Source organism: Staurois parvus, unplaced genomic scaffold (genome assembly GCF_062004578.1).
Source record: "Staurois parvus isolate SC_StPar_1 unplaced genomic scaffold, SC_StPar_1.0 ptg000123l, whole genome shotgun sequence".
In the NCBI taxonomy this organism is placed as follows: Eukaryota; Metazoa; Chordata; class Amphibia; order Anura; family Ranidae; genus Staurois; species Staurois parvus.
Window position 1 is genome coordinate 605,057 of NW_028317919.1, and position 497,628 is coordinate 1,102,684.

The 497,628-nt window shown below is 42.1% G+C and overlaps 4 protein-coding genes and 1 long non-coding RNA gene across 20 annotated transcripts; 2 read left to right on the plus strand and 3 right to left on the minus strand.

Annotated features, from left to right (window-relative positions):
* Window positions 1-13,099: 13,099 nt before the first annotated feature.
* MMGT1 (membrane magnesium transporter 1) lies at window positions 13,100-26,816 on the minus strand. Its single transcript, XM_089672224.1, has 4 exons — window positions 26,663-26,816; window positions 17,824-17,876; window positions 16,298-16,401; window positions 13,100-13,521 (listed from the first exon to the last, which is right to left on the minus strand). Exons 1-4 carry the CDS (start codon window positions 26,739-26,741, stop codon window positions 13,359-13,361), a joined length of 399 nt encoding a protein of 132 aa, XP_089528350.1. The 5' UTR covers window positions 26,742-26,816; the 3' UTR covers window positions 13,100-13,358.
* Window positions 26,817-42,062: 15,246 nt separating this feature from the next.
* On the plus strand, window positions 42,063-114,169 carry SLC9A6 (solute carrier family 9 member A6). The gene is made up of 16 exons (XM_089672225.1): window positions 42,063-42,512; window positions 60,706-60,905; window positions 63,251-63,328; window positions 68,935-69,011; window positions 71,361-71,473; window positions 76,091-76,196; window positions 77,646-77,787; window positions 77,989-78,094; window positions 79,534-79,622; window positions 83,098-83,211; window positions 85,716-85,827; window positions 86,907-87,060; window positions 90,539-90,569; window positions 94,705-94,784; window positions 95,635-95,740; window positions 99,881-114,169. The coding sequence occupies exons 1-16, from the start codon at window positions 42,245-42,247 to the stop codon at window positions 100,136-100,138; spliced, it is 2,034 nt and encodes a 677-aa protein (XP_089528351.1). The 5' UTR covers window positions 42,063-42,244; the 3' UTR covers window positions 100,139-114,169.
* Window positions 114,170-155,370: 41,201 nt separating this feature from the next.
* On the plus strand, window positions 155,371-282,277 carry FHL1 (four and a half LIM domains 1). 2 transcript variants are annotated; one of them, XM_089672228.1, is made up of 6 exons: window positions 155,371-155,457; window positions 256,790-256,971; window positions 271,840-272,014; window positions 273,862-274,031; window positions 275,324-275,510; window positions 280,723-282,277. In XM_089672228.1, the coding sequence occupies exons 2-6, from the start codon at window positions 256,816-256,818 to the stop codon at window positions 280,875-280,877; spliced, it is 843 nt and encodes a 280-aa protein (XP_089528354.1). In that variant the 5' UTR covers window positions 155,371-155,457; window positions 256,790-256,815; the 3' UTR covers window positions 280,878-282,277. The 2 variants fall into 2 exon arrangements, with proteins under 2 accessions (XP_089528354.1, XP_089528352.1); XM_089672226.1 differs by lacking the exon at window positions 155,371-155,457 and adding an exon at window positions 248,291-248,444.
* On the minus strand, window positions 188,462-201,753 carry LOC149467106 (uncharacterized). Its single transcript, XR_016312016.1, has 2 exons — window positions 201,652-201,753; window positions 188,462-194,035 (listed from the first exon to the last, which is right to left on the minus strand). It is a non-coding gene; the product is annotated as an uncharacterized LOC149467106 (long non-coding RNA).
* Window positions 282,278-285,271: 2,994 nt separating the features above from the next.
* On the minus strand, window positions 285,272-431,027 carry MAP7D3 (MAP7 domain containing 3). 15 transcript variants are annotated; one of them, XM_089672229.1, is made up of 21 exons: window positions 430,931-431,027; window positions 393,206-393,304; window positions 393,028-393,108; window positions 386,775-386,938; window positions 381,600-381,705; window positions 371,626-371,721; window positions 366,734-366,838; window positions 363,770-363,868; window positions 351,165-351,260; window positions 348,320-348,445; window positions 344,009-344,157; window positions 341,716-341,846; window positions 326,938-327,197; window positions 322,045-322,180; window positions 314,456-314,636; window positions 306,138-306,242; window positions 296,093-296,146; window positions 293,796-293,844; window positions 293,518-293,719; window positions 291,351-291,631; window positions 285,272-288,113 (listed from the first exon to the last, which is right to left on the minus strand). In XM_089672229.1, exons 1-21 carry the CDS (start codon window positions 431,025-431,027, stop codon window positions 288,106-288,108), a joined length of 2,625 nt encoding a protein of 874 aa, XP_089528355.1. In that variant the 3' UTR covers window positions 285,272-288,105. The 15 variants fall into 15 exon arrangements, with proteins under 15 accessions (XP_089528355.1, XP_089528356.1, XP_089528357.1 ...); XM_089672230.1 differs by having other exon boundaries at window positions 344,009-344,133; window positions 430,931-431,022; XM_089672231.1 differs by lacking the exon at window positions 371,626-371,721 and having other exon boundaries at window positions 430,931-431,022.
* Window positions 431,028-497,628: the final 66,601 nt, after the last annotated feature.

The following is a 497,628-nucleotide window of genomic DNA, read 5'->3' on the forward strand; positions in this document are numbered from 1 at the left end:
GTAGAACTCTGCTTTAAAATTCATTACATTTTAAAAAAAAGTGGAGTGGAGGTCATGTTTCCTATTGAGTGGAGCTCCACTCTGCAGCTTCTGCTTGTTTGTTAGTTATTATAGTTCACTAGAAATAAAAAAAAAAAAAAAAAGTGGAGGTCACATGTTTCCTGTAGAAAATGGAACTCCAGTCTATTGCGGTGTCCGGTCCCCTCTCCGGTGTGCAGCCTGTCCCCAGACGCTCCCCTGAGCTCCTCCCCCTCCCGGTCTGTCACCACCGGGCCTGCGGCCTGCTGTACGTTGTCCTGTCACCATGGAAATGGAGTGCAGGCCACACTGCCCGCCCCCGAGGATGCTGAGAGTTGTAGTCCGCCCTTCGCTCTGTACCCAGATGTACGGGGCCTCTATAAAGCAAACGGGTTGTTACTTGGTGGCCCTAAGGCCTGGAGAGGGGCCCTTGGTGAGCTCCAGGGTCAATGGAGGGGAGAGACCACTGAGATCCGTCCTCATCATCCACAGAGTCCTGCCTACACTGGACACCCCATACACTCCCTTGGACGCCCCCCCCCATACATCCCCTTGGACACCCCAGTATTCATATCCATTATCGGACTGGAGAGCCCAGGCCATGTGTTTATCACCACCTGTGACCCCTGAGATTCCACTTCACTTCCTGTCCTGGTGACATTTTTTGAGGGGGAGTCAGCTTCGTCCATACCAAGCAATACAACCCAGGAGGGAATTCCACTCCCCCCTCCATACATTCCCTGTGACCCCTCAGACACCCAGTATTTATATCCACTATTGGATGGGACCGTACATGCCCTGTGACCCCCACCCCATACATTCCCTGTGACACCCTGGTATTTATATACAGTATTGGATGGACTGGAGAGCCCCTGCTGGGTGTTTATCACCATCTGTGACTCCTGAGGAGATTTCAGCTCACTTCCTGTCCTAGTGACACCTTCTGGGGGGAAGTCAGCTCTGTCCATACCAAGCAATACAACCCAAGCTGGAATTCCAATATGAGAGGGTACAGAACAAACCGAGGGTCCCCATCAGGGTCTATTATAATGGGAGTCTGCGTTCTATTGTTATGAGGGCCTCCATCAGGTTCTGTTATTATGAGGGTCTCTGTCAGGTTCTATTAGTATGAGGGCCTCCATCAGGTTCTGTTGTTATGAGGGTCTCCGTCAAGTTCTATTATGTGGGCCTACATCAGGTTCCGTTATTATAAGGGTGTCTATCAGGTTCCAGTATTACGAGGGTCTCTGTCAGGTTTTGTTATTAGGAAGGTCTCCACAACACACCTCCCAACTTTACTTGACAAAGGACAACCTTTAAAGAGGCAGAATGTGGTGTGAGAAGTGGGGGTGGCCATGCAGGCGAGGTTTACAGATTCCTGCAGAGCAGTGATATTAATCTTCCCAGGATTGGAAGATGTATAATGAGGATGGAGACCGGGAAGGTCATTTTTCATCTATAGAATTTTTTGTGTATTTATCCACATTATTGAGGCTCCATTTACATATGGTCACTCTGAATACGTGAATAATGCACATGGTGCTTGTGGTGCCACTCATTATTAATATTACCCAAAATGCGGCCAGCAGACCTGCAATAAAAACGCATAAAGTTCAGCACCTGAAAAGGGGTGCATTTGTCACATGTAGGACAGCATTTTAAATGAATGAGCTGCCCTATGCGGGTTGTGCAAAATACACAAAAAGATGAGCGACAGAACGTGCATTCACAGAACGTGCAGATATGAGTGGGCCTAAGACTCTGTTCACACTGCGCCGACTTGGGATCTGACTTCTGAAGACCGCAAGTTGCATGACCTGTGAAATCCCATGTTAGTCAATGAGAGCTGTCTTAATTAGCAGTCGCTCCTACTTTAGAAAAGGTTCCTATACTACTCTGAAGCGACTTCTATCCGAGTTGTGCCCATAGACTTTAATGGAAGGCGCCTCCAAGTCGGATCCTCATCTATATGATGTGATTTGGATCTGACATTACATGAAGATTACCCAGGCATTCCCTGAAAAGTTGCTTCAAAGTAGTACTCAAGTTGCCTGGCAAAGTCACACTGTAAGTTGTGCGACTTTCAGGTTGCAGTAGTGTAAACCAAGACTAAGTCTATTTCTTGTGCAGCAACCCAACAGCTCCTGCAGAGGATACAGCTATAAATGCCAACAAACGTACAGTATGGTGTCTATCACACAGGGCTCAGTGTGTGCGTATATACAGAATGCATTATAATGAGGGTCTTCTCTAGGGTCCAATATTATGTGGATCTCTATCAAGGTAAAATATTATAAGGGTCTCCATCAGGTTGTGTTAATAGGAAGATGTACATCAGGTTTCAATATGAGGAGGGTCTTCGTTGTCAGAACTTTAGCTCTGCGAAAATAATCAGTATACAATTTATGAAAACAGCCGGGGATCTGGAATTAAGAAGATTCTCTACTAATTTTCCAAAATCTGCTGCTAATCCGAGTTCTTTATTTGCGCTAATTTGAAGATGAAATAAAAAAAATCTGTGTGAAATGGTAATGAAATATAATAGGTGATAATAATCAACAAATCAAAATAAGAAAATGATATTCAAAGCTCAACGAGTACCTTGGCATGAATTAAGAATACCATACACTGTGAGGGCTTCCTGAGGGCGACACTCTTTTATATCTGAAGGACTGTGATCTAGCTCTTCAAGAAGCGCTTGACATTAGAGTAACGACCGAAGCGATCAATAGAGTTCCCATAAATTAGAAGCCACTACTCTTGCATCGGGACCTTTTGCCTGTCATTTCATTTTCCCCTCTTAAAGCAGTCTCCAAATTTAAATACTTGGGTGTGGTGGTTCACCGTGACCTGACTAAATATTTTTCGGACAATCTTCATCCTCTTTTACAACAGCTGTCGACTAAATGTAATGCCTGTTCTTCCCTATTAGCACCATTGGTCAAGTAAATCTTTTTAAAATGATTTTTCTAAGTGTCTCTACTTTTTTTTGACACACGCCTATACAGATCCAGTCGTTTTTCCGTCAAGTGGATGGCATTGTCTCTGTTTCTCTGGGCTGGGAGGGACCCTAGACTTCCCAGATCTACCTTACATTTACCGGTTAATCAGGGCGGCCTGGCACTGCCTAGGCTACTTCTATACTACTGAGTGGCTGTCTTGGTCATGGTGCGCTGGTTGTTCTCCCAGCCTAGGTGATCCTGGAAGCAGGTATACCGGGTTCTTATGTGGAACTTAGCAACTTTTATAGGGGCCCGAAGTCCAACCCAGCCATCACTATGCCAACCCATGCAGATGACCTGAAGGTATGGAGACAGGCTAGAGTTCAATATAGCGTAAACACCTACTCCCTTTACACGCCGCTCTGGGGCAACCCTACACTCCCTCATCTGCACACGATACTGGATCCTGTGGTATTGGCTCGATACGTCATTAAAACATTGCAACATTTTATGCTTTATGGTGTCTCTTTTTTTCCACGAAGTCAAACACAACCATGGTTTGCCTAACCGGATGTTTTTCTGGTTTTTAGAATTGCGACATGCTATTGATGCCCAATTCCCTTCTTCCCCTGTCATACAGACTGACCCTTTGGAAAGCTTTTTGATAGAGGACTGGCCTAAACCCTTATCCTCTCTTCACTCCCTGCTATCACCCCTAGAATGCAGTTGCTTTACAGTAAATGGCATGCAGACCATCCATCTCTGATGGAAGATGATTGGGAGGATTGTCTTCTGCAATGCCTCCCTACTATGATCTCAGCCAGGGATCGCTTTATACAACTATAATTTATCTATAGAGTATATTACACCCTTCGGCGACTGGCTGTGATATATCCTGGTAGATTGGCAACATGTCCTCGCTGTGATATGGCAGTGGGCACGTTTAACCATATGTTTTGGGAATGTACGGAGCTATGTCCTTTTTTGACCAGGGTATTAGACAATATTAACGCTGTTGGCAACCTATCCGTTCCCATGGATCCGCTGATAATGTTGTTAGTTTGCTATGGTTAGATGCATCTACAAGATCAATAAGGACTGTTTCATGAGTCGCAACTGTCCAGCTATATTTGATAAAATCTGGGCTAGGTGGGTGGAGGCACAGGGCCTTATGATATAAGTTATGGTGTTTCCAGATCATTGTTGTCAAATGTTTGCATTACCTAACCAGTACGCTACTACTTGTGCTGTCTACTCTTCCCTTTTTTACCCTTTTTCTTTCCCCCTTTCTCTTCCTCATCTTACCCTTCCCACTACTCTTCCCTCCTTCTCACGCTCTTTGATTTTCTTCTCAATTCCTTTACCTGGTGGGATGTTAACACCTGGACCATACTATGTATGTGCTTATTGAGTCTGCTCAGGTTAAAGGATGCTACTACAAGATTTCTCAGTTTTGGAATACTAGGGTATACTGCTTATTTACTGTATACTAAATGCTTGATTGGTCTCATGTACCTTGGATTGTTCATACCTTTGTACAATTTCAATAAATGCAACTGTCAAAAAAAAAAATACCATACACAGGCCAATCCAATCAGTGTAAATTTTCACCTAGACCTCAGATTCTAAGCTAAGTTGTCTACCTTGATATAGATAGATTAAATACTTTTTTGCCTCACTGTATATATTTTGTCAGCCACCAATTGTGCAAGTTCTCCCACTTAAAAAGATGAGAGAGGCCTGTAATTGGCATCATAGGTAGACCTCAACTATGACAGACAAAATGAGAAAAAAATCCAGACAATCACATTGGCTGATTTGAAAAGAATGTATTTGCAAATTATGGTGGAAAATAAGTATTTGGTCACCTACAAACAAGCAAGATTTCTGGCTCTCACAGACCTGTACCTTCTTCTTTTAAGAGGCTCCTCTGTCCTGCACTCATTACCTGTATCAATGGCACCTGTTTGAACTTTTTATCAGTATAAAAGACACCTGTCCACAACCTCAAACAGTCACACTCCAAACTTCACTATGGTGAAGACCAAAGAGCTGTCGAAGGACACCAGAAACAAAATTGTAGACCTGCACCAGGCTGGGAAGACTGAATCTGCAATAGGCAAGCAGCTTGGTGTGAACAAATCAACTGTGGGAGCAATAATTAGAAAATGGAAGACATACAAGACCACTGATAATCTCCCTTGATCTGGGGCTCCACGCAAGATCTCACCCCGTGGGGTCAAAATGATCACAAGAACGGTGAGCAAAAATCCCAGGACCACACGGGGGGACCTAGTGAATGACCTGCAGAGAGCTGGGACCAATGTAACAAAGGCTACCATCAGGAACACACTACACCGCCAGGGACTCAGATCCTGCAGTGCCAGACGTGTCCCCCTGCTTAAGCCAGTACATGTCCGGGCCCATCTGAAGTTTGCTAGAGAGCATTTGGATGATCCAGAAGAGGATTGGGAGAATGTCATATGGTCAGATGAAACCAAAATAGAACTGTTTGGTAGAAACACAACTTGTCATGTTTGGAGGAGAGAAAATGCTGAGTTGCATCCAAAGAACACCATACCTACTGTGAAGCATGGGTGTGGAAACATCATGCTTTGGGGCTGTTTCTCCGCAAAGGGACCAGGACGACTGATCCATGTACAGGACAGAATGAATGGGGCCATGTATCGTGAGATTTTGAGTGCAAACCTTCTTCCATCAGCAAGGGCATTGAAGATGAAAGTGGCTGGGTCATCCAACATGACAATGATCCCAAACATACCGCCCGGGCAACGAAGGAGTGGCTTCGTAAGAAGCATTTCAAGGTCCTGGAGTGGCCTAGCCAGTCTCCAGATCTCAACTCCATAGAAAACCTTTGGCGGGAGTTGAAAGTCCGTGTTGCCCAGAGACAGCCCCAAAACATCACTGCTCTAGAGGAGATCTGCATGGAGGAATGGGCCAACATACCAGCAACAGTGTGTGCCAACCTTGTGAAGACTTGCAGGAAATGTTTGACCTCTGTCATTGCCAACAAAGGATATATAACAAAGTATTGAGATGAACTTTTGATATTGACCAAATACTTATTTTCCACCATAATTTGCAAATAAATTCTTTCCAAATCAGCCAATGTGCTTGTCTGGATTTTTTTTCTCATTTTGTCTCTCATAGTTGAGGTCTACCTATGATGCCAATTACAGGCCTCTCTCATCTTTTTAAGTGGGAGAACTTGCACAATTGGTGGCTGACTAAATACTTTTTTGCCCCACTGTATATCTATATCTCCAGGTAAACCATTGACTAAAAGCTCAAATTAGCTTTGGGGATATTTAAAATAAAATCCTTCCCCTGGAGAATTGAAATCTGTACTGCAGTTAAAATTATTTCACATCAACTCCTGTGCTAACCATAACTGTTATCAGATGGAACGGTTTTGCTGGAGATGTAAGTGAATACAAGTTACCTGAAGAAAATGAAAGGTATAGTTACTAGGATGTCAGCTCACTTCAGGTTGTGTCTGTCTGTTGTCTCCTGACTTGTCTTGTGATGTGTTTCCCTCCTCCCCTATCCCTCTCCTAACTTTTTATTCCCCAATAAACCTAGGCACCCAAAGCTTATTTTACCTAAAAGTGACACCAGACTGTGTCAATTTGCTTTACTAACGGATTTCAGTTACCTGAAGGGGGCAGTACAGGATTAGGAGTGATTTAGATTTTTTTCTGTGTTATGTTAAATTTAGCTTGTAAAAAAAACAAAAAAAAAACCTAAATTTTAGGAGATGAGAGTTCATTTGACAGACTGGTACCCGTGTCACTTCAAATAATGTATTACCTAAGTGATTGTGGAGAAAAAAAAAAAAAAAAATCTACCTATACATCTTAGACATTTGTTGAGATATAGTACTGAAGTTTCTTATCTCACGTGTTCTGTAGAATGCAGACGTTATAATACAATGAACTCAACACTTATAACATTGAAAACATAATACATGTGTATATTGTGGGATAATTGTTTAAACCTATATATATATATATATATATATAAAACCTGAATTACTTAAGCAAGTATTCACTTCATGCAATACTAATAATAATACAATTGACATTTTTGGTTAAAATATTCCTGTCCAATAATTACGACACCACATGCAATGTAAACTTTAATATCAATTTAACATGAACTTTTGTTCATGGAGGGAAAAAAAAAAATCATTAACAGTTCTTTTGCCCTTTGTTCAATCCAGACATGGAGTCATCCAATAATCTAACAACTTGGTATCCTGTCCAGTCTTTATTTTATAGCTGTCTGGTACCACTATACCCCCCCCAAAAAAAAAAAAAGTATAACCTGGGACCATAAGCTGTAATGACTTTGGAATGTTTGCTCTTAAGGTTCGTATTCAGACATCATGAAAATAGAATATACGGAACAAAATCAAGTTTAATATTTTGAGGGTTCCACTATTTATGTGGATCTCTGTCACATTGTGTTACTATGAAGGTCTCCATCAAGTTCTAATATTTAAAGGATCTCCCTCAGGTTCTATTATTATGTGGCTCTCTATCAAGTTGTTTTATTATGAGGATCTCCATCCAGTTCCAGTATTATGTGGTTCGCCATCAGGATCTAATATTTGGAGGTTCTCCCTCAGGTTCTATTATGTGGATCTACATCAGGTCTTGTTATTATGAGGGACTCCATCAATTTTGAGGCTGACTGGGTGGAGCCATCAGGTGGTGGTGTTCTACAGAATTATTCCCATGGTGTCTCTTCTATTGGAGTTGCTTACACATCACAGTAACACATGCACACATATATATGTATCGCAGTGCCAGTCACTGTCTATGGCAGTCCAGCGCAATAAGGGAACACACTTGCCATACATCACCGACCATTGCACATCTGATTTTTTTTTTTTTTTTTGTCTATAGTGCTGCGTTAACAGTCCTTAGCATGCAACATAACTCATGGCGATCCATCGTCTAGGTGTTCGTGCCACCTTAGTCGTATGCTGAGGCACCAGATGCCACCAATCAGTGGTTGATGATTCATCTAAGACACCATGGCTTTGGTGAGGATCGCTCAACAAAAAAAACTAAGCACCCCATAAATTGATGAGCCAGAGTGTAAAACTCAAGTTTAAAAAGTCTAATGGGAGCACGAGACCGAAAGTCCCAAATCTTTTCACATTAGTGTTCGCCCGTAGCAAGAGGACTCAGAAACAAGTGACCAGGAGGTGGGTGGTCAGTAAAAGGAAGGAGGTTCATGTCTGTTGGTGGTCAGTAAGGAGTGTTTGTTTATGGGGGAGGTAAATAGAAGGAAGAGTGCCATATGCATATATATATATATATATACATATATATATATATATATATATATATATATATACACACACACACACACACACACACGTGTGTGTATGTCAGCCTGTCAGTGATCGGACCATACGCCGCACACTGCATCAAATTGGTCGCCCAGAAGGAAGCCTCTTCTAAAGATGCACAAGAAAGCCCGCAAACAATTTCCTGAAGACAAGCAGACTGAGGACATGGATTACTGGAACCATGCCCTGTGGTCTGATGAGACCAAGATAAACCTGTTTGGTTCAGATAGTGTCAAGTGTGTGTGGTGGCAACCAGGTGAGGAGTACAAAGACAAGTGTGTCTTGCCTACAGTCAAGCATGGTGGTGAGAGTGTCATGGTCTGGGGCTGCATGTGTGCTGCTGGCACTGGGGAGCTACAGTTCATTGAGGGAACTATGAATGCCAACATGTACTGTGACATACTGAAGGAGAGCATGATCCTCTCCCTTCAGAGACTGGGCCAGAGGGCAGTATTCCAACATAACGACCCCGAACACACCTCCAAGATGACCACTGCCTTGCTAAAGAAGCTGAGGGTAAAGGTGATGGACTGGCTAAGCATGTCTCCAGACCTAAACACCTATTGAGCATCCTCAAAAGGAAGGTGGAGGAGTGCAAGGTCTCTAACAGCCACCAACTCAGTGATGTTATCATGGAGGAGTAGAAGAGGACCCAAGTGGCAACCTGTGAAGCTCTGGTGAACTCCATGCCCAAGATGGTTAAGGCAGTGCTAGAAAATAATGGTGGCCACACAAAATATTGACAATTTGGACATTTTCACTTAGGGGTGTACTCACTTTTGTTGCCAGCGGTTTAGAAATTAATAGCTGTGTGTTATTTTGAGTGGACAGCAAATTTACACTGTTATACAAGTTGTACACTCACTACTTTACATTGTAGCAAAGTGTCATTTCTTCAGTCTTGTCACATGAAAATATATAATAAAATATTTACAAAAATGTGTATGTATATATACATACATACATATATACACACACCTCAAAAAAATTAAAGTAACACTTTGTAACCCAGTCCTGCTGATGGGTTACAAAGTAGAGGTAAGCACTGCCAGAGCCCGACAAAATGACTTCCATCAGGCAACTGGTGTGATTATCTCTGACCAAACAATCAGAAACAGACTTCATGAGGGTGGCCTGAAGACTTGACGTCCTCTACTGGGCCCTGTGCTCACTGCCCGGTACCATAGAGCTTGATTGGTATTTGCCATTGAACAGCAGAATTGGCAGGTCTGCCTCTGGCCCCCTGTGCTTTTCACAGATGAGAGCAGGTTCACCCTGAGCACGTGATAGCCGTGAAAGGGTCTGGAGAAGCCGTGGAAAATGTTATGCTGCCTGTAACATCGTTCAGCATGACCATCTTGGTGGTGGGTCAGTGATGGTCTGGGGAGGCATATCCATGGAGGGATGCACAGACCTCTCCAGGCTAGACAATGGCACCCTGGACTGCCATTAGGTATCTGGATGAAATCCTTGGACAGATTGTCAGATCCTACACTGGTGCAGTGGGTCCTGGGTTCCTCCTGGTGCACGAGAATGCCCAGCCTCATGTAGCAAGAACATGCAGGCAGTTCCTAGAGTACGAAGGAATTGATACCATTGAATGGCCCCCACACTAACCTGACCTAAATCCAATAAAGCTTCTCTGGGGTATCATGTTTCGGTACGTCTGATGACCCCAGGTTGCACCTCAGACTGTTCAGGAGCTCAGTGATTCCCTAATCCAGATCTCAGAGAAAATACCCCAGGACACCATGGGGTTTATTTACTAAAGCTGGAGAGTCCAAAATCAGACTCCCTTCTGCATAGAAACCAATCAGCTTCCAGGTTTCATTGCCAAAGCTTCATTGAACAAGCTGAGGTTAGAAGCTGATTGGTTTCTATGCAGAAGGGAGTCTGATTTTGGACTCTCCAGCTTTAGTAAATAAACCCCCATCTGTCGTCTCATTAGAAACATGCCTTGACATTGCCAGGCATGCATACAAGCACATGGGGGCCATATGAACTACTATCACTTTGCGTTGTTGCAATGAAATTTCAGCAAAATGGACTAGCCTGCTGCATCATTTTTTCACTTTGACTTTTAGGGCATCTTTGAATTCAGTCCTCTGTAGGTTGATAATTTTCATTTCTATCCAACGATGGGACATCCTTATGTTCCTAACACATTACCCAGTCCATATCAGTATAGATATCCAGCATTATATTTTTCCCCATTGAAATCTGATGTGTTTTCAAATTGTTCCTATAATTTTTTTTTAGCAGTATAGATCTATCTCTACATATCTATATATCTCAATATCAATCACTCAGAATCTTGTGCACCTGTGCATGATAGCCAATCAGCATTCTAACCTCAGCTTGGTAAAGCGGAGTTCCACCCAAAAAGGGAAGTTCTGCTTTAAAGACTGGTCTCCCGTTCCCCATTAAGGATTGGCACCTTTGGGGAGCGGGTAACTGAAATTGACAGGTACCCGCTCCCACTTTTGCTGCAATCGCCTAGGTGATCGGAAGCGGAAGTTGTCCTCCTACCTTCGATCCCCGTAGTCTTCTGGGACATGTGACAGGTCCCAAAAGACTACAGGGCCATTCAGGAAGCACATGCACAGTGGGCATCCGACTATGAAGCCTGCAAGCTGTCACAGCCGGGTGCCCACACTGAAGATGCCGGCGCCTGGAACACAGGACAGCCAGTGAAACGAGCTGCGGGGAGGACACCGCGGGATCGTGGGACAGCTGAATGGCTGTCTTTTAAAAGTCAGCAGCTACAGTTTTTGTAGCTACTGACTTAATTTTTTTTTTTACAGTGCGACTGCAACTCCGCTTTAAGATAAGCTTTAGCAACAAAACCTGTAAGCTGATTGGTTTCTTTGCAGAAGTGCACGAGATTCTAAGTGAAATAGCTTTAGTACATAAATCGCACTGTACATTCAAAGTATTTGGACCCCCTTCACTTTTTTCCCACATTTTGTTATGCTGCAGCCTAATACCACAGTTGTTTAAATTCATTAGTTTCTCATTAATCTACACCCCATAATGACAAAGAGAAAACAGAATTTTAGAAATGCAAATATATGAAAAATAAACTGAAATATCACATGGCATAAGTACTCAGACCCTCTGCAACAACACTTGAAAATTAGCAAAGGCTGAGATGTTTCTACACCTTGACTGGTCCACCTGTGGTACATTAAATCGATTGGACAAGATTTAAAAAGGCATACACCTCTCATAGCTGACAATGCATACTGCGTCAAGTAAAAGCCAGGAGGTCAAAAGGAACTGCCTGCAGAGCTCAAAGATAGGATTATTGCAAGGCCTGGAAGACAAGATCTGCAAGATCTGGAGACAGCTACAAAAAAAAAATATTCTTCTGCACTGAAGGTTCCCAAGAGCACAGTGGCCTCCATAAATCTCAAATGGAAGACGTTTGGCACAACCAGGAACCAGGACTCTTCCAAGAGCTGGTCGCCCGGTCATACTGAGCAATTGGGGGAGAAGGGCCTTAGTAAGAGATGACCAAGAACCTGATGGTCACTCTGAGCTCCAGATATCCTGTGTGGAGATGGGACACCATCACTGCAGCTTTACACCGATCTGGGCTTCATGGCAGAGTGGCTAGACGGAAGCCTTGCCTCAGTAAAAAAAAAAAAAAAAAAAACACACCACACAAAAAAAAGCATTAAAGCCTACTTGTTATTTGCAAAAACGTTTGAAAAAAAATGAAGGGGGTCTGAATACTTTATGAATGCAGTGTGTGTGTATAGACAGATGGCAATTTGTATTGAGTACTATAATTATATACTGTTTATTTCCTGTAAATAAACATTTACAGATTTTTAACTAAAACTTATGGAAACTTGTTTATTTGATTTGAAAGAGAATGCAGTGATGTATAAGAGAATGGTGATGTGCAATAATAACATGGTGCTTTTTGCAATATTGTCTTTAAAAGTGACAATAAAGCTACCTTTTTTTTTTTAAATCAAAACATGTTATACTTACCTGTTCTGTGCAATGGTTTTGCACAGAGCAGCCCCGATCCTCCACTTCTGGGGTTCCCAGTCGGCACTCAACTCCTCCTCTTCTCCTTGTGCCACCATAAGAAGCTGCTTTGCTCCCAAGCTCTGTCCCCTGGTCACTGGATTTGACAGGAGTAGCAGCCAATGGCGTCCACGGCTATCAATCTGTCCAATGAAGGACAGATCTGGGAGAGCTGGATCAGGCTCAAGTGGGTGGGGGGTGGGGGGGGGGGCATCTTCTGGCACAAGCAGCTTTTTACCTTAATGAATAGAATGCAATAAGGTAAAAAAAATCATAGGGATTTAGAACCACTTCAAACAAACCCAGTCTCACTCACAGCTGTTGATTTTGGTCCTCTTTCGAGCGGGTAAAAAGAATAATATAGTTTGAAAATAGTGTATTAAAATATGTCTGCTGTTTTGACACAGCAGCATCTAAGAAAGATCCTGCTTGTCTGCCACTAGTCACTCATACTCGCTAATTCAATGAAAGTCAACTCTATTCTTGACAGGCAGTTTCCATAACAGTGGCATGCCTTTCTATTGGGTGATGGTCACCAGCTTCTCCATCTCCTAGTCAACAAACACCCAGCAACACATAGTCTTTGTACACCAGTGACCTAAGGCCTGACATCATCTACCTAATGAAAATTACCATGAATTTCATTCTATAAAATCAGCAGTCCCCATTTTCAAATGCTCATTAAAGAAATAGATTTTGGTACAGGGAAAAAAACTGAGCTGCAGCATCATTTAATGTTTCAAGGTAAAAGACATCTTTGACAGCATCATTGTAGCAATAAGTTACAGTGCATTGCTAGTACACAATACAGTCCTCTTCAATAATTGTACAAAGAAAGTCCCCATTTTTATCTTATAAAGTCTGGAAGATCAATATAAATACTGCTCCAGAAAAAAAAAAAAAAAAAAGTTTCCATCCTGGACTCCAATGTTATTACAATGTTCTCTTCTATAGTCATCTGTAAAAACCTTTCGTTAACGTTGCAGCGACTCTAGCTTTCGTAGCTTCAGTGGTGCATTAGATGTAAAAGCAGCTTGATTTTGTTGGAAATCCTCGGTGTCTGAGGACTGGAACATTACCCGTCCTCTGTGGTTGAAGACATAAAATGAGGGATGGTTCCTTAAAGTATCAAATGTCCTTTGAAGGATAATAAAAAAAAAAAAAATAATAATATTACTGTATGCAGATAGTTTATTGCTGAGCTTGCATGTTTTTTTTTCTGGATACACCATACAATGCATACATATATTAAACAAGCGCTACAGCAGCCAGACCATAGCAACTACAACATTTAAATTAAGTGTAGAGAAAACTGACCAATTGCTAAACACAACCAAACAAGTTGGACCACAAATGTCCAAATGAACAATCCATTCAATTTATATCCCAACAGGGAGGTCTTTGAACTTCAAAGCTGTTGGTAAATGTAGAGACTGTAACATGACTTTTAGAATGGTCTGCACTACTACATTGTAAACAGATTTTCTGTTTTCAACTTTTATTCTCAAGTAGAGACCTGAACCTGATATTGTGCTCAATAGGCAATGCAGAAATCTCTTATTTTAAATATGCTGATCAACATGGTTCACAGTTTTTAACTTTAGAAAAAAATAAAAAGGTATATTTTTGGGCTATACATGTAAACCAACAAGGATAAATGACAGAACACTACCTATTGTAGATACACAGACACCTTGCCCATTCAGAGAAACGTGACAGTTTGTATAAAGCCAACACTCAAGCTCAACCCCAGCACTGTCACATGATGGAGACTACAGTAGTGTTACCACTCCCCCCTCCTCAAAAACAGCCGACATCAGGTATTTTGGTGGAGGATGCGGTCAAGGAAGCAGCAGTGGGAAGCCCTTTAAAAAGTGATACTAAAGCTTTGGTTTTTTTTTATAAGATAATAACAAATATGTCATACTTACCTGCTTTGTGCATTAGTTTTGCACACAGCTGCCTCAATCCTCTGCTTTTTGGGCCCCCCGCCAACGCTCCTGGCTCCTCCCCCTCGAGCAGTGCCCCCATAGAAAGCCGCTTGCCCTGTGGGCACCACTGCATGCTTGCTTCCAAGCCACTGCTCTATATATCCATAAGACACATAAAGCTGCAGTTCGTCCCACTCATTCCTTGCTAGCTCACTGGCTGTGATTGACAGCAGTAGAAGCCAATGGGCTCCCGCTGCTGTCTCAGCCAATCAGGAGGGAGAGTCCCCATACAGCCTAGGCCATCATGAACATTGGTGAATCGGAGGGGGCTCAGGATTTGCGGGCCACATAGAATGCATGAAGGTTAAAAAAAAAAAAAAAAACCATGAGCCTTTAGAACCACTTTAATTATAAAGTAGTTGGGGTGGGCTTTACACCGACATTCTGAATGGAATAGAGAAACAAATCTTTTCTAAACCTACTTGCTCTGGAAAGACTGCTCATGCTCTTCCATTGGTAACCCAGAAAGTTCAAAGCATAAAATATTCAACAAAAAGTACCAAACCAAAAACGGAGTCCAAATCACTTTAAATTATTCATCATATGATCACAGGGCCATTTGCGGTCTCAACATTTACTGACACATACTGTACAATTGTTGTATTTATAAGCAAACCAAAGATCTATTTGGTTATTTTACGGAGCCCTGAAATACACTGGCTACTTTATGTGATCATGGACAATTAAAGCAATTTAAATTGCTTTACCATTAGTATGGCACTCGTGTTCTATGCTTTTAATTCACAAAACACACCAGGATAGGTGTATTTATTTTCAAATGATTAAGTTATCTTCAGCAGAGTCCAATGAGATTTGATAATTACAGTCCACAGCTTTATTATCCAATATCCTTGTGCTACAGTATCTAAACCCAAAACCAAATATGTAACAGTGAAGCTCACTAGTCCTTGGTATGGTGGCTGAATCGTGTTTTTTTTTGTTATCAAGCGTTTGCTTTATTCTCAACCTGGCAATCTTTGCAAGCAACACTTTTAAAGGAGGAAGCCATGATAGTCATCCCAGGTTGCTTTCCTGTGGCCTACAAACATATCTGCTCATCTCCATTACACGGGGGACAAGGATATTGTAGATTTATTAAGATAGTTCGAAAAGAAGATGTTCTGCACAGATCACAGGAAATGGCAAGTACACTGCATTTCCGGCAGAATCAACTGGTATTTTCTCTATTTGCTGAAAATGTTCCTAAAACAAGAAAATATTGGAGCCGCCACATCTAATGACTATAAATCAGAAATATAATGCATTATTGTTCTTCGCTTCATTATCCTTTAAATTTACCTTTACGGGAAAAAAAAGAATGCACTTTTTTGCAGGTTAAAAAAATTTGCATTTACTTATTTAAGGGGCCTGTAAAGCACTGCACTGACAATCAGCATATCGCAGGTACAATCTCAGGCACCTGTAGACGGTCAGTGTAACTATCTGCCCGTACCTCCGATACAGGCAGACAGTTACTGAATGGCAGGCAGAACAATGAACTACAAGTCGTTCGCCACAATGGGTGATGGTACTTGTAGTTCATTCATTCACAGAACTCTGAATGAATGATGTGGCTGTGTAGGTGAAGCCCCACACGACCACACTCATTTTGAATTGTGACAGTGGGTGCAAGGAGAAGATCCCCAGGCCACTGTGTTAGGGAGGGGGGTGGGAGAAATCGGTGGAGAGGAGGCAGATGCTGAACATGTTACACCCTAAATATGGATGTAACAGGTTCACAAAGATGAACTTGACCTTCAAAGCTTTGTGAATTGAGCCTAATGTCATATTTAGTTATCTTTGTGTTACTGCAGCTGCAGGCCCAGCAGATACTTGCACAAAACTAATCTCTTCCAACAGAGATGTTTTTTTTTTTTTTTTTTTCATCATTGGATCTAATGAACAAAATAAAAACGTCATACTTATTCTTTAATTCTGAAGTTGCATCCATGTCTTTAAACTCTCCTGCAATGTGAACTATGCCGTAGCAGGCCACTACAAATGCCAACAAGGTTTGTAGAACTATCTGCAAGCAACAGAAAAAATGTGTTAAGAGCGGCAACATGGAATAGATCACGCTTTTAATCTGTGAAATATACAAGAGAATTAAACAGAAAGTTGAGAGATTCATCTTGGTGTTCTCACTGAATTAAAGCTTAAGAACACACTGACAGAAACACATACATTTTGGTGCTCAGTTGACAACCAAACCATTACCCAGCTTTAAAACCAGACATATATGCATTACACCGAATTTCTGGGCTATACAACATTCTATGTCTATGTGTCCCCTTCCCCACCCCTTTGCACCAAAGGGCATTATCTCTCCCAAGCTATACTAAAGTGGCAGGTGCTGCTGTCTTTGTTTGCACTTGTATTGTAATTTACTAAGGAAATGTGGTACTGTGAATATTTTTACCTGGAGCAAAACTGGCTCTGATTTATATAAACATGAGTCATTTTAAACAACTAAATTCCTTATTTCAACTGAAATAATAAATCTGACAGGTTGCCTCATTCTGTTTTGATTCTTATAAAATCAGCCCACTATGCAATGAGCAGTGTGTTAAAGACTTGCATATATTTTCCCATAAAATGATGTACACTATATAGTCCATAGACCTTTCATAGATTATACATACTATAGGTTTCCAGTGAGCACTACTGCCTTGCTGCACTCAGGTCCTGTTTCATGAAGGCAATACCCTGGTGAAAAACTTATGCTGCTGGGTTCTCCTGCTTCTTACTGTACTCTTCAAACATACTTCATAAATCAAAATTCCTCAAATTTACCTGAGCCAGACCTAAAAGACACACTTGGCATTGAAGCCTGTTCTGGCAAATATTTTTTTTATTTTGCAGTATATACTTGCCAAGCACCCTGTAACCACAATCTAAAATGTGAACTGAGCCACGAGCCTCACCTGACGTTCCACAATGTGGGGGGGCTGCGCTGCTGCAGTGACCCAAACATTATTTGCAGCATATGGATGTTACCCATAAAACAAAGAGTGTTGGGTACTTTTCTACATGTGGGGCACCACAAATAACCATTTAATATTTTATATGTGGCTCATTCATTGAAAAAAACTTGTCAGCATGGTAATCTGTGGGAAGCCATAACAAACCTCTTCTTGCTTATTAACATTTGAGTACTTTGAGAAAGAAGGAAGCTGAATGAAATTAAAAGTATAAGCAGCTCTGGACAAATCCCAAAAGCCAAGTAATCAATGCTCCTTAAAATTTAAAGCTGGTGCCTACATTTTGGGCTTTTTTTCTGGTAGTTGTCAATGGACTAACTCCAAAAAAATCCTTCTGGCTCCTAGATTGGACAGATAGGCTCTTGAACAACACATTCATTTGTCCACTCCAGGGTAAAAGAAACCATATTTTCAGATCTGCACTTAATGAACCCAAAATCACAGTACACTAATTAAAGCCAGCTTACATCTATTGGTAACGTCTCATCTTCCTTTTCAGTCAACCGCATATAAGAACGATCTGGAAGCCAAAAAACAAAGAATGCAATCAAATTAAGAAAAATGTAAAAGTGAATGCAGGAGATGTATAAAAACAGGAAATTGCAAAAAGGTAAAGAAAAACTAAAGGAATTTATAGACAAACACAGACAAGCAGACTGAAGTTAGAGTAAAACCATGTATTAGAGAACTCATGTGTGTCAACAGGATAGCAGATGCATCCTGCAGACGGACACAGCTGATCACATGACCGAGCCAACATCCTCGGCTCTTTCCGTGATCAGTGATCCGCTGTGTCTGAGGGACAGCGCACCACTGATCGTCGCATGCTACGTGAGCCGCGCATGCGCGGTGAGAATGGGAGGACGTCATATGACGTCCTCCCAGAATGAGAGAACCACCTTGCGTCCGTTATATTACTATATGGCGGGTGGGAGGTGGTTAAAGAATGCATTATTTGTTTACATATCATAAAATAGAGTGCAGCATACACTCAGCTCAGTACACCATTCATACATGTCAGTAAATGTCTGAGAACTTGTGAATGTGAGGTGCAATGCCTTGTGGGACATGTAGTCAGGTGAAACCAGAAGCGCCCACGAGGGACCCCAGAAGCAGAGAACCAAGGCTGCTTTGTGCAAAACCATTGCACAGAGCAGGTAAGTATGACAAGTTTGTTGTTAAAAAAAAAATATATGTTTACAATCACTTTATGGGGTCTCTGCAGGGAAAACTATAACAGGGCTAATTTTGCTTTTTTAATCCCAATGACAGGTGATAAAAAAAAAAAAAAAAACCACCATGCTGCTGCTACTAAACTTTTGTCTTATGCTGGCCATACTCATTTGGATTTTTGGACGAGAATATCTGTATGAAAATTCTTTGTACATGAATGGACAAATATAATGTGAAGATTTTACTTGCTTTTAACATGTAAATTTTAAAATGAACAATTTTTGAACAAAAACCCCATGTATTGTGCAAAAATTAATTTGACCAAGAAAATTTTTCTATTCTGCTCCTTTGATTTTTTTTTTCCATCACTGTGGTTAAAAATGAACGTCAATTGAACCCCACTACCGATTAGAACATAGAACAAACATTATTAAAATGAAAAATTTTTTAAAGAAAAATTTGTTTGTGTATGGCCAGCATTAGTGACAAGCGCTGGGAGCTTGTATCAAGATGCCTGCCTATGACAAGGAAGTCTGTGTCTGAAAATCTGCAAAACAGCGATTTAGGTCTTTAAAAAAAAATTTTTCTTCAAATAAAATTTTGATCACGATATCTGATAGCACTGTACTGCCAAAAGTATTGGGACACCCCTCCAAATCATTGGATTCAGGTGTTATAATCACCTCCATGACCACAGGTGTATAAAATCATCACCTAGGCATGCAGACTGCTTCTACAAACATTTGTGAAAGAATGGGTCGCTCTCAGGAGCTCAGTGAATTCAATCGGGGTACTGCGATAGGTTGTCACCTGTGCAATAAGTCCATCCGTGAAATTTCCTTGCTACTAAATATTCCACGGTCAACTGTTAGTGGTATTATAACAAAGTGGAAGCAACTGGGAACAACAGCAACTCAGCCACGAAAAATGACAGAGCGGGGTCAGCGCATGCTGAAGTACACAGTGCGCAGAAGTCGCCAACTGTCTGCAGTCAATAGCTAAAGACCTCCTAACTGCATGTGGCCTTCAGATTAGCACAACAGTGTAGAGAGCTTCATGGAATGGGTTTCCATGGCCGAGCATCACTAAGTGCAATGCAAAGCATTAGATGCAGTGGTGTAAAGCACGCCACCACTGGTCTCTAGAGCAGTGGAGACATGTTCTCTGGAGTGACAAATCATGCTTCTCTCTGGCAATACAACGGACGTGTCTGGGTTTGACTGTTGCCAGAAGTATGGTACTTGCCTGACTGCATTGTGCCAAGTGTAAAATTTGGTGGAGGGGGATTATAATTTGGCGTTGTTTTTCAAGGGTTGGGCTTGGCCCCTTAGTTCCAGTGAAGGGAACTCTTAAGGTGTCAGCATACCAAGACATTTTGGACAATTTCGTGCTCCCAACTTTGTGGGGACAGTTTGGATGGCCCCTTCCTCTTCAAACATGATTGCACACCAGTGCACAAAACAAGGTCCAGAAAGACATGGATGAGCACGTTTGGGGTGGAGGAACTTGACTGGTCTGCACAGAGTCCCGACCTCAACCCCATGGAACACCTTTGGGATGAATTAAAGCAGAGACTGAGAGACAGACTTTCTAGTCTGACATCAGTGCCTGACCTCACAAATGCACTTCTGGAAGAATGGCCAAACATTCCCATAGACACACTCCTAAACCTTGTGGACAGCCTTCCCAGAAGCGTTAAAGCTGCAAAGGGTGGGCCAACTCAATTATGAACCCTACGGATTAAGATGCCATTAAAGTTCATGTGCGTGTAAAGGCAGGGGGCCCAATACTCTTGCCAATAATAGTACCTGTACCAGAATCAAGCTCTAATAGTATCTCTCTCTCTCTCTCTATATATATATCTTCTGTCTGTTCTTCTCAGAGTGGATTAGATATTTTGTTCCCCAACTATATAACTGATTATTTATATTTCCCACTGTATATAGATATTTAAGAATAAATTGTATATTTATCCGACTAATCAAAACAATAAATCGGCCAACTAATCGATTATGAAAATAATCGTTAGCTGCAGCCGCAGAAGATATAAATCCATTTTGTGTGCACCAAACATCTTTGTAAACCAAGTTACTACCATTTAAAACAGAGCTTGACAAATTTGCATTGAATCTAGGGGCCAGCTAAACATGTTAGGAGCCATTTTTTTTTTTAAGCTGGGGCAAGGCAACTTTTGGGCGACAAGCTTCACATGATGCAATTTGTTGTGCAACAATCGGGGCAAAACCGCACCACGTTTTAGGTGCCACTGAAAATAATGGCACCTGAACCTGCGTTTAGCGATCTTAGTGATTTTTATGCATCCCAAAACTCCAAGGTGTGAAAGGCGCCGTCCTGGTTCACACATATGGGATTCTGGGTGCATTTTCAAACTCACAGATTTGCATGACAGGCTAGATATTAGGTGTCTCTAATTAAGGTAGTTCACACAGATGCAATCCACACGCATTGCGTTTTGAGTGCCATTATGTAAAAGGTCCTGTGCAAATTTGTAGTGGTGCATTCCAGACTTGCAAGTGATAAAGTGGCATGTGGAGATAATAGCAACCCTATGTGAATACTTGACAGGTATTTTTGCACTGAAGTCAATAAGAGGCAGTTGTGGAGAGAGAGAGAGAGACAAAAATCGCACCTGTACTGAAATCGCACAGAAGCTGGAATGACATTGCGATTTCAGGGCACTTGTGTAGTCGCTATGGCGACCTGTGATTTATCGAGCCCCGATTTAAAAGTAGTAGTGGCATCATCACTGTGCTGTATATAGTTCTGTAGAGAACAGAGCTGTGGGGAGGGACCCAGCAGATCCACACACTACAGGCTGACTGTAGAAAACTGCAGAAGAGGGTGCATACAAGACCAGTCACCCTGCACAAGCAGAGAGAGCAACAGCAGTCAACGGTCTTATTACAGCAAGCTCCTGCACAGAGAGAAAGTTTCACAGTGGATTACTGCACAGATCTGGAAGAAATACATGAAGCACACTAAGATTCAAGCAAGGATACACATGCCTCTTGTACTTAGACAGTGTTTGCTTATCCAGAGTTTAGCTTTAATTTGTGCAGGATGGAGGTGGATGACCGACTATATAGGAAAGGAGAGTACATGAAATGAAAGGAGAGTCACCAGGGTAAGAGTGGACATCAATGGCAAGGAAGGAGATTGACCAGAGAAGAGAGCATACGCAAATGATGTGAAGGAGAATGATCATACAGGGGAGGGACATGGATAAAACCGAAGGGGAATGATCATTCAGAGGAGAGGAGGCGTCTATATAAATTGAGAATGATCATACAGAAGAGGAATGATTATACAGAGGAGGAGAGGGGGCGTCTAAATAAATTAAGGAGAATGATCATACAAAGGAGGAGAGGGGGCATCTATATAAATTAAGGAGAATGATCATACAGAAGAGGAATGATCATACAGAGGGGGAATGAATGAATGCAGGATGGAAAAGTGAAAGAATGATCACACAGGGGAATGAATATAAAGGAAGAAGAACGGTCATATGGGGAGGAGAGGGGCATGGATGGAAATGATCATACAAGGCAGGAGAGGGGCATGGCTGGAAAGGAAGAAGAACGGTCATATGGGGAGGAGAGGGGCATGGATGGAAATGATCATACAAGGCAGGAGAGGGGCATGGCTGGAAAGGAAGGAGAACGATCATACAAGGCAGGAGAGGGGCATGGCTGGAAAGGAAGGAGAACGATCATACAAGGCAGGAGAGGGGCATGGCTGGAAAGGAAGGAGAACGATCATACAAGGCAGGAGAGGGGCATGGATGGAAAGGAAGGAGAACGATCATACAAGGCAGGAGAGGGGCATGGATGGAAAGGAAGGAGAACGATCATACAAGGCAGGAGAGGGGCATGGATGGAAAGGAAGGAGAACGATCATACAAGGCAGGAGAGGGGCATGGATGGAAAGGAAGGAGAACGATCATACAAGGCAGGAGAGGGGCATGGATGGAAAGGAAGGAGAACGATCATACAAGGCAGGAGAGGGGCATGGATGGAAAGGAAGGAGAACGATCATACAAGGCAGGAGAGGGGCATGGATGGAAAAAAAGGAGAACGATCATACAAGGCAGGAGAGGGGCATGGATGGAAAGGAAGGAGAACGATCATACAAGGCAGGAGAGGGGCATGGATGGAAAGGAAGGAGAACGATCATACAAGGCAGGAGAGGGGCATGGATGGAAAGGAAGGAGAACGATCATACAAGGCAGGAGAGGGGCATGGATGGAAAGGAAGGAGAACGATCATACAAGGCAGGAGAGGGGCATGGATGGAAAGGAAGGAGAATGATCATACAATGAAGGAGAGGGGCATGGATGGAAAGGAAGGAGAATGATCATACAATGAAGGAGAGGGGCATGGATGGAAAGGAAGGAGAATGATTACACAAAGCAGGAGAATGATCATATAAGCAGGGATGTGCAAATCATATCGCTGACGCACAGGACATGCAGTTCTGGGTGCTGAGCAGGTGTTTTTTTTTCCCATTTACCCCTGCTGTGGCAAAGCAGCAGAGTTTACTTTATGTGGTGCAATTTTCATGTATGTTTTCAGTGCAATTGTCTAAAACAGGTCAGCAATTCAAAACTGTCTTCTAGCCACACCTATGCAAAACTGGCTATGAATCGCATCCTATGTGAACAGTTATCTCAGAATGCCACTATACACGATTCTGTGCCAGTATGGAACGCTTCGCTCCAAACTCGCACAGGACCCCCCTTTTTTTTTTTTGCATCTGAACCGCATCAGTGTGAACCAGGCACACACCCGAGCGTTTTGGGATTGCAACTTGATTTGCACTAGTCGCAAAATGCAGGTTCAGGTGCCATTATTTTCAATGGAACTTGGGGGGGAAAAAAAAAAAAAAAAAAAAAAGCGGTTTTGCTACGCTTGTCATGCTATTTACCATGCAGTTAACCACATCACGTGAAGCTTGTCACCCAAAAAGGAGCAGGAGCTTCATGCGATGCAATTTGCTCTGAGTAAAGAGTACCTGTCACTGCCTATAACTATCACAAGAATGTTTACATTCCTTGTCATAATAAAACTGATCAAAAGAAATCTAAAGGGAAAGTGTAAAAAAAAAAAAGTAATAAAATAAGACGCATATGTATACTACGATCGCACCACATGTGAGGTATTACAGTGAACGTTACATCAAGAGCAATAATTCTAGCACCAGACCTTCTGTGTCACTCTAAACTGGTAACCTGTAAAGGTGTTTAAAGCATTTTAGTTACCAAAGTTTGGTGCCACTCTAAGGTGGTAAGCAGTTTTAAAGCATGACATGTTAGGTATCTCTTTACTTGGCGTAACATATTTTACAAAAAAAAAAAAATACAGGTATTACATAGTGCTTGTGTGCAATACAATTAAAATTTTTTCCAAAAAATTACATTTGAAAAACCACTGCCCAAATACTGTGATACATAAAAAATGGCAATACCCACCATTTTATTCTCTAGGTTCTCTGCTGAAAATTTTATATATATATATATATATATATATATATATATATATATATATATTTATTGTTTGGGGGTTCCAAGTAATTTTCTAGCACAAAAAAAAGTAAATTTTTACATACAGTGGGGAACAGAAGTATTTGAACACCCTGTGATTTTGCAAGTTCTCCCACTTAGAAATCATGGAGGGGTCTGAAACTCACATTGTAGGTGCATTCCCACTCTGAGACAGAATTAAAAAAAAAAAAAATTCAGGAAATCACATTGTATGATTCTTAAAGAATTTATTTGTCTTGCACTGCTGAACATAAGTATTTGAACACCTGAGAAAATCAGTGTTAATATTTGGTACAGAAGCCTTTGTTTGCAATTACAGAGGTCAGACATTTCCTGTAGTTCTTGACCAGGTCTGCACATACTGCAACAGGGATTTTGGTCCACTCCTCCACACAGATCTCCTCTAGATCTGTCAGGTTTCGGGGCTTTCGCTGAGCAACACAGAGTTTCAGCTCCCTCCAAAGATGTTCTATTGTATTTTGGTCTGGAGACTGGCTAGGCCACTCCAGAACCTTGATATGCTTCTTACGGAGCCACTCCTTGGTTATCCTGGCTGTGTGCTTCGGGTCGTTGTCATGTTGAAAGGCCCAGCCACGACCCATCTTCAATGCTCTGACTGAGGGAAGGAGGTTGTTGTTCAAAATCTCACAATAAATGGCCCCATTCATCCTCTCCTTAATACAGTGCAGTCGTCCTGCCCCCTTTGAAGAAAAGCACCCCCAAAGCATGAGGTTACCACCCCCATGCTTCACAGTATGGATGGTGTTCTTGGGATGCAACTCATTCTTTTTCCTCCAAACACGACGAGTGAAGTTTAGACCAAAAAGTTCTACTTTGGTCTCATCTGACCACATGACTTTCTCCCATGCCTCCTCTGGATCATCCAGATGGTCATTAGCAAACTTCAGACGGGCCTGGACATGTGATGACTTGAGCAGGGGAACCTTCCGTGCAATGCATGATTTGAAACCATGACGGCGTAGTGTTCTACTGACAGTGACCTTTGAAACTGTGGTCCCAGCTCTCTTCATGTCATTGGCCAGCTCCTCCCTTGTAGTTCTGGGCTGATTCCTCACCTTTTTTATCATCAGTGATACCCCACGAGGTGAGATCTTGTATGGAGCCCCAGTCCGAGGGAGACTGAGTGTCGTCTTTAGCCTCTTCCATTTTCTAACACTTGCTCCAACAGTTGATCTATTTTCACCAAGCTGCTTGGCAATTGCCCCGTAGCCCTTTCCAGCCTTGTGGAGGTCCACAATTTTGTCTCTGGTGTCTTGACAGCTCTTTAGTCTTGCCCATGGTAGTAGTTGGCATCTGACTGACTGTGGGGTGGACAGGTGTCTTTAAAGAGCTCAGACAGGTGCCACTAAGTTAGATTAATGAGTGGAGTAGAGGTGGACTTTTTAAAGGCACAGTAACAGGTCTTTGAGAGCCAGAATTCTTGCTGTTTCTCAGGTGTTCAAATACTTATGTTCAGCAGTGCAAGACAAATAAATTCTTTAAAAAATCATACAATGTGATTTCCTGAAATTTTTTTTAATTCTGTCTCTCAGAGTGGGAATGCACCTACAATGTGAATTTCAGACCCCTCCATGATTTCTGAGTGGGAGAACTTGCAAAATCGCAGGGTGTTCAAATACTTCTGTTCCTCACTGTATATGCGAGTAGTGATGAAGTGGTTAATTGAACTAATTGGGCACCACAGTGGTAAATGGTTAGCACTTCTGCCTGGCAGTACTAGGGTCATTGGTTCGAATCCCAAGCATAGCACCACCTGCCTGGAGTTTGCATGTTCTCCCTGTGCCTGCGTGGGTTTCCTCCGGGTACTCTGGTTTCCTCACACACTTCAAAGACATGCTGGTAGGTTAACTGGCTCCTGTCTAAATTGTCCCTAGTATGTCTATGTATGGATGTGAGTTAGGGACCTTAGATTGTACACCCCTTGAGGGTTAGGGACTGATGTGAATGTACAATATATATGTAAAGTGCTGAGTAAATTGATGGCGCTATATAAGTACCTGAAATAAATAATAACTAATGTGCCAAGTGTTTGACTCGCTGGTGCGGTGTGGCTCCCCTGACTTGAATGAGTTTGATAGGCAGTGCCACCTGTCAACTTGATAAGCAATACTGAATTTGTGCAAAGCATCCTGGCATGTGTACAGCCCCCGGGGGGTACCATAAAACCATGGCTCAACCACCTGTGTTTACCATCCCCTGAAAGATGTGGTAAAGACATAGTTTGTGGCCTCTACAATACATACCTGGCCAAGTCCTACATTTTGTGTGGGGGAGGGGATGGTAAAGCCCCCCCATCATCATTAGTACCCCTGACATGTATAATCTAGAATGGTTCAGACTACACAGGCCCGTTGGTGATCGCTTCACTGAAATAAAACCACATTTCCCCAGTCTGCTATTTCATACACCCAATTCAGTACGAATGCTTTCTTTCCTCGTCATTGCTGTGTTGGGGTTCCTCGGTCGCCATCACCCCCCTTGGTCGGGCAGGCCTGACGGGCCGAACACACTGTAGCGCCTTTCCTGCACCGTGTGCCCACATCCCGACTTACGCTGAGCCGCTGAGAAGGCCGCATGTGCCAAGGCAAAAAGTCCGACCCCCACCAGCCCTTTCCAGAACGAGGACGCCATTTCTTCGGAGCGCCTCCACTCCCCGATAATGCAAACAGCCGGCGGTCGCTGCCCGTTACGTCACACACCCCGGGCGACGTTTGATTACGACAGACGTATTGCCGTGCGTTCTCCCGCGTGCGTGCGCGCGCCATGCTGTGGTTGTCAGGTTTCGTTTTGAGTGTTCTTTGTTATCAGTGGCTGTGTCCTGACTGCTTTACTGTATTTTAGTAACTCTGGACAGGCACGTGAAAAAGGGCAACTGTCCAGCAGGGTAACAATAAAGCTGCAAATTTTTGTTCTCTTTTTGGCTTTGCTGTTGTAGGGTGACAACACTAAACACAGGCTCCTAATGCTGTAGTAATGCTGTCACCACATTTTGCACACGTCTGCACTGGAACTACAGGAAGCCATGCCCCTGAGGTCCTGTTGTCAGCTTGAGACACAGGCAGTCTCATCTCCCGACAAGAAAAATATGTACTCAAGAAGAGTGTACTGGCAAGGTCAATCAACAATGTTCGGCTGATCCAATAATTACACCGACTGTGCTGCCCCTTTATATGTAATAAAAAGACATGTATACTCATAAACAACATACGCAATAAGGCACATCAAAGTCCACAATGTAGTTGAAGCAACCTGGCCACCTTGGTAAGACCCAAGCGCGAGAAGACCTTCCAAAATCTGATGCATGTTGATGAGGTATCTGAAGAAGAGGGGATTCCCCCTCGAAATGTGTCAGCCTTTTGTGAGTATACATCTGTCTTTTTATTACAAATAAAGCTACCACAAAGGTAAGGTTGGTGTGCCCTTTGTTCCTTGTTCTTGCAGCCTCAACTCCTGTCCTGTCCTGTAGCAGCACCCAAATATTGCAGAGTTCCCCTTAAAGCTTTACGATTTCTAAGCATTTGTTTGCAGAAGCAGCTCATCAGTTCACTTCCTCCCCCTCATTTCTGTGGGACAATATGTTCCAGCCTAGCAGCTGCAATTTCTGTAAAAACCACCAAGGCTAACTGTTCAGAATATATTTTAATGGTACAGAAAAGTAAAGAGGATATATATGCATTGTGACGTAATTGTTGGTATATACACCATGTATGTTGTTTTTTTCAGACACTTAGCTTTCAGACACAAGTCTGACTAAGTCCCAGCTGGTAAATAAAAAAGTTTGTTTTCCTCAAGTTTGTGTCCGGAGTTTTTCCTGGTATTCCCAAAGTTGCCATTACAGTCCCAAGATGCAAGATTGGCTAAGGAATGCAGTGGTGTCATCACATGCAAGGCTGAGCCCACCCCAAAGGCCTGGTCCCCAGAGATAGGAAGGAATTGAGCTGCGGCCACTTGAAGACAAAAGATGCAGATAAGGATGGGATAGAAATGCTTGCCTAAGCCCTATAGATTTCTCCTTTCCTAGGACCTCCTGTGTGTGGCTCGCTCTCCCCTTCACCATTCTCTATAACGTATACGAAAGACAAGAGTACCACAACAATAGACTATGTCCAATAGAAGTTTTATTAAACATGATACAAAAGTGGGATGCCAATGCATTTCGGGGGCTCAGAACTCCCCTTTCCTCAGGGATTATATAGATGGGAAAGCAGTCATTTCCCCTTTCCATCACTGAGTACTGGTCACCTTGGAGTCCAGCACTTCTACATCATGCACCTGCTTCTCCATTCTATAACCTGGACCAGGGGCGGACTGACCATTTGAACACTCGGGCACTGCCCGAGTGCCCGGGATCAGTAGGGGCCCCATGAAATGCTCCTGGTACCTTTTATAGGTTTTATTTGGGTGTGCTTTGAGTGTGGGCAAGGACACAGGGGCCCCATGATCCCCTATTGCCTGGGAGCCCCATGAGTTGTCAGTCCGCCTCTGACCTGGACTGTTCTTGCAACTAAATCTAACCTGATGATGTGCCCCATATGACGTTACCTGTGACGAAACACGTAGGGTGGAGCCACGCACACACGGTACTGCGCATGAACGAACAGCCGGTGGCCAATTTGGAAACTGGAAAATTTTGATTTTTTTGCCAATCAATGCCTCATGATATTTGCTTATATACTTTAAATAAATGTGATTATGGTTTTACACTATGTGGAGTGTTCTTTCTTTCCATGTTTTCCATTACGAGTCCAAGCCTTATCCTGAATGGTTTAGCTACCCTAATTAAGGTCCATTGTTTGGCAGATCCTTATCTGCTGATTTGGTGATCTGGAGGAGGATTCGAGTGGCCGGCTTTCTGGATTGTGTAACAAAGAGCGATTGACCACTCTTAACAGGGGTCATGCCTTTCTGGTAAGCCTTCTGTATTAGTGGTTGGTGACAGGACAACTGTCCTTGGACTTCTTTTGTTTAATCGCAGCATCTGGGACTTTTATTTTATTTTTGGATGGACTATTTTTTTACATATTTTTCACTGTTTTCTTATTATTTGTAACTTTTTAAGCGCTGCACTTTTATGTATTTATAACTAAATCTAACCTGTTCAGGAAAGAAACTGGCTCATGGTTACATCACTACTCACTAAGACCTGCTTCACACCTTTTGCATTTTTATGTGCATTTTGGACCACTCAAAAACGCATGTGCCTTAAAAATACATTGAATCCAATGAGGTTGTTCACATTTGTGTTCTGTATTGTGCTGCATTTGTAAAAATTTCTGTGTATTTGCATGCATTCTGATTCCCAATAGAAAAAGGAAATTGCTTGAAAGCTTGTGTACAACACACATTAAAAATGGACAAAAAAAGGACAAAAGCGCAGACAGATAGATGTGAACCTGGCCTAATGTCTACAACCACCCTCTCATTTCTCTAGAAGCAAAAATTCAGCAATCTGCAACCTGTAACAGAAGAGGATGAATACTTCCTGGTGGGTGGAGGATCTATTATTTCTTGTTTTGCAGAGCTACTAGTACTGCTGCCATCTGACACTTCCAGGTGTATTGGATAGCAGGTTTGCTACTGGGCACAATGATTCCTCCCACGAGCCACTGAGTCAGTACTTTCTGAGACACTGACCCAAAACAAGTATTCAGACCAGGAGTTCTGACTTTGCTGTCAGTTTCCAATCTGAATTCCCGTTCCAGGTCTGTGATTCAGAAAGTACTGAAGTCAGAAACATCCAGGCAAACTAGTATTTCTTGAAGTCAGACAGCTTGCTTTTGGTTAGGTTTAATAGCCACTGGGATTGTTTGTTAATATGTAAAAGAAAAAAAAGACTAAACATTTTGAAAAACTTTCACTTACTGATAAAATAAAAACACCAGGACAGTACAAACACCCCATAAGGACCCCTTTTTTATCCCAAGATAATAGGTTTTTTTTTTAGCTCTGATGAAGAAGGGATATCCTTCGAAACGTGTCAGCCGTACTCTGAGTGTCTACCCCTACGATGTGACTCACATAGGCTTCACATTTCTAAAGTTCCTTTGAGGACTTACATGCTTGATTTACTTCATTGTTTGTGAGTATCAGTCTGAATTTAATAAAATTATGGTTTACTGAGGTAATGTGCAAGGTTGGTGCGCTTTCTTTCTTGTTTCACTTTGCAGTACTGGTCGGGCTTCCCCAGCCTTGTTTAGAGCTGCACAACCCTATATGCATTTGTGGTCGAATTTTTCAAGTTGTGGTTCCATCCATCCACCCTTATTCTGGGTCATAGAGCGCAGGAGAGGTCGTTTTTGGTTCTATTGGTTCTTGGTAATGTACTGACTAGATCAGCAATGGGCAAACTACGGCCCGCGGGCCGTATACGGCCCGGCGGACCTTTTAATCCGGCCCGCGGAGCTAGGCTCCCCTCACAGTCCGCCCTGAAGACCGGTGTAGCATGAAAATCTGTCTCCTATGAGGATCTGTCCCCCTCGACGTATCTGCGCATGTGCCGGAGATCGCCGATCGGCTGCTAATGCCTGAAACTGGCACATGCGCAGATACGTCGAGGGGGACAGATCCTCATAGGAGACAGATTTTCATGCTACACTGGAATGGCGCGGGAACACGGCCAGAGGAACGAGCGGAGCAAAGGTAAGTGAATTGACACAGAGGGGACTTGGGGACCCAATATGGGGGATGAATTAATATGGGGAATGAATTACTATAGGGGGGATGAATTACTATGGGGGATGAATTACTATAGGAGGGATGAATTACTATGGGGGATGAATTACTATGGGGGATAAATTAATATGGGGAATGAATTACTATAGGGGGGATGAATTACTATGGGGGATGAATTACTATATGGGGGATGAATTACTATGGGGGATGAATTACTATAGGGGGGATGAATTACTATATGGGGGATGAATTACTATGGGGGATGAATTACTATATGGGGGATGAATTACTATATGGGGGATGAATTACTATGGGGGATGAATTACTATAGGGGGGATGAATTACTATGGGGGATGAATTACTATATGGGGGATGAATTACTATGGGGGATGAATTACTATATGGGGGATGAATTACTATGGGGGATGAATTACTATATGGGGGATGAATTACTATGGGGGATGAATTACTATATGGGGAATGAATTACTATGGGGAATGAATTACTATATGGGGGATGAATTACTATGGGGGATGAATTACTATAGGGGGGATGAATTACTATATGGGGGATTAATTACTATGCTTACTATGGGGGAATATTACTATACTTACTATGGATGACACATACACATCATTCATCTACTCTTGGTCCGGCCCCCGGGTCCAATATATGAACCCATTGCGGCCCTCAAGTCAAAAAGTTTGCACACCCCTGAACTAGATACTGTGTATACTGGTCATAAACAGAGGGAGGAGGAGATTAAGGGGTTAATGTACAGGCCACATACAGTGGGAGGATGGAGATGAAGAGGTTAAAGGAGATTTCCATAATTTATCTTGGAAAAGGACTGTGAGAGCTACCTGGTATTTGGTGCTGTCCTTTCTGAAATACAGCTTATTGGGTATTATTACATCACTGCTTCTGGTCCCTGCCCTTTCTGCCTTTGGTCCCTAATTGGAATATGTAGACGCGTTCCATCAGGATTGCTGGTGAGTCACAGTGACCAGAAGGATTTTGGTTAACTTAATACTGTAGCATGGTAATTTTTTCTGCAACTCTCAATTTCACTCATTCAGTTGCTTAGGTGAAATTTGTGTAAAAAAAGTTTGTTCTGCACGCCTGTGACCTGACTTTAGCCCGCTGTCGGCTGACATAATTGAGCCAGTCCAGGCTCTGAAAAGACCCCAACCATATGGTCAGGATCTACCCAGAAGCCTGAACTGGTAGCTGGCTCAGCCTTTTAGTGATCTGCCGAGAACATGAGCCAGCCCCCCAGGCTCCCTCCACAGCCCAGCGCTCCAGGGAGGACCAGCAGAGCAGAGAGTCGGAGAGTGATAGTCATGGCTGTCTGCTCAGAGCGAAGGGGGAGAACTGAGTGATCACAGAGAGAGACAGATGCAGCATTAGATCAATCGGTGAATATAAATTTTTTTTTAATAAAGTCCACTGTGAAGGTATCGTGTAGTGGACATATGAAAAGCTGTATGCAGTGGCCATGTCGTTCAGGTCTCAGTTCGCTTTTGTCAGAAAAAGACACTTAGCTGTGGTTTCCCCCATCCCTTCATTGTATACATGCAACAACTCCAACACCCTTAACAGTTTTTTGATGAGAGTAATAGAGTCCAACTCCAATATCCATTTCAGTCCAGGTGCCTCATAAAATCATCAAACTTGCAAGCTTGAGTAATCAGAAAATCAATCAGACATCCTGCTAGATCTCCCCCGTCATAAATACCTTAGCTGGAGTCTTTAGCAATACACATTGATTGCTGCCTCTCTTTACTGGTAGAATCAGTGTATTTCATAAATAATGAGATAATAACAGTACAGACAGGATAAGGGCGTATTTACTTGTACCCGTTAAGTCTAAACACCCCTATATTAGACGATATGTGGAGCCAACACGTCACATTACCACTCCTAGGTAGAGTAGACAACTGTCAGGGATCGCCACAGCACTGGTCCCGGCGCATGCGCACTAGGCCTTCTCATGCGGGGATGCGGGCGCTAGGTCCCGGGCAGCCGCCGTGATGGAGTTCGCGCATGCGCACTGGCGTTCACGGGTGCGCACCTGGCAGCACAGGGCGCGATATTTAAATCCCCCCTGTGCTGTCACTGGTTGCCGAATGGTCTTCCTGTGATTCCTGTTGCCTGTAACCTGTGTTGTGAGTACTACTGACCCGGATTGCCTGACCTTTGCTGCTTTCTCCTGTCCTGACCCTTGGCTTGCCTGACCTCGCTTCTGAATGTCCCTGTATAGAGCTGATCTCCTGTTACTGACCTGGCGTGTGACCCGACCATTCTTTGCCTGCTGCTTTGTACCGCACCGACCCCCGGCTACTGACTCGGCTTGTCTGACCTAGCTTTAGCTCATTCATCCATCCCACCGGGACCCCCTGGCCTCCTCACATCAGACTCTTACCCTGCGGGAGCCTCTGGCAGACTCCTCTACCACTGGTGGGTATACCCGGTAGTCGCGACCTGGTCTCGTGGCGCTCCAAGTCCATCCCCACCATCAGGGACCCTGGTGAACAAATGCTCCGGAACTTAGACTCCGCGCTCCGGGGAAGCCTGACCAGTGGGTTTCTAGAGGTGCTGCCAGGTGGTCCCTTACAACAACTACCCCCCCCCCATATTTATATCCATTCAAATGGTAATTCAATGCTGGACAATAATATGAAAGTTTAGCAGACTATACCATTCAGAGATATAATACCTATAAAAAGCTGGATCTGTGGCATGATCGTAAACACTGGGACCTCCCATGACCACTCCTCTGCTGCTTAATTGGTCAGAACATTTCTGTCAACATCCCCCTCACACACAAGAAAAGAGGGGCTGTCCTGCATTTGACAGCTCTTATTGACCATCAAAAGAAGGAAGATCACTCAAGTTTTATGAGAGTCACTATCATCTTGCTCATTGATTTGGACTCTGCTGAACCAGGACTTGATAAGTATTTTCATTTTTCAACCATTTTGTTTTGCTGTTGCATTGTTTTCTCTTTGTTATACCTTTTCTCTGTAAATATTTTTGTAGCGGCTGCTACCCGCTGCTCTATTTCCTGCTCTCCCCACCTGCCCCTCCCTTCTCCTGTCACAACGTGGGGAGCGGTTAGAGTGGGGACAGAGGTGGCTACAGGCTCTCTTTCTCTCCCTACACTCATGCTGCCGCCACGGTGGGAGACTGTACCGGCCAGCACCTGCAGGAGGAGTGAGAGTGCAGCGGCGGGCTTGTGTGTCCTCTCCCGCCCACAGGGAACAGAAGAGTACCAATCGGGGAGGATAAGTGGATTATGGGACATGTAGTCCCAGAGACTGGTGGTCCTATTAGTTCCACAGGTAGAAAAAAACTACAAGCCCAGCATGCTCGGGGGAGGGAGCAGAGTGTTACCTGGGAGAAAGAAGGGAGAGAGGAACACACCGCCCCAGCCAAGATGACTGCAAAGAGGGAGGACTGTGTGGAGGGGACATGGGATCCACAGCTACAGGAACAGGAAGCTAGCTTCCCCCTTGCCTGTTGGTGTGTGATCATCACTGCCTGGACAGTGCAGAGACCTTCCTGCCAGCAAACTCCAACCCTGAGCGCAGATCTACAGCCACAGGCAACTCATCAGCAGTGTGGCCCCTTGGGGCTACCTCCAGATATGCATACACAGACATCGCTGAGTCCCTGGGTCATCAGGTTGCCAATTGGGCATTCATCTGGCTGCAGACCTTCAGGAGCCTGTTCCGGTACACGCTTCCTCCAAGAGCCTTGATATCTCCAGGATTTGTGAGCCGGCTGTGGCCCACCTTACTCTTTAATATTCCACTCAGAGACACTGCACGCAGACACTTCGCCCTTATCCACTTAAAGGGCCTTTGCGGGAAATAACTTGTCTATTCTATTCACTTTGCTGGTCACCATTACACAGTAATACGTCTGGGATCCTTCATAGCTAGATAAAAGCCGCAGACACCCTTACCTCAAGGACTTCTCCAGTCAAAGGATTCAGCCTACAGAGTTTGTCACTGGTTAACCCTTTTTCCTTCTAGTATAGCAATTTCTTATCTTAAAGGGGAACTCCTACCCAGGTTTCATATATTGTGTTTGTCATTTCTTTTTGCATGTGGCCCCATGACTTGCAGCTGACTGAAGAAATGTCCTTTCTTTCCCCTCTTGCTTCTGGGATCATAGGTCCACCCAAGATCTGCTGGCCCTACAGTTAGGTCCATTGTTACAGTTATTTATTGCATTTCTTTGTGACTCTGTTTAATGCTTACCCCTACAATTTGGGGAGTACTCACAGTTTACAATTTTTGTCACCTGTTGACTTCATTGTCTCTAGTAAAATATTATTCTGCAAAGCTAAACCTTTGGTGTCCTTAGCACTTGTGTTCACCGTTATCTCATTTAACCAGGGGGGCTAAGGCTACTCTTGGAATCAGGGCGCAGAACAGTGAACCCAAAATTATGAAGCGGCTCCTTCAGGGGTAGCGTTTTCTTATTTCAGGTCACAATCCTGCACAATGTCCTTTTGTCTCTTTGGTCAGCTAAGCATGTCGACCGAATTCTGCTTATTGGACGATGTTTTCCCACAATCTACTGTATATGCCGTCAAAACCTTGCGACATAGCAAACAAATTGACAACTTCAGTCACAGTGGCACCAGCTAAGTGGGTACCAAGAATTTGCCCTCTTTGAAGCTCAGTAAGCTCTGACATGACTCCGTATTACTTGCAGCGCATGCAGTGAATGACGAAAGTGAGGCTTCCCATCTGTTAGCTAGGTGTCTCATCACACAGTAGAAGCAAAAGAGTGTTACATCACTTCTGCTTTCAATGCGAAACATGAGGTCACTTTCACACCTGCAAATCATGCAGTGTTTCCAGTTTCTTGTCTAACCCCTGTATATCAGTGTCCTCACTCCCTTTTTACATCAATGTCCCCCCTTAATATAGTGTATTTACTTTGCGGATGCTGATTTAAGGAGGGAGCTCTGGTTACCAGAGACCCCCTTACCTCAGAATTCCCCTTTACACCAGAGTCCGCAGTGTTAAGCTTTAAATCAGGGTCCTCAGAGTTCCCTCTTGCCCGGGACTCTGATATAAGAGGGATGATAACATTAGAAGAAAAAATGTAGACTATCATGTAAGAGGAACTCTGAAGACTCTGATGTAAAGGGGAACGCTGCGGACTGTGACGTAAGGGGGAACTCTGCAGGCTCTGATACAAGGAGGAACTCTGCAAACTCTGTTGTTAGGAGGTGACCAGACACCCCCTTGCCTCAGAGTTCCCCTTTATACCAGAGTCTGCAGTGTTCCCCCTTATATCATGGTCTGCAGGGTTCCCCTTTACATCAGGGTCCACAGAGTTCCCCCTTGATGCACTGTAAGGGGGAATCCTACGGACTCTGATCTAAAGGGGAACTTTGGGGACTCAGATGTAAGGGGGGCTCTGAGAAATCTGACGTAAGGGAGAACTCTGTGGACTCTGAATTTAGGGAGAACTATGTGGATTCTGATGTAGGGGGAACTCTGTGCACTCTGATGTAAGTGGGAACTCTGAGGACTCTAATGTAAGGGGGAACTCTGTGGACTTTCCATAAAAATGCCCATCAAAATCCTCAGCATAAGGCCCATGATGCTCTTTTTTTTTAATTTAAATATTTATAAATTTTTTCATGTTATTACAAAAATTCCATAAGAAGAAACACAATACATATAAATAATCCATACATTTCTACTTTGTCCTTCCTATTTACCTCTTTTCTTTCCCTTCCCTCCCAACCCACCTTTTCCCCCCTCCCCCCCTCCCTCCCCTCTGCAAGATCTTCAATCTCTCAAGGCCCAATAGCTTTAAATAACTTTCCTAGTTTAGAGTATTCTATATTTCTTTTTTAGTCCTGATTTTTCCCATTTTTCCCATCACGAGTAGTATAATTTCAACCTGTCTTCCTGAGTATAATAAGATTTTTCCATTCTACTAATCTGGTTTACCCTATTGATCCAATCCTCCTCCGTCGGCACCTCTTTCTTCCACCAAAACTTGGGGATCAACCCTTTTGCAGCACTTAAGTAGTACCATACTCCTGATTCTTTGTATTTATTTACTGTTGTCTCAACATTATGTAGGAGACACATGGTTGGGTCTAATCCTATGTTATTTCCAGTTATTATTTCTATTAAATTGACTATTGTCTTCCAGAAATCCTGAATTTTTGGACATTGCCACCAAATATGGAACACCGTGCCCTCATCCCCACATCCTCTCCAACACATTTTTGACTTCTCCCCCCTCATCCTGTGCTCAGTGCTTGGTGTAATATGCCATCGTGTCAAACATTTATAGTTAATCTCAACGTCTCTCATACTAACACTCTCGTGAACTAATCTAAATATCTTATTCTGTTGATCTTCATCTATCTCCACCTCCATGTCTCTTTCCCAATTTGTTATAAAAATTAACTTTGTGTCTGTGTCTAATTCTGTGAGTATTTTATACATATTTGTAACACCGTGTTTCCCATCTCGCCGTGATTCTAATAGCCTTTCAAACATATTCCACTCCTTTTTTAATCTCAAGGGTTTTGGGAGAGTTACAATAAAACATTTTAATTGTTGATATTTCCACTCATCTATTTTAGTAAACATATCTCCTCCCCTCTCTTTTAGTTCTTTAAATGTTTTCAGTTCCCCCTCTATCAATACGTCTCTCAATTGGATATCTTCCTTTTTAAACCATCTCCCTGATATCTCATCTTTTCCTGGAGGGAAAAATTCTGTGTTTACAAGAGGCATTAATATAGAGTTGAATTCCCATTTCATATGTTTGTGTAAATTATCCCATATCTTTAACACATTTAAAGTGTACGTGCTTGTGCTTTCTTTAATTGTTCTATACTGTGCTGGAACCCATATCATCTTACTCAAATTAATTCCACTCAGTTCATTTTCTATTTTTACCCAACTTTACCCCTTATAGTTAAAAGTCCTAACATAAATTCTTGCTAAAATTACAGCTTTGTAATATCTCTTGACATCAGGTAGTCCCATCCCCCCTTTCTCTTTAGTCCTACTTAGTGTTTCATATGATATTTTTGTTTTTTTATTCCTCCATATATATCTTGTTAGCATTCTTCTCGTTATCTTAAAAAACGCCTCTGGGAGTTTGATTGGGATCATTTGAAATCTATAGAGTATTTTAGGTATAATTACCATTTTAATTAGGTTTATACGTCCTAACCATGATGGGTTTCCTCCTTCTAATCTTTTTAGTTCGTCCTTAGTCTCATTTATCAGAGAAATATAGTTTAATCTATACAGTTGTTTATGTGAGGTAGCAAGTTTTATTCCTAGGTATTTTATATCTTTTTCTTTCCAAATAAAGGGGAATTCTTTTTGTAGTTTTTCTTTTTCGCTCTTTGGTATATTAATGTTCAGAATCTCTGTTTTTGTTGGGTTAATTTTTAGATTTGATAGTTCACCATATTCCTTCAAGATCTTCATTATACTTGGTAGTGTTATTCGGGGGTTGCCTACATAAAACAGTAGGTCGTCCGCAAAGGCCGCTACTTTATGTTCTATGTTTTCTATCTGTATTCCCTTTATCGCTCCACTATTCCTTATTATTGATAGCAGGGGTTCCAATGTCAAAACATACAACAAGGGGGACAATGGACATCCTTGTCTTGTTCCATTGGACATCCCGATGGATTCCGACCTCTCCCCATTTACCGTGATGATTGCGGTGGGCTCTCTATATAATTTACCTATCCACTCACGCATTCTCTCTCCAATCCCCAACACCTCCAAGTTGTCCATCATAAAGCCCCAGTCCACTCTATCAAACGCCTTTTCGGCATCAATTGACAAGAGCACCACCGGGGCTTTCCCTTTTCTATTTTTCTGAATAAGCATCAAAGTTCTCAACCCATTGTCTCTACCCTCTCTTCCCCGGACAAATCCCACCTGGTCTCCATGGATCCATTCGGGCATTAGATCTTTCAGCCTGTTTGCTAGGACCTTTGCGTACAACTTGGTATCAGTGTTCAATAATGAAATTGGTCTGTAGCTAGAGCACTGAGAAGGATCTTTTCCCTCCTTGTGTATGAGAACAACATGGGCCTGAAGGGATTCCCTCCTCCCCTCCATCCCACCTCCCAAGTCATTCATATATTTCTTTAACTTTGGTAACAGTACTTCACAGAATTTTTTATAGTACTTAATTGTATAACCATCCGGGCCTGGGCTTTTCCCTCCCCCTGTACTTCTTAATGCTACTTCTATTTCTTCCTGAGAAATTACTGATTCCAAGGAGTTCAATAGTGTTTCACTGAGCTTTGGCAATCCCGCATTTTTTAAATATATCATCCTTTTTTCATTAATATCTTCTCTATTTTCTTTTGGTGAACCTTGGTGGCTGATGTTGTACAACTTTCTATAGTACTCCGTGAATACTTTAATGATTTCTTTAGTTGAGTGGACCAACTCTCCCTTAGGGCTTTTTATCTTTTCTATATAATTCCTGTTTTTCTTTTTATTCAGGGCTCTCATTAAGTATTTTCCTGGTCGATCACCCCATCTATATCTTTCACCCAATACCTTGTTATATACTCTTCTCCTCTTCCATCAATCTCTCTAATTCATCTCTTTTATCCATTAGCTTCTGTCTTGTTTCTATTGTTATTTTCTTCTTATGTATCTGCTCCAACTCCAGGATTTCCTTTAAAAGTCCACTAACCCTCTCTCTTCTTTCTTTTTTCTTCCTTGCTCCCATCGCAATCAAGATTCCTCTTATATATACCTTATGACTTTCCCATACTGTAGCTGTCGATACTTCCTCTGTCTCATTCTCCTTGAAATATACCTTAATCTCTTCCTTGATCTTCTGCACAATATCCTCATCAAAGAGAAGAGCTTCATTTAACCTCCATCCTAGACCTCCTGTCCACCTTTTCCCCCATCCTATTTTCATTATGACTGGGGCATGGTCCGAAAAAGTTCTTGTCTCTATTTCTATTTTAACCAGCATTTCAATAAATTGATGATCTATTAGAATATAATCCAGTCTTGAGTATATCTCATGTGCATTAGAGAAGAAGGTATAGTCTCTGTCTTTCATATGCATCATTCTCCAGGTGTCCACCAGTGGCCCATGATGCTCTTAATCCGGCACTGGATATAGGACCACATCTGGGCTCATCGTGAGGGAGGTATTATATAGAAATAGGACCACATCCAGACTCATAGTGAGGGATGTATTGTATAGATTTAGGACCACAGCCGGGCTCATAGTGAAGGAGGTATTGTATAGATATAGGACCACAACTGGGCTCATAGTGAGGGAGGTATTGTATAGATATAGGACCACAACTGGGCTCATAGTGAGGGAAGTATTGTATAGATATAGGACCACAGCTGGGCTCATAGCAAGGGATGTACTGTATAGATATAAAACCACAGCTGGGCTCACAGTGAGAAGTGTACTGTATAGATATAGGACCACAGCCGGGCTCATAGTGAGGGAGATACTGTATAGATATAGGACCACAGCCGGGCTCATAGTGAGGGAGATACTGTATAGATATAGGACCACAGCCGGGCTCATAGTAAGGGAGGTACTGTATAGATATAGGAGCACATCCGGGCTCATAGTGAGGTAGGTACTGTATAGATATAGGACCACACCCGGGCTAATAGTGAGAAGTGTACTGTATAGATATAGGACCACACCCGGGCTCATAGTGAGAAGTGTAATGTATATAGGACCACAGCCGGGCTCACAGTGAGAAGTTTACTGTATATAGGACCACAGCCAGGCTCATAGTGAGAAGTGTACTGTATATAGGACCACAGCCGGGCTCATAGTGAGAAGTGTAGTGTATATAGGACCACAGCCGGGCTCATAGTGAGAAGTGTACTGTATATAGGAGCACAGCCAGGCTCACAGTGAGAAGTGCACTATATATAGGACCACAGCCGGGCTCACAGTGAGAACTGTACTGTATATAGGACCACAGGGCTCATAGTGAGAACTGTACTGTATATAGGACCACAGGGCTCATAGTGAGAAGTGTATTGTATAGATATAGGACCACACCTGGGCTCATAGTGAGAAGTGTAATGTATATAGGACCACAGCCGGGCTCACAGTGAGAAGTTTACTGTATATAGGACCACAGCCAGGCTCATAGAGAGAAGTGTATTGTATATAGGACCACAGCCGGGCTCATAGTGAGAAGTGTAGTGTATATAGGACCACAGCCGGGCTCATAGTGAGAAGTGTACTGTATATAGGAGCACAGCCAGGCTCACAGTGAGAAGTGCACTATATATAGGACCACAGCCGGGCTGACAGTGAGAACTGTACTGTATATAGGACCACAGGGCTCATAGTGAGAACTGTACTGTATATAGGACCACAGGGCTCATAGTGAGAAGTGTATTGTATAGATATAGGACCACAGCCGGGCTCATAGTAAGGGAGGTATTGTATAGATATAGGACCACAGCCGGGCTCACAGTGAGGGAGTTACTGTATAGATATAGGACCACAGCCGGGCTCACAGTGAGGGAGTTACTGTATAGATATAGGACCACAGCCGGGCTCATAGTGAGCAGTGTACTGTATGTAGGACCACAGCCGGGCTCACAGTGAGAACTGTACTGTATATAGGACCACAGGGCTCATAGTGAGAAGTGTACTGTATATAGGACCACAGCCGGGATCATAGTAAGGGAGTTACTGTATAGATATAGGACCACATCTGGGCTCATAGTGAGAAGTGTACTGTATATAGGACCACATCTGGGCTCACAGTGAGAAGTGTACTGTATATAGGACCATATCTGGGCTCAAAGTGAACAGTGCACTGTATATAGGACCACAGCTGGGCTCAAAGTAAGGGAGTTACTGTATAGATATAGGACCACATCTGGGCTCATAGTGAGAAGTGTACTGTATATAGGACCACATCTGGGCTCACAGTGAGAAGTGTACTGTATATAGGACCACATCTGGGCTCACAGTGAGAAGTGTACTGTATATAGGACCACATCTGGGCTCACAGTGAGAAGTGTACTGTACATAGGACCACATCCAGGCTCATAGTGAGCAGTGTAGAAGTGTACTGCATATGGGACCACATCTGGGCTCACAGTGAGAAGTGTACTGTATATAGGACCACATCTGGGCTCATAGTGAGCAGTGTACTGTATATAGGACCACATCCGGGCTCATAGTGAGCAGTGTACTGTATATAGGACCACATCCGGGCTCACAATGAGCAGTGTACTGTATATAGGACCACATCCGGGCTCACAATGAGCAGTGTATAGATATGTGAGGAGTCCCAGTGTAGCTGACCTATACTGTGGCGGTGTGGTGAAAGCCGGGTTCCTCCTCCCGGGGGCGGACAGTCCCGGCTCTTTGCCTCATTCCCGGGGAGGGCTTTAGCGGTCAGATCGGCCCCTGTCATGGCGCCGTGCGGTACGGTAATGCCGGGCTCCCGGGGCAGGGGAGTCAGGGCGGCGGTGCTAGTGATGGCGGTAGGCCTGATCCGGGCGGAGGACAGCGTCATGGAGGAGATCGTCACCGAGAAGCAGGTGGAGGCCAGTCACCGGCAGGACAGTGCCAACCTGCTGATCTTCATCCTCCTCCTCACCCTCACCATCCTCACCATCTGGCTCTTCAAGCATCGCAGGTTCCGCTTCCTCCATGAGACCGGCCTGGCTATGATCTACGGTCAGTGTATGGAGCCCCTCATGACACTCAGGGTGGGCTGTGCTGTCCCTGCGGAATCCTGGGACTGGTGTCAGGAAACTTTATTAGGGTTCTAATACCATTATTGGGGTTCTAATGACATCAGGTCTCAGGTGGTCTTGTCTGTGAGATGTAGATTGTGACATGGAGGGTCTCACTGTCCCCCTTGTATGATGAGAATGGGGGTGAGCCGGCATATGAGGGGATCCCCTGCCACCCGTTATCATCTGGTTATGGAGAGGAGACAACGATGAGAGCGGAGCTTTAAGTAACATTTAGAAATGTGTGAAGTGGGGGGCTTGTTGTAAAGATGTAATGTCACTTCTCTGGCGGGAGTCCCCTTTAGACACCGTTCCGGCAAGCGTTTGCTCCAGTTTGGTAACATTACTGACATGGGGGATAAATTCAGGTACTTCCACCACTTTGAGAAGCTGTTGCTATGGCGGTAATTAAAGCAGAACTCTACTCACATTGGCTCCAGTGATGTGGCATCCTGGAGCTCCTCATTGGCCACTGACCTCTTCTAGTTGCTTCCAGGTACCGATCACCAGCCGCTTTCATTGGCCAGGCTTATAGGACATCACTCTTGCACATGTGTGAGAGTTCAGTCAGCTTCGGCATTGGCACATTTCTACATTGAGCTGCACGTGCACAGCTCAGTGTACAAGGGTGGACAGGTAGGTACCTTTAGCCTGGACTCACATCTATGCGGTGCGATATATCACATGCGATTTGTGTGCGGTGCGATTGGAGCCATACATTATGTATGGCTCTAATCACACCGCACCAAAAACATGCAGGACCCTTTTTTTCATCTGCACTAGAATTGGATGGCATGGGTAGTCACACCTATGCGATCCGATTCTGCACATCGCACCGCATTTTGTGGACCACTTTCAGGGTGTTGTTAACATACACACCCGCAGCGGTTCGCATGAACGGGGTGCGATTCTGATGCGGTGCGGAATTCGCACAGAAAACGCTGCAATTTCCGCACCGCATCAGTGTGAACCCAGGCTAAATGTAGAAGAGACGAAGTATGTTCCTTCTGCATTAAAAATCCTGCCTGTACACCCAAATATTGTTTTTTTGGGGATCCCCCCACTGCCGTGCACCGCCAGTCAGCAGTCAGGGGACCTGATGGGGAACTAGTCTCCCAGTTCCCCATCAGGCTTCCCTCACCCATACTACGAAACTCCTTGGCATGGGCATGTCAGTGTGGTGGGCACAGTCTAGGTTGGCTCTGGTTCACTTGTCTTCAGTTTTTGTGAAGAATATCACATTGTTTCCACTTGTTGGGTTAATTGTAATAAAGTAACGTACAGCAGCCTGTCAAAATATTGGAAACTTTTCATCACACTGTACTGATGAAAGCTTTTTTTCTATGGGTTGTAGCCATTGCTCTTTTTAGAGGCTAACTCCATCTTTTGGACCATGTTACACCCATATTTAGAGTGTAATATTGCCCGTAATCCTCTGGGACATGTCACAGGTCCCAGAAGACAATGGGACCATTCACAAGGCACAACGTGGATCACACATGTGCAATGGGTAGCCATCTGTGAAGCTGCAAGCGTTCACAGCCAGACGCCCACATTTAAGGTGCCGGGAATGGGGACTGAAGACCGTTGCCGAAACCTGTCCAGACGAGGAGACAGCTGGATCCTGGGATAGTTGTGTGGCTGTTTATTAAAAGTCAGCAGCTACAGATTTTGTAGCTGCTGGCTTTTAATTTTAACTAAGTCCCACTTTAAGGGTTCTTTTTTTTGTTAGTGGCTTAGACTGTCTTTTCGTGGTATTTCCACTGCTGATTTATGGTGCCCGTACATGATATAAAGTCATAGTAAAGGCATTTTTTAAAAAACGAATAAACCTCTCATACTTATCTGCTCTGTGCAGTGGTTTTGCACAGAGCATTCCCGATTTTCCTCTTTTTGGGTCCCTTGCTGTTGCTCCTGGCCTCCTGCCAAATGCTCCCAGAGCAAGCAGCCCCTGGAAATCATTGCACCAGCAGTCAGTAGGTCGTCGGTGCCATGCAGGTCTCCTGCAGACTGTCGGTGTAATCTGTCTGGCCATACGGGCAGGCAGTTTTACACTGACAGGAAGAATCCATAAATTACCACAGCGCTCCACAGCGCCTTGGTAGTTCATTGAGAACTACAAGTCACCAGCCGCAAAGGCTATCAGTATTTGTAGTTTCCCATTCACAGAACTCTGAATGAATGATGCGTCCAGATGGGCAGAGCCCCACACGGCCGCTTCTTTAAAACATTGTGACAGCTATCGGGGAAGAAGATTCCCTGCTAGCTATTACAACATAGAATTGGAGGAAGGGGGGGGGGAATAAAACAGGTTATGAAAGGTGAACTTATCCTTTAATGTGGAAAATAGAATTCCCTGTAAAAGAAGTCAGTTCTCACTCCTCCGGCGGCCAGTGTCTCCTTCCTCCCCTGAGTTCCCTTGGTGTAGCCTTATTCAGTCTCTTTAGCCTGGGTTCACATATATGCGGTGCAGTATATCGCGTGTGATTCGCAGAGGAACCGCACTGCATTCCTGTGCACATCACATGCGATTTGTGTGCGGTGCGATTGGAGCCATACATTTTGTATGGGTCTAATCGCACCACACCCGCACCAAAATGGTGCAGGACCCTTTTTTTGGTCTGCACTAGAATCGCATCGCACGGGTATTCACACCGAAGCCATCATTTGGTTCCAGAATTTTAGTGCTTTAGGGCCGGTTCACATCAGGCCTGCATTCGCATTCACATGCTGCTCTGAATGTGCTCAAATCGCACCGCACTATGCCAAAAGTAGTGCATGCATTGCTTTTTAAAACACACTGTAACCGGATTGCTTGGTACAAAAGTACCATGCTATCCGGTGTGGGCAAACGCACTGCGTTTGGAGTGTCATTAACATCTTATTGACACCTGCTGTAGATCGCAAAAGCAGTGCATTTTGCATGCGGGTTTAATCGTACAGGAATGCACAGCACATCCTGTGTGATTCTAGTGCGGGACACTTACAATTTTTTTTGTTTGTTTTTGTTTGTTTTGGTTTTTTTTAACAACATTTATATTGTAACTGTACATAATTCAGACTCACCAAAGCCACCAGTAGTATGAAACCCAGTAGTATGAATACGCATTTCTAGTTTCTCATCTCATCGCTAAATCTGGGCCCTCCTGTAGTGCAGCCAGGAGCAGGATTTACAGCGCTGGAAGGATTGAGAACAAACTTGTACAGCCCTGACATCAAATCCAGTATGGTGGAATTTAGAGACGGGAAAAGTGAGGCTCTGGAGCCATAATCAGAACATATTTCTGGATATTTACTGACTTGGTGAACAAAGGACACTAATAAATATGGATTATGGCTGATGTTTTTAATATTTGTACAGCGCATACAGCACAGGCAAAACCTTTGCACGAGATCACTCAAGGATCCCTGCAGTACATATACTACATAAAGCTCAGATATTTTATATGTTGTCCAATTATCCAGACCTGTTCTTTACCACACTGTGTGCCCAGAATGGCTGCCAGGCACCTGGTGTAATTGAAACTGTTATCTGCAATCGCTGCAGGACAAACAAGTCTGTTTGATTTTCTGGTATTGTTACAATTCCTGTTTGACAAACTCTAATCACTGATTTACATTTGCTGGAAAAACTGACTGATCTGTATGTGCTTGGGGTACTGTGCTTTAGTTACACAATGCCATGATGAAGTCAGAAGAATCAGCTGCTTGCCTGAAGATCTGCATGTAGATCTGTTTGATCTGCAGTGAGTCATACAATTTCGGAACCCAGGCAGTTATGACTTCTGAATTGTGTGCTTCTGTATCTGTATGCATATGGTATAAATTTAAATCAGAACTTCACTTAAAATAGGAAGTTCCCCTCATTTCACCATCAACACAGTCCGTGTTTGATGACGGAATCCTTCCTGTGGAGCTATTGTGTTCTTCCAGCAGCAATAATCGAATGTAAAAATCAGACATGCTGCTTGTACCCAAGTCAATCGACTGATCAACTTGGGTACAATCAGCCTGCCCATAGATGGTCCCTGCTGAACCAGCTGTGATTCGAACCATCTATGGCCGGCTTTAAAGTGACACTAAGTGATATCTTTATTCTGCAAGAAATAATCCATTCACACCCACTACTTAATGGACCCATAATTTTTTATTTTATTTTTTTATTCTTCTGCTTCCTTGTAACATCTTCCATGAGCTCACAAATCTCTTCTTTTCCCCCTTGCATCTCATTTGTTTGGAATGAGCAGACTTAATGGGGTTGATTTAGTAAAGGCAAATAGACTCTGCAAGTTCAGTTGCTCCAGAGCTTAGTAAATGAGGTGAAGCTCCACTCTGCAAAGAATACCCAATCACATGCAAGGAAAATTTAAAAAAGAAAAAAATTTTTTTCTGCTTGCACTTGATTGGATGATGGCAATCAGGAAAGCTTCTCTCTCCCCCTCATTTACTAAGTTTTGCAAAGTGCACAGTCTTTTTGCCTTCAGTTAATCAACCCTAATGTATTTTTAATGTTAACCAAATAAATAAAATATATAAACAAATGTATGTAGATATGTCTTTTTACCAATTATTATTCTTGCAAAATTTTAAAACCCCATGGTATCTATCCCCACTAAAAACACAAACCCTTTTTTGTACCTGGCACAATGTATAAAGTACCTCTGCTTCAAGTCTTGCATCCCTATATGATACCATATTTATCTGTATATGATGTGAAACCGGTCTGTAATTTCTGCTGGGATTATTCTAATCAACCAAAATGCAATAGGTATTGATCTAAAAATAAGTAAACCCTACTGTATTGGTAAAGCTGGCCATAGACAGCATAGGTTTATTTTGGGTTCCCCCATCTACACATTCAAAGAGTATGATGGAATCCTCCCTGTTGTGCCATTGTATTGTGACAGTGGGACTCAGTGGAGTGTGCTGCACTGCTGTCAGAGTATACTGATCAGTGTCTGCAAGCCACTGATTGACAAGTGTTTTCCAGTAGTCTCTATTGACCGAATTCAAACATTAGATCAATGTCTGTCACCTGGGAACAGCCATAGATGCATCAAACTTTGAACGTTCCCTGCTGAACTGGCTGAATTTAGATCCATCTTAACTCCACTTCTAATTAAACCACTTAGTTTGGATAAGTTGTCTAAAAGACCACAAAGTATTTGATGTTAACAAAGATCTATATACACACACTGTAACCATGCAAGATGGCCGGTCACAGAATGTGAACAATACAATAAATGCCCATGGGACAAGGCTCATTGACTCTGTATAAGTATATTACATACAGCTCCACCCAATATAATTTTCTATGGTATCAGAATACTCAGTACTCCCAATGGGGAATTTTAATACATTTCATAGATTCATATTATTGTAACTCCATGCAAGCCACAAGATATCCTCCTCAATAATCCCAGGTAGGTGCACATACAGTATGACTGACTAGTACAGATGTCTTGGTTCATGGTATTTCTCTACTATGCAATGTGATGAATATCTTCTTTGTAAGATTACTGACAGTCTTTTGTTCGCTGATGACCTATCAATATAGCTGAGTCCTCTGGTTTCTTCTATCTGGTAGTGGAGTATTGATGTATAGTACGTACATTTGGATGTATTCCTGTCTTTGTGCACTGTCAGTGTTTTCTGTGGATCTATGGTCTTATGTTGGGTGCTATTCACACTCATATAATAGTTTACTTATGGAACATGTGGGGGTGTTTGGTCTTGGGTAGTATTTTTGTAGACCATTTGGTCATTTTTCATTTATTTCTTTGTCGCCCTAGCACAGTGGTCTCCAAACTGTGGCCCAAGGGCTGGATGAGGCCCTTTGCTTGCCTTTATGCGGCCTTTGGGCACTATTCCTCTCATTGGCACAAGGCATTATTTTCTCCTACTGACACCAATGATGATGCATCATTCTTTCCACTAACACCAACAGTGGGGCATAATTCCACTCACTGACAAATAGTGGGTCCATATTTCTTCCACTAGCACCAACAGTGGGGCACTTCCTTCCATGTCTGAACATTATTCCTCCCACTGACATCAAAGATGGAGCAATATTACACTCATTAATACCAACAATGGGGCACTATTCTTCCCACTGATACCAACAATGGGGCACTATTCCTCCTACTGACACCAAGGATAGGGCACTATTCCTTCCAATGACACCAACAATGGGGCACTATTCCTCCTACTGACACCAAGGATAGAGCACTATTCCTTCCAATAACACCAACAGTGGGGCACTATGCCTTCGACTGATACCAACGATGGGGCACTATTCCTGCCACTGACACAAATGATGGGGGTCTATTTTTTCTACTGATACCAATGATGGCGCACTATTCTTGCCACTGACACAAAAGATGGGGTTCTATTCTTTCCACTGGTATCAACCATGGGGCATCGTTCCTCCTCCTGCTGAGCACAAGCGCTTTGTAATTTATTTGCTCCCACTGACCAACAAGCCTGAGCCATTTTCTACACCCACAAGCCCTTTTTTTAAAAAGTTTGGAGACCCCTGTCCTAGCATATCACTTGTTTTATTATTTTTTCACGATACTTATGGATGGTCCATGTCTGCTTGGTGTTTGCCATGTACTATGGTGACCATCTTGTGAGTATTCATTACCTGCTTTGTTTGTTCCACATTTTCTGCAATTTGTCATTTTTATGTAGGAGCTATTTTTGATAGCTTGATCTCAGCTAGGATGTTGCATATTTTGCTTTTTTGATGAACTAGTGTGTTTTTACTCCTTGTGATCTTTTTTTTTTTTACCTTTTTCCTGTATATTATTATTATTATTATTATACAGTATTTATAAAGCGCCAATAGTTCGCTCAGCGCTGTACATTACAAAGGGAGACAGAACATGTGACAGAACAATACCAATACAATGCAAAACATGAGGGGATCAAGGGCCCTGCTCTTTCGAGCTTACAATCTAGGAGGGAGGGGGTGGTGGCACAGGAGGAGATAGCTGTGGGGGATGGAGTGGTAGGAAGAGTGGAGGAGGGAGGCAAGTTAGCAGGGGGTGGGGTAGGCTTCCCTGAAGAGATGGGTTTTCAGGGTGCGCCTAAAGGAGAGGAGAGTAGGTGATAATCTGATGGGTTGGGGCAGGGAGTTCCAGAGGATGGGTGACACCCTGGAGAAGTCCTGGAGGCGGGCATGGGAGGAGGAGACCAGGGAACTAGAGAGAAGGAGGTCCTGTGAGGAGCGGAGTGTGCGTGCTGGGCGGTACTTGGATATTAGGTCGGTGATGTAGTTCGGGGCAGTATGGTGGACAGCTTTGTACGTCAGCGTTAGGATTTTGAATTTGATCCGTTGCGCAATCGGAAGCCAGTGGAGGGATTGGCAGAGGGGGGTGGCGGAGACAGAGCGGTTGGAAAGGTGAATGAGTCTGGCAGCCGTGTTCAGGATGGACTGAAGAGGGGATAGCCAGCGGCGAGGCAGGCCAGTGAGGAGGGAGTTGCAGTAGTCGAGTCGCGATATGATGAGGGAGTGGATGAGCTGTTTAGTGGTTTCTGGGGTTAGGAACGTGCGGATTTTGGCGATGTTGCGGAGGTGGAGTCTGCACGAGTTTGTTAAAGATTGGACTTGGGGCTGGAAGGATAGGTTGGAGTCCAGAATGACACCCAGTACTCTTGCCTGCAGGGCGGGTTTGATGGTAGCGTTGTTGGATGTGACGGAGAAATCAATGGGGGGTGGTGTCCGGGCTGGGGGGAAGACAAGAAACTCGGTTTTGGAGAGGTTCAATTTAAGGAAGTGGAGCGACATCCAGTCTGATATGTCGCTCAGTAGGTGTGTGATTCGGGCTGAGACCAAGGGGGTGAGGTGGGGGGTTGAGAGATAGATTTGTGTGTCGTCGGCATAGAGGTGGTAGTTGAAGCCGTGAGAGTGTATGAGTTGGCCAAGGGAGGAGGTATAGATGGAGAAGAGAAGGGGCCCGAGGACAGAGCCTTGAGGGACCCCAACAGAGAGGGGGAGTGAGGGGGAGGTGGTAGCATTATAGGTAACGCTGAAAGAGCGTTGTGACAGGTAGGATGAGATCCAGGAGAGAGCAGAATCTCTGAGGCCGAGGGAGTGTAGTTTTTTGAGGAGGAGGGGGTGGTCGACTGTGTCGAAGGCCGCAGAGAGGTCAAGGAGTAGGAGCACTGAATAGTGTCCATTAGCTTTGGCGGTTAGCAGGTCGTTGGAGAGTTTGAGTAAGGCAGTTTCGGTGGAGTGTAGGGGACGGAAGCCGGACTGTAGGGGATCGAGGAGGTTGTTGTCGTTGAGGTGAGAGCATAGGCGGGTGTAGACTAGGCGCTCGAGGAGTTTAGATGTAAATGGGAGCAGGGAGATGGGTCTGAGGTTGTTCGGGTCATTGGGGTCCAGGGAGGGCTTTTTAAGTATGGGGGTGATGTGTGCATGTTTCAGAGGGGAGGGGAAAGTGCCTGAGGAGAGGGAGAGATTGAAGATGTGGGTGAGGGAGCGTAGGATGGAGGAGGAGGAAGGTCGTAGGAGTTGTGAGGGGATAGGGTCGAGGGGGCAGGTGGTGAGGCGGGCATCAGAGAGGTCTTGGAGACTTCCTCGATGGTAGTAAGGTCAAAGGTGTGGAGTGTTGGGGGAGCTTCAGTATGAGGAGTGTAGGGTGGGGTGGAAGAGGAGGTCAGAGCAGTGGTGGGGCCGTGGGAGAGGGGTGATGAGGGGGTAGCTGAGTGAGGGTGAAGGGGGTTGGAGGGAGTTTGAGCAGCGACGAAGTCCCTGCGGGTTATGTCGAGGGGGAGGGGGGATAAGGGGGTAGCTGTGTGAGAGGGGACAGGTTGAGAGGGCGTGTGAGTTGCGGCAATGTCCTTGCGAATTGTGTCAATTTTGTTTTTGAAGTGATTGGCAATCTCAAGGGCAGTGAGTGAGGTGCTGGGTGGAGGTGGGGGTGGAGAGAGTAGAGAGTTGAAGGCAGAGAAGAGTCGGCGAGGATTGGAGGAGAGGGCCTTGATGAGGGTCAAGAAGTAGGCCTGTTTGGCAGCATGGAGGGAGGAGGTGTAGGTGCGGAAGGCAGATTTGTAGCGGGTGAAGGCTTGCTTGGATTTGGTTTTGCGCCATAGTCGCTCTAGGGCACGACTTTGTCGTTTGAGGGTTTTGGTGTGATCAGTCTGCCAGGGCTGGAGCGGTCGGGGTCTGGTGTTGCGTGTGGTTAAAGGCGCTAGTGAGTCAAGGGCTGTTGAGAGCGCATTGTTGTAGGCGGTCAAAGCCAAGTCGGGGCAGGACAGGGGGAGGATGCGGTCGTGGAGTTGATCAGCTGCAGAGTGGAGGGAGGCAGGGTTAAGGTTGCGGAGGTTACGGCTGGTAGTAGTGTGACATTTGGAGGGGTAGGCGTTGGAGGACGAGGAGATAGAGAAGGTGATCAGGTTGTGGTCAGAGAGAGGGAAGGGGGTATTAGTGAGGTTGTGGGGAGCGCATCGGTTGGAGAAGACAAGATCAAGGATATTTCCGTCGGAGTGGGTGGTGGATTGTATGCACTGTGCAAGTGCAAAGGAGGAGGTTAGGTGGAGGAGACGGGCTGTGTCCGGGTTGTCGAGGTTGACAGGGATGTTAAAATCCCCAAGAATGATGGTGGGTAGCTCAGAGGAGAGGAAGAAGGGTAGCCAGGAGGAGAAGTCATCCAGGAAGCGGGGTATGGATCCAGGAGGCCGGTATATCACAGCAATCTTCAGGGGGGTTGGGGAGAATAGTCGGACGCAGTGGGCCTCGAAGGAGGAGAAGGATAGGGAGGGGGGGGTTTGGGAGGACTCGGAAGGTGCTCTGCGGTGACAGGAGCAGACCAACCCCACCACCTTTACGACCGTTAGGCCTGGGTGAGTGGGTCCAGGTGAGACCTCCATAGGAGAGTGCAGCAGGGGAGGTAGAGTCAGTGGGCTGGATCCAGGTTTCCGTGATTCCGTGATGTCTTTTAACCCTTGCACTGTGTGAGGTCATCACAAGGGGGTGTTGTTGATGGGTGAGACTTTGGGTTTATCACTTTTTGTGATAGCTTGGGGTGTGCCCAGGGGCGGACTGACAACTCATGGGGCCCCCGGGCGATAGGGGATCATGGGGCAACTGTGTCCTTGCCAAAACTCAAAAAAGCCTATGACAAAGGTAAAAGGGGCATCTCATGGGGCCCCCTACTAACCCCGGGCCCTCGGGCAGTGCCCGAGTTTCTAAATGGTCAGTCCGCCCCTGGGTGTGCCTTCTTATCAAAGGACAGAGCAGTTAGCTCAGATCTGTAAACATGGGGGAGAGCAGAGATTGCTTATCAGCAGTTAAAACGTATGGCAGAAATCTTTATATAGTATACATTCCTGTGTGCTTGGTTAGATTAAAGTGTATATAAACTCTAAGGCTCCATGTACACGGGACATTTCTGAACGATGGAAACTGACTGCTGGAAAACGTAGGTTACAAAAACGACTGTTTAGCCGCGTTTGCATACTGCGTTTAGAAGCGTTTTTTAAAGATAACCTCAGGAGACCTTCCCAAATGCCCAGAATGCACTGAAAAACAGTAAAAAATTAACTATTTCAGACATTTTGAGAGAAATAGAGAGAGCAGAAGCAGAGAGAGCAGTATTTGTTGAGATTACCTGTCTTTTTTTTTTGTTTTTGTTTTTGTGGTGTTTGGATGTGTTCCAGCTCATTTAAGTGCAGAAATTATTGCAGCAGTGTCTAACATATTTTCTTTCATGTGAAACCTCAAAGTATGGTGTACCAGGTCCATTTGAGTACTGGGAAAATGTTTTGCATGCATTGTTCATGATGAAAAAAGGCTCTGGACAGCATCTAGAAATGGAAGAGTTAAAAAAAAGTTCCAAACACTTAGCCACGTTTGCTTGCGTTTATAAGCGTTTGGTATTTGAAACACTGATAAAATCTACTCCTGAATGCAAGTTTGGTGTGTTAAAAAAAAAATGACTAAACTCAGCTGCCTGTAAACGACTGTAAACGACACAGTGTACATGGACACATAGGAAAACATTAGGGAGAGTTCAGGGGCTGCTGAAAAAAATGCAGAAAAGCTCCTAAACGTGAGTTTATCAGCTGCAGTGTATATGGAGTCTAAAAGTGTTCTTCTCTTATTAGCTCCCTTGTGGCCTGGTAATCATTCAAAAGTCAGTTTAAACCGAGCACTTGTTTTGACATGCAGTTTATGCCTTGTTTTTATCATCATGTGATCAGTTTGAATTTACAAGGCTTGTAGGGTTCCATGTACAGCGGACGATTGGAAAACACTTCTGAACGATGAAAACTGACTGCTGGAAAACATAGGTTAAAAAACATCTGTTTAGCTGCTTTTGCATACCGCGTTTATACGTGTTTATGAGCGTTTGCGTTTAGAAGCATTTTTTAAGATAACCTCAGGAGACCTTCCAAAATGTCCAGAATGCACTGAAAAATAATAATAAACAGACATTTTGAGAGGAATAGAGAGCAGAAGCAGAGAGAGCAGTATGTGTTGAGATTACCTGGTTGTATTCACTATGGATCCCATCATGAGCATAATGCAGCACGTTCTACCATTTTTTCCTTCACGCAAAACCTGGAACTGACTGCGCTGGTGTACCGGGTCCATTTAAATACAGGCAGTCCCCGGGTTACGTACAAGATAGGGACTGTAGGTTTGTTCATAAGTCGAATTTGTTCATAAGTTGAATCAGGCACTTTTATAAGCACTAACTACTAACCAAACGACAGGATATTAGATTACGTTTTTGTAATAAGGTTACAGAAAGCAGTAAAACCTCAAGAGGCTCTAAACTGGTGTTTTGCATAAGAACTGCAGCTTGGACACATGTTTGCCTTAACATATTTAACTTTTATGTGCATGTAAATGTTTAAACATCAAATTCAACATTCAAATATTATACTGTAAACTCTTGTACAGTGTAGAGTACAACTTTAAACTATCTTGGCTAAACTACACTGTACTGTAATGTACTGTATGAGAGAACTCTGCTCTCCTTTACACAGCACACGCTGCCCCCTCCCCCCTGCACAGACGGAGGATCACTTCAGTGAGCAGCCTGACAGCCTCTCCTTTCCTCTCCCCGGAGGTGCAGACAGACAGTCTTAAATCACTTTGGAGATAGTGGGCAGACACTGCTAGCCCCACAAGTAACGAGCAATGGATGTCTCTGTCTCTTATGTCTCTCTGATGTCTCTTATCAGCTAGTCTCTTATCAGCTTGCTGCACAAGAATGCTGACAGCTTGACTTCCGGTCCCGAGGGAAGTGTACGTAAGTATGAGTATTACGTAAGCCGAATGTACTTAACTCGGGGACTGCCTGTACATGGAAAATGCTTTCTGATGTTGAAAAAAGGCTCTGGACAGCATTTGGATATGGAACAGTTAAAAAACGCTTCTAAACACAAACGCTTATAAAAGCGGTTAGCCACGTTTTCAAGCGTTTGGCATTTGAAACGCTGCTAAAATCTACTCCTGAACACAGGTTTGGTGCATTAAAAAAACTGACTGTAAACTCATCTGCCTGTAAACGACTATTTGTACATGGACACATAGGAAAACATTAGGGAGAGTTCAGGGGCTGCTGAAAAAAATGCAGAATAGCTCCTAAATGTGAGTTTATCAGCTGCAGTGTACATGGAGCCTAACAGGTTTGCTTTCGTTGAATCTGTTAGGACTTGTTCACATATTCTGCATGCTAAACACTCCATTTTAGCTCCTGGATAGCTGTCAGTTTTCGGTTGCAGTGAGGGACATCGCACTGTTTACTTTTTGTTTTTACTTTATTTGAAGTGCACAAATTAACACTTTGTTCATGTCTCCAAACATCAGAGCGGTACGTTGAGCTGCAGTGCAGTGACCTACATGTGCTGTAGGTAAAGCGCTATGTGTTCTCTTTATACCGCAGCTCAACGCACTGCAACCGCCAGGCTGAATAGCAGGGTAAATGGAGGACGTAGAATAAAATATTCGATGTGTCCTAGTGGTGATTACCATTTTAACGAGTGTGGAAGAGCAGCAGTTATCGCATGTGTGAATGAGCTGTAAATGTTTTACCAGTATGTATTTGTGGGCTATGATTTCTGTACAGAAAGTCTTTAGAAATCAGGAAATTCCTAAAAGGAACAGTGGTTAGTCTGCATGATTACCATAAATCACATGAAATGAAATCCAACTCGTGTGATGCAGCTAAACAAAATTAGAATCCCGTCTGCAGCAAATCTCCCAACTAATAAAGTGCCATAATCTTTAGCCATACAAAACTAGTTTTAAAGGTTCTCAAATCAGAACTGTCAGTATCACTTCACAGCAACCAATAAAATTAAATGTTCATGTCCGGAGCAGGTTGGAATCCGGTGAATACAGTCCTCATTTTAGATAATGTAATAAGTGGGGAACCATTTTGTAATTCTAAAATCCTGTGTGTATAAACAACTTTATCCTGTTGTGTGCAGTCCCATGGCACTTAGAGGGGAACTACACTGCAGCTGGACACCACAAAACAAAATTACTATTTAATTCATTTTTAAAATTCAGAGCAAACTCGCTCATCCATGCACGTCTTCATTCTTTATTTTGTTGAGAAATCACTTTGAAAAACACCCCCTAGCATTTCTGGCCATGGCCATGTTGCGGAAGGGCAGGTGATTCATGTAGCATTTACCTTCTGGAATTCATCTGCCCTTGGCTCAGGCATGCAGGTGTGCTTAGCTGAGAGAATCCCTCCTACCCTCCTAAAGTCTCATGGGATGTATTATGTAATTCACTTAGGCAGGGGACCAAGAAGTAACTGAATAAACATAAAAAAAATAGTTTTAAAACACAAAAATATTATGCTGTGCTGTGCCTTCCACTTTGGGAATGCACCTACAATGTGAATTTCAGACCCCTCCATGATTTATAAGTGGGAGAACTTGCAAAATCTCAGGGTGTTCAAATACTTCTTCTGTTCCTCACTGTAAATTAATAAATGTCTAAACGCGGTACCGCGTTTACATTAATTTTTGCAGCGTGTAGTTTTTTTTTGCTGCCAGCTGAAAAACATTTCAGTCTGCATGAGGCCTTACACAAAATTCTACTAGTGAATGGCCAACTTTAGGCTTTAATAGGTTTGGGTTTGGGGTTGGGGTTATTGGTCTTTCTTCAGTACCAGATCTTTAAAAACTTCCCATCTGGCGCATGTACATAAAACGCCCGGTCAGGAGCAGTGCCGAAGCGGATTGCCATTTATAAACGGCGCCTGCATTCACTGCCTGTGTGTGCTCCCTGGGAACCAATCGCTGTACGGGACCTCTGTGTGCCATCCCGATTCATGTGATCCCTGATTTGCCAATCAGTGATCACATGAATAGTAGTAAACAAGATGTCACTTCTGACATCATTGCTTACTACTAGTGAAATCTGTGAATGATCACAGAGGTCACATGGTACAAGGCTATTCACAACAGCCTTGTACCATGTGACAAGCTGTAACCAATCACAGCTCACAGTATTTCTCAATGGCTGCAAGAATGCAGCCAGAGAGAAGGAGAAATTATTGATTTTACAGCCTTTATGGGTGTAAAAGCAATCCGTGTAAAAGAAGAAAAAGAAATCTTCATCACCCCCCACAAGTAGTACAGTATCACTATGGTTACACTGTACTGCTAGGGTGACGGTATGTTAAAAAATAAATAATATAAAAAAAAAAAAATAAAAGTGTAAAAAAAACTTATAATTTTTGGTTATAAACTAATTTGGGTTATTTTTTTTTCTACTAAAAAGATAGGTGAATACATTTTGGCCAAGATTTATGAAGAAAGGATTATTTCTTTGCAAAATTATATAAGAAAAACACTTTTTTTTCTCTCAAAATGTTTAGTCTTTTTCATTTATATAGCAAAAAAATAAAAATCCCAGTGTTGAATAAATACCACCAAACTAAAGTTCTCTGTCTGAAAACAAAATGCTAAAAAATTCATATGTGTACAGTGTTGCATGACTGCGCAATTGTCATTCAAAGTGTGATAGCACTGAAAGCTGAAAATTGGCCTGGACAGGAAGGGGGTGAAAGTGTCCGGACTTGAAGTGGTTAAAGCTCAGCTCTAAAAGTATCACAATGTTCAGGAGTTCCTCGGTTCATGTTTTGCTACAACTATGAAATCTGTTTTACTATTGTACTTACGTTATTGAAGTCTACATTGGTGACCATGAGAGGGTTTGGCGTGATCATAGTGGATCTAGCAAACTAAATATAAATGATCTTGTTAGGTTTTTAAAACTGTAATTTTATTTTCTCTTTCTGGTTTGAATCTTTAGTATTTTTGTCTGTAGATAGTGTTGTCTTGATCTATCATCAGGCAGCCAGCAAAGCAAAGTCCTATTTTCCATGGCTGTACCTGGTGACAGCTAGTTTCACTGTCAGTTCTCTAATGCTGGAACTGTGTTGTCTTTGTGGAAGTTGTTTTTCCACTTTCTCCCATCTGTGGTGTTACTTTGTACATAAATGCAGTTATTTTTTCCATCTGACTTTATGTGGTGTGAAAATTGCTCATAGCTTCAATATCACCACTCTCTGTAGTTCGCCATTATAATAAAGTAGAACTATAGGCAATTTTTTTTTTTTTATTTTGGATAGAGTAAATGGAGGATTATAACTTGGGGAGATTTTCAATTACTTTCTGTCCCATAACCAAATATCCCTTGGGGACCCCTAGGTCACCAGAACTAGCTTTACCATTGGAAGATTTCCCCTCCATTACTTTTCAGGAGGAAACCCAAAATTTTTTTTTCGCTTTTCATTTTCAACAGGACTTTGTAAACAGGATAAATAGAATGGATGAATCTCTAGTGGGTGCACAGATGATGATGATAGAAACTGACAGGTGTTCAAATCTTCTCTACTCCATCCAAAATTAAAAAAAAAAAGTTTTGCCTTTTAGTTATACTTTCATACAGAGGGAAACCCAAAACTACACTGCAGCGGATTAATATTGTACAGACGTAACCCATCATTCATGCACTTTGTCTGCACTGGACAGAACCTTGGCTCAGGAGTTTGAGTATTATAAACCCTGTGCTAGCCTCATATGAGACGTATAATAGAAGTCTGTGTCTTAGTGCAGCTGACACACAGTAAATCCGTAGCTGCACTGCCCTGCACCCGCAGATCAGTGTGAAAGCATCTGAATAGCTGTTAAGCCTTTTATAGGTGCCAGTATGCCCAATGCAAAAGCTCAGTATATATTATGTTTTTTTACACTGACCTATTTTTCCTCTTCCAGCTTCTGCTGGCATCACTCTCCAGGCTGCTAGAAAGGTCCCAGGCAAAGGCACTTGGTATCATTCCACCTGGGACAGGAGCCAGAGCCAGAGAAGACGCATCGGCTTATGTGGCGCCTCCTCTACCAAAAGCCACCTGCTTCCTCCGCTGTTGGCTCTGGCTCGATGAACTCTGATGCTCAGGGATGGCAAGTTGGCAAGCCCAGATCGCGTTCAATGGGTTGCCGACCACAGGCATGTGCTTCCCTGGTTTATCGAGGGCCACTTCAGAGGACTCTGAGGGCCACAGGTTGAGCACCCCTGTAATATGGAGACAGAAACTTTGTAATGCATATTAATATTACAGCATCTCCATTGAGATAAAACACTGTACTACACACTGTAATGGAGAACTATGGAAAGTGGTGACTATAAGCTATGAGCAATTTTCACACACCACATAAAGAAACTTCCTAGATGATTTACATTGGTGTCGCCATGAGCTTTTATCAACTGTTTTGTTCTCTGCATTTTGCTACATTTTGCAGTATTGGCAAAGTACATTAATGCAAAAAAGTGCACGCCTTTCAATATTCTCTGTTCCTATCAAATTGTGTGTTGAGTTGCTGTTTTTTCGGTACATTGCACATCTGGTAAGCAAAGACCTGAGCCCACAGCCAAACGGTAAACCACAGCAGAGCCTTTACATTGTAATCTGCCCATGCACTCGTAATGGTGCTTGTGTAGGACAGTGGAGATGCTTCAATATCCAAAAACATTGCAAGATTGTTGTTTCTTTTAGCCTTGGTTCACATATATGCAAATGCTGATGTGATTTGAACCGCTCAGATTCGCATGACAGGTGAAATGAAATATTTTTCTGCAAAGCCCATTCACATACATGGGGGCCAGCCACAGTGTGATTAATGGTTTTTGGTTTTTTTTAAAGGGTCTTGTGCGTTTTTTTTCAGTGTGGTGTGGGTGCGATTTCCAGCCTGATACACTTTAAGAATTTGCATTGAAATCGCACCTGCACTGCATGAACAAAGTCACACCACTCCACCAGCCATCAAACCATCAAAATCATACTGCATCCCAGCCCACATATATATATATATATATATATATATATATATATATATATATATAGCCAGGCTTTTACAAATTAGTCATACTTTATCCTATAGTGAGCACAACACCGTTTACAAGGGTTTCGTAGCAGTCCGTCTACTGTGTAAATGCAGAAGTTGCTCAACTGCGAATGACCTTTTAGGAGCCCATGCCGTTTAGATATACATGTCTGGCTTTTTATCTGATGCTGCATGGTTGATGAATGGGATTGTCCCTCTGACATTCAAGTGGGTATGGTTCTACCACCAGCTTGGGATGCCAGTTGATGCCATTTGCCATACTTGGATATGGCCTCAGTGAAATTGATGCTTGCACCGATCCACCATTGCAGTTTTATATGAAGGTAAATAAATGCACCAGTGGTCCCTACAATGTCTGTATGTTGTTGTCATTGTTGAGTGCTACAAAATGTAACCCCTGTCACCAAGACCACAATAACTTTAGTGCTGAAGAGGAGGATCAGCCAATCTGAAATCAATTGTTTCTTCATATCTGAAAAGTCACATCTGAGAATGCCCAAGTTTTGGTCATTGTGGCCAGCACTAGTTGCAATGTTTGTGGGGAAAAAGCAACGGTCTCGGCTCATCTCACTCTCTATTTTTATCCGTCCATCCCAGCAAGTCTATTACTATAGTATTGTGATAACATTTGTGTTTAGATTTTTAAGTGAAACCAGTAGCCACTATGCTCAAGTCTTTTTTTTCTTTCTATGGTGATGCAATTAGAAAGTATGCTGGATGAATTTATCAAACCTCTTGATTTCCAGGCCTCATTGTTGGAGTGGTGCTGCGATATGGTGTCCATGTTCCTAGTGATGTCAATAATGTAACTATGAGCTGTGAGCAGCAAATGAGCCCAGCCACACTAGTAGTGAACGTGAGTGGCAAGTTCTACGAGTACACCCTGAAAGGGGAGATCAGCGCTCAGGAGCTGAACAATGTCCAGGACAATGAAATGCTGCGGAAGGTGAGACTAAATGGATGGTGGGTACATTATCATTTTCCTTGTCCTGTGTGGACATATTAGTGAGCCTCCTGTAGCACACACTTCTCATGTAAAAACTGGTTAATCACTATTCTGAAGCATTAATATCAAACTACATTTTATGTAGTAGGTCAGTTGTTCTAATCCTCATTTTACAAGCTTGTATTCCTGTTTGATTAGATTCATAGGCTCCACAGACAGGATCTGTCTAGCTGTAACCTGTTTAGAGATGTCTGATTTTGTCCAGAAAAGTAACCTAGTTACATATTTTACATGTTAATGTTCAGCTATAGATATATACACTGCTCAAAAAAAATTAAAGGAACACTTCAGAGAATAGCAACAAGTCAATTAAACTCCTGGGATATTGTTCTGGTCAGGTAAGTAGCAGAGGGGGTTGATAATCCGCTTCAGCTGCTTCGGTATTAATGAATTAACAACAGGTGCACTAGATGGGCAACAATGAGATAACCCCCAAAACAGGAATGGTTTTACAGGTGGAGGCCACTGACATTAGTTTCCCTACTCATCTTTTTTGACTGTTTTTCACTAGTTTTGCATTTGGCAAGGGTTAGTGTCACTACTGGTAGCATAAGGTGATACCTCAATCCTACAGAGGTTGCACAGGCAGTTCAACTCCTCCAGGATGGCACATCAATACCCGCCATTGCCAGAAGGTTTACTGTGGCTCCCAGCACAATCTCAAGAACATGGAGGAGATTCCAGGAGACAGACAATTACTCTAGGAGAGCTGGACAGGGCTGTATAAGGTCATTAACCCATCAGCAGGACCGTTATCTGCTCCTTTGTGCAAGGAGAAACAGGATGAGCACTGCCAGAGCCATACAAAATAACCTATAGCAGGCCACTGGTGTGAATGCCTCTGATAAATATAATAATAAAGCTTACCTGTAGGCAAAATAAATACTCCCTAAACGTGCACTTTTTAGGAGATTTTCCAGCGAGCAGCAGTCGGTGATGTCACCGACGAATGCGCTCTGAAGGAACGGCATACCTATGCCATTCCTTCAGGGCTCTGTGCTGTGCCAGGGGCTCCCGCACACATGCACAGGAGTGACATAATTGCATCTCGGCCAATCAAATGGCCGAAGCCTGTGAACCCTGAAGAAGACCGGGTGAGGAATCCCGATCAGCGGTGACAGGGCACCGCTAGAGAGATCCATTCTAAAGGTAAATCTGACATAATGTGATGGTGTGTAGTGCATACTAGCACATTATGGCTTAAACCTGCAGGGGGGACCCTTTTTTCCTCTCAGGATAGCTGCCTGGTCGTACCTCCATGTAGGCAGGCAGTTGCCTGAGAGAAGGAAGATCAATGAACTACCAGAGTGTTCACTAGCACCCTCGTAGTTCATTGAGAAGCCTTCAGCTGCAATGACCAAAGGTACTTGTAGTCTATACATTCACAGGGAACTGTAAATGTATAATTCGGCCTTGTGGGGGAGGAGCACTGCATGGCCACACTGTTTTTAAATTGTGGCAGCAGGTGTGGGGAGAAGATATTCTCCGCACACGCTGTCACAGGAAGGATGGGGGAGACAGGGCGAGTGCTGAACATGTTACATCTTAAATCTAGGTGTAACATGTTCAGAAAGGTGAACCTAAGGCCTGTACACAATAAGAAAAGTTTTGTATGAGGAACAATCGCCCAATTATCTGATCATTCGTATAGTGCTGAAGCCTTTTTTGACAAAAAAAACTGAGGGTGCAAGCTACAAAATGTTTTTGTGCGTGAAAACAGTCAAGTTTTCATTTAATGTGTATAGTAATCGTACAGAAATATCGAATAGAAAAAATGCATAGGCAAACCCTATACTTCCTCTTCTAATATGCCCGCACGTAGCTACGTTTGAGGTGGAGATAGTGACCTCACTCACCCGACTCGCCACCTCAGTCAATCAGGGGAAGCCATAAATGAATTGATAAAATACAGAGCTTCTCCTGAATGGCTGGGAAGCATTCCGGCCTACTCAGTTTTTTTTGCAACAGCAGATTGGAAGTTACCCGAACTACTGTGGAACAGCAGCCACATACTGTATGTAGCTAATGTTAGTACGGTGTGATACATCACACACAGCAGACGCATCCCTTAATAATGGATATACGTAGTTCACTTGGGCCAGCTAAAGTGTCAGGAAACATAGAATTCAACTATAAATGGAAATGAAAGAAGTTTCAGAAATCACTACAATTACTATAGTGACATGTGTAAACAGCATGGTGTCAGTGTCAAGATATTAGTTTAAAATATGTAATTTATTTTGGTAAGGTGAAGGATTGAGCATTTTTTTTTTTTTTCTTTACAGGTTACATTTGATCCTGAAGTTTTTTTCAACATTCTTCTTCCGCCAATCATATTTTATGCAGGATATAGCCTAAAGCGGGTAAAGTATAATTTTTCCCAGTCATTAAAGTGTATCTAAACCCAAAAAACTAAATTTCAATATCTTGCCATTTTTACCAGTCTTTAGATGTGGTGGTTGCATTAATTTTCTTTCAAGCCTTTTATCTTTATTTTCAGCTGGTAATTCTGACAGTAACACACTTCTGTCTTAAGGTGACAATGTCCACTCACTGTACTGTATTTATGAAGGAGAAGCATTGTTACTCTAAGTTGCACTTTTCATTTGAACTACAGACACTTCCCTCTCTCCTCATATTCATTTCATAGAACAGTGTTGCTTTGTAGTTCACAGAAGATGGTTGAGAAATGTATTATTTATTTCAGGTACTTATATAGCGCCATCAATTTATGCAGCTCTTTACATACATATATTGTACATTCACATTAGTCCCTAACCCTCAAGGGGTGTACAATCTAAAGTCCCTAACTCACATTCATACATATACATACTAGGGCCAATTTAGACAGGAGCCAATTAACCTACCAGCATGTCTTTGGAGTATGGGAGGAAACCCGAGTACCCGGAGGAATCCCACGCAGGCACAGGGAGAACATGCAAACTCCAGGCAGGTGGTGCCGGGGTTGGGATTCAAACCAGCGACCCTAGTACTGCCAGGCGGAAGTGCTAACCATTTAGCCACTGTGCTGCCTGTATGGCATTTCAGGTCTGTCCATAGACAGTTATCAATACTGTAGATTTATAGCAGGATCAACATCCTAATGACCGGTAAGCTACAATTAATCTTTTACATTTTAAATTACACTGCCAGTACCCCAATTTTAAAGAACAGACTTTAGACTGGTACTTGTGCATACTTTTACAAGCCACCTTTAGCATTCTGGGTGCCCCACTTCCCAAGGTGCTATAAGGAGGGAATATCTACTCTTCCTGGTAGCGTGGAGGTCTGTCCATTTTCTTAAACTGGACAACACTGCAATGCGTGGCCTGTAGGAAGATATGGGAGGCATTCAACATTACCTGGAAATGAACATGTATTTGGGGTGCTAACCTCTGGGTAGGCAAAACTCAAGCCTTGATTGTAGTTGTGGAACATGTTAAAGCGGTAGCAAACTGCATCCAAGAAAACAAAACAAAAAAAACCCTGCAAGGTAAAGGCATAATGTGCTAGTATGCATTGCATACTAGCACATTATAAAGGGCTTACCTTGAAACAAAGCCCTCCAGCCATGGCTCCCCGGGGATTCCATTTACACTCTTCCTTCCAGGATTGCGAACTCTGGCCAGCTGACTGGCCCAAGCTGCGATGACATCACTCCTGTGCATGCACGTGGGAGTCCCGGGCCACGGCACAATGCTCTGAAGGAACGGCACGGGTATGCGGTTCCCATTTAAAATGGGCTAATATCTCCTAAACTGTGCACATTTAGGAGATATTAATTTTACCTACAGCTAAGCTTTATTATAAGCTTACCTTTAGATAAAATTATTAAAAGTATAGTTTACTACCACTTTAAGTAGTATTGGGGTATTGACAGGTTTTACTTAGGAATTTGCTATGTAGGGGATTCTTGGTCAGTTGGTTTCTGTGTAGGAGAGCCAGAGCCACAGCTCTGCTGTTGCATTTCAAGTCAGGTTGCACCTGGGGTCCTCTTCATCCTATTTTTTCTTCTGGCAGAGGGTGCCAAGGTAACATCTTGCATGTCATGGTAGTCAAGGGGTTAAAACAAGCTCATGGCTGCCTTAGCAGCCATGGGCTTGTTTTCTTTTTTATACAGTATTTTCTGGACTTTAGGTAAAAATGATCTGGGCAGAGAGATCTGTCTGAGTCAGGGACTCCGCACTTGGTGTTGCAGGTAAAAATCTGATACTACTACCCTGGGTCTTGTTAAAACGTGCGAGCTATGGAAGTGTCTCCTGTGAATAACTATGGATAGGGGTCCTAGCAGGTGATTTTGAATTTTTTTGAGAATGTAGGGCATGTTATCTTTCCTTTTTTCCTATACTAGATCTGTTGATAATTACACTTAATTTGTATACCTCTGAACTTGCTATAGTTGGATAGAGCTGCTTAGCCCTTTACCCACAATTTATTTGTACTTCCACTTAAGAGACGCTGCAGTCGGTTTTTTGAAAATAAAATCATCAGCTACAAAAACCTGTAGCTGCTGACTTTTAATAATCAGACACTGACCTATACCAGGATCCAGCGATGTGCTCACCCGAGGGGACCAAAACTTCCCCTTTTGGGTGTTGCTCTGCTTTAAGTGTTACTTCAGAACTGCGAAGAAACAATAACATCCATTTCACTCTTCTGTGCCTTATTTCAATTGGAAATGCTTAGTATGTCAGAAAGCATATAGTTGGGAAAAGCTGGCCATACACTGTGACTGATTGTACACTCCTTGCACAATCTCCTTTAGATTTCCCAAAACTATGTAATAGACCAGCCCTTGAAACTTCCACTCACCCGCTCGCATTGGGCAAGTGGAAATAAGGTGGGGCGAGCAGCGCCAGGACTCGGGGTGTGTGGGAGGGGTGGCGGTGGAGGCAGTGACAAGCAGCAATCTCCTGTGCTGCTTTCAGTGAAGCAGCTGGAAGCCGCAGGAGAGAGAGGAGGAGAATCAGCTTCCATATGCTTCATTGAAAGCCATACAGGAGATTGGTCCTTGTAACTGCCCCCCGATCATCCCCGAATGTTCCATTTCTTTCTGCCCCCCTGCTGTGTGCTTCTCAGTGCCCAGTCCCTCCCCCCATCCTCCGCACCAATAGAAGGAGAGGGGAGAGAAGCTGGATCTGCTCTGCCTCCCCAAGTGGAAATTGAACACCGAGCAGCCGACGGCTCTGATGCATCTGACTGAGCATGTGAGTCCGACCTCTCTTCCTTCCACCCACTACTCTCTCCCTTCCTCCCTCCCACCCACCCCTTCTTTCCTTCCTCCCTCCCACCCACCCCTTCTTTCCTTCCTCCCTTTCACCCCTTCCTTCCTCCCTCCCACCACTTTTTTCCTTCCTTCCTTTCTCCCTTTCACCCTTTCCTTCCTCCCTCCCACCCCTTCCTTCCCTTTCTCCCTTTCACCCCTCCCTTTCTCCCTTTCTCCCTTTCACCCTTCCCTCCCTTTCACCCCTCCTTCCCTTTCTCCCCTCCCTCCCTTTCTCCCTTTCACCCCTCCCTCACTTTCTCCCTTTCACCCCTCCCTCACTTTCTCCCTTTCACCCCTCCCTCCCTTACTTCCCTTCCTTCATTCTGCATAAAGCATTTAACAGTGCCATTTCATGAGATAATTTACAAGTGCTTGTTTAGGGGCAGAATTAAGGTAGGGGTTGGGTGGGGTAACTAGTGTTGAGTAACTCTTAAGTCCTGGCTAGTAGCTCAGGACTTGGAAGTTTTGAGCCCTGTAATTGACCATGACGCCTAAACAACCTATTAAATGTGTATCAAATCAGGCATGCCCTTTCACTATATAGATGATGGTATATCTAAAAAAAAAAAACAAAAATCAGATTGTATAGTGTATATAGGCACCTCAACAGTGGAAAAAGGACAGCACACTCAAAACTCTGTGCAGAACTCGAGTCCCAAGGAGTGCATTGTAAACTTTAATAACAGTAGAGGCTGTGCAGTGAGGACTTTCTACTCTGCAGTTAGGATTGAATAAAGGAATCTAATAGGACTACCTTTGTGTTACAGCACACAGGGGACTGAAAATAATATATACAATTATTTAATTTTATATGATGAGAAAACGAATGTGGATAAAAACTTGCTAATACTAATTTCTAATTTTAAAATCAAATGGTGATGCTGTCCCTTGTACATTTTAAGCTACAGTCAGGTCCATAAATATTGGGACATCAACACAATTCTAACATTTTTGGCTCTATACACCACCACAATGGATTTGAAATGAAACGAACAAGATGTGCTTTAACTGCAGACTGTCAGTTTTAATTAGAGGGTATTTACATCCAAATCAGGTGAACGGTGTAGGAAGTACAACAGTTTGCATATGTGCCTCCCACTTATTAAGGAACCAAAAGTAATGGGACAGAATAATAATCATAAATCAAACTTTCACTTTTTAATACTTGGTTGCAAATCCTTTGCAGTCAATTACAGCCTGAAGTCTGGAACGCATAGACATCACGAGACGCTGGGTTTCATCCCTGGTGATGCTCTGCCAGGCCTCTACTGCAACTGTCTTCAGTTCCTGCTTGTTCTTGGGGCATTTTCCCTTCAGTTTTGTCTTCAGCAAGTGAAATGAATGCTCAATCAGATTCAGGTCAGGTGATTGACTTGGCCATTGCATAATATTCCACTTCTTTCCCTTAAAAAACTCTTTGGTGGCTTTTGCAGTATGCTTTGGGTCATTGTCCATCTGCACTGTGAAGCGGCGTCCAATGAGTTCTGAAGCATTTGGCTGAATATGAGCAGATAATATTGCCCGAAACACTTCAGAATTCATCCTGCTGCTTTTGTCAGCAGTCACATCATCAATAAATACAAGAGAACCAGTTCCATTGGCAGCCATACATGCCCACGCCATGACACTACCACCACCATGCTTCACTGATCAGGTGGTATGCTTAGGATCATGAGCAGTTCCTTTCCTTCTCCATACTCTTCTCTTCCCATCACTCTGGTACAAGTTGATCTTAGTCTCATCTGTCCATAGGATGTTGTTCCAGAACTTTGAAGGCTTTTTTAGATGTCGTTTGGCAAACTCTAATCTGGCCTTCCTGTTTTTGAGGCTCACCAATGGTTTACATCTTGTGGTGAACCTTCTGTATTCACTCTGGTGAAGTCTTCTCTTGATTATTGACTTTGACACACATACACCTACCTCCTGGAGAGTGTTCTTGATCTGGCCAACTGTTGTGAAGGGTGTTTCCTTCACCAGGGAAAGAATTCTTCGGTCATCCACCACAGTTGTTTTCCGTGGTCTTCCGGGTCTTTTGGTGTTGCTGAGCTCACCGATGCGTTCCTTCTTTTTAAGAATGTTCCAAACAGTTGTTTTGGCCACGCCTAATGTTTTTGCTATCTCTCTGATGGGTTTGTTTTGTTTTTTCAGCCTAATGATGGCTTGCTTCACTGATAGTGACAGCTCTTTGGATCTCATCTTGAGAGTTGACAGCAACAGATTCCAAATGCAAATAGCACACTTGAAATGAACTCTGGACCTTGTATCTGCTCATTATAATTGGGATAATGAGGAAATAACACACACCTGGCCATGGAACGGCTGAGAAGCCAATAGTCCCATTACTTTTGGTCCCTTAATAAGTGGGAGGCACATATGCAAACTGTTGTAATTCCTACACCATTCACCTGATTTGGATGTAAATACCCTCAAATTAAAGCTGACAGTCTGCAGTTAAAGCACATCTTGTTTGTTTCATTTCAAATCCATTGTGGTGGTGTATAGAGCCAAAAATGTTAGAATTGTGTCGATGTCCCAATATTTATGGACCTGACTGTATTTGAGTATGTATTATATTAATAAAACGTTTATACTTGTCACTTGCTGGTGGATCACCCAGAAGCACATATGTAGAAGTAAAGTATTCTTATTCACTGTGGGAAATCATGTAATAGACCATTTTGACACGTTATATATTTTTTACAGAGGCATTTCTTCCGAAATCTGGGTTCTATCTTGGCCTATGCCTTCCTAGGAACTGCAATTTCTTGTTTTGTCATAGGGTAAGTATTTCTTGTCTGTCTTTAACACTAGTATGACATTGTGAAATATCGGCTCATGGTTTTGCATGATTTTTTGTGTCTATGATGCGTGAAACACCATTGCTAACACTGTCTCTGTGACTGATAGGATGTAAACTAGGGGTAGACAACTCTGGAGAGGTGGAAATCTATCTAAACAATGTGGAGATTAAATATTGCAAAGCTGTGTTGACTTTTTCTTAAGGGGAGATAACCTAGCAAGGCTTGATTTTATAATGTAAGGAAGATAGTGAGAGTCTAGAGGTCAAGTAGTAGGTAGCACAGTGCCCAGAGGTCAAAGTGCACACACTCATCTGCATTATAGGCTGCAGAATAATGCTGATCCCTCTTAAGCCACCAGCCCAGCACTGAGGACCTGATATTACAGTTGGCACCCTTGTGCAGCCTGGTGTCCCTCTGGCACTAACTTCTTGCACAAAGTGTTGATCCTGTCAGAAATGCAGAGCTTCCATGGGTTATCTCACTGATTAGCCCTGCAGAGTTGTTGGCTATAGAATGATTAGCCTTTGTGTTGTAGAGATCTGAGAGTATGAGTGGTTGAGTAGTTTAGTCACACACAAAATTGCTGTGCCATCAGCCCACTGTAGGATCTAAGAGCTGAGTGCTTTTCTGGCATATCAACAGGTATTTATGGCAAGGTCTCTTTCCCTGCTATAACCATTACAGTGATGGCAACATGGGCATGTAAACGATCTGCTGGCAGTTTGAGCTGAGTTTTTACTCCTGGCTGCTGGCTGTCTTGTTGGAGGTATTTAGGCTGCCCAAACATTTCTACATTGCTGGGTAGGTTTTTTTGACTGGTTAGAACATATGAGTATGTAAGCCTTTATGCACCCAAGCATGGACCTTAAAGTGGCTGTAAACGTCTGACATGAGATGTGAACAAGGCATATCCCTTTACAGTGTGTACTTGCCTCAGTCCAGAGCACTAATTGTCATTTCTTTCTTTATGCTTCCTTGTTCCTCTGTTATCTGCTTGATTCACTTCTAAAAGGTTTTTCTGACACAGAGAAGTAAAAAAGGTGACAGAGGAGGGAACTCCAGCACACAGCCTGTGATTGCTTTCTTCAGCTCTGTTCCTGTATAAATTCTGTACTGTGAATGGTTGTAGAGAACAGCGGGCTGCAAATAAACACATACAACTTATGTAGGAGGATGTGTTTCATCTCTGTGTGTCACCTGAAGCTAGTCTCTTCACTGGGTATATTTAAAGATTTATTTAATAAACGCTGGTGTTTATATTGCTTTGGGCCTTATTTCTGAAAATACGAGGGGAATAATATCTGACACTCCCTTTTCTACAAGTAAAGATAATCAGAGTTTCCAGTTCACTGACTTCCTATACTCTGAAGGGAAGAAACAAAGACATTTTGTCCCCCAGACACTTCCTTAACTGTTTCTGCTTTCATATCTGTATACAACCTATGGACAAGAGCAATTTTTATATTTTTGCTATGGACTTGTTTTTTCGGCAGTAAATTTGTCATTACTTTAAGTGCTTGTAAACTTCTGAAATGAAAAATGCATTAGTCATTTCTGACAGGTTATCTGGACACTACAGAATCTTAAGACAGCCCTGCCCACCTCCAGCACACAGAAGGTGATTGACAGCCTCAATTGTGCTTGGTTTTTGGGGGGGGTTTGAGACTCTGTAGAGGGGAGTGTTTCCTTTCCCTCCACTCAGGTCTCACATTACGCTCAGCTGTCCTCTATGTGCTGTGCAGTGTGAGACACAAAATCCTTGCCCCCTGCCTGCTGGAGCTGAGAAATAGCCCTTGATCTGTGTATTTTAGAAGGATGTAAAGAAGAGAATATTGCAGATAAACAGGTACAACTTATGTAGGAGGATCTGTTTCATTTCTGTGTATCACCTGAGGCTTGTCACTGTATGAATAGAGATACTGATCAGTTACCATATTCTTCCTTTTAATAAATTCGCTATATTGCGTGGTATAGTCTGCTTTATTGCCTGCTGTGCTCGGTGTATGCTTTGAGTAATGTGATGTTTTGATGCTCACTGCACCAAGTGCAGAGGACCACTGAGGTCTGAGGTCCTCTGCACTCAGTGATAATCAGGTAGGGATCAGTCTGAAGAAAGGTTTGTGTTGCCTCGCATTAGAGAACAGCTTCCCTTTGCATGCAGAATTACACTATGTTGTTTTTCATTCTAGTGTTATATCAGAGTGAATGTTTCTTTACAAAATCAATACAGTAACAGAATGTATAGTCCTACTGGAAAATAAATCTACAGGAATGTGAACAGTAAAAAAAATTATAATGAACACTGTAGCCTGTTTCTCTTTTGTCTAGATCTCTTATATATGGGTGTGTGATGCTAATGAAGATCACTGGAACACTCGGTGGTGATTTTTACTTCACTGACTGCCTATTTTTTGGAGCCATTATTTCTGCTACTGATCCTGGTAAATGTACATGTGATTCATATTCTGTTGTATGTTAATGGTAGGTCCTTTCCTAACAAACTTGTTTCAGCAACATGTCATTGGCCACGGGAGGCAATGGCAAACTGTGGATTACATATGTAAACATACTTCCATTTCTGTGTGGGCCTTGCATCGGTAAATGGAAAGTACGCTCGTTGAATGAGGTGGGGAAGAAGAGGGTGAAGTCCTGATCTCCTCCTCGTCCATTCAGAAAGCGCTTTTCACTCAGTTAGAAAAATGCTATGGTGGCTGAGCCGAGTGAGTGATCCCCTGTGGTTACTATGCAGAGGGGCAACCACTGAACATGTCACCCAAAAGATTGCAGCTATCACTATAGCAGCTTGGGCTACTACAGCAATTTACAGCAAACACAGAGGCCGATCGGGTATCACACATGAATACTTAGATTGGGCCCAATGTAAATATGCAAATTAAGAGAGTTCTTCAAAATGTTTCCACACTTTTTTAAACTCTAATATATATATATATATATATATATATATATATATATATATATATATATAAAAACCTTTTTGAAGACCCCTTGTATATCATCCCTGGAGGTCAGCCTTAAAGTTGTTCCCCTGCTCCTCCTCCAAGGGTGTTGATTAACAGCAGCTCCCTGACACAGCACTTAAACCAACATGGCAGATAGCATGTGTTTTGATGAGACTTTTAGTTCTGATATATGAGGATGTGATCATTATGCTACGCAAACAGTGTGCATTCCCTGAGCAAAGGTTTGGGGAAGCACTGCTGAGATATCTATAGGATGGAGCTTTTCTAACTTGAAAAATTAAGTGATTAGAGGCATATTAAGGAAAAATGATTTCCTTGGTGAGCCTAAATTGAAAATTTTAAATCGTGCTGAGGGCTTAATGATACTTTTAGACTTTTTTACATTGGCATTGTATAGTAGTTTGTTATCCACAAACTTTGTTTCTAAAAGTCATTTTATCACAGGTAATAAAATATTACCATACCAAAGGTTTGAATTCAGCTTTGTGGACCTGGCTTATATTTTACATTTGTTTTAATACCTTCTCTCAGTTAAAGGAAAAACAATACCCACTGGGTGATCGATGTATATTGCAGAAATTTTAACATACTTTGTTGCAGATTTCTACATGTTTCTGCTCTAAAGAAAAAGCTGTTTATCCACTATATCTTTTAGGCTCAGTTTACACTATAAATTGGAAAGGAGCGTGCTGCGCATTACTGTTCGATTCACAATGGGTCAATTTCAGCTCAATCATTTTGAATGACCTCAAATTGCACTGCATCACAACGACAGTATTGCATGCACTATTTTGGAAATGCACTGCAGCCAGATCGCATGGTACTGTACATATATTCACACTGCGTTTGGTGTGTAATTAACATTGACCCATGCTGCAGATTGCAACTACAATGCATTTTGAACACTTGTGCCACAGCAGGTTCTAGTGTGAACCTAGACTTAGATGCTGGTTCTGAATTGGGATGACTAATTGTAATCAGCTTGTGCACTTGGAGTGCTCTGAGGAGAAAAGCTGCAGTGTCTTCATCCCTTTAGTTGTGATTAAAGTGATTCTAAATGTTCATTTTTTTTTTCTTTTTTTACATAACAAGCATGTCATAATTACCTGACGCTGGGGTGGGATGGGGCCAGGAACGCCAGCGGGGGGACCTGAGAATAGGAGGATCAGGGCTGCTCTGTGCAAAACCATTGTACAGAGCAGCCCTGATCCTCCTATTCTCAGGTCTCCCACTGGCGCTCCTGGACCCACCCCACCCCAGCACCGAGTGCGCACCATAGCAAGCCGCTTGCCATGGGGGCATTATTATTATTACATCTAGTTTATATAGCGCCAAAGGGTTTGCTCAGCGCTGTACAATAGAGGGGTGGACAATACATGAAACATTACAGCACCTACAAACAGCACACGAGGGGTTATAGGGCCCTACTCTTTAGAGCTTACAATCTAGGAGGGAGGGGGTAGTGGTACAGGAGGAAGTGGCTGTGGGGGATGGAGTGGTAGGAGGAATGAAGGAGAGCAGCAGTTAGGTGAGGGTGGGGTAGGCTTCCCTGAAGAGGTGGGTTTTCAGGGAGCGCCTGAAGGTGAAGAGGTAAGGTGACAGTCTGATGGATTGGGGTAGTGAGTTCCAGAGGATGGGGGAGGACCTGGAGAAGTCTTGCAGACGTGCGTGTGAGGAGGAGACCAGGGAGCAAGATAGAAGGAGGTCCTGTGAAGAGCGAAGGGTACGGGTAGGGTGGTACTTGGGAATCAGGTTGGTGAGGTAGTTAGGGGCAGTGTTGTGAAGGGCTTTGTAGGTCAGAGTGAGTAGTTTGAATTTGATGCGTTGGGCGATAGGGAGCCAGTGGAGGGATAGGCAGAGGGGGGTGGCAGAGGTGGAGCGGGTGGTGAGGTGGATGAGTCTGGCCGCTGAGTTCAGGATGGTCTGAAGCGGGGAGAGCCTGCACTGGGGTAGGCCGGTGAGGAGGGAGTTGCAGTAGTCAAGGCGTGAGATAATCAGGGAGTGTACGAGTAGTTTAGTGGTGTCTGGGGTAAGGAAGGTGCGTATTTTGGCGAAGGTTCCGGAGGTGGAGCCTGCATGTGTTTGTAAGTGATTTGACATGAGGTTGGAAGGAGAGGTTAGAGTCCAGAATGACTCCAAGGACTTTGGCTTGCGGGGCGGGATTGATGGTGGTGATGTTAGTAGTGACGGATAGGATGGGGGGGGGGGGGCGCGGGCAGGAGGGAAGACGAGAAGCTCGGTTTTGGAGAGGTTAAGCTTGAGGAAATGGAGCGACATCCAGTCAGAGATGTCGTTTAGGAGGTGAGTGATGTGGGCGGAGAATGTGGGGGTGAGGTGGGGGGTGGAGAGGTAAATTTGAGTGTCATCAGCGTAGAGGTGGTAGTTGAAGCCGTGGGAGTGTATGAGTTTGCCAAGGGAGGAGGTGTAGATGGAGAAGAGAAGGGGTCCAAGGACAGAGCCCTGGGGGACCCCAACAGAGAGGGGGAGGGAAGGGGAGGTGGCACCATTGTAGGAAACGCTGAAGGAGCGTCGGGATAGGTAAGAGGAGAACCAGGAGAGAGCGGTGTCTCTGATGCCAAGGGAGAGTAGTTTATTAAGGAGGAGGGGGTGGTCAACTGTGTCGAAGGCCACGGAGAGGTCCAGGAGGAGGAGGACAGAGTAGTCGCCTTTGGCTTTGGCGGTTAGTAGGTCGTTGGTGATTTTGAGGAGAGCGGTTTCGGTGGAGTGTAGGGGACGGAAGCCGGACTGTAGTGGATCAAGGAGGTTGTTGTCAGTTAGGTGGGCGCTTAGGCGGTCGTAGACTAAGCGCTCCAGGAGTTTGGAAGTGAGTGGCAGCAGGGAGATGGGTCTGAGGTTGTTTGGGTCAGAGGGGTCCAGGGAGGGCTTTTTGAGTATGGGGGTGATGTGCGCATGCTTTAGGGGGGAGGGGAATACGCCAGTAGAGAGGGAGAGATTGAAGATGTGGGTGAGGGAGCAGATGAGGGAAGAGGGGGGTGACTGGAGGAGTCGAGAGGGGATAGGGGGCAGGTAGTGAGGCGGGCTTCTGAGAAGACCCTGGTGACTTCCTCAGTGGTAGCGGGGCTGAAGGAGTGCAGAGCTGGGGGGGTTACGGTAAGCGGGGTCTTGGGTGTGGAGGGGGGCAGTGCGGTTGCGTGGTCAGAGGAGGGAAGAGATGAGGGGGAGATAGGGGGGGGGCTAGGTGGGGAGGTAGATTGCGAGTTGACTATGTCCTGACGGATTGCATCAATCTTGTTGTGGAAATGAGTGGCAATTTCGTGGGCGGTGAGTGAGGTACTGAGTGGAGGAGGGGGGGGGGGAGAGTAGGGAGTTGAAGGTGGAGAAGAGTCGGTGAGGGCAGGAGGAGAGGGTGTTGATCAGGGTTACGAAGTAAGCCTGCTTGGCGGCGTGGAGGGAGGAGGTGTAAGTGAGGAAGGCCGATTTGTGCATGCTCGCTGTAAAGCCACCTCTGTGTGTCCATAAGATCCAAAAGTGTGGCTCGGCCTCACTCCCTCCTCAATGGCTGTAAATGGCACCAGTGGCTTCAGATACTGTCTCTAAGCCAATGAGAAGTGTGAGCCTTAATGCTCATGTACATTGCTGTATCGAAATCGGGCTCAGGTGAGTATGGGGGGTATGGTGCACTCAGTCATAGACTGCGTAAAGGTAAAAACATTTCTGCCTTTAGAACCCCTTTAACCCTGAGAGAGTATCCCACCAAAAATGACATTTTTGTTGCACAGGATGCCTAAAACCTGACTTGTACAGAGTTCTTTGCTCAAGCAGGAAATTAGGTTTCTGGGGGTGTTCTGGACACCAACCATGTACAGATCGCCTCTAGGAGGCATACTGCATGGACTTTATAATAGAAATTACAGTGGCTGCAGTTTGAAAAGGAAAGGTAAAACCTGAAATTAGTTTGGTTTGAGTAGCAATTGTGTATGCTATTTTAAAATATTTTTTTATTCGCTGTATTTTTTACCATGAAAGTGGAGTTAACCTTTAAGGTCTGTGTTTTGTATGTGCTCTGCCAAAATAAAAACTGTTCATTTATGTATTGTGCTTTCTGTTTTGTTTTAGTGACCGTCCTTGCCATATTTCATGAGCTGCAAGTTGATGTTGAGCTCTACGCCCTTCTGTTTGGTGAAAGTGTCCTGAATGATGCAGTTGCCATAGTATTGTCCTCGTAAGTCCTCTGGTACATGTTCTAAAGGTTTGTTGTTGGTGTTCTGTAATTAGCTCAATGTGTAGTGCATATCCTAGACTGTCATGCAATGACGGACAGCTATGAGAACAGCTTTGTGTCAGCAGGTATCTGTTCAAAAGAAGCTAGTTTAACGACCAGCTTGTGTCAAATTGTCCTCCAGCATTCGATCAGCGCTTGCAGCAAATCGCTGCAAGCGCTGATCTATATATATTTTGTTGGAGGAGTCCCTGCTGTGAGAATACAATAGTGCGGCAGTGGAGATCCCTGCATCATACCCTGTTTGCGTTGACGCTGGGATCTGTCAGGTTTTTTTTTTTTTTTTCTTCAAACTGCTGATTGAAGGGAAAAAAACGCACTTGTATACCCAGCTTAACCACTTCAAGTCCGGACACTTTCACCCCCTTCCTGCCCAGGCCAATTTTCAGCTTTCAATGCTATCACACTTTGAATGACAATTGCGCGGTCATGCAACACTGTACCCATATGAATTGTTTAGCATTTTTTTGAGACAGATAAAACTTTATTTTGGTGGTATTTATTCACCACTGGGATTTTTATTGTATTGCTATATAAATAAAAAGTCCAAACATTTTGAAAAAAGTGTTTTTCTTATAAAATTTTGCAAATAATCTTTCTTCATAAATCTTGACCAAAATGTATTCAGCTGTCACCATAGTGATACTGTACTACTTGTGGGGGGTGATTAAGATTTTTTTTTTATACATTGATTGCTTTTACACCCATAAAGGCTGTAAAAGCAAGCATTTCTCCTTCTCTCTGGCTGCATTCTTGCAGCCATTGAGAAATACTGTGTGAGCTGTGATTGGTCACAGCTTGTCACATGGTACAAGGCTGTTGTGAATAGCCTTGTACCATGTGTCCTCTGTGATCATTCACAGATTTCACTAGTAGTAAGCAATGATGTCGGAACTGACATCTTGCTTACTACTATTCATGTGATCACTGATTGGCCAATTAGTGATCACATGATCGGGACCTCACACAGAAGTCCTGTATAGCGATCGGTATCCCCCGGACACAGCGGGCACCGGATTGCGGTGTCACGCACTCCCAAGGAGCACGCACAGGCAGGGAAGCAGGAGGACGTTTATAAACGGCCACCCGCTCCTACACTGCTCCTGTTTTGGCCATTTATGTACATGGGCTAGACGGGAAGTGGTTAAGAATAACTACTGACTGGCAGACTGATTAAACATCTAATCTATGGGAAGTTGCTACAGTAATGCTTTAGAGTAGCAGTTCAGTAATGACTAGACCCTGACTGTCTGAAAAATCTGTATTTGTATATACCCAGGGGTAGTCATATCTGCACCTGATAATAAAATGTGAAAGTTCTTTTTGTACTTTTAGGCCTTGTAACAAGTTTGGGGGGGGATAAACCTTTTTTTTTTTTTGTTTTTTTTCCAGGTCAATTGTTGCTTACCAACCAGCTGGAGACAACAGTCACACATTCGACATCACAGCTATGTTTAAGTCAGTAGGGATATTCCTGGGTATATTTAGTGGATCCTTTGCTATGGGAGCAGCCACTGGAGTGGTCACAGCATTGATATCCTCTACTGCATCACTGTTTCTTTAACGTAATATAAAAAATATGTTTTATGTTTGTGCAAATATGTATAGGTGTGATATATTTTATTGATATCTAAAAATTACAACAGATACTGCAGATGTATTTTTTCTTTGTAACTTGAAACATATAGTAAGTTTTCTAATACATTACATTGACTGCTCCTTAACACTCTTTCACGTCACAAAGTTCACCAAACTGCGCGAGTTCCAGTTGCTGGAGACCGGTCTGTTTTTCTTGATGTCGTGGAGCACGTTCCTTCTGGCTGAAGCATGTGGTTACACAGGTATGCTGAGTGATGTCTACATGCTCCACTGTTATATGTTATACTGTAGACTACATAGTATTTGTTATGGGTTACCACCAGTTTGCTGATTGTATGCCGTTGGGGAAATATTCTTTAATTTCCTGTCCCAGAGACGCAACAGGAAGTTAGAAGAAATTTCCCAAAGTGAGGGGATTTTACTAATAGACACCTGTCCCCAGAGCAGTTTTCCCAAAATGCAAGATTTCCCGTTGCCTCATATTATGGGGACAGTTATAAAATTTTGGATTTCTCATTACTTTCTCTCTGGGTAACAATAGTTACTAATAATAGTGAATTCCCTCACTGGGGACACAGCAATAACAAACAAAAAAACTTGAGAGTATAACCCTTCCCCAGTCAAAACTAAAAAAAGTTTTGCCTAGAGATACATTTTAACATTTCATTATGAGTATGACCATGTTCGAAATTTGGTGTGTTTGTGTGTGGTGTTTTTTTTTTTTTTTTCTTTGATTCACCTGTACAAGTACATTGAATCCAGGTTTATTGGTAAACTATTATCATTTCAGGCATAAGAGTGCCATATCTGTTGCTTTAATGTTCCCCTTTACAATTAATGACCCAGTTATCCACTTACACTGTATACTATACACTAAAGGGAAAGTAGTGAATGTATTGAAAATGGTATTTATTAACTATTTGTTTGACTAAAACCTTGATTCAGATTAAGACTCGATACACACTAGCCTTTTTTTTAAGCTCCTAGAAGCTGTTGTTAGCATTTTTTTCTGCTCATAGAAGCCAAATAGTGTTATCCTATGTGTCCATGCAGTCAACTTTAGGCTGTTAGCGTTTGTTGAGCTTTAGCGTCTAAAAGCAGAGAAAAATTGTTTTTTTAGAGTGTTTTGGAGTGTTTTTCCAACAAAAAAAATGCTAAATGCTACTAAACTGCTTCTAATGGCTTATTTGTAGCATTTTTTTGTTTTTTCCTATATGTACTATAAAAACACTAACGCTCCTAAACCCTACTAAAAAAAGGCTATTACCCGTGTTTTCATCAAGCATTTTTTTTAGATCAAAAAAAAAAACCACACTAGTGTGAATGGAGTCTAAGAATGACTGACTTAATTAGAAGCCAAAATAATTTGATAACACTGCACATTTCAAAACAATCTGAAAGATTCTCACCTGCAGGTTGGGTTGCGTTTTTTCTTTTTCTTTTGACCAGAAAAATCAAGCAGAAATTGATATGGAAAGGAGAGAAAAAAATGACACAAATGCCTTTTATATTTTTCTAAGATTTAATTGGAATATTGGTTAGATTGATTGCATGATTGGTTTGTATGTAAGGACTTTAATGCATACCAATTAAAATTACTTCTGTTTGCAGTTGGTTAGAGTAATAAAAGATGATTTCTGACTGGCAGGCTACAACTTTAATGTTCTATATCTATATGCAGGTGTGGTTGCAGTCTTGTTTTGCGGCATTACTCAGGCACATTATACCTACAACAATCTATCTACAGAGTCCCAAATTCGAACAAAACAGGTATGTTTTATTTTGTAGGTTTCTCCAGAGCAAAGAATTCGCACAAAAGTCAAGGACAAAAATTGAATAGTCATGGGCTGTATATTTCTATGCGTCCATGCATTTAATGAGCTGAAGGAATAATCAGATTTCATAGTTTAAAAAAACATGATCCTTTCTACATGAACAAGAACAGATTTTTTATAATATTTTCCATTGGAAAATCCCAGTTTATAAAGGTAACATAGTTAATTTTTACACATTTTCTTATTTATGGCCTTTACAAAAAAAATTAAAATGTTTTTATTAGTGTGAATATGTACATATTTTATATGAATGGATCTCTTTCTCCCTTTTCTTTCTGTTCTTTGTCTTCTCTTTTATCCTTTTCTCTTTTCCTTTCTTACTTTTTCCTATCTTTTATTCTTTTTCTTTCCTTTCTCCCCTTATAAAACCTCCTCCTTTTTTTTGTTTTCTTTTTTTATTATTAAAACTTTTTTAAATAAAATAATGCAAACCCATTTTTAATTAAAGAGATACACCTGGGCTTATCTTATGTTTGAACAAACTAATATACTCTGCTTTGCCCACAGCAGTTGGCTGGATCTCTCATCTACTGTAAGTTAGGGAAATAATCTTCTTAAATGCTATTAACTTCATTGGCAGTTGTTGCTGTATGAGGATCAGTGGTCTCCAAGTGTAGATGGTTCTGATTTAAATATTTTAAACGTGTGTCTACAGTACTTTTTGTTTTTGACTTCAAGAACCCAGCGTTAGTGGTACTCATTATAGGGATTTGGACACTGATTAAAAAAAAAGGATTTTTCCAAGTTCCCTGAATGCTTACCCGGAAGCCTAACTCAGCCATGTTTTTAGTTTTAGATTGAGTAAGAGTTATATTGTTTATTGCAAGACATGGTAAAAATACATAAAACATATGTCACAGTGATTTATACAGAAGTAAAGAGTTATGGAGTTTATCATAAATATAAATGTATCCTTCCCATACCACTATCCTTTTGATAGCTGAGAATTACAGTGGAGTAAGCATGGAATGCATCCTTGGGAGGCACATCTGTAATGATTCAATAAAAAAGAGTTGGAACATACTGTCATATCTAAATTAGATACTTTATCACAATAATAATATACAGTGCTTTGAAAAAAGTATTCATACCCCTTGAAATTTTCCATTTTTTGGCACGTTACAACCAAAAACGTAAATGTATTTTATTGGGATTTTATGTGATAGACCAACACAAAGTGGCAAATAGTTGTGAAGTGGAAGGAAAATGATAAATGTTTTTCAACATTATTACAAATAAATGTCTGAAAAGTGTAGCCTGCATCTGTATTCAGCCTCCTATACTCTGATACCCCTGACTAAAATCTAGTGAAACCAATTGACTTCAGAAGTCACCTAATTAGTAAATAGAGTCCACCTGTGTGTAAATTAATCTCATTTTAAATACAGCTGTTCTGTGAAACCCTCAGAGGTTTGTTAGAGAACATTAGTGAACAAACAGCATCATGAAGGCCAAGGAACACACCAGACAGGTCAGGGATAAAGTTTTGGAGAAGTTTAAAGCATGGTTTTGTTATAAAAAAAAAAAATATCCCAAGCTTTGAACATCTCACGAAGCACTGTTCAATCCATCATCCGAAAATGGAAAGGGTATGGCACAACTGCAAACCTACCAAGACATGGCCATCCACCTAAAGTGACAGGCCGGGCAAGGAGAGCATTAATCAGAGAAGCAGCCAAGAAGCCCATGGTAACTCTGGAGCAGTTGCAGAGATCCACAGCTCAGGTGGGAGAATCTTTTCACAGGACAACTATTAGTCATGCACTCCACAAATCTGGCCTTTCTGGAAGAGTGGCAAGAAGAAATCCATTGTTGAAAGAAAGCCATAAGAAGTCCCGTTTGCAATTTGTGGGGGACACAAAAAACATGTGGAAGAAGGTGCTCTGGTCAGATGAGACCAAAATTTTACTTTTTTGCCTAAAAGCAAAACTATGTATGGTGGAAAACTAACACTGCACATCACCCTGAACACACCATCCCCACCGTGAAATGTGGTGGCAGCTTAGTGTTGTGGGGGTGCTTTTCTTCAGCAAGGACAAGGAAGCTGGTCAGAGTTGATGGGAAGATGGATGGAGCCAAACACAGGGCAATCTTAGAAGAAAACATGTTAGTCTGCAAAAGACTTGAGACTGGGGCACAGGTTCACCTTCCAGCAGGACAACCACCCTAAACATACAGCCAGATCTACAATGGAATGGTTTAGATCAAAGCATATTCATGTGTTAGAATGGCCCAGTCAAAGTCCAGACCTAAATCCAATTGAGAATCTGTGGCAAGACTTGAGAATTGCTGTTCACAAATGCTCTTCATCCAATCTGACAGAGTTTGAGCTAATTTGCAATGAAAAATGGGCAAAAATGTCACTCTCTAGATGTGCAAAGCTGGTAGAGACATCCCCAAAAAGACTTGCAGCTGGAATTGCAGCAAAAGGTGGTTCTACAAAGTATTGACTCAGGGGTGGGCACGAATACAAATGCATGCCACACTTTTCAGATACTTGTTTGTAAAACATTTTGAAAACCATTGCTAATTTTTCCTGCCACTTCACAATTATGTGCCACTTTGTGTTGGTCTATCACATAAAATCCCAATAAAATACATTTACTTTTTTGGTTGTAACATGATAAAATGTGGAAAATTTCAAGAGGTATGAATACTTTTTCAATGCACTGTAAATAGCTCAAAAGAAGTCATGTGGAAAGGTTGCAAAAAATGAGAACCAAAAAAGACGGTCAAACTCCAATTTGTTAGAACCTTGGATCTATAAAACAATGGATGTGTACTTGTGTCATAGGTAGAGAGTAACTCAGCATTAGCTCAGTGTCAGTAAAAAATAGAAGGGAAAAGCTGACACATTACCTTTTATAGACGCAAGTTGGACATGCACAGTAATGGTAAATTGTATAAACAAGGGATACTAGATGGTAATGAAAAATTATTGGAGAGAATTCACCGTACTTTTTGTCCTAATAGGCAGTGAGGGGAAATCTCCCTAGTGGGGACACAGCCAAAAAGAAAATTCACAGAAAGTCTAACTTTCCTTTGTTCTTTCCAGAATAGAATGTTTTGTCTGGAGTTGGTCTTTAACCAAACATGCAAAGCTAAAGCTAGAAATCCTCCTCTAGCCGTAAATCTTAACATTGCCAAAACTAACCTCACCTATGGTGGCGTGCAGAGTTGCTTGCGCATACCTGCATCTCCCCACCTTGCCCAGTCCCTGCATTTGGTACCAAGCAGCCAGATATGAGTTCTTGTGACCTGCTATAAATGTCGCTGATCATGCACATGTACAGAGAAATGTTTTAGATGTCTCCAGACTAATTATTCTGAGTATTTGCTAGCTGAAAATAACATGAGGAAAATGTTGCTCAATTTTCACACTAATTATTTTCCCTTGTTTCTCCTCTCAGCTGTTTGAGCTTTTGAATTTTTTGGCAGAAAACTTCATCTTCTCCTACATGGGTCTGGCTCTGTTTACTTTCCAGAATCATATCTTCAATCCCACATTCATTGTTTTTGCTTTTGTATCTTTTTTTCAATACTTGTCTGTAATGTATTTGGTAATATGAGTCAAAGCTCTACTTTCTTAAGCTTACTTTGGATATCAAGTTGCATATGAAGACATTAAAAAAAGTCAGCAATTAGTTTGTATGTTACACGTCTGTGACAAACCGTGCCTTTGGATGTTTGTTTCTTACAGTTCTGCAGACAAAGATCCAAAAGTACAAATGTAACACCTATATGTGAATGTTATGTATTTATTATTTTAATATATATTATTTGTAGCTCTGTGACGCCACTTTGATTGTTTATCCACAACTCACGCTAACAGAACCACTGCTACAGGGCGGCTGGGCTGCACAAAATCACATATGTATATATACGTGATTTTGTATTTCCGGGTAGGGGGCACGCGAGAGCCCTACCTGCACTGCTGTTGGCGGCTACAGCTGTTGATCCCACGCTGGCACCTGGCAATTGCCGAGTATTACTGACGGGGGAGAGGTCTTTATGTAAACAATACAGATCTTTCCCTTGTCAGCTCCAGCACACTGTTTTGTATTACTCTGCATAGCAGAGCAATAGAAAGCTGAATGCTTACTCAGTAAAGCACAGCACACAGTAAAACACAAACCGCACACAGTTAACAGTTATTAGCACTGATCACTGTATTAGTGTCACTGGGGATGTCAGTGACAGTCAGTTCCCCCCCAGTGTTATAATGTCCGCCGCAGTCCCGCTATAAGTCGCTGATCGCCGCCATTACTAGGATAAAAAAAAAAATAAATAAAAATTCCAGTATATTCCAGCCATTTTTAGATGCTATAACTTTCACATAGACCAATTAAATTATACGTATTGGGACTTTTTTTTTTCAGTAAAGACATGTAGCAGAATACATTTTGGCATAAGTTTATGACGAAATTCTGATTTTTTTTTTTTTTTTTAACATTTTTTTTCCTGCCCAGACCAATTTTCACCTTTCAGCACTCTCATACGTGTGAATGACAATTGTGCAGTCTTGCGACACTGAACTCAAAGTAAATGTTTGTCATTTTTTAAAATACAAATAGATCTTTCTTTTGAAGGTGTTTTATCACCACTGGGGTGTTTATTTTTTGCTAAACAAACAAAAAAAGACCAAACATTTTGGAAAAAAAACCCACTTTTATTATAAAGTTTTGTAAATAAGTAATTTTTCTCCTTCACTGATGGGCACTGATAGGCTTCACTGATGGGCAGCACTGATAGGTGGCACTGATGGGCACTGCTTCAACTGATGCGCACTGATTGCCAGCACTGATGTGCACTGTTGGCCGCACTGATGGGGCTACACTGATCACCAGAACACTGATCAGTGCCCTGATGATCAGTGTAGATGTCCCCTGCGAAATGCCGCTTACTGGCTCTCCTCACGCGCTGCCAGCGTGAGGAGAGGACTGCAGATAACCGGCATTTCCCATTTACCCTGTGATCAGCTGTGATTGGATACAGCTGGTCACATGGTAAAAGCAGCTGTGATTGGCCCGTTCCTCAGTCATGTGACCCACGCATGGGGTGTGGTTCTGGGAGGGTGTCCATGGATGTCCTCCCAGAACTAGCCGACCGCGCTGTAGCCGTCTTTTGGCTATAGCACGATTGGGAATTGGTTAATAAAATATTTCAAATGTACACCCACAGAACTTTACAAATTTGCAAGGAGTAACTGGATTTTGTTTAGTTTAAACTCAAATATTTTTCTAAGTTAATAGTTAAAGGTTACTTTTTAAAAAATAACATGTTTTTTCCCTTTCCATCTAGTTGCACTCAATATTTAAAAACATTTCCTAGACATAATATTACAAATATCTAATAAAATATTCTAATTATATGCTATGTAAGCAATCAGATCATTCACAGATTTACAGAGAGCTCACTGATGGAGCTAGAAGATGTTTTTATTAGATTAGCATTCCCAGGTTTGTGATGTGACACAGGATGGATGGCAAAGCCTGTACTGAATGCTGTGTGACCTGGAACAGGAAGTTATCTTGTCTCTTTGACAAACAGGGACAAGCTCAGGGTGAATGAACATAGGGGAATCAATTAGTGATGTCACTACAAACTGCAGCCAGAACATGGGCACCAATAGTTACAAGGTAAAGCAAGCAATAGTTTTAAATGTTGTCAGGGTAAATAGTTTGGCTTCTTTCTGTATGTTATAATGCATATAAATTATGAATCAGCACTACAACACATCTCTGTGGTCTGTGCATAGCATTGTTCCTGTGCTCAAGAAATGAGCTGCTGCAGTGACACACACTGAATGCCTGTTGTAGCTGAAGTTATGGATGCTCTAACTCCATCTGTGCATTGGGCATTAAGATGGATCTGTTAAAGATGTATGTATTCATATGTGTCCATGAGCCCTTGCAGCTAAATTCTATTTGGATTTGCAGTTGTAAGTTGTGAAGTTTTTAGGATATTTCTACGATAATATATAACAAATTTTGTGTATGCAATTGGTTTCCTTAACACTTCCTCATAGCTTGCAGTCTTCCTTGGCAGAGCTGCTAATATTTATCCTCTCTCATTCTTGCTTAATCTGGGGAGAAGGAATAAGATTGGCTCAAACTTCCAGCACATGATGATGTTTGCAGGTATTTTGGATCTTCTTTAATTTGGTGTGCCTGCTGATAGCAAGGCTGTGTATTTTAAATGTGCTTGTTGATATCTAAAAGCTGTAACTAGTTTCATATATACATACATTACAGAAGCTACTCTGAAAGCTAGGAGGCTTTCCTTCACGTTGCATGGAGAATGTCTGTACATGAGTCATCTTCTAGAAGATATCTGAGGATTCCAGGTTTCACCTATAATTGTAGGGTTGTGTGCAGGGGCGGACTGACAACTCATGGGGCCCCCGGGCAATAGGGGATCATGGGGCCCCTGTGTCCTTGCCCAAACGCAAAAAAGCCTATGAAAAAGGTACCAGGGGCATCTCATGGGGCCCCTACTGACCCCGGGCCCTCGGGCAGTGCCCGAGTTTCCAAATGGTCAGTCTGCCCCTGATTGTGTAGGAGTTAACATGAATGCTAAAGGATCACACTTGGAGAGTGTCCTCTGCCTGAAATCTATGCTGAAAGCAAAAGACCATTCCCTTTTTTTCCCTATAGAAAAGGAAGGCAGTCCTTTCAATGCACATGTTAATAGTTACAGGAAAACTGTATTGAGAGTTTCTAACCCTTACCTACTATGATCAGTCAAAAAAAAAAAATGGACGTTTTATTCCAAGGAGTATCTTTTCTTTCCCCAAGCAGGACAAAGGAAAAGGTTCACCAACTCCCACCCCCTATCCCAAGCAGCATCTACCTGCCTTATCTTGCTTCCATGCCACTCCATTAAGCCTCTGCATTCAGAGAAATAAAGCCTTCTGTAAGCTCCAAACCAACTTGCAGAGTTTAGACCGAGTCATAGACTTCTTTCCTGGCCCCATGTAACAGAGCTAAGCCAATGAGGAGTCACTGGTCAATGGTCTTTTGCTTTCAGCATAGATTTTTATCAGGTAGAGGAGAGGATGCTTGTGTCACGTGTTCACCCATACCCGAAAGTGCTGGGAATTCTCTTTTTAAATTAATTTTTTTTCTACAATTCAAAAAAAAATTACTATTTTTGTGATATGTATGTGCCTAATTGTTTTTGATTTTTAAAAAAATCAGTGCCACTTGTGTGATTTCAGGTTTACGTGGAGCAATGGCATTTGCTTTGTCTATTCGAGACACTGCAACATTTGCCCGACAGATGATGTTTTCTACCACACTTCTCATAGTGTTTTTTACAGTCTGGGTATTTGGAGGTGGTACCACTGCTATGCTCTCCTGCTTACATATTCGGTAAGGACATTCTGATGCTGAAACCATTGAAGGTACCTTGTTGCAGTTAATTTGCTATATGGTTAAAATAATTTTGGAAATATAATTTGAATAGTAAATTAAACACAGCTGTGAAAGTAGCACTGTCTGTTTCTTCTAGCACAGTAGTAGGTTGTACTGTTCAGATGTCTTATTCCTGTTTTTTAAATGTCCATGATCTGATTATTTTGAAAACATTTTAGCATTTAATGCTATCAACAAATGTATTCTCATTTTTGTCCACCAGATGTCACTTTGTTTCTATTAGCACGTTGTGTTTTCATGTAACACTAGTGTTGCCCACACTTCTGAGTAATTGGAAACTGCTAGTTCCTGTAACTTTATTTGAAAAATGTGTTTGACAAAGTGGTGTAGAGCTGCACAGACAGATTCTTGTGCAGCAGAGTTTTTATGGAAATCTGAATGTCATGATTATAAAACACAATGGGGCATGAGTATATGAAAGTTGCACAATCTGTATTTTTGTCCCATATGGCGTAATACACAAAATCTAAGTCTCTAAGCAAATTGTTTGCTTGCTGTGGAACATTGCAGATGTTTTGTATGTATAAATACACAATATGATGCAATATATTAAAAAACCTCTTTAAAGCTGAACTGAAAACAAACCTCTAAATACACAGATGGAGCTGTTTTACCTGCTAAATTATTTATTTTTCAGTTTTTCGTTCTTGAGATTTACACAGTTCTGCAACACAGCTCAGCCCTGTCTGGCAGGGAAGAAGACCTGATCTTTCCCTGCTGCAGTTTTACTTACAGGTCTCCTCCCAACTCCCACCCAATGACTGGGCAGTAAAAAGAGAAGTGGCATATTGATGAGCTCCTCTCCTAATCTCCTACTGCCAGCATGCTCCTTGTGCTACAGCACACCTAAGGCCCCTTTCACACAAGCGGACTGATCGGATCTGCTTGTTCGTTTTTAAGGCGGACCTGATTAGACCACCCATTGTTCTCTATGGGGAGGTGGATGTAAACGGACATGCGTCCATTTACACCCCCCTGCATCCGATGTGGTCCGCCAAAAAATGGATGGGGATACGTTCACCATCCGTCGACCGGATCGGAGAACAGTTGAATGTAATCGAATAGGCGGTCAGTTTACATCCGACCACCCCGTAGAGAACAGTGGGCTGTGTCCGTGTCTGCTTTGCACAAGAGGAGCAGTATTGTCCCATATGGCATAATACACAAAATATAAATCTTCTGTGGCTAAGCAAATTGTTTGCTTGCTGTGGAACATTGCAGATGTTTTGCATGTATAAATACACAAAATGATGCAATATATTAAAAAACTTCTTTAAAGCTGAACTGAAGACAAACCTCTAAATACACAGAAGGAGCTGTTTTACCTGCTAAATTATTTATTTTTCAGTTCTTCAGTCTTGAAATTTACACAGTTCTGCCACACAGCACAGCCCTGTCTGGCGGGAAAGAAGACCTGATCTTTCCCTGCTGCAGTTTTACTTCCAGGTCTCCTCCCAACTCCCACCCAATGACTGGGCAGTAAAAAGCGAAGCGGCATACTGATGAGCTCATCTCTTGATCTTCTACTGCCAGCATGCTCCTTATGCTGCAGCACACCTAAGGCCCCTTTTCACGTGAGTGGCCTGATCGGATCTGCTTGTTCGTTTTTAAGGCAGACCCGATTGTACCACCCATTGTTCTCTATGGGGAGGTGGATGTAAACGGACATGGGTCCGTTTACACCTCCCTGCATCTAATGCGGTCCACCAAAAATGGATGGGGATACGTTCATCATCTGTCAGAGAACAGTTGGATGTAAAGGGACAGGCGGTCTGTTTACATCCAACTGCACCATAGAGAACAGTAGGCTGTGCCCGCTGTGCACAAGAGGAGCAGACACGGACCTGTCATCTGCCTGCTCAGCGGGGATCAGTGAACAGATTCTCTGCTAAGCAGGCGGACCCGCTTGATGGAGTCCGCCCCAGGTGAAAGGGGCCTAATTTGGCTCTTTTTGCTGTTTCTCTCTCTCTCCTAGCAGTCCCTGCTGTACAGGGACTGCAAGAAGCTGATACCAAGTTAAATTCAGATGCTTACCCTGCTTGTATTTACAAAAAAAAAAAAATTTAATTAGCTAATACTACTTTCAGAGCTGTATCCATTCGTGTCTTTTATATTTGCTGGGAGTTCAGCCTTAATTATATCTTTTATTACATTAGTCAGGCATTAACATCAAAAGTCCTTTAAACCAGTGTACTGTATGTGAATTAAGTTCAACGTTTGTTTGCAAGGTTGCAAGGGTTTTCTGAGACTTCTTAAATTGACACTAAGCAATATCCTTAGTCTCCAAAAGGAATCCATACACATCCAGTACTAAATGGCCCTGTAATCCATTTTTCATGAAATCGTTTCTTAGTGAGCACAGGGAGAGCCATACACACACAGCCCAGCTTGGGATTGCTCATGCATGGGTGCCTTCTTAGCACCTGGCTTGCTGAGGAGGCACCCTAAGGAGGAAGGAGCAGATCGTGCCACTGGTGACCTGCCAAAGAGGAGGTAAGGGACCACTTTGTGCAATATTGTTGCACTGAGCTGGCAAGTATTTCTTCTTATTTTATTAAAAAAAAACAAAAAACAAACTATGGCTTTTTAATATCATGATAAAGCCTCCTGCACACAGAGCTTAAAAAAAGCCACTTTTACAGGTGTTGAGTGTTTTTTGAGCATATTTTTTAAGCAGCATTTTCCTGCCAGAAGTGCTAGCATTCCAGGAGGATTTTACAGGTGCCCCGTGTACATGAGGCCTAAAGACATCATACTCACAAAGTGTTGAAAGCGGAGCTCCACACAAAAGGGGAAGTTACGCTTTAAGCCTTTGTCCCCCGCTCCCCATTAAGGATTGCCACCTTTGGGGACAGGTCCCAGAAGACTATGGGGCCATTTACAAAGCTCAGCTCTTCTCACGCATGCACAGTGGGCACCCAGCTGTGAAGCCTTAAGCTGCCACAGCCGGGTGCCCACACTGAAGATGCCAGCGCCAGGGAGAGAAGATGGCCAGTGAAATCAGTGGTGGTGAAGACACTGCTGGACCAAGGGACAGGTAATTGGCTGTATTTTAAATGTCAGCAGCTACAGTTTTTGTAGCTGCTGACTTTTTTATTTTTTTTTTAGGTAGAACTCCGCTTTACCTCAGTATTCAGGAGAAACCATCTGCTGTAAATGTTGCACTACTCCAAAAACTCCCTTATCACAAATCCAGTGTATGCAGACCACATTCATGTGTGTATCAGTGTTTGCCTAGCCCCATCCAACGCATGACATCAGATGTCCACGGGCGCGGACAAATCTGGAAACTGGTTGCTTTGATAGACATATTCCAGGGCTGTATTTTTCTTATATTGTTCAGCTTTATAACATTTAGCATATACAGTCTTCAAAGCATTTACATGACCTTTTTTGTTTTCATTTTCTTTTGTAGAGTTGGGGTTGATTCAGACATTGACCAACTGGTAAGTATTAATGTCTCGTACTCAGGATTTTTTAAAAATGTTTTTAAAATGTTATTTCCTTTTACTTGTACCAGTGCCATTCATATCCCCTTTTAATTGACAGTAGTAATATATTCACGTTTTTTTTTTTCTGTTTTTTTTTTTTTTTAAATATACTTTGTGCAAGACCATCATATTCTGTAGCACTTTACAATCAGAACATGTTCAGTATCTATTTAGGTAAATGGGCCCTATTGTCTGTATGTGAAGGGTTTAATTAATGCATGATTTGGCAACGTTTCTAGATCAAAAGACCCTAGGACCCCATTTATCAGTGTACCTGGAAAAAAGTTTTCCAAAACAACTAATTGGAATCCTCCCTTACAGGTTAAAGCTAAAAGGCATAAGTAGAAATGCTTTTTTTGTGTGACAATGCACATTTGTGGTCACATAGACTTCATTAGGGGCCCCTGGAAAATGTATAAAAATGCATGAAAAAACTTAACAATGCATGAAAATGTAGACGCACAAGTGTGAACCTAGCCTAAAGAGCATTCCAGTTTGTAATTAGTAGGAAGCTATCAAGAGGTGTGGTCATAAGTGTTGCAATTCCTTATAAATATGCTGTTTATGAAGCAGTAGGCAGCTAGAATTTTCAGTGGTGTGAAATGGAAGCCTAAATGACTATCTTATGAGAAGTGCAACTAAGCCCTGATTTAAGTCATTTGAGCAACAGATAGTTATCTAATGTGAAACAAGAGATCTTGGTTCAGGGGTCTCCAAACTGTAGTCCAGATGCAGCCCTTTGCTTGCCTGTATATGCCCCTTGGGGCACTGTTCTTCCCACTGATATGAGGTACTATTCCTTCCATTGATACAAACCTCTGCTGCTCCCTCTGATACCAACAATGAGGCTTGTTTCCTCCTGCTGACACCTACAGTGGGGATCTATTCCTCCCACTGATACCAATGATGGGGCCTTTTTCCTTCCACTGACACTAGTGATGGGGCGCTATTCCTTCCACTGACACCAGCAATGGGGCATAATTCCCCCCACTGATATAAACGATTGAGTGCTATACCTCTTAGTGACACCAACGATGGGGCACTATTCTTCCAACTAATGCCAATGATAGGGCAGTATTCCTTCCACTGACACTAGTGATGGGGTATTATTCCTTCCACTGACTCCAACAATGAGGTATATTTCCTCCCACTGATATAAATGAGCACTATACCTCTTGGTGATACCAGCGATGGGGCACTATTCTTCCAACTTATGCCAATGATGGGGCAGTATTCCTCCTCCCACTGACAACAGGCACTATAATGTTTTTATGCCCACTGACCACCAAGGCTAATATATTGTTTACTCCAACTGATGCTGGGGCACTTTTTTCTCAATTGTTACAGTCCGGCCCTGCTAAATTCTGGGGGGGCAGTAAACTGGCCCTTTATTTAGAAAGTTTGAAGACCCCCTGATCTAGAACATACATTTTTAAAAGTAGATGGTGGATGGAGCAGATGGCGGACTTTTCAACCAATAATCAGTGTTTTTTCTCTAGCATTTTCCTTGAGATCCATGCAGAGAGGATTAGCTTCGGTTATTATTAATGCGTCTTGTTTAACGTATCATATTCTCGCTAGGCTTAAAAAAAAAAGAAGCACCTATTTAAGCAGCAGAGGCATATACAGTAAAACTTTTGTGGCTTTGGAAAATGAACTACAATCGAAAATATTCACTGTTAAAAAAGGATTAACTTAACTTATGATGTAATTCTGCAACAATTTGACCATTTGATGTAAACTGCGTGTCTGGATATATTTGTGTGGGTGGTAGTCTGTCTGAGCATAGCATGTGCCTCCATGTTGCTGTGGAATCAAATGGCAGTGAACACCAGCCGGGTCTTGTCATCTGATATGGATTAGAATAGTTTACATCTATTTTATCTCTGAATTCCAGGGAATGTTTTTCATAGTTGTCTATTAACTTCACAAGGAACAAGAGTGTGATATGTCTGCCAGGGAAAGGAAGTTTTTATCTGCTATCAAATCCATAAATATCTGTATTCTGTATTCCTCAATCTCCTCTGTTCTATTTTCTATTAGACAGCAAAATACTTAACCTACTTTTATTTCCAATAGTCTAATAAAAACAGAGGTCATAGTTTGCTTACATTTTCAGAGATAGTGTAGATGTAAGCAGATGAAGTATTTATCCTACATTTTATAGTGACAGCATACAATTAAAATTGGATTTCTTTTTTAATTTTACTATGCAGTTTTTGCTATATAGATGAGTTGGTTGCATGTGTTTCCTGAGTCATTACTTGACAGGACTACTTTTTGGATGCTATTTGGCAGCACTTCTGGTTTTTGTTGTAGTTCTTTTGTTGTACCAGTTTTGCAACTCCAGATTCTACAAGGTTTTCTCATTTCTATTCAAATTACTTAGTTTGGATGGGATCATTGACGAACAATTGCTTTCAAGTCTTGGTACAGCTTCTCAGTTAGACTGGGGTCTGAGCTTTCATTGGACTATTAGGTATTAGGCTTTAGGTGTGTATTTAGAGTCATTGTGAACAAAGTCAAAACTGGTTTAGCACAATCACGATACAAAATTAAACAGGTAATTGATACCACAACCTGGTGCTGTAAATCATAGTTGTGTCACCAGGGTAAAATGTGGTCCACCATAGTGTGAATTGGCCGCTCACCTCAAATGTAGACCTATATTCACATACAAATGCACTTGAAATATGTCTTCTCAATCTGGTTAACTGATTTTTCCCCTTTTACTGTGCTTTTCATTCAGATGGTAAGGATACTCTTTGCCATCTGAATGAGACTCCAATCCCCAATTCCCAACTCCTATCCCTGAAAGTCTCGTGCTCTTGTGGTGCAATGCATTGGAGGACAGAGCTGGGTGATGTCACTGCCAGTCACGACCGAGACTGGTTGAAGGTACTGAATCTCAGTGTTGAAACGCAGATAAGCTACTAATGATTTTATATATGTGTGTGATACTTTTATTCAATAAATCTTACCTATACTGTTACACTATGGGCGCCTTCTCTTTACTATCTTCCCTGTGCAGTAAGAGGGGAAAGTCAGGTATCCAGATTGAGGAGCCATATTTCAAGCACATTTTACCTGTATGTGAATATGAATTTATATTTGAGGTGAGCAGCCAATTCACACTATGGTGGACCACATTTTCCCTGGTGAAACAATTGGTGATACCTTTCTGGGATCAAGCTAACCATTCGCACGGACTGATGTGGACTGATTGCAGTTTTCAGTTTTTATATTGGGTGATAGCACAACTTTTCATGCACCTATGGATGTTTATTAAGTGGGAATCACCTGTGACCATAAACTCTTTACACTTATTGATGTTGTTTTTTTCCCACTTATATAATAATGCAGATCATCAATTGCAATTTACTGGCATTGTTATGATTAAATTGTATTTACATGGCACAGTATATATGTATTATATTTATGTATTTATGAATTACAGCAATAGTTTGTGCTATCAATTACCTATTTAATTTTGTATCAGGAATGCCCTACACCAATTTTGACTTTGTTCACGTTGGTTATTATGATGTGTTACACAGGTAGGTGTCAGCAGTAGTCCCTAGCACATATACATATTTTTCCACACCTTTATTTCTTAGTGGCAGCGCATACATTTTTTGTTCACATTTACATTTAGAGTCCTTGTCCTGCTGAAAGGTGAGCCTCTGGCCAAGTCTTGGGTCTTTAGAATTCACTCTAGAATCACCCTGTAATTTACACTATCTAGCTTTCCCTTGGTTCGCACCAGTTTTTAATGTCCTGTTTATGTACAGAATGTATCACTGTGCATCACCATGAAGACATGGTTCTTGGGGTACATTTGTTCTGTGTGAACGGGGCAAAAAATACATGTTATTGAGTTATTTCCTGTGCTGGATGTATGTTTTTCACTGATTTTAAAATCGAAGATACTGCACATGGCCACTAGATGCAGAAGATGATGCAGCAGATTACAAAGTTTGTTTTTTCTTTTATGCCATGGCATTCTTTAGTACTGTATATTGCTTTTAAGGGCTAAAGATGATGACGATGTAACATTTTGTTGTAATGGATGCCTTTATTCTTGTTATAGGGAGTTCCAGAGGGTGAACGAAGGAGTACAAAAGCAGAGAGTGCCTGGCTATTCAGACTGTGGTACAACTTTGATCACAAGTATCCTTAAACTTTTGCTTTGCTTCAGTGACCTTTGTGCTAAGCACTTGAGTGTTTCATTATCTGAATCATCCATATCTTTTCTCAGGAACAAACGAGAACATTGTAAAGTGACATTCACCAAAGAATCACAAATATTTCTCATATCAGTTTCCTTAATGTTAACACCTTTAAAATTCATAATAGTGTGCATTAACGCATGCAATAATTTAGCACCAAAAATACATAATACTGCTTGTGCATAGATATAAAATTTCTTTAAAATTTGCACATAACTTTGCTATGCAGTGAAAGACATGCCAGTTTTTGTACATCTTTCAATTAGCTGCTGTGCTTCTATTTATTTTTTCATTGAAACAACATGAATCTCTCTCGCCCATGCCAAGGTATACAGATAATTCTCTTGCTACATGCACTGCCGAACACCGCTGTAATGTAGGGAAATCACTGACCAAAGAGTCTGACAACAAGCTTCTGCACTACTGCTTCCTAGCCGCCCGCCCCCACCACCCCACTGCGATTGTGGTTTCTCCAAATGACCTCTGTCATTACTGTGCACATAGGGGCTCAATATTTCTGCTGCTGTATACATTAATCTTAGGCTAATTTTTGCAGGAAATGAGAGCTTGATTGACAAGATGGGGTTTGGACATTGAAAAGGATAATACAAAATGTAAAGAGTGAATCAGTAACTGCACACATTTTATATAAAATAGCAGTAAGTAATAAACATTTAAGCTTGTTTGTAGTGTCTACGTTGCCACAACAACTCTAGGAATTGTCAAATATTAGTTTGAGTACTTTTTCACCTCAGTGATGCAGTGTAAGTGTTTTTCCTTATCATGTATAGCTATCTAAAACCTCTGTTAACACACAGTGGACCACCCCTCACTACAACACTTCCAAGTTGCTGTGGTCCAATTGCAAGATGTCTAACAAGTCCACAGGCCTATGAGGTAAGGCATTTATTTGTTGTTTTCACTGTACCTCCCTTATACAAGAAACTAGTGTTCATCATTCGTCTATCATTAACAAATAGTGCTTCAATTACAAGTGATTTTATTGCCTTGATCCTCCTCTTCTTAGGTTCTCCGCCAGCGCTCCTTGCCCCTCCTTCCTGCCAAGTGCACCCATAGAAAACAACTTGCTATGGGGGTACCCAAGCAAGCTTCATCCCAGCCACTCGCTACCCTCATTGGCTCACTTGCTGTGATTGACAGCAGTGGGAGCCAATGGCTCCCTCCGCTGTCTCAGCCAATCAGGAGGGAGGTTCCCAGAGAATCGAGACTCATCGCTGGATTGCAGTGGGGCTCAGGTAAGTATTGGAGGGGCTGTTGCACACAGAATGTTTTTTACTTCCATGCATAGAATGCATGAAGGTTAAAAAACCTTGAGCCTTTACAATCACTTTAAATAATAGTCAAACAGTCAACGCACAGTAAGCTTGAACAGTTTTACCTGTCGATGGATTATTAATTCTGTTTTCAGCTTTATTTTCCCAATTTTGACTGTACACAGCCAGAAAGCTATTTGTCTGGCATTCTGTTTCTACGGTGTATCCAACCTCCCCCCCCAAAAAAAGTAAAATAATACACACATTTGGGCCCCTGTTGTCTTCCATTCTGTCACTTGGAAACCTGATTGTTAAATCTGTGGTAAAGATTTGTGCAAGGGTTGTGCATTTTATAGACATGAGCCTTGTCCCTACTGAAGTACAGCAAACTTAGATTGAATAGGGGGATTGAAGCTCTGTGGGTTCTGCTAGCATTATGTTCTAAATGTAATGTTTTTAGATGCCTGTTTAGCAGTATTATTATTGGTCACCACATGCCTCTACTGTGCCAACCTGCTGACACCACTGCAGACTCCCAGCTGTAAAACCTACCCTGGGGAAATGTCAGATTATTCTTACTAACCTACATAAACAAGTGGCTCAGGTGGCCTTTCTCCAGGAAACGCACTTTCCTGCCCACCAAATCCCTTTGATGAAAGTTTGATACTTCACTACTACTTTGCATTCTGGCTCCCTAATCAATAAGAGTGAGCATTTTCTTCATCCATACAATCTCTTGGGTACTCACTGACAATTGTAAAGATAATGAGGCTTGCTGCCTCTTCCATTAAAGGCCATATCTGTACTCAAAAAGTGACCTTAGCAAGTGTCTACCTGCCCAACCAGAATCACATACAATTATTAGAATCGGTGCTTGAGACCAAGGCCAACTTTTTGGAAAAGTTACTTATTAACTTATTCAACCAGGATTTGGGGTGGTTTCAGATTCATACTAGATCAGGGGTTGGCAACCCCCAGTATGCGTGCCAGACCTGGCAGGCAGCTGCATTTATGATGGCATGCAAGGGAAGCCTGGGACACCCACATCAGCAAAGTTCATTCTTCTTGCCTGTATTTAGCCGACACTGAGTGCTGAGGTGAGCACGGACGGATCCCATGGAAGCTGTGTCTGCACGGGTTGGTAGGCACCTCCTCCCATCCTTGGAGTGCACGCAGCCTCTTCAGTGGACATGTAGTGTAGCTGTTCCTCCCCACACTGCTAAGATCACATTATTTTACAAACACATCCTTAATCTGCACAGTATGACTGTAGCGGACTGTTGCAGTTCTTAGATTGGAAAAGCAGCATAGCTACAACAGCCAGTTACACACTGTGCAGCTCGGGGATATTTTTGTAAAAGAATCTGATCTCAGCTGTGTGCAATGTGGGAAGGAGCAGCTCTGTTGAGTGCCCTTCCAGCAGTGTCCCCATCCTCTGCCTTGTTTACCCCATCCTATGCTCTGATGCCCCATCCTATGTCTTACTGACCCCCTGTCCTGTGCCCTGCGGACCCTGTCCCATATTCTGCTGACCTTTGTCCTCTACCCTGCAGACTCTGTCCTGTGCACTTTAGACACTGTCCTATTCCCTACAGATGCCTTTCCTCTGCCCTGCAGACCCCTGTTCTATGCCCTTCTGACCTTCCATCCTCTGCCCTGCTGGCCTGTGTACACTGCCTTACAAACTGCTGACACTATCCGTTGCCCTGCTGACAAACTAATCCTCTGCCCCCCAACAATTATACTGCACCTCCATATTAGACAGACTAGGTCCGGTTGTGGAGTTGAGACGCCCCAAGCTGCCTGCTGTCATTTTGGACTGGTAATAAACTAGCTATTGGAAACTACTAATTTTGAATGCAGGAATTGGGACAGATCAGAGGTGTGAAGGTGCAGGAATTGGGGTGATCTGATAAGTAGTGATACAGGAATTGGGGCTGATCTGAGGTGTGAAGGTGCAGGAAGTGGGGTGATCTGTGGTGTGAAGGTGAAGGAATTGGGTCTGATCTGAGGTGGGAAGGTGCGGGAATTGGGGCTAATCTGAGTTGGGAAGGTGCAGAAGTTGGGGCTAATTTGAGGTGGGAAGATGCAGGAATTGGGCTGATCTGAGGTGTGAAGGTGCAGGGATTGGGGTGATCTGAGGTGTGAAGGTGCAAGAATTCGGAGGAACTGAGCTGATCTGAGGTGTAAAGGTGCAAAGCTCAGTATTCATTTCTTACTATTATTCTAGTTTACAGCATTTCCTTAATAAAAATTCCTTTTTTCGTGATTGAGAGTGTAAAGTTGACTTTTTTTATGTAGCTGGCACTCTTAATTTCTTTGAACCTTCATCTGGACTCAACCAGTACAACCTTTGCTACAAATTATGACACTGGTAATATTGGTCTGTCCAATCTTGCCAGTTGCCATTGACGCACAGTTTCACTCTTTCTGTGCCAACACCAACTCAAATACTGTACCTTTATACTGTGCGGAAAGCACACAAGTCATTTATGCATTTATGAGAAGGATACTCCTCAAACATGACTCACACCTTAAAAGAACAAACGTATCAATGCGTATCTGACCTTCTACTCCAAATGAATAAACTGGAAACCCTCCACATTAAAAAAAAAAAAAAAAAAATCTGTTGAATTAACCTCCCACCAACTAAAAATGATTTGCCTCGACAGTGCCAAGGCTATCTTGACCAAATGCAGCGTAGCTTTTATGAATATGGGAACCATACATCCCTGGACAACACCATCCTGATGGCAAAAAGCAAAAGCTTTTATTCCTGCTATCGCCTCTAGAGTGGTTATGCAAACCTCAGTTTGTTCAGACTATTGTACAATACAGCTTGACCACTTCCTATACAGGAGAACTGGTATTGGAAGGTTTTTACCTTCATGTTGAGAATGCATTAAGGTAAAAGTAATCTTTTGTCTTTAGAACCACTTGCACTACTTCAAACATTATCAATCACAGCTGGCATCCCATTTTTGTGGCCTTTTTCAATCTGACAAAACTTTCTTCACCTTACTGCTTTAGCAGCCCATATCTCTGTTATAGCTAAAGAAGGGAAAGATCCTCAACGCTGCTTCAATTCTAAATCTATATCCTTGCTAGGAATTGATCTGAAGTTATACGCCATGGACCTCTTCTTTGACATACATTGTATAATTTCCTGATGTTGTTTTTAAATTTAAAGAATGCATAAAAAAAAAAACAATTGCATCTCATCAGACCTTAGATGTTTTGGTTGCATTGGATTTCAGGTTTGTTCCTCTATATTTTCACCTGGCAATCCTGGCAGTTGCACACTTTCTGTCCTAGGGTGACAACACTCATTTACCGTACTGTGTGGAGGAGCAACTTTGTCACCTTAGGACAGAATTATAGAATATCTACACCTATGCTCATATCCAAAAACTAGAGCAAGGTATACTGTAGTTCACCTAGAGAGCTTCGAAAAATGTAATGACAGAATTAAATGCTGCAGAGAGTAGCTTGAACTCACTCTCTGCAACATTCCCTTGCAAGTCCAGGGCAATGTGTATTGCCTGACACCCTCGACTCACAAGAAGTTGGTTGAATGATTTAACCTGGAAGAGGAGCGGCAGTGGATCAGTGATTGTGCACTGGAAATCGGGTCAGTGTAGCAGCAAGAGGCGCTTTTCAATGTTAAGTGCGCTGCCAAGGACTGAACATTCTTATTTACAGCTCAAGCTAGAGTTGGATTTTAATTAACATAATTAATTAATTTAATTCATATCTCTTGTAGAACCAAGAACAGTTAAAAGATGACGACTCTGACCTCATATTAAATGACGGTGACATAAGCTTAACGTACGGTGACACAACAGTGAGTACAGAATCTGTAGCATCAAGACGAGGTGTTGGGAACAGCACAGAGGATGGAATAGATCGAGAGTTAACCTGCGGGGATCATGAACTTGTCTTAAGAGGAACGCGTCTAGTCATGGATGAGTGTGAAGTGCCAGGAAACCTGCAAGTTACCAGGAGGCCAAGTCCAATGTAGATTTTTGTCTTTGCATTTTTCATGGGGAAAGGGTTGTACTGTAACATTTTTGTGTTTTTTTAATTATGCCGGTATGTTGTACTACCTACTGCATGGCTCTGATTGTCTGAGCTGTATAAACGCTATTCAAATAGCATCAGAAATGAATCCTATTTTGATGCTGCTTGTGAAGATCACATTTTGTTTTTGGAAACTCGTCTGATTGCACTTTAAGTGAAGCCGTTCAACAAAGTGTAGTGATCACACACGATGCTGTATGGCGGATATAACAACCCTCCCAGCTTGTTATGTGAAAATAATTGCCAATATTTTATTTTGTTACTTGAAACATTACTTGGGTTTAATTTATATGTCAACTTTTGACTGTTATTTGAAGGAATTTGTTATATACTTTTTATTATAATCTTCACTTCTATTTCAGCATTATGTTGAAGAGCAAGGTGTTGCCTCTCCTATTTTCTGCAGCTGTCTCAGATATAATATAGCAGATAAAATGAATGTTTCATTTAGGGTGTGGTAAGAGGGCAAACAATTCCATACAGCCTGTGCTGCTTCGGTGCATACTAAAATAAAATGCCAGAAGAAGCCATATAATTGTGATCATGGTGGATCACTGTTGATCATTTGGGCTTAGGCGTGGAGATACTAAACAGTCATGTTTAAATGTAGTGACATGATATTCGTTTCAGTTGTGCTGGTTATGTCATGAGAAGTGATGCCAGTTAGGACCGATTTGGAATAAATGGAGTGGTGCTCTGTGAGCCTTTGATGTTAACAGACTGGCAGGGTGGCAAGAGGGTATGCTAATGACATGCACCCTCTGCAGTCTGTGTGCACTATTTTTGGTGGGTAGAATGTTAAAATTACTTTTTTGCAGTTGTGGAACCTAAATGTCTAGCATTCATACTCCTCAAGTTCTCCTGCAGAATGCAGACTACACTCTGGCCCTCCTTAGCAGATGATTTCCTGTAAACCTTTGTAAGAAGTCTACTGGAAACACGGGGGAAACTTCTCAGTAAAAGATGTTTAGATGGCTCAATCTGGGGGTAGGATGCCAGCTTAAGCTAGGCATATATGGCACAATTTTTCTCTCATTCAGCACATGGCCTGAAGGAGAAAAAAAATGTTTGATTTCCCCATCCACAATAAACTGTGGATGGAGGAATCTCCACTGCCAGCTATTGTATCCAGAAGCAGTGGCTCCCACGGCTAATTAAATACAGGGGTGATGCCAAACAGTGGCTGCATCTGATAGGATACGGTCATTGTTTCAACTTATAAATTTCCACCCACCTCAGTTGATTTTTAAATTGACTTTTGACAAGGGGGGTAGTGCTTGCAGGGCCACCCAAGGCTCAAATTTCAGATGATTCAGCAGTCACCAGCCGAAATTTGTACTACCTATGGCCAGCCTTCAAATAATTCCCTGCAATTCTCTTTTAAAACATTGTTTATTGCCATGTTCTTTGTGCTATGGCCTCAGTAAACTTCATAACCAAACATTGGATGCTTTCTCTTTCAAAATAATCAAGTCAGAATTTATATAAGATTTGTTTTAAAAAAAAACAAAAAAACCCTGTGTCAGTAGAAAAGACATATTCTAATATTTGGAGCCAAACGTTATGAGACTTTCAATGCCAGAGTTAATTTTTAAGTGTGCATTCCACAGAGAATGTTGCAACACCACATAACCACTTCCAAACTCCATTTTTATTCCCAAAGACATAATTTTCTTTAAAAGTACAAATCTGAAAAGCAATGTATTATTCTTACAATGAAATTTAGAATATGTATTGTCATCAGGCCCTATTCTTTTAAGCTATTAAAGAGAAGAAGTAGCCACAAGTTACTTAAAGTAGAATTCCATCCTAACACTAAAGCCAGCCAGGTTCAGGGAGGTCTAGCCACATTTTGATCCATGTACTTTATGGGCAGGCTGGTTGTACAGATGTCAATCTACCGATCGACTTCTGTGCAAGCAGCCAGTCGGGGTTTTTTGTTTAGACTAGTTTATGCTAGGCTAGAATTCTAATTTAAACTGATTCTCTGAGATCCCATGGTATGGTTGATCATATGACCAAGAACTAAGGTCCTGTGGTCCTTGCTGAAGTGGAGATCAGAGTTTAGCTTGGCTGATTCTCCTCTATAGCAGTGTTCACATGTAATGCCAATAGTTAGGGCTGAATTTCCTGAGCAGTATTATATTGTATTGTTTCCCAAAGATATGACAGATTATGCATTAGTTTTGTCTTTTGGAAATGGGTGCTGTTTTAAGTATGTGTTTCAGCACCAAAAATTTACTCCCATATATTTTTAGGCATCCGTAACTGTTACTGCTGGTGATGTTTCCGTAATGCTGTTTAAATCTAAGAAACTATTTACTATCCCCTAAATCTGAATCCTTTCAGCTCATCTCTTACAGGGAACCTGTGAGAAAAGAAAAAGCTGTCTGTTGGCTTTCTTTTGAACTGTCATCCTTTTAAAATTGCTTGGCTACTTAAAGTATAAGTTCACCTTTTGTAACATATACACACACAGCCATTCACTGGGAAGACCAGTGTTCTGCTGCATCTTCTCCCTCACCTCTTTATGCAGTTGAGAACAGAGATTTTGAACATTTCTACAAAAGGGAAAAAAAAGTATTTTTATTGTGTTTTTTTTTTATATCCATACACAAATGTTTTGCCTATTTCTATTTTAACCTGAAAGGGTTGTTTTTCAAGGTGAGCATTTACATATTCATTAAGCTGGCCATACACTAGTAGATTTTCAAACAAACATTTGTATGAAAATTCTCAGGTCATATGATGGCTTGATGAAGGTTGAAAGTACTTCAAAATGTTAAATTATTAAATGTACTTGGCCTGGATACAGGTTCACTTTTTGAACCTACACTGCATCAAAAATAAGGGGCACATTAAAAAAGTGATGGTGTGGCTGCACCATTACTATACGCACTGCGCACATTTATAAAGCACATCAGTGTTCTGTACAGGGATGCTCAGAGCCCCTGCTTTGGGACTCCAAAGCCAGCAGCGAGTACTGTGAACAAAAAAAGAAAGTCATTAACTGTCACTCCATCAATCAGAGCTTTTTCTGCTCCATTCAGCAGAAAGAATTCCATGGGACTTCACCAGCTACACACCTCGCCCGTACACACAATAAGAAAACCTGACAAATATTTCTACAAGAGGAATAATCAGTTGATAATCTGTTTGTTAGTATAGTGCTTTCGACAGCCGATTCCAGCTGTCTTGGATGAAAAAAAAACAACAAAGGTGTAAGCTAGAGAATTTTTCTGGTTCGGTGGCATAACATCCGATTTTTGTTCAATGTGTGTACAGTAATCGTACAGAAATAATTGAATAGAAAATACCATGCATGATCGGAAACAAAGAATGACCTGGAAGTAGATAGCAAAGAAAATTAAAAATTGTACACTTTCAAATTCTGGATCATTAAACTACAAACAGTGAACAGTAGCATATTTTTTTCTGTGATAATCATGCTAAATTAGTACGTAGATACATTTGCCTTTGTCATTTGTGAATTATCGTACAAGCTAATATTCCCGGTTTCATCGTGATATACCTTCGTGGAAAATCAGATGACCGTTCATTTTCTCATAGTGTATACTAGGCTTTAGTTTTTATGATGGAGAGTGGATAGTGATATCCATTCTTCATTAAAAATGAGCACCATTATGTTCTAATCTATCTGATCTAAAATGTAAGTGAGCACCAATATGTTCTAATCTATCTGATCTAAAATGGAAGTGATCACCAATATGTTCTAATCTATCTGATCTAAAATGTAAGTGAGCACTAATATGTTCAAATCTATCTGATCTAAAATGCAAGTTTCTAATACTGCACTCTATTAAATACAGTATTTTGTTTTTCTGTCTGTCCTTGTTAGAGAGATCTTCACTTTCCTAAGCTACACTAGTGGAATTTCATTCAACATTTTTCATTGTAAGAATGTTCGTTCATTTCCAATCATTAGTGGGGTCAAATCGACTTGCGTTTGACCGCAGTGGCATAAAATTCAAAGATGCAGGATGGAAAATTTTTCTCGGCTGTATGAATTTTTAACAGTGCATGTGTTTTGTTTTCCATTAAGTTAATTAATTCCAAAATCGAATGATAAAAGCAAACTACATTTGAACAACACTTACATGTACTGAAAATTTTCATACAAATTTTCATTTGAAATCCAACAAGTGTATACCCTGCTTTACTCCCAAAAGGATAGTGATCACAGGAACAGGAGGTTAAAGGGGATTCTCCCACAACAAAGACTCAGACATTAGTTAAACCCTGACAGAGGTCTTTGCTGTTTTAAACAGATAGCAGTATACTTTATTTGCATGTTCTCTGATCAGTCAGGTTATAAACAAAACATTGACTGCAGCTCCAGGTTACAGTTTGATAACCCCCACCGCAATTGTAATAAGTAAGAACAAAGAAAATATATTCATCCAACAAATAGCTGCTGTGTGCCCTTATACAGCCCTGTTGTATCTTCTAAAAAATTAACCATGGTTGTCCTATACCCAGAGATTTTGTTTATTCACAGGGCAGAATTGACATTTCAAGGCGTTTTTGGTAATGTACAGGTTGGAGCAGACGCCTTTTAAGATGTTTGATACAGAGCTTCATGGTTACTTTTAACATAGTAGTCCATATAGGTTTGCTTTCAAAATACCCATAATCATTCTTTATGTTCAGTAGGTACCTAGTACAAGTTATCTATTATATTTACTGTTATCATTTTGTACAGCCACTTACTATCTGTATTTTCTGTAGTTGTGCTGTGCCTACAGTTTTTAAAGTGCCATTTCTTTCTGCACATACTTGTTCTGTTGTCTAAAGCCTTTGGTAGACAAAAGTTGCAGTTTAAAATAAAGTATGATCAAATCCGTTTTGTAAATACAAAGGTCTTTCATATTCAGTTTTCTGAAACTACAGTGTCTGTGTTGCACTTACAGATTAGACTATTCCTTCTACTTTTCATACTGTTCTGGAAGAAACAGGTGTAGGATTTGGTAAGTTAGGGCAACACGGCCATATCTTCTTTAGAGAATGTTCAGTGTGGCTGTGGCCTTTTTGGGTAAATGGCACAGTTCCTAGCTGTGTAATGCTCAATTTAAGGCCAGTAGCTAAATATAGTGTTGGAATACATACTGCATATTTAGTAACTGTCTATCCAACAAGGATTTGTAGTTCTGTGCAGTCAGTTTTGTGACCAAGGTACACCTGCCAGACAGCAAATCCAACTTCTGCACCATGCAGGTCAGGTTGGTAAAGAGCACCATAACATTCTCCTAGACTACTGTTTGAACAAGGAAAGAGAAGCAGCATGCTGATGAGGTCTTTTCTTTGCTCATTCTGCTTTTGTTCCCTGTCAGCACATGTGCATGCAGCAGAAACTGATTGGCACCTACTTCTAGTCCTGCCTTTTTCAGTCAGGGTGCTGCTATGGAGTAGCGTACAGGAGGCAATTATGCCAAATTTGGGTACTTAAACTATAAAGTAGTTGTATTTAATGTGTTTAATAATCTATAATGACTACCAGCCTTGATTTTTATTTTTTTTAATTTTTTTTTTCTTTCTATTCACTTTTGAGTTTGGCTATGAACTGCAGTATTCTTTCCTACATTAGCCATGCTGTGCACTACCTGAATTCTGCAAATGTGTATGTCAGATATATGATGATCATAAATTTTGTTTTGCCTGTTTTCTTCATCATTACGATACACTGCCAATTGTTCACATTGATATTTATGCTTGTCTGTGTGTGGTGTTTTTTTATTTTTTTTTCTCAGTTGTAAATTTACTGACATTGTTCGTACATGTATAATCCTGCATTTATCCAGTGCATGTTTTTCAAATCAGGATTGCCTTTTATGTATGCATTCTAACTAGAAAATGTTTTCTATTGCGTTTTTGTTTACACTAAAATCAAATTTTAATTATTCAATTTAAAAAAAGTTTCTTTACTAGCTGCAATTACCAGCTACTGAACAATTCTAGACATGCAGAAAGCATGTTATCTGTGAGCATTTTCTGAGTTTTCTGTCATTCATGTTAGAATTTCGAGGGCTGCATTTTAGATGCTTAGCCCCTTGACGCCGACATAATACAAATATGCAGCCTCAAAGAACTGGGCTTTTTTCCATGGGGCCGCATATTTGTGTACCTGTCTTTCTGCTGGGAGCACGCTGCACAGCACGCTCCCAGCACAAAGACCGCAGTGTCACTGTGAGCCCCGGGTCCTGTTCTAACGGTCAGGACCTGGGACTTCCGATTCCGGGTCACATAATTGCTGTGATGGCCTCTGATTGGCTATCACAGTGATCAGTCAATGTTCAGCCTGGCCCCCTTGTATTTTTTTTCTTTTTTTTTTTCCCCCTCTATGAATGGAGGAGAGAGATGCATTGTATCTCTCTAACTTCTGGCATAGAGGGGGGGAAAATGTTTGTAAAAAAAAAAAGATAAATATTAAAAAAATACCTATATCAAGGTTTGATCTAGTTCAGTGCCAGGGTAAGTGTTTGGGTCAAGGTCAGGGTCAAAGGTCAAGAGTTAAAAAAAAAAAATTGGTGTCAGTGTGTTTTAGGTAAAAAAAAAACCAACAAAACAAAATGTGCACTATCGTTTCTGGGCTGTACTACGGGTACAAACAACAAATAACATACACATATATGGTATCACTGCGATCGTCAAGAGCTGGAAATTTTTATTTTAGGTTGCTCTTTGATGGTAGGTTATGGTAGTAACAAGAAACACACAGCAAAATTTAAAAAACTAATTTTTCTTCCTTTGATAATAAAAAAAAATCAGGAGATATCCATTACCATTTACCACCTAATGAAATCCCAATTTGTCCTGAAAAAAACAAGGTATAATTCACCTGGATGTACAAAGTAGTTGTGATGATCTGTACGGTTTTACCAACACATGTCAAAGTTGCAAAATTGTGCTTAGCCATTAAGATTTGTTTTCCCCTTAGGCATGAAGGGGTTAAACACATTTAGGGCTGGTTCACGCCACTGGTAATCCAGTCCAGGGAAAAGAAAAATGGAACTTGCTGCATTTTTTTCTGCACTGGACTGTGGCAGAACACACTGGGATGCATCAGGCACACATTACAGCAAAAAAACCCCGGCAAAACCGGAAAACTTGGGAGAAAAAAGTAAGAGGGGAAAATATGCACTGGATCACATTTAAAATGCATCAAAAACGCACATGCAGAAACACATCCAGAGATAGTTTTTGTGATGTGAACTTTAAGTAAAAACTCATCCTGAGTGCATGTTTGTGGTGTGAATCGGCCCTAAGAGTTCATTCGTACCCAGGGGTGGACTGACAACTTATGGGGCCCCTGGGCAATAGGGGATCATGGGGCCCCTGTGTCCTTGCCCACACTCAAAAAAGCCTATGAAAAAGGTACCAGGGGCATTTCATGGGGCCCCCTACTGACCCCGGGCCCTCGGGCAGTGCCCGTGTTTCCAAATGGTCAGTCCGCCCCTGTTCGTACCAAAGAGCTTGCATGCACTTAATGGACATGTATTGGCATGCATTTTTCAGTTGTGCTATAGTGCATTTTTAAAATGCGTTGCAATGCAATTGTTTACCTTTTTTTAAATCCTGTTTGTGTTTTCCATGTGCTGCAGCATTTTGCAATGTGTGTTTGCCTCCATAAGCTGCACACAAATTAAATCTATGCTACTTTATTTTTTTTCCCCCCTCTTTTCAATGCACACCAATGCAGCACATTTTTAAAAACCGGAAACAATAGGAAGTAGTGCAATTTGTCCAGTCCACTTTTTCTTTTTTAAATTTAAGGTAAATACTAGTTCATTTAAACACCATCATCCGACATCTCAGGAGGAATGAGTGCTTTCACCTCCGGAGTTCTTCAATCACATTTATCTTGTGTAAGATACATTTAGGATCCATCTACAGGAACCCAAGCCTCGCTTTCTTCAGAAAGTGGAGATTGCTAGGAGTTAAGTTGCTGGGATCACAAGCTGAGTCCCCATGAAGTATAAGAAACCCAGTCAGCCAGCCTCACCAAAAAAACAAAATTTTCATATTTTAAACCGTTTTTTTTAAAGCCTTTTTTAATGCAGGGTATTAACGGGCAGCCGCCACATAATGATTTCTTTTCTCTCTGACTGCACTAAACTGATGAGATGCAAAGCTTGATTGGTTAAATGTTTGCTGTAATCTATGCATTTACTAATTAGGCACCTCTTTTTGTTAAATGTTTTTACTTTGCCATTCTATGAACTAAATAATATGACACTAAATTTTATTCTGTCCTATTTTCGAGTGCTCAATAGCAGTGCCAAGCAAAGTGATTTTGTTATTGCAAAGTTAGACATCTGTAGATGAACACGTGTATGTTGTATTATATAATTACTGATCCTTTGTAGTGAGTTTATTGTTGCATCATATCATCATTTAGTATGCAAGTTCAAGTAGGAAGGCTCACCACAAGAAATAAGGGTTCGCAAACCAAATCAGATTAAGCTGGTGACTGTCAGTTTGCCATAAGTATTGTACTATTGTACTGATCTGTCTTCTCAAGCAGACTCGGCTGGATCCGTGGCCTGGGAATCCATTTCATTGGCTATTGGTTGTTATGGTGTCGGTGGCTGGGCCTCTCACACCATAAAAAAAAAATTGTAATCCTTTACAACCTGGCTTTCTGTTTCTTGGAAACCAAAGAAGCCGGATTGTGAGATGGCAGATACAGCTAAGCCCATCACTGCTTGAAAGGATTGATGAGTCAGACAGAGAACCTGGGTGTGAGCTGTTTTTAGCTGATACGGTCCCTTCCCCAACATTTCTGGTACTGACACTCATCTTGAGGAAGCACCTGATGCACGAGACATGCGTTGACACTTACTGCTCATTTAAATATTCAACTCCTTGCTAGATGCTTGATTGGACAGCAGTGGCGCAGGGGGAAGAAGGTATGTGCTGTCAATCACACCATCTCGGGAATGCTGCTTGGAGGGGCTGACAAAGTTTTACATGCACTTTGTTTTGAGGATAGGAACACATCAGAAAATGTTTGAGACTTTTTCTTTAGGTACCCAACACACTTAATGTAGGAGCTATTTGATCAAGAGCCAATTACAAGTATGCTTTTTGACTGTGATAAGAAATGGGAGCATATGGATAAATCCCACAGTCATGAAAGAACATACACTATATGGCCAAACATGACACCTATATAAGCTTGTTGGACAATCCCATTGCAAAACCATAGATGTGAATATTGATTTGGGAAAACAAATTCTGTGCTCTGGCTAGTACCAAATGTGTTCATTAGGGTTGAGGTGCAGGCCTCTTGAGATCTTTGACATAAAACCTGTTAATGCTGTCTTGAATGGGCCTGGCTTAGTGCAACTAAACAATCAATTGATGGGGTGTCCCTATATTTTGGGTCAAATAATGTACAAAGTGCTTACTGACTGTCACTAATGGAGATGGAACTGATTAGGCTTTGCACTAGCTTGTGTGCCACTCTACATGGTAACCTAAGTTATTGCTGTAAGGAAAACCTTACACTTCAGACAAAAATAACTGCATTATTGTATTGCTTAATATTACATGCTGTTTTTTTCTTTGCCAAATCTCTAAACTGGTTAGCATGCCATTGTGGCTTGGTTCCACTACAGTGTACCATCCACATGTTGCCTAGATTTGCTGTTTACTGTATTTATCTCCCTGATGTAATATTGGCTTGTTTTCTATGCATTTTTATTTAAATTATAGTGTGCCAATGTATAGTTACAGCTAAAACAAGGTACCTTTTCCTCCATGTCCACTTTTCTCAGTCCAGGAAACTATACTAGCTGTGGTGTCTATAATTTTAAATATCTTAATCATACAGTACAGGACACAGGATTTGATTGCTAGATCATGGGTTATAAGCTACCTTTATGTAATTTGACCCTGGAAAAAGCTTTGCTGAGGCTGGCCTCTATTGTACCTATGTAACCCCTCCCACTCTGTGAGGCTCCAGTTTTTTTGCTAGTGTCTTTAGGTGATGGATCCCTTTTGCAGTTTTTTTTTTTTTCTCACCGGTTTTCCTTTCCTTATTTGACTGACACTTCAATCAACATTTGACTGCTTATTGCATTATGGTTTACGAGCAGTTTCCGGATTGCTTACTATTTGTGCATATCAGGGAAACCCGACCCTGAAGCACCAGGGATCCTGCACTCAGCTCTTACCTTTTGCACATGGTGTAATGAATGAGTTAGCTGCAGGGTTGCTGTACAGGTCCAGGGCCATAGTTTATTCCCACAGTACCCAGGCCCTGAAGACCCCTTTTGGGGTATGCCCACTGTGATAGGCGAAGCATTGACTGTGGATGGGACCAGTGATGTGAAGGTAAGATATGGTTTCCCAGTACTTTTAACATACTGATACCTGGCTATACATGTCTTTTTAGATCTTTACTGGGATGGATAGTTCACACTACAGTATATCCTTTTATCCTACAAGACACATAACCGTGCTAAACACACAAGCAGTTTTGAGGGCACATGTTATGGGTTAATCTACATTTCAGTGGTTTTTTTCGTTAGCTTTTATTGTCTTTTTATTCGTTATAGGTAACATTAGTACAGTTCCTACCTATTTTTAAATGTGGTGGTCTATTATTCCATCTTGCTACAGAAGTTCCTCTGTGACTAGTAACATAGTGCTTATAAGACTCCTAGCTGTGCATTTCCTGTTTTTTTTTAAATTTATTTATTGTTAACTTTTTCATATATTTGTCCCAAGCCACTTACTGTTGTTTGACTCACTACCTCTGCTGGAAGTATATTCCAAGCATCGTGCGGCCTTTTATATGTGGGACGTACCATTAGAACACTGCGAAAAAGATTTGGAGAGCACCGGAGGTCAGTTGATGATGGCATTACTAAATACAGTGTTCCCCGCCATTTTTCAGAGTTTCATTCTAAATCCTCTCTCCATCTACAAGTATGGGTCATTGAGGCTATACCAGACCATCTCCCCCCAGTTGAACGTTTCAAATTATTATGCCAACAGGAGACCTATTGGATTTTTACTTTAGATACCCTTGCACCTAGGGGCCTCAATGAAGAGATTGAGATACACACGATTATTTAATAAAAAATTTTTTAAAAAAAATTATTTTAATTTATTCTTCATATCTTTTTACTATTTATTTTTTATAGTATATACTTCAATTCCCACCAGTTCCCTTTTTTTCTTTTTCTTTTTTTTTTTTCCCTGATTGTCTCCCCCCCCTTCATATTCCACCTTCTTACCCGCCCATCTTTCCCCTTACAATCCACATCATAGTAACAACGTTTATAATTAAATATTTCCTGTGTAATCTTTTATCTTCCACATGCGTTTTTTTTTTTTTTTTTTCCCCCCCCCAATTCTTTCCTTTCCTTCTATTCTTCCTATCTTTCACATGTTCTACAGAAAGCAGCTGCTCACCGTTTATTTTTTATGTTTTCCACCACTGCTTGTTAAGCCTGTATGCATTATACATTTTTTTAATTTCACTACCCCGCCCCTCAGTTGCCCCACCCCTTCCTCCTCTCCTTATTTATTGGCTCATCCCACTAGCCAATCAGGTCTGATGAAAAGGCAGGTTGCCTAGAAACGCGTCACCGCCCCCCTGGAGGATTCCCAGCAACGTTCTGATGTCATTTCCTGCCCGGTGGCCATCTTGGATGTGCCTCAAGCTGGCTACTGTACCCACGCTGATGTGAGAGATCAGCAGTGCCTGCCCTGGATCCCGGTTCTTATCTGCGCCGCGACTCCCGGTTACTGCGCCTGCCATCCTCGCCTCCTCCTGTGGGACCCGCCTAGAGCACCAGCCACGCAACACCTTGGCATTACAGATATCCATTTGTGAGGTGCAGCACAGATGACATCCTCCTCCTTATATATTGATGCCTGATATCTACCCACTTCTTGTGAGTTTTTATAATCTTGTGTGCAATAAACTTTTATATTCATACTGCACTTAGTCTGGCGCACTTCTCTTTCTTCTCCATTTACCACAGAGTCCGGTTTACTCTAGAAAGTGCAAGCCTCACGACGGTGTCTACATTGCAGCGTTGTATATATATGTATATACATATATATACCATCTATCTCAATCCAGTACTGTTTGCATCACAAGGCCTTTTTTCCCCTCCTTTCCCTACCCCCCTCCCCTCCCCCCTTCCCTTTCCTCACCACTAAAGCTGCATCATCTACTTGTTGCCCCTTTATTACTGGCATGTATGATTATATATCTTAATTTTTGTTTACTGGATTATTTTGTTTAAGGTTTGCTGAGTGAACGTTATGTCCACTACAAATTCTCTTGCGCCAATTGCATTTTTATATTCCAAGCATCTACTACCCTTTCAGTAAAATAACACTTTCTAAGATTAGTTTTGAACTTTCCTCCTATTTGTTTAAGGTCAAGTCCCCATGTTCTTGATCTTGGTTTCATATTGAAAATACTGTCTCCTTGAACCTTATTCACCCTCTTGATGTATTTAAAGTTTTCAGTCATGTCTCCCTTCCATTCTTTCCTCCAGACTGAACATAAGTTCTTGAAGTCTGTCCTGATATGTTTTATCCCTCAGACCATTCACCATTTTTGTTACCCGTCTCTGGACTCATTCTATCTTACCAGTATCTTTTTGTAAGTGAACTCACATCTATTCAATTAGCTCCTAGACACACCTTAATACTGGATCCCCTCAGTCTGCAACCATTCAATGAATACGCCATAGAGGAAGATCTCACATGAGATCAAGGGGATTACTCTCCTCAAAGGTCCTTTGTAAGTACAGAAGCTTCTTCTCTTTGTTGCCACTGGGAGACATAATTCTGCCTTGGCTCCCACTATTTTCTTCTTGGGAACCCCTTTTTTTTTTTTTACACTACATGGGGACAAAGTATCCTGGAATCCAGTCCTTCTTGCTTACTTGATGCTCTTCCTATCGCCTTCTGTAGGAATGTTATTCTCCTTCCTCATGTCTTGCCTTAAGGGAATGTCACACAAGTTACGATTCACCTTATAGGTCATCTATGGCTGCCTGCCATGCCTTCTCTTTGGAACTGACCCCTCTTTCCTCACAGAATGGTTCCTCTATGGAATTCTTCCTATCTTTTTCACCCGGCTGGCTGTTTATTTTTTTTTTAGGGCTTCTGCATTCAGGGAATGAAATTCTTCCTTCCCTACGTAGGCTCATTCTTCCAATGATGTTATGGTTCTTTAGTATCTGTTTTTTCTCCCAAGTTGCAAGCCCACCCATTCATGTTTTCAAAAAACATTTTTTGACAGGTGGCTGTTTGTGCCTTTGCTGATCTGGCTTTGGCCAGAAGATGTTTTTTCTGTCAACTGTTTGGGTTTGTTGACCCTTCTTTTTCCTGTGGGCCTGTTGCTGCTGTCTTGGCTGTTTTGTTGCCCATTTCTTGAGGACATTATGTGGTCTAAGAATCAATTCCTGTCTCCTGTACCATACAATTAAGATCAAAGGAATTTTAACTTACCCATAAATTCCATATCTTTCTCTGTGATCTTACTGTGTGCCAAAAAACTGAACCTTCACAAAGTAGGCGGGTTTTACGGGTTCATTGGTGTGTCATCCCAGCAAAGCTTTTACCAGCGTTCAATCATCTGCAGGTAGTGTCAGATAACCCCTGGTCTAAGGATCTACTCCAGTGCCCTGTACTGTACTGCATGATATGGAATTTACAGGTACATCAAAATTCCTGGTTTTTTTTACTTTTTGTATAGGCCATCAGGTGGCCAATCCTTGCATCAATGCTGCCACGAAGTGCTTGTGTGCATTTTGTCTGCAATACTTATAAAGTTCTGTTTTTCTGTCAGCTAAATCATTTTAATTTTTATAACAGTTTTCTTAAGATGTAAAAAGTCCACAATTGTGTTTTTGATGTATTGTGTACAGTGGCTGAGTTCAGCAAATTTGTTTATTAAATGATTCATTACTCTTGGCAATTGGATTTGTGGGTTTGTGTTTTACAGAAGCAACAGTAATTACTGCTGTTTTTTTATTCTGTGGTAAAAGAAAGAGTCACTTCCGTTACCTTAACTTTAAGAAAGCAATGGATTTCCGAAGATGGAGTTGATGAGCCTGAAAAGGTTGGTGCAGTTCGGAGCACTCTAGCCATATTGGAACCAATATCGCTGATAACACAAACAGTTAGGCATTACATAGGCTTCATGGATGTTAGACGTTTTTCCTAACTTTTCTAGAAGCCTTTCCTTCTAGTAGCAGTGTTTTGGCAAAAACAAACTCCTGGCGCTTGCAAAGGTGTGTAATGCGTTTAGGCATGTTTAGCTGCATTAAGCGTTTGGGTGCTAATTCATTTCATTGGCCAGAATAAATAATTTATTCTGGACATTGAAATTAACACTCAAACACTAAATGCATGTAAAGAAGCGCATTTTCTGCTAAAACTCTGCTGCTCCTGGATGCACTGGCAGTGGGTTTTTTCCTGCCTCTAAACACCTATGCCTCTAAAATCTTCTAAAAGTCTAAGTGTACATGGACACTTGGCTAACATGTAGAGGAGTTTAGAGGCAGGAAAAAAAATGTGAGAAGCTGCTTGGAAGCAGATATAAAAACATCCAGTGTGCAAGAGGCCTTACTGTTCACAGGGTATATGTGTAGACTCCTTCCACTTTTTAAATGTTAAGGTGGAAAACATTACTTCTTAAGCATTCTTTGGATGCTGTCTTGGACGTAAAGTGAACCTGTGTTTTACCCGTGCAAAGAAAAGCAACAGGTTTTCTTGTTAACCTTCAGTTTCACATCTACTTCTTCCTCTGCTCCTCTTGCACATCTTGTGGTTGCTGGCATCAAAAAGTGGAAGTGTTGTATAAGCTGCAAGGATTTTAGTTTGGCCTGCCTGTTATAGTCACATGATCAGACCCAATGTTGTAGAATAAAGCTGGCCATAGACTAGAAGATTATCGAACTAATGTGCATACAAATGTTTGCATGTAAATTCTCAGTACATTCGATGACGAAATGTCATTTGAAAGTACTTCAATTTAATTTGCTTTTAACAGATTTTGCAAAAAAAATAATTTTCAGAATGAAAACCACAGTCACGGTTAGAATTTTTTTTTGTTCCAGTAACGTTTTCCATCCTGGGGTAAATTGTGATTGTGATTGACAGTAGTGGGAGTCAATGGCTTCCGCTGCTGTCCCAGCCAATGAGGTGGGAGAGACCTGGGACAGCCGAGACTCTCATGCACATTAGTGAATTGAGATGGGGCTTAGGTGGGGGGGCTGCACAAAGAAGGTTTTGCATGAAGGTAAAAAAGCTTGAGCCTTTGCAACTACTTTAAGTGTTTCTAGATGTGGACAATTTTCTGATAATTGCAGACTCACCACAAGAAGCCTCCAGCTACTCGCAAAAGGTACATCAAGTGCTTACTATCCTTGGCTGGATAATTAATCATTTGAGCAAAACACCAATTTTAGAGGACCTCTACAGGACTTCTACGTGTGTGTGTATGTATTTATACCTACAGTCAGGTCCATAAATATTGGGACATCGACACAATTCTAACATTTTTGGCTCTATACACCACCACAATGGATTTGAAATGGAACAAACAAGATGTACTTTAACTGCAGACTGTCAGCTTTAATTTGAGGGTATTTACAACCAAATCAGGTGAACGGTGTAGGAATTACAACAGTTTGCATATGTGCCTCCCACTTGTTAAGGGACCAAAAGTAATGGGACAGAATAATAATCATAAATCAAACTTTCACTTTTTAATACTTGGTTGCAAATCCTTTGCAGTCAATTACAGCCTGAAGTCTGGAACGCATAGACATCACCAGACGCTGGGTTTCATCCCTGGTGATGCTCTGCCAGGCCTCTACTGCAACTGTCTTCAGTTCCTGCTTGTTCTTGAGGCATTTTCCCTTCAGTTTTGTCTTCAGCAAGTGAAATGCATGCTCAATCGGATTCAGGTCAGGTGATTGACTTGGCCATTGCATAACATTCCACTTCTTTCCCTTAAACTCTTTGGTTGCTTTTGCAGTATGCTTTGGGTCATTGTCCATCTGCACTGTGAAGCGGCGTCCAATGAGTTCTGAAGCATTTGGCTGAATATGAGCAGATAATATTGCCCGAAACACTTCAGAATTCATCCTGCTGCTTTTGTCAGCAGTCACATCATCAATAAATACAAGAGAACCAGTTCCATTGGCAGCCATACATGCCCACGCCATGACACTACCACCACCATGCTTCACTGATGAGGTGGTATGCTTAGGATCATGAGCAGTTCCTTTCCTTCTCCATACTCTTCTCTTCCGATCACTCTGGTACAAGTTGATCTTGGTCTCATCTGTCCATAGGATGTTGTTCCAGAACTGTGAAGGCTTTTTTAGATGTCGTTTGGCAAACTCTAATCTGGCCTTCCAGTTTTTGAGGATCACCAATGGTTTACATCTTGTGGTGAACCCTCTGTATTCACTCTGTTGACACTTCTCTTGATTGTTGACTTTGACACACATACACCTACCTCCTGGAGAGTGTTCTTGATCTGGCCAACTGTTGTGAAGGGTGTTTTCTTCACCAGGGAAAGAATTCTTCAGTCATCCACCACAGTTGTTTTCTGTGGTCTTCCGGGTCTTTTGGTGTTGCTGAGCTCATCTCTGATGGGTTTGTTTTGTTTTTTCAGCCTAATGATGGCTTGCTTCACTGATAGTGACAGCTCTTTGGATCTCATCTTGAGAGTTGACAGCAACAGATTCCAAATGCAAATAGCACACTTGAAATGAACTCTGGACCTTTTATGTGCTCATTGTAATTGGGACAATGAGGGAATAACACACACCTGGCCATGGAACTGCTGAGAAGCCATTTGTCCCATTACTTTTGGTCCCTAAACAAGTGGGAGGCACATATGCAAACTGTTGTAATTCCTACACCGTTTACCTGATTTGGATGTAAATACCCTCAAATTAAAGCTGACCGTCTGCAGTTAAAGCACATCTTGTTCCTTTCATTTCAAATCCATTGTGGTGGTGTATAGAGCCAAAAATGTTAGAATTGTGTTGATGTCCCAATATTTATGGACCTGACTGTATATACAGTGCATTCGTAAAGTATTTCAGATCCCCATTCACTTTTTTCAATTTTCTTATGTTGGAGCCTGATATTACAGTTGTTTAAATTAATTTTTTCTCTCATTAATCTACACTCAGTACCCCATAATGACAGGGAAAACAGAATTTTGGAAATTCTTTTATTAGAAAGAAAAAACCTTCAATCCTGGTTTCATCGGACCAGAGAAGCTTGTTCCTTACAGTCTGAGAGTCCTTCAGATGCTTTTCTGCAAACTCCAAGCGGGCTTTCATGTGTTTTGCACTCAGGAGATGCTTCTATCTAGCCACTCTGCCATAAATCTCAGCTCTGTGGAGAGCTGCGGTGATGGTTGTCCTTCTGGGTCTGGATCTCCACACAAGACCTCTGAAGCTCAGTCAGAGTGACCATCGGGTTTTTGGTCACCTCTCTTCCTATAGCCTTTCTTCCCCAATTGCTTCGGTCCTGCTGGGCTACCAGCTCTTGGAAGACTCCTGGTTGTGCCAAACATCTTCCATGTGAGAATTATGGAGGCAACTGTGCGTTTGGGAACATTCAGGGCAGCAGAATGTGTTGTTTTTTTTTAAGCTCCAGATCTGTGCCTTGTAATAATCCTGTCTCTGAGCTCTACAGGCAGTTCCTTTGATCTCCATGGCTTTGGCTCTGATACAGTATACATCATTGTCAGCTGTAGAACCTTTTATAGAGAGGTGTGTGCTGTGCCCCTGTCAAAATACAATAGCACAGTGGGGGACACCGCCGCAACAATATTGCTTGTGTTAATATGGTGATCGCTTTTTTTTTTTTCTCTATTTAGCCCACTAAGTTGAACAAAGAAAAAAAATCTTCTAGTGTGTACCTGGCTTAAAGCTGAGCTCCACCTAAAAGGGGAAATTCCGATTTAATGAATGCTCCCCCGCTCCCAGTTAAGGATTGGCACCTTTTTGGGAGCTGGTACCCAAAATTGACAAGTACCAGCTCCCACTTCCACTGCGATCGCCTAGGTGATAAAAAGAGGAAGTTCTCTCCCCCTCCCTCCCCATAGACTTCTGGGACATGACAGGTCCCAGAAGAATACATAATCATTTAGGAAGCACAGCACTACTTGCGCATGCACAGTGGGCACCTGGCTGTGAGGCCGCAAGCTGTCACAGTCAAGTACCCACACTGAAGTTGCTGGGAAAACAGGACGGCCAGTGAAACGGGCTTGGGAGGACACCGTGGGATAAAGTTTTTAAAAGTCAGCAGCTACAGTTTTTGTAGCTGCTGGCTTCTATTTTTTTACAATTTCACTGGAACTCCGCTTTAAACTGATGTAACCGTGTAAAAGGACCTTTTAAACAGAGACACAGTTGCAATTCATATTCCTGGGGAACAGTTTATTTCTAACTAGTCTGTGTACAGCTGCTTTCTTTCTTTTGCAGCAAACACTCTTTTCCATTCCATTATGCTGAGCTGCTAAATCCCAAGTTTGGACTGATTTGTCTCTCCTGGCAAGCCAATGGATATATTTGTGGCCAGAGCCGACTGAAAAATATTTTATCCATTTTTATTCAAATGAAGTAACCAGAGACCACTGGGAATGCAAACAAAAATGATCAGCTTGGTGTTGTGGTTTTATGTGTGTGTTTTGCATTTGGAACCTCACTGTTTATAGTAGGAATACTTGAAAATTAATAGTTCTACTTAAGAAATCTGCATGTTTTAATATCTGTGGGTGATTAGACCAATATTAAGGTGCCCACATATACTATAATACCAAAAGTATTGGGACACCCTTCCAAATCATTGGATTCAAGTGTTCCAATCACCTCCATGGCCACAGGTGTATAAAATCATCACCTAGGCATGCAGACTGCTTCTACAAACATTTGTGAAAGAATGGGTCGCTTTCAGGAGCTCAGTGAATTTAAGCGTGTTACCGTGATAGGTGCCACCTGTGCAATAAGTCCATCCGTGAAATTTCCTTGCTACTAAATATTCCACGGTCAACTGTTAGTGGTATTGTAACAAAGTGGAATCAACTGGGAACAACAGCAACTCAGCCACCAAGTGGTAGGCCACATAAAATGATAGAGCGGGGTCAGCGTATGCTGAAGCACACATAACGCCATTTATCTGCAGAGTCAATAACTAAAGACCTCCAGACTTCATGTGGCCTTCCGATTAGCACAACAACAGTGCATAGAGAGCTTCATGGAATGGGTTTCCATGGCCACGCAGCAGCATCCAAGCCTTGCATCTCCAAATGCAATGCAAAGCGTTGGATGCAGTGGTGTAAAGCATGCCGCCACTGGACTCTAGAGCAGTAGAGACACATTCTCTGGAGTGACCGATCACACTTCTCTGGCAATACGGTGGACGTGTCTGGGTTTGGCGGTGTCCAGGAGAACGGTACTTGCCTTACTGTATTGTATCAAGCCTAAAGTTTGGTGGAGGGGGGATTATGGTGTGGGGTTGTTTTTCAGGGGTTGGGCTTGGCCCCTTAGTTCCAGTGAAGGGAACTCTAAAAACATCAACATACCAAGACATTTTGGAAAATTTCATGCTCCCAACTTTGTGGGAACAGTTTGGGTATGGCCCCTTCCTGTTCCAACATGACTGCGCACCAGTGCACAAAGCAAGGTCCATAAAGACATGGATGAGCGAGTTTGGGGTGGAGGAATCGACTGGCCTGCCTCAACCAGATAGAACACATTTGGGATGAGTTAGAGTGGAGACTGCGAGCCAGGCCTTCTCGGCTGACAAGGTGCCTGACCTCACAAATGCGCTTCTGAAAGATTGGTCAAACATTGGTCATAGACACACTCCTAAACCTTGTGGACGGCCTTCCCAGAAGAGTTGAAGCTGTTATAGCTGCAAAGGGTGGGCCAACTCAGTACTGAACCCTGCGGACTAAGACTGGGATGCCATGAAAGTTCATGTGTGTGTAAAGACAGGCGTCCCAATATAGTGTATGTGAGTTAGAGGTTAAAACAATGGGTTGTTAGAATGATTAGAAATGAAATATGTATGAGCACATTTGTATCAAGTGATTAGACATCCCTGACACTAGGCTATTATCTGCCCAGATTTTTCTTTTCAAATTGGTAAGCCAGGGCTTGTCTGTAGAATTTGCAGAATGTTCATACAATAATGCTAACTACACAGTCTGACATGCAGATAGTTTCTAGGGAAGTGTTTCCTGAATGCTATAAAGTGGAAGGAAACTGGACTCTGGGTCCTCAGGTCCCCTATTCCTTTTCACATTAGAGTCATCAGTGCTTACCCTTCAAATCAGAGTCGGTCCCATCCTTTTTCACATCAGAGTCCTTAGCCCTGGTTCACACTGAATGTGACTTTGAAATCTCACTACTTCACTTGAAGTAGCACGATTTCAAAGCCGCAGGTCTGTGCAATTTCATGTGTGGCTTGCCCAAAATCTGCAAATTCATGCACAGATGTCTATGCAAGTCAAACATGAAATCGCAAAAAAATAGTGCAGGAACCTTTTTTCCAAATTAGTGCTGCACCGCAAAGTTGGAGTTGCACTGATTTGAACAGTGCAAATGCTACACTTTGGAGCTGTCAAATCACATAAGTCGAACCAGTGTGAATCAGGGCATAGTTCTCCTCTTTCATATCAGAGTTAGTACCTTCCCCCTTTACATGAGAGTTAATTTCATCCCCACCTCACATCAGGTTACTTTGTTACCTAAAGATCTAATTTTCCCCCTTTCACATCAGGGTTCAGTTACCCCAATTTACATCAGAGTTTTCAGCTCCCTTCCTTTCATATCAGAGTCTCTCCCTTTTACATCAATCCTCAGTCCCACCTTCCTTCCTATCAGCTCTCATTTCCCTCCCCCTTTACATTCGCATTCTCAGTTCCCCCTGCCTTTCACATCAGAGGTTTCACTCCAACCTCCCACCTTTCACATCAGAATCTTCAGTACTCCCCTTTCACATCAGAGTCCCCAATACATCAAGCTTCAGTCCTATTCCTCTTTTTTTTTTTCTTTTTGATTTTCAACATTTTTGGAGAGGTAACTATTAGAACTTCATACACACTGCCTACAGATAAAGGTAATATAGTAGAACAAATGAAACTTAACATTTACATGGTTTATTATCATAATCTAAACCAGGGGTCTCCAAACTTTTTAAACAGAGGGCCAGTTTACTGTCCTTCAGACTTTAGGAGGGCCAGTGGCCCACTATTGCCAATGGGGAGTAGAAAATGCCTAGGGCTTGGTAGTCAGTGGGAATAAAAAAAATGACATAGCGCCTGCAAATTACATGGTGCTTGCGGTTAGCAATAGTGCCCCATTGTATCAGTAGAAGGAATAGTGACCCATCATTGGCATTAGTGGGAGGAATTGTGCCCCATTGTTGGCAGTGGCAGGAATAGCGCCCCATCATTGGTGTCAGTGGGAGGAATAGTGCCCTGTCATTGGTGTCAGTGGGAGGAATAATACCCCATCATTGGTGTCAGTGGGAGGAATAGTGCCCCATTGTTGGTATTATTGGAAAGAATAGTGCTCCATATTGTCAGTATGAGGATTGGTGTTCCAATGTTTAAATCAGTTGAAGGAAGTGTGGCCCATCATTTGTGCCAATGGAAGGAATGCTGTTGTCAGCAATCAGAGGAATTATGAATTATGGAGTTGGTGGAAACCATAGTGCCCCATCAGTGGTGTCAGTAGGAGGAAATAATGCCTTGAATTAGTGAGAATACTAGTGCCCCAAGGGCCACATAAAGGGAAGCAAGGTGCCATATCCAGCACTCGGACCACAGTTTGGAGACCACTCATCTGAACAAAAGTGTAGATTTGTCACCTTGGAAAAGTAAGCATGTCCCTATGATTACTAAGACTAGAAATCCATAATTAGAATTAGTTGTTCCAGAATCAGTGGTTATCATTAGAACCCCCTTAATGAGTATGCAGGCAGAACTTGTGTTGTGTTATTTAGACCTCCGATATCTAGGGTCTGGTCTCTTTTGCCATTGATGTGTGGTGATTAAAAAGACTTCAGAAAGAAGGTTGTGAATCTCTAGAATTCTGACAAAAACCCCCCAAAAGATTTGAAATCAATCATTCTACTGTAAGGAAAATAATTTACAAGTGGCATAGATTTCAAATGACTGCTAATTTGTCCAGGAGTTGCCAAGTTGAGAGCAGTTCTTTTTATGCCTAAAATAAGTATTCGAGAATCCCAAAATTTCATCATGGGATCTGCAGGTACCTTGCAACAATGTCTTGCAAAGTGCATGAATCTACAATCAGAGATTTTGCCAGTTTGACCTGCATTGAAGGTGTGTGTCAGGATCCAGGTGTTCTGCGGCATCGCGTCGGGCGGCGCATGCGCAGAACACCAACTCTCTTTACCCGGCGGGCGGTAGGACCTGGCCGCGCATGGCAGTGGCGGGGTTTGCGCATGCGCACTCGGGATCACGGATGCGCGCCTGGCACCAATGACAGCGGGAGGCGGGCTATTTAAACGTAGGAACAGGTATGTTAGTTGCCGTTTGGTCTTGTATCCTGTGTCCTGTATCCTGTTCCTGTGTTGCTGTATACTCCGTTGCCGACCTCTGCTTGTTCCTGATCCTGCTCTCTCCTGTTTGACCCCTGGCTTGCCTGACTACTCTTCTGTCTGATCCCTGGTACTGTATTTGCCCGCATCCTGCTGAACCTGTCTTGTGACCTGACCATTCTTAGCTCACTCCTCTGTACCTCGCTGCCCGCATAATACCGACCCGGCCTGTCTGACCACGCATACCGTATCCATCCATCCATCCGGGTTGGATCAGACCTGTGTATCTGTCTGCCTCTTCCAAAGTAGATTCCGTTCCTGCACTCCCCTGTCAGTATTCTCTACCACCGCAGGACGCACTCGGGGGTCGCGACCTGGTTTCAGTCTGCACCAAGTCCATCCCCACCATCAGGGGCCCTGGTGAACAGCAGGCTGGGACTTAGACCCCGCGCCCTGGGAGCGTCCGTGCGGTGGGCTGCTAGAGACTCTGCCAGGCGGCTTAACAGTGTGCCAGGAAAAAGTATTTGCAGTTCATAAAAACCTTAGAGCAAGTCTACAGTCTGCCATGAAGCATATGTGCAAAGACATTATTATTATTATTATTATACAGTATTTATAAAGCGCCAATAGTTCGCTCAGCGCTGTACATTACAAAGGGGGACAGAACATGTGACAGAACAATACCAATACAATGCAAAACATGAGGGGATAAAGGGCCCTGCTCTTTCGAGCTTACAATCTAAGACATGGCCTTCTAGAACAATGTACTGTGGACAGATGAATTAGAAGACAAAACTGTTTTGCAAAATTAATGGTACATACACTATATGATCCAAAGTTTTAGACTCCTGGCCATCACACCTACAATAAATGAGTTTGTTAAATATGCCATTCCAAAACCATGAGCATTGATACACAACTGAACAACACTTTGGGGCTATAACAGGTTCCACTGGAAAGCGTGTTTGTGGGAATTTGGCCCATTTAGTAAAAAGAGCATTTGTGAGGTCTAGTACTGATGCTGAACGAGGTCTGGCACGCAATAGGCATTTGAGTGTATACCAAAGATTTTCAATAGGGTTGAGGTCAAGTCTCTGTGAAAACAACTCAGGTTCCTCCACACCAAGCTCATCAAACCATATAATTTTGGACCTGACTTTTGGGCATAGTCACATCCTAAAACTGTTATCACAAGGTTGGAAGCACACAGTTGTTTAATATTTCTTTGTATGCTGTAACATTAACAAGAACCTTCATTGGAAATACCTGTACTCAATAATTACAGTAGGAGGGGGTGTCACATACTATGTGAGCTTATCAGGTGTCCACAAACTTTTGATCATATAGCGTATGTGTGGCACAAACCAAAGATGACCTTTCCAGACAACCTCATATCAACTGGTAATGTTATAGCTTGGGATTGCCTTGCTGGTTCAGTGCCTGGGCAGCTTGCAGTCCTCATTCACCTATAAGGTTACATAACATCAAAGTGTGCCTGAAGTGAATGTGAGGCTGCCTGTCTGAAAGTTGAAGATGAACTCAAGAAGACACGTGGCCACTCAATGAAATTGGACGAGAAGCGATTCAACCTTAAACTGTGTAAGGGTTTTTTTTTCATGGTTAGAGCAGTAAGGATGTGGAACTCCCTTCCACAATCAGTGCCCCAATTCCTCCCACTAATGTTGCTAATTTCATGAAAATCTTAGAAGGGCTTCTTATTGAACACAATATACAGGGAAGTTGTAGAGACATAATACAGCCACACACACACACACACATTGAACTGGGTGGACTGGTGTCTTTTTGTTTTTTTTTCCAGCCTTTCCAACTATAACGCTCTAAAGCACACAAGCAAATCTACCAAGGAATGGCTCAAATGGAGGGTTATACATTAGCCTAGAAAAAGCCTTGATTTGAATCCTATGAAAATGTTACGTGGGGATTTGAACCCACAGTTCATGAAAGAGAACCCACAAACATCTTGCAATTGAAAAAATTTTGCAAGGAGGAGTGGTAAACACTTTTAATGTCAGAGATTCGTGGACAATTGTGCCAAACACCTAAAGAAGTTATTTAAAGATAAAGAGGGTAAAACCAGTTTCCTAGGACAAGGATGTATCTACTTTTTCAACAGTACAACATATTGATATTTCTGTTGAATAATTAGTTGAAAAGGCAAAATGTTCAAGTGTAGCATATTTATCTGTAGGCACTGTTTGCCTTTTTTTTTTAAACATTCATTCAAACATTTCAATGGGGTGTACTAATTATTTCACTTGACGGTATCAGCTGTGTGTGTCTGTTAGGCTGGAGTTCACCTTTAAGGGCACATGTCTACTCTGTCTTTACTTAATATACACTCAATATATTCATATATTTTATTGAACGAAGTTAAGTCTGTGGTGAGGTTGTCTAAATTGCACTATTTAGTGTCCGTATTGAAAAAACTAATTATTCTTTGAGCGTAAGACAGAATGGGGATTATTTACTAAAACTGAAGAGTGCAAAATCTGGTGTAACTCCACATGAAAACCACTCCGCTTCCAGGTCTTATTGTCAAAGCTTAATTGTCTTAATTGTTAGACGCTGATTGGTTACCATGCACAGCTAAAGTTTACCAGTTTTAGTGTGTGTGTTTATTTTTATATATATATATATATATATATATATATATATATAAATGAAAAAAAAAAACAAAACATATAAACATACTTTGTAATGCATATTTCTGTGTGCAATGCAAAGTGCTTTGCAACATAGGTTTTTATGGCTCTATGGATTTCAGTTAAAAAAAACAAAAAGTAAGTTTGAATGCAGCAATAATGTACAGATCTTTGTGGTTGTGCATTCCCTACACCCTTGTATAAATTAGCCATATGTTGAATATATAACTAGGGTCACTTGCAAGAACCCCATAGAAGATTACACTAATATCAACTGCTACCCTGCTGTTATGGTCACATATTTCCCATTTTCTCATTGTATTTCAAATTACTTGTTAAAATTAATGTCTTGATTTACTTTTTCATGCAGTTTGCCGCAAAATGCATGAACGTCAGTACATGCATTTATAGATACAAAGGTGTGCACAGGGCCGTTGAAAGTATACAGTTGTGCTCAAAAGTTTTCATACCCTGGCACATTGTGAAATTTTGGCATTGTTATTGAAAATATGACTGATCGTGCCAAAAAATGCTCTTTTATTTAGGATGATTATCATATGAAACCATTTATTATCAAATAGTTGTTTGGCTCCTTTTTAAATCATAATGATAACAGAAATCACCCAAATGGCCATGATCAAATGTTTACATACCCTGGAATGTTTGGCCTTGGTACAGACACACAAGGTGACACACACGGGTTAAAATGCCAATAAGAAGTTAATGTCCCACATCTGTGGCTTTTTAAATTGCAATTAGTGTCAGTGTATAAATAGTCAATGAGTTTGTTAACTCTTACATGAAAGCACTGACTAGGCTAGATACTGAGCCATGGGGATCAGAAAAGAACTGTCAAAAGTCCTGTGTAACAAGGTAATGGAGCTTTATAAAGATGGAAAAGGACATAAAAAGATATCCAAAGCCTTGAATATGCCAATCAGTACTGTTAAATCACCTATTAAGAAGTGGAAAGTTCGGGGATCTCTTGATACCAAGCCAAGGTCAGGTAGACCAAGAAAGATTGCAGCCATAACTGACAGAATTGTCCGGGATTCAAAGAAAAACCCACAGGCAACCTCAAAAGAAATACAGGCTGCTCTGGAAAAAGATGGTGTGGTTGTTTTTAAGGAGTACAATACGGTGATACTTGAACAAAAATTAGCTGTTTGGTCGAGGTGCCAGAAAGAAGCTTTTACTGCACCAATGCCACAAAAAAGCCCAGTTACAATATGCCTGACAACACCTCGACATGCCTAACCAGGCCTTCTTGTGTCATTGATGCAGTAAAGGCTTCTTTCTGGCACCTCGACTATGTAGCTCATTTTTGTTCAAGTGTCATCAAATTGTGCTCCTTCAAAACAACCACACTGTCTTTTTCCAGAGCAGCCTGTATTTTTCTTGTGGTTACCTATGGGTTTCCCTTTGTATCCCGAACAATTCTTCTGGCAGTTGTGGCTGCAATCTTTCTTGGCTTGGTATCAAGAGGTCCCTGAATTTTTTACTTCTTAGTGGAAGTGATGACTGGCGTATTCAAGGCTTTGGACATATTTTTATGTCCTTTTCCATCTTTATAAAGTTCCATTACCTTGTTACACAGGTCTTTCGACAGTTCTTTTCTGATCCCCATGGCTCAGTATCTAGCCTAGTCAGTGCTTCCACTCAAGAGCTAAAAAACTAATTGACTATTTATACACTGACACAAAGTGCAATTTAAAAAGATACAGATGTGGGGCATTAACCTCTTATTGGCATTTTAACCCATGTGTGTCACCTTGTGTGTCTGTACCAAGGCCAAACATTCCAGGGTATGTAAACTTTTGATCATGGCCATTTGGGTGATTTCTGTTATTATAGTTTAAAAAGGAGCCAAACAACTATTTGATAATAAATAGCTTCATATGATCATCATCCTTCAATAAAAGAGCATTTCTTGGCATGATCAGTCATATTTTCAATATCAATGCCAAAATGTCACACTTTCTGCCAGGGTATGCAAACTTTTGAGCACAAATGTATAACAAATCTGTACAACTTAAAAAGTATTGCGCAAAGAAAATAAAGATGATAGAATATGCCTTTTATTAGAATGGAAAGAATCTATTATTTCAATCAGGATGTTTTGCAATCTTTTGAGAGCTGAAAGCTCCAGTCTTCTGCTCAGACTCATAGGTATGTTAAATCCATTTGTTCTATTTCAAGACAGTTCTAAACGTTTTTTCCACAACTGTTTAGAGATATTGAGTGCATGACCTGGAGATTCTATTGCAGCATTCCCCTAAATCCTGTGTCCATTAATGCTGTCAGACACAGGGGTTGATTTACTAAAACTGAACAGTGCAAAATCTGGTGCAGCTGTGCATGGTGGCCAATCAGCTTCTAACTTCAGCTTGTTCAATTACACCCTGGTCACATTGGGGGCGACTTGGCATGCGATTTGCAAATTGTATGTGAGTTTGCACCCTATTGTCCGCTATTAGAGCAGTCATATTGGTGTGGTTACGACATGGTTGGGGCCGCACCGATTTCTAAAGTAGTGCATGCACTACTTTTGTTGAAATTTACATAGACATCTGGGTCAGATGTCTTGCACATCGCAACTGAGGTCGGCAGGTCACCCGATTTTGAAATCGTGCGACTTCACTGTAAATCACAAAATCTGCTTTGATGTGACTGGGGGCGTAAGCTTTGACAAAAAACCTGGAACCTGATTGGTTTATATGCAGAGCTGCAGCAGATTTTGCACTCTCTAGTTCTACCAAATCAACCCCACTGTTTATGTAAGCAAACCAATCTTTCCCTGACATCTACTGTCCAGTAAGGATGCCCTTATTGGCCACTGAGGCACTTGTGTTGGACCATGGCATGGCATTTGGATAGGGCTTAACCATAAAGTCAGCAAAAGTTGGGCCCTAGTGCCAAACCGAAACTAATTCCTAGAAAGACACAGAAGTGGTATATTGTGGCATGTGCTTCTGGGCAGGACGTGTTTTAAAGGGAGTTAAGGTACTGGTTAAAATTAACTTTCATCACCATGCACCATGCGAAGTGTGCCGCGATAAAAGGTAGGTGTTCCTAAAGGACATAGCTTAATGCAACACGCATTTTTCACATCTTCCAGCAATGACTGGCAATAGCAACCTCCATGGATGTTGTGCCCAGGTAGGGTAGCCAACCATTCATCAAGGGAAGCAGTCCGTAGAGGTAGCTGGCTGCATCTGTCAAATTTCAGTGTCCCACCCCTACCCCCGCATAGAGGGAAGGGGGGAGAGGACTAGATCTGCGCCCCCTCCTCCTGTGTCTGTTGCTGGCGGGAAATGTGAAGCACTGCACCTGGCAGCTACATTGTGGCTACATGATTGATGATGCTGCCTGAGCCACCAGATATCAGCCTGGGGTGAGTGAGTACTGCTCTGGGACTGAACTGTCCCCTTCATCCTCCCTTCTCTAACGTGCCCCCTCCCCTTCTTCCATGCTTCATAAACTTGCTCGGTTGATTTCATGTCTAGTTAACACTCAGGGACACCTGAACTATTGGGGATGGCCAACAGTCTGATAGCTGGAAAAACTGCTGGGGTTTTTACTCACAAATTTGTGATGCTTCTTTTTTAACCCCTTCCTTCTCAGCCCCAGAATCTCTTTAGGGCTCCTTCACACTAGCTTTGGTCTCTGAAGAACGATCTGTGTTCAGACCATAAACGAAAAACAAAACGGCGCTGGGAGAGGACCACACATAAAGAGTCTAGATAGGTTAGTGACAAATGATGGATACAGCAGGAGAAATACAAATAGGGGAATAAGCGTACAATAGTAATGAGTTCAAAATGGGGTGACGATGAAGCGACAAATGGAAACGGGGAGGCTCATAGTCAAAGGACCCTAAGTAGTGGATGGATGGTGAAGGCAGTTCCCCATAGAGCGAATCCAAAGACAAACATATGAAACCACCGCTCAGATCTTCATGCAGACTTAAAGGAATTCAAAATGGCAAATGAAGAGGTGCAGCCCTTCAAACATTGGGAAATCTGGGTACTAATGAACAAAGAACACCACGTGTTTATTGTGTAATCAAATAGATGTATACTCACAAACCAAAGGATAATCAAAGCAGTATGAATAGTCCGCAATGGCAGTCAATGCAATGCTGTGCCCCAATTGGGGATAAGCTGACGTGTTTCGGGAGACGAACCCCCTTCCTCAGAGCTGAAGTGTGTACCTGCTGGTCCAATACTTATATGCCAAAAAATGCTAAAGAGGTCAAATAGTCCCTCCCCCCACACCCACCTGGTGGTGCAATCACAGCAAGGACTGATTGGATTCACCTCCAAAAAAAAAAATTTAAATTAAATAATAAAAAAACAAACATAAAAATAAAAAAAAAATTAAAAATGAAAATAGAAATGATAAAATTGATATGCATAAATAGATAAATAAATAAATAGATAAATGAATGAATGCACAAGCCACATTAATAGCTAAATCTCTAAATGCATGAATGCATGAAATTAAAAGAACTGTACTTACTCATAGCCTCAGGATGGATTAGAGTGGTTCCAATAGAAGGACTCTGTCCCAGGGGTATCTGCCCCACATATGATCTTGTATGCGATGTACATGTAACACCAGCTGACGTACAAAATGTACATCCAAATGCATGATGACTGACTGTCAGCAACCAGCGCGGCGTCTGTGCTGCTCACCACGCTGGTTAGTGTGGACGTGACTGGCTGTACGGAGCAGCACGCATGTGCGAATGGGAAGCTGCGCAGGGTGCATGCGCACCGCTCCGTAGATGAACCGTGCAGGCTCCGGGGAGCCGCACTGCCCGACACACACCAAGGAAGTGTGTCAAATGAAGGACAGAAAAGGATAAGGCCATTGCGGACTATTCATACTGCTTTTATTATCCTTTGGTTTGTGAGTATACATCTGATTACACAATAAACACGTGGTGTACCACGGTAATGCACGATGACAGTGAGCCCCATAGAGCGAACAGAACTCTGTAGAAGACAAATCAGGCATAAGGGGGCACCAATCTCAGTGTAGAAGGTTAAAGATTTATTGGTAACAAGAGGTTAAAAACTACTCACAAACGTAAGAAGTATAATAGGCATTCTTTTACCATGCTATTATACTTATTGTTATAGTTTTTAACCTCTTGTTACCAATAAATCTTTAACCCTCTACACTGAGATTGGCACCCCCTTGTGTCTGATTTGCGTTTAGACCACGCTTCAGAAAGTATTTGGCAGGCGGTGGGGCGGCACTGTATCACTTCCTCACCACCTGCCTTAACCCCTAGAGCCGCACTTTAGCACACCGCATCATTGTGGGGTACTTGCAGAGCAACCCCATTCACTTGAATGGGATACGTGTAGCAGGTGCTGAAAGCAACAGAGATTAGATTAGATTCAACTTTATTGTCATTGTGCAAAGTACATGTACAGAGCCAATGAAATGCAGTTAGCATTCAGCCAGAAGTGCATAAATGGCCCATTTACAATAAATAATATAACAAAAATCGGGGTATGGAATATACAGTAATACCATAATCGGTGCAAAGAGTAGTGCATTAATGGATGAAATATTCAGTAATGCAATGGTGAACAAAATATACAGTAATGCAATATTGTCTAATAATTAGCTGTTCAATGCTTTAACAGCCACAGGGAAAAAAACTATTTTTCAGTCTATTTGTATGGGCTCTGAGACACCTGTATCGTTTTCCCGATGGAAGGAGTATGAACAGTCCATGGTTAGGGTGAGAGGCATCATTAATAATACCCCTCGCCCTTTGTACACAGCGTTTTTTGTACTCCAAGGTGGAAAGCTGAACACCAATAATTTGTTGGGCGGTTTTCACCACCCTCTGATGGGTGGGTATCATTTCTGTCACAGCCATGAAACAAACCATCATAATGGCAGCATGTATGCACCCCAGCCCTGTGTTGCTAACTGTCTGTAAATTTACAGAGTTTGTAAAAAACAAGCACTTTTCTCCTATCCGTAAATATCTCTGGACAGAAGAAATGTGCTTGCCATCAGCTCTGAACTGTGCATGCACAGTTTTAGAGCCTTCTGATTAGAGAACTGCTGGGCTTGGTCTCAGATCAGGCAGCAGAGCAGGGTCTGAGTGTGTGCCTGCACAGTGGCATCATGGTGCTTATCGGGCATGACTTATATTCACATGCCCAACAGAGTTGAGACTGAGCCTGGAAGTTCACTAACTGGCTGTTTTCAGAACTGCAGAAGCGCAGTTCAAAGCCAGCAACAAGGGGCTTTTTTTTTTTTTTTCTTTAAAGCCTTTTCACACCAACCACCTGCCAGTGGTGAAGGTATGTGTAAGGGGGCATTTTGCCAGACTCTATAAGGGGTGGTACTCTGTTATAAGGTGGTGGCCCCCTGGGGACACTGATGTGTGGTGGGAGTTTGGAGACACAGAGGTAAAGGTGGACTCTGAGGTATAGGGGGAATGCCAAGGACTTTTTTTTTTTTTTTAATTCTGTCACCTGAACCCTATACATTATCCTGTACATAGACCTGACCAAGATGTTCATTGTCTCAACCATTGCTGGTGTTAATTAATTTCTTCTTTAAAGTAGGCTCAGTAAGGCAGTCCATACATTAGTATTTTTTTTTTAACCAGTGGGTTGAACAAAGAAAAAAAATACTCCATTTCTACATCCACACATTTGACACACTGCCCTGCTAGCCAACTGTACTCTGCCCTACTGATTCATGTTTCTGTATACTGTCCTGCTGTCCTTAGATCCCCTGCCACCCTGACATTTTGTTTTTTTTTACTGCACCCCCACATCAGACCGGCTAGATCCGGCCCTGATGCTGGAAAATTTCCTTTTGTAAAATGTGATTGCAAGTCTGAATAGGGAACTGGTAACTATATAATGACCAGTATACAGTATGTCACTAATCTTCGGGCCCTCAGGCAGCTCTGCATTAAAAACAGGCATGATTCTGAGATGAACATCACTGAATGGACTCAGGAATACTTCCAATAATCATTGCCTGTGAACACAGTTCAGCATGCCATCCAAAATGCAAGGGTAAAGCTCTATCATGCAAAGAAGAAGCTATATCTATATCTAACCATGATCCAGAAATGCTGCGGTCTTCTCTAGGCCAAAGTTCATTTAAAATGGTCTGATGAAAAATTGTTATGTGGTCAGACAAATCGAAATTTGACATTTTTTGGCAATAATAGGTGCCGCATCCTCCAGATAAAAAAGCAGAGGGACCTTCTGACTTGTTATAAGCACTCAGTTTAAAAGCCTGCATTTCTAAGGGTACAAGGGTGCATTAGTGCGTATGGAATGGGCAGCTTGCACATCTGGAAAGGCACCATCAATGCTGAAAGATCCTTCTCTTTTGTTCATTGACAGACACAGCATCCTCTATTCTCGACCATATGGCTATATTGCCACCTACAGGAGTAAAACACTAGGCAGAAAAAAGAAACACTGCACCGCCTATGGGCAGCCCTGGCTGATATAAACCCCCTCTATGCATAGGCAATCCAGTTCTTTCTGCCTAGGCTCTGAACATGGTGTTGGCCAAAGTGCTTCTTCCACTGGACAAGACCAGAAGCTTCAGTCAGCAGGTGCTCCTGCTAGCACTCTCCACCATGTATATGCACAGCATGAACACTTGGTAGGTGGATTACCTCAGCTGTCAAATATTGGACCAAGGCAAATGGTCCCTGCATCCTGATGTGTTTCATCAGATTTGTCTTCGGGGGGGGGGCACTCTGGACATGGATCTCCTAGCGTCTCGGTTCAACAGGAAGGTGTCAAGATTCGTGGCCAGGACAATGGATCCTTTGGCGGACTCAATGGATGCTCTGGTGACGTTATGGAGTCACTATCATTTCATATATGCATTCCCTCCTCTCAAGCTTCTATCCTGCATGCTGCGAAGAATAGAGGCCAAAGGCATTCCAGTTATTCTGGTGGCTCTGGATTGGCCCCACTGACCCTAGTATGCCTACGTCTACGCCTGGTCGTGGACGCCCCTGGCATCTGCCGCTCAGGGCAGATCTTCTGTCTCAAGGAACAATCTTCTACCCTGCTTTACAGTCGCTAGCTTTAGAAACTTGGCTTTTGAAAGCCAGGTTCTAAAGGACAGGGGATTGTCCAAGTCTGTCATCCCTACCATGCTGAAAGCACGAAAGTCTGCTTCCAGGAAGATATACCATCACACCTGGAAGGCTCATATCTCGTGGTGTGAGGCTGCGGTTGTTTATCCACATCTCTTCTCGGTGGCTAGGATATCGGTCTTTCTGCAACGGGACGTTGAGAATAAGTTGGCGTTAAGTACCATCAAGGGTCAGGTTTCTGCTCTGGCCATTTTCTTTCTTCTCAACGTCCCCTAGCCACACACTCTTTGATCTGTACTTTCATTCAAGGAGCTCGGCATGTGGTGCCTCCAGTGTGCTCCCTGTTGCCACCTTGGAATCTGAATATGGTTCTTTCTGTTCTTCAATTACTTTCTTTTGAGAATATTAGGAAGATTCCCTGGCTGTCCCCGAAGGTGGCCTTTTTAGTGGCTATCACTTCTGCTCGAAGGGTGTTGGAGTTAGCAACCTTGTCCTGCAGGTCTCCTTATTTGGTCAAGGTGGTTCTCAGTCGGTGTTCTTCTTTTCTCCCAAAGGTGGTCTCTGCCTTTCATTTGAATAAGAACATTGTCCTACCTTACTTACAGTATGTCCTCATCCGTCGCATCCTAAAGAATTTGCTCTGCATGCCCTGGATGTGGTTTGTGCAATTCGGGTGTATCTGTCTGCGACCGAGTCTTTTCGGAGGTCGGATTCCCTTTTTGTTATCATGGACGGGCTGAGGAAGGGTTTGGCAGTGTCCTCTGCCACCATTTCTAGATGGATTGGACAGACAGTGGTTCAAGCCTATACCATTAATGGTCAGGTTCCTCCTTTCCCGCAACAGCACACTCTACTTGGGCATTTAGCGCTTTCCGGGCCTTCCATCACCCGGGCACCTGTGCCTCAAATCTGCAAGGTGGCTGCCTGGTTGTCTGTGCACACCTTTACTAAGTTTTACAAGGTGGATGTTCTGGCATCTTCGTACAAGTGTTTTGGCCACAAAGTTTTGCAGGCGGGTATTTGAGACTCTGTTCCCTCCTGGGTGTGTGTGTTCTGGGTGGGTTCTTGTGTTCCTATTGAGCTCCTGTTGGCCTTGTTTTTTCTCCCACCCCTCACTTGTTGGACACTGCTTTAGGATGTCCCTGTGGTTGAGAATAGAAGATGCTGTATCTGTCAATAAATGAAAGAGAAAAGGGGAGTTTTTTAGTTGCTGTAAAATCCTTTTCTTTGAGCTAATTGACAAAGCACCCACCCTTCTGTAATTTTTTCTTTGACACTGCTTGTGACTAACTGGATTGCCTATGCAGAGAGGGGGTTTATAGCAGCCAGGACTGCCCATAGGCGGTGGCGAGTTTCTTTTTTATAACCCTATGGTCGAGAATAGAAGATGCTGTATCCAAGAAAAGGATTTTATGGTGAGTAATAAAAAAATTTAATTATCCAGGTTTTAGAGCAGCATGTTCCCATTCAAAGTTCTTATCGGGGAAGGTCTTGCATAGTGTACAAAAATCCTAAACAATCCACACGTTTATGTAAATGGTGCTCACATTCTATGTTCTTTCAGCCATGCAAAAGCAATCCCCCTTCCTTCAATCAATCTGGCAAGGAGATGGCATATCTTAAGCATGAAGATATATTTCTAATAGTTGTTGGAATTAACTGTGGGATCCTTGATTGAGACAGCACTGGATTTAAAGGAGAAGAGTCTGTCCACCACCAGGGGCGGTATGTATTCATCTAGCTTCCGTAGGACTACTGTTTGGGATACTTGAGTGCTGATAAAATTGGACTAAGTTCATAGTAGAAGAGTCCAGTTGCTTAACTGGCCTGTCTGCAGTCCAGACCTTCCACCAACTGAAAATATTTGGTGCATCTTGAAACAAAAAATACAAAAAAGAAGACTCAGGACTGTTGATCAGTTAAAATCCTATAGCAGGCAAAAATGGGACATTCCTCTCTAAAAACTCCAGCAACAGATCTCCTCTGTTCCCAGATGTTTATAGTATGTTATTAAAAGAAGAGGGGAGGCTACACCATGGAGAACATGGCTCCGTCCCAACATTTTTGAGATTTGCTGCCATCAGTTTCAAAATTACCTTATTTGTTTTTCTTAAAATTGTACATTTTCTCAGTTTAAACATTTGATGTTTTCTGTTATGAATAAAAAATGGGTTTATGAGGTTTGCAAAGAATTGCATTCTGCTTTATGTAGATTTTACACAGCGCCCCAACTTTTTTGGAATTGGGGTTGTAGTAATTCTAGCTGTCACAAATTGTCACTTGCCTTTTTTACCCTTAAATAGCAGCTCATACAGTACAATAGAGTGATTGGCAAAGGTCTATATTATGTTATATAACTAAAGGCAAAATTTGTATTTTAGTTTTGGATAGGGTGGAGAGGGACTGAAACATGTCTTAGGTTTTTATTGCTGTCTGTGTCCATGTTAGAGAGAGTCACTCTTCCTATTTTTTTCTGTTTACTGATATCACCATGAAATCCCAAACTTTAGGCTGTCATCAGAACAGGAGTAGAGGGTGAATCCTACAATGATACTAGTTCTGTTGACAACCAAGGATTCCCTGACTTTGGCGGTATTTCCTCTCGCTTCCTGTTTTGGCTATGGAACAGAAAATGATGGGAAATCTCCCAAACTGGACACAAATGGCAAACAATGAAGGGGGTTATAACCCTCCCTTACTCTATCCAAAGTTTAAAAAAAATTGCATTTAGTTATACTTTATTAGGTGGAAGGAGCTGAACCCTAGACATTTTTGAACTGTTGACCATCCGGGAGAGTGGGGTGGTGAGCCATGTAATGAAATTATACACTATATGTTAGCTTGTTTCTTACATTTTGTAAGTGTTTTTAATCTGGGCGCTAATAAATTGTTTTATAAGTAGAGAGCACAATGGTTCCACTTCTCTGTTTTCCATAATACATATTATATGAGAGCATCATCTGGAGGAGTGTATACTGTGGTGGTGCCGGGAGAAGAACTGGAGGAAGACCACAGAGGGTGTACAGAAGTCTGTCCATATGTTGAGCGCATAATGACCTACTGATGAAGTCATAAAGTGAGGTGAGCAACTTTTTCACCTAATGGTGTTGGCACTGAAGAAGTGAGATTTATCTTATACACATTGCACAGTGGTGTTATAAGAGACTTTATTCTTCATTGATTTTTTATGAGATATTAGTTTGTTGGCCTACAATTTATTGTTATTCATTTTGGTACAGGTGTTGTGAAGTCAATAACAGTGTTTTAGCAGCAACTATTTAGAGCACTATCATATTATTTTAGGTTGTGTTGCACTGAATGAATAGGGGTTTAGTTCTGATGACAATCAGGGATTCCATCACTTTGGAGGTATTTCCTCTCACTTCCTGTTTTGGCTATGGGACAAAAAGTGATGGGAAATCTCCCAAATTGGACACAATTGGCAAAAAATTACAGGATTATAACCCTCCCTTACTCTATTCAAAGTTTAAAAAAAACTTTTGCGTTTTGTTAGACTTTTATTATCGAATTATCAATGCAGGAAAATGTAAGTACCAGTACATTTTTTTAAGTAAACTTTGCTGGTCTTTTAAATGCTCACAATGACATTCTATGTGTTTCCAGTCAAATTTTAACCACAATGAACATTTTTTCGTCTGCACTGCATTTCCACTGTTGGCCTTGGATTCTGCCATATATAGAGAAGTTTTATAATCTAGATCTGTTTGCAGAGCTCACACCAAAGCACACACAGCTGTGTAGAAACAATATACTGATCTAAAGAAACACCATAATAAATTATTTTTATCACGTTTTATTTATTCTGAACAGCAATAACATTTATCACGTTTGACCACATCCCTTGCCCTGTCTGTTGCTAGTACTGCTAGTTTGTTTTTATGCACAGACCAAGTGTTTGAGTTCAAGCTGTTGTTTTATGAGCACCAGGATAACACAGAGCAAGTTATGAAGAAATCCTGGGAGAGAATAGGAAAGAGTCGTGTTCTTATTTGGAGAAATATGTACCAATGTTTTTAGGCTGATGTAATGGAGAAAACAGGATGCTACTGGCAGAATTTTTAAAGTATACATGAGGGTGATGTAAACACGTCTGGAAAGGCAGGTGGATAAAGGCAAACTGTGAAATACGATATCGCTGTTGGTGTCTATGTACCTTTTCTCAACTACGGTTCCTCTAGAAGTTGCTAGGGATTTCTTGAGCAGAGGTGGATTCCCATCTGAAGCGTGCATAGTTTCTGGGCCAGTATCGCTTAGTTCAACCACCTCTTTTGTTTCACAAATAAGTAACCACTGACATCACTTATCTTTTTAGCTGTCTGCAAGGGCGGCCCTAGCATATGGGACATTATTCCCACTGGTCATCAATGTATGGGGATTTCTCCCATTGACCATGCAACAGGGCATTCTTCCAACTGCCCACCAATGGGGCATTTTTCACTTTGACCATCAATGTTATGGTATTATTTTTATTGAACATTTAAGTAAGGGGTATTATTTCTCCCACCCACCACCAATGTAATGGAGGGCCTTCTCCAACATGCCACAAACGTAAAGGGGACCTCTTTCATTGACTGCCAGTGTGATCAGGGTTGAAATATTATGCGTTGATCAGTATTGTGAAGGTTGAATTTGAGGAGGTGGTGTGACTTTCATGCTGATGTCAGTTAGTAAATAATGGTGCACAGAGACAGAAGGAGTGAGCAGGTCTGAGGAGTAGAAAGATAGATTTGGGTATCATTCACAGAGAGATAAAATTGGAAGTCGTGGGATGCTACTAGCTACTAACCCAGGGAGGAGATATAAATGGAGCATAGAAGGGGTCCAAGGACAGAGCCTTGCGGGATCCTATTAGCTTTTATTGTTCTTAAGGATCTACTGTAAGCTCAGTTACCAGCTGTTTCCCCTTGTCTATCGTGGTGCTGCACATCCATTGCTTTAAAAGAAGTTTTCCTAGTCTTTATGAATGTGGTCATTTAATGTAATAATCTTAATGTAAGTTAAAGGGTAAAAAGATTTTTTCAGTGTGACATTTGTATATTTTTATTTGGGGTGGCCATTTTTGCTTAGTACACATGCAAGCTTTGCTTTCTGCTTAGTAGTACTGCACAGTGATGGTCATTTAGTATGGATATACACAGACTAATCTTTGTAGTGATGCACCTAATTTGCACATTGTACCCTGCCATAAGCTGGAGTGCCCCTAGTGCCCCTCCAAGGCTTTTCTTGCAGAGTACATGTGTGCAGGGTCCAGTCTTAGCCTTCTAGGAAATGTGCGAGTCCACAGGATTTTTGCCTATCACGTCTGCTGTGGTATAGTTATGAAAAAAAGGTCCAGTTGAAACTGAAGAGTCCAAAGATTCCTGCTTGGTCCTGGCTTAAAGATCTAAAAGTGGCCTGTGAGAGGGGCCAATGGTACGTAAGAGTAGCTATCCATCTGGCCTATCCAATCTGCATTAATCTCACGGATGTTGCTAGTGCACGGCACCTGGGGCATGTGCCCTGCATCTTTTAGTGAGTGCCTTGGGTGCTAATGTTGTGATTGCCTGCATTTTTTCCTATAGTTTTGTGCTTTCACAGCTGCTGGCTTCCATCCCTGCCTGCTTGCCTGCCTGCCACCTGTCAGACCTGTATCACAGAGCCAAGGGAAGTGCTCTGGAACTACTCCTTGGTTCTTTGCTACAGGTCTGACAGGCAGCAGGTGGACTGTTTTCCTAATGGGAGAAAGAACTACTCTTTCTCCCGAAATGAAATCCGTTATTTGCTGACTGTAAATTGAAGCATATTGCACAGTTTAGCCTCTTCATATGTCTACTTTAAAGATTTGTATAGCTGACTCAAATCCCAGGCAAAGGATGTGCTTTTCCTACAGTAACCAAGAAGAATTTTTACTAGAATGGCCAGGAATGTGCCAGTTCGTAAGGTTATGGTCACTTGGTTACAAAGAGAACAGGCGCAAGTGGTTGCTGCATCATGACCCCATCCAATCAGCAACAGACACAAAGGAATACTAAAGCGAGTACGGTTCAGCGAGGGAGTTGTTTGTGCTGGGCACGGTTTTGTCCTGTGGAAAGATTGCATTGTGAGGAAGGGTGATTTTTGCTTGGAAAAATAATCTTTTCTGACTCATGTGCTGTGTATTACTTCTATTTTACCCCTGTGTTCTGTGTGTTACTGAATTTTTGCACTATGCTTTGTGTGTTATGTACTATTGACACCTGTGCTTTTGTATGCTACTTATTCCCGACCTTTGTGTTCTGCGCAATACATACTCCTGACCCATGCACTCTGAGCATTATGTACCTCTGACCCTGCACTCTGTTCATTTTGCAATTCTGGCCAGGGCCAGTTTAAATATCCCAGAAACCTATAGACCGAGAATTCTGAAGTGCATCCCCCCCTCAAAAAACAGTAAGACCTCCTATTTTTTTTCATGAGAAAATCTTTTTAAAACCAGAGCCGCCCCTTTACACAAGAGTCCCCAGAGTTTCCCTACCATACCTCCCAACTTCAGAATGAGGGACACTTGAGAGAGGAAGTGGCCTGCATAGCATGCCGTGGCAAATATGGGTGTGGCCAAATGTTTGCCAGTGGGAGGAGGCTTAAGGGGCGTGGAAGAGTTCCTTACACAAAGTGCAGGGTTCAGGAATTATGTTATGTTCAGAGTGCAGGGATCAGGAATGCATTACATACAGAGTGCAGGATTCAGGAATGCATTACGTACAGAGTGCAGGATTCAGGAATGCATTATGTACAGCATGCAGGATTCAGGAGTGCGTTATGTACAGTGTGCAGGCTTCAGGAATGCGTTATGTACAGCGTGCAGGCTTCAGGAATGCGTTATGTACAGCGTGCAGGATTCAGGAGTGCGTTATGTACAGAGTGCAGGATTCAGGAGTGCGTTATGTATAGAGTACAGGATTCAGGAATGCATTATGTATAGCGTGCAGGCTTCAGGAATGTGTTATGTACAGCGTGCAGGATTCAGGAGTGCGCTATGTACAGAGTGCAGGATTCAGGAGTGCGTTACGTACAGAGTGCAGGATTCAGGAATGCGTTATGTACAGCGTGCAGGATTCAGGAGTGCGCTATGTACAGAGTGCAGGATTCAGGAATGCATTACGTACAGAGTGCAGGATTCAGGAATGCGTTATGTACAGCGTGCAGGATTCAGGAGTGCGCTATGTACAGAGTGCAGGATTCAGGAGTGCGTTACGTACAGAGTGCAGGCTTCAGGAATGCGTTACGTACAGAGTGCAGGCTTCAGGAATGCATTATGTACAGCGTGCAGGATTCAGGAATGCGTTATGTACAGCGTGCAGGATTCAGGAGTGCGCTATGTACAGAGTGCAGGATTCAGGAGTGCGCTATGTACAGAGTGCAGGATTCAGGAATGCATTACGTACAGAGTGCAGGCTTCAGGAATGCGTTACGTACAGAGTGCAGGATTCAGGAATGCGTTACGTACAAAGTGCAGGCTTCAGGAATGCGTTACGTACAGAGGGCAGGCTTCAGGAATGCGTTACGTACATAGGGCAGGCTTCTGACCCTGATTCTGGCCCCTGTGCTTTATGTACCCCTGACTCCTGTGTTTTGTGTGTTTTATATTTCTAATTCCTGCACTTTATTTTGTGTGTTACAGTGCCTTGAAAAAGAATTCATACCCCTTGAAATTTTGCACATGTTGTCATGTTACAACCAAAAACGTAAATGTATTTTATTGGGATTTTTATGTGATAGACCAACACAAAGTGGCACATAATTCTTAAGTGGAAAGAAAATGATAAATGGCTTTAAACATGTTTTACAAATAAATATCTGAAAAGTGTGGCGTACATTTTTATTCAGCCCCAGTTACTCTGATAGCTCTAACTAAAATCTAACGAAACCAACTGCCTTTAGGAAGTCACTTAATTAGTAAATAGAGTCCACCTGTGTGTAATTTAATCTCAGTATAAATACAGCTGTTCTGTGAAGTCCTCAGAGGTTTGTTAGAGAACATTAGTGAACAAACAGCATCATGAAGGCCAAGGAACACACCAGACAGGTCAGGGATAAAGTTGTGGAGAAGTTTAAAGCAGGATTAGGTTATAAAAAATATCCCAAGCTTTGAACAGCTCACAGAGTACTGTTCAATCCATCATCTGAAAATGGAAAGCATATGGCACAACTGCAAACCTACCAAGACTTGGCCGTTCACCTAAACTGACAGGCCAGGCAAGGGGAGCATTAATCAGAGAAGCAGCCAAGAGGCCCATGATAACTCTGGAGGAGCTGCAGAGATCCACAGCTCAGGTGGGAGAATCGGTTCACAGGACAACTATTAGTCGTGCACTCCACAAATCTGGCCTTTATGGAAGAGTAGCAAGAAGAAAGCAATTTTTGAAAGAAAGCCATAAGAAGTCCCGTTTGCGGTTTGCAAGAAGCCATGTGGGGACACAGCAAACATAGCCTAAAAGCAAAATGCTATGTGTGGTGGAAAAATAACACTGCCCATCACACTGAACACACCATCCCTACCGTGAAACATGGAAGTGTTGTGGGGATGCTTTTCTTCAGCAGGAACAGGGAAGCTGGTCAGAGTTGATGGGAAGATGGATGGAGGCAAATACAGGGCAATCTTAGAAGAAAACCTGTTAGGGTCTGCAGAAGACTTGAGACTGGGGCAGAGGTTCTGTCAGGAATGAATGGACTCACCACTGGTGGTGCTGTGGCTCACTTGCTCTGTGGGCTGCAGTACCAGCTCCTACCAGAGGGTGCTTTCAGCAGCCAGAGTCTCATTCCTGCAATCAAGCCATCACCTGAGGCTGAGTGCAGGAGGTCTATTTAAGCAGGACCAGGCCTGCAATCAGTGCCTTGGTGTTTGTTCCCATGAGCCCCTGTACCTGCATCCTGTCTGATATTTCTGCCTGATCTGGACTCTGCTAGAACTCTGCCTGCACCGACCCCGGCTACTCCTGACCATTCTCCTGCCTGCTCCTGTTGTACCTTGTCTGCCCGATTGTTCCTGACTCGGCCTGCCTGACCACTCCACCTCTCCAGCCCTGACGACACTTGTTCTTATTTATATTAGTTTAAGGTTTGGTTTTGTTTGCACTGCGTTTGTTTATTTTGTTGCGGCTCTTCATAAATTCTATTATTATTTCATTTCTGAAGCCTGCGTTTCCCTGTGTCAGTCCACACATTTCTGGTCATACCTGGATCCCTAACAGGTTCACCTTTCAGCAGAACAACGACCCTAAACATACAGTCAAAGCTACAATGGAATGGTTTCAATCAAAGCATATTCATGTGTTAGAATGGCCCAGTCAAATTCCAAACCTAAGTCAAATTGAGAATTTGTGGCAAGACTTGAAAATTGCTGTTCACATACATTCTCCATCCAATCTGACAGAGCTTGAACTATTTTGCAAAGAAGAATAGGCAAAAATTTCACTCTCTAGATGTGCAAAGCTGGTAGAGATATCCCCAAAAAGACTTGCAGCTGTAATTGCAGCGAAAGGTGGTTCTACACAGTATTGACTCAGGGGGACTGAATACAAATGCATGCCACACTTTTCAGATATTTAGTTGTAAAAAATTTAAAAAAACATTTATTATTTTCCTTCCACTTCATAATTATGTGCCACTTTGTGTTGGTCTATCACATAAAATCCCAATAAAATACGTTTACATTTTTGGTTGTAACATGACAAAATGTGAAAAATTTCAAGGGGTAAACATACTTTTTCAAGGCCCTGTACGTACTCTTGACCCTTGCCCTTTGAACATTATGGATTAATGACCCCTGCATTCTGTGTTGTACATGAACCTAACTCATGCACTTATGCTTAGTGAAAAGTATACCTTATGGCGCCGCTCCAAGCTATGGATGGCAGGAAAATGATCACCCCTCCGGCAAGTGGGAAGAGGGGAGCATGAGTCTGAGCGATTCCAGTGTCAGCCAATACAAGCAAAGGGATGGACGCTGCTCAACCAATCCCAGGAGTTCAATGTTGTGGAATGGCCTCAGCTGCTGTTCTGGCCACACCCTCTGATGCGTTTTGTCCCACCCACCAGGGCTTGGTCATGCACTTATGCCTTCCATATTCCTGACCCTAAGCTCTGCATTCTTTTGTAAGCTGCACACAATGCTTTAAATACTCCTGTTTCCTGTGGTTTGTTCACTTTGTACCTCTGTTTTCTCTGCATTGTGCATTACATACTCCTGACCTCTACAATCTATACGTTACATACTTCTAACACTTACCCTTTTGTTTATTAAGTACAACTGCTCCCTGCACTATGTACCCTTCATACCCCTGACCCTGTACTCTGTGCATTATATACTCCTAAATGCCTGCACTCTCTGCGTTACTTATTTTGTGTTTGCACTTTGTGCATTATGTTCACTTGACCCCTGTGTTCTGTGCATTGCTTACTTCTGACCCCTGCAATCTGTTGGACCCTGTGTGCGTTACATACTCCTAATCCCTGTGCTGTGTGTGTGTTACATATACCTGACCCCTGCAATTAATGCTTTTTGTACTCCCTACCCTTATGATTAACATAATTCTTATATTTCCGCTTTGTGTGTTACATACTCCTAATCCCTGTGCTCTGAGCATTTTGTACTTCTAAACCATGCATGTTATACTCTTGCACTCTGTGCATTTGTACTCCTGACCCCTGCACCCCCATACTCCTGTCCCCTGAACCCTTGTGCTCTTTGCATTATGTACTTCTGACCCCTGCACCCTGTGCATTACACACTCCTGAACTTTGTATGTTATACTCTTGCACTCTGTACCTTTTGTACTTTTTCACCTTATGCATTACATATGTTTGTCCCCTGCACTCTGTGGGTTACATACTCCTGACCCCTGCACCCTTGCTATGTGCCCTTTCCCCTGTACTTTGCGCCTTAAAACTCTTGAACTCTTGGCTCTGTGCATTACCTACAGTAGACTAAAATGTTCATGGCCTAAAGAGGTGCTGGTTGTTAAGTAGTCCCCAGTTATTTTATTTAAAGGATAGCACCACTTTCATGGAAAAGAAATATAGCAAATAATAAGAAAAAAAACATACACAGTTGCTACACAAGCCATATTATAATTTATTGTTAATAAAAATTACCTTTCCTTTTCAGTCTGTAACTGCTGTTATTTTCTGTAAAATTCAATGTAGTATGGTGACCTGGAAGCAGTCCCCTGCGTGATAAATAATAAAGTTTAGTTAAAAAAACCTTCTACAGCATATATCTGACTCAATACCTGAGCATTTCCTACTGATCTCCAAAGATGATGCAGCAATCTTGAGCTCAAACAGGAATTTATCTTGTATATTGAGCTAAGAGACCAGCGACTCCACTTTGTACACATCAACTTGTCCAAACCAGAAGAAGGTTTTTGTTTTCCTGGTAGGATCCCATTTATCAAATATTATTCAGTTCATTATGTTGCTTGCTTCCTTTTTGTATAAACAAGTACAGGAAAGAAATGTGACTTCTAGTTTTGTTAAGCACGGTAATCTGAAACAGCAGCTCTAGAATCTCATTACAAACAAAGATTCAGATCCTCTTTCTGAGAGCATAACTCCATATGACCCCTGCTATTTTTGTCATGTAATTAAAAAAATGTAAAAAGTAGGCTTTAACATCATTTTTCCTTAATCCCTTGATTGAGCAGAACTTTTGGAAAGCCTATAGGTGGTAAGAAAACATTCAAACATTCAAACATTCTGTGCAGTGTGAACTTCCTTCCTAAGTCTACTTTCAGTCTACTTGCTCCGTTGCAAAACCGTGGTAAAAATGCACACTCATTTTTACAGCTTTTTTGCCACATTTCCAGTACATTTTGCACCTCTGGGAAAAAAAGGATGTATGACTTAACTGCACCAAAAATGCAGCTACAGGTTACCAGAGCTTGCATTGCAGATGGTAGATCTGAGCTAACTGCTCTGTCCTTTGATAAGAAGGCACACCCAGGGGCGGACTGACCATTTAGAAACTTGGGCACTGCCCGAGGGCCCAGGGTCAGTAGGGGGCCCCATGAGATGCCCCTGGTACCTTTTTCATAGGCTTTTTTGAGTTTGGGCAAGGACACAGGGGCCCCATGATCCCCTATTGCCCGGGGGCCCCATGAGCTGTCAGTCCGCCCCTGATTCAGGGAGTTGGCAGTGGCCAAGATCACTCTGCAACCAGTGATAGGATATCACAAAGCAGTTGCAGTTGCCAAGCTGCCCTTAAAATACACTGATAATATGTGAAGCTGAAGATGCATGCTGTACATTGCAGGGACTGGTCTATTATCTTTTAGGGCACCACAGGTGCACTTGGATTGTTGTCATACTAACTCTACAGTGTGCTACGTGACAAAAGCCTTTAAAAAAGGCTGTAATGTTCATGGGCAGCATACATCCCTGAGAGCAATACTAAAAGAGGAAGGTAGCTAATATGTCAAATGAAACCTGTAGTGAGCTGTAGCCTAAGTAAGGTCATCTGAACTGTCGATCATTTTTCAACCTTTTTTCAGGCTAGGCACCCTTTAACAGTATGCAAAATCTTGAGGCACCCCAGGCTGAATTGTAAAACTGAAAATATTACTTATCAAAGGGATACCAGAGCCTGGGACAATGCACACAGCCTATTTAATGAAATTAAATTCACATCAGAGATCCTCTCATCACATCAGAGTCCCTCCTTCACATCAAAGGTCCACCTATAACTGAGAGCTCCCCATCATATCAGCATCTAATCACACTAGAGTCACGCCATCACTGAGTCCTCTCATCACACCAGAATCCCAGTGGTGTATTTAGGTTTTGTGTTGCCCTAGGCAACACAAAAATCGCCCCCCCTCCATGGAGAGACCCTGACACTGACCAACACCCACCTCCTCCATGAAGAGTGCCTGACATTGACCAACAACACCCCAGCCCCCCCACTCGAGAGAGCCTTCCACTACCACCACCCCCTATACACTGACAACCCCCCCCCTCCAGCGGGAGAGAAGACACTCACCTTCACAGCTCCGGACATCCCCGGAAACAAGAGTCAGGCTCTGCATACACCATCAAGCAGCCCACAGCCTCTCTCAGATCCCACCTGGTCCCCATGCTGTGTGTCTCTTCTTCCATCCATTCTTTAAGGGGGTGGCGCTGTCCTCCAAAAAAATGCTACTGCCCCCCTGGAAGATGCCGCCCTAGGCAGATGCCTTGTGGTAAATACGCCCCTGCAGAATCCCTCATTCACACAGTGCTGGGGGTGATCCAGCATGCTGCCTGCCCTGGATCAGCATTATGCATTGCCACAGTGCATCTAGGCTGGCCGCTAACACCATTGCAACAAATTATGCTGTGAGTCCTGCCCTAGAATGTCATCGTTTGTTATGTTGCCGGCAGCTGGCCCACCCGCACCATGGCAACTCATGACGCTGATCCAGGGTACCCTGGGGGAAGCCAAACTGCACCCTATAGTATTGCACCACGCAGTTGAGAAACACTGGGTTTAGATGACAGTTAACCGTATACAAAGATTCAGAGGCAGCCTAGCTTCCATGATCCAAACTGGTCTGAATCCCAATCTGAATTTGGTGTTACCATCCCAAGAGATGCCCAGACCCAAATCAAATTGATTGATATTCAACAACTGGATCACTTTGATTTTCTGACTGGTCTCTTTTTATGTGTACAATCACTTTCTCTTAATATTGTGATGTGAAATGTTTTCTGTATTTTTGTATTTAATCTTTTATAGCAGGCTTTCTCCCACAGGGTTCCTCCAGTGATTGTCCAAGGACCCCTTGGACAGTGAGCAATTTCTAATTTTCGGGTAAGTAACCATTGACACCATTTGTAAAGGGGCTTTGTTTCAACTAGCCACCAGTGTTATGGGGCCTTTCTTTCACTGATTCTCCAATTTCCCATCCAAGTAATGGGATTCTCCTCCCACATATCACCAGTCTCCACTGACCATCAATGTAAGGAAACATTTCACTGGCTTACTGATGTAGGGAAACAGATTTTCTCCATTCACCGCAAATATGAGTGAACTGTACAATTGTCAGTGTTTGCGTTTCTTTTATGGCCAAGATTGTTATTGTTTCAGTTAATTAATTAATTTTTTTAAAGCTGGGTACACACTGACAGTTTTTTTGATTGAACAAAAAAAAAAAAAGGGACAGATCGTTGTACCAACACAAACTATGTTGGTGCATTGATTGCCCCTGCTTTTCTGAATTATGATAGCAGGGAGGCTATCCTGCCCCCCTTCCCCCAAAGAATTCACAATGGCTGCAAGTACTGGTTGGATGCTGGCTTTCTGGTACATCCGTTCGAAAAACATTGGTCGTTAGACTGGCTTCTGTCACACAGACAGCTGTACACATTGACCGAAAGATGAGGTTCTGCTGAACCGGTCAATTTTTGGCCAGTATGTACCCAGCTTTAGAGCAGAGTGCCAAATCTGCTAAGTACACCACATTCCTTATTCTTTTATTGAAACGTACTGATGTACCATGAGCTACAGAAATAGTATTAGTGGGGGTTTCTATAAGAGCTCAAAATTATTTCAGGGGTTCATCTGAGTTTAAATGGTTAAGAAAGGCCTTTAGAACTTAAACAAAAAACAAATGCCTAAAGATGGATATGCTCTGAAACACAGCTGCCTGCCCTGAACTAGCAACAGTCCAGAGGCCAAGTGCCACCGGACAGGAAGTGGCAGAGGGGGCGATATGTAAGACTTGGCTGGAAGACAATCAGAGTCTGCTAAGTGCAAGATGGCGGCATCCTCCACCATACAGCCACCTGCCTAGACACAGACTCTGAAACTACAGAAAGAGTAGATGAAAGTGAATTAGGGCTTGTTGGCGTCCAAAAATATCAACTTGCAGCAGCAGTAATAAATATGTATAATGGGCACGTGTTCACCATCCCAGGCTTCTGTGCATTGTGCAAGCTCCGTCTCCCCAAGCTTGGACAAGGGTTTGACAAGGAAATGACAGAATTTTTTTTTTTTAATTATCACAGCACTAACTCCATTTCTGATCTATTTTTAATTGTTAAATTTGCAGACTTGCTGTAGTGAGAACTTGAAAATGATATGAAAGCTTTTTTTTTTTGTTTATCAATGAACAAACATGTCATACTTGCTCTGTGCAGTGGTTTTGCACAGAGCCGCCCCGATCCTCTTCTTCTTGGGTCACCGATGGCACTCCTGGCTCCTCCCCCTTTACTAGTGCTCCCAATAGCAAGCTGCTGGCTATTAGAGGCACTTGTGTGCGCTCGCTCCCAAGCCTCGTTCTATCCGCCTATAGGACAAACAAAGATGCAGCTTGGCCCTGTCCTGCTCTCTCCTCATTGGCTCACTGGCTGTGATTGACAGTAGTGGGAGCCAATGGCTCCCACTGCTGTTTCTTAGGCAATGGGGAGAGAGAGACCTGGGACAGCCAAGGCCCCCATGTACATTGTTGGATCGCAATGGAGTTGTGTGAGTATTGTGGGAGGAATAGCATACAGAAGGTATATTACCTTCATGCATGATGGTAAAAAAAAAAACATTCAGCCTTTATAAGCACATTAAATCAGTATTAAAACCAAAAATGTAATATATTGCAGCTCACTAATCCCCTCTGTTTTTACTTGATCTGGCCAGTAACAAATCTCTGGCGTTAGAGTGCCAACAGTGGATGACGAAGCAACAGAGAAACCTTTGGACAGCATTGTCAGCCAGGTTGAGGGGAGTGTTAGATGTACTAGCAGATTTTGATACAAACAAATTGAAGCCAAACTCCAGCTAACGCTTTTTAAGCAGGTATAACAACAGTTTTTTTTCCTTTGGGATAAAGGTTTTACATAAATAAAAGCTGATCATTGTAAGCTCCCCTGTCAATGTTAAATGGCTTGTCTCAATCCTAACGGCTACATCAGCAGGGCAGCTTGTTCTGTTGAATAACAGCATACTGGCCAGATCAAAGGTGAATAAAAGAAAAAGAGCCTATAAAAGGAAAACTAATGCAGCTGTCTTATCTAAGATTGGTAAGCTGCAATATAATGAGTGCTTGCTTTTGGGTTTAATACTGCTTTAAGGCCTCAGCATGACTTACAAGAGATTTTAAACAGGATTTTCTTAGATCTGGGTTATTACTAGGATAGTACTGACTAGAGTTATAATAAATTGTTATTAGAGTTTCTCAAAACTCTACCCATCTAGAGAACCTCCGATTCCAAACAGTACAGTACTTGTACAGTCTAGAATAGAGGGTTTGGAGGACAGCACTTAGAGATATACTTTTGTATTTGGAAGATCCACAAACATTTTAAAGATCGACTCATACCCAGTCCATATCCATCTTCAATTAGCAATCCAAGAATTCATCAAGGACCTGCTGCTTGAAAGCAAGGGGGAATATTTAGAGAAAGACAGCATTCATTGGCTTTTTACAGTTTCTAGACAAGATGGTACCCCTACAGGCTTTATTGGCAGTCTCACTTTTACAAAAAAAAAAAGAAGCTGTTATGAAAAAGAAAACAATTGGAAATTCTTATTTTTGTAGTTTTGTCCACATTGTTTAAAATATAAAATAATCTGTATTAATCTAAGGCCTGATGAAATTTAAAGTGATATTAAATGATAATTATAAGGCGGTCATAGATGGTTTGAATCTTGGCTGGTTCAGCAAGGATCAGTCGAGATTCGAACTGTCTGTGGGCAGGCTGATTGTACCCAATTTGATTGTTGTATGACTTTTCATGCGATTAATGCCAGTGGCTATAGCTGCTAGCAATAATCACTGTTTTCTCCTGACACTGACGTCTTCCTCCTGTGCCCTTCTACCCCCTTTCCCACCCAGGAGAACACAATAGTGCTGCGGGAGGGATTCCCCCATCAACACTGACTGTGTTGATTGGACAATTGAGTGATTTTCCTTCCTGCAAGGTGTAGTTGCAGGAATGAAAATCACAAATGGCTATGGCCTGTGTTACATGTATTTACTATTTGTTTTTTTCCTCTAAAAAATATTCCTTCCCCGTGTTTACTTTTGAAAGTGTCTCCCGTACACACTTCCACACTCCCTGTTCTATATGCTGAGACCTATAGAGTCCCATAGGTGTCCCTTCAATTGGGCGGGTTCCCACTCTGCACTACAACTGTACATAGAGGGTACTGAGCGGCACATACACATGCACTGTGAGAGGGACACAGACTTAGTGCCTGCGGCAGAAGGGGAACATATGCCCATGTCAGAGGGGTGTGACTGATGGGACCTGAGCTGAAACCTGTCCTTTGTTTACTTCATGCAAGATTTGAATATTTGATGGGACTTGCATGCTGTACTGTATCTTGAAGCGAGATGTGCTCTGTCTCTGCTAGCACCTAAATAAAAGGTGTAAACCCTGGAGACTGATACTGTGGGCCTGGAGTGTTGCAGTGTGAAGCACTCAGTCGGCTCTATTGCCTATCCCCACACCGTAGGCAGCTCCACCTCTCTCACTTGCAGGGAGATCATCCAGTGGGGGCATTGGATCCGAGCACCAGGGCCGGATCTAGGGGGGTGCTGGAGTGGGCTTTGCCTCCCCCAGATTTAAGTGGTGCCCCCCCGGAACAGTGATATTGGTATCAGGAAGTAGAGGGGCTGGGGGGCAGTACACAGCCTCAGCAGTGCCAGGTTGGCATGGCTACACACTGCCTTGCCCTTATCCAACGCATCATTTGTTTCCATGGTGCAGGGGGGCAGACCAAGGGGCGCAGTATCATTTTTTGCTATTTGTGAAGGAGAGACTATGTTGTGAAGGGAGGGGGAGGGCTCTCTTGTAATGGAGGGGGACACTCTGTTGTGATGAGGAGAGGCTCTGTTGTGATGGGGGGGACACTCTGTTGTCATGGAGGGGCTTTGTTGTCATGGGGGAACACTCTGTTGTCATGGAGGGACTCTATTGTGATGGGGGGACTCCAATGGCAAGGGAGGATTCTGAAGGGATGGGGCAACTTGGATTTATAGGAGGCAATGTGATGTAAAGGGGGCTGACTCTGACGTGATGGGTGGAATCTAATGTGAAGGTGGATCTTCAGGGGGGCCAGGGAGTGGGTGACATCATCATCAAATACAGTTCAGGACTGGGGTGTCTTGGGATTTTGCATAATTTTAAAGGGTGTCACTTAACTTTTTTTTTAACCACTTCCAGACCGGACACTTTTACCCCCTTCCTGACCAGGACAATTTTCAGCTTTCAGCGTTATCACACTTTGAATGACAATTGTGCGGTCATGCAACACTGTACCCAAATGAATTTTTTACCATTTTTTTGAGACAGATAAAGCTTTATTTTGGTGGTATTTATTCACCGCTGGGATTTTTATTTTTTTTGCTATGTAAATGAAAATGTCCAAAAATTTTGAAAAAAAGGTTTTTTTTAATAAAATTTTGCAAATAAATAATATTTCATCATAAATCTTGGCAAAAATTTATTCCGTTATCTTTTTAGTAAAAAAAAAAATCCAAATTAGTCTATAACCAAAAATTATAATTTTAAACTTTTTTTTTACATTTTTATATTATTATTTTTTATTTTTTTTTACATACTGTCACCCTAGCAGTACAGTGTCACCATGGTGACACTGTACTACTTGTGGGGGGTGATGAAGATTTTTTTTTTTTTTTTTACACATTGCTTTTACACCCATATAGGATGTAAAAGCAATCATTTCTCTTTCTCTCTGTCTGCATTCTTGCACTCATTGAGAAGTTCTGAGTGAGCTGTGATTGGTCACAGCTTGTCACATGGTACAAGGCTGTTGTGAATAGCCTTGTACCATGTGACCTCTGTGATCATTCACAGATTTCACACGTAGTAAGCAATGATGTCACAAGTGACATCTTGCTTACTACTTTGCATGTGATCACTGATTGGCCAATGGACTCGTACAGAGGTCCCGTCCTACGATCGGTGTTTCACTGTGTCCGGAGGTGCTGTGCGCTCCCAGGGAGCGTGCACAAGCAGGGTGCGGGGAGGCCGTTTATAAACGGCCACCCGACCCTGCAGTGCCACCGTCCGGCCGTTTATATACAACGGCTGGTCGGGAAGTGGTTAAGTATCTCAGGCCTTACATGTTCTTTTCATAGCAGCCTAATAGAGATGTAGAAAACTAAGAACGGAGAGGAGAAAATGATAGGGTGTTGACATAATGCCCCCCTGAATTTTTTTACTGCACCCCTAGATCAAACAGGCTAGATCAGGCCCTGCTAAGCACCAGAAATAAATCACAGAGAGTACAGCCTATAGCGTGACCCCAGGGGCGTCCCCAGGGTTGGTGTCACCTGGAGCGATAACATTTGGTGACATTTTGGATCTGTGGATTGAGCATAATGGATTGGAGTCCAATTCTTTATGCTCCCCAATCCGCAGATCTGATCCATCCTGCGGGGATCGTTAGCATGCAACCTATATGGGGTGACACCGTACCTGCTCGACGAAAAGGTAAGCTGTAAAGAAAGTTGACAATTCCTGCAGGGTGGATCGGATCTATACTGCGGGGATCGTCGGCTTGCTTTCCAACTTGCCTTTTCGTGGAGTGGATCCGGTGTCACCCCATGCGCTAGGTGTCACCTGGTGTAGCATGCACCCCCCGCACCTGCCTCGGGATGCCACTGCGTGTCCCCTCCTGCCCATGACTGCACTACTCCCCAAGCACCTGCATCTCCTTTGTCCCTGGGCTGGACTTGGTGGGATCTACACAGGAGATCTGATTTGTAGGAGCCGCTGGGAGACCGGCTGTGACTGGTAAACATACAGTTGCAAGAAAAAATATGTGACCCCTTGGGATTACGTGGAGTTTTGCATGAATTGGGCATAAAATGTGCTCTGAACATCATCTAAGTCACAACAATAGAAGAACACAGTCTGCTGAACATAATACTACACAAACATTAGATGTTGCCATGGTTTAATTGCACATAACATGTAAACATTCACAGTGCAGGGAGGAAAAAGTATGTGAGGCCCTAGGTTAATGTCTTCTCCCAGAGCTAATTGGAGCCAGGAGTGAGCCAACCTTGACTCCAATCAGTGTGATGATATTGGATGTGTTGCTGACAGCTGTCCTGTTCTTAAAAAAAAACACACACCTGTTTTGGGTTTACTGGTTTTAAGAAGCACTGTCTGATGTGAACCATGCCTCGCAGAAAAGAGCTCTCAGAAGACCTACGATCAAGAATTGTTGACTTGCATGAAGCTGGAAGGGTTACAAAAATATCTCCAAAAGCCTTGATGTTCATGTGTCCACGGTAAGACAGACTGTCTACAAATGGAGAAAGTTTAGCACTGTTGCTACTCTCCTTAGGTGTGGTCGTCCTGTAAAAATGACTGCAAGAGCACAGCGCAGAATGCTGCATGAGGTAAAGAAGAATCCCAGAAGTGTCCGCTAAAGACCTACAGAAATCTCTGGCACATGCTAACATTTTTGTTGACACATCTACAATAAGGAAAACAAACAAGAATGGAGTACATGGGATGACACCATGGAGGAAGCCATTGCTGTCCAAAAAGAATATTGCAGCACATTTGAAGTTTGCAAAAGAGCACCTGGATGTTCCACAGCACTACTGGCAAAATATACTGTGGACAGATGAAACCAAGATTGAGTTGTTTGGGAAGAACACACAACACTATGTGTGGAGAAAAAAAGGCCCAGCACACCAACATCAAAACCTCATCCCCACTGTAAAACATGGCGGAGGGAGCATCATGGTTTGGGGCTGCTTTGCTGCCTCAGGGCCTGGACGGATTGTTGTCATTGATGGGAAAATGAATTCCAGAGTTTATCAAGACATTTTGCAGGAAAACGTACGACCATCTGTCCGCCAACTGAAGCTCCGCAGAGGATGGGTGATGCAACAGGACAATGACCCAAAGCATACAAGTAATTCAACAAAACAATGGCTGCAACAGCACAGAATACGCCTTCTGGAGTGGCCCAGTCAGAGTCCTGACCTCAACCCGTTGAAATGCTGTGGCATGACCTTATGAGAGCGATTCACACCAGACATCCCAAGAATATTGCTACACTGAAACAGTTTTGTGAAGAGGAGTGGTCCAAAATTACTTCACATCATTGTGCAGGTCTGATCTGCAACTACAGGAAACGTTTGGTTGAGGTTATTGCTGCCAAAGGAGGGTCAACCAGTTATTAAGTCCAAAGGTTCACATACTTTTTCCTCCCTGCACTGTGAATGTTTACATGTTATGTGCAATTAAACCATGGCAACATCTAATGTTTGTGTAGTATTATGTTCAGCAGACTGTGTTCTTCTATTGTTGTGACTTAGATGATGTTCAGAGCACATTTTATGCCCAATTCATGCAAAACTCCACATAATCCCAAGGGGTTCACATACTTTTTCTTGCAACTGTAGAAGCCAGACTTCTGTGTTTACAAGTGATAGTAGTGAGCCGGGAGCCACAAGGTGGGAGGAGGCGGCATTTCCCCAAGTTCCAGCTGGTATTGTCTATTGTCCTTTTCATACATTCATGTTTGTGTCAAAGAAGTGAAGCCACACTCAGGCAACCTGAACATCTGTAGAGGTCAGCCATGACAGCCGCTGTGTTTCTGTCCACACAAGGTTCCTGTAAATAAACTGACAAATGTGTGAAAACCTCTTTTGATAAATAAATGTACCATTTCCCCGTCCAAGCAGAATTTCCATTGTGGTGTCTGATATACAGTATGCTCACAAACAATCCAAGCTGGGATCACATGGGGAAAAAAAGATGCAGCCCCAGTCGTGCAGTTAGCAGGCGGTCCAGCAGGGGGCGCAGAGAAGGTAATTGTCAGCGGACAGCTGTAGCGTCACTTCATCCCGGTGTGCGGAGCGGACGGGAGTGTACGCGGTAAGTTTGTCTCCTCACACAGTACACCGGGGGGCGTGAATGTCCTCCGCCATGCTGTGCCCGGACACTGACCGTTGTCTCTGCTTATTAGAGGCAGCCCACACCCAGACTTCACTATCCTGCAGTTTGTTTGCGAACTTCTCTGTGCAGAAGGTGTTGCGAGGAATATCTTCTCCTTTCCGCCGAACTCGCTGGGTTCGGAGGGTTTTCGTGGCTTTTATTCATTAGGGGGGATTGATGTAGAGCTGAAGCTACAGTCACATTGGTAGTGTTCCATTCCTCACTGTAGCAGTACATGCCATGTTTTCCTCGGGTCCTGCACCGGTCCTGGGCTTTGCTCAGGTCTGCCTGACGGTGTACACCGCGCTTTGTAATCAGCTGGGAGCTGAAGAGGTTCAAGCAGGGGCAGACTGACAACTCATGGGGCCCCCGGGCAATAGGGGATCATGGGGCCCCTGTGTCCTTGCCCAAACTCAAAAAAGCCTATGAAAAAGGTACCAGGGGCATCTCATGGGGCCCCCTACTGACCCCAGGCCCTCGGGCAGTGCCAGAGTTTATAAATGGCCAGTCCGCCCCTGGGTACAAGCCTACAGTTCTCTTATTACAGCCCACCAATTCTTACATGTGGTCAGTTTTCTTCTTAGGCTTTCTATTATTCTCATCTGGCAATCTAGCCAATAAGTGTTGTTTTTAAGCAGAACAAGCTGTCCTGCAGATGTATCAGTTACAGCTATGAGACAAACCATTTCACGCTGACAGGGGTGCTTACAATGATGAGCTTTTATTTATGTAAAACCTTAATGGCCAAAAAGGAAAAACTAACTTCTACTGCTTTGTAGCTGTGCTCGGCTTTAATTTGTTAGTATATCCAAATCTGCTAGTCCACTGACAATTCTGCTGTCCAAAGGTGTCTCTGTTGCTTCTTCCTCCATCGTGGGGGCACTCCAAGGGCTCTGTCACCCAGGTGTTACATTTTAAAGCGGTCTAGAAGCGCATTGATGCACCTATAGCATTAATGAGCTTTTAGGATGTGTTGTACCGTTGTTCTCAAACTGTGTGGTTTTTTTGTTTTTTTAACAGGGCTCTAATGGGAAATGATTGCTTTTGACGCTTTGCAGCCACACTGTAAATGCCATAGGTGTGTTTCAATAGAAGTTAATGTTAGGGTTGCCACCTCATTCCTTTTAAACCCAAGCACATTAGTTCCGCAGGTTGTATTAAGTCCCCTGTCACACTGGCTGCGACTTGACATGTGATTTACATGCCATACGACTTGCAAGTCGCACCCCATTGTCTTTACATACACAAATACACCGGTCATATCAGCGCAATTCCAAAGTGGTTGAAGCCACACCAATTTCTAAAGTAGTACATGCACTACTTTTGGTGCAATTTTCATAGACATCTGTGTCAGACGTCTTGCAAATCACACCTGAAATCGGCAGGTCATCCGACTGAGTCAAAGTCAGTAATTAAACTTACTTGGTGCCTTATCTGCATTAAATTATCCTCAGAACCTGTGTAATTAATGGGATGAGGTGACAACCCTTGCATGAGTACTTGATAAAATCCACAGACAGCGTTAATTTTGCCTCGCCACAACATGAAGCAACACTAATGGTGCAGTGTGAACACCTCAATCCACTTCCTATTGTAACAACTTTCAGTGGCATTAATGGGCATTCAAGAAGTTTTAAAAATGTGACCCAATGACATGCTTGTGTGAAAGAGCACTAAGGCCCTTTTCACGCAAAGGGTCCGATCAGGTCCACCCAGGGGCGGACTGACCATTTGGAAACTCAAGCACTGCCTGAGGGCCCGGGGTCAGTAGGGGGCCCCATGAGATGCCCCTGGTACCTTTTTCATAGGCTTTTTTGAGTTTGGGCAAGGACACAGGGGCCCCATGATCCCCTATTGCCCGGGGGCCCCATGAGTTGTTAGTCCGCCCCTGGGTCCACCTGTCAGTTTTTGAGGTAGGCCTGATCTGATCCTCCATTTACCCCTATAGACCAGCTGGTGTAAACAGACTTGTGTCCATTTACAGCCACCTATCGCCAATCCGATCCACTAATAAACAATAACGATACGTTCTACTCTAAGTGGAACAGATGAGAGGGCAATCAAGTGTAAATGGACAGCAGAGTCCATTTTTACAACCACTGATCCATAGAGCAGAGCAGGCTCAGTCTGTGTCTGTTCTGCATAAACTGAGCGGTGCGGAGCTGTCATCCGCCCACAATGCATTGATCAGAAGGGTATAAGCTGACAGATCCTCTGCTGATCTAATCGTAGTCCACCCTGTGTGAAAGAGGCCTAATAGAGGAAGTGTGTAACTGGACAAATCACCAGATGAAAACAGGGAAAAAAGACTAAAAAAGAAAACTAGTGCAGCCACCACATCTAATGATTGGAAAGCTGCAATGTATGAAATGTTAAATAATGGTCCTGTAATCTATATTTTTTTTTTATTGGTTCTTACTGGGTTTTTTTCTGCCTCCTTGTAAAGTTATCTGAACTTCCAGAGCTCTTCTTTTCCCCCTCATATCTGTTTGGAATGAGCAGAGCACACTACACATCCTATAGTCTGTAGTTTATCTCAGGAGTGAGCAAGAGAGGGTGGCTGCATTCCTACATACAGTGGGACTATGGAGAACAATCGTAGTCGCCCTTTAATAGGAAGTTGAATCACAACAGCTAACCAAAAAATAATTTGTAGGGGGCTGTGAGAAATAGATACTTTCTTGAGTTAACTACATACTTAAATAGGTTTTGTTTTTCTTTTTAAACCTGCGTTTAGTGCCACTTTGAAGTGTTTGTAAACCCTTACATATATACTCAGTGAAGTCACTGGCCTCAAGTGATACACAGAAATGAAACAAATCCTCCTACTTAAGTTGTACCTGTTTATCTGCACCATTTCTTCTGTAGATTGATCTATAAAAACAGATCAAACTATTTTTTTTTCTCGGCTCTAGCAGCAGGGGGTGCAGATCTGACATCATACATACTGCAGAGCCTACAGGACAGAGTTCCCTAATATCTGAGCTGACTGGAGAAAAGGGACACCCCCTACCCTACACAGGTTTGCAGGCTCATAGAAGAATACATAGAGCTAAGGCAGTTGCTGTGTGCTGGAGGGGGACTGGCTGTCTCCCTCTAGGCTGCTGTGTTGGGAAAAACTGTCAGAAGTTAATTGTGTTGATAGCAGAGAGATCAGAGAGGATCCCACACTCAATGCTTTGTATTCAGGCTAGTACACACTATAGAAGGATGTACTTTGTTCATTTATCATGTCTGAGGTTTGCAACCACTTGACCACTCCATAGCAGATGTACTGCTACAGGGCAGCTGTGCTGTGCATAAATCACATAAATATACGTGATTTTGATTTCCGGGAGAGGGTGGACGCACCACACTACCCACGCTGCAATTGGTTCCTGAGGATATCAGTCACCAGGTCCCGGCCTGGACTCGGTGATTATGCGAAGCTGAGAGGGGAGAAATCTGTTTATAAACAACACAGGTCTCTCTCCTGTCAGCATGGACAACAGCAGAGAGAGAAAACAGCAGGTCTCCTTAGTAAAACAGCACACACTTATCACAGTAAAACACAAATGACATACTGTTAATCCGTTGATTGCCCCAGATGTTAACCCTTTCCTGTCCAGTGTCATTAGTACAGTGTCGGTGCTTTCTTTTTTTTTTTTTTTTTAGCACTGATTGTGTCAGTGGCAGTCAGTTTCCACCCAGTGTCAGAATGCCTGCCGCATTCCTGCTAGAAGTCCCTGATCGCTGGCATTACTAATATTTAAAAAAAAAAAATCCAGTGTATATATACCGCCATATGTAGACACTATAACTTTTTCATGTAAACCAATTAATATATACTTATTGGTCTTTTCTTCAGCAAAGTCACATAACAGAATATATTTTGACCTAAATTTTAAGAAAAAATAAAATTTTTTTTTATTGGATATGATTTATAGCAAAAAAAAAAAAAAAAATATATATATATATATTTTTTAATTGTCGGTCTTTTTTAATAGCGCAAAAAATAAAAAATGCAGAGGTGATCAAATACAACCAGAAGAAGGCTCTATTTGTGGGGGGGGGAAAAAAGGACATACATTTCAGGTATATACAGTGTTGCATGACTGCGCAATTGTCAGTTACAGTAAAGCAGTGCTGTATTGCAAAATGTGGCCTGGTCAGGAAGGGGGGTAAATCTTCTGGAGGGCAAGTGGTTAATATAAGGTTTATAGTGCACTGACATATTTAATAGGGTTTTTTTTCCCTTTGACCGAAGCATTGTGCTAAAAAAAGTTTTCTTTGTTTAAATTAAATTTTAAGTACACATTTAAGAACAAGTTAAATCCCTATTTAGGTTGTAACATATTCCTAATCATCTGATTCCCGCCCCCAGAGCTCCCCCTTCTCCGTGACAGCATGCGAGGGTTCTTCTCCCTTACAGCTGCGATCACATTTAAAAAGATCTGTGAATAAACTACTGGTCCCATCCGCCACCATGACAGATGGACTTGTGGTTCTCAATGGACCACAAGTGCAGTAATCGCCACACTTATTGTCCATTGACACTTTCTTCAGATTTCTAACTGAAAGCCCATACATAAATACAGATAGAGTGCTGAAGGAAGTGTGTGCAGATGCCTGACATTGCACCCATGGTCCGCTGATGGCAATGCTTTGCAGGCTCCTGTGAGGGAAAAAAACTAATGCATATTTTTATTTTTTTTTTCTTAAAGGTGAACACAGCCTTTAACCGCTTCCCGACCACCCTATAGCAGAAATACTGCTACAGGGTGGCACGGTGCGCAAAATCACGTATGTATATATGTGATTTTGCATTTCTGGGTAGGGGGCATGCGTGAGCGTCCTACCTGCACTGCCAGTCGCAGCTGTCAATCACTGGGCCCCTGCGGGTAATTACTCGCCAGTGTAGCAATCATGCACACAGAGATGGATGGGAACCTCCATTTTGGCAAACGACCATCCATCTTCTATAATTATCTCTCTTTCCTCATCCCCCTCCCTCTCTGTTGAGTGACATGTGGTTGGTGTGTGTTTGCAGAGATCACAGGCACAAAGCTCAGTGGGAGGGCGTCCTGGCTATAAAACCTCAGTAGCTCGGTACCCCTCTGTCTAAGAAACTCTTGCTTGGAAAGGGATCATAAAAGCTTAAACCGAGTCCTTCTCTGAGTTCAAAGACATTCCAGATAAGTCATAAACTAGACACCACATTCAACATCCATTTTCCCCTATGATTACATATCTTGGATTATGGAAGACTTGCACAAACATGGAGCACATATTCGGATGGCTCACTTTGATACAAATCGTTTGGGATATTGCATCCCCTAGCTGAGATCAACAGAAGAGCAGAAAATAATGTCTCCTTAACCATCCCAGCAGGTATGTCATATTTCATATGTAGACATTCAGCAGACGATTCTGCGTATTAATCTACCTGTGGGTGGAATGTTACATGTATGTAGGAAATGTTATGGGCCATAATATAAGCTAAGAGGGATTTTTGTTCTAGCTTGGGTCTCGCCCCAACACCCCTCCCCAAATGAAGCGATTGGTTCTCTGCTGTAAAGAGACACCCTGCTGAGATCCTAGAAAAAGGCTGTTATGCTTGGAGTTGAGCTGTGTGTGAGAGTTGAAGAATCTCCTTTTTTAACATCGAAACTAACAGTGGGAGATCAAAGCATCCTTTTGGCTCTGAAATGCGGAATCTGCTTTACCCAGGACATGTGGCAAGTACTTTAACCCTCTAACTTCTCTCTGTTATCTCTTTGCTGTGCTATTGTTCTGTATGTGTGTGTGTGTATGTATGTGTGTATGTATGTATGTATATATATATATATATATATAAAATGGCTTCATCTTTTTCTGTAAATATTTTTATTGCACCCTTTTTACCTTTTTAGTAATCTTACTTTCTAAAAGTTTTGAACTGTTCCTAAAGCTCTTTAATGCAAATTACAAATTCCTGCCGCTGAAGAGTGCTTCTGTGTGTGTTTAAACTTCGGTATATCTCTGCCTGCAGTGACAGTAGTATACCGATGATTATTCAAACATAGTGTTTGCTAAAATTGCAGAGTTTCCTCTTTGTACAAAAAGGAGGTGGTGGCAGTGTGAAGGGTTAATTGCGTAATTAACCTGACCCAGTAACAATCGCTTCCAGGCTGCCGGTACACAGACTGTGGTCCATTAGCTGGAAAATCTGTGTGCAGGGTGCAGCTGGACGTGGCGTTGTTACGCACGTGACAGTGCGGTTTTAGATTGGCTAGTGCTTCGGTCATGAGTTTGGTGAGAAGGGCTGGGGTCTGACGCCGCGTTTGTCACAGCTGGCACCTGGTGATTTCAGCACTGATCACTGTATTGGTGTCACTGGGGATTTCAGTGACACCAAGTCAGTTCCCACCAGTGTTCAGAATGTTCGCCGCAATCCTAAAGTCACTGATTGTTGCCATTACTAGTAAAAATTGAATAAAAAAAACCCAGTGTATATATACCTCCATTAGTAAACACTATAACTTTCATGTAAACCAATTAATTTACACGTATTGGGATTTTTTTTTTTTTTTTAGCAAAGACGTAGCAGAATACATTTTGGCATAAATTTATGACTATATTTGGTTTTTAAAATTTGTTACTGGACATGTTTAATAGCAAAAAGTCAAAAATAGTGTTGTTGTTTTTTCTCAAAATCATGTTTTTTTTTTTTTTTTTTGTTTTAGCGCAAAAAATAAAAAACACACAGGCGATCAAATATCACCGAAGGAAACCTCCATGTGTGGGGGAAAAAAAAGGATGTAAATTTAATTTGTGTGCAGCATTGCATAACTGCGCACTTGTCAGTTAAAGTAACCCAGCTCCATAATGCAAAAACTGGCCCGGTCATGAAGGGGGGGGGGGTAAATCCCCAGGAGGGAAGTGGTTAAAGCCATTGTTTTATTGCGATGCCCATAGCAGGACTTGCATGATCTTGCTATTCTTTTTCAATTTTTCTTCTCTGTACTTGTTCCGCTAACTGTGCCCTGGCCATGCTTGCCAATTGCAGGAATGTGCCCCCAGTGCATGAATATGGAGTCTCTACATTTTGCATGTTCCTGTTTAGAACTACAGACCTATGTATAGCCGCTATCAGCGCTGGATAGAAAACCGCTGACTCAGGCTCCACTGTCAATCCCCGATGTAGATGAGAGATGTGGCTTACGTTTTGTGTCTCCTCTCGCTCCTGGTTTTTTTTTTCACATTTCTGCAGATACTTTCTGGTCTCTGACCTAGAGAAATGATGTCATACATCGCAGGAGTCTTCAGGTGGGAAGGAGGGGCTTTATCAGATAAGCACACCCTCTGTCTGCGTGCCTGAGCTAAGGGCAGATGGATTCCAGGTAGTAAATACTAGGAATCATTTGGTGCTCAAGTGCAGTGTAGTTCTGCTTTAAATACTTGCATAAAGCAAGCTTGCTGCCTCCTCATTGACCTAAACCTTCCCTCCAAAAGAAGAAAGTGAGTACCTAATGAAACCCTTCTCCATCGCAAAGCCCTGAGCGCCTCCGATATCTGACACTTCAGTTGTGTCAGCCTAAAAAAAGAAAACTTATGCAGCCACCACATCTAATTGGTAAGCTGCAGTATAATACATTTTTGCTTTTGGATTTAATACTGCTTTGAAGTGACCCTAAACATGATCCTTCTTCTCCAAAAATAATTCCTACACATCAACTACCTAATGACCCTGTAATCTTATCTGCATGAATTGTTTCTTGTGTTTTTCTGCCTCCTTATAACATTCTCTGTGAGCTCCCAAACCTCTTTATCTCCATAACTTCTGTTTGTTGAGTAAGGCTCTGTAGCCAAAACACATTCGCCTTCTGTGCTGTATGCTCATCATGTAGGCTATAAAGGATTCATATCTATGGACAATACCTGGTTGTCGGCTCCATTTTGTTGTGTGAGGGAGAGAAATTTGTGTTTCTGTTCATCCAGTCCTGTGATTTGCACAGCCTTGCCACACAGCAAAGCTAGGTGGATGATATCACTTACAGTTAAGGAAAACCGTTGTTTCCTCAACCTTCTAACTGGACAGTGGAAGTACAGGAACAGACTGATGGGGTCTTTACAGTGCTAACAGCATGATTCTTGTCAGCAGATTTGCCTGATTGGCTCTTAGTCTTGCCCCTCCCTTCACTAATCTGAATACTGCGGTTTATGAAATCCCAGTAGTTTGATGTGAAGTTCAAGTACAAAAATTAGTTGCATTAACAAAAACATTCAGTAAGGCTGGCTGCACACCTATGCGTTGAGGTAAAAAGCTCATTTTTGTGCGTCGTGCAGCACAGTACCATTATTAAATTAAAGAGGATCTTCAGCTTGTTTGCAAAAAATTAAGTCAGCAGCTACAAATATTGAAGGGGCTGACTTTTTTAAAAGGACACTTGCCTGTCCAAGGATCAAATGACATCCTCACCAGTCTATGGGGTACCAGCATGTTTAGTGTGGGAAGCTGGCTGTGACTCCTTGCAGCTTCACAGCTGGCTTCCCATTGCGCATGCACACCTTTCCGACCATGTTTCATGTGACATCCATATTTATGGTGTCACATGAAACCTGGTCAGGCTACATTGCCCCCACCTCCTAACTAGCTCCACTCACAGGATCCTGTGGTTGTTCTCCCCTGTCATTTTGTAAATCTCCATGGCTGTGGCTCCAGCGGCTCAGTTGTCATTCATTCACAGTGACTGAAAAACAAGAAGTCCCATCTTCCACAGTGGTGACAGAGGGACCCATAGTTCTCAATGGAGCTCAGGTGCAGTGATGTCACCCCCACTTATAGCCCACTGCTACTTCCTCCAGATCCATAACTGAAGTGACATAACTCTGTATAGACCTGGGGCTGGAGGAATAGTCTGCAGGAGCTAGAGCAGGGGTCTCCAAACAACGGGCCAGTTTACTGTCCTTTAGACTTAAATGGGGGCTGGACTGTGGCCATCGAAAGTAGAAAATGTTCTGACATCAGTTGGAGTAAACAATGCTCCATCTTTGATGTCGGTGAGAGGAATTGTGCCCCATCATTTGTGTCTTTGGGAGGAATTGTGCCCCATCATTGGTGACATTTGGTAGGAATTGTGCCCCAAAATGGGTCATTGGGCCCCATCAGGGCCTCTGATAAGGGGGTACCCCCGGCCCTCCTGTAGGGGCCCAGCCCCATCAGCTGCAGAGGGGGGCCCGGGCAGCTGAGAAGCCCATCTACAGCTCAGGGTCGGACTGACAACTCATGGGGCCCCCGGGCAATAGGGGATCATGGGGCCCCTGTGTCCTTGCCCAAACTCAAAAAAGCCTATGAAAAAAGGTACCAGGGGCATCTCATGGGGCCCCCTACTGACCCCGGGCCCTCGGGCAGTGCCCAAGTTTCAAAATGGTCAGTCCGCCCCTGCTACAGCTGCTAAATTCCATTGTTAGCCTCCTGTCATTCTATCACACAGCGGCTCAGTGTTGTGAATGTTAGCTGTGCTCCTGCTCTGCTCCACAGGTTTGACACATTCAAGTTTCCTTCTGTTTACATTTGATTGCAACTTTGTTTCACTCCTCTCCCACAGACTGCTGATCTGTTCCTGTTTACTGCTACAAACCTCCATCCTTATACAACTTGACCCCCCCAACCCCCCATTCCTTGTTCCCTCTGCAAATCTATATATCACTGCTCAACTCTTTTTTTTATTTAACAATTTATTTACTGATCTAGTTAATGTGTCCCATTTCCTATGAACTACTGCTCAGATCTGGCATTATTATAAGATTCCTAATTGTATCTCACCACTAGTCTGATTGAATTCACAATTCCTGGTCAGTGCCGTTTCCTTATTTATAATAATCTTTAGAGTCCGTTCACACTACATGCGTTTCAGTTGCTTTTTTTTCTGCATCCAAAATGCACAGAAAGTAGGTTAAATTGAAGAGAGGGGAAAAAGCACACTGGAATGCATCAAAAACCAGAATGTGCTACAAATGTCATACGTGCATGCAAAAATGCATCCGGAACACATCTAGACTGCGTTTCTATAGTATGAACCGGCCCTTGGGACTTGTTCACACCATTTATGGTGCAGAAATGCATGCAAGAGCATGCATTTTCTTTCACAGCATAGAAAAGCACTGCCCTCTGCAGATGTCCGCAGGTACCATGAATACATAATTGTATCTCCACACATCTAGTAAACACAGATGCATTCACAGCCACCAAAATGCATGGCACCACACTACTGTGCGGTTAGGTGCAACACACTTTTTAAAATAATATGCCTGCAGTAATTTTGCATGTTCCCACACATTAGGCAGTCCATTGAAATGAATGGTCTGAGGAAAAAAAATTGTCAAAAATGCCACATTCGCACAGGTCCTCTGGCCTGTACAACATGAATGAGTGGGTTGTTCACATGCCTGGACTTACCTGTTACGATATGGAGACACAGCAGCTGTATGAACACAGGTTTTCATCTGACAGGTGTGGGGAAGTGGCCCTAAATGCTCACTGTCTGAGTTCAGGGCTGTACACCTGCACCCATATGCCTGTCAAATTAGGACCTGCAGCATTTCCATAGTGTAACATAGGTTGCCTGCAAACAGCTCCAAGCGGCTCCAGCCACATAAACCACTGATTCACACTCTACAGGCCACAGCACCCATGTGAATGACCCCCAAGACCCTAATTACACAGATTTCTTTTTTATTAAGTCAGTACAGTTTTATCATTTAGATTCAACAGGAATTTTGTTGGGATTGTGTACATTATTAATGGTTTTAGTGTATTTTTACTATAAATATAAGTTTGATATTTTCTCTGGTGGTGGGGAGGGGCCATGCCAGGTAGGCTGTACAGGGCCCCATTATATCTAACATCGGCCCTGGGCCCCATTGTTGGTGTCATTAGGAGGAACTGTGCCCCATCGTTGTTGTCACTGGTAGGAATTGTGCCCTATCATTGGTGTCATTGGGCCCCATTGTTGGTGTCATTGGGAGGAACTGTGCCCTATAACTGGTGTCATTGGGAGGCATTGTTCCTCATCATTGGTGTCTTTGGGAGGCATTGTGCCTCATCACTGGTGTCATTGGGAGGCACTGTAGGTATCATTGGGAGGAACTGTGCCCCATCATTGGGTTCCATTGTTGGTGTCATTGGGAGGAACTGTACCCCATTGTTGGTGTCAATAAATGAAATGGTGTCCCAAGGGCCAGATAAAGGCAAGCAAAGGGCCACAGATTGGAGAGCACTGAGTTAGAGCACTGCACCCACAAATCCAATGACCAAATAATAAATAATTTTTCATCCTGCTAGTATAAATAAATAAAAACACTGTCAATGTTCTCTGGCTAGTTAGCTTAAAGTGTTACTAAACCCAGGACCCTGAATTCACTATATCTGGTCTCCCACAGTACACACAACATGGAAATGCAAATATTTTAGTAAATATAAACTGCTAAATACCTTTTCTGATCAACAGCCTATAGCAGTCTTGTGACCAGGGGTGGACTGACCATTTGGAAACTCGGGCACTGCCCAAGTGCCCGGGGTCAGTAGGGGGCCCCATGAAATGCCCCTGGTACCTTTTTTCATAGGCTTTTTTGAGTTTGGGCAAGGACACAGGGGCCCCATGATCCCCTATTGCCCGAGGGCCCCATGAGTTGTCAGTCTGCCCCTGCTTGTGACTATCATCAGTGTCCAGCAGGGCACTGGTTAAAGCTTCTAGGAGGCATTTTCATTCTTGCCTGACTGTCCTATGAGGCTACAGGACCCCTGACCCTCTGTCTGGACAGTGCTTATTGGCCTTATGCTGATCACAAAAAACTCTAGCAATACACACCAAACTGAGCATGTGCAGCTTGCCCGCAAGGCTCTGTTCCATCAGAAATTTGAATTGGGGACAGTAGAAGGGGAGGATCAGAGAAGACAGGATCAAACCCCTTAGGTTCTACAGTGAATATAACAAGCATGCTTTACTGCATATACAGACTCATTTTACTGTTGTGGGTTTAGTAACACTTTAAAAATCGCTGCTTCTACAGGAGTTTTGTTTTGCCTGTAGAAGCAGCTCAGTGTTATCCTATGGATCCATGCACATTAGGTCAATTAGAGGCATATTTTAAGCTCAACATTTAGAGGAAGGAAAAAACCCTTCTGGTTTGCATTTTTGATTGGAGCTTTCTGGCAGAAAAAATGCTAAACTTGCCTAAACCGTGTACAAAAACGCTTTATCAGTGGGTTTATTTTTTTAAAGCCCAGTGTGCATGGAGCCTAATGCTACATGTAAATGCAGGAATGTCTAATTTATATCGCCCAACTCCCAGAACATGTAGTTCCAGGCACCGGGCATGTAGTTTTGTTGTTTTTGTTTTGTTTTGTTTTTTTTTTTTTTAACTTCCAGCCCTGCTGTGGGCAAGCCGCAGGGCTCACCTGTCAGGTTGAAGCATTTGGGCAGCTGCGCTGCCAGCAGATTGCTTCCACACAGCCCACTACAGTGTCAGCCTCTGCCCGCTATGTCTCCTGGGCTCTTGTGACTTCTATCAGTATCCAGCAGAGCACTGGTTAAAGCTTGTAGGAGGAGTTTTCATTCTCCTGTGACTGCCCTATGAGATTGCATAACCCCTGACCCTCTGTCTGGAGGGAGTGGATTGGCCCTGTGGCGATCACATGCACCCTCTGAAGAAAATGAACAATTTCTCTAGCAGTAGATGCCAAACTGAGCATGTGCAGAGTGTCTCCAAGGCTGTGTTCTATCAGGAGATAAAATGAGTACTGTGGAAGGAGGAGGGTCAGAGAAGAGAGGATCAAACGTCCTTTTTACACAATGCGGAGTACATACAAGTGTTTGCCCTATGCTGTGCTTTTTATATAGAGTGTGTGGGCTTTTTTTTTTTTTTTTTTTACTTTTGTTTATTGCAGTAGCAGCTGTGAACTTGTTTTAACCGCTTGTCTACCATGACATTTTTAAACGGACTTTGGTAGACAAATGGTTAGCCAACTCCAGGCAAATAAAAAAAATTAGCCCCTGTAGTGGCTCTGCACTGGTCTTGGCACCAGGACCCTAGCCCAGTGAAGTGTGGGGGTGCAGACTCTGCAGGGAGGAAGGGAGGATCATTTTGGTCACAACTTTGAATTCCTGCTATTTTTACTAGATATATTATCCGATTACCAGATAGATAATGTAATTAAGTCTTCTTTTTTTTTTTGTTTACAAACGGTTTTATTTTGCAAAAGTAGACTGTAAAACAACAGTACATTTTCAAATGATACTTACAGTAAAAACAAGGCACTTTTGAAAAATACACTACAGAAAAGTATATTAACATAAGAAAAAGAAGAAATAGAAAAGAATAGATTGCAAGTACATGAAATATGTAGACAATAAAGTAGGTTGAATGATACATCTATCAACGTAAATAAGTCTTTTCTAATGCTTCTGCTCTTATACTGTGTGCCAGAAAATTGCCATAAAGTGGAAACTCCCTATAACACCAACGCTTAGAGAATGAGTGACAATGCTAATCCAAGCTATCTTTGTTATACGTGTGGAAAAAGTATAGCGAGCGCTACAAACAAAAGTGCACAAGCAGCTAGAACACCAAAAAAGGCAACCAATCCTCCTTGCAATAATCAGTAATAAAAGAAAAATAGGTGCAGCGCTAAAATCAAAAAATACAAATAATTCTATAGGATAAATGTATGAATATCAGTGGTTAAACAGATATGCCACAATGATGAATATTGCGTTTAGTCAATGAGAAGTGCTGAGAGCACACATAAAGTCCTCGTCCCAAAGTGATGGTAGTAAAAAGGTGAAGAGAATCCTGGAAAAACAGATAGAGTGCGCACTCACCAGAGGTGCGTTAAGTTAACGCATGTAGGGAAAAGAAACTGCTGCAAGATCTCTCCAGCATCAGAGCTCTGGTCAGATCGCACTGCGTCCTATCCTCTGTCTCACCGCGAAGAGCAGTAGCCAAGTTGCATCCAAACGTGTGGGCGTCAGGGAACTCCTTGGTCCAGAGAGGCACTGTGGGAGATGGTGCTCTCAGAGAGAGCCCAATGAAGGACGCCACATAGTGTAATGCTGTTTGACTTAAGTTTAATAGTCAAAAAGGGGTGAAACAAACAAAATTACTGACCATAGGTAGTTGGCCACATATAGTGGCTAGATGTCCATAAGCTGTAGCCCCCCATGACGCGTTTCGTGCGATGCACGTCCTCAGAGGGTCAGGGCCCTGACCTTGCAGCAGTTTCTTTTCCCTACATGCGTTAACTTAACGCACCTCTGGTGAGTGCGCACTCTATCTGTTTTTCCAGGATTCTCTTCACCTTTTTACTACCATCACTTTGGGACGAGGACTTTATGTGTGCTCTCAGCACTTCTCATTGACTAAACGCAATATTCATCATTGTGGCATATCTGTTTAACCACTGATATTCATACATTTATCCTATAGAATTATTTGTATTTTTTGATTTTAGCGCTGCACCTATTTTTCTTTTATTACTATCTTTGTTATAAGCTCATTTATGAAGCCAAAGGATGTCTGACTGCCTGGTTACCCTACTGACTTGTTACTTATACTGTTCTTATGAGTAATTACATAGCAATATATTCCCCTATATCTTTGCTGAGTAATTGAGCATACATCCCATGTAATTCAATACTACCTGCTCTGTCCAACATGTGAGACATAAGCACACCCTTTATTCTCCAACATATATAATGCATGAAAACACTGCTGGTTTGTTATAGTTTTTATTGTGGTGTGTGCGTTATATATACACACTATATTGCCAAAAGTATTGGGATGCCTGCCTTTACACGCAAATTAACTTTAATGACATCCCAGTCTTGGTCCGTAGGGTTTAGTATGGAGTTGGCACACCCTTTGCAGCTATAACCGCTTCAATTTTTCTGGGAAGGCTGTCCACAAGGTTTAGGAGTATGTGTATGGGAATGTTTGACCATTCTTCCAGAAATGCATTTGTGAGGTCAGGCACTGATGTTGGACGAGAAGGCCTGGCTCACAGTCTCCGCTCTAATTCATCCCAAAGGTGTTCTATCGGGTTGGGGTCAGGATTCTGTGCAGGCCAGTCAAGTTCCTCCACCCCAAACGCGCTCTTCCATGTCTTTTATGAACCTTGCTTTGTGCACTGGTGCGCAGCCATGTTGGAATAGGAAGGGGCCATCCCCAAGCTGTTCCCACAAAGTTGGATCATGAAATTGTCCAAAATGTCTTGGTATGCTGATGCCTTAAGATTTCCCTGTACTGGAACTAAGGGGCCAAGCCCAACCCCTGAGAAACAACCCCACACCATAATGCCCCCTTGACCAAACTTTACACTTGGCACAATGCAGTCAGGCAAGTAGCGTTCTCCTGGCAACTGCCAAACCCAGACACATCCATTGGACTGACAGACTGAGAAACATGAATCCTCACTCCAGAGAACACATCTCCACTGCTCTGTCCAGTGGAGGTGGCTTTACACCACTGCATCCAACGCTTTGCATTGCACTTGGTGATGTAAGGCTTGGATGCAGCTGCTCGGCCATTACCATGCTCACCCATTCCATGAAGCTCTGTATGCACTGTTGTACTAGTCTAAAGGCCACATGACGTTTTGAAGGTCTTTAGATATTGACTCTGCAGACAATGTTATAATACCACTAACAGTAGACTGGAATATTTATCAGCAAGGAAATTTCACAGATTGGCTTATTGCACAGGTGGCAACCTATCACGGTACCACTCTTGAATTCACTGCGCTCCTGAGAGCGACCCATTCTTTCACAAATGGTTGTGGAAGCATTTAGTATAACTCAGACCCTCCCTGGATCAGGATGTTGCTCCAAACTGGATGAAAGAGCCAGGAGGAAACTGGCTACCAAGAGGCCTACAGCAACTCTGAACCAGTTGCAGGAATTTATGACAGAGTGGTCATTGTGTGCATGTGACAACAATATCACAAATTCTCCACAAATGTGACTTGTATGGGAGGGTTGCAAGAAAAAAAGCCTCAAGAAAGGCCATATGCAGTCATAACTGAGCTTTGCCAAAACTCACCTTGAAGATTCTGAAGCTGCATGTAAAAAGGTGTTATATTCAGATGAGACTAAAACTGAATTATTTGGCCTCAACACTAAATCTGTCTGGCAGAAATCCAATACAGCTCTCCATCCAAATAACCATTCCTACAGAAAAACACAGAGGTGGTATTTCTCTGCAGCAGGGACTGGAGCACTTGCCAGGATAAAAGGGAAATGGATGGGGCAAAATACCATCAAATTCTTCAGGAAAATCTGCTGATCTCTGCCAGAGTTGTCAATGGGAAGAAGGTTTACCTTCCAACACAATGACCCAAAGCACACAGCAAAAATGACCACACAGTGGTTGAAGGAGAAAAAGGTGAATGTGCTTGCATGGCCCAGACTTAAACCCCATCGAAAATCTGTGAAATGGCTTGAAGACTGCAGTCCACAAACGTTCTGCAAAGAAGAATGGGCAAATATTTCAAAGTCTAGGTGTGCAAAGTTAGTAGACATACAGGTGAAACTCAAAAAATTAGAATATTGTGTAAAAGTTCATTTATTTCAGTAATGCAACTTAAAAGGTGAAACTAATATATGAGATAGACTCATTACATGCAAAGCAAGATAGTTCAAGCCGTGATTTGTCATAATTGTGATGATTATGGCTTACAGCTCATGAAAACCCCAAATCCACAATCCCAGAAAATTAGAATATTGTGAAAAGGTGCAATATTCTAGGCTCAAAGTGTCCCAATCTAATCAGCTAATTAAGCCATAACACCTGCAAAGGGTTCCTGAGCCTTTAAATGGTCTCTCAGTCTGGTTCAGTAGGAATCACAATCATGGGAAAGACTGCTGACCTGACAGTTGTGCAGAAAACCATCATTGATACCCTCCATAAGGAGGGAAAGCCTCCAAAAGGTAATTGCAAAAGAAGTTGGATGTTCCCAAAGTGCTGTATCAAAGCACATTAATAGAAAGTAATGTGGAAGAAAAATGTGCACAAGCAGTAGGGATGACCGCAGCCTGGAGAGGATTGTCAGGAAAAGGCCGTTCAAAAGTGTTGGGGACTTTCACAAGGAGTGGACTGAGGCTGGAGTTAGTGCATCAAGAGCCACCACACAGAGACGGATCCTGGACATGGGCTTCAAATGTTGTATTCCTCTTGTTAAGCCGCTCCTGAACAACAAACAACGTCAGAAGCGTCTTACCTGGGCTAAAGAAAAACAGACCTGGTCTGTTGCTCAGTGGTCCAAAGTCCTCTTTTCTGATGAGAGCAACATTTGCATCTCATTTGGAAACTAAGGACCCAGAGTATGGAGGAAGAATGGAGAGGCACACACTGCAAGATGCTTGAAGTCCAGTGTGAAGTTTCCACAGTCTGTGTTGATTTGGGGAGCCATGTCATCAGCTGGTGTTGGTCCACTGTGCTTCATTAAGTCCAGGGTCAACGCAGCCGTCTACCAGGAGATTTTGGAGCACTTCATGCTTCCTTCCGCAGATGAGCTTTATGGGGATCCTGACTTCATTTTCCAGCAGGACTTGACACCTGCCCACACTGCCAAAAGCACCAAAACCTGGTTCAATGACCGTGGAGTTACTGTGCTTGTTTGGCCAGCAAACTTGCCTGACCTGAACCCCATAGAGAATCTATGGGGCATTGCCAAGAGAAAGATGAGACATGAGACCGAACAATGCAGAAGAGCTGAAGGCCGCTATTGAAGTATCCTGGTCTTCCATAACACCTCAGCAGTGCCACAGGCTTCCATGCCATGCCGCATTAAGGCAGTAATTGCTGCAAAAGGGGCCCAAACCAAGTGCTGAGTACATATGCATGCTTATACTTTTCAGAGGTCTGTTATTCTATGTACAATCCTTGTTTTATTGATTGCATGTAATATTCTAATTTTCTGAGATTGTGGATTTGGGGTTTTCATGAGATGTAAGCCATAATCATCACAATTATGACAAATCACAGCTTGAACTATCTCATATATTTCACCTTTTAAGTTGCATTACTGAAATAAATTAACTTTTACACAATATTCTAATTTTTCGCATTTCACCTGTATATCCCAATAGAATAAAGGCTGTAATTAAAGCAAAAGGCGGTTCAACAAAATACTGACACAAGGGGGTGATCCATTTTCCAACTAAGTGAGTCTGTTTGTTATTTTTATCTGACATGGTGTTATGTCTTTCACTTAGATGTTATAAGTTGCTCTAAATACAGCTGGATAAAACAAAAACGGTGTCGGTCTTCATTTCAAGCTGCAAAGCAAGAAAATGTGGTTATTTTAAAGGGGGTGATCTATTACACTGCTAAAAAAAAAAAAAATTAAAATACTTTTGTTTGAGTATAGCATCAAGTCAATTGACCTTCTGGGATATTGATCTGGTCAGTTAAGTAGCAGAGGGGGTAGTTAATCAGTTTCAGTTGCTTTGGTGTAACAACCCCCCCTGCTATTTAACTGACCATATCAATATCCCAGGAGTTTAATTGACTTGATGCTATACTCTGAATCAAAAGTGTTCCTTTAATTTTTTTGAGCAGTACACCCACACACTATATATATATATATTTTTTTTTTCCTCCCCCTGTCATGGATATAGCGTATTATTAACCAGACTTTTTTGATGTACTGTGTCTCTGTACATCTTGATAGAGGCAGAGCTTTGTTTCCTCATTTCAAGGCCTCCAGCAAGGAGAACAGTGAACAGCAATGTAATGATTTCATAAAATCTTGCTCCAAATCTCCTGAGACTAGCATTCTGAGGCAGCAGTGCCCTAAATATCGCACTGCCTAGACACCCTCCCATATCAGGAAGAGCAGGAAGGTACTTTTTTTTTTTTTTTTCTTTTTTCTTATTGGTACTGCTTTGATAGAGTTAACAGGTCTAGGTCTTTCCTATATTAGAAAATCTTCACTTTTTGCAGTTGGGTTCACTTTTAAGTTTTTTTTCTTTCACATTTTATAATGCAACTTTAGTATGTAAAAAGTGGCAAGTCAGATGTTACAGTTCTTAACAATAGATATGGATGGATAGTTTTGACTCAAAATAACGTCTGTAGCTTAGCTTGGCTAAAAGCCTCCTACAGACGGGCACTGGTATCCTTAGTGTGAATGAGGCATTGGTTTATGTGCCTGCATCTACACGCAGGCAGACAATGTAAGGGAATGCAGCCACATGTCTTAATTTCGATAGGGAAGCAGGGGTGAGTGCAGACCCCAAATGCACCCTGCCTGCATGCAAGTACCCCTGCACGTTTGTCAAATTGGACATGTGGCTGTGGCTGTACATCTGCTACGTCTACCTTCACTTGCACACCGCTTCTTGCAAAAGTGAACAACCTTTCACTTCTTTGGGGATAAAAGGGGAGTGATCGGTGATCCTCTCTAAAGGTTTGCTAACAGACATTTCCTATACTGCAATCTCTATGCTTCAGTTTATCAGGCCATGTAGGATAATTTTTTGGTAAACTGTGACAGGTTCAGAACTCTCACAGTGCAGACACATGTATGTGCATAAGTCATATACTGCATATGGTCTGCTGTTTACTGTTGTAGAAAGATTGGTCAGATAAAAGTATGGTAGTAGGAAAGGTGGATACTGAGAGCAAAAACTGGGAAGATTTATGGGGAAAATGTTGTTTGCAAGAACACAGTTATCTGCAGAGTATGGCCTTAATTCATCAAGCTGCAATGGTTTATTAAGCCCTTACGTCATGCTAAAATGACATACTATTTTAATGACTAAGGCTACTTTGGCACACCTTTTGCACTTTGATGTTGTATGTGTGAATGAAACTTGGTTAGTTGGGGCCTATTTCTCTTGCTCTGCAGCACTACAGCCATTGACCGCTCTTAGGTTATTAAACCGTTTCTTATCCTCCACTTCCACACTAAGACCCTTTTTATCCATAGAGATTTATTTTTGGAGACTCTTGTAGCATTGTGACCATTCATGTAATAATATGTGTGACCCGGGTGTATAGCATTCGAGTGAGTTATGCTTTGTGGACTCAATGTATCTTTCGAAGTAAAAGTATATAGCATATCAGTTTTGTTCATAACCATAGTCACAATTCTGTTTCCACCACAGACTGTTATCTTTTTCTAAAGGTAAACTTGACAGAATCCAAGTATATCTAATTTCTGAACAAGTTATGTTTGGCAAGTTAACATTCAGCTGTGTTTGTATCGTAGGAGTTCTTTACATGGGAGTGGAAGAATTGATAGAAACTGCAAACAGTAAAGACAAGAACACATAATATTTACTAGTTTTTTTATCAGATGAAAAATAACAGAAATCTGTTTGGACATTGCTGTTGCTAGGTTTGAGGTTACTCTACTTATATTTGCATCTCCAGTATAGCATAAGAAATGCCCTCAATTTTCATCCAGTGTAAAAGAAAACAGTATCTTGTCTAATACCTGAAAGGCCCAATTGTATTTTTATATGGCTTTTGCAAATGTTTTATTTGCATACACCTGTTACGTGGTGATTGTCACCAATGGCACAGTGCTCATACTATCCCATTTTTATCTTTTACTAGGAACCTGATAAAAAAAACAGTAATAAAATATTAATGTACAACCTTGAAAAAGCATACTCTAATGCAGGGGTGGGCAACTGTGGCTCTCAAGCTGTTGTAGAACTACAAGTCCCATGAGGCATTGCAAAACTGACAGTTACAAGCACAACTCCCAAAGGCCTAGGCATGATGAGACTTATAGTTCACCGACAGCTGGAGGGCCACAGTTGCCCACCCCTGCTCTAATGAGTTAAATAATCTGATGTGGAAATACTTGGCAAAGCAGTTAACACTAGGCCACACCACTAATTAAACCCCCAGCCCTGGGTCTACCTGGTATTATTGGATTGTCTAATTATGAGCCTGCAGTTGTGATCTGTAATTCCAAATTCTGCCCATTTTTCTATTGCTTTAAGCAAACATGTGACATCTTATGAGGTGTAAAACAAAAAAGTCGCTCGCCTCTCTCCAGCTCTGTTCCTTTGCAGTTATTCCATCCACCAAGGCAAAAGATGTCCTCAGTCTTCTAGGTTGAATGATGCACATGTCATTGAACTCAGAAGACTGGTGACATCCTGTGAGTGTAGAGTATCCTGCACACATATTTAAGCAGGAATAGTCACTGATGTCATCTGCATCACTGTGCACTGCCCAGTGTTGAAAAAGGGACGAAAAGCAGAAGATCCTGTGCATCATGTGACCGGCCTAAAGGCTTCAGAAAGATGGAGGAGAGAGGCACTGACTCTACATTTCCATGCCCCAACTCTTACCAGGATACAGGGCACAACAGTGATGTAGTAGTTGGAGGATAAAAACATGGCACATGGTCTAGGGACACTGGTACTCAGAAATGTCAAATACCAAAGCTGGAAGATGCAGAGCTGGAATGGAGAGAAGGTAAGAGGCATAGGCAGCAAGATTGTTAGGGATCCAGGCATGACCAGAAATGTGTGGACTGACACAGGGAAGTTGCAGGCTTCAGGAACACAGGTGTAGTCAGGGCTGGAGAGGTGGAATGGTCAGGCGAGCCGTAAGGTACTGTCAGGCACCGCCCGGCGGGATCTCCAGTGACCCACAGACCAGGATTCCCCAGGGTGCAGAGTCTAAGCCCCAGTCTGCCTTTTCACCAGAGTCCCTGATGGTGGGGATGGACCTGGCGCAGGACTGAGACCAGGTCACGGCCCCTGAGTGCACCCAACTGTGGTAGAGGAGTCCGCCGAGGGTATGTACCGGGGGAAAGCCTGATGTGAAGGGACTGGCAGGTTTGAACAGTAGTGACTGGATCCGTGCGGGATGGATGGATCGTCTGGGTAGCGTCAGGCCAGGTCAGCAACGTGCGGGCAGTGAGGTACCGGAGGAGCAGGCAGAGAATAGTCAGGGTCACAAGCCGGGTTCAGTAACTTACGGGCAGCGCGGTACAGAGGATCAGGCAGAAGGATGGTCAGGCAAGCCAGGGGTTCAACAGGAGACGGTCAGCAGAGGTCAGGATCAAAGCAGGGTCAGCAACTAGGCAGATGAGCAGGAACACAGGATACCAGGTACAGGGGCTCATGGGAAACATACACCAAGGCCCTGATCACAGGCCTGGTCATTCCTTAAATACACCTCCTGCAATCAGCCCCAGGTGTTGGCTGACTGCAGGAGTGAGCTTCTGGCTGCTGAGAGCACCCGCTGGTCAGCCCTGGTACTGCAGCCCACACGGCAGGTGAGTCCCACCACCAGTGCTGAGTCCATTCCTGACAAAGATAGGTGAATTTAATACTGTTCTGTTGCAGGGAACGTTCTTTAAGAAGTTTCTTTGAAACCTGACTGGGTCACTTGAAAAGAAAACTCTTATTAAAAAATATGGCGGATGTAATTATCAAGTTGCTGTTAAAGGATAAGTTCACCTTTTGGAATAATGTTACATGTTCCACCCATTTTTAGGGTGGAACATGTACCTTGTTCCCACTCCTGCAGCATCCCCCTGTTCCACTGCATCTAGTGACAACTAGTCTCTCCCCCTGCTATCACTATTATTTTTATTTTTTTTTAAAAGCAGCCATGCAGGGCTTCTCCCATCTGGCCAGGTTATTCATTCACAAAGTTCTATGAATGGGAATCTATAAGTCCCTTGTAGTTCTCAATGAACCACCATGGCGCTGTTGAGCACTGTGGTAGTTCATTGTCTCTTCCTGACTGTGCATCTGCCTGCCCATACAAGGTACAAGCAGATAGATACACTGACAAAATGTGCAGGAGTCCTGCATGGCACCTCCATATCCAAGTTTAAAAAAACAAAACATAAATTACACTTTTTTTTTTTTTTACCTGCAAAAGATGTGCATCTTCCTATTTATTTATTTATTTTTAAGGTGAATTTATCCTTTAAGCTAACCCATTTTCTTTAAAATTCTGTGAACTATAAAAGAATCGCATATACTATAGATTTAACATAAGTACAAGCACCCACCCCCTTCTGAAACATACTTGGACACAACATGCTAACATCATGAGGAGGGTACCTTGCCAGGGGTGCTTTATGACTGACAAACCATGTTCTTTTGGGTTGTTGAAATCTACTTTTTGTGAGATGACTATTTTTTACTTGTTCTGTCTGTTGTACTTTTGAAAAACTGTTCAATAAAGACTATTGGAATCCTAAAGGAAACCTATACTGTGAAAATATGAAGTGTCATGGATGACCTCTCTCCTTGAGAGAATGCTAGTTGCCTTATTGTAATGCTCCCTTCAATGACCTTTGTACTTGCTGTGTCAGTGACCTAGAACAAGTATTTGGATATTAAAGTATGTGAACCTTTATCTTGTAAAACAACCCATTCAGTTTAAAATAGACATGAAAAGCAAAATATTTGTTGGAGTGATCACATAATCTCTGTTCTCAGCAGCATAAGAGGCTTGGAGAGGTGGGGGTGGGGACTGCAGGAGGGCATGTGGGCAAGAGGCAGATAAACAGGAGTGCACTGATCTTTCCAGTGAAGTGCTGACACGTACCCCTGAACAGCCAAAGTTTTTTGATTGAAGGAAAGGCAGACGGTATTCCCACTATTTTAAGAAGGAAAGCAGGGGCAGGATCACCAGGTATTGTACACAAAGGAAGAAATACAAAGGGAACAGGATACTTTTTAACATAAGTAAATGTTACAGGAGACGTATCAGTAATATGAAATGTTGGACTAACACTTTAACCACTAGCCTACCAGGCACTTATACCCCCTTCCTTACCAGGCCAATTTTCAGCTTTCAGCGCTGCCGCACTTTGATTGACAATTGCGCGGTCATGCAACATTGTACCCATATGAAATTTTGATCATTTTTTTCTCACAAATAGAGCTTTCTTTTGGTGGTATTTAATCGCCACTGGGCGCTTTACTTTTTGTGGTATAAATAAAAAAAAATTGCAAAAAATTTGAAAAAAAAAAAAGTTTATTTCTTTTATAAAATTTTTCAAACAGGTATTTTTTCTCCTTCACTGATGTGCGTTGATGAGGCGGCACTGATGGGCACTGATAGGCGGCACTGATAGGCAGCACTAAAGGGCACTGATAGGCAGTACTAATGAGGTGGCACGGATAGGCGGCACTGATAGACAGCACTAATTAGGGGTCACGGTTAGGCGGCACTGATATGCAGCACTGATAGGCGGCACTGATAGTTGACACTGATTATGGGTACTGATAGACGGCACTGACTGGCATCACTGCTGGGCACTGACTGGCGGCACTGACTGGCACAACCCCTGGGCACTGACTGGTGGCACTGACTGGCAGCACTGCTGGGCAGCACTGGTGGGTGGCACTGGTGGGCAGCACTGGTGGGTGGGCACAGGTAGGTGGCACTGCAGAGTGGCACAGGTGGGTGCACTGCTGGGCACAGGTGGGTGCACTGCTGGGCACGGGTGGGCGGAGCTAGTGGGCGCACTGCTGGGCGGAACTTGCGGGTGTCACTGCTGGGCACCGATCATCAGGGCACTGATCATCAGTGCCCTGATGATCGGTGCCGATCCCCGCTCTGACAACTGCCGGTTCTCGGCAGTACTTTCCTCACGATCTGACAGCATGAGGAAAGTGCAGCCGAGAACCGGCACTTGCATTTCCATGTGATCAGCGTGTCATTGGACACCGCTGATCACATGGTAAAAGGCCGCTGTGACTGGCCTTTTACCACATCACGTGATCAGCTGTGTCCGTAGGACACAGCGATCACGGAGATCGCCGGGTGCGCGCCCCCTGGGGCGCGCAGGAGAGCGCGTTCTGGGAGGACGTCATATGACGTCCACCCAGAACTGGCCGGCCGCGGTGAAGCCGTCATTCGGCTATGCGCGGTCGGCAAGAGGTTAATGGTGAAACCTCGTTTCGGATACATTCGTTATGTTACTAATTTTGTTTTGTGGATTCATTTTGGAATTCATTTAGTTTAATTTATTCATTTTCTAACTAATTCCAAATTTTCAGAACGATTTGAATTTGAATCGGTCAAAAATGTATTGACCTATCCGAATTCTATGTGAAGAATAGCTGGTTGTTAAGGAGCTGGGAAGCCGGCCGCCACATCCTTAGCAACCAATGATTCATCAGCTGTCTGTGGTTTAACCACTGACAGCTGAATGTAATAAAAAAATGAATTGCTGGCAATGAAAACACATATATATATATATATATATATATATATATATATATATATATATATATTATATTTTTATTCATTCATAAGTGCGTGGGGTTCCCCCCAAAATCCATGGCAGACCCTCATCTGAGCATGCATGTAAGAAAAAGGGGGCGAGTAGCGACCCCCGCCCCCCCCCGGAACCTTACCGGCACCCAAGATGGTGGTTGTGGGGGTCTGTGGGCGGGGGGCTTATTGGAATCTGGAAGCCTCCTTTAACAAGGGAATCCCCAGATCCCAGCCCCCCCCATTTCCCATGTGAATGAGTATGGGGTAAAAAAAAAAAAAACACAACACCAGTTTGACGAGTTCTTTTTTTAAAAATCAATAAAGGAAAAAATAAATGTCCCCTGAAGTAGATCTAATCTGAAAGCAGAAGAGGAAAAAAAAAAACTCCACACCCGGCAGAGGCTCCCACCGTCTGACAGTTCTTAAATAAAGGGGCAAAGCCAACCAATGACGTCTCCGGGTGACCACTACCCTCGTCGACCCAGCATGCTCTGGTGGATGATATCACAAGGGGACAGGGTCAAGAGGTGACAGCAGCGGCGACATTCATCGTGGATGATGTTGGATCTACTTCTGCGGTAATTTTATTTTTTGTTTTTTAACAAAGAACTTGTCAAAAACCGATGCTGTTTTTTCTCACTCATGCTAGGTTGTGTTTTTTTTTTTTTTTTTTTTTAATTTTGACTTTAAATTCATGCCAGACCCAAAGTGCCTTGAATGGATGGGGGGGACCCCACGCCATTTTATTTTTTTATTGCCAGCAATTCTTTTTGAAACGTTCAGATGTCTGTAGGGAAACCACTGACAGCTGAGGAATCATCGGTTGTTAATGATGCGATGGCCAGCTTCCTGGCCCACTCAACAACCAACTATTTTTCACACTGAATTCAGATAGCTTGATTAAATTTTTACCAGTTCAAATTGTTCTAAAAATTTGGAATTTGTTGGAAAACAAAACAAATTTTAACTAAATTTCTGTTGTTCGCAATTTCAGATACATCCGAATCTCCGAATATCCAAAAATTGGTCTGAATCTAGATTTGGTCAGAAACTAATTGCACATGTCTAATTGAGGCGAAAGACAGCCAGGCAACTAGCATTTACAGCGGGGGACACTGGCAGCCTCAGTTTCTCTCAGTGCAGGTTTCCTGTGTTACCCACTGATTTTAGAGACACCCACTGATAATAGAGGCATACTATATTTATCAAACATGCCATCTCAGTATCTTGCAACAGCGCTTGAACACCTTAAGGCTAGGTTCATATCTGTGCGGGTGGTGCTGCTGCGGATCTGCACAAAAATCCGTGCAGCCGCTCTACCCACACAGAAAAATGCGAACCCGCGTGCAGTTGCCATTAATTCTAATGGCATGTGGCCCACACTGGAAGTCGCAACCGTACTGGGAACCGAGGTTCCCGTGCGGGCTGCGATTTCAGAAGAAGTGCAAGGACTTCTACCCTGCGTGTCTCTGGGCACGGGAGTCCATTCAAATGAATGGGCTCTCATGCCTGTGCAAAACGTGGCCTGCTGGAACACGGATATGTGAACCAGGGGTAACATTTTGTATATCTTGCTTTGTTACACAATCGATAAATGACAGAATGTGATTGACTTCTTTGAGCAAAATCTCCCGTCACCTCTAAAGGCCATGCCTGTTTCTTGCGTGTATGTGTTTCCTCCCTCTTATTTGTACATGGCTAAAGCAGTTACTGGCTCTGTACATGCTAGGGTTCAAAGTAGATCAGTTACAGCCAAATTATTCAGTCCACACAGTACTGCTGGTACACAATCTCAAACCACAGAGATTTTGTATAGGAGGGGCAAGGGTAAATCAAACAACTCTGCCTTTCCCCTGTGTAATGAACTGGTCTGCTGGACTAAACTGCCGGAAATGGCAAGAAACCAGAGCTATTCTGTGTTGCACTAGTGTGGAGCTGGCACCTGATCAGCTCTTTAATAGAATTCCTGAAAGCCTCTGGTAAAGCTCAGCACATCAGGTTTAACTGTAACCAAATAAGGATTTTAAGATATAGTGCTAATTTTACCCCAATTTCTCTTTGCATCTTGAAAACAGTTGTGCTGTTTAAACTCTGCTGCATTCCAGAGTGACATGATCTTCTGATCAGTGTATTTAATCTTATAATCAGACAAACTACATTGCAGAATATTTTATCTGATGCTGGAACTGCTGTAACAGTTTCATAGCCAGTCATTATTGTTGTAGTTTGTAAAATAATGAAGTGAAGAGTAATACGTAGAACAGCTGTGATTGCTGTTGAACCACTGAAGGGAATAAGCATAGTTTTTAGCCCGCAAAAAGCATTGATGAGTTGGCAGTATACACCAATCAGCCTTAACATTATGACCACCCACCTTTACCTGTTCAGGCATAGACTTTACTAGACTTCTGATGGTATGCTGTGGTATCTGGCACAAAGCCATAAATACTAGATCCTTTAAAGTGGTTGTAAACCCTTACATATACCCAGTGAAGTGACTGGCCTCAGGTAATACACGGAGGTGAAACAAATCCTCCTACATAAATGTTAGTTTGAGACTCATGCGAATAACATAGGAATGAAATGACACACAGAGCTTTGGAGGAAGACAAGTAAACACTACAGATACAGTTAGGTCCATATATATTTGAAGCTTATAATCCTAAATCAAATATCCTACTACGAGACGCTGCTAACATTTAATCACATACCCATGATCTGTAGAATATAATACATATAAAGAATGTAGCGCTACTCGCATATCATAAAATAATAAATAAAATAACTACACACGTGAATACAAACTAGTGACAAACTGTGTGAACAAACACAATAGTGAAAAGAAACTAGAGCTAAGCACTCTTTAAAAAGTGCCACAATATAAAATAAGTGAAATACCAGTGAAACAATGCACAACCATGCAATGTGACACAAATGAAATAACACAAATAATTGTGTCCAAAACTGGATGGAATGGTGATAGTGAATAATGGTCCAATTAAAACCAGTGATGGATCTATACCACTATAAACTCAATAATAAATGCATGAACATGTAAAAAACTTGTGCATAAAAATATAATACTAAATACACTCACCAAATAACTACTGGTGCCACAAAATATATAACAAAAGACATGTACCACAAATAAGGTACAATATAAATAAATTATATAAAATATTAATACGTGCAATAAATGTAAATAAAAAGCAAAAAATAATGACCAATCTGTGCAAATAATGTGAAAAACACATACACTTGGATCAAACTAAACAGTCTGATCTGTTCACCTAAAAGTCCAATTTGGTGTGGATAGTACCACTTAATCCAAATCCAAAATAACACTCGTGCTGATGTAAGTGACTGTGGGTAACTGCTGTCAAAATTCAACAGACTGCTAGATTAGCCTCTTCCCTCAGGGCTTCGACCCATATGGGTCAAAGCGTTTTATGGGATCACACCCTCAGATCCTTCAGGCATGCAGCCTCTCCACTGGTCTGCTGTCCCCACAAATAGATCTCCCTCTCAAGGGGTCAGCACTCAGGTGGTGGCTCCTCTCCAGATACAGGTAGGGGTAAGTGCAATATCTCATTTAGAAAACATAAACACAGCTTCCCATAGTGTAATATGTTTATTCCAAAAGGGATCAAAGAAATATAATCAAATGTGCACTCACATAGATCTTCAGCATAAAACAGCCTCAACCCTCATGGTTTTTGGTGTACTCTGCATGGGTGTAAGAACAAGGTGTGCCAAGATGGCATCCACGCTGGAAGTGCATCACTACGTGCTGGCCTACGCGTTACGTCACAATACCATGTGACTTCCTCGTCTCTCTTCCCTGAGGAAGTCACATGGTATTGTTTTTTGCATGTTCATGCATTATTGAGTTTATAATGGTATAGATCCATCACTGGTTTTAATTGGACCATTATTCACTATCACCATTCCAGTCAGTTTTGGACACATCTGGCAGCCAAGTCAACACCTCAAGCTCATTGTTGTGTTCCTCACACCACTCTTGAATTCATCAGACTAGGCCACCACCTTCCATTTCTCTGTGGTCCAGTTCTGATGCTCACATGCCCATTGTAGGTGCTTTTGGCTGTGGACTTGGGTCAGCATGGGCATCCTGACCAGTCAACAGCTACGAAATGTGTGTTCTGACACCTTTCTATTGAGACCAGCATTAACTTTTTAAGCAATTTGTGCTACAGTAGATCTTCTATTTGATTGGGCTACATGGCCCAGTCTTCATTCCCCACATGCCCCAATGAGCATTGGGCATCCATGACCCTGTTGCCTTTTCATTGTATTTTCCTTCCTTAGACCACTTTTGGTTGGTCCTGACCCCTGCAGACCCAGCACATCCCACAAGAGCTGCATTTTTGTAGTTGTTCTCACTCTGTCATCTAGCCAATACAAATCGACTGCTGTCAAAGTCGCTCAAATCCTTGCGTTTGCCCTTTTTTTTTTTTTCCTGTTTTTAACATGAGGGCAACTTGTCCATTTTCTGCCTGATATATCCCACCCACTTTTAGGTGCCATTGTAAAATAGTAATCTGTGTTATCCACTATACCTGTTTTGGTGTAGAGGTGGCCATCTTGGTAGAAGCAGGGTTTTGCTTCCTCGTGTCAAAGCCTTCAGCAAGGGGAACAGAGTGTGACCTCACCAAATCTCAGCAGTGCTTTAGATCTTGCACAGTTCTTTCAAAGGGACAGGTACAGTGTCCAGCCCCGCTGCAGACAGCCAGGCAGACAAAGTCTATGGCAGGAAAAAACTGGTGTACTGTGTGGTACTGTTGTGTGAGGGCTCTGTGCGTTCAGGGACGATTTTCTGGAATGCTGGTATTCTATACAAATTCCGTCACTGGATACATTTCTATTTTAGGTATTTGGGGGGGGGGGGGAGATTATTTTAATTGTGCATCTATAAAAAAGAAATCTTAGTTTGTAGAAGCTTCAGTTACATTTCCTCATGAGGTGTCGTGTGTTTTTTTTTTTTTTTTTACACCTTTTGTGTATATAATACAGTGAATATTTCATGGGCATGAGGGATACAAATACCTTCAGACATGACGCATCAGTTAATGGTTCATTGAAATACAGAAACATTCCTTGTAAGCAGAGCAGGAAAAAGCCTCTTGTTTCTTTCTCAATTTTGACCAAATTAGGTCTTGTATGTTTGTTTGGAGTAATGTTTAGTCAAGGTTAACCACTTGTAAAATATTCTGACTTGGTGAAACAGACACAGGAGCAGAAAAAAAAACTGCTGAAAGTCGACAATTTTTTTGGCAGCGAGTTTTGTGGCAGGAAAAAGGCACCTCATGTTCCATTTAGATTACTCTGGCTTGGGAAGGAATTTTAACCAGATGGCTGCACAGGCCCAGCAGTCCTTTGGTGTTCTCTGCTGTTTAGACAAAATGCATGTTTTCATTTGCTCACGCCCTATCCGAAAGATCTGCGTGATATCGCGAGCTGGAGCCTAGCCATTGATGTGATGTAATGTTTACTTCCAAATGTTAAATTCCTAACCAGCATCAGCAGTACAACAATGTTTTGAGAAATCCATGTCCCATTTACGGCTCAGGTTCAAAAATAGTTTATTGTATCCAGTGGTATCTCTGATTTATCAAAGTTAAATCCAAGTGACTTTTTTTTTAAGCAGTTAATCTTTAAAAGAAAGGAATGTCAAGCAGACATAATGGCTTTTGTTGCCTGTAATGTTTTCTTAGCTCCATGAAGTCAGCTTTTGGTTCTAACAATGATGCCCCACCCTTGGTATGACTGTTCAGAGCCTGCAACATATTTATTGGCCTTCTGAAATCTGCATGATCTGATTTATATACTATAGCATAGTTATATATGTTGAAAATCAACACCTGTTGATTGTGTTCCTTATTTTATTAGTATGGTTTTAGTATTTTTGTTTTATAAATGCACATATAATTTAGGGTGTTTTAGTGATACAGTTTAGCAGAGCATGCTGGTCTTTCTAATCACAAATCCAAGAAGTAACTCACTTTTTCCCTGCTATGATTCAATAAAGTGGAGCTTCCCTTTTTATCATTGCAGAGATTTCGGTCCTGCCCCCATTGCTCATCACCTGGGCAAATGAGGTGCATTGTGCTCCCTGTGTCTCCTGGGACATGCATGTGATATATTCCAGGAGGCATAGCCTTTCATTCATAAATGTATGGGGGTTCATGCCTAGTGGTATGTAGTTGGAAAGCCCACTGCCTGAACCCGTAAGAGACTGTAGCTTTCCAATGATGTCACACAAGTACATGGGTGGTGTGGGACCCAAGTGATGGCAGCAGAAAATAGGATCTCAAAAGGGTAACGCTGGATCCATTTGGTGGGTGAATATCTGAATTGTGCAGAACCTGCAACCTGGTAAGCAGGGATTAAAAAGGGGGGAAGATTAAGTTCCTCTTTAAACTGTGGGTGTATTCTGAAAACTGATCACATTGCAGTCTTTTGTGACCATAGGAATCTGTGTTCACAAATGTTTTCAGGACATTTGTAGTGGACGCTAGACAGAAGGGTTGAAAATGTATGTAAACAACTCATTTTCACCGCTATTTAAACATCCTTATGCCCCATACACACAATCAGAAAATCGGATGACAAAAATCACTTTCAGAGGAATCTTACAATAATCTGATTGTTAGTACACAGCTTTCAGCCTCTGATCATGAAAGTTCATGCGATAACATCCAAAGAAACCAGCACAAAATGTTTTCTTGTATGATAACTGCACAAACTATTTTCGCTAATCCGTACAGTATTCATCCCAAAAAAATTGAGAGACCAAGACCACACATGCTCAGAATCGAATACATTACAATACAATCAGGGCCGGTGCTTCCACTAGGTGGCCCCCTAGGATGCACTGCCACTTAGGGGCACCTGGGTGCAGCACAGGCCAGTACTCTGTGTGGGACGCCACCATATTCTGATTGATCCTCCAGCTGAGAGGAGGAGCGGCAGAGGGGAGGAAGAAAGGACAGAGGAAGATACCCGGTGTCTGGGGCCGGCTGGCAGCTGCTGATCACTGTGGAGTTCCAGCACTTCTCTTCCCATTCAATGGCAAAGACGGAGTTGCACCTGCAGAGGAAGGTAATGTCTGACTCTGATGTCTCGTGTCTGTGTAAGTGTGACCTGGCCGGCCATCTATCACATGTGTCAGTGAGCGATGACATCATCATGATCCCACAGCCTGCTCTTCTAGTGCCTGCTGGGCTTGCTGATCTGTGTCAGTGTTGGTGGTGATGCGTTTTGTCGCATATGCCACTGTGTGGGATCGCTCAGTTCAGGTGTTCTCTCTGTATGGGCTGGGCTGCCTGCCATCACAGCATTTTATCCTTCCCCATTGCCTGGGGAATTCCAGAATGGGATCTGTCAGAGTTTGGATCCATCATCCTCCATTCACTGCAACTGTCACCCTGCTACTGCCAGCCACAGGTACAGTCCGTCTGTGACACTGATTTTGTCTTTAATATTGGTGCTGGTGGCATCTTATGGCACCTGTTTTTGCAAATTTAAAAGAAATTTAGCAGTTTCTTGTTTTTGTTGATTTTAATATTTTCTGCTTTTTTTTTTTTTTTTGGGAGCAAGTAGCTGGTCTTGCCAAGGGCTCAAAATAGTCTAGCACCAGCCCTGAATACAATACAATAACTTACATAATTTCTGAAGTTGTATTCGGTTGCACGAGAATGTTCATAACTTTATTATCCTCCTTTCTTTTCATTTTGAGACTAGCATACAACAAACCACGAATGAGAAGTTGTCCGAATATCCGATTGTGTATACTAGTCATACATTAGATGTATTTGTTAGGTTTGAGCTTGTTGCAGTACACACAAGTCCACCGCAAGGTTTACTTACAGCCACCTATGGCACTATGATGGATAATTTTCAACCCTGCAACCCAGTAAAGAACATATTTATCAATAAGTGAAATTGTAAACTTAATCTATTTGCTCTAAAATGTCCATTTGCTCCTAAATGTCTAATTTGTTTGCTTCTCACACTTTATCAAGATGTGTACAAAAGTAAATCTAGATTCTCTTTCCTCATCTTAATTATCACTTAAAGAACAATTCCAGTTTATGAAATTAAAAATTAGCTATGCATGCAGGGATTTAAATAAAGGATATTCCAGAATATATTTTCAAATAAAAACTTGTTTCTAGCTAGAAAAATGGCACTCAAGTGAATGCAAACGTCCACACCTTCCATATCCCAATGGCTACATTCTGTCAACAAGATCATTCTTTATGAAAAGGTCATATGTGAAAAAGGGGATGCCCTCATATGTACCATAAAATCTGGGTTATCTGTCTCAATTCCAATCGCACTAATGGCGTTCATCATTTGTATTACCAAGAACAGTGCACTCCTGTGGTGGGATGGATAGTGGATGAATAACCTACCTAGATTTGCATACGAATGTAAGAATTTTGGGACAGCCATTTGTTTTTTGTTTTATTAATGGTTATGTGTATTGGGCAAAATAAGCAATGTCTTTTGCCATTATGAGATAGCTGTCAATCTGTTTTGATTGCTAACTGTAGCTGTCTTTTGTATCCATTGTGCAATAAACAGGGTTTAAAAATAAAAAAGCACCTGCCACAATACTCATCCTGTTGCAGGCAATGTTGCCCACAGACTCATCACTTTGCAATCCAGCTCTGCTCCTCTCAGGCTGATTTTGCAATCCAGCTCTGCTTCTCTTTCAGGTTGACTGACACCCAACCAAATTGGGTTTTAATATAGAAATAGAATGTATAACAGAATTTTCAATTGCCGAGTGGCTGTAAAATCACTGTCCTCCCAACTGGATTCCTGGGAAATGCAGAGCAGGTGAAATCTCGCAAGAAGATGCTGCAGTCAATTGCAATACTGTCTTCTGACAAGATTTCAGCTAGCTGGAAGGGATGTGACATCATGCTTGCCTAGGTGCCGCAGGTAGAAGATTCTAGGCATAAACTTAAAGGGGAACTTAACTGAGCAACACAAATTGAAAAGACTATTTTAATTCACTTTTAATATTCAAAACAAACTTGCTTATCCAACTATATCTCCATGCTTTATTTTGTTGAGAAATCACTTTGATAAACACCCTCTAGCAGTTCTAGCTGTGGCCATCTTGTGTAAAGGCAGATGATTTATGTAGAATTTACATCCTGGAATCCATCTGTCTGTAGCTCATGCATGCAGGCAGGAGGAAGTGATTAGGTGAGAAAACCCCCTCCTCCTCTCCTCAAGATGAAAGAAAAGAAAAATTCCATGAAGATTCCTGGAATGTTTGTATGACAATTTTGGCCTAGGCCAGAAACCAGAAAGAAAATGAAGAAATGTTAAAAAAAAGTTTAAATAATTCCTTCCCGTCTTTTACAAACGCTAGCGGCATAAGGATTAAAAATAGTTAATGTTGATTGAGAGAGTTTTTAGTTCTGCTTTAGTTTAGTTTTATTTCTTAAGGTACTTTTTTGGAACTACTAGCATTAGGTGATTTTTAATGTGGAGGGGGCCCTGATAATTTAAAAGAGAAGTAGGACGAACCAAAAAAACAAAAAAATTATACTTGCATAGGTGGAAGCAGCATCGTTCCAATACTGCATCTGTCCCTTGCTGGCTTTGCAGTGAGAACTGATTGATCAAACACTGCTGATCACTTCGTTCTCACCCTTTGCTCTGAGCAGAGATCTGTGACTGTCAGTCACCGACTCTCTGCTCCTGTGAGCACTGGGCTGTGGAAGGTGCGAGAGGGGCTGCATCAAGCTCCCAGTGGATTGCTAAGAGGCTGAGCCAGGTGCTGGTCCAGACTTCTTTGTGAATCTGGACCATATAGGCAGGAACTTTTCAGAGCCTAGACCAGCTCAGTGACTTCTGCTGACAGTATTCTTTAGCCTGTTGGCTAAAACTGGGTCACAGGGGTAAAGAACTACCTGCACTCCGTGACATACAGGAGAAGTACAGCCAAAAAAAGAAGAAGCTTTGTCTATACTTCTTCTTTAAGCAGACCTTGCATTTTACTGCAAGGTTTGCTTAAAGTGATTATGAATCCAACCACCTTCTGGATTAGCCTCTCACCTCATCACTTCGACCCTTGCGGATCAAAGAGCAGTAATGGATCCCTCTCACAGATCCTCCAGGCACCAAAGCACTCCAAAAACGCTTTTCAGGATTTAATATTCCCACTCAAGCTCTTCTCCAGGTATAGGTGAAATATCAATCTCTCAGAACAAAACAGAGGAATCCTCCCATAGTGTAGTATATTTATTATACCATAGGAACATAAAATCTTTGGTAAAATTGAACTTACGTAGCAGCCAGTCCACATTAGACCAACACTATTGGAAACACTGTTTACAGTTTTGTTCACCTTCAACATTCCAATATTGGACTTTGAGTTTGCGTTTATTATTTAGTCAACATTTCACTTCACATTTTGCACGTGTGATGTAATTATATGTATATGTATTTCTCATGCACATGCGTATAGATTTAAGTTTGTGTTTTTCATCATTTTGGGTGTTTTTATTTGATAATTTTGATATCAGTAAGCACGTATATATTTTTATTATTATTGTCACTTTTTTATTATTATTGTCACTATTTTGATTTGAGATATTGGATTCCACATTCACTTAAATTAGTTTGAATGTAGCGCAGCATTCTATATGGTTTATATTCACTTGATCACTGGTATATGATTTAATGCTAGCAGCTGTTTGGGGTTCATACATAAATTTATTTTGTTTAATTGTTTAAACACACATTTGGAGCGCAGGAGGGTCACACCACTATTGCTTAAAGTGATACTGATGGGAGCAGGGAGTTTAATGCTGGGCTCTGTTCATAATATTCCTTCCAGTATCCTTATTATCCTCAGATGTAATCCGCATTCCTTTTTATAATTTACCTCAAAATTCACACATTTTCAAAATGAAATGCCATTTTCACAAAATCGGGCAAAGCAAAAAAAAAAAAAAAATACTTCCATCCTTTGTGATATCCATTTTTATCCATGTAATTTTTCACAGAACGCATGCCTTTGTATTCATCTTCCTCCATGTGCCCAGCAGAGGGTGATGGTGAGCCATTAAACTGCAATGGAACTGCTCATTCATGGCTCTTGTTTGAAATTAGTGCTGGAAATAGAAATACCCCCCTGTGGTACACAAGGGCCGACACCATGGAGTCTGTCTCATTTGGCTTTGTCAATTTGGGCACCTAAAATATCTAGCTGTGGCACGGTAGCATTAATATTGGGAATGGCTTCTGGATCATATACAGCATGTTCCTGAATCACACTTTGACACAAATATTAGTGTCACAAATGGGCAGTTTATTTCAGTATGACAGTTTTGTGTATAAAAATTACACCTCTTCTACTGAATAATGAATACTTGTAATATACAGTGGGAAGGAAGATGTAGAGTAAATAGAGTGTGATATATTTGTGTAATATAGATACATACTATATGCTGTTTAAGAAACAATTGTAACACTTTTGCACCAACAAATTCAGAAGCAATGTATTTCCTAAAATAAAGTGATTGCGTGTTTTAAGTCCATTGCAAAACACACAAACCCAAATTATATCATGTTTACAACTTCCTTTTGAATGTAATCTAAAGCTCCCTCTGTTAGGAGTCTGCTTCCTTCCTGGATACAACTATTCACAATAGTATATTTTTTGGTTCCTACAATGATTGTGTTGTATGTCTTTGAAAGAAAGGGAAACCCTAACTATATTGGCTAGAAGTGAGGGAAATTTTTGCCTTTTTTTAAAGTGGAACTTTATTCTCTCAATCAGTATTGACTATTTGTAATCCTTATGCTGCTAGCATTCATACATAGATAGGAAAGCATATCATATGCTGGGGGGGTGGTTTCAAAGCAATTTTTCTGCCAAATAAAGCATGAAGATATGCTAGTGTAGTAATTCAGTTCTTCACCCCTTTACAGATAGACCCATCAAAGACATGACTAGTCTGGTATTGAAGCAGTTTTGGGTGACCTTGATAGTGGTAGGAAACATCAAAAGCTCTGTAGGATAAAAACATATTAGATCTAGAGTCTGACAAGTTTGGTTCCCAAGGGGTTGAATGAACACCTTGATGTCCAGCAGTGATGTAAGTCTCAGCTGTTCTCTAATCCTTTTTGCTATAGGCAGGGCAGTGTTGCTGGCTGGCGCTGGATAGATGGCGTATACACATTGTTTTTCCCGTGGGGTTTTGAAGCTGGTCTATAGACTTTGTGGCCAGCTGGCCCTGTACTAGCTTAGGTTTAGCACATCACCATTTTATTTAGGTATGAGCTATGGGAGCTGTACAGTAAAGGGTGTGTGTATGCTATGCTTGTGTGTATTATGCGCATACATCTACCAACTTTCAGTGCGATTTATGTAGTGCTACTTGGATGCAACTTTTGATAAGGTTTGTATATCCCATAGGGCCACTGGAATTGGACCAACGTAGTACAGGAAGGAACCGTATGCAAAATTGCTCTGTGCTTAGTCACAATGATGTGAACGGATACCATTGAAGTTCATGTTGTCATGCTGAAAGATGCAGGTCATCTTCATGTTCAGCTTTCTAGCAGAAGCCTGAAGGTTTTGTGCCAATATTGACTGGTATTTGGAACTGTTCATAATTCTTTCTACCTTGACTAAGGCCCCAGTTCCAGCTGAAGAAAAACAGCCCCAAAGCATGATGCTGCCACCATTATGCTTCACTGTGGGTATGGTGTTCTTTTGGTGATGTGCAGTGTTGTCTTTGCGTCAAACGTCTTTTGGAATTGCCAAAAATTTCAACCTTGGTTTCATCAGACCAGAACACACTTTCCCACATGCTTTTGGGAGACTTCAGATGTATGTTTGCAAAATTTAGTCAGGCTTGGATGTTTTTCTTCGTAAGGAAAGGCTTCCATCTTGCCACTCTACCCCATAGCCCAAACATATGAAGAATATGAGAGATTGTTGTCACATGTACCACACAGCCAGTACTTGTTAATTTTACTTTAGGCCTCTTGGCAGCCTCCCAGAAAAGTTTTCTTCTCGTCTTTTCATCAATTGTGGAGGGACGTCCAGTTCTTGGTAATGTCACTGTTGCGCCATATTTTCTCCACTTTCTGATGACTGTCTTCACTGTGTTTCATGGTATGTCTGCTACCTTGGAAATTCTTTTGTTCCCTTCTCCTGACTGATACCTTTTAACAATGAGATCCCACTGATGCTTTGGAAGCTCTCTGTGCACCATGGCTTTTGCTGTAGGATGCAAAGAAAATTGTCAGGAAATACCTACTAGAACAGCTGAACTTTTATTTGGGGTTAAACAGAGGCACTTTTAAATGATGGTAGTTGTGTTCTGACTCCCATTTTAACATGATCTTGAATGTTATTGCCTAATTTTGAACACAGTTATGAGAGGGTGTGCATACTTATGCAACCACATATATTTAAATGTTTTTATGGTTTACCCCCCCCCCCAAAAAAAAAAAAAAAAAAGATTTCAGTTACTTTTTCAATTGAGTTGTTCAGTTTTTATAGGTCACATTAAATGTGGCAAAACTTCTGAAATTATTTATCTTTGTCACATTTTTTTTACATCACAGAAACCTGACATTTGAACAGGGGTGTGTAGACTTTTTATATCCACTGTATATAAGAACATATAGTGCAGCAGACATCCAGCTCTAAGGAAGAGGGGACACCCTTGAAACATTTCAACATCTGTGGGCCTTTGTGTTGCCATTATAGCCCACTTGGGAGCACAAATAGCGGTTCTGGTCATATCTCTCCTGATACATGTGATGACCTTTTTATATTGTTTTGTTTGTTAGTATAACCATCCACTTTTATCTTTTTGAATAAATGGTGTCTTGGGTAACGCAGTAGGCGGGCGCGCCCTTTTTTTTTTTTTTATCTTCCTGTTGATTAGTGCTTGTGGGTCACCCCTGTCTGAGGAGGGCAGCAAGGCTTAGTGGGTGCCTGAAGACTGGTATTACTTACATGGATTCAAGATACCTCAAGTAGAGAGTATCTTTCTCCATCACTTCTCCAACACTTACTCTAAGTGCAGAAGAGTGTTTGTACTTCTGAGCTAAAAAGTACCTTCCTTGTAGTGCAACATGTCAAACCCCAAACACACAGGGAGTAGTCGTGCTGTATGGGATCTCTATGGCGTATGATTCACTAACCGTTCAGGAGACTGCATTGCTTCTTCCCAAGGGCCTAAAAATGGGATGCTGTCCTTTGCTTGAGTCCCTACATTCCTCCTTCTCTGTTAGTTGTGCCCCCCCTACGTTTCAACCTGGGAGGATTTCACAGCAATTATCCATGATCTTGTGGGTCGAAGTGCAAATTTGATTGCTGACTCTGACTGCAGAGGCTTTAATGCATTCCCCTACATAATCCATTTTCTGACCTGCCTGCATCCATAGCAGCCTTTATGCCTTGGCTACAGAGGCTCAGTCTGTCAGTCTCAAAAAATCCTTGCCTGAAGATATACATGAGGAGTTGCAGGCAGCTGTTATAACTCCAAGGCTTAGAGCAGCGGTTCTCAACCTGGGGGTCGCGACCCCTTTGGGGGTCGAACGACACTTTCCCAGGGGTCGCCTAAGACCATCGGAAAACACATATTTCTGATGGCCTTAGGAACCGAGACACCGCTGCTCTATCCGTCTCCAGGTGTGGGCGGGATGACATGCCGCCCCTGTCATCTGGACACACCCTCGAGATCCTCACCGGTGATTGGCCGCCAGAACTGTAGCTCAGGAGAGGCACACAGGCGGCCAATCACCGGCGAGGAGGTGGAGCTTGGAGAGGAGGAGCCGAGCGGCACCGCGAAGATCGAGCGGGTGAAGAGGAGGAGAGCGGCCGGAGAAGGAAGACATCTGACAGGTAAGTGTCTGTACCATGGGAGAGGGAGGGAGCGAGCCCAGGCTGGAGCAGGGGTCAGCAAGGTAAGTATCATTGGTGTCAGTGGGAGGAATAGTGCCCCATCATTGGATTCACTACTACCAATGATGGGGCACTATTCCTCCCCCCACTGACACCAACGATGAGGCACGATTCCTCCCCCCACTGACACCAACGATGAGGCACGATTCCTCCCCCCACTGACACCAACGATGGGGCACTATTCCTCCCCCCACTGACACCAACGATGGGGCACTATTCCTCCCCCCACTGACACCAACGATGGGGCACTATTCCTCCCCCCACTGACACCAACGATGGGGCACTATTCCTCCCCCCACTGACACCAACGATGGGGCACTATTCCTCCCCCCACTGACACCAACGATGGGGCACTATTCCTCCCCCCACTGACACCAACGATGGGGCACTATTCCTCCCCCCACTGACACCAACGATGGGGCACTATTCCTCCCCCCACTGACACCAACGATGGGGCACTATTCCTCCCCCCACTGACACCAACGATGGGGCACTATTCCTCCCCCCACTGACACCAACGATGGGGCACTATTCCTCCCCCCACTGACACCAACGATGGGGCACTATTCCTCCCCCCACTGACACCAACGATGGGGCACTATTCCTCCCCCCACTGACACCAACGATGGGGCACTATTCCTCCCCCCACTGACACCAACGATGGGGCACTATTCCTCCCCCCACTGACACCAACGATGGGGCACTATTCCTCCCCCCACTGACACCAACGATGGGGCACTATTCCTCCCCCCACTGACACCAACGATGGGGCACTATTCCTCCCCCCACTGACACCAACGATGGGGCACTATTCCTCCCCCCACTGACACCAACGATGGGGCACTATTCCTCCCCCCACTGACACCAACGATGGGGCACTATTCCTCCCCCCACTGACACCAACGATGGGGCACTATTCCTCCCACTGACACCAATGACGTGGCACTAGTCCTCCCACTGCAAAATTACAGTTATGAAGTAGCAACGAAAATAATATTATGGTTGGGGGTCACCACAACATGAGGAACTGTATTAAGGGGTCGCGGCATTAGAAAGGTTGAGAACCACTGGCTTAGAGAGACCATTTTGGCTGTTATTGATGTGGTGCCTGCCAGTTAAATATGGGAATGCAGTCAGAAGCTTCTACTAGTGTCCCTACCTCTCTAGGATCCCTTTGAGGCCCTTAGGCTACTAAAAACTACCAACTCCTAAATGGCAGTGAGGTTTAAACTGTTTTACAGTCCAATACCTATTTGAATAGTCATTTATTGAGAAGCTGTTGATTGGTTGTGTCCCATCTTAATATAAAGTACTGACAATTTCTGTAGAGTATGCACCAGTATATAATAATCTCAGATAAATGCTTGGAGATTCTTTAAAAAAAAAAAAAAAACCTTGTTTTTTGTGGCAGGTACCCAGCCATGATCTTGATGCTAGTCTGTCAAACATTCAGTGAGTGGACCGAAAGTATGAGGAGGGATCCAGATTCACTACACGCTGATTCCGTGTTTATGAAGTATTTGGAGCTTATGCTGCTAGCCTTGTAATTTTGGTTAATAGACTTATTTCTTGTATGAGTCTTCAGTAAATATGCAGAGAACTCCTTGGTTGAAATGTTGGGTTGCAAAGCAAGTACCCTTCAGCATGATGGGACACCTCCAACTTTCTGTAGTGTGGGGATGACTGGACAAACAGTATTTCATATACTTGGGTAGAGAAGGTGGTTTCAAAAGCTACAAACCAAATTCTGCTCTCAGCCTCATCCCAGGTTGTATTTCAACTTCCTACAGATCAGCAAACCACCATGCAGTCCTTGCAGGCCTTGTGGATCAAGTAGTTATTGCCCCAGTTCCTGTGGCAGAAAGGTTACAGGAATTTTTATTCCAACCTTTCTACAGTTCCCAAACCAAAAGGGAGAGTTCGCTCCATCTTGGATCTCAAACTCTAAATGTCTTCATTCAGCCCAGAAATTGTGCATGAAATCCACCAGGTTGGTCATTCTATCATCATTATGACCTCCTCCCTCGGTGGTCATAGAGGAAGCTTACTTGCATGTCCCCATTATTCCAGCACATCAGCAATTCCTTAGTTTTGCTCTGGGTCCCCAGCACTTCCAGGTTGTGGCCCTGCCGTCTGGTCTGTCTTCAATAATAAATAACAAAAAATGTGCTGTGCTTCACTCAGTAGTGCTAAATTTAAATAATAACATCCATGTACTTCTATTAATAATAAGTCAGATCTGACTTTGTGTGAATCATGTGAACCTGGCGATAGCATTTCTGACCAGGCTTGTAGCAGAGGCTGAACTAAGTGCTTGGGATCCCAGCTAAGGGCCCAGCCACTAAGGAGATCTGCTTGTGTATTCATTCACCTGACAACAGCTACAGCCACTGGCCTCTGAACCTGATTCCAGATAATGACAACCAGCATCCTAAAGTACACAGGAGAGCCTGAAACACAAATGATGCAGCGCTACTACCATAAAAATTCTTCACACATAAATGGATAAGTGAAACAGTGCACTGTTTCACTTATCCATTTATGTGTGAAGAGGTTTTATGGTAGTAGCACTGCATCATTTGTGTTTCATTTTATAATTTTTGTCTATGGGTATATGACTGTATGTAGCAGCTTTACCTTTGTTGGTAGGTATTCGTTTTTAGGTAGGAGCGCAGGAGTTTGTCACATTGATACACAGGAGAGCCTACTGATCAAGTGAAGGGGGATCCCAAACAGCCGGATACCATCCCATCCACAATTTTGGCCCATTCAAAGGGACACAAACATTATATGACCTCACTTAACGGTTGGTTATATTTCTGAGGTGAGAGCACAACCGGTCGGGGAGCACACAATATTTAAGTTATTTTCACACAGGAGATCAATTAAGAAGCAGTGGATATTAATTTCATTGTAAGGGAACATGCATTTCTGAAGAAGTATCTATTGACTTTTTATGACATGTATATGGACATTGCTTTTGGTTACATTGGTTGATCTATTTATTTAATATATTATTTTTGGCACTTATTATTAATAGAAGTACATGGATGTATTTATTATTTGAATTTGGCACTGTTGAGTGAAGCGCAGCACATTTTCTGTTTAGTATTGGTTTGACACACTAATATGAGTATGTGTTAGGTGCATGCAATTCACAATTAGCACTCTGGACTATTCCTCACTCATATAGCAGCTCACAAGTCTTCACTTTTATATGATCTGTCTTCAGTAACTAGTGTATTCACCAAGGTACTGGCCCATGTGATCACTTTGTCATGTTCTTAGGAAATAGTTGGCACAAGTCCTGGTTAGCAATGTCACATCGACAGTTCAAACCCTCAAAATGTTAGCCTGAATCCTGAACTTTCAGAATCCAATATTGGTGCTGACTTGTTTTTTTGGAATATCCAAGTCTTATTCTAGACACAGCTGTGGTTTGAGTTTTTATTTCCTCAGGAGAATCTTCATACCTTCTCTGCTCTCAAATTTGGAGATCTCCTGTCCCAGAGTCCCCCAACTCAGGTTTTTGCAGAAGTGTCATGGGGCTGATGGAAGCCTCCTTCAAGGCAGTCCCATTTGCCCAGTTCCACTTCCTACTACTCAATTCAGTATCATTGTGGGACAAATGGGCTCGGTTTCTGGAAAAACCGATTCACCTTACACCGAGATCCAGGTTGTCTCTGGCAAGGTGGTTTAAGCATATTGCTTTGGAGTTTTAGAAACCTTCCTTCCTATATCTTGAAGGATCCTCACAATGAATGCTATCCTGACAGGCTAGGAAGGCGCTATAGATGCCTCATTGGTGCAGGATACTTTGATGCCAGAGGAATCCCATCTCCTAATCGACATTCTGGTGCTTTGAACAATTTGTCACTGGAGTGTTGGGAATCTTGACTGGAGGGTCATCAGATCAGGATCCAGTTGTAGAACGCAATGGCAGGATTCTATTCTGGGCAGAACTTAATGTTCCAGCCTTGTTCACTGTTTAAATCCCAAAGTTAGATTACTAGAAACAAGTGGCAGAAAGACTTTCTCAGCCAACAGAGCCTGGATCCAAGGAATTGGCCCTACACCCAGAGGTTTTTTGGGACCTGTGTCACAGGTGGAGATGCTGGATGTTAACCTCCTGGCCTCCAGGTTCAAACAGTAACTGGATAGGTTTACAAACAAAGTGGTGTAGTGCTATCCCAGAGATTTCTATGACATCATCCACATATATAAATTGTAATCAACAGTGCAACCCAGCAATGGTTAAAACAAGTGAAAATATAGTACCACACATATATGTAGTGACTGAAAAAAAGAAAAAGAAAAGAGACATGGACTGACCAGGAAAAAATGGTCCGTATTGTATAGCGTGCAATAAAAAAAGTGAATATAAAGACTACTTTTGAAACATATAGTGTAAGTGTGCTCCCAGATGTCTGAAATGGACATCCAAATGGTGCCTAAAAGGACTAGTGCAAAATAATATTGTGAACAAATAAGGAAAAGTACTGACCGAGGGAAAATCAGCAATAGATTAAAACGCAATAAACTGTGAATGATCTCAAGCCGTCCTAAAAGCAGAAGGCTAAAAAGTGATAATGGTGAGCTCCCAGATGCCCAAATGATGGCATCAAATAAGTGACCCAAATAACTAAATGCACACATTAGAGTGCAGTGCCGTCACCAGCTAGATTGGCCCCTCACCTCCACACATAGACCCCAGAGGGAAAATGCGCTAGAAGAATACACTGAAAAAATGTGCCTCGAAGATGCCTGTGGTCTTTTACCGGGTCTCCGCAATGATGGCGGTATCTCCCCGTTCACCAGTAAAATAATGTGTCACACTCCTGTCATTAGGTCTCCCTTTAAGGTGCTCCGCTGTATGCAGCCATCATAAATGCTCTTATCAGTCAGGACTGGCACAAAGCCTAGTGAAGGCACATGAACAATATGAAGGCTCTCGCATGTTTCCTGCCTCTCCTCATCCAGGAAGGATGGCCGACCAGGAAGCCCAGATCGCCCCAAGCCGTGCTCCCTCTGGCTCAGCTCTCTCCTATCCCACACCGGATATCAAATCTAAATAGCTAGGAGCGACCTGGATAGGTTTGCTTACAGATACAGAAATCCTACGGCAAAATAAGTGGATACACTGGTGGCTCCATGGGATCAAATTTATCCCCCGCCACTTTGAGGGGCATATACCAGACTTGGGATGTACAGCTGGCCATACATGTCTTGAATTTCTGTTGAGGCAGGAAAGTTGAATGGAAAGTTATCAGCCAAACCGATCCAATAACTATTCTGGTATTTGAGCAGTAACTGCATCCTATGAGATGCAATTACTACCCAGGTATTAAGGAAGCAGGGAGATGCTTGAATACAATTCTAAAAAAAAAAAAAAAAACCTGATTGGTTTTTATGCAGAGCTGCACCAGATTTTGCACACTCCGTGTTTAGTTAATCCACCCCCCCTCCCCCACATGCATTTCACAGATATGGTCAACATCTTCAGGATGGAACACTGACATTTTCTGTAAAAATAATACAGAAAGAAACATTTTAAGTCAAGCAGTTCTGAAAACTCTCCATGTAACAATGTACCACAAAGGATAACAATACATATTAGTTACATGTGTTGCAACCAGAACCACCTTAAAAACTTCTCCCTGGGTGACCACAGGAGCAATAAAAGGTAATGCCAACCGTGGAAACCACCAGTAGGTAAATTTTTAACTCTCATCACCCATAAAATAAGTATATTATCACAACATTATGTTATCACAATATGGCATCACCTTTTGTTGCCCCTCTATCTGCCCAGGGAGTGTTGTCTAAAGTGGTTCAAAAGGCTCAAGGTTTTTTACCTATTATGTATTCTATGCATGAAGGTAAAAAAAAATCTGTATGCAGCGGCCCCCCCCAATCCTTACCTGAGCCCCCTCCTGATCCAGTGATGTTCTCGATAGCCTCTGCTGTCTAGGGACTCTTCCTCCTCAATGGCTGAGCAGCAGCGAGAGCTCCTGCTGCTGTCAATCATAGCCAGTGAGCCAATAAGGAGAGGGGGGGTGGCTCTGTGTCTTAAGGACACATAGAGCAGCTGCGCAGGGACAAACACCTAGCGGTGCCCCCAGGGTGAGCAGATTTCCCAGGGGGCAATGCTCGAGGGGGAGGAGCCACGAGTACAGGAGGGGACCTGAAAAGAGAATCTGGCTGCTTTGTGCAAAACCACTGCACAGAGTAGGTAAGAATAGACATGTTGTTTTGTTTTTGTTTTTTTTTTTAAAAGTGAAGCTTTAGTGTCACTTTATGGTTTTTCTGGTTGTAGCATATGAACAGACATCAGGAGGCATTTGCAATCTCTAGAGACACCAGCCATCAGAGGATCCTGTAAAAGTGCCTGGACCAAGATTTGCCTTCACTGGGGCACTCCAGATTTAGACCCATTTGCATCCAGGCTCAATTGGAAGGTTCCTATATTTGTGGCCAGATCAAAGGATCCTTAGACTTCCCACAGATGCTAGTGGCCCCGTGGGACAGATACGCTCTCTTCAATGCTTTCCATCTTCTGAAACTCCTTCTACAGTTTCTGAGGAGGTTAGAACAGGAGGGTGTTTTGGTACTCCAGGTAGATCTGGAGTGACCACGCAGTGCTTGGTTTGCAGACCTTGCCCCGAATCCTTCTACTTCGTCCAGACCTTCTATTCCCAGGGTCAGATATTCTATCCTGCTTTACAGACACTGACTTTAACTTCTTGCCGACCGCGCATAGCCGAATGACGGCTTCACCGCGGCCGGCCAGTTCTGAGTGGACGTCATATGACCCGGCGATCTCCGTGATCGCTGTGTCCTACGGACACAGCTGATCACGTGATGTGGTGAAAGGCCGATCCCACCGGCCTTTTACCACGTGATCAGCGGTGTCCAATGACACGCTGATCACAGGGAAATGCAAGTGCCGGTTCTCGGCCGGTTCTCGGCTGCACTTTCCTCACGCTGTCAGATCGTGAGGAAAGTACTGCCGAGAACCGGCAGTTGTCAGAACGGGGATCGGCACCGATCATCAGGGCACTGATGATCAGTGCCCTGATGATCGGTGCCCAGCAGTGACACCCGCAAGTTCCACCCAGCAGTGCGCCCACTAGCCCCGCCCACCCGTTCCCAGCAGTGCCCCCACCTGTGCCCAGCAGTGCCCCCACCTGTGCCCAGCAGTGCCCCCACCTGTGCCACTCTGCAGTGCCACCTACCTGTGCCCAGAAGTGCCACCTACATGTGCCCAGCAGTGCCACCCACCTGTGCCCACCTACCAGTGCCACCCACCTGTGCCCACCAGTGCCACCCACCTGTGCCCACCCACCAGTGCTGCCCACCAGTGCCACCCACCAGTGCAGCCCAGCAGTGCTGCCAGTCAGTGCCACCAGTCAGTGCCCAGGGGTTGTGCCAGTCAGTGCCCAGAAGTGATGCCAGTCAGTGCCGTCTATCAGTACCCATCATCAGTGTCACCTATCAGTGCCGCCTATCAGTGCCGCCTATCCGTGACCCCTAATTAGTGCTGTCTATCAGTGCCGCCTATCCGTGCCACCTCATTAGTACTGCCTATCAGTGCCCTTTAGTGCTGCCTATCAGTGCCCATCAGTGCCGCCTATCAGTGCCCATCAGTGCCGCCTCATCAACGCAAATCAGTGAAGGAGAAAAAATACCTGTTTGAAAAATTTTATAAAAGAAACAAACTTTTTTTTTTTTTCAAATTTTTTGCACTTTTTTTAATTTATAGCGCAAAAAGTAAAGCGCCCAGTGGCGATTAAATACCACCAACAGAAAGCTCTATTTGTGAGAAAAAAAATGATCAAAATTTCATATGGGTACAATGTTGCATGACCGCGCAATTGTCAATCAAAGTGCGGCAGCGCTGAAAGCTGAAAATTGGCCTGGTAAGGAAGGGGGTATAAGTGCCTGGTAGGCAAGTGGTTAATGAAATGAGTTTTGAAACCCAGTTGTTGAAGGCCAAAGGTCTCTCAGCTGTAATTTTCACCATGCTTTCAGCCCAGAAGTCTACCTCCTTGATTAATTTACTACCGTATCTGGAAAGCCTACTTTGCCTGGTGCAAATCACTGGATTTTCATCCTTTGCAGATTTTCTTTAGCTTGTATTCTAGCTTTCCTCCAACGTGATAGGACAGACAGGGCAGAAAATTGACACTTATGTGCTATTGCAACACCCATTAGCCTCTCTTTCCTTGGTCCATACCTTCATTCAAAGGGTTACTTGAATTTTCTCCCCTTATAGACCCCGAATGATGCAGTGGGATCTGAATTTGGTTCTTTCTACCCTACAGAAATCCTCTGAGTCCATTCAGGAAGTTCCCTTATTAACGTTTTCTCAGCTTTTTTTTTTTAACCTTTACCTCAGCTTGCTGGGTGTTGGTACTACCTGCTCTTTCTTGTAAACATACTGGTTCTCCCTTCACAGTTATCCCTTTTTGTTGAAGGGTGTGTTAGCATTTAATTTAAATGAGTATATTCTTCTGCCTTCATTATTTCCCAGTCCGGCTCATCCTAAAGAAGTGGCTCTTTATAAGTCGGATTGGTTCAAGCTATTTGAGTGTGCTTAACTTTTATCACCTCTGGCTGGAAGACACTCTGTTTCTTATTCCGGATGGCTTTAGGAAAGGACAGGCAGCCTCGCCATCTACTATATCTTAATGCATTTGTCAGACTGTGGTTCAAGCCTAATCTCTTTTTGGGCACTCGAACAGGTAGATGAACATGTCTTGGTCCTTTTAATCACTCTGCCTTCATTTCTCAGTTATGCAAAGCAACTCCCTGATTATCTGTTCATACCTTTTTACCCAAGCTCCATAAAGTTGATGTTACCGCTTCTGCCAATGCTAGTTTTGGTCTGAAGGTTTTAGAGGTGGCAATTTGTTTCTTTTGGGTGTGATTCCCACCTGTTAGTAGTTCTGACCCATGTGCATCTCTGGCATTGTTTTGGGATATCCTAATGGTTGGATCTCTCACTGTGTTCTTCAGTGAATGAAAGAGAGAAAATTAGATGTTTTTACTCGTCAAATCTTTCTCTGGGTTAATTGAAGGACACGGCACCCTCCCTGTTTAACTAATTCTTTTTTGGTGTTAAGCCTAATACTGCTGGCTACTAACTATGTGTTGCAGATGGGTGAGATTTGGCTACCAGCAGTGGCTGTCCCTGGGTTGTGTTCTAATCTTTTGTGCTTTGCTAGTGTCCTAATTCTGCAGGTGTTGTAGCAACTCGGTCTTGATCTACCAGTGTCATTCAATGAACTCAGAAAAAATATTTTTTTAAATTAAAGTCTTTTAATTTGGAAATTATACACAGTACTTTTAGCACACAAAATGTGATACAATTAGGGTTTTATGTATACTTTAAAGATCATGAAACTAAAAGTAGATTGGCTAGCCTTATCCGGTCTATGCAGATAAATGGGAAACACCCAGTAGAAATGACAGCTATCTTTCAGAGCTCCAGGATATGTTTGGGTACTGTAGCTCTGACCTTGATGAAGTATAGACGTTCCAATGTTAAATTTGGACAGTGAACAGGGAGATCATGTTCCCTACAAAGATTTCTATTGTCATACCTACAGCCTTCCCAGTAGCAATGGTTGGCTTGCTATCCTGTACACCAGAAAGTTGAAGCATTGGGTTGTGGTACTAAAGAAGCAAGTTGAGATTTCCTTGGCCTAAAAGAAAAACAAATCACTCAAGGAAATTTCCAATTTCTGACTAGGACTGACATGAAAACTAAATCTCAAATATTTGGCTATGCAGTGTGACGGCAGGATTCGCTGGTGAGGATTCTGATGCTGGAAAAGATCAAAGGCAAGAAGGGAACAGCAGAGGCAGGGGTGAATTAACCACATGTCCATAGCAATCAATATGAGCCTACAAGAACTCATATGATCAACTGCTGACAGACAGACCTGGTGCAAAACTGCTTGAGGTCATCAAGAGTTGAAGAAAACATTGCACAGGTGTCAAGTGCCCCTATATTTTTTTTTGGGGGGGGGGGGGGGCAGTCCTGCAATTTTTGTTTGCTGCTATGTCTCATTGGATAGTAACCTAGGAGAACTACAAACATATGTATTTATTTGTGGTTCATCTGCACTTCAAAGCATATATATGTTAACACACTCAGATGTCAGATACTGCATGACCGGCTTGGGACTGCCATAGTTCTTCTCTTCTAGTCTCAGCATTTGACTATTTAACAGCTTGTTTTTGTTTTGTTTTTAAACAACTGCCAACAGTCACAGATTTATCTCCTGCGCTAAAAGCAATGTTTTTATTCCCATATTCTAAACTAAACTGCTTTTGGAATTTTTGCCTATTTTTTGGCAAATCTAGGTTTCTTTTTTTTTCAGAAACTATAATCCAAAGACATTTTTTTAAGGGCCCATATGCTTGGTTTGAGTTCTTTGCCCAGTTTAGATTTGGACACAACTGAACCAACCTGAATGTCAGGATGCTGGAGAGGTGTGTACAAAAATAATTTATCATTCTCTTTGTAAATGTAACTTTGGTTGTAGCACAGCCTACAGCAAGAATGAAAAAGAATTGCAATGAGTTTCCCCAAAGTAAATACTAGACCCACTGAGTCTGGTATGGATTTTAAGGGAGTATCTCATGCACAACAAACAAAAAAAAATGCCTGAAATCAGCTAAGGATTGGATATGGGTTTACCTGCAACTTAATCTCAGCATTCAGCCTGGCTGGCCAGGAAAAAGGGAGGGACAAGCATGTGCCACTCCCATGAACTATGTTGATGAGAAGGTCCTCATCCCCACAAACCTGGCTGGTGGTTGTGAGGCTCTGGGGGGATGTGCCGGAATATGGAAGTCCACTTTAATGAAAAGGGGGTTCCCAGATACCGTCGGCTTGGTGAATAAGTATGGGATACATAGTACTCATATATAATCCCACAAAATGCTTTAACCTGGAAATAAAGACCCCCAAACATTCTGACAAGTTATTTATAAGAAAAAAAAAAACAAATCTCAGAAAAATATCCCTTGTATGTTCGTTGTAAATCACGATGCCCACCACCTACTGGCTGGCCAAAAAAAAAAAAAAAAGACAACGGGAAAGTGGTAACATCATGGACCGAATATGGCGATTTGACATTTAAACCATGTCAATGTCCAGTGGCCGTATTTGGGCAGTAGTGCCACTGCTATCCCCACCACTTTTCTTCAAAAAAGAAAGCGTGGAGATTACCAGTGATGTCAGTGATTCCTAGGGATGCCTTATGATGGCCATACACGTATAGATTTTTGTTTGAGAATTTTAATTCTAAGAATATTCGTTTTTATTTTGTAATCATTAGTGGGGTCAAATTGATATTAGTTTTCGACCACAGTGACAGGAAAATTCAAAGATGACGCAAGGAATACTTTTCTCAATCAAATGAATTTTCAGACAGTGTATGTGCCTATCGTTCAGAAATTACATTAACTCTAAAATCAAATGTTAAAAAGCAAAAGACAATTTTCAAATGACATTTGTCCATTCCTCAAACATGCAAAGCATTTATTTATACATATACTATTTACTTATATAGCGCTGTCAGTTTACACAGCACTTTACATATATATTGTACATTCATATCAGTCCCTAACCCTCAAGGAGCGTACAATCTAAGGTCCGTAATTTACATTCATACATACACATTCTAGGGCCAATTTAGATAGGGTCTAATTTACCTACCAGCATGTCTTTGGAGTGTGGGAGGAAACCCACGCAGGCACAGGGAGAACATGCAAACTCCAGGCAGGTGGTGCTATGGTTGGGATTTGAACCAGCGACCCTAGTACTGCCAGGTGGAAGCGCTAACCATTTAGCCACTGTGCTCTCCATTTTCATACGAATATTCTCGTCCGAAAATCTACATGTACATGGCCAGCTTTAGGAACCAGTGACTGCAGGATGTTGTCATATACATTGCATTCATAAAATCTTCAGACCCACTTCACTTTTTAAAGAACAATTTTTACGTTGTAGCCTGATACCACAGTTGCTTAAATTCATTTTTTTTTTTTTGCTCATTAATCTAAACTCAGCCCCCAATAATGACAAGGTGAAAACAGAATTTTAAAAATGCTTGCAAATGTATGAAAAATTAAAAACTGAAATATCACATTGGCTTAAGTATTCAGACCCTTTCCAATAACAGTTTAAATTTAGCTCCGGTTCCTCCTATTTCTCTTAAATGTTCCTGAGATGTTTCTCCTTGCAAATTGCTCTTTATGTGGCAACATTTTTTTTTTTTCTGATACAAAGTTTTCTTTAAAATTGTATGTAAACCTGACAGCTTTTAGATAATGTAGTATAAGTGGTCACTGCTGTATAAACCCAGGTATGGAAACCTTAAATGTCTTTTGTCATGAAATGCAATTTAAATCATCTGCAGTTATGCGGTTGAGCTAATCTAAATAAGTAATAACCAGTGATATTAATGAACAGCGATATTGATTATTCAAAGACACGCTGCCTGTGTTAGTTTAGTTTATGATTCAGGGGCAGGGTTGTACTTTAGCAAGTCATTCACTGGTATTAATGCAGCAGCAGAAATAAGTCATGATCTCACTCTGCCAACAATGCAGAGTTCTTTGCTTAATCCTACCAGATAATGAGAAGGTCAGCGTGATAACTGCAACCGTTGTAATATACAAGCTGAGAAGGTATATGTATACTGCTCATTTATCGATAGTTCTGCTATAAACTATGAATACCTCTCAGGATTTGGGCTTTCCCATGGGATTCGCATACATCAGTTTGGTGGGGAGTAGATGTGGTATGATTTTATATATATAGTATATTTTATTAGTATGGATTATGAATCATTCATAAAGTTTGGGAAGCAACAAGCTGTTGCCAATGACAACCAAACGCTGGCTGTTGCTTTGCTAGTATGTGTTTGTAAATCAAAGAGAGATTTTAGTTGAATTTTTTTTCCCCAGGCTTTAGAAATGCTTTTCCTAGATGTAACCTTTTTATCAGCTCTTTGGGGTTTATTTTCTGAAAGCATATCATGTTCACCCTAGGACAAGAAGGATTCTTGCATTTGAAATGTCTGCAAATAAAATTCCTACTCCTTTTTTAATTCCTGTTCATATGAATATTTTACTATGCTTAAAGTAGAACTAAAGGGGAACAGTTTTCTGTTTTGGATAGAATAAGGAAGGATTATAATCCTTTGTAGTTTTCCCATTAGGGAGATTTCCCATCACTTCCTATCCATAGCCAAAACAATAACTGAGGGGACATTTCTCCAAATTGAGAGAATCCCTGGTTGTTACTAGGGTCACCAAAACTAATGTCATCATTGAAATATTTCCCCTTTATTCTTCTGGGTACCCAAAATTTTGCTTTTTTATTTATATTTTTACTTTTGGTGAAAATTGGTACATAAGAACAAATAGAGAGCGTGAATCTCCCTAGCAGTGGAACAAACAGTAGTAAAAACCTGATGGGTGTTCTGATCCCTCTTCAAAATAATAAAAAAAAAAATCCTCAATTTTGAGTCCTCAGTTTTGTACTAGTGTCTGAAGGCGATTGGCCGTTTCTCCCTCATGGAAAACTCACCCTTGGCTTAACTAGTTTTATTATTTTTCTTTATTATTTTCTTTCTTTTATCTTCCAATCCATCAGTCAAGCACTCAACTGCCTTCTACTGTCAGCATAGAAGCAGTGTATCCAGATCTGTGCAACCTCGGTATAAACTTGGGAGACTTACATGGACCCCATGCTGTGAGGACAGCCTGTATTGTTGCTTCAGGCACTGGATCCTGCTTGGGTGCTCACCTTGTAATTGGTGCATTGCATTAAGTTAGCTGCAGGGTGCTATAAAGGGATAGGGCCATAGTCCATCACTTTGAAACCCAGTCCCTGAAAACCCAGTCGTGTGTATGCCCACAGTGATGACTTATTTACAATCCCGCATTGTGGACAGATAATAGTCACCCTGTATCTCTGACCATTTACTGTATAATAAAAAAAAAGGCTGTTTGGAATGTTATATGTATAAAATTCTGTGCTCAGGTGCAAAAATAAACAAATTAAATAAAGTAAACAAGTGATTAATAATATAGAACTATGCAATCTCCTACACAAACAAATCTAATGTGAACAAAAAAGTCCACCATGAAAAGTGTAAATCCAAAGTCGCCCTCACAAAAATGAGAAAAGGAATCTTACAAATTGATGTGAGATGAAAATGAGCAAACTAGACGCTTCCACCAATCCACCACCGTACATAAGATTGGACCCTTACCAAATGGTGCGACCACCGGTTAAGGTATGTTCAAAAAGGCTTCAAATCAATCTACGCTTGGGGTATGTATATCCTGAATAGCATGGCTCCTCCCGACATAGCATCTCAAAAGTATCGATGGAGATAGAAACACCAGGGACTATCATAATGTAGTAGGTTTATAAAACTTGAAATTTATTAAAAGCAAAAGCTACTCACAAAAATGATAAATAGCCAGACAGTATTTGAACACTATGCAATGTATTTCCTCCTCCGCTCTTGTTGTGCACAACTCCACTTCTGGGTCTCGATCAGCGCAACAATATTACATCCTGTGGCTTTATACCTTTTTGAAATGCTTTTCATTTGCAGGGAAAGAAGGGAATAAAGGGTGAACAATATGAATCTGTATTTCAGGATTGTTAGACAGGAAATAAAACTGTTGCCTTCAGCTCTAATTGTTTGTGTAGATGCGCTAAAACATGTCCTGGAACAAACTTCCAGATTGGCTCTAATCTCCATCCCCATACGCAGAATTGTATGGTTTAAAGCTTGGACAGCTTAAGCCTTCAAAAAGTGCCTCACGCGTATGCCTTTCCAAGGAGGACATCTTTTCAGTGAGGCACTGACCAATTTATTAAAGAGGTCACAGTTGGGAAGGTTTTACTTCCACAGTGGAAGATTCTAAAACCACTTCCTTCAGGAGCCCCTTGCTCTTCAGAACGCAGAGTACTTGTCTGCTATACCCAGGTTTCGACTTCAAAAGCTAACCGCTTTTGCTTTTTAGCACAAGATTTGGCCCACCAAGTCTATCAAGCCTTCCCCAAAGCTGGTTTCACAATGATGGGGCATTCTCAGTCCTAAGTATGAGGGGCGTCTTACAATTTGCCTCTCTGAGGCTTCAATCGATTTGCTTCTAAAAGGTTCAAAATAGATTTCAAAACTCTACCACCTCACCGTTTTCTTCTTTCAAATCAACCAAACACTGCCCAAGGACTGTCAGATTTGCTAAATGCCCTGAAATACTTCCTGTTGCAGGACGTTGTTGTGCCAGCACCACCACAAGACAGGTTCATAAGTTTCTGCTCAAATTTGTTCACAGTACCAAAGCCAAACTGAGTTATTTGTCCTGTTCTGGATTTAAAATTCCTTCAAATTCCAATATTTTGCATGGAATCTGCAAGGTCAGTAATTGCCTCTCGAGTCAAGAGCATCTGTGAACATCCAGGATGCCCATTTATATTTTCCCACCTCATCAGCACTCTGTGTGTTAAATTGGAAGTGGTTGTCTACCAATGCGTCACACTACCCTTTGTCCTATTCTCTGCCCCCAGAATATTCACAAAGGTTTTTGTACCTCTGCTTGCCCTCCTCAGAATTCAAAGCATCCAAGTCGCAAGCTATCTAGACAACCTTCTGAAGGACTCCTCTCTTTTGCAGTTATGCGAAAATGTCCATGAGAACCGTCAGATGCTCCAGGCTTTCGGCTGGGTGATCAGGTTTCTGCTCTAACCATTCTCTTTCAAAGGCCCCTGGCATCACTCTCCCTTGTAAAAGCCTTTTCTTCAATGTGTATCTCATTTTAAGCCTCCTTTACTGCACCCTATTCTTTCTTAGGTTCAAAGAGTAGTTTCTGCAGTGTAGAGAGAACCAAATTGAGATCCCATCAGTGATATTTACCTAAAACAGGGGTACTGAATTAAAACTCATGGAGGTCCAACCAGTAAAATTTTCTTCATACAGAGGTCTGAACTGCTTTTTTTTTTTTTTTGTAATATCAGCTCTCTCCTGCTGCGTATCACAATCCCTATACTTCAGTGTCCTCAGTCTCTCCCCCCCCCCCTCCCCCCATATGTCACAGTCCCCAACTTCACATCAGTTTCACCTTCACAGTAGTGTTCTCAGGCCCCCTGCACATCAACCCCACCCACCCCTTTACAGTACACCCCCATTATTTTCAGCAGTCAACAACCCCCCCTTCAAATTGTGATATATGCCTGTAACGATTCCTCCCTCATTTCCATTCCTTCTCCTAACACATTCATATAAATACACATTTTAGTTGTTCTTTACATTTTTCATTATAACCCACTGTATATCCATCTGGTCCGGGGCTCCTTCCTGCTGCTGTACTCTTCAATGCTATACTAATTTCCTGATGTGAGATTGGTTTTTCTATGGCTATTAATATTTCTTCTTCTAGTCTTGGTAGGCCTGTCTCCTTTATATATATATCTGTATTTTTTTCCCTTTTCTTTCTCCCTCTGGTTCTTTAACCTCCCTAGCGGTTTTCCCAAGTCTAGCTCAGGTTTAAATCTAGCTGTCAAAAGCGGTAACCTCGAGCTAGACTCGGGCTCACCGCAAACCAAGTACCTGGTCACGATCCGTGTCCTGGGTTCTGAGCCGCATGCAGCCATCCCCTCCGTTCCTCCACAGTCTCCTTCCCTGTTTCCCTGGTATCTGACGCTGATCAGTGTGATCAGCTTGAGTCTGCTGTGCTGTGCCGTTGGGCGGGGCTTGCGGGAGTTATAAAAATAGATCAGTGTCAAAATAAAGTGTTACTCTAGTGCATACTTTGTAACTTTACCTCAGATATTTCCATAGTGCAGTTTTTCAGTTTCTGTGACTAAAAACGGTTTTGCGCTCATGGTTTCCAAAAAGCGCCTCGCTAGCGCTAAAGCGGTTTATGATGAGCTAGTGAACAGCGACAGTGAGGAGCTACTTGAATTGAGCGATAGCGACTCGTGGCGATTTGTCTTCACACCGAAAGTGAAGACAGCGGCGAATCTGAGATTGACGTATGTGATCTGCGCATGTGGTGCACTATTGATTGCAGAACGACAGTGCCACCAAGATTTCCATTTACCGGCGCACCTGGGATGAAAATCCACATTGAAGGTGACAACCCCTTGACGTACTTGGTATTGTTTCTGACCGATCAGGTTATTGAAATTATCGTAACGGAGACAAATGGGTACCCAACGCAACAACTAGCTGTTCTACACAGCTGGTTTTCACGAATCAGAAAGTGGGAACCTGTCACCAAAGAGGACATTTGGCTGTTTCTTGGGCTAATTATTCTGCAAGGAGTGATGGGGAAACCGCTGCAGAAGTGGTACTGGACCACAAACAAAATGCTCGCCACGCCGTTCTTTGGCACCGTCATGTCGGAGTACAGCTTTTCCCTCATTTTTTGCACTTCGCAAATAATGAGGATTTTGATGAATCAACTCATCCGGCTCCCAAGCTAAAATAAATTTAGGAAGTCTCCCAAATAATTGTATGAAATTTCCAGCAGAGCTATGTGCCAGAGAGAGACATCAGCATAGACGAAAGTCTAAAAGCCTACAAAGGAAGGCTCAGCTGGATACAGTACATCAAGTCCACCTGCTGTGCGAATCCTCTACTGGCTACATCTGGAACACAGTTATATACATCGGCAAAGGCACAAAATTTGATCCCAAGTACAGCAACTACGGAATGGCAACATCTTCTGTCCTGTCACTGATTGAGCCTCTGCTAAACCAAGGATACTGTGTAACGACAGACAATTTTTACACCTCTTCAGAACTTTACGAGGTTTTTCACCCCCAAACGGATGCATATGGAACCATTCGGGATAACCGGCACAACCTGCCATCGATGTTTGTAAAAAACAAACTGAAGTCGGGAGAATTAGTTGCCTGGCAGAAAGGCAAAACAATTGCCCTTAGATGGCAGGACAAGGATATATGCCTAATGAGTACCGTTCACAATGCCTCCACAGTGATGGTACAAACAAAAGGTGGGAAAAACATCCAGAAGCCGCAGGTTGTCATTGACTACAACAGCACCATGGGAGGTGTCGACAGCGCTGACCAAGCTATGACTTTCTATCCAGCTATGAGAAAGCAGCAGAGGAAATACTATAAAAAGATTTTCCGGCATCTTCTGGAACAGTGTTTGTGGAATGCCTATATTCTGTTCCGCAAAAACAGTGACAAGCCTGTGGTTCATGCAGACTTTATCTGGAAAGTAGCAGAATCCATTTTCCTCAAGCATCAAATGCCAGTGTGTGTGGGTAGATCCGGACGACGTGCTGTGGGAGTTGTCAACCCAGAACGTCTGACTGGACGTCATTTTATGGACCACGTCTGTCAAGGTCCTATCTTTTCCTGAGGTTATGTTACTCCATGTGCTGGCGTCCATCTTCTGCTGTGCATGGTGGGAATCCTTTTATGCCTTCAGGTCTCTGAGGTCCATCCCCCAGAGGGGTGTGGCTGATGACATATAAGCCTGTGGTCCGCACATGCTCTTTGCACTTGTGTCTTTGTGTTGCTATTACTCTGTTCTGACTCTCGTGACTCTCCTGGTATCTGATTCGGCTTGTACTCGACTATTCTTTGTATTCTCCTTTGATCTGACTCTCCGTTGCTGAACCCGGCTCGTGACCTGTGATTCTTGTCTGCTGTCCTGTACTGTTTTGTCCTATTGTTGTTGACCCGGCCTGTTTGACTACTCTTTTGTCTCTTCCACCTGCTACACACCATTACCGCAGATGGGGTGTCTCAGGGGCCGTGACCTGGTTCCTGGCTGCGTCAAGTCCATCCCCACCATCAGGGGCCCTGGTGAAGGGCAGCCTGGGACTTAGACTCCGCGCCCTGAGGGACTTCGGTCTGTGGGTGGTGGTTGTCGTCAGCCAGTGCGTTACATTGTTAGGCCTGCCTGTCCGTTCCTCGGCCCCTGCCCTGACAACATCCCAACAACCCAGAAAAAGGCAGCACCTACACGGATGTGTGTGGTATGTTGCTCTCGGCGAGATGAGAGTAGAAAAAAATCCGCAAGGAAACGAGGTTCCACTATCCTGATTGCGATGTCCCGTGTTTCAAAATTTACCACACCTGTGATGTTTTCTAAAACAAAATGCAGTGTCTATATAATATTGTTTGGACAGAGTTCCGTGTGTTTTTGATTTGATTACATTATTTAATTTATTATAATATTTTTTATTATATTTTAATTTCCAATTTAATTTATTAAACTTTTATTGCATTCAGGATGTCTACTAGACATTTGTTTAAACGGATTTCAGTAAGTTATTCCTAAGAATTACAGGCCTACAATAAAAAAACATATTTTCATTGAAAACAATGTACTGCTTTGAGCACAGAAATACTGACATAATCATACTGCTAGGGAGGTTAACCACTTGCCTACTGGGCACTTATACCCCCTTCCTGCCCAGGCCAATTTTCAGCTTACAGCGTTGTCGCACTTTGACAATTGCGTGGTCATGCAACATTGTACCCATATGAAATTTTTATCATTTATTTCACACAAATAGAGCCTTATTTTTGTGTAATTTGATCGCCACTGGGTGTTTAATTTTTTGCGCTATAAACAAAAGAGAAAATTTTTGAAAAAAAAAGTTTTTGTTTCTATTATAAAATTTTGCAAACAGGTAATTTTTCTCCTTCTCTGATGTGCATCGATGAGGCTGCACTGATGGGCTGGCATGGATAGGCGGCACTGATGAGCTGGCACAGATAGGCGGCACTGATGAGCTGGCATTGATGGGGAACCACTGGTGGGCATCACTGGTGGGTGGCACTGATGGGCACTGATTATCAGTGCACTGATGATCAGTGCTGATCACTTTTGACAATTGCCAGTTCTTGGCAGTACTTTTCCTCACGCTGTGACAGCATGAGGAAAGTGCAGCTGATAGCCGGCAACAGTGTTTACCCGGTGATCTGTTGTGTCATTGGACACAGCTGATCACATGTTAAAAGGCCAATGTGATTGACCACTTTACTGTATCATGTGATCAGCGGTGTCTGTAGGACACAGCAATCATCGGCGGCGCCGGGTGTGCGCTGCTGGGGGCACACAGGGGGCGTGTTCTGGAATGACGTCCATGGAAGTCATCCCAAAAGTAGACAACTGCGCAGTAGCCATCTTTCGGCTATAGCGTGGTAGGGAAAAGGTTAAGGGTTATTAAATTTTGCTCCATATAGACTACTATAATATTTTTGAAGGACATTTAGCGATATCAGTGGTTAAATGTACCATTTCTCCTTTTTCAGCTTTAATTTTTTCTATAAAATTCCTCAGTTTCTCTCTTCCCTTAATTTCCTTGATGGATATTTTCCAGGTCTATTCCCCCACTGATATCTTTCTTATGAGATCCTCCTAATTTCTAATTCCATAAGAACTTTCAACTCTTCTCTTTTTCAAGATTATCTTCTGTTGTATATCTGTATCAATTTCTTTTCATGTATTTGCTCTAAGTTCTATTCTATAGTTCCTCCGTTTTTATTAGCCTTATTTTCTTCCCCCTTTTCTCTTTTTTTTTTTTTTTTTTCTGCCCCGATCAAGATCAGAATTCCCCTAATAAATGCCTTATGTGCTTCCCATGCTATAACAACTGATATTGAATATTGGACAAAAAATATTGCTCAATTTCCTTCTTTACTTTTATTTCTGTTGCAAGATCTTGTATAAGTGTCTCATTTAATCTCCACATTTTCTATTTCCCCCCCTCCCCGTAATCTCATTGTGACATGGGCATGATCAGATGAACATTATCATGTCGCATGTGCCAAAGAAAATAATGTATAGTCTATCTTTTGGATGTTTAACTCTCCAGGTATCTATCAGTTGACACTGATGTAGCTTCTTTTTAACAGATTTTAAACTATTATCGCCCTCTCCAGGGGCGTATCTGCCGCGAGGCAAACAAGGCATCTGCCTTGGGCGGCACTTTTTCAGGGGGGAGGCACCGCCCCCAGGCAGAAGGGACCAGTGCTGTCGCTGCAAAGCACTGTGCTTGGCCAGGGGGGTGAGCTCGGGCGGGTTCGTGTGTTTGCTCAGGGGCGAGGAGACAGAACCTGTCAGCTATGGAGCCGGCTGGAGAGAGGGCCGGGCGGCACATAGAGGACCATGCATTTCTCTCTATGCTCTATGTGCCGCCAGTCACCTCCCCTATCCATCTCCCGCATATGGTCAGCTCCTGTATGCTTCCCCACTGCCGCCCCCCCTCCAGCACTGCAGGGGATCTGTCAGCATATGCAGTCCCCAGTGCTGACAGTTTCCCTCCCCCTCCTCACACAGACAGGAGAGGAGAGAGAAAGCTACCCCTCCTTCTCCTGTCCTCTCCTCCTGTGTCTGCCCCACCCACACTTCCAGCCTTGTGTATTCTTTCCCCCTTCCCACTCTCCTCTCCCCCCTCTCTCCCCCTCTCTTCCCCCTCTCCTCTCCCCCCTCTCTCCCCCTCTCTCCCCCTCTCTTCCCCCTCTCTTCCCCCTCTCTTCCCCCTCTCTTCCCCCTCTCTTCCCCCTCTCTTCCCCCTCTCTCTCTTCCCCCCCTCTCTCTCTTCCCCCTCTCTCTCTTCCCCCTCTCTCTTTCCCCCCCTCTCTCTTTCCCCCTCTCTCTCTTTCCCCCCCCTCTCTTTCCCCCCCCTCTCTTCCCCCCCTCTCCCCCCTCCCTCTCCTCCCTCTCTCTCCCCCTCCACCCTCTCCCCCCCTTCTCTTTCTCCCCTTTCCCCCTCTCTCTCCCCCCCCCTCTCTCTCTGTGTCAATGGGAGGAATAGTGCCCCATCATTGATGTCAGTGGGAGGAAGTGCCCAATCATTGGTGTCAGTGTGGAAGTAATAGTACCCCATCGTTGGTGTCAGTGGGAGGAATAGTACCCCATCGTTGGTGTCAGTGTGGAAGTAATAGCGCCCCATCGTTGTCAGTTGGCAGAGCTCTAATAGGAAGGGGTGGGGTTTACAGATGAAGGGGTGAATCTTAAACAGGAAGGGGTGGGACAAATTTAGATGCTGGGGGGGGGGGGTGCCTGATTTTAGTCTTGCCTAGGGCAGCACAAAACCAAAATACACCACTGGCCTTCACTCTGCATACCTGAGGATGCATCTATCAATGCAAACATTAAAATCTCCTGCCACAATCAGGTTACCCCTCTTAAAATCCTTAAGTTTTCTTAGTATACTCTCCAAATATGCCGTGTTTTTTTTTTTTTTTTTTTTTTTATTAGGGCAGTAAATATTTTTGCTAATGTACATTCTACTTCCTGAAGACATCCTCTCAGGAATAGAAATCGACCTTCTGGATCCACCATACCCAACTCCTTGATGAAACTCACATATTTCCCAAACCCAATTGCCATTCCTTTTGCCTGTTTTATAGGTGAATCCGTATAGTACCAAGTTGGATGATATTAAGAGTATAACCTAATATTTGGATCCTGGGATAAATGTGTCTCCTGTATAAATAGCACCTCACTAGAGCGTTGATGTATTTCCCTATTACTTCTATTTTTTTTTTTTTTCTCCTCAATATTCCTGTTTGGGGTTGTATGGATATAAACCATTTTGAAGCAAGAAGATATCCTCTCAATACTCTTCCCTTAGCCCCCCCTTCCTCTTCAGCTCCCCTCCCCTTCCCTTCTTCCCTCCTTCCTGTTTTTACAAAACTCTTGGCCCCAATCTAGCCCTGGAATCAGTCGTGGTTTCTTACCACTATCGATTTCCTTTCCCACGGTAAGACTTTAAACACACACACACACACACACACACACCCTAGTCTGACCCCTTGTTCTCATCATTGGGTCATACATTTGGTAGCATATTTAGCCTCCTAAACCTCCCACCTCCATGTCTCCTTTCTTTTCCCTTCTCTTACCTCTCCCTCATCCCCAACCTCCCACCTGGTCCTCCGTGTCTCCGTCACCTCACCATTCTTTGAGTGTTCTAGTTTCGCAAACATCTCTGCATTTGCACCATTGCACCTAGCTCTTCTGTTATTTCCTCTTTGTTTCACTTTCCATATTTCTGGGATCTTTGATCTGATTTCTTTCCAGTGTCCTGATTGACAGTCTAGTCTGATCCCCATTAAGCCTTCCTTTTACTTCATGTTGTTTCTCTGGGGATTGGTCCTCTGGACTCTTCTCTTGGGGAGACAGATTCTTTCTTATTGTACTTGTATTTACACTTGGTTGGGGTGTTTTGGAACCACCCCCTTTTGCTGATCTACTCTTCATGCTGTTAAAAGTTTTCAACTGGTGACTCAAGGTAGATTAATTTACAAGTGTACTCTACTCTATACAAAAAAAAAAATCTAATGCCAGTTTTCCTCACTTTCAAATTTCTGCCAGGAATTCCAGTCAGGATTTAAATTGCCTAATCCTATGCCCAGTCCGTTTTCCTCTTTTTGAGGCACTCTAAATACAGACAAGGTGACCCCTCTTATCCTTTTATAGAAAGAGAAGTCTTTACAGTCCAAACTGCCCCTCCAATTCCAACAAACTTCTTAAGACCCACACGTTTATTTAAGGCATATCATAATGTTTATGGCAGATCTTGTAGGGTTACCGCTAGCTGCGGTAACTCACCATCTCTGCCCGATCTCAGCACTCCACTTATGGGATTGCTTACTTTCTTCTTTTCAGTCCATTCATCTGACTGACCAGTATCCCTTCTTTATATTGTCTCCACCAGCCGTCTCCAGGGGTCACCGGTTGATCTCAGATAATAAGGAATGGCGTGCCGAATATAATGTATAGTATATAAGGGGGTCACCCTCCGTATATTCCGCCACTCCAGAATCCACTGCCTTGTGTCCGCCTCCCTCCAGCAGCTCGTGCCCACTGGCTCCCAGTGCTCCAGGTGTGCTTTGCTGCTGTCATGTGAGCTATCATGTGACCACTCCCCGCGTCATCATCTCCTTCATCTCTGTCCTACTCCACAGAGGTCCCGGTTCACAGCGGGCACCAGACACAGACCGACTCGAAGGACCCTGTGGCACTCCACTAACAGTACTGACAATTCTGGGCCAGGTGAGGTCTGGAACATAAGCCTTTCATCCATACTATTAGCGGTGGAGGTCTGGAGCCCTTAGAGCATGCTACCTTCCGGTGCCATGTTCAGGCCCCTCCCCTCTCCTCAACTTGTGATAAAGTCCTCCACCACAAAATTGTGCAATTGTTTCAATGAGATTTCAGCAGCATGAGTAAGACTTCTTATGATATCAAAGTGAAACTACCACCATTGTATTTAAATCCAAGGTTTACCAGAAGGTAGGACCTTGAAGTCTGTCAGCCTGAGCACAATCCCTTTACAGGTTGCATGAATAGATCACACTGCCTTGTCCCCTTCCCAGAGCTCATTTTACAATCAAGTTCTACAAAAGGGGAAAAAAAACGCCAATAGTGCAGTTTATTCAGCCTTGCTTTTCTTAGAATGCTTGCATAAAACTGTATATACAAAACAATCATATATGCAACAAAAATGTGCAAATGCCGCTGCTACCTGTGTGACCAGCAGCAGGTAAGATATATTATCAATGTTGTTGTCAAAGAAGCTCCACACAACTGCAACACTGGATTACTGGTTCCCCACACCTGTAAACCGTGCTGGCGAGGGACCCAGATGGCAGACTTGAACATATAATTCTACTAAAGGTATTTAAAAAAAAACCCAGTGAATGGTTTAGAAGGGGCTTAGGTGTGGGGTGGGGGTTTGGAAGTTGCTTGGAAATGGGCTTTAATTCTTAAATTGGGACCAGTAGTAATAAGTATTTCTTGCACTGCCCAATTAACCTTGTATATCTTAGAAATGCACTTTAGACTTTAGATTACTGCATCAAAATACTACCTCTATGCTGATGACACCCAGATCTATCTCCTTGACTCCTCAACAAACCCCCTCAATCTCCTTACGTACTACAAATTTACTAAGTGACATTTCATCAATATGGATGTAACACCACTTCCTCAACCTCCATCTTTAAATCTGAGCTTGTAATATTTCCTCCCTCCCTTTCAGCTCGCTGCAGTCCAGTCAGGAGATCCAGCTCTCCTGTGTCAATCATCGGTAGCTGCAGGTGGATGGGAGCGCTGACAACAAATGGGCCATAGGAGCCTTTGAGTGATGCCTCCGCTCCATGGCATTCCCAGCCATTGTCGAGCACTTCCTCCTCTCTCCTGCCGCTGGCTGATATGGGATCACATGAGTGGACCGGGCTGAAAATAGGTAAGTCTATACATCTTTCTTGCACAGGTTAGTCAGAATAAGTGTTAGGAAGAGGGAGGCAGCATTTTTAAGAGTAGTTAGGTTTAGCCTGGAATTTGAATTTTATGTACCATTTGCTACTAACCAAAAATAGGTTCTTGCAAACTACTGAGAAGTAAGCGGTGGTTCCAGGATGCCATGCCTATGCTTGCCGCTGCAGATGTCACTCACAAAAGGCTGCGCAGATCAGTATCCTACTGGTAATGTCGCCCTACTGGGCAACCTTTGTAACATGTACGTAAAAGAGGCATCTGTTAATGACCCCTTCCTCGGAGGTCAGAAATTATATGATCACTGAAAAAGATGCTGAATTCAGCCCTGCAACTGGGCTGGTTTTCAAAATTTGCTGTATTCACTGAGAGGTTTATGACCACTTTTATATGAAGTTGTAGAAGCATGCTACTCATGAATGAGATGTCTTTTAGGTTTGGAAAAAGTTATTAATTACATCTCTTGTAGCTCAGTGCAATTAGTCCTAAGTGGCGGACAAGAGCACTTGACTTTTTAGATGACCTTTTGAGAGTGTTAAAATCAGCCATTTCCCACGACCATTAGCGTTTTTGTGTTCAAGATTAAAGTTAAATGGAAAACGTACTGGAATATTTCAAGTTCCGTGTAATGCCACTGGATAAGATAAATTAATTCTGCTTCAATCCACTGCAAGTGTCCAATTTTAACCAAATCTGTCACTGGCCTTGGCAATTTAAATTAAATGTATGATGCAGAAATACATACAGTGGTGACCTTTATTGAAAATGGACAGAATGAGTAAATCCTGAGTTTCTTTAATGGTCATTTAGGTCACCCATGACTTCAAAAAGGACTGATTTGGAGGCTTGAGGAGCAAGGCCAAGCTTAATCTTCACACAAAATTTGCATACAACTTAAACTGTCTGGATCTACTGGCCATTTTGACGTGGTTTTAAGGCATCCTTTATTTTTACATCATATGCTACATTTCAATTGCCCAGGTTTGTGACAGGTTAACTTTAAAGAAAGGACTTTGTTTGAATTGTATAGAGGCAAATTTGTAACATTTTCTAATATATTTCTCTACTGAATTGAGCAGTGTGAACTTTTTTCCATTGACCCATCAAAAATGTTAATACAAAAGTATTGGGACACCCCTCCAAATCATTGTATTCAGGTGTTCCAGTCACCTCCATGACCACAGGTGTATAAAATCAAGCACCTAGGCATGCAGACTGCTTCTACAAACATTTGTGAAATAATGGGCCGCTCTCAGGAGCTCAGTGAATTCAAGCATGGTACCGTGATAGGTTGCCACCTGTCCATCCATAAAATTTCCTTGCTAGTAAATATTCCATGGTCATCTGTTAGTGGTACTTGCCTGACTGCATTGTGCCAAGTGTAAAGTTTGGTGGAAGGGGGGATTATGGTGTGGGTTTATTTTTCAGGGGTTGGTCTTGGCCCCTTAGTTCCAGTGAAGGGAACTCTTCAGGCGTCTGCATACCAAGACATTTTGGACAATTTCATGCTCCCACAACTTTGTGGTAACAGTTTGGGGATGGCCCCTTCCTGTTCTAACATGACTGCACTACAGTGCACAAAGCAAGGTCCATAAAGACATGGATGAGTGAGTTTGGGGTGGAGGAACTTGAATGGCCTGACCTCAACCTGATAGAACACCTTTGGGATGAATTAGAACAGAGACTGCAAGCCAGGCCTTCTTGTCCAACAACAGTGCCTGACCTCGAAAATGCTCTTCTGGAAGAATGGTCAAACATTCCCATAGACACTCCTAAACCTTGTGGACAGCCTTCCCAGAAGAGTTGAAGCTGTTCTAGCTGCAAAGGGTGGGCCAACTCAATATTGAACTTTACAGACTAAAACTGAGATGCCATTAAAGTTCATGTGTGTGTAAAGGCAGTCATCCCAATACTTTTGGCAATATAGTGTACATGTACAATGTTCATCCTATCATGTACAAATTGCCATGTAGGCAAGGACCGTAAAAAACTCAAAGAAACATGTCTGCTTTAAGCCCAGATATTGGGTGCAGAGAAAAATTATACTGTATATTCATTAAATCTAATAATTTCTCTTAACATTCTTTTACCCTGCTGCCTAAATTTTAACCCAGTTGTTATTTACAGTGAACGTGGCCTTTGAAAATAGGTGCAAAGGGTTTTGGGCTTTTTTTTTTTTCCTGGTATATTAAAAATGAATGTTTCACATAGGAGTTTGAGAATTTACAGCTGTAAAACTGTCAGTTATTTCAGAAAATATGACCAACAAATCACATCCCTCCTATAAAATATGAAAGCAAAAGTCCCTCAGCATTACAAGGATCTTTTCATTAGAAGCTTGGCAACCAAAATCAAATCCAAACTAAACAAGGTTGATTCATCATTTGAGAGCAGAATTGGAAGACCGGTATAAAAGCCCGTATTTGGTCATGAAGATGGAGTTTTATATGCTCTAAGTGAAACAAAAATGTGCCTGAATGGATTTTTCCATCCTTTTACTGAGGCTTATAGTGTATTTATTGAGACTACAGAAGGTGCAAATGTCTGTGTGCACATGGGGTTGGTAGTTTACCCGTTGTGTACGAATAAAGCACAAATAGGCTAGGTTCACACTGCTGCGGTACAATTTTGATCTAACTTTCAATGTGATTATGTAGTGATGCTTGAATATGGTTTGAATATTCTATTGGGTCAAAATCACACCATAGTAGTACAGGAACCTTTTCCAAAATTTCTCCGTACGCATTGATGTGAAAGGACACCATTGAAAACCATGTGCTTTCCTTGGACATGCGATTTCTGTGCGACACTAGTCACATCCGAAATCACTCGTGTGAGGCAGGCCTTATTTTTTTTTTTTTGCATGAGACACTATTAAGCTTATTACAGTTAACACTATAAGTTATAAAGAACTTAGGAATCAGATTTATTAAAATTAATTAGCTAAAGGGGTTCTAATCTGTTTATAGCAGCCCTCATCCAGATCTTGCACCAGGGCCTTATGCTTCATGGTAAACATTTGAAAAGCATTGTACAAAACAATTTTGATGCCATATTTGGATTTCCAGTGTATAACAAAACAAAAATGTATCACAGGAAGGCATTGTAACTTTACAGGGGCAGGAAAGAGAAATAGTAGGAAATGCTTTATGAAGAACACTTGACGGGGCACAATCCATGTTGAACATTTTACTGCAGGTACATATATAGCACCAACAATTTATGCAGTGATTATGTGTGTGTATGTATATGTGTATGTATATATATATATATATATATATATACATACACACACGTCTCTCTCTCTCTCTCTCTCTCTCTCTCTCTCTAGATATATATATATAGATATATATATATATATATATATAGATATATATATACTTTTTGCCCTGTATGCCACCAGAATACATTTTAAAACCATACAATCCAAATGAATTTGAAGTGGAGACTATCAGCTTTAATTCAAGGGGTTGAACATAAATATAGAGTACAAATTTAAGGAGCTGCAACCATTTTTATACACCGTCACTCCATTTTCAAGGGACCAAAAGTATTTGGACAATTCAATATGATCATAAATAAAATGTTTATTTTTAATATTTTAATGAGAATCCTTTACTGGCAATGACTACCTGAAGTCTGGAACCCATGGACATTACCAAGGACTGGGTTTCCTCCTTTCTGATTCTTTGCCAGGCTCTAAGTGAAGCTATCTTCAGTTGTTCTTTGTGGGTCTTTCTGCCTTTTAGTTTTGCCTTCAAGTGAAATGCATGCTCAATTGGGTTGAGATCAGGTGATTGACTCCGGCAATTGCAGAATATTCGACGACTTTTCCTTCAAAAGCTTCTAGGTTGTTTTTGCAGTGTGTTTTGGATCATTGTTCATCTGTACCGTGAAGCGCCGTCCAATCAACTTTGCTGCATTTGGATGAATCTGGGCTGACAGTATATCTCTAAACACTGTAGAATTCATCCAGCTGCTTCTGTCTTCTGTCACATCATCAATAAACACCAATGACCTACTATCAATATAAAGTTGGGTGCAGCGCTAGAACTGTAAATAACCACATATATAAAAAGGTCCCATATGTCAAACACATAACTAAAACATATAAATAAAGTAACTCGTGACAAAGTGCAAAATATGTCATTCAAAATTTAAGGTGACTCAGTGGTATCATATAAATCTGTCACTGTGTAGTGACCAATAGTGCTTTATAGTGCTAAAAATTAATATTCAAATTGTCCAAGTTTAGGTGCATGGAAGATCTAGTAATCCGTTATTGGTGTTCTATCCAGTATTATGGTGATGTGACCAATGGTATAAAGACTGCGCACTCACCAGATGCGCAATCAATAAGTGCATTTAGAGACAATGCTCTCAGTAGATGAACTGGAGGCCCCTTTAAGGATGAATATGGTCTGGTCAGGTATTCCCCCTAACTGTTCACTCCGCTGTCAATAATGGCTCTATCACTCTTCTCCTGTAGTTCTGCGGGTTATTAGAAGCTCACAGAGAGCCCAGAAAAGAGGAGGCCAATAGCGTGATAGCGTTTGGTAAGGTGTATGTTTATTCCAACATAAATAGCAAACGCATAGGGAACAAAACAGAAACTACTGACCATATACAGAGATCAAAGATGGCCGCTGGGACCCACGTGGTGCCGGCGGCGTGACGTCACGACGCTGTAGCTCCTCCCTGCTATTGCACATAATCTTGTAAAAGTAGCAGTGACATCATCTTAGCCAGTGCAGAGAGATCTCAGAGAGGGACTCAGCAGGCTCCACCCACTACAGGGAGAAACTACAGGAGGGGTGGAGACAAGTCCGGACACCCTGCACAAGGAGAGAGAGCAGCAGCGACCGGTCTTTATTACTGGAAACTCCTGCACAGAGCAAATGTTTCACACTGGATTGCTGCACAGATTTGCACAATCCATTGGTCCACCACTCCGCAGCGCCGAGCTGATGTTGATCCTTGCAGTGCTAACCACCTAGCCTAGTGTGTGGCACTATTTCAGCCCTCTTTTCCCTAACTCAGACTATCTTGGATAAATTGTAAAGAACACTGAAGTTTGTTGGATAGCTTGTAATAATTTTCACTTTTCATTTCTAAATGTATTGGCAAATCCCAATTGCATTACTATTTTTGCTGTGCTTACATGGATTGTGACTTGGTAGCACACCAATCTTGGCTTCAGGCCAGTACTAGAAAATCAGGCCTAAGGCCTCATGCAGCCTGGGCTTTGCCCAGCTCTTCTGAACATATTTTTTCTTGGCAGGAGTAAAGCAGAATTTAAAACGCTCCTATAGCTATTTTTTTGCAAATGCCTTTGGACGCATCAAGCATTTGAGCATTCATCCATTTTATTAGCCAGAATATTAATTTATTCTGGCCATTGAAATTAATGAAATCTCAAGCGCTAAGTGCACCAAGTGCTTAAGCATGTTTAGACTTGTGCACATGCATTTAGGTGCGTTGGGTGTTTTTTTGTTTTTTTTTTGCCAACATGCTCTTCTGGGACTGTGATAGTGTCGCGGTCATTCTGGCGCTAGCTGACAAGTTATAAATTCTCAGGGTAACCTGTATGTAAATACCAAGTTAAGCTGTGTGTATGTTAATGTTGCTGCAATGCACCATATATGACCCTACAAATCAGCCTGTAAATAAATAGTAACCTGAGGTGCTGCGCTACATTAATCAGTATTTGTACATCAATCCTTCTGATAATGTGAGTATTATGCAACTAAATCTTCTAACACCTAATAATATATACTGAAGAGGTTACCGCCACTGATTTACAACTTTTTCAGGTATATAATTCCTGCATTACTCCCACTGGTGTAAAATTGTGTGTTCCATATATATTAACACATCAATGTACACAAAGTGTCCTTTGTGAAATACACTGTGTTCAGTGATATCCTAACAGTCCAACTGAAAATTGTCTGATCCAACCATTCAAAGCATTGCGCAAAATTATAAAGTGACAAAACTTCAATGATTCCCACCATTTTTCAATCACCGTTCTCGCCTTAATTTATGACCTGTTTGCAGGTCACCATGCGCCTTTTCCTTTTAAGGAGTCTATATGGTTATCTAAACTTTTCCTCTTCCTTCCTTTTTATGCTTGTATTGGATTATGTCACAGAATCTGATCGCTCCACTGAGTACTCCTTGGGTTGTTAGCTAAGATAAAACAAGAAACTGTACATGGTGCTTTACCTTTATAACAGAACCGTATGTTTATTAAACCAATAAAATATGCACTCACAACTCTAGTGCACGAATAGTAGTGCACCACTTTCACAGTTAGCAAACTCCAATGATGTTGTCTCTTTGAAACAAGATATAAATATCATGAAGCCCTCATGTGTATGGACTCCTTCCTGGTAGTGTGGTAGCCCCTCATTTTGTCAATTCCTGTGACTTCTTCCAAAGGGTCCACTGCTATGCATTCACATAATCATGATGTCAACAAAGCTGTCATGAATAAATCTATTTTATTCCAGCTCTGCTTACTTTACCAATGAGTTATGAGAATATGTTATGAGTGAAACTCATTCATGACCATTCAAAGCATTGCTATTCCAATGATCATCATTGTAACCGCAAAGAAAGTGTAAAAAAAAAAAAATCCCTGATCACTCCTCCAGAGTAGTACAGTGTTACTATAGTGACACTGAACTACTTTGATGAAAGTATGTAAAAAAACATATTGTCACTAGTCAGTGTCCCTGATCAACGCCACACCAGTCATATAATGACGCTGTACTGCACTGATGACAGTATGTACCAAAAAAAAAGTGAAAATTGTAATTTCTTCATTTTCTAGAAAATTGGGACAAATTGTTACAACTTCAAAAAACTTGCCATGCCTCTTACTAAATACTTCAGACTTTCTACTTTCCCAAAAGGGGTCATTTGGGGGCATTTATATTGTTCTGGCATTTTAAGAGCCTCAAGACATGGGATAGCCCATCAGTACATCAGAACCAATCAATTTTCAAATTTATATTCCATAGTTTGTAGACGTTATAACTTTCACGCAAACTAATTTAATATACACTTTTTTTTTTTTGTTTTTGTTTTTTTTACCAAAGGCGTAGCACAATACATTATTGGCCTAAATTTATGAAGAAATTTTATTTATTTTTTAATTGGATGTGTTTTTGTAACGGTAGAAAATAAAAATATGAAATTGCAATAACCTAATACACTCACCGGCCACTTTATTAGGTACACCTTGCTAGTATCGGGTTGGACCCCCTTTTACCTTCAGAACTGCCTTAATTCTTCATTGCACAGCTTCAGGAAGGTGTTGGAAACATTCCTTTTTTATAGATTTTGGTCCATATTGACATGAGTTAGTCTTGCCTTTCTATTATCTTGAACCAGTTTGCCCATTCTCCTCTGACCTCTAATATCAACAAGGCATTTTCTTCTGCGCAACTGCCACTCGCTGGATATTTTTTTTTTTTTTTTTGGACCATTCTCTGTAAACCCTAGAGATGGTTGTGTGTGAAAATCCCAGTAGATCAGCAGTTTTTTAAATACTCAGACTAGCCCGTTGGGCACCAACAACCATGCCACATTCAAAGTCACTTAAATCCCCTTTCTTCCCAATTATGATGTTCGGTTTGAACTTCAGCAAATCATCTTCACCACGTCTAGATTCCTAAATGCATTGAGTTGCTGCCATGTGATTGGCTTATTTAGCAATTTGTGTTACCAAGAAATTGAACAGATGTACCTAATAAAGTGGCCGGTGTGTGTAAAGTTTATAGGAGATTTTAGTGATTTGGATTTTGACTTTACCCTCATGTTTGACAGCATGTTATTTTTGTGAGTGTAGCTATTATAGAAAATACAAGTCTACCCACATGGTGGCCATTCATGTGGGTAGGCATGCATACTTTTGTATTTTGTGGATAGCTGATGACCCCTTGGGTGCTACCCCTTAACATTTAGCCCTGGAAGTTCTATTTTATTACTTTTGTCCTGATATGAATAGTCATGAATATGTGAAAGGAAAATATGAATTCAGTTTAGAAAATATGTGATGAGAAAGAGCAGACCATATTTAAAACTGTAAGTGTGGTTATGACAGCTGTTGACTTTCCTGAGTTACTTTTTTATCAATCTTTCATTCTGTTATTCACCAGGTCCACATTCAGAAAAACAGTCTGTCTTCTTGCTTTATTGGCTGGCTGACAGTTTCAGTTAAATTGTTTCCAAATATAAATTGCTTCTTTAAAATCCTATCTAATTTGTTGTAAGTACACTATACAGAATCCAAAGATTTTTTTTCTTTTTTCAGGATTTGGGTTTCTGACATAGGTGTTAAGTGGTAGTAATGCAGACTTGTCTCTGGAGATGTAATTTAATACATTTTAATTCTTTCTCCTTACTAAACACTGCTAGTTGTAGGATTTTCTTTACATCTCAAGTAACATTAAGACTAGGTTCACACCTATGCAGTTTGCGTTTGATCTGTTTCTGCAGTGCACTTTGTGTTTTTGATGCGTTTTTTGCTTTTGTTTTTTTCTTGTTGCTAGGCAGATTAAAACGCATCAAAAACGCACTACATGCTTTTCTGCAGCATCTCAATTGAAGTCTATGGAACCATAAACGTAACGCTTTGTGTTTAAAAAAAAAAAAAAAAAAGTCCCTGATCCTTTCCAAAAAATGCATCGGGTGAAATCATGTAGATGTGAACTTGTCTCACAGGAAATCATGTTAAATGGACTATTGTGCGTTTCCGTGAAGCACTGCAGAAAACGCTAGACTAAGAAAAAAATATGAGGGACATATATCAGCAATTTACAGTCAAATTCAGATTCAAATTAGGCTGGCTGTTATTAAAGGAGAAGTAGGGCCAAACTTTCCGGCTTACCCTGCAGCCAGTGTGCTGTCTGAGAGGGCCATTAGAGCGGCTGAAGGTTTTGTTGTAGGAAGGCGAATCTGCCTGTCCCCTGATAGTATGAACAGACACTTTCATTAAAATGGATTACCAGTAACTACAAAACCCCTGCTGCTGATTCTATAGGCAAAATGTTTAATTGTCATCCACCCAACCCCCCCCCATAAAAACCTGTTATCTCTGCTGGTCTATTCTGGTGCTCCAACACTGTAAAGGTGCCACAATGTTTCTACAGCTGGCCATCAGCTGCCAAATGTCTAATGTTTGCTGCAGGGATTGTCCTGCTTTGCACCTTGAAGCTTGCAGACCATATTCTGGAGTCCCGGTGCTCAAAATTGTTTTTGGTTGTTTTCAGATAATGTATTCATTTCTCATTCTTATATTGCGGCCTAACCAAGCTGCTTACATACTGTCCATCCACTGAACAGTGTTTGTAGTTATTGTCTTTTACATAACGCACTCTAATTTTTATTTCAAGATAAAATCTGCCTTGTCTGTCTATTTGGTGCCTATTCAAGTGTTTGTGTGCTGTCCTGACTCTAGTCAATTTCAACCAAACGCATACCTGAAAGTGATACTGGGTAAAACTATTTTTTATCTTAAAGTGATATTAAAGGCTTGATTTTTTTTTTTAATTTAAAATAAACAGCATACTTACCTGCTCTGTGCCGTTTTGCACAGATCATCCCCAATCCTCCTGTTCTTGGGTCCCCTGCCAGTGCTTCTGGCCCCTCCTTCATGCAGAGTGCCCCCAGAGCAAGTGGCTTGCCCTGCAGGCACTCGTGTGTGCTCGCTTCCTAGCCATCTGTGTGTCAATGGGAGAAGCGGCTCATCCCCACCACCCCCATTCCCTTGTCACAGGATTTGACTGACAATAGCATGAGAACAGCAAGTGAATTACTACACTACAGACGGGCATTGGATCAAATGAGGGCTTTGGTAAATATAAAGGGGGCGATATGTATACCTAAACATTTTTCTAAACTTAATGCAAGGAATGTATTTAAAGTAAAAAAAATGTTGGCTTTAGAGCTTGTACTTTAAAGTAACAAATGTCATCCTATCTTGATCCATTGCTGTGCCCATCTGCAGTGGTGCTGGTCTTTCTCTCTCCTCACATGACTCTGAGACAGCAGTGGGCTCCTACTGCTGTCATTCAAATCCCAGCTTGCTATGATAGCTCATGAAAAAGAGGAGGAGCTAAGTGCAAGTGGGGGATCTCAGAAGAGGAGGGTTGGGACCAATCTGTGCAATATCATTACACAGAACAGGTAAATAGAACATGTGTGTTATTTAAAAAAAAAAAAAAAATAAATAAATTTTATAACCACTTTAAATCCCCAAATATTTTAAATATTTGGGGAATAATTGGGCATATGAGGATAAGAGGGTTTTGGGAATGTCAGTTTGTAGACTTGAAATGTTTTTGTGCACTCTGTTTTGCTATTTACTTTTTAAGGTATGGTACTGGGGAAAAAAAATAAACTACTTCACTGTTTTGCCACAATCCAGTTTTGTATGAAAATAAAGGCTTCAGCTTTTTTTTCTTTTTTTAGGGGTAAACTTGCTATCGTTTTTGGATCTTTTGTGGCGGATACTACCAAAACAATCTTTTTGCATATTTATAATTAATTAGATTTGGGTGCAGTTTTAAAAATGAACTACAAATCCAGAATATGTGATGCCAGACAGCGCCATGGTAGTTCTTTGAGAACTACAAGCAGACAGCTGCTGAGGCTGTCGGAATTTGTAGTTTCTCATTCACAGAACTCTGTGAAGGATTGACGGGGCTAGGCGGCCAAAGCCCCGCACGGCCTCTGGTTTTTTTTTTTTTTGTTATGTGACAGCTAATGGGTGTAGAAGATACCCCACTAGCTGCCACTACGTGGGATCAGGGGGGTTTGGGGTAGGTCCTACAGTAACATGTTACACCCTGAAAATGGGTGTAACATGTTACAAAAGGTGAACTTATCCTTTCAGGGTGTTTTTAGATTCATTTAATGCAGCGCTGAAGCTGATGAAAATACATATTGAAACAGAGCACACAGCTGTTCACTGCATTCCCATGCCACTTTCATCCATAGTGCATATCTCTGGCCAATGTTTTCATCCAGGCATGCAGTTTTAATGTCAGAATGCTGACTCACAGCTCTTCAATAGAACTGGCATTTTACTTCCTAAATCTCTTCTGTCAAAGCTGAAAGCCATCATCCTGAATGTCTATACTGAAAATTGCATTGCTGCTATTTATGTAAGGGCTTGTTTTGTACCACACAGTGCAAATTATTGTACCTGTTAGTCCTCATGCACACTTGACGTTTTTGCAGCTGCTGTTTTTGGCTTTTGGCATTTTGTTCTACAGCTTGTAAAACCCCCAGCATGTTATCCTATGTATAAATCACCGTATTTCTCTAGGTCAAAAGAAAAATGACCTTCTAAATACAAGCTGCGCTATAAAAATATTGTGTATACTGCAAAACAAATAATCAGCTGCCACTTTCCACTGTAAAAAATTATAAACAAATCATATTCTGTAATAACAAAATATTAGTGCAAAACTGTAAATAAAAAAGTGATAATCAACAAAAAAATCCATAAATCAAAGTCCTTTTGTGATCACCATGTGAATTAAATCAAAGTTGCCAGAAAATCACCACGTGACTGCTTAACCGCCTCCCGCCCGCCATTTAGTACAATGACAGGCGCAAGGCGGTTCTCTCATTCTGGGAGGACGTCATATGACGTCCTCCCATTCTAACCATGCATGCGCGGCTCCGGGAGCGCGCAGCGAGGCGATCGGCAGTGCGCTGTGTCCCTCGGACACAGCGGATCACCGATCCACGGAAAGATCCGATGATGTCGGCTCGGTCATGTGATCAGCTGTGTCCAATCACAGCTGATCACATGTAAACAGGGAAATGCCGGTTATCGTCATTTCTCTCCTCGCGAGCTGTCACTGGCAGCTCGAGAGGAGAGCCGGTAATCGTCATTCCTGAGGGGACATGTACACTGATCAGTGTGCCCTGATGATCAGTGTAGCCCCAGCAGTACCACCTGTCAGTGTCCTTCAGTGCCAGCTGTCAGTGCTCATTAATGCCACCTGCCAGTGCTCATCAGTGCCACATTTCAGTGCCTACCAGTGCACATCAATTCCACATATCAGTGCCCATCTGAGCTGCCTTTCAGTGTCACCTAGTGCCAGTCAGTGCTGCCTATCAGTGTGCATCAGTGCCGCCTATCAGTGCCCATCAGTTCTGCCTTTCAGTGCCATACGAGTGCTGCCTTTCAGTGCCATACGAGTGCTGCCTTTCAGTGCCATACGAGTGCTCCCTTTCAGTGCCATACGAGTGCTGCCTTTCAGTGCCATACGAGTGCTGCCTTTCAGTGCCATATGAGTGCTGCCTGTCAATGCCCATCAGTTCCACCTACCAGTGCCTCCTCATCAGTGCCCATCAGTGCCACCTATCAGTGCCCATCACTGCAGCCTCATTAGCACACATCAGTGAAGGAGAAAAATCACTTATTTACAAAATTTTATAACAAAAACTAAGAAGCAATGTTTTTTTTTTTTCCAAGATTTTCAGTGGTTTTTGGTTTAAGAAAAAATAAAAAAACCCAGAGATGATTAAATACCACCAAAATAAAGCTCTATCTGTCACAAAACAATGATAAAAATTTCATATGGGTACAGTGTTACATGACCGCGCAATTGTCATTGAAAGTGTGACAGCGCTGAAAGCTGAAAATTGGCCTGGGCAGGAAGGGGGTATAAGTGCCCTGTAGGCTAGTGGTTAAATATTTTCTCCAATGTGTCGTGCTCACCAAATTTATTTGCCTCTCACTCTCATGGTTGGCAAATGTGTTTTTGTACAGTTGTGTTCAAAATAATAATGTGTTGAAAAAAGTGAATAAAGCTCAAAATCCTTCTAATAGCTTTTATTTCCATACACACAAATGCATTGGGAACACTACACATTCTATTCCAAATCAAAACATGAAGAAAAATATATCAAATGTGTGTTGTTCCTCTAAAAAAAAAATTAAGAAAAGTGAATATTAGACTGTTCAAAAAAATAGCAGTGTTTGTATTCTTCTTTACAAACTCAAACATTCACCATATAAACTGAAAAATGTTTAAAGATTTTGCTTTCCTTTGAATCACTTAATGAATATTTAGTTGTATAAGCACTGTTTCTGAGAACTGCTGTACATCTGTGTTGCATGGAGTCACCCAACTTCTGGCACCTGTGATCAGGTATTCCAGCCCAGGATGATTGGACTACATTCCACAGTTCTTCTCTATTTCTTGGTTTTGCCTCAGAAACTGCATTTTTGATGTCACCCCACAAGTTTTCTATTGGATTAAGATTCGGGGATTGTGCTGGCCACTCCATAACGTCAATCTTGTTGGTCTGGAACCAAGATGTTGCACGTTTACTGGTGTGTTTGGGGTCATTGTCTTGTTGGAATACCCATTTCAAGGGCATTTCCTCTTCAGCATAAGGCAGCATGACCTCTTCAAGTATTCTGATGTATTCAAACTGATCCATGATCCCTGGTATGCGATAAATAGGCCCAACACCGTAGTATGAGAAACATCCCCATATCATGATGCTTGCGCAACCATGCTTCACTGTCTTCACAGTGTACTGTGGCTTGAATTCAGTGTTTGGGGGTCATCTGACAAACTGTCTCCGGCCACTAGACCCAAAAAGAACAATCTTACTTTCATCAGTCCACAAACTGTTGCGCCATTTCTCTTTAGGCCAGTCAATGTGCTCTTTGGCAAATTGTAACCTCTTCAGCACGTCTTTTTTTCAACAGTGGGACTTTGCGGGGGCTTCTTGCAGATAGCTTGGCTTCACATAGGCGTCTTCTAATTGTAACAGTACTCACAGGGAACTTTAGACCTTCTTTGATCTTCCTGGAGCTGATTGTTGGCTAATCTTCTATCCATTCGAATGGTAGTTTTTAACTTTCTTTCACGTCTTTCAGGTTTTGGTTGCCATTTTAAAGCATTTGCGATCATTTTAGCTGAGCAGCCTATCATTTTCTGCACTTCTTTATATGTTTTTCCCTCTCCAATCAACTTTTTAATCAAGGTACGCTGTTCTTCTGAACAATGTCAGGAATGACCCATTTTCCTCAGAATTTCAGAGAGAAATGCACTGTAACCAACATGTACAACATTTGCTGCCTTCCTTTTTTAAATAAGGGCAATAATTGCCACCTGTTTTTCAAAGAATGAATGACCTCACTAATAGAACTCCACACTGCTATTATTTTGAACGCGCCTCTTTCAATTAGTGATTCAATTACACAGAATCAGCAGCATGCATGTCATAACTGTTGGGTCTGTTGGATTTCTATTACTCTACTACACCTGCTAGTAAATTATTTGCCATGTAGAAATATCATTTCTACCAAAAACAGTGATTGATCAGGTTAGTGATGTCTGACTGCTATTATTTTGAACACAACTGTATATATTTATATTCCTCCAGAGTAAAGGTGATTTCTCAGATCAGAAGTCGATTCCTACCAAGAATGGTTCAAATTCTCCAATATTATTGCCTCTGAAATTGACTCTCCACAGACAGAAAAAAGATACAGACCCAGCATGGTGCAGTACCATTTAAAACCATTTAATCTCTGCCCAGAGAATCTCACTTACAAGATAATGAATTAAAATAAGCCAAAAGATATGAAAACCTCCATATGTTGGTAGTATCAGAGAGGGAAGAACGTACAATGCTTTCACCACTGCCGGTCCTCGCTCTCAGACAGGCCCGCGTCACTTCCGGTTCCAATGTTCGTCACTTCCGGTTAGCGCTTGGCCAATCCCTGACGTGTTTCGTCACTTCCAGACTTAATCATAGGGACTCATAAGAATTTTGATTTATGGATTTGTTTGTTGATTATCTCTTTATTTACAGAGCGCTGCACTAATATTTTGTTATTACAGAATATGATTTGCTTATAATGTTATCCTTTGTGTCCATGCACACAAACTGTAATCAACATTTTTGGCTGGAAAAAAAACCTAGGACTAGTGGGTTTCTAGAGGAGTTTATTAGCTGTAAAAATGCTCTAACGCTGAAAAATGCGGCAAACTGCGGTAAAACGCAAACCGGCATTTTTGGAACGTGTTTTTTACCCCCCAATTTTTTATTTGTCAAAACGCTAAGAAACACAAACGTGGAAAAAGTATGCTGATCGCGACAAAACACCGCTAAATGCTAATGCAAAACCACTAAAAAAAAACTTTACACAGATAACGTTACCAGCGTTATCAAAACGTCCAGTGTGCTGCTGTGCTGGGGAGGCAAAAACATAACATAATTTATGTTGCAATGCATTACAGTGTATTGGTGTGTGCTGTGTGTTGGGGTGACTTAAAGCCATAGGTTAATGCTGCTGTTGTGGACAAGCCCCGAGAGGTTTATAATGTTATTTATGGTGTTTATTGTTTTAGAATTAATTACTGTATATGTACACTGTATATACCGTGTGTGTGTGTATATAACCAGCCAAACTCAATTGTATAAAATACAATAAATGTAATAAACTGTCTGCTGTTTTCAATGGGGAAGTCAGGTGGAAACAGACCGCCTGTCCGTTTCCATTCGACTGTCACTCGATCCGCTGAATTGATGGGGGACGAATCCCAATCCGTCTGTATTTAGCTGACAGGATCAGATTGTATGCCAGCAGACACATGTCCACTGATACCCGCTGCTTCATAGAGCGCTATGGGTGGTCTGATTCGGTCCACCTGAAAAACTGACAGGCAGACTTGATCGGATTGTCAGTGTGAAAGGGTCTGTACACCAAGAGGATATGATTCTTTCATTTTGTTTCTTGTATGTAAATACTTTACATGCAGTGCTTTTTTTTAAAACCACACAATTTGCGACAACCCAGTTTTTGCCACTTTATCACGTGTAAAACATTCTCCCAGATTGATATCTCTGATACACATTTTATTTATTATTGGAAATATTTACTCAGTAACTTTAAGACTGGTTGGATGTGCAGGGGTGCCAATTCTGAGAACCTTTTAAACAACTTTGTAACTTTTGTTAGAGTGGCAGAGGCGTCTTGCAAAGAGATCAAGCTGGAAGTTCATTGTGTTACCAGCCCATGAAACACTGGATCTATTGGCTAATTCTGGCCACTTTAAATTGGTTGGTTGGTCAAGCTGCATCTAGACAGGTGTGTACATCTTTGTCTTTTTTATGAGTTTTGCTAAGCATTCTCCTTCCACATGACAGGAGCAGAGTTATTGGTATAGAAAGGCATCAGTAAAGTCACTGCTCCTGGCTCCTCCCTCCTGCTGAGTGCCCACAGAATAAGCAACTTTCTATGGGGGCTCCCGAGCTGCTGCTCTGTGTATCCATTCATATACAGAGCCGCGGCTCTGCCCCGCCTCCTCTCACTCCTCATTGACTCACTGGCTGTGATTGACAGCAGCAGCTTCCACTGCTGTCTGTCAATGAGGAGGGAGAGTCCCCTGATAGCCAAGGCTATCGTACACATCACTGGATCATGATGGGGCTCAAGTAAGTGTTGGGGGCAGCTATGTCACACAGAAGGTTTTTTACCTTCATGAATAGAATGCATGCAGGGAAAAAACCTTGAGCTTTTACAACCACTTTAAGTTACGATTAGTTGCAATGAATTGAGCATGACCACACAATGCACATATTGGTGAAACATGCTACTTGTGTAGTACACACCATATTAAACCACTTTAAGTACAAAAGCCTGGACTGCAAGTGGTTAAAACAAGCTCATAGCTGAAGCCGTAGCCATGAGTTTGATGTAATTTTTTTGCAGTCCGCTTCTGGCTATTCATTGAGGTGCATTTACCCATACAGCACAAGAGAGCTGCTGTGACAAATGTCAAGCAGAAAGAGAATGGTGCAAGTATGCAGAGATATCAGCATTGACAGGAGCTCTTTGCTCTCAGGTTGTGACACTGAAAAGAGGACCTACACTCTCACAATCTCAGAAGTTGGTAAGGGTGATGGGTAAGAATGAGTTTTTTATTGCTGCTTGTAGCCATGCTGGGAAGATTTTCTATTACTTCCTGCCTTGGTGTCTGACACAAGGAAAATGTTATTACAGGTATGTATTTAACATACTGTTCATTCGCTGATCAGGCCATGCCCTTGAGGAGCTTACAAACTAAGGTCCCTATTTCACATGCATACATGTACTAATGCCAATTTTAAATAGGAGAGAATCAACCTGCCAGCATGTCTTTTGAGTGAGAGGAAACTGGAGTACCCGGAGGAATAGAGGATAAATATCTCTAATAGACTCGCAAGGTCTGCAATAAGAAATAGACAGAATATCTAACTTTTGTTTATCCTATCCAAAACTTTAATATTGAAGTGTTGTCTGTGTAACAGAACTGGACCCCGACTGCACTAGGGTATTTCCGTTATAATACCACTTCCCTGTCCAAACAGATCCATGGACACCACCGCTGACCATACAAGAGGAGACAGCACCAGACTTGAAGGAAACCAGAAAATAGACTGCTTTATTTTAACATAGATACAAGATATATACACAGGGCGGGACAATACATTTAGTAACAAGAGACACACAGCAGACGCCCCCCACCAAGCCAATACACAAACACATACATCCCATAATAGTTTGCTCCCAAGCAAGACACACATTAGAACAATGGGACAACCCCATGGCATTAAACAATAAACAACTCCCACCTATACATGTCTACACAATAGCAGGACATTCCACCCTGTACCCCTAACAGGCACAGGGTGACTTACACATAAGAGGGATATGGGGAGCTGAGACAGGGGTCTCCCCACATCTCTAAAGGGGGCTGTGTTCCATGGGCCCCCCACCCAAAGTGACTCCCGTCACATCCTACTACCAGCATGTTCCTTGTGCTGCAGCACACCTAAGGACTCTTCCACACAAGCAGCCTGATCGGATCTGCTTGTCCATTTTTAAGGCGGACCTGATTAGACCACCCATTGTTCTCTATGGTATGGGCTGAAGTCCTCTCAGTCGCTGAAGAGAAGACAGGGTGGCTGGGCCGACTGCATCATACTGTTGGGGATCTGGGCCACACTGCTCAGCATCCCTGGGGTATCCAGGTGGTGACTGTACTCTCATCCACTTTGACTTGATGGACATCCCCCAGTGTTTGCAAAGTAAGGCTGACATCCTCCTGTCCCAATGCCAGACCCTTTTCTGGGGTGGTGTCAGTGGAGACCAAAGTCCCATCCATGGACATCAGTTCAGGTTGCCATTGTGAGGTGCCGATTGCATCCTCTTCCTGTAGCTCCTGCGGTGCTGATTGTTGTAGGCAGAGGTCAACAATGCCATGCCCTGATGCCAGCTCTTCTGCTGGAGGCGCACTGGCTGGTTCCTCCTCAGCAGAAAAGTCAATTGAATCCCCAATCTCTGTCATTTCCAATACCGATTCTTGGGCATGCTGCTGAACATGTTTTAGCAGTTGCCTGTATGCCCTTTCCAGATCCTGTTCTTTCATCAGCAGGTATTCCAGATTTGGTTTAAGCTCTGAGACCCCTGTGAGACCGAACATAGCCTCTCTGTCTTCTCGCAGGTCCTCAAGGGTAGGTTCTCCATCGCCAAACACAAAATCATCTGTAAGGCTCTCCCACAGCAATCCAGGGCCACCAAAGTCATATCCGTCTGGAGAGCATTCGGTTGTCACCCCTAAATATTCCTGCTCTGCGTACCATTGCAAAGCCAGATATCTGTTGTCCAGCTCTATCTCCTGCTGGACCAGCCTGTCCAACTCAGTCACCCATTGCTTCTGGGGTTGCTCTCCCAGGAATGGCATCCGTAACATCCGATGGTCCCTGGCCCATTCCCCTGGGGTTGGATAGCACTTGCCCTTGTCCATACCAGCAACCTGGAGGGCTTCTCTCCAAAGCACCTCCCAAATCCGCTCCCTGAGCTCCAGTTACTGATCTGCAGACACAGTCCTGGGGTATGTTGCAAGAACGATCCACAGCAGCCCTGGGAACTCTGATGCCAGGTCCATATCTCCATTGGGGTGACCGACGTCTCCTTTCCTGATCTTGAATCCTGGTGGTGGTTTGGACATGTTCACAGCTTGGAAGCACAATCCCACCGCTTGCCACCAATGTAACAGAACCCCTACAGGAGACGTGTTATTACACGAAGCGCGTCTAGGAGGAGCCTCTGCACGCCTTGACGTCACGCCACTGGATCAGGAGGTCTGGTGGCCATCATATTTATCCACTGGTCAGTGCATTCAAGAGCTCATTAACATTATATTTGTATAGGTTACTATCACCCTGTACGCTTACTTTTTACCATAATGATTTATACCTGAATAAATAAATTTTACATTACTACACCATGAGCGTTTTCATCTCTATTACCTGGCACTGAGCCTTCACATCTCAGTCCAGCTTTCCAGGAGTCTGCCCAGGCTGGAGGATTTGGGAAATAGGTCCAGACCATCATCCCTGGCAGCCGTCACCTCATTAACCACCAGAGGATACCTTTATCATCAGGCTGTACCTTCACAGGACCTCCGGCTACATGGAATTTCTATGTGCACATTAAATTGCACTTCCGGTGAGTGGGCAATTTTTCTACACCTTCATGTTAGGATGCTGGAATATACCCATTTGGATTGAAGTCATATATACTCCATCACTGGAATATACCTATTTGGATTGATATCATATTACCTTGGACTGTTTACCATTCAGTTTATAGGACCTTTTCTACTTTTTGTCATATTTATGACAGTGTGTTTATCTGTATAGCGCTGCACACCCCATTTTAATGTAACAGAACCGGACCCCGACTGCACTAGAGTATTCCCGTTCTAATACCGCTTCCGTGTCTGAACACAGATCCACGGACACCACCGCTGACAATACAAGAGGAGACAACACCAGACATGAAGGAAACCAGAAAATAGACTGCTTTATTTTAACATAGATACAAGATATATACACAGGGTGGGGCAATACATTTAGTAACAAGAGACACACAGCAGACACCCCCCACCAAGCCAATACAAAAACACATACATCCCATAATAGTTTCCTCCCAAGCAAGACACACAATAGAACAATGGGATAAAACCACATGGCATTAAACAATGAACCACCCCCACCTATACATGTCTACACAATATCAGGACATTCCACCCTGTACCCCTAACAGGCACAGGATGACTTACACATTAGAGGGATATGGGGAGCTGAGACAGGGGTCTCCCCACCCCTCCAAAGGGGGCTGTGTTCCATGGGCCCCCCACCCAAAGTCACTCCCGTCACAGTCTGTAATTCCAATTTAAGCCCTTGCAGTTGAGAGAGGGCATGGGAGATCCAGTGTAGGAACCTAGAGACAATTATCACTCAATAAATGAATTGACATAGATCTGTATCCTCTTTCAACTGAACAATACAGTATGATAAAGTAAATAACCATAACCCATAATCACAGCTTGGCAAAATAAACACTGTGCTGCAATATAATACTACCCAGAAGAGTTAGATACTCGGGAGAAGTGCTGGTATATTTTAAAAGTTAAACAATCATTAAAGTGGTTGTAAAGGCTGGGCATTTTGTACACTAATGCATTCCCTGCATAAAGGTAAAAAATGTATCTGCATCTGTATCGCCTCCTCATCCCTCTGTATACTTTCCTGAGTCCTTTCTCGATCTAGCACTGTGCTTGCCTGTCTGTAGCAGCTTTCTCCTCTCTCTCTGTTCAGAGGCAACAGTGGGAGCCATATGCTGTTACTATTGTCAATCAATTTCTAAGAGCAGGGGCAGGGCCAAGCAGCGCTGTTTGTGTCTTTGTAAATGCAGGCAGCGCAGCTCAGAAGCAAGCCCACAGGTAGGCCCTCATAGGAAGTGGCTTCTTATGGGGGCCCACCAAGAAGAAGAGGAGGAGCGGAGAGCATCAGTGGGAGACCCATGAAGAGGAGGTTTGGGCTGCTCTGTGCAAAACCATAGCACAGAACAGGTTTGTTATTTAAAAAAAAAAAGTGAAAAGTGCTTTAAAAGCACATCTAAATCAACATTATGGAATAAAGCAGGGAATTGTTTAAACCACTGTTTTGTTTTTTTTTGTGTTTTTTGTTCCACTGGGGTCCCATTGGAGGATCTACCTTAACTTCTTGCCCTCAGAAAGTGAGAGAAAATGTGTCCCCACTAAAAGATTTTCCCTCACACTCAGTCCTAGCTGCAGGGGTCATAAGGACAAATAGTGTGGGTCAAGATCTCTAGGGGGACATAACAGCAGTAAGAACCTGGCAGGGATTCAAATCACTCACTAGTTTTTTTTCAAAACTAACACTATATATATATTTTCTACAAGATCAATAAAACATATTTTCATTGATTGTAAGTGTAGTTGGAACAGAGTTGCCCATTATTTAACAGTAGGGAAAAACACTATTTCTAAGGACATTGGTGTTAAATAACTGTCACTTGACCAAACCTGTTACATTTAAAGCTCTCGGGACCCTGCCACATGAATGAGATTATGAATTCTAGGTGGATGATCTGTGGAAAAAATAATGTATTTGAGGAAAAACAAGGAGCAGCAAAAATGAATCCCTAATTACGTGGCCAGGGTTTAAAAAGGACATAATTTATGTACACTTTAGCTTCTCTTCAGTTATCTGTCTGAGCTTTTAGCAGGCTTATACAGCTTGAAAACGATCAGCAGCTTGATGGCTGAACAAGAAGACAAGAGGTTAATCAAGAGAAATATGATTCAGGGGCAGGAGGGGGTAGGCAGTTGGTGCACATCCACTGCTGATTGCCCGTGGTCTGATAAGGGTACTCAGACCATTGAGGAATGTTTCACAGTTCAGATAGCACACAATGTCATGTGTTGTGTGCTAGAGGGAAAAAGTTTCTTCTATTGTTATGCATTGATATGCCATTTTAAATTCACAACCTGTCTTAACACAACATGTTAAAGTGTTATCCACAACAGTAAAATCAGTCTGTATATGCAGTAAAGCACGCTTGTTGTATTCGCTGGTGAACCTAAGGGGTTAATCCTCTGCATTGGTCAGGATTCATGCAGCCTCATAGGACAGTCAGAGGAGAATGAAAAAAATTAACCAGTGCTCAGCTGGACACTGATAGAAGTCACAAGACTGCTATATACTGCCGAGGAGAAAAGCTATTTAGCGGTTTGTTTTGCTAAAATAATTGCATTTCCCTGTTCTGTGTACTGTGGGAGACCAGATATCGTGAATTCTGGGTTTAGCAACACTTTAACTCACAAAATACCACACATTAAAGCCTCGTACACACGATGAGCATATCGGACGAATGATTGCCCTTCCTTTTTTTTTTTTTTGCATGCTAGCCTCACATAAAAAATTAATAGGTTAATAAAGTTACAAAAATTCTCATACAACAGAATACAACTTTGTTAGTATTGTAATGTATTCGGCTCTGAGCATGTGCGGTCTTGGTCATCAAATTTCTTTTTCGAACGAATACTGTACCATTAAATGAAAATCATACATTCTGGTATCATACAAGAAAAATTCAGTGATCAGAAGAATTAAACATTTCCTTAGTGCATTGTTCCTTTCTGATCCAGAAATGTGCTACTATGGGCTCTTAATTGTGTACCTGTAGTTCAGTCAAAATGAAGGGTCTCCTGCTAGTATTATTTTCAAAATGCATAATGTATATTGGGATATGGCTTTGTCATGTTTAGATGGCAAGTTATACTTTTGCCTTCCCTCTGGCACAACCATGTCTTACCATAATGCAATCCTTGACCTCAGTATTTACAAGCTGTGATCATTTTTTCCTTTATTTTTCTCTTCTGGCCACCTCTGGACACTTGTAACCAAATACAGCAAGAAAACTGTAGTGGAAAAGTGGTGTAAGGGATTGTGAGAGGAGTCAGAAGACTATATAATGCAGGAAATATGAAGCTTTGTTCTCCTGTTTGATGGTTTGTATAGCTGAAAGTTCCTCCAACAGCACACTCTAGTATTAGTTTGTACAAAAAGACTTCAATGAAGATTGCCTATGACAGCATGATGACTAATGCAACCCTGCTACCAGGAGGGCAGCAGATGCTGTCTGCTCATTCCCTCAAGGTGACATTGTAAATATCCATCTTTTTCTGTTAAGTCAACAGCTAAGAATACTGTAGCTGCTGACTTTTAATAGGACACTTGCTTGTCCAGGGATCCAGCACTGCCATCACCCGAGCTGATTCTTCAATCGTCTTCGGGTCCAGGCACAAGCATCTTAACTAAGGGAAACCAGCATTGAAGCCTTGCGGCTTCACAGACCGTTTCCCACTGTGCATGCATGAGCCTCACTGTGCTTTGTGCATGGCACCGTAGTCCTCTGGAACCTGTGATGTGTCCCAGAAGGCTGCAGGGGGGGCAAACTTCTGCTCAGATTGCCTCAGAAGATCTAACCAGAAGTGGGAGCAATCTGCCCTGCTCCCGAAAAGTGCCATTTGTTAAAGAATGGGGGGGAAGTTATGGATGCAAACAAGCAGAACTTCCCTTTTTGGCTGAAGTTTCGCTTTAACTTTGTACCACATTAATAAAATGTAAACACCTCTTAATATCAGTCTTAGTGTACTGGATCACCAAGGCCATTTTTTTTGGGGGGGACCACTGTGTTCCATGCATCAGAAATGACAGGACCACTTGAGGTGATGGTCAGCTTGTTTCTTGTTCTATTTGTTTTGTTTTTACAAATCTCTAAAAAGCAGTAAATAAATATCTAGATGGTTTCATTCAGATGTAGAAGAGGCTCTGCAATATTTTTACTCAGTACACTTATTTTGGGGGACACAGGTTAATTACAACAAACCGTAAAAATAAAAAAAAATAAAACGTTTTCCAGTACAAAAACCATCAAATATTTATATACATGTTTCGTATGATAAACTTTTACATTTGTTTACTGCAGTGGAATGAAAACTGAGCTCTGATAGCAGTAAATGAGATTAGAACAGATGTGCGGAATCCGTATTTAACTTTGGAAGAAATCTCTTAATGGAAACTGTCATCCTGTAGAAAGCGGATAACATATAACTGTTCTTGACATTGGACCCTTATTATTTATTATTCTATCCGATCCTAGATATTATGATGTAATGTTTATTGTAACAGCTGTCCTGGGTGTGATCACCACTCCAGATGGTTCTATTACCATGTTTCATCATCTATAGATTGTTGCAGCCAAAACAAAGGGCAAGGTCATAAGGCGCTTTGCTCCCCAATATCATGCCTTTTTAATGAAAAACAGGGTAGAGGAATTTCCCAATTACATGGTGCATCTACCAAAAATGCATATTTCGTTATTTGACCTTAACTAGTGAGATTAGAACTTCCAGATTCCCTGAGTATTCTAGTACTAAGCCAAACAAGAAGCATGCGGTAACATCTTGAAACAATGAATGGCACATATCTGGGGCATTGTGCAATCATGCAAAATGGATTGCTACTACATGCTACTTGTAAAGCTTACTGTGTAACTCTAGTATAAAGAGGTGACTGCCAGCATTAGTTAAAGGATAGGTTCACCTTTAGAAACAGGTTACCTGTTACACTCGTAATTAGGGTATAACATGCAACATGCTGCTAAGGACCGAATACCCTCACCTCCAAGCCCCCTGTGGTCATATGTTTCCTGCACGTCTGATTTCTATGTGTATGCAGGAGGTTATAAAAGGAATCTGAGGCATAACATAGCATAATGACATACTGAAAAAAATCAAATAGCTGACTAGTGGAAATTGCCCGTCTAGAGGACTCCATCATAGTTTATTCTACTGCCATTGTGAAGCAAAGCAATGAATCCGAAAATATTTTGTTGCATGCATTAAAGACTAAGTGAGCATTCATTTTCAGGAAACAATGTGCATTTATTATTTTTTTGCATAAGAGCCTGTAAAGCATTGCAACTGTGATCAGTGGATCACAAGTGCAATGCCGAGCGCCTGCAGACTCTTCCTCCAGCTCCGTCTGTACCATGGTATGAGCTTTCAGTTAGAAAGCTGGAGCAAGTGTCAATGGACTATGAACGTAGTGATTACCACACTTGTGTTCCATGGAGAATTACAAGTCCATCTACTGTAGTGGCAGATGGGACTTGTAGGTAATTTCTGCACAGATCTCTTTGGGGGTCAGTTTGGGGGGGGGGCTTATTTGCACCATATTAAGTGCTAAATATGGGTATAACATAGTGCAAAAGATGGACTTTGTATTTAATCCTAATAGCTTGGGAGTTGCCGTCAATTACAGCTGTATTGGAGGAGGGGGTTTTGCTTTGTCTTTGTCTCTTTCCTGTTGCCTGTGTATGGTGCTGTGAAGGGCTGTACATACAGTGAAGGAAATAAGTATTTGATCCCCTGTTGATTTTGAATGTTTGCCCACTCACAAAGAAATGATCAGTCTAAAAATTGAATGGTAGGTGTATTGTAACACTGAGAGACAGAATAAAGAAAAAAAATTAGAAAAATGCATGTCTAACAAATTATGCACTGATTTGCTTGTTCATGAGGGAAATAAGTATGTGATCCCCTTCACAAAACATGACTTGGTACTAGGTGGCAAATCCCTTGTTCGCAATCACAGAGGTCAGACGTTTCCTGTAGTTGGCCACCAGGTTTGCACACATCTCAGGAGGGATTTTGGCCCACTCCTCTTGGCAGATCCTCTCCAAGTAATTAAGGTTTGGTGGCTGACGTATGGCAACTCGATCTTTCAGCTCCCTCCACAGATTTTCAATCGGATTAAGGTCTGAAGACTGGCTAGGCCACTCCAGGACCTTAATGTGCTTCTTCTTGAGCCACTCCCTTGTTGCCTTTGCCGTGTGTTTTGGGTCATTGTGATGCTGGAACACCCATCCACGACCCATTTTCAATGCCCTGGCTGAGGGAAGAAGGTTCTCACCCAAGATTTGACGGTACATTGCCCCGTCCATCGTTTCTTTGATGCGGTGCAGTTGTCCTGTCCCCTTAGCAGAAAAACACCCCCAAAGCAGAATGTTTCCACCACCATGTTTGACAGTAGGGATGGTGTTCTTGGGGTCATAGGCAGCATTCCTCCTCCTCCAAACACAGCGAGTTGAGTTGATGCCAAAGAGCTTGATTTTGGTCTCATCTGACCACAGCACTCGCACAGTCGTCCTCTGCATCATTCAGATGTTCAGTGGCAAACTTCAGACGGGCCTGGACATGTGCTTTCTTGAGCAGAGAGACCTTGCGGGCACTGCAAGATTTCAGTCCTTGTCGGCATAGTGTGCTACCAATTGTTTTCTTGTTGACTGTGGTCCCAGCTGCCTGGAGATCATTGTTCCTGTGGACAGGTGTCTTTTATACAGGTAACAAAATGAGATTAGCAGGACTCCCTGTAAGAGACTGCTTCTAATCTCAGCTTTTTACTTGTATGAAAGACACCTGGTAGCCAGAAATCCTGCTGAATGATAGGGGATCAAATACTTACTTTCCTCATGAACATGCAAATAAGTGCATAATTTGTTAGGCATGCATTTCTTTTGAATTTTTTGTTGATATTCTGTCTCAGTGTTACAATACATCTACCATTTGATTTTTAGGCTGATCATTTCTTTGAGAGTGGGCAAACATCCAAAATCAGCAGGGGATCAAATACTTATTTCCTTCACTGTATATACTGTTTATTTTGGTCATAAACCTACTGTTGTTCCAAGCAGGAGCACACACATAGAGGAGACTCTGACAGGACTCCACAAGTCCCAGCAGGCAAAGGGGCACCAATTCAATGGAAGTCTGACAGTGCAAAGGGGGTTTGAGAAGAACACTCAAAAGAGCAAAAAAAACAAAACAACTCCCAAAAAAGTGCATGCAAGTTCTTTCTATTAGCATTTCATTTTAGCAAAACAAAAAAGACTTTAATATCACTTTCAGTGGCTGCTGGTATTGAGCCCTTATCGACAATAAAAAAAAAAAAAAAAAGTCGCTACAAATGTGAGCTACCCTCACATTGTTATCTATATGAAGAGACAGGGTACTAGGACACAATGCTTGTGACTCCTTACTTATACTTTCCACTGATATCCTACACAGTATATCTTTTGTGTCTGTGGGTATTAGATTTCATTAGGGACAGGCTTCTAGGCAGCCACATTTGCTTTGGAGCTAATTTAGAAATGGGAGTAGTTGTGTGGGCATTTTGTGTGTACAGTTTTTTTTTTTTTTCTTGGACCCCATTCTTCTCCTAAAAGATAACCAAAAATGGTCTTGCTTTTCAAGCAGGATTAAACATGAAATCCCTGGAGAGGGGTGTGAACATGTGCCTGTGACTCCTTATTAATAGCTGCCAGTAATAATGTATGTTATCAAACAAGTGGCTTGTATCACCCAAGCACAGGTCCCACACTGGTCTAGGTGGACTACTTGTCACAATGGCTTATGAAAGACACTCAGGTAATAATAATAATAATCTATAGTATGTATGGGCAGTGATGGCTATCCTATTTTTCTATTTTCTGTACAGTTAGTCTTCCTTTTAAACTTTGTTCAGGATATATTGTACATTGTGTTATTTGCAATTGCCATAAGGGGTATATCTTATATCACACACGTTATTTATGTGCAGCCAAAAAACTTATGAATTTGTTAAAGTGCATTACAGCTTACTTTGAGACTAACATTTATTTCACATTTTTGTTGTTTTTGCCTTTTTTGGGTATTTTCTTTTTCTGCAGTGTTTTTAGATAAGTGGAAAATTATTGTTTTACCTAAAAGCATAACTGCCAAAATAATATTTTATTAGATATGGTAAAGTGACTGCCTTTTAATGGATTTAAATTGGAGGAGAAGCATATTTTCTTTGTTGGAAGTCAGCTGTAACCATTATTAGATTGTGTTTTTCATGTAGTTTAACAATAAAATACTTTAAAAGGAAATCTTGAAAGCCTGAGTGCTTTGCCTCTGCAAATTATGTTGCTCTGGTTGTATTCACATATTTTATTTTGTATAGGTTATTTGGTAGATTAATGGGTGTAATTTTATATAAATAGCAATCAATTGGCTATTTATGGGAGGATTTGTACTATGTGTTCTGTATTCAGCTGAGCAGTACATGATATAGGATTGTCTGTACCAGCTGTTTGAAGCTCAGGAACCTTTACTACTGCTAATGCAGCTTTCATTGCATTCGTTACCTATTCAGGAGCGAACACTTCCAGCCTCACAATTCTTTTATAATCACTTTCATTTTATTAAAATAAACTGGTAATAAAAAAGTGTTCTCTGAATAGTTTTCTTTATGGATATAAAACAAATATGCAGGGCTGTTCTGCCATTGCCTAGAGTAGATTACAGATGACTTTCTCTTCATCATGTTTTGACAGTTCAAATGTGGTTGCCATGGGAAACATTGCTTGAAACCCTTGTTTAACCTAACTTTTCTCCATTTGTAAAATGATTCCTCTTAAATTGCAGTTTAAAATAGTTTTTTTAAGCTTATTGGTAAATGCTTGCTTCAGCAAAGTAGATGGTTTTTGTGGTTTTGCACAGTAACTGAATCAACAAAAAACTCTTGACAGTGGTATGTGTTAAAAGCCCAATTGAAGTGATAGAAAAAGCTATTCAGTTAGACATTTTACCAATAGCCTCATATTCCAAGGCTTACCTCCACCTCCTTGTTCTAGCAGTCCCACAAGGTCATTAGGTAGCCAATGGGCACCAGAGTTTGACCACGCTGTTCAGCCTGTAATCTAGCATACCTGATCAGACACACCCATCTCTATCTGTGTGAGAACACTTGTAATGAGGGATGTGGCCATTACTCAGCTATGCTTGCATAAAGCACTGGAGTGTGAGCGCAGAAAGCACATTTTGAAATAAGATAAAATTGTATTTTAAGGCATTTGCAAGTTGAAATCTGTTAAAATCCTTACATAGGTAGATATGAGACTATATAGGGAGGACAACATGCATTTTAAGTACTGCGTGGTATACATATAACACATGATATTTATTTTTATTTTTTTTTTATTATTCTAAAATATCAACTGCCCGTGGTGCAATTTAATTCCTGGTAACTAGATGATAGCTGAACTCAAAGAAAGGTTAACATAAATATACATACATTAGGTCATGAGTTGGCAAATATTTTGCAGCATAAATTCTTCAGATCTAAAATGGACACATGAATGAAGCTTATCATCCAGTGTGGAGCGTGACGACTATGTCCCTGCTTCTACATTGTCTGTTATACATCTGTCACTTCTTTCCAGACATATATCAACTGACACCAGGAGAAACTTCCAGGCAGTTGGCCAGGTCTTTATGTATTCTAACAGCAGACTCTTCCTAATAGAGAAAGCAGAAGGATCAGAGTTTACTGGGTACAGATAAGAACAGCAAATGTCCCAACAGACCTAACTGTGATATTGTAAATAGACTGGTGTGTGATGCTCCTTGAATTGTTTTACTGGAGCTCTGATATAATGCGGACCTTAAAAACAAAACAGGTTACAGGTTTGGATACATGACAGCGCTTGTTAATATAGAACGCTGACTTCTGTATAATAAATGTGGGGTTTTCAGGCCTAAAAGGCCTTGAGTATGATACGTTTAAAAATGAGCTGCCTTAATCAACCAATCAGATTGTAGTGTTTATTACCCCCCCCCCCTCTACCAAGACATTGTATTCTGACTGAAGTGGGAGCTGTTTGGCTGCAGCTGCTGATAGGCAGAACATTTTCCAACATATCCCTTTCCTAGAAGTCAATTAAACAATCCACTTCTCTCAAGTGATGGAGCCCACAGCTATTTTATCTTAAAACTTAATATGCAGTTAGTTATTCTAGAAGACTGTCTTCCTTGTCACTCCTGTCTAATATACGAATCTCATATTTTTAGCTCTACTCCATTTTTAAAGTTGAACTAAAGGCAAAACTTTTTTTTTGGATAGAGTAGAGAGGGATTAGAACATCTGTCAGTTTTTATTGCTGTCTGTGCCCCTGTCAGGGAAATTCACGATCTCTTTTTGTCCAGTTTATCATTGAAAGTGAAAGTAAAAGAACATCCCAAATTTTGAGTTGTCACCAGAAAAGTAATAAAGGGGAAATCTTCTAATGGGGACACTGGTTCTCATGGTCCTCAAGGAATTCCCTAATTTGCAGGGATTTCCTCTCCCTTCCTGTTTGGCTATGGGAAAGGAAGCAAAGGGAAATCATCCCAAGGGAACACAGATAGCAAAAAAAAAAAAATTTGACAGCGTTCATAACCCATCCTTGCTCTATCCAAAATAAAAGAAAAAAAGGTTTGTCAATAGTTCTATCTTAAAAAGTTAAAGCGGAGTTCCACTCATGCTGTCAAAAAATAAGTCAGCAGCTACAAAAACTGTAGCTGTTAATTTAAAAAAAAAAAAACAACAAAAAACAGCCACTTACCTGTCCTTCGGTCCCACGGTGTGTCCCCTGCAGCCCCTTTCACCGGCCGTCCTGTGTTCAACGAGGATGGCATCTTCAGTGTGGGCACCAGGCTGTGATAGCTTATGGCTTCACAGCTGGGTACCCCCTGTGAATGTGCGAGTAGCGCTGCGATTCATGAATGGTCCTGTAGTCTTCTGGGACCTGTCACGTGTCCCAAAAAACTACAGGGAGGGAGGGAGGACACTAGGCGATCGGACCGGAAGTGGGAGCGGGTACCTGTTAAATTTGGGTTCCCGCTCCCCCCGCCCCCCAAAGGTGCCAACCCTTAATGGGGAGCAGGGTAGCAGTCCTTAAAGCGGAACTTCCCCTTTTGGGTGGAGCTCTGCTTTAATGAAATGCATTGCCCAGCATTAGTAAAACTGACAAAAATACAGCGTACACTGCAGTACTTCCTATCAGTCTGCGCTATTCACCGCAAAAAGTCCATTCAACTGGAAGGTACCCGATATGAAGTGATGCCAAGCTTCTTGTAAACCTGGAATAAGGCTTTAATATATCAAACCTTATCCTGATTATCCTGAAAACAGAAAACTTGTACACATGTAAAATTCAAACCAAAAATTTACTTTTGGGTAAACCTCCAAAAATATCTCAATGTGTGCTCACTCAAAATACATTCTACGTTTCATTTAATAAAGCAATAGATTTGATCGCATCCTAAGTCTGCTTCTTTTCCTGTGTATATAATGGCATACTTGCATACAATAAAATATATTTATAGCCAATACTGTAGGACATGTTTTTACAACAGATGGTATTCATAATTAATCTTGATGTACACAATGTTTCTCTGTGTATGAGATGTAACATGCAACATTCTGCTTGAGAGGTCAACATATAAACTGTGCCTGACCTGCGCTAGAAATCAGTATATGCAGTTAGACATCTTGGACCAGGATGTTGGGCAATCCACAATGTTTTGGGGTTTCTGTAAAAATAGTTGTGAATTTCTAATAGCTGAAAATTTGTGTAACTTTCAGCTTTTCAGAAAAGGATACGTAAAAAGTAATTTAAAATGGTTGTAAAGGCTCAAGGTAAAAAACCTTGTGTGCTGCAGCTCCCCCCAGCCCCCCAATACCTGAGCCCCATCACGATCCAGCAATGTGCACGAGATTGCCTCGGCTGTCAGGGGACTCTGCCTCCTCATTGGCTGAGACAGTCCCAGGGTTGGGCTTTAAGCAAAGTGTTTCTCTTATTTGAAAATGGTCATAGTTGGCAAGGAGGAAAATGGCAATGCACACAGCTGATAATTTTAGCATTTCAAAAGTACTTTTTGTACACGTTTGTCTAAAATCCGTTTGAATAGTTTTTGACAATCATATTTTATGGAATGAAGTGTCATAGAAACCAATCAGCATATATTACTGGAAATGTTACATTTTTGTTTTTGCTTTATTGCCCACTTTGTCCTCTGTACTATATTATTGAATAGAGTCCAGTGTTTTTAGGTTGGATGTAAATTTAGTAGTGGGCATATAGACTCAGAATAACCTAGTAAATATAGCCATAGGTTTCTGTATAATCCCTAGTAATGCCTCTCTAGAAGTGTGCCAAGCTGCTAGCACATAACATTTCTAATGAAAGCCCTCCAAGTTCCCCAGAGTTTAGGGAGGTGATGAGTGAAGCATCATGTCCTAGCAAACTGTCCCTCTGTACATGACAACAAATGTTGTATAAATGGAAGATGACCATAGCTGTGTTTGGCAAACTTCTGGATGCTTTCAGCTTATATCCAAAATAGGAAGGTTGCCAAGGTCATGCCATCCAGCCTGTTTGTTGACATCATTAAAGGTCACCATTGCAATCTCTTTCCAACGTTTTATCTTTTAACCCCGTCTTCATAGCAGCTGCCACCATGTGGTGTCTTCACCCACTTTGTTTAGTAGCTGGTGATAAGAAGTTATTTTGTAAGTTATTAAAAACAAGGTCAAGATAAACAGTGTGTTCTGTAATAGTCCTATTTTTTAAATGACGCATAAATATGTTGAGGCAACATTGGTATAAAATACACCAATAAAACACTTTCTGAGACAAATAAGAGTTGCATACACTGCTATAGGAGTGGAACATGGCAGAAAGTGGGGCACGTGTTCTACAATAGACTCCGTAAACGATATCTTTGCTTGTAGATACTGTATAACCTAGTGTTTGAGAATATGGCAAGGTTGTTTTGGCTTCCTGCGGCTTCTGATGCACCTTTTCAATCTTTGATTAGCTCCTTATAAAATGGTGGAATATAATTTTATTTTTGTGCTAAGATCTATTCCAGCATTAATGAATACAGCTAAGCTGACATGATATGAGTGCAGGAAAAATACCATGGAGAACAAGCTCAACACAGGTTTAAAGCATCCGCTATATACAGTGGCTACAATACAGTGGAGGGAATTTACTAAGGGCAGCACAGTGGCAAAGTGGTTAGCGCTTTTACCTAGCAGCACTTGCGTCATTGGTTTGAGTCCCAACCACGACACTACCTGCCTGGAGTTTGCATGTTCTCCCTGTGCCTGCGTTGGTTTCCTCCAGGTACTCCGGTTTCCTCCCACACTCCAAAGATATGCTGGTAGGTTAATTGGCTCCTGTCTAAATTGGCCCTAGTATATGTATGTATGAATGTGAGGTAGGGACCTTAGATTGATAAGCTCCTGAGGGTTATGGACTGATGTGACTGTACAATATACTATGTATGTAAAGTGCTGTGTAAATTGACAGCGCTATATAAGTACCAATAATAAGACTAAAGCAGGTTTGCAAGGCAACCAATCATTTTTCAAAGTTTAACAGAACTAACTGAAGCTAGAAGCTGATTAGATTCTGTGGGACAGCTGTTCCAGATTCTGTCCACTGCAGATTTGTAAAGTCCCACTAGTATGTTTCCACAGGGCACATATGAGTCTTTATAAGGTCATTATTCAGAGAGATGCATTCTTTCTGCTGCAACTTTTGTCTGTAACCCAAAATGTTACTAAAAGAGTGTTATGTCTCATCAGCAGTATACTTGACTGGTGAATCACTTGATAAACACTTCATAACAAAGCAAGAAACCCAAACCGTGATCCTTCCCACTGACCCATTTTACGTTCCATGATTTTGGCTGTTTAGTCATTGCACTGACAGATTAAGCTCTTTGCCATAAATTACTACTGGCCAACAGTGCTGCACTTGAAACTGTTACAGTATGTTGTCTTTCTGGGTAATGAGCTAACCATCAAATGAACTAAATTACTGCCTTAGCTGACAAGTTAGAATATCATTCTTACTAGCTCCCATTTTTGTTTTTTTTTTTCTCATTTTAAAGTGGTTGTAAACATTTGACATGAGAAATTACCTAAACGTATCCTTTTATAGTGTGTTTTGCCTGAATCCAAATCCATGCAGTGTGATTTGTCTGCTGCGTCATTCCTCTACTGTCTGCATGAATCATTTCTGACCGCTTGTGCCAACTCCAAGCAATGGAGGAGGATGGGGAGGGGAGCTCCAGCACACAGCCTGTGATGAACAGCCTAAGCTGTGCATACTTCCCAATGGGATCATGTGGAGGGGGTGTGTGTCCACTCAGGTCTCGGGTTACACTCAGCTCCCTGCTCTTTGCTGTTCAGTGTGTGATGTCAGATCCCCACCACCTGCCTCTGGAAGCTCAGAAATGCTGTGTGAATTCTGGACTTTGAATGTATGTACAGGAGAGAGGGAAGCAGATAAAACAGGTACAACAAATGTAGGAGGATTTGTTTCATCTGTTTGTCAGCTGTGGCCAATCGCTTCGCTGAGTATAATGTAAGGGTTTACAACCACTGTTAATATAAGGTTCATATGTTTCGGCATAAGTGTTTTAAAGGGGAGCACAATGTGCAGACAATTCTGTCAAGTGTACAGTGAAAAACTATATGCCCTTCTGTAAATTTTTGTATGTTCCATGTGAATGAAAAAAATGATGTTCCAAAACGTTTGTGATCTGGTGGAGGAGCGTTCCCGATTAGCATGCTGCTTCTGTCAGTCTTAAACATAGCAATGACACAAAATGTAATTTCCCTCAGTAGCAAATCCTTCTAAGCGCCTTTAATATTTGTAGTATAGGTAATAATAAAATCCTCAAGCAAGAAGAAAAGTAATAAAAACATGTTTTGTTTACCTTGCCTATGCCCACAATCTATGTGAAGTTAATAAAGGGAAATCGAACTATGAGGTTATCGTTAGTTACTAGTTGTAGTGCTGCTTGGTGTACTATTAGTGGCTGACTGAAAAGTTGAGATTCTTGAGTCCTGAGATGCTAACCCTGCAGAGAGGGGTTTCACATACGTTATTCATATGATACTTAGGAGATTGCCATTGATGACAATCCAGGCTCATCAAACACAAGGCAGTCAGAAGAGAACAAATTATTACTGTATATCATCCATCCATATATCATTTATTTGGTCTGGAAACCCATTAATATTGGAGACTTCTTAAACTGAAGTATCATAGCCTGTGGATTCTGTCACTAGACAAATGCGGGAGATCAACACTGGCTCCTAAACCTACTTTAGTATTTGTCTCATAAATCTGTACGTTGTGTACCTTGAGTCCATTAGTGACATCATCTTAACAACTTTATGGGTGTTTTTTTTTTTTTTTTTTTTTTTTTTACAGTTATGAATTCATATACTGAATAAAAAAGTGCAATATCATTAAGAGGCAAGGTCGTCTTTACAGTACAAACCCTTACTGTTAAAATTAAGAGATCTCAAAGGAACTTTTTCCCCTACTGCTAGCCCTTCACTGATACAAAACAATACAATTTTGGATGAGTAACAAAAAAGAAAAATTGGAATATAGTCTCTCAAAAAATAGTTCTGGCCAGGTCAGTTGATTTTTTTATTTTTTTAAGAGCTGGATGCATTCCTAAATTCACAAACTATAACTGTATAATATATATAGGTAATAACACCAGAGATTGTTTATCCAGGGAATATCTGATTGCCTTTTGGCAGATCAGGAAGATTACCCACTCCCCTTCCCCCAACCTTTCACCGGAGCAAATTGAACTATGCATCATATAGGGTCTTTGCCTTCCTCTGGATAAACTGTGGGTATAGGGTTTTGTATATGGAGGTTTTCTATTTTTTTTTTTTCCTGTTGCAATAGATGGACTTTTACAGCCTAACTTTGTAATTTTGTAACCCTCCCCCAACATATGAATTCATATATTAGTGGTCAGGGTTCCAGTATAACTGCAGAAAGTAAAAATACAGTATATTGTGTATGGAATAGGTGTGTGTGTTAACTTCTTAAACAGACATAAAAGGCAAAATACAATCCTCCAACTTTCGATTTTTCTATTTTTAGGTCCCCGCCACTACACTGTGGGCACAATGTCTGAACGCTTTGACTGCCACTACTGCAGAGCTCCTCTGCAAGGCAAGAAGTATGTTGAGAAGGATGGACACAACTGCTGTGTGAAGTGTTTTGAGAAGATTGTTGCTAACACCTGTGCTGAGTGTAGGAAACCTATTGGGGTCGATTCTAAGGTGAGACACAAAAACTTAATACAGTTATTTAAAGTTTTTCAAATGGAACAAAAATGGAAAGCACTCACTCCTAGGCATAAGAAGTGGATTCTTCAGAAGTCTTAGTCAATGAAGAAAACACAACTGCATTGCAAACTGCATATCACAGAATCCACAATAAAGGTTTGCAGTCGTTCACTATTACTTACTTTTGCCAGAAACCACCTTATGCCTTACAGGGTCCTCAGTAAATTAACATGCTGTGCCCCATTTTGTAAGTAAATGCTTACTTTTTCAGATGGTCATTACATTGTCCCCTCTCCATACATTTCCCTCTCTATACTGCATATGATAGAATTTACAAGGCATTAGATGTGCGACCCCAGAAACTCATGACAGCGCACTCGACTTCTTTCAGTACCTACGCGTGTACAGTCTATCTTCCATGCTCACAAAAGGTTCAGCTGATGCGTAAAATAAAATTAAAAAAAAAATACACCTATGTGTGTGCACAAGTAAATGTCGGTGTTGGTTACACTTGTATAGGCGCACAAGGGTTTTCTGTAGTGCAGTCCTCTGGGCAAAAATATGCATCAGTTGTGGCTCCCAGGTGCCAAAGCTACAGCAGGATTTTACTCTGTATGGCCATACATTGTATACTTTTAGAAAACATTCTAGTAAACCCATAACTTTTGGGGGGACCAGTGTCATATGTGCACCCAATTGCATATTTTGTAAAAACTATCATTATGTTAACACTGTTATACATCAGTTCAGAAAATGAAAAAATTATCCCAAACCACGATTGTCCCCTTTTAAATCATGTGAATAAAGCTGAAGCTTATGTATAACTAAACTTCAGCTTAAGTCTAATGTCCTGTATACCAATTTCTTGTTTCTATTTCTCTCATTCAGGTTTTGAATGCTCTTCTAAGTAGCTTGTAGATATCATGGACCTGCACTTTCATTTCTCTTTTAACATACAGTTGTGTTCAAAATAATAGCAGTCAGACATCACTAATCTGATCAATCACTGTTTTTGGTAGAAATGATATTTCTACATGGCAAATAATTTACTAGCAGGTGTAGTAGAGTAATAGAAATCCAACAGTCATGACATGCATGCTGCTGATTCTGTGTAACTGAATCACTAATTGAAAGGGGCATGTTCAAAATAATAGCAGTGTGGAGTTCTAGTAGTGAGGTCATTCATTCTTTGAAAAACAGGTGCCAATTATTGGCCTTATTTAAGGAAGGAAGGCAGCAAATGTTGTACATGCTGGTTACAGTGCATTTCTCTCTGAAATTCTGAGGAAAATGGGTTGTTCCAGACATTGTTCAGAAGAACAGCGTACCTTGATTAAAAAGTTTATTGGAGAGTGGAAAACATATAACGAAGTGCAGAAAATGATAGGCTGCTCAGCTAAAATGCTTTAAAATGGCAACCAAAACCTGAAAGTCGTGGAAGAAAGCGAAAAACCATTTGAATGAATAGAAGAATAGCCAAAATGGCAAGGACTCAGCCAACAATCAGCTCCAGGAAGATCAAAGAAGGTGTAAAGTTACCTGTGAGTACTGTTACAATTAGAAGACGCCTATGTGAAGCCAAGCTATCTGCAAGAAGCCCCCGCAAAGTCCCACTGTGGAAAAAAAGACGTGCTGAAGAGGTTACAATTTGCCAAAGAGCACATTGACTGGCTTAAAGAGAAATGACGCAACATTTTGTGGACTGATGAAAGTAAGATTGTTCTTTTTGGGTCTAGTGGCCGGAGACAGTTTGTCAGACGACCCCCAAACACTGAATTCAAGCCACAGTACACTGTGAAGACAGTGAAGCATGGTTGCGCAAGCATCATGATATGGGGATGTTTCTCATACTACGGTGTTGGGCCTATTTATCGCATACCAGGGATCATGGATCAGTTTGAATACATCAGAATACTTGAAGAGGTCATGCCAGACGTTGGTTGACTCCATGTAACACAGATGTACAGCAGTTCTCAGAAACAGTGCTTATACAAATAAATATTAATTAAGTGATTCAAAGGAAAGCAAAATCCTCAAACATTTTTCAGTTTATATAGTGAATGTTTGAGTTTGTAAAGAAGAATACAAACACTGCTATTTTTTTGAACAGTCTAATATTCACTTTTCTTCAATTTTTTTTAGAGGAACAACACAAATTTGATATATTTTTCCTCATGGTTTGATTTGGAATAGAATGTGTAGTGTTCCCAATGCATTTGTGTGTATGGAAATAAAAGCTATTAGAAGGATTTTGAGCTTTATTCACTTTTTTCAACACTGCTATTATTTTGAACACAACTGAATATGTAATTTTATAGGGATAAAACACACAATGTAACAGTCCAGAGGGTTTGGGAATCACTAAACTTCATTGTACCTACTTCCCACCTGGCCTATTATAATATTACGGCCAGGCGGGTACACTAATATCCCCGGTGGCTGTGACTGCTGTGTCCATTTGACAGGGCCAGATACATCCAGACTCTGACATCTGTCCCAAACTGCAGCTAACTGCTCTGTGTGCGGCTACATGCAAACAGCAGCTGCTGGATGCATAACCCACTCATTCCAGCAGCAAGTATCTGCAGATTCTTGCTGAAGGGATCTGGTGGCCACGCTCACCTTGCTGTGTGAAAGAGGCCTACAGTGTCCCTGATCACTGCCACAGCAGTCAGTGTGCCTGATTATCCCCCCCAGCAGTCAATAAGGACTTGTTCACATGTGTGATGGTCTCTTAAGAGCCATCCATGTTCAGATCATTCTTCAGAGAGCATTTGACAGGTAATAAGGAGGCATTGTTTTGCCCCCTCACCACTTGCTTTAATCCCTTGGACCCTGCACAAGCAACCCTGTTCACCTAAATGGGTCACAATCAGCTGGAGTACAGGGGGTAAAATTCTTGCCACAGCTGCAAAGCAAATCATTGCGGCCATGGCATGTGTACACCCCAGATGCTTCCTTTGCAGCTTAAGGGGGTAGCAATCAAGGACTAGTAAAACCGCAGCTCAACTGATGTGTGAACTAGCCCTAATAATGCAGCCAGTCACAGTTATCCAATCACCACCGCACCAGCCAGTGTAGCTAGAATCAAGTGTTCTGATTCAGAACAGTGCCACAAGCAACAGTTTTCCTGACCATCGCCATACCAGTCCCAGTGTCACCAGACCAGTGTATGCCAGCAACAGTATTCCTCCTATGCCACACCAGTGCAGAGTTGCTGCTGCCTGTACTAACCCTAGCCTGTCTATTAACCACATTTCTGCCTGTTGCCTGGACTGATCCTTTACCTGTTTAGTGACCATGTCTCTACCTTTGCCTGAACTGACCCATCTGCACATCCCGCCAACTATGTTCTGCCAGACACCAGTCCCAGCAATTCCCTGCAGACAGCTGCACTCCTGGAACCACAGGAGCTCTTTTGTTCTTCTTTTCTTTACCCTCCTGTACTTCCTGAGCAGTGAACTTTGTATTTCTGGGGGCAGCCACATACCAGTAGGATAGGCTTGCTTGGCGTATAGAGAAAGGGAGTGCTATAGGTGACACTACACTAAGCTATATTCCATGACCACACATATAGAGGAAACAATTCAAATACATTGGTTTTGATTCAATTGGTTGATTTGTGTGATACACAAGATACAATGTGCAGTAAATAATCAGTCCAAACATTGAAAGTCTCACACGTGGTATCGCCATACTCCAGAAACAACCCAAAACACATTCTGCTACTCTTCCTAAGTATGCCCATGCTGTGTTTGAGAAATATCTTATTAAATTGCCAACTTTTTTTTTTTTTTTTTTAAACAAAGAATTTTTAATTTTCATTCCGCATCTTCCAAAAAACATGGGACAAAAAAATTAAGTCTTCAAAAGACTCATCATGCCTTTTAGAAAATACATTTTGGAAAGCAAAACACCACAAGGTAGTCTTTTTATGGGTGTTTCCACTGTCCTGGTGCTCCAGCACCTCCATAAATGAGATAGGTAGTCAGGAAATTAGATGTGTAATTTTATACCTCTAGAAAGCCTGAAGGTGCTGCTTGGATTTTAGTAGAGAATTTAAATTAACACTTATAAGGGGCAGAAAAGGAACACTGAGTAAAAGTTGTATTGTGCTCCTTATGGCGAGTAAAATGCCCCTAATAATAATAGTCAGTGGAGAAGTCCCTTACATTGGAAGAAGGGGTCCATCGCACTGGTAGTCTGCAAAACAAATTCTCTTTACATTGATGGTAAATGGCTAAAAATAGCATAAGTGTCAATGGTTACATATAGGAAGAGCTTACTGCTCAAGGAACCTCTGAAGGAACCCTCATTGACGAAGGCTGGCCTAGAGGCACTTTAACACAATATCTGCGTCTGGCAGAAAGAATATTCTTGTCTTTAGAAATGCACTTGTACCCTCTAGTGGTAAAACACTCATTCGCTCACAGGAGGTGCAGGATGCTGAATACGCTGTAAAAAAGAAAACCAGGATCATATGTGATGATTCTTTAATACAGTGGTGGTCTGTCTTTCAAATGTTTGCTTTTCTTGTCACACAGTTGCATTTCTGTAAAGGTGAAGCAACCTGTGTGGTTGAGTGCATGCTTCAGTCACTGTTAATGCATCTGGAAACAGACCACACAAAGCTCATCTTGTTCTGTTAAAAGTGCTGCAAATACAGTCAAGGTCAAGTATGTGCCACTTAGAATGGGAAATTCCGTTGCGATGTTGTACAGAGACCTGGACTGAATGCTCAGGATTGACATTTTTTTTCTACTTATTTATTATTGCAGGCGCCATTTAATTTACGCAGCGCTTTACAGATATATAGTGTACATTCTCATCAGTCCCTAACCCTCAAGGGGCGTACAATCTAAGGTCCCTAACTTACATTCATAAATACTAGGGGCAATTTAGACAGGATCCAATTAATCTACCAGCATGTCTTTGGAGTGTGGGAGGAAACTGGAGGTCCCAGAGGAAACCCACGCAGGCACAAGGAGAACATGCAAACTCCAGGCAGGTGGTGCCATGGTTGGGATTCGAACCAACAACCCTAGTACTGCCAGGTGGCAGTGCTAACCATTTAGCCACTGTGCTGCCCAGTACCTGTAGATGTTCCTCATCCTTGTGAAGCAATCAGTAATTTTACAGATAAACTTGTCACTTAGTGCATCTGTTTAGCTATGTATGTTGTCTGGGACTATTTGGACAGCAGCACACACCTGGCTATACCACTAGCAAAAATCAACAAACAGAAAATTGATGTTGCGCTAATCACAATAATGCCACAGACATTCCAAAACCAATAATGAGATGAGAAGACAATAGATAATACACAATAACATAATCGGTAAATGGAAGGAATATGGGAGTGAAGGGAAAGGTGAAATAATAAAGGCCCCTGATGAAGTCACGTGACAGTGATGTAACACGTAGGTCGGAGAGTGGAATGTGGTGACGTCATTTCTGATACGAATGGCCACAGTCATATTGGTACACCCATATCAGCACATGTGATTGATGCCTTGTTTGATCTGTTCCTATGTAAGTGCGCATTTGTCCTTACAATAAATTTGATTCATTTGCAATATTACACTATGGAAGCACTTTTTCTGGTCTCCCTGGGAGTGCTGTGAGCTGGCTGTTTTTTTTTCTGGTTCAATGAACTCCTGGCAGGAGTTCTGTGCGCTGGCGGATTTCCGTGTCTAAAGGTGAAAAATATATTACCACCGCTGAACAGTATGGTCCACCAGTGAGGGCGATATCATCCCTACATTGCCGTTTGGGATTCCACTTAAAGGGCCCCTTGGGGTCTGGGCTCGGAGGTGAGGAGGCAATTTAGCCGGTGTGGGATTCAACAATCATTTACCTATCCACGTGTTTTTTTTTTTTATGCGTTTTTGTTGGACATTTTTGCACATGGTCGTATTTATGATATTTTTAGTCACATGCTATTTATTTCTTCATTGTGTTATTGTATTGTACGGTGCACAGTAATACATTCATTTGGTTTCACTGTGCGTTTGTATCACCATTTTCTGTTTTATACTAGTTGCACTCTATATATGCTTGCTACATTTTATTTATGGTATTTATATGGTCACCTAATAGTCGTTTTATGTCACATGGCCTTTTGATGCACATTGTGTTATGACTCTTTAGTCGCATGGTCACAATTTTTGGCCTCACTGTGCATTGTTATTGTCATTCTTCTGTGATAAGCGGTTTGTCCACTTTTAATATTAAGCACTTCATTTTGTATTTTTCACATTTTGCTCCACTTTCTCATCAGTTGTATTCATGTTATTTTATTTATGTTATGACTGACTCATTTGTCCCACTATTACTGTGATTTAGTTAATGTTTTATTTCTCCCTGATAATTTCCATGCGTTTTGCCCACGGTCACGGTTTATTGTCTGTTACACCTTTTGGTCTTCATTTTGGACCTTTATTATTTCACCTTTCCTTTCACTCCCATATTCCTTCCAAATGCCTCAAACGTCGCAGTCGTGCGCTGGAGAGACTATGGCGCAAAACCAGGTCCCCTCATGCATTCTCCCTCTACAAATCTGCCTTCCTCACCTACACCTCCTCCCTCCACGCCGCCAAGCAAGCCTACTTCGTTGACCTGATCAACACCCTCTCAAACTGCCCTCGCCGACTCTTCTCCACCTTCAACTCCCTGCTCTCTCCCCCCCCCTCCTCCACTCAGTACCTCACTTACCGCCCACGAGATTGCCACTCATCTCCATAGCAAGATTGACGCAATCCGCAAGGACATAGTCAACTTGCAGTCTACCTCCCCATCTAGCCTCTCCCCTTCCATCACCCTCTCATCTCTCCCCTCCTCTGACCTTGGAACGGCACTGCCCCCCACCACACCCAAGGCCCTGCCTACCGTAACCCCCCCCATCACTGCACTCCTTCAGCCCTACTACCACTGAGGAAGTCACCAGAGTCTTCTCAGAAGCCCGCCTCACTACCTGCCCCCTGGACCCTATCCCCTCTCAACTCCTCCGGTCACCCCCCTCTTCCCTCATCCGCTCCCTTACCCACATCTTCAATCTCTCCCTCGCTACTGGCGTCTTCCCCTCCCCCCTAAAACATGCGCACATCACCCCCATACTCAAAAAGCCCTCCCTGGACCCCACTGACCTCAACAACCTCAGACCAATTTCCCTGCTGCCACTCATGTCCAAGCTCCTTGAGCGCTTGGTCTACGATCGCCTAAGCGCCCACCTAACTGACAACAACCTCCTTGACCCACTACAGTCCGGCTTCCGTCCCCTACACTCCACCGAAACTGCCCTCCTCAAAATCACCAACGATCTACTAACCGCCAAAGCCAAAGGCGACTACTCTGTCCTCCTCCTCCTAGACCTCTCTGCGGCTTTTGACACAGTCGACCACCCCCTCCTCCTTAATAAACTACTCTCCCTTGGCATCAGAGACACCGCTCTCTCTTGGTTCTCGTCCTATCTATCCCAACGCTCCTTCAGCGTTTCCTACAACGGCGCCACCTCCTCTTCCCTCCCCCTCTCTGTTGGGGTCCCCCAGGGCTCTGTCCTTGGACCCCTTCTCTTCTCCATCTACACCTCCTCCCTTGGCAAACTCATACACTCCCACGGCTTCAACTACCACCTCTATGCTGATGATACTCAAATCTACCTATCCACCCCTCACCTCACCCCCACATTCTCCGCCCGCATCACTCACCTCCTAAACGACATCTCTGACTGGATGTCGCTCCATTTCCTCAAACTCAACCTCTCCAAAACCGAGCTTCTCGTCTTTCCCCCTTCCCGTGCCCCCCCCCCCAGCCTTTCCATCACTACCAACAACACCACCATCAATCCCGCCCAGCAAGCCAAGGTCCTTGGCGTCATTCTGGACTCAAACCTTTCCTTCCAACCTCATGTCAAATCACTCACAAATACATGCAGGCTCCACCTTCGCAACATCGCCAAAATACGCTCCTTCCTTACCCCAGACACCACTAAACTACTCGTTCACTCCCTGATTATCTCACGCCTTGACTACTGCAACTCCCTCCTCACCGGCCTACCCCAGTGCAAACTCTCCCCGCTTCAGACCATCCTGAACTCAGCTGCCAGACTCATCCACCTCACCAGCCGCTCCACCTCTGCCACCCCCCTCTGCCTCTCCCTCCACTGGCTCCCCATTGCCCAACGCATTAAATTCAAACTGCTCACTCTGACCTATAAAGCCATTCACAACACTGCCCCTAACTACCTCACCGACCTGATTCCCAAGTACCACCCTACCCGTACCCTTCGCTCTTCACAGGACCTCCTTCTATCTTGCTCCCTGGTCTCCTCCTCCCACGCACGACTGCAAGACTTCTCCAGGTCCTCCCCCATCCTCTGGAACTCACTACCCCAATCCATCAGACTGTCACCTTCCCTCCTCACCTTCAGGCGCTCCCTGAAAACCCACCTCTTCAGGGAAGCCTACCCCACCCTCACCTAACAGCCGCTGCCCTTCCCTCCTCCTACCACTCCATCCCCCACAGCCGTTTCCTCCTGTACCTCTACCCCCTCCCTCCTAGATTGTAAGCTCGAAAGAGTAGGGCCCTCTTACCCCTTGTGTGCTGTTTGATGTTACTGTACTGTTTCATGTATTGTCCCCCCTCTATTGTACAGCGCTGAGCAAACCCTTTGGCGCTATATAAACTCGATAAATAAATAAATAAATAAATAAATTTACTGATTATGTTAAGGTGTATTATCTATTGTCTTCTCATCTCATTACTTGTTTTGGAATGTCTATGGCATTATTGTGATTAGCGCAACATCAATTTTCTGTTTGTAATTAATACACTGACCTTTTTCCTCTTCCAACTTCTGCTGGCACCACTCTCCAGGTTGCTAGAAAGGTCCCAGGTGAAGTGCACTTGGTATCACTCTGCCTGGGACAGGAGCCGGCTCTACAGAGGAAGCATCAGCTTATGCAGTTCCTGCGCTCTTCACTGCTGGAGCTGACTCCATGCACTCAGATGTTCTGGGATGGTGGATCGGCAACACATTGATCATGATCTGGGACTACCAAACCTCCATCCCAGAGCATGGGCATACAGTGGGGCAAAAAAGTATTTAGTCAGCCACCAATTGTGCAAGTTCTCCCACTTAAAAAGATGAGAGAGGCCTGTAATTGGCATCATAGGTAGACCTCAACTATGAGAGACAATATGAGAAAAAAAATCCAGACAATCACATTGGCTGATTTGGAAAGAATTTATTTGCAAATTATGGTGGAAAATAAGTATTTGGTCAATATCAAAAGTTCATCTCAATACTTTGTTATATATCCTTTGTTGGCAATGACAGAGGTCAAACGTTTCCTGTAAGTCTTCACAAGGTTGGCACACACTCTTGATGGTATGTTGGCCCATTCCTCCATGCAGATCTCCTCTAGAGCAGTGATGTTTTGGGGCTGTCGCTGGGCAACACGGACTTTCAACTCCCTCCAAAGGTTTTCTATGGGGTTGAGATCTGGAGAGTGGCTAGGCCACTCCAGGACCTTGAAATGCTTCTTACGAAGCCACTCCTTCGTTGCCCGGGCTGTATGTTTGAGATCATTGTCATGTTGGAAGACCCAGCCACGTTTCATCTTCAATGCCCTTGCTGATGGAAGGAGGTTTGCACTCAAATTCTCACGATATATGGCCCCATTCATTCTGTCCTGTACATGGATCAGTCGTCCTGGTGCCTTTGTGGAGAAACAGCCCCAAAGCATGATGTTGCCACCCCCATGCTTCACAGTAGGTATGGTGTTCTTTGGATGCAACTCAGCATTCTCTCCTCCAAACACGACGAGTTGTGTTTCTACCAAACAGTTCTATTTTGGTTTCATCTGACCATATGACATTCTCCCAATCCTCTTCTGGATCATCTAAATGCTCTCTAGCAAACTTCAGATGGGCCCGGACATGTACTGGCTTAAGCAGGGGGACACGTCTGGCACTGCAGGATCTGAGTCCCTGGCAGCGTAGTGTGTTACTGATGGTAGCCTTTGTTACGTTGGTCCCAGCCCTCTGCAGGTCATTCACTAGGTCTCTCCGTGTGGTCCTGGGATTTTTGCTCACCGTTCTTGTGATAATTTTGACCCCACAGGATGAGATCTTGGGTAGAGCCCCAGAGCGAGGGAGATTATCAGTGGTCTTGTATGTCTTCCATTTTCTAATTCTTGCTCCCACAGTTGATTTGTTCACACCAAGCTGCTTGCTAATTGCAGATTCAGTTTTCCCAGCCTGGTGCAGGTCTACAATTTTGTTTCTGGTGTCCTTCGACAGCTCTTTGGTCTTCACCATAGTGGAGTTTGGAGTGTGACTGTTTGAACTTGTTATCAGTATAAAATATACCTGTCCACAACCTCAAACAGGTGCCATTGATACAGGTAATGAGTGCAGGACAGAGGAGCCTCTTAAAGAAGAAGGTACAGGTCTGTGAGAGCCAGAAATCTTGCTTGTTTGTAGGTGACCAAATACTTATTTTCCACCATAATTTGCAAATAAATTTTTTCCACATCAGCCAATGTGATTGTCTGGATTTTTTTCTCATTTTGTCTCTCATAGTTGAGGTCTACCTATGATGCCAATTACAGGCCTCTCTCATCTTTTTAAGTGGGAAAACTTGCACCATTGGAGGCTGACTAAATACTTTTTTTCCCCACTGTATGATTCCCTGGTTTGAGGTTGTGGGCCTCTTCAGAGGGCTCAGCAGGCCACAGGTTGAGCACTCCTGTTTTTAACCTAGAAGTCTGTGGAGGATTTTACCATTATGCACTATTCTAGTTATCTATTTAAGGAATGAGCATAAATTTGCTCCTATGCAATAGCAAATAATGGCTTAGTTTTACATTGTTAAACAGCAAGTTGGTAAAAGTGGAATCCCCTCAACTTCAACTCTGGAAGATTTACCCCCCTTCATGACCTGGCCATTTTTTACTATACGGCGTTGCCTTACTTTAACTGACAATTGCGCGGTCATGCAATGCAGTACATATATTAAATGTATATCCTTTTTTCCCACAAATGGCTTTCTGGGAAAAAGAGCTTTCTTTTGGTGGTATTTGACCATCACTGGGTTTTTTTTATTTTTTTTGCGCTATAAACGAAAAAACACCAAAATGTAAAAAAAAAATGTATATAATCTTTTCCCCTCTATCTCTCTGCTATACAACCTATCCAATAATTTTTTTTTAGGACAAAATTAGTTCTACATATTTTTGGTAAAAAATAAATCCCAGTAAGCGTGTATGTATATATATATATATATATATATATATATATATATATATATATATATATATATATATATATATAAAAAAACTATACACTTTCACTGTATTAGACACTGGCTGGGAAGGGGTTAACCAGCTGCCGTCCGGCCTATAGCCAGATGGCGGCTGGGCGAACAGCTTGTCCCTCGGGGTGGATGCCATATGGCGTCCTTTCAGGCATGTGCAGTGCGCTTGCGATCTGTCACCGGCCATGACAGATGCCGCGATCTGTCACCGGCCATGTACTTCGGACACGGCCGATGGCAGATCTGTGTACTGGCCCCGTTTCCATTACCATGTGACCTGCTGTGACCAATCACAGCAGGTCACATGACAGTTGTATACAATGGATGGCTTCCTTTCATGCCATCCATTGTATACAAGTGTGTCTAGCTGTGAATGGTCACAGCGATCACATGCACAAGCTGGGCCAATCACAGCTCAGCTGTGTCATGTGATTAGCCGTCGCCAACTCACAGCTAAGCACAAAAAAAAAAAAAAACCCCTGAATGAATCGATGTCATTCAGGTAAATGCTTGCTTATAGCAAGGTAATTATTTGCTATAAGCAAATTGTGTAAAAAAAAAAAAAAAATTACTGATCACTTCCCCAAAGTAGTACAATGTTACTATGGTAACATTATACTACTTTGGTCATAGTGAAATATGAAAAAAAAAAAATCTTAAAAGAGAAAAGTAATAAAAAATTGAAACTAATAAAAAAATGTAAAAACATTTCTTTGGACTGTCACCAGTGTCCCTGATCACCGCCATGCCAGTTATATGATGACGCTGTACTGCACTGGTGACAGTATGTAAAAAGAAAAATAGTGAAAATTTGTTACATTTTCCAAAAAATGACAAAAATTACAACTTCAAAAAAACTCGCCATGCCCTTTATGAAATACGTTGGACTGTCTACTTTGCAAAAAGGGGTCATTTGGTGGATATCTGTACTGTTCTGACATTCTTGGACCTCAAGAAATTAGATTGGCCGTCAGTACTTCAGGATTGATCAATTTTCAGATATATGCCATAGTTTGTGAACTCTATAACTTTCCTACAGACTAAATACATTCTAATTTGGGTTATTTTCACCAAAAAAATGTAGCAGAATACATCTTGGCCTAAATTTATGAACAATTATTTATTTGCAAACTTTCATAACAGAAACAACGAAAATTGTGAAAACAAAAACATGCTTTTCTGTCTTTTTTGTTAATTTAGCAAAAAATAACCCTAGTGTTGATTAAATACCACCAAAAGAAAGCTCTAGTTGTGTGAAGAAAATGATAAAATTTTAGTTTGAATGACAATTGCGCGGTCATACAACACTGTACACAAAGTGTGAGAGCTGAAACCTAAAAAATGGCCTGGGCAGGAAGGGGGTAAAAGTGCCCGGTATGGAAGTGGTTAAATATCGAGGGTTGATCAAAGGGTTAACTGTGTGCTTAGCTGTGTGTTTTATGTACACAGTAAGGTGCTTTTAATAGGCAATCTGCTAGATTTTATTCCCTGCTTTGCAGGAAAAGAATATCTAGCAGATTGCTGCTCATAGGCAGAGCTGTGTCCTGTCATTCTCCTTGCCGAACAGCAGGTGCTGGCACTCATTCATTTGCTGGCACCTGTTGATTGGCTTCTGTTGTGTCCAGTTGCAGCAGAACTGGCACGTGTGCGCCCCCTACAGCGGAAGTGCAAAATAACTATATTTCTCCACCGATACCAACAATGGGGCATAATAACTCCCAATGACAGGTCACTATTCCTCCCAATGACACCAACGGGGTCCAACGACCGTAACGATGGGGCGCTAATCCTCCCAGTGATACCAAAGATGTGGCATTGTTTGTTCTGCAGACGTCAGGACCCTTTCTACTCCCAATAGTCTGGCATCCCTTAAGTCTGAAGGACAGTAACCCTGCCCTTTGTTTAGAAAGTTTGGAGACCCCCTGTGCTATAGGGTAGATGGCAAGTTTAAACAATGTAAAACTATAAAACCATTGCTTGGTAATGCACTTCTAGGAAGGAAGTGGTTAAAGCAAGTTTTACATTTATCAGGGACTTCATAATAGCCTAGTACCTGGTGGCCAGAATTGTTGGGCATGCAGGCACTTTTATCCATTTCCATTTCCATCTGTAACTGTTGCACTGCTGTCTGATAGCAAAGATTGCGAAAACAATAAATGTATATTGTAAGACTATGGGATGGATATATATACACACTATATTTCCAAAGGTATTGGGATGCCTGCCTTTACACGCACACAAATTTTCATGGCATACTAGTCTTAGTCCGTGGGTTCATTATTGAGTTGGCTCACCCTTTGCAGTTAAATCAGCTTTAACTCTTCTGGGAAGGCTGTCCACAAGGTGTAGGAGTGTGTCTATGGGAATGTTTGACCATTCTTCCAGAAACGCATTTGTGAGGTCAGGCACTGATGTAGGACGAGAAGGCCTAGCTCGCAGACCTTGCTGTTTCATCCCAAAGGTGTTCTATCGGGTTGAGGTCCGGGGTGGAGGAACTTGACTGGCCTGCACAAACTCACTCATCCATGTCTTTATGGACCTTGCTTTGTGCACTGGTGCGCAGTCTTGTTGGAACATAAAGGGGCCATACCCAAACTGTTTCCACAAAGTTGAGAACATTAAGTTGTTCAAAGTGTCAAGACACTTTGAACAACTTAATGTTCTCAACTTTGTGGTATGCTGACACCTTAAGAGTTCCCTCCACTGGAACGAAGGGTCTCAGGTGTCTAATCCCAATCAGTGAAAAACAACCCTACACCATAATCCCCCCCACCAAACTGTACACTTGGCATAATGTAGTCAGATAAGTACCATTCTTCTGGCAACTGCCAAACCCAGACACGTCCATCGGATTGCCAGACAGAGAAGTGTGATTCGTCACTCCAGAGAACACATCTCCACTGCTCCTAAGTCCAGTGGCAGCGTGCTTTACACCACTGCATGTGACACTTTGCATTGTACTTGGTGATGTAAGGCTTGGATGCAGCTGTTCGGCCATGGAAACCCATTCCATGAAGCTCTCTACACACTGTTGTTGTGCTAATCTGAAGGTCACGTGAAGTTTGGAGGTCAGTTGCAGACAGTTGGTGACTTCTGCACACTGTGCGCTTCAGCTTGCGCTGACCCCACTCTGTCATTTTTACGTGACCTACCACTTCGTTTGCTGTTGTTCCCAGTTGCTACCACTTTGTTATAACACCAGTAACCATTTACCATGGACTATTTAGTAGCAAGGAAATGTCACGGATGAACTTATTGCACAGGTGGCAACCTATCACAGTACCACGCTTGAATTCACTGAGCTCCTGAGAGTGACCCATTCTTTCACAAATGTTTGTAGAAGCAGCCTGCATGCCTAGGTGCTCTATTCCTTACACCTGTGGCTATGGAGCGGATTGGAACACTTGATGTGTATGTATGTACATGTATGGATAAAACAAATTAAAAACAAAAAAAAAAAATTATATATATATATCTCATGTATGTATGTAAATACAGGAAGCTGCCTTTTAAATGCATATTGATGAGTTCTGTTTGAAATTTAGGAGCTCCATTACAAGAACCGTTATTGGCATGACACCTGCTTTCGCTGCTACAAGTGTTATCATCCTCTGGCCAATGAGCAATTTGTTTTCAAAGACAATAAAATTCAGTGCTCTAAATGCACCAACAGAGAGGATGCCCTGCGCTGCAGTGGATGCCACAAGCAAATCCAGCCAGGTACAGTGCTTTCTCTGATTTCCTATAGCTTCTTCAATAAATACACACATTAATAAAATTACTACAACAGAAACCATTTAATTTTAAATATGCAATAGAATCACATGGTGTTTTTAAGAACATTTTGGTGTACAAACACCTCCACTAAGGATTTACTCATTTTTAACAAAAGGCAGGGATTGAGTCCGTTTATTACTCCCGTGTGGGGGAACGTCAATGCACCCTATTCATCTGAGCAATCATTGATTACTTCTGTCTAGTTTCCCATCTCTAGGTAGTTAGGAAGAGTCTGATTATCAGTCAGGTCTTATCTTTATCTGTATTTGTGAGATTATTTGATAAAGTTATGATTTTATAGTTGCTGACCTGCACTTTACAATTTACATAGACTTTGGTTCTTTCTCATTGGAGATGAGAAAGGTGAACACCAAAGTGTCTTAAGCAGCCAGAGCCCAGCTGAAATGTTGATAGTGCAGACTACAGAAAGCTCCCACCTACTTAAAACAAAGGGGTGGTTGACAGTTCTGACCGGCATGTCTTGTATAACACTTTCTAGAGAATTGTCTGCTCCAAAGCATGATCAGAGTCTAGTAGCTTTGGTGCACACATGGCTTATCAAACCAATCAGTAAAGGAAAGATTTTAGTTGCATACTAGAGGACTTCCTGCTGCATGGCTAAAATTCTTATTTCCTATTGAATCATTCACTGATGAATGCAGTGTTACCCTCCTCAACTTGTACCACATGTGTGCTGTTGTTCAATGTTGGCCAAGTATTGATCCCTGGTGGTAAGGATGTCTTAGTAGTATAGCTGAGGTTTGGTGGACAAAGTTATAACTGACTGAATTTGTGGTCTTCTGCTTTTCTCACTTCTGCTGTCTTGTTCAGTATTTAGGTCTTGCGCACACTGGACATTTTTAACACTTCTGCTATGGGTGTCCTGGCTTTTTTTTTTTTTTTTTTTTTTTTAACTGTCTATAAACACTCCTGCAGGTTAGCCTGTGAGGATGATTTTTTAAATCTGGTGCAGCTGTGCATGGTAGCCAATCAGCTTCTAACTATAGGCTTGTTCAATTTAAGCTTTGACTAAAAAAAAAAAAAAAACCTGAAAGTTGATTGCAAAATCTGGTGCAGATTCGCATAGAAACCACTCTCCAGTTTTAATAAATCGTCCCTTATGTGTCCATGTACACATAGGAGTTTTAGGGCAGGAAAAGAAAACCCCTACCGCCAGCGTGTCCAGAAGCAGCGGCATTCTGACAGAAAAACCACTTGATGCCTGTAAATAAATTTATTATTTTGGGCAATTAAATGTATTAATGCCCAAGTGCTTGACACTTCTAAATGCATTGCACGTGTTTACAGGCATCAGGTGTTTTTTGTGTTTTTTTTTCTCCCCTGCCAAAACACCACTGGCAGGAGGAAAGGCATCTAGGGGAGACAGCAAAATGTCCTGTGTCCATGAGGCCTTAAACTTCACTAAATGTGCCAGTGAGTGGCCCTTCTTGTAACTGATGTGGCAGGTAGGAGGACCTGCAATTTGAAGAAAAAAAAAAAATTGGCATCATATCCCAAGAGATATAAAAAGTCCTTATTAGGTAGTTCAAATTTCCAGTGTTTACCAAAACAATTTTATTTGGGATAGAGAGGATATGAGTTGCCTACATCAGGTCTTTGGGTTCAAGGTTCATGTGAACAAAATGCCATCGGTCTTCACAATAAGAGTACAAGTTGTGACATGAAAAACAGATGTAAACTGAACCTTTTGATAAGTTCTGTCAAAAAAAAAAAACTATGACGTTCTTGTGAAAGACCCCCTAAACTGAGTTTCCTTTTTACCTTCCTAGGTGGCCAGAATGTTGAGTACAAGGGTAGTGCCTGGCATGAGGAATGTTTCACATGCAGCAACTGCAAACAGTCCATAGGGACTGGCAGCTTCTTCCCAAAAGGAGCTGATGTCTTCTGTGTTGCTTGTCATGAACAAAAATTTGCAAAACATTGTGTAAAGTGCAAAAATGTAAGTACACAAAGCAGCCATTTAAAGTCCTTGTTTTAGATGTATCACTCTAAGGCCTGGTTCACACTACTGCAGCTCTGCAAGTCACGTTTTTGTGTGGACATGACAACTTATTTATTGGAATGGGATGCTATTCCTGCGTTTCATGTAGGAAAAAGGTTACTGCACCATGTTTAAAACGCAGTGGCAGGGAAATTACATGGTGCTTTTGCACCATGCAATTTCCCGATGCTTCCTGCATGGGTGCTGCATTTATAGATGCGTGGGGGTGCATGGAAGCCCCGCACATTTTTAAAGAGCTGCGGGTGGGCGAACAGGTGCGATTCCCGCAACCATCTGCAATAGTGTGAACCAGGCCTAATACTGCTCTAGTGCTTCTACTTTAGACATTATATGAAAAAACTTAAACCAGACCCCTCCTTTGCCCATGCAGTACAGCACAATAGGTTTTTGTGTAAATCCCTCCTCTCCCAACAGCACATGCTTTTACTTGAATCCCCTGCCCTTCCGATAAGCTTCCAGAAATAAAAGATTTCTGGGTATGTGACAGCACTGATGATTGATCCAGTGATGTCACATCAGTGTGGGATGAGAGAATGAAGTGACTTCTATCCCATGTGAGTAAACACAAAATCTGTCTGAATCAAGTACATCCTGCTAAATAAAGATAATATACAGGCTGGCATTGCTGACCTGTCATAATTAATCCCTGGTTGTCATGCAGTACCAGTAACATATATTCCAAGTCACTAACCTCAAATAAGTATGCAGATAAGGCAATCTGTCTTTGACTCACTGTCATTTAAACACATGTTCCAGATCAAAAGATTGACATCCCATATTTATTTCACTGCAGGATTCCTTTAAAACAGAAATTTTTCTTTACTATAGATTCACTTAAATCTTAATCTAACCCACAGGCTGTGGCCCCACATGACCTGCTGAAAACTGCTCCAATCAATAAACACAACTCGGGAGTGAGAGTGCTGTTGATTAGAGCAATATCTTGGGGAAGAGGGTGGAAGCACATTGACCAACTGCTGTGAAGAGAGCTTTGGTCTGACTCTCCTGTGTACTGCAGGAACAGGGCAATTTAATCCTTGCTGGTATACATAGCAGTTGAGTAAAAATAACTGCATATTGTACTTGCAACCGGACTACATTTTCAGTAATAAATCACATGGGTTCAATCGAGCTTTAAAGGGGAACCAATATCAATTACTATACCAAACACAAAGAAATATGTATTAAAAAAAACTGATTTTGTGACAATGTGGTTACACGTTTTACAGCCAATCACTTCTGGAGGAATAACTTACCAGGACCAGCCTTGGCATGGCGACTGCTTTGTGTGTGAAACCTGCCATAAGAAGTTAGCTGGCCAGCGCTTCACTGCTGTTGAGGATCATTACTACTGTGTGGACTGCTACAAGACCTTTGTAGCGAAGAAGTGTTCTGGTTGTAACAACCCAATCACAGGTATACGTTATTCTTATCAATAAATAACTTTTATTTCCTCATTATTATCAAACATTTTTTTTGGATTATTAGGGTATGGGCTTACTAGACCTTTTATGGCATTAGAAGACATTGAACATAAATTTAAAAAGTACTTATTATCCTATTTAAAGTTGATAACATTGTATACCAGAGTTGATGTCTGGTTCTACCGATTCCTTGTATAAATTGCTTCTGGAAATTTGACATTGCTGTACTCCTAGATATGGAATTTACAGGCAAGGACATGGGCTCGATGTTCATAGACTGTGCTATAGGCAGCTACCTTCAGGTGACTGGACATTGGCAAAAACTTTGGTGGGCATGCCCCCTAGATTAAAACTCCCACCCCACTTCCTAAATCCTCAGTTCTTTAGCAGGCAATGCAGAGTAACCCAGAAACAGAGGGAAGGGTGGCCTTTCCTGTACTTAAAGATATGGCATTTACAGGCAAGTCAAAATTCCTATTTAAATTATACAGTACAGGACACAGGCTGGATATTGCTTTAGAAGCAATATTAGCAATACAATGAGAATCAATTTTTCAAATGGAGGCTGCGGCTATCAGCCTGACAGCTCTGACTACATTCAGATAATGGAAAGCAATGTCTTTTGGGGCACTCTGTGTTGCAGGGCACACAGAAGAAAGGGCAAAGTCCCATTTAAAGGATATGTTCACCTTAAAAAAAAAAAAAAAAAAAAAAAAAATTTTTTTGCAGGTAAAAACATTTACTCTCTTGTTTTTTTTCTTAGGAACCCGTAAAGATCACACTCATGATCAGCCCATCATGGGTGCAATGTCGGGCTCCTGCAGACAGTCATTGTAGATGTCTGCCTGTACCTCTGACACGGGCAGGCAGTTACTTCAGGAAAAATCAATGAAGTATGAGGATGGTCACCAATACCCTTGTAGTTCATTGAGAACTGCAAGCCATCAGCTGCAAAAGCTGTCCGCCACTTTAAGGAGAGATCACTCAAGGGGAGGTCCCTAATGGGTTCAAAAAGTGGTTTCTGTAGGGCAGAGAGAACCAAATTGAGATCCCAAGGAAGCATAGGGTGTTGGGGGGGTGGATGAATAAGTCTGAAACCTGTCCCTTAAAACTTAAATTTGGGCTTAAGTACTCATGATTGCAGAAGAGACAAGATGTGAGGTACAGGGAAATCTCTTGGGCTGAAGGAAAAGCCTGTGTGCACACCAGGCGAAAAATGATTTCCAGGTATGGTAGTAAATATTACTGTAACAGACTTTTCTAGCTCTGAGTTAGGTCTTGAAGGACAGGGGGTATATCTGCTACTTCCCCACTTGAGTTTCAACAACCATGTTATTAAAGCCATTGACTGAGAAGCAGGTCTGGCCTCTTTGGAAAAGACCAGGGTTAGTCTTCCAGAAGTTTGCTGTTCACCATCTGGGAGTGATAAACTGGCATACTCAGAGATTGCGGGACAGTGGTTCTCCATCCAGGAGAGAATCAGACTTCTTTCCTTTAAAACTGCCTGACTTCTGGCATCCCTCTGATGGTTAATATAAGCCACTGCTGTAGCATTGTCTGGTTGCATGCTGATCTGATGTCCCTTAGGCAGGAGCGTCCAGTGGCACAAAGCTAGCTTTATTGCTGTGAGTTCCAGAACTTTGATAGAGGGGATTTTGCTTTCTTGGGGACCAGGTTTCTTGCACTGTGAGAAACTGAAACATTCCTCAGTCTGTGGAGCTAGCATTTGTTGTCACTACTTTCCATGATTGTGGAAGAAACTACTTTAACATTTCCAAGGCTGGGTTGCAAGTCAACTAAGCTAGGAAGTTCATTGCTTGACTGGATAGTAGCATATTAAGATTGAGAGAAGGAATGTGTTCCAGGCCAATAGAATGTTGTGGTGAAGAGGTCTTGAGTGAAAGGAACAGTCTTGAAATAAGCCACCATAAGGCCCAGGTCCCTCATGGAAAATCTCAATGAAGGATGTAATTTTGATCTTGAAATCTGAGCATGGGAGCTCAGAGAGACAGGTTTGTCAGGCTTCATTCTAGACACAGCCTAGGCAAAGGTTTTTCTTCTAAGTATTCCAGTTGAAGAGAAGTCTGGAGAACAGACTTTTGATAGTTGATTACCCAGCCGAAGTCACAAAGAATCTTGATAGTCACTTGGATGTTTGCAGGTTGTTATTTGGGAGATGAACTCTTCAGAAGGGTGTTCAGATCACAGGATATCTAGAAAACCTGAGTTCATAAAATGGTAAGTAGGAGTGCAAACACATTTTGTAAATACTCTGCAGTGGGAGACAAACCAATTTGTCACACTGGCATTTGACCTATCCTTTTCCTCAATGTGCTGATGAGGCGGGTAAATGGGAATATGTAAATGGGCATCTTGAATGTCTACTAATACCCAATATTCCCCTAGTCTAAGGGGTAATTACTGACCTTGTGGATTCCATGCAAAATTTTAAAACACAAAAGGTGCTTGTTTAGTGATTTTAGGTCCAGAATAGGATAAATACTCCCACTGGGTTTTGGTACCATTATCAGGTTTGAAAACTCCTTTGCACCTGTCCTCCATCGTTCAGGTGGTTTGCAGATCTGATTTTCTTTAGACAGATGTTCGCTGGTGTGAAAGAAGAAAATGGTGAGGGGTAGAGTTTGATACATTAATTTTGTACCCTTTTGGGATCACCAGTTGACCCCATAGGTCTAGGATGTATGTGACTCAAAGGAATGTAAATTGCCACAGGTGTCCCTTAATTGTGAAGAGGGCTTTGGGGTAACTTGGTGGAATCTGTGTTCCAAATCTTGTGCAGAAAGGGTGGGCTGACCTTTGTATTTGCAGATTAAGCCTGTGGAAAGTGATGGAGTGCTCTTTGTTTAGAGGTAGAAGTGCTGCTCCCAGAGATGGAAAAAGGGGAGGAGGAGCTGAAAACCTCTGTTGTGGAAGTACTTTTCCTTCTGTTACCCATTTTACAAACTTGATAAGTGCATCACTAAAGAAACAGCCTTAAAATGCTTGTGAGTGGGGCATTATTTACAGGTAGCTTTGGCTGCCTAGGTTTTTTTTTTTTTTTTTTTTTTTAATAGTCCTAAGTTCCAGTGTGTATGGAGAGAAATTGGTCATTCTGGAAATTTGGGTCCTGACTGTTCTATGGCATCAACACAGAAAAGTAGGGCAAAACACCTTTTTGCAAGTGTTAATGCAGTCCAATAAGCTGCATGTAACAAACAGAAATTGCTCTTGCAAGGTTCAGTCCTACGACTGGCTAAGAGAGCATCTCAAGTTATGTCTACAGAATCGTTAAATGAAGGAATATCTTCCATAGAACAGTATGATGTTTATCTAAGACTGAGAGGGAAGGGTCTACTCTACCAGAATTGTCTACTTTTTTGGTAATTTTTTTTTCCTCTGGGTATAGCGTGTAATGATTTCCAGGGGAGTGCAAATCTTTTCAGGCATACTACTATAGTCATAAAACACCCACGCTATTTGTTCATGAAGGGGAAAGTTTTTCAGACTTTGTAGGTCTCTTAATACATAGCGGGGCTTAGGCAGACAGGAGAAGCAAGTGCAACTAAGCTGAGGCTTTGTGGCAGAAAGTGAGCATGTCTACAAGGGCAAGCATTTTGTATTAAGCCATAATGTCGGGTGTATAGGGGTCTGGGTTTGAGAAATGGGATGTGGTCTCCTCTAACAATGGCTCTAGGTCCTCTTCATTCTTCTCTGCAACTACGCCAGCAGTAGATGCACCTGCTCTAGAAGCAGTAGAAATGGAGATCTGCCTTCAGCTATGCTGCTTGTTGCATGCATAAGATAGAATCAGATTTTGAGACCAGTGTTAGAATAGTCCAGTACAAAGAAAACATTGCCTCTCTCAGCAGTTTTTGCCACATTTCCCTTGTGGCTGGTTTATGTCATTACTACTAGTCAGGGTATTCCTGCTGGTTAAGCATAAAAAAAAAGGCTCTATAGGGGAGAAGAAAGCCATCATCTAAGGACACTAGCAAAAAGGTAGGGCTCATAGATTGCGGTAGGGTTATAAAAGTCTGGACCCTATGAAAGCTTTGCTGGGCATAGCCCCTAGGCAATTACCCAAAGATAGCAGTCAATAACCTAAGCTCTCTGAATAGTCAACCTGGACCCTGTACGCTAAGATTTAGCTATTTAAAAAAAAAAAAAAAAGTAAACTGTTAATTTACTGCCTCTTCAGTCTCAATAAGCGCTCTGACTCACAACAACCTAAGCCAGTGCAGAATAGCTGACCTATATCAAATGAGCAGCAGAGCAAGGAATTAGCAGCTGCTATGCTATTTTACTTTAGGTTGGACATGCCAAGGTGAAAGCAGCAGCCTAGGGTGGGTAGAGTCAAGCTCTTTACATCAGTACATAATCTATTAGAATATTTACAGATATTGCTGGTGTTAACATTTTTACATGGATGCCTCCTAGCCTTTTAAGAGGTTTCTGATTCTGGGAGGTGAGGTTTGGGGTCATGTGACCAGTGATTGGCTATCAGATCAGCAGGAGAGATCTGGAACTTTGAGGCCCACCCACTGAGAGGTCACATATTTACACAATCTACATTTTTAGGTTTAACCTCTTCAGGCTGTTAGTGCAAACGCTGCTGAAACTGCCTCAAATTGTGTTCTAAATAGTTTTTGTTGATGCTTTGGGGCTGCTTCCACGTGTACAAATAATGTGATTACTAGGACAAACCGCATGTAGTCACAAAAGGAAATGGGAGAGACCTAAAAGTATGGGGCAAAATAAATAAAATTGACAAGGGACAGACTTTTTTTTTTTTTATGTCATACTTCATGAGCTAATCTTCTATTGAAGAAATCAAACCAAAACCCCTTTCAGACCTGCCCCTAATGCTTGCCCTATTGTATAGCTTAAGACTATCTCCACATTTATTCATGGCCCAAAAAAAGTGAACATAATGTGCCATCAATTTACATGGCACCTCAAAGCACAGATGTGAACCATGTGGTGATAAAATATTGCATTTCTACTTTTAGGTCCATTGGGAGCTCATTCTGGTACCTTAATGCAATGTCCCACAAATGTGTGGAAGGGGCCTCAAAGCACATTCATAACATCCTTTTATGTCACCATTCTTCCAAAAGCAGAGTTGGCACCAAGACCCTTTTTCTACTGATAATGTTCCTGGGTTGCTAAAGTTTCATTTTGTTAATATACTCTCTTCCCTACAGGTTTTGGAAAAGGATCCAATGTTGTGAATTATGAAGGCCATTCTTGGCATGAATACTGTTTCACCTGCAAGAAGTGCTCTCTGAACCTGGCTAACAAGCGTTTTGTACGCCAGAATGAGCAGATTTACTGCACTGACTGTGCCAAGAAACTCTAAAGCAGCACATCGACGCAGAAAACGTTTACTATGGCATGATTACTGTTTAGCAGCAATACTGAGTGCATGCCAGATTGCAAACTGCATTTAATTATGTATGATCTCTATAGTGAATGATCACTGCTAAACAATCATATAATGAATCTTTCTGCATGTTAATATCTATTCAACTTGATTTAAAAATAAAATAGAGGTGTAGACATGATTTTACATTGAGAATATTTGCATGGCTTAAATGCATGGGAAATGTAATAGTTTAATATATTCAGTGCATGCACTTCACCTTGCTGCCTGTGTAAGCAGCTACTTGCAAATGACTAAGATTTGAACTGAAAATTATGAAACTTTGTTAGGTTAGGTAAAGCGCAAGCAGCTTATATTTACAAACATAATTGCACTTCCATGTTCTGTGGGAGACCAGATATAGTGAATGCAGGGTCCAGGGTTTAGAAACATTTTAATCTGTATCCTGTCCTTGGTATGTAATCCAAGAATTGGAAGCCTAAAAGGTGGTTACTGTGAGAGCCAGGGAACTAGTGCTTTCAGAAGCGTTCAGTAATGGCAGCCTCCATGCTTTGTGACAGGTTTGCTTTCTGTGTTGCAGCATTACCAAGCTTTACTACTAGGTGGTAATGTGCTCCAATTTTTTTTCTAAAGCTGAACTCCTGGAAAACAAATTCCTCCCTGGGGGGGGGGGGGGGTGACTGCACCTGCATGTTTATGGCCAGGGGGACCAGGTAGAGCCATGTTTCTTACCTGATGGACTGCTCCACACTGCTAGAATGGTTCCGGTCATTTCCCTTGTCCTTCAACATCAAGGCTAATTCAGTCCCATAACCCTGCAGTGGACATGAGGACACAGACAATCCATTGCCAAAAGTGCAGAAGATCAGGCAAGTAAAAGTGCTTTTTGCATCCGCTAAACCAGGGGTGTCAAACTGGCAGCCCTCTAGCTGTTACCAAACTATAAGTCCCATCATACCTCTGCTATTGAGAGTCATGATGGTAACTGTCAATCTTGCACTGCCTCATGGGACTTGTAGTTTGGCAACAACTGGAGGGCTGCCAGTTTAACACCTGTGCCCTAAACAGAAATGAGCAGTTAACCCTTGCAGTGTGAGCACTTTTAGTTTCCAGGAGTTGGGCTTTATATCAAACCCTTGAGATTTGTTCTTTTAGATATTAAGGCAACATCACTAACAGTTTTTATTTGCCTCCATGCTAGTTCAAGAACCAATTTCTGTGCTAGTCCAGCAAAATACCTAAATTCACACATGAAATGTATCAAATTATTTGATTTTCAATTAACAACCTGTAAAATAGTTACATTTAAAAAAAGCCACGGGATGTAACATTGAGCAAAATCTTTAACATAATAAAATCTGGTTTTTAAAAAAAAATCTGTCGTGTTGTTTATGGGAAATACTGAGAAGTTTATTCAATAATGAAACTCTGGGAACTGAGACTAGTGTGTGAGGAATGCCTCATCAGAATGCATAGCATATCTTGTCTATCACATTCAGACATGACTGTAGCTGGAGTACATCAAATGAGCAAGGGAAAGGACAGCAACTGGCCATTATGCAACTCTATTTCACTATCTCCAATGCAAAATGAATGCATGCAGTCCTGGATGTCTAGCACATCCTTAATAGGTCTTCACTAGTCTAAACAGGACTTGGAACTGCATGAACGCATATGTAATAGGACAAATGGCCATCTGTGGGCCTAACATGAGGGGAATGTACAGCAAAAAGTGCTACAAAATAATTGCACAGAAACCAACAGCATGTGTACAACCTTATAAAGGCTAAGATGTAGATTCATGAAACCTACTTCAGTCAATCAACCATACATTAAGAACACAAGTAACCTCCTGCACACAGAGACCCAGATCAGGCAAATTTGGACAGACCTTCCTTGACCAGATTGATCCACCAAATATGGGCAAAGCTGTGCAGCTCTTTTGGAAGCCCAGGACAATGCTGCAAATTAAGAACAAGAAAAAAAAGGGCGCACCAGCCTTCCGTATTACCCTCAGCAACAAAATATTTATTAAAGGACAAAACAGAAGTCAAATCACAAGCATGTCATATCAAATACTGGCCAATGGGACCAGAGTCCTGTGCGATTCCTGAATGAAGGAAGACGCTAGAAAAATGGCTGACGTGTTTCAAAGGGAAATCCCCTCTTCCTCAGAGCCAACTTAACATTAACATATAAAATACACCCTCTGGTTCATAAATACCTATCACTAATGGGCTGGAGTAATTAGTGGGGGAGGGGTGTCACGTTCTGCACGCTTAGACCAAATCAATATATAAATAAATGGATCAAAGATATTAATAGAATAATGAACCACACAGCCAGATATTTGAAATGATATGACCTGCAGACAGATCATGATACCCTTCATTTTACTTCTTGGTAAAACAGAGCAAAGATAAGGATGACAACCCTGGACATGTACAGTATGTGCAAAGCCAATTCTATTTTGAGAAGATCCTAACAGTAAAGGAAATAAGTATTTGATCCCCTGTTGATTTTGAATGTTTGCCCTCTCACAAAGAAATGATCAGTCTAAAAATCGAATGGTAGGTGTATTGTAACACAGAGACAGAATAGAAACAAAAGACTCAAAAGAAATGCAAGTCTAATAAATTATGCACTGATTTGCATGTTCATGAGAGAAATAAGTATTTGATCCCCTTCACAAAACATGGACTTTGTAATTGCCAGTAAGGGATTTGCCACCAAGTACTGTGGTCAGACGTTTCCTGTAGTTGGCCACCAAGTTTGCACACATTGCAGGAGGGGTTTTGGCCCACTACTCTTGGCAGATCCTCTCCAAGTCTTTAAGGTTTGGTGGCTGACGTTTGAAAATCTGTGGAGGGAGCTGAAAGTTCGAGTTGCCAATTGGATTAAGGTCTGGAGACTGGCTAGGCCACTCCAGGACCTTAATGTGCTTCTTCTTGAGCCACTCCTTTGTTGTCTTTGCCGTGTGTTTTGGGTCATTGTCATGCTGGAACATCCATCCACGACCTATTTTCATTGCCCTGGCTGAAGGAAGAAGGTTCTCACCCAAGATTTGACATTGCCCCATCCATCGTCCCTTTGATGTGCTGCAGTTGTCCTGTCCCCTTAGCAGAAAAACACCCCCAAAGCAGAATGTTTCCACCACGATTGACAGTTGGGATGGTGTTCTTGGGGTCATAGGCAGCATTCCTCCTCCTCCAAACACGGCGAGTTTAGTTGATGCCAAAGAGCTCGATTCTGGTCTCAACTGACCACAACACTTTCAACCAGTCCTCATCGTTCAGATGTTCAGTGGCAAACTTCAGATGGGCCTGGACATGTGCTTTCTTGAGCAGAGGGACCATGCGGGCACTGCAGGATTTCAATCCTTGTCGGCGTAGTGTGTTACCAATTGTTTTCTTGGTGACTGTGGTCCCAGCTGCCTGGAGATCGACAAGATTCTTACGTGTAGTTCTGGGATGATTCCACACTGTTCTCATGATTGACACTCCACGAGGTGAGGTCTTGCATGATGCACCAGACCTAGGGAGACTGAGTTTTGTGTTTCTTCCATTTGCGAATGACTGCACCAACTGTTGTCACCTTCTCACCAAGCTGTTTGGCGATAGATTTGTAGCCCAGTCCAGCCTTGTGCAGGTCTACAATCTTGTCCCTGACATCCTTGGACAGCTCTTTTCTCTTTGCCATGGTGGAGAGTTTGGAATCTGACTGATTGCTCCTGTGGACAGGTGCCTTTTATACAGGTAACAAAATGAGATTAGCAGCACTCCCTTTAAGAGACTGTTTATAATCTCAGCTTGTTACCTGTATGAAAGACACCTGTAGCTAGACATCCTGCTGAATGATAGAGGATCAAATACTTATTTCCCTCATGAACATGCAAATCAGTGCATCATTTGTTCCACATGCATTTCTTTTGAATTTTGTGTTGCTATTCTGTCTCTGTGTTACAATACACCTACCATTCGATTTGTAGACTGATCATTTCTTTGTGAGTGGGTAAACATTCAATATCAGCAGGGTGTCAAATACTTCCTTCCTTTACTGTATGTATTCTGAGAGAAATATGGGAGCTGCCATTGTTGACCATCTCTTGAAAGGTCTAGTTATTTGACTGTCTTCTGACTTACTAGGTACATCAACTCAGTCCCAAGTCCTTATTCTGATCTTCTCATCTAAAAGCTTCAGGTCAGTGACCTGGAACAACTCTGCAGCAGATGACAGCCAAACCACTATCATTTTCAAAAGAAGGGACAGCGATGACAGCAATTCTATTACTTGAGTTTTCAAAATGTAAAAGAAAAACCTCAACATTTGAACACATACATCTGCTTGGATTGAATGTAAAAGAAGCCGCCTTACAATAGTTAAACAATATGTTTATTATGACATGAATTTAGTTTTCATTTGTAAAGTCTATTTAACAGTCCACATATATTTACATAGTAGCTGTAGCTAGGAAATGAACAGGTAATAGTTACACACAAAATAGAAGCATTTTTTGGGTTAGATTGTCTTTGCTAGAGTTACAGTGTTCATACAAAAATACATGTTATTCTGGATTACCTAAGGCACTGCTCTGTCTGAACAATTCTACAAAGCCAAGTCCGATGACAGGTTTAATATATAAAGAGGAACTTCAAGTTTACACTATTCTTTTTTTGCCAAATATTTCATCTACTAGAAACCATTTATATTACAATTGATATGTCAGAGCAAGGAATTGCACAAAACATTGCTGTAAATATATATAAAAGAAATTCAATATGTACTTATTTTTAAATGTTTTTGATCTGTAGTGGCTCTCTACACATAGCTGGAACATATGGACTCTAATAATGTGCAAAATACAAAGGTGTGCAGAAACCAACCGCAGATCAACATCTTTTAATCTGATGCTGGCCATATCCTATACAATCTGAGTGTACAATCTCCTTTAGATTTACCAAAACTATGTAAAATGAAGGCAAACCTAAACAATACATGCAGGTTGTAATCAGTCAGGCAAGCCCTTGTGCTACAGAATTGTTGGTAGGTATAAAAAAGGATTGTAGAACATATGGCCAGCATAACACTTCAAAATATCAAAGGAGAATTTATTTTGTTGCAAAAGTGGAAATAGAGTATCTGTTTTATAATATTTAGTACAAAATCAACTCTGAATTTTGGACAAAAGTATTTGGTGACAATGTACCATTATTATAGGAACAAGTGATATGGCTACAACCGGAGGGACAGGATTAGCACCTAAAAATGTACAATAGAGATGGGGCAAGGTCCTGTGTCAATTGCATCAATATGACAGACACATCTAAGATCACTGACAGGAGCATTTGACCAGCAGGTGCCCTCCTTGACTTGCACTTATATAGACATGTAAAGGAATGCAAAACCTGACACAGGCCCCTAAAGCAGGTGTAATGCCACCTTCTTTCTCTCCCCCTCAGAGATACTGTTGAAACATGACATAGAAAGCGTTCAACAACTGATAACTAGTAATTGCAGTAAATCACATTTTTAGTGAATGGGGGACCAACAATGAAGAACAATTCCTAAAATTACCTTACTCTGATGGAAGGTAAGTGCCCATGACCTGTCACTCCCTCCATCTACTTATTCAAGCACAAACACGGCAGCAGCAGCGATAGAAAAGTCATCTGAAAGAGGATGGATCTCAAGTCTGCCACCCTTAAATCCAAATGCCTCATCTCTGTGTGGTTGAAGTCTTGCATGTCAGTGCCTATTTCAATAAATAAATGCTCATTAAGATACAAGTCTAAGATGATTAAGGGTTATGTACAGAGACCTGCTACAACAAACATTGGGTGTCTGCAAACAATTGCACTGTAAGGGGTCCCTGAGGACTGAAATATAATTTATCCTGCCACAATATGCATGTGATATCATAGCATCCAGGTTACTATAAATGTCTAAACATAGAAAACTTAGGTTTCTCAACTCCTGTCTGACTAGAACATTAGACCGCGTCCTTCTAAAGGCACAAGATATGCAAACTGTTGCCTATATATAAAGGATTTCCCTATAAACCAACGGCGAATCAACATTCTCATCTGAACCATGAACTGGCAATGTTTAACTGCATTCAGCCATATGATGAGACGATGAAATAAAATAGCTTGACGCATCCAGACACATAAAAGCCTTACAACTAAAACAACAACTTCCTTTGCAGCATTACCCAAACAAATAATCCCTTTTGTGTTTCTGCAGCAAAATAGAGAAGGCGATTGAAAACTAGGCTAAAACATACAGTACTTTTAGAAGCTTGTAACTGACGCCAAGAGGCAGAAAACAGGAGAAATCAACCAAAATAAGCATACGTTACAATATGAGGCCGGTTTAGTTCAGCAGGTTGTCTGAATGGTGCTGGCTTGCTGCACACAGAGTCCTAATTACAGAACAAGGTGTACAGAGCAAAACTAAATTACTGTAAAAACTAATCTGAGATCCAAAAGAAACCTCAAAAATGGTCAAGTAGTTGTCTAATACTGCTGTTTATGTACACAATAAAATAATACTTACATATTCAACTTAAATACATACATATGAAAAAAAAAAGGATTGAAATGTTTTAAAAAAAATCCTGACAAGCGCAAGCAGTCATGAGACACTTAAAGCAGAACTACTACGTACACACAGGGTGGGGGTAATGGGCCCAGTTTGATGAACATTATTTGATTAGTATACGTATAGTCTTAGTTATATGTGAAGCCATTACATTTCAAAAAAGTTAAAGGGTGATGATGTAATTGCTATTGCAAGAATTCTGAAAACAAATTCATGTTACCTTTCTGGTCAATTACCAGCAATGTTGTCAAGTGTGTAAGTGCTTGAAGATCCCAGCTATGGACAGTAACCAGCTTGTTAGGATTTCCCAAAGGAGTAAACAATTTAAGGGATAACTAGAATGCTCTATTGTTAGATGTAACAGAATGAATAGTAAACTTCTGAGACCCTGTGTAACTGTTCAACAAAACAGAAAGGTGAATGACAAAGCTAAAATATTCTCCCTGAAGAAATGTCATAACGGTATAAGTACAGTTCCTTCCACTGCCACAAGATTCTGCAGTCAAGCAACATTTCGACGTAGCAGCTTTTAATGACAAGGCTTCAGCGCTTTATTAAATACTGGAGAGCGAAGTGCAATCAGAAGTTCACGGCTGACACAGAGTCACATTTCTGGGAAGAGAGAAGAAGGTATTAATGGTCTGTCTTGCTGCAAAATCATAGAAACACATTGTGGGACTGGCATGCCTGTCACACTGTCAACAGCCAGAAAGCATTTTGTGAACTTGATTGTTTTTCAGAAGAATAAATCCTACAAATTCAATAGACATAAGTATACCCCACCAGTTTTAAAGAAACCTGCTGATGTACTTAAAATGCTAATAACCTGGGTCTCATGCCGATTGTCTTCAATGTGTTGAGTCACTGGCACAATACAGTATACAGATCAAGACTCATGCATAAAAATGCAAACCTGCACTTTATCCACATACTTGTTTTGGATTTGTAACCAAAAGAACATAACCCACAAATGAGTTGTGAACATCCAAGGCTCTAGTATGTTCAAAAAGTAGTTCAGCGGTGAAAGCTTGGGCCTCTACAGTTTTATTTTTATAGGTTCACCCCATGGTGTCAGCATACTCAGTGATGCCAAGCCAGGGGAGGATGCATCTGTTCTCTGGACAATTACCTTAACCACTTGCTGTCCTGAGGATTTACCCCCCTTCATGACCAGGCCATTTTTTTTGCGTTACAGCGCTGCGTTACTTTAACTGAAAATTGCGCGGTCATGCAACGCTGCACCCAAACATTTTCGTCCATTTTTCCCCACTAATTGAGCTTTCTTTCGATGGTATTTGATCGCCTAACTGGTTTTTATATTTTGCGCTATAAGCAAAAAAAGACCAACAATTTTGGGGAAAAACAAACAATATTTTGGACTTTGCGCTATTCAGTAAAAAAAATTAAAAAAAAAATTTTAAAAAAATCAAATTTCATCATAAATGTAGGCCAAAATGTATTTTGTGTATGTCTTTGCTAAAAAAAAAAAATCCTAATACGTGTAAATTACTTGGTTTACGTGAAAGTTATAGCGTTTACAAATGGCGGTATAAAGAGATTTTTTTTTCTACTAGTAATGGCGGTGATCAGCAACTTTTAGAGGGACTGCAGCAGACATTCTGATACTGGGGGGGGAGGTGGGGGGACGACTAACTTAGTGTCACTGACATACCCAGTAACACCAATACAGTGATCAGTGCAAAAAAAAAAAAAGCTTTGACATTGTACTAATGGCACTGGGCAGGAAGGGGTTAATGTGAGGGGCGATCAAAGGGTTAACTATGTGCTGGGAGTGTTTTACTAGGGGGCAGGGATGTCCAGGATGTCCAGTGTTTTACTACAGCAGGGATGTCCAACCTGCGGCCCAGGACAGCCATGAATGTGTCCCAACACAAAATCATAAGCTTACTTAAAAAGAATGTTTTGGTGAGTTTTTTTTTTGTAAAAATATGTTTAACTTAGCAAACACAGGTGGCGGAAAAAAAAAAATTGAGTGTCTCTTTAACCCTAGTTCACATCAGTGAGACTTTTCATGCAACTTGAGAGTTCAAAGTCACATGACATGTCACCCTGCATTAGCAGCAGTAGAACCGTTCAAATCGTTGATACTCAAGTTGCAGCAACTTTGTAATAAGGTTCCTGCACTATTGTTGTGCAACTTCATTGAGACTTGCATTGACAAATGTTAAATGAAGTCGCACAGACTGTGAGCAAGCCACAATGAAAATTCAGCTCTGAAGGGCTTACTGGACTTTTATAAGTTTTATCATCCCAAAGACAAACATCCCACTCGTCACAATCACGCCTTAATCATGTCATCAGTTTTTGGCAGCACCTATATTTGTGAGCAACTATTTTTAAGGATGAGGCATACAAAGGGCAAAATTAGAACCAAAATATCTGACAAACACCTTCAGGATTCATTGAGAATCAGGGTGGATAAAAATCAATGATTTTAAAAAAAAAAAAAAAAAAAAAAAAAAAAAATAATAATAATAATCGGATTTTTTTTATTTAAATCGGATTTTTTTAAATAAAATGCTTTTTGTCGAAAATATATTACCATCCAAAGGTTATTCCATCATGAAATAAAGATTAGTTTTTTTAATTATGTAGAATAAGGCTGTATATGTTTCAATTTTTTGGTAAATAAATTCCATTAATCCATTCACAATGTCATGCTCTTCCAGAGGTTTTTGTAAGATTATTGAGCAGTTTCTCTGCCTACAAGATATTATCACAGATGTTTGGTTTACTTTTGTAGTTCTCAAAACTGAATTTGACTCAGCGGAGATCACATGCCTCTTCTTCACAGCAAAAATGTTATAACATGAACAGAGTTAAGAAAAAGACCTTAATCCTAACTTCTACAAACCTATGAATACAGAATCAACCCCTTCAGTGCTAAGTTTCAAGAAGTTCAGTGAATAGAATAGAAACAATATTTTTCTGATTGTTTGGAGTGGAATAGATCTGCACAAGAAGAAAGTGAAACTAAGTGTGAGGAGGAAGGGGCTGACAGTCTGTTTCTTAAAATATATATTTTTTGTTTAGCCAAATTAGTTAACAAACATGGATGTTTGTTTAAGCAAATAACATATGCTGGAATGTTATCGTTTCAGTTGAATAAATCTATTTAAATTGTTATTATTAAGGTAATGATTATTTTTCTCCTTCCTAAGTACAACAGAAAAGTTGTCCAAATATGAATGATTAACCTATTAAACTGGGGATAAAAAAACTAATATGAAAAGTTGTTATTCTAAAAATCTTCATCTACATATTAAAGTTATACCAGCAAGAATTAGTCTTTATGTAGAAAACTAGGATTTAAGTCAAGCCTTACTGACTAGTGATTTAAATCAGTTTGATTTAAATCAAATCCACCCTGCTGAGAATTGCTACTACAGCCATCGAACCAGATATTGATGCATTAGTTTATCAAAAACAGTGTCAGACATTGTGCTAGTTTTATGTTGCCCTTTACTTTTATAATAAAAAATATTATTAGAAAAAGGTAGTTGCATTACTCAGATAGATACATTAATTATATAAGTGATCGTTAACTTGTGATCTGCCCGATTTTTTCTGTTCATCAGCTATCCTAATTGTTGCTGTACTTTATGTGTGGCCCAAGGTAATTCCTCTTCTTCCAATGTATGTGGCCCAGGAAAGGCTGGACACCCCTGATCTACAGTATACAGCTTCCAGGAAGGCTCCCACTGAACAACTAGTATGGGCATGGATTTAAATCTTTCTTTGTGGAGGGCATACACTATCTTCATAGATTTACATGATGGGAAGATAGTACTTGAGGACTGGAAATAAATACTTTCATAGCATGCATACCTGCCACAGTCTCAATAGCCATGGACAAAGAACTCATGCGTCCGTCTTCAAAAGCCAACTTTGGAGGAATTGTAGCAGATTCTATGAGGTCCTGATTGCAGCCGTCTGTAGTGCTTGGCTCAGACAAGCTACTAGTCTTGGAATGGATTTCCAGGTCAATTATTTCTTCAAATGTCCATGAACAAGGCTTCCCATTTATACTGGTTACATGTTCTTCTCTTTGGTCATCCTCATTGGGAAATGGCTGATTTAGGCTCAGATTAACATCATTTGTCACCTGACTAAATACAAATGATTGAATATGTGTTAGAATTACGAAACATTTGTCAGGAATTGAAAAAACGTGCACTGGGCGATTATTACAAATCTTTAAAAAACACACAACCACAACATTGGTAACTGAAGCCTAAAATTAAAAGCAAACCGTTTTGGAGAGAGAGAGAGAGAGAGAGAGAGAGAGAGAGAGAGAGAGAGAGAGAGAGAGAGAGAGAGGGAGAGGGAGAGAGAGAGAATATACATACATACATATATATACACACACACAGTTAAGGAAATAAGCATTTGATCCCCTGTGGACAGTCTGCAGATAAACTGGCGGTAATTAAGACCAACTCTTGGCATACAGAGAGAAGCCAGCGCTCAGAGTGGGGCATTTTGTGCTGGAACGCTGCAATGAATATGACAGCTTCCCACACAGGGCTTCCTATTTGCAAGAGAAGGTGGCTGAGTTTCCACATACAGTGGGACCATGAAGAACACAACCAATCTCCAAAAAAAAAAAAAAAAAAAAAAAAGGAATTTGGAGGATGCGGAGAACAAGAAGGTACTTTGAGTTAACAATACATACTTGAATAGAATTTTTCTTTTTATACTAAAAGTTTAAAACCAGCTATTGCTGTGATATTACGCTTTAATCCAGAGATATCCCTTGCAGTACATTTTTCTGCCACCAACTGCGCTCAGTCTAATGGCCAGCACCATTCAACCCACTTCCTCTGAGCTCAGGTCATCCTGGACCCACCCCATCCTGTTAATCTGACAGCAATACAAGTACCACCAGAGTAAGGAACTACATTTCTCAGTCATTCCGATTTATCTTCCTATCAGCATGCTTCTTGTCAGCACATGAACTTATTTGGCCCATGTTCTCAGAAGTTGGGAGACTTTTTGAGAAATGTGGCAGTTGACAAGGCAGCAACTTTAGGACTTCGTACACCTGACATGTAAGATTACCTTTCAGGATGAGACAAAATTATAGCTAAGTTGGGGAGGACAGGTATACATATGGTAAAGGAGAAGTATGACCAAAGACCTTTTGGACATGCGTTGCCTGTGGGTCACAGGACTGCACCTATTTCTGCTCAGATCCAGTCAACAATGCACTTTAGTCTGCTGTTGGCCAACGTCACAAAGCTGGTCCAGGTTCTGCGGGAATTACAACAATAATGTCGGGATCTGCCTAGATGCCTAATTGGCAGCTGGCTCAGCCACTTAGCACACCCCTGACAGCCTGAGTCAGCCACTCCTGCCCCCTGCACAGCATGGTACTCCAGTGAGAGCTGGAGGAGCAGAGCAGAGAGTCCGTGGCTCACAGTCACTGCTCTCTACTCACTGAAGACGGAGAACGGAATGATCAGCAGTCATGTGATTGCTTCAGTTCTCTGTCTTAGAGCCAGATAGACAGCTTCAGAATTAGATCGAAGCTGCAGCCACATAGGGGAGAATTTTTTTTTTTTTTTCTTTAATCCTGTTCTCTTTTAAATAAACCTGCCTGCTATGTTGTCATTTAAGACTGAGGTTGCACAAGTAGAACACATTCATAAAATCTTTAGGCAGTAAATCATAACTCAAATACTATATGCTGAAAACACCATTAACCCCACATAAAATGAACCTGACCTAAAAAGTGTCTAAGTAACAATACTGCAGGCACCTACTGAGCAGAGATTTTGGCACTTGCCAGCTGAGTGACATGTAAAGTTAAAAGTTGTCGCCCTGTATACAGAGTAGGCATGAAATTCTAAGAAGCTCTACAGAACACAGAAAATTGTTCCATAGACTAGCCAGTTCTTGCAGGCATTACAACATTTTAGCAGTACTGTCAGCTTAGACACACTTTAGCCTATGACAGGTTCACTTTAATGAGCATTAATAAAAATACACTTACCTGAATACAGTGGTCGTCGTATCTGAAAAGTGCCCATTAAGCTTCTGATCAATGTCTGGATTATCACCGTTAACAAATAATTCATTCCTTCCCTCCACTGCTGCATCCTGAGACAAAAAATCTGGGGAGGAGGGAGTTGGTGTAACGCTCATTTCCTGGGAACCATCTGCATCATCGCATGAATCAGTGTCATTAACGCTACCTGAAATACAGAAAAAGGATCATGCTCACGCTGTCAAATATAAAAGTGTCATTATATGGGCAGAACAATTATTTACCAGGTGTGTTTTTATCCAGGCTGAAATTTTCTTCATCCTCCTCTTCATTCTTCAGAAAACAAACAAACAATCATGTTAAGAACACCAAGATAAATTACTGCTCTTGTCCTTAACAACTTAATAGATAGCTAGAATTTTTCTAGAGTGCTAAAAAAAAAACTTTTTTAGGCTGGAGCTGGGTTTTATTTTTAATTGCGGACAAAGTATGGCAAGGAATCTAACAATCTATGTTCCCATTTTACAAAGTAACTTTTTACTTTCTCGCCTAGTGACAGGAAGCAAGGAAAAGTCTTCAGCAAGAAAAGAGCACCAAAAACACATTTTAACCAGAGTGGACAAGAGTTATGACACATCACATTTTTATTGCTGGATGAAAATTCTTGTCCAGATGACAAAAATATCTATGGACAACAGGCAAGCCTGACATTTTAAACTTTCCCCAATCCTAACCTAAAAATAAACTTTTTCCTGGATTTGGGCATTAATAGGACCTACAGTTGTGTTCAAAGTAATAGCAGTCTAACATCACTAACCTGGTCAATCACGGTTTTTGGCATAAATGATATTTCTACATGGCAAATAATTTACTAGCAGGTGTAGTAGAATAATAGAAAACCAACAGACCCAACAGTCATGACATGCATGCTGCTGATTCTGTGTAATTGAATCATTAATTGAAAGGGGCATGTTCAAAATAATAGCAGTGTAGAGTTCTATTAGTGAGGTCATTCAGTCTGTGAAAAAACAAGTGACAAACAGGTGGCCCTTATTTAGGGATGAAGGCAGCAAATGTTGTACATGCTGGGTATAGTGCATTTCTCTCTGAAAATCTGAGTAAAATGGGTTGTTCCAGACCTTCCTCAGAAAAACAACGTACTTTGATTAAAAAGTTGATTGGAGAGGGGAAAATATATAAAACGGGTGCAGAAACCGATAGGCTGCTCAGTTAAAATGATTTCAAATGCTTTAAAATGGCAACCAAAACCAGAAAGACGTGGAAGAAAATGAAAAGCTACCATTCAAATGGATCGAAGATTAGCCAAAATGGCAAAGTCTCAGCCAATGATCAGCTCCAGGGTGCTCAAAGAAGGTCTAAAGTTACCTGTGCGTACTGCAACAATTAGAAGTCGCCTACGTGAAGCCAAGCCATCGGCAAGAAGCCCTGCAAAGTCCCATTGGTGAAAAAAATTACACGCTAAAGAGGTTACAATCTATCAAAGAACACATTGACCAGCTTAAAGAGAAATGGTGCAACATTTTGTGGACTGATGAAAGCAAGATTGCTCTTTTTGGGTCTATGGGCTGCAGACAGTTTGCTAGACGACCCCCAAACACTGAATTCAACCCACAGTACACTGTGAAGACAGTGAAGCATGGTGGCGTGAGCATCATAGATATGAGAATGTTTCTGATACTATGGTGTTGGGCCTATTTATCGCATATCAGGGATCATGGATAAGTTTGAATACATCAGAATACTTGAAGAGATCATGTTGCCTTATGCTGAAGAGGAAATGCCCTTAAAATGAGTGTTTCAATAAGGCAATGACCCCAAACACACCAGTAAGTGAGCAGCATCTTGGTTCCAGACCAAGATTAACGTTATCGAGTGGCCAGCCCAATCCCTGGACCTTAATCCAATAGAAAACCTGTGGGGTGACATAAAAAATGCATTTCTTGATTTTACTTTAGAAGCAGCAGAGGGATTGTGGAAGGTAGTGCAATCAGCCTGGTCTGGAATACCTGTTCACAGGTGCCAAATGTTGGTCGACTCCATGCAACACAAGTGTGAAACAGTTCTCAGAAACAGTGGTTATACAACTAAATATTTGCTCAGCGATTCACAGGAAAGCTAAATCGTCAAGCATTTTTCCTTTTATACAGTAAATGTTTGAGTTTGTAAAGAAAAAAGCAGACACTGCTATTTTTTTGAACAGCCTAATATTCCCTTTTATGGAATAGACTGTACAGTGTTCCCAATGCATTTGCGTGTACGGAAATAAAAGCTATTATAAGGATTTTGAGCTTTACTCACTTTTTTTTTTTAAACACACTGCTAATTTTTTTTTTTTAAACACAACTGTAATTAAAAGAGGACATCAGAAGTCTATTGCTACAGAATGGGCAGCTTCGTATTGCTGTTAGAGGTCTATACCCTGGATCAAGTGTAAGGGGGTAGTATGGTGGTAGACAATCACACAATAGAATATGGGAGGATTTCTATATTATGCTGCATACAGTGACATTATCAACATAATTCCTTGAAATATTAGTTCAAATAATACAAACAAGACTACCTTGGCATCAGCTTGGTCTGTCTTTCGGGTTCTCTTCATTATCTCCTCAATTCTCTAAAGAAAAAATATACACCAGCTTTAGTAAAATGAGTAGTATTAGTGTATTAAATTAGTATTCATCTATTCCTATATATGAGTTGGAAACACTGGGCTTCAACGGTTTTAACAAAGATATAGATCTGAATTGTTTTATTAGAAATTAATCATTTTCCCTCACTGGCCAATTTATTAGGTACACCTGTTCAATTGCTTGGCAACACAAATTGCTAATCAGCCAATCACATGGCAGCAACTCAATGCAATTAGGCATCCAGATGTGGTGAAGACGACTTGAAGTTCAAACCAAGCATCAGAATGAGGAAGAAAGGGGATTTAAGTGACTTTGAACGTGGCATGGCTGTTGGTGCCAGACAGGCTGGTCTGAGTATTTCAAAAACTGCTGATCTACTGGGATTTTCATGCACAACCATCTCTAGAGTGCACAGAAATAGTCAGAAAAAGAGAAAATATCCAGTGAGAAGCAGTTGTGTGGACGAAAATACCTTGTTGATGTCAGAGCAGAATGGGCAGACCGATTGGAAATGAAAGAAAGACAACAATAACTCATGTCATAATGGACCAAAATCTATGAAGAATGTTTCCAACACCTTGTTGAATCTATACCACGAAGAATTAAGGCAGTTCTGAAGGCAAAGTTTGTCCTACACGGTACTAGCGTAATAAAGGTAATAAAGTGGCCAGTGAGTGTACATCAGATTTGAATTTGATTATGATCTACGAGTTAGATGTAACCTAATTTTATCTATCTTCTGCTCTGTGTATGTGACTTGCTATTTATGGATCACTGTATTTTTATTATTATTTTTTAAATCAGGTAATTTTTATTAAAACATTATTATTTTCCAGAAACAAGAACAACTTTAACAAAGAACAATATTCTTCAGAAAGAGTAAAAGCTTCACAGGATGGTTAAATTAAAAACAGAACAAAGTACAAGAGAGACATACAACGTCGGGATTGTGCATATCACAGAAATAAGATATTATAAACCAAAAAGTACCTTTTTATCACCCAGCAGTATTCCACTTTAAAAGCTCATACAGTGCACCTATAACAGGCAAAAGTAGTACAAACTGCCTACCCCATTGGCAGAACAGCTACCTAATTCCCCACATCACCAACCAGGGACAATTAGGAGTGTGTTGATTCACCCTTCCTTAAATTAAAGTTAAGTGCATCAGGCCACTGAATGTAGGTTAGAGACGTGGGTGAGATCAATTTCTGCAGAATGGGTTTATGAGCCAAGTATAAGGATCTTGTCCACAATAATTTCAGCTGGAAGAAAATCTTCCTGAATTACTCCCAGGAGAGCAAATCTGGGGTCTAACAACGCCAGTGTAGAACAAAGTGTGTTAAGGGTTGTAAAAATAGGCTCCCAGTATTGGTGAAGCTTAGGGCAGCACCATAACGCATAACATGTAAATAAAGGTACCCATGGCTGTAGTACATCTGGGGCATTGAGAGGACTCCGCTCTCCCCCAGGAGTGCCGTTTCTGTGGGGTACTCTATGGACAATGAACAGTTGAGTCAGGCATTGTGAAGGAAATAAAGAGACCCGAGTTAAAAGTTTCCAAAGCCTGAGTCCACAGCTTATCATCCAAGGATTCAATATTCTGTTGCCAGATTTGAAGGCTGTTCATGGATATATGAGCACTTACAGCCATTTGGAGAGTGGAGTGTAGATCCCCTATTAAACCTCTTTTGGAGCAGGATGAAAAGATTGCCAAAGTGTGGATGGATTATATTTTAATAGGAATGTTGCCGCTTGGCTCTGTAGAGCGTGACGTAGCTGACAGTATTGAAATAAAAAAAGTTGGTTGGGTAGCTGGTAGCACTGCCAATGCAGTAAAAGGCGGTAATACACCCTTACCATACAATTGGTGAAGAACCCCAAGACCAACCCTTTACAAGTGTCAAACTCTTAAAGTCTTGCCAAATCCTGCAGTTGTGGATTGTTCCAAACACATATTGAGAATACCTTTCATGTGAGGCAATGACTTGGAGAGATTCCCATAGCTTGTGTATTAAGTGAAATGTAGGAAAGCTACATTTAAGATGGAAATGGTGTGCCACTACCAATCGGACAGGCTGAGTTTCAGTAAACTGAGAAAGCACAATACACTGTATAGGGTCTTGAGGGTGAAGTCTGTGCCAGCCATACCAATCCTGCATTTGTGAAGCTAAGAAATACAACATACCATTAGCTACCATGAGGCTGTATTTATTTTTGTTTTGTATATACACATTTTAGGGGTTAGGCGTTTAGAATATGGTGTTTTTTTTTTTTATAGAGTTCTCAGGATTATGTTACTTTTACAAAGAATGTATTGAGTTAAACGTTTAATGTATTGCTGCCTGGATAGGAGAGATTTGAGTTGCTAGAGAGATTATGCTTAGACTGCTTCTTTTTTCTGACATGAAAAGTATTGTGTGGGGCTAAGCATCAGGACGTTGGCACAGATTGAGAAATGGCTTCATGCACTGATGTACGAATGGTGTGGCATCCTAGAAGATACTAAGCATCTTGTACCTGAGTGATGGATTCAGCACCAATTCTCTCAGTGATACACATTTTGTTTTATATAAATTTAAAAGTACAGTTTTACCTTATGGAACACTCTCCTTTTGCTTTTTAACTATGAGTGCTTGGTGGGAGTTATATAAATATAAGAAGGATGACATCCCTACCACCACAGGATGCTGGGATTCAATTAAGTGTGAATGACAATCTAGTGAACAATAAATTATATAAGCGTATACAAATTTGGAAAATTTTAAATTCTTTCACTTTTATTGAAAAAAAAATACATTTTTGTTATAGAGCGCTTGGATTTTAGTGCAGAGAGGGATCTACAGGATATATTTGAAATCAAGTTCTGTTTAACTTTATGCTTGTAAGAGGTAATATGTTTTAGTGCATTTGTTTTGCTTCAGGGTAAATATCACTGAGTGGTGCTGTTTGGGAGGAAACACTTTTGAACAAGTGGAGAGGACTGTTCACTTATTTGCACAATATTGTTTAAGGGGATTCTTGACTGATAGCACATAAGTTTATTTGCACATTGTATATTTGACTTTTTGGTTATTGGTTTTATTGCTGTATTTTAAGCATTCCTGTAATCACAGCTTACAAACTGCTTCAAGTTAATTTGGAAAATGACCAAGCCTTTCAGTGACTAAACACTTAATTCATCCAGACATGCAAGTTTTATGGCCTGCACATGCATGGCCATTCCTTCTATTCATTAAGTCATAACTGAGCAGAAGTAAAATTACAAACAAAAAAGCCCTGATCCCATGAAACAAAAGAAGTTTCCTTCCTGCAAGTTAGGAGTTGGTCATGGTAGAGTACAGAAATGGTGAGGACATACACTATATTGCCAAAAGTATTGGGACACCCTTCCAAATCATTTGATTCAGGTGTTCCAATCACCTCCATGGCCACAAGTCTATAAAATCAAGCAGCTAGGCATGCAGACTGCTTCTACAAACATTTGTGAAAGAACGGGTTGCTCTCAGGAGCTCAGTGAATTCAAGTGTGGTACTGCGATAGGTTGCCACCTGTGCAATAAGTCCATCCATGAAATTTCCTTGCTATTAAAAATATGCCATGGTCAACTGCTAGTGGTATTATAACAAAGTGGAAACAACTGGGAACAACAGCAACTCAGCCACAAAGTGGTAGGCCAAGTAAAATGACAGAGTAACCGTCTGCAGAGTCAATAGCTAAAGACCACCTAACTTCATGTGGCCTTCAGATTAGCTCAACAGTGTAGATAGGTTCATGGAATGGGTTTCCATGGCCGAGCAGCTGCAATGCAAAGCATCGGATGCAGTGGTGTAAAGCAGGCCGCCAGTGGACTCTAGAGCAGTGGAGATGTGTTCTCTGGTGTGACTAATTACGCTTCTCTGGCAAGCCGATGGACGTGTCTGGATTTGGCGATTGCCAGGAGAACGGTACTTGCCTGACTGCATTGTGCCAAGTGTAAAGTTTGGTGGAGGGGGGTTTATGGTGTGGGGTTGTATTTCAGGGGTTGGGCTTGGACCCTTCGTTCCAGTGAAGGGAACTTCAAGAACAAAACCAGCGCTCAAATCTTTGTGCTAAAGAGGGACACGGTGTCTGTCACTCGCTGATTTGCAGCTTTCTAAAGATCAGGGAATCTTGATGCTAACAAAAGAAAACAAAAAAGGGGGCACACTCTCCTCTTGCATTACTGTGATAAAAAGGAATTTATTGTAAAACGGGCAATACATACTCACAAACCAAAGCTATTAAAAGCAGATGTAAAGAGCCAAAGGCATTAGTCCCAGAAAACGGGGGTCCTTCATTGAAATGTGCTAACGCGTTTCGGCAGGCGAACTCTCTTCCTCAGAACTGAGGCTACTAGACATGATAATGACCCATATATAGGGGAGAAAATTATGTGAAATGCAACACCTCCCCCAATCCACATGGGGGTTGGCTGGGGTGGAGCCCAACAAAGGCTGCCTAGCCACGGATCCCTATCACTTTGAGGTGGAAAGTGGTATAGCCATAGTAATAGTGCCCATAAAAGTGTAGTCTCCAATGTCCACAATCTGAATATTGATCAAATTAATATTGATATCCATGTGTATATAGGATAAAATGCAAATAATGAAATAATGGAGGCCTTACAGTGCCAAACGGGGAGAATGAGTAACACATGAGGGCCGGCCAACATGGCGTCTTCCATGTGCATTAGGACGCCAGGAGCACAAGCCGTGGATCGGTCGTCACTCCGGACAACTGGACACTGGCTTTCATTTCCGCGCATGCGCACCTTGCAAGGGGACCAAATGCTCATGTGCTAGGTTCCTCACTGCTCACAGGGAGTGGACCGGAAATTGGTCACATTAAGGGTGGGAATGCACTATGGGAAAGGACCGGAACTGGCAAAGCTGGCAACCTCAAATAGATGGGTGATAAAGCAACAAGTGCATAGGGCAGAGCTGCTTGGGAATACAGCCAAAACCAACATGTTATACAATTTCACTAAATATGTAAAAAAAAAAATAGATAATCATATTATTGTTGCATCATACAATAATTTCATTTAACAAATTAAAAATAAAATATATAAAGACTTTGTATGATACAACAATTAGGGAATGCAGAAATGAACCAGTACAATGACAAATACACAAATAAGCCAGTTTTAACAAAAAGATAGGATGCATAACTCTTGTGTAAGGGACCGCCCGGCGGTACCACTAGCACTCCACTGGTCGGATGTTCCCAGCGCACGGAGTCTAAGCCCCAGGGTACTTGTTCACCAGGGCCCCTGATGGTGGGGATGGACTTGGAGTACCCCAGGACCAGGTCGTGACTACTGAGGACACCCGTCAGTGGTAGGGGTATTCGCCAGGGGCTCCCACGGGAGAGAGCCAGGTATGAGGAGGTCTGGAGACCCCGTAGAGAGGGACGGATGGATGGATGGATGGATGGCTGAGCAGGAGCAGGGTCATACAAGCCGGGTCGGTAACTATGGGGACGGTGCGGTACAGAGCAGCGGGCAGAGAATAGTCGGGTCACACGCCAGGTCAGCAACAGCAGGTCAGATCCAATAGGGGGCATTCAGGAGAGAGGTCAGGCAAGCAAGGGTCAAAACAGGAGAAAACAGCAAGGTCAGGGCACAATCCGGGTCAGCAACTTACTTCAGACAGGTTCACAGGTTCACAGGATACAAAAGACCAAAAGGCACTGAATGACAGCTCAGGGCCGTTTAAATATCCTGCCCTGCGCTGTCATTGGTGCCAGGCGCGCGCCCGCGGTCACTACTGCGCATGCGCGAACCTGATTGCCGCGGTCGGCCAAGTCCCGGCGCTCGCGTACAGGGAGGTGTACTGCGCCTGCGCCAGGACCAGCGGCGCGACGATCCCCGACATCTTGAATGGGAATAGAGGTTAAAAAGGGAGAAGAAAATATTACTAGATACACAGCCCTAACGGCTGGTGGAAGGAAAAAAAAAAATGAATACAAAATAGTGAACTTCAGAGAGGTAATGTAGAAAGGTATATTGATGTAAACAGGGCTCATGTAGGAACAAAAAAAACCTTCTGGATAGAGCCCATAATGTGATGTGTGTTATACATGCGTGGTGTGGATCTGACAACCGCGAGCTATAGAAAGTGCACCAAAGCTCTACACCAAAAGCCCAACTTAGGCCTATGGAAAGGCATCTGTGATGAATGTCACTTGTACTATACCTAAAATACAGTCAGGTCCATAAATATTGGGACATCGACACAATTCTAACATTTTTGGCTCTATACACCACCACAATGGATTTGAAATGAAATGAACAAGATGTGCTTTAACTGCAGACTGTCAGCTTTAATTTGAGGGTATTTACATCCAAATCAGGTGAACGGTGTAGAAATTACAACAGTTTGCATATGTGCCTCCCACTTGTTAAGGGACCAAAAGTAATGGGACAATTAGCTTTTCAGCTGTACCATGGCCAGGTGTGTGTTATTCCCTCAATATCCCAAATACAATGAGCAGATAAAAGGTCCAGAGTTCATTTCAAGTGTGCTATTTGCATTTGGAATCTATTGCTGTCAACTCTCAAGATGAGATCCAGAGAGCTGTCACTATCAGTGAAGCAAGCCATCATTAGGCTGAGAAAACAAAACAAACCCATCAGAGAGATAGCAAAAACATTAGCCGTGACCAAAACAACTGTTTGGAACATTCTTAAAAAGAAGGAATGCACCGGTGAGCTCAGCAACACCAAAAGACCCGGAAACAACTGTGGTGGATGACCGAAGAATTCTTTCCCTGGTGAGGAAAACACCCTTCACAACAGTTGGCCAGATCAAGAACACTCTCCAGGAGGTAGGTGTATGTGTGTCAAAGTCAACAATCAAGAGAAGACTTCACCAGAGTGAATACAGAGGGTTCACCACAAGATGTAAACCATTGGTGAGCCTCAAAAACAGGAAGGCCAGATTAGAGTTTGCCAAACGACATCTAAAAAAGCCTTCACAGTTCTGGAACAACATCCTATGGACAAATGAGACCAAGATCAACTTGTACCAGAGTGATGGGAAGAGAAGAGTATGGAGAAGGAAAGGAACTCTTCATGATCCTAAGCATACCACCTCATCAGTGAAGCATGGTGGTGGTAGTGTCATGGCGTGGGCATGTATGGCTGCCAATGGAACTGGTGCTCTTGTATTTATTGATGATGTGACTGCTGACAAAAGCAGCAGGATGAATTCTGAAGTGTTTTGGGCAATATTATCTGCTCATATTCAGCCAAATGCTTCACAATTCATTGGATGCCGCTTCATAGTGCAGATGGACAATGACCCAAAGCATACTGCAAAAGCAACCAAAGAGTTTTTTAAGGGAAAGAAGTGGAATGTTATGCAATGGCCAAGTCAATCACCTGACCTGAATCCGATTGAGCATGCATTTCACTTGCTGAAGACAAAACTGAAGGGAAAATGCCCCAAGAACAAGGCAGAGCATCACCAGGCCTGGAAGATCACCAGGGATGAAACCCAGCGTCTAGTGATGTCTATGCGTTCCAGACTTCAGGCTGTAATTGACTGCAAAGGATTTGCAACCAAGTATTAAAAAGTGAAAGTTTGATTTATGATTATTATTCTGTCCCATTACTTTTGGTCCCTTAACAAGTGGGAGGCACATATGCAAACTGTTGTAATTCCTACACGGTTCACCTGCTTTGGATGTAAATACCCTCAAATTAAAGCTGACATTCTGCAGTTAAAGCACATCTTGTACGTTTCATTTCAAATCCATTGTGGTGGTGTATAGAGCCAAAAATGTTAGAATTGTGTCGATGTCCCAATATTTATGGACCTGACTGTATGTGCAACTTATATAACAGACTGGACATCTAATGCTTCATTGAGACCCTTGGGGACCAGGGAACCCAAATGATGGATCCAGAAGGATTCTCTTTTACAGAGCTGGGGAACTTCCTGCCCATGTCAATACCACTGTGTATGGCTTCTATACCAAATAGTTTAAGTCCCATGGGGCTCTCATCATGTACTTCACTGAAGTGACAAAACACCGTGTGTTTGTCAAATCCATGTAGTATATTTCGCTTGTGTTCACCATATCTGGTTTTAAGTGAACGTGTAGTGCGAACCACATATAGGAGCCCGCAAAGGCAAACTAGACAGTATATGACAAACTGTGTACCACAGTTGATGAACTGTTTTATCTGGTGAGCCTTCCCCACCCGTAGGAGGAGGGAGAGGTGGAGTTAAGTCCCAAAAGAGGAAAGAAGTAACTCAGCAACTCAGAACCATCAAAATCTTCAACCTTTCTAAAGCTGTTTTCAGTGATTCTGAATACAGTCTATTACAGAAGGGCTTGAATTTTGCACCTCCCAATCCTCCTAATTTATTTGAACTTTTTGTTGATCTCAACAGATTCACACGGAACCTTACTCCTAAAAGATATTTTTCCATCAAAGATAACAAGATGGAAATGAGAAAAGGTTCCATTGAAGAGAACATTAATTTTTTGGTTTCTACCTGTGACTCTGATGATGAACCCTCAGCTATTCTGGAAGAACTTTGGGTTGAGGGGTGTGGAGAACCAGATGGTTTGGGAGACTTGCATTTGTTTGGCCCATGGTCCGCAGACACTCATGGGCAACATTTTTATGAGGCAACATTTCTGAAGCAATTATGTCTTTTAACCAATTATCTATTTTGCATTTTCATATACTGTATGTATATCTACAGATTACAAGGTATTATATGTTGTTATGGATATGAGACATGTTCCAAACAAATATGTTTAATCTTGAAGATGATGTCACCCATATGCAGAGTTCTTCTCTTTGCCCTGAGGAAGGAGTGGAATCACTCTGAAACGCGTTAGAACAATTAGATTAGTATCTCTGCAGCTGTTACATCTATGATAATACGAATTTGTATCTCTTATGACCAGTCAAACACAGTCATATTGGGTATCATCATGTAATTTCATTTCCTGATTGTGATGCTTTTATTGTCACCTTTTTTGACAATAAAATGTATATATTTTTAAATACTTCCAGTACTTTCTAAGCCCTTAATGTCCCAGTGTTGGGGGGTCTCTCCTTTTTCCAATTTTTGTCTTGGGGATGTTGGCTTATAATCAGGAATTTTCCCCTTCATTTGGGATGAATTAGAACAGCGACTGCGAGCCAGGCCTTCTCATTTGACATTAGTTCCTGACCTCATCAACCAATCCAGCTATAGAAAGTGTGCCAAATGTTTTAATAAGCTCTATAACAAGAAGTTATATTTAAAAAATGATAAATATGTAGTGCATGTAGGAAAGAATCACACATGGGCATTTGGAGAAGCTTAGAGGCAGAAAAAAGCCACTACCATTGCATGCAGGAGCAGCATCGCTTTAGCAGAAAAAAATGCTTGAAGCGCGTACACGCATGTTAACACTAGGAAAGTTTATAGCGCTTGAGCATAACTTCATTTCAATGGGCAGAAAAAATTATAAGCATGGGTTTAAAAGCGCCACAAATTTTTTCTGCCAAAATGCTGCTGCCATGAGGAAAGGCATCTAAGAGAGATGCTCAAACATCCAGTGTGCATGAGGCCTAAGTGTTAACTCCTAGGTAAACAGGGTATTCTTCCTCTGCTTTTCATACCCTTGTTAACAAGTCAGTATAATAAAACTATATATAAATATAATAGGAGGTACAAATGTAAATGTCACTGGCAATTGTCAAAAAAACGAAACAAAAAAAAAAAACCCACCGCTGCAGTCTGAATGAATTGTTTATAAATGGGTATAATTCTCGCAGACTATATACATTTTGCATCCGAAGCCCTATAGTGCCAAGCATGAAAATGTATAGCAATGGCAATATATGGAACAAAATAGATTTACTAGATGGCTTTCTTCCAGTGATCTCCAAAGACACACCATCCACAGCAGTTCCAATGCAGTGCACAGTTCGCTGCAACTTACCTTTTTTCTTTCAAGTCTTTCTTGCATATTTTGCTGCATGATTTTTTCTCTCTCTTGCTTTTGCTTCTCAGCTTCCTCAAGAGCTCTGGCTTCAGCTTCTTCTTTCTTTAACCAAAAGAAAATTTTGTCACAATGTACATAATACAACCTTTTATTAATGAGTTCAACATAGTCCTCTCCAAAAGGTACAAGTTTACAGATATTCCACTGTATAGTTAAAATTAGTGTATCCAAATCTATCATTTTTATGGATTGAGCCGGAAACAGAAACTGGTAACAGAAAACCCTTTTTCACTGCACTTCATGGTTAAACCACAATTACTGATACAGCTGCACTCAAAAAACATCCACCATGTACTCAAGATATATTTATTCAAGTTGTTGCGCTGTGTATAAACCACCAATATAATGAACAAAAAAGTAAATGTGATTAATTTTAAATAAACCAAAATCCCAGTGACAAGGCGCAAGAACAAATAGTGTGATTCTCCCCAGCCTGGTCACAGACAAAAATAAAAACCTAAGTCAATGTCAGATGAATTCTGCCCCAAAGAAAGTGTCCGTCATCAACAGAATCTTGTGAATAGTATATCCACCACCATCAAAAACATCTTACCAGATTCCTAGACCCCTAAATTATAGGTGATATATATGGCATGAAGTTGCATATATCCCAATGCTGTGATTTTCACCTTATGGATGTTCCGATGCTGTGGTCTCTTTTCCTCTCTCTTTGCCACAAAAAAACTCACATACAAAAAAAATCTCCATTGCGATGTACCGCAGAAAATTTATTATTAAAGAAGGCAATGATTCTACTCACAAAGATAGTATGGATAAAACACATGCATCAAACGCTGCTGGTTCCGGCTCCAGCTGGCAAAGATGATGTCAGCATGGACTCCTCGTAACCTGACCTATGTTTCATCCGCAAGGACGTTGTCAAGCGGACCAGTCTAAACATGCTGACATGTCTTTACATTATATAGAGCTGCTTAGCTGCAGCAGGAGAATCCTCTCTCTAAAATATTTCATCATTTGAACTATTGAATTTGTGCAGAGATTAAAAAAGGAGATCTTGATCAATAATCCAAAAACAAACTTTAAAAATGTATTGATTATATAAAAAATGGAGGCTAACACTCCCTACTGGATATCAGTATAATGTATTTCTATATATCAAAATTAATTCTATTCTTCATATAATATATCCATAGAAAGAAAATTCTCCCACATATTAAACAGTTGCATTAAAATATTTAAAACAAAATATGCAATAAATAAAACACTAGATAACTATAATACAAGAAAAAAGCAGAGATACACATTTTATCGAACTATTACTAATAAAACTATTTAGATCCCACTCCACGTTGTGGCCATGGGGGTATATAGGATTTTAATTTAAAAATCCATCTTGTTTCAAGTTGGGAAATACCTTTAATCTTATTACTTCCCTCCAATGGGATACATACCTGTCTATTCCCGTCACCTGTAGGCTAGAAGGATCTTTATTATGCTTCAAATTAGAATGGTTTGATCAACTATGTTTTGGGTAGTCTTTCCGAATATTATCAATCTGTTCCTCAATTCTATAGTTTGTAGGGCTCGCTTTGTCCTTCCATACACGGGCAAGTTAGCAGGTAAACCACATATGTGGTAGAACAAGTTATACATTGTGCTATATCATGTCTTATTAGTTACTTCAGTGTTAAAAGTTTTAGTTTTATGACAATTATTACCCACTGTTTTACACACTTTGTGCATGGAAAAAAATCCCTTATAATCTCCAAACATAAAAGTTTTCAATGTTTTTTTTTTTACCTCATTTGGGGCTATATAGTGTCTTAAATTAGGGACTTTTATATAAATAATATGGAGGTTTGGAATAAAGCCTGGTGTAGCAGAGCTGGGTCTGCAAATGTAAATAGCATTTAAGACTATTGTAAACTTCCTATCTGCAGAATCTTTGACTGAAGAAACATCTTCAGTTGGTACAGGGAAATGTTTAAGATTGAGATGGCAGTATCTACTATAGCAGCGGTTCTCAACCTGGGGGTCGCGACCCCTTTCGGGGTCGAACGACCATTTCACAGGGGTCGCCTAAGACCATCGGAAAACACATATTTCCGATGGTCTTAGGAGCCGAGACACCGCTCCTGTCTCAGGCGATCTGTGGGCAGGATGATATGCTGCCCCTGTAACCTGGCCACACCTCCGGGATCACTCAACAGCTCCGCCTCCTCGCCGCTGATTGGCCACCGGAACTGTAGCTCAGGAGAGGCACACAGGCGGCCAATCACCGGCGAGGAGGTGTAGCTTGGAGAGGAGGAGCCGAGCGGCAGAGCGCGGAGATCGAAGAAGATCGAGGGAGCTGCAGGAGCGAGTGAAGAGAGAGGCCAGAGAAGGAAGACAGCTGACAGGTAAGTGCAAATTTTGCTGCTGCAGCAAGGTATGCTGGCTGTAGATGGGAGAGGGAGAGAGCGAGCCCAGGCTGGAGCAGGAGTCAGCAAGGTAAGTATCATTGGTGTCAGTGGAAGGGATAGTGCCCCATCATTTGTGTCACTAATACCAACGATGGGGCAGTATTCCTCCTCCCACTGACACCAACGATGGGGCACTATTCCTCCCCCCACTGACACCAACGATGGGGCACTATTCCTCCCCCCACTGACACCAATGATGGGGCACTATTCCTCCCACTGATACCAATGATGGGGCACTATTCCTCCCACTGACACCAATGATGGGGCACTATTCCTCCCACTGACACCAATGATGGGGCACTATTCCTCCCACTGACACCAATGATGAGGCACTATTCCTCCCAATGACACCAATGATGAGGCACTATTCCTCCCAATGACACCCACAATGGGGCACTATTCCTCCCACTGACACCCACAATGGGGAACTATTCCTCCCACTGACACCCACAATGGGGAACTATTCCTCCCACTGACACCCACAATGGGGCACTATTCCTCCCACTGATACCAATGATGGGGCACTATTCCTCCCACTGACGCCAATGATGGGGCACTATTCCTCCCACTGACGCAAATGATGGGGCACTATTCCTCCCACTGACGCCAATGATGGGGCACTATTCCTCCCACTGACACCAATGATGGGGCACTATTCCTCCCACTGACACCAATGATTGTACACTATTCCTCATACTGATACCAATGATTGTACACTATTCCTCCCACTGATACCAATGATGGGGCACTATTCCTCCCACTGATACCAATGATGGGGCACTATTCCTCCCACTGATACCAAGGATGGGGCACTATTCCTCCCACTGATACCAACGATGGGGCACTATTCCTCCCACTGACACCAACGATGGGGCACTATTCCTCCCACTGATACCAATGATGGGGCACTATTCCTCCCACTGACAATAATGATGGGGCACTATTCCTCCCACTGACACCAATGATGGGGCACTATTCCTCCCACTGACACCCACAATGGGGCACTATTCCTCCCACTGACACCCACAATGGGGCACTATTCCTCCCACTGACACCCACAATGGGGCACTATAATTCCCACTGACACCCACAATGGGGCACTATTCCTCCCACTGACACCCACGATGGGGCACTATTCCTCCCACTGACACCCACGAGGGGGCACTATTCCTCCCACTGACACCCACGATGGGGCACTATTCCTCCCACTGACACCCACGATGGGGCACTATTCCTCCCACTGACACCCACGATGGGGCACTATTCCTCCCACTGACGCCAATGATTGTACACTATTCCTCCCACTGATACCAATGATTGTACACTATTCCTCCCACTGACGCCAATGATGGGGCACTATTCCTTCCACTGACGCAAATGATGGGGCACTATTCCTCCCACTGACGCCAATGATGGGGCACTATTCCTCCCACTGACACCAATGATGGGGCACTATTCCTCCCACTGACACCAATGATTGTACACTATTCCTCACACTGATACCAATGATTGTACACTATTCCTCCCACTGAAACCAATGATGGGGCACTATTCCTCCCACTGATACCAAGGATGGGGCACTATTCCTCCCACTGATACCAACGATGGGGCACTATTCCTCCCACTGATACCAACGATGGGGCACTATTCCTCCCACTGACACCAACGATGGGACACTATTCCTCCCACTGACACCAACGATGGGACACTATTCCTCCCACTGACACCAACGATGGGACACTATTCCTCCCACTGACACCAACGATGGGGCACTATTCATCCCACTGATACCAACGATGGGACACTTTTCATCCCACTGACATCAGTGATGGGGCGCTAGTCCTCCCACTGCAAAATTACAGTTATGAAGTAGCAACGAAAATAATTTTATGGTTGGGGGTCACCACAACATGAGGAACTGTATTAAGGGGTCGCGGCATTAGAAAGGTTGAGAACCACTGTACTATAGGAACAGACCACCTATCAGTGAACTCTTTTTCCTTTGGAAAGAGATCGGCAAGGGTTTTTGGAAGAGTGAAAATCTGGAATCTCTTTTCTGGATTGATCCAATTGTCTTAGACTGCCCTTTCTTTTTGTTCATGAACAGGAAATGTCTTTTTTGCGGGTCTCAAAAGCATAAGTGAGCATATTCACATTAGCAACTATGTTGCTAGCTGTATTTTCAGATGTATAGGAATCTGGGGGTGAAAATCACTCCACGGTTTCCTCTAACACCTCTGGTTCCTCTTCATTTCCTTCTATGTACACCTCTTCTAGCCCAGGCATATTGGGATGTAACTCAGGTACAGATGGAGGAGCAGGAGTGCAGGTCTTTGACAGCGCTGATGTTCGCCTGAGCTTTTACCATAGCTTCCTTTGACCTATTTTCCACCATAGATATACACTATATTGCCAAAAGTATTTGGACGCCTGCCTTTACACACATATGAACTTTAATGGCATCCCAGTCTTAGTCCATAGAGTTCAATATTGAGTTGACCCACCCTCTGCAGCTATAACAACATCAGCTCTTCTGGGAAGGCTGTCCACAAGATTTCAGAGTGTGTCAATGGGAAATTGACCATTCTTCCAGAAGCACATTAGTGAGGTCAGGCACTGATGTCGGACGAGACGGCCTGGCTCGCAGTCTCCACTCTAATTCATCCCAAAAGTGTTCTATCGAGTTGAGGTCAGGGCTCTCAAGTTCCTCCACCCCAAACTCGTTCATCCATGTCTTTATGGACCTTGTTTTGTGCACTGGTGCGCAGTCATGTTGAAACAGGAAGGGGCCATGCACAAAGTTGGGAGCATGAAATTGTCCAAAATGTCTTGGTATGCTGATGCCTTAAGAGCTCCCTTCACTCGAAATAAGGGGCCAAACTTTACAGTTGGCACAATGTGTCAGGCAAGTACCGTTCTGCCGGCAACTGCCAAACTCAGACACATCCATTGGACTGACAGACCGAGAAGCATGAATCCTCCCTCCAGAGAACACATCTCCAGTGCTCTGTCCAGTGGTGGTGTGCTTTACACCACTGCATTCAACACTTTGCATTGCACTTGGTGATGTAAGGCTTGGATGCAGCTGCTCGGCCATGCAAACCCATTCCATGAAGCTCTCTACGCACTGCTGTTGTGCTAATCTGAAGGCCACATGAAGTTTGGAGGTCTTTAGCTACTGACTCTGTAGACAGTTGGCGACGTCTACATACTGTGCGTTTCAACATGTGCTGACCCCGCTCTGTCATTTTACGTGGCCTACCACTTCGTGGTGGAGTTGCTGTTGTTCCCACTTGCTTCCACTTTGTTTAAGTACCACTAACAGTTGACCGTGGAATATTTAGTAGCAAGGACATTTCAATGATGGACTTATTGCACAGGTGGCAACTTATCACAGTACCATGCTTGAATTCACTAAGCTCTGGAGAGCGACCCATTCTTTCACAAATGTTTGTAGAAGCAGTCTGCATGCCTAGGTGCTTGATTTTATACACCTGTGGTCATGGAGGTGATTGGAACACCTGAATCCAATGACTTTGAGAGATGTTCCAATACTTTTGGCAATATAGTGTAGGTGAGGGTAAATCCCTGTGGGGTATTTATGGAGTAGGGTAAGCGTGTTTGGAAGGAGTACACCAGGGTGTAGATGTCCTGTAGCGACGTCCTTGTGTTAAACGGGTAGAGGAAGTGCCCAAGTACCCTATAAGGGCTCTAGGCAGATGTGGGTGCTTTCTTCTGAAAATGCTGGTTGACTGGCTTTTATGCCCATCTATTGATTTCAGTGTTTTTTGAGTCGCCTATCCAGAAAAGGTATACAGATCAGGAATTACTGGTTGCATGCTTGCTTTAGGTTTGTGATGTAGAAAGACAGACAGGTAATTAGCATTTTTAGAAGGAGTTCAACAATGGCACTTAGCTCACACACACCCCATCAGCAGCCAGTTGCTCAACATCATGCAACCCCAAGCACGGCTTCCTGTGTATGTGAACTGTCAGCGTGCATGAGATCAAGCACAGTGGCGGCTGCATTCGGTATAGAATTGCTGCCATAACCACACTGTCAACTGGAGCTCCTATCAAGGGTGGTGAGAGGATTTTGGTGCACAGTACCGAGATGTGATAAGTTCTGATTCATTTTTGTTTGTGAGTGCATTTGTATCTAGTTTTTATTATAAAATAAAGGTTATTGCACCAGAGCCTGTGAGCCCTTCTCATGTTTGTGCGTTTTAATACTTATGCTGCTAGAAATAATAGATACATAGGACAGTATATCCTATTTGCTTGATTTAAACCTTTTTTTAAAGCTTCTTCAGTTACTTTATGGTCTCTTGCCTAGGCAAATTATGTCATACATCCTAGGAGTCTTCAAGAAGGGTTTTCTCCTCAGCTAAGCACATCCTCCTGCCTCCATGCCTGATCTAAGGGCAGAAGGATTCCAGGAAGTAAATGCTACATAAACCATATGCCCTAACTCAAGAGATGGCTGCAGCCAGAAGTGCAAGGGGGTGTTTTTTCAAAGTGATTTCTCAGCAAGATAAAGCATGGAGACATAGATGCATGAGAGAGTTCGCTTTGAATATTAAAAATAAATTAAATAATGCTTTTGGTTTGTGGTGCTCAGATACAGTGTAGTTCTACTTTAAGTTCATGTAAACCCTAAATCCAAATTCAAGTATCTGCTGCCATATGCATTAAAGTTCACAGATTACACACATTTCTTTTTTTATTTATTTAATTAATATACTTTAAAATATTTTACCAGGTGATCCTTTAAGTAAAAGCCTAAAACAGGAAGCCTGCTTTACAGCCCCAAACACTACTAATCCCTGCATCAATTAAAGACAACATTGTTAACCCGCAATGGGCGCTCTTTCAGTAGGACTAGTGGATGTTTTGTTGACACATAGAGGTTGAATAATTAAAGCTGGGGAGTGCAAAATCTGGTACAGCTCTACATAGAAACCAATAAACTTCCAGTTTATTTTTTTTTTGTCAAAGCTTAATTGATCAAGCTGAAGTTAGCAGCTGATTAGCTACCATGCACAGTTGCACCAAATTATGCACTCTCCAGTTTTAGTAAATCAACCCCACAGTGTGGCCCTGTAGTCTCTTGTTAGCACCCATCTGCCTGCCCATATATCCTCTGTCTACCCCTCCCACCCAACCCTGTTTGAATGATGACAGTTCCAGGAAAATGGGTGCACACAGTGTATTTCCCCCTACAGCAATGAGCTCAGCCACACCATTAACAGGAGCTGTGCATTCGCATCTATGACATGTGGACACACAGCAAAAGTGGATTCAGCAGGAATTTAAGACAAACACAATTTCCCATCATGGAAACATTGAATTTTTAAAGTGATATCAGAACGAAAACAGCAATTTAGCAGATGTGCCAAAAGTATTTATTTTAGTTGGGTTTTTTGGCGGGGAAACTTAAATATTTGTATAATGTGCATACAAAGTTGTAATCCTATATACCTAATGCATCAAAATTGGCAGCACAGTGGCTCAGTGGAAAGCACTCCTGCCTTGCAGCACTAAGGTCTGCACTTCGATTCCCCGCCAAGATACTGCATGCATGTTCTCCCTGTGCTTGCATGGATTTTACTCTGGGTACTCTCCCACTTTCCAAAAATATAGTGTTCATACAGCATACTGCAGATCAACGAGGACCATAACCTTTACAAATCCCTAACCAGCCTGCTAGATGTAACATATGTACATAATTGTCACAGAAAGAGCAGATGTGATGATAAATTCATCACAGTATAAAGTATCACTTATAACAACATTGCAAATATAATAAGTTTACCAGAGATACCCAAATACCTGTTGCTGAAGCTCTGCTAATTTCTCCTGTTCTTCTAGTTCTCTGAGGAGTTTTTCTTCTTGAGCTTTTCTTTCTTCTTCCTCTCTCTCTAGTTTTCTTCTTTCTTTTAGTAATTTTTCCTCCTCTTTCAGTCTCTGTCTCTCCTCTTCAGCTTTGCGAGCCATTTCTTCCTGTCTTACTCTATTAAAAAAAGAAAAAGCAGCCATTCCTAATTATCCAGGTAACCATGCACAGGAAAATGCAAAGTGATTGGAGAAGAGGATAGGGACTCTACTGTTGGCTGCCAATACAATACTAACAATAGTGATGTATATAGGATTTGAGTGGTTAGAGTTGGTCTGGTGATGGGTTATAGTGAAAAGGAGTTAGGAAAAAAAACTGGGATAACTGATATTATTAAAAGTTCTTTTTTGTAAATAAATATTGGTATAAAATATAACCATCATTAATATTTGATACTGTAGGTATAATTATAGTATAGATATTTTTTAAAAACAAAAAAAAAACCACAATAAAAACAAACTACCGTATTTTCCGACGTATAAGGCGACTGGGTGTATATGACAACCCCCTAATTTTCCAGTTAACACATAGGTTTTGGGCTATAAGACTACCCCCCTTCCGAGGCAACACCATTTAAAAACATCAGATTTTTTAATTGAAATGGTTATGACTTACCGGTACTTAAAATCCTTCAAAATCCTCATGTTCATCCTCTGACATCATAAGTTCATGAATGACATCTTGTGATACATTTGTAAGACAGTCACCAAATGGATCAAATTCCAAACCAGATGGTTACCGCTGGATGTGCGGTAATATGATAGCTTCGGCTACATACAGTATACAGTATATATACAGCCCGCTGGATGTGCAGTAATGTACATACAGTATACCGCGCTGAGCCAAGCTGGCTCAAAACAAAATGTCCCTATGACAGATTAATCTGTCAGGCCGCTGGATGTGCGGAATATACAGTATACTGAGCCAGGCTGTTTCAAAACGTACCAGTACGTCCCTACGGTAATCAGACCGCTGAATGTGTGTATGTACAGTAGCTGAGGCTACATACAGTATACGCTGGGCCAATCACGGCGAGCAATGTATTCTACTAATGAATACAAAGCCTGCTCGGATTGGCTGAGGTTGTGACATCATCAGCCCACCTCTCTGAGTCAGCCAATCCGAGCAGGCTTTGTATTCATTAGTAGAATACATCACTCGCCGTGATTGGCCCAGTGTATACTGTATGTAGCTGCAGCTACTGTACACACATCCAGCGGGCTGATAACAGTAGGGACGTACCGGTACATTTTGAAACCGCTTGGCTCAGAGCAGTATACTGTATATACTGCATATCCAGCGGGCTGACAGATTAATCTGTCATAGGGACATTTGTTTTGAGCCAGCTTGGCTCAGCACGGTATACTGTATATACAGTATTACCACACATCCAGCCAGCTTGACCCAAACAAACTCAAGGTTCACATTTTGTACCCCGCGTATAAGACCACCCCCAATTTTTGGGGTATATTTTTAAATTATAAAAAGTAGTCTTATACACCAGAAAATACTGTAGTTATTTGACAACCCAATCTAACTTGAAAATGTTTATCTTTTATGAGTTCTGCCTGTGTGCTAGCCATCTTTTCCCACAACTTCCTGGATTCCCAGCATGCTTTGCGGCTTCTCTTATGCTCATTTCTTTGGTTCATTATCAAATTCTAAGGGTTACATATCCCATGGTAACTTTCTGCAAGGTGTGATTCCTACAATGATCCTGCTTCTTGAAACTCGTCTTCTATGCACTACTGTAGCCCAGAAGGAGGGCTCTGAATTCTGTTACACAGCAGTGTTTACTCACAGGGCAAAGTGAATGTGTGTCTCAGAAGTCAAGAAATTAAACGTGTACAGATCTTCACAAAACAGGAAAATTAACGTACCTGTAAATTCCATATAATAGAGCACAGTAAGGGACAAAGGCTGAGTATTCCTAAAGGCCGAGTTATAGGCTGGTGATTGAACAATGGCAAAACGTTGGAAGGACATGTTACTGACCATCCCCCTATAAACCTATCCCACTTCATGAGTCCTGAGTTTTTTTTTAGCAATGCAGAGTAACTCAAGAACAAAAGGATGGGTGGCCTGTATCCTGTACTGCACTCAAAGATATTGATAAGTCAAGATTTCTCTTAGCTTAACTGTACAGTACAGGACATATGCTGAGTATTCAGACCTTGGGACGTCCCCAATCAATGAATGTGAAGTGTGGGCAACAACTAGGCAAACAGAACTGTACCATCAGGCCCAACAACAAGAGTTATCCCAACTTCAAAATGCCACAGCAAGAATGTTACATCTGCAGAAGAGTTAGCATCTACTTGGTAAGACTCTTAAAAGGTATGAAGAGAGCAATGGTGTCTGCTTTACAAAGCTGGGGAACAGAGGCCCAGTTCTGGAATGCCCAGGAAAATTCCACCAACCAGGTGGAGTGAGAGCATAAAAGTGTAGGAGGAGCTTTGTTTGTTAGAGTGTAGGCTCTGGAAATGATTTGACTTGAAAGCAGGTTGTTCCATGAGAGTGCCTGAGGGCAGAATGAATAGTCAGTCTGTCTTCATGACAGTCACTACTGAGGTAGATTTTGATGACTTTGACTATGTCCAGGCAGTGAAGAGAAATATCCTTTGGGTGCTTTGGAGCAGGGCACAAAGATGGCAGGATTATTTCTTCATTGAAGTGAAGATTGATATCACCTACTATCACCACTTATGCTAGGAAGCAAAGATGATCTTGGGAGTAAGACTCATGAGGAATAGCTCCTTAAAAGAGGGCCACGAACTCAGAGAAAGGTCTGACAGATGTGGTGGCAACCAAAGAGGCCACTCTGCAGGAGATCATCTACGGAAATTTCCCTACTGGGTTAAAGGGGTAGTTTCTGTGGGGCAAAGAGAACCAAGGTCCCAAGGAAGCACAGCATGCTGTAAGGGAGACCTGATCTGTGATGCACCTTTTTTTTTTTTTTTTTTTTTTTTTAAAAGAAGAAGGCGGCCAGAGGTTTTTTTTTTTTTTTTTTTAAAGAATGAACAAGACAGACACCTGACCTTTCAGAGTGCTTAAGGCCAAGTTTTGGTCAAGACCTGATTTTAGGAAGACCAAAAATGTGAGGCACAAAGTAATCTCTGGGAATGAAGTACCTGTGCCCACACCAGGCAAAGAAGGATTTACACATTCGATAGTAAATCTCCCTGAAAGCAGCTTTTCTTGATTTTAGCAAAACAGAAATGACAGGTGCAGAGACCCCACAATACCTCAAAACCTGGGCTTCAACAGCTATGCAGCTTGAAGCCAGTGACTGAGAAGCAGTACAGAGGGCCATTGGGCAACAGGTTTGGCCTGTTGGGAAGAGGCCAGGGGTTGTCTCCTAATGGTCTGAGTATGTCTGTGCACAAAGTTCTTCTGGGCCAGTCTGGTGCAACGAGAATCATCAGTGTATTCTCTTGCATCTGCAAGGCATCCAATGTCAGTGCTAGAGGATACATGGTCCTGGCCACAAACAGACTTAACTTTTTGGTGAATCTGGAGGTTGGGATATCCACATCAAGGTTCCGGCACATTAGGTGCAGTATGTCAGGGTGAAGGGCCCATTCCCCTGGGTCCAGACAGCGAGGTAATTCGCCTCCCAGTTGTCTGCTTCTGGGATGTGGACAGTAAAGATCACCAGACGTTTCTCTGTCCAATAGATGATCTGGTTTGCTTCATCCAATGCTACATGACTTCTGGTAGCCCTTTGATGGTTGATGTAGGCCACAGCTGTGGTGTTGTCTGATTGCACCCTACCTGGCTATCCTCACAGAAGGGGGCCCTGTGCTGCAGAGCCATCCTTATTGCTTTGAGCTCCAGGATTCTGATAGGGAGCATAGATGAACATGTTTCCTGAACTGTAAGGGACTCTAACACTACTCCTATAGCTGAAAGGCATTTCTCTTTATCACTTTCAAGTGATATATAAGAAAAGATTGTCCTACTATGCAGGCTGTGCTGGAGACTCACAAATAAGGAAATTGTTGCTTGGTTGGACATGGGTAGGTTGAGAGGGGCCTGTTTGTTCCAATACGATGTGCTGGCTAGGCGTTATATTCGGTGAAAGGCACAGTCTTGAAGAAAGCAACCATGAGACCCTGAGCTCTAATGGAGTATCTCGCAAAGGATGTCCCAAGCGTGAGCTTTGGGAGAAAACAGTTTCTTCTGTGGAAAGAAGCCTAGCTTAGGAAGTGTTTAGGATCAGACCCAAGTATTCCAGGAAAAGAGAAGGTTGGAGAGCAGATTTTTGGAGTTGATTACCCAACTGAAAGTCTGAAGCTTCTGAACTGTCCTGTGGACATTTGCAGATAGATGGAAGAGAGAGGCGTCCTTCAGAAGACGGTTGTCTGAATAACCTGAGACCAGGATGCCCCATGTTTTCAGAAAGGCAAGAGCAGCAAGGACCTTTGTAAATACTCTTTGGGCACGGAATAGGCAAGATGGCACAGAACTAAGTGAAAAAATAGGAATATGCTGCTAGGCATCTTGGATGTCTATGGAATCCAAGTATTCTCACTGTCTCAGAGTGGCAATGGCTGACCTTGTGGACTCCACACAAAATTTTGGGATCTGAGGTATTTGTTTAGGGATTTTAGGTCCAGGACAGGATGACTACCCCTGTTGGGTTTTGCAACTGTGAACAGGTTTGACTAGAGTCCTTTGAACCTACTGACACAACTACACCCTGCAACAAGAGATGGTTTGGGACATTCTACTAATTTGACTGTCCTCTGGCAGATTTTAAAAAAGAATAGAGTTCAGAACTCTTCTTTTTGTCCCTTTGAAACCACGGATTGAATTCACAACTCTCCGATGTTTGTGACACAGAGAGAAGCAAAGCATAACAGACATATCCCTACTATTAGGAATAACAGTGCCCTTTTATTGGGAAGAAAACTTTGAAGAAAACTTGGTGGGCTTTGTGGGTCAAGTCTTACACTGAAAGGAAGGGCTGAACTTACGTGTTGAAGTTGAAGTCTGGGTAGAGTATTGAGGAGGAAGAAGTTCCTGAAGAATGGGATTATTTTTAACTTTCCACTGTGGAAGAAGAAACTTTCCTTCTGTGACAATTTGATGAATTTGTTAGGCTCCATACATACTGGGCGTTTTAATAACGCTGGTAACATTAGCTGAAGCCATAATATCAAGTGTAGAGGAGCCTGGGGGTGAGAAATCTTTTATGGCCTCCGGGTGTTTTTCATTCCCTTTTCTGTCTGCCACTTCTAGGATAGGCATATCGGGATCTGATCAGGTAGAAACATTGAAGCTGGAATTTTTGGGCCCTGGACAGTGGTGTCTGTGTTAAAGTTGTTCATTGTCTGAGGAATCATGACATAGTTGCAGAAAAATCTGCCTTAGTCAGGTAGGCCTGCTTTTTGTGTTCCTGGGATAGAACTAGAGTCGAATACAGAGAACGGTGTTAAAATCAGGTTCTGCTCCAGTGCAAGGGAAGCATTGTCAATCTGGGATTGAGTGCTGTATGGGTCTTTGACAGAGCAAACATTTGCTTGGGTTTCTGCAATGGCTCCCTTTGTCCTGGTTTCTGCCACTGCTACGAGTGAGGGTATTCCCCTGTGGGGAAACGGTATGGGGTGTGGAACAAAGGGAAAAGCACACCCGAGAGAGTTCGAAGTAACCTAGGGACAGACCACAAAGTAGCAAAGTCCTCATGACAAAGGACAAGATGAAGCAACTCAATACCATATAAGGGGCTCTAGGTGGCGTTCGCAGTGAAGTGCGCAACCTGTGGTGTGATGTTACACCTGGTCGCCCACCTGAAACTAAGCGCTGATTGGCGGAGTTTTAGTGCCAAATTTGGACTGTAAGGTGATTACATTCCAAACAGTCCCAGTTATTACAGTAATGGTCAGAGATACAGGGCAACCCTGCTTAAAGTGTTACTAAACCCAAAACAGTAAAATCAGTCTGTATATGCAGTAATGCATGCTTGTTATACTCTATGATCCTCCCCTTCTTCCAGAGTCCCCCTCTTATCTCCTGATAAGACATATTGTGAGGAGTCACTCTGGGCATGCTCAGTTTGGTGTGTATTGGAAGAGAGGTTTTTGTTTTTTTTTCTTGGGAAAGTGCATGTGATCACCACAGGGCCAATCAGCACTGTCCAGACAGAGGTCAGAAGTTCAGCATCCTCCTAGAGCAAAATGAAAACTCCTGCTACAAGCTTTAACATGTGCTCTGCTGGACACTAGTAAAAATCACAAGACTACTCTAATTGCTGATGAGAAAAGGTATTTAGCAGTTTATATTTACTAAATTAATTGTACTTCCACGTTTTGTGCACTGTGCGAGACCAGATATAGTGAATGCAGGGTCCTGGGTTTAGTAACACTTTAACTGTCCATGCTGCTGGCCCATATCTAGGGTCCAAGCTTCACCTTTTACAGTAGGCATACCCACAAAGAAGTCTTCAGGGTCTGAGTTTCACAGGGAAGAATGACAGCCCTGAACCTATATAGTACCCTGTGGCTAACTACATACATTGCACATTGTTCCAAGGTGAGCACCCATGCCAGATCCAGTGCCCAAAGCAACATTGCAGGCCATCCCCATGGTGTGGGTTCCAGGTATAGTTCCCAAATTTTTTTTACCAAGGTTGCACCAATCTGTATGCACTGCTTCTATATTTGTGTTAGAAGGCAGTGAAGTTGACTGAAGACTACAAAGAAAAAATAATAAAATAGTTAAGACAAGAGTGATTTCTCCATAAAGAGAAGTCCATCACTTTAAAACACTAGCAAAAGGACTCATGGAGCAGCATAGGGGATACCCAGGGGAAGTGTCTTTCAAAGCTTGCCAGTGTCCAATCACCAGCCTATAGCCCAGGGTATATGAGGAGTCAGCATGTGTCTCGTACTGTAATGAACAATTAAAGGATAAGTTTACCTATATAACCAAATACATGCACCAAGTGCCAAGGTGAAAGCCCCGCACAGGATCCAATGCCTGAAGCAACATTACAGGTCATCCCCACAGTGTGGGATCCTGGTACGATTTCCAAAGTTTTTCTGAGGCCACAATAATCCGGAAACACTGCTTCTGTAGACAGTAAATAATTCTTTAGGAAAAATAATAGAAAATAACATAAAAGTGAAGCTGGTGAAGTGAAACTCCAGAGGGGAGAATATGTCCATCACCTACAAACACTAGCAAGAAACTGAGGATTCAAGTGGGGTATAGGGGAGGCGTGTCCTCAAAAGCTTGCCAGTATTGCCCTTGTAGGTATGAGCCTAAAACCCATGGTGTATAAATACGATGCCTGTGTCCTGTACTAAACAATTAAGATAGTAAATCTACAAATTTCAATATCAATTCAAATTATTGTGTGTAGGCAAGAAATAATTGAAATACAATGTGTAAAAGAATATATGGTTTTACAGGGACCATAGACATGCTTTAAGGAAAATGAACAAGTGAAAAGAGACAAAGCAGCAGATTTATCTACAAAATTTGGATCTATGTGTAAAAAAAAAAAAAAAAATACACTAACTTTTCTTCCTGTTGTCTCTGAATCCGTTCTTTCTCCTGGCGTTCTCGCTGCTCTCGAGCAAGACGCCGCTTTTCAGCCAGGATTTTGGCAGCTTCCTCAGCTGTATTACTCCCTGATGCAGTCTTATTACTGGATTCTAACAGAGATTAAACACAGGTAACCAGAATAAATAACTTATTAACATATGTACATGATGTAAACACAAATAGTATTCTTATTCACTAGCCACCCACTAACAGTACTGCTAGTGGGTGGCACATCCAGGCCGGGCGACGTACTGGTACGCACCAGCGCGCCCCCTGTCCATTGGGTACAGCGCTCGGTACCGACCGTTCATGTGAATGCTTTGAGCTGCACATCACTGCAAGACCCTGAACGTGGGTGTATGACAGCTTCAGCCTGTGCTCCAGCCAGGCCATGTGCATAGTTGAGTCGCTTCGCTTGTTTCCATGTCCTATGCATGAAAACATAGAAACTGGGGTACACAAAATGGCAGCAGGTACCCTGGACTGAGGAATCAAAATTTTAAATATTTGTCTGTAGCAAAAGGCAGTTGTTCAAGAAGGGCTGTAGATAGGTACAATAAAGAGTGTCTGCAGGCAACAGTGACGCATAGTGCAGGTTCCTTGCAAGTTTCGGATTGTATTTCTGCAAATGGAGTTGGAGATTTGGTCAGGATCAATGGTGTACTCAATGCTGAGAGATACAGACATATTTAATCATCATGCCATACTATCAGGAAGGCATGTGACTGGCCCCAAATTTATTCTGCAGCAGGCCAACGACCCCAAACATACATGTCATTAAGAACTATCTTCAGTGTAAAGAACAACAAGGAGTCCTCGAAGTGATGGTGGCTTGGCTCCCACAGAGCCCTGATCTTGTTATTAAACCCACAACAGTAAATTCAGTCTGTGTATACAGTAAAGCATGCTTGTTATACTCAATGTGGAACCTAAGGTCTTAATCCTCTGCATTGTGTGAAATGTTTTATCCTATCTTCTCTGATCCTCCCCTTCTTCCACAGTCCCCAATCCATCTACTGATAGAACAGAGCCTTGGGGGTAAGCTGCACATACTCAGTTTGGTGTGTACTCCTAAGTTTTTTTTTCTTGGGATTGTGCATGCGACCAGCGCAAGGCCAATCAGCACTGCCCAGACAGAGGATGAGAAAAGGTATTTAGCAGTTTATATTGACTAAAGTAATTGAATTTCCATGTTGTGTGTACTGTGGGAGACCAGATATAGTGAATGCAGGGTCCTGGGTTTAGTAACACTAAGTCTGTCTGGGATAACATGAAGAGACAGAAGGGTTTGAAGCAGCCTACATCTACAAAAGATGGTTAGTTAGTTCTCCAAGATGTCTGGAACAACCTACCCACCAAGTTCCTACAAAAACTGCATGCAAGTGTTCCTAGAAGAATTGAAGGCTAAGGGTGGCCACACCAAATACGGATTTGATTTGGATTTTTCTTCTGTTCGTTTACTTTCCATATTGTAATTTAATAAAATTAAACTATTAACACTTCTATTTCTGAAAGCAGGGTGCAGGAAGATGTCTGGTTATGACAAAACGTGTCGGGTGGAGCCGCCCTTTTGACGTCATCACATAAGAATTTGCCATTTATGCTGTTCCTTGCTGTTTGATGGTTTTAATGAACACTGGAAAATTTATGTTTGTAAGTGCGTTTCTCTTTTTCTTATAAAATGATATACAAACTATCTGCACTATGAGAAGCACTTCTTTTATTGTTATATGAATACATGCTAACTTCGTGAGATCGGGATGGTCTGTAGAGCTTTTGATGATACATGTGGTCAGGCTTGAGATACAGAAGTCTGGATCAGATGTTTTATAACAAAGCATATGTTGACCCCCTGTATCCAAGGGGTCAAAGGATCTGGTAAGCCTCCAACTTGTCGTCACGGTTGTGCAGCATTCACGTTGGTGGTTATGTAAGTTGGAACGAAGATTTGGATAATTTACCATAAAAGGGCACTGTTGTATATATACCCCCATAGGGACGGTCACATATATGTTAATTATTTTGCACTTTAACTTTTGGTATTGGTTTACCCTGGAGCACTTTATTCACTGTTTACATTTGTACATTTACACACCATTTTTTGTGTATATCACTTTATTGCATTTTAGCGCAACACCAGATATTTATTTATAAATTTGATATTAAGAGAGGATATCCTCAGTGTGTTTGGATCTTTGGTCAGATTCAGGTCTAAGCTCTGGCTGGGCCACTCCAAAACTTCCTGGTGAAGCCATTCCTTTGCTGATTTGGATGTATGCTTTGGGTCATTGTCATGCTGAAAGATGAAGTTCCGCTGCATGTTCAGCTTTCTAGCAGAAGCCTGAAGATTTTTTGTGCCAATATTGACTGGTATTTGGAACTGTTCATAATTCCCTCTACCCAGTTCCAGCTGAAGAAAACGGCCCCAAAGCATGATGCTGCCACCACCATGCTTCATTGTGGGTATGGTGTTCTTTTGGTGATGTGCAGTGTTGTTTTTGCGTCAAACACATCTTTTGGAATTATGGCCAATAAGTTCAACCTTGGTTTCATCAGACCATAACACAAAATTTAGCCAGGCTTGGATGTTTTTCTTCGTAAGAAAAGGCTTCCATCTTATTCTCTACCCCACTCCAGACTTATGAAGAATACAGGAGATTATTATCACATGTACCACACAGCCAGTACTTGCCATATTCCTGCAGCTCTTTTAATGTTGTTGTAGGCCTCTTAGCAGCCTCCCAGACCAGTTTTATTCTCGTCCTTTCATCAATTTTGGAGGGATGTCCAGTTCTTGGTAATGTCACTGTTGCGCCATATTTTCTCCACTTGATGACTGTCTTCAGTGTTCCATGGTAAAGCTAATACCTTTTAACAATGAGATCCCTCTGATGCTTTGGAAGCTCTCTGCGGACCATGGCTTTTGCTGTAGGATGCGACTAAGAAAATGTCAGGAAAGACCTACTAAAACAGCTGATCTTTATTTGGGGTTAATCAGAGGTACTTCAAAACGATGGCAGGTGTGTACTGACTCCTATTTAACATGATTTTGAATGTGACTGCTTAATTCTGAACACAGCTACATCCCCAGTTATAAGAGGGTGTGCACACTTCTGCAACCACATTATTTAAGTGGTCTATGTTTATTTCCCCCCTAAAAGATTTCAATTTGTTTTTCAATCGAGTTGTACAGTTTATAGGTCACATTAAAAGGTGGAAAATGTTCCGATAGGATTGATCTTTGTCTCATTTTTTTAACATCACAGAACACAGACATTTTAACAGGGGTGTGTAGACTTTTCATATCCACTGTAGGTTGAAACAGTCATTAACTGAAAAAGGCTGAGTATGAGGTTTAAAACTGGGTGAGGAATAGCCTAACTCTGTTAATAAGGTGAGGCTGTGGAAGACCGTTTCATGCCACAGGTCATACACCATGGCAAGACTGAGCACAGCAACAAGACACAAGGTAGCTATATTGCATTAGCAAGGTCTCTCCCAGGCAAAGATTTTAAAGCAGATATGGGGTTCAAAATGTGCTGTTCAAAGTTCAGAAGTTCAGGACCACAGAAGCAGTGGTCAGCCTAAAAAACTTAATACAGCAGATGAAATACACATCATGCTTACTTCCCTTCAACATCAGATGTCCAGCAGTGCCATGAGCACAGAACTGGAGCAAACCAGTGGGCCCAGGTACACCCATCTACTGTCTAGAAAAGTCTGGCTAGAAGTGGTCTTCATGGATGAATTGTGCCCAAAAACCCACAAAAGGAAACAAGGCTAAGCAATTCCACTATGCACAAAAACATGGGAACTGGGGTGCAGAAAGAGCAGCAGGTGCTCTGAAATGATGAGTCAAAATATGAAATATTTGGCTGTAGCAGGATGCAATTTGTTCATCAAAGGACTGAAGAGTAGTACAACAGCAGAAGCAGTCTTCAGGAAACAGTAAAGCATGGCGAAGGATCCTTGCAAGTTTTGGGGCTGCACTGGATCAATGGTGTCCTTAATGCTGAGGAATAAATGCAGATACTTATACATCAGGCCATACCATCAGGGAGGCGTGTCACTGACCCCAAATTTAATCTGAAGCAGGACAATGACCCCAAACATACAGACAATGTCATTAGGAACTATCTTCAGCGTAAAGAAGAACAAGGAGTTCTGAAAGTGATGGTTTGTCCCCCACAAAGCCCTGATCTATACATCATCAAGTTTGTCTGGAATTACATGAAGAGACAGAAGGATCTGAGACAGTGTACATCGTGGCTAGTTCTCCAACATATCTGGAACAAGCAGGGGCGGACTGACAACTCAAGGGGCCCCCGGGCAACAGGGGATCATGGGGCCCCTGAGTCCTTGCCCAAACTAAAAAAATCCTAAGAAAAAGGTACCAGGGGCATCTCATGAGGCCCCCTACTGACCCCGAGCAGTGCCCGAGTTTCCAAATGGTCAGTCCGCCCCTGGGAACAACCTACCTGCCGAGTTCCTTCAAAAACTGTGTGCCTCTAGAAAAATGTATGCCGTTTTGAAAGCAAAGGGTGGTACATCAAATATTGATTTGATTTGGACTTCTCTTCTGTGCATTTACTTTCGTTTACTTTGTTAATTGGTAAAAAAAAATAAACTATTAACACTTCTGTTCCTGAAAGCATTAATTACAGCGTTTTTTTTCACAACTGTCTCACACTTTTGCATAGTTATATATTTAAATATTTACACACACACACTATGAGAATAAAAACACAAAATTAATAAAGACACCACTGACAGATTATATCCATTCCATTACAGCTCTAGGATTCACAAACTGCTAAAAGGCACATAACATATCAACAGACACACACACACGACATTAAAAAATTACCATCTTTGGTCTTTGTAACAGGTGTCTCCTTCTCTGAGGCCTGTACACTTTTTGGCTCTAAGCTGATTCCTTCTACAGATTTCTCCTTTGGTTTGGTTTCTGAATCAGCAATCTTTTTGGTAGCATTTAAGACAGTTGGTGTGAGTGAGGGACGCTGGATGGGAACTGGCTTGTGAACCACTGTGGGAGAAGGAGGTCTCTGCTTCAATAAACTTGGCGATGAAGGACGGTTCTTTTGTGTCTGTGAACTACTGGTCTTTCTGAAATGTTAACACATAAATGAACACATAAGTGATTGAAGGTTGGCAATACACTTTTCATACTGAAAGGAACACTGGATGAGGACCAACAGTTAACTTTACTAACCAACAACTGTGAAGCAGATCATTCACATAGTGGTTTGCATTGGATGATTGTAGATCTGAAACAAAGGGTGGCAAGACTGGTAATTGTTGCTGTTTAACAAGTAACATTTCGGGGGCAGAAATGTGCTTTCTTCTGTAAAACTGCTAGTCACTGTAGCCACGAGGAGTGTGAAGAAGTGACGGTTATTGTCTAATACAACAGACTGATACAGTAGCTTTTGGTTTATAGCAGCTGAATAACACTGTGTGAAAATGTTCTTGTGTTTTATGAGAAGGCTATCCTCTTGCACACCTGAAACTTTATTCATTATTAAGAAACAGTAAAGGAAATAAGTATTTGATCCCCTGCTGATTTTGAATGTTTGCCCACTCACAAAGAAATGATCAGTCTAAAAATTGAATGGTAAGTGTAGTGTAACACAGAGACTAAATAGCAACAAAAAAATCAAAAGAAATGCACGTCTAACAAATGATGCACTGATTTGCATGTTCATGAGTGAAATAAGTATTTGATCCTCTATCATTCAGCAGGATTTCTGGCTACCTGGTGTCTTTCATACAGGTAACAAGCTGAGATTAGAAGCAGTCTCTTAAAGGGAGTGCTGCTAATCTCATTTTGTTACCTGTATAAAAGACACCTGTCCACAGGAGCAATCAAACAATCAGATTCCAAATTCTCCACCATGGCAAAGACCAAAGAGCTGTCCAAGGATGTCAGGGACAAGATTGCAGACCTACACAAGGCTGTACTGGGCTACCAAACTATCGCCAAGCAGCTTGGTGAGAAGGTGACAACAGTTGGTCCAATCATTTGCAAATGGAAGAAACACAAAACAACTGTCAGTCTCCCTAGGTCTGGTGCACCATGCAAGATCTCACCTCGTGGAGTGTCAATGAACATGAGAACAGTGAGGAATCATCCCATAACTACACGTGAGGATCTTGTCAATGATCTCCAGGCAGCTGGGATCACAGTCACCAAGAAAACAATTGGTAACACACTACGCCAACAAGGATTGAAATCCTGCAGTGCCTGCAAGGTCCCTCTGCTCAAGAAAGCACATGTCCAGGCCCGTCTGAAGTTTGCCACTGAACATCTGAATGATACAGAGGAGGACTAGTTGAAAGTGTTGTGGTCAGATGAGACCAAAATCGAGCTCTTTGGCATCAACTCAACTTGCCGTGTTTGGAGGAGGAATGCTGCCTATGACCTCAAAAACACAATCCCAACTGTCAAACATGGTGGTGGAAACATTCTGCTTTGGCAGTGTTTTTCTGCTAAGGGGACAGGTAACTGCAAGGCATCAAAGGGACAATGGATGGGGCAATGTACCGTCAAATCTTGGGTGAGAAACTTCTTTCCTCACCCAGGGCATCGAAAATGGGTCGTGAATGGGTGTTCCAGCATGACAATGACCCAAAACACATGGCCAAGGCAACAGAGGAGTGGCTCAAGAAGAAGCACAATAAGGTCCAGGAGTGGCCTAGCCAGTCTCCAGACCTTAATCCGATTGAAAATCTGTGGTGGGAGCTGAAAGTTCGAGTTGCCAAACGTCAGCCACCAAACCTTAATGACTTAGGATGAGAGGATCTGCCAAGAGGAGTGGGCCAAAATTCCTCCTGAGATGTGTGCAAACCTGGTGGCCAACTACAGGAAACATCTGACCTCTGATTGCCAACAAGGGATTTGCCACCCAGTACCAAGTCATGTTTTGTGAAGGGGATCAAATACTTATTTCCCTTATGAACATGCAAATCAGTGCATCATTTGTTAGACATGCATTTCTTTAGAATTTTTTGTTGCTATTCTGTCTCTCAGTGTTACAATACACCTACCATTCGATTTTTAGACTGATCATTTCTTTGTGAGTGGGCAAACATTCAAAATCAGCAGGGGATCAAATACTTATTTCCTTCACTGTAACTATAGCTGTATAATTGTATTAATATTCAGTATGTACATTTTATTTCATATAAAAACCCAAATTATCCAACAGAGGCAACCACTTTCAGAGCTGAGACAAATGAACACTGTCAGGGGAGCAGTTTTCATTATCTCCCCTTAAGATTTGAAGCGGAACTGAAGTTCTGCTATAAGAAACAGTGGGCAGGCACACTTATATTACAGAAGAGTCTTGATGTCTCTTCTGCAATAAAATGCCAGCACCTGCTGCTGACTGTCTATTTCAGCTCTCTAAACTAAGCTATGCATTCGGAGCTAAGTTCACAGTGCCAAGATGATGGTCTCCTGCCCATGAGCAGGATTGATGTCATCATCCGCCAGCCAACAAAGAGGCCTAAAGATTGGTACTGGTGCAGAACCATGGGACAGGGGAGTATTAAGCCACTTTAACCGCTTTAAAAGCATACAGATTAATGCATGGGTGGTGTTATAGTTTATCCGATCCCATTACTGAGATCTTTCATGGACAGTTTAGTCTGCATGTAAATGTGGAGAAAAATATTGACTTGTGAAAGAGAATGACTATATTGATATAAGGTATAAATGTATAAAACAATATAATATTAACCACATATATTCAACAGAATAAAAGGAATTTTGACTTGCCTGTAAATTCCATATCTGGATATTCATAGACCTCGAGTTATAGGCCATTACGTTCAAGTGATGGGACACCGGCAAAGCTTTGGCCGATATGCCCTCTAGGAATCCCCCATGATCCTACCCCACTCTGAGTCCAGTACTTCAAGATATGGAATTTACAAGAAAACCAAAGTTCCTTTTATCTTAACTGTACAGTACAGGACACAGGCTGAATATTCAATGACCCTAGGACCTCCCCAAGCAATGAATGAAGAGATGGCATTAACTAGCCAAACTTATCTGTGCCAACTGACGCAATTCCAGACTGCCACTGCAGGACTGCAGCCAAAAGCAGCATCAGCAGTAGACTGGATTCCCACCTTGTAGAAGCTGGAAAAATTATGAACAGAAGACCAGGTGCAGCCATAAAAAGCAGGGCAACAAAGGTTTGATGTTGAAATGCCCAGAAAACTCCCACTGATCTGGTGGAGCGAGCATATAATAGCGCAGGAGGAGCTTTGTCCTTTAGAATTCAAGCTCTCGCTGTCTTATCCATATAGCAAAGGTGGATCTTGATACAGCATGTCCTTTGTGAGGTCCTCAGGGCAAGACAAATACGGAGTCAGTCTTCCTGATAGAAGCTATAGCTTTGAGAAAGACTTTGATGACTCTGAATACCAGGGGTCATCTCCTAGAATTTGTCTGTCTACCATGTCCTTCTGGGCCAGTTTGTTGCAATACAAACAACCGGTTTCTTCTCTACCTTAGTTTTCAGAATAGGCAAGGCAGAATTTGCAGTGGAAAAATAGTACGGATTAACCTAAACTGAGTCCAAGGAATTATTTCAGAGCAATAGATGCCATTGCTTTGGGATCTTTGGTCCAGCCAGGCCACAAACAGAGGCAACTTGTTGAATCTGGAGGGCAGGCTGTCAGTTTCAGGGTCCCCCTTAAATATCAGGTTCAAGATATTTTGGTTAAGGGCCCATTCCTCTTGGTCCAGATAGTGATGGCTGAGGTTATTCGCCTTCCAACTGTCCACTCATGGGGTGAGGACAGCAGAGATCGCTGGACAGTGTTTCTCCATTTATTAGAATACCTCCCTTGTTTCCATCAGTGCTGCCTGACTTCTGGTGCAGCCATGATGTAGGCCCCCGCTGCAGAAGTGTGTAACTGCAGCCTGACTGTGTGTCCCTGAATAAGAGGGGTCCAGTGTTGCAGAGCCATCCTTCTTGTTTTGGGTTCCAGGATGTTGATGGGTAAACATGTTTCTTGAACTGTAAAGGACTGAAACACCACTTCTCAGCCTTAAAGACTGGTGTGTGTTGTTCTCACCTTCAAGCAATACGGCAGAAATTCCCGATTGTCAGGGCTGGGATCGAGATCCACCAAGCTAGGGAATTCCTTGCTTGGCTGGATAGGAGCCTGGGTAAGTAGAGAGAAAGAGCATACTTGTTCTATGCCAACAAGATGTGTTGAGTGGTCTGAAATGAAAGTGGGTGAATGGGACAGTCTTGAAAGAGACCACCATGAGGCCCAGAACTCATGGAGATCTCAAATCCTGTGCATGAGCTCTGAGAGCAAGCAGTTTGGTTCAGGAAGGAGGAAATATTTTGGCTTTCCCTGTGTCTAGAATTAAGCCCAAGTATTCCAGTCGCACAGAAAGTTTGAGAGCCTGAAGCATCTGAATTGTCCAGTGAACTTTTGCAGATAGAGCAAAGGGAGTTGAATCCTTCAGAAGACGTTTGTCTAGATAAGAGGTGGTGCTAGGACCTTTACAAATACTCTGTGAGCAGAGGACCGGATAAATAGCAGTGCAGCAACTGAAAGTGATGGTTTCCTAATGCAAAGTGTAGAAAGTGCTAATGAGGTGGATAAATGGGAATATGCAGACAGGCATCTTGGAGGTCTAAGGATACCAAGTATTCCCCTTGTGTTACAGAGGCAATAACTGATCATGCGGATTTCATGCAAAATTATTGGATTCTTAAGGTATTTTTAGAGGGACTCTAGGTCCAGGACAGAAATCCCTGCTGGGTTTTGGTACTGTGAAAAGGGTTTGTATAGAACCCTTTGAACCTGTCCTCTAGAGGTACTAGCACAACTCCATGAGATGGTTAAGGGCATTCTGCAAATCCGACTGTCCTTGGACAGATTTTGGCTAGTTTGAAAGAAGAAAGCGATAGTTGGAACTTTTTTATCCTCTTGACCCGCAGGTCTGGAAAGTCTGTGGCACAGAGTGGAAAACTGTAATAGAAGCCCCCCTACTCTCTAGGAGTGAGGGCGTCCCTTTATTGCAAAAAGGGATTTTGGGTAAGACTTGGCGGGCCAAGTCTTATACCAAAAGGTAGGGCTGAACTTAGGTTTTCAGGCTGAAGGCAGGGTACAGCGATTAGGTGCCTTGCATTTTGAAGAGGTAAAGGCTCCTGAGGGAGGAAAAGAGTGAGGGGGGAAAAGAGGGAAAGGGGGGGGGGGTGTAGGGTTAAAACATTTCACCCTGGAAGAAGAGCTTTTCCTTCAATCACATCTTTGCTGAATTTGTCAAGTGCCTCACCAAAAAGACACCTTCCTTCCCTTCCTTCAAAGGGCATACATTGGAGGCAGCATCAGCTGTCTTGGTTTTGAACCAAAATAATCTGTATGTGAATGGAAATCCGAGCCATTCTGGAGATTTTTGTCATAAATTGTTCTAGGACATCTACATAAAGAGGAAAGAAGAATATAATTGCTCAATTAACGTTCAGTCCTGAAATACAGTTCATGTTGGTTGTTTATTGCCCTAGTTTAGCAGACAGAAACTACAACAATAGCTGGTTGCAGAGCTGGGCTTGCAAAAGTAGACACAGCCTTTAAAAGTGGTGCAATATACACACATACATACACACACACTATATTGCCAAACGTATTGGGACGTCTGCCTTTACACTTACATGAACTTTAATGGCATCCCAGTCTTAGTCTGCAGGGTTCAATATTGAGTTGGCCTACCCTTTGCAGCTAGAACAGCTTCAACTCTTCTGTGAAGGCTGTCCGCAAGGTTTAGAAGTGTGTCTATGGGAATGTTTTTTTTTTAATTCTTTATTGGTTTCTGGATACTTCCATACAATGATTAATATTAATATATAATATATACATCAGTGTATAATACAGAAAATATTCGGTAATTACAACTTTTCCCAACCGTGAGTCAACAGGAAGATCGCATCACATGGAATCGTAAAACTGACATACTTCAATTAGATGTTCCAAGTTGATTGAGTAAAATAAAACATTCTACTTGTACTGTTCTACTTATGGCTTAGACATAGATAGCTGCCTGAATTCGTTGGCGAAACAGACACTAGCAGCATAACACTGGATACCTACTAAGGCAAGACAGCAAGTATGATCTAAGTAACTAAAAACTAGGAAAATAAATGTAGCTGAGGGTATGAGAGAAGGAAAACGGGCGGTAAATTAAGAAGGTGGAAGAGGAGGGAAGAAGAGAAAGAAAAAAAAAAAAAAAAGGGGGGGGGGGGGGAATGGGAGAAAAGGCAAGTCACTCCGGGGGATATCCTCGGATTCAATCTGCAAGGGCAAGAGTATAGGCCCTCCGTGGGGCCCTTAAGGTGGGACAGAGTCAGCTTGTGACATGACCTGCAGGTAGTTATCTGTACAGGAAAAATGTCTCCAGGGTCTCCACCTTTCTCTGAAGGCCTCCTCAGTATTATGTAAGGTAGTCGTCAAGTCTTCCATATGAAGAATATCATTGACTTTGGAATATCACAGTGACCTAGTCGGGGGTTGAATTGTGAGGGAAGTCTTGTACTTTTGGACGGGCCTCTCTGTCAGGTGGAGGAGGCAGGCTGCCGGATTTCCACTCAGATCTACGAATGTCAACTACTTAACTGTGGACGCCACATATTCCCAAAAGGGACATATCCCAGGGCAAAACCAGAAGATGTAAGCTAAAGTGCCGATGTCTTCGGCACAATGCCAGCATGTGTCTGGTACGTTGCGGTCAATTTTGTGAAGTATAAATGGTACACAGTACCATCTGACGTGTAGCTTATATCCAGTTTCCTGGTATTAGTTCACTACAGATGATTTTTGTGCCAGCAGCAGAATTTTATCTACCTGTTCAGGTGTAAAAGGAATTCCGAGGTCCGTTCCCATGGGAAACAAATGCTGGTGGGCCTTCCTCGGAAGACGCGGTCAGGAAACTGTACAGGAGTGAAAGTGTATGCCTGGAAGGTGCTTCCTTTCAACACAGCTTTTCAAATGGCATGAGTGTACGTGTTCCAGCCCTGACGATATTCACGTTGAGTACTCGTGGGTTACCAAACAGTGTGTTGGCCCTAAGGGTCAAAATAAGGAGGTGAGGAGCCACTTTGGCCATTTATGGATTTTTCTGCACATCGTGTGGCACTGTGATCACCTCACGTAGCTTACTGTGTTTTGTGTATTGGCCACCAAGTTTGGAATTTATCTACTATGGACTTTCACATAGCATGAACTGTATTTGAATAACCTTATGAGCACATGCACTGCATTACTGCAATAAGGAATATTTATCATATTAATTCCTCCTGTGTGGTGACCTATAATGCACATGTGATAGTTGTCTTAGAAAATTATTGTCACACTGATTTTATTATGTTATCCACTGCATTGCACTATGTTATGTATGTCCTATAATTAGTAGCTATTGCGAGCGCTTCACTATCTTTTTCTTTTGTATTTGCATTTACCTTGTGGTTAAGGCGAGTGTGAGCTGCTTAGGAGTAGGACATCCATTTTAGCGCAGGAGGTTTCTTCTATTTGTTTTAGCCTGAGCCATAGCCACCTCTAATTCCTCTGCAGTTATCAGGGTCTCCAAGTCACCTCTAGCTGTATTAGGCAGGGTAGGCATGCCTGAATGTATTCAAGGAATGCTGTCACCAGATCGTTGAAAGAGCGATATGAACGTGATTGATGCAGGTTATACAAATTGTGGTAAACTTCCCTAAATTCCGCAGCCATCTCCACGGATGTGGAAACCTTGACCCCGTTTAGTCACCATCTGAGGGATGAAGGTGGCTTTCTGAGGAGCCTGCAGGACTTTAGCCAACATGGAGCCTGGTTTATTGGAATATTCATATAGGGAACGTTTGGCCCACAACAATCGCCGTGTTGTTTTCTAATAGAGTAAGTTATTCAACTCTTTCCTAGCCTTAGTCAGGTCAGCAAGATGTGAGGCTGCCAAAGAAGCCTTGTGTAAGGACTCGAGAGAACAAACTCGAGCCATCAACTGGTCAACGAGCCTGGATTTCTCCCTTTTTTTTGCCAAGCCAATTCAGATCAGGGATCCTCGAACCCATATTTGTGTAAGATAGGGGGTGGGGAAAGTAGCAAGAAGGAAGGAGAAAAAATAGAGCAGAAAAGAGGGGTAGGTACGGGTTATATAAGGGGGAGGAAAAGAAGGGGAACTAAGAGAAGAGTGGCCAGTACGGACTGGCTGCTGGAAGCTAAATGACTGTTTGTACAGGATCTCGTGTTGAGTGTAGTACGGATAGGATTAGGCTCAGATCAAAAAACAAACAATACTTATCTATAACAATAAGATGATCAGCAAATTCCCTAATGCAAAGGACGAGCAATTATGTGACCCCCATACCCCACATCATGTCATGGAGGACCAAACGTCCCCCCACGAACAAGGAACAGGGGGGACCTGAGATAGTCAGGTGGAGACAGCCAAGACAGATCTCCACCCGACACCCCACCCAACAGGGAGACTCGCAGGACAAGTGGCCCCCCATGCTCCAGCCCGCAACACAAACAAGTAGTGGCATTTACCAAGGTGATTGTCATTGAGCAAAAGGAGTCCCCCTCCCCTCTGAGTAAATGAAGAGTTAAGCAGAAAACCACATCCCCTCCACGGACCCTGTCAGATGTCGGACCAAGTCTTCCAGAAACGGATGATGTGAGAGGGGAAACCTGGTTCTCAACCTAATAGGGGGGAGCATGAGATAACCACAACAGAACGTCACTGGGAACCTGTAGCGCCGGAGAATCAGCAATAAACAAATAGAAAAAAAAGGGGGGTGGGAGGACGCAAAGATGCCCACCAATCCTGAGTGAAAGCTCAATCCTCTGATGAAGCCGGGGTAGATCCAAGTGTCCCCTGGTTGGAGGAGCGGATCCGTTGTGGTCTGGGGATGGGCTGATCCGTCAGCTCAGTGTGAAGGAGAGAGTCCAACCAGTTAGGGACCCTGATGGCTGATTTTTGTAGAAATCCAAAGAGGGCTGGAAGTTTTTCCAGGATATATAGTTAAAAAGAGGAGCACTGTCACCGTACAATCAGGTGGAATGGGTGGCCACAGCTATAAGTAGCATCTGCTTCTCTGATCACTTCTAAAAAGCACGCGCAGTAGAGATTTCATCCTACAGGTTTGTCTGGAAACATCTGGATAGATCTTGATGGTTGACCCATCAAAGTCTACTGGACCTCTCCCCCAGGCCTGGCATAGAACTTCTTCCTTAATAGAATAAAAGTGCACTCTACAAAGAACATCTCTAGCTGGAGGGGGAGACTGATGAAGTGGCAGGAGGGACCCGTGGGCGAGCCCCTTGAATCAATGTATCCAGTCTAGCTCAGCAGTTGGGGGCTTATCCAGCATTAGATTTCAAATCGCAACCATCGTGGTACGCAATTTGCTGCCCACCGTTGACTCTGGAATACCCCGCAAGCGCAGGTTGTTTCTATGGTTCCTATTCTCTCTCATCAACAAGGAGGTACATCTGAATTAGGTGGTGGCGAAACATCCCCTGTGACCGTTCAATAGCAGAAATCCTAGTATCCATGTCAGCTGCAGAAGTTTCCAGTGAGAGAACGCTCTCAGAATCAGTTTGCTGCTTAAGGTCCTGGAGTTCTTTGGATAGAGAATTAACAATTGAAGCGGCCATTTCATGAATATCTTGTTTTGTAGGCAATAAGGCTAACAAGTCCCGTATATTATCACCTTGGCGGGTATCCACTCCAGGAGAAGTTGCTGGGTCTGCGGGCAAATTAGCCCGTGGTAACTCCAATGAGAGTACCGTATTTTCCGGCGTATAAGACGACTTTTTAACCCTTGAAAATCTTCTAAAAAGTCGGGGGTCTACTTATACGCCGATATACGGCATGCTGACACTTGGTGTCAGGGCGGCACTTTTTAGGGGGGCGGCGCGGTGCCGCCGCCCCCCCCTTCCAACGGAAGGGACACTAAGTACAGGGGTGGGCAGGGGGCTGCTGTTTCTTACCTGGCTCCGGTCCCAGTCTCACGACGATCCAGTCCAGGAAGCGCGGCTGCTCCTTCATTCAGTTCGCCTGCTCGATGTCCGCGCGGCCGCTCGGCTCCGCCTCCTCAGCGGTGATTGGCCGCCAGAACTGTAGCTCAGAAAAGGCACACAGGCGGCCAATCACCGGCGAGCAGGCGGAGCCGAGCGGCCCCGTGAAAATCGAGTGAGGGAGCGGCCGGTAAGTGTGCCGTGCAGAGGTGCTGCTGCTACCACATATGCTGGCTGCAGCAGCAGCACCAGCACCATACTGGCACAGGGGTCAGCAAGTGTCATTGGTGTCAGTGAGAGGAATAGTGCCCCATCATTGGTGTCACTGATACTAATGATGGAGCATTATTCCTCCCACTGACACCAACGATGGAACACTATTCCTTCCCCCACTGACAATAATGATGGGGTACTATTCCTCCCACTGACAAAAATGTTGGGACACTATTCCTCCCATTGACACCAATGACGGGGCACTATTCCTCCCACTGACACCAATGACGGGGCACTATTCCTCCCACTGACACCAAAGATGGGGCACTATTCCTACCACTGATACCAATGATAGGGCGCTATTCCTCCCACTGATACCAATGATGGAACACTATTCCTTCCCCCCACTGACACCAATGATGGGGTACTATTCCTCCCACTGACACCAATGTCGGGACACTATTCCTCCCACTGACACCAATGACGGGGCACTGTTCCTCCCACTGACACCAATGACGGGGCACGATTGCTCCCACTGACACCAAAGATGGGGCACGATTGCTCCCACTGACACCGAAGATGGGGCACTATTCCCCCCACTGATACTAATAATGGGGCACTATTCCTCCCACTGATACCAATGATGGGCCACTATTCCTCACACACGGACACTAATGACGTGGGAGGAATATCACGGTACCACACTTAAATTTACTGAGCTCCTGAGAGCGACCCATTCATTCATAAATGTTTGTAGAAGCAGTCTGCATGCCTAGGTGCTTGATTTTATACACGTGGGGAAATGGATGTGATTGGAACACCTGAATACAATAATTTGGAGGGGTGTCCCAATACTTTTGGCACTATAGTGTAGGTGAGGGTAAATCCCTGTGGAGTATTTACGGAGTAGGGTGAGCAACATAGGGTAAGCGTGTTTAGAAGGAGTACACCTGGGTGTAGAACGTCCTGTAGCAAAGTCCTTGTGGCAAAAGGGTAGAGGAAGTGCCTAAGTACCCTATAAGGGACACCTGAATCCCATAATTTGGAGGGGTGTCCCAATACATTGGTAAAATTCTAAAGAAGTGCATGTCTAACAAATTATGCACTGATTTGCATGTTCATGAGGGAAATAAGTATTTGATCCCCTATCATTCAGCAGGATTTCTGGCTACGAGGTGTCTTTCATACAGGTAACAAACTGAGATTAGAAGCAGTCTCTTAAAGGGAGTGCTGCTAATCTCATTTTGTTACCTGTATAAAAGACACCTGTCCACAGGAGCAATCAAACAATCAGATTTCAAACTCTCTACCATGGCAAAGACCAAAGAGCTGCCCAAGGGTGTCAGGGACAAGATTGTAGACCTACACAAGGCTGGCCTGGGCTACCAAACTATCGCCAAGCAGCTTGGTGAGAAGGTGACAACAGTTGGTGCAATCATTCGCAAATGGAAGAAACACAAAACAGTCTCCCTAGATCTGCTGCACCATGCAAGATCTCACCTCATGGAGTGTCAATGATCATGAGAACAGTGAGGAATCATCCTAGAACTACATGTGAGGATCTTGTAAATGATCTCCAGGCAGCTGGGACCAGTGTCACCAAGAAAACAATTGGTAACACTCTATGCCAACAAGGACTGAAAACCTGCAGTGTCCGCAAGGTTCCTCTGCTCAAGAAAGCACATGTCCAGGCCCATCTGAAGTTTGCCACTGAACATCTGAATGATGCAGAGGACTGGCTGAAAGTGTTGTGGTCAGATGAGACCAAAATTGAGCTCTTTGGCATCAACTCAACTCGCCGTGTTTGGAGGAGGAGGAATACTGCCTCTGACCCCAAGAACACCATCCCAACTGTCAAACATGGTGGTGGAAACATTCTGTTTTGGGGGTGTTTTTCAGCTATGAGGACAGGACAACTGCACCACATCAAAGGCAATGTACCATCAAATCTTGGGTGAGTTCCTTCTTCCCTAAGCCAGGGCATTGAAAATGGGTTGATGATGTTCCAGCATGACAATGACCCAAAACACATGGGCACGGCAACAAAGGAGTGGCTCAAGAAGAAGCACATTAAGGTCCTGGAGTGGCCTAGCCAGTCTTCATTTTGCTGAAGTTTCATTGCAGGAAAAAAAAAAAAAAAAAAAAAAAAAAAAAAAAAAAAAAAAAAAAGGTACTTAGTAGTTTGTATGGCCCCCATGTGCTTGTATGCATGCCTGACAATATTGGGGCATTCTCCTAATGAGATGACAGATGGTGTCCTGCGGTATTACCTTTTAGATCTGGACCAGGGCATCACTGAGCTCCTGGACAATATGAGGTGAAACCTGGTGGTGTTGGATGGACCGAAACATGATATCGCAGAGGTGTTCTATTGGATTTAGGTCAGGCGAGCGTGGGGGCCATTCAATTCCTTCATGTTCCAGAAACTACCTGCAAACTCTCGCCACATAAGGCCAGGTATTGTTGTGCACCAGGAGGAACCCAGGACCCACTGCACCAGCGTAGGGTCTGACAAGGGGTCCAAGGATTTCATCCCGAAACCTAATGGCAGTCAGGATACCATTGTCTAGCCTGTAGAGGTCTGTGCGTCCTTCCATGGATATGCCTCCCCAGACCATCAGTGACCCACCACCAAAATGGCCATGCTGAACGATGTTACAAGCAGCATAACGTTCTCAAAGGCTGCTCTAGACCCTTTCATGTCTGTTACATGTGCTCAGGGTGAACCTGCTCTCATATGTGAAAAGCACAGGGGGCCAGTGGCGGACCTGCCAATTCTGGTGTTCAATGGCAAATGCCAATCGAGCTCTATGGTGCCGGCCAATGAACACAGGGCCCACAACAGGACGTTGGGCACTCAGGCCACCCTCATGAAGTCTGTTTCTGATTGTTTGGGCAGAGACAATCACACCAGTGGCCTGCTGGAGGTCATTCTGTAGGGCTCTGGCAGTGCTCATCCTGTTCTTCCTTGCACAAAGGAGCAGATACTGGACCTGCTGATGGGTTAAGGACCTTCTATGTCCATGTCCAACTCTCCTAGAGTAGCTGACTGTCTTCTGGAATCTCCTCCATGCTCGAGACTGTGCTGGAAGACACAGCAAACCTTCTGGTAATGGCATGTATTGATGTGCCATCCTGGAGGAGATTGACTGCCTGTGCAACCTCTGTAGAGTCCGGGTATCGCCTCATGCTACCAGTAGTGACACTGACCCTAGCCAAAGGCAAAACTAATGAAAAACAGTCAGAAAAGATGAGTAGAGAAAAAAAATGTCAGTGGTCTCCACCTGTAAAACCATTCCTGTTTTGTGGGTTGTCTTATTGTTTCTCATCTAGTGCACCGGTTGTTGATTTCATTTACACCAAAAGCAGCTGAAACTGATTAAAACCCCCTCTGCTACTTAATTGAACAAGTCAAAATCCCAGCAGTTAAATTGACTTGATGCTATACTCCGATTAAAAAGTGTTCCTTTAATTTTTCTGAGCAGTGTATTTTGTTATAATGTAGACTATCTGCTATGTACCTAATAGTACCAATGGCCAACTGGTTGTTGTTCAGTTGTTGTATTCTCTCCTGACCATGTATGACACTTTTTCTATGCTGAACAAATTTGAATAAACTTTGTCTCTTAATTAAAAAAAAGTGTGTGATCTGTGGTGTGATGTAACATCTGGTCAGTTCTGAGTGGCTGAATGTTTACATCAAATTTGAAGAGCTTACACTGCAAAAGTTTCAAACAGTCCACGCTTCCTGATTGTTTACACGTATGAATGTATACTATACTATATACAGGATTGTGGGGCTACAGTAACAGTTTAATAAACACAGTGACACTACTTTACCTGCCCATGCTGCTGGTCCACATATAGAAGCAAGGCTTTACCTGTAACGTGACCACACTTTCAAGGATGTCTTTGGGGTCTGGGTTCTATAAGAATGTACCACAGCCCTAGAACTGTATAGAACCCTGCTGTACCAAGTGCCAAGGTGAGCGTCCAGGATCTAGTGTCCAATGCAACACTGCAGGCTGTCCACATGGTGTGGAGTCTTGGTATGGCTCCCAAGGTTTTATCAAAGTTGCGCCATTTCAGATGTACTGCATGTATTGTGGTATTAGAAGACAGTTTAGAGTTGATTTTCCTTAAGGAAGAATAAGTCCATCACCTTAGGACACTAGCAAAAAACTGTGGATTCACCAAAAGGGGAAGGGGCATAAGGGAAGCCTAGGGGGCATGTCCCCCAAAGCTTTGCTAGCCTTCCATCACTTGAAGGTATCAGCCTATAACCAAGCCCCAGAATATGCAGCCCGTGTCCTGCATGGTACGATTAATATTTTCCCTAGTAATAAATACACAATAAAGCACTTACTTTTCAAGTGTTGGTGAAGAAGCTCGCTTTGTAGTATTCGCTGGAGAAGGAGATCGTCTGCTTAGTGTCAAATTAGGAGACGGAGGGCGCTTCCCGATAGTAGGAGGTGATGATTTTTCATGCTCTGGTTTCTAATGAAACATTCACATCTTCTTTATAATACAGTACAAATCAGATTCAATTCTCTCACAGTGCTAGTGGCAATAGGTATATATGCTAAAATAATGCTCTGCTCAAAAGGTTTGCAATATCGCCAACTGCTACATTGTTTCTCTGTTAGTGAGCAGCTCTGAGTTTTGGCTACAGAATATTCAGGGGAATGCATAAAGAGTATCTAGCAACACTATAAAGTAAAGGTATTTTTGATTTTGGTGCAGTGATAGAGCCACTTTGTAAAAGTGGTGCTATTAAGAACTAACTAAATCTGACATGTGTTGGTAATGCTATCCAAAGAGGTGGCAAGATTTATGTATTCTGGCACAGGCCATTTTAAAGGGCAATATCACCAGAAAAGTGTTATTAGGGCTTTATCCCCATTATCTGTTGTAGACTCCCATTTACACCAAATTTCCACCAAAGATGCTAAAAGTGGCCTAAACCAGGTGTAGAAATTTTCTTGGTAGCACAAATCTGAGGGTCACATAAGTTACTGGTATCCAAATGCTTATAGTGCCACAGGAAAATACCTCAAGGGACCTGGATCCCATGAAAAAAAAAAAAAAAAAAAAAAAAAAAAAAAAAAATCGATACCGTCACAGTCTTTACTTGCCCATTCTGACGGATTCTATGCAGCTTCAATAATTTTAACAAAACAGAAACTTTTATAATAGAGGTTTTAAGTATAAAGCACCGAGACTAGTTCAGTTGCTGACATAACAACCCTGCAAGGGAAGGACCTGTAAGAGCTCAAGATTAAACATGGTAAAAAATGTTCCATATGTAATGTGAAGGGAAATATATGATAGGTACCAGTATCCCAGAGAATCTGGCCTGCTAGATTAGTGTCCCATGATATTAAATAGGTCTCACAGTATACAAATATGGTCAAGTCTGAAAGATGTAAAATGACCAAGCAGGGCAAGTAGATAGCGAATTTACGACTGCAGTTACTAACAAATGCAGTCACTGCAAGACTGGTCACTGAATAGGTGAGCCCTTGATGTCATTTGCACCTCACATAGGAAACAATTTCATTTTTTTTTTTTTAGCCTGTGAATAGGCACCTAAAACAAAACCTGTGACAATATTAAACACATGAACTACTCACAGAGCGTAACTGTTACAATGTGGAGACAAAGCCAGCACCTTGTGGAATGTAATGTGCATTCTCCTTCCTACCCCCCACACAATTCCATAAAACTGGAGTGCTCTGATAAGCAAACAGCAACTAGTTGTTTGCTGGCAGTAACCCTTCCTTACCCATATTTGCTTAAAGTTGTTGTAAAGGCTAAAGGTTTTTCTACCTTCATGCATTCTATGCATTTCTTCTGTGTGCAGCAGCTCCCCAGCCCCCTCAATACTTACCTGATCCTCATCGTGATCCAGCGATGTGAATGACAGCCTCGGCTGCCCCTGGTCTCTGCCCCTTCATTGGCTGAAACAGCAAGCGCAAGCCATTGGCTCCCGCTGTGGTCAATCACAGACAGTCAATGAGGAGAGAGGGGGCGAGGCCAAGACACACGGAGCAGCGGGTACCCCACAGCTGCTTGCTGTGGAGACACCCAATAGACAGGAGGAGCCAGGAGAGCCTGCCGGGGACCCGAGAAGAGCAGGATCCGGGCTGCTCTGTGTAAAACCAGTGCAGAATCGCTTTAATGAGACTGACAAATAACCATAGTTATGGGCCAAGAAAACAGGCACAGGAACCAGGAGGAGAATGGCCAAGACATGTAATCATGGAAGGTGGTTGCGGTTTGCTTACAGGGCACTCGAATTTTCTGGGGTCGAAAGATGTTTAACAACAAATGGAGAAGCAAGTTCAGGATGTCAACTACCCATGTAAATGTTGGCTTCATGTGTTTGTTATTGCCACACATTCACTTTAATGAGTAAAACCAATCACCAGTCAGCTCAGTTAGCAACATGTCTAGCTCACTTTTCTGCTGAGCAATGCAAGCACCCAACACTTGATGGAATATCTATATTATCTGAAAAATTGATAGGGGACTGAATCCACTGGAATCAACCACAAATAAGTCAAATTTCAATATGTCATTTCCTGGTCTTAAAACATAGCTGCTACCACTTTACTAAGAGTATGCGGTCTTATTGTAGAATGACTGTACTTTTGTACCTGGCTAGATTCAGAGGAGCTGGCACCGGAGGTTGCACTTTGAGGCGACTTCAGTCTGTCAATGCTGCGGCTACGCATAGGACCTTTAGAGATGGAGGGTGGGGTATTGATGGTAGTGGCTGAAGCTGAACGAGGACAGAGGTGAGATTCTATAAAAGTTAAGAATTTGACAGGACAAAACAGAGAGCCAAGTGCAGAGCATAACAGAGGAAAAAGGAGAGAAAGAGAGAGATTGTGTGTTAGAAATGGCAAGGAAGCTAACCACAGACGTGAGCAGTGAAGCAGCTCATACAAAACACCATCACCACACGTTTAGTGTACACAAGCAACAGTACCAGGAAGAAAGACCCCTTCAGAAATTAATGTGGCTGGGTCTGTTTACTAAGCGGTTTTACTGTGCAATACCTCAAAAGATGTATACTTATTAATATAACATGCTGCATCCAATTGGATATCAGGAATATCACACTTTCTCAGAAATGTATACTAAAAATGTTCACAGGTAAAGAGGATGTCAGTTTTAAAAGATCTTATCACACTGGTGCACATTTGAAAATATTCTATATTTCAACAGAAACAGCAAGCGTCCGTCTTGGCTGAGAGTCAGGACTATAGTGTCCATTTTAGGAATCACTTCTACATATTGAAGTCTTCTCTCTAAACTACCAATTCCCCCCGTGCTAAGCCATTTCATCTTTCCTGTAAATCTTAAAGCGGTAGTAAAGTCTTCAAGAAGAGGAAAAAAAATAAAGTCCTTGCAGGTTAATGTCATAATGTGCTAGTATGCATCCCATACTAGCACATTATGAAAGACTGACTTTAAAATGAAGCCCTCCAGCAGCACACCAGTGTCAGGGCTTCCATTTTCACTCAGTCTTCCTTCAGGGTTCGTGGGCTCAGGCAGTTTAGATGTCTGAACCACGATTACATCACTCGATTACCTGCCCTTAGGAGGTATTTCTTGTACCTACAGGTAAGCTTTATTATAAGCTTACCTGTAGGTTCAAGTCACCAAGCGGTATTTACTACTGCTTTACACCCTTATGTCTTTTTACATAAACTGTTTAAATAAATACTGTATATTGCTCAATAGCCACACATGGCATATACAGTGGGGAAAAAATGTATTTGATCCCCTGCAGACTTTTTATGTTTGTCCACTTACAAAGAAATGAAGAGTCTATAATTGTTATCATAACTATTTTATCATTAGGTGTATCCAGAAAAAAAAACACGATACAAATGTTATAAATTGAATTGCAGTTCAGTGAGTAAAATAAGTATTTGATTCCCTACCAAATAACAATAATTCTGGCTTCCACAGGCTGGCTATGTGCTCATGTACTAAACAGATTTGTCCTGTCAATTTAAGAAGGTGCTCCTAATGACATTTCATAATGTGTATAAAAGACACCTGTCCACAGAATCTCATTCTTCATCATCGTCATGGGCAAGACCAAAGAGCTGTCAGAGGACATCAGGGACAAGACTGTAGACCTGCAGAAGGCTGGACCATCGACAAGAAGCTTGGTGAGAACAAGACAACTGTTGGAGCGATTATTCACAAATGGAAGAAATACAAAATAACCATCAATCACCCTCAGTCTGAAGCTTCATGCAAGATTTCGCCTCATGGGTTAAGGATCATCGTGAGGGATCAGCCCAGAACTACATGGGAGGAGCTTACGAATTACATAATGATATAGGCAAAACAAGAAGACACATGTACAGGCCCATCTGAAGTTTGCAAATGAACATCTAAATTTTTCAGAGAAGGATTGGGATAAAAAGTACTGTGTTCAGATGAGACAAAAATTGAGCTCTTTGGAATTAACGCGACGTGTTTGGAGGAAGAAAAATGCTGACTATGACCCCAAGAACACAATCCCTACAGTCAAACACGGAGGTGGAAACATTATACTTTGGGGTGGTTTCTCTGCTAAAGGTACAGGCCGGCTTTGCCGCTTTGAGGGGTCAATGGAAGGGCCATGTATTATAAAATCTTGAATCAGAACCTTCTTCCCTCAGCCAGAACACTGAAGATGGGTCGTGGATGGGTCTTCCAGCATGACAATGACAAAAAAACATAACACCAAGGCAACAAAGGAGTAGCTCAAGAAGCAGCACATTAAGGTCATGGAGTGGCCTAGTCAGTCTCCACACCTCAATCCTATAGAAAATTTATGGAGGGAGGTGAAACTTCAAGTTGCCAAGCGACAGCCAAGAAACCTTAAGGATATAGAGAAGATGTGTAAGGAAGAGTGGACCAAAATCCCTACTGAGATGTGTGCAAATCTGGTAACCAACTACAAAAAACATCTTACCTCTGTGCTTGCCAACAAGGGCTTCTCCACCAAGTAGTGTCATGTTTTGTCAATGTTTAAGTCATGTTTTGCTTGGGGTCAAATACTTATTTTACTCACTGAACTGCAACTCAATTTGTAACATTTGCATAATGTGTTTTTTTTCCCGGATTTTTGGTTGATATTCTGTTTCTATCATTTAAAATACACCTATGATAAGAATATAGACCTTTAATTTATTTGTGGGTGGGAACGCTTAGAAAATCTGCAGGGGATCAAATAATTATTTTCCCCACTGAAAATCCACTTTATGTGCACTAAATGCAGAGCACAGAGCTGTGGGTGGATTCCAAGTCCTACTACAAGCTGTCTGCAGAAAGGGGCAAATGGAAGACCAATCACACCACACAAGAAAAGATAGCAGCAGCAACTGGTTTTTGTTACAGGAAAATTCTGCACAAAGGCAAAATGCAGGAATTATTTCATGAGGGATTAGTGCACAGATTATTTAAAGTAAACTTCGTTTAACCCAGATTTCAGGTTTTAATGAACACTAGCCAAATAAAGACCTCTAGTGGAAGCGTCAAAGCTGATAAACAGAAAGTGAGGGAAACCCTCCAAAACAGCAACACAGACCATAAAGAAAACCATACAATTTTGGCTGTGTTCTACTTTAAAGGAAACCTGTGTTTACAGAAACCTTCTTTAGAAAAACCCATTTGCCTGACTGTCATGCTGAACTAATGTCTTTCTAAATCACTGACCTGGAACCAGCATGCATTCACTTGCTGCATTTTCTAGGTCAGTGGCTGAGAAAGTAATGGTCAAAGAATAAGCATTACAGCCAGGCAACTATGAAAGTGGCCATCAATGGCAGTCTTCGTGTGTGGTGGTAGGGGGTATCCTGAAATGGACACAGGTAGCCCAGCACTCAGCCAAAAGATCAGCCAAATGTTTTTACTAAAACAAGAGGCAATTATGTCAAGAACCTTGACAAAATATATAATTTTCTATCAAATCTGTTGCTAATATATTTCAATGGCTGTGCATCCCCTTTATTTAATTAAGGTATTCTGGCTAAGGCAATGAAGCATATGCAAAAAAGGCAAACATTTTAGATTTTAACCAACTAAAGATAAATACAGTCCAGTACCTCCAATTTATATACAAGACCCACTTTGAGAATCCATAAAACATACATTTGGTTTGTGGACACAATGTCTCCCTTAAATATTTTCCAATATATTTCACTAATACGGTCTTAAAGATTTAGAAACACAATATTCAGATCAGTTCAAAATTTTCCAGATTAGTAAAGAGACCCAATATTTTAGAATAAAGTGGAATGATGGGTGGGAAAAAAAGATGAAGATTCCCATATTTAGATGTGGCTTGATCCAATTTCCAAGTATTTGAGGGATGCACAAATCTGCACTACTATGTGCATACAAGCTAAGAGTGTTGACCATTTTTTTTTATTAAAAGAAAACAAATTATTTATATATATATATATATATATATATATATATATATATATATATATATATATATAAAAACACTAACCGGTGGGGCTGTAGTAACATGGAGAGCCATTAACTCTCTAACCTTCTAAAGGCCAACCAATGAAATACAAGGGTCCTCATTTAGGACTACTTTATGGTTGCAAAAGCACACGTGATTTCACAGGGAAACAAAACCTGAAAGGGCTTAACCCCAGCAGATGTTAAAATTCTGTTGCATTATCATGGGAACCAAGGAAATTGACGGGTGTCTGCCATTGTTACTACTGCCAAATAAGAGTTCAGCTTTCTGTTAACTGAAGCAAATTAAAATATTGGATACCATAGTTGAGTGAGCAATAAGGTTTCAAACATTAGTAATAAAATACAGTGTGGGGGCATTCTCCATGATGCTGCATGCTACAGGATACAAATCTCCAAAATGACATAGTAATGTGGAGCACTCAGGTGGGAAGATGCTTGTGCAATTACCACGCTACTGGAGTTACCTGGCAAATCTTTTCCATCAGCTGATAATGTGGCAGCACTCTTACTCCTAGCTAGGGAAGACTGAGTGGGGGCGAGGAGGCGACTGATTAAACTACTATCCAGAGGGCTGGTCTGGGGGCGATGAGCTAAATAAACAAACCAAATGGGCGTTGTCACGAACATGTAAAATCCAATAAAGAGAAAATACAGAAACGGGATCAAAAGCATCAAGCACCAAGAGAAAATAGCATTAAAAGTGGAAAGGAAGCAAGAAAGATAACATACAATCGACATGAGCAAGTTATCTAAAAGAGCCAGTGTTACTATTCAACATGTCATATTTCAATGTGAACTTTTCACAAGATTAGGTACTTAAAATATGTTTACAACAACATTGTTTATAGAATTGATCATGCAGTAAAATAAAAGAAAAAAATAGGACCATTTAATATACTGGTCAAGACCTTGCTGAAATAAAACCAATTGTTAGAATGTTAGAGAACAATGACTATAGCAGATGCATAGAAATTAATAAATTATATCAAAAAGGGTCCTGTGTAAGAAACTTAAAAGGGTTAGTTTTGCAATGTAAATTTGACAGTGGAGCATTCACATAGCAGCAAGCTATTACATAACTGGCTTCAAGCATAAACGATTGTTTTTAGAACATACTATACAACAATATATGTCACAAGTTTGTTTTGCTGGCTACAGACTGACAGATCTGCCCATCCTGTGGATGGATCTCTGCTCAGAGTGGCAGAAATTTGCTGATTTAGGGCATCTTAATCTTAGCTTTTAACATATACAGTAGGTATAGAAAATAATCACCCCCTTTAAAATAACCATTTTGTTGCTTTGCAGCCTGAAATGAAGACCGACACAAGATTTGTTTTATCCAGCTATATTTACTTAGTGCAACTTATAACATTCAAGTGAAAAATATAACACCAATATGCCAGGAACAAAATTCAAAAACAGAATCACTGAGATGGAAAAAGGATCACCCCCTTGTGTCTGTATTTTGTTGAACCACATTTTACTTTAATTACAGCCTTTAGTGTGTTGGGAAAGGTTTCTACTAACTTTGCACATCTAGACTTTGCAACATTTGCCCACTCTTTGCAAAACTGCTCAAGTTCAGTTAAACTTGATAGTGACCACTGATGGACTGCAGTCTTCAAGTCATTCCACAGATTTTCAATGGGGCTTAAGCCTAGGTCATGTAAGGACATTCACCTTTTTCTCCTTCAACCACTGTGTGGTCATTTTCACTGTGTGCATTGGGTCATTGTCATGTTGGAAGGTTAACCTTCTTCCCATTGACAACTTTCAATGGGAAATTCAATGGGCAGCAGAATTTCCTCAAAAAATTGACGGTATTTTGCTCCATACATTTTCCCTTCTATCCTGACAAGTTTTCCAGTCCCTGTTGAAGAGAAACACCCCCATAACAGGATATTACCACTTCCATGCTTTACTGTAGGAATTGTGTTATTTAGATGGAGAGCTGTATAGGATTTCTGCTAGATATATTGTTTAATGTTGAGGCCAAATAATTCAGTTTTAGTCTCATCTGACCAGAACACCTTTTTCCATGTGGCCTAAGAATCTTTAAGGTGCATTTTGGCCTTTCTTGAGGAGCAGCTTATTTCTTGCAACCCTCCCATATAAGCCACACTTGTGGAGAAGTTGTGATACCATTGTCACATGCACACAATGACCACTCTGTCAAATTCCTGCAACTGCTTCAGAGTTTCAGAGTTGCTGTAGGCCTCCTGGTAGCCTCTCTGAACAGTTTCTTCCTGGCTTTTTCATTCAGTTTGGATCAACGTCTTGATTCATTGAAGGTCTGTGCTGTGCAAAATATCTTGCACTTCTTAATAATAGACTTCGCTGTGCTTCTAGTCATTGATAAAGCCTTTGCAGTGTTTTTGGATCCATTGCCTGACTTGTGCTTTCCACAACTTTATCCCGGAGATCTTTTGACAGTGCCTTGCCACCTATAGTTTATTATTTGCTTCAGTTGTACTATCAGGGACTGAAATGCTTCAGGAAAGCTCTTTTCAAGCTGAGCTAGTCAAAATGACCACAGCTGGATGACAGCTGAAAGTCAAATGGCTTTGTGTGCCACTGAGAAGGTGATTAGCTACACCTGACTGAGTTTACAAGTCATTTTTAGGAGGGGGTGATCCTTTTTTCAAACTCATCAATTAGGTTTTTTAATTTGTTTCTAACATGTTGGTGTTATCCCTTTCACTTGGATGTTATAAGTTGCACGAATACAGCTGGATAAAACAAAAACAGAGTCTGTTTTCATTTCAGGCTGTGAAGCAACAAAATGTGATTTTAAAGGGGAGTGATTCTTTTCTATAGCCAATGTAGTATCTTTTTAATGAGCTTGTGTCATATTCGGCACACAGCATCTCTAAATTTGAGAGAAAAAAATACTTTATGAACAATGCATTTGCACTCCGAAATGTGCGATTTTAAAGAGAAAAACACTGAAGACCTGAGTACATGAGGAGCTAATAGTATATGAGAACGTGCGCGCGTTTACTAAAACAAAACATGCAAAATCTGGTGCAGCTCTGCATAAAAACCAATCAGCTTCCAGGTTTTATTGTCAAAGTTTAATTGAACACGCTGGTTAGAATCTGGTGCAGCTGTGCATGGTAGCCAATTAGCTTTTGAGTGTTTCAGTAGACCCCTCTCGTGTCATTTTACGCTGCACAATGTTTGCGCTTGAATAAATCCTATTTAGCAGATTGTATTCTGCATGCTGAAGCCTGGGTGCTGGGATATGGTGAGCAGTTGTCAGTCTGAAGCCATGCTAAGCACACATAAAGCAGATTAAACAGACACCTGTGTTTTCTTCCTTCTTCACACCCTCTACAAGTGAAGAAGATTTTTTGTTATTCAACCTGCTGAGCGAAGAGCTTCTCTTCTGGGCTGCTCCACCTAAAATGTCAAATCAATAAAATACATATGTTCACACTAAAATATGATTAAAAAAGAAACTAAGTGAAAAGACACTTGGGGTCTTTGGTATGACCCTTTTCTGCCAATTAAAATACCAGCTCAGGAGGCCCTTTACAGTCTGTGCCAACCTCTGTGTCCACTAGATAGTAGTCTCACAGATGGCTATGGCTACTCTCCAACACACAAACAGGATAAGCAGAATGGACCCACTGAGTGGACAATGTCATTTAAATAAACCTCTTGCTCTCCAGAGGATTTACCCCTCTTCCTGACCAGGCTTCTTTTTTTTTTTTTGCAATACGGCGCTGCATTACTTTAACTGACAATTGCGTGGTCATGCAACGCTGTACCCAAATTAAATTTTTTTCCCCTCAGAAATAGAGATTTCTTTCGGTGGTATTTACATACATATATACACACACACACACACACACACACGCACGCGTCATTTTGCACACCCTTGCCGCCCTGTAGCAGTATCTCTGCTATAGGGCGGCGGGAAAGCAGTTAAAGTAATTATAAAGAGTGTTGATCACTTCTACAACTAACATTACTATTCTGTATCACAAGCTGAAAGTATAATAAGAAAATATTTTGCTGTGAATTCCAAAACTAAAAGCTGAACTGGAAATAAAAACATTAATACAGGTATGCATTTGACATGAATCATAACCTTTTTAAAATGTCACTAGTGTAAGTAGCTACATCTTTTGGCACAAATTGCTTATAATTCCCTATATAGCGGAATTCAAACTGGTAGAGACTGAGTGAATCAGGCATGCTGCGTGCATATTTTCTGACAAAGAACATGCTACAAGGGGAGAAGCAGCATGAGCAGAGGGATTGTCATGCTGTCAACTCAGCGCTGCTCTCTGGTAGGGCCAAACTCGTAAAACACTTTCCATGCTAACCCACCATACCATGCCCAAGTACTGATCCATGCTATATACCAAGTTACCCAATTTATTTATTGATGGTGAGGCAAACAGCCACTGATGTGACTGCATTTTGGATGTCACTCTTAATCACCTATAGTTCTGATAACTCTTTTGGTTACGGCATTGTTACTTCAAATTTAAACTATTTCTGGTACAAATTAAGTTTCTATTAAGAGTGCTGTATACTATGCCATCTCATAGCCTGCGATGGAACAACCATGTCATTTGCTCAATGCTTTGTATTATATGACTAATTGCAATGCTGTACTCTACTGCTGAATATTAGGACCTCAGGTATTACTCCCACATTCAAGGCCAAACATCTTGGCACCCCTGCATTTGTCAGATAAAGCACCACCAGAGAAAATTGTTGCAGTTACAAATGTTTAGGCATGTAATGTTTATTTTACTTGTATTGGTACGACAAGAAAAGGGGAGAAAAAAAAAATGCCAAATGTGACACATTCCACACAAAACCCTAAAGATAGACTGGACAAAATTATTGGCACCTTTCATTTAATATTTGGTAGCACACCCTTTGGAAGAAAACTGAAATTGCTTCCTGTAACCATCAATTAATTTCTTAGAACCTCTCTACTGGAATTTTGGACCGTTCTTTTTTCGCCAACTGCTCCAGGTCTCTCAGATTGGAAGGGTTCCTTTTCACAACTCAAAAAAACCTCCTGCGCTCACAAGGACTCCTACCCTATAACCACAAGCTGCTGACACTAAACTTATACCCAAAATAAGTGAACAGTGCAAAAAATATAAAAGTGCAGCGCTAATTAATAAACGTAATACAATAAAACTCAATACACCCCCAAAATAAATCCAAGATCCTCAATATATATACAGTGTCATGCATGTATTCCCTCTAGGGGAATGTCTTGTGCAAAACGTGAAAAATTATGTATTATATAAAATATCATATACAATAACAGTGGTACCACACTTAAAGTGCACAAACGGATGAACAAAATTCAAATACGAGAAAAGTCCAAAATTAATAATAATAATAATACTAATGATGCAGTGCTTAATGATGAGCTTCACACTCCACTCTTCATGCAAAATTATGTGCAGTGTACGTGATTCACACGTGCCAATCCTTAACGGCCAAAATGCCCCCTCACCTCCTTCCTTAGACCCCAAGGGGCCAGCACGCTTTCAGGATCACACGACCCTATCAGTATGGATCACTCTCTAGATAATGTCTTCCTCCTCCAGCGTCCACCAGTTTAGCAGCCAGCTCCTCCCAGGGTCATAGTAAGACACAAGCAGAGACCCTCCATAGTGCAACCAGTAATTTTATTGGTAATAGGTATATAAAGTAGATTTCCACTCACAAAAACGACGAATATTCCAGCCTCCTACCACATGCTATGGGTGTACTGCATGGGTAATACACAGGGTGTTCCAATATGGCCCCCACGCCGGAAATGACGTCACCGCGTTTACCGGAAGCTCCTCTTCACGTACCAACGCGTTGGGTCACGTCCGCCACGTTTACCGGAAGCTCCTCCCCACGTACCGACGCGTTGCGTCACGTCCGCCACGTGACTTCATCAGGGTCACCCTGATGAAGCCACGTGGCGGACGTGACGCAACGCGTCGGTACGTGGGGAGGAGCTTCCGGTAAACGCGGTGACGTCATTTCCGGCGTGGGGGCCATATTGGAACACCCTGTGTATTACCCATGCAGTACACCCATAGCATGTGGTAGGAGGCTGGAATATTCGTCGTTTTTGTGAGTGGAAATCTACTTTATATACCTATTACCAATAAAATTACTGGTTGCACTATGGAGGGTCTCTGCTTGTGTCTTACTATGACCCTGGGAGGAGCTGGCTGCTAAACTGGTGGACGCTGGAGGAGGAAGACATTATCTAGAGAGTGATCCATACTGATAGGGTCGTGTGATCCTGAAAGCGTGCTGGCCCCTTGGGGTCTAAGGAAGGAGGTGAGGGGGCATTTTGGCCGTTAAGGATTGGCACGTGTGAATCACGTACACTGCACATAATTTTGCATGAAGAGTGGAGTGTGAAGCTCATCATTAAGCACTGCATCATTAGTATTATTATTATTAATTTTGGACTTTTCTCGTATTTGAATTTTGTTCATCCGTTTGTGCACTTTAAGTGTGGTACCACTGTATTATTATATATATTTTATATAATACATAATTTTTCACGTTTTGCACAAGACATTCCCCTAGAGGGAATACATGCATGACACTGTATATATATTGAGGATCTTGGATTTATTTTGGGGGTGTATTGAGTTTTATTGTATTACGTTTATTAATTAGCGCTGCACTTTTATATTTTTTGTCCTTTTCACAACTGCTGTTTTGAGATCCCTCCACAGGTGCTCTATTGGATTGATATATTTGGACTCATTGCTGGCCAGTTCAGTACTCTCCAGTGCTTTGTCTTAAACCATTTCTGGGTGCTTTTTGACGTGTGCTTTGGATCTCTGGAGGTGAACTTGTAACCTTGAGATTTTCCATGCTTTTCCACAATTTTTGTCCTCAAATCCTCAGACAATTCTTTGACGCTTTTTCTCTTTTCCATGCTCCATGTGGCACACAGAGACACACAACAGAAAGGCTCAGTCAATTTTTCACCATTTTAACTGGTTGCCAATGTGATTTAAATAATGTCAGCACCTGTTAATACAGGAGAGTTTAATGACAAATTACAGGAGCATCACAAACCTGAAATGCAATTATTTCTTACAATTTTGAGAAGGTGGCAATAATTTTGTCCAGTCCATTTTTGGAGTTTTAAATGGAATGTGTAAGATTTGGCTTTTTGTGTCATACCAATACAAATAAAAGAAATAAACACAAAAATGCCTAAACATTTGTAATTGCCAAAATGTTCTGGGCGAAGTGGTGTATTATCTGACAAATGCATGGGTGCCAATATTTTTGGTTATGACTGTATATAGTACTTTGTATATATTTTGATCATGTATATATTTTTTCTGCGCCACCCATAATAAAATAAAATCGCAGTTCCCATTTATGCAATCAAAGTAGAACTATAGACAAAATGTATTTTCCAGTTTTGATAGAGTAAGGGAAGGTTAAAACCCCTGTCAGTTTATATTTTGCCATCTGTGCCCCTTTGGGGAGGGATTCCCCTTCACTTCCTGTACCACCCCTCTATTACTGTTCTAGGTACAACCCAAAATATGGGATTTTCTTTTACTTTCACTCTTGATGATAACGGTAAACAGAACAAATCTCCCTAAAGGGAGTAGAAATAGCAATAAATACCTAACAAGTATTCTAATCCTTCTCCACAATGTCTAAAACTTAAAAAAAAGTTTTGCCTTTAGTTATATTTTAACTGTGTATTTAGCCATTTGCCTGGACTTCAGCTTCAGTAAACCAGTATATACCATAAACAGATACTGAACAGACTATTCATAAAAACAAAACCTTTTAGATGACTTCTGCCATGTTCTCCGAATTCCTGGGCACTGCTGCAAACATATTTTTACAGTTTCTGGCAGTGCTGAGTGGATCAAAGTGAACTCTGTCTTGTAATGTCTGATCATCCAGGTTGCTAAAAAATACTGTGACCTTAGTGGGGTTTGCCAGTATGTACACTGTAATAGAAAAGCATTCAAGTATAACTAAAGGCAAAAATGGCTTTTTAGTGGAGTGGAGATGGATTAGAAAGCCTGTTTTTATTGCTACCTGTCCCCAGAACAGTAATACAGTGACCTGGGGGGGGGGCAATGGATCCCTTTAATTTTCAGGGATATCCTCTCACTTCCTGTTTTGGATATAGGACAGGAAGTGAAAGTAAAAGTCCCCAATGGGACACAGATGGCATAAAAAAAAAATGAAAAGGGGTTATAACCCTACTTTACTCTATCCAAAATGAGGAAAAAAAATGCCTATAATACTACTTTAATACCAATTCATAGCCCCTTCTTTAGATTTCTTCTTTACATTAGAGTAAAGTTCCCCGCACTGAGTCCACTTTGACCCGCAACCTACAGGTGAAATTCAAAAAATTTGAATATTGTGCAAAAGTTCATTTATTTCAGTAATGCAACTTACACTTCCACCCCATGAGGACGTCTATGACGAAAAGCTTAGGTCGGTGCCTTTGGATGTGACGTTCAGCATGTTCCTGGTCTCCTTGCACATTGTTTGTGCATGTTTAGCTGGGTCTGAGTCGCTTGTATTCAGTACACACCCTGTCTATACTGGTGTCAGTCTGGACACCTTGCTTGTATGTGCATTTCTTCATTAAAGTTTGATGTTTTTTTTAAAACATACTGCACCATGATTGTTCACTTTTTTCTTTCGAGTGATGGTCTGATCATCTCTCAGTTTGGATACTAAATCACCTTTGGAGTGGATTTTCAGCTTTGCAGAACATCATCTGTTGGAGTTCATCCCTCATTTTTTCAGTATTGCGGTCACCATATTGATTATTGCTCCCAGAGTAACAAGTGCTATATGCTGGTTTTTTCAACAATCAGCATATTACTTTGGTGAGTTTTATTTAACCATTTTTGGTGGTGGATTCACTTGGTAATTATTTTGGACATTATAGATTATTTAAACTTTTGGACTTTCTTTTTTGCTGGATTTCACTTTGATCTAATATATTGTTTATTGTTTTGTCACTTTTGTATGTATTTAAGCGCAAACTATATTTTTTTTGAAGTTTAATATATGAGATAGACTCATTACATGTAAAGCAAGATAGTTCAAGCTGTGATTTGTCATAATTGTGATGATTATGGCTTACAGCTCATGAAAACCCCAAATCCACAATCTCAGAAAATTAGAATATTGTGAAAAGGTGCAATATTCTAGGCTCAAAGTGTCCCACTCTAATCAGCTAATTAAGCCATAACACCTGCAAAGGGTTCCTGAGCCTTTAAATGGTCTCTCAGTCTGGTTCAGTAGAAATCACAATCATGGGAAAGACTGCTGACCAGACAGTTGTACAGAAAACCATCATTGACACCCTCCACAAGGAGGGAAAGCCTCAAAAGGTAATTGCAAAAGAAGTTGGATGTTCCCAAAGTGCTGTATCAAAGCACATTAATAGAAAGTTATGTGGAAGGGAAAAGTGTGGAAGAAAGAGGTGCACAAGCAGCAGGTATGGCTGCAGCCTGGAGAGGATTGTCAGGAAAAGGACATTCAAAAGTGTTATGGACTTTCACAAGGAGTGGACTGAGGCTGGAGTCAGTGCATCAAAAGCCACCACACAGAGACGGATCCTGGACATGGGCTTCAAATGTCGTATTCCTCTTGTCAAGCCACTCCTGAACAACAAACAACGTCAGAAGCGTCTTACCTGGGCTAAAGAAAAACAGACCTGGTCTGTTGCTCAGTGGTCCAAAGTCCTCTTTTCTGATGAGAACAACTTTTGCATCTCATTTGGAAACCAAGGCCCCAGAGTATGGAGGAAGAATGGAGAGGCACACACTGCAAGATGCTTGAAGTCCAGTGTGAAGTTTCCACAGTCTGTGTTGATTTGGGGAGCCATGTCATCTGCTGGTGTTGGTCCACTGTGTTTCATTAAGTCCAGGGTCAACGCAGCCATCTACCAGGAGATTTTGGAGCACTTCATGCTTCCTTCCACAGACGAGCTTTATGGAGATGCTGACTTCATTTTCCAGCAGGACTTGGCACCTGCCCACACTGCCAAAAGCACCAAAACCTGGTTCAATTACCGTGGGATTACTGTGCTTGATTGGCCAGGAAACTCGCCTGACCTGAACCCCATAGAGAATCTATAGGGCATTGCCAAGAGAAAGATGAGAGACATGAGACCGAGTGATGCAGAAGAGCTGAAGGCCGCTATTGAAGCATTCTGGTCTTCCATAACACTTCAGCAGTGCCACAGGCTGATAGCTTCCATGCCACGCCACATTGAGGCAGTAATTGCTGCAAAAGAGGCCCAAATCAAGTACTGAGTACATATGCATGCTTATACTTTTCAGGAGGTCCGATATTGTTCTATGTACAATCCTTGTTTTATTGATTGCATATAATATTCTAATTTTCTGAGATTGTGGATTTGGGGTTTTCATGAGCTGTTCATCACAATTATGACAAATCACGGCTTGAACTATCTTGCTTTGCATGTAATGAGTCTATCTCATATATTAGTTTCACCTTTTAAGTTGCATTACTGAAATAAATGAACTTTTGCACAATATTCTAATTTTTCGAGTTTCACCTGTATGTTCGCAGCTGGAGCCAGCGGCTTTACTTGTATATGCACATACCTCCATAGTGTCAGGCATGACACGTGGCAATGTGAGCGTACCTATTATGGTTTTTATTAATAAATAATAGATTGTTTTACGCTATGAAGCCTTGCTCCCTGTTTTTTGACATGTTGGCAAATGGTCTGAAAAAGTTAGAACCTTGCAAGCCCATTAATGAAGAGATTGGATTAACCCATCGTTGGCTGTTAAGGATTGTATAGTTCTCCAACAAGGTGGAAGTGGATTGCATGGTGCATGATACCTTTTAAAGAGAAAAACATTTTTAATTTGCATTTTAAGTTGTGTTGAAAGAGGTGAACCATTTATATGAAGAGGTGAAGGACACTGGGTGCTTTGACATCACATTTTTATGCAAAGTGATTTTTTTGTAGTAATTTATTTCTATGTATTTATATTATACTTTTTTTTGCACATATTGCACCTGATGGTGGACATTAACCACTTGCCCTCCAGGGGATTTACTCCCTTCCTGACCAGGCCATTTTTTCTGCAATAAAGCGCTGCGTTATTTACACTGCCAATTGAGCGGTGATGCAACACTGCACCCAAATGAAATTTACGTCCTTTTTTTCCCTCACAAATGGAGCTTTCTTTTGGTGGTATTTTTTTTTTAACTTTTTTTCCCTATAAACAAAAAAAGACCGACAATTTTGAAACAAAAAACACTATAATTTTTTACTTTTTGCTATTAAACATGTCCAGTAAAAAAAAAAAAAAATAATCAAAACGTATTCTGCTGCGTCTTTACTAAAAAAAATTCCAATACGTGTAAATTAATTAAAAGTGTATATATATATATAAACCTGCGCTAATAAAACCACAATAGATAATAAAAAAAATGAGTTGTAAAACATATAGCAGCTGAACACCAACACCCTGATACTAGGCAATCCACAATAATACATAAAATTATTGTGGTTTAGCTACCCCAATTAAGGTCCATTGTTGATAGATCTTTATCTGCTCTTTTGGAGATCTGGAGGATCTGGAGGAGGATTCAAGTGTCCGGCTTTCTGGATTATTTAGACAAAGTGCATTCTGGTAAGCCTTCTGTAGTAGTGGTTGGTGACAACAACTATTCTTGGATTTTATTTTGTTTCATCACAACCGCTGGGACTTTTCTTTCATTTTTGGATGGACTATATTTTTTGATACACTTTTCACGGTTTCTTTATGATTATTTGTCACTTTTTAAGCGCTGCACTTTTATGTATTAGTGTAAATTAATTGGTTTTACATGAAAGTTATAGCATTTACAAATGGTGGTATATATACTGGAATGTTTTTTTTTTTTATTTACTAGTAATGGCGTTGATCAGCAACTTATAGCGGGATAGCAGCGGACATTCTGACACTGGGGGGAACTGACTTGATGTCACTGACATCCCCAGTGACACCAACACAGTGATCAGTGCTAGCAAAAAGCACTGACACTGTACTAATAGCACTGGGCAGGAAGGGTTTAACAGGTGGGGCGATCAAAGGGTTTATTTTATACTATGTGCTGTTTTACTATGTGGGCTGTGTGTGCTTTATACTGTAAGCACACTGCTTTGTATGACTCTGCTATGCAGAGCCATACAAAGCAATGTGCAGGAGCTGACAGGGGAGAGATCGGTATTGTTTACATACAGGTTTCTTCCCCGTTGGTAATACCCGGAGATTGCCGAGTGCCAGTGGGGAGTCACCGGCCGAGGCCCGGTGATTGACAGCCGAGGCCGCAAAATAGCTATCTATATATCTATATCTATCTATATATACACACACACACACACACACACACACACACACACATACATACATACACACACACGTGATTATGTGCACCGTGCCGCCCTGTAGCAGTATTTCCGCTATAGGGTGGCACAGAAGCAGTTGAGGGCTTTGTTTATTTGGATTTAATAAGAAATATTATGGACACATTGTTTGTGTACTGAGTTGCACAATATTTTGAAAGTGAATATTTTGTTGGTACATTTTATACGGTTCTATTTGAACACCTATTATAGCACATATTTGCTTCTCTACTCCCCAAAGTGCTCATTATCTGACTGTCTCCGTTCTTCATAATTTGAGGCAAGCAAAAGGTGACATTTTTCTAAAGCTCTGATTGGGCTTGGCAGGCATTTTACCTGACAACTTGTCTGTTGAGACATGGTTTCCCCACAGAAGCTAGAACCTCATGTATTCACAAGGTCACAACAAAAGTGGCCATATTCTAGCAGGATTCCCTAATTTTAATACTACCCCATATGCTCAAACCCTACTAAAATACAAAAAAAAAAAAATAAAAAAAATGTGAAAAAACACGTGAAAACATAGTCTCCAAAAACAAAATTATACACTCGTGTCCAAAATTAAAGTCATTTCCAATTTGGATTCCAATAAGGAAAAATCCCAAAGCCTGGTCAGTGAGCCCTCCAAATGGCTTCAACGGACAATGTGAACCTCAAAAAAAGAAAAAAACTTATATAGTGCGTTACCCTTATAAACAAATGATCAAAAATGAATATGCTCTGTGCAACTACAAATCAAGTGTGACCACATAAGTGAAAAGTGAACACTGTGCAACAACCGTGATGGTGAATCACTCTTGTGAAATACAATAATCCAAGTGACAATAGCAGTGTAAGGAATAAATACCCTTACCAAATGGCCATAAAACCACGCCTTAATACCACAAGGGGTATATTAAATTTATTCCAAAGACCGCCTTCCCAGCCTGAGTATTAATCTTTATGATGTCATCACAGCCTCATAGATGCTTCTCCTAGATGTCATCAGGGCTTTAGCAGGAGTACTCCATAGTACTCATAGTACCCATGCTCCACAGATGTACATGATATATGGCAAGGATATAGTGTAATTCCGTATATAATGTTCAGAATATACTTTATTATTGCTCTTACTTTAAATAAACATTAAAACCGCCATATTCCCATGACTCCAAACCTCTGCAGTGTCCGAGCAGCTTCCAGGAGTGTTTGGTAAGAATTTCTACCAGCCACTCCGCCACTTCCGGTTCCTCCGTGTGCATCCAATGTCACTTCCCTTTGACGCGTTTCATCACTTCCAGGACTTAATCATAAGGGGTGTGTTTGTCGGACTGATCGGCCGCACTTATACCCCTCCTCTCAATGGCTCCGAGACCACGGCCGCCATATTAAAGCAGGGAAAGGTGCCAGTAATGTTCCGTACTTATAATGTCTCTACTTCATAACAGAATCTGCAGCTGCTATACAACTTCTCCCTTACCTTAAATATCCCTAAGCACCCTCATGTACAACAATATACCCCCACAGAAGAATACATCTCAAATAGCTTCTCAGGAATACTATATAGACATAAACAATCTATCCTATGCCAGCCTTATATTAATCCAATTTTATAGGCTACGTAATAGCGGTATTTTATATAATGATATTGATGATTATTTTATATTATGGTTTATTATATATTTGTTTTAATAATTCATATTTAATTTTTATCACTAGTGAACATGATTAGAGGAGATATTAAAGATGATATTCTAGATTATTTAATAATTGATTGGGATCATATTTTAGTATATAGGTAGGAGGAATATTAATTATTGCCATTTATGTAAATTTGATATGTTGGTTTTAATAAGTACACAATAAGACATAAGGAAATTTATATAAGGGAACCTTTGTTAGTTGCATATAGATCAGGGTTATATATATATATATATATATATATATATATATCTTTATTAAACAGGTAATGTGCCCCTTTTACTTGGTTATGGGCATATACAATGAAGCCCTATAAGATTAACATGAGGATGGCATAGGATAGATTGTTTATGTTTATATAGTATTCCTGAGAAGCTATTTGAGATGTATTCTTCTGTGGGGGTATATTGTTGTAAATGAGGGTGCTTAGGGATATATACGGTAAGGGAGACGTTGTATAGCAGCCGCAGATTCTGTTATGAAGTAGAGACATTATAAGTACGGAACATTACTGGCACCTTTCCCTGCTTTAATATGGCAGCCATGGTCTCGGAGCCATTGAGAGGAGGGGTATAAGTGCGGCCGATCAGTCCGACGCACACACCCCTTATGATTAAGTCCTGGAAGTGATGAAACGCGTCAAAGGGAAATGACGTCGGATGCACACGGAGGAACCGGAAGTGGCGGAGTGGCCATCTTGGATAGTAGAAATTCTTACCAAACACTCCTGGAAGCTGCTTGGACACTGCAGAGGTTTGGAGCCATGGGAATATGGCGGTTTTATTATTTATTTAACGTAAGAGCAATAATAAAGTATATTCTGAACATTATATACACTATATCCTTTCCATATATCATGTACATCTGTGGAGCATGGATACTATGAGTACTATGGAGTACTCCTGCTAAAGCCCTGATGACATCTAGGAGAAGCATCTATGAGGCTGTGATGACATCAAAAAGATTAATACTCAGGCTGGGAAGGCAGTCTTTGGAATAAATTTAATATACCCCGTTTATGGCCATTTGGTAAGGGTATTTATTCCTTATACTTTAGAAGTGTACACGGCTATTGTCACTTGGACTATTTTAGTTCACAAGAGTGATTCACCATCACGGTTGTTACACGTTTCACTTATGTGGTCACACTTGATTTGAAGTTGCACAGAGCATATTGCATAGTTAATTTTTGATCATTTGTATATAAGGGTAACGCACTATATAAGTTTTTCTTTTTTTGGAGGTTCACATTGTACGTTGGAGCCATTTGGAGGGCTCGCTAACCAGGATATGGGATTTTTCCTTATTGGAATCTGAATTGGGAATGACTTTAATTTTGGACACGAGTATATCATTTTGTTTTTGGAGACTATATGTTTTCACGTGTTTTTCACATTTTTTGATTTTTATTGATTTTTTGTATTTTAGTAGGGTTTGCGCATATTGGGGTAGTATTAAGATTATTACACTTTCAAGGGTGAAAGTTAGACTTGTATGCTATAGGGTGTTAGTTGTTTATTTTTGTATATATTTGGATACCATATTTTATTTAATCTAGGATTCCCTAATTATTCCATATTTGGAAAACCTACTTAATAGAAGAATATAATTTAGTTTCATGATGACCATGAATGGTAAAGCTGGGAACCCTGGCGATGATTTTCCCACAAGTTTCTAAGATATTAGAAGCTGACACGTAATTTGCCTTGCCAGCAACCACAAAAAGCTGAAATTGGTTAGAGCTGGCCTAAAAAAAAAAATCAAAAATCAAAAGTTAGTGTATATAAACTAAAATCTGCACCTTTATTGTCCTGGTTGGAAACCCTAGGCGAGAAGGGCTGTGGACTGAGAGGAGTTTTGTTACTCAGTCTGCTTAATGATGAACTCCTCTGCTTTGCACCTGTGAAAAATGCAAAGTTAACAAGTCTGGACAAAGGGAAAAAAATAAGTAGATCTGAGAGTGCCACAGAACAAATTGATATACTGTATGCCTGTGTAAATAATAAAATAAAGTCAAAATAGAATGAAAAACAGAACTCCTATAGACTGGCAAAGACCATACAACACAGAGTGGATTAATTCCCTTTTGTCTAACCTTTTAACAAGCCAAGAACATTCCATAAATCATGGCTGTTTAATTCTCTGCTAGCCAATAACAAATTGAGCATATTGTGCAAATTAAAGAGTTAAAATTAAACCCTTGTGTTGAAATCGTGTTTAATTTCAGCTATGGCTTGTCAGTGAAATGCTGAATTTATGCAATTTCACAACTGGACCAGTTCTCACCTGTGCACAGGATCATATATATATATATATATATATATATATATATATATATATATATATATATATTTTTTTTTTTTTTTTTTTCACAAATTAATGATCAGTCAAAAAAATCTAATGGTAGGTGTATTGTAAACACAGACAGAATAGCAACAAAAAAATTCAAAAGAAATGCATGTCTAACAAATGATGCACTGATTTGCATGTTCATGAGGGAAATAAGTACTGTATTTGATCCCCTTCACAAAACATGACTTAGTTATTGGTGGCAAATCCCTTGTTGGCAATCTCAGAGGTCACACGTTTTCTGTAGTTGGCCACCAGGTTTGCACACATCTCAGGAGGGATTTTGGCCCACTCCTCTTGGCAGATCCTCTCCAAGTCATTAAGATTTGGTGGCTGATGTTTGGCAACTTGAACTTTCAGCTCCCTCCACAGATTTTCAATTGACTTAAGGTCTGGAGACTGGCTAGACCACTCCAGGACCTTAATGTACTTCTTCTTGAGCCACTCCTTTGTTGCCTTGGCCGTGTGTTTTGGGTCATTGTCATGCTGGAACACCCATCCACGACCCATTTTCAATGCCCTGGCTGAGGGAAGAAGGTTGTCGCCCAAGATTTGACGGTACATTGCCCCGTCCATCGTCCCTTTGATGCGTTGCAGTTGTCCTGTCCCCTTAGCAGAAAAACACCCCTAAAGCAGAATGTTTCCACCACCATGTTTGACAGTTGGGATGGTGTTCTTGGGGTCATAGGCAGCATTCCTCCTCCTCCAAACATGGCGAGTTGAGTTGATGCCAAGGAGCTCGAGTTTGGTCTCATCTGATAACACTTTCAACCAGTCCTCCTCTGGATCATTCAGATGTTCAGTGGCAAACTTCAGATGGGCCTGGACACGTGCTTTCTTGAGCAGAAGGACCTTGTGGGCACTGCAGGATTTCAATCCTTGTCGGCGTAGTGTGTTACCAATTGTTTTCTTGGTGACTGTGGTCTCAGCTGCCTGGAGATCATTGACAAGATCCTCGCGTATAGTTCTGGGATGATTCCTCAATGTTCTTCTGATCACTGACACTCCACGAGGTGAGATCTTGCATGGTACACCAGACCTAGGGAGACTGACAGTTGTTTTGTGTTTCTTCCATTTGCGAATGATTGCACCAACTGTTGTCACCTTCTCACCAAGCTGCTTGGCGATAGTTTGGTAGCCCAGTCCAGCCTTGTGTAGGTCTACAATCTTGTCCCTGACATCCTTGGACAGGTCATTGGTCTTTGCCATGGTGGAGAGTTTGGAATCTGATTGTTTGATTGCTCCTGTGAACAGGTGTCTTTTATACAGGTAACAAAATGAGATTAGCAGCACTCCCTTTAAGAGACTGCTTCTAATCTCAGCTTGTTACCTGTATGAAAGACACCTGGTAGCCAGAAATCCTGCTGAATGATAGGGGATCAAATACTTATTTCCCTCATGAACATTGAAATCAGTGCATAATTTATTAGACATGCATTTCTTTTGAATTCTTTGTTGCTACTCTGTCTCTCAGTGTTACAATACACCTACCATTCAATTTTTAGACTGATCATTTCTTTGTGAGTGGGCAAACATTCAAAATCAGCAGAGGATCAAATACTTATTTCCTTTACTGTATATATATTCGTCACTACATAAAGTACCGGTAATAATATTACTATATACAATCATAAAGCAAATGTAATAAAAAGTAATTTAAACCACCAAACACCTACTTAGGACACATAAATCCCTAAGGCTGGCCACACACACAAACACACAGAGTTTCATTCAGCTTGCAAACTGAGCAAAAGGAATCTAACGGATTTCTCTAGTTATGCTAAACACGGATGGATGTGCTCTCAGCTAATGTATTCAGAAAGCTGGCATCTGCAGCTGTCAAAATACTTGAACAGCGTCTGCATTCAATTAGATGCAAGCGCTGCTTGGCTGAACGTTTCCACCTGGCTCTTTCGACAAAAGTCAACTGAATTATTTTTTGTTGAGCTTGGTGGTACTGACAGAAGAACCCACAGCTCGAATCTCAGTCAATTTATCAGGAACTGGCTAAAATTCGAACAATATACAGCAGCCTTAAGACCTCTACGACATAATATTATGACAAATATTAGATATATCCACCCATTGGAGGCCTGGGACTACATTTTGGCCAAGTAACAGTCCCCCCCCCCCCCAAAAAAAAAAAGCACACGAAGGAAGGTTTTGGGATTTAATAAAGGTAATATTAGGCACTGAGGTGTCAGAGCTTCTAGTTTTAAATGATTAAAACAGGTGACAGGTTTACTTTATGAGGAAATTAAAGCATAAAATACCTCTAAGCAGGATTTCAGGATAGAATATGTTCTATAACAATGCTCCATTATGATGAAAAACATTTGCCTTTATTGCACTACAGTACAAGTTCAGCTCATATGTATCAATATTGTTAAGACATCCTAAAAAAAAAAAAAATTACCTTTTTCTGAAGAAGTTTGAAGAGTGGCAGATGAAGAGGACAATCGCTTATTCATGACGCTGTCTGCCTGCTTTAAATTACATGCTGAAGTGGAGCGCTTGTTTGCTGAAGGGGAAAAAAAAAAACAAAAGACAGTGCGTTACGACTAGAGATGTAAAATTTACAGACATTTTGAAGCCAAGAGAAAATGTTTTTTTCCCTGTTTTTTCCAGAAAAGAAATAATTTTTTTTTGATAATTTGGAAAAAATTCAGTGTGGAGTAATTTTACAAATTGAAAGCCATTTTTTATTTTTTGTTACACTGCAAATTGCAGCTTTGCTCTCAGCAAAAACTGCACTTTGGAAAGGATTCCAAACTCTAGATGTTGGTCTAGACCAGGGGTGGGCAAACTTTTTGACTTGAGGGCCGCAATGGGTTCATATATTGGACCCGGGGGCCGGACCAAGAGTAGATGAATGATGTGTATGTGTCATCCATAGTAAGTATAGTAATATTCCCCCATAGTAAGCATAGTAATTAATCCCCCATATAGTAATTCATCCCCCATATAGTAATTCATCCCCCACATAGTAATTCATCCCCCACATAGTAATTCATCCCCCCACATAGTAATTCATCCCCCCACATAGTAATTCATCCCCCACATAGTAATTCATCCCCCACATAGTAATTCATCCCCCATATAGTAATTCATTCCCCCTAGTAATTCATCCCCCCTATAGTAATTCATCCCCCCCATAGTAATTCATCCCCCCTATAGTAATTCATCCCCCATATTAAGTCCCCAAGTCCCCCCTGTGTCAATTCACTTACCTTTGCTCCGCACGTTCCTCTCGCCGTATTCCCGCGCCGTTCCGGTGTAGCATGAAAATCTGTCTCCTATGAGGATCTGTCCCCCTCGACTTATCTGCGCATGTGCCAGTTTCAGGCATTAGCAGCCGATCGGCGATCTCCGGCACATGCGCAGATATGTCGAGGGGGACAGATCCTCATAGGAGACAGATTTTCATGCTACACCGGTCTTCAGGGCGGACTGTGAGAGGAGCCTCGCGGGAGCCTAGCTCCGCGGGCCGGATTAAAAGGTCCGCCGGGCCGTAGTTTGCCCATTACTGGTCTAGACAAAGACATTCAAACTTACTGACCAAATTTACCTCTTACCTGCCAGTGATATTAAAAGCGAAAAAAAAAAAAAAAAAAAAAAAAAAAAAAAACACCAAAACAACATATGTGATATTTACCTGCTTTGTGCAGTGGTTTTGCACAGAGAAAGAACCCCCGAACCTCCTCTTCTAAGGTCCCTGGGTGGCGCTCATGGCCACTCCCTCCTGCCGAATGTCCCCACAGCAAGCAGCTTGCTATGAAGGTACCCAAGCAGGCTTGTTCCAAACTATTCATCCACACACAGAATGCAGCTCGAATCCACCCCCAGCTCTCTCTTCATTGGTTCACTGGCTGTGATTGACAGTAGCAGGAGCCAATGGCTGCTGTCTTAGCCAATGAGGAGGGAAAGTTTCAGGGGAGCCACTGTATCAAGAAGGGGCTCGGGTAAGCATTGAGAAGGGGGGTGGGGACTGCTGCACACAAAATGTTTTTTACCTTCATGCATAGAATGCATAAATGTCAAAAACCTTGAGCCTTTACAACCACTTTAAGGCCTGAGGAGGACAGGAACTAACTCTATATCCCAACAATCACCCAACTGTAGGAGGTACAAGATGGAGCATACAAGCAAACTAAACTGCATCCTTTCCAATGCAGTGCCCCCTAGTGGCAGAAAAGCATATTTCTCTTGTTTGAGAACTTCATTGAGAAGTACAGTGTTACCCGATTCATATTCCAGGATTTGATTTGCTTGTATTCAGCTGAAATAAATTGCAATAATTTAAGACTTTACATAAAGTCTTAAATTATCAAATTGCTTTTAATGTCACCTTAATTATCAAGGTCTTCATGTTATATAGTTTGAATGCCATGTCATAGATATTATTTATCATTGTAAAGAACAAATTCTACACTTTTTTTTTTTAATTTTTCCCAGAAAAATAAAACGGGTTTGGAAAAAAAAAGTTTTTCCCCAACATTTCTGGAGGTTGTTTTTTCCAGGCAAAGTAAGGGTCTCCTAGGTATAAAAAGTAATCTTTCCATGAAGATTTTTTAACTTACTAGAATATCCTAGCGCCAACTTTTCCCTTAAAGATTTCACAGCATGCATGTAATATACAGTATTGTGGAGGAAACAAAAAAACCCTGCATGCTTGAGTTAATGGTGCTCAGAAAAAACCCTCATAAGATGTCAGGAGAGGAACCTTGAGAGGATTTCTTTCACTAAATTTACAATATAAAAAAAATAAATACATTGCGACACAAAAAAAAAAAAAAAATCTGTTTATCTTGTTTGACTTAAAAGATGTAAATATTCAAGTGTGAATCAGGTCTAAGGATATAGGTCAATGTGTACGTTTTATTATTTAAATATCTCATGTGACACAATACTTAAGATTCAAGCTTCAAACTGCAGAAAATATGTAGCATGTTTAGACTCATGCAGCAAAATGGCTGAGAGGCATGAACTGTTACTCCGCTTCTTCAATTTTGTGCCAATGTTTTTAAAATATTTGAACTAAGCAATATACGCTTTCAGTTTGAATCAGAGACTGTGGTGGCTGGGCAGAAGGACTATGACAAAATGTGTGAGCCTAGGTAGCGGGGTAGCCACCTACAGATAAAAATTCTGCAAATTTTAGTGCCAGTTCACACCACATGCACTCCAGTATGTCTTTTGCTGCATCAAAAAAAGCATGGAAAATAGCTTATATGGTTTCCAAAGGCATAGTTCACAACAATTCCAAGGAGTTCCAGAAAAAAAAAAAAAAAAAAAGTACAACATGCTGCATTTATTCCTGCACTGGACTGTACTGGAACATGGTAAAACACATCAAAATTGCACTGGAATGTATAAAAAACACACCAGACTCCAGTACAGTAAAAGAAAAAAAAAAGTGTTAAAAAGCATGCATGCAGAAACGCATCTGTAATGGATCTGGTGTGTGTATTTGTGGTGTGAACCGGGCCTTAGCATTCCTACACAGTTGAAAACAGATGCCACATTTCATATCATTATCCTACTTGAATTCAAAGTGTTGGCCACTTTTGACACCTTTCTTGAAAAGGCTTAGTGACCAACACTGCAGTCTATATACATGGAATTTGCATGGAAATATTTTGATTTGTGTAAGTTTTCACTTGGTACACTGGTTGGATGGAAGGCTACAGATCCATTTTCCCTAGTATTTATTTGTGTGACCTAAAGAAATCTATAATCACAGCATATATTTTCATTGTATAACATTAACATTGCAATATAAACAATAGTTATTTTTGATAATCCACTCTAAGATTACTTCAAAAAATCTCCTTTCATGTTGAGTTTTACATGTATGCTGGTCATCTCTTTCCACAACTTACTAGATTCCCTGCATGCTTTGCAATTTACTTTCAATTTCTAAGGACTACATATCCCATGATGCCTTGCTGCCTGCAAGCTGTGATTGCTGTACTGACCATGCCTCCTGAAACTCCTCCTCTCAGCACTTCCATTTGTAGTTCAGAAGGCAGACTCTGAATTCTGTGGCACCGCAGTGCCTACAAACATGGCATGGAATGAATGTGGGGGCTATTTACAAAAACTGGAGAGTGCAAAATCTGGTGCACCTCTGCATATAAAACAATCAGCTTCCGGGTTTTATTGCCAAAGTTTAATTGAACAAGCTGAAGTTAGAAGCTGATTGGCTACCATGTACAGCTGCAGCAGATTCTGAGAGCACCAGTTTTAGTAAATCTACCCTTATGCGTAACAGAATTCAAGGAAGTAAACGTGTGGGGATCTTCACAAAGCAAGTTTACAAATTCAAGATTGTTCAGATTTATATCAGTAGGCTATAAATAATTGAAATACAATGTGGAAATGAATATATGATTTTACATTTTGACCACAGATACACTTTAAGGGCCGATGCACACCACAATGTCTGCGTTCTAGACTCATTTCTGCATGCGTGATCTTGATATGTTCCGGTACATCCCCCCCCCCTTTTTTTCTTCTTTCATCTCAGTGAAGGACATGATGTGTTTTGCTGTGTTCCAGATGCATTCCATACAGAACAAAATGCAGCACGTTCTACTTTTGTTGACATAACTGGAATGCACTGCACTGGTGTAAATTAGGACCATGGAGACCATGCTAAACATCATCCATGTGTTTTTGATTTTTTGATGCAGAATAAAACACACTGGACTGCATCTGGTGTGAACCAGCCCTAAGTAAAAGACATTTGCCACATTAGTGAGTTAGTTTCAAGCAATTTAGCTTTTACCATCAGAATGTAGATATGTATACCTTTGCATGCAGTGATTCAACAAAATAGAGAAGACTGTCAAGAACAGCCCAGTACCCATACTAGATTTGGGTTTAACCTTTCAATGACAAAATAACGTTTTTTTGTCCAGGTATGTTGAGTGTATATTTAGTGATGGGGATATTAAACCATGCAGAGGAAAAATAAAACATTTCCTAGAATGCTAGTAACATATAAATGAAAAGAAAACACAAAATGTTAATAGCTGATATATTTATGACAACCATAATGGCTATGCCTTGGCTGGGTGTACCTGCTGCCCATATGTAACACAGAAGCCACTGCTGCCATAGAGAGCAAAAAGAGAACTCAGAAAAATGGTGTCACTAGTTTCAAGTGACAGGCTGAATACTGTTAGGGTAGCACAATGTCTTCCTGTACTCTTTGTGGGTGACAGGTACACCAATAAAAAAAAATAAATAAAAGGACAGCTACTATTGGAGGTTAATAAAAGCAGGAAATACATAAATATATACCACTAGGTCCACTCTTATCTTCTGCCTGTGCCAATTCAGTGGAAGTATTTTTGATTATATTATCTACAGAGCTGGGAGAACCACTTCTTGGGGCACCTATGTGAGGATATAATGTAAACAGGTGGATAACAGTCACATATTTGAATGTGTTTTTTAAAATCACAGCAAGCAACATTACCAAAAAAAAAAACCCAACAGTCATTATATTCACATTCTGCAGAAAGGCATCACACACAAAAATTGTACAGCTCGTCATAGAGCATCCAAAAATGAAAGGGATGAAAGAATTTTATATAGCTCTTGTTCCTTTAATTTAATGATTTAAGACTAAGTAGTACCAAATACCTGTATGTATAGGGATGAATTAAGCATCATTCACACGGGGTAATTACCTGCCTGCCCAGTGCAGAGCTATGTTGGGTCGGCAAGGTGATGCACAGGTGGTTCCATACATCACTTTGTCGGCAGTCTCAAAGATATCTACCGGGACACGAAGCTGCATGGACACAGCCCGTGGTGTCCCAATGTGACATCCTTGCGAGTGCAAGAACCCTAAACACACCCAGGGCGAGTTTGAGACACACACCTGCACACACATAGATGCCATATTGGGGCACCGCTTCTCTCACCTGTGCATACCCTTGCTGGCACAACACGGCCCTGCACAGGGCAAGCAAGTCCCCCTCCCCCCTTCCCCTCCACTGACTTAAATATGGTAACCTGAAATACACAATTCTGGTACAGGAAGTTGCTGTACCAACCACATTCAAATTGGTACATTAAATCTAATTCGATAAAAAAAAAAATGAAGTGTGTTCTGAAATTGTCACCACCCCTAAACAATGAAAGATACACAGAAGTTGTCCCACTTGGGATTGTGAAGGCAATTAGCTACAACTGTGTTATAAAACTTGTATTTTTTTGTACTCACCGTAAAATCCCTTTCTCGGAGTTCAATGACGGACACAGCATCTCCTTATCCATAACAAAGATTATATTATCTTTTTTTTAAAAAAAGATATTATATTTTTTGTAGTGTGCACAAAAAATCAAATTTTTTCTTATGTTCATTGACTGACACATCATCTCCTTCTTATCCATAAAATAGGGATGTCCCCAAGTAGTGCCACAATGAGGGGTGGGCAAACCGATCAGTGGAGAGAAAAAAAAAACAAAAAAACCCAGGGCAACAAGCCAACACTCCGGAAGACCCCAAAGAGGGTGCCCAGGAACCCTAAACAGCCGCTTGAAAAACTTTGCAGTTAAATCTAGCATCAGAAGACGCCAACACATCAACCCTATAGAACTTGGTAAACGTGTGCACAGACGGCCAGGTCACTGCTTTGCAAACTTAAAAAACAGATGCCTGATGTCGGAGTGCCCAGGAGGCGTTTACCACCCTAGCGGAGAACGCCATAACCGGGAAGGGAAGTTCGCGCCAATTAATGGCATAGGCCTATAACCTGTCCAATCGTCTGTCGAATCCAATAGGAATTAGTGTCAGAAGAGGCTGCCAGACCATCCGTCAGAACAAAGAAAGAATCAGACTTCCGAAATGCAGCCGATACCAAAAGGTACATGCGAATCACGTGAACCACATCCTGGTAGTGCAGTGTCACCTTTTCAGGGTGCGTTGGTCCAGGACACAGGGAAGGAAAGGCAATATCCTCAAATGCAAATCTGACACCTTTGATAGAAAAGAAGGGGGAGGTCGAAGTACCGCCTTCACCTTGTGCAAAACCATATAAGGCAGCTTACAGGACAAAGACGCCAACTCCAACACCCACCGTGCAGAAGTGACAGCAACAAGGAAGGCAACTTTTTGCAAAAGTGAAAGCTGGGGTATATCCTGTATGCTCTCAAAGGGAAGCTTCTGAAGAACTGACTGCACCAAATTCAAATCCAACGGTGGCAAAGGGGAGCGCTCGGGAGGGACCACATGAAAAACCCCCTGAATGAACGTGTGAACCAAAGAATGCATGGCCAAGGGTCGCTAAAAGAAAACAGCCAGAGCATAAATTTGACCATTGATCATACTCGAAGCAAGCTTCTGATCCACACCACTTTGGAGGAAGGCCAACAGCCGAGCCACAACGAAGGAATGAGGATGGAACCCCAAGGCTTCACACCAACCAATACAGGCTCTCTAGGTGCGATGATAAATCTTCCAGAAGGTAGACTTACGGGCCTTTAACATAGTCGAGATCACTGAGCCAGACAACCCCCTGTCCTTCAGAACCTGGCACTCAGCCATGCCATCATAGCCACGATGGTAAAGCAGGGAAAGCTGGGTGGAAGACCTCCCTTGAGACAGAAGGTCTTCCCAAAAGAGGCAGCCTCCAGGGGGAATCCCCTACCAATTGCACCACATCGGCATACCACAGACGAGGCCAGTCCGGAGCCCAAGGATGACCGGGATCCCTTTGGCCTCTATCCTGGGTATTAGATGAGAAATCAGACGGAGGGGTGGAAGGCAAAGATGAGAGTGTACTGATCACCACTAGCGCATCCGTCGCGTCCGCCAAGGGATCCAATGATCTTGCTATGAACTATGGAACCTTTTGAATGAGGTGGAAAGCCAGCAGATCCATGTCCGTGTCCCCCAGCGAATGCGGAGTTGTAGGGACCAATCACCTTCATCCAGCGTCTGATGGCTGAGATAATCTGCTTGCCAGTTTTTAACACCTGGAATGTGTATGTCAGACAAAGCTGGAACAACCCTCTCCGCCCATCGCAGAATGTGAGATGCCTCCAGCACCGCTGCTGCATTTCTCGTGCCCCCCTGATGATTGACATGCGCTACCCACAGTGGCGTTGTCTGATTGAATCCTGGTCGGCAGACCTGACAGACGATCCGTCCAATGTGCAAGTGATGGAAGCCATCCCTTGGCTTGTTCCGAATCAAGCATTAGCCCCAGATACTTCAGGAGCTTGGCCGGGGTCAACACTGACTCCCTGAGGTTCAGGCTCCACCCAGAGTCCCGTAGGGAACGCATAGTGATCTCCACACTATCTAGTAGAGACTTGCGAGTATCCGCATACAGGAGCAAATCGTCCAAGAAGCCGATCACCGCGATCCCCCCATTGTCTCAGTAAGGCCAAGACAGGAGCTAGGACCCTGATAAACACCCGGGATGCGGAAGCTAGACCAAAAGGGAGTGCCACAATTGGTAATGCGCTTCCCCGATGGCAAAACGTAGGAAGCGCAGTTGCCCCTCGCAAATGGGGATGTGCAAGTAAGTGTCCTTGATGTCCAAGAAGGCCAGCTAACTCAACGGAGGGAGGCTACCACCGAGTGAATAGATTCCATCTTGAACTTGTGAACCCACACAAAGGTATTTAGGACCTTGAGGACCAGCATCAGGCAAACTCCGTCCACCTTGGGAACTGTGAACAGATAGTTCAGTAGACAGTAAAAGCTTCGACAACGATCTGAGGCAGGCACCGGGACGATCACTCCGCGGAGGAGCAGTTCCTGCAGCGCTCCGTACACGGACTGCAGGCGCCGCCGCTGAAAAGACAGTCGCCCTGAAAAGGCACGTCCACCAAGGCCTTTTTGGAGGTCTGTCCACCGACCAACACTTGAGCCAAAGGACCCACCAGAACACCCTGGTCGAGACAGAGAGTTTAAAAAGAAGTGGAGCTGCATCAAGGGAGGTGTCGCAAGTGTACTTCAATCCCTGGACCAACTGATCCGTCATTTCCACATACACTTGGGACAACTGACTAGAAGTTAAGGCTTGTCGCACAGCCTAGGCCCATTCAGTCAGTGACTGGGATACCAAGGCCGTAGTCAACCTAGTCTCAGCGCCGATAATGAACATAAAGTCGGCTACCGCCTCCGCCCTGCGGATCCTTAAAAAAAAAAAAAAAAAAAAAAAAAAAAAGATAGATTCCTCCACCGGGATCAACGTGGTTTTGTTAAGCCTGGAGATGGGAAGATTCACCACTGTCAGAGAGGTCCACTTCTTCAGCAGTGCATCCTCAGAAGGGCAATGCACTGTGAAGCATTTGGAGAGTACAAACGGACGCTTCAGCCGACTCCAATCCTTATAGACAAATTTGTAAAAATTACTCGGGGTAAGGGAAAAACCTTGGCAACACAAGCCAGCCTGTGCATACCAAAAGGGACAGGCACCACATCTGCCACCCCCGAAGAGTCCTCAATCTTTAGAGATTCACACACCAAAGCAGTAAGTGCTGCTACCAAGGTCTTCTGTGCAGCTGAAGAGGCAGAGGACCCGTCCTCCTCATCCGAGGAATCAGGGATGCTTCATCAGGATCCGTGGCAGCCGGATCCGGTTCGGTCTCAAAATCGTCTGAGGATGTAGGCAGGGGGCATGTCTTGCTCACCTTGCGGCTGCCTCCACACAGGACACAAAACTCCAAGACGGCCGAAAACATGTCAAGGGAAACTGAGGGACCCGAGATGTGCAGCATGCTCCTGGGATTCCATGGGACCAGCCCCTCCAATAAGCACAACTGCAAAAAGGTGACCCCAAACAAGGGCAAAGTTCAGAAGACCACCCCCAGGGTGTGCCAGAAGGTAAACGGGAGGGAGGGGGAGAGAGAGAGAGAGACCGAACTCCCCCAGCCAACGTCTGTCGCCTGAACTTCTCAGACAGCAACAAAATGGCCACTGCGCTGGACACTAGAGGCTGCTGGCAGAAAACACCTGGAAAATGGCAGCTGCAACTACAGTATCATGGCCACTGGCCATCCCAGCCACACTGCGGCACGGCCCGCACCCCCAACATTAGGTAGGCCCTCCAAACAACACGGTAACCCCCCACAGCAGAGCAAAGCCACTCCACCCCCCCAGGTTCATCCAGACAACGCCGCAAGAGGGGAGGGGAGGCAGGCTGAGTGGGACCAGTCACTACCAGGACTGGTTAACAAACAGGCACCCAGCCCAAGCCATCACTGTGACTGGCAGTGACCCCCGGAACCAGGTTATCTAGGGTGTTGCTGTGTGGGGAGCAGGGGGGAGTTGGGTGAGGGGAGAGGGTACTCGTTACCAATCCAGCGGAGCATGCGGGTGAAGCTTCCGTGACAGATCCTCCTCTCCACCGAAGTGGGGGGGGGGGGGGGGCTGTCGGCCAGGGGTAAACTGTGACACAGACTATACGCGTCCGGTCATATGTGATACCAAGTAACTAAAAGTGGCTTCAGCCAGAAGGTTTCATCCCGAATATGGCCTCCAAAAAATCCTCAGTGTCAAAAGGGGAATGAACTACAGTCCCATACCCGGAAGAGATGGGTATGGGACTGGGACTGTAGTTCAATTCCCCAGATCGGTTGATTGAACTACAGCAGCTTCCATTTGGTTTTAATATATATATATATATATATATATATATATATATATATATATATATATATAAAGGCTGTAGGCGTATTTTGCTACACATGCATCAGTTGGTATCTCACACATTTTAAACCCCCGAGGAATGAATTTTTTTCTGGAAACACGTTGGGTGGTCCCACCTATCATCATCTTCAGATGGAAATGAAGATTTGCTTTTGTTAGTGGGCAATGTGGGATACTTCCTATGTAGGTTCTTTTTTGTGATGCAAGTATTTTACACAACCAGCCATTGAGTTTTTTTTTTTTTTTTTTACTATTTTATCATTTTGTATAATAATTTTTTTTTAATGTATCAGTTTTAGCGAATTACATCATAATTTAACTATCCAAGGCCCACCACCAGCACAATGGGTGGGAAGATCTGTGAGTGGGAATCCCCCGGCCCATCCTCAGATCTCCTGTGTTAAAGTGATTCTAAAGCTTTAAGTTTTTTTTTAACCTTAATGCATTTTCTGCAATGAGGTAACAAATCTTCTGTGGTCAGGACCCCTACCCCAGCCCACTCTTAAACTTTCCTGAGCCCGATCTCGACAGCGCTCTGCATGAGAGCAGAGGCCCTCTCCCTCCTCACAGGGCAGATTGATAGCATGCAGAGTCATTGGCTCCTGATGCTGTCAATCAAATCCTATGACGAAGAAGCGGGGCTGGTAAAAAACCCTGCTGTGTGTATGGACGCCACTCACACCTGTTTGTGTGGGCCTCTGGTGAAACTTTGAAAGATGAAGGGAGATTTGTAAATCATGGTCTGTTCCCACCAAAGTTCCACCACACTCTCGGGTGAGCTTAGGATTCTTCAGGGCGTTTCCAGTCTGCGCAGAAGAATGTCTCAAATAGGTATAGTAGAAATGTTTCTGCAGTTCTAAGAGCTCTAAAAAACCCAAGGTTTGGAACAGAAGGCTGATTCTCTAGATTCGGGGTCTGAAACAACCCGCTCCTGTTAAATTTAATTAACGGCAAATGACTGCAGTGCCTAAAAAAAAAAAATAATTTTCAGGGTCAGACATATGGGACTTTGAGATCCTAGTCTCCATCTCTGATTTCGATTCAGACTCAGTTTGGTTTAGGGTCTCCATAGAGTCAGAGACTGACTTTGCAAGGGAAGGTGCTGGTCCATGGTTAGAGATTCTGTGGACAGATGGCCCCAGTAGATAAAAGCAAACAACTAAAATGTCTCGAGTGAATAGAGAGCTCCCGAAGCTTTGACACAGTAAAAAATAAACAAAAAAACGGCGGTGGTTGAAAATCTGAAATACACCCAATGTTGCAAACAGTGAGATGCTGTATGTCCAGTCCAGGTACAGCCCTCAAAGCTATGCTGAAGAAAGGGTGATGCAGAGAGTTGCAAAATAAACACCAGCTCGAGCAGCTATGTTGGTAAGAGCCCTATGACCCTCATGATGTGCCACCAGGAGTAATCTCGAGCTGGAGCGGTTAGCGGCCCCCATCACCTTGTCGATCTTTTCTTTGGGTAAGAAAAGCCTCTGGAACCTGGAGTCCACTACGTACCTCAGGAACAGTTTGGTCTGGGAGGGAGTCAATGAGGACTTTTCCCGATTGATGATCCACCCCAGCCATTCCAAGGTGAGGATTCATTTTTCCAGATCTCTCAGGACTTGTTGCTCTGAGAACCTGTACATCAACAGGTCATCCAGGTAAGGGATGAGGGAAATGCCCTGTAGGTGTACATACTCCACTACCTCGGTCAGGACTTTGGTGAAGATTCTTGGACTGGCCGCCAGCCTGAACGGAAGGGCTCTGAACTGCCAATGACTGACCCCCTTTCTCCGTGAATATAGTGAACCGCAAGAAGGCTTGGTATTCTAGGGCAATGGGAACATGGAAGTAGGCATCCCTGAGGTCTACCGTGGCCATAAGGACTCCTTTGAGTAGAAGTTTGCAGATACTGTAAACACTCTCTATACGGAACTTTTTGTACAGCAGAAAGTAACCTTTTTAGGTTTTTTCTCTGATGGCTTTGGGACCATGAAATTCTCTGATGGCTTTGGGACCACGAACACAAAAATCCCTGGAAAAGCTGGTCTGTCAGCACCAAGACAATTACCTCCTGATCCGTTAGATCCCTGATCCCCCCCAAGAGGTCCTCTACCCTTGCCCTGTCTCTGGGGGAAAGGGGGTCAACAAAAATACATGAGGGGGGAATGAAGAGAACGCCAACTGATACCCCTCCTTTATCAACTGCAGGATGTATGAGTTGTCCAAAATTTTCCCCCACTGCTGGAGGAACCTGGAGAGCCTTTCGCCCACTCTGGGAGTGTCAGTGGGGATCCTTACTGGTGGGTTTGGAGCTGGAAAAAAGGAAGCTCCCTTTCGGTCTCCCCTTACTGGCCCACTTCTTGGAAGGGTCCTTCCTAAGTTTGTGTTGGCTCTGATTAAGGGAGGCTCGAAAAAAACATCTTAGCCTTATCCCTCAATCTTGACAGGGAAATTTCTTTCCCTTTTCAGCGGATCTAGATAACACCTGTTCCAACCCTGAGCCAAACAGCAAGGAACTCTCAAAAGGCAGACCGCAGAGTTGGGTTCTTGATGTGTGATCACCCTCCCAGGGCTGAATTAACAATAGCTACCGCATTAGCTGATGTTTTGACCATCTCTACTGCAGCGTCAGCTAAATAGGAGACTACTTTACTGACCACTTCCAGGGATTGTAACACCTCTTCCGTCTGGACTTCCCCCTTTTTCTTGGAACCCCGAGAGACATGTTCAATTACACTATGCATCCAGGCATCAGTATTCCTAGTGATGCAAGCAGATGCCAAGGCTGGGGCCACGGTAGCGGCGTTAGCCTCCCAGGCTCTACGTAACAGGGACTCAGACCTACGGTCCATCTGATCCTTGATGTTACTCGAATCGTCAAAGGACAGGTCTGTCTTTTTAGACACTTGCGATAGCGCTGCATACAATCTGGGGGTCCTGAAGAATTTCTCTTCCTCCTCTTCCCCAAAGGGGTAACATCTTTTCCAGGTCAAGACTCTCCCCTGACTGGCCCACTTCCATCACAGCAGGGCTCCTTTGAGACTGCATTGCCTTCGCTGGGCCCTGGATATGTTTCCAGGGTTAAATTCCTGAAGTTCCTCACCGGCCTCATCAGGAAGGAAAGATGCTGACGGGGGCCGCCATCGTTAGGTACCGCCCCCACTGGAAGTAACTGAGAGCAAGGCTTGGAACACAGCCCTGCTCCTACTTCCAGTCCTGTGCCATCCAGAAGACTCAGGGAGCTTGGACCAGCGTCTGATCCCTTCTGGCCACAAGCTTCTACCCGCTAGAGTGACCACACAGCCCAGTCTTCTCCTGGACAGACCTCACTGCTACCCTGATGAGAGGGAGGAAGGACACTTGTCCCGGGAACGCCAGGCACTCTTTCCCAGTGCCTGGAAGGTTCCCTGCATTCAGAAAACCCCTGGATTGGGTAAGTGACCCCCAGGTGCAGCCTGCCCTCTCTGGCTCAGCTGTTCACCCCCCAGCCCCCCCCCCCCCCCCGGCCTGCGGTCAGAAAAAAATAAATGTTTCGCTGCCAGGAAACACAATCAAAAACTGTGGAGGGGAGGAAAGGGCGGGGAATTTAAACTCAATTTTTGATTGTGTTTCCTGTCAGATGGAACTGCTCAGGAGTGCTGTCCTGGAACATGACTGGAGAAATAGACTTTTTTCAGCAGAAAAGGCGTCCAACCTCCTAGGGAACAAGCAAAAAACTGAGGCATGCTGAGCAGAGGAGGGGTTATCCTGGGGCTGACCAACAATTTTTCTGTTTTCCAGTGCACCAACCTTCTGTAGACAACAGAATAACCGGTTTCTGAATTTGTGATCTCATATTTACCTGTTCTAATACGTGATGCAGATTATGATTACATATAATAGGATTTTTGTACTTCCTGTAAAAACTTTTTCTTGAAATCCATTGACAGATAGAAGAAGATGGTAATTCTTTAGATATTTGGATTATACTGTTCCTTCAGGAACTGTGGACACTTGTAAAAAAAAAAAAAAAAACCTTAAGCCATCCTCTGTATAACCTTTGCCTCCAACCACCATGCATCATTTTTGTGAACAAACAGTGAATAAAGGTTAAAACCACAAGGGTAGAACGTGTCCCTAAATGTACCTCATGAAAAATGTTACAGTACATTAAAAGAAAAAAAAAATCTTAGTTTCTTTAACAATAATATGGCAATTCTTAACTTTTGGATTGTTCAAAATCAGTTCAAGTGAGGGTTTGGCAATAGCCACCAAAAAGATCCAACGAATGCGGAAATCTTAGCATCAAGAGATAGGAAAATGAACACTTGAATGAAGGCAAGATAAAAAAAGGGAAGGCAAATATGGAACCTAGTGTTCCACAGCAGGACAGGTAAACAATCCCTAAAAGTAAACTGCAACCTGAAGAATGATAGACCTCAGCTTACAATGTGGAGGACAACCAATCATCCCACAAAAGGCGTACCAAGGATGTGGTAGCATTTCCTTCACATTCGATATGTTTATATCAGATTTGTAACATAAAAGGAACATTTTAGGAAGTTTATTCTTATATGCTATATATCTATTAGTAGCACTGGAAAGGTAAAAAAATAACCACCACCATACTTACTGGATTTATCAATGTCTCCCGACCCGCCCCATGACCATCGTTTCTGCCTCTGGTCTAACTGGCTACTGCGTTCAAGAGTACGTCGTAAGGTTGCTTCCCTGCGTTCCTACAACAAGAAAGAAATCTGGTTGCAATATACCACATAACTTCAACACCTAAAACATACATTTACTCTTTGTTGTCACTTTAAAAAACTAAAGTGGACCATCCCTCATACAGAGTAAGGATACTGCAGCAATATCTTAAATTTCCAACTACTAAGTCCCCAAGAGCCTTACCCACTGCAGAATCCCACAATTCTGGAGATGAAGTATTCGCTTTCTAAGAACACAAGGTTTTTACGTATATACAAATGTGATATTTTTATGCTCAGTCATAAGGAGCATATAACAGATTCATACATTTCTGCAGGAAATCCAAAGAGGATTTAAAAAAAACGGACACTCTAGTGTACAGACCTATTTGGAATATACTATTCTGAAAATCTATGGAAATATATTTGGATGGAATTACATTCATACCAGTGATTAAGGGACATATTCATAATCCTCGAATGAAACCAGATCACTCACCATTATGGATTTGATGGCATTGACATAATTTATAATATGGTGCACATAATTGTCAGTAATTAGAAGTTGATGATTAATCTATAGTAGCAACATTTTTGGGTTATGTTCAGTCAATGCAAATGGACAAACTTTATAAACAGCATGGGATGTAGATCGTTCTGTCTTAGCATAGTTTGCCTGTCTGTCCTTTCAAAAAAAAAAAAAATCATATCTTTTTAAATAAATAAGCTGATTGAATTCACATTCTTCTCTGGAATGGATGTATCCACTCATCCATGGCAAATAAAACCACATATTTATTTATATCAAGTTCAGACAGTCTATAACCCAACGGCTGTTTTTGACTCCCCCCCCCCCCCCCCTCCCCCCCCTTCCCCAAAGGCACCTGTGTGGCTGGAGGAAAAAAAAATGATTTTGACACCAATTAAAAAAAGAGGAAGAAATCTGAGGAGGTCAATTTAAGATGTAACATTAAGAGAGTAAACTTTACTTTACTTTACTTTATTACCTAAAATTCTGACAAAGCTAGAACAAATCAGATATAGTAAACAATTTAATATGTACAGAATATTGCCGCTGGGTTACAATTTTGACAGATTCCTTGACAAATGGAAGGGAGGTATGTAGAATCAACACTTTTGCTGTGTTTCTGTTTATATACAGATGAATATAAAAGTAAACTCGTAAACGTACCCACACGTACAACCAGATGCCTCTAGCAGCTGGTCTGTGTCCAAATAATTTAATTACATTTTCTTTCAAATGTTTATTAAATATTGCAATTTTATGATCTGAAAATTAGGCTGGCCATAGCATGAGATGATCAGCATCCAATGCACCAATTTCAGTCATCAGACATTTTGGGGGGAAAAGAAAAAAAATCATATTGCCGTTTTCTATGGAATTCAACTGCTGGAAAGATCAATACAGGTTACAATCTGACTTTGCAATATCTTTAAAATCTACTAACCAGTGCAAAGGCCTGAATTTTAAACTGACTGGATAGTTTAACCACCAGTTTGTAGATTGCAGCTGGTAGAAAAGGAGGAAGGAATGAGTTTGTTTAGCTGGCAATGGTCTTTCTGGTGAAACTGATTTGGGCAGCTGTAAAGCCAACTGATCACTGCCACACATTGTCAAATGTACCACACCGCCTCATGACTGCCACCTACCATGTATTCCAGTCTTCTCTGTCCCACCAGTGGGCCTGTGACTGGCATGGCACCATCTGTGCTCCATTAGCTTCAGTGGAAAGCAGGGAAGACATCAGGGGTCTAATGGAACCCTGATGTCTCAGTAAAGAGAACCGGTCATTACAGTGTGCTATCACACAAAAGCCCTCACCCCCTGGTGATAGCAATAAAGTTTAAAAAAAAAAGAAAGTTAAGAAAAATAAAAGTAACATATTAGGAAAACACACACACACACACACACACACACACACACACACACACACACACACACAATAACCATTTGCCCTCCAGAGGATTTACCCCCCTTCCTGACCAGGCCATTTTATGCATTAAGGTGCTACGTTACTTTAACTGACAATTCATGAAACGCCTAACCCAAATTAAATTTATGTCCTTTTTCTCCCCACGAATAGAGCTTTCTTTCGGTGGTATTTGATCGCCTGCGCAGTTTTTAATTTTTTTGCGCTATAAAAAAGACCGACAATTTTGAGAAAAAACATTTTTGACTTTTTGCTATTAAACGTGTCCTGTAAAAAATTTTCAAAAATCAAATTTCCTCATAAATGTAGGCCAAAATGTATTCTGCTACATCTTTGCTAAAAAAAAAAAAAAAATCCCAATGCGTGTAAATTAATTGGTTTAGGTGAAAGTTATAGCGTTTACAAATGGTGGTATATTTACTGGGCTTTTATTTTTTATTTTTAATAGCAATAGTGGCGATCAGCGAATTATAGTGGGACTGCGGCGGGCATTCTGACACTGGGGGGAACTAACGGTGTCATTGACATCCCCAGTGACACCAATATAGTGATCAGTGCTAAAAAAAAGAGCACTGACACTCTACTAATGGCACTGAACATGAAGGGTTTAACGTGGGGCAATCAAAGGGTTAGCTGTGTGCAGTTTTACAATGTGTGCTGTGTTTCTGCTTCACTGTAAGCACACTGCTTTGCATAGCTGTGCTGTGCACAGCCATGAAAAGAAGTGTGCAGGAGCTGACAGGGAGGAGAACTGTTTTGCCTACTAACAGTTACTCCCCCCCCCAGAGATCCTCAGCAATCACTGGGTGCTGGCGAGTAATCACCAGCTAGGACCGGGTGACTGACAGCCGCCAGTTGCAGCGTGCGCCCCCTACCCGGAGATACAAAATCACATATATACCTGATTTTGCGCACTGCTGTTGCCCTGTAGCAATATTTCTGCTATGGGGCGGAGCTGAAGCAGTTAAATCCCCTTTTCCCCATGTACACGCACACATAACATAAAAGAGTTGCTAATGGGCAATTTTGGGGCATGCATAATTTCAAAGCTTTTATGTGTTTCACGTGTAATTAACTCATCACAACCTCCTCTTTTATAGCGTATGAAAAAAAAAAAAGGGCAGTGTGTGTGTGTGTCCTAACCAATCAACTTTAATTCATTTTTTTTCATTAAAATATGGTTTAATAAACATGTGTGCTACTACTACCATTTGTCACTGTCATTATATCATATAGGGCAAAAACACTATTAGCAACCAAGAAGAGGTAATTGAAAAAGCACAAGCCATGGTATGAATACATTATCTTTTCCAGTCCACTGAATACTCCTTGGAGTCCAGTTCAAGTATAACGAAAATCTCCTTTGTGACAGTGTAAACGCATCACAAATGCAGTTTCGACTTGATGCACTTACTTCAAAGGTAAAAAAGGGGAAAGCAAAGAGAAGGCTGTAATGCAGATTTTTGGAAACTGATCACCAAACCAAAAGCCTGGAGCAACTGAACTGTCTTGTAGATGATTGCAGTTAAGCTGGAAGGAAAAGGAGTCCTTCAGGAGGAGGCTCTACATAGACACCAAACAATCCCAGGAGAGTGCCCAACTGGGGATCAGGGTGTTCAGCACAAAGCAGGTGACTGACAGCCTCAGCTGTGCAGGTTTCCCTTTGAGGCTGTGAAGGGGAGGTGGTATCCTTTCCCTTCACTCAGGTCTCAGATTACACTCAACTTTCCTCTCTGCGCTGTGCAGTGCACAACATTAGATCCTTGCTCCCAGCCTTCAGAAGCTCAGAAATGCTGTGTAAAAGTGTTTGCTTTAGGAGGCTGCACAGGAGAGAGGGCTGCAGATAATCAGGTACAACTTATTTAGGAGGATTTCTTTATCTCTGTATATCTTCTGAGGCCAGTTGGTAAGGTTTTATTGACCACTTCAATATCGTAAAATGGCCAAGTCAGGGGCCAGGTCTCATTGTAATTGAAAACTGATCACTCAAAAAAAACCCACACAAGCAGAGTTGGGGCATTTTTGTAAGTAGTTAATGGGATTACAGTGTACAGATGTGCAAAGTCAACAAAGATCTATTCACAGGATCACAAGTTTGTAATTGCAGCCAAAAGTGAATCTAATACTACTGACTTGAAGGTCTAATATTTTGTAATTTTTTTCATTGTAAACCGTTTAAAAATTACTTTGCAGAGAACTGTTTTCACATATTAAAGAGCATATATCTATAGATAAATAAAATTAAATCTACTGCGATACCTAGTTCCATGACAATAAAACATCTTGTTTGTGCTGAAGACTACGCTGGACTGACTGGATCAGTCACTAGTCGTAGGTGGGTGGTTGTGTGGGTGGGAAGGGAGATGTTCCTCCAGTCGGTTGTGCCCAATGGTGGATACTGGCGGCAAACCCTCTTAGGGTTTGGACTGCTGCCTTTCTGTTATGATCTTAAGGTCATTTCCACATGTACACTTGGAATAATAGGAAAGAAGGAACGCCAATGCCATTGCTGCCCCTGGAAAGACAACGGTCACTGTCAGTTTCTCCTCCAAAACCAGAAAAAGATATAAGTGGAATGGGAATCTCTCCCATTTAATAGCGTGCAGCAAAAGCCCTTTTCTTCCGAAACACATTGGTGTGATGTACTTGTCATTATTCTCAATAAATGCCTCAATCTACCATCAAAATGGCAATCTCTTGGACATCGGGCTCTCCTTTCCGATTATTCCAAAGGACAATAAAACATGAAAACTTTCAAGGGGCAGAATACATTTTAAAGGCATTTTACATTGTACCCACTGTAGACAGAAATAGATCTATCAACTGCAGTCACCAAGATGTAAGAATCCAGGGAGAAACTAAGCCTGCACATATCTATATATGGCCAAAATGCCATTGATACTGTCAAGAAAAAAAAAAGTGTTATTTATATAAAAAGACTTTGCACCTACTCCCACCATAAACAAATGCTATGCTAGTAAAAAGCATGTATACTTTGGAAAAAAATTGTTCATTTTTCTTTCAATACTAAACAGGAAACCATTCTAATCTACACACCTGCATTCTTTTTTAAATATATGACCTGGTAAACACAAGTAAAAAATTTACTTCATAGTATATTTTAGTCATGATATAGAAAAACACAACCACCTTTTCTTCATGTAACTTCTGTTTTCGCTTTTCTTCAGCTGCTGTCCTCTTATGCTCATCTTTTTGTTTTTGTTCTTCAAGTTTCTTCTGCTTTTCCTCCATATGTTTCTCGTACTTTAGTTTAGCTTTCTTTTCTTTTTCAATTAATTCTTTTTCTTTGGCAGCTGTAACACAAGGAAAATATACAATGACAGCACAATGAAAACTGCAAAGTGAAAACAGGAGGGTTCTTGCATTTATTCATCTTTACATCCATAGTAAGCACACTCCCATCGTTCTCTTCTGTTCTCCTCCTCAGGCGTTACATTTCCATATCTCCTTTGTAGAACAGCTATACAGCTGTCCGCAGTACTGGAGAGTTCCTGTATACAATTAGCTTTACCTACTCAGGGACCCATCACCATCTTTAGCACTGCTATCATGTACAGTTGTACCATCCAATTCCCTGGCCCGTTTCTCTCTACATTTACTGTCATTCTGTGTCCTATCTGGTCTCCGCAGTCTCTAGAACAGTGGTGGTAAACTTTCTTGATATGGGGGCCTCGAGTGCAGCCTCTGACATCACCAAAAGACTGCACATAAAATTCTGTGAATATTCAGTATTAAAGAAAGCAGACAAATGACAATCAAAGACTGAAGACATGATACAAGAGATGGTCAGAGACTGCAGACATGATAAAAGAGATGAGCAGAGACTGTGCATATAATACAAGAGATGGTCAAATGTGGACATAATACAAGAGATGGACAGAGACTGCAGCCATACTACAGGAGAATTTCAGAGACTGTGAACATGCTAGAGGAGTTGTTGAAGAATGAAGACATATTACAACTGGTTACTAGAAATCATTGATATAACAACAGGAAAATCAGAAAGCACATGGTAGTGTCTGTACGGGCCTCAAGAGCACTGCCCTGCAACACAAGTTTGTGCGTCAAGGTGCACAGCATCAGGTAGTTATTCAAAACAAGGTGGACTGTAACTCATCTCAAAACATAAAATTTAGCGAATGCTGCATTTTTTTTTTTTTTTTAAGCATAGCGCTGGTGTAATTTTTAGAATAAATGACACCAAAACACACATGGTATAAAAACTAATGTGCATGTGTGAATACGCCCTTACGGTAGAAATGCAAAAAGAGTTACTAAACCCAGGACCCTGCAATCACTATATCTGGTCTCCCACAATATACATAACATGTAAATGAAATTGTTTTAATAAATATAAACTGCTAAATACCTTTTCTCATCAGCAGGTAGAGCAGTCTTGTGACTACTATCAGTGTCCAGCAGAGCATATGTTAAAGCTTGCAGTTTTCTTTCTCCCCTATGAGGCTGCAGGACACCTGACCCTCTGTCTGGACAGTGCTGTTTGGGCCTTTTCTGATCACATGCACTCTCCCAAGAAAAAAAATAAAAACCTCTCTAGCTATACACACCAAAACTAAGCATGTGCAGAGTGACTCCACACGATATGTGTTAGCATGAGATAAGAGGGGGGCACTGGAAGAAGGGTAGGATCAGAGAAGTCAGGATCAAACAGCATTTTTACACAGTGCAGAGGATTAACCCCTTAGGCTCCACAGTGAGTATAACAAGCATGTTTTACTGCATATACAGACTGATTTTACTGTTGTGGGTTTAGTAACACCTTAAGTACAATTAATCAATTGCCTTTTGAACATTAATAAATAGGCTCAACTGTTTAAAATATGTTCATATCCTTTTAGGGAAATTTTTTTCTGCAAGCATAATCCAAACATCTTTACAACTTTCCCTACTTTGGCTGCTCCATGACTGCAAATCGTGGACAGGCCAAGCATACTCATTTATGTCTAAATAGAAGAGAAAAGGGATTAGATTTTTTATCAAAAACAGCATAATCAACTAGTCTTTGTGGTATTAAAATACCAAACCTCTTTTCTGGGTCACAGGAGTGCACTTATTTCTGCACTTTTGTGACCCAGATTTAGCAGACAGTGGGCTTAAGACGCCACAGAGCTGGCCCAGGCTCCAGATGGAATCGGACAATGTCAGCATCAACTCCGATGCCTGACCAGAAGCTGGCTCAGCCTCTCAGAGCACAGGAAAGTGCAATCCTGAGGTATCAAAAACACTGTATGAAAATTGGCCCAGGTGGCAGCTCTACCAAACTGCTGATGCAAACCCCTTTCCTCTGGTCCATCCTGATACCAGACTTGTGAAATGACCTCTAAATCCACTAGGAGGCTTTACTTTAACCCCAAGGAACTACTAACACAATGTCAGGTCTCAGGACAACTTTATTGAAACCAAATCTTCTGAAGGCAACAGGGAAAATGCTTTATACATTGGTAGTCATTAAAAACAATAAAACCCTTACAGTGGTGTTCACAATGCCACACATAAAAATAGCTAAAAAGACCATTGGTGTAATGCTGCTGGCTTTGCCGTGTGCCTTCGGCCCTGGAACTATGCAGGCACCATCCATTGGGAGGTCAATCCACCACTATTCAAGGAACCACTAGCAGCCTCCAGAAGAACCCTAAGTAACCATGGAAAACCAGTTGAGAATTCCTGATGTAAAACATTCACCAAAAAGGTGAATCTGATTCTTAGACACCTTAACAACTCACTTGGGTCTTGCAAATAGCACCAAAAAGTCTTTTTTTTTCACTTTCTGGAAGTTCCACTTTAAGGCCTCCCCCCCTTTCACATTTGGCAATTTGTTTTGGGGGGGGGGGGCTGGAGCAGTTACCTGATTTTGACAGGTACCCGCTCCAACTTACGCACAGATCGCATAAGCAATCCGAGTGGAAGCACACCTTCCCCCCCCCTCCTCCTCCCAATTCGCAGTCTTCTGGGGCACAGTATGGGTCCCAAAAGACTACGGGACCAATCATAGTATGCTGAGCCGCTGGCGGATCCGCAGTGGTCACCCGGCTGTGAAGCCACAAGCTGTCACAGCCAGGTGTTCACAGCTAAGATGCAGGGGACCAAAGATGGTACCCGGCGCCCCTTGGGTGAGCACACTGCTAGATCTGGAGACAGGCAAATGTCTGTATATTAAAAGTCAGCAGCTAAAGTTTTTACAAAAATGACTTGAGCTCCGCTTAAGGAAAAAAAATAGCACAGCTCTTTATAAGATATTGCTTTGTATCCTTGGGTAGGTTTGAACATGAAAGGAAGGAATCATTAATTCCTAAGCCTTGTGATTTGGGATGAATTTTATTCAGATCTATTTGTAAGAACTATTGAGCCCTGGAAAACCATACAGTAGGATTCCATGATAGCTAAACCATGGCTTCCACTGCAACTTCTGGTGTGTTCAACTAGCTACTCGCAGTATGGTCTTAAAAATAATGTCCTTTTCCATCAGAGTATAAAGGGGTAAAAAAAATAAATAAATAATAATCAGCTCCTGGTGTTTGAGAGGGTAGACAGATGAACACTTTAATCACTATAGAAAAAAGAAAAGCAATTGCTAGATTGCCAATCAGTCACTAACCCATGCAGTAGTACTTGGGTGTAAAGGATTGGGCCTTTGTGTATTAGATCATGGAAGTATCCTCTGGGGAGTCCCAGTACACTGTCTAAAAGGCTTGACAATCCCAAGGGGCTCTTTGGCCATAAAGGGCTGCAAAGACATCCTTGCTATCCCCCCCCCCCCCAGTCCCCCGGGTCATTACAGCAAATAACTGGGAATTCAGGAAAAACATAAAAAACAGCAAAAATAAAACCTAGGGATGTGGAATGTGCCCAGGTCCTGACCACAAACATTTCCTCTAAGGCAGTGGTCTCCAAACTATGGCCCGAGGCCGGATATGGCCCTTTGCTTGCCTTTATCATGCCCTAGATGCACTACTGCGCCAACTGACACCAATGATGAGATACCTCTCCTCTCATTGACAGCATCAATGGGGCACTATGCCTCCCACTGATATCAAAAGGGGTACTATTCCTAACATTAAAACCAATGTCGGGGCATTGCTGGCTTCCACTGACTTCAGTCTGGTTCACCCCAAAACCTGAAGGACAGTAAACTGGCTGCTGCTTAGAAAAAAAGTGTGGACACCCCTTCTATAGGGGAAGGAGTTTTGGGACATTCCTATTCCTAGCAGGCAGGTTAGTAACAACAACAGACTACTGCGTTATTTACAGCTCTGATATACCAATGAGTATTTAAAAATAAACTGCATATGAGAGATGTGTTTTGACAATCAGATACTTGCATATGCCTATACAAACATGATATCTCTGTCTTCCAGCAGATGCAATAATAACTCTCACTATACATAACAGTGATACCTATGAACACCTAGACAATAGCTTCTTGTATTTACCTATTACTTGTTTTACTGTCCCCCAGTGACGCATTTATTAAAAATACACACACCCATACCTATGATGTTCATCTGAATGCTGGTAGGGCAGATATGTGACTGTTTTGTATACTAAAGCTCCTAATACACCTGCAGTTAAATGCACTATTAACCAGGAAGGAGCTCGGAAAATATGAACATCACTATTCACAAATGTCAGGTGCCCTGCCCGGTGTTTGAAGTCTGACTCCACTCCAGGACCAGGGGGCGTACAATGATACTGGTGTGAGTTTGGCTAAGCAGATCACTACTTCAGGAGACTGAGTCTGCAGCAACAACAGAATAGACATTCACATCGACTTGCAACACCATGTTCTGTTATAAAGGCTGTATAAAAAATACAAATTGTCTTGAAATGAAAAAGTATACTCACCACACAACCTCATGTATAGGACCTAGTGTTGTAACTGATATGGCTTCATGTATTGTTCTATAACATGAAGAAGGCCTCCTTCACGAGTTATATGCTTTAATAAGAAAGGTATTTCTTAAAGGCCAAGTTCATCTTTAGTAACATGTTACATTTGTATTTAGGGTGTAACTGGTTGCTATGCACCTCACCCTGCACTCCCGGATTCCTCCCCATGACAGCAGGCAAGGATCCCCTCCCCACACCCGCAGTCACTATTTAAAAAAAGAGCAGCTGTGCAGGACTCCACCCACAAAGCAGCATCATTCATTCACACAGATCTGTGAATGAGCTACATGTCTCATCTGCCACCACAGCCAACGACTCGTAGATCATAACTACTTGCCGCACAGTCACGTACATGACGGTGTTCAAGCAGTTATGCCAGGGCTATGGCTGCAGCTGTCAGCAATAACCCTGGTATCAATTTTCTTCGCCAGCGATGCCCTACATTGGAAAAGCAATCCTAGCGGCTAATTAGCTGCTGGATCTCTTTTAAAAGCGGTTCCCCCAACTGATGATAGAGCTGATTGGGGACCAGAACATCCCCAATCATCTCTATGGTCTAAGAGCTCAGAAGCGCCAAGCATTTAGTCACTTCCGTATAAGGCTAATGTAAACATTTTTTTTTTGGGGGGGGGGGGGGGGGCATTGGATCAATATTGTTTTTTGGTCTCATACTTTCAAAGGTAAAGGAGAGAGCTGGGGTCACACTGATGCAGATCACCACATAAAAACAGAGGGAAAAAAGCCAATGAAAAGAAAACTGGTGTAGCCACCACATCTAATGATTGGTAAGCTGCAAAATAATACATTTTTGGTTTAAAGTTTAATACTGGTAAGCTTTACTGGGCCTCCATGCCGTTTGTTGCCTTTAACTGCCAAAACCCATGGCTAGGCATCAAATGACATGAAATGGCAAGCAAAGGATTAAAAAAAGCTCACAACTACTTTAGATTGTTTTACTTTCAACGCCTTGCCTTTCTGTTGACTGTAGTGATCTGGTTAGCTTCACCCTAGGTTCTCCGTTTTCCTTCAGTCTGTCTGCTGGCTGTCAAAATCAGAAAAGTGAACAGGGACATTGGTAAATATGACTCATATTTACCAAGCTCCATTTGAGTGTCAATGTACCCAAAGGTTCCAGGTTCGGTGTGAGAGGGGTGACAGGTAATGAAGTGACCAGAAAATGGAGCCTGCCTTTGAAACATGCACTGGAAACATTGGTTTAGCCACCTAAAGTCTCAAGAAGTAGTAACTTTAAGATAGATATATATATAGATAGATTGATATCTATCATTTGTGAAAAATGGAAATCAAAATAATAAGATGCATTAAAACAAAAAAAAAAAAAAAAAACCCCATACCCACATTCACATTTCTGGAATAGGAATATTACTCTGAAAGCTACATTTCATACATACAATACAAGGAATGGTTTTCTCAAGCTGACACACACCCCAGTTTGTTACAGATCAAAACATACCATTTATCTTCTCTCTTTCTTCCCTACGTTCCCGAGCTAGTCTTTGTCTCTCATCAGTTCTTAAAGCTGAGCCATCAATTACTGTAGAAAAAAAAAAACAAAAAAAAAAACAAAATGTGATCACTTGATGCAGCGGGTTATTTTATTCCTTGTAAAATGTTTGAGAAATGAAGATTACCTGGCTTAGTTGTCTTTCCACTTATGGTGGAATGGACAGGATTGGGACTAGAGCCAGCCTGGCTTCTTCGTTCATCAGCAAGTGCTTGAGCTGCAGCCACTATTTCCGTGAAAATGAAGAAAGAAGCATTACTAGATGGCTGATAAATGAACATTCACAACTTATCAAAATGCTTGGTTAGAGAAAGCTAGCACACTATTTAAAAGAATATACAGAACAATTATATTTGACAGTGCACATATTTAAAAAGGTAAAAAATGAGTACAGAGGAGAATAAGGACCCATGAGCACTGAGCTCTTGGGGTGGTTACATGCCATTTAGGGTGAATATACACTAAATGCGGTGACAGACATTTTCCTGCATGGTGCAATGTCTGTCACTGCAGGGACACACAGCAAACAACTGTTTCCTATGTGTCCCCTTCGCACCGCAACACACCCTATGGCTGCGCTGCTGTGTGCTGCGATCAACTGCACACATGCTGCATTTTATCAAATCACACCATGCCGAATCATTTGGCATGTACAGCAATGCAGCATGTTGCACGATGTACATTCCTAGGAAGTGCATGTTTTGTACACTTCAAACAGTGTTTGTACCGAAAAGAGGGAGCTGTGTGCTGCGATGAATGGTGCAACACACTGCTCCCTAGCACAGTCAGCAACAGTGAGCTGTCACAGTGGTAAAGTGCACACTTACTGTGAATTCAGATTTAGTAATGGATTGGAGGGCTGGCTAAAGCTGCCTTTTAGCTGAAGGTTTTCCAACTTGCTCTACTAGCCTCCTGTAACACTCTGCTGGTATCTGAATTCCTATTACAACATGCAGAATGGCACGGTTCAAAACCATCAAAGCACAAAAGAAGCTTTAAAGTGTCTCTCCAGACAAGGCATTTGTTTTCTAGTTTTGGATAGAGTAGGGAAGGAATATAAACTCTGAATTTTTATCATGTTCTGTGTCCTCATTAGGGAAAGTTAGCCTTATTTGTTCTGAAGACCGATGTTAGACAGTGATTGGAGACCCAAAATATTTTTTTATTTGGTGGTGACACTTCATTTTGGATGGATTTTCAATTATTTCCTGTTCTGTCTCTGGGACAGGAAAAAGGGATGAAATCTCCAAAACAGGGCAAGGACAGAAAAAAACAAACAAACCACTAACCAGGCGTCAAACCACTCTCTATTCTATACAAAATTTGAAATCAAAATTGTAGCCAGAAATATTTTCAAAAAAGGTAAACACAAGTCAAAATTGAAAATTAGGTTTACAAACGCATACATCCTACTTGTTCAGAATTGTGTCTGTTTTTCATGCATTGCAGCTGTGCAGGAGACTATTTCATCAATCCTATCTGTCAGTAATCTGGTGACTGGGAACCCCTTTTGCATATCTGCTTGTAATGCAAGTGAGCAAAACCCAAACACTGACCCATTGTAGGATAGTTGCTGTCTCTTACACACAGAAAGCCTTATTTATCAAAGTGTCAGTAAAAAGACATTTCTCACAGATACTACGTAGATTTCAAACTTGTCTTGGAAGGCTAAATCAGATCGGTTATGCAGCAGGCAAAAGGGAGAAACTAAATCTAAAACGTAAGCATTTACTATATTGCAGTTTACCAATTCTTAGAAGCTGCATTCATTTTTTAGACTTTCTTTTCCTTTATTTTCACCTGGTGATCTGGCCAGTAAGTCTGTTATTCAAAACAAGCTCTCTTGCAGATGTAGCAGTTACAGGGATGAGACAAACCAAGGGTAGAGGGCTGTGGACTGTTAGGCTTCATGTAGAGGAGCCTGCCCTGATCGCCGGCCGCAAGAAAAAGCAAATTGCAGCAAAAACGTGCTACCGCAGTTTTGGCACGTTTTGCGTTTTCCCATGGTCAGCGATCAAACTTTCCTATCCTGGACGCGATTATTCTGCGTTCAGGAGAGGGAGGTTAACCTCACCTAAATGTGGCAGCTCCTAAACTCTTCTAAAAGTCAATGTGTACATGGACACATAGGCTTTTATGGAGTTGAGTTTAAGAGCTTTGGCAAAAAAAATGCCAAAAGCTCCTAAACTCGAGTTTAGGAGCTGCTCATGTACATGAAGCCTTACCATGTTTCGTGTTGCATCCTAAATTGGAATGTAACATGAATCATGGTCAGAAAGTTTGAGTTATCTTTTAAAGCAAACCTCTAGTATATTAAAAGTTTATTTCAATACCACGTCATTGTGCTATATCAGATAGCAATTTTAAGACTGGTCAGTCTTCAGTAAATTTCAATGGAATAACTAAACAAACATATCTGAGGCAAGATGTCTACAAGAACTAAAGGTTTACCTCAAAATACATCTGTATTGGGTTTAAAAAAAAAAAAAAAAAAACGCTATAAGGTGCTAGACCAGGGGTGGGCAAACTTTTTGACTTGAGGGCCGCAATGGGTTCATATATTGGACCCGGGGGCCGGACCAAGAGTAGATGAATGATGTGTATGTGTCATCCATAGTAAGTATAGTAATATTCCCCCATAGTAAGCATAGTAATTAATCCCCCATAGTAATTAATCCCCCATATAGTAATTAATCCCCCATATAGTAATTCATCCCCCATAGTAATTCATCCCCCATATAGTAATTCATCCCCCATATAGTAATTCGTCCCCCATATAGTAATTCGTCCCCCATATAGTAATTCGTCCCCCATATAGTAATTCGTCCCCCATAGTAATTCATCCCCCCTATAGTAATTCATCCCCCATAGTAATTCATCCCCCATATAGTAATTCATCCCCCATAGTAATTCATCCCCCATATAGTAATTCATCCCCCATATAGTAAGTCCCCCATATAGTAATTCATTCCCCATATAGTAAGTCCTCCATATAGTAATTCATTCCCCATATAGTAAGTCCCCCATATAGTAATTCATTCCCCATATAGTAAGTCCTCCATATAGTAATTCATTCCCCATATAGTAAGTCCTCCATATAGTAATTCATCCCCCATATAGTAAGTCCTCCATATAGTAATTCATTCCCCATATAGTAAGTCCCCCATATAGTAATTCATTCCCCATATAGTAAGTCCTCCATATAGTAATTAATTCCCCATATAGTAAGTCCTCCATATAGTAATTCATTCCCCATATAGTAAGTCCCCCATATAGTAATTCATCCCCCATATAGTAAGTCCCCCCCCTGTGTCAATTCACTTACCTTTGGTCCGCGCGTTCCTCTCGTATTCCCGCGCCGTTCTGGTCTTCAGGGAGGACTGTGAGAGGAGTTCGTCACGCTGCCCCGCCTACATCCTGACAGCTGCAGAGTCCTGACGTCCGAGAGGAGGGAGGGGGGCGGCCATCCGAGAGGGGGGGCGGCCATCCGAGAGGAGAGGAGGGGAGGGGAGAGGAGGAGAGGAGGGAGGGGAGAGGAGGAGAGGAGGGAGGGGAGCGGGCGCCCGGCACACAGGAGAGCCGCATCTAAATTTGTAAAGAGCCGCGGCTTGCCGACCACTGGCCTTGCGGGAGCCTAGCTCCGCGGGCCGGATTAAAAGGTCCGCCGGGCCGTATACGGCCCGCGGGCCGTAGTTTGCCCATTGCTGTGCTAGACTGTGCCTTAGTTGGTACAATAGCCCTCCTGACAGTACCCAGAGAGCCCAGACATTCCTAGCCAAAGTCAGGGTTAACACTGGTATTGGGACCCTTCGCTCTTTTCCAAGTGACAAAAACGGGTGAAGACAGCTAGGCCCCATTCAACACAAGCAGGGACATTGAGCTGTTCAGCTCAGTGCAATCTTTTAAACCTGGCATTTACGGCGTACATTATAACTAAACGGTTAGATTTTCAAAAACGACATAAAAAGCAATAGGAAGAGTCCTGGATGCAAAATGGTGTGTCTTCCATGCATCCATATTTTAAAATGGCATAGGTCTGAGCATTCATTAAAAAAAAAAAAAGAAAAGTTTTTGAGGTTAAGGAAGTAAGATCCATGGAATATTTCACACCTAGACTACACGATAACTTGGGTAAGTTTACAGCTGTATGGGACACCTGGAATGATTACTTAACCCTACGCCTTGGTTCACACTGGTGCAACTTCTCATGCTATGTGACAGTGCCAAAACACATGACACGTTACATCCTACTGTCGGCAATGGAGCCGTTCAAAAATCGGTGTGACTGTCGCAGTTGCACAGATTTTGAAAATATTTCCTGCACTATTTTCCGTGATTTCAGGTGCAACTTGCATAGACATCTGTGCATAAAGTCGAACAGATGTCAGGCAAGTCGCACCTGAAATTGCACGGACGTGCAGCTTTGAAATCACGCTACTTCAAGTTAAGTAGCGCAATTTGAAAGTTGAATTCAGTGTTAACCAGGGCTAAGGTCATCCTAACAACCCTGGGCTACAGCACACCGAGAGGTTTTCACTTTCTTTCTGTGGTCTGGAACCCTCTTGTCCTTTGATCGGGATACATTCCACTTTACTTCTACCATATCAGTTGCTTTTTACTGGCATCATGCATCACTCTCCTGACTTTATTGTACTGTATACTGCCCCATTCCGAGTACAGATGTGCCTTCACAGCAGGTCACTCCAGCTGATGTTTTCGTTACTTGGGAAGCTGTTTTCTCGCTATTTCATGATATGCCATCTATACCCAATTCTATGCTGTGGTGATACATGGTTTCTATGGAATGCTCTTTGTTTAGCTCTTTCTGCAGGTTTTCTTTTGTAAAATTTGAAAAGTTTCTTTTTAAATAAACAAACCGTTATAAAAAAAATATTTTTTTTTTAAATCATAACTGGTAGGCAAAGATTTTGTCTGTAACAGAGGCTCTCAGTGTTATGGCAATGATCAACAGCTGAAGGAGCAGATGGAGCCAGGAAACAGCAAAATGAACAATAATTAGAATAAGGGGAAAATACATGTATGGTAACAATTGAGGAACACAGTTACAGGTACTAAGTTACAACCTTTGCTTGTAATTTTTCACATAGCATTGCACATAAATCTTTGTACTTCTGGAATGACATCAGAATAAATAAAATTCTTCTTATAATTCTGGAATAGGGTTCACAAATGGAACAAAAAGATCATTTATCCTATGCAAGCTAAAGACAAGAGCCCTTCTAGACAGCCAAACACCCACAAAGAACCCGTTATATACAGAACTCCCATCTGTGATGACAAGAAAAAGGTCATTATCTTAAACTGTATTATCTCTATCAAGCCTACAAAATTACTATACAACACAAATTACTATAAATAAAAAGAGCTAACAAGCATTCAAAGCCATTTTTTATACAATAAGCATGTTAAGGTCATAGTATTAATAGCATTTTAGTCAAGACTTCCAAATTTTAGGTCAATTGAATGATACTAAACACCTACTTTAACCAATTACAAATAAGATTTTATTCCAAGCACATCTACATGCAATATCAATAACTGGACAGTGTAAATGTAGTGTAAATGTACAGTATAGGTCTTTGTATATGGTCTAAAGAAAGTAAAAATCATACAAATTCAACAGCAGCAGTTCAGGTTTAACTTAAAAGGAGTGCCTAGGCTATGCACACTGAAGCATTTGCAGATTTTCTGAACAAACAGTAAAAACACTATAAAACAAGCAGTCATTCCGCTCTGTACCTATAGGTATTCTACAGAAATTAATTTTCAACGTTCACAGCAGAGGCAGCGGGAAAGGTGGGGCAAAGTCACAGGAGTGGGGCAGTGGGCTAGGTGGAGGGCAGTAGGATAGGTAGGGGGCAGAGTCAGTTACAGGAGGGCGGCAGTGGGTAGGTGGGGAGCAATGGGACAGCTCTAACCTGTCCAGCACATCAGTGGAGAGGATCTGGTGGTAGGAGGGGTAGCTGAGCCTTGGATTCGCCTGGTTGTTGTGGTCGATGGTGGGTGGTGTGGAGGGGGGGGGGGGTCTGGGTCGTGCTGCAAGTGGAGTTGTCCACGGTCACACAGGTGGCGGGACTTGGTGGCCCCAGAGACTCCGGTCTTCCAGTGGGGAGCGCTGCCAGAGTTGAAGGCAGCATTGATGTGTTTCGGCATGCGGTTGCCCTCCCTCCGGCAGTCAGTGCGGGAGGCCGCATCCTCCGCTCCATGGGCTCTCCAGGAAGGGGGGGCTGTGTGGTGGGGGGGCGTGCCTGCGGTGTTCTCTGTGGGGCTGTGCAGAACTCTGCTCTGCTTGGACTGTGCACGGGAAGGGATGAGGGAGACTCTGCAGGTCCTGGAACACTGGGATGGGCTCCATACTCGCCCCAACATTATTTCCACTTGCCAAATGCAAGCAGGCGAGTGGAAATTTTGTGGCCTGCCTTAAAATATATACTGTATGTTTAGCTGTGTGTCACTATAATGCTCTTTATCTTAAAAAAAGGTTATTCAATTTATTATTTTTATTTTTCTTCTATTTAGAATACTTGGTTGATCCTGCCAGTCCACATTCTTCCTTGTTCTAAATTGACCACAAAAAGTATAGAAACCATGGCTTGCAATTTGGAGGTACAGCACACAGCAAGCCTGAATCTTCTGAAATCTGTTTTATAGTCACACCCTCTGCCCAGCCTGTGAGCTGTGTGGAAGCAAATCGGGCGGCAGTGCAGCCGCCCGAATGCTTCCATCTGACAGAGGAGCCCTGCAGCTTGCCCGCAGCAGGGTTAAAGGGTAAAAAAAACAAACAAACTACCTGCCCGGTACCACATGTCCCGTATGTCGGACGATAGGAATTGAACATCCTTGCAGACACAGGAGCAGCATACAATCTGCAGGATACTAGTGTCCCTGTGAAAATGAAAAATTGAGGTACAAGCTTGCAAGGCAATGCATTCATCAAATATTTGTGTACCTTAAAAATAAAAATAAGAAATGCACATTAAAGCGAGAGCTGTAGTCTTCCGGTCTCTGAAGACTTTATACTCAACAGGCTAGCCTATTGCACAGTCAAAAAGGAAGGAAGGAAAGAACATTTTGCCATGGCAACCAACATTGTCTGGATAATAAACTTCCCCAAGGTAAAGTAAATGAAGATTAAACTCCAACTTAAAAATATATTGTCAATAATTCCTCATGAATGCACAACCTGGCTAGATTATATATTAAAATGGATGTTTCTTATATAGGGGAGAAAAAAATATGTTAGAAATGTTGCAAACCTTCCAGTATTCCAGTACAAACAAAAGCTACAACATACTTGTATTCCTCCTGCTGAGACAGGGCTGGATGACTTGGTAACAGAGGGTAGCAAGTTCTCGGCACTTCAGAGCATTTTAGAAGTAAAATTACTCCACAACTGCAAAATGGTGCAGTTATTGTAGGAGATACAATACTAGCTTGACATTACAGGGGAAAGGGGGGAGGGAAGGGAAAACAGAAGGGAACAAAAGGGAATGGCAGCCAGAATGGCATGGAAACCATATGCTTGCTACACTGGTCAACACCACAAGTGGAACATGCCTGGCAAAAGATTCCTTACAAAGCATTTAAGCAGAATTCCAGCTTAAACCTAACTAGCCTTAAAAATGTCCCTTCCCTCTCCTAATACCCATGCTGACTGACCTATGTGTAACAAAAGAAAAAAGAAAAGAAAAGAAAAGTATATACTCCCCTATTTTTAGCTTAGTCACGTGACCCCCTGTATCAGCCAGCAGAAGCTGCAGTGCAGTGGAGAGTACAGAAATGCTGGAAACCGGTTGGTAAAGCCTACAGCAGTGAAATCACCCATAGCCTCCAATGTCCTAGCCATCGTTGACGCTCCCTCCTCTCCCCTACAACCACTGCTGGCTGACACGGGAGCCAGATCACATGACCAGAGTAAGTACATACATTATTATTATTTTTTTTAATTTCTACACAGGTCAGTCAGCATAGGTGTTTGGGGGGGGGGGGTAGTTTAAGATCAGTTAGGTTTAGACTGGAGTTCTACTTGAACAGCTTAACCACGCTAAATCACATTGGCCAATCCAATGGTTGGATAACCCACAAGGTAACTGGTTTTTTTTCTTTATAATGAATATCTCCATCCTCCTGCTATTGCTGACTTACTCAAAATACACAATGGGACATCTCTGAAATTCAGACCAATTGTGTCCTGTACAGGATCCATTACTGAAGCATTGGCCTAACTGACTTTAATTCAGAGAAGTTTTGAACTGATATTTACTTGGATGTCTAGAGTTTATAATTAAGAACTACTTTGCATCTGACAGGAAAAAACATTCTCAAATAGGTGGCACAGCCATAGGGAGTTATCCTGCTAATCATTTGCAAATATTTTTGTGGGATACCTTAAGGAACGTGACATCTATCAGTCTACCACCTTATATGACTATGTCAAATGCCGGATGTGCTATACAGATTACATCTTCTTCATGTAGGCTGGCAGTGAGATCACATTTATGTTTGCTGATTTCCTAAACATCATCTATTCCTGTAATAGGGCATTACTTTTCTTGATATTGAGATCATCAACATACAAGGTACTCTGATGACATCCATTTATACTGAACCCACATATAGAAATGCATTACTGCATTACCAGAGTGCACATCTTAAAGTGGAACTGCACTGCATCTGAGCACCACAAACCAAAAATGCTATTTAATTGATAATATTCAAAGGAAACTCACCCAACCATGTCTCCATGCTTTATTTTAAAACATCCCCTAGCATTTCTGGCAATGGCCATCTTGAGTAAGAGCAGATGATTCATGTAGCATTTACTTCCTGGAATCTATCTGCCCTTAGCTCAGGCACTGGCTGAGCTGAGAACACTCCCTCCTCTCCTGAAAGCTGCTGGGTTGTATGACATATAGAACTTTATTATACTTAGAGCAAACAGTTCTATGGCACCTACTTTTAAAGTGCCACAACTACTGGTCCATAAGAGCAATAGATCAAACATATGTATTCAACTCACTAATAAGTGCTGGACACTCCTCACATCCACACAGGGGTAAGCAATACCATATAGAGGATATATTGCTTTTTTTGTTTTCCTTTTCAACCCCTTTTTCTCCTTTTTGGATGTTGCTTGTGCTTTTCTCTATCTTCAGTGACTATTTCCCATTGACAGTTTTTGAAGGCAGGGTTTTAATGACACCAGCAGCCTGACCATTTGACATCTGCTGTTACCATAGAGCACACGGCTACTACTATGGCATGCTGTACACTGGGTTCTTATTGGATAACAGTACAGTGACCTGACAACAGTGACACTGAATTCACAGGAGGGTTGCACGATCGGACTAAGCAAGAGATGATAAAAATGTTGTGCTCATGGTTCAGCCTAACAGAGCAACTAAACCCCACTATCCTTTACAACCAAGGAAGTTGCCATCTTAGCGGGTTTGATCTGCATTTGCCACAATGCTGCACATGTGATCCGCTGTGACACCATCTGATGACTTTACAGTTCGGTTGAGAGCGCAAGCTACCGTGACAGCATGTCTTGAACATAACGGTTTTGGGAAACAATTAAATTGATGGTCTTAAATCTGCTTTAAGGCAAGATAGTATTTGTTCATTAAAATTTGTTCAATGAAATACATAAGCAGAGAAAGGATACGGTACTACATAGGTTCACTTAACTGCTGCTCTCCCCAGCTGCAAATACTTCTCTTCATTTCATTGCCCCTCTGCTCACCCGCTGGGAACCAAAAGAGGAAGTCTCGTGTAACCTTCATTTAACAAAATAGAGTATACACAGTGCTAAGGACTCTCCATTCCTATGGATCTGCTGGGTACTTCAGCTGACAATTATTAAGCATCTGCATTGTTAGAAGGTAGGAAAGGGATTGAATACATCAATTTTGGAAGTACTGGGTATTTCTCTTTGCTCCCACGCCCCAAGTGGAGCAGTGGGAGAACTAAAGAAAGGTACTATATGAATCAGCTGGGGATTTTGGCAATTAAAATGAACTTCAGGCAAAGGCACAAAAAGGCTCCTCTTTATTCAATAATACACCATTAAATTTATTTTTGTAATGCAAGCAGAGTAAGTACTCGAGCTTCACTTGGCTTTTGGCAGTCTACTGTACAGTCTGTACAGCAGAGCTCACTTAACAGCTTTGAGCCTGAAAGGGCTGCTGACACCACATCCAAGATGGCCACACCCAGCAGTATCTCAGGGCTTTTAACCATTAACATCAAGGGAGGCTTTTACAGGCCAAAAAAATATACATCAATTATGTTAAATGCACATATGTTATGGGAAGATTTCTGTTGACATGAAAGATCTAGCCACAGGGTATCAAAAACCAATTGGGCACAATTAGTCCTTGTATGGACATTTCTGGTCTTCATGTGCACACAGACATTTGTGTGAAATATTTTTATCACTTATTTATATTTCTCATTTTACTTGTGTTATATTTCACTTTGTAGCACTTGGGAGCTTCATATTTATATTTATTTATAAGATTTACATTATTATTAAGTAATATTTATGCGGTATCTTCCACATATATATGTATTATTGCACTTAGTTGTAGTAGCACCACATCATTTTTTTCTCTGTGTTTTCATTTAATCATCAGGTATATGATTGGATGTTGGCAGCTATAATAGTTTTGTAGGGGTTAGGGCAGGAGCGCAGGAGGTTTTCTACACTTATCATATTTAGGGTGTAACATGTAACTAAAGCAGCAGCCCAGTAAACCCCTGCCCCCCCCATCCACCACTGTGACAGTGGAGGGAGGATGCTCTTTCCACACCAGCTGTCACAATTCAAAAACAAAGCAGCTGGGCAGGGCTCCGCCCACAAAGCTGTGTAATTCATTTACAGCGATCTATGAATGAATGAGATACAAGCACCAGTGGCAGACTGCTTGTAGTTTTCAATGAACTGCAAGGACTCTGGTGAACGCCCTCATAGTTCATTGATTTTTTCCTGCTCTTCAGTAACTGTCCAACCCAAACGTACTGACTGACAGCTGGAGTCTGACACTGCACCCGTGATCTGCTGATCTGACAGCTCCAAAGAAGAAAATAAATACATACAGTTTTTTTGTTTGTTTTTTTTAAGTGAACTTATCCTTTAGCTTGGAAACCCACTAGCAATCTCTTGGTAACCACTATTTCCAGTGGCAGCATTTCCTGTGAACTGAAGCATTTATGAGCAGCTGACGAACACAGAACAGAACAGGAGCCTCAGGCAGCCCTTGAACATGAGTCACTTTACAAATGCTTGTATTTGCATGGTCCAATTCATTTATAATCCAAAATGTAGCTAGTGAGTGTTGAGAAGGCGGTTCAGCAGGATGCCAACTGCTTACTTTAATCACCAAGTACTCAACCATCTCAAGGAAACCTGAGAGAAATATGTAGGCTACTACTGCAGATCCCCTTCTGAAAAAGTGACCTGCTTAGTTGTTTCTGGCTTCGGTATTTCAAAGCCACTGACCCAGAGCAAGCATGTAGTAAGTAAGGTCAAAGTGTCTTGGTGTGTTGCTATGGATATGTGGGGAGTTTTTAATAGCTTATTTATGTGATTTTAGGTTACATGTGTTGGGTTTTAAGCCAAACTTCCCCTACCAATATGGAAAATCAACCAGCCAGACTGGTTTATGAGCCAAGCAGAAGTCAGGCTACAGGATATGATGCAACAGGAATGAGGGAGGGGATTAGGACTTTGGACAACCATGTGGTGAGCGACAAAGTTGTTCTAGACTCTAAACAAAAAATGCAGTGCTAACCTGTATCATAATGAATAATCATGAAGTCCAAATGTTCAAAAAGATTTTTGTTAAATTGCCCAGAGCAGAGTTCACACGGTCCACTATCACCAAGGCACCCGAATAGATAAGTCCTTTACCGGACGTTCTGACCGAAACACACCGGTCAATAAAACGCAGCCCAAAATGAGGGATGAGTAGTGCAGATGATGAAGCTGACAATCCTCCCCAGGATAAGATTCAATCTTCCTCTCATAAGATCTTTACAGGCCTTTAAAAAAAAAAGGCCTCCCATCCAGTAATCAGATGAAGACTATGAAAAGAACACCACTGATAGTGTAGTATTTTAATATTAAATCCACCAATTTAATACAAGTTACATGTACATTAATATGAATGTTTACCAACATTGAACAAATTTTCCAACCGAGAAAATGGCCGCTGTCCCTCCAGAACGTGGCGACGTTGTGCCCCTGACGTCAATTGGATGACGAAATGCGTTGGATGGAGCTTCAGCGTGACGCAACCACGTTCTGGAAGGACGGCGGCCATTTTCTTGGTTGCCATGGTGATGGTGGACCGTGTGAACTCTGCTCTGGGCAATTTAACAAAAATCTTTTTGAACATTTGGACTTCATGATTATTCATTGTGATGGATTAGCGCTGCATTTTTTATTATTTATTATTTATATTGCCTTTTATGCAAGCAGCTTTTTTATTTTTACTTACACAAAATATATAACTCAAAAAAATTATATTTGTATCAATCTAAGTGCAGGTTTGATTGTTTCTGTTCTAGACTTTAAGCCTGGGTTCACATACGTGCGGTGCTGTATATCGCATGTGATTCGCACAGGAATCGCACAGCTTCCTGTGCAAATCACATGCAATGAATCACATTTTGTATGGCTCCAATTGCACCGCACCAAAAAGGTGCATGACCCTTTTTTGGGTCCACACTAGAATCGGATCGCATGGGTATTCACACCTATGCGATCCGATTTTGCACATTCCACCGCCTTTTGCAGACCGTTTTCGGGGTGTTGTTATCTTAACACCCTCTGCAGCAGTTCACATGAATTGGGCGCGATTCTAATGCGGTGCGGAATTCGCACAGAAAATGTTGTGAATTCCACATCAGTGTGAACGAGGCCTGAAGAAGAAATAGTTGTTCTGGACTTTGGGAGAGGAAGGAGTTGTTTTGGAGACAAAAAGGACACTCTTGTTCTGAAGACTGATAAGGAAGCAGTTGGACTCTGAGAAAAGAACCATGAAGAAGATTCCATCAATGGAAAGCCCAAGTTGAGAAGCCATTTTGTATACTTATCGCAAACATATTGTACATACTTTGCTAGGAAGATAGTCAACTTGTGCATGTTGTATGTATATTTTGCTATATTTCCATGCTATGACTGTGCATCCTGCAGTTGTATGCGCAGCTTTTCTGTTTAGTAAAGCACATTATTACACTACAAAGTTTTAATCGCTTCCTTGGCTTGTACTGCAACAAACCCTTTGATACACCAAGCAAACACTTAGACCTTGAAACAGGTACCCCAGTTAGAAGGTTTACCCTCACCACTGGTTTTGGTGACAGCTGTAAAATTTTGAGTTTCCATTACTCTCTATCTTGGTGACAAGACTGCAATAAAACATTATGGGTGTTCAGTCAGGTCTCCTGATCTTCATAATTATAAAAAGAAAAAATCCACAATATGATTAAATTATAAAAACTAAGCAGCTAAACAGTGCAGTGCTAAATATTTTTAAACTTGAAATAAAGCATCCACGGTATACTATAAAACTTAAAGAAGTATAGCCAAATGAATATTATTTTAAGTGGGTGTCTTCCTCAGGCTTTTTCGGCCCTACTTTAACCATGGATCACAGGAATGCAGTTACAGTGTCTTGAAAAAGTATGCATACCCCTTGAAATTTTACAAAAGTGTAAATGTATTTTATTGGGATTTTATGTGATAGACCAACACAAAGTGGCACATAATTGTGAAGTGGAAGGAAAATGATAAAATGTTTTTCAGATATTTGTTTATAACAAAATTTTGAATAGTGTGGTGTGCATCTGTATTCAGCCCCCCAGAGTCAATACTTCGTAGAACCACCTTTCACTGCCATTACAGCTGCAAGTCTTTTTGAGTATGTCTCTACCAGCTTTGCACATCTACAGTGCGACATTTTTTGCCCATTCTTCTTTGCAAAATAGCTCAATGTGATATTAAAAAGTCATGCGTTCTCATATGGACAAGAACAATGCCAGCAGATGTAGATAAACTCCACTCTCCAGGGTTGCACAAAACATCCAGTAGAGACAGAGAACAATAAACACACTGTTTACCTGAGATCTCTACCCTCTTCTTTAAAAAGAGTGGCCATAGGCGCTTGTGGTATCTATCCCAATATTTCAGAGGAGAGATTGTACCCAAATTCCTACCAGATTACATTCGTTGGGTGAAGAAACACAAGAACGAACAAAACCTTGTAGTGCAGTATGCAGAATAAAATACTTTATTAAAAGATAAACTCTGCACTTACAAAGAAAAAAAAAAAAAACACCACATTTAGGTACCAACACCTCAAAAATGGCTTCAGCTAGATTTGATCCTAGTCCTCTGGCTGGCAGCTGATGTGAATGATTATGTCTCATCAGGCTCCGCCTATGAGGTTTGGTTCTTTCTTGTGGTTTATTATTGCCTGTTTGGGGTTTGTTTTCTGTATTTTTGTATTGTTGTAACTGCATTGCTTAGTTCTAAAATTAAAAGAACAGATTCATCTTTTAAAAAAAAAAAAAAAAAAAAACCCACACGTTTAGTGCAGGTATTTTTTTCTTTTTGTAGGAGCCTGTAAAGCACTGCACCCACAATCGGGAACGCAATGTGGGGCTTCTGCAGACTGAGTGTATCTGATTGCTCTTACATCGTATTGGCAGACAGGTACATAATGACAGGAAGACTCAATGAATTACCTAGTGCGCTCACTAGTGCCCTGGTAGTTCACTGAGAACCACAAGCCATCAGCTGCAATGGTTGTGGGTTTTTGTAGTTCATTCACAGAACTTTGTGAATGGATAATCAGGCCATGTAGGCAGGGCCCCGCTCAGCCACGTTCATTTCAAATTGTGAAAGTGGGTGCGGGGAGAAGATCCCTGGCCTGCTGTCACAATTAGCAGGGGGGTGGGGGGAGGCTGCAGGAGCTGGAACATGTTACATGTTCCACCCTAAAAACAAGTGGAACCTGTAACATGTTCCCAAAGGTGAACTTCTCCTTTAATAAAACAGAATTCAAAAAAAAAAAAAAAAAAAGATGTAGGTGTCAAAGACATGCTGGGGGGTTATGGTTTCAAACATAGATGGATTTTGTTCTTTAAAGTAATGCAACTCCACTTTTGTTGCCTCTTGGGAGACAGTGAGCATTGCAAGGTTTTTAACAAACTGGCAGATTTCTACATTTTTCTATTTAGAAGAAACTGCTTTTTGCTTCACCATGCCCTCTCCAGATTGATTGCTGAATGAAAGAGTCTTCATGCATTAAAGTCACCTGATGCACTCTTAGTGTACTAATAAGGAAACCTGCAGCTCTTTAGTAAACAAGCCGTAGGAAGAAACCCAGGGAACACCTAAAATTTTACTTGTACTTTACTGCAGCCTTCTGGGAAAATCAGCAAGCCAATCACAAAAACAGGAAATATGCTTAGTGGCATTCTGTACACCAACTATGGCTGGCCATACATTATACAATTATCTGCAGATTTTCTGCCCAATTTCCTTTAGATTTACCTTCAACTATGTAGTGCAAGGGCCTGCCTCATTGGATACAACTGAAAGTGTTGTTTAGGTTTGTCCTCCTATTATATGGTTTTTGGTAAATCTAAACCAAAAATCTGCAGATAATTGTATAATGTATGGCCAGCCTATGTATAGAACAACTCCAGATTGTGATAATGCATTGAACTATTTATTTTTTTTTTTACAATTTTAGAGAACTACAGCAGCTTCAGATGAAAGTGGAAAGCCAATTTTAATAGCAATAAAGCCTAAGTTTAGCTTAATATACAAACATAAAAATCAGCACAAGGGACATAACTTTCATTTAGTACGATATGCCTCGTGCTGGTTCGTCTGAGTTTAGGAGAAAGTTTCATCTTTCATCAAAGATGAAAATTTATTCCAAAAACCAAGAAGAATCAGCAAAAAGGACAAATCATGCTAAATGTTAGTTATGTTCTTGTGATGATTTTATGTTTGTAAACTAGGCTAAACTTAGGTTTTAAGTTACAAAATTATTTAATTTATTATTTATTTCAGGTACTTATATAGTGCCGTCACTTTACGCAGTGCTTTACATATATATTGTACATTCACATCAGTCCATAACCCTCAAGGGGTGTACAATCTAAGGTCCCCAACTCACAATCATACATACACATACTAGGGACAATTTAGACAGGAGCCAATGAACCTACCAGCATGTCTTTGGAGTGTGGGAGGAAACCCACGCAGGAACAGGGAGAACATGCAAACTCCAGGCAGGTGGTGCTGTGGTTGGGATTTGAACCGATGACCCTAGTATTGCCAGGCGGAAGTGCTAACCATTTAGCCACTCTGGTGCCCAAAGTGGCTTATATTGCAGATTTATATGCTAGAACACAACAGTGGGCTGATCCTATAAATACTAAACAATTGATTCAAATAATTAGTTTCCCTTAATTGCTTTGAACCAAATTCAGTATACAAGAGTCCTTTCAGAGTTCTAATTGTGAATTGTTACATACATCACATTTACATGAAAGTCGGACATTATAATTTGGCTTTTACAAGGATTCTCCCTGAGTTTGTAGGTCCACTTTATGTGATGTTTTCATTCATCTGAGGCTGAACAGCATGCTTACAGGGGTTAAACAAAAAAAAATGAAAACACTATTATGGAAACATGATTTGCATGTGTGAAAGTGATGACTTGTTTCATGTTGAAAGCGGAAGTGATGCAACTAGGTTATCGCTGGAACATATCGGCCGAAAAGAGCCCTATTGGCATTGTGTCGAAAGGAATTGGCCCCAATGAGGGGTGGACTATTTAGCCTGGGGTTTTTGGGGAGCTGTGTGTACTGCAGATGGTGGGGGCAGTGGAGAAAGGCAGGAGAGGAGGTAAGTAGTATATACAGTGAGGGAGCAGTGTATTCAGGCAGGCTCCCTCACATGCAGCCAGTGACACAAATGTCATTGCCGGTTTTTAAATGCAATTTTCGGCTTTTTTCTTTCTTCACTATAGCTCTGAGAAGGAGCTGCCATTCTCCCCGTCACTAAAGGAAACAAAGCGGCAGGGTTCACCCAGTGACATTACCCAGTGACCCCACCCCTTTGTTTACTTTAGCAGCGGAACAAATGACAGCTCCTTCTACGAATTAGTGAAGAAAAAATAAATAAAAAGCAGGTGATTGCATTTAAAAAATGGCAATGACATTTAGTGGTAGCCAGTGAGGGAGCTTGTCTATATACCCTGTTCCCTTACTGTATACACTGCCCCCTCCTTGCACCTCCCCCCCTACAAAGAGGACTTGTCACGTATATGCTATCACAATGGGGACTATCCCCTATGTGATAGCAATAAAATCATAAGTTAAAAAATAAACAAAAAGCCTCCCCACCCTCACATACACAGACAGTTCGGTTTCAGTTTTTTGCTAAGTGCATCCTGATTTTCGGTTTTGGTTTCGGCACCAGAATTTTCATTTCGGTGCACTACTAGATGTAACATTCTTTTGCATCCGCTGTGTGATGAGACACCTAGCTAACAGGTGGTAAGCCTTACTTTTGGCATTCAATTAGTAATACGGAGTCATGTCAGAGCTAACTGGTGCCTCTGTGACTGAGGTTGCCAATTTATTTACTGTGTCGTGAGGTACAATATCAAAAGGTTATGACGGAATATACAGTATCTGGGCAAAACGTCATCTGATAAGCATAAGTGCGGTCAACATGGTCAACTGACTAAAAGACAAAAAGGACATTATGCAGGACTGTGATCCAGAATAAGAAAACAACTGCTGCAAAAGTGCCTGCAGCGCTCAATCTCAGTCCCGTTAAAACTGAGAGGGTAGAGCATGTTCAATGTACAAAATGAAAATATACTTCAAAATTAAAATTTAGTTGACAGTGAACGAGGTGAAGCTGTGCTGACTTCAATCATTCAATCATCTGCTGGCAAAAAGTTTATTTTTTAACTCTTGTGCATGATCGGGTAATCTTGGAAAAATGTTATTTTCACTTTGTTCAACCTCATACACTAAGACAAAATGAAAATTCACTTTGCCAAATAAACACATTGCACTTCTTTAGTAAATCAATCTAGCAATCAAAGCACAGCAGAGAGATCCAAAGCAGCATGTCTCCCTAGTAAAACAGCACACAATGTAAAGCACACACAGCACACAGTTAACACTCTGATTGCCCCAGATGTTAACCCCTTCCTGCCCAGTGTCATTAGTACAGTGTCAGTGCTTTTATTAGCACTGATCACTGTATTAGTGTAACTGAGGTCAGTGGCAGTTAGTTCCCACCCAGTGTCAGCATGCCTGCCGCAGTCCCGCTATAAGTCGCTGATCGCCGCCATTACTAGTATAAAAAAAAATTAAATTAAAAATTTCAGTATATACATTGCAGTTTGTAGATGCTATAACTTCCTCGTAAACCAATTATTGGTTTTTTTTTTAGCAAAGACATGTATCAGAATACATTTTGGTTCTGAATTTATGAAGAAATTAAATTTTTTTTATTGGATATGTTTTATAGCAAAAAGTCAAAAATATTGGAGTCTTTACCAAAATTGTTGGCCTGTTTTTGTTTAAAGCGCAAAAATAAAAAAAACCGCAGAGGTGACCAAATACCACCGAAAAAAAGCACTAAACAAATATAAAATGTAATTTATGTACAGCGTTGCATGACTGCGCAATTGTCAGTTACAGTAACACAGCGTCGTATCGCAAAAAATGGCCTGGTCAGGAAGAGAGGTAAATCCTCTGGAGGGCAAGTGGTTAAAGCCTATATGATTTTAGATGCAATTTAAGCACCACAAAACAAATATTAACCAACTCTGAAGCCAGTCAACTTGTTTCTTTTACCTTTTGACTCATGTTTTACTCACCTAACTCCACTGTCTGGGTCCCATACTTGTACTCTTCCCAGGTTTAGGGGAAAAGTAATTCAGCTTTGTAGATGTACCTGTGCCAGTCAGCCCCCTTTTGTTCAGGTCCCCTTTGAGGCTACTCTTCTGAGTTCTGAAAGGACCCCGCTACTGGACAGCCAATAGAAGTGTCAATGTCAAGCAGGCTGTAAATTGAGCACCAGAAGGACTCTGCCCCCCGTGCACAGAAGAAAACAGAAGCCTGGGAGCATCAAGTGACCATGGATTTAGGTTAGTAGAAGCATTTATTTTTTTCTTCAATGCCAACAATTCGTTAAAGCAGCATGGGGGGAGGAGCTGTGTGTGGTATATGCTTTAAAGGCTGATTTCACTTTTAAAGGAAAAAAAGAAATGCTTATATTTTTACAGGAGAAAAATGTGCATTTGTTATTTTTTTCCACAGGAGCTTGCAGTGCACTACATTGTTGACAGTGGGTGTAATGCCAGGCTCCTGCAGACACTCGTGTACAGGCTTTCAGCTGGGGGAAGTGTCAATGGACTATGAGCACGCTTCTGCAGTGGCAGATAGGACTTGTACTTTACTCATTCACAGACGACTGTGAATGAACGGCACGGCTGTGCTGGTGGAGCTCCGCACAGTCACATCTGTTTTAAATGTGACTACAGCTGTGGGGGAGAGGAACCCGCATACACTACCATGTGTAGAGTGGGGAAGAATTAGAACTAAGGTTGAGCCAATACGAAGCATTTGCATGAGTACGATACCTTTGCGGTGCAATTTTAGCCCATACAAAAAGGCATGTCCTCAAAACACACTGCAAAGAATCGCATGTGATTTGAAGAGGAATGCGGTGCGATTCCTGTCCAAAGCACACGTGGCTTCCCCCACCGCTCCTGTATGAATCCAGGCTTGTCATAGTGACTTCAGCCTGGGTTCACACAGGAGTGGTGCTGGAAACTGCATGTGATTCGTACAGGAATTGCACCGCATTTCTGTTCAAATCACATTTAATGATTTTTTGCAGTGCAGTTTGAACCCACTCATTTTGTATGGGTTCAAATCGCACCACAAAAGGTATCAGTAATCGGTATTGGCACATGATCATTCTCACCGGTAAAAAACAGGCATTGGTGTATCCCTAGTTAAACCCACCCACCCCCAATAAGATTTTCACAATCAAACAGGGATATAAACTTTACAAATGTGTTTTTTTTTAAAGATCTGAACTACAGAATATTGGGGTGCTGTGATGAGGCTCTGTAGCTTACGCATACATTTGCAAATGTGTGCCAACTAAACCCCTGTTTTTTAACACATACTGTTAGACAGGTTAATTCGGTTTGTTTGCAGGCTGGCTGGCTAGTTGAGCTGGGAATTTTTCTCTTTTGCTGTTTGACGTGCATCACCCTAAAACAGGCATTTGGGGCATCCCTAGTTAAAACCCCCCATCGGGTTTTTACAATAAAACAGGGATGTAAACTTGGAAAAAAAAAAAAAGTTAGGATATATAACAAAAGCAACATGTAAACAAACATTAAAAATTCAAATGTAGTTATTGTTGGTGTATCAGGTGGCATGTCCATGTTGGGTGCCATGGTTCCTCCTGCCAGATTTCAGGTCCTGTAGTAGGAGGAATCATGGAGAACATGATCCAATGCACTTCAAAGTATAAGAGGTGCAGCTGTCGGAACTTTGTTTGAGAAGCAAAGGGTTGCTCTGGGAGCACAAAGAGATCCACGTACATTTGTATTTCAAACCAAGTTGACTATCTAAGCAGATCTGTCACAACTCTTCATCAAGGTCCCAAAATGGGAGCACTCACTGTAGAATGGGTAAGAGACAATGGCTATCACTTATGGAAAGCTTCTTGTGTTGATACTTAAACAAAATGTAATATATTGCAGTTTGCCATTCATTAGATGTGGTAGCTTACATTAGTTTTTTTTTCACCTAGTAATGTGGCCAGTAACACACCTCCTGTATTACAGCGCCTACACTCTGTATGAAGGTGCAACTGAGAAATCTTTGCATTATCTGTCTTGTGAGAGGGTAGTGTTAGATGTAGCAGCAGAAGCCAATCTCCAGCTAACATTTCATAAGCAGGTACAGCAACACTTGTGGTCCATTTAGGATTAAGGTTTTACATAAATAAAAAAATGATTATTGGAAGCAACCTTATTAGCGTCAAATGTTTTGCCTCAATCCTCTGTAGCTGCTACATCTGCAGGACAGCTTGATCGATTATATATAAAAAAAAAAAAAAAAAAAAAAAAGACTCACTTGCTAGATCACCAGGTGAAAATAAGAAGAAAGAAAAACGAATGCAGCCACCCCATCTAAAAATTGGTAAGCTGCAATATAAGATTTGCTTTTATGTTTACATTCTCTGGGTCTTTGACCTAAAGCAGTGTTAAACAGATTATGGGGTTCTCACTGCACTTGCTCCATACTGGTTCAGCAGTAAAGTTCACGGACAGCACTAAAGCTATGAGGCAGAATAATGGCCAGGCAACTAGAATTCTGGAAATGATCAGCATGGACACTCTCCATACTTCTCCCATATGTTTCCTTTGAGCCAAATGAAAAATATTAAATTACAGTAAACACTAGAGAGCAAAAAGCTCAGAAAAGAATCGCGTTACAAATCACCTTGTTGCCTTTAACAGGATACAAAGGAATGAAGCTCTTCAGGGCAGAAACCTCATTCTCTGCGAGTCTTAGATCCTTGTCATTTAACATACAGACTACTCTGTATAAAATCTTAAAGAAGACACAACAGAAAACAAACAAATACCACACAAGAGACAGCTTCTCTAAATTAAAAGTGTAATTGCAACAGAATTAAGATATTAAACAAATTGATAGACATAAAAAATGTCTTTAGGCTACATTTCCAACAGTGCAAAATTGAATTCAATCCTGGAACCTAACATGTTTGCATGCTGGATCTTGAAGCTAAATAATCTACAATACAAATATGTAATTAAATAGCAGCTATAAAAATCTCAGAGATGATCATTTATCCAGAAACATGGAGTGGAGCAGCTCAGACCTAAGGTTTTGTGTAAAAAAAAAAAAAAATCCGAGGACTAGTCAAACGTTTTACACTAGTTTTTCACACATATAACTGCATTTACAGTACAAATAGCAACAGTTGATTGCACAGTGAAGACATTGCGAGAATACTAACATTCCAGAAGAAAGAGCAGACAACAGGGAGACAAATGCGCTTACTCAGACAATGACAACACAGTATTGTCCATCAATTATTTAATTTTAACTTTTTATTAGATTGTGAGCTCTCATGAGCAGGCCCCCATAATCTTTTTGTATTAAATTGTACAGTCACGCTTTATATTGTAAAGCACTGGGCAAACGGTTGGCGCCATATACATTTTGTATTAGAATAACTTTCTGAATGACAGCACTGATCTGATTTAGTAAAACAAGAAGTGGGCATAATATGATGCCAACCGGGACATTATTCTTTACCTGGCTGATGCCCCTGTAGGCTGAAAATCACTGAAGTAGACACCGCTACGTCAGTGAGCTCCACTTGCTTCCAGGCCTCATCCCGAGTGGCTGGTCTGATGTATTCTGACCACAAGTGAATGTGCTAAGTAGCCAACCTCCTGTGTACAGTAGGCAGGATTGTAGCTTTTTGGTGCAAGACGTGAAAGCAAGTTGGCTATTGGAATAGTAGCATCTACTTCAGATATTTCCATCTTGCAGAGGGATCGTCAGAAATGATACATACATAGTTACATTGGTCCAAGCTGGACTAATGTAACTATGTATAATATAGCCATACCTGGAATTATTCCTTTATTCAGACAAACAAACATATACATACTAGATGCAGACACATACTCCAGCCAGGACTGGCCACTACCTCAGAATCAAGGCCAGCAGCTTTGGTGCTTTCATTTTGCAACAATGGAATTCCCAATATACTTGCATGGCAGGTATGTAAGCAGCTTAACCAAGTGCCCACTTTTACTGCCTAGATCAAGGTCTCCAAACTTTCTAAACAAAGGGCCGGTTTACGGTGCTTCAGACTTTAGTGGGGCTGGACTGTGGCCAGTGGGAGCAGAAAATTCCCTGATGTCAGTGGGAGCAGACAATGTCTCAGGCTTGGTGGTCAAGCGCCCCATCATTGGTGTCGGTGGGAGGGAAAAGCGCCCCATCATTGGTGTCGGTGGGAGGGAAAAGCGCCCCATCATTGGTGTCGGTGGGAGGGAAAAGCGCCCCATCATTGGTGTCGGTGGGAGGGAAAAGCGCCCCATCATTCGTGTCGGTGGGAGGGAAAAGCGCCCCATCATTCGTGTCGGTGGAAGGGAAAAGCGCCCCATCATTCGTGTCGGTGGGAGGGAAAAGCGCCCCATCATTCGTGTCGGTGGGAGGGAAAAGCGCCCCATCATTCGTGTCGGTGGGAGGGAAAGCGCCCCATCATTCGTGTCAGTGGGAGGGAAAAGCGCCCCATCATTCGTGTCAGTGGGAGGGAAAAGCGCCCCATCAGTCGTGTCAGTGGGAGGAGTAGCGCCCCATCAGTCGTGTCAGTGGGAGGAAAAGCGCCCCATCATTCGTGTCAGTGGGAGGAATAGCGCCCCATCATTCGTGTCAGTGGGAGGAATAGCGCCCCATCATTCGTGTCAGTGGGAGGAATAGCGCCCCATCATTCGTGTCAGTGGGAGGAATAGCGCCCCATCATTCGTGTCAGTGGGAGGAATAGCGCCCCATCATTCGTGTCAGTGGGAGGAATAGCGCCCCATCATTCGTGTCAGTGGGAGGAATAGCGCCCCATCATTCGTGTCAGTGGGAGGAATAGCGCCCCATCATTCGTGTCAGTGGGAGGAATAGCGCCCCATCATTCGTGTCAGTGGGAGGAATAGCGCCCCATCATTCGTGTCAGTGGGAGGAATAGCGCCCCATCATTCGTGTCAGTGGGAGGAATAGCGCCCCATCATTCGTGTCAGTGGGAGGAATAGCGCCCCATCATTCGTGTCAGTGGGAGGAATAGCGCCCCATCATTCGTGTCAGTGGGAGGAATAGCGCCCCATCATTCGTGTCAGTGGGAGGAATAGCGCCCCATCATTCGTGTCAGTGGGAGGAATAGCGCCCCATCATTCGTGTCAGTGGGAGGAATAGCGCCCCATCATTCGTGTCAGTGGGAGGAATAGCGCCCCATCATTCGTGTCAGTGGGAGGAATAGCGCCCCATCATTCGTGTCAGTGGGAGGAATAGCGCCCCATCATTCGTGTCAGTGGGAGGAATAGCGCCCCAACATTCGTGTCAGTGGGAGGAATAGCGCCCCATCATTCGTGTCAGTGGGAGGAATAGCGCCCCATCATTCGTGTCAGTGGGAGGAATAGCGCCCCATCATTCGTGTCAGTGGGAGGAATAGCGCCCCATCATTCGTGTCAGTGGGAGGAATAGCGCCCCATCATTCGTGTCAGTGGGAGGAATAGCGCCCCATCATTCGTGTCAGTGGGAGGAATAGCGCCCCATCATTCGTGTCAGTGGGAGGAATAGCGCCCCATCATTCGTGTCAGTGGGAGGAATAGCGCCCCATCATTCGTGTCAGTGGGAGGAATAGCGCCCCATCATTCGTGTCAGTGGGAGGAATAGCGCCCCATCATTCGTGTCAGTGGGAGGAATAGCGCCCCATCATTCGTGTCAGTGGGAGGAATAGCGCCCCATCATTCGTGTCAGTGGGAGGAATAGCGCCCCATCATTCGTGTCAGTGGGAGGAATAGCGCCCCATCATTCGTGTCAGTGGGAGGAATAGCGCCCCAACATTCGTGTCAGTGGGAGGAATAGCGCCCCATCATTCGTGTCAGTGGGAGGAATAGCGCCCCATCATTCGTGTCAGTGGGAGGAATAGCGCCCCATCATTCGTGTCAGTGGGAGGAATAGCGCCCCATCATTCGTGTCAGTGGGAGGAATAGCGCCCCATCATTCGTGTCAGTGGGAGGAATAGCGCCCCATCATTCGTGTCAGTGGGAGGAATAGCGCCCCATCATTCGTGTCAGTGGGAGGAATAGCGCCCCATCATTCGTGTCAGTGGGAGGAATAGCGCCCCATCATTCGTGTCAGTGGGAGGAATAGCGCCCCATCATTCGTGTCAGTGGGAGGAATAGCGCCCCATCATTCGTGTCAGTGGGAGGAATAGCGCCCCATCATTCGTGTCAGTGGGAGGAATAGCGCCCCATCATTCGTGTCAGTGGGAGGAATAGCGCCCCATCATTCGTGTCAGTGGGAGGAATAGCGCCCCATCATTCGTGTCAGTGGGAGGAATAGCGCCCCATCATTCGTGTCAGTGGGAGGAAAAGCGCCCCATCATTCGTGTCAGTGGGAGGAAAAGCGCCCCATCATTCGTGTCAGTGGGAGGAAAAGCGCCCCATCATTCGTGTCAGTGGGAGAAATAGCGCCCCATCATTCGTGTCAGTGGGAGAAATAGCGCTTCATCATTGCTGTCAGCGGGAGAAATAGCGCCCCATCATTGGTGTCAGCAGGAGAAATAGCGCTCCATCATTGGTGTCAGCAGGAGAAATAGCGCTCCATCATTGGTGTCAGCAGGAGAAATAGCGCTCCATCATTGGTGTCAGCAGGAGAAATAGCGCTCCATCATTGGTGTCAGCAGGAGAAATAGCGCTCCATCATTGGTGTCAGTGGGAGAAATAGCGCTCCATCATTGGTGTCAGTGGGAGAAATAGCGCTCCATCATTGGTGTCAGTGGGAGGAATAGCGCTCCATCATTGGTGTCAGTGGGAGGAAAGGTAACTCATTGTCAATGTCAGTGGGAGGAATAGTGCTCCTAGGGCCACATACAGGCAAGCAAAGAGCCGCAGTTTGGAGACCACTGGCTTAGATATACAGAGGTAAGGTGTCAAGGACAAGGATAATCATAACCTTACACTGTACAAGCTGATGTTCGGAATGCTCTTTAGGCCCCGTTCAGAAATCTTGTAATGGAAACAGGTACTCCCACTCGTGATTTTTAAAGAGCAAAAATGTGTGTCACACATAGGGCAGCCCATTCACTTCAGTGGACTGCCCTATACGTGTTTGTTGCCCTAAAAACCTCTTGCTTCTTTTTTGGCATCAAAGCAGGATTTTTAGCTGCGGGATTCCGTCATGAAACAATTGCACTGCATTAGGGGTGCCTTTGAGAATAATGCCACCCAAATGCTCTATGCATGTTCGACCGCGATTTTGGAATAGTGGTCAAAACCATGGAGATTCTGCCTACAATTTCAAATTGCCTTATTATAGCAAGGGTCTATTTTTTATGTAGGAATGCAAAAAGATGGTACGTTATGAAAATGATTTGCAAATCTCAAACCAATATTTTATTCACAAGAAAAAACGTACAAGAAAATAAACTGAGAAAATGCACCATTTAAAAAAAAAAAGTAATTTTGAAACGGATGGCAGCAACACATCTCAAAAAAGTTGTGACAGGCCCATGTACACCACGGTATAGCACCCCCTCTTCTTTTAGCAGCATTCTGTAAACTTCTGGGAACTGAGGAGACCAGTTTGAGGAGATTTAGGAGAGGAATTTCATCCCATTTTTGCCCGATATAAGAGTCTAATTGCTCAAAGTCCTAGGTCTTCTTTGTTGTATTTTGCGTTTCAAGATGTGCCAAATATTTTCAATTGGTGAAAGGTCTGGACTGCAGGCAGGCCAGTTAAGAACACAGACTCTTCTACTACAAAGCCATGCTGTTATCATAGATGTAGTATGAAGTTAAGCCTTGTCCTGCTGAACTATGCAAGGTCTTCCTTGAAAAAAAGACGTCTGGATGGGAGTATATGCTCTAAAACCTAGATATATCTTTCAGCATTGATGGTGCCTTTCTAGATGTACAAGCAGCCTGTTCCATATGCACTAATGCACTCCTATACCATTAGAAATGCAAGCTTTTGAATGGAAGGTCCCTCTACTCTTTAGTCCGGAGGACACTACACCGATGGTTGCCAAAAAAGAATATCAAATTTTGATTTGTCTGACCACAGAACCGGTTTCCCACTTTTAAAAAGACCATTTTAAATTAGCTTTGGCCCAGAGAAGACAACGTTTCTGGATCACGTTTAGATAAAGCTCTGTCATGCAAAGAAGAAACCATAACTTGCTTTTTGGATGACACAGCAAACTGTGTTCACTGATATTTTTGGAAGTATTCCTGAGCCCACTAAATTATGTCCTTCACAGAATCATGACTGTTTTAATGCAGTGCCGGCAAGAGGGGCAAAGCTCACGGACATCCAATATTGCTTTTCAGCCTTGTCCCTTGCGTAGAGATTTCTTCAGATTCTTGGAGTCTTTTGATGAGATTATGAACTGTAGATGATGATATATTGCAATTTCACACTAGAACATTATTCTGAACTTATCATCCAAAAAAATATTATTAAACTTTCAAAATGGTGTCTAAGTTAGATTCCTCCAGAAAACACCATCAGATTTAAATCATTGCGCCTATGTACTTAGAAGTAACATATGAAAACTTAAAGTGGGTGCTGCTATTACAAAACCACTGTAACTTATAGCAAAGATTGTGATCAATAAATAAATTAAATATATGTGCCACAAATAATAGCACAACCCTTGAATATATAAATGTTATAAATAATATGAATTCATATAAACACCACCACCATAAAGTGCAATATTAATCAAATGAATCCTCATGAAGTCCATCCAAAAAAGTCCATATCATATATGATCCTCAGTTAATGAAGTCATGACGTAAACTTTCATCAGTGTAGTAATCAGTGCTTGAAACACCCCATCAAAACACCAGAACCTGGTGAAAAACCAGCGTATCTGTATAGATCCAGCACTCCACCACTGAACTCCAGCTTATGGATATCCAAAATACTCCATATAGTACATGCAGATAAAAAGAACACTTGCCATAGTGCAAATAATGTATTAATTTATTCAAATAATCCCCCCTTGATAAAACCGCACTCACATAGAGTAAAAATAAACAAGCGTTTTGTTACTAGGAGCACAGAGCTCTCAATCCAGCGTCTCACCAGCCTGCCTGCAACCAAGATGGCGCTGTTGCGATCACGTGGTCCGGACACATGGGTTGGCATGCGTGATGACGTCACCGACTAGCCACGCCCTAACGCGTTTCGTCATACAACTTCTTCTGAGGGAGTGTCTGACAGTGTGTGAAGCGTGCTCTTATAGAGCTGCCTCCTATACGATTGGTCAATAGGCAAAAAGAACACCTAAAGGCATATTAGTCTAAACAGAGCTACTAATTACAGCACCATACCATATCATCATAACAGCGCCATCTTGTGTCTCAATAGTAAACTACAATACAACATATCGACATATATAGCTCCATAATCATGAAATAAAATAAAATAATCATGAAAATAGAATTATATAAAAAAAATTATAAAACATATATAACAATATAAAATACTAAAATAATAAAAATAAAATAAAACAATAATCAGATTTATATATATGTATATAGAATACGTATATAAAAAAACTACAAATCAGTAATGAAACAATTCAAATCCAGTTCAACATTAAGTCCCTTAGGGGCCAGAGCATCAGTCATATAAATCCATTTTGTTTTTGTGTCACAACTTTTTTGGAATTGGGGGTTGTATATCACAAAAAAACAAAAAAATAGCAATGAAAATAGCAGCATTCACAAGTGCAAAAGTCAAGTTACAGTTTATAACCCAACATTGCCTATAAAGGTTATGTGCAAGAAAAGGCGGCCTGCAAGGAGACAGGTACTCCATACTATATGTACTGTATGCCGCAGTGTGTCAAATACGATAACTGCCAGATTCAAGGTTGGTGTGGCAGCAAAGGATTTTTCAGGGGACAACTGGGAGATCAAAAACTATAGGTATCTCTTAAAAGTAATTTTTAGTAGGTTGTTTTATGGTCAAATACATTTTTTTGAATTTTGCATAAAATGAAAAGCATGCATACAAGGGTTTTTTTTTAAAGAGACTTTCCCTCCCCTCTGGTCCCTATGGCAAGAAATGGCTAGAAAGGTTGTTGGCAAACACAAAAACATGTGAGAGGTTCTAGCCCTTCCCCACACTGTTACAATTGTGTTTTTTCCTTTTTGTCTGCTTCCTCATTGGAGATTTCCCTTAATCTCCTGTCCTAACAAAGTGTACAGAAGTTCCTCAAAAGGGACAAAACAGAAAAATAACAGAGGCTCCAACAGTTCCTCAAGCTATATAAAAAAAAATGGTTAGAGATGGGTTTGAGTTGTAAGGTTAGGTCAAGTGTAAGGGTTAAAGGAGAAGTTTGGGGAATATATAAAAAAAAATTCCATACTCGCCTCTATGCTGCAGCTGTCCCACATCAGCTCTAAGGCTGAGAACTGAGCAATCAGAAGACCGCTGAATGCTTAGTTCTCCACCTACTCAGAGTGGAGAGCACTGGCGTGCCGGTCTGGAGAGGGGGCAGGAGTAGCAGGGTTTGGCTTTCAGGCACGCACTAAGAGCTGGAGGCAGGTGTCAATCAGGCAGCTGGGTGGAACCCCACAATATTGTCAGGATCCTTCCAATGCCTGGAGCAGCTCTGCCATGTCAGCTGACAGCAGATAATAGCCTGCTATTAACTGACTCTGGGTCACGGGAGAGCAAAAACAAGTGCACTTCTGTGACCCACTAGAGGAGTATAGCCAAAAAAACTTTGGCTATAATTCTCTTCTAATATTAAACATAAAGTCAAGGATATCAGTTAGGAATTCATCTAGTATAGGCAAAAAAGACAGAAATATTTAGGAACGCTATTTCTTACTTGTTTTTAGCATAAAAAGCACTACACCGAAAATTATCAGTGGAGATATATATATATATATATATATATATATATATATATATATACATACATACATATATACATACACACATACATACATTGTATATATATATATATATATATATATATATATATATATATATATATATATATATATACATACATATACATATATATACACACACACACACACTCTTTGGCTTATGCAGATATATTAAATATGAAAATTTTACATAAACGGCTTAGAACACTTACTGGGGCTTTAAAAATAAACTATCTGAAACTTCAAATGCACACTATAGGAAACTCATAAAATACCCGGAAATGGAATGACTGTCACATTTAAGAGCCGCTCACAATGATGGTGACGGAAAGGAAACCAGTCACAGTGCTAGCAGAGTTCCAGTTCACAGCAGTAGAAGGAAGCTCTAGAGACATCATTCTGCAATCAACGTCACAACCAAGAGGACAAGCACAGAATTCTACCAGAAGGAATTTTGCCTTTTAACATTTTTATTTTCCACGCACAGCACAAACACTTGAGCTGAAGACCATATGCATAGTGAGCACACAGTACATACTTATTAGGGTTAGTGTACACAGGCTTTTAGAAAGTTAAAGCAGTATTAAAAACAAATATTTATTATATTGTAGCTTACCAATCCTTAGATGTTGTGGCTGTATTTTGCAAGTTTTATTCTTTAGGCTATTTGTTCTCTTTATTTTCACCTCTTGATCCAGCTAGTAAAGCTGGCCATAGAACAGTAGAATTGTGTTTGAAATTTGTTGTTTGATTTTATATAATCATTAATGGGGTCAATTTGACATTTTTTAACCATACTGATGAGAAAATTTGCAGGAGTAAAATAGAAATTTTCTTTCAAGTAACACATTTCTAATAGTGTATGTGGTTTTCTTTCGGAAAACTACTTTTATTCCAAAATTGAATGTTAAAGCAAAGGAAATAATGTAGATCTTTCTAACTACATTGGTCAATTAATCAGATATACTGAGAATTTTCATATGAACATAAATGGCAAGATTAGGCAACTTCCTGTAACCGGAAGCTTTCCTGCAAAAGTGGCAGTTAGAGAGCTCAGGCAAACCATTTACCACTCACAGGTGTGTACATTGGTCATATTCATTTATGTAAAACCTGTATCCCAAAAAGCAAAAAAAAAAAAAAAAACCTGTTGCTGTAATTGTTGTAGCTGAGTGTTAGTTGGAGATTGGCTGTAATTGGTTAGCAAAGTCTAAATCTGATAGTGAATGTTAACACTACCCTCTCCTTTCATACTGACAATCCAATTGGGTCCACCTGTCAGTTTTTCAGGGGGACCCAATTGGACCATCCATAGACCTCTATGGAGCAGCAGGTGCCAGTGGACAATTGTCTGTCAACATCTTATCCAATCCTGTATGCCAAAAACAGTGTTCCCCATCCATCCGGCGGACCAGATGACAGTCGAGTGGAAACGGACAGGAGGTGCGTTTCCTTCCGACTGCCCCATAGGAACCACAGCATTGGAGCAGACACAGACCTGTCATCCCCGCTTGCTCACAGGGAGATCAGCCAAGAGATCCCCCACTGAGCAAAGGGATCCACCCCCTTCTGAAAAGGGCCTTATACTGACCAAGGTTTATTCTGAAAGGAAGTATAAAGTAAACAAAGAAAAAAAAAAAAAAAAAAAACCAAAAAACAACCACCACATTTAGGGTGAATTCACACAAAACAGAGGGCTGCCTGAGCACTGTACTGCTCTGACAGCTCTTCATTGCCAATTGCGGTAGGAGGCAGCGTGGTGTTCGATTCAGCATATCACACGACTCCCTTTTTTTGTACAAACTTTATTTGAAGTGTACAAAACTGTGGCAATGTACAGCAATGCAATGCTGTGTTGCTGTACACTGCAGTGTGATTCAGCAAGGTGTAGCAATAAAATGCAGCATGTCTGCCTTTTACTACAAAATGCTGCAGGGCAGCCATATGCTGTGTTGCAGTGTGAATGGGACACATAGGAAACAATTGTTTCCTGTGTCTCCTTGCGGTGACAGATGTTTACAATGCAGTAAAACGTCTGTCAGAGCATATAATGTGAATTAGCCCTTAAGGACTGGTAAGCTGCAATAGTTAACATTTTTGTGTTTAATACCGCTTTAGCTCTGGTTCACATATCTGCGTTCCTGCATTTTGCGCAGGCATTACAGCCCATTCCTTTGAATGGACTCCCGTCCCCCAGGACACGTAGCAAAGAAGTCCCTGCACTTCTTCTGAAAACGCAGCCCACACGGGAACCTCGGTTCCAAGTACAGTACAGATTTCCAGAGCAGGTGGTGTGCCATTAGAATTAATGGCACTCGCCCGCGGGTCTGCATTCCTCTGTGCGGATGGTGCGGCTGCACGGATTTGTGTGTGGATCCGCAGCGGTACCACCCGCACAGATGTGAACCTAGCCTTAAGGTTGACTTGAGATTGATTCATGTTTTGCTTTTATTTCTCGTTACAAATAAAATATAATGCATGGGAAAAGTCAGGCACTATGACTAGGGCAATGAGAGCAGGAATGCATTTTACCAGATCTCAGCAATCTGGGAACCTGTAATAATAACCTGTTTATCAATTTACAAAGCTGTAATTGCACACAGGCAAAAAAAATGCTGTTTTCACTCCCTCTATTTGTTATATTTACCATTATCATAAAAAGCGAAGGTAAAAGAAAAACCCAAATCTTGGGTTGTCCTCAGAAAAGTAACAGAGGGGGAATCTTCCAATGGGGACACTAGTTCTGATGACTTGGAGGTCCCCAGGGAATTCCCTCTCACATCCTGTTTGGCTATGGGACAGGAAGTAAAGGCAAATTTCTGCAATGGGACATAGATGGCAAAAAAAAAAAAAAATCTCACAGGTGTATAAACTTCCCTTACTCTATCCAAAAGGAAAAAAAAAGGTTTTGTCTATAGTACTACTATAATTCTGAGGTAGACAACCTGTTCTCCAGCTGTGGACCTTGCTAGAACTTGTACTACCACAAGCCTAACCCTGGCCACAGACCTGTTAGATATAACAGATATTTATTAAATGCAACAGGACTGAAAAATTAAAGTGTTACTAAACCCAGGACCCTGCATTCACTATATCTGGTCTCCAACAGTACACAGAACATGGAAGTGCAATTATTTTAGTAAATATAAACTGCTAAATACCTTTTCTCATCAGCAGTATATAGCAATCTTTTGATTTCTATCAGTATCCAGCCAAGCACTGGTTAAAGCTTGTAGGAGGAGTTTTTTCTAGGAGGATGTAGAACCCCTGACCTCTGTCAGGCAGTGCTGATTGGCCCTGTGCTGATCACATGCACTCTGCCAAGAAAGAAAAAAAAACCTCTCTAGCAATACACACCAAATTGAGCATGTGCAGTGTCATCTTATCCAGAGATAAGAGGTAGACACTGGAAAAAGGAGAGGATCAAAGAAGTCAGGATCAAAGAGCATTTTACACAATGCAAAGGATTAACCCTTAAGGTTCCACAGTAAGTATAACAAGCATGCTATACTTCATATACAGACTGATTTTACTGTTGTGGGTTTAGTCACACTTTAAGAGATTGACCAATATCTAGGTTATGAAATTCAAAGCTTTACTAACATACTCAAACAAAAACAACACATGCTCAAGTAAAACCAGAATTTCAACCTACAAACTTTAGTTAAGCTACTGTTCTCATTGCAGCTTTGCTGAATTAAAGATGGATGAGCTATCCCGATTTACCACAGAGGCTTTCTGCTGTTACACTATACTGTGCAGATATGTGGCTAAAGCCATATGTTTAAACTTATCTACCATCCTTGCAACATTACAAACACCAAATACCACCAAACCAAACTGTAACCTTCCAACATGTAGAACAGCCTTTCTCAACCAGAGTGCCCAGACACCCTGGGATGCCTTGAGGTTTCTTCAGGGGTGCCTTTGCAAAATGTCTAAAAACTGCCCAAAACTTATATAAAAGCCAGCATGTGGAACAAGCCTGCCTTTTAGTTACACAAAGCCACAGGTTTTCATTGTGCACCATTATGACCTTCTAGCCGCCAGCATCCTGACAACCAATGACATCATCAGTTGATAAGGAGGATGTCAGCTGCCTGCACAGAATCCTAGTTTGACCCTCCCCTGCCCCTCTCCATCAGTGCTGGGGTCACATTAGCTCAGTGATGGAGAAAAACTGAGGAAGAGAAACACCGGAATACTAGTCAGTACCAGTGTGCAAAAGTGTATTTGCTTTGGAAGAATAAAGCACCTCTACTGTTGGGTGTCCTACATGTGTGGTATTGCTGCGTTATATAAAGCTATGAGAATATTTTCTTTACATTTTAGAATGGGGTGCCTCAGGACTGTCCATAATTTTAAAGGGTGCCTTGACTTTAAAAAAAACAAAAAAAAAAAAACAAAGTTGAGAAACACTTATATAGAACACTATGTTTACTACATGCAGTGGTAAAGTTCATGTTAGCTCTAACAATGAACTTTTCTTTGCTTATGTCTGTCTGAATTTACCAGTGGAGGCGTTTTGTTACATCTGCTGCATAAGTGCAAAAAAATGCCTTTGAATCATGTCAGAAATTCAAAGCAGTCTTGTGTCCACTTCCTGTGTTATCTCAAATCATCTTCCAATCCTTGATTTAAGAGTACAGAATAATCAGCCTTTATTTTGTGGAGATGGGAGAATGGGTTAGTCTGAGTAGCCTGGAATTAAGAAAATAGGCAGGGCTGACACCAGTCCACATAGCTTGTAAATATAGCTACCACCACCCTAAGGCCTTTTTCACACAGGCCATGTCCATATCGATTAGCAGGGGATCCATGGAAAAGTTCCCCCTCTGAATCAGAGTGGAATGGTAAGTATGTCAAATCTATGTCTGCTCAGTTCTTAGACATTAACTACTTCCTGCTCGGTATATAGTAAAATGACGACCGGGCGAACCTCTCGTCCCTCCAGTAGGACGTCATATGACGTCTTTCCCGGATCGCTCTTTGCGCATGCCTGCAGCGCCGCGCTGTGGCGAGATCTGTCACCGGCTGTGTACCTCGGACACAGCCGATGAGAGATCTGTGTACCGGCCCTGTTGCCAGTACCATTTGACCTGCTGTGACCAATAACAGCAGGTCACATGACAGTTGTATACAATGGATGGCTTCCTTCCATGCCATCCATTGTATACAAGTGTGTCTAGCTGTGAATGGTCACAGTGATCACATGCACAGGCTGGGCCAATCACAGCCCATCTGCGTCTCATGATTAGCCGTGGCCAATCACAACTAATCACAACAAAAAAACCTGAATGAATCGATTTCATACAGTTAAATGCTTGCTTATAGCAAACACATTTTTTGCTATCAAATTGTGTAAAAAAAAAAAATACTGATCACAACCCCAAAGTAGTACAGTGTTACCAACCATTTTACTACTTCAGTCATAGTGTAATATAAAAATAAAAATACAAAAATTAAAAAAAAAAAAATTATCAGTTTTTTTTTTCGTACTGTCACCAATCAAGTGTCCTGATGACTGCCACACCAGTTACATGATGACGCTGTACTGCACTGGTGACATTATGTAAAAAAACAAAAATTATGAAAATCATTTTTAATTTCTTCAATTTCTAAAAAAGTGACAAAAAAATTACAACTTCAAAAAACTTGCCATGCCTCTTATGAAGTACGTCGGACTGTCTTTGCAAAAAGGGGTCATTTGGGGGATATCTGTACTGTTCTGACATTTTTAGGCCTCAAGAAATTAGATTGGTTGTCAGTACTACAGGATTGATCAATTTTCAGATATATACCATAGTTTGTGAACTCTATAACTTTCCTACAGACTAAATCAGAGATAATCAGATGTAAAATGCTGCACCGTCCACTTACATACACCCTCCCATAGTGCATCTGAAGTGAATGGACCAGAAGGTAGCATGTAGTTCCACTTTCCATTTGCTAAGCACCATTTGAAATAGAAAAGTGACTAACCCAATCAAAGCTGTACCTGCAAAATAGGAGAAGGAATGCTCACCTTTCCCATGGTCTACATTGCTAGGACGCTGCTCCATTCAGTAGAAATCTTATGCTGACATTCAAGGGGAAAAAAAAAAAATCTGCATTTCCAAGTGTGTCGATCTCCTGGATCCTCCACAGCTCTCTCCAGTTCCTCCTGTCGGCTTCTATTCATTGGAGGACATGGAGGGCAGACTGACACTCCTGGAAATGTCTGTTTCCCGGCAGGCTTCAGCAGAAGATTTCTACCAACTGTAGTAGTGCTGTGGTGGTACAAGGGAAAGGTAAGCAGACAAGTAGGAGGCACTCCCTGAAAAGGACCCCTGACATGACGCGGACTCCTAACACAACAGGGCACTCTGAAGGGGGCTATTATTCATGAGACATAAAATGACTACATAGATCCTATCTAAATCATAGTACATTATGTTATAAAAAGTTTCAAAATGTGTGCTATAATGGAGAAAAAGGGATGATCCGTGGCCCTCATCAGTGCAGCAAGAGGAGCCTTTCTCTATTCATCTGCACAGAATGAACCCCCACATCCCCTTGTATGTAGAGGCCCATACCTGGCTGATATACACCATGGTGTGCAGTTTATTTCCTGCTCCCCATGTCCTAGGTCAGGGGTGTTAATGTCTATGTATCCTTGTTTAGTAGCCCTGACCGTCCCTAACGTTTGCTGAAAGAAAAGACATCTCCCTGGAAGATCAGACCCATACCTCCCTACCATTCCAGAATAGGCGGTATCGTTCTGAGATCTCCTTGAAATCATGGTGTCCTGCGGATCCAGGATAAATCCTGGAGACAAGTTCTGGCATTGGGCTCTGCAGTGCTGCAGAGGGATCGGTTCCCGTATTTGCACAAAACGCCACCCTTGCCCACTGCTCTAATTGCTGCCAGTTGTGCCACCTCCCACCCTCCTTCCTGCTCCCCATTGCAGCTCTGATTTCTGATCCCCCTGTGACCCCCCCCTCCCCATATGGCTACCAGCTCTCCTCCTCTCCCTCCAGCTGGCTGCAGGACATAGGAGGATCGAGTTCAGGATGGAGAGCAGGTAAATATATTACTGGCCTCTTCATTTCCTGAATGAACACAGTGAGCAACTGGTACCGATCACATATGTGCTCATTCAAAACTTAAGTGTAGTAAACTGTTTTTTCTATGCTTCAGTTTGTGAATGTACAAAGCTATTCCCATTCTTCCACTTCCAGTGCAGCTGAGGCTGCAGAGAAGGGAACAGAAGAATCTCTGACCTCAGTCCCTGTCTCTGAAGTGAGACATCAGGGGTCTGTTTCAGATTTCAAACCCCCCCAACAAAGCTGCTAAAAATTTAAATAAAATAAAGAACACTGTAAAAAAATGGTCACATGTGCTTTGGTCTCTGAAGAGCAATTGGCATTTGGATTGCTTTTCAGACAGCATTTGCCAGGTGCTAGGGAGGTACTGTATTGCCTCCTCACTGCCTGCTTTAACCCCTTCAACCCCACCCTAGAATCCTGTGCATTGCATGCAGTTGGGGGGTCCTGGCAGAGCAGCACCAGGGGGTGGAATTCCTGCCATAGCTGTGAAGCTTCAGGACCCCCAAGATGTGTATATCACCAGGCACTACAGGTACAGCTAAAGGGGGGGGGGCAGTTGAAGGACCCAGAGGGTGCCACACTGTCCCCTTCTGGCCACCAAAATGTAACCACACCCACTTTTGGCCACAGGTCACCACCCCCCTTGAAGTGTCCCTCATTCTTCACTTCAGAAGTTGGAGGTGTCAGCCCCTCCCCCCGCCCAGCACACAATCTCCGCTCATGTCCCAGAAGAAGTGGTAGGAAGTTTCCAGGCCGGAGCGGAGTGCTTGCCCCCTCCCCGGAGCCCCCCTGAGAGCTGCCCCCCTCTCATTCCTCCATGACAGGCCACGTCTCCCCTCAGCCGCCAGCTCTCCACAGCCTCTCCCTGTTCTTCTCGCCTTTCCCCGCCCGCCACGGGCAGACCACCCACACACGCCCCGGTACACCGGAGTCCACACTCACCCATCTGCTCCCGCAGCTCCTTCAGCTTGCCGCTACCGTCCGCCATCTTCCCCTCCCCCGGTATTGCCGCTCTCTCTATCCGCCCTGGGCTGCGCATGCGCCCCCCGCAATCACGCGCCGCTCCTGTTGCTGCTGCAGTTGCTAAGGAGGACTGTGATTGGGGTTAACCCCTTCCCGCCCAAGCTGTCATTCCACAGAGGAGCGCTGTCTGTCACGTGACCTGAGCTGCTCGCTGTCTCTGGCTTCTTTTCAGAACACAATTGTCCCTTCACTGGCTGCATGCTTGTCCCTGATCAGTAAGAGCCTAGTTTAGGGCTCACTTTCACCACAATCCCAATGTTCTACCCACACTTGGAATGCATTTATAAAGCATTATTTATTTTTACAGAGTTGCAATTGTATTGCATGTGCAGTTTTTGTGTATTCCAGCAAGTTTATATGCAAAAAAGAAAAATGCAGCATGTTGTATTTTTTAAAATGCATGTGAAAGCACTGCACTGGTGTAATCCCAGGCGCCAAGTCACTATGGCGACTAGAAATTGCACCTGGCACCTGGGTTCACACACTGCTTCTCATTGACTTCAATGCAAACACTCCCGTCAATAGCAATTTTATGTGAACACTTATCTCCGCATAAAATCACAAAGCAGCGCTAAAAAATGACTCAATAATAACTAGTTAAAAATCTGTATAGCTAACTCAGTATTAAATGATAGGAAGTTCATAAAGGAACAATGAATATATAATAAAAGTTCATAAGGTGACAATATGTGCTCTTAAGGTGCCAACTCCAACCATACTTCAGTGCTTGTGTGAATGGGTGTAGTAAGATTACACACTCACCAGATGCGCAATAGAAATGCGCATATAAATATAAAACCAGAGGTCCTCTTAAGGGAAACAGGGTAAGCCGGGTGATGGATTATCCTCCCTCTGAATGGCAAGCGGCACAGCAGAAAACTCCAGGGCACTACTTCAATCCAAACAGCCAGAGGCCCCTTTTAAAGGGATGGATGGGTGTTGCAGCCTGAGTTTACAGGGAATCCCCTCTCTGGATACTGGGATGGATCTTTATGCTTTGATGGGCTCTGAAATTCAATTACTTATGGCTTCCTCAGTATCCCTTTGTAGGTATAGGCACCAGTAGTCACATAATCCAGACAAAAACTTCCAGCGGTCATACCCAAAATATACAACAGCTGAAAGGGCCCCGCAAGGTTTTCTTGGTCGACATCGGCTACCCCGGAATCCCTCCCTCACAGACCCTGTTCATAATGGCACTGAAAACACAATGCGCATGGATCGCATCCGTGCGAATCACCTCAATAGGAACACATAACATCTAGCCTGTCATGCCAATCTGTGAGTTTGAAAACACATTCAGAACTGCATTTGTGAACCAGGGCGGCTCCATTCACCTGGGCGTTTTGGGATGGTGGCAGAATCGCTGTGATTTCAAAACGCAGGTTCAGGTGCCATTATTTTCAATAGCACCTAAAACATAGTGTGGTTTTGCCGTGATTGTGCGCAGCAAATCGCATCGCGTGAAGCTCGTCGCCCAAAAGTTGCCTTGCCTCGGGCGCTCACTACACAAAAAAAAAAATGCTGGCTCCTACCTTTTTTAGCTGGCTCCTAGATTCAAAGCAAATTTGTCAAACCCTGGTATAAGGGCCCCTTCACACTAGAATGCAGTGCAGGAAACCTGCATTCTGTGCTTGTTTCCTGCACCATACTCCAACTGCACTGCCCTGGTGACCTGCAGTGGGTGTCACTGCAAAGTTATCAACACCCCAAAATCAGGTTGCATTTGCCTGCACCAGATCACATGGTACAAAAGTATAATACAGTCCATTTCAGAATAAATGGCCTGAAATCGCACTGCACAGAACTGCATGTGAATCGCACAGGAACACGCAGCACAGTCCTGTGCAATTCACATGGAGCTCATACTGTAAATGGGCCCTGAAAGAATTCCATTGAAATATTATACTATTTACTGGATTTATATAGCGCCAACAGTTTGCGCATTACTCTACCATATGAGGGCAGACAGTGCAGTTTCAGTACAGGAGAAATCAGAGAGCTCTGCTCTCTAGAGCTTACAATCTAACAGGGAGGGTCAAAGTGATACAGAAGGTAAGAACTGTGGGGGATGAGCTTACAGAGAAAGTAGAAATTCAGTTGTTAGGTGGGGGCAGGATAGACTTCTCTGAAGAGAAGGGTTTTCAGGGATCACCTAAAAGTAGGTAGAGTAGGAGATAGATTGCGGTAGGGAGTTCCATAGGATGGGAGATATTTGTGAGAAGTCCTGGAGGCAAGCATGGGAAATACATACATTTTTTCTTGCATATCCATTCGTAGTGCATAAAAAATGGGTCAGCTACACCCAGTGTAAGGGCAGGTTCAAACCACTTGCGGGGAGAGAACATGTGTAAGAATGTACAATGCTCCCACACAGCACAGAAACGCACTGCCCTCTGCAGACCCACAAGGGTGCTTTTAATACATAATGGCATCCCCACGCTTCTAGCAAATATGGATGCGCTTACAGCCACCAAAACGCATATTACCGCAATATCATGGGGTTTAGTGCATCAAGATTTTAAAAATCATGCTTGCCATACTTTTTGCGCTTTCCCATCCTATTTAAATAAATAGGCTGCCGGGAAAGTCCGAAAATTGTACACACTCGGACACACCTATATAGCGTGAGAGAGCCTTTACACCATTGCAGTGCTTTCAGGCACATTTTTAACCACTTGCCTACCAGGCACTTATACCCCCTTATTTACCAGGCCAATTTTCAGCTTTCAGCGCTGCCGCACTTTGATTGACAATTGCGCGGTCATGCAACATTGTAACCATATGAAATTTTGATCATTTTTTTCTCACAAATAGAGCTTTCTTTTTGCGCTTTACTTTTTGCGCTATAAATAAAAAATTGCCAAAAATTTGAAAAAAAAAAAAGTTTCTTTGTTTCTATTATAAAATTTTTCAAACAGGTAATTTTACTCCTTCACTGATGTGCGTTGATGAGGCAGCACTGATGGGCACTGATAGGCAGCACTAAAGGGCACTGATAGGCAGTACTAATGAGGTGGCACGGATAGGCGGCACTGATAGACAGCACTAATGAGGTGTCATGGATAGGCGGCACTAATATGCAGCACTGATAGGCGGCACTGATAGGTGACACTGATGATGAGTACTGATAGACGGCACTGACTGGCATCACTGCTGGGCACTGACTGGCACAACCGCTGGGCACTGACTGGTGGCACTGACTGGCAGCACTGCTGGGCTGCACTGGTGGGTGGCACTGGTGGGTGGGCACAGGTGGGTGGCACTGGTGGGCACAGGTGGGTGGCACTGCTGGGCACAGGTAGGTGGCACTTCTGGGCACAGGTGTGTGACATTGCAGAGTGGCACAGGTGGGTGCACTGCTGGGCACAGGTGGGTGATCTGCTGGGCACAGGTGGGCGGAGCTAGTGGGCGCACTGCTGGGCACAGGTGGGCGGAACTTGCGGGTGGCACTGCTGGGCACCGATCATCAGGGCACTGATCATCAGTGCCCTGATGATCGGTGCCGATCCCCGCTCTGACAACTGCCGGTTCTCGGCAGTACTTTCCTCACGATCTGACAGCGTGAGGAAAGTGCAGCCGAGAACCGGCACTTGCATTTCCCTCTGATCAGCGTGTCATTGGACACCGCTGATCAGGTGGTAAAAGGCCGCTGTGATTGGCCTTTTACCACATCACGTGATCAGCTGTGTCCGTAGGACACAGCGATCACGGAGATCGCCGGGTGCACGCCCCCTGGGGCGCGCAGGAGAGCGCGTTCTGGGGGGACGTCATATGACGTCCACTCAGAACTGGCCGGCCGCAGTGCAGCCATCATTCGGCTATCTGCGGTCGGCAACAAGTTAAACAATACAGCATGATTCATTTGTACATAATCATTCCAGAACTGGACCAGAATCATGGCTAAAAAAAGTGCTGCAAATGAACAGCAAAGGCTGTAAACGGGTGGACTGACCATTCGAACACGAGGGCACTGCACGAGGGCCCAGGTTCAGTAAGGGGCCCCATGAAATGCCCCTGGTACCTTTTATAGGCTTTTTTGGGTGTGCTATGAGTGTGGGCAAGGACACAGGGGCCCCGTGATCCCCTATTGCCCGGGGGCCCCATGAGTTGTCAGTCCGCCCCTGGCTGTAAACAAACATGCGGAACAGCAGACTGAATGTAGAGATTGTGTGTAAAGCTAAGGGCTCGTTCTCACCCCATCCCTGCATTTACATGCCTTTGTAATGCATTTGCGGTGTGTTTAATGATTTTGTTTAAATTAGTTGCATTTAAATGCACTTGCAGTGTATTCATGCACGTTTACGTGAATCCCGCTCCATAAAAATGCAGCATGATGTATTTTTTTTTATGAAAGCACTTCTATGGTGTAAACTAGGCTCCTTTTCTGCCTTATGCGTTGGTACTGCATTTGAAAATAGAAGGGCAGTACTAAAAAATTGGTTTCATTTCGATACATTAATTAACTAATTTAGTTTTGTTAAATTTGTTTAGTTTCGTTTTGTTTTCTAATTCAATTCAAATTTTCGGAATTTGGTTGAACTGAATTCAAATCGACCGAATTAGGAAAATTCAAATCAGCATCAGAATTAGAATTTTTTTTTTTCTTAATTCATATGCAGCTGCCAAATTTTTCACATGTTAGAATTTCAATATGTTTACATTTCAGATTCATTTCCAAATCCAAAGTGAATTTGAATGTCGTTATTTCACACAAATTTTGTGTTGTTATTTCGGAGGATTCATTTACATTCATTCATTACTATTGTGATTCGGAATTTGGATACATCCAAATTTCTGAATATCGAAAAATTAGTCGGAATTTTGATTCGGAGCATAACTAATCACACATGTCTATTTAAAAATGTGTTTGACTGCATCTGGTATAAACCAGTCCAAAAAGTAGAAGTCAGAGGTTCAGAATTTCCCACAGGCAATGGTATTTTTAGGAGATCAGTAATGGCAGCCTACATGTTCCCTCTAGTTGGGGGGATTGCTAGGATTTTGAAAGACACCCAAAGGACAAGAATGATATAGCACAATTTGGCACAGCTCTTTGCATACTAACGGTGGGAGGGTCCTAAAGTGGACCTCCGGGCTCCCCCCAAAAAATTAAAGGTCAGCAGCTACAAATCCTGTAGCAGCTGACTTTTAATATGAGGACACATACCTGTCCAGGGATCCAATGATGTCCTCACCCAAGCCGACTCTTCAGTCAACTTATGTGCTGGCATCTTAAAGTGTTGCTAAAGGCAGAATTTTTTGTAAATTAAAATATCAAACATGTTATACTCATCTGCTCTGTGCAGAGAGCGGTCCTGATCCTCCTCTTCTCAAGTCACCAGCCAGCGATCCTGGCTTCTTCTCTTCTTTGTGTGTTCCCATAGCAAGTCATTTTGTATGGGAACACATGCTGCGTGCTCGCTCCCAACCTGTGTGTCTATGGAGCCGCGCTCCATAGGCACACACAGTGGGAATTAGCCCCCCCCAATTCCTCTTCACCATACTTGATTGACAGCAGCAAGAGCCAATGACTTTTGCTGCTGTTCGAGTCCCTGTGTGGAGAGGAAGCGAGGGGTGAAGAGATGCAGCCTTGCACAGCACTGATTACTTCTCCCCTCTCTTTCCCCTCACACATTGAAGGGAGAGCACAGGGAAACTATAAACAATTTTTACCTTAATGCAATCAATGCATTAAGGTAAAAAACATTTTTAGGTTTAGTATCACTTTAAGTAAGGGTAACTGGCAGTGAAGCCTTGTGACTTCACAGCTGGTATCCTACCGCACATGTGCGAAGCGCGCTGCACTTTGTGAATGGTCCCGTAGTATTCTGGTTCTGTGAAGTGTCCCAGAAAGGGGGGGGGGGAACTTCCAGCTCAGATCACCGCGGTGATGTATGATCAGCAAACATATGCTACAATTGATTGCTATGATTGTGATAGGCTTTGGTCCCTCTAAGTAAAGTAATGATGCAGCATGCGGGGTGGCGGATGGTGGGTGTGGCCAAATTGTAGACAGTGGGAGGGGCTTAAAGGAGTATGTTTAAAGAAAATCGAAGCCTACTCCCTCTATACACAGCACACATAAGATTCAGTCTTTGCACCCACAAAATATGCTTTAATTAATGTGCCACAAGTACGAGTCACACAAACACATATACACCCCAGTACAATTGTGATAGAGGTGTGGGTAGAACAGAACACACACGGAGAGCAGGAGTACACACAAGGCTTTTATTGAAAGGTAGGTTCTGGTAGGCAAAGGGCTAAGTCCGCATCACGGGGCTGGCACACAGCAGGGATAGAAAAGTTCTGGCAGGCAAAGAGTTAAATCCGTAACACAGGGCTGAACACACTACAGGGGTGGCATACCCCAACTGAGGACGTACTCTTTGTACGAAACGCATCTTGGAAGAGCTTGCACGCCCTGACGTTACGCCGCCGGATCACAAAGGTCCGGCGGCCGCCATACTTATACCAGCTGGTCAGTGCTCATAGCAGTTTTAGGCTGCTTTACTGTTTTGTATCTACATTAAGGATTTGTTCATTTTTATCTACTTATACGTTTAATAAATTTTGGATCATAACCTACTACACTATGGGCATTTCCTTCTGTCGCTGTTTGGTGAGCTTTTAACCCACCAGAGCCCCCTCCCCCCGGTGACCATTTCCAGATTCAGAAGAGGTTGCATCCATATCCTTAAAGGGGACCTCCAGACAGTGCCACCTTGATGTTATCCATCCACCCTGGGCTGTCATCTCCAGTACCACCCTTAAGAGGGACTCCGGGCTGATCTTCATTGATTTATATACTGTGCATTATCTATGCGTATCTGGTAAGTGCGCATTTTAACTATTTGCTTGCCACTCACATGGACTGTTGAATAACATTATATCTGGATTAACATACGTCACCCTGGGTTGCAATTTATAATTAATACATATATATATATATATATATACCTCTTAATGTATAATATTTTTGCTTTTTGGACTTTTTAGGTAATTATCTGCATTTATTGAATTTTATATTGTTTGATTTAGCGCTGCACAACTTTTATACAAATACTGTACACCCCAGTACAATTGTGATAGAGGTGTGGGTGGAACAGAATACACACTGAGAGCAGGAGTACACACAAGGCTTTTATTGAAAGGCAGGCTCTGGTAGGCAAAGGGCTAAGTCCGCAAAACGGGGCTGGCACACAGCAGGGGTAGCAAAGTTCTGGCAGGCAAAGAGTCAAATCCGTAACACAGGGCTGGACACACTACAGGGGTGGCAGGACTCCAGCAGACAAAGGGTTAAGTCCGTAGCACAGGCTGGACACAAAGTAGGGATCAGGGGCGGACTGACAACTCATGGGGCCCCCGGGCAATAGGGGATCATGGGGCCCCTGTGTCCTTGCCCAAACTCAAAAAAGCCTATGAAAAAGGTACCATGGGCATCTCATGGGGCCCCCTACTGACCCCCGGCCCTTGGGCAGTGCCCGAGTTTCCAAATGGTCAGTCCACCCCTGGTAGGGATAGCAGAACTCTAACAGACAAAGGGTTAAGTCCGTAACACAGGTTGGCCACAAAGTAGGGATAGCAGAACTCAAACAGACAAAGGGTTAAGTCCGTAACACAGGTTGGCCACAAAGTAGGGATAGCAGAACTCAAACAGACAAAGGGTTAAGTCCGTAGCACAGGTTGGGCACAAAGCAGAGATGGCAGAGTTCTGGTAGGCAAACCGTTAATCCGCAAAAGGAACTGGACACATAGCAGGTATGGAAAGGGATCCAGCACAACAGGGGTTAAGTCCTTGGCACAGGGTGGCACTCTAGTACAGCAAAGCTTAGTCCAGAGTCAAAGAGAAACAATCCAGGCCCAATGAGTAGCAGGCCTCAAACTGGTACAGCAAAGTCCAGGAGCACAGGGCAGCAATTCAGGGACTCACCAGCCAACAGTGGCCTCGGCAGAGGAAGTCTAGGCAGAGTGGCTTGGAAAAGGAGGTCCAGAGGGCAGAGGTCTTTCACCAACTCATCACAGGTCCTCAGAGGGCTGTGTGTCCTGGCCGCAGCTTCAGGACCACACAGAGAACAGTTGACGGAAGAGCAGAGGGTGGAGGAAAGCCACACAGACAGTGCAGAACTACAAGTTGCAGCGGTGCAGAAAGCAAAGCACTGCCCATTCAGAACTATCTGTCTCAGCAGTTCAATGCATCTTCTAGCGAGACCTGCAACCATGAGCTCCTCTGTCCATCACTGACTTAAGCTCTGAACTTTCTGCCCTTTCTGCCAACATAGGGACATTATATTGTCCCATCAATTCAACCAAACCTCAAGCACCAGTTGCGGACATATCTGTTTTTTTTCAGTTGCAGGACACCATGCTGTCTGTGCCTCCCGCTGAGATCAACCTCATCTCCCACCCACTGCAGGAACATATAGATTTAATTAGGCAGACAGGCTGATTGCTTGACACAGTGTTAATTTCAACAAAACAACACAAAAATAAAATAATATTTCTGATCTCCGTCACAACAATCATTTAACAAACAAAAAAGAATAAAGTGCAGTAAAATTAGGATTTATCCACCTGTTAATCTGCGGAAGACACTTTAGTTGCTTTTACTCTAAATACTAAAAGTTATGCTTTAATTTTCAAATCAAGCTTCTATCAAATTTTGAACATATAATCAAGAGATACAAGGTGACAGCCAACATTGTTGCCATATATACTGTATATGTTTGTGGTGTTGCTGTTTTATATGTTCTGTTCAGCTTTCAAAATTTTAAATTCGTGGCTAGCACTGTTTTTATGAACTAGTATTGAGTGGGTTAAAGTCAAAATCTTGAAAAGAATCTGTCCAATCAGAGAAAATATTACAGGTTTTCTTGTAAGAAAACTTCTTTAGTCAGCTTCCACAAACACCTCCTCTGCTCCATTGCTCTGTTGGAGTTTAGTTTTTTTCATTTAGTATTCTTTGTGTTTTTTTTTTACTTTTTTTGTGTTTAACCACTTGAGCTCCTGAGGATTTACCCCCCTTAATGACCAGGCCTTTTTTTGCTGTTTGGCGCTGCACTAATTCAAATGATAATTGCGCAGTCATGCAATGCTGTACCCAAATGAAATTTACGTCCTTTTTTTCACACAAATAGAGCTTTCTTTTGATGGTATTTTATCATCTGTGCGCTTTTTATTTTTTGCGCTATAAACAAAAAAAACACAAAATTTTTTTTTAAAAAAACAATATTTTCTACTTTCAGCTATAAAAAATATATCGTAAACTCAAAGTTAGTCATAAATTTAAGCCAAAATGTATTCTGCTACATGTTTTTGGTAAAAAAAATCCCAATAAGTGTATATTGATTGCTTTGTGTGAACGTTATAGCGTCTACAAACTATGGTATAGATACTGTAATTTATGCCTTTTTTTGCTATACAGCACTGCACTAATTCAAATGATAATTGCGCGGTCATGCAATGCTGTACCCAAACTAAATTTACGTCCTTTTTTTCACACAAATAGAGCTTTCTTTTGGTGGTATTTTATCACCTGTGCGCTTTTTTTTTTGCGCTATAAACAAAAAATCACAAAAACTTTGAAAAAAAACAATATTTTCTACTTTCAGCTATAAAAAAATATATCGCAAACTCAAAGTTAGTCATAAATTTAAGCCAAAATGTATTCTGCTACATGTTTTTGGTAAAAAAAAATCCCGTGCATTAGCGGGCAAACTGGCGCTATATGGGAGGGGCGCTAACACTATCGGAAGTCACCAGTGACACTAATACAGTGATCAGTAAAAATCTGTTCACTGTAATCAATGACACTGGTGACAGGGCAGTAAAGGGGTTAACTGGGGGGGGTGGGGGGCGATCAAGGGGTTAAATGGGATTACTGGTGTACTAGCAGGCAAACTGGCGCTATCTGGGAGGGGCGCTAACCCTATCGGAAGTCGCCAGCGACACTGATACAGTGATCAGTAAAAATCGGTTCACTGATCAGTGACACTGGTGACAGGGCAGTGAAGGGGTTAACTGGGGGGGGGGGCGATCAAGGGGTTAAACGGGATTACTGGTGTACTGGCGGGCAAACTGGTGCTATCTGGGAGGGGCGCTAACACTATCGGAAGTCGCCAGCGACACTGATACAGTGATCAGTAAAAATCGATTCACTGATCAGTGACTGGTGACAGGGCAGTGAAGGGGTTAACTGGGGGGGGGCGATCAGGGGGTTAAATGTGACCTAGAGTGTTCTAACTGTAAATGTGTGCTGTTTTACTCACGTTTACTGTGTCTTCTTCTCTGTCTGGAACGGAATGTGTCCAGGCAGAGAAGAATGACATCATATCCTGTCCTGTGTAAACTTCAACACAGGACAGGATAGGACAGGGACCGATCATCTGATGTCAGCCAGACATCACTGGCTGAAATCTAATGATTGATCCCTCCGGGATCGAATGGTTTCACCCGCGGGTCGGCGGGAGCGCGCGCGCGTGCCCCCTGCTGGCGAAAACGTCGGGAGCGCGGAACCCATTTTAAAACGTGGTTTTGCGCCTGAGTGCCGCCCTGCACACGTATATATACAGTGGCAGGGCGGCAAGCGGTTAAATTGTCTTTTTTTTTCTCATTGTCTGAGTTTACTTGCTGTGAAAGAAAAACATGTAAAATAATTACACTAATGAGGGGCCTATTTGTGACACAAGAACAGGCTCAAGATAGTTAAAAAGAGCTTCTATTATCTTCAGGAGCTATTCAAGAGAAGAGATGTGTTAGACCGGTTTTGTTACTGAGTGCTAATTACTGAGAGCACTAGGTGTATGGTGCCTACTGGACTGCATAGTCCTATTTAGACACCTTGCAATCTTGAAAAAAGGTCAAGTGCACTGGCAACCCATTCAAAAATTTTCAGCATATATTATTGTGCGACGTGACACCCATCAACATGTTTTCTTGCACATAACTGAACCCACCCTAACTATGAAGCTCTAGATAGCCGTTAAAAACTGAAAATTGTTCTAATCTGTCCCTGTTTTGTCTACAGCTAAAAAAAAGACATACACTTTAAATTTTCCATAGGAGACAACAGTAATCACTAGTTCTGATTTGAAGAATGGATTTATGGAGCAAACCTTCATGTGTTAAATCAATTAACAAAGAAAGAGGAAACCAGGTCAGAATCAATGACAAGCTAATTTATTCATAAATCAGGCAAATCAGCAAATTGTTTTATTTGAATACAATTTATACAAGCAGAGGTGTCAGATCTGCTGAATGTCATGATATTCCTGACTTATAGTTGTCAGAATTGTTGAAGTTTGAATTTTTCCACAAATAATACAGATTCACATGCACATAATCAGGAAAATAAGTCAATCAGCAATATTTCTATCTGTAGTCAAAATTATCATCAGCTGTCTGTATACACCTTTGACAAATATACCGCAGTATAATTAAAGCTAAACTTCAGGCACAAAAACTTTTAATATATTTCTCAATAGCCACAAAGAATATAAATCTACTTTGAGTGCATAAAATGTAAATATAAAATATAAAAGAAACAGTGACTTCATCACTGTGCTGTACATAGCTTGTGCAGATAGCAGAGGTGTGGGAGGAGCTCAGCAGGTCCCATCCACTACAGAAAAATACAGGAAGGGGCAGAGACAGGACCAGTCACCCTTGCACAAGTAGAGAGAAGCAATGGCAGGTCTTTATTGCAGTAAGCTCCTGCACAGTTTCACACTAGATGACTGCACAATTCTGGAAGAAATACAGAAATGATATTAGAAAATACTTGCTGATTCCAGAATTAAGCTGTAAGCCAGAGATTTTGTCAGTGCAGAAGTATCTGCATCTTTGTTGCTAGGTAGCAATCTTGATTAGAAGATATTAAAATGTAATGCAAATAAAATAATTAAACTAACAGCCCATTACTGTGTATATACAGTCATGGCCGAAATTGTTGGCACCCTTGATATTTTTCCTGAAAATCAAGTATTTCACACAAAAAAGGTATTGCATTAACACATGTTTTGCTATACACATGTTTATTCCCTTTGTATGTATTGGAACAAATATAAAACAGAGGCAGAAAAGCAAATATGACATAATGTCACACAAAACCCCAAAAATGGGCTGGACAAAAGTATTGGCACCCTTAACTTAATATTTGGTTGCACACCCTTTGGAAAACATAACTGAAATCAGTCGCTTCCTATAACCATCAATAAGCTTCTGACACCTCTCACCCGGAATTTTGGACCACTCTTCCTTTGCAAACAGCTCCAGGTCTCTCTTATTGGAAGGACACCTTTTCCCAACAGCAATTTTAAGATCTCTCCACAGGTGTTCAATGGGATTTAGATCTGGGCTCATTGCTGGCCACTTCAGAACTCTCCAGCGCTTCTTTGCCATCCATTTCTGAGTGCTTTTTGACGTATGTTTGGGGTCATTGTCCTGCTGGAAGACCCAGGATCTTGGACGCAAACCCAGCTTTCTGACACTGGGCCCTACAGTGCGACCCAAAATCCTTTGGTAATCCTCAGATTTCATGATGCCTTGCACACAGTCAAGGCACCCAGTGCCAGAGGCAGCAAAACAACCCCAAAACATCATTGAACCTCCACCATATTTTACCGTAGGTACTGTGTTTTGTTCTTTGTAGGCCTCATTCCGTTTTCGGTAAACAGTAGAATGATGTGCTTTACCGAAAAGCTCTATCTTGGTCTCATCTGTCCACAAGACGTTTTCCCAGAAGGCTTTTGGCTTACTCAAGTACATTTTGGCAAACTGTAGTCTTGCTTTTTTATGTCTCTGTGTCAGCAGTGGGGTCCTCCTGGGTCTCCTGCCATAGCGTTTCATTTCATTTAAATGTCGACGGATAGTTCGCGCTGACACTGATGCTCCCTGAGCCTGCAGGACAGCTTGAATGTCTTTGGAACATGTTTGGGGCTGCTTATCCACCATCCGGACTATTCTGCGTTGCAATCTTTCATCAATTTTCCTCATCCGTCCACGACCAGGGAGATTAGCTACAGTGCCATGGGTTGCAAACTTCTTGATAATGTTGCGCACTGTGGACAAAGGCAAATCTAGTTCTCTGGAGATGGACTTGTAACCTTGAGATTGTTGATATTTTGCCACAATTTTGGTTCTCAGGTCCTCAGACAGTTCTCGTCTCCTCTTTCTGTTGTCCATGCTTAGTGTGGCACAGACAGACACACAATGCAAAGGTTAAGTGAACGTCTCTCCTTTTTATCTGCTTTCAGGTGTGATTTCTATATTGCCCACACCTGTTACTTGCCCCAGGTGAGTTTACAGGAGCATCACATGCTTGTAACATTCTTATTTATCCGCAGTTGTGAAAGGGTGCCAATACTTTTGTCCAGCCCATTTTTGGAGGTTTGTGTGACATTATGTCGAATTTGCTTTCTTTCCTCCCTTTTTTTGTTTTGTCCCAATACACACAAAGGGAATAAACATGTGTATAGCAAAACATGTGTTAATGCAATACGTTTCGTGAGAAATACATGATTTCCTGGAGAAATATCAAGGGTGCCAACAATTTCGGCCATGACTGTATATATATATATATATATATATATATATATATACACACATATATTACGCAGGTAAAATACATTTTATCAAGCACATTTTTTTCTAAGAAAAGTTGAAATCCTGTTCACCCTTGTAATATGATTCACGGACATGAAAAGTGCTTACTGGAACAGTATTGGATTGTAAGCAAACAATGCTGTGTGATACATTTTTTATGAGCATCATTAGCACTGAATGGTTAACAGCAATTCCTAAATGCAGCTCATAGCTTAGGTTGTGTGGCAGAACGTTGCCCTGACAGGGTCTCGAAAAGAGGTTATGACCCAGGATTCTCACCAGGTGGATTGAGGGGCTCCAGGGAGCTTGTACCATGGAGAGGAAACTGGCTTTTCAGTTTTCTCATTGGTAAACTCCGTTTTGGTACCTGGAGCCTGGAGATTTCTAGGAGATCCTGGTAGGATTAAATCTCCAGTCCTGGGTCTAGATTTTGTGAACAGCAAGCACACTGATTTCACAGGTGTATGTAGGTCTTTCTGTAGAGACCTGACCATGGGTCTGGGTTCCACCTCGGCAGACAGGAGGTTTGGCCCAGGAGTCAGTAGAGCTTCACCTAGGAGAGAGGTGGGAGCCAGAGCAGCAAGGGGAAGAGTTGGTAAGCCAACAGCCTGTAAAGACAGATAGAGTGGCTATTCTGCAAGTGCAAGCCAAAAGGCATGTCTTTGTTCTTGGATGTAAGATGTTGAAAACCCCCTCCATGGGAAGCTGTTGAGTTTTGCTTTTGAACTTTCTTTTAATAAAATTGGGCCAGAAAAGCCCTTAAAAGAAGAAAAGCTTAAAGCTCAAATGTTTGATGCTAGTTCTCACAGTTGTTATATGCCATGGGTATACATACTATATATACACTCACCGGCCACTTTATTAGGTACACCTTTCTAGTATCATGTTGGAACTCCTTTTGCCTTCAGAACTGCCTTAATTCTTCATGGCAACAAGATGTTGGAAACATTCCTCAAAGATTTTGGTCCATATTGACATGAGTTACTGTTTCCTTTCTATCATCTCGAACCTGCTCATTCTCCTCTGACATCAACAAGGTATTTTCATCCACACAACTGCTGCTCACTGGATATTTTCTCTTTTTTGGACCAATCTCTGTAAACCCTAGAGGTGGTTGTGTGTGAAAATAGCAGTAGATTAGCCGTTTTTGAAATAATCAGACCAGTCCTTCTGGCACCAACAACTTGCCACATTCAAAGTTACTTAAATCCCCTTTCTTACCCATTCTGATGTTCGATTTGAACTTTAGCAAGTCATCTTTACCTCGCCTACATGCCTACATGCATTGAGTTGCTGCCATGTGATTAGCAATTTGTGTTACCAAGCTATTCAACAGATGAACCTAATAGAGTGGCCGAGAGTGTAAAGTTTAAAGGACATTTTACTTGAGAAAGGAGCGTGGAATAAATGCAAGTTCATTTTTAGAAATAAAGATTTTCAAATGTTACCAGCCCTCAGAAAATCTGTTAAAAGGACAAGAGAGTTTAATAAATATTTTTTCATACAGTAAAAAATGCTCAGTGACTGCTGTCATGCAGCCTTCCTTGTAGAACTTTACCTGTCTGTTAAGGGTTGCAGTGCTAAAATTACACTTTCTATAATGAACACTTTCCAATAACAGCCCAGAGAACTCTGTTATAGCACTAAGCAGCTGACAGTTCTGTTTATTTCCAGGCATGGACTGCGCACATAGACAACTATGGCAATTTCTGCAAGTAAATATTCTCCTAAGGCTTGTGTTTTCTTTGAGCACCACTTATGCATCCTTGTTTATTTTTTTCACTGAAGGAAACTCTTGAAATGATCCAGACCATTCCAGGTTTTAAAGGTTAACTAAACTCAAGAACAGAAATATAACATATTGCAGCTTACCAGTTCTTAGCTGGTGGGGCTGAATTGTTTTTTTTTTTCCAGGCTAAGAACATTTTCAGCAAGAGTCCATAAAGGAAAACAACCATCAGAGCAGCAATGCAATGTACTAGAGGCTTATTGTTGTAGGATATCAGGCAAAAGCCGCTAATACCTTACCATTTTCAGCAAGTACACAAAACACCTGTGAATCTTGATAGAAATGCATTGTCCTTGTCACTTCCTTTGAGATCATCAGAGAGCAAAAAGAAGGTTATCTTTCCCCTGTAAAACACTAATCTGCCAATCCCCAAAGCAATGGGGATGAACAAAGGCAGGCATATTGGCAATCAAACCTGGGTGGCAACCATGGCTCTCTCCATAGATACAGTGGAGCAATGAGTATTGTCACCCAGGGACAGTTAGAGGGTCTATGTATAAAACATTTTCTTTGTGAATGTCTCATCATTCATGCAAAAGTAACAAATAATACCTGTAGTGTTTGTAATACTGTATGTGTGTAATGTCAGTTTCTATTTGTTGTCTTCGGCAGGCGAAAGGACTATTCCCTTATCATTTGATCCCAAGAGAAAATAACCATAAGAACATTTGACCACAAGAGTCAAAGCTGTTGTAAAGGCTGAAGGTTTTTTTACCTTAATGCATCCTAGGCATTAAGGTAAATATTTTCTGTGTCACAGACTCACCCCCTCAACCCTCTTTTTTTTTTTATAATTTAAATATTTATTAATTTTTCATTTAAAAACAATACACATTTCCATAATTTGAAAATATAATATTACAATTTCTCATAAAGCACTGGTTTCGTATCATTTTCATTTTCTCCCCATAGCTCCCTTAACCCATTACCCGCCCACCTCCCACCCCACTCCTATATACCCCTGACATCTGACTGATTAACTTGTATCTCATATTCTCTGGATACCTAGGTTTGAGAGCAAAAGAAAGAGAAAGAAAGAGAGGCTAATTACTATATTTTCTCCTTTTTCCTAATCCTTTCCTCTTTTCTCTTCGTTTCTTCTTGTCCTCTCTTTCCCTTTTCTTTATGCTTACTTACTCAGTACCTTTCTTTACCTTTACTTTGAACTCCTCCCATTTCTCCCATTTCATATGATATGTCACCATCCTATCTTCCTGTAGATAATAGAGTTTTTCCAATCTAGCAATCTGATCTACTCTATTCATCCAATCTTTTTCACTCGGTGCTTCAACTTTACGCCAAAACTTAGGAATCAGACTTTTTGCTGCATTTAGGTAGCCCAGTATACCCAGTTCTTTATATTTATTTCCAGATAGTATTGAGTTATGGAAAAGACAGATTTCAGGATCCAATCCTATCTCCATTCCAGTGACAGTTGTGATTTGGTTTGTAACTTTTTCCCAATATATGTGTATTTTTGGACATTCCCACCATATGTGATACATCGTGCCCAACCCTCCACATCCTCGCCAACACCAGGGTTGCTTCTCCTCCCTCATCTTGTGCTCTATCACCGGTGTAACATACCACCTTGTCAAACATTTAAAATTCATTTCCACTTCACGCATACTAATATTTTCGTGTACCATTCTATATATTTTCCTCTGTGTGTGCTCTTCCCACTCCACTCCTAAATCCTTTTCCCATTTTTCTATATACTTTAATTTAAACTTACTATCTAAATCCGTGAGAGCTTTATATGCTTTGGCAGTGCTGTGTTTCCCATCACCTCTATCTTCTAAGTATTTCTCGAATTCATTCCACTCTTTCCTAGTTCTAAGGGGCTTCGTCAATTTCTCCACAACTTGTTTTAATTGATTATATCTCCATATATCTATCCCAGTGAAAATTCTTCCCTCTTCCTTTTTCAAATCCTCCAGTGTTCTTAAGTTTACCCCCTCCATTACATCTCTCAACTGAGCGTCTTCCTTCATAATCCATCTACCTGAGATTTCCTCTTTACCTGGGGGAAAAAAATCTGAATTTCTTAGTGACATTAATAATGAATTAAAGTCCCATTTCCTCTGTTTGTGCATTTTATCCCATTCCCTTATTACAATCCTCGTGTATACACTCGTGCTCTCCTCTAATTCTCTAAATTGTGGTGGCTCCCAGACACTCCTACCTAAATCCTTTCTACAAAGTGTATTTTCAATTGTGACCCAATGTTTACTCTTTGAGTTGTGTGTCCAGTCAAAAATTCTCGCTAGAATGACTGCCCCATGGTATCTTTTAAAATCCGGGACTCCCAACCCTCCTTTTTCTTTATTTCTGCTTAGCACTTCATATGATATCCTAGGTTTTTTATTTTTCCATATATATTTAGTTACCATTCGCTTAATTGTCCTAAAATACACCTCTGGAAGATTAATGGGTATCATCTGGAATTTATACAGTATCTTAGGGAGAATTACCATTTTTATCAGATTAATACGGCCCAACCAGGAAGGATTTCCTCCACCCATTTTCCTCAATTCCTCTCTAATTTCATTTAACATTGGGATATAATTAGCTTTATAGAGATTCTTCTGTGAGGGAGTGAGTTTTACCCCCAGGTACTTTATTTCTCTATTTTTCCATATAAAGGGAAACTCTCTCTGTATATTTTCTTTTTCACTTTTTGGAAGGTTTATATTTAATATCTCTGTTTTGCTCGGGTTGATTTTTAAATTTGACATTTCCCCATATTCCTTCAGTGTTTTCATTAGGTTAGGAAGTGTTATCCTCGGGTTTCCAACATAGAATAATAAATCGTCCGCAAATGCGGCTATCTTATGTTCTGTCTTTCCAACATTTATTCCCTTTATATCTATATTTTTCCTAATTGTTGATAACAGGGGTTCCAGTGATAAAACAAACAACAGTGGGGACAGTGGGCATCCCTGTCTGGTTCCATTTGACATTGAAAAGGTCTCTGATCTCTCTCCGTTTACCATTACCATCGCAGACGGTCCTTCATACAGCTTTCCAATCCACTTTCTCATCCTACTACCCAATCCCAGGACCTCCAGTGTATCCATCATAAAACTCCAGTTAACCCTATCGAACGCCTTCTCCGCATCTATCGAGAGCAGCACTACTGGATTTTTTTCCCTTTTACTCTTCTGTATAAGCATCAGGAACCTCAACCCATTATCTCGACCCTCTCTTCCTCTAACAAAACCCACCTGGTCTCCATGTATCCAATCTGGCATCAGATCTCTTAACCTATTCGCCAATACTTTTGCATACAGCTTCGTGTCTACATTCAATAACGATATCGGTCTATAACTTGCACAATGGGTGATATCTTTACCTTCCTTATGTATTAAGACCACCTGTGCCAGAAGGGATTCCTTTCTTATTTCCATCTCTCCCCCCAACGCCTCCATATATCTCTTTAATTTGGGTAGCAGTAAATCACTGTATTTTTTATAATACCTCACAGTATATCCATCTGGGCCTGGGCTTTTTCCCGTCTTAAAGCTTTTTAATGCTATTTTTAGTTCTTCCTGCGTGATTTCGGATTCTAAGGAGTTTAATAATTCTTCACTTAATTTTGGTAATCCTGCATTTCTTAAATAATCCCTTCTTTTGTCAATATTTGTCATTTTATCTTTATTTATAACATCCTTAGGGGCAATATTATATAATTTACTGTAGTAATTTTTAAATACCTTTGCAATATCTTTAGTTGAATGGACTAACTCTCCCTTGGAGTTTTTTATTTTATCTATATAGTTCCTATTCTTCTTTCTCCTCAAGGCTCTCATCAGATATTTTCCTGGTCTATCTCCCCATCTATATCTTTCACCACTGATCTTATTAAAAGTTCTCATTTTTTCTTCCTCCATTACTTTCTCTAGTTCTTCCCTCTTTTTTATCACTCTTTGCTCTATCTCTTTCCTTATGTTATTTTTATGTAGGAGTTCCATCTCAGCTATTTCCTTCAAAAGCCCACTGATCTTCTCGCGTCTTTCCCTTTTTTTCTTTGCCCCAATCGCAATAAGGATTCCTCTTACATATGCTTTATGTGCCTCCCACACTGTAGCTAGTGATACATCCTCTGTTTCATTTTCCTCAAAGAACCTCTCTATCTCCTCCCTGATCTTCCGGTCAGTATCTGGATCTGTGAGGAGTGTCTCATTCAACCTCCATGATAAGCCACCTGACCTTTTCCCTCCCCATTTTAATTCCATTACTACAGGTGCATGGTCCGAGATAGTTATTGCTTCTATTTCTACTTTAACCAAATCCTCAGCAAGTCGATGGTCCACCAAAATATAGTCCAGTCTAGAGTATGTCCTATGTACACTAGAGAAGAAAGTATAATCTCTCTCTCTCATGTGGACAATTCTCCAGCTATCCACCAGTTGGCACTCTTTCATCACCATTTTCAATAATCCCATGGACCTATTTCCCCCTCTCTGTACTCCAGATGTTGTATCTATTTGTGGATCCATACATATATTAAAGTCACCCGCCACTATTAGATATCCCTTTCCAAAATCCATCAACCTTCTCATAACCCCTTTCAAAAACATCTCTGGCTTCCTATTAGGGCAATATATGTTAACAAGCGTACATTCTATGTCATGTAATTTACCCTTCAAAAACAAAAACCTCCCCTCCGGGTCTGTCTTTCTCTCTTCCAGTTCAAACCTGATGTTTTTTGCAAATCCTATAGCTACTCCCTTAGCTCTCTTAACTGGGGAATCTGCATAATACCATGTCGGATGTTGTCTAGAGTATAGCTTAATATTTTTTTTTAACTCTAGATGTGTTTCCTGCAAAAAAACAACTGAGGCCTCTCTATGTTGTAGTTCTCTATATAGTCGAAATCTTTTACCCGGGCAATTTAATCCATTTACATTATGGGTTACGAAGCGTATTTCCTCCATATTTTATTTACCTTCTTCCTATTTTACCATTTCCTTTCCTCTTTCCCTTCCCTATACCTCTTCTCTCGTACAAGATGTCAGTTTTAAAACTCCCTATCCCCAGTCCCCCCCCTCTTCTCTCCCTCCCCTTCTCCCCCCCCCTCCATCCCCCTTCCCTCCCTCCCCTTCCCTTCCCTCTCCCACCACGAACCCCTCCCCCCTTCCCCCTCCCCCCTAGTAGGCTTTTTATTTGCCTATAATTCATCTGTGGAAAAAATCCCACTTTTGATTCCTATCTGGGGGCTCAGCTCCGTCCATGTGCCGCTCACCTTCCCCCCCTCCTCCCCGTTGTCCCTCTATCTATTTGCTCTCTGTTTTCTCTTCTAACTAGCTGCCATTCCTCTTTTCCCAACATATATAACTCTCTCTCCTCCTCTTCCCATCCCGGTATCTCTATTCTCTGCAGTTCAAATTTATTACAAAAGTCTTTCATATCTTCAGAGGATCTCAAAAAAGCTGTGACTCCATCTTTCCATCCGATTAAGCATGCTGATCGACCCCATCTATATTGCACATTCTGTTTCTTCAACAGTTCCAATAATGGTTTCAACGATCTCTTTCTTCTCAATGTCTCAGCTGCTATGTCTGCAAAAATTTGAATATTTTTCCCTCCATAATTGATATTCGTTCTTCCTTTAATCTTCTTCCATATCTCATCCTTATCTCTATAATTATGGAACCGAACGATTATATCTCTTGATTTTTCTGGGCCTTTTTCTTGTTGAAGCTTTCCTATCCTGTACACTCCATCTAATTTATACATTTCCGCACCAGATCTGTCCATTATGGCATTCAAAATTTTTCCTGTGGTCTCCTTTAGATCTTCCCCCTGTTGCAGCTCTGGGACTCCTCTTATTCTAGTGTTATTTCTCCTGTCCCTATTTTCTTGATCCTCCATCATATACAGCAGTCTTTTTTGTTCCTTCCGAGTATCTATTATCAGTTTTTCTAATTTTGGGATAATTTGGGTATGGGATTTAACTGTTTCCTCCGTTTCTTCCACTCTAGATAACAGCTGTCCCATTTCTTTCCGAATTATCCCCATCTCTTTCTTCATAGATTTTTCTAAATTTTTAAACATCTCCGCCATTTCCTTTTTATTTGGTATTTGCAGTTCTTTTTCAGTTTCTCCCAACTCCATACTTTCCAGTGTTTGTTGGCTATTGTTAGCTGGTCCCAGGGAAGATCTTAAGCTATTGTCTAAGCTTATTTCCAGTTCACTTCTATCACTTATTTCCTGGGATTTTACTGGAGTTAATTTCCCCTGCGACGTGTATTTTTTTATTGTTCCAGTTTGGGAGTTCTTGGGCATATTTCCTTTACTATTTTTCCCTTTCATGTCACATATAGGATTTTTAGAGCTTTTTCAAGATTCTGGGGTATATGCTTAAACTGTCACTGCTTTCTTCAGACCCTCTCTGGGAATTCCCTTCTTATTCTTTATGTTGGATGTCAGATAGTCAGTAGCACAGCTTGAAAAACTAACATTTGGGGAGACCCACAGCTCTCACTCACCCTCCTGGAGTAGCTTCCGAGTTGCAGTCCTGGGTTGCCCTTTCTCCTGCAGCCGTGTCCTCCTCATCCAGGGAATTCCCTTGGGTCTCTTTGTCCTCCTCTGCATATACCCCGAGAAATCCCTGGAGACAGCTTCTGCAGTGGATGTCGGCGCTTCCCCTGCCTCCTAGGATGCCGGCCGGTCTCTTTCTCTCCCAGCTGTACACCTCGGCAGCCCTCGTGGTATCGCCACTCCTCCTTGTCTCCCGGCAACCTCACACTCTCTCACCAGGATCCCCGCAGGCAGACTTCATAGGGGAGGACAAGCTGCTTCCCTACTCTCCGGCCGACAGCCGCATCGCCGCCGGGATCTCCCCTCTCATCAGGTCAGTCTCCAGCCGCCCTCCGACTCAGCTAGTCAGTCCCTCGGGACAAATTAGGGAGGATAGGTGGGGGAGGCTATCGGAGAGTTCCTATACTCCGCTCTCCTGTGCCGACATGTTCGGGCTCCGCCCCTCCCCGCTCCACCAAGCCACCACCCCCTCAACCCTCTTATACTTACTTGAGCCCCATTGTGACCCAGCGCTGTGCATGACTTGCAGCTCTCCTGGCTTTGTGCCTCCTCACTGGGCAGATCAATAGCAGTGGGAGTCATTAGCTCCTGCTCCTTTCAATCAACTCCAGTGACAAGGCAGTGGGAGTCAGGACTGAGTCCTGCTGTCTGTGGCAATGGATGCAGCAATGGGGCTCGGGAGCGTGCCCGCACAAATGCCCCGATGGGAATCAGCTTCCTATTGGGGGCATCAGTAAGAGAGGAGGAACCAGGAGCACTGGCAGGGGACCTGAGAAGAGATAGGAATGGACATGTTTGGTATTTAAAAAAGAATCCTTTACCATTTAAAGAACATTCGACCAATAGAATAAATAGACTAACAGATAGGCTAAGAACATTCAACCAGAAGGGGAAATAACATGAGGGAGACCTCTGAATGTCCTTATAGATATTTTCTCTTACGCTCCATGTACACGGGACACTTCTGAATGATGGAAACTGACTGCTATAAAACGTAGGTTAAAAAACGTCTGTTTAGCTGCGTTTGCATGCTGCTTTTATGCGCGTTTATGAGCGTTTGCGTTTAGAAGCGTTTTTTAAAGATAACCTCAGGTGACCTTCTAATATGCCCAGAATGCACTGAAAATCAGTAAAAAATTAACTATTTCAGACATTTTGAAAGAGATAGAGAGAGCAGAAGCAGAGAGAGAAGTATGTGTTGAGATTAGCTGTCTTTTTTTTTGTGGTGTTTGGATGTGTTCCAGCTCATTTCTGTGCAGAAATTATTGCAGCAGTGTCTGACATATTTTCTTTCATGCAAAACCTGAAAGTATGGTGTACCAGGTCCATTTGAGTACCAGGAAATTGCTTTGCATGCATTTTTCATGATGAAAAAAGGCTCTGGACAGCATCTGGAAATGGAAGAGTTAAAAAAATGTTCCAAACGCAAATGCTTATAAACGCGGTTAGCCGCGTTTACAAGTGTTTGGCATTTGAAACGCTGATAAAATCTACTCCTGAATGCAGGTTTGGTGCGTTCAAAAAAACGACTGTAAACTCATCTGCCTGTAAATGACATAGTGTACATGGACACATAGGAAAACATTAGGGAGAGTTCAGGGGCTGCTGAAAAAAACTCAGAAAAGCTCCTAAACATGAGTTTATCAGCTACAGTGTACATGGAGCCTAAGAGCTCATGTACACTGCCGCTGCTAAACTGACATTTAGGAACAGTTGATTGTTTTTTTTCCAGCAGCCCCTGAACTCTCCTTTATGTTTTCCTATTAGAATTAAATGAAAAGGAAATACTACATTCACCCAACAAAAAGCAACACATTTAAACGGACACACATATTACAAAGGTTTGAGCATTATTCAGGACGTTTGAATGACTAATGACACATTTACTAAATACATTTTTAGAAAGTGTGTTTTCTCATAATTTCCCAGTGATGATAAAAGGAAAAACCCTGAGATTAGAAAACGAATGCAATCACCTGATTTAAAGATCTGAAATATATACATTTTTTGTGTACAGATATGCTTTATCTTAAGGTAGGATCATCCCTGCCTCACACAGCTCTTCATTGCCTTTTGTACTTGTTAGAAATAATACCACAAAACAATAATTACTTTCAGTGAGGGTCAATGTAACTGTATGAACAAGAGGAGATACCAGATATCATCAGTAGGTGACATTGAAGGGGACTTTGTACTTGTGCTTTCCCAGTGCTAGTAAGAATGAAGCTCTTGACCCCCTCCTTGCATTTCATCAGTGAATGGTTAAGAACATTATTAGTAGAGATGAGCGAATTATTCAAAAATTCGATTCGGCTGATTCGCCGAATTTGCGGGAGAAATTCGATTCGATGCGAATTTATTCGCTGCGAATTTAACTTATTAAAAGGGTTTCTAGGCTTCAGAGAGCCTTTATATTAGTGCAGAACACTGTACCTTTAATTTAAATGCCCTTGGAGTCTGCTGGGGAAGAGAAATAATACTGTCAGTCAGTATGACATGCAGATGAGTGCCGTCGATCTTAGAATCACCGCACACTTCACTCATTTGGGCAGTCACGGGGCACGACGAAGAAGAAGAAGAAGAAGAATGAAAAGAAAAATGAAAAGAAGAATGAGAAGAATGAAAAGAAGAAGAAGAAGAATGAAAAGAAGATGAAGAAGAATGAAAAGAAGAAGAAGAAGAATGAAAAGAAGAATGAAAAGAAGAAGAAGAAGAAGAATGAAAAGAAGAAGAAGAAGAAGAATGAAAAGAAGAAGAAGAATGAAAAGAAGAATGAGAAGAAGAATGAAAAGAAGAATGAGAAGAATGAAAAGAAGAATGAAAAGAAGAAGAAGAAGAATGAAAAGAAGAAGAAGAAGAAGAAGAATGAAAAGAAGAATGAAAAGAAGAAGAAGAAGAATGAAAAGAAGATGAAGAAGAATGAAAAGAAGAAGAAGAAGAATGAAAAGAAGAATGAAAAGAAGAAGAAGAATGAAAAGAAGAAGAAGAAGAAGAATGAAAAGAAGAAGAAGAATGAAAAGAAGAATGAGAAGAAGAATGAAAAGAAGAATGAAAAGAAGAATGAGAAGAATGAAAAGAAGAATGAAAAGAAGAAGAAGAAGAATGAAAAGAAGAAGAAGAAGAAGAAGAATGAAAAGAAGAATGAAAAGAAGAAGAAGAAGAATGAAAAGAAGAAGAATGAAAAGAAGAAGAAGAAGAATGAAAAGAAGAAGAAGAAGAAGAATGAAAAGAAGAATGAGAAGAAGAATGAAAAGAAGAATGAGAAGAAGAATGAAAAGAAGAATGAGAAGAAGAATGAAAAGAAGAAGAAGAATGAAAAGAAGAAGAATGAAAAGAAGAAGAAGAAGAATGAAAAGAAGAAGAATGAAAAGAAGAATGAAAAGAAGAAGAAGAAGAATGAAAAGAAGAAGAAGAATGAAAAGAAGAAGAAGAAGAAGAAGAATGAAAAGAAGAAGAATTCCAGTACAGCAAAAAGTGTATCTGCAGAGAGCTCCGCTATTTCTGACAGTTCTCTGACAGTTCCTTCACATTTACAGCGGTTGAAACATTGTATCTATTTATTTCCGAATAAAAACATCTGTATCCTAAATGGAAACAAATAGATACAATGTTTCAACCGCTGTAAATGAACTGTCAGAACTGTCAGAGAACTGTCAGAAATAGCGGAGCTCTCTGCAGTGACACTTTTTGCAGGCTGATCGGGGAAAATTCGATTCGTGCACCCGAAGTTTGCTAAAATTCGGATTCGGTGCGAATCGAATTTTTCCTAATATTCGAAACGAATTCCACTTCGCCAAGTTCGATTCGCTCATCTCTAATTATTAGCATTAAAATGCAATCCAATATTACATATACATTATTTTCCTTTTTATGTATTATATTTGGACTTTAGTATCCTAGCGCACTTAGAAAAAGGAATGTGGAGATTTAGAGGAGGCTGAGAGCGATAGAAGGTGATTTTCGGGTTAAGAACACATACCTAAATAGATTTTATTTTAGCATTTTTTTTTTACGTTTAGTGTCACTTTAATGCTGGAGCCTTCAAGTTCTTGTCCTGACTGTAGAGGAATTCTTCAACCAAAGAGTAAGTACTTCCAGGTGTCAAAATGTCATGCATGCAATGAAGGCTTCAAAGGGATTTGCTTTCTTTTTACTGTTGTAAATCTAGTTGTTTTATAAAGAACCTATAACAGGAAGCATGTTATATGTGCAAAGCATGTAAAACTGATAGACACAAACAAGAACGGGTCTCTAAGAAGCACCATGTTTACCATCAACACTATGCTTAGTATCTTTCGATTTTATTTTACTTGAAGGACAATTCCACTTTTATTATCACTTTTTACTATTATTATAATACAGGATTTATATAGTGCCAACAGTTTACACAGCGCTTTACAATACTTAGGGGGACAGTACAAATCCCAGTAGAACAGCAGTTTTTGAAATACTCAGAGCAGCCAATCTGGCACCAACAACCATATCAGTTTGAACTTCGGCAAGTCGTCTTCACCACGTCTAAATGCCTAAATGCATTGAGTTGCTGCCATGTGATTGGCTGATTAGCAATTTGTGTTACCAAGCAATTGAACAGGTGTACCTAATAAAGTGGCTGGTGAGTGTAAGTCTTGGATAGTGGATAATGAAATCTGATAACACCCTTCATGCAAAAAAAGTTCCAGTTCTCGCAGAGATGCCGGAGATGGAAAACGAGCCTGAACCTTGCTCTCCAAAATTGACCATAGCGATTCTATGATATTGAGTTCTGGTGACTACAGTGCCCAGGAAAGGTGTGAGACTTTATTTGCATGCTCATCAGACCACAATTTGATGCCAGCTATGTGAATTGGAGCATTATCGTCTTGGTAAATGGCTCTCTTTAGGAAACAATGTCTGCACCGTGAGGTGCACATGGTTGGCCAAAATTTGTGCAATTGTCACTGGCAGTGACTCTGCCTTTCAAGGTGATGATAGGGCCTGCAGAATACCAAAATATGGCTGCCCAAACCATGATTGTGCCGCCACCATGCATTACCGTTGGCATAAGACAGTCTTGATCATAGGCTTGGGATAGTGTTCATCACAGGTAAACACGCCCGGTGGTTGGGAACAATGTGAAGCTCAATTCATCGGACCATATTACAGTCTTCCATTGATTGATAGTCCACAATTTATGGATGTTGCACCACTGTTTCCTCTTTCTGAGTATTAATATCGGTCACTAGTGGTTTGGCAATTGCAGCTTGTTCATGAATGTTTTGCTTATGGAGTTCAATCCACACAGTTTTTGTGAACGTGGGCTTTGGAACACTGAGACTGAGCTCTGCTGTCACTTTTGCAGCAGTTGTTTCCTTATTCTGGGTCACAGTCCTGCACAATGTCCTTTTGTCTCTTTCAGTCAGTTGACCAAGTTGACTGCACTTATTAGATGATGTTTTCCCGGAACTATATTTGCCGTCCAGGGGCGGACTGACAACTCATGGGGCCCCCGGGCAGTAGGGGATCATGGAGCCCCTGTGTCCTTGCCCAAACTCAAAAAAGCCTATGAAAAAGGTACCAGGGGCATCTCATAGGGCCCCCTACTGACCCCGGGCCCTCGGGCAGCACCCGAGTTTCCAAATGGTCAGTCCGCCCCTGTTGCCGTCATAACCTTTGATACTGTATCTCGCGACATGGCAAATACATTTGGAAACTTCAGTCACAGAGGCACCAGCTAAGCGGGCACCAACATTTTTCCTTCTTTGAAGTTCAGTAAGCTCTGGAATGAATTATTAGCAGCGCAGGCAGTGAATGACAAAAGTAAGGCTTCCTCCCTGTTAGCTAGGTGTCTCATCACACAGCGGAAGCAAAAGAATGTTACATCACTTCTACTTTCAACGCGAAACATGTCTTCACTTTCATACCTGCAAATCATGTAGTGTTTCAATTTTCTTTCTCCAACCCCTGTATATAAGAATATGTAATTTTTGAATTGGCAATGGACTGCAAACTAACTGTCTTTCTACTGCAAAAAATTTAAGTAAAAATAAAACTGGTTCAATTTAGTAAGTACAATGACTTGCATTGTCCGTAATGATGGCTAGAGCTTCAGCTTGTCCATAACAAGCTGTAAAGGAAGGATTAGACATTTGCAGAATGAAAAAATTTGTTTTATTTCTATTTGGTAAGTTACTAATTTCTTTTTGTTGCATCAATAATGAAATGCGTTTCGTTTATTCATTTTCAACCAGGTTAAAATTTTTCCAATGGATTAAAAGTATTCAAATCGAAAACATTCTGGTTTTCAACATAACTGGTTGTTTTCTATTTGAAATTTGGATTTTGGAAGATGGCTTTATTCTATTTTATTCTAATCTATTCTATTCTTTTATTTTGTATTCTGTTATTTTCTATTCTGTTTTATTCTATTCTGAAATTCGACAGATGGCTATATTCTATTCTTATATTTTCCATTCTATTATTTTCTATTCCTTTATTTTCTATTCTGTTCAATTTTATTCTCTTCTTTTATTTTCTATTTTATTCTGTCCTGTTTTATGCAATTTATTTTTCTATTTTATTCTAGTCTGTTCTTTTCAAAATTCACATTTCAGAAGATGCCTATAGTCTTTCTATGCTATTCTATTTTTTTATACTGTATTCTGTTCCTTTATTTTCTCTTCTATTCTATTGTTTTACTCTATTCTATTCTTTTATACTTCTTTATTTTCCATTCTATTTTATTCCATTCTATTCAATTTAAATCTATTCTATTTTTTCTATTATATTCTATCCTGTTTTATTCTATTCTTTTTGAAATTCGAATTCTAAAGACAGATATATTCTAACACTAATACTAATAGTTTTTGAAGGAAAGCACTAATAGTCAACAATATGTTTATATTTTTCAAATTTGATTTAGTTTAATTCAATTCAGATTCGATATGAATTCCAGATGAAATTTTGTTTCGTTATTTCAGATTTGTTTAAATTCATTACTGTTGTAATTTGGAAATTCAGATACATCAGAATCTCAGAATAATGAAAATTTTGTCCAAATTTTGATTCGGAATGAAACGAACCGTACATGTCTGGGAAGGACACTGACTGCCTGGTGGGTTTTAGCCAGTCCAAGGGACTTAGAGCTGGAGAGAGCCATGAGGAGCATAGGAGAGCTTTGAAGAGAGAACTGTGAGCCTGTAAGCCTACCAGTGGAGCAACAGTGCAGTCAGGGTGAACCCAAGAGGCACCAGGAACAGGTGGCCTGAGATTTGGTAACTTCCCCCCCTTTTGAGAAGACAAGCCAGAAGATATTGCAGGCTTTAGAGGCCCAGTGCATTGTAGGCTGAGGGCCATGTCCAAGAGGTGGCTACTAATACAGAGACTTTCAGAGACAATGAAGGATAATATATCCATCTTCCTGCTAGAAGCATGTGGCTTACAGCAGGGGGCGGGACTAGGAAAGCCCAGGAAAAGAGTCTAGACATAGTTAACCCCTTCCCATCCTGGGCAGCCTGTAACTGTCTGCCTAACTACACAGGCAACAGCAGAAATACATTAAATGATACCCCACAAGCACCTGCTTACACACAATTCAGCTTGTGTGTGCATATGGGAGAGGGAGAAGCGTTGCAAAATGACAGATATGCTAGGTGCACCACTGTTTACTATATCTACTGTTGTGTATTCATTGCATCATTGTTAGCTGTGGAGTTCAGTTCTTATCTGCTCAGTGTGTTTAGCGAGGCCTATTAAAGGCAGGGGAAAGGAATGGTATTTGTTGAGCTGTATGTACTACTGATCAATATTTGTGTGTTGGTCAACACTGTCATTGCTGAGCCTGTTAAACCATTTTTCCACCACATAGTTTGTTCATGTTCTAATAAAACTGTTGTATTACCACTGGTGTGTTAGTGATTGTCATGTCTAGGTAGAATGCAGGGCATCCCGAATAGTGGCAGGTGGACCCAAACATCTCAGAAGCTCCCTAAGAAGTTAGTGCTAGAATAGGAATAACTCTTCTAAGACTATTCAGGACTAAATTAGTTGATCCATTTAGTATTTAAAACAATATTCCATGTTTAAATTACACTGGAGTTTTCTATTTTTTATGTTAATGGCATTTATCTTCTGAAACTTAGTTCAAGCAAGCCCTTCCTGCTCCAGCCTGACCCTGCCGGGAATCATAGCTAAGATTCTCTGCAGTGCAGACAAAGATTCTAGCAAAGATCAGCAGAGGTCCTGCGTGCAGAGCAGGCCAAAACAGCTGACAGGAAAAGCAGTCTTGCATTCTACCAACAGTAACTTGACACGCATGAGCTGAATGAAAAGGGAGGTCAAATGATTTTTCATTATCACAGTGTTAGTCAGAAATTGCTTGGAACTGTATACTGTAAGGATTGTGATGCCGTCAGCAAGATAGAGAAGAGCATTGTTGTGGATAGCTCTGATATATATTAAACATGGAAATTATTGCCTTATTTACTGGAATAATATTTATTTTCAAATATTGTTATTGAAATTAACAAGTACAAAAGGAGAGGAAAAAAAAGGGTGAATAATTGGGATATAAACAATAGCAAAATCACAACCTCGTGTCTTCGCCAATATGACATAAGAGTAAGTCCCAAAAGGACCAAAAAATATCAAGACAGATACAGGTCAGACAAGAAAGGAGGTAGGCAGGCAACAGATACTTATTGTAACAATGGTTCCATCCTTCAGCCAAAACAGAATGATGTAAAATGCCATGGTAACAAATAGGATGGTTGATATACCTATGAAAGGGGGCTCGATGCTTGAGATTAAAATTGAAAACAAGGAGGAGAAGAGGGGAGGGAGGGAAGGCAGAGGGAGAGAAAGAGAGGGACAAAACAAAGAAGAAGGAGAAAGAGAGGTGATCCAGAAGCTGGTTATGAAGCTGACAAGTACCAAATCCATGGGTCCCACGTCCTGTCAAGGTTCTTAGTGTTATTATGAAGGGCACAGGTGAGTTTGTCATTGACCAATTGAGCTTTTGCTTCACATAATCGAATGGTACAACTGACCGCTGCCAATACCTAGCTATAGTGATACGTGCTGCCAGGAACATGTATGTAATAAGTTTCACAGATCGGGTAGTTTGTGAAAGAGGGCTGCTTCTGGGGATCTGCGAATATTTACTCCCATCACCGAGTAGATAGATAAAGTTAAACATTCTGATCCAAAACCTAGTCACTATAGGGCATTGCCACCATATGTGACACAGTTCCCATTTGCCCGCATCCTCGAAAACATACAGGAGACACAGTGGGGTGCATTTTAGGAATGTGGGTAGGGATCAAATACCAGCGTAGTAAAGTTTTTGATTCTATCAAGATGATATTGATGGAAATTTTGGATAGGGCATAAGCTACCTCCTGCCATTCAGGCAATTCACAGGTGAAATTCAGATCTCTCTCCCATTGAAACATATATAAAAGTTTTGCAGTAGGATCAGTGAGGGAGGTATATATTAATTTAATTCATGCCCATAAGAGGCCTCTTGCCTGACAAGATAGTTCAAACTCGGTGAGAGTGAGGGGTCCATCTAGTAGGGCAAGCTTAGAGCGTAGGAAGGATCTAAGTTGATAATTAGAGATGAGCGAATTTCTCAAAAATTCGATTCGGCTGATTCGGCGAATTCCAGTGTGAAATTCGATTCGATGCGAATTTCTTCGCTACGAAGATGACTTATAAAAAGGGTTTCTAGGCTTCAGAGAGCCTTTAAATTAGTGCAGAACACTGTACCTTTAATTTAAATGCCCTTGGAGATGAGGAAAGAGAAGGAGAAGGAGAAGGAGAAGGATGAGAAGAAGGAGAAGGATGAGAAGAAGGAGAAGGAGAAGGATGAGAAGAAGGAGAAGGAGAAGGATGAGAAGAAGGAGAAGGAGAAGGATGAGGAGAAGGAGAAGGATGAGAAGAAGGAGAAGGATGAGAAGAAGGAGAAGGAGAAGGATGAGAAGAAGGAGAAGGATGAGAAGAAGGAGAAGGAGAAGGATGAGAAGATGGAGAAGGAGAAGGATGAGAAGAAGGAGAAGGAGAAGGATGAGAAGAAGGAGAAGGAGAAGGATGAGAAGAAGGAGAAGGATGAGGAGAAGGAGAAGGATGAGAAGAAGGAGAAGGATGAGAAGAAGGAGAAGGATGAGAAGAAGGAGAAGGATGAGAAGAAGGAGAAGGAGAAGGATGAGAAGAAGGAGAAGGATGAGAAGAAGGAGAAGGATGAGAAGAAGGAGAAGGAGAAGGAGAAGGAAAAGCAGAAGGAGAAGGATGAGAAGAAGGAAAAGGAGAAGGATGAGAAGATGGAGAAGGAGAAGGATGAGAAGAAGGAGAAGGAGAAGGATGAGAAGAAGGAGAAGGATGAGAAGATGGAGAAGGAGAAGGATGAGAAGAAGGAGAAGGAGAAGGATGAGAAGAAGAAGAAGGAGAAGGAGAAGGATGAGAAGAAGGAGAAGGAGAAGGATGAGAAGAAGGAGAAGGAGAAGGATGAGAAGAAGGAGAAGGAGAAGGATGAGAAGAAGGAGAAGGAGAAGGATGAGAAGAAGGAGAAGGATGAGAAGAAGGAGAAGGATGAGAAGAAGGAGAAGGAGAAGGATGAGAAGAAGGAGAAGGATGAGAAGAAGGAGAAGGATGAGAAGAAGGAGAAGGATGAGAAGAAGGATGAGAAGAAGGAGAAGGATGAGAAGAAGGACAGTTCTGTGACAGTTTCTGTCTATTTCTGACAGTTCTGGGACATTCACTCCATACAGCTGTTTCAACCGCTGTATGGAGGGAATGTCATGGAACTGTCAGAAATAGACTATTAATGACAGTTCTGGGACTGTCCTTCCATGCAGCGGTTGAAACATTGTATGTATTTGTTTCCATAAATGGATCCATTTATGGAAACAAATAGATACAATGTTTCAACCGCTCTATGGAAGGACAGTCCCAGAACTGTCATTAATAGTCTATTTCTGACAGTTCTATGACATTCCCTCCATACAGCGGTTGAAACAGCTGTATGGAGTGAATGTCCCAGAACTGTCAGAAATAGACTATTTCTGACAGTTCTGGGACTGTCCTTCCATACAGCGGTTGAAACATTGTATGTATTTGTTTCCATAAATGGATCCATTTATGGAAACAAATACATACAATGTTTCAACCGCTGTATGGAAGGACAGTCCCAGAACTGTCATTAATAGTCTATTTCTGACAGTTCCATGACATTCCCTCCATACAGCGGTTGAAACAGCTGTATGGAGTGATTGTCCCAGAACTGTCAGAAATAGTCTATTATCCATTTATGGAAACAAATACATACAATGTTTCAACCGCTGTATGGAAGGACAGTCCCAGAACTGTCATAAATAGTCTATTTCTGACAGTTCTATGACATTCCCTCCATACAGCGGTTGAAACAGCTGTATGGAGTGAATGTCCCAGAACTGTCAGAAATAGACTATTTCTGACAGTTCTATGACATTCCCTCCATACAGCGGTTGAAACAGCTGTATGGAGTGAATGTCCCAGAACTGTCAGAAATAGACTATTTCTGACAGTTCTGGGACTGTCCTTCCATACAGCGGTTGAAACATTGTATGTATTTGTTTCCATAAATGGATCCATTTATGGAAACAAATACATACAATGTTTCAACCGCTGTATGGAAGGACAGTCCCAGAACTGTCATTAATAGTCTATTTCTGACAGTTCCATGACATTCCCTCCATACAGCGGTTGAAACAGCTGTATGGAGTGATTGTCCCAGAACTGTCAGAAATAGTCTATTTCTGACAGTTCTGGGACATTCACTCCATACAGCTGTTTCAACCGCTGTATGGAGGGAATGTCATGGAACTGTCAGAAATAGACTATTAATGACAGTTCTGGGACTGTCCTTCCATACAGCGGTTGAAACATTGTATGTATTTGTTTCCATAAATGGATCCATTTATGGAAACAAATACATACAATGTTTCAACCGCTGTATGGAAGGACAGTCCCAGAACTGTCATTAATAGTCTATTTCTGACAGTTCTATGACATTCCCTCCATACAGCGGTTGAAACAGCTGTATGGAGTGAATGTCCCAGAACTGTCGGAAATAGACTATTTATGACAGTTCTGGGACTGTCCTTCCATACAGCGGTTGAAACATTGTATCTATTTTTTTCCATAAATGACATTCTGCAAATACACTTAGAGGAGCGCTGCAGATACACTTTTTGCCGGCTTGGAATTAATCTTATTTTCATCCTACTTCTTCTTCTTCATCCTCATAAGAAGAAAAAGAAGAAGTAGGATGAAAATAAGAATAATTCCAAGCCGGCAAAAAGTGTATCTGCAGCGCTCCTCTAAGTGTATCTGCAGAATGTCATTTATGGAAAAAAATAGATACAATGTTTCAACCGCTGTATGGAGTGAATGTCCCAGAACTGTCATAAATAGTCTATTTCTGACAGTTCTGGGACATTCACTCCATACAGCTGTTTCAACCGCTGTATGGAGGGAATGTCATAGAACTGTCAGAAATAGACTATTTATGACAGTTCTGGGACTGTCCTTCCATACAGCGGTTGAAACATTGTATGTATTTGTTTCCATAAATGGATCCATTTATGGAAACAAATACATACAATGTTTCAACCGCTGTATGGAAGGACAGTCCCAGAACTGTCATTAATAGTCTATTTCTGACAGTTCCATGACATTCCCTCCATACAGCGGTTTCCGGCAAAAAGTGTATGTGCAGAGTTCCTCTATTCTGCAGATACACTTAGAGGAGCTCTGCAGATACACTTAGAGGAGCTCTGCACATACACTTTTTGCCGGCTTGGAATTATTCTTATTTTCATCCTACTTCTTCTTCTTCTTCTTCTTCTTCTTCTTCTTCATCCTCATCCTCATCCTCTTCTTCTTCTTCTGAGGATGAGGATGAAGAAGAAGAAGAAGAAGAAGAAGAAGTAGGATGAAAATAAGATTAATTCCAAGCCGGCAAAAAGTGTATGTGCAGAGCTCCTCTAAGTGTATCTGCAGAATAGAGGAACTCTGCACATACACTTTTTGCCGGCTTGCAATTATTCTTATTTTCATCCTACTTCTTCTTCTTCTTCTTCATCCTCTTCTTCTTCTTCTGAGGATGAGGATAAAGAAGAAGAAGAAGAAGAAGAAGTAGGATGAAAATAAGATTAATTCCAAACAGGCAAAAAGTGTATGTGCAGAGCTCCTCTAAGTGTATCTGCAGAATAGAGGAACTCTGCACATACACTTTTTGCCGGCTTGGAATTATTCTTATTTTCATCCTACTGCTTCTTCTTCTTCTTCATCCTCATCCTCATCCTCAGAAGAAGAGGATGAGGATGAGGATGAAGAAGAAGAAGTAGGATGAAAAGAAGAATAATTCCAAGCCGGCAAAAAGTGTATGTGCAGAGTTCCTCTATTTCTGACAGTTCTCTCACAGCTTCTTCACATGTACAGCGGTTGAAACATCTGTATCCTAAATGGAAACTAATAGATACAAATTAGTTTACTAATTGTATCTATTAGTTTCCATTTAGGATACAGATGTTTCAACCGCTGTACATGTGAAGAAGCTGTGAGAGAACTGTCAGAAATAGAGGAACTCTGCACATACACTTTTTGCCGGCTTGGAATTATTCTTCTTTTCATCCTACTTCTTCTTCTTCTTCTTCATCCTCATCCTCATCCTCTTCTTCTGAGGATGAAGATGAAGAAGAAGAAGAAGTAGGATGAAAAGAAGAATAATTCCAAGCCGGCAAAAAGTGTATGTGCAGAGTTCCTCTATTTCTGACAGTTCTCTCACAGCTTCTTCACATGAACAGTGGTTCAAACATCTGTATCCTAAATGTAAACTAATAGATACAATGTTTCAACCGCTAAACATGTGTTCCTTCTGTCAGAGAACTGTCAGAAATAGCGGAGCTCACTGCAGGGACACTTTTGCCGGCTGATCGGGAAATGTTCGATTCGCGCACCCGAAGTAGGCAAAATTTCGGTTTCGCCGCGAATCGAATATTTCCTGAAATTCGACTCGAATTCCGGTTCGCCTGGTTCGATTCGCTCATCTCTATTGATAATAACGGAAGATGCCACTATAAAGGCATCTGAAATGTATCTACAAGATATTGTAAGGAGTATGGTTTGTCTCCGTCAAGGTAATCACCTGTCTACAGGAGGCCTTTGTTAAACCACCATCGGAATAAAGTTGGGATTATCCCTGGGACAAAGCCTGGGTTGTAAAAGATTGGGGCCAACGGGGTATGTGAGGATGCTAACGACTTAAAATGCCATATCCTATCCCAAACACTCAAAGAGTGAGACAGAGTAGGGCATAATATAGAAGGTCATAGGCGGCTCGGGATCCACATCAAGGAGCCAATTGCAATAGGATGGCAAGCAAGAGCTTCAAGTGAGACCCACAAGTGCACAGGCCCCTTAGCCGTAGTGTAAGAGAGCTGAGTGATTTGAGATGCCTGGTAGTATGCCTAAAGGTTTGGGAGACCAAGGTCACCTATAGATTTTGAAGCGTATAATAGTGATCTATTCATTCGAGGTTGCCAGTTGCCCCATATAAACTGAAACACTTCAGTCTGTAATTGCAGTAAATCTCCCCTCGGAACTGCTATGGGTAGAAACCGGAAGTAATAAAGAATCTTTGGTAAGAAAGTAATTTTTATAGCGTTAATTCTGCCAAATCAATGTAAGGAGTATTACGCCCAGCATTGAATATCTTCACAAAGTCACTTGAAGAGTGGGAGGTAATTGGCTCTATAAAGATCTGCGACTGAAACTGTTAAATGAATCTCTAAATAAGAAAAGGGAGCTCTGTTCCCATTTTCAGAATCAATGTGGGCAAGGAAACGTTAAGGGCCATTGTTTTTTGAGAGTTCAGGGATAGCCCCCAAAATTTAGAAAAATGGTGAATTAATGAAATTAAATTTGGCAAGGTAGCTGAAGGGTTAGAAATGTACATAAGCACATCATCAGCAAAGAAAGCACATTTGTGTTCTTGGTGACCACTTTAAAAGCTGTGTATACCATGATGAGAATGTATTGCCATCGCCAAAGGTTCAATTGCCAATACAAATAGCAAGGGGAAAGTGGGCAGCCCGGATTCGTGCCTCGACAAATAGGGAATGCAGACAACTTATAGCCCCGTATAGAGACCTGAGCAGAAGGGGCACTGTATAGGGTTTTTAATAAAGAGATGAACGAGGGACCAAATCCGAAGGCCTCCAATGTGGAAAACAGGTAATCCCAGGTAAGGCTATCAAAAGCCTTGTGGAGATCTAATTAGAGCAACAGGAGTTCTCTGGAAGATGAATTATCCCAATTAGAACCAGCTGCTGAGACTTTATCAATGGAGCGCCATATTTGGTCCAACGTCTTTGATCTGGTCTCATTGATCTTAATAAATATAATGTTCCAAGAAGGTATTAAGGCTAAAAGGTTTAGTAAGAGTTTAAGTCACAATTAATGAGTGAGATAGGAGGATAGTTACGAATGTCGATAGTGTCTTTATTCAGCTTAGGGATAACACTTATATATGCTCTATTTTCATCAGCGGGAACCACACCACCGTTCCGCAGATAGTTAAAATATAAAGACATGTGGAATAAGCTGTTCCGAAAATGTTTTATAATAACTCTTTGTCAGGGCAGGGCTGAGGAACGGACAGGTAGGCCTAGTGGCAGGGTAACGCACTGGCTGACGACAACCACCACCAACAGACCGAAGTCCCTCAGGGCGCGGAGTCTAAGTCCCAGGCTGCCCTTCACCAGGGCCCCTGATGGTGGGGATGGACTTGACGCAGCCAGGAACCAGGTCGCGGCCCCCGAGACACCCCGGCTGCGGTAATGGTCGCCGCCAATGGCGTGTAGCTGGTGAGAATGACAATAACGAAGTCAGGCAAGCCGGGTCGACAACAACGGGACAAAACGGTACAGAACAGTAGACAGAGAATAACAGGTCACGGGCCGGGTTCAGCAACGGAAGGTCAGATCGAAGGAAAACACAGAGAATGGTCTAGTCACAAGCCGAGTCAAATACCAGAAGAGTCACGAGCGTATACACAGAGCTGTAGCAAGACAAAGACACAAGACACAAGTGCAAAGAGCATGTGCGGATCACAGGCTTATATGTACTCAGCCACACCCCTCTGGGGGATGGACCTCAGAGACCTGAAGGCATAAAAGATTCCCACCATGCTCAGCAGAAATCCAAGATGGATGCCAGCACATGGAGTAACATAACCTCTGGGAAAAAATAGGACCTTGACAGTACCTTCCCCTCAAGGGCCCCTCCCCCTCCGCGGCTCAACAAAAGGTTTCTGAGGAAAGCGGGTATGAAAAGCGCGGAGGAGGGCAAGAGCATGGACATCCGTGGAAGGAACCCAGGAACGCTCCTCGGGACCATAACCGCGCCAATGAACCAGGAACTGCACTCGACCGCGCACCAATCGAGAGTCCAGGATCCGGCTCACCTCATACTCCTCATGACCGTCAACCCGAATAGGACGGGGCCGAGGCAGAGAGGTAGTGAAGCGATTGCAGATCAGAGGTTTCAACAGTGATACATGAAAGATATTGGAGATCCGCATCCCAGGTGGAAGGGCAAGGGCATAGGCCACCGGATTCACCTTGCGGAGAAAGCGAAAAGGACCGACAAAACGGGGAGCTAGTTTGGGTGTGGGCACCCGAAGATTGAGGTTATGAGTAGACAACCACACCCGATCGCCGACCTGGTATGAAGGAGCGGGCAACCGTCTGCGATCAGCCTGGAACTTCTGACGCTGAGCCGAGTCCCTCAAAGCCCTCTGGATCTGCCCCCATGAAGAACGCAGGGCAGCAAGATGGTTCTCCACAGCCGGAATGTCCTGTGGTGAGAACCTCTCAGGTAATACCGCGGGTTGGTACCCATAGTTGGCCATGAAGGGAGACATCCCGGAGGAGGAGTTGACTGCTGAGTTCCTGGCAAACTCTGCCCAAGGCAGGAGATTGGCCCAATCGTCCTGATGGTCCGAGATATAACACCGAAGGAATTGTTCTAAGGCCTGATTGGAACGCTCCGCAGCCCCATTGGACTGCGGGTGGTAGGCTGAAGAAAAGGAGAGACTAATACCCAACTGGGAGCAGAAGGCGCGCCAGAATCTGGACACAAACTGACTCCCTCGGTCCGAGACAATCACCTTGGGCAACCCATGCAGGCGAAAAATCTCCCTGGAAAAGACCGTGGCCAGTTCTTGCGCTGTTGGTAATTTTCTGAGTGGAATACAATGGCACATTTTGGAAAAACGATCGACGACCATGAGAATGACCGTATGACCCCGAGACACAGGGAGGTCTACAATAAAGTCCATGCCCAGGTGTGACCAAGGACGCTCCCCATTGGGAATGGGTTGCAGAAGACCCATTGGAAGATGCCGTGGAGATTTATTCTGGGCACAGATCGAACATGCCGCTACATAAGAGGCGATGTCGGCACGGAGAGTTGGCCACCAGAACAACCGAGAGACGACCCAAGACAACTGGTTCCTCCCCGGATGCCCAGCAGTTTTGGAGTTATGGTAGGTACGCAGCAGAAGGGTGCGCAACCCCTCGGGTACAAAACATCTACCCTCCGGTCTCTCGGGAGGAGCGTCAGTTTGAGCCGCCAAAATCTGCTCCCCAAGGGGAGAAGTCAGACTGGTGCGAATGGCAGCCAGAATCTGATCCGGAGGTATGACCGAGGTTGGCTCAGAGTCCTCCCTGGACAACTCAGAGTATTGCCGCGATAATGCATCGGCCCTGACATTCTTGGAACCAGGCAAATAGGAGACCACATAGTTGAACGGCGACAAGAACAAGGCCCATCTGGCTTGACGGGGTGTCAATCTTTTGGCCTCCGAAAGATAAGTCAGGTTCTTATGATCGGTAAGAATGAGGACTGGAACCGCAGAGCCCTCGAGCAGGTGCCTCCATTCCTTGAGAGCCAGAATGATTGCCAACAACTCCCTATCTCCAATCTGGTAGTTGCACTCTGCAGAGGAAAGCTTCCTGGAGTAGAACCCACAGGGAAGTAGGGGTCCATCGGGCGACCGACGTTGAGACAGGAGAGCGCCTACTCCCATCTCGGATGCATCAACCTCAAGGACGAAGGGCAATCCAGGATTGGGATGAGACAGTATCGGAGCCGAAGCGAAGGCGGATTTCAGAGCCTCGGAAGCTACGATGGCCTCGGATGGCCACTCGTGAGGATTACTGCCCTTCTTGGTTAGGTCTGAGAGAGGCTTTGCCAGCGTGGAGAAGTTCCTGATGAACTTCCGATAGTAGTTGGCAAAACCCAAAAAGCGCTGAATGGGCCGAAGACCATTGGGACGAGGCCACTGCAGAACCGCCGAAACCTTCTGAGGGTCCATGGAGAATCCCTCCGCAGAAATGATGTAGCCTAAAAAGGCAACTTGGGATCGATGGAATTCGCACTTCTCAAGTTTACAAAAAAGTTCGTTCTCACGTAATCGTTGCAGCACCTGCTTGACATCCTGGATATGGGACTCCATGGAGGCAGAGTAAACCAGGATGTCATCCAAGTAAACTACCACGCACTGCTGCAACAAGTCACGAAGGACATCATTTATGAATTCCTGAAAAACTGCGGGCGCGTTACACAGCCTGAAGGGCATCACCAGGTATTCGTAGTGACCGGTTCTGGTGTTAAACGCGGTCTTCCATTCATCCCCCTGTTTGATCCGTACGAGATTGTACGCCGCCCTAAGGTCAAGTTTGGTAAAGACTGTTGCCCCCTTAAGGCGGTCGAACAACTCAGTAATCAAGGGAATCGGGTAGGCATTCTTAGTGGTGATTCGATTGAGACCCCTATAATCAATGCAAGGCCTCAATTCACCACCCTTCTTCTTTACAAAGAAAAAGCCCGCTCCTGCTGGGGAAGTAGAGTTATGAATGTGCCCCCGGGAAAGCGCATCTGCAACGTACTCCTCCATGGCCTTATTCTCCGCAACCGAGAGGGGATACACCCTGCCACGCGGAGGAGTGGCACCGGGTTGCAAGGATATGGCGCAGTCATAAGGACGATGAGCAGGTAAGGCACCAGCGCGTACTTTATCAAATACGTCCTGCAGCTTGGCAGCCGAGGCGGAGCGAGCCGGTACGTCGAATACCCTACGGAAGGCATCGACAAAACCGGAAAACTCGTGAATCACTGGGTCATTCCTCTCCCATAAGGGATTCGCCCAGGCCAAGGCCTTGTCTGAGAGTAGCGATATTAGGAAACCCACCTTTGACCTCTCAGTCGGAAAAGCGTGGGGTATTAATTCAAAGTAAATCCCCACCTGGTTGAGAAACCCACGACACTGACTCAGCTCACCCCCAAAGCGCTGTGGAAGAGGGGCTGAACCAGTCATACCACTGGGCACGGGTGCCGCAGCAGCCGCGGTGGTGGGCGCAACAAGCGGAACAGCAGCGGGGGCGACCACCGGAGTGACAACCGGCCTAATAACACCAGGAGTAAGGTGCGCGGTGCGTGCAAGCAGAGTTTTCAACGCCTGAGCAAACTGATCCAACAGGAGATCCTGTTGATCCAGTCTGGCGACCAACATTGGAAGCGAAGGCGTACCTGCACCATCAGGGTTCATGGCACTTGTGTAATGTCAGGGCAGGGCTGAGGAACGGACAGGTAGGCCTAGTGGCAGGGTAACGCACTGGCTGACGACAACCACCACCAACAGACCGAAGTCCCTCAGGGCGCGGAGTCTAAGTCCCAGGCTGCCCTTCACCAGGGCCCCTGATGGTGGGGATGGACTTGACGCAGCCAGGAACCAGGTCGCGGCCCCCGAGACACCCCGGCTGCGGTAATGGCCGCCGCCAATGGCGTGTAGCTGGTGAGAATGACAATAACGTAGTCAGGCAAGCCGGGTCGACAACAACGGGACAAAACGGTACAGAACAGTAGACAGAGAACAACAGGTCACGGGCCGGGTTCAGCAACAGAAGGTCAGATCAAAGGAAAACACAGAGAATGGTCTAGTCACAAGCCGAGTCAAATACCAGAAGAGTCACGAGCGTATACACAGAGCTGTAGCAAGACAAAGACACAAGACACAAGTGCAAAGAGCATGTGCGGATCACAGGCTTATATGTACTCAGCCACACCCCTCTGGGGGATGGACCTCAGAGACCTGAAGGCATAAAAGATTCCCACCATGCTCAGCAGAAATCCAAGATGGATGCCAGCACATGGAGTAACATAACCTCTGGGAAAAGGTAGGACCTTGACACTCTTGGGTAGACCATCAGGGCTAGGTGTTTTATGTAGAGCAAGCTTTCGAATGACTGCCCAGACTTCCTCACAAGTGATAGGTTGGTCCATAAGATCTTTATGGGCTTCCTTAAGAAGGGGAAGAGGGAGAGATGTGAAGAAATAATGAAAGGTCTCCAACACATCTCCTTGAGGTGAACTGTATAACGTGGAATATTCAGAATTCGGAAAGCATTTTACGGAGATCCTGGGAGAGGGAGCCCCCTGATAGTTTTATTTTTGGAAGGGCTGAATGAGAGTAGCGAGGAGTAAGCTTGTGTGCTAGTAGGGAGGCCTGTCTCTCCTCAAAGAATTTATGGTTTATCCAGCGTAATTGTTTCTCTGCCATAGTGGTGAGACAAGCATTAAGTTCCCTGTGAGCCTGTTCCAGTTTAGTAAGTAGAGCTGGGTGAGAACATTTGTGTTGGGCAACCAGGTCTTCATATTCTTTAGATTTAAAAGAGATCAATTCCTCCCTGGCTTCTTAAATCTGGACTAGGTCTGGATTAGGAAACCTCTCAAGGAGGCTTTATGAGTTGCCCAACTGATGGCCAGAGTAGTATCTTCAGCTTTGTTGGTGTCAAAATAAGATTTCAGGTGGGAGACAACCAGGGGCGGACTGACAACTCATGGGGCCCCCAGGCAATAGGGGATCATGGGGCCCCTGTGTCCTTGCTCAAACTCAAAAAAGCTTATGAAAAAGGTACCAGGGGCATCTCATGAGGCCCCCTACTGACCCCGGGCCCTCGGGCATTGCCCGAGTTTCCAAATGGTCAGTCCGCCCCTGGAGACAACATCTAAACAGTAAGATTCAGTATCTAGCAAAGACTCATTTAATCTCCAATGCAGTTTAGCCCATCTAGCTGTCATATTAGAAAGCATCACCACAATCAGATTGTGATCGGACCAAGGTGTCGAGATTATTTTAGCCAAGAGCAATTTAGATAGAAGTTCCGAGAGGAGAATATGGTCGATACAAGAATAGTGATTGTGGATCCTAGATAAATTGGAATAGTCCCAGGAGGTGAGGTTGGACTCCCACCAGATGTCAACCAGGTCATAATGATACAATAATTGTACAAATTTACTGCTTTGTTTAGTAGGAGATTTAAGTTTAATGTACATGACTTATCAATCAATATATGGCTTATCCAAGATGTGGTCTAGAGCCAGGTATGAATCTCTAACTAAAATCACATCACCCTCAAATTCGGGGGTCAAGGATCTCAGTATAGATTGAAATAAAGGCCACCTGATTCATATTGACATAATATACCAGAAAAGTCACTAAATTATCTCCCAAGCATCCCTTAACTAAATGGTATCGCCCCTCCATGTCTATGATTACTTTAGTGTCAGAAAAGGAAAGCCATCGGGAAGAACACCACTCCCCTCTTTTTCTCTGAAGCATTGGTAAAGAAAGTAGGGTAATCCTTATGAATATAAAGAGGGGCAAAGGAGGAGGCAAAATGAGGTAATGAAGGCAACGACATCTGCGCCCATAGCCATGTAACAGGTAAATGTGAATTTGTTTGGTAGGGGACCCCAGGCCATGAACGTTATGTGACAGCAGCCGTAATGTACCAGTTCATGAAGCTAAGGGAGACATGGTGAATGACAAAGATAGTTTTAGACAAAGCAACTCACCCACCATCTGAACAGGATGGGGAACCTGGAGAGCCAGCAATGTATCTGGATAAACCTCAGAAAAAAGAAACAGGAAAGGTTAGGAAAGGGGAAAGGAGAAGGAAAAAAACAAAAGGATACCAGAGTAGAAAGACATCTAGTATCCAAAATGACAACAGTGTACTTAGCATAATATAAATATAGGAGCAGGTCATAAAAAAAAAAAGGGGGTAAACTAATGGCCCAGAATCTAGTTCTGGGATAGAAGGAGTCTTCTCAAAGACCAGACACTGGGGAGAGTCCTTCAAAATTGGAGAGCACATAGCCAACACCCGGCATTAAGATATATATATATATATATATATATATATATATATATACATATATAAACAAACAAACAAGGCACCTGAGCTCCATCTAGGGGCATTGGAGAGCAACAATATATAGAACAAATAATTGCAATACATATAAACAGGAAACCAGCCGTGGATGAAAATCCAGGTAGTATGAGAAAGGCACTTGTATTTAACAGCGTGGAAGTAGTTGCAAGTGTTCGAAACGGGGACCTCTGAAAAGCCACCACAGAACAAGTTTAACAGATATAACATCAAAATGGAAGATAGCATTCAGGTGATCCTATGAGAAGTTTTGGTCTTCTTAGATGGTGAGGCAGACCAGAGTGGAGAAAGAGGAGGAGGAGGTCCACTGGAGCGTGACTGATTCCCGCAGGATGGACGATGAGTTATAAAGCCCAACTGAAGCAGGATTTTTTCTCCCTCTGAAAATGTGGAAAAGGAGTACATTTTGCCATTAAAGGTAAACTGTAGATGAAAAGAATAGATCCATCTTATCCATATATCGTGTTGAACTAAAGGTGCAAGCAAGGGTTTAAAGGATCTGTGCATCTGGATGGTAGCTTGGGAGATATCGGCAAAGATTTGAATTTTTTGGCCTTCAACCTCTAAGTCAGGGTGTTCTCTGGCATAGCGCATGATCACTGCTTTGATCCTGAAGAAGTGCGGTTTAACAATCACATGTTTGGAAGGGCCCTCTGGTTTTAGGGGAACTAGAGCTCTGTGAATGCGATCAATTTCTATGTAAAGTTTATCAATATCAGGTACAGCTAATTGTATAAGAGTATAAGCAATAGAGGTGAGGTCTTTCACTGTTTCAGGCAACCCCCTGATCCTGAAATTGTAACTTCGGACATGATTTTCAAGATCAATTTTGGTGTAAGCCTCTTCCAAATGATCCCGTAGATCAGTAATCATACTAGCGTTCTGAGTAACTCTATGGACTGTGTCGTCAATCTTGGATTCAATATTAACCAGTAGGTGCTCCACTTCTTGAAAATCCTGTTTCAAATCCTGGGCCAATTTCTTTGTGGCTTTGTCCAGCTCCCTCTGAAGATCATCAAAATGGGCAATCAACAGAATATTGTAGAGGAGCTTTCGGGGGGAAGCAGGGGAGCTGGCAGGCAAGCTGATATGATCAGAAGCCAGGGTGCTGTTCTGGCTGAGGAAGATGTCAGCCATCTCTCTGTCCACTGCTGAGGAAGCATGGAACTCATGGCCTGGGGAACAGGCTGGTAACTGTGGAGGAGAAGCAAGGGGGACTAGGCTGAGAGCAAGGCAGGTCTTCTGGCTCACCGGATGAAGAAGAGGTTTTAGTGGAGCCCATGGGGTAGCTTCCACAGCCAGTAGACTGAGGCTTGGGTTGCTGAGGCCTGTGCCGGTTGTACTGACCTCTTCCGGCCACCTGTGATGAGGCTCAGGGGCCACTGTGTGCCTTCCCCACCATCTAGACCGGCATTAGGAGAGATCCCCCTACGCTGCAGAGAGCCACCCAGGTAAGCTGGAGATGGTGCTTTGGTGCCACTGTAAGGGTCTTAGAGATGCTGGGTGTGTGCGGAGCAATCTAAGCCTGCATGCACTCCGACTGCCAGCGCATGCGCTCTGGATTATTATTTAAAGAGAAACTTCAGCCAGTTGGTAAAGGAATTAAAAGTCAGCAGCTACAATCTCATATCAAGCCAGCAGATTTCAACAACTTTCTTCTTATCTCCTTTTAAAATAGACTGCTGTTTACAGAGCTAAATAGTGTAAGCTGAAGTTTAGTCACTCAAGTGAATCAGCATCAGAACCATGACCCCTCAACCTCCCTTCATATGATTTTGTCCAAAATCTCTTGCAGAAAAGTCACATCTGAAACAGGACACAGCTTTTGTTGTGTGCACTTGTTAAAAACAATATTGTATTTATTTGTATTAAATTACAAAAACCGAAGGTGGTGACCTAGATGTGCTTGCACTGTCAGGGCTCCGGGTATGACCAGAGGTATGTGAACTGACGCAGGGAAACGCAGGCTTCAGATATGTTATAAACAATATAATTTATTAATACTAACAATACAAAAACGCAGTGCAATACTAAAACATAAACACAGTGCAAACGAACCAAACCAAACCACCCACAGATAACAATACATACAATGCAAGCGTAGTCAGGCAGGCCAAGTCAATAACAATCGGGCAGGTAGGAACAGGTGGAGCAGGCAGAGAGTAGTCAGGTCACGAGCCGGGTACAGCAACTAATGGGCAGGTAGGTACAGGGGGTCAGGCAGAGAATGGTCGGGGTCACAAGCCAGGGATCAAGCAGGAGAAGTCAGCAGAGGTCAGGATCAGGCAGGGTTGGCAACGAGTCAGTCAGGCAGGAACAGGGACAGAAACAGGACCAGGAATGCAGGTAACAAGATACAGGGGCCCATGGACAAACACACACCAAGGCACAGACTGCAGGTCTGGCCATCCCTTAAATACACCTGCAATCAGCCTCAGGTGTTTTGGCTGACTGCAGGGTTGAGTCTCTGATTGCTGAGAGCACCCGCTGGCTAGCCCTGGTACTGCAGCCCACAAGGCAGGTGAGTCCCACCATTATTGGCAAGTCCATTCCTGACATGCACATACCCTCGGCAATCTCTTGGCCCATAGCTCCCAACTGTTCATGCCTTGGACGGCCCGTCTCTCTTTCGGAACAAAGTCCCTCTGTCTAGCTTTCCTCCTCATGTGTCCCTCATTTTGGTCTGAAATATGTATCTGTAAAGAAAAATACTATTTATCTATCAAAAAGTGTTTTACATTGCTTTTGATCCAATTTCTAAATTACTACATCTGTAAATTTCAAAAGTTATTTTAAAGGAATAGTGTTGGTAAAAAAACAAAAACACTTGTGGGTTTAACTAATCATTTTTTGTGTATTAATTCTTCATGTAACAGGGTGTAGTAGGGGCGTGTCCTCTGCCTTTCAGAACACAAAGAAAAATTTTCCCATGGTACACAGTAACAAACCTGAAGATGAAACCCCAGGGAAACGACCATCATTTGAAGTGCTGTTAGCAACAACTGGAAAGCATATGGGGTTATGCCAAAGGAAACTCAGTAGCAAGCAATTGTTTTAGGCCTCATGCACACTGAACACCTTTCCTCCTGGCATTGGTGTTTTGGTAGAAAAAAGTTTGACACTTGTAACCCCATGTAATGCATTTAGGCACTTCAAGCGATACATTTTATTGCAACCAAAATGTGAAAAAATGTAGAAGGTAAGTGTTAAACCAAAAAAATATTAAATTATTAGCAGATATACCACCATAGCAAAAAAAAAAAAAAAACACACACATGATAAAATGCAGCACTTCAATAAATAAGAAAAATATATACACAAATGTCTTCGTGCATAAACAAGTGAATAACAAAAATTATACAAAAGTTCAATAAAGTGCATCCAGTGTCCAATATATGAGCTATTGTGACAAAAGAACAGTCCCAGTGTTCAAATAATTGTAGTGTCCACCATGTGATTCACAAGCACCCGGTAATGGTGCCTCCTGTTGCCCCCACCTTTAGGTAAAATACAAACTCACCAGAACAACTTGCTGTCTAAACGTAGAACAGCAATCAGCGCTTAGAACATGGTAGCTCTGTGCAGCCAGGGATCAGCATCCATTCTCACCTCCTGCTCTCCCGGGGTCAAACACACTCACACCAACAAGGATTCACCAGCAAACAAAAAAACTCCTCATACTGTAGTATTTTTAATGTAAAAACAGTAATTAGTGCAACATCTTGATAAAAAGTGCAAATACAAATGCAGCTATATGTGACTTACACAGAAAGCCGCCAGACCAACAACCTCTGGCAGTACACCTCAACCTAGCACCGTTTTGCGTGGTCTTCAGGGGTAGCACTGCATTTTATCACATGAATTAATTTTATTGGCCAGAATAATAATTTATTATTTTTTTGCAGCATCAAAAATGTACCTTGTGCATGAGGCCTTAAAGTGGTTGTAAATCCCTACATAAACCCAGTGAAGTGACTGGCCTCAGGTGATAAAGAGATGAAACAAATACTCCAACATAAGTTTTACCTATTTATCTGCAGTCTTTTCTTCTCTATATCTGTTCAAAGTGCAGAACTTATACAGCTTGTCTGAGCTTTCAGAAAGCAGAGGTCGTGGAGCTGAAATGACACACTGCAGAGCTTAGGGAGCAGAGCTGAGAGCAAATTGGGAGAAAGGGACACACCGCCTTTAACACAGCACATGTGCTGGAGATCCCTCCCCAATCACCTGTTTCCTCTTGAAGAAGAGATTCATGATGATAGCAGAGGGACGAGGGAGAGAAATGACTCTTAGTGTACTGAATTGAGACAAGCACATACTATAGAGCGGAGTATGTCAACCTGGGATCCATAGAACTCTAGGGTTCCTCCAGATTCCTTAAGCAATGAGCAATTTTTACTTCACAGAAAAGTTCCTACTGACACCATTGATCTTTTTAGCTATACTGTATGTAAGAGGGTAATTCTTCCCAATGACCACAAGTGTAAGGAGCACTTTTTTCACTGACCATCACACTAATGTTTGAGTCTTAGATTGTAAGCTCCAAGGAGCAGGGCCCTCCTATCCCTCTTGTATTGAACTGTATTGTTCTGTATTGTCTCCCTTTATAATGTAAAGTGCTGAGCAAACTATTTGCGCTATATAAATCCTGTATAATAATAAAAATGATTTGTACATATAGTCATTTTTAGTAGGGGTTCCCTGATACAAGAAAGTGTATTTCAAGGGTTCCTCCATTATGAAAAGGTTGAGAAAGGCTGCTATAAAGAGATGGCTTTGTTCATATGGCATGCCTGAGGTTTACAACCACTTTAATGTTGCAAATTACAGAATACAATGTAAGAGGAATATAAATAAGAAACAAGTTGGATACAAAGTATTCCCGTTACACGTACAGAACCAAGATGTATCTAAAACTTAAATATATGTAGCTAAAACTGGGCACTAAATATTTTAACTATCTATGTGCTATGCTGCCTCCTCACTAGGCTGGGGGCTACAGAATCTGTAAGGAAACAAAAAGTAGAGAGGGGCGCAAAACTGCTTCATATTGTATGGTGTAGTGAGAAAACTGTGCTATGTGGTAAAACATATACCTTACATATTACCAAATTTTACAGTAGCACTCAGAAACACAAATACAAATCTCAAAAAGCCCATCCATATATAGCCAGGATACACCTGTGACTCCCTCCACCCACTTCACCACACATATTGCCTCTTATAAAAATCAAATTAACCACCGTGCTACCAACAAAATATAACCAAGCGTAAATGTGCCCTAAAATGATATAATACAAACGTGTGTGTATATATATATATATTTATATATATATATATATATATAATCTTGTTGCCACTATTCACTGTTGTGTGTACCCACACCAAAAGTTTAACAAACAATATAAAAATGTAAAGCACAACATATACCCATATACATGTTAAAGCCTTATATCTGTCAGGGCTCCAGGTATGACCAGAGATGTGTGGACCGACACAGGGAAACGCACACTTCAGGTATAGTATAAAACAATACAATTTATTAAAGGCTAAACAATACATAAATGCAGTGCAAGGCTAGACATAAACACAGTGCAAACAAAACCAAACCTCCAACAGACAACAATATGTACAACACCAAACGTAGTTGGGCAGGCTGGGTCAGTAGCTAATGGGTAGACAAGGTACAAGGAGCAGGCAGGAGAATGATCAGGAGTAGCCGAGGTCGGTACAGGCAGCGTTCAGGCAGAGTCAGGATCGACACAGAGAGAGGCAGAGTCAGGATCAACACAGAGAGAGGCAGGCTCAGGATACAGGGCACAATACACCAAGGCACTGATCACAGTGCCTGGTCCTGCTTAAATACACCTCCTGCAATCAGCCTCAGGTGATGGCTTGATTGCAGGTGTGAGATTCTGGCTGCTGAGAGCACCCGCTGGCCAGCCTTGGTACTGCAGCCCACAAGGCAGGTGAGTCCCACCACCATTGGCGAGTCCATTCCTGACAATATCATTATGCATGTGAGGTCCCTATGAGGAAGTTGCTGATGAAACGCGTCACAGGTATCACCATGTGATGTCAGCACGCCTGGAAGGTTGTGAGTTGCCATTTTACCATATCTCTTCTACCGATGTCTACACTTAAAGATGGATGGTATATAACAAATACTTTATTGTATTGCACAGTCCATGACATTTTTTATAGCTATTTTATTATTCACTTGCATAATGATATATGAGTTTAACATATAGAGGGTTTTATGTTGTGCTTTACTTTTTTATATTGTTTGTTACACATAGCATTGAAGACCCCATGCTATAGGTGGTCTGTACAAAACTCTGAGGTGTGTGGACTTGCAGCAATGAATCCTTTCACTCTGGGACCACAGAGTTTAACACAAGGCAAACAAGGCATTTGCAGCACCGTTCCCCTTGAAGAAGGGACAGAAGAAGGGACACATGGTGCTTGGGGACCAGGTGGGATCTAAGAGAGACTGCGGGCTGCTTGACTCTCATTCCCAGGGATGTCCACAGCTGTGAAGGTGAGTGTCTTCCTCTCTCTTACTGGGAGGGGAGTGGCTGGTGTATGGGGGCGATGGTAGTGGAAGGCTCTCTCGGGTGCGGGGGGGGGGGCAGGGATGTTGTTGGTCAGTTTCAAGCTCTCTCCGGGGGGGGGGGGGGGGTACTAGTGGCGCTGTTGTGGATGTTATATGCACAATACAATGGATGTAATGTGAGTAGATATGCAGTGTTTTATACCAATAAAGCTATAAACCTGACAATGTTACACTATTGGAGGCTGTCATCTGTTTCCCTTGCCAGGTAATACTATTGGAGAGAAGGTTTATGGCACAGTCCCTTGTGGGTATACTCTATGGTCCGGGAGTGGAAGGATTCATCGCTGAAAATCCACACACCTCTAAGCTTTGTACAGATCACTTATAGCTTCATATTATAGTATGACTTCATTAAGTGAACCAATAAAACAAAAAAGTATTGCAGTCACACGACTAAGAGGACCAAACATATCACTGTGCCATGGAAAATCTGTCCTCAGATGAATCAAACAAGACCGGCAACAGTAAACAAAAAACACAAAAAAGGAATCGAGGTGCTGGACCTTCCTAACCAATAATAGCCAGAAATGTCCCAAGTCCTGCTGCTATGAAACTTGAGGATAGAAAAAAACAATGGAAAGCACATAACCACAGCACAAGGACAATGCAGCTGATGTGAGTGATGGTAGCACTGTCTGTGCGTAACTGCTTGCACTACAGCAGCCACTTATAACTCAACAATGAATGCACTATTATAATGGCAGCATTGTAATAAAGGCAGATATCCAAAATTGCTGCAAAGTCCAAATGGATACTATTGGATAAAAATAAAAATACGTGCACAAACATAATGCTAAAACTTCATACTGTAGTAACAGTAGTAAGGTCCTTACCAGGGGCGAAGGGTGAAGAAATAATGAAAGGTCTCCAACACATCTCCTTGAGGTGAACTGTATAACGTGGAATATTCAGAATTCGGAAAGCATTTTACGGAGATCCTGGGAGAGGGAGCCCCCTGATAGTTTTATTTTTGGAAGGGCTGAATGAGAGTAGCGAGGAGTAAGCTTGTGTGCTAGTAGGGAGGCCTGTCTCTCCTCAAAGAATTTATGGTTTATCCAGCGTAATTGTTTCTCTGCCATAGTGGTGAGACAAGCATTAAGTTCCCTGTGAGCCTGTTCCAGTTTAGTAAGTAGAGCTGGGTGAGAACATTTGTGTTGGGCAACCAGGTCTTCATATTCTTTAGATTTAAAAGAGATCAATTCCTCCCTGGCTTCTTAAATCTGGACTAGGTCTGGATTAGGAAACCTCTCAAGGAGGCTTTATGAGTTGCCCAACTGATGGCCAGAGTAGTATCTTCAGCTTTGTTGGTGTCAAAATAAGATTTCAGGTGGGAGACAACCAGGGGCGGACTGACAACTCATGGGGCCCCCGGGCAATAGGGGATCATGGGGCCCCTGTGTCCTTGCCCAAACTCAAAAAAGCCTATGAAAAAGGTACCAGGGGCATCTCATGGGGCCCCCTACTGACCCCGGGCCCTCGGGCAGTGCCCGAATTTCCAAATGGTCAGTCCGCCCCTGGTCCTTACTATGATGTCCACACTCTGCATTGAGATACCAGCATAATCCAACCTCGATAGAACGGGGACGGGATGGCACTTTTTTGAAATATCATAACATCTGGACTAATGGTGTTAGGAATTGAACATACAGTATATTGAAAGGTGACCTCACAGATAATGAAAGATTTTTGAACTTGTGAATTTTGTATACCTATCCTGCTGGCTGGTGGGAGCCTCTCCACTGCTAAAGCTACTGGTCTCCTGACAAAGGGATTCAAATGGGATAACATGAAAATTCAATCTTTTTGGGACTAGAATAAAAGTTAATAAATCGTAAGGGACGATGAACAGACAAAACTAAATTGACCTGTAGGTGTGTCTCTGTATACTCCTATGTATCCATCCACCCCCAAAGGTTTGCTAAAATAGCACTAGGTCACATGGTCTGTAGTAGGAAAATCTCTGCGATACTACAGTCTGCTAAGCTTGAACATCATTCTGTGTTCACTTATAAGATGTGAACGTTTCAGTAAAAGTTAAAGCAGGACTGTAGGCAAAACTTTTTTTTAAATTTTGGATAGAGTAATGGAGAGTTATAACCCCAGTGAGATCTTTTTCACCATCTTTGTCCCTTTATGGAGATTTCCATTCACCTCCTGTCCCAAAGCCAGACAGGAAGTGGGATGAAATCCTTGAAAATAATGGCATTCCTTGGGGACCCCCAGGTCATCAAAACCAGTGTCACCATAGGAAGAATTCCCCTCTATTACGTTTATGGGGACAACCACAAATTTGGGATCTTCTTTTACGTTCACTTTCAATGATAATAGTAAACAGGACAAATAGAGAGGGTGGATCTTCTTAACAGAGGTACAGACAGCAATAAAAACTGACAGGTGTTCTAATCCATCTGCACTCCATCTAAAACAAACAAAAAAAGTTTTTCCTGTAGTTGTACTTTAACCTCACAATTCCTATGTCCCATTTTGCCCTGGGTAACTAGAATCGAAATACTTGTGAAATCTTAAAAAGCATTTGGAAATAGTTCTTACTTAACACCACAAGACTGATGAAAGCTAAAAAAGCTTATTAGAAACATATATGTTTATGTACGTGTATGTATGTAGTGATGTGGAGAGGAGGGAGTTAAATTGCTTATGTTCTCATATGCTGCAATACTGCCATCTACTGTGAATTATACAACTTTCCTATACAGTCCATAATATGTAACATTTTGTGGCAACCAATCTGTGTTAATAAGGATTAAACTAAACCTTTTCCTCCCCTGCTCCTCCCCTCCACTTTTTTCTTCAACCCTTTCCAACCCTTCTTCTCTTTGCCTTCCTCGACCACCTCTATCTCTATTTCTCCCCCCCTCTTGTCTGTGCTGGATGCTTGCACTGCTGATATTAGGAGAGTGATCATTGGGTTCTGATGCACATCTGTTGTGCTGTAATTGGGAAAAGCACTTGTCTTACTCTATATCTATTGCCACTGCTACTTCAAGATATTAAGATACTGACTGCTGTTTGTATGCTACCATATGTTACCATTTGTACTCGTTTGTACATTTTGCAAACTGTAATAAAACCTTTACTGGAAAAAAACATCTTTGAATAAAAAAAAAAAAAATGATTTTGATATTGATTGAATTGATTATTTTAGTCTGCTTAAGGAGAGAAAAAGAGAGAGAAAGAAAGAGAAACTGCCAAGAGAAGGAGAAACTGCCGATAAGAGAAGTGAAAACTGCCCCTGAGAACCTTCTATGCAGAAAGACCTCCAAAAGAGAGAGAGCTTCCCTTAGAGAGTAAAACTGCCCAGAGAGACTGCCATGTTGAGAGAAAGCCCCAAAGAAAGAGACTGCTCTGAAACACACAGCATATGGAGAGGTAGTCATAGAGAGAGAGAGAGAGAGAAATGACTACCATGATTGATCTTCCATGTGAAGAGGCCACACCGGAGAGTCTGCCATGAGGAGAGAATGGTACAAAAAATGGCCACTGCCCCAATCTATAACTGGCCTTCACAGCAAGGAGCACATGGAAGGGCAGCGCAAAAGAGAAAAATTTGCAGCTCAGCTTGCCAACCAGCCTTGCAAACATACCAACTTAACCTGTCTAACAGTATTTGCTAAACAGGGGTTTAGTTAGCACACATTTGCAAATTCATGAGTAAGCTACAGAGCCTCGTCACGACCCCCAAATTCTGTAGTTCCGAACTCTACAAATTTTGAGAGCCCCCATAGTAGAGGCACATGTATTTAATGGATAGACCAAGGGCAGGTGGACCTGAGGGAGCCCACTCCTCCCCAAAGGTATAGAAGCGCACTGGACACCCAGCATATAGCACAATGGCAGCTAAGGTGTCCAGTGCACCCCCTCACCAACAATTTATCAGTACAAAAAAAGGCCACTGCCCCAGTCTATAACTGGCCTTTACAGAAGGAGCACATGGAAGGGCGGCGCATGTCAAACAACAAAAGAGAAAAATTCCAAGCTCGGCTTGCCAACCAGCCTGCAAACAAACTGAATTAACCGCAATATTTATTTTATTTAGAATTATTTTTTATGCTGTTGAACAACATTCCTTGTGATAGCTGAGGCTGTGACAGGTACACTTTATTGAGAGATCAGGGGTCTTTAAAACACCTGATTTCTCCTCTGCCCTCCAAAGCATCTGATCAAACTGAGATCAGTTTTTCCAGCTGCTTGCCAGGCTGGTAATAGCCAGTACACAGAGAACTGAAACCAGAAGTGATGAAATACAGTACTTGTCACTTTCAGCTTCATTTGCCATAGAGAAAAAGGAGGAATAAATGTTCCTCCTTCTCCTCTGTTGGCAGCCAGTCTGACAGTTTGCAGCAGTCCTGGGCTCCCTGGTGGAACAGGAGAGCACTGGAACAGCGGCACGCAGTGTTGGGAACAGGGGCCCTGTAAAAGTGATCAGGTGGCTGAAGAGCTGCTCAGATTAAGTTTTTCATGAAAGCCCAAACTCTAAAAATCGATACAAAGGATCATGACTGCAGCAGCCATGATCCTGGTATTACTTCTTCCACCTGAAGATATACAGATATGTCCTAAAGGCGGGAAGTAGTGAAAGGTCTGTAGCCTGTCCTTTGGAATCTAGTTGCAAAGGAGGCTTGTGGGCTATAAATTTACTATTTTCCCATTGTAGATGGATAAGAGATTGACAATGATTTCTTATTCACATTGGATGTAAAAGTAGAGTATCTCTTTCAGCTTTTAATAGGTAACCCATACTGAGCCTTCAGAAATTTTGTTGTCAGTCCTTGTCTTAAACACAGTTGCTCAAATCTAAGAAATAAAACAGTTTAACTATATGAAAGGCCAAAATATTTTTGCAAAGATTATTCCACAAATTGGATGGGGTAAAGGGTAGGGTCAAATCAGGTGAAGGAACAACAAAATAGATTTGAATACATTTTGATTTTTGACTGCCTATTATCTTATGATAATAGGCTAAAACCCTTGAGTTTTGGATTTGGAATTGATGTACATTCCTACTTTCATAAATTTTTTTGCATTAAGGTATAGGCTCAATGGTGCCCCCCTAAATGCTACATTCTGGAAGATGAAGTGTGCAGCGATAGGAAATGTAGCATCTTATAGGAGGAAGTTATAGGTGAATATACAGCTGCACAAGGTGTACGGCTCACTTCTAAGCCGGGGTTCCGCCTTAATGTTGAATCCTGCCCAGTCCAGGCATTAGTGTGTGCTTACATTAAAGCGGTACCCCCGCATGCCGGGCGAGTAGGCCTCACACACACACAGACCAAAAAATACATTTAATTTCAGTTGGCTCCATAGAGTTACTGTTCTTTGCACATGACTTTACCTCTGTCAATAATATCAGGGGGAAGTGAATATTCAGTTTTATGTTGGTCTGTGCAAAGAACATGCATAATGAAATAAATGCCCAAATTCTGCACAATGTGGCATCAGAGGTCTAACAGTGTGTGTGGAAAAAATAAAAAATATACAGTATATTTAGTACATCTCTTCAATACATGTACATTTCTAAGTTTAAAGGAAAAAAACTGATGATTCTGCCAGAAATTCTTTGAGCTCCTAACTTTCAGTTGTTGGCTAATAAAACTGAGGGGAATTTACTAAGATTGGAGCAACTAGACTCTGGAGCAGCTGTGTATGACAACCACTCAGCTTTTGGCTTTCATTTTCAAAGCTTACCTGAACAAGCTGAAGTTAGAAACTGATTGGCTACTATAGACAGCTGCTCCAGATTGTGTTGCTCCAGTTGTAGTAAACTTTCCCCTCTGTCTCTGCTGCACTGAAATCCTAAGCAGTGTTGTCAGTCCCGATGAGTTCTCCCTAAATAAACTACAGACTTTACCTATCCCTGCCTCTCTTCGTCCATCTCATTATGCATTCATTGGTTTATTTATTTCCCAGGAAAACAATGCTGCTGCCTTGACTACCAAAAGTCTATCTACACACTGTGAGTAGGGAAGGGCTTTTAGGAGTAGTTCTGGGGTATGCTTATGCCAGTAGGGACTGATATGAGCACCTTGTTGATTCCTCCTGCCAGTAGCTGCCCCAGGAAGCCATTTCTTGACACATGGACAAGTGTAATGCCTTCTAGGTTAGCTAGATAGAGTTTGTTGTTTTCTTTTTTTAGAAAGAGGTTGAGTAGCAGCCTGGAATTAGCCAGCCTGGGAGTGAGGCAGGAGTTCACCTCAGGACAGGCTGAGAGGTTCTACAGGTCATGGCTTCTTAAGCCCTCCCACCTTTTTAGAAACTTGAGAACTTTCTGGAATGGAGGAGGAGGAGGGGAGGAAGCTCAGATCTATATGTTTGAGGGACCTTGGCCAATCACCTGGCAGGAGGCTGGGCATGGTGACCAGAGCAACACTTAAATATGACAGAGCCTGGGGAGAGAGAGGAGTTGGACAGAAGATGGATTGAGAGAAAACTGGAGTGTGGAGACTGGAAGGGGGTCCCAGGGAAGGGGAGCCAACCTACAGCCCAGTTGCTGGACAGGAGGATCTCCACTGCCTAGAGTTTCCTGGGGAGGACATCCTGAACAGCAGGGAAGGAGCCAGCCCAGCAAAAGGCCTAAAAGCTGCTACCAACCCAGGACGTTGACAGGACAGGACAGGACAGTGTGAATACTCCTATACCCCCTGGGCTGGATAAGGGAGAGGGCAGTCAGGTACAATACCCAACTGCAAGCTCTTAGGACCCCCTTGCTCAGGGATACCCTCAGCACAGCTGGGTGAGGAAGAGGATTCATCTAAAGCCTGAGGAGGTACACCAAAAAGGGTAGTGCTACACAAGTAAAAGAAAACAATGAATCTTGGAATATGCTCTTGAGGGGAGAGGGAGGTTTGTAAGAATATTTGCGTCATATCTGTTGATTACCTTTAAATGCAAGAAACTAGATGAATTTACAGTCTGGGCTATCTGTACATTACACAGCTCTGGAATGTGATTGTACTTTTGTACCTTTCGCTCTACAGTACTTTACTGTACTGTAAATATCTGTCTATATTAATCACAGATGCATTGTATTTGTAAATGTTTGCTCTTGGTCCTTATTGCAGGTCATAAAAATCAAAGTAATTGCTAGCTTGCACTAGTTATATAAACTGAACTTCCTTTAGTAAAGAATGGGAGCAGATTTATGGTAGGTATTTCCAGTCTGAATCAGATGAGCAATAATTTGCCTATTAGTCCCTGAAGAAACCCATTTTCCTTCTTCATAGAAACTATCATAGCACTCACCTGAGCAAACGGATGGTTGAATGCCTGTGGGGTCCTCAAGTTTGATCATTTATAGGCTGTTTTTTTTTCTGTTAGAATGTTTGCAAATGAATTGCCAAACTTTACCAAAATTCTTTATCAAAGTAATCATTGCAATCTCTAGCAATGTATTTTTGATCATGTTATGTGACTCAAATAGTTTAGGTCCCCTCTAGACTTAGTTTGAGCAAAGCCAGGCAATTTAGAAGCCTCTTTTGTGCATTTTATGCATGTAATACAGTAGCAGAATCACACATTTTTGGTCACATAGACTTTTAAATTGGAGTACATGAAAAACATGCATAACCACAGTTTTTTTTACTGTTTTTCAGGTGCTCCCAATAAATTATATAGGCCAAAAATGTGCAACTGTCCCAAAGAGGTGCATGTACATTTTTGAGCTTCTCACAGTGGGCGACAAACACAGTACAACACTTTGGCAACTGCTCAACAAAACAATGTGTGAATAGGAGCTTAGGATCAGGTTTTACTCCTGACTGTACATGGAACAGTAGCAGGTATCTTGTAGAATATAATTACCCTGCACTCTGAACAGCCTTTTACATTGTGAATAGTTTAGATTTCTTAAAAATGATAGGCCACAGAGAACAATTTTTTCAAAGTTGCGAAAGGGAATTTTTGGCATTTCCTCTTTCCAGGTTAATCTGTATACAAGATCCTGATGATCTTGCCTTCTTACTTTTCCATTAAAATGCAGCTAGTGAGTTATTCTTTAGATCCTGTAAAGAGAAACAAATCCCTGTTAGAAACTGCCTCAGAAGTCAGTTCCATAGCAGTGATGGAAAAACTAGCACACACTGTCGATTCATGAAAGGTAAGATGCCCATTAGAAAAACGGATTCTTCTGATTGAAAATTCAGGTCCACCTCAAAACTACAAGTAACTCCTTGGAACTAAATAGAACCTTGCCTTACACCTAAATTCCCATAATAATGCCTAGTATGTTGCGTGTGCCCAATAACAAATACCTGTCTGTATATATCACTCTTGTTCTGGGATCTCGTCAAGTTACTCTGTCTCCTGGTGGATTTAGGGCTCATGTACATGAGCAGCTCCTAAACTCGAGTTTAGGAGCTTTTGGCATTTTTTTGCCAAAATTCCTAAACTCAACTCCGTAAAAGCCTATGTATCCATGTACACATTGGCTTTTAGCAGAATTTAGGAGCTGCCGCATTTAGGTGAGGTTAAACCTCCCTCTGCTGAATGCGATAGAATCGCGTTCAGGATAGAACGTTTTTACCAGACCACTGACCGTGGAAAAACACAAATCACGGCAAAACTGCTGCAAAATGCAGCAACTGCAGTACCACGATTTTGCAGCGATTTGCGGTTTTCTGCGGCCGGCGGTCAGGGTAGGCTTGTGTACATGGAGCCTTACATTACATTACACTCATCTGAATCCTTTCATATTTTCATCTTTACTTTTTATAACTCACATCAAATGGACAATGGTACATTTTATATACAATACATTGACAATGTAGCTCTGTATCACTGTCATGTTAACATTTCTCAAAAGTTTGGAGCAGATGATTCCTTGTTACCATGTGCTGAATAGGCGTGTATGTTTTTGTAATTTTTATATTATTCATTTGTACTGAAATGTTGGAATGAAAAAAAAACAAAAAAAAAAGAATCTACATAGTGAATATGTATCATAGACTTCTAGGAAGTAAAAGTGTGGGGATTTTCACAAAGAACATTTACAAACTTCAAGATTGTTTAGATTACTAGAAGTAGGGTAGAAATAATTAAAACACAATGTTGAAATGAATATATGATTTTAAATTTTGACCATAGACTTTAATATCTGAAATGCTTTTGTTATTTGTTACAGTATACAATATGTGATATACTAACAAAACATGACTACAGAAAATCAGATAAATCAGCAGGCAATGTTGTGTTAGTGTTTGCAATGCTGAAGGAAATAGCTGAACATAAACAGGCGGACTGGCACACATAACAGGAAAATGAATCAGCTAAATGACAGGATATTGATGTGTCATTGCTAAACATGTCTTGTAATTAGGGAATCGGTTAAGGTTTATGTAAATCCAATCACAACAATCTCATATAAGCATTAATGTATTAAAGGAACCTCGTCACCATGTTAAAAATTTGAGCCTGCAGTATCCAGTGAAGGGAAAAGTTTTCTTACACTGTTACTGAAACAGCAATTATCTGCATTGCCACTGTCTGCTACACCATTTCTGGTCATCACTCCACCTCAGGCTGGCCATTATTCCCTACAAGTAAGTCTAATATATTCCAAAAACCAGCGCTCAAATATTCATACATCACAGGATCATGGATAACGTCACTCACTAAGGTGCAGCCCTCCAAAGATAGGGAAGTCTTGGTGCTAGCAAGGAAAGAATGAAAGACGGCACACTCTCCTCTTGTATTACCATGATAAAAAGGAAATTTACTGTATTGGAACAAATAGAGCTCTGAGGAAGAGAGCTTGACTCTCGAAAATCATTAGCATTTCCACTACAGGATCCCTGCTACCATGGGACCAGGGGCAGACTGACCATTTGGAAACTCGGGCACTGCCCGTGGGCCCGGGGTCAGTAGGGGGCCCCATGAGATGCCCCTGGTACCTTTTTCATAGGATTTTTTGAGTTTGGGCAAGGACACAGGGGCCCCATGATCCCCTATTGCCCGGGGGCCCCATGAGTTGTCAGTCCGCCCCTGCCTGGGACCGTTAATTGTGGTTCTCTGCTTTTACACCCATTGGTTTGTGAGTATCTATTTGTTTCAATACAATGCATTTCCTTTTTATCACAGTAATGCACGAGGAGAGTGTGCCCTCTTTTATTCTTTCTTCACAAGTAAGTCTAAGCATTTTTTAAAAATATATTCTTCAGATTTTTGTTAACATATAAAAAGTCATTTTAACATATATTGTTATATATATTTGTAAATGCAATCCAAAAATGTAGATTTGTATTTTTAAAAACATACAGTATATTTGAAATGTATTTTTAAAAATATTTTTCATATATTTTGTAATAAAAGCACTTTTCAACATGCAGTATATATATATATATATTGAAATACATTGAATATGGCCAAAATTGTAGCATTTCAAATATATGGCAATATATTTGGGAAGAATATTTTTAAAATATATTTCAAATATATTTTTCTTCCATGTGGGTTTACCTGCTAATAGTGGTGAACACAGCAGGGCATTTGTAATAGGAGAATTGTTGTGGGAGGGTGTCAACAATACATGCAAAGACACTCTTATTGGGAGAACTAATTCTCTGTTTGCCCACTGTTTTCTGATAATTGCATACTTATCCATTAGGTTCAGAAAATCCAGAATTGGTACAATTCTTTCTTCCTCCCATAACTAGTAATTAGTCAGTGAAGCAGCCTTCACAAACACCACCAACTTTGGAAGGAAGTTCAACATCTTTACTGCCCCAACAGTAAAGAACCCATTCTCATCCAATTTCATTGTGTGGCTGCACCTAAGACTGAATAGTGTTCTCCCTATGCTAGAATCAGCATTTAGATATTTGCATATTGTGATCATATCTCCTCTTAAGTTCAGCGTCATAGTTTTTCCTCATAACCAAGGTTCTCCAGCCCCATTATTAGCTTTGTTGTCCTTTGTTGTCCTCTGTCCAGTTCCAACACATCCTTCCTGAAGAGTGCTGACCACTTCTCAGGAAGGATGTGCTGGAACTGGAGAGAGCTTGCCATTAGAGAAACTGAACTCTGCAAACTGTTCCTAAAGGGCTAAAGACTATTCACCAGTATTGGATGTGGTCTCTGTGCTGCAGATCTTCCCCTATTACTGACCTATCATGTCTTGTTCTGCACTGTGTCTCTGTATGAAGGTGGCCATCCTGGTAGAGGTAGGGTTTTGATTCCTCATGTCCTATCCTCCAGCAATGAGAACCATGAAGAGCACAGTAATGGTATCTGCAAATTTTACTTCAGACCTCCTGAGACTACGCAGCAGTGTCTTCCTTTTTTGCATGTATACCTCTGTAAGGCAGCTTCACATGTTCATCTATTTTTCAAGAGACATTCAAAGCAAAATATATCTATTTTTTTCAGCTCTATGCACACTACAAACCCCATAGTCCATAATCCCTAGTCCATCTGGAGAATGGCCACCCTCTAACAGTCAGATCATAGCAACCAAAAAAAAGAATCTAGGGATTTGGAAGTGGCCGAGAGCAATAGAAGGTGCTTTTTGTGTGGAGAATACATACTTGAAGATAATTTTTTATAAAGCAAAGTTTAGTGACAATTTAATGTCAGGACTGGTATACCTAAAATAACCTATTTATAAAAAAATCAAGTAAATGGGAAAGCATAGAATTGTTGGCCATAGGAACTGCTCAGGTTTTATTTTTAAGTTTCTTTGAAAATTAGACAAGGAATTTGCTAGTTCACTCTGGGTAACAACTTTGCTAGTGGCAAAAAAAACATTTCTTTAAGGCCTCGTTCAAACATTGTGTGTGCATCCATGCCCTGTGTGATGGCTATGTATATCTGCACAGGGATGCACAGGTGTTCCATGTATTCCCATGCAGGCAGTCCCATTGCTGTCAATTGGGACACAATGGCTGTACAGACACAGCCACTGCTTCCAATATGACATCTGTGCTGGCGCTGGTGCATGGCCCCGAACACACCCATGCAGATTGGGACCAGCAGCTATGTCCATGCAGCCACTGTGTCCCAACTGACAGCTATGGGACTGTCTGCATCGGGATGCACAGAACACTTCTGCTTCCCTGTACAGGTATACATGGCCCTGACATTGGGCATGGATGCATATGCCCCATGTGAGCGAGGACTTAGAGGCTTTGATAAATAAGACAAGGGAGTTTTTTTGGAAGATACATGGTCACATTTTACCGCTGGTCTAGTATCCATATTCTGCTATCAAGAACAGCATTAGGAAGAACGTATTGCTATGGATACATCAAGGAGCATCTCACATTTAATTGTGCAGCAACGCTGACAGTTTAATGATCTGAAATTGCAATGCACCTTTATGTCAGAAAAGATAGGAACTGGTAAAAAACATTTTCATGAAAAGAGTCTTTATATTAATAGCACAGCACAGTAAAAAAACAATGTATTATGTCTGTTTCCTTAGCTGCTCGAAAAAGAATTTACAGTAAATTGCCAGTTTTATTATTTTAAAGGAAACTTGTAATAAGGGGCAGCACAGTGGCTAAATGGTTAGCATTTCTGCCTGGCAGTACTAGGGTCGTTGGTTCAAACCCCAACCACAGCACCACCTGCCTGGAGTTTGCATGTTCTCCCTGTGCCTGCGTGGGTTTCCTCCGGGTACTCCGGTTTCCTTCCACACTCTAAAGACATGCTGGTAGGCTAATTGAATCCTGTCTAATTTGTCCCTAGTATGTGTATGTATGAATGTGAGTTAGGGACCTTAGATTGTACACCCCTTGAGGGTTAGGGACTGATGTGAATGTACAATATATATGTAAAGCGCTGCGTAAATTGACAGCGCTATATAAGTACCTGAAATAAATAAATAAATAAGAGAAATAAGTGTGCTGCCAATTCTGGCCACCTTGGAGAAATGCTAGTTGCCAGACTATCAGTTATGCTTATTTTCTGGTTTTAATGCTTTCTACATTACTGTCCCATAACAAGTTTGCAGATCTTTGATTTCTGAAATTACTTTACGCATAACTGTTCTAAGTCAGTGTAAAAAAAATCAAAACCAGCAGGTCATCATAACCACCAAGCAACTAACATCTGCTGGAGTAGACCTGGCTATGTATTGCTCATAGACAGCCTATGAAATGCTCATATGACATTTTTTTCTTTAACCACTTGACCTCTGAGAGGTTTTACCCTCTTCATGACGAGGCATTTTTTTGCTATTCAGCACTGGCAATTGCTCAGTTATTCAACACTGTATCCAAATTAAATTTATATAATTTTTTTCACACAAATAGAGCTTTCTTTGGGGTTATTTAATCACCACTGGGATTTTTATTTATTGCTATATAAACAAAAAAAGAAAGAAAAGATTGAAAAATGTTTTTCTTAGTTTACGTTATAAACAAAATTGCAAACAAATAATCTTTCTTCATAAATTTAGGACAAAATGTAGTCTGCTACATTTCTTTGTTAAAAATAACCCAAATCAGGGTATATTATTTAGTTTTCTGTGACGGTTATAGAGTCCACAAACTATGGTATATATACAGTATTTGAAAATTGATCAATCCTGATGCACTGATGGCCTCATTTCTTTAGGTCCTAAAATGCCAGGATAGTACCCCCTAATGACCCTTTTTTGGAAAGTAGATAGTCCAAGGTATTTAATAAGAGGCATGGTGAGTGTTTTGAGGTTGTAATTTTTTGGTACAATTTTTTTGAAAATGCAAAAATGGCCATTATACCAGGTAGGCCTGGATGGTGCCATACAAATTACAATATATAGGGGAGGAACCCAAGGAGTAGCAAGCAACATGGGAACACACACCTGTAAACAGGTAGCTTAACCCTGCACATACCCTGCCCATGCTCGGCCTCACTCAAAACAGAGAGTCCAACAGACCCTAAACCAGAAAAAAAAACAAATCCAGTCACAGCTAAAGGTCAGTGTCCAGTGGGGGCAACCAGAATGGAAATCCGTTATACTCCATGGTGCAAAATAAAGCATAACCAAAACAACCCACCCGAAGGTGAGAAAGAACTGTAAACCAGATATTTACCTTTAGCACTGCTGGTTGAGGTGTGAAGCTCGATTGAGGGGTGCCATCCGTTAGAGAAATGGTGGATGAACTGCCAGTGTGCTCAGCGACATCCATGAGGGTGACAAGGTGCTGTCACACTCTTGAATAAGGACAAGAGCTATCAGAAAACATTAAACAGCAACTGATAAAGGATATGTTGAATGATTATCCACAAAGGCGACATGTACGATGAGGCCATGAAGGCTGTGCTCTAAAGGTATCCAACCAGGCAGGTATCCAGCTGGTATCCAATCAGGCGGAGGCCACCTCTGCAATATGAAGGAAGAAGGTCCTGTCACCATCTATGATGCAAAGTTTGCTGTGGAACAGAAGACTGTTTCTCCAAAACTCTGAACGTTCTCTTTTCCCGACGGCTCCTTGTAATCGTTTACAATAACAGCAGACTGTTATTGCAAAAGAGAACGTTCAGAGTTTTGGAGACAATGCTTGCTGAGGAGATAACTACTCTTGCACTCAGAAGACCTATATGATGCCTGGAGATGTCTTCATGGAACTCACTCACAACAATCCTACTCGCTGATTGATTAACTATTGGTGGACAAATGGTCTTTGCAACAAGTGACTAAAGTGGAGATTGGATCTATAATGTGGTCAGATCATGCTCTGCTTACTTTTGAAATCTTTGACACCAAGCTTCTCTGTATGGAGGCTGAACTTTGCTTAACTTTATCATAAATCCTAGATAGGTGGGAGGAGCCTCTCATAAAGCCATCCTGGAAGATTCCTGGAAATTAAGTTAACAGGAGCTATCACTTCTAGGACCACTGAGAGGAGGCTGTATGCAGGACCAGAGAGGGAACTGACATGGCAGAGGACTTGACATTCGTTGGAGGGAGTCTGGGATCCAGACCGGTGGTGTTTGATTATCATAAGGCATTTTGACCCTGCAGGGTCACTGCATGGAGGTGAGGGGCCATTGCACCTAGAGTGGGATTCATAGAATCCTGTTGCACATTTATGGTGATTACAAGACTACAGAACACCTCCACCATTTGGATGGTTCTGGACACCTTCTATAGATTGGATATTTATTTCACTTTTTAGGACATGCTAATATTTTGTGTTTTTTGTTTTTTTGTTCATGTTGGTGGGTGGAGTATTCACTATTTATTTATGTTTGTAGATTTATGGAGAGTGTGAGACACTGTTTGGCGTCACTTTTTTTATGCCTATTCAGAACCACCATTTGGGGTTACAAATCACTTTATTACTTATAGGCACTATAGCCTATTTTTTTGTTCACTTATGGGGGGTCACAATTGTGTATATTTAGTGATTTACAGGCGGTGAGCCTGATTTCTTTCTTTGTTCACAATTACCACAATTTGTGGTTCACGGATCTACTTCATTTATCTCTTAGTGGGATCACTGCTATTGTTCTTATTTCACCAGGGATCCTTAAGCATGTAGGTTATACATGCATTTATAATTCGATTCCTCTTCCCTTTTTCGTATACTTACCACAAGGAGTGGTTTCACTGATTCACTTTGCTCTTTATCCCTCAGTGGGATCACTGTTATTTCTTTCACACCAATTTGTGTTGGGCATGTAAAGTATACATGCGTTTATGTCACCACATTATATTGATTTATTGGTGTTGTATAATAGGTGCATATTTATATGCATTTAATATATGTATGTGTATTTAATCACTGCATTTATATATTTTGTA

Excerpts from the sequence above, each read along its gene's own strand:
- FHL1 (XM_089672226.1), top strand. The coding sequence starts at position 248,351 with ATGTTATCAAACAAGTGGCTTGTATCACCCAAGCACAGGTCCCACACT. Across the intron at positions 272,015-273,861 it reads CCACAAGCAAATCCAGCCAG|GTGGCCAGAATGTTGAGTAC; the intron begins GTACAGTGCTTT and ends TTACCTTCCTAG. Across the intron at positions 274,032-275,323 it reads ATTGTGTAAAGTGCAAAAAT|CCAATCACTTCTGGAGGAAT; the intron begins GTAAGTACACAA and ends CACGTTTTACAG.
- SLC9A6 (XM_089672225.1), top strand. The coding sequence starts at position 42,245 with ATGGCGCCGTGCGGTACGGTAATGCCGGGCTCCCGGGGCAGGGGAGTC. Across the intron at positions 76,197-77,645 it reads GTTGCCATAGTATTGTCCTC|GTCAATTGTTGCTTACCAAC; the intron begins GTAAGTCCTCTG and ends TTTTTTTTCCAG. Across the intron at positions 94,785-95,634 it reads TGGTACAACTTTGATCACAA|CTATCTAAAACCTCTGTTAA; the intron begins GTATCCTTAAAC and ends TATCATGTATAG.
- MMGT1 (XM_089672224.1), bottom strand. The coding sequence starts at position 26,741 with ATGGCGTCCTCGTTCTGGAAAGGGCTGGTGGGGGTCGGACTTTTTGCC. Across the intron at positions 17,877-26,662 it reads GGCCTTCTCAGCGGCTCAGC|ATCGTTCTTATATGCGGTTG; the intron begins GTAAGTCGGGAT and ends TTTGGCTTCCAG. Across the intron at positions 16,402-17,823 it reads ATGAGACGTTACCAATAGAT|ATAGTTCTACAAACCTTGTT; the intron begins GTAAGCTGGCTT and ends TGTTGCTTGCAG.
- MAP7D3 (XM_089672229.1), bottom strand. The coding sequence starts at position 431,027 with ATGCGCAGCCCAGGGCGGATAGAGAGAGCGGCAATACCGGGGGAGGGG. Across the intron at positions 386,939-393,027 it reads AGAAAGAGAGAAGATAAATG|CTGCCAAAGAAAAAGAATTA; the intron begins GTATGTTTTGAT and ends CTTGTGTTACAG. Across the intron at positions 306,243-314,455 it reads TAGCAGAGCTTCAGCAACAG|AAAGAAGAAGCTGAAGCCAG; the intron begins GTATTTGGGTAT and ends TTTTGGTTAAAG.